Below are 576716 nucleotides of genomic sequence, written 5' to 3' on the forward strand. Positions count from 1 at the left end.
GCACAGCCTCTAAAACCGGAGAGTTCAAATTTCAAAGCAACAAGATGTTGGTGTTTCCTCAGCTCTGCAGGACCACCCAGAAGCAGTGGTCCAAGTGGGCAGGATAGGAGGGGTATGACATGCCCATAATTTTCTAAATTTATTAAAAACGGATCCTCTAGTTTTTGTGAAAAGACAACAGTCCTGGAATGATTCATTCCGATAGTTTAACTGCTCCTGCTGAAGTATCATTTAGTCTCCTGTGTTGTGAAACCAAAGGGGGCAGACAGCTGAACAATTAACAAGCCTCCTTGCCAGGGTCCTGCTTGCCTGAAAGAAATGCAAATGGGTGCAAGTAATCAATCTGCAATTGTAAAAGGTGCTTGGAAGCCATACTGGCTATAATTGATGGAATCACTTGAAACTTTGCTATGCCAAAAATTTAGAGCCTGATTTAGATTTTGGTGGTGTTACCGCCAAGCTGCGTCGGCAGCGGACCCAAAAATACCATCAAGTCGACATTGTTCTTCCCACCGTATTTAGATGTATTGCAGTTGAGCTGAAGACTTCTACGATGGAGCTCTCGTCCTAGCCGTCAGGTAGGCAGGGTTCTGCAGACCATATTTAGATGTTTCAGACGTGCAGGCAGTGTCATACCGACTGCTGACGGGGAAAGCCTGTCGCTGGACCCAATGGACATCGTAAAACGGCATTGCCCATGGAATAGAGGTAAGTCACACCCACCCACCATACCTTACGGATATGTGTCACCCTGCACAACACAGTATAAACACACCTCATCTCTTGCCATTCCTACACAACAAAACCTATACGTGCCACAAACACTGCCATACATCCATGACACAACATACACACACAATTGACACTGAACCCACACATGAGACAACTACAACAGCCACCACAACTACACGCTCAGCTACATAAACACACTCACACAAAGGCACCGCTGCACACATTGTCCACCACATAACAACAACATTCACCTGAATGTGTCACACAGGAATATGGAATACACAACAACATTGATCTCACATGCAAGTGACATACATACAGACATAACCTCATCACCCACTGGAGCTCCCTCCACCTCAACCAGCCACTCCAGTTGCACACATACATACACATACTGACTCACATACACCACAGAGGGAAATGCCTGCAGTGGCCCCGACCTCCCGTGCAATGCCCACCCAACGTACCATAAGAATGTGATGTTTACACCTTCAAGTCCGACGACGGGCAGGGGGGCTTGTTTTCTCCATGGGTAGGTGGCAGCAGTGACGACAGGTGTTGTTCACCCATGTTCAGTCGAAAACGGAAGTAGAATTTGGGGAAAAGGTACATTTTTACAATATTTGCCCCCCAATCCGCCAACTCAAGTATCAAGGTTGGATCGTCACTTTTTGCTAGACGGTAAGGTACATCCAAATCTGCATGGTATGAAAGGTGGCTGGGGTTCTGCTGGCAGCCACTATTCCCTACTTCTGGGCAGAGATGAGGAGGTCGAATGCAGGCTCTGTCCTAAGGGACCGCCAACATCTAAATACAGCGGGTGGACCGTCATAGCAGCGGATGGGTTTTCAGTCGAAAATCAATGGCTGGACCATTATCAGCAAGATCTAAATCCGGCCCTTACTCTTTTTGAGCAGTAATGCAATTGAGTTACCAGCTGGGCTATGAAGTGCTTGCCATTAAGAGACTGTTATATACAAAAAAAATAGATTGTGTAATGTCTGTGTATTACTAAAACCTATGGGCCTGATTTAAGAAAAGTGGGGCTACATTCACTGCAGCGCCACTTTTCTTGCACCAGTTAGCACCCCCCTAACACCACCATGTGTGTGCCACATTTAAGAAACGGCGCACCATGGCAGTAGTTAGGAAACTAACATCAAACTTTTTGATGCTAGTTTGGTGCTTTGCAGGATTAGCGTAAAAAATATATTTTGATGCGAATCCTGCAAAGCATATTGAGTCCCATTATAAATAATGGTGTGCCTCCTTTTAATGCCTGCTCTGTGCAGGTGTTAAAAATGCCACAAAAAATGGCGTAAAAAAATCTTTTAGATTTCTTTGCACCATTTTTTCAGCCCTCCTAATGGGGTAACGCCCCCCTTGCATACATTATGCCTGACTCAGGCACAATGTGTCGCAAGGGGTTACAACGTGACATAATGCACACATTTACCACTTTGTAAATATGGCACAAGAAAAAGGCCACCTGAGCGCCGCCTTAGCGTAAAAAAAAATATGTTAAGGCAGCGTTAATGTGGCACAAGTGGCTCTTAAATCTGCCCCTATGTTTTGGAAGCACCATTTTATCGCAAACATTTTTGCACATTATTTAGCAGTCTATCTTATATTGTGTGTAATACACGTTTAAAATAATGATTTACATATCCATAGTGTTTTCTGTCATAGGCTGGGACCTTGTAGCACTAAAACTATAGAAGTCATTTTTCTACACTGCTCCAACTAAGATTCAGTTCTGTGGATTTCTGGTTACATACAGACCTCTGCAGTGTACTAACTAATGGGGGTTTCATAACGTATTATAATGCATTTGTCGTTAATTAACTTCTTTTTTTTATTTCCCATTTTAGCTACACGCTATTTTATATGTAGGTACCAAAACACTTTCAGAATATTTTTTTTTTAGCCACATTTGACCTCGCCCCTCACTCACCGATCCTGCCCCCATTGCATGCAGCATCACAGCTCCCATACTTTTTCTATAGCACTCGATCGCTGCCCAGAACAAAACTTGAGCTGCACACTTCAGAGAAGGTCTGTGTTGGCAGCGATGCATGTAGCCCTGCTGTGGTATCCGGCCAAACTTCACATCAGGTGGGAAGGACTTTTCGCTAGTTGGGACCTCAAGATGGGGACTAATTGGACTGAGGCAGAACCAGGACATGATAAAGGAATGACTTTCATTAGCTGAGTTATTTACTTCGCTCAGATCTACCATGCCCGGACTTCTATTGTTGCCAAAATACCAGCTCAGCTCTATAGGTTGTCACTCTTTTCTAGTTCTTGAATCTAGGGGTCAGATGTAGGAAACAATTTGCGAATCTCAAACTGCAAAAATTGCCGTTTGCGAGTCGCAAATCGGAGTTTCCTATGCAGAAATGCATTTTGCGAGTCGGGACCGACTCGCAAAATGCATTTCCGACTCGCAAATAAGAAGGGGTGTTCCCTTCCTATTTGCGACTCGCAGTGGTATGCAATTCCATTTGCGACCGCGTATGCGGTCGCAAATGGAGTCGCAGTTACCATCTACTTGAAGTAGATGGTAACCCACTCGCAAATTGGAAGGGGTCCCCATGGGACCCCTTCCCCTTTGTGAATGGACCACAAAATATTTTTTCAGGGCAGGTAGTGGTCCAAGGGACCACTACCTGCCCTGAAAATATACCGAAACAAAAGGTTTTTTTTTTTTTTTAAGTGCAGCTCGTTTTCCTCCTTTAAGGAAAACGGGCTACACTTGAAAAAAAAAAAACTGCTTTACTAATAAGCAGTCACGGACATGGAGGTCTGCTGACTACAGCAGGCCTCCATATCTGCGAGTGCCCATAGTCGCTATGGGGCCGCAATTTGAGACCCACCTCATTAATATTAATGAGGTGGGTCTTTGCGACCCCATAGCGAGTCGCAGACGGTGTCTGAGACACAGTTCTGCATTGCAAATTGCGAGTTGCAATTTGCGAGTCGCTCGGACTCGCAAATTGCAACTCGCAATTTGCAATATTGCTACATCTGGCCCTTAATTACGGAGGAGGCTTCCTTTGGAACCAAGCATCATTTCGATTCGTCCCCTGTTTCTGAAAGTAACTGAAAACTTGTATTTTACCTGCCTGAGTGTTTTATGGGTCTCTAGTGCCTAGAAGCCCATTTTTTGAGTATTAGTAGCACTTTATAAAATGCTGTTACTTTTGCATTTACTACAGTGTGTAACCATCCTTCCACTTGCATGGTAAAATTATATAGTTAGCACTTCGTAAGAACTGAGGGCCAGATGTAGAAAGCATTTTGCATGGTGCCTTTTGTGATGCACATTCACAATTTGCGAGTCGGTACCGACTCGCAAATTGTGAATGCGACTTGCAAATAGGACGACTCGCATCGCTATGCTAAATTGCTTTGTGACCGCAAATGCGGTCGCAAAGCAATTTGCAGTTACCACTAGTGTCACACTGGTGGTAACCCATTCGCAAAAGGGAAGGGGTCCCCAGAGGACCCATTCCCCTTTGTGAATGTTGCCAATAAGGGTTTTTCAAAGCAGGCAGTGGTCCAATGGACCACTGCCTGCTCTGAAAAACCGAAACCAAAAGGTTTTGTTATTTTTTTTATTTTGCAACTCGTTTTCCTTTAAGGAAAACGGGCTGCAAAATACAATAAAAAAAAATTGCTTTATTTAAAAAGCAGTCACAGACATGGAGGTCTGCTGACTTCAGCAGGCCACAATCCATCCCTGTGAGTGCAGGGACTCGCTATGGGGTCGCAAAATGCGACCCACCTCATTAATATTAATGAGGTGGGTCTTTGCGACCCCATAGCGACTTGCAGTCGGTGTCTGAGACACCGTACTGCATCAGATTTTGCAAATCGGAAATTGCGAGTCGCACCGACTCGCAATTTCCGATTCGCAAAATCGGAAATTGCTACATCTGGCCCTGAGTGTTGTTCTGACTTCACGAAGATGGCCTGGGTCTTAATTTCATGTCTAGATCCATAATGTATGGACACTGCTTGACCTTATCTGTGCCACTGCCCTGGGAGCTGATATCACCACCAGTATTACATACATTCACTCTGCATTACTCACACCACGATTGCGAAGCATTCGCAAACTCACCTCTAAAGAAACACAGTAGGGAATCACCTGAGGGCGATACATGAGATCTGAGAAGTTAGCCTGCTTCCACCACATTTATTTTGGTTCCTCGTCTCTTTACAACGACCTCATCTGGAAAAATAATTCATCTTTTCAGCCCTTTGATCCAAGCAGCAGTTCTCGAGGCCCAGCCCACGGCAGGTTTCCGCACCAGTCTGTAATTCATCTGAAACAAACCAGGAAGAGATATCTCAGTAAGCATACAGGCCCATTTTTAAGAAAAAGTGACGCATGAGCTATGATGCGCCACTTTTCTTACGCCCCACCTAACGACACTATGGTTGCGCCGTATTTATAATATGGCACACCATGGCGGTTGCTAGCACAATACTGTCAAAAGTTTTGACGCTATTATGGCGCTTTGCTACACTAGTGTCAAAAACTTTGACGTAAATACAGCAAAGTGCAAGGAGGCCCGCAGCTTTATATGGGAGCGTCATTTTAACACGTGCTCTGTGCAGGTATTAAAAATTATGCCAAAACTGGCGCAGTAAAATCGTTTAAATTTCACTGCGCCATTTTTGCAGGGGCTCCTAGCGCTGGAATGCCCCCTTGCACACATTAAGCCTGATGCAGGCATAATGTGACCCAAATGGTTACAAAGTGGCACAATGCTTGCATTACACCATTTTGTAAATATGTTGCATGTAAAATGCCACTTTAACGCCAAAATTTACATTTTTAAAATGGTGCAAATGTGGCGCAGGGTGGGGCTAGGGGCATCATAAATATGCCTCACAGTGCAGTATGTTATGGATTCACTAAGTAAGGTTTGGATTCATGTTTATAGAGGATGTGTTATGTGGCACTTTGGGGGCGATGACTAGTGGGAGACGTGGGCTTAAACCTGGAGACAGTGTTGGTGTTCTGTTGTCTTCAGCAGCAGTTATCTCTCTACTTTTAAAAACAGAAAATTAAGACTGGAGCATGGAATCCATACAAGGGTCACACACCCCTCCTAATGTTCAAAATCTGTAGCAACCTTGGGGCCAGATGTACCAAGCTTTTTTCTGTGTGCAAACGGCCCGATTCACAGAATCTGGCCATTTGCACACAGAAAAAAAGAATTTTGGGATGTATAAATGGTATTTTGCAATTTGGTAATGTATTACTGACTGGAGAATGGAATCCATACAAGGGTCACACACCCCTCCTAATGTTCAAAAACTGTAGCGGCCTTGGGGGCCAGATCTATAAAGCTTTTTTCTTTGCGCACAGAAAAAAGCATTTTGGGATGTACAAATGCTATTTTGCGATTCAGTAATCTATTACCGAATCACAAAATAGGTTTGTGAGCCGCTATTAGGAAGCAGTGTGCCAAGGTCGTCCATTCCCAATAGCGAGTCGCAGTGAAATGTATGCTTGTTTTTCAATCACAGTTACCACTAACTTCAAGTTGGTGGTAACCCATTAGCAAATGGGAAAGGGTCCACAAGGGAGCCCTTCCCCTTTGCAAATGGGGGTGCAAACATTTTTAAGAGGATGCAGCAGTCCTACGGGCCACTGCCTACCCCAAAGAAATTAAAAGAAAACTTTTCTGTTTTCTTTTTGTAATGCAGCCCATTTTTCTTTAAGGAAAACAGGCTGCATTACTTACAATAAAAGGTTTCTTTATTGAAAAAGCAATCACAAACAAGGTGGTCTGCTGACCTCAGGAGGCCTCCATCCATGTAAATGTAAGCATTCACAATGGGTCGCAAATTCCGACCTGCCTCATGAATATTGAAGAGGCATGCCCAGGTGCGACCCACTGTGAATCACTAACAGTGTCAAAAATACTGTTGTACCTTGCAGTTTGTGATTTCCCATTAGCGAATCGCTAAAATTTGCTATTAACAAATTGCAAACAGACAGTTTTGTACATCTGGACTTTGTTTCCTTTTTTTTGCAGTATTCCTACTTTATATGAAGATTTTTTTAATGAATGCATCATTGTGTAAGTATGTTTTTAAGCGTGGGTGTGTGATCGGTATGTTTGTGTGAATGCAGACAAGGTGTAAAGTGGGTGATATATTCGGATTATGCAAACTTAGTGATTTCATGCTATTCCTTCTCTCTAGAACCACACAGGCAGCTCAGGATTGTACAGCGCTTGTATATTAAAAGTGTGAATTCATCACACTTAGGAGGAGTGAGAAGCTACGCAAAGGGTACCCTCAGCCTTTGTCGAGCACCATCAGACAATAGAGAACAAAAAGGGTGCTCTGATTTCTTTTTGTAGGAACTCACACAAACATTATTTGAATATGTACTAATTAGAGTTAAAAGGCAACAAATGGGTTTGATGGAGAACTTCTTGTCATTTAAGGAACATTTCATGAAGAAATATCGCACATTTGATTGGAATCATGGGAATGAAGTAGGGGGTGCTTTGCTGGTGATCTCTGGAGGAACCTGAAAAAGATCCCTTCACAGAGAGGGGAAATGGGTCAAATGCAGCTAAAGAAATTCAACTCAACATTACAATTGGAAATCTCTCTGCATTAGAATATGAAATAACATTTAAGATATTGGTAACGTTTGGAATAGACAGAAAAAAAGGAAAGATCAGGTGGAAGTAGCTACTTCTTTTCTGTCTCAATCTCTAATGTTTTCAATTAGATCTAAAGGTGTCCTGAAGACCCTGTGTATCTACACAACAATACACCATAATCTAATCTAAGAAAGCGAGCATTATGGAAAAGGAGTCCTTTGAGGGTTAATTCAACTGTGTTCTCGCCACAGTGGTAGTGGAGAAGCAACCTGAACCACAGTCTTCAGATTGGCCGCAAACAACATTATTTTTTGTTGAGCATTCAAAGTCTCCTGCTTTGATTGAACAAGATAAATGCATAAAATAAATTTGTGCCTCAGGATAGTGCTGATCATTGTAAACCACCAATAAAAACATTTTAAAAATCTAAGAAATATGTAAAACCTACCTTGGCTTTCTGCTTGAATCCTCTTTTCATTTCCATATAAAACGGATTTATTGCAAATGAAAGGCAAGAGAGGTGTTAGACTGAGGCGATTTTAATAGCATTCAAATAAGGTAAACTAATTCCAGAGGAATCGGCTGAAGCTTTATTAGAGAATCTGATTTAAATGTGCTCCACGTTTCGGCCCCCAGATTACTGGAGCTAAAGTATTTCAATGTATTCCATATCCCCATGTCATGTTCCAGTGATGCAAATACTGGTAGCATTAACTTTAAGCTCACTGGTATATTGAGGTGGGAACCTTAGCATTTTCATGTCTTTGTTTTGCTATCTGGCATTTTTACAAGAGGCATGTGTTATCAAAGCCCATCACTGCACAGGCAACCATGGCTGGATCATGCATGTAGACTTCAATAAACCGATATGCATAAAGTGTCAAAGCACGCAAACATCAATCTGGAGACTTATTAAGCGGGCTTTGCCCCATTCTAACACCACATTAGGGTCATTTTTTATGCTAATATGGGCTTAAAACCCCAGAAACGCTGCACCACTTTGTAACCCTTAGCGCTACATTATGCCTGCCCCACGAAAAAAGTGGCGCAAAGAAATTTAAGAGCTTTCTTGGTGTCATTTTTTTAGCACTTTTAACGCCTGCTCAGAGCAGGTGTTAAAAGGAGACTTCCATTGGTTACAATAGGCCATTGGGTGCATTGTAGGATTAGCGTCGACATTTTTAACACTAAGGGACACTAGAAAAAAGGCCCTGCAATAGGTGCAGCCCCACATTTCATAAATACGGCCCTTGGAAGGGTTTCAGGTGCTTCAAGAGATCTTAGAGAAGGGTAAACCAGATGTTTGCTGCAGGTCTTGATCTGTAGTCAATTCCTGTTCTGCAACCTCTTGCCCCCAAATTGCATCATGTTAGCCTAATTTCTCTTGCCCAACCATCCTTCGTGAAGTGCTTTGGTTGGACTTGGAATTCAGTTTGGCCATTTATGGCACTGTATTTTGGATAGCTCACTACCTTGTTTGGTTTGAAGAGAACACAGAGGGCACAGCCTGTGTTTCAAGAGTACACAAGGGAGAATTAGGTAGTGATGCAAATATTCTTACTTTCATGCAGTAGACCAACCACATCGGACAGTTTCAAGGTGAGTACACATTTTAACAACTGATAAAAGTGGGTGATAATCTATAGCGAGAAGACATTTCTAAAACGGTTCCCCCTTCTGTGTCTGACACATAATTGTATGATCAATCTTGGACCAGTTCATCATCAGGTAAAACGTCCTTCATGAATCCATCTTTTACCACTGTGACAAACATGTACACTGTGTGTGCCTCAAGTGGCATAAAGAAGATGTGACACAATCTTTGTGGGAATGTGAATCTTATTATAGATACGCATGTAACAGAGTACACAATTCGATGTTTCACCTTCGTAATTTCTGCCCTGCTTAAGTATGGTCAACCTGAGGGTTTACTCTCTGTAAAGGCCTTTTAACTTCTGTTGTCTCTTTATTCGGATTTCATCCTTTGGGAAGCAACATGCATTTGTAGTATAACAAAAGGTGCTATTATGGCACATTTACATGACACTTGACAGCTAACATGGCAAACTTTTCAATTACATGAGTACTCTTAGACCACTGGAGAGGGAAGGAAACGCTAAGCATTTGTAGAATACTAATTTCAATATATTTCTTATTGTTGATATATTTTCTTTTCCTCTGGAGGATGCGTCAGGTGAATGCAGTGTTAATTCCTAGCTGTATCACAGTGTCAAATAATTGCCATTTGATATTCTAACCTGACTAACTGCACTTCAGTGTAGACTGCATTAAATGTGCATGTTTCGAAGAAAACAAAACATATACATTAAAAAAAAACATTGAGACCCTATACTGGTCCAGTATACATAGGGGGCAGTCTAAAGAAGTCCGACTAACAACCCACAGATATTAATAAACATATCAACAACAGAACAGTGAAATGTACTCATTGTTAAAAGATCAGGTAAACTAATGGCTTTTTCTACTGAAATGATAAAAGATCAGGTAAACTAATGGCTTTTTCTACTGAAATGATGCTTCAATTAAAAGTTTACCTTTTTGCAAATGCCCCTTAAAACACGTTCTTTCTAGTACTCTGGAAATATTTGGTTTCATCAAATGTCATTTTCAGCAGAAATGTTTCAGTGCAGTATGAACTACGTCTGTAGTAGACTCGAGCATCCATATCCTTTCATATGTAGTGACAACGAAGCAAAGTTCAATGCAATGACGTGTTTGGTGTGTGACACTGTTTAGTTGAAGTAGAATGTGTGAGATCAATTTATTGGAAATTTTAATTGTTTTAGAAGAGGTTCGCGGATTGTGTACTCCTTTCAAATATTATGTTTGTCTTCCTATGCCATGCCTCTATAAATCAAGGCTAACATATGAGAGTAAAATAAATGAAATGCAGAAATGTCTTGGCAAAATGCATCTTTCATTTGAATTTACCCCAGAGTCCGATTCCAATTTCTTGAAAATCAATTTACTTCTACCCTCTATACTTTTGATATAAAATAAAATACACTGTTGTTTCTTCAGAGACATTTAGTACTTGAAAAGGTCCCCATTCTCTTTGCACACGACTGTCATCTCTCTAGTGTATTGAGCACTTTCCGCGTCTCCAAAGACTGCAATGAGAATGATATCTATAGCATGGCTCTAAAAGTTTGGTTATGAAGCCCTTTTTAGTCTGCAGTCTAGTTTGGTGTTGCACTGCCTCAGTGGGATCTGGGAGTGTTTTGGTAGCAAATGTTCTTGGGGCAGAGAACGGGAAACAGAATAGTGTCTTGTCGACTAACATAAAATGTAGAAATTCAACATTAGTGGACATTATGGGACCCAAAGGCAATTGCTGGGATGACTAAATCAAGAAAAGACATCTCTGACAACGTAGCAGATAATCTGCAAAATAACTCTATATGCAATATCAGTAGTTCACATCATGACCTATGTAGACACTAAGGATAAGTGAAAACATTTCAGTCTATCTATGTATAGTTCACTGCTATCATCTCTACGTCATAGCAGGTACCTGTTGTGATAATCCGAGGGCAGAGATTAAAATAAATAAATAAAAATAAATTCCTTCAGTCAAAGGTGTACAGTAATCATCAATAAAGTCAGAGCTCCCACTGACAACTACTCGTAGACGGCTCGGAGAGCAGGTTAAGAGCTAACAAGTCAGGGATCACCAGTAGCTGCCAAATTACTAAAGCCTACCAATTGTAATGCTTTCACACTGTTTATTTTTAATCCAATAGAAAAATAAATCTCATACATTTGAAATGGTACACAAAAAAACTGGGATCAAATTGTTCAGATTTCTGATAGCACCATTTTTACACATTATTAAATTAAACATTTGAAGGACTTTCTTAGAAAGCGATATCAGTATAAAAATACAGGTTTTCGGTCCTCTGTTAGCTGCCTGAATGTGATGAAGAGTCTACGTCTACGGTGCAGGTAAGGTTGTGCATGGCGGTGTGGAAACCATTTTTAAGTGTGTTACAGATGTGATGGTAAGCTGAAAGGGTCGAGGAAGCAGGAGAAAGATCTCGCAGAAGACCTGCTGTGAGCAATGAATCGCAATGAGCCCTTAAATGCTTAGAACTCGCCCTGTGCTGCTTAGATCACTGAACGACAAAATGACATCCACAGAAAGGAGTACTTTGCACTGTTGGTCAGAAAAGGAAGGAGCAGAAAAGAAAGGAGGACGAGTTGGGTAAAAAAAAGGAATCAAAAACAAAAAAAGAAGGTGAAGGCTGAAAGGTCTACAAGTCGGGGTGCAGAGTGTTCTTCGGTGCAGAAAGGCAGCCTTTTTAAAGTGCAGTGCTTGAAAAGGATGCTGCAGGCACAAAGGCAGAGGGGAGGAGAAGGCAGCCAGGCGACCTGAAGCGGTGTTGGGTTGGTGGCGGTGTTGCGGCAGTGCTGAAAGGACAGCTCCCATGCGCAGAGATCTTGGATCTAAACTAGAGCGTCCAATCTGTATGATAAACAGCACACTGGGTCTCAGAGCTCCCATTCAATCTCTGTGAGTAAATGAAGTATTGATTGAAAGTGACCCTGGAACAGAATGCATTAAAAAGACGTAGGAAAAGCTGCAAGAACCCAGGCAATTCGTATTCGCCAGCCTCCCCACAGCAAAAAAAACAGCTCTATAAATAGCTGTGTCTCAGCTACGGCCCCTGCATCCCCGATTCACCCCCTCCCCATTCTAAACTCTTGCCTCATTTGTGGCCCTCTAAGCTGAAACAGGCTACACTGCCTGAAGTGACTTACAGCTGCATATTACCAATCAGCCCTGCAGCGACTGTACTTTTCAGGTTGTCTATTTACTTTGGATAGGACAAAAGTAATTATCAAATAGAGGCTCATCCTTGTTTAAAGATCAACAGCAAGACTTCGGTGTGTGATAAGTTGCATTAGCGCATTATATCACTTTAAATGTAATGCACAGATGGCATGCATTCATCTCTAATAAGAAACCTCCCTGAAAACCATACGCTCTCGAGTCTTTTCACCTGCCAGATTTGTACATTATACTTTCCACCAACCAAGTCTTGAATACATTATACCTGTTTCCAAAGTCCCCGGGAACAGCCATACACACCCACCAGCATGATGTTACCCAGAAGAAAGGGGCTTGGCGCCACGCAGGGAGGGGTGGTCAGAAGAGCTAGCTATGATTTGTCCTTAAGTAACAAGACACAAGCACAGAGGATGGGCTCAGCTGCTGCGAGCAACATACAGAGTACTTGGGCTCAGATTTGACAAGAAGGGTGGGGATTCTTGTATCAAAGGGAGGTGGATGTTAGGACTAGACCTCTAGAATCTTCAGGGTTAGCTAGAGTAACTCTCCCTGAATCTAGGCCCCACTGTGCTGTGAAGCCCTGTTTAATGGAAAGGAGTGTAAGACTGATTCCACTTTTTGATACAAATGTGCTTTAGTAACACACTGATGGACAGTGATACCCAAGCTACTGAAGAAGTTTCTCAGTGGCCACATGTGCAGGTCAGCGGGCATGGACGGCTGGCTTGGGTCACCAGCTTTAAATAGCTGGCAGCAGGCTTAAAAAAGTGAAAAGAGCTATGCAGCAGACACACACGGGGAGATGCAGAAGTTGTGAGACTGCTTCTGTGACACCTATCAGACTGAAACTTGAGAGAACTGTGTCACCAAACACAATTATTCTCAATCGGGAAGGGATAGACTCTTTGGTGAGAAATGATAAATCGCTGAGGCAATGGGATTTGCTGATGTTCTCGGGGTACTGTGGAAGCTTTTTAGTGGCAGTGCCTTTCGGCTTATGTTTGAGCAATGGCAAGTGCCTCCTTGGGATAAAACCGCTGACCATGTTTACTTACAGTGGCTGATGGCATCAAATACAGACTAGATACAGGCTGCTGGTCGCAAGCCTCAGCAGTAGTTGTTAGTCTGATGGCCCAGTGTTGTACAAGACTGTCACAAGAGTAAGGTGCAATCAGCCAGTAGTGGAGGTGTGAAGGGAATCGTTCTACAGGCAATTTTTATTACTAAATGCTTGTTAAACAAATACCTTCCCAACAGTGATGCAGCAATAAAGCTAATTCATTTTCAGTCAAAAGGACCTTTAACATCTGCCGAAGACATCTGCAAGGCTCAACTGATACTGAAAGTGAGCAAACTGTAGGAGTGGAAAGCATGAAGCCACTTGAGTAGTGAACATAACGTCTGGTTATCAGAAACATAGCTTAAAAGACAGAGTTAAATCATCTTCCAGTGTGCAAGAGGGTGTTATTTGCACATATAGACAGAGCATACAAACCGAGATGTTACGCAAAATATCCTATGATTCTACTAACATCTGTGGAAGAGTTTGCAGAAGGTTCCTGACCTCAAACTTTCAAACACTGGCCAAGTCAACTCACTGAACTCGATGAAGATAACACTGAACAAGCTAAACTCTGCTCCCCCAAAAAGTAACGACACAGACATCACACTGAATTTAAGAAAGTGGTTAAGGTAGGCTCACTGAAGGAAACTCCACTGAAGGCAGAACAAACATTCACATTCAGAAAGGAAATAGAGTTTCTAAACCACACCAAGTACCAGCTGAACTGAAATTGATAGAACTGATACGTGCATATGTCAGCATTGCGCTCCATCATAACTAAGGAGATGGTAAAGGCAGTAACAAATCGAAGCTGGCCTTCAACACAATGTTCATCTTAAATCACAGAGGCCTTCATCATTTCATCATGTGTTCGAAAAAGAAACAGCTACTAATGTGAGGGTTGTGATGTCCAGGGTGGTTTCTTCGAACTGAGAGTCTAACACAGGACAAGATAGAGGGACTCATGGTATGTTTAGAATGTGGCTACTTTGATCTCTTCTGATAGCAAGAAAGTTCTCTGGGCAGGTAGAAATTGTAGGCAATAGAACAAACGTAATTTAAAGTTATGATGTGAACGCAGATTTTTTCATAAACATTTTCCTCATCATTTTCCAAGCTATTGCACAACATTTCTTTATTTGTTAGTTAGGGAAGAGGCACAAACAAATACTGATTTTGAATGTCTTTGTGCCAAGCCATACTTGCAATACTTCTTAATGGCATCCCGTTAACGTGAAAAATACACAATGAGCTGTAATAGAACAAGATGGAATAATTGGCTTCACCAAGAGCAAAATTTATAGTTAAAGTGACAATTTCAAAATTAATGTCCCTGTCAACTTATCTTCTGTCAAAATTTTAAAAGCAAAGTCCGAAAAGTGTTGCAGTTGATCTTTAATACTGATGCATATTTCCCCATGGCTCCTTTAATTTACTCCCTTTGATAGACCAACCGTTTGAAAACAAACATGCCTGTTGTCATGTTTTTGCATTGATGGGATGTTGCAGTCAGAGAGGGATACAATAGCAGGGCAAACGTCTCGTCTGAAGTTAAGACCTGAGATTCCACTGTGTTTTCTCCATATCTAACTTTGCCTAGATCAAATGGTTTCGTCTAGAAAGCAGTACCTGGATGGCCGGCTGAATGCCTTAAAGTCTACACTCTTGGACATTTTGTGCAAGAAGGCCACAGTTCACATGTGTCTTATTTCTAAATCCAGTGTGCTTTCTGGTCGGTACTCCCCAAAAGTGAGGTCATGACAACTTAAATGGTTGTGAATTGATTGAGCACTAAACTCCAGATGAAATGTATGGGCTCCATGGCAGACATTTTGAATTTGGGAATTAAAAAAAAGCAGGGGATCTCTTGAATCTGAAATAATTATTTTGCAAGACCCAATATCTGACTTGCTCCTAATACACACCCTATGTCTTCTCTTCTTCTCCCCTTCCTTTTTTTTGGCCCCAAAAACCTAACAATGGGGTGAAGGGTCCCAATCTTTGCTTTTATTCACTGCTGGCTGGGAGACAGCATGGTGAAGGAAATTTACAAACATAGTAGTCATTGTTAATGTTTTATAAATGAACTGAGACTTGTGACATGCAAGGAAAAAATGAGACGGGAGACACGGGATGGTACATGATGAACTAAGCACATTTATAATGATAAAATGGGTAAATATAATAGCGGCAAATGCTAACCACTGGTTTTCACGAATTACACTATTTGTCAGAAACTTACACAGCTACACAGTATCGACGATAAATAGTCATTACCAGTAACACAGTTTTACTACAGCGTTGTTCTTTTCAGTTAAAACAAGCATATCATTCCCTTTAAAAAAAAAAAAAAACATTCTGTAAATAATTAGAGTCCCGAGAACTGTAAATAAAAAACAAATCCAATGTTTAAAAAAATAGAAAAAATTAAATCTACTCTTAAAAGTTTGGCAGGAATGGGTTTTTAAAAATGAAAGGAGAAGGGATTGGCAGGGTGGGGGGTGGGGAGGAAAAGGCGAGTGTTACGGAATACTTTCAAATCCTCAATGTTCCAAAAAAAGGAAATTGCACATTAAAAATCAATATGAAATGAGGAGTCCATATAGTTCAATGAACAAAGGGGAAAGTTCATGAAGACAGAGATCACAGTTCTGAAAAAGGGGAAAAAAAGATGCTGGACGAGGTTCAGACGTGGAGCATCACACGTATTGTTCGTTAACTGGTAGCACAGAAAGGAGCAGCAGGGATGTCATTTCAGCCTGGTAAGATGAACGAACGGAATCAATGAGTTGAAGTTGAGATGGAAGTAAAATTCTGTTTTTGAAACTCAATTGCTCAGCCAGATGTTCCAGAGGTAGGCAGATGTTTTAGTTCTGTCCATTGAGTTTAAGAGTGCATGCTCGGGATGAAGAGGTGCTTGGCTATGGATGGTCCTCTGAGCGGCCTGCCGTGGGTAGCTCAGAGGGCGAACAGATGATGGGTCAATGGTTTGGAAGGGGCAACTGACACTCAGGAGAGGTACAGATAGGGTCTCTTGCTGGGATCTTAGGCGACATGGGCACACAGTTTTGAAAACGCCCTTTTGTAAAACAGCCTGCATTAAAGGAGCCCACCCCTACCTCTCAACACTGACCTGCCTCCTTTTGATTAGCATGCAGGAAATACTGATCAGTCTGGTGACACAGAACATGCAAACTACCGAGTATTAGAAACTGCACTTGGGCTGCTGGCGCCATGCTGCGAAGACTCCATCACAGAAAGATTCACAGTAAAATCAGCTACATTCACAACACTAATCGGATTCTAATGTTGAACAAATTATACACAAACATAAGCTCTTAAAATGCAACATACTTCTCAAGCAGTTGCAGAGAATGAAACATCAGCTATCAGTTAGTTGGCACTTCCACATGTTTTTGCTTACAAAATGTTTTTTTTCCTCGACACACTGTAGACAGCGAGGATGCTAAATGGAGTAATGGCTGCACTACTGGTCAGTTGATGGGATCAGTAGTGACTTTCAGTGCTTCAAAAATAAACGTACAAACCCCGAGCCAGAGGTTGGTATTCTGGGGTGAAAACTTTCAACTGGTGACGAATGGCTGGTGCTGGCCAGCATGCAGCATTAAATCCACTCTGTTAAGTTCAGATGGCAAACGCCTTTTTGTTGATGTGTAAACTTACCAATATAATTTGTTTCCACAGTTTCAACCTTTTTAAAAATATTTTACAGTGCTTTTTGCAATTATATTGCTGTTTGACAGATGTGTGTCTTTAAGTATTATTTTAAAGGGGAACCATACCATAATACTAAGCTGTCATCAAATGGCACACTGCCTCAGTCATGGTGATCTCAGGGCTAGAAGTGGCAGTACCAGTTATTTTCTGCCTCTCTTTCCTTTGTTCCTAAAGCTTCGGTGCGTGCCTCTGTGACATAGGAGAAGCACCAGATACACGCTATTCTCTTCTAAGGCATGTGCATTGTAAACATCAGCAGTAAAAGAATCAGCACACAGTACCAAGGCGAAAGCACTAGCCAGCATACAGACAAGGAGCTACAGAAGAAAATAAGACACTGAACACGGGCTGTGAGTTATACAGTACCATTAGAAGTGCGCACATACCACTGCCCTGGTACCCAGCACCTAAACAGGCATCCGGTACCTGGTGATGCTCGGATATCACAGGCACCATCGTTACAGGGAAAACCTCATTTCTTCTTGAAATATATTTCAGTTTACTTCTTCCTAGATAATTGAGGTCTCATAGGCCTCTGTGGAAAGGATCCGTGCAGTCCGTAAACCCAAACTTGCGGCCCCCTGACTGACTGCAATACAGGCATCTGTGACTTGTCCTGCTTTATCGTTTTTTAATGACAAAAAGAAAACAAAATCTATATATTTTTACAAAAAGGGACAAAATGTGTATCCTAATTGCCAACAGATAGTAGCTCATTTTACAAATCAAAAAGTCTAAAGACATATCGCAGGGGCCACCGAGGTTTACAGTATATTGAGGCAACAATGCACAAACAATGAAGTGGCAACAATATGAGTATTGTCTACTGTACTGTGATGGCCGTTGGCCACTGGGAGATCCTGGATACACCATGGAGGCTTAACAACTCTAGCCAATATTTCTAGCTTTGACTGGCATATGTGGGAAAATGGTACCAAATCCTCGTTTTCCTGAGAAGGTTCATGCAGGGATTTCATGATAAATGCTTTATCTACCTCTGTTTATAAACATGTAAATACAACTGCACCACTATGCCCTTCTGAAACCAGAAGACTGATGGTGATATATTAAAGAACGGGCAAACAAAGATGGCATTGGTGGGACATGCTTCAGCACTAGATTTTGTTGCAACAGTTTGGTAAAGTCAACCTACTTTTAATGCAATTTGTGACCAATAGTTGTAGCTTTTTACCTATATGTCACGCATTACATCACTGCAAGCCCCACCATCTTGAATAAACCCTTGATCTACGGTATTAAAGTCAGAAGATTCAAGATACTGAAACAAACACTTTAAGGTCTTTTATACACAGAGCCTGTTATTCTCTGTCCTGCCGATCTACAAATATAAATAGACACACCTCCCACGCCCTCACAAACCTCCAAGACAGACAGAAATATGCCATCATGTCCTGACCTTTTTATACTTAGGACTGGGTGTTTTGATTAATATTAGAACTATTTACCTCGAACCGTTATCTACAATTAATACATTTCGACAACTACAGTTTTATTTTCACCGTTTGAGAATAGAAATCCGTAAAGTCTGATCTGAGGTCCAAAGGACACACCAATAATTTGAACGACTGCTGTCAGGTATCAGCTCCCGTTAATGCAGTGTGGACTTTAAAATGAAGAGCTATGAAAAAAAGAGACTTGCTATTATTTTTAGGTAAAAGCGAGGCATGCAAAACTGGGATCTGTGCTTTGCATAATAGATGCGATTTGGAAAACGTTGCCAAAATATCTTGAAAGTCATTATGAAAGCAGTTGTAGGGAAAACAAAAATGCAAATTACCATTTGCAGGACAATATTCTCCTAGAAAATATTTGTCTAGGGAACTTCGTCAGAGGTGTAACGTATCATTAAATCATTATTGAGTGCAAAATGATGACTTTTGCCCAATTGCTTCTCAAGAATTTAAGTTTGGTACACCCTACTAAAAACATGTTAACGCTAAATCAGATTCAGGGACTATAGGAAAGCAAAATGAAATATATTTCAGGAAGAAAGCAGTCGAAATCCCAAAGGAAGCTTTTGAAATTGTTCTGCTGCTGCTTCTCTTGCACGCAGAAATAGACTAAACAACCCCACTCAGTCTATGTAGCACATTCTACCGTGGCAGCTGAAAGTCCCAGACTAGGGCGGTCCTGGCACTGGATGCACGCTTACTCTAGGGTGCAGTTCCACTTTAGCGTTATTGTTCCGTGTTCTATCCTACTTCGCTGAGCCCTTCGCAGGAAGTAAGACTGAATAGACAGTGCTTTGGCCTCACTCCATTTTAGGTCATTGACCATAACATACCCAAGGTAACAGCAGTTAATGTCATCTCTAGAACTCATTCTAAGAATGACGCGCATCGTCTTGCCTACATTCAGTCAGTTTCAACTACAACAATGCTGGTAAAACGGCAGGCTTAAAATTCACACTAAAACACCTCTCAACAAGTATACAACAAGCGCAGTATAAGAGAATAAAACAGGTCAAGGGGAAAAAAACCTTCCTATGGAACATCTTTTAAACCACATATTATTTACATATACACATCTTCAACGTTGTCACATTCGTTTGCATAATTATATATTAATAACAGAAAAAATAAAACCTTCACTTCTGCAAAGTACAGTACATCCTTCAAAATTAGGGTAAGGAAGGAGAGGTGCTGGAAAGGAGTTGGGACCTTGTAAATGGTGGGTGTTCAACCCACTTTCTGAGGATTGGCAGCGCGGACTCCTTGCTCATAGGTGATCCGTTGTGTGATTAAATACTGTGCGGCTTGTGTGGCAGCAGGGGAGCCAGTGATGGTGACCTTCCGATTCCTCGTGCCTGGAACAAACTCCCCCTTCTTGGAGATCTGTATCCTTGCACCAGTCAACTCCTGGTACTCCACCAATGTCTTCCCACCCTTTCCAAGTATTGCCCCAACTAGATTCTCAGGCACTGCTATTTCCACTACATCCTTGGACCCGTCTGTAGATTTCTCACTCCCTAGAATGGCACTGGCTGTCAAGGGAGAAGCAGCTCCAAAATATCCATTTGTGGCAGCAGTAGCAGCAGCCAGGCTACCTAATGCAAATGTCCCCGCCGCACCCCCGGGGGTGCTGCCACCGGCTGAGGCTTCACTCGCATAGGTGGCCAACAGGTTGGCTGCTGCTGCTGCTGCTGGGTTGGCACTGGCAGCTGCTGCAGCCAAGGCCCCGGTTGCCGCTGCCTGACTGATTCCTAAACCTAGCGTGTTGAGGTTATAACCATAGCTGGCCAACGTGTTTAGTGCAGAGGTGATAGCCACCAGGTCATTGCCAGTGAAGCCGGAGAGAACTGCAGGGAAGGCTGCCACTCCTGCCAGGTTGGCATGTCCTAGGAGCCCTGCGGCAGCAGCAGCAGAGGGCAGCACTTCAGCCGTATTGGCATAGGGCGATCCGGTGGGATTGGAGTTGGCCACGGGGCCTGTGACATTGGCGTAACTTATGTTCAGGCAGCTGCCGCTCTGGGGGTCCTCCTGAATCTTCTGAATGATGAGTTCCACAGCTTTCCTGTTCTGCTCGGGCTCCCCACTCACAGTCACAACCCTTTCTTGCAAGTTGATCCCGTCGGGTTTTTGCGAAAGCTGCACCCAAGCGCCCGACTGTTCCATTACAGCCTTCACAGTGGCACCTCCTTTGCCTATTATCAGACCTGCCGTGCTGTTGGGGACTATAATCTTTACCTGCAACACAAAAACGATACGAAATATTAGTATTCGTATTTAGACTATAAAAATGTAATAGTCACAGCAGTATTGGTACAGTGGAGGCGCTGACCTTGGACAACTGCTGTGACTGACAGATGTAAGAGAAGAATACTTATGCAAACATTCCTGACACACAAGTACATCAGCCGACTTCAAAATGCTCCTGGGATTAGCACATATTCAAAAATGCTGCTTCCCTCTGCTGGTGACTATCAGGAATGAAATGAATAGACTATGCAATAGAGCTGACATGTAAGTAAATACAGCTGATTTCAATATTCTCTTGGCATTAGAAGCATGGCAGTGCATGCTCCGAGATGCAACACTGGTACTAAACATAACTATCATATAAGATTAGAATAGTCTTGTCATATGAGAATGAAATCATAGATATTATTGATTGCATGATATGCTTTTCACATTTATTGATCATCATACATCATAAACAGTAACATCAAAGCAGAACAGTAGTACCAATGGCCCAAATAGGAGCTCTAATATGCATTAGCAGTAGTGAAGTAGCGAGCATAGCAACACACCAGGGATCATTTCAGTGGTAGTCAGTGTGTAACCAACAACAGTCTTAGTTTGCTTTGCACTTCACTTTTAGACAGAAAAGGCACATTTCAGAACAGAGTTTTAAGCTAAGCAATAGAGAAAGTCTACAACATCTTGGTACTAAACTTGTTAAAGTTTCAGGTCATTTACAAAAGTCATCATTTCTTAGTTCTTGGATTCAGGTGAATTTCAATCTCGCCTGACTGCCAAGTATTGCATTAATGAGTTCCATATGTTCGTAGATGTAGCTGCTGGATGAATCATTACAGACTAGGCGGCCACCATTTCACTACACTATACTAAGCCACGAAGCAGTTCCCAATCTTCAGTGGGAGTCGAGGGATGGATCCGTAGCCAGTGCATTGCCACTCTTCGCTTTGCAAATCCTAGTGAACCAGTCCCTGGTCAAAAGTGACATCAGCTATCCAAATTTTCCAATTTAGCCTGGATGTCCCGTAACGTGACCTGATTGTGAGTCAAAGAATGGTGGTTTTCCAAGGTGATTAACCTCACTTCTATTGAGCCCAATAATATACAAAGAGACATAAAGACTCTAGCTACTTTAGAAATGCATAGCTTCCTAATGTACACTTTAAACGTTTTCCTCACCACATTCACAGTGGGATAAAATCTGGTGCTAATTTATAAACATTTCACTGATAGCTTAACAAATGTCAGCCTTTAATATACACTCAGCAAATGCCGCAGAGCAGAAGGTCCAAATATGCTGTTTTCGTTACTGGAATCTGCAGAGAGGGCACAATTAGGGAGCGATCAGAGTTTCAGGTAACAGATACGCTCTTTGGTCCCACTCCTACACATAACGAGATAGGCCAATAATCTATTCAACAGTTTCTCTATCTAACAAGTAAAGTGTTAAGTATGCTATTAAAATCCCCCCAGATAATTTTCGAAAATTAGAATTCTTAACATTCCCAAAAATATTATCCTGAATCCCAAAGAAACTTAGGTTGTTATACATAACTTTTGTCACTATCCAACTTTCCGAGAACCACAGCATATCTGCCTTTGGGGTCAGTAGAGGTCTTGAGTATCATAAACCTCAAATATGTATGTACCACACCAGAGTATGAAGTATGTGAGGTGGGCAACCGCAGTGTACCCTCATTCAATTGTAAAGCTGTCCTGTGAGTATGCTTGCAAATGTGTATGTTCTATCAGCTTTACATTAGTCTACATAAGCAAGCACCTGTCTAAACAACGTACAGTTATTAAGGCCTTAAACATTTCAAAAGGTAAGTTTGATGTGTGCACTAGTAGGGCCAACCACATGGATGGCTAGATTAACAGCACATTACTGAAACAAAATAACTCCTTGCGTCCCAGCTCTGCATCTACATGTAAATCAAGCCTCACCTCTGCCCCCAGAGCTATGTAACTTCATAACCATTATCCCTATATACCGTCCTTACAGGCACACAGTGGACCCTGTCATCAAAGATTCCTGCCTTAATCGAAGTAGGGCTATGACTCGAGTCCATTGATCCTGAGTAATAAAAAGAGGTGATTTGTAGTCTGAGGAACCATTACCGTGCATTTTACAAGCGGCATTAACAGAATGTAACAAAAAGCCACTGTGATTCAACTCGCCAAGAGCAAGCTCACATTTCCAATCAAAGAACAAAGGCATTAAAGTTTTTTATAGTTTCTTCATTTAATTGAATATATCAAATATAAACGAATAAAACCTGAAAAAAACGTTCGTAGATGATACTTTGGCAGCACACTAGGGGAGCAGCGCCATAACGTGAGACAAGTAAAAGTAAACGTGGAACTGGAAAAGAGTGAGCAAAACCATCCCAGTTACGCATCATCACTCCATGTGCAGTTATTGTTCACTCCTCCAATCTCTGTCTCACCGAAGGGCTTTTTTTATCGAGTTGTCATGTATTTTGTATGAATCAAGTATTCAAAAACCTTTTCTTAGCTTCTGCAGCAAGAAAAAATGTGATTTCCGGTTGTAGTGCAGTTTGAACTTAGAGCCGTGCTAAAGAAGGACTGCCCAGTCCCCTGCACCGTTGCTGTAAAGACTGGACAAAGTCGTTTAATTGTCCCTTTGGATTCCAAGCTTTCTCTTTCTTTAACAAGCCACATCCCTGTCCCAATAGTTCAGTACCATGGCAATGATAGTTGTTGAACTGTGCCAGAGTGGGGCAGAGGTGCCAGTGTCCTGTGAGCACTCAGCACAATGACTACTGCTGAGAATGTACCCTCTCCAAACTCCTGTCAGCAAACCTTCTACAAACGTGTCAATCTTCCCAGTCTGCGTCGCTCCTGTAACTTCAGTAATCCTAATAATATTGCGGCAGGATCATCAATTTTAGCCTGAGCCAGTTCTCATTCCATTCTGGTTAGATTCTTTTACATTTTTATAATAGTTCCCAGCGTCTGGTCTTTTCGCCAGGTCGTCAAGTAGCTTCGTTAGCATCCTGTTTTTTTTTTTTTTTTATTTAATTCAATTTCATAGACAGGTTATCAATGTTCCCATCACAGGTGTCAAAGCTTAATTCCATCTCCTGAAGCAGTGTTGTGTGCTCTAGGTCCCCTGCCTGTGTCACATTTAAGGAGGTCTCAGTACTATCTATCTCCAAGAACCACTGTCTTGTCAGACCAGAGCTTCCTCTGATCTCCCTTTCACTGAGAGACCCAGCAGATATTACCATGTTCTGCACCACTAATCACTGCACTTCAGTCATCGCTCCCACTTTTGGCACTCTGGGGGAACACGGTAAGTTCAGCTAGGGGTGAAAAGTATTAGCAAGAATTAGGCTCCATGTTTCCCTCCACGACTCCAAAGTCAGGGCAGCAGCCGTCGAACCGGTAACCACCATCAGTAAAAGTGTCTGTGCAGACAATGATATTAGAAGGCATTGCTCACAGCCTCACGGGCAGTAGTACCTATTACTGCCGGGCCTCCGGAAAGGAGACGCTTCATTAAGGAGCTGGTCAGTTAGAAGAAATCAGACAGACAGGGGGTATAAGAAGACTAAGATAGCACCACCGGCACAGAGACGTTTTAGCAAGGAAGTTTCATGTTTGGCAGTGATGCAGGCTCTCATTCAGTGATCTGAAGATTTTTGTCAGAACCTATATTACGTTTCTGCACAACTCTATGGCGCACCATCCACGCATGATATACTTATCAAGTAGATTCTGTTCACAGCACAGATGTGTGGTCTCCACAATATTAACTTGGAGAATGGGAGTTAATTTTCCTGGTTTCAGGATGTGCATGAAGTTGAATGCCCAGGGCCAGATTTATCAAGGGATTGTGCTGTCCTTGCATCATGCAAGGTGGCATAAAGGGAACGAAAGCCTTAAGTGAGATTTACAATGCCACCTAGAGCCTCCTTCCAAGGCTTTGCATGGCATACTAAATATGGAGGGACACAACGCAAGTTGCTGCCTTGCGTTACTCTGCCCTGGGAAGGTAATCCATGGGTAGAGCATAGGTGCTTCAACTCTAATCCATGTATGGATTTTGGCGCATTCTCAGATTTACTACCAGTTGTAAACCTGGGAATGTGTCAAAAAAGTACGCCATTCCAGGGCTGGCGCAACGAGGATAAATAACTTTACTACTCCTTGTTTTTTCCTCTGTGTGTGTTGCATTCTGCAGCACACAAAGAGGGTGGAACCCACCTCTACGGATTGTTTTTGTTCGGGAAGGTGTACCTTCTGCACAAAACCAATCCTGTCTGCAATGCAGGCATCCTTGCACCATGGTGCAAGGGTGCATACATTGGTGCTAGGCCGCACTGTGTGCTCCAGCGCAGGGAGAGAGCAGCAATGCCTTTAGTGCATATGGTACCTTCCTGCCCTCACCTCACTTACAAGTTGTCTTGCTGCATTGCACTGCGTCACATCTTCGTAAACCTGGCCCCAAATATGGCTTATCAATGCCAACTTAATGGTTTACAAGCTACCAGTGCTGCCCAACCTTTTTGTACCTAGCTGGAAGGTGAAAAGTGCTCTGCTACATATAATAATGTTGCAAAGGCTAGGTGATGCGAGATAAATCATTAAAAAAAAAAACTTCTTTGTAGTGATTTCATGTGAGCTTCTCTTTCGTGGTGTAGTCTCAAATATAAATATAAATATATTAGTCTCAGGCAATAACTGAACGGCCAAACACTGAAACGGTGGCAAACCTTGACACAATGCAATTTCAAAGCACTGATGTTAGCCTCAGCTGTTCTATATCTGGCATCAATGCTAAAATGAATAATCATTGAAAAGTAACCCCATCCCATGTTTTTCACCTCAGATCTTTGCAAAGCAGATTCCCTCGGAAGCAAGCATCACTTCTGTCCCATTTGTAGAATACAATCCTATCTCCTTAGAGACTTCTCCCTGTAGATACTGTAAACAAGGAAGAAAATAATACAGCGAGGAATTATCGGCCTCCATTCTAAGGCACAACATGAAGAACACTTCTGGTGCTGAAAAATGGGCAGCTTTTATAAGATCACTTGGGCAAGAAAATGACCCTTAAAGTTTACTGAGCAAAAGTGCCTTCTTGAGTAGAGGTTCAGAGTTATAGCTCTATGTGCTCTCTTGGACAAAGGCCCAAAGGCGGCTGCCGCAAATCTCAAGAGGAGGGGTGGGGGGGACGGAGACAGAGGGGGGAAAATAAAAAAATTAAAAATAAACTTACCTTACCGCCGTCTCCATCTCCTGTGCCTAGCGCTCTTCTTCCCTTCATGTGGTGTCTCAGCATTCACTGGGACACCAGCACAGGCTCCCCAGCAATCCTGGCACTGCTAATATAGCATGAAAGCAGTGCCAGGATTGATCTGAGTGGCTCGGACTGCCGCTAAGACACAGCTCTGGGGCCTGTGCAGTTTCTCCAGCCCAGCTGTTAAACACAGCCTGGCTAGAGAAACCTAAGTGTGCATGTGTTTTTGGCCGGCATTAGATGGCCAGCCAAACACAAATGTGCACTTAGGTGCACTGTCTGCTCATCTCCCCTCCCACCTCCCGTGGCCTGGCCCCTCTCTGTACTGCTGGCTCTGCCAGCAGATGAAAAATAAACCAATAGTGCTGCTATCATTTTATTTTTCATGACCTGACTCTTGGCCAGGGGGGCACCGCCCCTGCGAAGGGCCCTCATGAGATAAAAGTGCATTGTTCTTTTCTGGTCAAATTTGAGGTGATTGTCTTATTGCATGTTGAATGAAACACCTAATGCCTTGCTCCTATTAACCATGGCTGGAGGAGAACAGGTGATTCCCAAGACAGGATCTCCAGATTTAGGAAAGCATCGCAAAAAGCATGGAAAGTAATGCTATAAAGAAAGTTTAAATACTGCACTAATAGCAAAGAGTAAAGCATTGCTTCTAGCTGAATGTACACCCTGGCTACAAAAAGAGCACTATGCAGAAACGCTCCAGAAGAGCACACATGCATGTCCCATACATGTGGTGGGAAGCATGCACTAAAGACAATCATGCCTCACGCTAGCACCGGTCATACAGCCATTACAATCCACTGTCCTTTAAAAGGAGTTTCTATAAACGTCGCTTCAAAGCCAAACGCTGCTTCCTTTGGTACAGTATTAACTTGCTAAGTTAGGGATTTACCTTTAGTTAATTTAGTATAAATGTAGAAACATGAGCAATCGGTTTTCAATAGGGGGCATGTGATGGAAAAGGCTAAAATGATGAGAGAATGAAGGAGTCTTCTTCTTACCTTGGTCTTAAAGGCCACTCAAAATACACTGAAAACAATGGCCCAGATTTACAAGAACCAGAAACTTAAAATGCAGGGACATATTTATAAGTAGGATTGCATCGTTCTTGCACCACGTTACATGGTGGGTGTGCAACGCAACCCCAAAATGCGATTTATGAAACTATGCAAGGCCATCTTGCATAGACCTGAGTGACTTCCTAAATCTTGAGTAAAACATTGTAGCACAAATCGCTGCACTGAGTTACTGTGCCCCAGGGAAGCATTCCTAGGTGTTGCATGGGTGTTCCTATGCAACATTCATGGATTTTGACGCATTCCTAGATTTCCAGAAGTGGTAGTCCTGGGAATGTGCCAAAATTATATTGATGCCTTCCCAGATGAGGCATAACATGAAGAAATATCTTTATTTTTCCTTGTTTATCCTCTTTCCATGTGTACATTCTGCAGCACACATAGAAAGACAAAATGCCTCAGAGATTGTTTTTGTGCAGGAAGATGACCCATCTTGCACAAACAAATCCTCCTTACAACGCAGGCAAGTTTGCACCATGGTGCACGGGTGCCTGAGTTGGCACTAGGCTGCCAAAATGGTGTCAGCGCAGGGACAAAGGCAGGAATGCACTGTTTCCTTTTAAATACAACACATTCCTGCCATTGTCGTGTCTGTCGGCGCAGCAAGGTGCCCTGCAATGTGTGACAAAGCCATAAACTGGTCCCTCACTATACTTCATACATTCTGAGAAGGGTACCTTTACAAGCCACAGGAGGTCTGGAAAGCCACGCGTGTGTCTGTCCACTTTGTACTATCACTGACTATGGAGGAAGGGACGCGCGCTCAGCGTTTACATCTTCATTAGGGGTCAGGCTACACATGCACGTGTACAGCGTTCAGCTTTGCAAACAATTACAAGGGCCTGATGAGAATAAAGTAACTATATATTATCAGAAAGTTGAGCAAGGACGCCAAGGATATGATAATCACCGCATCTCCGTAGACAACTGACTGTACGGACCCTATTGCGATGCCACAAAACATCAAACCCAGGGGCGTAGCTGCCATTGGTTCAACAGATGCAATGACACCGGGTCCCGGAGGCTTATGAGGATCATTGAACCCAGATAATTGTTGTGCTTTACAGCCCAACACCAGGGCTCATTGCATTCTTGCTAGCCACTGCTCAAGGCCCAACAAAAGACGATGAATGCATTTTAAGGGTTCATTTAGAAACCATTATGCCATGTTTACCAACTGTACTTTCTATTACACACCGAAATTGTACATTTTCAGTGTGTGACACAGTAATCTTAATCTGATCCTCTTAAGAGTTAAAAATGTCATGGGCTCCGGCCAAAGATCCGAAAAACTGACGGGGTAAAGCTGACCGAACTGTACTGAACGACTTGCAATGATAAATACTCTAATATGAATTTTGTCTTATGCATGCGAGTACCAAACAACCCGAAGTGAACACTGATAATATTTTTGGTAGCACGCTGCAAAATGTTATGCCTATGCACACACACTTTGTGTCAACAATTGTAAAACAGAGAAAATGAGTTATGAAAAAATGAATTCTTTGGTCCCTGGATCCCGCAGAAGTCACGCAGCGGAGATGTGTCGCCGTGCCTGTTGCTTAGCAACATTCATACTGCGGCAGATCTCTCAATTTATGTAACGGCCCAAGAAAAACACAGGTTTCAAGGTTTTATATACGAAGGACACGGGCTGAATGAGAGACAACAGGTCCTCTGGCATTCTTCAGCATGCAAGTTCACATCTCAGTCACGGCACTGAAAAAGCAAAAGCGTAATGCACTTCGGATGGATCATGTCAAACCAAAATCATTTCTGAATTCCATGATCATAACTTCCACTCAAACTGTGGGAACCACTCTCAGCAACACTGCAACTTGGTTGCCAAGGCAAACACTTCCAAATGAAAGCAGCGAGTGAACAAATCTCACTGCAACTAAAGCTGCATCCTATCTCCAAAATTATTCAACCAAAACCATAAACGTTCAAAATACTTTCCATAGGAGAAATCACAGACCTATTCAAGGTTATCTCCATTCTATGATCACTCACTAGCTGACCTGTGTCCTCCCAATTCTCTACAAAAAACATCCTGGAAGCATTGCCTGCAGCCATGCTGGCCAGAGTGATTTTTAACTCATTCCCAATGTGTAAACATATCTTAGGCAAGACAATAAGACCTTTGTCAGCTGTCTCAAACTGGCTAGGGCAATCATTAACTCATTCCAAATAAGCTAAAAAAAAATCTTACATTAAGCCAAGACTATTGAGGCAAACACATGATCAATTGGACATAATTGGCTGCAGGCCAGTATGAAACAAACCATTTCATTGGAAGCTCTCTGAAAAGGAAATTTTCATTCAAATCTCTGATTTCCTGAAACTAAACACCCCCCTCCCAGAAAATCAAACAGGTATCCTTCTATGAAGAGGCCTTGAATCTGCATTAGCTGTGATCTGGGTTTAGATCAAGAACATTACACACTCTATCCATGTCACTACCACCCTCCTACTCAACCTGCCATTAGCCTTTTTAAAAAAAATTTTTGTGGTGTTTCGTGTAATGCTGAAAGTCTCCTTTTTGGTTACTTCATAGTGTTGAACAGAGTGAAGAAAAAGAAGCAGATAGTAGGAAGCACAGGTTAAAATCCAGTCGGACAAGTGATTAACCATGTCCAATATCTGTTGTATGCAAATCCTGTCTTGAGCTGAGTTGACTTATAGATAAGTCTGGCTAGTCTAGTTTTTATAACTTTCTTAAACAACTCGTGGTTGGACGAAAAAGTAGGTTTGGGGTTCCAAAGCACACTGCAAACCTTGCACATTGCATGAGGCTCGACATGCCCCATGGCCTTGCAACCGATTGGCCAATTACTCTTTAGATGCTTACACATCACACATAGGCTTTTCTGTGTATCCTGTGCAAATTCTAGGGTGTTCGTAAATCTCTGCCTCTGTGCATCCATCTCTCCGGACTCAGGACACCTTGCAGAATCTGTGCTCCTTCCATTTGTAAAACTGCAGCTAGTTCCCTTCCACCGTTTATCAGGACAAAGGTATTTTGCCCTGCAGTAGGAATGGCTGGTAGGCACTGCCTGTGACTTACACTACACCATCCGTCCAACAGGCAGTACTGGGGGAAGACCTGCCAACCAAGCACTACTCTTATTGATTTAATTAGTGCCCAAAACTCTGGGTTTCTGAAAGGGATGACATTTCTTTGGGAAGAGGTACTCGTCCAAAATTGTGCCCACATAATAGAAATACTATTTGGAATTCGAATATTTCTGCCTATATGTTTTCTCTCTCAATGTTTTTTTCTTTGAAAATACATCTCTCTTTCCAAAAAATAAATGTAAAATTTTGCTTGCATGACAGCAAACTTTCTTGTCTCCATTTAGAAATAAGAGCCCTCCTCAACTATTAATTGGGGACCCACTTTTGTTTCCCGAATTTTAAGGGTAAAACATAAAATGGCACTACATAGGCTTCATCAGCAACAGAGCAGGATTTCATGCTGTCATTTTAAGGCGGCTTGTTGCTGCATAGTCTCATGATGCAGTGCAGAGGAAGTGGTTTACTGTTATACCATACACTAATCTATAGGCTTCGCAGGGATGGTAGGTGAATTTTATATGAAGTTAAAGATATGCACTATGAACATCCAACATTTTTCATTAATACTCATTAAAATATAATGAAATTGAAAGCGTTTCATGTTTAAGGAAGGGACGAAAACCAGAGTAATAGTCACATGAGAAAACATGAGGGCGTCGCTAGCCTTTATGTAAAAAACACTTCTCAGTGAGACAAGCTACTGGAGTATTTCTTCTGAAGTCAAATGCTAAATGGATGAGGCTAATCTGAAAGCACTCAACCTGCACTTTTTTCTCATCAGACCACGCATATATATATATATATATATATATATATATATATATATATATATATATATATATATATATATATATATCACGAGGGACTTGTATGTGGAATTATGGTATAGAAAATCTAGACTTACCTGTCGATATTTTATTTTCGATATTTAATCCTTGTTCTGGTGCAGATATTTAGGGTACACACCCTATTCTGTAGCTGGAGCCGCGGTCTGCCCTGGCAGAGTGGTGAAGGAGGCTTGCACTAGAGGTAGAGCCAGGAGAGTGATACTGTCCTTGCCTACGTTTATAGAAGTAAACACGTGAGGTATAGATGTTTTATACAGTGTTTAGCCCTCAACTCTAGCATGGCATTGTGGTAGAGGTTTTCCTTTTGATTACACACAACTGTGATGTGTTTGGTTCATTTAGGCCCACGTCCTGGTAAAGCCTTGTCTATTATAACCGTCTGTCTAAGGAGCTGGTTCTAGATAGGAATCCAATGCTGAATACTTTTCTTTTCGCCCCACCAGGCAGGAGAATGAGGAGTCAATGTAGTCACTGTTATTTTGTCTTCCCGTTTCCCTCAAAATGATAATACACATGCTTCAAAGCTCTCCTGCGATGGTATCATGTGGTGGAGAACAAAGGAATGCAAGACACTAGGAAATCAAGGAAGGGGTTCAGCGTGAGGATGTACCAGATTGTATGGCATTTAATGTCACTCAGCTAGAAGTAATATTGTCTTTGCTCCAGTCTGCCTTAGTTTGTAGATAATGTGCGACTCCTAACCCAAAGTTCAGCACACACATGAGCTGAGTACGTATGACAGACAGCAGCATGGAATTTAACATGGGGTTTGTTTAGAATAATATGGGTGCTGCGTGCACATCTTTCCAGAAACCCCGGCTGTCACAGAACTAGGTTTTGTTTAGAAGGGCAATCTTGAAGCAGCTACATTTAAGATTTTGAGAAACATGAATGCTCAATTATCTTCAGGAATTCAGCAGCTCATGTATCGAGAGTTGGAGGATGGATTATTAGTAAGGAATGGTTTCTTACCTGTAACTCCAGTTCTCTCGTAGGGGTATTTCCATGATAGTCATAAGCATTGAATAGTTCCGCGCGCCTGCGGGGACCCCGGAGCACTGATGTGAAGTATATTCTTAAGTGCAAACACCAGCCGTTTAAAGAAAAGGTCTGTCAAAAAACACTTAAGAATAACATTGTGCAGCCTATGTGAACAGCTACACAGGCCAAATTGTTGAAAAGAAAATCAATAGTAGTGTAAATTCATGTTCAAACACCTATTTATTCTAGAAATGTAATAACAAATACATTCTCATACTTTATTTACACCTCTGATGAGAATAAAACAATGCAGGGCAGTGTAGCCCATAGGCTGCCATTATACAGAATGTAAATAGAGCTGTGCCTTTAAGAAAAGTAAAGTCTTCCTGTTTCCCATCATGCACAGCAAAAGGCAGTTGCCTCAGTTCTTTTTTGGAGGCTATTACCTGACATGAAGAAAAATCAAAACATTTGTTGGAGTACCAACCTCCATAATATTCATGTTCTATGTCAACTCCACCGGGGAGGAGGGAGGGTTGCTTATGACTATCATGGAAATACCCCTACGAGAGAACTGGAGTTACAGGTAAGAAACCATTCCTTCTCTCGTAGGGGATTTCCATGTATAGTCATAAGCATTGAATAGAGTAGCAAGCCCATCCCCATAACCGCGGTGGAGTCGATATAAGAATACTGAGAAAAACATGAATCATGCAAACAAATTCTTGAGAAAAGCCTGTCCAACCTGAGCATCTGCCCTAGCGTCTGTATCAAGGCAGTAATGCTTAGTAAAGGTATGGACCGACCTCCAAGTGGCAGCCTTGCATATTTCTGCCAAAGGGACATTTCTCATCAAGGCTACAGTAGCTGCTTTCCCTCTGGTCGAGTGGGCTTTTGGTCTACCACCAAGGGATTTGTTTGCTAACTGATAACATAACATTATACATGAAACAATCCACCTGGATAAAGATTGTTTAGATGTGCCCAAACCTGTTCTGATTGGGCCATAGTTAATAAAAAGCTGTTGTGATTTTCGTAAGCTTTTTGTCCTGTCCAAGTAAAATTTCAATACTCTCTTTACATCCAGAGAGTGCAGAGTTCTCTCAGCAGGAGTAGCTGGATTCTGAAAGAAAGTCGGTAATGAAATTGTTTGGTTCACATGGAAGTCGGAGACTACCTTAGGTAGAAATTTTGGATGAGTTCTCATTACCACTTTTGCAGAATGAAAAACCGTGTAGGGTTCCTGAGCGCAAAGGGCCTGGATTTCGCTGACCCTACGCGCTGAAGTGATTGCCACCAGAAAAGCAGCTTTCCATGTGAGATGCTGCAGCGATGCCTTGTGTATCGGCTCGAATGGCGGCAGCATCAGACGTGATAAGACAACGTTCAGTTCCCATGGAGGAGAAGGCTTTCTAATGGGAGGAAAAACCTTTTTTAAACCTTCTAGGAAATCCTTAATAATCGGAATCCGAAAAAAGGAAGTTTGTGAAGGACTCTTTCTGTATGCTGTTATCGCCGCCAAGTGAACTTTTATTGACGATAGTTGTAAGCCCGATTTTGCCAAACTTAACAAGTATGGTAAGATAGATTGTTCTCCACAAGAAACCGGGTCAATGTTGTTGTGTAAACACCAAATGCAGAATCTCTTCCACTTGCTTGCATAGGCTGATCGTGTGGAAGGGCGTTTTGCTTCCCTCAGAATTTCCATACAGTCCTGAGGTAAGTTCAAATGTCCATATTGCACTAGCTCAGGAGCCATGCTGCCAAACTCAACGATGAGGGGTTGGGATGAGATATCTGCCCTCTGAACTTCGTGAGAAGGTCCGGGCGATATGGTAGCCTGATGTGTGGTTTGAGTGACCGGTGAAGAAGGTCTGGGAACCACCACTGGCGTGGCCACTCCGGAGCAATTAGGATCATTTTGGTCTGAGCATTGGACAGCTTCTGGAGAACTGCCGGAATCAGGGGAAGCGGTGGAAAGGCGTAAAGAAATGCCCCTGACCAGCTTATCCATAGGGCATTCCCCAGTGTCCCTGGATGGTAATATCTGGAGGCGAAGTTTTGGCATTTTTTGTTTTCTGGGGTTGCGAATAGGTCTGTAGAAGGGGTACCCCAGAGTGCGAAAATGGAATGAACGACGTCGTCGTGTAGTACCCATTCGTGGTTCTCGCTTATTACCCGACTGAGGGCATCCGCTTGAACATTCTGGATGCCGGGCAGGTGAGTTGCCACTAGCGACAGGTTCCTGGCTAGAAGCCAATGCCAGATTGTCTGGGCCTCTCTGGATAAAATTCTGGACCTGGTGCCTCCTTGTTTGTTCACGTAGTACATAGTGGCCACGTTGTCTGTCTGAAGAAGGAGAGTTTCCGTTCTCAGAGAGGGAAGGAAGGCTTTGAGCGCAAGGTGGACTGCGCGAAGTTCCAGCAGGTTGATGTGATAGAGACTCTCTCTCTGTGACCACTCGCCTTGGACTCGAAGATGTTCCATGTGCGCCCCCCATCCGAGCAGTGACGCATCTGTTACGATGGTTTGAGATGGAGGTCGTTGTTGGAACGGAATCCCCACCAAGAGATTGCTGGGCAAACACCACCACTTGAGGGATTGTAGGGTGTGAGGAGACAGCAGGACTTTGTTCTCCCAATCGTCCCTCAGTTGACACCACTGATCCTCTAGATTTTCCTGCAATGGTCTCATATGGAGACGAGCATTGGGAACCAGATGGATACAAGACGCCATCGAGCCCAGTAGAGAAGCTATTATTCTTGCAGTGGCTTGAGGTCTTTCCTGCAGTTGTTTGCACTTTTGGAGAATCGATAACCGTCGTTCTTCCGAAGGAAACACCTTTCCTAGCTTGGTATCTACAATGGCCCCTAAGTAATGCAACCTCTGAACAGGTGTTGCTGTTGATTTCAGAAGATTGACTTGAAGACCAAGTTTTTGTAGCAGTTGTAGAGTCCATTCGAAATGCTGCTGTGCCTCGAGATAGCTGGAGGCCTTTATGAGCCAATCGTCTAGATAGGGATAGACGAATATTCGCTGTTTCCTCAAGTGGGCGGCTACTACCGCCATGCATTTGGAAAAAGTTCTTGGCGCTGATTTTAGGCCGAATGGTAGAACTGCAAATTGGTAATGGCGTTTTCCGACAGTGAACCTTAGGAATTTTCGATGTTTCTTGGTTACTGGGATATGGAAGTAAGCGTCGCAAAGATCTATCGCACATAGCCAGTCGCCCTGACGTAAATGTGGGTAAATTTGGTGTAAGGCTAACATCCTGAATTTTTCTTTGCGAATCCATTTGTTTGCTGTCCTCAGATCTAAGATGGGACGAAACTCTTGTTTGTCTTTTTTCTGTACAAGGAAATATCTCGAATAAATCCCCTTCCCATGTTGGCTGATGGGAACGGGTTCTATGGCTCTTTTTTGCAATAGGATATTGACCTCTAACTGCAGAGCTTCGAGATGGTGGTTGGCTGTTTTGGGTGGAACAGATGGTGGAGAACTGGTGAATCTGAGAGCGTAACCATGTCTCACAATATTCAATACCCAGGCGTCTGTTGTGATGCGTAGCCACTCGTCTAGATGATTTGAGATACTTCCCCCTACCGGAGTGGGTAACGGAGGAGGGGGAAGCAAAGATTCAGGGCCTAGACGTGGGAGCTTGTCGAGGTGTCTGGGTCTGAGGTGTTGAACGACCCCTTGTCGACCTTCTGGAGAAGCCCCTCTGATGCTGCTGCTGCTGCTGTTGCTGAGGGCGTGAAGACGACCAATGTGGAGCCTGATACCTGTGGGTGAACAGTCTTCTTTGATATGGGCGGAATCCCTTTCGCTGTTCTTTAGGTCGCTCTATGCCTACCGCTTTTAAGGTATCCAGCTCCGACTTCATTCTGGCCATCTCATCATCGGCATGAGAGCCGAATAAAGTGGAGCCTGAGAAAGGCAGGTTCTGTATCCTCTGCTGTGCTTCGGGTTTAAGCGATGTAAGCCGCAGCCATGCATGTCTCCTGAGCGCTATACCATGAGCATAGTTATGTGCGGATAGAGTTGAAGCATCTGCCGCAGCACTTATGATCTGGTTAGAAACCATTGCTCCCTCGCTCACGACCTCTAGGAAATCTTCCCTTTTGTCCCTAGGGAGATGCTCTGCGAACTGTAGTATAGAGTCCCAGAGGGATCGATCATATCTCCCTAATAAAGCAGTGGCACTGGCTGCTTTCATGGTGATAGATGCCGTCGAGCATACTTTTCTTCCTGCAGCATCGATCTTTCTGCTTTCTTTGTCTGGGGGAGCAGAGGAAGACGGTGACGTCGAATGCGATTTCTTCGCTGCCACTATAACTACCGAGTCTGGTACTGGGTCCGACCTCAAGAATAGAGGATCTTGCTCTGGTGGACGGTACTTTTTAATGAGTCTGGAAGGAGCAGACTTTGTTGTAGCCGGCGTGAGAAAAATGTCCATTGCTGGTTCAATAAGACCCGGAACCAGTGGAAGTAAAGGTCGTGAAGATGTCCTTTGATGCAAGGTCTCAAAGATTACTGATGTCGATTGGGCTGGAGCTGCTAGCGGGATATTCAGCTTGGTTGCCCCTCTCACTAAAACCTCCTGAAATGTGTTGACATCATCTATGGGAGACAATCTTGGGGATGGTGAGTCTGATAAGGTTGGAGAGTAGTCTCGTGTGGACGATGAAGAATGTCCATGATGTGATTGACGACGGTGCCTTGAGGTAGATGTACGCCTCGATGAATAACCAGAACGCCCTGCAGATCGCGTTGGAGTCCTCGGAACAGGTTCTGGAGGAGGCGCCGGAAGAGGAGCCGTAGGTGTTACCGGCGTCTGTGGTAAAGGCGACTTCCTTTGTGAGAGCTGTGGTGATGCTGGAAGTAGGATAAGCGAGGCCGAGGATTCTGAGGTTGTATAAACCCTTCTAGGCCTCTTAGATGGTCTTCTCGACGTCGAAGCACTCCTCGACGTCGAACTGCGGTGACGCCGAGTGCCTCTAGACGTCGACTCGTCTCGCCGCTGAGAACCTCTCGACGACGAACCTCGACGTCGGTGTAGTGACGGTGAACGCCTCCGACGGCGAACACTCTCTCTCGACGGCGATCTCCCTCGCCGTGTCGACGGCGAGCCCGACTCGGATCTCCTTGGCGTGGACTGTGTTCGCCGTGTCGACGGCGACCCAGATCCTCTCGACGTCGGGTGTCTTCGCCGCCTCGACGGCGAAATAGCTGTCGACGGCGAACGATGTCTTTTTCTCGCCGGCGAAGCACTCCTCGACGGCGAACATGTTGGCGCCGTTCCCTGCTTCGACGTCGACGCTCTCGACGTCGTCGGAGATCTATGTCGTTTTTCAGCAGGTCTGGAAGGAGTCATGGAGGAAACAGGTTGAGCCCTGGTAGAAGTCTGACCTTCTCCTCGCTCTGTAGTGGAATGGCCACTTTTTCTCCTGTCCTCTTTCGCCTGGAGTCGGATCTTCTCTCTGTCACGAAGGGTTCTTCTAGAGAAGGTTTTACAAATGTCACACGACTCCGGTTTGTGGCTGGATGGAAGACAAATTATACAGACCCTATGTGAATCTGTTTTAGCCTTCTTTCTTCCACAAGAAGGACATTTATCAAAAAGTGAAGGCATTTCTAACTAGAAAAACCTCAAAATTCTGTCAGAATTTAACAGAAATCAGTAGAAAATGATCACTCAAAGGTAAAAACGTCGAGTGAAAATGAAATTCAGAAGATATTTCAATGAATTTCTGTCACAAAAGCTTTTGGGAGGTAGAGCTCAATGCTTCAGGGTCCTGTCAGCAGGAGCCGGAAAAAAGAACTGAGGCAACTGCCTTTTGCTGTGCATGATGGGAAACAGGAAGACTTTACTTTTCTTAAAGGCACAGCTCTATTTACATTCTGTATAATGGCAGCCTATGGGCTACACTGCCCTGCATTGTTTTATTCTCATCAGAGGTGTAAATAAAGTATGAGAATGTATTTGTTATTACATTTCTAGAATAAATAGGTGTTTGAACATGAATTTACACTACTATTGATTTTCTTTTCAACAATTTGGCCTGTGTAGCTGTTCACATAGGCTGCACAATGTTATTCTTAAGTGTTTTTTGACAGACCTTTTCTTTAAACGGCTGGTGTTTGCACTTAAGAATATACTTCACATCAGTGCTCCGGGGTCCCCGCAGGCGCGCGGAACTATTCAATGCTTATGACTATACATGGAAATCCCCTACGAGAGAAGGACAGGTAGGTATCCACACTTAGTGACAGGCCAGCACCCCACACTTGGTCCAGTCAAGGTCTCAATATATTGGCCCCTGGCTCAACACTTGGTAGCTAGTTTCGAACAGGCACACTTAACTTAGAAGCCTGGTATGTAAAATATTTCTCTACACCAATACAGTACATTTGTAACACACAATACTCAGTAAAAATCCCACACTAATTTATAAATATAGGAAACACTTTTATCTTTAAAATTACACCAGGACGACAAAAATCTAATATAGGAAACCGGAGATATGAATTTTTAAATATTAAATCAAAAAATCTGCTTTATAGTGCTTAAAAGCCAATAGCGCCAACCGGGGACATCTGCTCGTGCTAATTTGAGGCCGACCATGATGGAGCCCTACTTAGATACACTAAGAGAGAGGCCTCAGTCAAACTTTTTCTTTCGTACTTAGTTGTTTTTCCGGAGCTTTTTTTTCATTGGTGACCAATGCTGCTCTTCAGCCTGGGATCCAATGCGACGTTGCCGGTTTGAGTTTCTGCAAAGTCCCGGTCAAATTCTGGAAGTTTTGTTGACAGGGAAAAGCTCCAGAGCTTCAGTGGGACAAACCTGAAATTCAGGCTGGTTCACGGTTTGTCAGCGGTGGCTTGACTCTTGTCGACAGGTTGGTCACCTTATGGAGTTTTTTCTCAAAAGATCTCAATACTTCTGTATATCCTTCCAAAAGATCTCCTTTGGGTCACAAAGTGTCCAGAATGAAAGTCCGAGGGTCTAGCAAGCCTGAGATGGTCCTTAGAAGTTTGGACTTCAGTTTCCACAAAGCAGTTGGCCGAATCCTTAAAAGTCCACTGGACGCACTCCAGCCTGGGGAAGTCTTGTGGAAGTTGGTGCAAGGAAGCTCTGTTAACCTGTTGCTTTCAGTGAGTCCACTCCTTAGTGCTTTTAGAAGCAAGGCAAAACCCTTAGGGCTGTTGTTCTAGTGTGCAACAGGAGCAGTCCTTAAGAGTGCAGTCCTTTGGGTTGCAGACCAGGGTTCCAGCAGAGCAGTCCTTCTTCTCTTATTGGCTTCAGGCAGCAGATCTGAGTTGCAATGCAGCTCCCACATATTTATTCAATCATTTTTGGGGACAGGCGGGGGCACCACTGTCCAATGAGATGCAAGGTTCCACCCAAAAGCATGACAGCTTCCTTCAAAGTGTGGCAGTTCCTTGTCATACAAAGCACTCCACTTTAAACTCCAGATGGGGGATTTCTCACCAACAGTGTAAGATCGGGCTAAACCACCATACTGGTGGGGCTCATATCCATTAACACCCCCCTTTCAGATCCTCTGCAAATTATTTACCTGGGCCTGCCATTTGGCTTAGGGGTACAGGAAGAGGGGGTAGGTCTGGCTGGTATTCCTAGCTGTCCTGCTGTCTCTGAAGCTCAGTGTGATTTGCCCAGCCCCCCTCTTGGCCTGAGCCAAGCAGCTGCAGCGCTCCCTCCCCCAGATAACCTCTCCTCCATGCTGGCCACTTATCACCTCATCAAAGAAGCTTGGCTAATCCTGTTAAGACTGACCACCAGGAGAGGCCACTAGGAAGCTGTATTTTGACTCACAGAAAAGAAAGTCTTATACCATATTTTCTGTACTAGTTATGATAAATTAGTTGTAGGATTTATTATTACCAATCTATTGAGTCCTTGAATTACACATTTAGCTCCCCCTAGGAATATTTATACTTATAAATAATGTCCATGGCCTGGATAGCAGAACCCAGGGCACAGTCAGGGTTTGTTACCACCAGTATGAGTCAGACAAAAAGGGGGTAAACATGCTAATAGGATGACTGTCTCACATTGAGGAAATCACTGGGTCAGCTGCCTTTGATACATCAAAACTGCACTACTGCGACAACTGCTTTTACCACTGCTGCTGATGATACTAATGGTACTACTGCCACTATTACTACCACTGCTGATGCTGCTACTGCTATTTCTACCACTGCTGCTACTACTACCACTATTACTACCACTGCTGCTACTAGTCCTACCACAATTACTATCACTGCTGCTGCTACTACTGGTACTGCCACTGCTGATGCTGCTACTAGTATCACTGCTACTACTACTACTACTACTACTATTATTACTACCAATGCTTCTGCTACTGCTACTACCACTATTACAACTTCTAACCTTGATGATGCTAGTATTACTACTACCAGTACTACTACTGCTACTATTACTGTTGCTGCTACTACTACCACCACCTCTGCTGCTACTACTAACACTGCTGATGCTGCTACTGCTGCCACTGCTGCTAGTATTGCTATCGTTTCTGTACGACTACTATAAATGTTGCTGCTAACACTATGACCACTATTACTACCACTGATAATGCTACTAGTACTACCACTGCTGATGCGGCTACTACTATCACTGCTGCTCCTACTACTATTACAACCGTTGCTACTACTACTATTACTAGCATGCTAGTACTACTATTACTACTAGCACTACTGCTAATACTACCACTGCACTGCTACTACCACTATTACTACTACGACCACTATTGGTAGTACTACTAGCACTGCTGCTAATACCAGTACTACCACCACTGTTACTACTGCTACTATCACTACTACTACTACCAATGCTGCTACTAGAACTGAGTGTTCCATTTGTAAGAGAAATAAAGTTTTCACGCCATTCCTTGAGCTCCACAGTAAAGGAGATCCCCTAATCTCAGAGAGATACCTGCATAAATTTCACAAACTCCATGCTTTCCTCCCGCATCCTCCATTCGCAAGACAATAAAATGACTTGAGCAGCCAGTTTACACGACTGTGGCTCTGCAGAAGAGGGCTGCAAGAAAAGTAATTCCAGATTCATTTGTAATTAAGGATCCCAGATATCATTGACTATTCCCATTCCGTGTTCTGCTTTGGTTAACTGAACAACAAATACCTAAAACATAGAGACGGCTTCGATCCCAGGGAGTAAACAAATTGCATTATTAGTCGAACCCCGCTCCTAATGAGCCTCAAAGGAAGCCGCCGTGGCTCTGTCAGACCTGTGCATGAGAGATGAATGTAATGAGCATGAATTTACATTTTAGGATTCTCATCATCAGCCCTTCCAAGGCTTCTAGTTTGGCCGTACTGGGAGCTGGGGATATTGTGACAGCAGAGAGAACAATGTGTAGAAACGCAGATTACATCAGTAATCTCTACGGAAGAGGGAGATCATATCATTGAGCATTCGACAGAATGGGAGTGGAAACACTATGTTGAATGTATTCTACTTTATTATTTAAAGTTTTAGCAAGCGCCACACGCAGCTGTCTCAAAGCACGGGGGGCGGGGGGGCAAATTATAAGGGACTAACAAGAGGGTCAGGGCTCGGGAGCAATACATGAATCAGACCTCAGAGTTTTTGTTCGAGTCCTGATTCAGTGGATCACTGACAGAATATCAGAAACAAAAATATCCTCTGGGCAGAATATTGTGTCAAAAATCCAGAGGACCAAAACATCCAGAAGGTAAGTGCCAATCGGTAAGTATAGAATTATTATTCATAACTCAACCTATACATTCCTTGAAGCGATATATATATTTATATATCTATATATATATATATGTGGTGTTACAACTTTAGTTACCTGTAGAAACTTACCAATACTTTTGACACAATGTTTCTCCCACGACATTTGTGTTTCTGATATTCTGCATAAATACCGATTCAGCAACCTTCACATGAGATGGAAGACGTGAAAACTCACAGATGTTTTAGACAAAACCCAGGTCGAGGGAAACAGCAAGTAGGTATAGTATAGGAGGTAGTTTTTCAGCTTCAAACTTTAGTATGTTTCTTTCCAGCCCGAGATGTGCAGAAAGGGAGCTCCACAGTAGGAAACTTCAGGTGGAAAGACATCTCTAACATGTACATTGACAGTGATCAGCGGTAAGAGGCTGGATTGTTGGTAAGGTTGGAACCTCGATCTGAATTAGTACAAGCAGTGGTGGAAGTGTGAAAAATCACGAAACAGACTAGTCCTGGATGCGAGGTGGTGGGCACTGTTGTCGGAGCAGGCAGCATCAGCTGGGATGCAGGTACGGATAATTAAAACAAAACAAACTGTCAGGATGAGTCAGGGACTTGCGTTAGTTACAATACACATAAATGCATTGTCTTTCATAGATAGGGTTGCCACTATTCACAAATTAAAATACAGGCCATGTGTTCACGTTTTAACATCTGCAAAGGCCATGACAGGCTTCTTAATTAGACGTTTATATGAAATAATCTGTCTTCATTTTTAACATGGCATTCCTGGCTTTGCTTACTTTAATTATCCGACAAGGGTCATTCAGACAGCTGAAGAAGACGTTTTAAAGTGTTTTCGTCTTATATTTACTGTTTAAAGTATGTACTGATAATGTGATTTTCTGAACTTTTGTACTCCCAGGGACAATAAAATACGGGCATGCAGTATTCAACTGGCCAGGTGGCAACACTATTCATAACATATTCACTGGAAAAGGAAATCATGCTCTGCGGTATAAGGTATGTCCAGGATCGCTGTTCGACCAAGCTGGAAAGTTAGTTTTCCAACCCTGGTCTTTTAGTTCTGAAATCTGTAATTTAGCCATGGTAACACACCATCCTACCAAGACATCACTATTGTTACCACACAGCCTTTGCAACTCATTGCCACAACTGGCAACTCTGGAGATTCACAGAATTTTAGCTGGAAAAACGGAGGGCCTGATTCTGAGTGAGGAGGCCATTCAGGCTTTCCCGCTGGGCTGGCGGGCGACCGCCAGAAGGCCGCCCGCCAGCCCAGCGGGAAACCCCTCCCCACGAGGAAGCCGGCTCCGAATGGAGCCGGCGGAGTGGGTATGTGCGACGCGTGCAGTGGCACCCGTCGCATATTTCAGTGTCTGCATAGCAGACACTAAAATACATAGTGGGGCCCTCTTACGGGGGCCCCTGCAGTGCCCATGCCATTGGAATGGGCACTGCAGGGGCCCCCAGGGGCCCCGCGGCACCCCCTACCGCCATCCTGTTCCTGGCGGGAGACCCGCCAGGAACAGGATGGCGGTAGGGGGTGTCAGAATCCCCATGGCGGCATCACACGGGCAGCGGAAAACCGGCGGGAGACCGCCGGTTTTCCGCATCTGACCGTGGCCGAACCGCCGCGGTCAGAATGCCCTGCGGGGCACCGCCGGCCTGTCGGCGGACCCTGGCACCGGCGGTCTCTGACCGCCGGGGTCAGAATGACCCCCTGAGTCTCTTATGTTTGTAGCTGCCAAGTGCTTTACTGTTGCTAATTCCATTATGGAAACCGCACTGTTAATGCAGAATGGCAGATTATCACTGTTTCCTCGACAAAGGTCCCCAGAGTTATAATCATTGGGTTTTTGTTATATAAATACTTGTTGTATATTGCAGAGGTAAATATTCACTTAAATGCGGTATTTCTTCACTCAATAAGTACTCATTTGTTAGGTGAACGTTTAAAGTATTTTATGTGTACAGCTGTGCTTTGGGGAGCTTGCTTTCTCCTACAATCTGGGCAGATAACAGAAACGTTCCCATCTGTAACTACAGTTCTTCAGCATTGGTATATTTCACAAGGTTACATTCATACTTTTTTTCAAAGGGACTCTGACAAAGAGAGCTGCTGCTGCTGCCCTGCTTCTGGTGGAACGAGCACAGACCATCCTTACAGCTCCCCCCTACCCCCCAACCGCCAGCAGCAGGAGCTGCAAATCTTTTATAGAAACAAAATAATAAACTCAGTTTATTATTTTGTTTCTATAAAAGTGGGTGGGGCCACAGGCATGACGTGGATGGAGGGGGAGTGCACTCCCCCTCAGTGCGTAAGTATGTTTGGCCGGCCATCTCGGGCCAGCCAAACATATATGCGCACTGTGGTCTCTCCAGCCCGGCACTGTGTTGCTGGGCTGGAGAGAGCAGGCACAGGCTCCCAGTCTGCCTGGGAGCACCCTGCCTGGGCGCTCCTAGCCAGTCCTTACGCTGCTTTGAGCAGCCTCAAGATTGGCCACAGGGCAGGCTGACAATGACAACGGAGCAGAGCGAACGGAGCGGTGCAGGAAAAAGGTGAGTTTTTTTGGGGGGGGGGTCCCCCCACCTTACCCGCCATGAGCCACGCTGCTCCTCCCCTTTTCCCTCCCATGAACCGTGACTGCATCCTTGGCAGAACTCTCTGTGTGTGAGCATAAGCTGTTTTAATGCATAACACAAAACAACCACAACAAGAATGGCTCAAACGAGGGTCAAAGGTAATCCTTACAGGGAATTTCCATTAACCTTGGTTTGAATCATTTCTGTTGCTGGCACTGAGCCCAGCCACACAAGTGGGGCAGTGTGTTTATTGATAAAAGTGGGTATTTCTGGGTTTTAGGAATTTTATGGTTTCCTGCAGATTCTGGAAGTGTCCATTACAAAATGTGAGGAAAATGTGTGATTTTAAGCAAAGTGTGAGGTTTGAAGGGCATTGTGGATAAGGAAATCCTGTGGCATCCATGCACGGAACACCACCTTGTATCCCCTGGGAGTCTAGTTTTCAGAAATGTCTGTAGCTGGTAGGTTTGCATGGGTTGTGGCCGAGCACGGCCCCAAATACTTCAGCTAAACCTATTGCTCATCTTTATACTAGGCACCTTAGGGACTTTTTTTGTAGCAGTCTGTTGGCCCACTCACACAAGTGGGGTATCATTATTATTGGGATCTTTGGGTGGTATGAAATGTGTGGATCACCACAGATTCAGGAACTTTCTCACAGAGATATGTGAGTAAAATCTGTGCTTTTAGTCAATGTTTGAGGTTTGCAAGGGTAAGAAAACCTGGTGAGAGCCATGCAAGTCGCCCCCCTCACTATGATTGTCCCTGGTGTCAAGCTTTCTAGGTCCAAAATGCACAGCTCCCCACAATGCAAAAAAGTGTCAATTTCCAGTGAAAACATGTGATATGTCCATGTTGCAATTTGGACCCTTTTTCTCTTGGGCAATAGACCTACCCATGCAAGTGTGGTAGCATTATTGGGAGACATGTGGAAACAAAGAAAAGTAGAATATTTGTTTTTACCCATTCAATTACTCTGCATTTGTGCCTTCCGAATGTCAGAGAGTAAGAAAGAATACATTTTGAAATGCCCTCTTAATCACATGCTCATTCTAATGTCAGCATTTGGTGTACAATTAGGAAATAAATAATTTTCCTTCATATCCATTTTCTTTACTCCTTATATTTTACCATATGAATTGATTCATACTCGGTAAGCAACGAAAAGCCTTCATATGGTGCTGCTCAGTTGTTGGCTCTGGGTACCTCAGGTTCTAGGAAAACCTACAACTTCTATATATCCACAAACTAGGAGGGTCTACTGGACATAATTACATATTTTATTTCTAAACTGGCCATCATGACAAGACGTTACAGATGAAAATGTTTGCACAAATGACCATTTTATCATACTTGTATCCATTTTTTTATTTCAACAATTAGCTTCTTTGGGAAAACCTTGCGGGATCTACAGAAATGAACTCAGAATTTTTGAATACTATGCAGAAACCTTTATCTTTCCGGGATTACCCCTGGGTTTCGCACCTATTTCCACCACAAACTGGAATTAGGATGAAAGTATAAATGTTCGGGAAAATGATCTACCTCTTATAAAAAATGGCAAAACTCTGGCTGAAAAAATCGTTTTCGCATACAGCTCTGTGTGTTCCTGAAAAATGGAAAGATGGTGACTTAGACACAGCAAACCTTTGGTTGATGCCGATTTTAGGGAAAAACATACTTTTTTGTGGACCACTTTTTCTATTTTTCCCACAAAATGTACTAATTCAGCTGTTTTTTGGCTATTTTCTCAGTCTCTCTAGGGGAATACACAAATCTTGTATACGTTTAGTATACCCATGATATTAGAAAACAGGGCACAAATGTTGGCGTGGATAACTTAAAATGTCATGGAGGCTAAGTGCAAAGTACCCCAAATAGCCTCAGCAGTTAAGGGGTTAATGCAGAGTTCCCAAGGAGGAGTCATGCTACTGGCAGAAAGATTCCAGAACCTCTGATAATTTTGCTGAGAAAAGATGGATGACTTCACCTTCAGAAGTACCTTGAAGTGGTCACTAACTGCACTCTGATGGTGGAGCACTTGAGCCCCTTCAGCTGTGTGAAAGGGATACAGTAAGGAACGAATTGGCGCCATTGTAAATGGCTCCAGCTGATTCAATAGTACTCATAATATAAAAAAATGTCCAGTTCAGGATTTAAAAATACGGGGAATTCTAGCAGACAACAAAATTCATCTTCACTGCAGAAGAAATGTAAAGTTTCCAAGGGTCTTATGCTCAAAGTATTTTGTGGTCTCAAAGGCTCAGGTTTGCAAAATTAGAGCCTTTGCATCAGCAACATAGCTTTTAGGTATGTTCAAAACTGAAACTGTGATTATGTAACTTATTACTAAATCACAAAATAGGTTTGTGAATACATATAAAATTGCAAATTGAAAGGGGCGTGTTTAGGGCTTCTCTCCCAGTTTGCAATTTCTTATGGTAAGTTCCAATGGATTGCAACAGCAATTGAGGTTTTTAATCATTGACAGGTTTCAGACACCTCAAAGGAGGTGGCATCACATTCCCCTTTGTGACTGTTGTAAAAAGCATTTTTTACAAGTAGGCAGTGGTCACTAGGACCATTGCCTACCCGTAAAAAAAAGGTTTTTTAACCTCTTCTTGTTTTTCAAAAGCATTCAGTTTTCCTTTAAGGAAAACAGTCTGTATTTAAAAAGAAATTACTTTGTTTAAAAGCAATCGCAGACATGGTGGTCTGCTGACCCCAGTAGGCCACCATCCCTGCAGTGGCAGTGATTCATAGTCAATTTACAACCTACCTCATGTATATTAATGAGGAAGGTCAAATGGTGACAACCTAAGAATCTGAATTTTGCAAGCCAGCATGTATGAACACTGGTAGGGTCGCAAAAAAGACAATGCATCCGTACAAGTTTTATGCTTTTCACAAACATAAGTCCCAAAATTCTTGAGAAGTCAGTTAGTTCGTGAGATTGAGATATAATTAGCTGACCCTTTCCTGGTGACAGCCGATCAGGATACTAATTGAAATGTATTGGTGCTTCCATCCACCGTTCCTGTAGCAGTGCAGCCTGGGCCAGACTAGTACTATGAGTATCACCATGCATGGCCCCTTTTTTATCATGTGCAGACTGTGGGAGTTGGGAGAAACTTATTGCATCAATTCATGGATAAGGCACCCTCCGAAACTTAGAAAAATTCCACCTACTGGTGAACAGGGAACTCTGGTTGTTCGGTATCGTTACAAAGAGGTACCATCATGAGGTGCCCCAACGCTTGAGGATTAGAAAGATTGTCATTTGTCTAGTACCCCTTCACAGTTGGTAATTTTTAACCTGCTTAAAGTGCCAGCACAGAAGATGTCTGTTGGATTGCACATGCTCTCCTGAAATTATCATGCTGTGTTTTAGGACTAATGCCACAGTAAATGGGCCTATGATGACTGCTGGGGAGATTTTGAGCCTCATTTACGCCACCACCATGGAGCATCATTTTTTTATGCTCCATGGTGCAGTGTGCCAGCGCATTTTAACAAGGCCACATAAAGCCACCATGCATAGCTTTTCATGGCCTTGTAAATATGGACCCCTTTCATGCATAGCACTGCGTGAAAGGGGCATCCATGGGTGTCGCTTGTGGTGTCCCCAAGCAGCACCCATGGAACCGGAAGGAATCTGTTGCATTCCCAGATTTACAAGTCTGGGAATGCATCAGATTTCTACGCCACCTCAGGGGTGATGTAAGAGTGACACAACTGGGAGAAATATCTTTATTACTTCCCGTTTTCCCCTCTTTTTAGGTGTGCTGCATATACTGCAGCACACGCAGAAACAGGAAAACACTTCTTATGATTGTTTTATGCAAGAAGAACAAGTTACTTACCTTTGGTAACACTTTTTCTGGTGGATACACTGACTACCTGTGGATTCCTCTCCTTATGAATTTGATCCCTGCGCCAGCATCCGACGGAAAGTCTTCTTCCTAGCTGTCTATGTCGATGAGGACGTCATAATGGCACGGCTCCACGTGAATCCGTCTGACATCAGCGTGCCAATAAGAGGTCCCCGTCGGCGTACTAACGTCAGTTTCACCTCACTTTTTTCGTGCCTTTAAAGCAAATAGGAGTAAACCGACCATGAAAATTTATAAATAATATAGAAAGATACACACACACAAAAACCTTGATCATTTAAATAATCCATTCTTATTGAAAGCTGGGATACATAAATATACAAAATAAATAGAGAAATATCACTATATACATATAAAGATACATATATATATATGTATATATATATATATATATATACGCTTTCATTTATATAAATATAAAGCTAAATACTGCAAGATAAGAGTGTAACCAGGTAGGCAATGGGGAGGCGGGAGGGACCGTGAGGAATCCACAGGTAGTCAGTGTATCCACCAGAAAAAGCGTCACCAAAGGTAAGTAACTTGTTCTTCTGATGGATACAACTACCTGTGGATTCCTCACCTTCTGAATAGAGTCCCAAGCAGTACCGCACTCGGTGGCGGGTGCCCACCTGATTACACTAAGAAATCTTGCAATACCGAGTGAGCAAAGTGACCGTCCCTCCTCATCTCGGAGTCTAAACAGTAATGTTTCACGAAAGTATGAAGGGACGCCCAAGTTGCCGCTTTACATATGTCTACCAATGGAACTCCCCTCGCCAGAGCTGAGGATGCAGATTTAGCTCTAGTAGAGTGGGCCATTTTTGCCAAAGAGTAACAGATCTTGATACACAAGATGACCCACCTGGAGAGTGTCCTTTTCTGTACAGCTCTGCCTTTCTGTTGACCAGCATACCCAACAAATAGTTGCTCATCAAAAACGAAAGTCTTTAGTTCTTTCGAGATAAAAACTCAGGGCCCTCCTAGGATCCAACCTATGGAGTCTCTCTTCTTCTTTAGACGGGTGGGGAGGAGGGTAAAAAGCAGGAAGAGTGATATTCTGCCCTAAATGAAAAGGGGTGACAACTTTCGGCAGAAAAGCAGCCCTGGTTTTTAGAACCACTTTATCAGGGAAAAACACAGTGAAAGGAGGCTTAACGGAGAGCGCCTGAAGCTCACCAATCCTTCTAGCAGAAGTAATCGCGATCAAGAAAACAGTCTTGAAGGCTAAATATCTCAATGAACATGAATGCATGGGCTCGAAAGGCGAACCCATTAAAAATGTTAAAACAAGATCTAAGTCCCACTGAGGCATGTGAAAAGGAGTAGGGGGAAATCTATTCACCAAACCCTTAAGGAACCTATGTACAATGGGAGACTTGAATAAAGATGGCTGATCCGGAAGGCAAAGAAACGCCGACAGAGCTGCCAAATAACCCTTAGCTGTAGCTATAGCACAGCCTTTCTTCGCCAAACTGAGAACAAACAAAAGTACATCTGAAAGATGGGCCTTTAAAGGATCTTTTTGGTTCTCTCCACACCACAACACAAATTTTGCCCACCTACCGGCATAAATAGACTTAGTGGAGTGTCGCCTGGATGATAGTATAACATCCACTACATCCGGTGGGAGAGAAAAAGAACTCAGGTTGCCCCGTTCAATCTCCAGGCATGAAGGTGCAGGCTCTGGAGGTGGGGGTGTAGAACCTGCCCCTGCGATTGAGAGAGGAGATCTGCCCTGCGCGGGAGACGGAGCGGAGGGCACTGAGAGAGTTGAAGTAGGTCTGTATACCATACCCTTCTCGGCCAGTCCGGTGCCACCAATATGATTTGGGCCCGGTCTTGACGAACCTTCCTCAAAACCCAAGGAATCAAGGGTATGGGGGGAAACGCGTAAAGCAACTGGCCGTTCCAGAACATCTGAAACGCATCCCCCCAACGCCCCTTGCATCGGATACTGGAGGCTGCCGAATAACGGGCAATGCGCGTTCTCCCGAGTGGCAACTAAATCCACCTGAGGAGTACCCCACATCTCGAAGATGTGGAGAACTACATCCGGATGGAGACGCCACTCGTGATCTAATGAGAAGTGATGACTGAGAACGTCCGCACGTACATTCAACACTCCGGCCAAATGATTTGCTATTAAGCAAATCTGATGGTCCTGAGCCCAGGACCAGAGACGTAGGGCTTCTCGGCAAAGAAGATACGACCCCACTCCTCCTTGCTTGTTTATATACCACATTGCGGTAGTGTTGTCCGTCAGGATCTGAACTGACTGACCGTGAAGGGAAGGGAGGAAGGCCTTGAGCGCCAAACGTACAGCCCGCAATTCCAACAGATTGATATGCAACACCTGTTCCACTGGAGACCAACGACCCTTGATCTCTAGGTCCCCCAGATGAGCTCCCCACCCTAGAGTGGAAGCATCCGATATCACTGTGGCCACCAGGAGGTGGTAGTGAAAACGGTTTCCCTTGGGAAAGGTTGCCGTCCACTGACCACCAATGAAGATCCGCTACAGCGTCCCTGGAGATCTTTATTGAATCCCTGAGATCCCCTTTGTGCTGGAACCACTGTCTGCGGAGACACCACTGAAGAGCCCTCATATGCCAGCGAGCATGAGTGACCAACAGAATGCAAGAAGCAAACAGACCTAGCAGGTGTAAGACTTTGAGGACTGGAACTGCCGCTCCTCTTTGAAACAAAGGAATCAGTGCCTGAATGTCCCGCACCCGCTGAGGCGGGGGGTAGGCCCGAAACCTCGTCGTGTCCAATACTGCCCCTATGAACAGGAGGCGTTGAGAGGGCTCCAGGTGAGATTTGGGTACATTCACTGAAAAACCCAGATCGAACAACAACTGCGTTGTCATTCGCAGATGAGGCAACACAATCTCTGGAGACTTGGCTTTGATCAACCAATCGTCCAGGTAGGGAAAAAACGCTACCTCCCTCTTTCTGAGATGTGCTGCAACAACTGCCATCACCTTTGTGAAGACCCGGGGTGCTGAAGTAAGACCAAACGGGAGGACCGCGAACTGGTAATGCTGCGATCCGACCACAAAACGGAGATACTTCCTGTGCAACTTGACTATGGGAACATGAAAGTACGCGTCCTGCAAATCGACAGACACCATCCAGTCTCCTTCGTTCAACGCCAATAGCACCTGCACTAGGGTCAGCATTTTGAATTTTTCCTGCTTGAGGAACAAATTCAAAATCCTCAAGTCTAGGATCGGCCTTAGACGACCGTCCACCTTGGGAATCAGGAAATACCTTGAATAACACCCCTGACCCCTTTCCTGCAACGGTACCAACTCTTTAGCGCCCTTTGCCAAAATGACTACAACCTCCTGTTGCAACAACAGAAGATGTTCTTCTGAACAAAAGGAGGGACGGGGAGGGAAGGGAGGAGGAAACTCCTGAAAGGGGAGAGCATAGCCCTTTTCCACAATTCCTAGCACCCACAAGTCTGTTGTAATTGACCTCCATTGCTGCAGAAAAAGACTCAATCTTCCTCCTACAGGAGAAGTGTGACTTATAAAGTGGGGAAAACTAGGGCTGCTTCTGCTGCTGTCCACCCGAGGAGGATGAAGCAGAAGAGAGCTGCTGGGGCTGGACCTCTAGCCCTGCCCCTACCTCGCCCCCTGAAGGCACGATTGGGCGGGTTGGCAGGTTGTTGGGCATACGTATGAGACCTACGAAAGGCAGAGCCTCTAGCAAACCCTCGAAACCTACGAAAAGGCCTGTACATAGTAGCAGAATGGGTCTGCAAACCCAGGGACTTAGCTGTAGCCCGACAGTCCTTAAACCGTTCAAGGGCAGAATCTGCCTTGTCCCCAAACAGCTTTTCCCCATCAAATGGAAGGTCCATTAACGTGGACTGTACATCCGTCGAGAAACCCGAAGACCTTAGCCAGGCATGCCTTTTCGTAGCCACTGATGTTCCCATGGCCCTGGCTATGGAATCCGTAGTATCCAGGCCAGATTGAATAATCTGCTGTGCAGCCGCTTGCGCGTCCAAGAAAAGGGCCCCAAAAGATTTTCGCACTTCCTGTGGAAGATCTTTTGCCATCTCCTTCGCAGAGTCCATCAGGGCATGAATGTATCTGCCTAGCACACAAGTGGAATTGGTAGCTTTCAGGGCCATGCTACAAGAAGAGAACATTTTCTTCGAGGATTGCTCCATCCTCTTGGATTCTCTGTCTGTTGGAACACCAGGGAATGTACCAGGGGCAGATTTCGCAGAACATGATGCCTGACCCACCAAACTCTCCGGAGTCGGGTGACGAGATAGGAATGATGGATCTCCTGGGGCACTCCTATGCCTTCTCGCCACTGCCCTGTTCACCGCAGGAGATGTCACCGGCTTTCTCCACAGGTCCATAATAGGCTCAGTCAACGCCTCATTAAAAGGCAACAAGGGGTCAGCACTGGAGGAAGAAGGATGAAGAACCTCCGTGAGCAAGTTAGTCTTGACTTCTGCCGAGGACAAAGGCAAACTAGATAGTCAGCCGCCTTCCTCACCACAGCATGGAAAGAGGAGGCCTCCTCAGTAAACTCCCCCGGAGAAGCAATGTCCCACTCCGGGGAAGTATCCAAGCCACTTGCAGTGGCAAGTCCTTGAAAATCATCAGAAGGCTCTATCTCACCTTCCTCAAGCCTTCTGTACTCCTCTTCCTCCAAAAGCCTCAGCGCCTTCCTCTGAGATCTTAAATGGGTCTCCAGAGCCGGCGTCGACAAGGACTCCATCGACGCCGATGACCTCAAACCTTGAGTTGGTTCCGGAAGACCCCCGGATTCAACCGGCGTCGGCGCCGACCCGAAGTCGGCCGATGACCTCCTCGAATGCGCAGAAGGAGATGGAGCCGGTCTGGATGAGGCCACCAAAGACGCCGGATGGTGCGGAGATGGAGTCGGACGAGAAGCCGACGGATCCACAGTCCCAGGCAAAGGACTCCTGCCAGGGGAAACCCCCGGCGCCGGACCACCAGGCTCTGAAGGGCAGAAGGGCATGAAAGGAGCAGCCCTGTATGACGCCGGTGAGCCCAAATTGAATGCCAATGGCCCCGTGGGACCCACCGGTGCACCAGCAGGGGCCATGGCTTGAAACACAGCATACATCGCATTAAAAAATGTGGCCGGATCCGTCCCTGGAGTCGGGAACGCTGGGTACTGCTGTGTAGACGTCTGGGGAACATCAGGATCCCTCGGCGCCGGTGAGAAACGAGGACTATCTTGAGTGACCTCATAGACTGAAGGCGCCGGTGACATCCTCGGACTCTCTGGCTGAGGCGTGACCGTAGGACTCATCTCCCACGTCTTCTGGAGCCGTGACGAACGAGACCTCGACCTCGAACGACTCCTCGATCGGCTCCGCTCCGAACGGCGCAGAGAGTCATGATGACGCCGCTTCTTATGTTTTTTGGGAGAAGCATGGGAAGAAACCTTCTTGTGTTCCTTCTTCTTTGCCTTGGCCAAGAAGAGCTTTGCTTCTCGTTCCTTCAGAGCTTTCGGATTCATGCTCTGGCACGAAGAACAGCCTTCCACATCATGCTCAGAGCTCAAACACCAAATACAATCCGAATGGGGGTCGGTCACTGACATCCGACCCCCGCATTCCCTACACGGCTTAAAACCGGACTTCTTCGGAGGCGACATTGTAACTTCACAAGATCGCTACAGTAACCAACGGGCCAGGAAGAAAACCGTTGAAGTCGAATGCACGGAAAAAGGAAAAACTGACGTTAGTACGCCGACCTCTTATTGGCACGCTGATGTCAGACGGAGTCACGTGGAGCCGTGCCATTATGACGTCCTCGTCGACGTAGACAGCTAGGAAGAAGACTTTCCGTTGGATGCTGGCGCAAGGATCAAATTCATAAGGTGAGGAATCCACAGGTAGTTGTATCCATCAGAAGGTGTCCCTTCCTGCACAAAAACAATAATCCCCACAATGTAGGCACCATTCCACTATGGAGCAAGGCTGCCTGCATTGGCACACGGCAGCAATTTGTGTGCTAGCACAGGAGAAGAGGACAGAAATGCACCGTATCTTGTAGATGCAGCATGTTTCTGCCCTTTCCTGGTGGTGCATGTGCTGTAAAAAAGGCCATTTGTTCTGCCCTGTTTACTGATATAATCCTCTGTAGTTCTGATATCTCAGTAGACTACTGTTTGCAAATTCTTTGCTTGTATGGTGAGGTGTCTGTCACATTTCACCAACCAAAACAGACAAAAACGCACACACTCTCTCCCTTTCTGTGTTTTGAAAGTCTTAGAAATGTTGGTAAGTTTACCAAATACTGTGTTTGCCCTCAATTAGTACCCCTACAAATCTGCATTCCTCTCCCTTTCCACTGCCCTTTACCCCTGCTCGTGGTTTAGTGTATTTTTACAAGATTTCCCAGCGTGATTATGGGAAAATCTGAAGCTCACCCCTCCCACAAATCTTACTGACCAAGCTACGCCCCTGATCATATTGCTCTACAGTAGAGGATATTTGTGTGCACCAAGGCCCCCTTGGCAGGCTGCCATCCACTGACATGTAGCTTTATTAGGTGTCATTCCCCATCTTGTTCATATTAAAGACGTTGTTAGGAACAGCTGCATCGTTTTCTGTGAAAGAGGTTGTCCTCCAAATCTATTGCTGTCGATTCACTACCACTCGAGGCATCTACATCAGGGGAGTGGCAGGGAGTGACTGTCTTACCAGTCTGCCTTATTTGTCCGTCTCTTCATGAATGGATCACATCTTGATCATAACAGGATGGAGGAGGATATGCAGCACAAGAGACTTCAACTTTCTTATTGTAAGCATTGTTGGGGATTGTGTTATAGATGCTAACACCATGAGCCTGAGACCTCTTTCCTTGGATGAAAAAAACATTTTCTTTCTTCCTAATATTTCTAGCACCAAATAAGACGTCTGCTGTGGGAATACCGAGTGACTTTTCCTTGTATATCGCCACCTCTAATGTTGAGCAAACCTGCAATGTTGTTCAAGCTACCTGCAGGGCTTGAGAGATTGAGAGAAGTCTGATTAGATAATTGCCCAAGTATGTGTAAACTGCTATCTCTTTTTTTTCGAAAATCGACCTATGTTTTTTGTAAAGCGTTAGGGGACACTTGGCACCAAATGTAGAGCCTTTAGTTGCTAATGTTATCTATCTATCATGGATTTTAGTAGTACATGGGTTAATGGAGCATTAAAATATGAATTCTCTCGGTTAACTCACAATGGCTGATAAACAAAGTCTCTCTTTGGAGTGACCATCTGAAACCATTGCTTCTTTAACGATTTGTTGAGGCTGTGAAGATCAGGAGCCTGCCACAGCTCCCCATTCTTTTTGAGCACAAGGAAGAACAAGGAAGTAAAAACATGTTCTCCTATGGGTCCCTGTTATTTCCTCTATTGAGCTTTTTTCATATGAATTTGCACATCTCGTATTTTAAATCAGAGGGATGTATGTGGGTTTTTCTTCTTGTTGGGCTTTAATAAACAATTTAACTTATAAGAAGTATAGCACTGCACTAAGTGTGCACATTAGGCATTAAAAACGTCTTACACTGTCTGGGTAATTTGGTGGAAACTGCTTTGGACTGTCTACATCATTAAGACATAATTGTTAACCAAGATCAATGGGTATGGATCACTCAGAATTGATAGGTTGCACATGGCTGAACACAATACACAATTACCGAGGATTGCCTTTGAAAGAGCAACATCCATCTGATAATATTGATAAGAAACACTGTATCCTATGTGAAAAAACGAAAAGTTCTGCTCCTAAAAAGTTTGATGCCCTTTAGCTCGTTGCATCAACATTAGCTGAGAGACACTTCTCCATTCAAGCTTAACACAAATTGAGATTATGATGGAGTTTACGACTGTGGGGCAGATTTAATACCTTTCATGCTGCACAGAAAGCCACCTTGCTGTGCTGCGCTCTATGGCAGGGAAAGGGCAGGAAACAGCCTTATTTAGCATCAAATAGCACATCCCTGTCCTTTCCTTGCACCCTGTGTTGCAGGCAGGCTTGTTTTGTGCAGGAAAGGATACCTCTCTGCACAAAAACAACCCTCAAAGGTATTTTCCTCTTTGAGGAAAAACCAGGGAGAAATAAAGATATCAATGCAGCACACATAGAAAGAGGAAGAAATCAGGAAAAATAAATATATTTCTCCTTGTTAGACCTCACCTGGGGAGGCGCAGCATTTTGACGCTTTTTGAGGTCTATCGCTAATTATAAATCTGGGAATGCGCAAAAACCCATGGGTGGATGCATGGGAACATCAATGCTCCACCCATAGAAGGCCTCCCTGCTGCAGAATAACATTACATGCCTTGCTTCCCTCTAGATATAGCAAACCATGCAGTGCAACTCAAGGCTTGATGAATCAGACTTAGTAGTTAAGTCACCCTTGCGTGGTGCAAGGGCAACGCAACTCCATGATAAATATGTCCCTTTATTTGTACAGCTCTAGTAATGTTCCATCTCATTATCACTTCAGGGCCATTGCAGGAAAGGAGCATTGATTTTTCTGTCCACTTGAAAATGTAAAATAAACCAATGCTCCTTCTCTCTCGGAGGATGGAGGTCTCGGTACTTAAGAGAGACGTGTTTAATCCATACAAGGAAAGGATGCATCTGAATATTTCTTTTAACAGGATAGCACGTTTACAACAGTGCAAATAATAGTGCAGGTCTTATGTTTTCAAACCGCTGGTGCATTTTACAAACCAACGCAACAAAAATAAAATTATTCCCAAAATTCGCAAAGTGAACACTACAACAGTGGACGCAAAAATCACAAGTAGTCAGAAAAATATACCGGGGCATTAACCAGATTAACCATTCCTTCTTCTCTTTGCCTAACTGATCTGCTACATTAGCAACAAACCCAGCCTGGGCTCTCACTTCACGGTGTTTTGAAAAGAAATTAAATCACTACTTTTCCGCAGGGCAATGTCTTCCTTAAGCAACCATCTATGACATACCTACTTCCAAATGCACATCAAGGAGGGATAGTAATCTTATTATCCATTACTTCTGTCTATGCAAAGCTGAAGCAGTTCTGAGCCCCGATATTATGAGACCTGTATCCCATTTGATTTTCAGACACTAAGGTAACTTTTGATTTTGCATATGAGTCTCCACTCTCTGCTTATAGTTTTTTTTTTACTGTGACATTGCTGAGAGACAAATAAATTACAAAAAGATTAACAGCTATCAGGGGACCAGGAAAGCAGGAATGAACTGAGGGACAAATGTACAAGCTATTTAGCAGTCAAAAAGCATGTGATTCACTAACTCATAGGATTTGCGGCTACAGAAATGGCTTGTACAAATGTACTAAACACATTTAGCGATTATGTAACATATTACTGAATCATTAAATGGGTTTAGGAAGTCATAACGAATTGTTATTTGGGAAGGGCATGTTTAGGAGGTTCCTTCCAAATGCTATTTTCTCATGGTATGTATTAATGTTTTGTGACCGAATTCCAGACGCAAAACAGTAATACTTTATCATCTAATCAAAGGAGGTGGTAAGCCATTCACAAAAAGGAAGGGACCACGAAGGGACGTGTTCCTTTTTGGGAATGCTAACAAATATATATTTTTAGAGTAGGCAGTATTCGCACAGACCACTGCCTACTCTTACAAAATTAAAGCTACAGGTAGAATTTTATAACATACCCTGGTTTCCTTTAAAGAAAACGGGTTACAATTGAAAAAACTTTGCTCTATTTGAAAGCAATCATAGACATGGTGGTTTGCTGTCTTCAGTAGGCCACCATCCCTGTGACCGCTGTTATTCCTAATGGGTCGCTAATAGCCACTTTCCTTAATAATATTCATCAAGTAGGCTAATCTGCGACTCACTAGAAATTGCTATTAGAAATACAATTTACATACATTAAGAATGGAGATTACCAAATAGCAATTCGAAAAAAAATGCCATTTTAGAAATCAGTATTTTAAACATTATTACATTTGGCCCTGAATTCCCAGTTCCACCGTCTCTTTCAGACAACGATGTTAAGGAACTATACAATGGTGATTGCTTTAAGTGAGAAATTTTCCAAGGCAATTTCTTTACCATTGTTTCTCTTCTTTTGCTAGAGATACATTTACCCTCATACTTAACAGACCCACTCCCACACACAGCAGTAAATTGTTAGCAAAATACTGTCCAACAGAAATAATATGTCCTAAATATAGTTACAAAACTATGCCTTCTTTGGATGTAGACTTTCTATTATTAACTTCACTGGAGAGCTATTTTTGTGGACCATATTTAAGCCACAATGGGCCTCATTATGACCCTGGCGGTAGAGAACCGCCAGGGCCAACGGGGGCGGGAGCACCGCCGACAGGCCGGCGGTGCTCCCTTGGGCATTCTGACCGCGGCGCTTTGGCCGCGGTCAGAAAGGGAAAACCGGCGGTTTCCCGCCGGTTTTCCACTGCCCCTAAGAATCCTCCAAGGCGGCGCAGCTCGCTGCGCCGCCGAGGGGATTCTGACAATCCTTACCGCCATCCTGTTCCTGGCGGCTCGCCCGCCAGGAACAGGATGGCGGTAAGGATTGTCGTGGGGCCCCTGGGGGCCCCTGCAGTGCCCATGCAGTAGCACCCGTCGCACCTTCCCACTCCGCCGGCTCGATTACGAGCCGGCATCCTCGTGGGAAGGGAGTTTTTCCCTGGGCTGGCGGGCGGTCTTTTGGAGACCGCCCGCCAGCCCAGGGAAAAACTCATAATACCCTCCGCGGTCTTCTGACCGCGGAGCGGTATTATGGAGGGCGGCATCCTGGCGGGTGGCCTCCGCCGCCCGCCAGGGTCGTAATGAGGCCCAATGTGCTTGTCAGAAGAAAGTTTAATAAAAATATTCTGGTGCCATACTTCAAACCATTCACTAACCATCACTCTTTTACAACACACCTCACTCCCAAACTAATGTCATACCTCACAACATAACTCACCACTCTACACATTCATTCAATCTACCAAGTGCAACATCATAAGGCACCAGGCATTACGACTCAGTGATCGATATTCTTGCCACCACTCACTTTGTGTTAGGCCTGTGGGTCATAAGTCTGCTTGAGGGTTGGCTCTGCAGTGAAGCCCTTTCTATGTGAGGTGTGTCAGACATAAGCGAGGAGGGAGTAGTTCTACTCTGCAGGAGTGCCGCCTGAAAGATTTTGAATTACCCAAAGAAAGACTTGTGGGGGGTGAGACAATTATGCTATGATTAGACACTCCGCTGGCTTGTTGGTCTGTGTGTTTTGAATATAGTCTTTCGTCCAGGGTCTTTAGTGTGTCAGATTTGAGTTACCTCATTTATAGTATTCACCTGTGACTGCAGGTGTACCATATTCGGGCACCCGCACTTCAAAACACAACATATGGATACATTGACCTAAAATAGCTCAGATCTGGTAGCTTTGTCAGTGCGTGTTCTTAGATTGTTTCAAGTGCTGGTGCAGCTCTTCCTTTCCCACTTCCACTAGAGATCACGGTGTACACTGGTCTTTAAACGCAGTCTAAACTTATGATATTTTTCAGCATACATGGGAAATGTGTTGAAAAACACTTAAATCCCTCCTGCATTTTCTTGTAAGAAGTACATCCCCAAATCCCATTTAGGTGGTCGTGTTAACAGGCTCAATGAAATTTGGAAGTGGTGTGACAAAAGCTTTCGGCGAAGCTTTGGGTTCCCAATCCAGCCTTGCCAGCGCTTTCACCTCATGTACTCCTAGTGTATCTGCAACAGTACAAATGTTCTCTTCAAATCCCTCAGATGCTCCTGGTACCGAAGTCTGAACTATATCAGAACATAAAAGGATATGCTAAGTTAAATAATATCACTGAGAAACAGGCGCCAAATATAATAAATGTCTGTCAGACTATGAACTGAAACAGAGATGCTCCTAGATGGTGTGAAGTAAATACGGTTCAAGGAAATATCTCACTGACACAAACCAGAGGATGAAAAAGGTGCTCTTTAGAAGTCCAAGGACCTGGGCAGGGGACCTGTATCTGAGGGAACCAAAGGACAGGAAAAGCATGGACTTGTTTGTTGTGGGTATGCTGAATACCAGAGGGAGCCGCCTGGTGTGAGGACTGCAGATTGATCCTCACATGTTGCTTCTTAAAGGTATTTCATCAGAGCATTTAAGTGCAGAGACCTTGATCGGCTATATTTACATAACCATGATGTTACGATGCACCTTCAGGGGAAGAAGCACAGGAAAATTGCAGTGGTATGATAACTCTGCGTTACTGGAATTCCCTCAAGGAAGCAGGCTGACTCAGACCTACAGCTTGCAGAGGTATAAATCTGCAATACTGGAACTGTCTCAGGAAGCTGGCTCACTCAGACCTACAGCTAATACTGCAGAGGTATGATAAGTGCATTACTGGAACTGCCTCAAGGAAACTGGCTCGCTGTTAGAAATGGGGTTTTTGGTTGGCAGTCAGGTTGCCCTCTGTCCAAGCAAGAACCCTCACTCTTGTCAGGGTAAGTCACACACAATCCAAAATCAGCCTGTGCTCACCCTCCGGTAGCTTGGCACGAGCAGTCAGGCTTAACTTAGAAGGCAATGTGTAAAGCATTTGTGCAATAAATCATACAATACCATAGCATAACACCACAAAAATACACCACACAGTGTTTAGAAAAATATATAATATTTATCTGGGTATCTTCAGGTCAAAACGATCAAAGTTGCAATATGAATTTGTAAAGATATCACTGAAAAGTGATATAAAGTGTCTTAAGTCTTTAGAAAGTAAACAAAGTCTCTTTCAAACACAAAGTACCTGGTTTCTGGTGGAAAATCTCCTCAGAGGGCCACAGGAGAAGAGGTACATGGAAAACTGGTGTGTGCGTCGATTTCTCCTCAGCACACACGGACTTGCGTCGTTATTTTCCACGCGGGGAGTAGTGCGTGGTTTTCCGGCGCGCGGACAGTCTCTTTCTGTGGTTTGCGGGGAGTACCAGATGTCCCGGGTCTGTGCGTGGATTTTCCTGCTTGTTTTCCGGCTGCGCGTCGTTCTGTGGGGCTGCGCGTCGAAGTTTCGATCTCACGGCAGGCGTCGCGTCGATTTCTCCTGGGGAGTTGGGCGGCGTTGTCCTTGCGAGGCCGTGCGTCAAAGTTTTGATCTCACGGCAGGCGTCGCGTCGATTTCTCCTGGGAAGTCGGGCGGCGTTGTCCTTGCGAGGCTGTGCGTCAAAGTTTTGATCTCACGGCAGGCGTCGCGTCGATTTCTCCCGGGACGTCGGGCGGCGTTGTCCTTGTGAGGCCGTGCGTCAAAGTTTCGGTCGTCCCGAAGGCGTCGCATCGATCAGCGTCGGTGTGCGGCGTTTTTCTTGCCGCGGAACAAGCTGTGCGTCGAAAATTTCGGCGCACGGAGCGTCCAAGAGGAAGAGAGAAGTCTTTTTGGTCCTGAGACTTCAGGGAACAGGAGGCAAGCTCTATCCAAGCCCTTGGAGAGCACTTTTACAGCCAGACAAGAGTTCAGCAAGGCAGAAGGCCAACACCAAGGCAGCAGTCCTTTGTAGAAAAGCAGACAGGTGAGTCCTTTGAGCAGCCAGGCAGTTCAGCAAGGCAGCAGGCCAACAGCAAGGCAGCAGTCCTTTGTAGAAAAGCAGACAGGTGAGTCCTTTGAGCAGCCAGGCAGTTCTTCTTGGCAGGATGTAGTTTCTGGTTCAGGTTTCTTCTCCAGCAAGTGTCTCATGAGATAGGGCAGAGGCCCTGTTTTATACTAAGTTGTGCCTTTGAAGTGGGGGTGACTTCAAAGAGTGTCTAAGAAATGCACCAAGTCCCCTTTCAGTTCAATCCTGTCTGCCAGAGTCCCAGTAGGGGGTGTGGCAGTCCTTTGTGTGAGGGCAGGCCCTCCACCCTCCCAGCCCAGGAAGACCCATTCAAAATGCAGATGTATGCAAGTGAGGCTGAGTACCCTGTGTTTGGGATGTGTCTGAGTGAATGCACAAGGAGCTGTCAACTAAACCTAGCCAGACGTGGATTGAAGGGCACAACAAGATTTTAGTGCAAAGAAATGCTCACTTTCTAAAAGTGGCATTTCTAGAATAGTAATATTAAATCCGACTTCACCAGTCAGCAGGACTTTATATTACCATTCTGGCCATACTAAATATGACCTTCCTGCTCCTTTCAGATCAGCAGCTGCCACTTCAACAGTGTATGAGGGCAGCCCCAATGTTAGCCTATGAAGGGAGCAGGCCTCACAGTAGTGTAAAAACGAATTTAGGAGTTTTACACTACCAGGACATATAACTACACAGGTACATGTCCTGCCTTTTACCTACACAGCACCCTGCTCTAGGGGTTACCTAGGGCACACATTAGGGATGACTTATATGTAGAAAAAGGGGAGTTCTAGGCTTGGCAAGTACTTTTAAATGCCAAGTCGAAGTGGCAGTGAAACTGCACACACAGGCCTTGCAATGGCAGGCCTGAGACAGGGTTAAGGGCTACTGAAGTGGGTGGCACAACCAGTGCTGCAGGCCCACTAGCAGTATTTAATCTACAGGCCCTAGGCACATATAGTGCACTCTACTAGGGACTTATAAGTAAATTAAATAGCCAATCATGGATAAACCAATCAATAGTACCATTTACACAGAGAGCATATGCACTTTAGCACTGGTTAGCAGTGGTAAAGTGCCCAGAGGTCAAAAGCCAACAACAACAGGTCAGAAAAAATAGGAGGAAGGAGGCAAAAAGTTTGGGGATGACCCTGTCAAAAAGCCAGGTCCAACATGACCCCCTACCAGCCTAAAGCCAGGGGAGAACAATCACTATCCTGATGTACTTCCCTGTTTGAGGCGACAGAACAAGGACCCAGGCCCACAACAGCAGGGGCATGCTCCAGTTCTTCGCCTTCCTGACTCCAATTCGATCCCTCTGTCCATACTCTCAGGGCCCACTAAGCCAACCCATGGGGAACCTTTCTCCTTACCTGCGGATCCCATCTGTGCAGCACCTAACCTTACTTTGCTCACAGATGTATCCCAGGAGCAGGATAGTACCACCATGACCAACACAGTGGTGTTGCCCACTCTACCCCCGGGGTGGGACACTTGTCCCCTCCCCAGGGATAACTCTGTCCACCCGGACAGCAAGCCACAGTGGTTACTGACAGCTGGCAGGGATGAGAGCCAGGCCCCAGGCCTCTCAAAGCTCTCCCACCACTGTGGCTGTGGAGAGTGGGGGGCGGTAGCCCCAGGTGCTGGGCACCCTTTAACCACTCTCCCTTCCACCAGGTCAGGGATGACAGCCTGAACCTGGTCCTCCCCTCTGGGGCTCTGTACCCTCCCTCCTGGAGCAGTACCCCCAGAGTCCAACATGGTCAGGGGGCTTATAGAAGTCGCCCTGTACCATTCCTCCACCAGTGCAGGGCTGTTAACCTGCAACTGGCCCTCCAACCTGGGGTCTGTACCTTCAGGTTGGACTAGGGCCCGGGGTGAGGCTTCCCTCCCCCTGCCCTCCCTTCTGGGGTCCAGCACCCTCCAACTAGGAGTGGCCTCCTCAGAAGACAACATGGTAGGGGCACTGTTATCAGTAGCCCCTCCCTCCAGGTCCGGGGGGACACCCTGAACCTGGTCTTCCAGCCCAGGGTCTGTACCCTCAGACTGGATCACTGCCTGGCAAACCAGGACTTTCTGGGAGGCACACCTACCCCCCACCAGGTCAGAGTTTAACCTCTGCACCTGACCATTCAACTCAGAGTCACCACCCTGAAGTTGAACAATTGCCTGGCATGCCAGGACTTCCTGGAGGCCACACTGACCCTCCACCAGGTCAGAGTTTAACCTCTGAACTTGGCCATCCAACTCAGAGTCACCACCCTGAAGTTGAACAATTGCCTGGCACGCCAGGACTTCCTGGAGGGCACACTGACCCTCCACCAGGTCAGAGTTTAACCTCTGAACCTGGTTCTCCAACCTAGGGTCACCACCCTGAGGTTGGGCAACTGCCTGGCACACCAGGACTTTCTGGGAGGCACACCTACCTCCCACCAGGTCAGTGGTTAACCTCTGAACCTGGTTCTCCAACCCAGGGTCACCACCCTGAGGTTGAACAATTGCCTGGCACGCCAGGACTTTCTGGGGGGCACACCTACCCCCCACCATGTCAGAGTTTAACCTCTGAACCCGGTTATCCAACCCAGAGTCAGCACCCTGAGGTTGGACAACTGCCTGGTACACCAGGACTTTCTGGGGGGCACTAGTACCCCCCCACCAGGTCAGAGTTTAACCTCTGAACCCGGTTATCCAACCCAGAGTCACCACCCTGAGGTTGAACCATTGCCTGGCATACCAGGACTTTCTGGGGGGCACACCTACCCCCCAACAGGTCAGAGTTTAACCTCTGAAGCTGGGTATCCAACCCAGAGTCACCACCCTGAGGTTGAATCTTTGCCTGGCATGCCAGGACTTCCTGGGGGGCACTCTCACCCCCCACAAGGGACACACCGTCCCCAAGGGCCACACAAGAGTCTGGTTGGCGCAGGTCTCCCGACCTCTGCCCATCCGGCAGAGTCTGGGTTTCCCCCAAACCAGAAACGGTTTCACCTGGGTCATTCCTGGGGGGCTCTGCTCTCAGAGCTGACCCCTGACTCTCAAGGTCCTCCACTGGGGGCTGCAACCCCCTCCCAACCCTATGTCTGGACTTCTGCACCCCCTCACTAGGAGGGGTACTGCCAGACACCAGAACTGTTGGGATGCTGGCTACAGTCACCCCCCCAAGTTCTTCTGACACTGCGGGGCTTCCCTTAAAAGGTGGCCCTACGGTACAGGCTAGGCTTCCCTCCTAGTGTTCCCTCATGGAACCCTCTAGGACCTGGGACCTACCTGGGACACTATAATCCTTTCCCACCTCACTCGGTTGGGAACCACCTAGACCACTCCCTTCAGGAGCACCCCCACATGCCTCTTCAGACTCTCTGGTACTCACCCAGAAGTCTGCCTCCATTGTAAGTTCCCTGGGGTCAGAGAACTCACACTCCACCTGGTGTTGGCGTAGCTCTGGAAAATAAGGACCAGACATATGCTCTCCAGCAATTACATCACTCTGCCCTTCACATGTATTAACCACAGTACCCTTCACCCAACCACCCAGTAACTCAACCTTGGAAAAGCACTCTACCTCACCCTCCTGAGACTGGTGAGACAGTATCTGTCTGTCCCTGACACTCAACCCATACTCTTCTGGGATGTCTCTACACTCTATATCCAGGACGTCCACCAGGGGGGAACCCTTTTCTCTGTCACTCTCTGCTAGAGTCAGTAAAGTGTCCCTCCCCCCAGTAGGAATATGACTCCCTGTGCCAGTTCCCCAATCCTTCTCAGGGACCCTGTGCATAACGGGAACTACCTCATACCCTTGAACCGCCTGGGGTGTGTCAACTCCCTTCTTCAAGTTGGGCACCACATCTCTGGGCTTGTGCCCTTCTTCAGCAGTACTAGATGCAAGATTTTTGCTGCCACCATCTGAACTGGACTCAGCCCTTCCGGCCTCCAGTTTCAGCTCTTTACAGCTTAGCTCTTGAGCTGCAATCTTTTCTTCTTCCAGGGCTAAGAGTCTTTTTGCCTCAACCCTTGCAAGATACTCCTCTAATTGTTGCTCCTGTCGCCTTTGACCTCGGAGATATTCATCTATCTCTGGGTCTCTTTCCTCATCTGAGTAGTCTTCCTCCTCATGTGAGCAGTCTTCCTCCTCATGTGCGTAGTCCTCCTCCTCATCTGAGGGGTACTTAGTCATTTGGTTTCTTGCTGCCTCTCTCTCTGCCCATCTTTCCTCCCCCCAGACTATGTAGTTATGTAGCATCTCCGCCTTAGTAGATCTCCTTGCTACAGGAAGGCCCCATTTTCTGCAAAGCTTCCTTAGGTCAGCCTTAGTGAGGTGGTCAGTACGAACAAAGAATGAGTAGGTAAGCAATCCCATTCTGATAAGATCTTACCAGCAAAAACCAAAATCCAAAGTCCAAAATATCAATAGTATATCCAGGAGGACATCAGAGAATCAAAAGCCAAAAAAGATGAAAAATCAAGTTGACCTTCAACTGTGGGTAGGTAATGAAATACTTAGCTACTGTATGTCACTGCACAAACACAAGTCCTATCCTCACCGCTGATCACCAATGTTAGAAATGGGGGTTTTGGTTGGCAGTCAGGTTGCCCTCTGTCCAAGCAAGAACCCTCACTCTAGTCAGGGTAAGTCACACACAATCCAAAATCAGCCTGTGCTCACCCTCCGGTAGCTTGGCACGAGCAGTCAGGCTTAACTTAGAAGGCAATGTGTAAAGCATTTGTGCAATAAATCATACAATACCATAGCATAACACCACAAAAATACACCACACAGTGTTTAGAAAAATATATAATATTTATCTGGGTATCTTCAGGTCAAAACGATCAAAGTTGCAATATGAATTTGTAAAGATATCACTGAAAAGTGATATAAAGGCCCTCATTCTGACCTTGGCGGTCTTTTCGCAAGACCGCTGAGTTACCGCCGCGGTGAAGACCGCCGACCGCGGCGGTGTGCCGCTGTGCGCATTCTGACCGCTGGGAGCGTTCCGCCGGAAAACCGCCAGCAGCCACACTGGCGGTCGGCGGGAAAGTGGAGACTGGTCAACCTCCACCGCCACGCCAGCAGAACACCGCCCACAGAATTACGACCCACATTTCTGTGTGGCGGTCTTCTGTTGGCGGTCTTCTGTTGGCGGTCACGTCCCTATGGCTCCCGTCGCCTCCCGGAGGACCAACGCACAAGGTAAGTTGATCGTCCGTGAGGGGAGGGGGTGGGGGGGTGTTGTGTGATGTGTGCGTGCATGGGGGTGTGCGTGTGAGTGTGTAGAGGGGGTGTGTGAGTGCGTGTATGCGGGCGGGGGGTGCTGCTGTGTCTATGGGTAATGTGTGCTGTTCGGCAGGTGCGCATGTCGGCATGTATGTGTGCGGGTATGTGTCCCCGTTGTGTATGTGTGTGTAGGGGGTGTGTATATGTGCATGTTGGGAGTGTGTGCATGTCGGGGTACATGTATGTGCATGTCGGGGTGGGGGTGGGGAGGGGTTTCGTACCACCTCTGGGGGGTGGCAGGGGGGTGGAGGGTGTGGGGGGAGGACTCGGGTGGGTAGTGGGGGGTGGGGGAGACCCCTATCAGTGCCAGGGAAGGAATTCCCTGGCCCCGATAGTGCTTACCGCCATGGTTCGCACGGCGGTTCCCGCCCGCAAGAAACCGCGGCGGTAGGCAGGGTCATAATACCCTTGGCGGTCTTGGGACGACCGCCGGGCCGGAGTGCGCAAACTCCAGCCCCGCGGTCATGACCGTCGTGGCGGTCGGAGTGGAGAAGTAGCGGTCGGTCGCGGCGGGGACCGCCGCGGTCAGAATGCCATTTTTAATACCGCCGGTCTGTTCGCGGTCCGACCGCCGTCTCTCCGCCGACCGCCAGGGTCAGAATGAGGGCCAAAGTGTCTTAAGTCTTTGGAAAGTAAACAAAGTCTCTTTCAAACACAAAGTACCTGGTTTCTGGTGGAAAATCTCCTCAGAGGGCCACAGGAGAAGAGGTACGTGGAAAACTGGTGTGTACGTCGATTTCTCCTCAGCACACACGGACTTGCGTCGTTATTTTCCACGCGGGGAGTCGTGCGTCGTTTTCCGGCGCGCGGACAGTCTCTTTCTGTGGTTCGTGGGGAGTACCAGATGTCCCGGGTCTGTGGGTGGTTTTTCTTGCTTGTTTTCCGGCTGCGCGTCATTCTGCGGGGCTGCGCGTCAAAGTTTCGATCTCACGGCAGGCGTCGCGTCGATTTCTCCTGGGGAGTCGGGCGGCGTTGTCCTTGCGAGGCCGTGCGTCAAAGTTTTGATCTCACGGCAGGCGTCGCGTCGATTTCTCCCGGGAAGTCGGGCGGCGTTGTCCTTGCGAGGCCGTGCGTCAAAGTTTCGGTCGTCCCGAAGGCGTCGCGTCGATCAGCGTCGGTGTGCGCCGTTTTTCTTGCCGCGGAACAAGCTGTGCGTCGAAAATTTCGGCGCACGGAGCATCCAAGAGGAAGAGAGAAGTCTTTTTGGTCCTGAGACTTCAGGGAACAGGAGGCAAGCTCTATCCAAGCCCTTGGAGAGCACTTTTACAGCCAGACAAGAGTTCAGCAAGGCAGCAGGCCAACAGCAAGGCAGCAGTCCTTTGTAGAAAAGCAGACAGGTGAGTCCTTTGAGCAGCCAGGCAGTTCAGCAAGGCAGCAGGCCAACAGCAAGGCAGCAGTCCTTTGTAGAAAAGCAGACAGGTGAGTCCTTTGAGCAGCCAGGCAGTTCTTCTTGGCAGGATGTAGTTTCTGGTTCAGGTTTCTTCTCCAGCAAGTGTCTCATGAGGTAGGGCAGAGGCCCTGTTTTATACTAACTTGTGCCTTTGAAGTGGGGGTGACTTCAAAGGGTGTCTAAGAAATGCACCAAGCCCCCTTTCAGTTCAATCCTGTCTGCCAGAGTCCCAGTAGGGGGTGTGGCAGTCCTTTGTGTGAGGGCAGGCCCTCCACCCTCCCAGCCCAGGAAGACCCATTCAAAATGCAGATGTATGCAAGTGAGGCGGAGTACCCTGTGTTGGGATGTGTCTGAGTGAATGCACAAGGAGCTGTCAACTAAACCTAGCCAGACGTGGATTGAAGGGCACAACAAGATTTTAGTGCAAAGAAATGCTCACTTTCTAAAAGTGGCATTTCTAGAATAGTAATATTAAATCCGACTTCACCAGTCAGCAGGACTTTATATTACCATTCTGGCCATACTAAATATGACCTTCCTGCTCCTTTCAGATCAGCATCTGCCACTTCAACAGTGTATGAGGGCAGTCCCAATGTTAGCCTATGAAGGGAGCAGGCCTCACAGTAGTGTAAAAACGAATTTAGGAGTTTTACACTACCAGGACATATAACTACACAGGTACATGTCCTGCCTTTTACCTACACAGCACCCTGCTCTAGGGGTTACCTAGGGCACACATTAGGGATGACTTATATGTAGAAAAAGGGGAGTTCTAGGCTTGGCAAGTACTTTTAAATGCCAAGTCGAAGTGGCAGTGAAACTGCACACACAGGCCTTGCAATGGCAGGCCTGAGACAGGGTTAAGGGCTACTGAAGTGGGTGGCAAAACCAGTGCTGCAGGCCCACTAGCAGTATTTAATCTACAGGCCCTAGGCACATATAGTGCACTCTACTAGGGACTTATAAGTAAATTAAATAGCCAATCATGGATAAACCAATCAATAGTACCATTTACACAGAGAGCATATGCACTTTAGCACTGGTTAGCAGTGGTAAAGTGCCCAGAGGTCAAAAGCCAAGAACAACAGGTCAGAAAAAATAGGAGGAAGGAGGCAAAAAGTTTGGGGATGACCCCGTCAAAATGCCAGGTCCAACACTCGCTCAGACCTACAGCGAATACTGTAGAGGTATGATAAGTGCATTACTGGAACTGTCTCAGGAAGGTGGCTCACTCAGACCTACAGCTAATACTGCAGAGGTATGATAAGTGCATTACTGGAACTGTCTCAAGGAAGCTGGCTCGCTCAGACCTGCAGCGAATACTGCAGAGGTATGATAAGTGCATTACTGGAACTGCCTCAAGGAAACTGGCTCGCTCAGACTTACAGCGAATACTTCAGAGGTATGATAAGTGCAATACTGGAACTTTCTCAAGGAAGCTGGCTCGCTCAGACCTACAGAGAGTACTGCAGATGTATGATAAGTGCATTACTGGAACTGCCTCAAGGAAGTTGACTCACTCAGACCTACAGAGAGTACTGCACAGGTAAGATAAGTGCATTACTGGAACTGTCTCAAGGGAGCTGGCTCGCTCAGACCTGCAGCGAATACTGCAGAGGTATGATAAGTGCATTACTGGAACTGTCTCAAGGAAGCTGGCTCGCTCAGACCTGCAGCGAATACTGCAGAGGTATGATGAGTGCATTACTGGAACTGCCTCAAGGAAACTGGCTCGCTCAGACCTACAGCGAATACTGCAGAGGTATGATAAGTGCAATACTGGAACTGCCTCAAGGAAGCTGGCTCGCTCAGACCTACAGAGAGTACTGCAGATGTATGATAAGTGCATTACTGGAACTGCCTCAAGGAAGTTGACTCACTCAGACCTACAGAGAGTACTGCACAGGTAAGATAAGTGCATTACTGGAACTGCCTCAAGGAAGCTGGCTCACTCAGACCTGCAGCGAATAGTGTAGAGGTATGCAAACTGCATTACTGGAACTGGCTCAAGGAAGCTGGCTCACCTAGACCTGCAGCGAATACTGCAGAGGTATGATAAGTGCAATACTGGAACTGCCTCAAGGAAGCTGACTCATTCTGACATAAAGTGTGTACTTCAGGGGTGTGGTGACTCTGCTTTACTAGAACTGCCTCAAGGAAGCTGGCTCACTCAGACCTGCAGTGAATACTGCAGAGGTATGATAAGTGCATTACTGGAACAGCCTCAAGGAAACGGGCTCATTCAGATATACAGTGAGTACTTCAGGGGTATGATAACTGCATTACTAGAACGGCCTCAATGAATCTGGCACACTCAGAACTAAAACGAGTACTGCAGAGGTATAAATCTGCATTACTAGAACTGCCTCAAGGAAGCTGGCTCGCTCAGACCTACAGCGAATACTGCAGAGGTATGATAAGTGCATTACTGGAACTGCCTCAAGGAAACTGGCTCGCTCAGCGAATACTGCAGAGGTATGATAAGTGCATTACTGGAACTGCCTCAAGGAAGCTGGCTCGCTCAGACCTACAGCGAATACTGTAGAGGTATGATAAGTGCATTACTGGAACTGCCTCAAGGAAACTGGCTCGCTCAGCGAATACTGCAGAGGTATGATAAGTGCATTACTGGAACTGCCTCAAGGAAGCTGGCTCGCTCAGACCTGCAGCGAATACTGCAGAGGCATGCAAACTGCATTACTGGAAGTGCCTCAAGGAAACTGGCTCGCTCAGCGAATACTGCAGAGGTATGATAAGTGCATTACTGGAACTGCCTCAAGGAAGCTGGCTCGCTCAGACCTACAGCGCATACTGTAGAGGTATGATAAGTGCAATACTGGAACTGCCTCAAGGAAGCAGGCTCACTCAGACCTCAGGCTCGGGTCGGAAGCGCTTTGAAGTTTTTGAAAAATGTAATCAACTTTACAAAATATTGTGTTTTAAGTACCGCTAAAAAGCCGGACTGCTCGCCCTTTCCACTGCCCCTAAATGCTTCATAGATGAGGCATTTTACCGTGATAGGCCAATGATTGTTCGGATATCTGAAACTCACCCCTAGCCCAGCATACTGTCCACGTAAAGCCCCTATTCATACCTGTAATGAGTCACCAACGTGCATTATGGGAAAGATCAGGCGCTCCACGCTAAAGAGCGAGTGACTGGCAGGGTCTCGTGTCTGCAGTGAGGGCTATGTGGGAAGAGTCTGGGCTTGTGTATGAGTAACACGAGTTGCGCTCTTCGCCTGTGCTAACAGTGTGATCGAGGAAGAAGAGACATACATAGATGGGACGCAGCCTATGTTAAGTGGCTGCAGTGAGTTAGTTACTCTGAAGGTCGCGCATGGGATTTTTTGGAGGTCAGTCGAACCAAGAACCCACATCTTGTGCCAGATGCAGCAGTTACGGCAAATACTGTTTAGAATGCTTTACACCGTCCAAGGGCTGCAGGGTGTAAGCGATAGATGCCTGGAGAAAAGCAACCCCAGCTAGCCCTGGTTTCAAGCAGCCGGGGAGGGTGTCTACTGGGACAGCCAGGGAGGAGACAGTAGACGACTCACATGCACTCTAATATTCAGAGAGGAACCCACACCGCATGCACGACCTTCTTTCGCTCATCACCTCCCGCAGCAAAAGGCACCACAAATATCATGAGGACTTGTGTGGGTTCTGCTGAGATCCCTCGGGGTGGCAGCTCCAAGGAGCCGCAGGGGGACTGGCGAGGAGGGCTGGCAGTAGCCACTTGTACCTTCTCCTTTGCCTTGAAGTGGGAGAGATGGTGGGTTTCTCAGGTCCCGGCCCTCGCTGGGCTGTGGTTTCTGTGCTGGAACCTGTTTCTATGCAACAGCCGCAGTGCAGATACTCGGCCATGGACTGGAGCAGAATGTTAATCACTGGCAGCCTCTGCAAAGCAAAGCTCCAGGCGCATGGCTGCCTCCCCTGGGCCTGCAGAAACAAACCCAGGCCGGGGAAAGAGGAGGGTCGCTCGTAAGAGACGACACCCCAGCTGATCACAGCACCTCCGAGGGCACATCCTGGTCTACCCAGGTTTTAATTCGGTAAAATCCCAAACCACTCCCTTTAAGGCAGCTCCCTCCTTCCATCCTCTGAAAAAGGGGCACCGGTGCCTTGAACTGCAGGAGGAACTGAGCTACAAGCATTTGACTTGCAGTCTGACGCTAGTTACCTACCAGTGATTTCACAAAGAGGTTGGGTCTGAGTAGAATTAAAACTGAGTGCCAAACGTGCATCCTGCTATGAAGAAACACGTCAATGCCTCACGGATTTACTGACTGACACCGTCTATGTAAATATAACAACTTGGCCGCTTCGACCCAACAGAGCTACCATTTAGTACAGAGATAAGCAGCACACGGCCCGATTCCTAGGTATTTGATTACTAGGCTCGTTCCTGTCATGGCATGCACGCACCCTGTAGGGGGACAGCGCTCCAAGAACGAAACACAAGAGAGGTGCGCTATGATCACGACACCCGCAGGGCCAGTGAGGACCAGCTTCATGAGGGGCTTCACGGCGGCCTGCTGCGTCTGAAGGATGGAGGCAGGGTGTTCCACCTCCTGGACATCTCAGAGAAAGTGACCACAAGCACAGCCCGCTCTTGCTGTTTCCTGTCACCTAACGCCCACCTTTCCCTCCAGCCACTCTCCCTCAGGATTCTAGGCAAGCTTTCGGCAGAACCTTGGCCATTCTATTCTCTTTGTTATCCTCGTACTTGGCTGCTCAAGCTAAACTTTTCTCTCTCTCCTTTAGTCCATCATGGGCCGCTTGCTCCCTTCTTGCGTTCGTTCGTTCGTTCTCTCTCTTATCTATCCCTATCTCTTCCCCTTTCCCTCCCTCCCTTCCTCTTCTCTTTACTCATCAGTGTGGCTCCTCCTGAGGGCTCTGTCACAGACCCCTTGCATGCTCTCCCTCTCTTTCTCTCTCTTTTACTCATCAGAGTGGATCAAGGGGGCTCTGGGCACCATCATAGACCCTCTGCTCCTCCCTCTCTCTCCTTTGCTCATCGGTGTGGCTCCGGGGGGCTCTGTCACAGACCATTTGCACACTCTCCCTCTCTCTCTCCTTTACTCATCAGTGTCGCTCCTGGGGCTGTGTCAGGGACTGCTTGACCCCTTGCACACTCACTCTCTCTCCTTTACTCATCAGTGTGGATCTGGGGGTGGGGGTGGGGGAGGGGGGGCTCTGGGCTCCATCATACACCCCCTGCTCCTTCCTCTCTCCCTCCTTTACTCATCAGTGTGGCACCTGGGGGCTCTGTCACAGACCCCTTGCAAGCTCTTCCTCTCTCTCTCTCTCTCCTTTACTCATCAGTGTGGCACCTGGGGGCTTTGTCACGGACCCCTTGCACGCTCTCCCTCTCTCTCTTTTACTCATCAGTGTGGACCCAGGGGGCTCTGTCATGGACCCCCTGCACACTCACTCTCCCTTACTCATCAGTGTGGATCTTGGGGGGAGGGGGACTCTGGGCTCCATCATACATCCCTTGCTTCTTCCTCTATATCTCCTTTACTCATCAGTGTGGCACCTGGGGGTTTTGTCACGGACCCCTTGCACGCTCTTCCTCTCCCTCTTTTATTTATCAGTGTGGATCCAGGGGGCTCAGGGCTCCATCACAGACCCTCTGCTCCTCCCTCTCTCTCCTTTACTCATCAGTGTGGCTCCTGGGGGCTCTGTCATGGACCCCCTGCACACTCACTCTCCCTTACTCATCAGTGTGGATCTTGGGGGGGGGGGGGTGGACTCTGGGCTCCATCATACATCCCCTGCTTCTTCCTCTATATCTCCTTTACTCATCAGTGTGGCACCTGGAGGTTTTGTCACGGACCTCTTGCACGCTCTCCCTCTCCCTCTTTTATTCATCAGTGTGGATCCAGGGGGCTCAGGGCTCCATCACAGACCCTCTGCTCCTCCCTCTCTCTCCTTTACTCATCAGTGTGGCTCCTGGGGGCTCTGTCACAGAACCCTTGCATGCTCTTCCTCTGTCGCTCTCTCTCCTTTACTCATCAGTGTGGCTCCTGGGGGCTCTGCTATGAACCCCTTGCACGTTCACCCTCTCTCTCTCCTTTACTCATCAATGTGGTACCTGGGGGCTCTGTCACAGACCCCTTACACACACACACACACACACTCTCTCTCTCTCTCTCTCTCTCTCTCTCTCTCTCTCTCTCTCTCTCTCTCTCTCTCTCATATCAGTGTGGCTCCTGGGGGCTCTGTCGTGGACCCCTTGCACGCTCTCTCTCTCTCCTTTACTCATCAATGTGGATCCAGGGGGCTCTGGGCTCCATCATAGACCCTCTGCTCCTCCCTCTCTCGGCTTTGCTCATCAGTGTGGCTCCTGGGGGCTCTGTCATGGACCCCTTTCATGCTCTCCCTCTCTCTCTCACCTTTACTCATCAGTGTGGCTCCTCAGGGCTCTGTCATGGACCCCTTTCATGCTTGCTCTCTCAGTCTCTCTCTCTCTCTCTCTCTCTCTCCCCCCCTCTCACTCTCCTTTACTCATAAGTGTGGCTCCAGGGGGCTCTGTCACAGACCCCTTGCATGCTCTTCCTCTCTCACTCTCTCTCTCTCCCTTACAAATCAGTGTGGATCCGAGGCGCTCTAGGCTCCATATATAACCCCTGCTCCTCCCTTTCTCTCTCCTTTTCTAATCATTGTGACTGCTGGGGGCTCTGTCACGGACACTTGCATGCTCTCCCTCTCTATCTCTTTCTCATTTACTCATCAGTGTGGATCAGGGGGGCACTGTCACGGACACTTGCACGCTCTCCCTCTCTCTCTCTCCCTCCTTTACTCATCAGTGTGGATCCGGGGGGCTCTGGGCTTCATCATAGACACCCTGCTAGTCCCTCTCTCCCTCCTTTACTCATCAGTGTGGCACCTGGGGGCTCTGTCACGGACCCCTTACACGCTCTCCCTCTCTCTCCCTTACTCATCAGTGTGGATCCGGGGGGAGGGTCTGGGCTTCATCATAGACACTCTGCTACTCCCTCTCTCTTTCCTTTACTCATCAGTGTGGCACCTGGGGGCTCTGTCACGGACCCCTTGACGCTCTCCCTCTCTCTCCCGTACTCCTCATACTCCGTCTTGCTGCTCCATCATAAGCCCCTAAGCCTCTCTCTTTCTCTCCTTTGCTCATCGATGTGGCTCCTGGGGGCTCTGTCACGGATCATTTGCACACTCTCTCCCTCTCTCTCTCCTTTACTCATCAGTGTGGCTCTTGGGGGCTGTGTCACAGACCGCTTGCACGCTCTCCGTCTCTCTTTCTCTCTCTCTGTCTCCTTTACTCACCAGTGTGGATCCAGGGGACTCAGGGCTCCATCATAGTCCCCCTGCTCCTCCCTCTCTCTCTCCTTTATTCATCAGTGTGGCTCTTGGGGGCTCTGTCATGGACCCCTTGCACGCTCTCCCTCTCTCTCTCTTCTCCCTCTCGCTCTCTTCTTTACTCATTAGCGTGGCTGCCAGGGGTTGTTATAGATCCCTTGCATGCACTGTCTCTTTCTCCCTCTCCCTCCTGCTCTCTCTTTCCTCTTTACTAATCAATGGAGCTCCTGGGGGCTCTCTCATGGACCCCTTGTTCGCTCTCTCGCTCTCTCTATCTTTCTCTCTCTCTCTCCCTTTCTCTTTCTCTGTCTCTTTCCTTTACTCATTAGTGTGATTCTTAGACGTCTGTAAAGCCCCCCCGCTCTCTCTCCCTCTTCTTTTCTCATCAGCATAGCTCCTGTGGCTCTGTCATGGACCACCTACTCTCTCTCTCTCTCTCTCTCTCTCTCTCTCTCTCTCTCTCTCTCTCTCTCTCTCTCTCTCTCCTTTGCTCATCAGTGTGGCTCCTGGGGGCTCTGTCACGGACCCCTTGCTCTCTCTCTCCCTCTCTCTCTCCTTTATCTGTCAGTGTGGCTCCCGGAGGTTCCATCATGGACCTTCTGGCCTCTCCCTCTCTCTCTTTTACTTATCAGTGTGACTCACTGGGCTGCTGTTATGGATCTTTTGCTCTCCTCGCTGTCTCCTTTGATCATCAGTGTGGCTACCGGAGGTTTCATTATGGACCTTCTGCTCTCGCCCTCTCTTTTTATCCTTCACTGATCAGTGTGGCTCCCAAGGTCTCTGTCATGAACCCCTTGCTCACTCTCTCTCCTTCACTCACCTGCGGCTCCTGAGGGTTCCATCAAGGACCTTCTGCTTTCATTCCCTTTCTTTCCTTTTCTCATCAGTGTGGCTCCCGGGGCTCTGTCATGGACCCCCTGCTGTCTCTTCTTCTTCTTTACTCATCAGCATAGCTCCTGTGGGCTCTGTCATGGACCACCTACTCTCTCTCTCTCTCCTTTGCTCATCAGGGTGGCTCCCACGGGCTCAGTCATGGACCCCTTTCTCTCTACTTTACTCATCAATTTGGATCCTGGGGGCTTTGTCATCGACCCCTTACACTCTCTTTCTCTCTCTCCTTTACTCATCAATGTGGTTCCTGGGGTGCTAAGTCATGGACCCCCTGCTCCATCTCTCTCTCCTTTACTCATCAGTGTGTGGCTCCTAGGGGCTCTGTCATGAACCCCCTGCTCTAACCCTCTCTTCTATACTCATCAGTGTCTCATGGGGGCTCCGTCATGGACTCTTTGCTCTCTCTCTTCTTTACTCATCATTGTGGCTCCTAGGGGGTCTGTCATGGACCCCCTGCATCTTTCCTCTGCTCATCAGTGTCTCACAGGGGCTCTGTCATGAACCCATTGCTCTCTCTCGCTCTCTCTCTATACTCATCAGTGTGGCTTCTGAGGCCTCTGTCATGGACCCCTTGCTCTCTCTCTCCCTCTCATTCTCTCTCTCCTTTACACGTCTGTGTGGCTCATAAGGGCACTGACACAGACCTCCCCTCTACTGGTCTCCTTTTTTCATCAGTGTGGCTCTGGGGCTCTAGAGGGCGTAGTCATGGACCACCTGCTTTATATTTCTCTTTTTACTCATCAGTATGGCTCTCTGGGGCTCTGTTATCGACTCCTACTTCTCTACCTTTATTGCCTCTAGAGGGCTGTCATGCACTACTATGCTATTGACTTTTGCATTTTAATTTCTCTGTCTTTCTTCTCTTTCTCAATTAGTGTCTAAATGACATCATCATCTCTTGACTGTCTTCCAACTCTTTAAACTTTAGTTCTCCTAAAATACAGATCCAGTTTATGAACACTTCACACTCTCATGCTTCTCCTCCTCCTTCCTTCCCTGCCCATATGGCCCTGTTCCAGCTGCCTACAACATGGGGTTAATTTGTAATCCTCTTTATACTTCCTTAATCACATCATAGGGGAATTTGTTGTCAAATCCATAATGTACTCAAACTTTCTACCATGCTACTAACATTTACATCCTAACCATCGACCCCTTGCACACGGATACTCCCTCATTGCAGTTCTTCCCACATAGCCTTTAGCCATCTTTAATCCAGATTTGATTTCTCTACCCATTTTCTGTGTAACCTCCATCTCTATTTTCACTTACCCATTACCTGATCTCAAGTGGGGAGGAAGGGGCTGCGGTGAAGGCCACACTTGTGTCTATCATGGGGGAGTACTGTCTCCTCCCTCTGGACTGCTGAAGGGGTGAACAATGGCTGGTAAATGCTGCTGCCCGACAACACTCTACTAGATCAAAAATAAATAAAAATAAATACAATTAAATTAAAAAATGACATTATCAAAAATAAAAAAATAAAAAAATAAAAACATACTCTCTTGTAAGCTTTACTCTGTCTCCCCATCACCCTATGTTTCTATTAATCTATCCTCCATCCCCACTCTGACTCATCCCAAACCCATTCTATGACTTTGATCTCACAAATAACCCTGCCTAAGCACTTCCCTCATCTACTGCATCTAGCTCACCCCAAACCACAGTTTACTACTATGATCTTCCAAACAACCCTACTAATTTATTCCTCATTTATCTCACCTTTGACTCATATAAAACCCCTTCTGGTACTATGATCTCACTAACCCCTTTCCACAGGCTCGTCCCTCCTCCATCTCTCCTTTACTCATCCCAAGCCTCATTCTATTAATATAAACTCCCAATTAACACTTCTGGATTCTTCCCTCCTCTATCCCTCCATTACTCTAGTAAATCCAACTAACAAACTCACATATCTCTGCTCAAATTAACTCATACTAATACTAATACTGTACTCATATTCCCCTATACTAATCCACCACTAATTCCTTTTGGGTTCCAGAGTAGTGTGCTACTCACCGAAAAGTGCTTGAACGCCTCATCAGGGGTAGTAAGCGTTATATAAATACAATTACAATAATGAGGCCCCAATTGACATAATTGACTTTTACGTAAGTCCACAGTAAAAATGTGCCACCGCATAAGTGAAATAAAAGTCAAATACTTAATACGAAGAAGCAAAATTTCCTGGCACCCACAAGTGGGATTCAAATCATAGTGAGCGGACCAGACAGCGATAAAGCACTACAGTATGGCTGCCTAATCAACCTGTTTTCACATTCACAAGCATAAATCTAACATTAAGTATGTCTATTGTAGGTGTGGTTTGAAGCTACAAGGAAGAGGGCCATACATTTTAAACACAGAAATTATGGCAATTTACAAGTTCCAATGGTAAGAGTCCCAAACGATACACCTACGTAAGCTCGTAGCAACATAACATTGGAAAAGCCAGCTCACCTTTAAAAAGACCATTTGTAAATCCCCGTCTATAAAACCTTTAAGGTTACACGCTTGTGAAACGTTATAAATTAGTGAAAACTCCTTTCTTCGACAAACTTAGATTTTTAGTACAAATGTCAAGCGAATGATTATTAGAAATGCTGTCAAAGTCTGCTTTTCTATAAACTGGAGTCAAAACACTGCACTATGGCCGCCTGCAGGGAATTTCAGTTAGATGTTTTTTCGAGCACCAGAGCACCAAGATGAGGTGCAAACTTCTTGCAAGTTATGCTCCGCCAGTGAGAATGGAACCTTTGGCCCCGTGGCCCTTGCTGTAAGAAGGCTATGAGGAAGACACGGGATTTGATTATGAAGATATGACACTGCCAGACCACCACAGCCTATACCTTGGTAGACATCCGAGAAAAGAGAAGGGGGGTGCTTGACAGATGACCACAAAAGGACAGGCTTGACCTTCTGTCACACCACTGCCATTCCCAATAAAGGGCAATCCAAAGAATCTCATACTATATGCAACGGCCTCTCAGAAACGGTTGGGTGGGGGGGGGGCATAAACTAGTAGTGATGCGGGGAGTTTTCCTCTGAAGGGGAGTTGGCTGTACCAAATTTTTGTGGACGGAATTGGAGGTAAGCTTAGGAGCCTGAAGAAGCAGAATCTGGATGGCCCCTCACAAAAACCGAGGAATACTGCTCTCTCAGATAGGCTTTGGTCTAAAACACGGCACGTTGCAGAGTCTCTAGATAGAGAGGACCTGGGAATTCTACTCAGATAGGCTGATGGTATGTCACTAATGAACGTTTAGCATAATACAGGGCTCCCACCACAGAGGAATCAGAGTGCTGTTTGAAACAAGAGGGCAAGCACAGGGGGAGAAGGAGACTGTTTCTGAAAAACATTCTTGCCTGTCGGCCTGAAGGGGATTGCTGACTGTACCTAAACTCCCCTGTACCTTAGACTCTGAAAGGATGCTTTGACGTCATGAAGTTGGCCTCCTTTTGATCCACGGGACAAAGACGGTCCAGGACTCACCCAAGGGTTTCCGGGGGCTGGGAATCATTGCCTTCTACAGCTGCAGAGAAGCCTGGAGTCATCCAACAATGACAGATTGCTTCAACATTTTGGAGAAATCAACCGGCAGGCAGGGAAATTGACTTTTGCTGTGGGATTAAAGGGAGTGGTATAGAAGCCTTACTTCCAACTAAACCTGTGGCTTGGTGTCTCAGAAGTTTAGCACATGGTGTAATTTGGAGCATAAGAACAAGAGTCATATAACTCTACCAATAAGTTCTGTAGAGCTCGGAATAAGCTTTCAGTAGCCTTTGATAACTGACATTGTTGCCAGAATAACTAGGGTTGTGTTTTAGGACAGAAACCATTTTCCTGAAGACCAAACTGTATTAGGACCATTTGTTGAAGGTGTGTGCACATTGCTTATTTGAAAGCACTGCTGACCACTAGTATCAGTTTTTATAAGGACAACTAAGTAATTGGTGCGTCTACCTTCTTAAAACAGTACCGTTTTAAACACAAGCAAGTATTATAATTAGTTTTTAAAAAATATTTTCTGATCTCCCCACCACTTTTGCCTAATTTGTCTGCCACTGCAATCATTAAAGTGCTTTCTTTTTTACTAAATTGATTTAGGAATTTTAGCATCTTTATTTCTTAATATTAATGCTGTTGTATTAGTGCTGTTCATATAGCACACTGAGAGAAGCAGGTCAACATGTGCCGAGTTGCCAAGGAAAGCCAATGATTCCTCAAAGAGACATGCATTAGCTTTTAGGCGCTAGAATGTTTAACTTAGTTGGAGTTCAGCTATCTCCCATCAAGCCTGAGACCCCCCTCTCTTCCAGTTATAAACCACGTTTTCTACAATGAGAGGATAGAGGGCATCTTTATAATTTCATTTTCATGCCCCTTATAGTTGACTGTGTAGGTCTACATGCCTTAACTACAAGTATGAGAAAACGCTGATATCCTCTGTAGATATGTGCAGATCTGTATCTACGGGCATCTATCACATCCTATGCAAGAAAGGATAATGAAAGCGGCTGTGGAGTCACACGGGTGTGATCTGAGACCTATGAAATTAGTTATGAGTCCAATAGGTAAATTAACTACTAAGTAGATGGACGCAGCCAATAAATAATTCCCAGGAGCCATCGATACAGACAACACAATGGTTTAGAGGGCCGAAGGGCAGCGTGGCCAATCAAGGTGCATAGGAATTGGTAAAGTTTGCAATAAATCGTTTTAGCAATGGCAGGCCTGCATTCAGAAAATAAGAGCTGAACACCACTAACAATGAATTGATGGTGGGTTGAGAACAAAAGGTTGCAGGTAGGCAAGAACAGAAGAAACTACTACAGCTCATTTAGGCAGGCAAGAAGGCATGTGCTACAAACATCATAAATAAATAAATAAATAATCAGAAGAAGCAGAAGTACGGGCGAGGTTTGTCCCTTTTGATAGGCTTAGTAGAAAAAAGTGAATGCCAACGAGTGCACGTTGGAACAAAGTGAGCAGTGAATGGCTCGCGGACAGAGGGTGAGGCAATAGGAAAAAATAGATGTGTGACTCATCAGCATGAGCGTGCACGTCAACCCTAAAAGCGAAGACAATATTGGCAAGTAGCAAAATAACAGAAAAAAGTAGAAGGGCCGAGGCCCATGAGAGAAGAACATGAAATGCGGAGAGGGGGCGATGGTTTCGCACTGCGGATGAACGCAAGAGGCAGTCAGGCATGCATTTTAATTATTTTTTTTATATCTCTTCTTCTCATTCAGCACAAAATCAAATATGTTCGTCTTTCTCGGTATTTTAGTGTATGACAGCATAATGCATGTGTTATGGCTGCTGGCACCACAGCGCTAACACACACGATACCAGATGCCACCGTGTGTCACACAATATCAGCTTCCATCAGCCAGTCAGCCAGTGTACAGCTGATACCACCCAGTGGAAGGGAAGGTGAGCTGGAAAACCCTGCAGTGAGTGGATTATCAGCTCGGTATTCGAAACTCTAAGCACCCAATGTCCATTAGTGCGTGAATACACCCAAAGGCACTGGCCGCAGCCGATGGAAGCTTCTTTGTTTTTTTGGGAAGGGGCGTGGATGTTGGTAGGGACGGGGGACAGAAGTGCTCCACAGGCAGTTCTGGTCATGAAACCCTGTGCCTTCCAAGGCTCTGCTCCTCTTCATATGTAAAATGTGTTTTTAAGTTAAAAGAAGAAGCTCGACAAGAGGACTAATTTCCCATCATTAATCTGCACAGGAAGTGAGACCTTTGTATTTCTCATTATCTGTCTGCACAGGAAGTGACAACACTGGATCTCCTATCTTCAATCTGCATATGAAGTGACATTACTGACAGTGACAGCAGAACTGACCTTGCAAGAAGAAGCCAAGCAAGAGAACCTTCTGCACAGGAAGTGACCGCTGGATTTTTCTGTCATCCATTCACACAGTAAGTGACATCACTGGATTTCCTATCATCAACCTGCACTGATTCCCTCCAAAACTATTGTAAGCTAGAAGAGACTGCAGCATGGACACGCAGCAGACGCATGCAGCGAGTGCACACCTGGAACACCAAAGGCAAGCCCTCTGTGCCCAGCACCTCAACAGCTAGTCCTCCTCCTGCCCACCTCCCTCTGTTGCTGCTCAGCTATGACCCTACGCATCCTGAACCCCAGTTGAATCTTCCAGTGCGGAGCTGCATCTCACAGCTCAACACTGAAGGAGCATTCTCCTGCACCATCTGCCATTTCATATGCACTTTCCTGCACCAACCTCACTCCTCCATGCACCTCACACACCCAACACCCTCAACACACATGATCACACACAACTGACCCCCACTATACCACATCCCTCCCTGTCCTGCATACTCAACACTCACTCCCTCACTAACCACGTCATCGAAATCTGGGATCTGCCACACGACCACTCACCAGTCCTACTTTTTTTGACCAAAACCTGGGTGGCTCTTTTGTCTGTCCCTGTCATCACCACGGCAATCCCTCCTCCCGGATACAAGGTTGCAAGACAGGATAGGACAAACAGAACTGGAGTGAAATCACAATCATATTTAAAAAATCCAATGCTCCATTACCTCAGAAAGCACCACCAGCTACATGGAACACTTGACCACCTCACCAACACCAACAACACCCTGAGTGGCATCCTAGTCTACCACCTTTCAGGGCCATGTGCCAACTTCAGCAGCACCATTGTGGACTTAGTTGGCTCTCCCACCCCACCAATCCTCACCTTCCACACCTTTATCAGTTGGTGGACTTCACCGATCACAATACAAACAACCTTCTCAAAGAGATGTCGAGACACAGACTCACCCAATGAGAAGAAGGTCCTAGACATGCCGCCAGACACTTAAAGGATCCCATATTCACTAGCTTAAGCAACATCACAGTAGACAAGCCCACATTGATCACCTAGTCCAACCATGCCCTTATTAGCTTAAGAATGTCCATTTTACACCACCACAAAAACACTATCACCAAATCTTCACAACGGGACTGGAACAAGAGCTCAGAATCATTCAGAAGCATTCTAGTCTTCCAAACTCCTACACCACCATCCTCAACACAAAACAACCTCTCTACATTCATCTCTAACTTCAAGGCTTAGATCTTGCCAGTGCTGATAACCTGGCTCCTCTCAAAACCAAAAAAGCCACAAGAGCCAGACCATAAGCAAGCTGGCACACAGAATAACTCAGGCTCACCAAACACCACTGGAAGAAACCTAAATGTAGATGGAGGCAAAGTTGGAACAACATTGACAAGAGCACCTACAACTCCACTCTTATACTCATCAGGAGTATTAAGCACTATATAAATTCAATTTAAATATGCTACAATCATCAAATCAGAGCCACCAAAAGCTCACCTCTCACCGATCACATCAAAACCAGCACCAACAGCACCAAGGAAATCTTTGCCATAGTGAAATGCTTCACCTCTCTGGCAGCAAGCTCCACCAGTGTAACCCCCTCTCATGACCTCTGCACCCAGATGTCCCTAGTCTTTAACATCAACAGCATCAGTGAAAACTCCAAGTACCAACCAGACCCTTCCTCTTGTGAAGCTCTCCTGGACATTTCTACTGACACCCAGAGGACCACGCTGACCACCTGACCTTCATCACCACTCAAGAAATCCCCAAAACTATGCAATCCATGCACTCTGAAGCACCCTCAGACATCTGCCCTTACCATGTCTTCATCAAAGCCATGGACCCCCTCAGCACAGCCCTCGCCTTAATCCTGGACAGCTCAATCATCATAGCCACCTACCACGACACCTAGAGACATGCCTGTTGGACCTGGCTTTTTTGACAGGGTCATCCCCAAATTTCTGCCTCCTTCCTCCTATTTTTTCTGACCTGTTGTTGTTTTCTTTTGACCTCTGGGCACTTTACCACTGCTAACCAGTGCTAAAGTGCATATGCTCTCTGTGTAAATGGTACTATTGATTGGTTTATCCATGATTGGCTATTTAATTTACTTATAAGTCCCTAGTAGAGTGCACTATATGTGCCTAGGGCCTGTAGATTAAATGCTGCTAGTGGGCCTGCAGCACTGGTTGTGCCACCCACTTCAGTAGCCCCTTAACCCTGTCTCAGGCCTGCCATTGCAAGGCCTGTGTGTGCAGTTTCACTGCCACTTCGACTTGGCATTTAAAAGTACTTGCCAAGCCTAGAACTCCCCTTTTTCTACATATAAGTCATCCCTAATGTGTGCCCTAGGTAACCCCTAGAGTAGGGTGCTGTGTAGGTAAAAGGCAGGACATGTACCTGTGTAGTTATATGTCCTGGTAGTGTAAAACTCCTAAATTCGTTTTTACACTACTGTGAGGCCTGCTCCCTTCATAGGCTAACACTGGGGCTGCCCTCATACACTGTTGAAGTGCCAGCTGCTGATCTGAAAGGAGCAGGAAGGTCATATTTAGTATGGCCAGAATGGTAATATAAAGTCCTGCTGACTGGTGAAGTCGGATTTAATATTACTATTCTAGAAATGCTACTTTTAGAAAGTGAGCATTTCTTTGCACTAAAATCTTGTTGTGCCCTTCAATCCACGTCTGGCTAGGTTTAGTTGACAGCTCCTTGTGCATTCACTCAGACATACCGCAAACACAGGGTACTCAGCCTCACTTGCATACATCTGCATTTTGAATGGGTCTTCCTGGGCTGGGAGGGTGGAGGGCCTGCCCTCACACAAAGGACTGCCACACCCCCTACTGGGACTCTGACAGACAGGATTGAACTGAAAGGGGGCTTGGTGCATTTCTTGGACACTCTTTGAAGTCACCCCCACTTCAAAGGCACAACTTAGTATAAAACAGGGCCTCTGCCCTACCTCATCAGACACTTGCTGGAGAAGAAACCTGAACCAGAAACTACATCCTGCCAAGAAGAACTGCCTGGCTGCTCAAAGGACTCACCTGTCTGCTTTTCTACAAAGGACTGCTGCCTTGCTGTTGGCCTGCTGCCTTGCTGAACTCTTGTCTGGCTGTAAAAGTGCTCTCCAAGGGCTTGGATAGAGCTTGCCTCCTGTTCCATGAAGTCTCAGGACCAAAAAGACTTCTCTCTTCCACTTGGACGCTCCGTGCGCCAAAATTTTCGACGCACAGCTTGGTCTGCGGCAAGAAAAACGCCGCACACCGACGCTGATCGACGCGACGCCTTCGGGACGACCAAAACTTTGACGCACGGCCTCGCATGGACAACGCCACCCGACTTCCCGGGAGAAATCGACGCGACGCCTGCCGTGAGATCGAAACTTTGACGCACAGCCTCGCAAGGACAACGCCGCCCGACTTCCCAGGAGAAATCGACGCGACGCCTGCCGTGAGATCAAAACTTTGACGCACGGCCTCGCAAGGACAACGGCGCCCGACTCCCCAGGAGAAATCGACGCGACGCCTGCCGTGAGATCGAAACTTCGACGCGCAGCCCCGCAGAATGACGCGCAGCTGGAAAACAAGCAGGTAAATCCACACACAGACCCGGGACATCTGGTACTCCCCGCGAACCACAGAAAGAGACTGTCCGCGTGCCGGAAAATGACGCACGACTCCCCGCGTGGAAAATAACGACGCAAGTCCGTGTGTGCTGAGGAGAAATCTACGCACACACCAGTTTTCCACGTATCTCTTCTCCTGTGGCCCTCTGAGGAGATTTTCCACCAGAAACCAGGTACTTTGTGTTTGAAAGAGACTTTGTTTACTTTCTAAAGACTTAAGACACTTTATATCACTTTTCAGTGATATCTTTACAAATTCATATTGCAACTTTGATCGTTTTGACCTGAAGATACCCAGATAAATATTATATATTTTTCTAAACACTTTGTGGTGTATTTTTGTGGTGTTATGCTATGGTGTTGTATGATTTATTGCACAAATGCTTTACACATTGCCTTCTAAGTTAAGCCTGACTGCTCGTGCCAAGCTATCAGAGGGTGGGCACAGGCTGATTTTGGATTGTGTGTGACTTACCCTGACTAGAGTGAGGGTTCTTGTTTGGACAGAGGGCAACCTGACTGCCAACCAAAAACCCCATTTCTAACAATGCCCTTCTACTCCACCTCCTTAAGAGAACCTCAGCAGACCCACAGACGCTAGCTAACTACCAGCTGCTTGCTTCCTTACCCTGCAAAAGTAATGGAAAACATGATAAAAAAATGCCTAGCCACAAACCTCACTGACATCCATCCCATCAACACCACTCAATCTGAATTCAGGTCCAACCACAGTACAGAGACTGCCCCATCACTGCCACTGATAACATCCAGATGATCATGGATAGAGGTGATACTGCAGCCTTCATCCTACTGGATCTTTCTGCAGCCTTCAACACCATCTTCCACCTGATTCTTATCCAACAACAGCACAAAGCTGGCATCCAAGATCCCGAGCTTTGCTGGATTTGATCTTTCCTGACAGGCACACCAAGCAGGCCTTCATTTTAGATGCAGTCAACCTCATCCACGGAGTTCCAGAAGTATCCTCACACATCCCCACTCTGTTCAACACCTACATGACCCCAATTTCCAGCATCACCTGCACCCATAGAATCACAATCATATCCTGTGTTGATGGCACACACCTCATATTCTCCCTCTCCAATAAAGCATCAAATACCCGGACCACTTTCTACACCTACATGTCCATAGTTGTCCAGAGGGATGAAAAACAACTGTCTCAAGCTCAACACAGGCATGATAGAAGTAGTAATCTTCAGCAAAGACACCTCACTCTGGGACTCCATCTAGAGGTCTGCTGAACTCAGACCCACGCCCCTCCCAGCAACTCATGCACAGAACTTTGGAATAGTAATTGACAACCAAATCACAATGAACCTCCAAGTGAACGCAGTCTACATCTCCTGCTTCCACACATTCAAGGTGTTCCAAAAGACCTTCAAATGGTTCCCCATAAAAACTTGCAGAACCATCACCCAAGCCATCATCACCATCAAGCTGAACTATGGCAATGCAGTCTATGCTGGAATATACACTGAACAGATGTGAAGATTCCAGACCATACAAAACTCAGCGACCGGGCTCTCCCTCAACCTCGCACACCGCACTCACATCACCCTGCACCTCCAAGAGCTCACTGGCTCCCAATCCACAAAAGATCACACTTCAAACTTCTTATGCACACATGCAAAACCTTATACAACATTGGGCCATGTATCTCAACAACTGCATACTCTTCCACAAACCTACCAGACACTCCTGCAGGCAGACTCGTATTCAGCACCCCAGCAACACCCACCCACATATGCAGAGCCTTCACCCACCTCACTAAAAAAGCCTGGAATGACCTGCTTCTTTTCCTCAGTTCCTGAATCCCACAAGAAACTGAAGTCCTGGTTCTTCACCTAGCCCTGTCCCTGGCTTGGCCCATACAGTTCTTGCTAAAGATACCCTTCCAGATGAGTTGTGTGCTATTCATATGCACATAACATAAATTAGCATGTCTGTGACTGACTACCCACGTGTACCAAGGAGCACCAGATGAACATCTGGCACAGAAATGTGGTAACAGGACGGTCCTTCCCATTTCTTTAGATTAAACCTTCTGCAAACCTTCTACAATTCAGAAAGCGGAAGGCATCTATTAAAATAAGCTGAAGACACCTAATTTAAAAACACATTACTCCCTCTCCTCCTCATGGTACCTGCCTCCATGTAATGATCTGCATCCTATACTGGGGTTCTAGGATGTTGCTATTGCCCCCGAGCTTAGTTCACGGTGTACTGCTACGTACATACATTTACAAATATTGTACTTTTTTTCAAATCATTACACACTGGCGTTTAGAGTTAAGTAACTCAATAAACCTTGATAAGTACTGGCAAAATTTCCTCGCCCCTGCTGCTGAAGTCAACTTAGAAATGCCAATTGGAAGTTTGCTTGATCACTTATGTGGTGGCCCCGCAGTTCTTTAGCGGAGAGAGGTATAGGAACAGCACAATAACCGGCTTCTTTCAGGGCACGTTGAGATAGTCGTAAGGTGCGTGCCACAAAGAAGCAGCCTTTTGAGGAGCTTAGTTCTAGAATCGTACCATTCGTCATCTCAGATCTTAAGTACCACAAAAACAACAGAAGACAGATGCAGAAAAATAATATAAGAGACACAAACTGGTTATAGTAAGTCCTAATGTTTCATTACTTTGAATTCTTCTAACATTAGTGGTTCCAGGCTCAGTGCAAGATTGGTGGTGCTTTTTAGGTCTAGCTAGAGACAGGTTTTGTTGTTTTCTAGAGATCATGTAATCATAAAAAGAGTGAAAGGAAAAACACTATTTAGAGAGAGGCTTTGGCTTGGACCCCTCCTTGGTCATCTTCTTTTTGAGACTCTAATTGGTGATCAGTTGCGGTAACCCATTTGAAGTAGTTGCATTGCTCATTACAGACATTCGTAACACAGATCCATGTCACATACAGAAGGAAGGGGGTTTTACTTACATGTGTAGGCGGGTGACAAATGCAGTAGGGAGGGGATTTCCAATGTTAAATCGCAGGTAAATACAAAAGGAGGGAGTTTTATATTGTGAACTCCTTAACAAATACTGCTGGAGAATGGGATACATTGTGTGGGATTCTACTTTAGAGGTCTGGTTTCCATTGTGAACATTTGTAATTACATTTGTTATGCTTAGTGCTCTGGATGGACATTGACTCTGCATGTGTTTTTTACTGTGTGGAGTTGTGGTGGTATGGACCTCTACCCTACACCATCTCCCTTAGTAATGTGGCTCCTGCTCGTTCACTCTGCCCTTTTGTTGATCAACTTCTTTCCAGTCATTTGATTGGCCAGCAGTTGTGTTAGTCTACCTATGTAGTAGTTCCAATGCTCTTAACTGTTAATGACATTATTAATGTAGGCTTGGCGCCACGTACAGTTGGGAGGGGCTGTGCATGGCATAACTCTGTGTCAGAGAGGGGAAATGTTTTATATTGTAAGACGTCTGAAAAATACAATAGGAAGACACTTGCTGACCTCTTTGACAGATGCATAGGAAGGGGTTTTACACTATTTAACACTCAGAGAGCCGTTCTTACACAGAGTTCCAGTTTAAGAGGCGATAGATATGTATGTTTTTTTATTTACAATTATTTGGTTAATATGTAGTTGTATATGAATTAAAGTACTTTTTATAAGTACAAGTCCAGCCTGAGCATGTATTAAGTGTTTATGTATTTTTGCACAGTTCTGAGTTCTTAAGCTACACCACCTCTGCGAGTAAGCACTGGACTGCTCTGTTGTGCGTCCCTGAGGGTCAAATTCTGCAAGGGTGAACTTGATGCTCTATTTAGGCCCAGTAATAAGGTGGCTCCAGAACACTAGAAGTAAGAGACTAAAACTGTCACAGCACCCTGATTCGCCTGGGAACCCCCCCCCCCCGCCCCCCTGCCCTCAAAAACAGTTTCTACATTAACTGCAATGTTATTTCCCACTGCACTACAACAACGAACCCTTTTGTGTCTATCTCCCTCGACTTTGGCACAGCAAGCTCCAGAAGGTGTAATGCCAGTCACAGCTGAACAAACACCAATAGCATGTCCCAATGCATGGGTCAGCAAAGCAGGGACAGTATAAAGCAATATTACACGTTGTGGATTCCAAACAAAATGATGTGGGCTTGTGGGTGTTACATGTTGCAGTAAACAAATGGCTGAGCCACTGTGGTGAGCTTCCTGTCTCTTCCCTCGTGCCTTAAGAAATGTTTTGAGCTGCTGCTGAGTTTCCCAGGAGCAGGGACCCTTCCTGAATAGGGTCTATGATGCCTTCTCCCGCTTGTCTACTGCACGAATGTGGTGCTCATGTGCAGTATAGTGACCCTGTGTGGCAGTGAATAAGCTTCTCATGTGAAGCTCACAGTAAAGCACACATATCTTGTGCATGAATGGAATGTTGGTGCAGATACTCACTATTTGTGCTCGCTCAGAAGGGAGCTGGGGTTGTTTCAGGGTTGCTGCACTGGGCCCCGCATCAGCCAGGGAGAGTGGTTGTTAGAAATTGCTTGGAGATGTTCATGAGAAGCCGGAGGAGGAACCCCAGAGCAAAGAAGTGTTTTCCAGCACTGTGTAGTCTCTTGAGGATCCCGAAACTGTCATTTGGTGTGACTTATTGGGCTTAGTATACAAGTAAACATATCTGGTTGTACAGATGTTGTGATGGCCAACAATCCACGAGGCGAGGTTTGTGGATGAGAGGAGAACATTCTACAAATGACGGTAAGTGTTATATGTTTATTTTTTGTAATCACGCTGACCAAGCAATGACAGAGGATTAATGACTTAAAGCAAAACCATTTTGAACCTTGAACCACCTTGCTTGTAAGCATGCTGCTAGGTGTTCGAAATCCTTGTTATTCTCAACAAAAAAAAAGATTTTATAAAAGCACTACAAAATCATTTTGAAGGCTAAAGTTCTGAAGATACCAATCTCATCCTTTAGAGTGCTATGCTTTCTCCGTTTCTTTTTTATGCATATATTTACCACTGGATCACTACCAGTAGAGGACTTATAGAACCTACCACCAAATAAATGTGTAATATTCAGAAAAGGATTTAAGAGCAGTCCCAGAATAGCGGGCTGTCCACTGCCATCATCTTACGCTTTCACACCTGTCACAAACTATTAGAATCACTTTGACACCCCTCGTGTACTACAAGTTTTGTACTAACAAAAGCACATCCATCAGAGTATCACTCATATCCTTGCAGAAGTGCTATGATTACACTGAGGCTAGTACTGAGACTCATCTGACAGCACTCCCACCTTTCAGAGTAGCAGTCTGACAATAACACTCACACACACATCTCACACATAAGTAGTCACCTACTAACAAACAGCTTTCTCACACCCCTCACAGACTTGCAGTCACACATTACCAAGAACACCCACACCTCTCAGGGAATTGCAGTTCGACACTACACCCCTCAACAGCTAGCAACAAAGCCAGTTGGTCTGGCTGGTAGCTGAAAGTTTCTCTCTAATGATTATATAGTTTGTGTGTGGTAATGAGGATGGATGAGTGGGCGAATGCAAGAATGAGTCAATGCATTGATGACCATATGCGCATGGTCTAAAGAATTAATGGCGTCATGGACTGAATGTTAGTAATCAGTTTTCATTCTGAAAATTCGAGGTTCAGAAGGTGGCAGCATATAGAAAAGCATCAAAAACGTCACAATAGGGAGATGGGACATTCTTTCCAAATCTGGTAACAAACTACAGCAGTAGTACAATCACACATAGGCCTGGAAGATAGGAAAGTGGTCAATCAGACAGCCCACACAAACGGGCTATGATGGACAGTGTTGGTCAAAATGACAGCAACCACGGAGCATGATATTTAGCAATAGTGGTTGTTGGGCTCCCCTCTGCTGATATCTCAGTTACGAACCTCCTGGTGTGCCCACATCTTTGTCCAATGGCACCAAACTCAAGAGTATTGATGTGCAGCATCTTTTCTATGTCTGACCAGAGGCCTCTGGTCGACACAGTGCTTAAGTTGTGCTGGTGGCTTCCGGTGCGGAGCACCAGCACTTATTTTTGAGGGCCAGCACTTATTTTTCTGCCTCAAGCATTTACTGCGAATTAAAGACTCATATGGAAAGACGGAGGAAGAGAAAAACAAAAAAGCATCACAGAGGGAGAAAGGAGAAAGCTGCAAGAGTGAGTTGAAGGGACAGGGACTGGCTGTAAATGGATTAAAGTGGCCCGAGATAGCTTCAGGACTACGCTGTCTCAGTATTCCGAGCTTGCACATTTATTTGCAGCAGCCTTGTGTTCCAGAGGAGAGCTTTCGGCATGGGCACGTTTTTATTTACTAATTACGCACTGGGTCAACAGGTCTAGCATGTGAGCTCTCAAGCCCTCCTTGGATGCCTTCATCATTAGCACTACTTTATCTGACGAAGGATGAAATGAGACGACTATACTGTGATTTGTGGAGAACCCCTACCATAGAAATTGTCAGCTTAAGCCATTTTGTGACTTGGACTCTGTTGTCACACACACTGGCCATTTGTACCATCAATTGTTCAGTTCTTACTGAGTCTTATTCAAAAGCTTTGAAAATAGTACCAGGCCCATGCAAGAAGACGTCAGACCCAGCAGAGGTTTGTATTGCCTGGCCCTAACTGACCCCTTGCAGAGAAAGTCTTAGCTATAGGTTGAAGCTTTATCACTCTGTCCACTGAGGGAAATGCCTTTCCAAACTGCGAGTCAAGTATTGCTCCCATGAATTCAAGTTTTGTTACTGGTTCCATGGAGGACTTGTTGATGTGCAGTGTCAGCTCTAACCTGGGAAGCATATGTATGCAGTAAGCTGAGGAAATCTTTGCATTGATGGAACCTTGATAAAATAGTCAACAAAGTATGGCTACACTTAGTAACCCTGTCATCTAATGAAGGCAGCAACTGGCGCTAAGCGCTTGGTGAAAATTCAGGGTGCTGATTTGAGGCTGAATGGAAATGATTCACATTAATAGCGCTGCCCCACCACTTAAAAGCAGAGGTTTATGTCTTCTACTTCTGTGTATAGAGATATGGAAATACACATTTTGAAGATCCAGGGAGGGCAGGTAATCTTCTTGAAGCAGCAGGAAGATGTCTAGGACATTATCACATACAAAAAATATGTCTTTTAGGAGCTTGTTTAGCTCAATGAGTTCTAGAAAAGTCCTTACTTTTCCAATTTTCTTTTTAATCAAAAATATTCTGGAGTAAGATCCCTGGTTTCTCTGGGGTCTCAGGACCATTTCTATCACTCTCATGAAGAGGAGGAGAATTTCCTGTTGTAGCTGCCTCAACTTATGAGGATGTTCCTTCTTGAAAGGGCAGACAGGTGGTTTCTGTACAAACTCCAGGTTATGTCATGAGTGTACAATCTGCAATACCTATTGGTCCGATGATATGGACTCTCATGTGGGGACAAATGTCCAACATGCTGAGATGGGGATTGTGGGACAGTTGCTATGAAGAGTCAAGCCCTCTTTTGGTTGTCCTGGTAGTGTGATTGAGAGGTGGTCCTCTTCAACCAAGAAGATCTGCCCCACCATTGTCTTTGATTCCTGTTGGATGAAAATGTCTGGTCATATCTGGACATATCTGGTCAACACTGCCCTCCATACTGATTGAAATGACGCCTGTATGCATGGAATATTCAGAGGTATGAAAAACGGCTCATCCAGGTCATTAATACTACAGAACTCCAAGGGACTTTTCTGTGTCTATGTCCATTTTAGTGTTTTGTTGGGCCTTTGTGTTTTCCAAAACAAGGCGATTCAATCAAATGACTCCTTGCTTGACCCTCTAGATGGAAAGTTGCAGACCTCAGCCATCCCTGTCTTCTTAAACTAGGTGCTCCTACCTGCTGGCAGAAGCCTTCACTGGATATGTCCATTGCTGCACCAATGATGGTTGCAGATGTTTGTGCTACCTACTTGCCGACTGCCTCTTGTCTTCAGGGATGAGGTTGGTCAGTGGTGAGATGTCATGCCATATCTATAGGTCATAACAGCCTATGATCGCTAAGGCATCTGCAGCTTTGATTTACATTCCAGAAATCAAACCAACTCTGCAGGCTAAGTTATCTTTTCTCCAGCTGCCTCTGTCAGGAGCTTCCAACAGTGACATGATTCTGTTCTTAGATATCTGTTGGACCACTGCCATAAAGATATCATCTCACTTTGGAAGGCCCATAAGGCAGTCAGTGTCTGAATCTGGGAGCTTGTGTGTCTTTTTCCTAAAAGAGTACCAACGGTGAAATCGTAGCTGGTATCATCATGAATTTTAGTCCTCCAGATTATACAAAGTCAAGTAGGAGTATCAACTTTATGCCTTTGTGTTTAAAGCTGTAAAGCAAGCATTGCTGCTCCACCACAGCCTTCAGAAGACTGAATTGCTAAGCCAGTGTCTCCACCAGAGCATGACAATGGTCTATGCCGTCTAGGCGCGATTCTGGTTGAACCAGTGATTTATCACCATTCATGAGTAATATATAACTGTCCCATTCATTACTGCCTCTGCCATCTCCTTGTGGGAGGTCACTTTCTTCATCTACATCTGAACACTTGGAATCCGATGTGTCTTCGTCCTCTATGTCTTTAGGTGTCGGCAGGACCAGTGGGTGTGTAACAGCTCTGTGAGGTATCTACGGTAGCATAGGAGGTGGAGAAGGTTAAGACTGCTGAGAGGCTGTAGGTGACGGAGGTGGAGGCAGAGGTAGAGTAGCTAAGGTTTGTGCTGAAGACGGGCAGGCATAAGCTGCCCAGCAAGCTGTTGAGGAAATGAACTTTGAAAGAATCCATCAGTTGCAAAGTTGTGAAAAATAGAACAGGCACCTGCATAATCTCTGGTTACTTATAGTAATGACGAGGTCAATATAAATAAGGAAGGTGATCAGCCACTAGGTTCTGCGACTGATACCCATAGTACTGGTATGCTTACTCTTCATGTAAGGTCTCTTTTTCAAATAGATGAATTTAAAGCACATCCACCTGCATAGGACTGTATGCCACATCTGAAGCAATGTCCTACCTGCTGAGATCTGAATCTGCACAGAATATAGGGGGGTAGACTTGCCTTCACCTTTATAGGTGAAAATGCAACTGGCATTGAAAATTCATTCATCAATGGGGTAGTAGGCATTGACAGGGTTTATGTTGACAAGTAAGTAGGCATCCTTTCTACCATCGATGCTGGGTCATCACTGACAGGGTTGTTGTCGATGGTGGAAGGAGAGACATCCTTGGGGTGGTCGTTAACGTGTCATCTTCAAAGGTAGTCTTTTTGCTGAAGGAGCTGTGATCATCGCTTACGAGGGCCTGGTGATGGCGTTTTCTAACTCAGTGGTAGGATGACTGAGAATCAGCTTTGAGGACTGCAGTTGAGCCAAGGAGTCAAGGGAGCTGAAATTAAGTGCATTATTTTTGTTTTGCATAGGTTGTTGTTGACCCTTCATAGAGTGTTTACCAGAGCAAACTGGAGCTTTTTTCCTGTGAGGAGGTGGATGCAGGTGCTTTAGATTGTAAACTCAGCTCTGGAAACTCCACCTTTCCTTCTTGTGTTGCCTTCATGGAAGTGCTTGAGGGAGCATTTTTCACATAACCATCCCCAAATAAAGAGGCATCCCCATTAGAAGAGGGCTATTTCTTCTTCTCCAGTAAATAATTATTCATGTATTTGTTTTCTCTATTAAATATAGTGCCAAGCTTCTCTCCGTATCTCACAAAGTCTTGGAAAAGACGTTCTACAAATGTTGCAGATTGAAACACTGTGCCTTGGAGAAAGACAATAATTAAATTGCTCATGTTGGTCATCAGTATAGATCATTTTCTATCCGCAGGTATAACTGGACTTAAAAATAGTTTTTTTTCTCTCTGACAGTCATGATGACAGTTGGTTGCAGATGAGCAGGCTCACTGGTCCAGAAAATGGAGCCTTGGAAAGCTAGAAAAGTTTAGCACTTCCTCCTTATTGACTGAAGTTTAGGTTGATTCAAATTGGGTGGACGTGTGCTACTAAACAAACACAGCTGTTGAGACCTATGGCCATTTTAACATTGTTTACTGCTATTTAAAGCTACCGGGGAAACCAGCCTGCCAGGTGCTTAGTTTGTAAATTAGGAGGTGCCGGTGCTCAAATCCCTTCTCTTAAACACAAGGCTGCTGTAATTAAATCTGCAAGCACTGAATACTGAGGCAGCGTAATCCTGAAGCCACCTCGGGCCTCTTCAATCCATTTAGGGCCACCCCTGCCCCTTCAGCTCATCCTGCAACGTTCTACCTTCTCCCTTTATGACGCTTTTTAGTTTTTCCTTCTTCCGTCTTTCACATATGTGTCTTTTTGCTCGCAGCAAATGCGAGAGGCATAAGAATAAGCCCCGGCCCTCACAAATAAGTGCCGGTGCTCAGCACCGGAAACAACAAGCACAAATTAAGCACTGAGCTTGCCAATGGGCGATGATTCAAGCATGTGACTATATGAAAGATCCAATGGTGGATAATTTATTGAGAGTTAGTTATCATGTTGCATTTTTTCACCAGGACAATTTTATTCCAAGATCTGAGTTGTCATTTTTACCTGCCTTGTAAATTTCTCCTGTTAATACCAGGTAATACATGGAGGATTTAGCTCAGCACAATTTGCTCATTACCTGGAATCAGAAATTTGGCACAAACACTATGTGTGACCGGTTTCAGATTCCCAAGCACCAGAGAAGCAATTTTTTATTTCCTTCACATTGCTAGTATGCAAGGTAAAGCTGGAAAAAATGTAATGAATCTTGTAAAGAAAATAATCAGCATGCATGTGCTACTATGAAATGTTGCTGCTGTGTGTTGCCTGACTGGCTCTATTAGCGTGAAAAGTTAAAGTAGAGAAAAACTGCATGCACCTAAGAAAACCTGGGACACGTTCCACCCTTTTTTGCGTTAATTTCTGGGGCTTTTCTAACTTTTTGAAGCAACAAAAACGTTGTGTTTTTCCTTTGAATTACTCTTTGAGCTCTTGCTTATATGTAGGGTTTTGTAGTCCTACCAGAGAAATGAAAACGTTGTGATTACGGTCAAATGTTTCCCATCTTGCATCTTATTCACAATGTTCATTGTGATTTTTACTTGGCAGGTAACCACTAGAGGGCAGCAAACTATTAGTTCAAGTTGCTCACTGTGTTTTCCAAAAACACACATCCCCTAATTACAAGTGAAAGTCTACATTTAAATCCACGAGCAAATCGGAACTGTGAGTTGAATGATAACAATTACACTCTCACAGTTTTCCTCTGATAGAGTCTGGTAGGTCAAACATGAAATCATTCAGACTCTGTTATGTTAAGCAATTTCCAAGATGAAAACCTGGAATACGATATAGCTACCACATTCGGCAAATACTTCTCTTCAGGGTAATGTTATTTATTGGGTGTTGGAAAGTACTGTATCACACACAACTTGGAATCAGTGCCAGAGGGGTTGACACAAAGTCGAAGGCAGGCGTGACGTTTTAGGCCTCAAATCCAGGTAAAAGGGATAGGGAAAAGCTGCTCATTGCACGTGATAAAAAAACTAACATTGGTGGGAGGTATTTATCGCGTACATTGAATACTTTGGGTTATATTTACAAGAAAGTGGCACATCAGCATTGATGCACTACTTTTATTGTGGCCCCCCCACCCCCAAGGCACCATGAGTGCGCCGTATTTACCAAGTGGAACACCATGACCCAAAATACCACAATAGTGTCAGCATTTTTGGTGCTATTGTGGTGCTTTGCTACACTAGTGCCAAAAAATGTTGACGCTAGTCCAGCAAAGCATAGGGAGGCCCACAGGAGATTAAGGGTGCATCATGTTAATGCCTGCCCTGAGCAGGCATTAAAATGACACCAAAAAAGGCCCAGTGAAATCTAGTACATCTCACTGCACCATTTTATTGGGCCTCCCTGCATATGAATGCTCCCTTGCATACATTATACCTGGGGCAGGCATAATGTGGCCCAAGGGTTTACAAAGTGGCACAATGCATACATTGTGCAACTTTGTAAATATGGCACAGGGAAATTGCTTCCTTAATGCCACATTAGCGTAAAAAAAATTACGGTAGTGTGGCGCAAGGAGGCACAAGGGGCTTGTAAATATGCCCCTTCGAATGTTGGGTTTTCTTTTGGAAAATGGGGACCTGCCTACTAAATTTGGTGCATATCACACTGAATTCCACATTTAGGCCTAGATTTACTAAGGGCCACACCAGGTAACACAACACTTAGGCCAAATTTACTAAGCCATGGAAAGCCTCCCTGCGTGACTCTGCATGGCTAAGTAAATCTGGAGTAATACAAGGCAGCGCAAGTTGCTTCTTTGCATCACTCCACATTGGGAAGGTGGACCATGTGTGGTGCATGGATGTTCCCACGCATCCACCTACTGATTTTGGCACATTCAGACTTACTAAGAATAGTAAACCTGGGAATGTGTCAAAATGGTATGCCATCCCAACAGTGGCATTTTTTCATGACATGTCTGTTCAGTAATGCACACAACAGGAACATGAGCCCTGATGAGGAGAATATGCGACGCATGCTTTTTGGTACATACGTTGGTTCCAGCATAAACAATCTCTGCAGTTGTGGGCTATCAGAGGGTACAATGAGAATAAAGCAATAGGATTCCTCAGATACATGCAGCTCGTTTGCAAGTAATTTCATGAAATGCATCTCATTTGTAGTCTCAGGAAGCAATTGATGTATCCAGTCACGCACTGCTTCTCAATGTAAATCGGTTTTTTTTTTAAATTAAAAAAAGTACATTCAGCGAAAAACACTCCTTGCATCATGAATGCCTTCTTTTGTGTCACATTTGAAATAACATTGGATTTGTTTTACATAATGTGCACACTTCTAAAACCATGTATGCTTATTCAAACTACTGTCCAGCAGTAAGCTCTGTGATGATAAAATAAAGCTCTATGATCCGAAATACAAGGTGAGGGATACCGAGCACTACCATTAGTCTGTACCAATGTTTACCCTGTGTTTCCACACAGAAGAACGAGTTACTTACCTTCGGTAACGACTTTTCTGGTGGATACATTAGCTACCTGTGGATTCCTCACCTCATGAATACTCCCATGGCGCCAGCATTCGACGGAAATCTTCTTACTAGTCTCTGCACGTCGACGAGGACGTCACTCTAGCCCACGCGACGCCGTCTGACGTCATACAGGCAATAAGAGGTCCTCGACGACGTGCGGACGTCAGTACCAATCATTTTTTATGTGCATGAGAACAACCAGGCAATGAAAGAGCAAGGCAACATCCCATTATATTGTAAAAATACACAACATTGTATGAATAACTGTAAATCTTTTTATATAAATATATATATAAAACTTTCTCTTTTAAAATATATACACACACCAAGTATATACACAAATATATATACATATATACATATATATAAATATATTATATACACATCTATTGCACCCTCAAAGACCAAGAGGAGCGCACTCAAGGATTACTTGGTAAGACCAGAAAGGCAACGGGGAGGCGGGTGGGACCGTGAGGAATCCACAGGTAGCTAATGTATCCACCAGAAAAGTCGTTACCGAAGGTAAGTAACTCGTTCTTCTGATGGATACAACTACCTGTGGATTCCTCACCTCATGAATAGAGTCCCAAAGCAGTACCACGCCCGGCGGTGGGTGCCTAAATGGTCAAACCAAGAAATCCTGCAGCACTGACCGTGCAAAATGGCCGTCCCTTCTAACCTCAGAATCCAAACAGTAATGTTTTGCAAAAGTGTGAAGGGACGACCAAGTTGCGGCCTTGCAGATGTCGACCACAGGAACACCCCTGGCCAAGGCCGAAGTGGCCGACTTAGCTCTGGTGGAATGAGCTCTAATGCCCTCAGGAGGATCCTTCTTTGCCAAAGAGTAACATATTTTAATGCAAAGAACAACCCACCTGGATAGTGTTCTCTTGTGGACTGACTTTCCTCTCCTCTTGCCCACGTATCCAATAAACAGCTGATCCTCCAGCCTGAAATCCTTTGTTCTATCAATAAAGAAGCTCAACGCTCTCTTTGGATCCAGACGGTGCAGTCTTTCTTCCTCTTTGGAAGGATGAGGCGGAGGATAGAACGTGGACAAAGTAATTGCCTGAGCCAAATGGAAGGGTGAAACAACCTTCGGGAGGAAAGCAGCCTTGGTCCTCAACACCACCTTATCCCCATAAAAAGTTGTATAAGGGGGCTTTACTGATAAGGCCTGCAACTCACTCACTCTCCTTGCTGATGTTATAGCTATCAGGAAGACTGTTTTTAAAACCAAATACCTCAAGGGGCAAGAATGCATAGGTTCAAAAGGGGACCCTATAAGGAAAGTCAGGACCAAGGACAAATCCCATTGCGGCATAACGAATGGCTTTGGAGGATATTGATTTAGAAGACCTTTCAAGAATCTGATAACAATAGGGGATTTAAATAAAGATGGTTGGTCTGGAAGACATATGAAGGCTGACAAGGCCGATAAATAACCCTTAATGGTAGCCACTGCACAACCTTTCTGCGCCAGAGACAGAGCAAAAGACAAAACGTCCGATAGATGAGCATGCAAAGGATCAATCTGCCTCTCTCCACACCACGCAACAAATTTAGACCACCTATTAGCGTAGATAGATTTAGTGGAGTATCGCCTGGCCGCTAATATAACATCCACTACCTCAGGCGGGAGAGAGAAGGAACTCAGGTTGCCCCGTTCAATCTCCAGGCATGTAGGTGCAGACTCTGGAGGTTGGGGTGTAGAACCTGCCCCTGCGACTGCGAGAGGAGGTCTGCCCTGAAAGGGAGACGGAGCGGCGGGCACATTGAGAGTTGGAGAAGGTCGGAGTACCACACCCTCCTTGGCCAATCCGGAGCTATTAAGATTACTAGAGCCCGGTCTTGGCGAATCTTCCTCAATACTCGAGGAATCAAGGGTATGGGAGGAAACGCGTAAAGCAACTGGCCGCACCAGGTTATTTGAAACGCGTCCCCCAACGCTCCCTGCATCGGATACTGAAGGCTGCAGAACAACGGACAATGCGCGTTCTCTCGAGTGGCGAACAGATCTACCCGAGGAAACCCCCACCTCTGGAAGATTAAACGGACTTGATCTGGATGGAGACGCCACTCGTGGTCTGCCGAGAAGTGGCGACTGAGACTGTCCGCACGCACGTTCAAAACTCCGGCCAGATGGTTTGCTATCAAGCAAATCCGATGGTCCTTTGCCCAGGACCATAGTCGAAGAGCTTCTCTGCAGAGAAGGTACGACCCCACTCCTCCCTGCTTGTGTATGTACCACATCGTGGTAGTATTGTCCGTTAGGACCTGTACCGACTGACCACGAAGGGAAGGGAGGAAGGCCTTGAGAGCCAGACGTACAGCCCGTAACTCTAACAGATTGATGTGAAACATCTGTTCCTCTGGAGACCAAAGACCTTTGATTTCCAGATCCCCCAGATGAGCTCCCCACCCTAGAGTGGAAGCATCCGTTATGACTGTGGTCACTGGTGGCGACTGCTGGAACGGCTTTCCTTGTGAAAGATTGTTGCTTGCAATCCACCACTTCAAATCCACAGCAGCATCTCTGGAGATCTTGACAGTACCCTCTAGATCCCCTCTGTGTTGAGACCACTGCCTTCGGAGGCACCACTGAAGAGCCCTCATGTGCCAGCGAGCATGCGTGACCAACAGAATGCAGGAGGCAAAAAGACCGAGCAGACGAAGGACCTTGAGGACTGGAACTACCGCTCCATTTCGAAACATTGGAACCAAATCCTGAATATCTTGAATCCGCTGAGGCGGAGGAAAGGCCGACCCAATGTTGTATCCAGTACTGCCCCTATGAACAGGAGGCGCTGAGAGGGCTCTAGGTGAGATTTGGGCTCGTTCACCGAAAAACCCAGGTCGAACAACAACTGGGTTGTCGACTGCAGATGATGCGACACAAGCTCCGAGGACTTGGCTTTGATCAACCAGTCGTCCAAGTAAGGGAATACTGCTATCCCCTTCCTTCTGAGTTCTGCCGCATCCACCGACATCACCTTCGTGAAGACTCGAGGTGCTGAAGTAAGACCAAACGGAAGGACCGCAAACTGATAGTGTTGCGATCCCACCACAAACCGGAGATACTTCCTGTGTGACTTGAGTATCGGGATATGAAAGTAAGCATCCTGCAAGTCGACAGACACCATCCAGTCTTCCATGTTCAACGCCAAAAGCACCTGTGCTAGGGTCAGCATCTAGAACTTTTCCTGCTTGAGGAACCAATTCAAGATCCTCAGGTCCAGAATTGGTCTCAAACGACCATCCTTCTTGGGAATCAGGAAATACCTTGAGTAAACTCCTCGACCCCTTTCCTGCTCCGGGACCAACTCCACCGCGCCCTTTGAAAGGAGGACTTGCACCTCCTGTTCTAGCAACAGGAGGTGTTCTTCTGAACAATACGAAGGGCGGGGCGGGATGAGGGGCGGGAACTCCCGAAAGGGAAGGGTGTAGCCTTTTCCCACAACACTGAGAACCCAAGTGTCCGATGTAACAGTCTTCCATTTGGTGAGAAAATGCTGTAATCTTCCCCCTACAGGAGAGGAGTGAGTGGGAAATGGTGGAAGCCTAAGGCTGCTTCCCCTGCTGCACCCCGCCAGAGGATGAGGAAGAGGCAGAGTGCTGCTGAGAGGCTCCTCTGGTGCGGACCCTACCTCTCCCCCTGAAAGATCTATAGGGATGGGAAGAAGCAGGTTGCTGATATCTCCCCCGAAAGGAAGAGGAGGAAGAGCCACGCCCAAATCCACGAAACCTCCTGAAGAATCTGGAAGAGGCTGTGGAAGAAGGAGCTTGGAGCCCTAACAACTTAGCCGTGGCCCTGCTTTCTTTAAAACGTTCCAAGGCCGAATCAGCCTTAGCCCCAAACAGTTTGTCCCCATCAAACGGGAGATCCAACAATGTGGACTGTACATCCGCCGAAAAGCCCGAGTTACGGAGCCAGGCCTGTCTCCTTGCCACCACAGTTATGCCCATTGCCCTGGCTACCGAGTCGGTGGTATCCAGTCCCGTCTGGATAATTTGGGTCGCAGCAGCCTGGGCATTTGAGACAAGATCCAAAAAACCCTGGGGAAGCTCTGTAAACGAAGAGGAAATGTCATCCATCAGAGCATGAATATACCTCCCCAGGATACAGGTTGCATTGGTGGCTTTTAACGCCAGACTGCAGGATGAAAAAATCTTCTTCGACTGCGCCTCTAGCTTCTTTGAATCTCTGTCCCCAGGCACCGTTGGAAAAGAACCAGGCGCTGACTTGGACGAACAGGAGGCCTGCACCACCAAGCTCTCCGGCGTAGGGTGCCTAGATAGGAAACTAGGGTCAGTTGGAGCCGTCCGATACCTCCTGGCCACGGCTCTGTGAACTGCTGGGGAAGATGCCGGCCTCTTCCACACCTCTAACACCGGATCCAGCAGAGCGTCATTAAATGGTAACAGAGGCTCCGCCGCGGCTGAGGCCGGATGTAACACCTCTGTCAAAAGGTTTTGTTTTGCCTCCACCACCGGCAAAGGCAGGTCCAAAAAACTAGCTGCCTTCCGTACCACTGCATGAAAGGAAGGAGCCTCCTCAGTATATTCCCCCGGGGACGAAAGGTCCCACTCAGGGGAAGTGTCCAGCCCACTGGCCAACTCCAGTCCACGCAGCCCATCACCCGAGTCCTCTAGCTCTCCTTCCTCTAGGGCTCGTTGGTACTCCTGCTCTTCTAATACACGGAGAGCACGTCTCCTTGAATGAAGTCGTTGCTCAATACGCGGAGTCGACAATGCCTCCGCCGAAGTCGAAGATCGGCGCCGATCTTCAGAGGCTACCGACGCCGCATCCGGCGCCACAGGTAACTTCGGCGCCGACGGAAGAGCAGCTGAAGCAGATGGACCCACCGGAGTCACAGGCCGAAATCCCGACGTCGACGGGATGGAAATCCCCGGGGCCAATCCTTCTGAAGCCACCGGAGCGGCCACCGGCGCCGACAGTGGCGCCGAGCCCACGTTCCCAAACGGGAGAAAGGGCATAAAGGGTGCCGGCCGAAGAGGCGCAGGATCACCCAAAGAAAAGGCCAAAGGCCCAGCCGGAGCACCCCCTGGAGCCATCTGTTGGAAGATGGCATACATCGCATTCAAGAATGCGGAACTATCGGCTCCAGGGGTGGGAAAAGCCGGATACTGGGGTGCCTGTCTCGGAGGCGACCCCGACGCCGGCCTCGGCGTCTGCGCCGGAGAAAACACTTGAGGCTCCAATACCTCAATCACCGACGCCTGTCCAGGTGAAGTTGGAGACGCCGGAGAGGGCAACGGCGTCGAAGGATGCGTCGTAACCGTGGGACTGACCTCCCATGTCCTTCGGCGCCGATCCGGAGACCTGGAACGAGTCTCCTTTGAATGACGCCGAGATTTTCTACGGCGCCGGGAGTCTCGATGACGCCGATGTCTTGGGGAAGAAGACTTCTTGTGATGTTTCCCCTTTGACTTGGCCATAAACAGCTTCGCCTCACGTTCCTTGAGGGCCTTTGGATTCATGTGCTGACATGAATCACAAGTCGAGACGTCGTGGTCGGAGCTCAAACACCAAAGGCAATCGGAATGAGGATCCGTCACCGACATCTTGCCTCCACACTCACGACAAGGCTTAAATCCAGACTTCCTCTGCGACATTATTTTCACAGCGAAAGACTACGCAGCAAGATACACTGTAACCGCAAGAGTAACAGTTGCTCCCTCGAAGATAACCGCTTCGAATGCACGGAAAAAAGGGAACTGACGTCCGCACGTCGTCGAGGACCTCTTATTGCCTGTATGACGTCAGACGGCGTCGCGTGGGCTAGAGTGACGTCCTCGTCGACGTGCAGAGACTAGTAAGAAGATTTCCGTCGAATGCTGGCGCCATGGGAGTATTCATGAGTTGAGGAATCCACAGGTAGTTGTATCCATCAGAAATGTCTCTTAGTGCAGTAGGAATTTTTGTGCATAATCAGACCCAGAATTGGGACTATGCATGAAGAAAGGAGCCCAATGCGCATATTGTCCCTATTCTGGGTCCAAAAACTTGCTATTGCACAGTGCAGTGAAGGAGCTACCAGCAGAAATTGGTAACTTTGTCCTCCATAATTTTGGGATCCTTACTCCATGTAACTTGTAATTGGGTCGTAAGATTATAAGATTTACAAGGTCACACACATAATAACAGGTGCAAAACACTCAGGTACCCATTAGAGTTGTTCATTTATTTATTATGAGCTTTGTTAGACTTTTCTTCCTTGGCGTGGTCTCCCTTGCCTTTTTGCCTCTGTTTCCCAGGTTGTTGATGTGTGCTGGTCTCTCATTTTACTGTTTTTGTTACTCTGGGCACTTTACCACTGCTAACCATTACTAAAGTTCAAGTGATCCTAAACAAAATGTGTATGTAATTGGCTTATCCTTGATTGGCATATTTGATTTATTAGTAAGTCCCTAGTACAGTGCACTAGAGGTGCAGAGGGCCTGTAAATCAAATACTACTAGTGGGCCTGCAGCACTGGTTGTGCTACCCACATAAGTAGCTCTGTAATCATGTCTCAGACCTGCCACTGCAGTGTCTGTGTGTGCAGTTTTTAACTGTAAATTCGACGTGGCAAGGGTACCCACTTGCCAGGCCTAAACCTTCCCTTTTCTTACATGTAAGACACCCCTAAGGTAGGCCCTAGGTAGCCCCAAGGGCAGGGTACAGTGTATAGTTAAGGTAGGACATACAGTATTGTGTTTTATATGGCCTGACAGTGAAATATTGCTAAATTCATTGTTCACTATTGCAAGGCCTGTCCCTCTCATAGGTTAACATGGGGGCTACCTTTTAATATGATTAAAGTGTAGATTCCCTTTGGGAGTGGATGGACATGTGAAGTTTGGGGTCTCTGAGCTCAGAATTTAAAAATACATCTTTTAGTAAAGTTGATTTTAAGATTGTATGTTTGAAAATGCCACGTTTAGAAAGTGAGCATTTTCTTGCTTATACCATTCTGTGACTCTGCCTGTTTGTGGATTCCCTGTCTGGGTTAGTTTGACAGTTGGGCTGGTTGAACCTCACACTAGACAGTGACACTAAGGGAGCTGGGGTGTAGCCTGCACATCCTGATGAGCTATCTGTGCTAGGAGGGAGGGGAAGAGTGGTCACTCACACCTGAAAGGGCTGTGCCTGCCCTCACACAATGCAGTCTCCAACCCCCTGGTGAGTGTCTGGGGCCTGGCCTGGGCAAGGCAAGATTTCATATTCAGGAGAGACTTTGCTTTGAAGTAGGCCTACTTCAAAGGAGAAATTGGGTATAAGAAGGGCACCCAAAACCACAGACTTTAGAACACTTCTGGAAACAAAGAGGAACCTCTGCCTGGAGAAGAGCTGAAGAGCTGAGGAAGAAGAGCTGCCCTGCCTTTGACTGTGCTTTGTGGAGCTATCCTGCAGTTGCTGCTTCTTCCAGAGTAAGAGGGCAAAGACTGGACTTTGTGTGCCTTCCTGCTCGTGAAGAGCTCCAAGGGCTTGATTTAGAGCTTGCCTCCTGTTGTTTGAAGTCTCAGGGACAGCAAAGACTTCTCTCTGCCAGCACCCGGAGTCTCTGGAGAGACTAGTACTCTGCCAAGTGGTGCCCATCCAGTTCCTGGGACCCTGAAAGGAGAAGCTGGCAGCCTAAGAGGAAGAAATCCATGCAAAGAATGCCGTGAGGGGAGAAGATCGACGCAACTCTGATCTGCAGCTGAAAAATTGATGCACCGCTAGCTTTGTGGCTGAAAATCGAGACTCGCCTGCAAAGCAACCAAAGAATCGATGCACGGAGCTGGAGAAAGGACACGCAGCATCGCTGACGGAGGCTGGTGAGATCGCATGGTTTTCGGATCATTGTGTGGCTGGATTTCCGATGCAAGTACCGCTGGGCGTGTAAAAACAACGCAAGGCCTGCACGGACCCGAGAGTGCTAACCGGATCGACACAGCGCTCTCCTGCGGAGAGAAGAAACAACACGCCCAACCTGACGAAAGGAGAATTGACGCAAGGTCTCGCTCGTGACTGAAATCGATGCATCGCAAGCATTTTTTGACGCTCACTCGCCCGTGCGGGGTTATTTTTTACGTACCCAAGGTACATTTTCATGCTAACAGTGTTAGTGTGTGTTTAAAACTACATGAAGGCTCTTTTTGCTTTTTAATTGATAACTTGACTTGTGTATTTTGGATTTTTGTCATTTTGGTCTTGGTTTGTTTAGATAAATATTTCCTATTTTTCTAAACCTGTGTTGTGTTATTCTGTAGTGTTTTCATAAAGTTACTGTGTGTATTGGTAAAAATACTTTACACCTAGCACTCTGAAGTTAAGCCTACTGCTCCTGCCAAGCTACCAAGGGGGTAAGCAGGGTTTAGCTGAGAGTGATTCTCTTTTACCCTGGCTAGAATGAGGGTCCTTGCTTGGACAGGGGGAAACCTGACTGCCAACCAAAGACCCAATTTCTAATTTGCTTTATGAATGGCATTGTAGCTTTTCCACCAAACTGAAGGTCTGCCCATCAACAATGGAACCTATGGAGTACAGGCCATCAGAGGTAAGTCATCTGACCGCCTGCACAATTCGGAGTGCGTAATCAGATGCCTTTGTTATCATGGTGCATGGGCTCAATAGCTTTTTATTCTTCAAAGACAAACTCCTGCTTTGGGGGTTTGTATTTTAAAAAATGAAAAATGTTGTAAATGTTTGACAGATAGCCATCATGTTTGATGGATCCATCCATCAGATGTTTCCAACATTGACAGGAACTAAGGTGACAGTGGTCCCTGCCAAAGTTAAGAGTTGTTTTGTGGGGTTGCAGCACAAGTCTAGATTTGGCGGTCAGAGGTCCCTTGAGAAGGAGGGGGCAATGTCCTCTTTTCGGAATGAGTACTTTCGACCCCACCAAAGTCTAAATCAGCCCTTAACTTCTTTCTTGAACAGTTGAAAGTTGGCAAGAGTTCTAATTGACAGGGAATGCATTTCCAAATCCTCAGCGTCATTCCCCGAGAAAGATTGTTTTCTTGCCTTTTATTTCTGAAGACTGGAATTTCCAGCAACCTGGTGTCTGTTTCAGGTGTTTTTTTGCACAAAACTATGAATTCGCTAGTAGGTAGTAGGAAATAATGTGCAAACATTATTTACTACAGCCCTCCTAGCATCAAACAGGCATAAATGCACTCCAGTCAGCCTTGCAGTAGGTCAGGCACAACACATGGGCAACCACTGGTACTGCAACACACTCTTATAGAAAACAGTAGAGATAGTGAACTAAACTCATAATCCATAGGGACTGTGGTTAATTGAAATAAATTAATTTGAAATTTAACTTATAAATTATATCTATATATTTCTTCTGAGTGCTAAAATAATAGTAAATACTGATTACTTTTTCTAAATGTAATAAAACAGTTAAAAAAATAAATTATACTTTTCAATTATTTAGATAAAACTATGAAAAATACTTACATTAATTAAATACATAACATATAACAATGTTTACTACAAAGTAAAAAACATGTTATTGAGGGTGGGTAGTTTTATTGTAATTTTTTTAAATTAATATTTCTAAATTAAATTAATACATTAAAAATATTATAATTTATTACACATCTAATTTGAGGATGTAATGTGTTGTAAAGTTGTATTTGATTAGTTCCACAAAAATATTATTTATTTTAAAAATATTATAATTTATTACACATCTAATTTGAGGATGTAATGTGTTGTAAAGTTTTATTTGATTAGTTCCACAAAAATATTATTTATTTTAAATAAAAAAATTGCCTTATGCACCACAGTTGCCCTTACGGAGGGTGTCTGTCATGAAAATTAATGACAGGCACCCTCCATAAGGGCAATGATTTTACTCCATGGAGAGACTCTGGGCTCACCCAAATGGGTGAACTTTACAGTGACATTACTCTGTTATCCGTCCTTACACACCCTACAATTAATGTGGGATTGGGGAAACATGGGAATCTAGCCTGACTGAACCACCACTATATATGGGTTTGCAGTACTTTCTCTCACACGGGCTAGGCTGTCAAGTAGTTTCGGTATTATACATGGCATTGCGTAGCAAGCCCAAATGGGATACTTACTTGGATGTAGAATTAATCACTAATCAATGGAATATGGCCTTAGAACGAGAGAAACAAATCTCATGCAATGCCTGCTTAAAATTTACATAATTTAGGGCCAGATGTAGGTAAGTAAAATTTTGCGACTTGCAAATTGCGAGTCATACCGACTCGCAATTTGCAACTCGCAAAACCATATGCAGAAAGGTGTCTGAGACACCTTCTGCGACTCGCTATGGGGTCGCAAAGACCCACCTCATGAATATTAATGAGGGTGGTCGCAGTTTGCGACCCCATAGCGAGTCCATGCACTCACAGGGATGGTGGCCTGCTGGAGACAGCAGACCTCCATGTCTGTGACTGCTTTTTTAATAAAGCACAGTTTTTTTTCCTTTTTGCAGCCCGTTTTCCTTAAAGGAAAACGAGTTGCAAAAAGAAAAACTTCCGAAACCATTTGGTTTCGTTTTTTTCGGCATTCACAAAGGGGAAGGGGTCCCCTGGGGACCCCTTCCCTTTTGCGAATGAGTTACCACCCACTTCAAGTGGGTGGTAACTGCGAGTTGGTTTGCGACCGCATTCGCGGTCACAAAGCAACTCAGCATGGCGATGCGGTCGCAAATAGGAAGGGAACACCCCTTCCTATTTGCGAGTCGCATCCCCAAATTGCGAGTCGGTACCGACTCGCAATTTGGGGATGAGCATCGCGTTAGGCTGTTTGCATGGCGCAAACTGCGTTTTTCGCAGTTTGCGACATGCAAACAGCTACCTACATCTGGCCCTTAATTACATACATCAAACCTACCTTACCCAGAGGTATCCCCAGCATGCCCCAGATGTGGGCACGCAGATGCTACTTTCATTTACATGGTCTGGGACTGTCCACCACTACCGCGCACCTGGACCCCGGTGATGGAACATCTGTAAACAGTGGTTGATGTCCAACTGCCTCTAGATCCACTCCTTTATCTCTTGGGGATCACAAAGTGAGCTAAGCATAACAAGTATTACTTGAAGCTAGTTGACCTGGCTCCGGTCTTATATAAGCGCTTCATTTTCATAACTTGGAAAGGTTCTCAACCACCCACGATTGAATGTTGGCTCAGGGTGACCCATAACTGGGCTTTGGCAGAGGCTGACACCCTGATGCATGTTTGTAGGCTACGTGGGGAGAGTTGGGGAGCTACAATGTGGGACACTTATGTTCTGAAATTATCTGCCAAACTTAATCTGCCCTCCCCCTATACTATACAACCCTCCATGAGAACCAGGTAGCCGATGAGACTGGGCCATCATACAAGTCACTCCTCCATTTATCTACCCGTAGGATACCAATAATTGATTCAGCATTTACTCAAGGCCACCCACATATGGTGTACCTCCACATCACCCCCTTCTCTCTCCCTCCCTTGTAAATACCACTAACATATCATGCCCATGTTTACAGCACCATTCGACTATCCACATTCTCCTAATCCCACACAGTTGCAAGTAGCACCACCAGCCAGAAGAATGTTTAGTTACTATTTTATTTTGCTTTGTAATAAGCACATTTGCTAACTTTCAGTAGAACAGGACAAATTATGTCACCCAAAGTAGATATAAGATGTACTTTACTCTCCTTATTTTGTGTCATCCCTCTCAGATTAATGTATAGCCTGCTACTAAGCCATTATTTATGTTGAAATGATGAAGGGGGTTTCGCTTTTTCACCCTATGAACATATCATTGTATCTTGTACAACTTACAGTGACATACGATAAATGCCAATAAAAAAAATAAAAAAAATAACTTTCATTAAATTTCCTTGTTGTTTCCTACAGGAGGATCTCCACCCCGGTGGTGGAGACCTCCACTAGCAAATGAAAAGTTACTAATTGTAACTTCACACATGTACATTAAGTCATAGGAGGTGTCTCCCTCTATTTAGAGGGGATGGAGACATATATGTTTACATTTAGATGTACATTTCCAATTGTAAATGGTGAACAGCAAAAAAGTGGAGAGTTACACCTATGTACAAAAAAAGAAGATCTACACATGTAAATGTACCTTTGTGAATGGGGTCCAATATGTTAAAACAAGATTCGCTCTGATACAGCAGGTTGGGATGAACCAGAAGTAGTTCTTAAATTATGGCTACAACCACATACATTTTAGAGTCCAGAATCACACAGCCATAAAAACATTTACAAATATCCTTCTGGAATGCAAACAAAAACATAGGGAAGATTAAATATGGACGACCTGTTCAAGATTGCTGAGCATCTGCAACCCATGCTTCAAGAAGATCAAACTTTTAGAATTACTTCACCGAAACTGCACTTCTGTCCCTCAGATGACCAAACATTTTGCTAAAATAATAGCCCAGAGTAGACTTACAAATCGTGTATCAGATGGTGATGCACTTCCTTCAAAGAACAACTGATGCAAACAGTTTGCACACATGAAAACAACTGACAGAAAAAGCATTCCACAAAGGAGTAAGGGCTTTAAAATGAAGAATTCAGTCATCTGCATTTCCACGATGACACAGTGATATACGTCACAGAAATACCAAGCTTTTAAAAAGAGGCGGGCGCTCATCTCAATAACATGCAAGACAACAGCATTGATCACCCAAACAGAGACAGACAAGACAGACAGTGGACATTTCACAAATCCAGGCCACACCAAAAAGATCAAAGATTCAGAGCTCTTAATAAGGTCTTCCAGGAACAAAGGGGCACAACAATCTGTGAATTCAACAAGAAGCAAGAAGATTTTGTACTTAATTTTGTTCACACAGAAATACAGGATTAGCATCTCCCTGAGCAACCAAGATCCAGTCTGCTTTCCTCCCCTCCAACCATCAGAAAGTCTTCAAATGTATCATGGGGCACGAATAGTGCACCTCCTCCCTGATGTTCCCAAGACAAAAGTACACAGTTTCCCCCAATTGATAGATAATGTATATATGCGTCATTTCCTTTCCAAAGAAAACACAAAAGCATACATTGCAATATAAGCATGTTCACAGTTGGACAGTCTGTGCTTTACTTACCTATTCTAACAGGTACTTCCTCTGCCTCAGCACTCAGCAAGTAACTTGACAGGCCTTTCATGTTGTTAGCCAAGGTACATACGACATACTCTTTACACAACTGGGGACATATGGCAATCTTCCCTTTAACAGAATGTATCTGTTTCGTCTGTGTAGAGACTGCTTAAGAATTCGACCAAAACATGCATTATTCTGAGAAATGCATCATCCACTTAATTAGCTTGTTTTTAAACGACCAACTGTATTTGTTTTTGGTCATTAAGATGTTGGGTGCATGGCATGCAGCAGTTAGGAAGTGTTGTGAGGATGGGTGCAGATATGGGAATGGGAAACGTACAATGCTTTAGCCTGGTCATGCTGCTGGAGAAAAGTATGGTATAGATGAAATGATACTGTACCTGATTAGCTCTGGAGGTGGTCATGGGATCAGATGGAGAGGGCTTTGGGCTACTTGGTGAAGATGGCAATGTCTGGGAATAAAGCAGGGCATGAGCAAATCAACCATTTTAAAATAAACACTTTGAAAATAACAAAAATGAACAGCGTGACAAGCATGTACAAATGTTACTAAAAAGAATGCAAAATATTCATTGTCATACCAAATTAACTTGACAAATAACATTGTGAAGTACTGAAACGCTATTTAATATAACACACAGCTTTAGACGGTAGATGCTTACTTTATGCCAATAAGCGTGATCAAGCGTGTGAAACAATGTATCTTTCTAAAAAAAATGAAACGCGCCAGAAAATATGCCTTGAGCCAGGTTCTCTAAGGCTAACAAAAATTAATCTTTAAAGGAAATAACAGAACGAGGGACCTTACCAATAAGCATTGTAAAAATTCCTCTTTAAAAAAAGACGTTCCAAAACACCGTGCAATTTGAATTCAATGACTTATGGCTGGAATCATGACACTGGTTGGTACTACAGCAACCCACTAGGGAGTTTAAGGGCAGACACCGGTATATAAAACAAATATGCTACTCCTACGGTAAGTTAGACATGCAGGTAAACTGAAACACATATCCGGATATTAGGATTCGATTCGGAAGTTTTACTAATACCCGCCATAGTTCAGTCAATAATTATGTCCTGGCCCGAAGGCGTCATCGGGTAACTTTCTACTTAGATGTTTCCCTCCTCCCTATTTTAAGCAGCATCATTTCAACATATGTGTAGTCAGGAGCTTGCAATTTATCAACACCAGTATATTTAAACCTCAGCAGTGAGTTCAGGGGGTAGCTATTAATGGTACAGCATGTGTAGTGGCACCGGGGCCCATTGTGACGGGCTTATTTGACTCTAAATAGTGTTTTTTTTTTTGTTTTACCAACGTACCAGGGGACAGAGGCCCAAACTCCGTGCTTGCATTAGGGCACTCAGGCGGTCATTCCTAGATTGGCGGGCGGCGGTTGCCGCCCGCCAAGCGGGAACCGCCAGAAGACCGTACTGCGGTCGAAAGACCGCGGCGGTCATTCTGGGTTTCCCGCTGGGCTGGCGGGCGACCGCCAGAAGGCCTCCCGCCCGCCCAGCGGGAAACCCCCTTCCACGAGGATGCCGGCTCCGAATGGAGCCGGCGGAGTCGAAGGGGTGCGACGGGTGCAGTTGCACCCGTCGTGATTTTCAGTGTCTGCCACGCAGACACTGAAAATCTATGTGGGGCCCCCAGGGGCCCCACGCCACCCATTCCCGCCAGCCAGGTTCTGGCGGTGAAAACCGCCAGAACCAGGCTGGCGGGAAGGGGGTCGGAATCCTCATGGCGGCGCTGCTTGCAGTGCCGCCGTGGAGGATTCCCTGGGGCAGCGGGAAGCCGGCGGTTCCCTTTTCTGACCGCGGCTTTACCGCCGCGGTCAGAATGCCCCCGGAAGCACCGCCAGCCTGTTGGCGGTGCTTCCTCCGTCACCTACCCTGGCGGTCATAGACCGCCAGGGTAGGAATGACCCCCTCAGTGTCCACATTTTTAAATACTGCTACTCTTAATGCCATTTTGTCTAAGAATCATCAGCCTTACCCGCTCCTCTGGATTCCTACTTGCTCCATCTGCCATCAAGCATAGTGCTGCCATCAAGCATGGACCTGCCACTGGAGCATTCAGACCTATTTCAGACATGAAAACAACTTGAGGGCCTCGCCACGGCCATTTAGTGGGAAATTCACACTGCCTTCAGTCTCTGCATCTCAGATGCCATGAGTTTCCTAAATAACTCATAATCCCCAACAAAATCACTTTTCCTACTGCTGCCTTAACCGATTCACTAAAAGCTTGGTACACCACACTGAGATACCACAACCTAAGAATGAAAATGAGAGAACACATGCACACATACTACTATGCAATGACAATCAGACTACAGAACATATCGATCAAAAATGCTGACAATAAACATTTTGCCGCTTCTCTTGCTGACTCCAGTTGCCTCTCAAATTAATCTTTAAGGGTCTTGTCTGAATATCAGCAGCCAGCACAAGCACAAGGAAATTCATCTTATCACAAGACTTCTTCAACTCGTTGGTTCAGCAAGAAAACACAGCTACTGATTTCAAATTCCTAAAGCACTGACAAGCTTTGACAAGGCTAACCTCACTCCCGGATTCAGCCGTGGGCCCTCCCTTTGCGTATTACCACTCTTTCGCTAGCTATCCAACACCAGCTTCCTAACCCAGCTGCAATTCAGGATCACAAGCAAACAGACCCTTGCTTGTCCACTGCCATTATGAGGTTTGTCACTACTTGCCACTGTCTCTTTGACAGTTCCATGGTTAAAAGGACCTACACAAGTGTCCTTAAAGAGCACCTACATTAATTCTTTACTGAAGAAGTCCACGCTTAGCCAAACAATCCAAACAACTACAGACCAATGGACAATGTGCCATCACAGAGTGAACACATCCATAATAATGCATTCACCTAACTCAATGACTATCTTGATCGCCAGCAATTCCTCTCTGCTGTCTAGGTGAGCTCCCATACATTACAAGGCACAGAATCATCTACTGCTCCACAATGAATTCCAAAACTAAAGTGGACAAGAATGGAGTAGCAGTCCTGCTATTTCTAGAGTCGATTTTGATACATCTGATCACCCCTCTCTATTAAGATACCCCAGAGGTTTTTAAATTCAGCATTAGGCTCTGTACTGGATGTTTTCTATCCTCTCAATCACTGTGTACCAGAGGGGTCTACCTTGGTCCTCTGCTTATTCCATCTAAACCTTTTTACTAACCTGTTACAACTCTGAAGATGACACTCATTTTCTGCTGACACTGCCTCAAACCCAGATCTTGACTCTCCACCGTTTATGACTGGAAGACCAGAACCTCTGACATTAAACTCCAGGGACAAAAATCCTCATCTGCAGCTCTGTGGGACACATAATGTCCCCAGATTGGTGACCATGAAATGTAGCACCTTCAGAGTGAGAAGCCCTGTAGTGCACCTGGACTTGCCTTCAAAGTCATATCAAATTGACTGTCAAGACTTCATCAATGAGGAACCCTCAGGAAAATCTTTAATTTCCTTACTTTCATTCACAAGTTCCATTCAACCATTGTCTTCCTGCTCCTAGGTCCTCTTCGATGCTTAGGACAACGTTATACACACAGTTCTACCAATAAATCTCCATAGTTACATATTCCATCAATTACCCATGAAGCGTCTCCTACTACTGGTACAGTCTTTGCAACTGTACTGGTAAGGAAGATTTTTAAGAGAAATGACGTATTGATTGAAAGTTTTGTTGACAAAGGATATCTTAACAGACTTCTCAAGAAGCTAATGAACAGGCTTGCCCTATAGAGACTTATTTGTCCCCTAAAGACAAAGATGATCACATGAATAGACCTATTTTTGTAACCGAGTTCAGCTAGAAAGCAACAACATTAAAAAAGTACTAGCCACTATTAAGGCATTTTACAAACTTTGGACATTACATTAGTGACATTCTTATTTGTCTTCAAGAGTGGCCAAAATATTACGAAACACCCTAAATGAACCACTCCCCTCTTTGTCACCAGTATTGTGGGTTTTTCCACCGATTGATGGGCACTATAAATCTGGACAATGTAGGGCCTGCACAAGTTTTTTGACCATTAAGATCTTTGGAGATGGTAATTTTGAATTTACCTTCAGGGATCACACCAATTGCAACTCCTCAGGTTTATGCAATTTGGTGCCTGTGTTATAGGATCTAAATTGGACAAACACCATAGAAGTTTAAAGCACACATCCTTGAACACAAGAAAATAATCAGATGCCACACTGCCAATGCTCCTCTGGTACAACATTTGGAGGAACATAATCAAAGAGTGGAGGACATTGTGTCACAACTCACTAAACCGATAAAAATTGACCCACCAGGTTGCAATCATGGAACTGAAATTGAGAGGATGTGAATAAACAGCTCACCTGGAATGTGTCAAATCAGGGTTGAATGAATCAGAGGAATTGATGTCCTGTATAAATATTACATAACCCATTGTTTTTATTATCCTGTCTTCATCCTGCTATTTATTGATCTTGTTTTTTTTTTAATTTCATGTTATTGGAAAAATTTGTATTTTTTCTGATTCTAAGCCCTTAATTTTTTACACTGCCTCCAACACTAAAACTCCCCTTCCAGAGTATCTGGAAAACAGTTTTGCGTGTTTTAATTTGATTATCCCTTTTCAGGTCTTTTTTGAAAAGTTTGGCCATCATGTTTTGGCCCATTTAGTTTATAGGTGCTGTCATTTTGCATTATGCCATTCTTGTTATTAAAATGTGCACCGCGTCTTCGCTTCCTATGCGGCTGACAATGCTGGATGTGGCTCAGTTACTCTTTGTGGCTTTGATTTTTCTGCCATTATTTTTTTAGTTTCTCATTAATTACAGTTCATTTCATGGGTTTCAAGTTTTCACTGCTATGGGCACATCTCAATTTTCTATTAAGGTAAGCTTTGTTCTCCTGATAATCGCCTACTTCAATTGTAGACATAGGTTTGAATTAGCCCTTCCCAGTTTTCCCAGGGCCTCGTTTAGAGTTTGGTGGATCACAAATACAACAGAGTACCCTTTGTCCGCCTGCCTCATTTAGAGACATTTGGACTATTGGCTTTCTTTTGACAGGACCCATATTGGTTCTATCGACAGAAAACTTTCTCTTATTGGCCAGTGGAGTAGGGGACATTGGAGGAAGGGCATTACACCACCCTCCCTATTTAGGGTGAGTAGTGTAATTTCCTCATTTATTGTCCGTCACCGCCAGGTAAAACTTGGAGGTGAGGGCCAGAAATAAACAAATATTAAGTTTTCTCTTAGGGTGTAGAGGCATTTGTTTTCCAGAAACAAACTCCTCCACTGGGAGTTTGTTTCAGAAAAAGAAAAAAGTTTTAAAGTTTGGTGAATGGTCATCCACCAATTTGCTTTCTTAGCCTAAGGGGAACTGTAGTGATTGTGCTTGCTTTCAAGGTACAAAGGTGATTGCTGAACTAGCAGTCATCTCTAAATTTAGTGATGGTATTCTTTCAGGGTGTCAAAGGTAAAGTCTCCTCCACTCTGACGGACATAGTACTGTCTGCCGAAGCCTAAATCAGGCCCTACATTGTTTTCATTTATTGGATAAGATGTTTTTCACAAATGTTCACCTCTTTTTACCAGCACACTGACATTTGACACCTTCTGACTGAATATTTTGGTTCGTTCCCCTGATTTAACCAGTGATATATTTTTTGCTCTTTTCTTCTCACACTGTCCTTCAATCAAGGTATGATGCCTGCCTAATATGTTTTTTTACATATAACAGGCCTTGTTTGGTTTATCAAATCTTGATCCTGCTTTTTCAAGTTTCTAATTAAGGTGGTATTAGAAATTATATAGACCTATATGTCCCATTGAAGACCTTTCTGAAGTTATTTCCGTCCCAGTAGTCTAAATGACAATATGGTATTTTTTGGACTGCTCCAAATACAGAAGGTCCTGATTTAGAGTATGGCAGATGCAGTACTTTTAAATAGGGCGGATGGCTTATCTACTGACTTTTGGCAGATATTTCATATTCACCCAATTCATAATGAATAAATTACTTACCTTTGATAATGCTGTTTCTGGTGGATGCTCCACTTAATCATAGATTTTTCACTTTAAGAATTTATCTCCAATTGATCTGGTGAATTTTCTCAGTAGGTGGTGCCATGTGGCTCCACGGTTATGCCGTTCCCCTCTAGCCCCAGAAGTGACAGTGTAAAGCCAAATGTAAATGCCAACATTTTGTGCTGATGCTAGTTTGATATATTTTTCCTTTTACACCCTAAGACTTGGAGTGCTACGAAAAAATACAGTTCAAAGAGTGACAGAATCTAACTTGAAACCTTATTATGATGGGAGGAAAGTCTATGATTAGAGAGAGTATCCACCAGAAACAGTGTCACCAAAGGCAAGTAACCTGTTCTTCTAATGAGTTCTTCTGACCACAAATTAGTCATCTTAAGAATAGATGCCACATCAGTACCTCCCAAAGGCAGAGGGTCTGGAGTGGAGAATGAGACCAGTAAGTCTTTCGAATGGGCAAAATGGCATCCTGTGAGATGTTGCAGTAGTATTTTGTGATGTGTGCACTGATGTCTATCTCACAGCCGGGCAGATGTCCAGCACTAGCAGCCCATGTGTCAATGCCATTAGTGTAGCCTTGGCTACGGTAAAATGAGCCTGTAGGACTTCAGGTGGTTGTTTCTTGACCAGTAAAGAACAGATATTTATGTACAAGACTATCCATTGAGACATGGTTGTTTTTTGCACCGCCTTCTATTTGCTTCTTATAGAAAATGGTATTAACAGCTGGCCAGCTGCACGATAGAACCTTGTGCAGTCAATGTCAAAGATCAATGCTGTTTTAGGGTCAAGTCAATGGGATCTTACCTTTTGATGATAGGAATTAGGAAAACTGTTTTGAGCGCCAGCAGTGTTAGTCAGCATCTGCACACTGGCTCAAAAGACATGTACACAGGAAATGTTAAAACTAAGTTCAAGTCCCTTTGTGGCATGTGGAAATTCTTCCCGGGAAGCAGAACCTTCATAAAATGCATCACTGTTATTTAAATGAGATTGTTTGAACAGGCATATCAGAAAGGCTGAAAGGGCTAACAGATAACCCTTAACAGTGCACACTGCAAGGCATGCCTGGGCCAACGATGCAAGAGACAACACATCTAAAAGTGCTGCATGTACAGGTTCAGTAGGATGAGCCACATTAACGTCTCTCATTGCCATATGAAGATGGGCTTTGTTGAAGGTCACTGGGCTACAAGGATAATATCAACCACCACTGCCAGTTGATGAAAAACATTTAGCTGCCTCCATACGTCGAGGTGTAAGTTGTGGATACTCATGGCTGAGACAGAAGTCCCTCCTGAAGTGGAAGCCGGTTTGGAGGGCGACTGCTCATTTTCATGAACATTGGGTACCATACTGTCCTGGCACAGTCAGGGCTATTAAGATGACTTGGGCATGGTCTGTTCTGATTTTCATCAGAACCTAAAGCTGGATAGGCAGTGGAAGGAAGCCTCAGAAGACCTATGTCTCTTTGCAGTCGGAACTCATCCCATAGTGAAGTTCCTGGCACAAACTCCAGTGCACAATAAAGTCAACACTGCATGTTCTCACTGTTGTCTAACAGATCTAACCAGACTGAAAATGCTCCTTAGAACCTCTGGGTGACAATGTTGCTTGTAATGTGTTAGCTGATGTCTGTTCTGGCATTCAGAGACCCCGCATGTTGGCTATCTAAAAGATGTTCTGTTGGCTCAGATACGTCCATAAACCTAAGGATTCCTGGCATAGGTACAGGGCCCCACTCTACCTTGCTTGTTGCAGTACCACATGGAGTTCATGATTTCCATGATGACCAGCACCACACTACCCTTGAAAAATTGTAGTAAGGCTTTCAAGACCAGACTGAGCCTCAAAAACACCAAAAGTGTGCTGTGGAGCTGGCCTTGTGCCAGAGATCAGAGGCCCCTGATCTCCACCTCTCCCAGATGAACAGCAGTGACCATGACAACTGTGAAGTTTGGTTTGGGTAAGGAAAGTGACATGCCCCAGGTCAGATTGACAATTGTCTGTCTATACAGAAGATGTTGAGCCTTCTCCTGTGAGATCGGAATGGAGAGGCAGAGGCAGCCTTGACGATGGGTCCATTGAAACTGGAGGTCCCACTGCAGGGCCTACACATGCTGCCTGGCCTTTGGGAGGAGGAGAATGCAGGCCTAGGAGTCCAAAAAGTCTCCAAACTGTCTTCACAGAGACCCAGGATTGAACCCGAAACATCAAGATCATATCCTGAATGTCCTGGGCACACTGCAGGGTGCTAAGGACTTGAAAGCCACTGTGTCCAGGAAAGCCCCAGCGAAAGGAATCATCCGTGTGGGACCCAGATGGGTTTCAGAACACCTATCAGAGGGCCACAAGGCATGCAGGAGTCAGTGGAGCCAACTGTGGGGGTTGAGGTTTTTTCCTCCTGGTGTCCCAGAGCAGACCTACTATGGATCCTGAGCAAGTGGGCCAAGTACCCCCTCTACTCTTGACTCTCAGTTGTAGCTATGGTCAAGTAGTTCGAGGCTTCCTGGGCGGAGGGGAATGTGTATTGAGGTCAGTAAACACAACTCATAACTCAAAGAGCACATTACAATGTCAGTAAATCAATGTCCAGTCAAATACTTTTTTTAAATAATAAAAATAGGCATTTTATTTCTAGTGCTATGCATTCAAAGCAATATCGCAACATGTTTACACAAGAATACATTTCCACTTGGGGTCGGGGTTCTAGTGTTTTGCTAGCAAATCCCTCTTGTAGCCACTCTTTGTAATGTGGTAGGGGTTAATCCCCATTCACTGGTGACTGCATCCAGAGATTGCTCACTAGTAGGCCTTAACTTAAAAGTCTTCTCCAACTCTTTGTAAAATAGCCAAATGTGTCTTAGTGCTATGGCATGCTCAACAGTGAGTTAACCTGGACCCCAAATGCCTATGACCAGTCTTACCTACACCAGGTGTGGGAAAGCTGACAATGTCCCAGGGAGTAGCCCAACATGGGAACTCCCACTGCTCTCATCCTGTGTGGATAGTAGGCAGATGCGGCACTCTCCTGAGCATACACGGCCAGCTCCAGCAGCGATTGGTGGTGCGCCGGTGCTCCTCCTGCATGGTAATTCTTACACCCCCCAACTGAGGGAAGAGGGAAGATTGGATTCCTGTGTTCCTGGCTGGGTCTGGAAAATGCAGTGATGCACACTTAAACGTCTTTCTCAGTTTCATGGGGGGCAGCTCAGGCTCAATCCTTGTTGCTTCATGGTGATCCAGGGGTCATGGGTCAGATTTTTCAGGAGACAACCCGATCCTAAAAACAACTTAGATAGCTGCAGCCCCTCCTGGCATACTGGGTTGCGTTAACTCTACCGGCCAAGGCGCTGGCCCTCACCACATGGCATTCCCTACCACAGTGATCCTCCTGGCATACAGGGTCACCGCTAGGCTCCACACAGGCATCAGCCCTTCTGATCTGGCAATAACTTTGACGGCAGCCCCTCCTGGCATATGGGTTCACTGCCATAGGCACCACACTGCTTCACTTGTTCATCATAGCTCTCCACTCATGACTATATTCACAGCGGCCCCCTCCAGGCGTATGGAGGTCACCGACTGGAAACTGTACACGGGCAACAACCCAATCAGTGCAGCAGCTGTTTATTCACAACTCGCACCAGGAGTCCACTGGGCTGGGCTCCACACTGGCCCTCACTCCCTCCAACACTCTCCTCTTCCTCACAGAACACACTGGTCTTGGCAAGCAGGCAGGCACTGGTGATCCAGGCTCCAGAGCAGGTGGTCTTGATTTCCTTGGGTGATGTCCGCTCATGCAGCATGGAGACTACCAGGTCTTGACACCCACACCTCGTTACAGGCAGAAGCATTGCAGAGCTTCCCCTCCTCACACAGCCCATCTGGCTGGTTGGCAGATGACAAATTTTAGTGTCCCACCTCCCCTCATTGTAGACCATTTCCGAAAGCATTTGTGACTTAGGGTCTGAGCTTTTGAGGTTTTATGTTGGAGTTCTGCTTCTTTTAAAGTGTATACTTTCCTCTCTTCCTCCTCTTGAAAGGCTGTCTCTAAAGCTGACAAACCCACAACACAGGCAATAGGAGAGACTAGAGTTCCCACCTGGATGTCTGCAACTGTACCCTTAATTTATTGTACTTCTCGCAAGCACACATACACACAGTACGTTTCCACTGCGCACGCATTGCTATCATAATCCATGAGACAGACCTATGTCACGGCACACATGCATGATCCGTGTTTCCCTATGACAACAAAAATCAGCATTAGGGATCCAAACAACAGTACAGTTGGGGCAGGAGTTCATGTCCATAACAAATTAGGCCCGGGTGGAATTATAATTCCACTTGCAGAATTGGCAGAGTTCCTGCACATCAGCACATGGTGGAATTATTCAGCCATTCGCACCTCGCCGGAATAACATGAGGTTCAACAATTCATGCTTGCAAATGTGGTGTGATTTCCAGTTGGCACGGAGCCATTTTATAATGCCGGAGGACATGAGCTGTCACGGTCACGGAGGGCTGCCATGTGCGTAGACTTGCTGCTGATAGAGTAGATTTTCTACTCGAGTGGCAGCAAAATCAGCTGAAATGGTTGCAGTCCTGTGCAACGCATGATGCCATTCACACTGATTTTCACCACTGCTCACGCTACCGGTGATAAAGTGCAGCACAGGCAGCATATTTTCTGCCCGTTGACCCCTGCCCTCCTAAATTTTTGGGAGGTTCAGAGGAGTCATATCTGTCCATTCAGGTAAGCTTATTGATTTCTCCTAGAAGCATTTCAAACATTTTTCACACTAATGCTAATTAGTGGCTGGTAGAAATTTTAGACAAAATGCGAATTAACCTCCTCGAACTTCATGCAGGAAAAAGGTCACTTTCTAAAAGTAACTTTTTCTTAACATTCATTAAAAATCCAACTTCACCATTAAATTGGATTTTTAATAAGTACTAAAAATAGATCTTTCATTATTTTTGTGACTAGTTCTATTCCTGAAATACATTGTTAGGGTTTTAACTAGGTCTGCATGAAATTTTAATTACACTGGAGTAATTAGAGTAATTTCAGTAATTATGCATTATTTTTGTGATGTGATGCAAAATTACAGAAATTACATTATTACTCCAGCTTGAGTAATTAAGAGTATGTTGAGGGTAAAAATCCTACTGCAGGAGCACAGGATAAACAAACTAAAAGAGAGCGAGTGGCTGTTGGCTACTGCTGTTCGTCTCCTCTAGCATGTAGTGCTATTTTCTTAGCGTTTTGGAAACAAGGGTCAATTTTTCACTAAGAAAAGAAAGAAAGAAACACTTCTCATGTAATTACTCATAATTTTGATCAGTTTTGAAGGGAATTATGGTAAAGAGAATTACGCCAGTTACACCCACCTCTGGTTTAAATCTGTACTTTGGTTCTCTATGACAGCTAGATCTGCTGCAGTGAAAATAGCTTTTAGCTGTTAGTCACTGTAAAGACATGCTAACATCAAATTTCTACATGTCCCACTTTTATATGCCATGCACCCTGACCTGTGGACTACTAGGCCTTCATGGGGTGACTTAATATTTAAAAGAGATGTTTGGATCTGTCAAAAGGATTTATTTGACAGGTTGAATTGCAATTTTTACACTGCAACAGTCAGACTATGCAGGATTGGCCTAAAGCCATGTTTGCACTACCACTGCAGTGGAAGGCACAATAGGTGCTGTAGTTTACTAGTGGAGTGGCATTTGACTTCCATGCCCTGGGGTATATCGCCTACCAATTATTAGGGACTAATAAGTAAGTTCAATATACCAAATGGGAATATGCCAATTCAAACATTTTTGAAAGGAGAGCACTCACTTTACTACTGGATAGTAGGGAGAAAGTGCTAAAACCAGCAAACACATATAGGATTCAGCAATCAGTGAAACATCTGAGGTGATCATGCAGAAAAGGCAAATTTCCAACAAGCACTATATTACTCTCTCCCCTTTTCAAAGCCAGCACCTGCTTGATAGCAGCCTTCGCCAATCAAAGGTCTATCTATTGTAGCAGGATTACTTAATAGTGCAATGACAGCCACTCTGATCTGGGGAGAAAACGGGACAGTAAAGTAATAAAAGGCAGGGAATAGCCTCTTTGAATGATTTGCAGACCCATTTGTCGGATCAGGAAGAAAATACGGCATCTTGCTTTTTACTAGCTGAATATGTGCTTGTGAGAGCAAGTTTAAGTGGCTTGACAGGATCTACAGCTAAGAAGGTGGAGTTAGAGTAGAGCTGTCCTTGCTGGCACAAACAGTACCAACTTCTGCCTGAAAGAACTGGGCTGCTACTGCTGCTGCACAAATTGGGAGTGCTGGTGCTTCTTGTGGGTTAGACCCCTTGAATAACCCCTAAACCTCCTCTACTGTTTATGGAAAAGGTGGCTCAGAAGAAGTTGGACAAGATTGAAGGATCTCAGTGAACACGCTTGAGTTGGTTTCAACAGTAGGCAACTGTAAATCCATTTCTTCTGCTGCCCTTCAAACTAGTAATGCAAAAGAGGCAATTTCTTCCATTGGTGGCTCCGGCGGTGAGTATAGTTCAGACTCTAGAATGTATCTGGCCCGGTGGCATTTTGTAAATGTATGTCTAGACCATCATCAGTACAGAAAGGGGCTAGCAGGTTGGCCACGACATCCTCATAGTCAGTGTAATGTGGAACGTACTCTAAACACCACCAGAGTCACCGCCAAATAAGGCCACTCAAATCTGTTAATACTGCTATTAATGCAGAGGCTGAGGATTAGATTTCAGTTGTAAACTAACTATTTGTGTCTCTATGATCTCATAATGCACACAGGCCTGGAGCAAGATGACAACGGTTCATGGTCAAACACTGGCATCAGAACCGGTTCTTGGGTTGGCACTGGTCTCAGGACTGACAAAGATCATAGGGGCCTGGGTGGAAGTATGAACAAGCCTCTGAATTGCCTCAGGAATTGATTACACAGGATCGGTTGGCAACAAGAGAGTACCCATTGTAGGAAGAGTCTAACTGGAGCTCCTTGTGGTTCTGTTAGGCCCAAGAACTTGCCATAAGGTGTCAGAAGCAACTGAAAGACCTGCAGCAGAGCCTCCTTGAAGATCGTAATTTGCTAAAGGGTTGGAAAAAATCCCAGGCAATTTAGGTCACACCATGAACAACGGTGAGACTGGCTCAGAGACACAAGACACTTTTTAGGTATGATCTTTCCATTGATGCCCTTACGCCTTCTAGTCTGATCTCGAGCAGTGGGATTAGGTTGAGTACCACTTGGGCTCCTAAAGGGATGGAATTGAGACCTGCGTACCCTTCTTGTGATAATGGAGGCTCTTTGACTTTGAAATAGTTGAAGACTTCCAGCAACTCTTTTAATGGTACCTTAAACAACCCCACAACTTGGAGCAGAGCAAGATCTATTTTTCAACCATGACCTATTCTTATGTTCGGTGACAAAGAGTTTTGCTTACTGTCCCCAAATCGCCATTAGGTAAGTAAGGGTGTGCTTATTGCACAACTTTTAGTTATTACTGGTGCCCAAAGGCACTTGCCGTGTGGGTCCATGTGTAGTCCCAACACAGCTTGAACCCTGCCATTTTCAGTGGAGACATTGCCTCTGGCACATTGTCTGACATAATTTAGAAGTTGTTAGAATACGAGAAAGTGGGGAGTGGAGCTCAGGATTCATGTTGAAGGGCGCAGATAGAAAAGAATTCCTATCAGTGTGCAGGGGTGGTGCTTACATGCTGGTCTACTCCGTCACTTCTGGGCAGTATGGTGTTAATGCAGAGCCACATGGTGACATCTATTAGCATATAGGAGCACAGCTGAGAAAATTCCATTAGAACAGGCCAGAGTCCTCTGCCACGAGATTGTCCCACATAGTAAACAACTCATTAAGGAGACTCCACGTCCTCAACAGATTGGATATCATGTGTCAGCAGTCACTAGATTTTTGTTCCATTGTTATTTTAGAATATCTGAAATGTCGGGAACTGGTCACCTTTTCATAATGCGTATCTATATAATTAAAACTGTTACATAATTTGTCCTTGTTGCACATTTAGTCATGGAAGGTTGCCAACAGATTCATGATCATCATAAAGCCTCTTGTGAGACACCATTAAGGTCCCACAGAGACTAAATATTGCTAACAAATAGCTCTTATGAGCCCCCAACAAGACCGACCCTCTTTCCTACACTGGCTATTTTGCATGACCCTGTAGAGTTTGGCCCATTTTTTATCTCTCACTTTTAACATGAGAACAGCTGTCTTCAATCTGCTGAAGAAAGGGCTCAGCATATATTGTATGCATAATATGTAAACCTGTGTACAAAGGTAGGATGAGCAAGAAGAACAAGTTACTTACCTTCGGTAACGCTTTTTCTAGTGGATACAATAGCTACCTGTGGATTCCTCACCTTATGAATTCACCCTTGCGTCAGCATCCGATGGAAGGTCTTCTTCCCAGCTCTCCACATCGACGAGGATGTCACAATTGCCTGGCTCCATGCAACTCCGTCTGACGTCACCGTGCCAATAAGGGGTCCTCGCCGGCGTGCTGATGTCAGTTTCACCCATTTTTTACGTGCCTTTGAGGCGAACAGGTGAGAACCGACTCCACAATAACTCGAATAAATACATAAATACATAAAACCTTCATGATGCAACATAATCAAAACCATCATTTATATATACAGAAAAATATCAATATATACATACATCTATACAACCACATATCCTAGTGCAATTAGACAGGCAACGGAGAGACGGGTGGGACTTCACCTGAGGAATCCACAGGTAGCTATTGTATCCACCAGAAAAAGCATTACCGAAGGTAAGTAACTTGTTCTTCTGATGGATACAACTACCTGTGGATTCCTCACCTTATGAATAGAGTCCCTAAGAAGTACTGCACTCGGAGGTGGGTGCCTGTCTGATTACACCAAGAAATCCTGCAACACAGATCGTGCAAAATGGCCATCCCTCCGAACCTCATAGTCCAAGCAATTATGCTTTGTGAAGGTGTGGAGGGACGCCCAAGTTGGTGCCTTGCAAATATCCACCACCGGAACCCCCCTTGCCAGGGCCGAAGTAGCAGACTTAGATCTGATGGAGTGGGCTCTGATGCCCTCAGGGGAAACCTTTTTCGCCAACGAGTAGCAGATCTTGATACAAAGGATAACCCACCTGGAGATAGTTCTCTTATGGACTGCTCTGCCCTACCTCTATCCAATATACCCTACGAACAGCTGATCTTCCAGGCGAAAGTCCTTCGTCCTTTCAATGTAAAAACTAAGCGCCCTTTTAGGGTCCAAGCGGTGAAGCCTTTTTTCCTCCTTCGAGGGATGAGGAGGAGGATAGAAAGATGGAAGGGTAATAGCCTGCCCTATATGAAAAGGAGTGACAACTTTTGGCAGGAAAGACGCCCTGGTTTTCAACACCACTTTATCTGGGAAAAACAAGGTAAAGGGGGGGTTTAACAGAAAGAGCTTGAAGCTCACTAACCCGCATAGCCGATGTTATGGCAACGAGAAAAACTGTCTTAAGCACTAAAAACCTTAATGGGCAAGAGTGAATGGGCTCAAAAGGTGACCCCATTAAAAAGGTTAAAACAAGATTTAGGTCCCACTGAGGCACACGAAAAGCAGTGGGAGGAAACTTATTAAGTAAACCCTTAAGAAACCTACCTACAATAGGTGATTTAATCAATGAGGGCTGATCCGGGAGGCAGAGAAATGCTGGCAGAGCAGCTAAATAACCCTTAACCGTTACCACTGCACAACCCTTCTTTGCTAAGTCCAAAGCAATTAATAAAATATCAGAAAGGTGGGCCTACAAAGGATCAATTTGCTTTTCTCCACACCAAGCCACAAATTTTGCCCACCTACCGGCATAAACTGATTTAGTGGAGTGTCACCTGGCCGATAAAATAACATCCACTACATCTGGTGGGAGAGAAGATGAACTCAGTTTGCCCCATTCAATCTCCAGCTATGAAGGAGCAGGCTCTGGAGGTGGGGGTGTAGAACCTGCCCCTGCAACTGCGAGAGGAGGTCTGCCCTGAGAGGTAGACGGAGCAGAGGGCACTTCTATAGTTGGAGAAGGTCCGTGTACCACACCCTTCTTGGCCGATCCGGGGCTATTAAAATAACCTGAGCCCGATCTTGGTTAATCTTCCTCAGAACCCGAGGAATCAAGGGTATGTGGTTAAATGCATAAAGCAACTGGTTGCACCAAGAGATCTGAATCACGTTTCTCAAAGCTCCTTGCACCGGATACTAGAGGCTGCAGAATGACGGGCAGTGAGCGTTCTCTCGGGTGGCAAACAGATCCATCACCGGAGAACCCCACATCTGAAAGATGTGCTGGAGCAGATCCGGATGGAGACACCACTCGTGATCGGCCGAAAGGTGATGACTGAGAGAGTCCGCACGCAGGTCGAGCACTCCAGCCAGATGATCCGCTATCAAGCAAATCCGATGGTCCTGAAGCCAGGACCAGAGACGCAGAGCTTCTCTGCAGAGAAGCTACAACCCTAATCCTCCCTGCTTCTTTATATACCACATCGTGCTAGTGTTGTCCGTCAGGGCCTGAACTGACTGACCGCAAAGGGACAGGAGGAAGGCCTTGAGAGCCAGACGTATCGCCCACAATTCCAACAGATTGATATGAAAAGTCTGTACCACTGGAGACCAACAACCCTTGATCTCCAGGTCCCCCAGATGAGCTCCCCACCCTAGAGTGGAAGCATCCATCATGACCGTGACCATCGGCTTGCGGCAGTGAAAATGGCCTTCCTTGAGAAAGGTTGCCGTCCACAGCCCACCATCATAAATTCACTGCAGCATCTCTGGAGAACGTTATCGACTCCTTGAGATCCCCTTTGTGTTGAAACCACTGTCTGCGGAGGCACCACTGGAGAGCCCTCATGTGCCAATGTGCATGAGTGACCAACAGAATGCAAGAAGCGAACAGACCGAGTAGGCATAAGACCTTGAGGACTGGAACAACCGCTCCATTTTGAAGCATTGGAATCAACGCCTGAATATCCTGGATCCGCTGAGGATAGGCCCGATTTATTGTTGTATCCAGTACTGCACCTATGAACAGGAGGCGTTGAGAGGGTGCCAGGTGAGATTTGGGTACATTCATGGAAAAACCCAGCCTGAACAACAACTGAGTTGTCATCCGCAAGTGATGCAACACAAGCTCTGGAGACTTGGCTTTTATCAACCAATCGTCCAGGTAAGGGAATACCGCTATCCCCTTCCTTCTGAGACTTGCTGCCACCACCGCCATCACCATTGTGAAAACTCAAGGTGCTGAAGTAAGACCAAACGGAAGTACCGCAAACTGGTAGTGTTGCGACCCCACCACAAACTGGAGATACTTCCTGTGCGACTTGAGCAGAGGGATATGAAAGTACACATCCTGCAAGTCGACAGACACCATCCAATCCTCTTTGTTCAACGCCAGAAGTACCTGCGCTAGAGTCAGCATCTTGAACTTCTCCTGTTTGAGGAACCAATTCAAAATCCTCAGGTCTAGGATCGGTCTCAAACGACCATCCTTCTTGGGGATAAGGAAGTATCTTGAATAACAACCCTGACCCCTTTCCTGCTCTGGAACCAACTCCACCGCACCTTTTGACAATAGGGTCTGAACCTCCTGCTGTAACAACAGGAGATGGGCTTCTGAACAAAACGAGGGACGGGGAATGATAGAAGGAGGAAACTCCTGAAAAGGGACAGCATATAATTTTCTCACAATATTTAGAACCCATCAGTCTGATGTAACTATTTTCCAATCATGGAGAAAAAGACGTAATCTTCCCCCTACAGGAGAAGTATGGTCGATAAAGGGGAGAAAACTAGGGCTGCTTCCCTTGCTGTTGTCCTCCTGAAGAAGAGGATGACGTAGTGTGGTGCTGGGTGGCCCCTCTTATCCTAACCCTCCCCGCCATCTAAAGGACCGATATGGGAGGCTGGTAGGCTGCTGGACCCAGGACTGGGGTCTCTCTCGATAAACTGCCCCACGTCCAAACCCCCTGGACCTCTGAAAGGACCTAAAAGGGGTAGCAGAGGAGGCTTGCAATCCTAAAGACTTCGCCATGACCCGGCTCACTTTAAAGTGCTCTAGGGCAGAGTCCGCTTTATCTCCAAACAGTTTTTCACCATCAAAAGGTAAATCCAACAAAGTGGTCTATAGATCTGAAGAAACCCAGAAGACCTCAACCAAGCGTGCCTCCTGGCAGCAACAGATGTTCCCATTGCCCTGGCCACCGAGTCTGTAGAGTCCAGGCCAGACTGAATCATTTGTTTCGCCGCAGCTTGCGCATCAGACACGAGTTCCCCAAATGGTCTCTGTACATCCTGCGGCAGGTCAGGAACCATGGCCTTCACGGAGTCAATGAGGGCGTGGACATATCTACCCAGCACACAGGTAGCGTTTACATCCTTGAGAGCCATGCTGCAAGACAAGAAAGTCTTCTTTGCGGATTGCTCCATCCGCTTGGGTTCCCTGTCTGATGGAATCACAGGGAAGGAGCCTGGAGCAGACCATGTAGAGCAAGAGGCCTGAACCACCAAACTCTCCGGGGTAGGATGTCGTGATGAAAACCCCGGATCACCAGGCGCCCTCTGTATCTCCTTGCCACAGCTCTATTCACAGCAGGCGACGTTACAGTCTTCCTCCAAAGTTCTAATATGGGCTCCGTAAGAGCCTCGTTGAATGGAAGCAAAGGGTCTACAGAAGCCAAAGAAGGATGCAGGACCTCTGTTAAAATGTTAGTCTTAACTTTTGAAGCAGGCAATGGAAGTTCCAAAAAGTTTGCTACCTTCCTGATCACTGTGTGAAAAGAAGCTGCCTCCTCTGTAAATTCCCCCGGTGAAGACAAGTCCCATTCCGTGGAAGTATCCAGCCCATGGGCCAACTCCAGGCCTTGATACTCTCCCAAGGGCTCGACAATCTCTCCTTCCTCCAACAACTGCCTTTGATACTCTTCCTCCTCTAAGAGATGCAAGGCCTTCCTGCGTGACCTCAATAGAGCCTCCAGACACCGGCTTCAACACCTGACATGGAACAGGAGGCACGGATCCTGATGGCACTGAAGATGCCTGTGGCTCCACCATCGGCGGGCTGACGGGGTGATGAAATCGGCACCACAGATCTAGAGGGTGACGTCATGGGATCCACAGGGCCTTGACGCGATGTCATCAGCGCCAGTCCGGTACCCTCAGCCGGATAGAATGGCATAAACAGCGCCACCTTGAGCTGGGGAGCCCAACGAAAATGCCAATGGACCCGTGGGACCAGCCGGTGCACCAGCAGGGGCCATGGCATTGAACATAGAGAACATGGCATTCAAAAATGCCGCTGGATCCGCTACCGGAGCTGGGAAAGCAGGATACCGCTGGTCTTCCTGTTGCACCTGTGATTGCTGAACATCGGCCTTCTGAGCAGCAGGTGAAAATCGAGGACTGTCCGGAGGTGCCACAACCTCAAAGCAGACGGTGACGGAGAAGCCTCAGGACTCTGGGGTTGAGGAGTCACTGTCGGACTCACCTCCCACGTTGCACGGTGCCGACAAGATGGAGACCTCGATCTTGATCGGCTCCGAGCCAAACGGCGCCGAGTCTTATGTTTCTTCAAAGAAGCATGGGAAGAGGATCTATGATGGCTCCTATGATGCTTCTTCGCCTTGGCCAAAAAGAGTTTGGCCTCCCTTTCCTTTTACGCCTTTGGATTCATGCTCTGGCAAGACGCACACTCCTCGAAGTCATGCTCAGAGCTAATGCACCAAAGACGATCGTCATGAGGGTCAGTGACCAACATGCGACCCCCGCACTCTCTGCATGGCTTGAAACCGGACTTCCTAGGGGGAGACATTGTAACTACAAAGAGCAACAAGCTGAAACCTCCAACAGAAGCGAGAGCTAGGAGAAAACCGTTAGCGTCGAAGGCACGGAAAAAAGGGAACTGATCTCAGCACGCTGGCGAGGACCTCTTATTGGCACGGTGATGTCAGACGGCGTCGCGTGGAGCTGTGCAATTGTGACGTCCTCGTCGACGTGGAGAGGTGGGAAGAAGATTTTCCGGCGGATGCTGGCGCAAGGGTGAATTCATAAGGTGAGGAATCCACAGGTAGTTGTATCCATCAGAAAGATTGTTATGTGATTCAGCCTATCCTCTTCACACAGGTAGCCCTGCAGCAGATGAGTCCCAGTTTAAATTGCATGTGGTCTGATGCATTTGGATGCTAATGTTTTATAATCCCTTTAGATATAAAACAGATTGCACTTTCCCTTAAAGTGTATAATCTGTGGTATTTAACATTGTGGACTTTATGCCTGAAATGTGATCATTTATGATTTTCAATTGAGAAGTGGCACAAGGGTCAGAATTGGAATTCATAACAAGGGTCAGAGTTCTCCTAGCTGAATTCTTTCAAACAGTTGCTTATGATGTATGGTTTTTCTGTATCTCCTACCTATGAAATTCACTTGTGAGCTGCCTAGCTGTGGGGAGACAATTGCTGTACTCACCAGCTAGCAGATCAAAAGGTCCTTGGAATCATAAACCTGTTCCAACAGAGATTTGCTTTTCCAGTTAGGAAAGAGGGAGGCGTGGTGAATTTCAGGAGACGTTATCAGCAACTTTTGATGAGGGCAGGAGATGGTTAGCTTGAACCATAGGGAGAGGGCAGTCCTCTATTTCCCATGCTCATTAGGAGGCCCTTTTGAAAAATGAGAAGGAAGGGCAAGTCCTGCGCGAGCAGAGGCAAACACAACAAAGACAGAGACAAAGTGACCTCATTTTGGATGGGTTGTTCATCTTGAATTTTTTCCAGCATGCTGTGGATAGGTGGGGCAGTCAGTGCACTGGCTCCTGTTAGAATCAGTTGCAGACGGCAGGATGATGTGACTATTCTAGACTGGATAAGGGTTCCAACAACAGCAGAATACAGCACCTCTCCTTTTAACTCCCTGTGAAGGCAGATGAAGGTGAATGTTGAGAAGAAGGCTTGGAAGAAGGAAGTATGATATGTCTTGAGGGTGTATCCACTCTTAATTTGGGTTTACAGAAAGTACTGCAGGCTGGTGGCATCAGCTTCCTTATTCTCCACCAATACTAATTTGGACTGGACCTGATGTGGGTTTAGTTCACTTTGAGATTCTCCTATGACTGTGGGCTGTCTAGGCTCCAGATACCTTGACCCTTACCCTTTTGTTAGCTCAGCAAGTATGAAAAAGGCAGTGTTTTAAAACATAATGAAAGCTTACCATTAGCGGAGGTGATGGGAAGGAGGAAAGCAATGCAGCCTAAACTTGGACTTCCTAAGATCCCTGCAGGGACACTGCGAAATGTACACAATAGCACTCCAGGGTACCTACAAAGAGCCCAGCATTGAATAAACACAAAGTAAAAGGGTATTTCCAATTCCACTGAAGGTTTTGCAGTGAAGGGCTCACTTGGGTTCAGGTACTGTTTGTTAGCTGTGGTGCTCCTGCCACATTAAATCCAAGTGGAGTTTTTGGCTTGTACAGAGCACCCTTTTCCCACCTAACACCCAGAGATGGTTCATTAAGGATAAGTTACTTACCTGTAAATCCTAGTTCTCTTCCAGGGGTATCCTCATCAAAGTCATAAACATTGAATATTCCCGCCCTTGTGCGGGGACCCCGGAGCATATATAAAATATATACACATTATACATGTGTAACACACAGTCATGCAGGCTATCATGTTAAAAACAGGCTAAAATGCTTTATTTCTATGAATTTTTTTTTTTTTTTTTTTTAAATACTACAATAGAGCATAAATAAGTACCCAAGCTCCTAAAATTAGGCTTGGGGAAGTAAGCAGTAGCAAACTCTAGTGAAAAAATAGAGAAAACTGCATTGAAAAACAATGAAGCATTCTTAGCCAATAGGCTGCATGTAGGTTAACACAGGAGAACCATAAAAACTTTGGCACTGTGCCTTTAAGACCCTGAGCACCTCCAGTATCCCACCATGCCTCAGGGGTGAAGGAAAGGTGACAGTTGGTTCACAGTTAGGTCAGTTCTTTTTACGGTGACAATTTGTATAATTGAATCAAAATACTGTCTGTCCTGCACTTCCAGTAGACGTGTGTCCGGGGAGGAGGGTGGGTTGTTTATGACTTTGATGAGGATACCCCTGGAAGAGAACTAGGATTTACAGGTAAGTAACTTATCCTTCTCTTCCAGGGGATCCTCATCAATAGTCATAAACATTGAATAGATTAGCAAGCCCATCCCTAAACCCAGCGGACTGTCCGATAGAAGTGCAGGAATAGACATGTCTTACGCAAATAAATTCCTTAGAGAGGCCTGCCCCACTTGGGCATCCATTCTTGCATCTGAGTCTAAACAATAATGTCTTGTAAAAGTATGGACAGACTTCCATGTAGCAGCCTTACAAATCTCAGATATAGGAACATTGTTAAGGAGAGCAGCAGTAGCCGCTTTTCCCCTTGTGGAATGCGCTCTAGGCCGCGCTAGCAATTGTCTATTAGCTAGCTGGTAAGTATTAACAATACAAGAGACTATCCATCTTGATATTGTTCGCTTAGATGCTGCTTCTCCTGTCCTTAAATGACCATAGTTCACAAACAAGCGGTTAGAGTGTCTAATCGATTTTGTCTTGTCCAGATAAAATTTCAGCACTCTTTTCAAGTCTAATGAGTGCAATGCTTTCTCAGCCGGAGTTTCCGGATTGGGAAAGAACGTCGGTAAAGTTATGGTCTGATTATTATGGAATTCTGACACCACCTTCGGAAGGAAAGATGGGTGAGTTCGTAGAACTACTCTATTGTCATGAAAAACCGTGTACGGTTCTTTTGCAGACAAGGCCTGGATCTCACTGACCCTCCTCGCTGAAGTAATGGCCACCAGAAAAGCCGTTTACCACGTAAGGTGTTGTAAGGAGGCCTTATGGATAGGCTCGAAAGGAGGGCCCATAAGTCTTGCTAGGACTATGTTCAGTTCCCACGGAGGAGAAGGCCTCCGAATAGGCGGAAAAACTTTCTTCAAACCTTCTAAAAAATCCTTGACTACAGGTTTCGTAAAGAAGGATTCCTGAGAAGGTGACTTGCGATAGGCAGTAATAGCAGACAAATGTACCTTAATAGATGATACCTGCAGACCGGATTTCGCTAGGTGAAGCAAATAGGACAGTATGACGTCCTCCTGCGCCCGTATGGGATTATGGCCTTGCTGACAGCACCATATGTAGAATCTCTTCCACTTAAAAGCGTAGGAACGCCGCGTGGAAGGCCGTTTGGACTCTTTCAGGATGTTCATGCACTCCTGCGATAGTCCTAGGTGCCCATACTGCAGGAATTCAGGAGCCATGCTGTTAAGTTCAGAGAGGGTAGGTTGGGATGCAGAATCCTGCCCTCCATTCTGCTCAGAAGATCCGGTCTGCACGGCAGCCTCCTGTGAGGTTTTTCCGACAGGTTGAGGAGATCCGTGTACCAGAATTGTCGAGGCCATTGTGGCGCTATAAGAATCATTCTGGTCCTGGATCCGTAAAGTTTGCTGATCACTGCCGGAATGAGGGGAATCGGAGGAAAAGCGTAAAGAAATGTCCCTGACCAGTCGATCAACAGGGCATTCCCTCGAGATCCTGGACGGTAGAACCTGGATGCGAAGTCTGGGCATTTCCTGTTTACATCGTCTGCGAAGAGGTCCAGTTGAGGCCGACCCCATTGCGCGAAGATGTATTCTGCGACTTCGTCGTGCAGGACCCAATCGTGAACGTCCTCCAGGTGTCTGCTTAGAAAATCTGCTTCTACGTTCTGCTGACCTGGCAGGTGAACTGCTGTGATTGACATTCCTCTGGCCAGGAGCCAATGCCATATCGCTTGGGACTCTCGTGAAAGGGGTAGGGATCTCGTTCCCCCTTGTTTGTTCAAGTAATACATCGTGGTTGTATTGTCCGTCTGTATCAATAGAGTTTTCCCCTGAATTAGCGGTGTGAAAGACTTGAGAGCCAGATGGACCGCTCTGAGTTCTAGCAGATTGATGTGGTACTGCTTCTCCTTGTCTGACCACAGACCCTGCGCTTGAAAAGGACCCAGATGAGCCCCCCATCCCTGAAGAGACGCATCCGTTACCAGAGTGTCGGATGGAAGTACCTGGTGAAACGGAGCGCCCACTGACAGGTGAGGTCTGTGCATCCACCATCTCAATGACTGCAGTGCTACCTCCGGTAGCCGCATTGTGTCTTCCCAGCGACCCGTTCTTTGGCTCCAATTGGCCTCCAATGCCTCTTGGAGGGGTCTCATGTGGAGTCTGGCATTTGGGACAATAAAGATGCACGATGCCATGGAGCCCAGTAGTGATGTCACCTGACGTGCCGTAGGTGAGCTGGCTCTCAACAGGTCCTGGCACTTCATGTTTATTGAGGACAGTCGTTCCTCCGAAGGATACACTTTTTGCAGTTCTGTGTTTATGATAGCTCCTAGGTAGTGAAGACTCTGCGTTGGAGTCAAGGTTGACTTCTGGTAATTGACCTGAAGACCTAGAGCTTCGCAAACTCCTAGTACAATGTCCCGATGGCTTCTCGCCTGCTCCGGAGAAGAAGCCTTTAGTAGCCAGTCGTCTAGGTATGGATATATGTATATCCTTTGTCTTCGTAGATGCGCCGCCACCACTGCCATACATTTCGAGAAAACTCTTGGAGCAGATTTCAGGCCAAAGGGTAGAACCCTGAACTGGTAATGCTGTAACGCTACTCGAAAGCGCAGGAATTTTCGATGCTTTGGAGCTATTGGGATGTGGAAATACGCATCCTGCAGGTCGATGGAGCACATCCAGTCTCCCTGATGCAGTTGAGGGAAAATTTGGTGAAGCGCTAGCATTCTGAACTTCTGCTTTCTTATGTATTTGTTCAGCAGTCTTAGATCCAGGATTGGCCTGAAAACGCCCTCTTGACCCTTCTTTGCTACTAGAAAGTAACGGGAGTAGACCCCCTTTCCTCTGTGGGCAGGTGGAACCCTTTCTATGGCATTCTTTCTTAGGAGGGCGAGAGCCTCCTTGCGTAGCAAGGTGAGATGAGCCGGATTGTGTTTGGTTGGTGGCAAGTGTGGTGGAGGCTGCTTGAAAAGGAGAGAATAGCCATGTTCGACAATATTGAGCACCCATTTGTCTCTTGTGATAGAGTGCCACTCGTGAAGATGAGCAATAATACTTCCCCCCACCGGAGTGGTGTACAGTGTCGAGGGAAGCGAGACTTCATTGCTTAGTGGGTGCTTTTGGAGTGGACTGTTGAGGTCTACTTGACCCTCGCTCCCTTGTGTTTCTTCGCTGAAACAGAGGGCGTCCCTGTCGTTGCTGAGACCTTTGCGACCAATGAGGGGTTTGAACCCTCTGTTGGAAAGGGCGTCTATCGTACGGTCTGTACCTCCGCCTGAAATCTTTCCTACTTTCGAGGCCTACCGCCTTCATGGTATCCACCTCGGTCTTCATGCGGGCCATCTCTTCGTCTGCATGGGCACCGAATAGAGAATTCCCGGCAAATAGGAGATTCAGGATACGTTGTTGTGCCTCCTGTTTCAAGCCAGTGAGCCTCAGCCAGGAAGATCTCCTCGCACAGATACCATGTGCGTACCCATGAGCCGCCAAATCCGCCCCATCCGCTGCCGCGCTGATAACTTGGTTAGATACCAGGCATCCTTCCTGTAGAATCTCTTGGAAATCTTGCCTGTCTTCTCTGGGCAGTTTTTCTGTAAATCTACTGAGGGAATCCCACAGAGAACGATCGTACCTGCCCAGGAGCGCAGACGCACTAGAGACCTTCATTGCTGAAGCCGCTGTCCCGCACATCTTTCTTCCCAGAGAGTCTAAATGCCTGCTCTCTTTATCCGGGGGTACCGTGGATGAAGATGCCACCGAGTGGGTCTTTCGGGCGGCAGCTATGATCACTGAGTCTGGTGGCGGATCCTTCCTAAGGAATAAAGGGTCTTGCTCTGGAGCCTTGTACTTTTTAAGAATCCGAGCCGGGGCAGACTTAAGCGAGGCTGGGGCCAGAAAAGTGTCCATGGTCGGCTGCAACAAACCAGGCACTAGAGGCAGCAACTTTTTCGACGCTGATCTCTGTTGTAGCGTCTCAAAGATGATTGATGAGGAGGTAGACGGTTCTGGAACCTCTATATCGAGTTTCTGCGCTCCTCTTAGCAACACCTCGTTGAAAGTGGTTATGTCATCCACTGGTGAGACTCTAGCAGGTGGTGAATCTGTAAGAGTAGGTGAGTAACGCCCGACCGAAGAACCTGATGAAGACCAAGAGGGTGATCTTCTTGAGCGCGACCTGGATCTCCGTTGAGAGCGAGATCTGCTGCGGGACGCTGTAGCCGAGCGCCTAGGCCTCGCGGTCGGCTGTCGAGGAGCTGAACGAGCCCGTTCTGCCCCGGCTGTCGGCGATGGCGTTCTTGGCGGGGAGGCAGTGGGTGAATACATTCGCGAATATTGCGAATCTGGGGAGGCCGCTGGTCTGTTGAGGCTCTCCAGCCATCTCGGAGATAGGTTGATGGGCGAGACATGCCCAGGAGATGCTCTTGACCGAGAAGAGTCGCTCGGTATGGAGACCACTGGAGACTGAGCCTTGTCTGGCGAGGGGCTATGTTCTGCTCCCTGTTGGACAGGTAAAACCTGCGTCGACGTCGATGGCTGCTTCGACGTCGAAGGACGCCCAGTCGGTTGGTACTGCCTCGACGTTGATTGCCTCGACGTTGAGTGCCTTGACGTCGAACGGCGTTCCTTGGACCTCGACCTGCTCGCCGTCGTGTGCCTCGACGTGGAGCGATGGGAGGTTGACGGCGGATGTTTCTCGTGCCGTCGTGGAGATCTCGACGTCGTGTGTCCTGACGTCGGGGGGCGCACAGCCTTTGGCGGCGACCGGGCATGCCGGCGATTGCTCGACGTCGATCGGCGGGCTGCCGTCGACGGAGACCTGCCCCTGCTCTGATGTTCCCTCGACGCCGTTCCCTTCGACGTCGGGTGTGTCGCCGTCGACGGCGATCTATGCCGGTGGGACGGTGGTAGCGACGACGTCGACGGTGAACAAACAGGTATTTTCCTACTTTTCGACGTCGACCGGGCCATTCTCTCCTGAGAATGGCCTTCTGGATGCCTGGGGAATGAGGAGGACGATGTTCTTTTCCTCTCCTGAAGCCCATGAAGTCGGATCTTCTCTCTGTCTTTCAGAGTCCTCCTAGACATGTTCTTACAGTACTTACAAGTGTCAGGGCAGTGACTCTGAGGCAGGCACACTATGCACAGAGAGTGGGGATCTGACTGGGCCTTCTTCTTCCCACAAGCAGGGCATTTGACGAAAAGAGAAGGCATTTTTCTGTCAGAAAAAACCTTCCTAGCTCAGACAAAGATGTTACTTGTCGAGTGAAAAGTGAAAAAACGCTTTTTTAAAGAATTTTTCTGAGGAAAACTCAGAAAAACTGAGAGCTCAATGCTCCAGGATCCTCTCAGAAGAAGCCGGAAAAAAGAACTGACCTAACTGTGAACCAACTGTCACCTTTCCTTCACCCCTGAGGCATGGTGGGATACTGGAGGTGCTCAGGGTCTTAAAGGCACAGTGCCAAATTTTTTATGGTTCTCCTGTGTTAACCTACATGCAGCCTATTGGCTAAGAATGCTTCATTGTTTTTCAATGCAGTTTTCTCTATTTTTTCACTAGAGTTTGCTACTGCTTACTTCCCCAAGCCTAATTTTAGGAGCTTGGGTACTTATTTATGCTCTATTGTAGTATTTAAAAAAAAAAAAAAAAAAAAAAAAAAACTTCATAGAAATAAAGCATTTTAGCCTGTTTTTAACATGATAGCCTGCATGACTGTGTGTTACACATGTATAATGTGTATATATTTTATATATGCTCCGGGGTCCCCACACAAGGGCGGGAATATTCAATGTTTATGACTATTGATGAGGATCCCCTGGAAGAGAATGAGGTTTGTGCAGCTTTAATCTGCCAAGCCCTGCAATTTGTCGTGGGCGCCATGCCCTTGAGGGTTGGCAGCAAATCTGAAGTATGATAGCTGCTAAATTCAGAACTGCAGTTCCCAGAATGTGACGTAGACTGGAACGGAAGACTGTTTATCTATGGTTACCCTCCACGATTTCTCAGATATTGATACCCTTTGTTTGATGACAAATCCCTGTGAAAGGGGGCAGCATGACAATATGACCACATTTACATCAGTTTGACCGAATCTGGGTCCCTTTTTCTTAAAAGACAAAAAGACATGCCAATATGACTGACTATTAGGGGTGCTGCTGGCACTTTGGGTCAAGCAGGCCTTCCTTTTATGCACCCAGAAGGGGCAGCACAGAGGAAGACAGGGAAGTTATATATTGGTTGTATTTTTTATCCTACATGCACCTTGCTCTCCCTGCCTTCAACTATCCCGTCCCCTCTGAGGGACACAAGTACAGGGGCAACTTGACCATCCAAAGCTTGCTTAGGTTTCAGCCCAAGGGTAAAAGAAGACAGGCTGGTATTACGACCCTGGTGGTTATAAGACTCCAAGGGTCACGGTTGGACCGCCGCCTAGTGGCGGTCGAGCCGTGACATTCTGACTGTGCTTAGCAGTCAGTGAAAAGCGCGACGGGTGCTAATGCACCCGACACACCGCAATATTGCCACCAGCTCGATTACGAGCCAGCATCAATGTTGTGGCCTGTTTCCCGCTGGGCAGGGGGCAGAAACTCTGTTTCTGCCCACTGGCCCAGTGGGAAACTCTTAATGGGGACAGCGGAAAGGTGACCACCCTGGCGGTCTCCTGCCTACGGGAGTTTGCCACCCGCCAACTCATAATGAGGCCCTGAGTCAGAAATGTAGCCCAAAATTAGACCTGGGTGAAATTTTAATTACGCGGACATAATTTGCGTACTTACGTAATGTCACATTATGCTTGCATGGGTGTGAACAACTCAAGCAACAAAAACGCAAGCAGTTGGTGTTCAGAGCAATTTCATTGTGTGTATGCATGTGTGTGTTTTTAGAGGAAATTGCATCCTTGTCTCAAAAATTGACACAGGGACCCATTTCATGGTAAAGTATAATGCTAAATGCAAGATTTTGCATGTAATATTCCCAGAAGTACACTGACCCTACACTGAAAAGTTTAGTGTCCACTCCTCATCCTACTAGAGAGAAGTCCATGTTGATGGCCACTTCCAGCTGAGGGTCGAGGGAAGACCTGTCCAGTAGCTAATTGTTTGCATTCAACTATTTTAGTTTGTGGTAAACTTGGACTCAACCGACACTAGATCCTATTCATCCCATGTTACTTGTAACCACTTTTTGGATAGGCACTCTTGGAGATGTTGCATGTTATGTTGTGTTATCAACATTTGATATAGTACAAACATCTAACTCCCACAGGAGTATTCCAGTGCTATAACCTATTACAGGGAAAGGTGAGAAAATAAGAAAAGGCTATCAGTGGCTAAAGGCCAGGTTTTTAACAACTTTTTGAAGGCAATTAAACTGTCAAGAATGGAAATGAAAAAGTAACGTATTCCAGTGGTAAGGTGCAAGATAAGAAAAAGGGCATCCTCCATTCCGAATAGTTCACAATCATCGTGGGGTGGCTAGTGCAGGGTCAGAAGATCTAAGTTTCCTGGCTGGATGGTAAAACCTGATTCTTTACAACCTTTTATTTCACAATTGTTTTGGGGCATTGCCTAATTTCATGGACCAAATCTGACTAGCTCTGCCAAATAATGAAATTTCAGTGTTTTCCCTATGAAATTGAACACAGGTATTATTCATCTAAGATGCAACAGAATGCAGGCAGTCACAGAACTTGGCTTTTGTAACTACCAGGTTTTGTCCAATTGTTATCACCAATTGTGTGCCATCAGCATATAACAAAATCTCCAAGCCCAAAGACCTGACAAACTTTCCAATATGGGCCACATAGATATTAAGAGGATGAGACTCAAAGTCGATCCCTGTAGCAGTCCACATGTGTAACTGAAGGTCCTAGATTCAAAAGGGGGATGAAAAACATTTGTGAGCTATCCTCAAAGAAGTTCCTCAGCTATGCCAGTACCTGCGAGTGAATCCCAATGTCAAAGAGCCTTTCAATCAGAGCAGCATAGGAGACCTCATCAAAAGTTGCATAAAGATGTAATAATATAAATGCTGCAGAATTTTCTTCATCCAGGCTGGTCCTGGTCCTCACAGCACCAGTGACTGCCAAAAGAGTGGATTCTGTGCTATGGGCTGCCCTAAAACCTGACTGTAAGGAGTCCTGTAAATGTTTGGTCTCTAGGTATTGATACATTTGCTTGTACATAATGTTCGCTGTAATTTTTATAGGGAATGGCAGACGCCAGGTCAGGTGAGAGCTGGAAAGGCTGGCAGGTTCAGCTGTGGGTTTTGCTAGAATAAGGGAGACATAGGCATGTTTCCAGGCCTGGCATTGGTAGCCTGGCATGCATCATTAAGACAATACAGGATGGTATCATTCGTAGTAGTGTTATGATCACTCTCACAGTAACAGGCTGCCACATTTTGTAAAGGGGAAGTAATCTGTGGAGGGTCTTTAGTTTTTCTCGACTGGAATAGACTTTTGCAGTCACTGTATAGTGTGTTACCAAGAAGACCTGTGTTTGCTGAAGGCACAGGTTTGATTTTCTCACATTGATGATGATCACTAACTGGTGTAGAAGGACGATTATGTTTTGGGAATGAGCAAGACAGTGCCCTCGATTCCTTTGTTTTACCAACCAGACATCCAAGTACAGCAAAACATGTATGTAACTGCACCAGAGATGCACTGCCACAATAACCAGACATTATGAAAACTCTCAGATCATCTGTGACCTCACAGAGCTGCACTTTTAAGCAAGTAATGTTTTCAACTTACCAAATTACCACCGAGTATCTGTACTGCCAGTGAGCAGGATGTATGTGCATGTGGAAATAAGCATCATTGAGGTCGAGGGTTGCCATAGAGTCTCTTTGTGAGGGAAGAAGAATTACGTCCTACAGGGCACCGCTTTGAAGTGGTTCAATGTGATGTATGAATTCAGAGTCCTGAGATCACGCACTGACATTTTTTTGTAAATGAGACAATACAGCAAGTATACTCCTGTCCCTTGCTGACTGTCTGGTTCTATCTCTACTGCCTTTTTTGGAGCACCTCTTGGTGCTCTTACAACAACTGTTTGAGATTGTATGAAGTCATTCTGTATGCTCACGGTAGTATGCTGGGTAGTGTGGTGTGGAATTCAGGGCAACATCCTAAGGCGATGATGGAAAGCACCCACTGATATGAGATATTACTCTTCTATCAAGGCATGTAGCACCCCAGCCTTCCTCGACCAGGTGCTGAATGCTCTGGGGAATGACCAGTTGTCATTGTTTGGCGGTAGGCACATCTGCCCCTTTCACTTCTGTTTCCACAGAATCCAGTCTGTTTGTACTGTCCTTGTTTTGACCACTGGCTTTCTTGAAAGGACTGTTGTGGAGGCTCGTGCAGTGACCTAATACTACTATAGGCTGTTTTGGCCCCTGAAAGCATTTGTGAACACCTGAACACTCATAATTTAGTTGTATCAGTGTCTTTATCAATTTTCTCAAGCATCTAATCCATTTGAGGACTGAACAGATGTTCGCTGTCAAGGGGGAAATCAGTGAGGTGTTGTTGTACCTCTGGTCTAAAACCAGTCACTCAAATCTCTGCTCTCTCGATGCAGTGGATACTGCCCCTCAACAAACTAATACAAATGTCGTGCTCAGACACCAACCTGATGTGTCGCCTCACCAGGATGCTTGCGCTAATTTGTGGAGAGGAACTATCTGCTGCATCCAGAGCATAGTCAGTAATTGTGTTAGATATTACTATCCTTCCTCTACAATTTCGATAGCCGATCTACACTAGGTGACAGGGAGTTATTTTAACAGATCTGCAGTTTCAGGGCTATAGTGAGAGCGATGTGCCATTGTGTGGCAGCTGTCAATGTTCCTCTGCCTGCAGTAGCTGTCTTTTATCCTCCTCATCAGGGCGAGGTACATCCGCAGTCCTGTGGATCAGCGTTCTTCCAAGCACAGTGTGCACTACCAATGAGTCAGGTGGCACATGGGGACGTGATCTGATGAAATGAGGGTTTTATGAAGTGGTTGGTTTCAATTTTTCCTCCTCCCTGAGAACCACAGTTCTAGCCTCTACCAGGCTTTCACATTTTTCTGTTGAGCATTTTAGTATTGTTTTAGCATGGAAAGGAACGATGTTGTAACCTCAGTTTTGAGAGTGTTCAAATAATGAAATCATCCTCTTCTCCTTTCCGTTCGCAGGCACCTTACAATGTGCACAGCTGCTGTGGCAATACCAAGGTGTTCGCTAGTGTTGTATCTGGAGTTGGTACTATCCATTTATAAGTCTCAAGGAATGTATCATTTTGTCGGTCTGTCCTATGATTGTGCCATATATCTCCTTGATATTCTGGGGAATCTACATCCTGTATGTTAGGTATTATGTGTTGTTCCTGATCCGAAAATCGGTAAATAAATTTTTCCTTGTACTAGGAACTATTAACGAAAGAGAAGAGAGATGTTATTGCCGCAGTGGCTTATGATAGTATGGGGAACCATGGGAAAGGAAACAGTGTAATTGTCCAGCTGGATTCTTGGATAGCTGCAAATGAAATCTCAGCAGTTCGACTCTGATATCTGTCATGGATGACATTTTTTTCTGCAGATTTAAAATGGTCTGGTCATTCACTGATATATATTTATTGTTATCAATAGGTATTTATTTTGGAGGGAAATGTGGGTTCATGTAATCCTGATCAATTGTTCTATTATCTATGCTCTACATGCATTGATGCGCTAGTGGGAAACCAGTGGGATACCACAAACGTAAAACAAAAAAAGTGATTGTTAAAATGTTAATTTGAAGATAATTGCATGAAGTTATGATAAAAAGAGTTACAAAGAAATTAGACTGGTGAGGTCAGGAGGTGATCCTGCTAAAATCCTGCTGGATAATACAAGTGAATACTTTGGTCTAAAGAACAGATGTTAGTGAGGGAAGCCCAAAACATGTTAAACCATGTAAAATGTCACAGTTGGTGGGAAATGGGGACCCGTGTCAGCTTTGAAAGTTGTGTACACTACCATGCTAGGAAAATACAAATAGAGTCATTTCCTGTATGTCATGAAAGTACACATCCTTTGAGCAGTTAATCTTAAGTTCCATGTTCAAGTGGCTTGCGGGCAAAGACATTATCATTTGCTAATAGCTGGAGCTGTGAAAAAACAGCGAGTTGAAATTGAGGGAGGATGTCATTTGCAGTGGAATAGCTGACCAGGGTGAATGTAGCACACCAAAAGCACAAACCACCAGGGAAACATCAATATAAGTAGCACAAAGAGCACATCAAGCAGAACATCACTTGCACTTCCAACGCAACTCAAAAATATTGCTCAGCCAGCCATACCACACTACGACTTTCTCTAACTGCTGGGCAAGTTAGCAACATAAGAGATGAATAAGCAATCAATAATCGCCTCCGAACACAATTCGCAGACAACAAAACGAAATACACAAAGCTCAGTGAATAAGTCATTGTCACTCAACTTGGAGACAGCTCAGTGCACAATACCGAAAGCATAATCACAGGATACTGCTTTAGCCTACAATATAAGCCTCTGGAACACAATGTGTGCAAGGTAAGCCAATGACAGACAAAAATACAATAGGAAACCACTAGCAGACTATGGGGTGAACGAATGTCAACAACAACATAACACAAGATATTTGGAGGAAGTGACATTGCAAGAGCAAACATGCACTTATCTATGACCGACCTTGCATCACACAGCCTGTAACCTACATTACAGGTCGGTTTATTTTGCAAATGTAATAAATAATATGGAGCTTGAGTGAAATCTTAAAATTTCAGCAAACTCGGCATTAATATGCACAAACTCCAGCAATAGTGCGATAATTGAAGGACATTGTATAATGTGGCGGTGGCTTAGACGACGGGAATTACCATCCCAGCTCCTTGACAATGGTCTGCAGCCCAAAAGCAGCAATTCCACTACTATACCACATTTCGAAAGGGCCAGAAAGGACAAAACCACGAAGTAATGTTTTCAGCATCCCCATGCCCAAGATGACTCACTCCAGCCATTACCTTCTGAGCTACTCAACAATGTTTATACTGGAGAAAATAGTACAAAGATATTTTATTGTACATTTTATTCTGTATAACACTTATCAGTGTGAACACGGTGGGGGGTCATTAAGAGTTCAGCAGACGTTTTTTACTCTCTGCCGAACTTCTGACAGGGAGGTTGCTGCGCACAGGCTGCCTCCCTGTCAGCCCCATTAAGAGTTTCCCGCTAGGCTGGCGGGTGGAAACCTCGATTTCTACCCACCAGACTAGCAGGAAACAGACTACAGCATTGTCACCGGCTCGTTATCGAGCAGGCGGCAATGCTGTAGGTTGCAGGGTGCATGAGCACGGTCGCAATGTTCAATATTGCGACGGTGCTGGACAGGGAGGCCCCTGCACCCATTTACCGCCAGCATTTTCATGGTGGTGCTACAGCCATGAAACCACTGGTGGGGAAGGGGGTCGTAATTCCCAGGGCAGCGCTGCTTGCAGCCTTGCCCTGGTGGATTAGGACCGCCACCTACCTACAGCTTGGCGGAGCTGGCTATTCCCTGGTGGTCCGCTCTCCAGGGTAGTAATGTAGTGCTCGGACCATCGCATTAGCGGCTGTCTGACTGCCCTCCGCGAGTCTGGTGGTCTACTGACAGACGGACTTGTAATGAGGCCCAGAGTGTCTTCTTAAAATAGCTGCCAGCCTGTCTAGAGTGGCACCACCTAATGTACACATCGGGTAGGCAAATGGTGCTGTCATTTACATTACACCTCATGTTCGGTATTCCATCTCGAAGGAATGGGTCTGTGCCTTTAATAATTGCATTATTATCAGTAGGCAATTACCGGGTGAAAAGCAGGCACCAGTCAAGTTAGTGGTATCACGACTAAGGTGTATCATCATACTGCCATTGGGCAAATCAGTTAGGCACTGGGCTCTCTCTTTCTTGTCAATTGGAAACTTACTTGCTTGATGCGGTCGGGATTCACGGTGGTCTGTGGCTGTAGGATACTGACAGGTTCAGCCTTAGCCATATTTTGAGGCATTTCACGAATTTTCTCTGCGATGAAGCCATGGACAGCATTCAGTGCTTCAACTGTTCCCTGGATCAAACATACCCGCTCTGTAGTCCCTAAAAAGGAAATTGAGTTTTGTTTTAGAAAAGATCATCACCAGGTCACCTGATTTTTAGAGGCGTTTCATCTATTCATTCATTTATCTTTGTTTCAGACTGGCGTCACTACTTTTTTAGTAAACAACAAAATAGGAGATGTAAGCAACCCAATTTTACAGAAGCAGTAGGTTTTTGGAACAGGAGCAAAACCCTGGAGTTAATGGAAAACATGAGTTATATATTCATCCTAGAAATATCTGGAGTGAACTAACATTCTTAAGCATAGGCCCTTCAGACTCCTCTGCCTTTTTTAGTTAATTCCGTGTATCAATATGTAGTAAGGTGCTTTTGTAATTTCTTGGTGTTTCTACTTTGGTTTCCCAAGCTAGAATTGACTCACGTCTCCCTCCCTCTATTTTTTAAATCATGCAATCTACTTACCTGCCAGCAAGTTTTCTTTTTCTTTTCTATTATTGCTTTAAAAGCAATCTGTGTTTTCTCTAAACAATGTTTTAATATTTATACGGCAATGTGTGTGTTTTGTGTTTGCAATTCTTTCAACAAAGCTAATTTTCTGCCCCAGCTCTATCAGTTCCTCACGAACATCTTTATTACATGATATTTAGCTAATAATCCTCCTAACAATCGACTTATTTGCATCCCATCCATATGTCTGGGAAAGAAGTGTGTATACCGAAATCACAATATGTTTTACTTTTGTTGACTAAATCTGGTGTAAACTCTTGATTTAACAGGAGTATAAGATTCAATGTGTAATGCGCTATGATTTAACTTTTGGAAACTCTAGGTTTAATTACAAGGCTACATTACATGTCTGATGTATTTCACTTTATTGTATATTGTGCAATCGAGAAGAAACTACACCAGCCTGGAAAAAAACGTCATATATTTTGCAATAGATTGCATAGAATCAGTGATTATCAACCTTCTTAGATCACATATTACACAGGCCAAAATTCTGCCTCATGCTTTTTTAATTGCTGCAGACTTTTGACATATTGATAAAAAAGGTGTTTTGTAGATATATCTAAATTGTTAAATAACCAAATATTAAAATCCTCTCCATTCAATATACGAGAAAGATACACCTTAAATATTTAATAAGCAGAAATCAGGGGCTCTGGGTCATCACAGTTTGGCTATAGAAACTTGCACATATAATTGTTTTCGAACCACACCTAATCTTTCCGAATTCCCACTGGACTGCTGTATCAGTTTTGTATTTCTCTAGGTCTATTTCAGACATTTTTTTCTTATAATTAATACAACTCCTTTGGAAATACCTATCTCATCTGTTCATACACCTTGCTGTACTCGTCTTTGCTTCTAATTAGAGTCTTGCATTCCAGTCTTGCTTCTTAAGTAGAGTCTTGCATTCCTATCTTGGATTCTTGCAGTATAAATGTTTGGCCCTTAAAGTCCTTTAAATACTCCAAGATAACTCTCTGTTTTTTTCTTAAATTAATGTCCATGCAAAATGTCTCATTACCTTCTCTCCTGTGCATCCCTAAAGACAATTATATCAACTGTGTATGTGCATCCAACATGAGGAACTATATATTTTGCCTCCATTGCTCAGCAACCACATATTCAATATGCCCTTTGGAGACGTTTCCATCAAGGGACTTACACTTTCCAATGATACTTGTGTTGCATTTGTTCCTGTTTTGAGGCAGGTTTATTTCTCATGGAATTGATGAGCTCATTCCTCATATTATGCAACTCCCCCCCCCCACATTTTATTGAGGATTTCCTAGAATTTCAGCTGTACCTTGCCTGATAGTTTCTGTTAATCCTTCTTTCTACTTCCTGGCTCCAGCTGACACACTTTGTTTAGCTACAATTGTCTGATCTTCCCATGTATGGAAAATTGTCTTATTCCAGGGTTTTTATGTTTAATGCTATCCCTAGTATTTATTCTTTCAATGTGTAGGTAAGCATATTGAGCAGAATGTTTCTAGTATTTTTTCAATTTAGGCTACACTTTATTGGATACCCTCAGTGCTGACTTTGAAGACTCTCTTCCTAAGTAGCTTACTACTAATGTCATCCAATAGCTCCCTTCGACTCCTTCAGGAGCATTCAGTATTCTTAATTTATGCAGCCTGGAGTGGTACTCCAATGTATTGAGATCATCTATCAGATCGATATATTTTGATACAGCAACTGACTAATTTCTTAGGTGTTCTTTTCTAAGTCTACTTTGACCATGGCCATACTACCCTCAGGGACTCTACTTCTTTCTGATGGGTCATCCATTTTTTCCAAGATGTGACATGCACACTGAATTTCTTTTTGATTAGTTTCAGAAATGTTAAATCTTTTTTCCCCTGACTTGACCTATACTAAAATAAACTCTAAAAAATATGGATAATGGACAGGCAACCCCTTGTGCTCTCTAAAGAGAAACGTCTTGTACTGTGTAAAGATATTTCCAAGGCTGAAATATCAGAGCAAAATAAGAGACTGAAGAAAGGAAAAGCTGCAGGCCCAGGTGGCATCGCTGACAGTTTTATAAATAGTTAGACGATATAGTAATCTCAATCTGGGAAGACATATTTTACTATGTTTATCTGAACAATGCAGAGATTCCACGTTTATGGAATGAAACTACTATAAGGCTAATACTTAACCCCAACAAAGGTCCTAAAGGAAGTGACTAGTACAGGTTTATTACTAAGCAGGGGCTAGAGGGTTCTTTTTGGTGTTCTTTGCAAATGACTTGCAGGTATTGTTCCCAGTCTAATATATCCAGGTCAGAAAGAATTTATTCCAGGTAGAAAGCTGCATGATTTAACATATTTACAGATAGGAGTAATTGATATCACTGTCACACAAAAACTTTGTCAATACTAACACTTGTTGCAATTAAATAAATTGATAGAGTCTGTATAGATATCCTACTGCCCAGATTGTGGTAAGTGGAAATGTAACAAAGAAATTTAAGATAACTAGATTGACGAGACAAGATTCTCCACTATCTCTTATTATTTTTTATGTATGTAGAACCCTTCGCTCATTTGATTAGATATAGTAAAAACATCAAATCCTAGAATTCTCAGGGCTTTTTTGAATACCTCTGCTCTTTAGGCTTCCAATATAATTATGTATATAACAGACCCCACTAGAACCATTCCACGGGTCGAGGAGCTAGTAGAGGAATTTGACAAATTCTCAGGATATCAGATTAATTAATATAAATCTGAAATTATGACCTGGAATTTAAATTGTGTGGATAGAGAAGTCTGTGAAGTGGCAAGACATTTGGGAGTCATTTTTGTGCAGAACTTGGGTGGGATACAAGCAAATAATTTAAGTAGAACTGCTAGAGATTGCTTGTTAAGCAACCCAAAAAATCTTCCTTCAACAATCTATAGTCTGGTACATTTAGATAAAATGTCAATCCTATCTAAATTAACTTTTCTCTTTAACACTATTGTGCTCACTTGCACTAACAAAATTGTTTTTCACATTCAAGAAAAATGAGTAGTTCTATTTGGGCATCAAGTTGCATGGAAAAACTTACAAAGGAGCTAGATAAAGGAACTTAGAACTTCTGGATTTCCAATTCTACTGTTGTGTTGTTCAGTTAAAAAAAAAATGGAATTGACAAAAGGGACTATTTCTGGGTTCAAATATATCCAATGAACTTGGTGGTGGATGGTCCAAGAATGGCACAATCAAGACCTGTGAGAATGGAAAGTGAGGTGCAGCTCCAAGATGTTGCTAAAAAAATGTTTTCAAATGGTACTGGAAGTTAGCCAAGGAAGAGGACTCCACATTAGAAGCAGCCCGAGTGTCTGGGAAGAATACATGCCTATGTCAGAACCAAAACGTTTATTAAATATCCAAAAGAGAGCAGCCCGTCAAACCAAGGGGGCAGGGTTAATAAACCAGACACCACAACAAAGCTACCCCAGGTTTAGCTGAAATAAAATATAATTCAGTCCACAATAACACTCTTTCAAATATCAACCTGAGCCCAAACAAAAAACAATCAACATGGATACCACGTATATAGAAATTATGGGGGTCATTCTGACCCTGGCGGTCATGGACCGCCAGGGCCAACGACCGCGGAAGCACCGCCAACAGGCTGGCGGTGCTTCCATGGGCATTCTGACCGCGGCGGTACAGCCGCAGTCAGAAACGGGAAACTGGCGGTGTCCCGCCGGTTTCCCGCTGCCCCAGGGAATCCTCCATGACGGCGCTGCAAGCAGCGCCACCATGGGGATTCCGACCCCCTTCCCGCCAGCCTGGTTCTTGCGGTTTTCACCGCCAGAACCTGGCTGGCGGGAACGGGTGTCGTGGGGCCCCTGGGGGCCCCTGCAGTGCCCATGCCTTTGGCATGGGCACTGCAGGGGCGCCCTAACAGGGCCCAACATAGATTTTCAGTGTCTGCGTGGCAGACACTGAAAATCGCGACGGGTGCAACTGCACCCGTCGCACCCCTTCCACTCCACCGGCTCCATTCGGAGCCGGCATCCTCGTGGAAGGGGGTTTCCCGCTGGGCGGGCGGGCGGCCTTCTGGCGGTCGCCCGCCAGCCCAGCGGGAAACTCAGAATGACCGCCGCGATCTTTTGACAGCGGTGCGGTCATTCGGCGGCTCCCGCCAGGCGTGCGGTTACCGCCGCCGGCGGGAGTCGTAATGACCCCCTATGTTTTTTAAATCTTGTATAAAATGTATTCCTTTTTCTATATAACTCATTAATACAAAACATACATATGCTAAACACTATAAAATATAACCACAGAAGAGTTCAATTGTTCAGTGCAGGCATATTGTGAAATCTAGATCACTTATGCTTTTCGGTTGGATGGACTTCTACTAACCACCTTCTTCAGGACATTAAATTATTTTGATCTTCCATTAGTTATATTAACACAAGGCTAACAGAGAGAAAATAATAATAATAATAATAATAATAATTACTACTACTAATAATAATAATATAAATTGCTGTTTTTTATTCTTTTTAGATTGGCTCTGTATGTTATCTGCTAATTTAACTAATAAAAGATAAGAGCAACATGATGTGATGTAATTAATAAAGAAATGTTTAGGACATTGCAAAGGATTTGGGATATGCAGATACTGTAAAATGGATTGTGACTCTGCAAGTATTTGGTAAATGTTTTTCTTGCACTTTCTTTTCGATAGCAATGTATGACAAAGCTTAGTTCCTTATAAACATGATTATGAATGTTGATTAATATTTGCATAAATCACAAATTATATATTAAATAATAAAATATATTCTGTTTCCCTTTATGCTCTTTAAGAAAAGAAGTTCACAGTCAACATGTACATCAAGTAGAAGCCTGTTCTATTGCACCTTGGCACAGCAGATTTCACAAGGGCATCTAGTATTGGAACATTATTCACTACTAATGTAATAAAACATGGAACACACTTAGCTGGCACAGAGCCTTTAGTGTAGCTGCAGTAAGTATAAATGTATTTTGTGTGTGTGCTTGCGGGTGAAAGTGTGTTTATGTGAGATAAAAGCATGTGAATGTGTGGATTTGTGTCTGTATGTGTAAGAATGTGCCTGTGTGAGTGATAGTCAGTGACAGGTAGTGAGTGAGATTGTGTGACACTGAGGTCTAAATTTACTATTCTTTGATGCACCAAAGATGCTGTGCTGCCTTGCGTCAAAGAGAGATAAAATGCACTATATCAACTAAGATATGGTGCATTGTTTCGCTGCCTGTGTTCTGGTGCATTTTTGGTAGCCAGGCACCAACGCACACACCCTTGCACCATAGCGCAAGTGTGTGCATTCTCTGAAGTATAGGTTTTGTACTGGAAGGGGTGCAATCCAGTACAACAACTATGCTTTATTGCATTTCCCAATCTGCATGTGTGCTGTACAAGCCGCACATAGGCAAAGTAATAAAAACAAGGAGAAATGAAAACATTTCTCCTGGTTATGCTTGCCTCGAGCAGTTGTAAGATTTCGGGGCATATTCCTCTCTACCAAGGTCTGTGGTAGGCATTTGTGTCAAAAAGCATAGGTAGTTGCATGGGACCTCCAATGCACTAGTTATGAAATGACCACATGACACAAAATAACGCAAAGCAGCACATTGCCCAATTTTGCATTGCTTTAGGATACTATCCAACAAATCAGGGTGTGCGTTGGATAAAAAATCCCACCCTAACACTATGCACCTGGATTGCCTGACAAAAGTGACACAAACACAGTGCAAAGCATTGTTAGTACCCCTGGCCTGAGTATGAGTGAGAAATAAAGGTGAATGCAAGTGAGTGTGTGTGATTGAATAAGAATGAGTGTATGGGGGTGTAAGAGAGTGAGGAGTTTGATGTTGAGGTCATGTATTGTGCATTCCTGGAAAAGAAATTCGGGTAAGAGGTCATAGGATGTCAGTTCCTGTCATGTCAATAATGTCAATGTGTATGTGATGCCACTTCCGGTACCACCGGCATTTTGGAGAATCAACACCAATTGTGCATCACCGCCAATAATTCCAGCCCTGCTCCTAGCCCCATCATCCTGGTGTCCATTGTCTCTGTCATTTATAGCACCATTGTTCGATTAAGGCTAAGGCTCCCAGTTTTCCGTTTTTACTGATTTCTACAGATAAATACAGACAGAAAACAATGTGTTTCCTGTCTGCATTTATTGTTTAAAGCAAAAAAATACTGAACATTGCGCTTCTTGTAACTGGCTGTCCACACAGTCTTTCAGAGCAGATTGACAGTACAAGGAACTGAAAAGCAAGATAGTATTTCTTTAAATACAGGCATATGTGAATATATATATATATATAGATATATATATATATATATATCATACTAGTAAAGTGAAGTGCATTTTATATATGGCGGCTTATTTTGCCAAAATATGACTAGCACCAAAGTATGAATGTACGTTCACCGTAAAATAAATGGGGACATATGCCATTTTTTGTGATTCCATTTATTCCAGAGAAACAAAATAAATATAGATAAATACCAATAAAATAGCCAAACAATAAATATGGATAAATACAGACAGAAATGTTAAACAAATAAATACCATAAAACCGGGAGCCCTAAGTAAGACTCAAACACAGGTAGCCGTTAGCCATAAACAGAGGGGTCTCAAAGACGGTCATTCTTGAACTCCGTTATTCCTGCAGCAGGACCTTGCACAGCCAATGTGCCTCAGTCCTGAGCGTTATCACCACCTAAAGTGCCATCCATTGTCACAGATGGAAAGCCTGAGGCTCATTTCACATTGGATTAACGTAGTGGAATTGTAATTGCAGTAAACACAGGGATCTCTGTAAACATGGACCAGCACAAACGTGCTTCCTCAATGATGCTCGGCTTGACTCTGTGCTGTTTAACAGTCAAAGCATGTCCCTGTTGTCTGCGGTTCTGCAGAGAGAGCCAACTGCAGCTCATAAAAAAGAGGCTTCGTACGTCATCTCCATCAGCATCAATCAGCGCATATATCATCCGAACAGTGCAGTCATCATATCCTTGCAAGAAATGGGAGGAACGGCCTTTCCTGCTCAGGCTGGCTCCAGTTATGAAGTGTACTTAGAACACTCCAAGGTGAAACACGTACAGCACCGAATAAATGAATTGCGATAGGCATCATCGCCACTTACCGGATGCCAGGAAGATTAGGAAATGACTGATTGTGGGGATATGCGGCAGAAAAATGCGCACTTGGTTGTTCAATGTCATGTTGAAACCTTCAGGAGTGTTCCACAAAATAGCCGTTTAACTCAAAAGGTTGTTCAAAGTTCACCAATTACCCCAAGGCCTCATAAAAATAAAAAACGCAAGCGGGACATAGGAAACTGTAAAGGATTACCGCGAATCTTCAAAAATACTGACTATCTCAATGTAAGGTAGTATTCCGAGTAGTTACTGGATTTTTGGGTTCCATTGGTTTATTCTGTTGAGAACAGACAAGGTGCCTCTGGTGACCAAGGAAGGCAAACACAACCTTCCTCGCATCGTACTGGTTTGATGTCAGTGAATCCCTACCCGGCCCTCGGCTTATTTCGCTCTTTTGAATGCAGCCTGGACACATGCAGTGGTCTCTGGCCGAGACTGAATGACTCCCTCCCTCAGAGCAATCACTTGGCCTTGGATTAGCTGTACATCCGCGTGTGGTGTTACTCACTCCAGCAAGGGGAAGGAAGAGGGTCAGACATGTTAGCCATTTGCTTTAAAAAAAATAGATATTGCAGAGAGAAGTCTCCCCCTTCAAAGTGTCCTTGCCCTTCTGCAGTGTGGGGCACCTGCTTTTGGTTCACAGCCTGGTCCTGGTCACGCCTCTGTGAAAGCCATAGGTATGTGTTTGGTGTGAGCGCAAAACACTCCTCACATCGACAAATCTCACCTCATACCAATATTTTCAACACATTTCTTTCCAACGATCCAATCAGAAGCCCAGGTTCTGGACAATAACTGGAGTGTAAGCCTGCAACAGCGGCGAAGATGCATGCGGCTTTTTTGGAGAAGAAACCGTGTGACACAGAATCATATTTGTGAAGTTAATAGAGGTCTGCTAACAGCGAGGTCCAACTGAAGTGCGAAGGCACCATAGGCTTGTTGAGCGGATCATGATAATGTCAAAAAGGGAGAAAGTTCTAAACGACAGGCAGCTAAAAGACAGACTAGGTCCTTTCTCTGGATGCCAATCGCCTTCATGAGGGCAGGTGCTCTGAGGTCTGAGGCTGCAATGTGGCTGCTGTGACTAAAGACACTTCTTCCCTCTAAGGTGGATAGCAGTTTCATCTGTGGAGGGAAGATTGGGAGAAGGTCATGGAGGCGGTCTACTTCCTCTGCTGAAAATGTAATTATCCGTATGACCCTATGATCCGTAAAGACCATTTAACTTGTTGAATGGAATCTCTGTCGGTTGGATGGTTTTCCTATTCTTTACTATTTGCTTCTGCGAATTATCATCAGATTTGAAGACATAATTCAGCTCTATATCAGTTGAGCTACTAGCGATGATTATATATTTTTCCACCACAAACTATAAAAAAGAACCTTAATATGGGACTATATTGTTGGTTGTCCTGTTCCATACTGTATGCTGATGTAAATATTCAATTGCTTTGGGATGGTTAATGATGCTGAAGATAGTTGATTGGTCCAACAATATCAGGAGGCACAGGTAATCGTCGATGGTCAGGATGATTACCTGTGCCTCCTGATACGAAGGTTCACAATTACGAAGGTTATATAAGGTAGTTGTGAAATACTGTGGGCTGAAAAAAGAAAGATAGACACCCCATCAAACTAACACCTGAAGGGACCTCACCAAAACAAGTCAATCACTGACTCCATCTTCCCTGCTAAAAAGTTGGGGCTCAGTGAAATGTGCTGAACTTGTTCGAGTGTAATTTTACGACACCGGGACACATTCAGGAGTGCCTGCTCATTGTCTGCTTTCCTGAGCAGAAACGTGCAGGAGGTGAAGAGGTTTCTAAATTTCACCTTCAGCTGGGCCAAGGACAAAGGACTTTTCAAAGGGCCTTCAGCCCTCCCTTTGTTTGTTCAAATAGCACTCTGCCTGGAAGCTATCTGGAGCCTCACACATTGATACCAGAGCAGTGGAGGGGGAACAAAGGCATTCAGCTTTTTATCACTTCACAAGTACTTCAGAAAACAATTTGGAATCTAGCTTTTGACTTTATTCAATCCCTATATAAAAGAGATATGCAAGCACTGGAATGTCGGATGTCTCAGTCTGTACGAATATTTGCACAAATACAATTTAAATACCACTTTTTTAATTTAATAGTGCTCCTCATCCCTATGTATGGTTTTAGAGAACTTTATATCACATGCACACATTATACATTGACAATAAATCATACAACTGTGTTGATCAATGTACATGATGTCTTAAATAAGATAATGAGTGCTACATGCTGTAGAAGTCACACTTTTTCCTTTATAGCTCATTGTGCTAGATTTTAAGGCTTGCAATTTCTGAACAAAATGATCACAGGGTTAAAACAATAACCCACTTACCTATCTTGATAAAACATGGAGAGAAAGGCACATTAACCTTCTATGCTACTTTGAGTCAAAACTGTGGCGAGACAAAATACAGATCTTTCCAGCAAATGCATTAACGGAGTACTTATCTTACCATTATTATTATTCCATGAGATTTACATGGCACACAAACATCTCTGCAGCAGGTGCCTTAACCCCACAAGATAATTCAAAATGCAGCCTTTGCAACCAATTAAGCTCGAACAGATTTACTATCAAATATCTCCTTGTTGCCAATTACTCAGAGGAAGAGTTTTAAAAAAATGTATATGTTAATTCTCAGATTGTTTTCCCTGACTCTGCCCCTGTTAACTCCACCCCCTTCTCATTGCCACAACTTCATCCCAAATTTATAGATTCCTGGAGTAAAGATTATGCAGTTCCAGCACTGCGTAAGAATCACACACAGGGTAGTGGCAAGGCTGGAAAGCCCTTGTCAAGCCTGCCTTACGCCCGCCCTGTAATTTTTCCCAGCATGCCAAACACCAAAGGAAATCTGCAGGAATAAGGTACAAAAATGTCCTCCTCGAAATTCTCCCACAATGCAGCATGCCAGAAACCAGAAGAGCAACATTTGTTGCACACTAAAGGTGAGCAGCCAGAATGATGGTCTTCTTGTTCCTGAGTCCCTACATCTGCCTTAGTCTACCTGTGCCTTGCCTTCAAATGGAGCTGAGCACACGCTGCTTATGGACAGAAAAAGGAAGAAAGAAGATGGAGATTGCCGACTGAGAAGAGTCGGTTGTATCCAGGTCCTCATTCCAGCTCTTGGTAAGTACTACTAACCCAGCCAGACCTCACCTTTTTCTATTGCAAAATAAATACTGTGTCTTATCTTTGGATAAAATAATGCCCATCTGATGCAGCATCAGCTTGGCATGCAGCCCAATTCCAAGGAAATGTTTCTGACTCCAAAGGCTTGGCCAATGGTACCATTACAATCACCCAGGACTCAGTCTTGCTTTCAAATGCTAGCTTCTTTAGAAGTGTAAAGCAAACAAAAAAACAGGGATTGGCCATATAGGAGCTGAGCAATGAAACTGGCAACTAATTCATGCAGCAAAATAAAGTCTGTTCACAATTCAAAAACATGTATTTCATTAAAATGCAGGAATGTTTCACCATAGTATTTCAGATTATATCACTGAACTAACAGGTGTCTACTAAAAGTGACAGTTTGAATTTGGTATGCACTTAGAAATATTCATGCCCACTCTTGCCCTGACAACAATGCTAATAATGAACAGTTGCATCTGTGGAATTTTCTTTTCAAATAAGGGCTGTCTTAAATAATATTGCTTGCTCCTCCATTAACCAAATACTTTGTTTTTGCACTGAAGTACCTGAATACATCACATCACAACAAAAATGATTTTCAAACATTTGAAATTATGTGCTTTATTTATGAGTTTCAATCACCAAACATTGAAAAGCTGTTTTCCTTCAAAGGAAGACAAGTGGGTTTTTGTAGTTCTGAGAATTCAAGACTGTTGAATTAAGCAGCGTTAATGTTTGCCAGGTTGTTACTCTGCCTGGGTATGGCTTGTCTTGTTCATTGCCTTTTCACCCTTATCTACTGAGTATGCTGCATAGTTTTTAATGTACTGTACCACAACACAATAACACAGGGTAGCGTTGCTGTTACATTGCTCTTATGTCTGGCAGGCTGATGTAATCCAGAGATATCCTATGTATGAGATGAAAGATCATGTGTGCTTACAAAGGACTGGATCCTTCAGGATGAAGGTACAGTGGAAATGCACGCCAACAGGTCAGTGTTACTGTACACATTTCCCAGTACACCATATTGGCAGTGTAACAGGTATAGGATGTGCAAAGTTCTTATTAAGAGTCTTACGTAGATTCTGATTACTTGCCCTAGTTTGTGGTGTCTCTCACTATTTCCACATCTCAACACTTGGGTAGTTTGTCTATGCAAACTAGCAATATTTTCTTGAAAAGGCCAATATTTTTTTGAAAGTGCTAGCCAGGACTGGAAGTGCATGTGTACTTTTCTTGTGAGTTAACTTTATCAGCATTTATCAACATTTGCGTCTCATCCTTAGACACTGGGCATCGTACAATTGTTTTGATCTGAAGCTGATCTGCCTTACTGTGAAATTTATGATCCACTTTTAGCGTGGGTATTTTGGTCATACTGATTCCAGGGTGAACTGTCCTTCGGTTGTGCTGGTGAATGTGAGGGTGGTTTAGGTTGAGGTATGCCTACAACAAGAATATGGGATGACGGCTACTAAATGTAGCGGTGATAACCTTTTGGGGGGCAGTGTGTAATTTGTAAAAACCTAAATGCAGGGCCCAAAATGTTTTATTAGGGTGCCACTGCCGAATGCCAGGGTGGACATTACCTTTTACTATCACTACCCTACACATGCTTTGACTTATTTATTTTATTCTTGCAAATAATATTTTCATCCACTTTTCTGCCTTCATCATTGTTTTCCTATCCTTCTTTCTCATCCTTTCTTCCTTCTCTGTCGTTCTCTCTTGTGCTGAATCGTGGTCTGTTGGTGAAAAATGAACCCATATTTCTTAAAATGAGTGCTGCTGCCCACCAAAGACTCATTAACTGATGGGTATGGCTGTTTAAGCATACTTCACATAGTAAGTTGGGCTCACATCTGGAGAGTGCAAGAAGCTAAAGTAATCAGATCTACATGAAAATGTGCTGTACATGTAACAGTACTCCTAGTGGAGTGGGCTATCGGTGGAGTTAGTTAGGGCCAGATGTAGCAAAACTCCAAATTGCGAGTTGCAATTTGCGAGTCCCAGCGACTCACAAATTGCAACTCGCAATTTGGAAAGCAGAAAGGTGTCTCATACACCTTCTGCAAGTCGCTATGGGGTCGCAAAGACCCACCTCATTAATATTAATGAGGTGGGTCGCAATTTGCGACCCCATAGCGATTCAGGGCACTCACGGGGATGGTGGCCTGCTGGAGACAGCAGACCACCATGTCAGTGACTGCTTTTAAATAAAGCAGTCTTTTTTTTTCAAAGTGAAGCCCGTTTTCCTTAAAGGAAAACTAGCTGCACTTTGAAAAAAAACTGAAACCTTTAGTTTCGGTATTTTTCAGGGCAGGTAGTGGTCCCTTGGACCACTGCCAGCTCTGATTTTTTTTTTTTTTTCCAGACACAAAGGTGAAGGGGTCCCCTGTGGACCCCTACCCATTTGCGCCTGGGTTACCATCCACTTCAAGTGGATGGTAACTGCGAAAATGCATAGCATTGCGAGTCGCTTATAAGAAGGGAACACCCCTTCCTATTTACGTGTCGGAAATGCATTTTGCGAGTCGATTCCGACTCACAAAATGCCTTTTTACATAGCAAAGAGGCTTTTGCGACTCGCAAATGGCGATTTTCGCCATTTGCGACTCGCAAAACCCTTGCTACATCTGGCCCTTAGTTCCTACAAGCATGATGAATGGTTTACAAATATGACAAAGGTGGCGCTGACTTTGTGGCCCATGTCTAGGTCATTGATCTGCCAGAACGGTTTTAGCACTGTTTCCTGCAATTACTAGGATCTCACTCCAGTCCAGTGTACCTACGTCATAATGTTAGATGTTTCTAAATACATCACTGTTCCACAAAATTGAAACTTTGAGGTGGTGTTTCTATGATTCAAATGTATATGCATGTTACACATAGGTACCTGCAATAGTACTGTTTTTAACTCACACAGATGAATAATCAGTTCACCACCCTGGGGGTTATTCTAACTTTGGAGGAGGTGTTAATCCGTCCCATAAGTGACGGAAAAGTGACGGATTTACCACCAGCCGTATTACGAGTCCATTATATCCTATGGAACTCGTAATACGGCTGGTGGTATATCCGTCACTTTACCGTCATTTTTGGGACGGATTAACACTCCTCCAAAGTTAGAATAACCCCCTCTGTCTTTATTTTAGGCTATAAATGCAAACTTGTTAAGGATTTAAAAATCCCCTCAATGTTTTATATTTCTTTACTAATGTCAACCAGTTCCTTTTTGGAAACAGAAATGCTCTCCCTGTATTCTTTTACTTCTTTTTCTGAGGACATTTTAAGGGGTGGGGTTAAAGGTGAAGGAGTCGCACCCAAAAAGCGGGCATGGGCAACTTAGATATGCTCAGCCAGAGCTGGCTGTCCATGTACTTAAGGAATCTGGTGATATATCCTTATTTGTCCATCATGTAACAGCTACACTAATGGCTGCAGAAGCACCCTTATAATAGGTTCCTCAAACAAATTCAGAGAGTAATTATAAGTATGTGTAGTTTCTGTTACTGTATACACCTGTGCAGGAGATTCTCTTTTAATTATAAACTCATATTAGAAGGTTTCGGAGACTTTATTGACAATGTTTGGTAAGTTAATAGATTTTATAGTTTTGAAATTCACAATTGTAGCTTCTACCATTTTATTGTTTGTTCCAAGCTTAGTATGGCTAGGTTTTAGAACTGAGGGCCAGATGTAGGAAAGGATTTGCGCCTCGCAAACGGTGAAAAACGCCGTTTGCGAGGCGCAAAAGCCTCTCCGCGATGCAGAAATGCATTTTGCGAGTCGGATCCGACTCGCATAATGCATTTCCGACTCGCAAATAGGAAGGGGTGTTCCCTTCCTATTTGCGACTCGCAACGCTATGCAATTTCATTTGCGACCGCAAAAGTGGTTGCAAATGAAATCGCAGTTACCATCCACTTGAAGTGGATGGTAACCCAGTCGCAAACGGGAAGGTGTCTCCATGGGACCCATTCCCCTTTGTGAATGGAAACAAAAATATTTTTTCAGAGCAGGCAGTGGTCCAATGGACCACTGCCTGCTCTGAAAAAACCCGAAACTAAAGGTTTCGGTATTTTTTTCCAAGTGCAGCTCGTTTTCCTTTAAGGAAAACGGGCTGCAGAGGGAAAAAAAAAAACTGCTTTATTAAAAAGCAGTCACGGACATGGAGGTCTGCTGTCTCCAGCAGGCCACCATCCCCGTGAGTGCCCATACTTGCAATGAGGTCGCAAACTGCGACCCACCTCATTAATATTAATGAGGTGGGTCTTTGCGACCCCATTGCGAGTTGCAGAAGGTGTCTGAGACACCTTTCTGCATAGCAAATTGCGACTTGCAATTTGCGAGTCGCACGGACTCGCAAATTGCAAGTCGCAATTTGCTTCTTTCCTACATCTGGCCCTTAGTGGCTTGCCTACTGTAGTTAGACACCAGACTTTATCCACATTTGGACTGTTAATTGCTTCAGACAGGGAGCTCAATTCACAGGCTTAAGTATCAGTTTTCATTTGTTAAATCTTGTAATGCTCTAAAATGTAATCATAATAGACCTGATAAACTCATGTATGAGGTCCTAAGATATGATGCTGCATTTTGTGATGTCACTTCCTGTGAGGTCGTGGATCGTGATGCCACTTCCTGTGGTGTCACTTTCTTTGATGCAACACCCGATGTTGACTGCAGTGATTTCACATGCCATGATGTCACTTGCATACTGCCTACATTGGTACCTCAACTCTATTTTTTAGGACTTGTGCCCTGGCTCATATGCAGATCTTTAAAAAGAGATTACTCTACAGCTATTCCTAAGACTGGGTAACGTTCTGCTTGCGCTGGAGAGCTATAAATTCTATTGCTCAGAAAAGAGTAGAGAATGGTAAATCTGAACTACAGAGGACTCAGTATGCGTCAAAGGAGCATTCAGAGGATGGAGTTGTTCTCTCACACTTTAGCTCTCGTATCTAAACCCAGAGGATAAGGTTTCTACAGGGCTACCACGATGTGAAAGACGACAGCCCTATCAGGTTGGGGAACAAAACAGTGAACATTGTTTTAATTTAATTGTCATAAGATTGAAAACCTTTAGTGCCAGAGATACGTTACAACGTGTGCCGGACAATGGGCTGAACTCAAAATAATGGCAGCAGCAGAGCAATAATATCATAAATGCCAACATTGTAGAAGAGGAAAGCGGGATGTCCTATAAAAGAAATCTGGAACATGTATTTCCCCTATTGCCTTCTATTGAAGCAGGGGCAATTTCACGAAGGAGACAGACAAAAAAAATAAGCCACTCATGGCTTCAAAATTTGGGAGTGAGTCTCCCGCCGCAAGCATGAAACAAGCAAACATAGTTCCCCAGGGAACCACCGTCAAAAAGCGTCGATGAAGGTCGTTTGATCTGGCGGAGGTCAGTACAGCACTCCAGAACAGTCTTTGAAGAGATCTCCTGTGTCTTACTTTCATTTTCCTTCAGGCTGTCTTGAGGTACCTCGGAAGCACACTTCTACACTATGCATCCGACTTGGTAAATTTAGCTGACCAACAACGCACAGGGGAATCTTTTACGGCAGCATTAACTGTTTCCTAAAACAAACCACTTAGATCGCTGTAGCACACACTCAAGTCTCCTCCAGGTCAGCAGCCGACACAACTTCACACCACAACACAGATCGAATTACTGCTGCAGCTCCCAGAGACAAGCGAGAGCACTTTACAAGGACGGCTCCTGTCACAACACGGGCCTGCAAGGCACACTGCAGCTGAGGGCTCAGGAGAGATTCAATAACCTCCGCGCGTCAGACACTGAACCATCGCCCAACCGGAAGGGGGCCTTGCCGACCGCTACAGGAAGCTAATGACCTCATGTCTGTGATGGGACAGCAGGGACATCTGTAAATAGTGATAGCGGAGAAACCCCACATTTACAAGAGACTTTTGTTTTTGTGCATCAGTACCAATACCTTGAATTTGGACCAAATGAACTAACCCAGAATAGACTTACCATTTCAAACTGTGCCACCACTTGACAGGCGCTATCAGGTCCCGACAAACGATCTCACATTAGCGCAAATATCACACGGTGGAACAAAAGATGTGAAACCTCCATAGGCCGCTGACGCAACAACTTTAGACGCTTTTTTTTTTTTTTTTTTTTTGGGTGGAGTGGTTGGTGGCTGATAAAAGTGCCCAAGACTGTGCTATACGCACATAGAACCCACCTGGCTCGAAATTGTGATAAAAGTTGGCAGTTCTAGAAGGCATCAAGAGGAAAAGTGGTGTTTTTCACAGTTTTACATAGCACGATCTTGGCACAGGGCATTAGAGCACTTTACATGAGCACCAGATTACATTAAAGATGGTCAGATTCATTTTCTTCAATAAGGCACAGTGAGAATAAGTGATTTGCCAGAACCACAGGATGCTCAGCTGACGCCAGGACTCAAACGTGTATCATCAGTTCCAAAGTCGGCAGTTATCACTTTCCTCAGATGCCTTACACAAAAAGGGCGGGGTCGAGCAAGCAAGGAGGATGTACTAGAAACATGACCTGCAGATTACCCTCGCCTTGAGGAGTCATTAGCTCCACAATTTTATAGGTGGATCCAAAACACACCAGAGAATAACAAGCATTTGCAATGCAACGGGTCTCGCGTTTGCTCATGTTACAGCTCATAGCGTTGTAAACTCCTAACCCGACTTTTCACCTATCGGCAAAAGCGAATTTATGTATGTAACCCGAAAAAGTGCAATTAACTATGTAAAGCACTCGACTTCTGCCAAGCGAAATCGCGCTAGTAAATTAGAGAAAAGGTAGTCCACGAGCCGGACAGAAAACAGCGAGCCTCGCATGTTTTCTGTACTTGGTCGATGCGCTCAAGGAGGGCTAGCCACCGGAAAAGGTATGACGTATGCATGCCTTCGACTAATGAAAGCAAGCAGGTTTTATTAGGCAAGCCCACAAACCAATCAAAAACACTGACGTGACGTCGACAGGGCTCCGAGCCCTTTTCTAAACACTTAAGTGTCTCGCTGCCATACGCATGCGTGAGCGCATGCAACGCAGGCTCGACCCTAAAAAGGAAGTAGGTGGCTGGAGTTATGGAAGCCTAAGGGGATCAACAGGAACAGTATTTGGAGGAGGGGGCACAAAACAAGCTACAAAATACGTTATTCACACAGCAAATCTGATGAAGATGTGCCAGATGCTTTCTTAAAAAGGTTGTCAAAGTGTGTAGGGGCACACAAAGTGACAAGAATAGGGAAAAGAAAAGTATGGAAATTCCTGTATGATCTCTGATGTCGAATTAATAAGCGCACTCTCCATCATTTCCCACTGGTAGATAAAAGAAAAGTGTCAAAAGGGGATGATGGGCGCTAGGAGCAGGAATTAAAAAAGAGAAAGGTTAAGCGTAAGGGGTAAAATAAAAGGGAACTCAGAAATGCATTGTGATTTTCCCCATGAGTCCCCAGGGGAATGACAAACTACTGGAGAAGGATGATGCAGGTCTGCAAGAGAAAACTAAAGATTGGATAGATAAGAAAGGCTTTGGGGTGGATTGTGGAAGGAAACAACTCAGAAGAAGGTGAGCATCAGGGATGAAGGAAAGGCTGCAGCTAAAAAGAAAGAGGATGACTACGGTCACAATGGGACAAGGGGGCAATTATCAGTGTTTGTGAATAGTCAAGGTAAGAGCTCTCAATGAAGCCATCAAGGCGGAGTTGGTGTTGAGATAGGAGGCAAATGCACTGAGCAGCCATTGGTTGAAGTAAGAGATGGTGGGAAGATCTTCTGGGATGGACTTTGTTACTATCATCCCATATAAGATTGCTATTGTGAGATGTCAAGGAATGGTCCTAGTATGTGGTTAATTTGAACCTGCAGTTCTGAACTAAATTAAAGTCCTGCATTGACCAGAAGTATGCGGCTGATCTCTTCAGCTATTCCATGCCTGTTCATTTGATGATGGCTGGTAGATTGCAGTGGAGTGGTACAGTACTGAGTGATGGGCATAAGTTTTAGCAGATCAGTCGTGTGTGGATACAAGAGGGTCAAGCAGCATGAGGGACACAAAATAGTTCCACCAAATTACGAATGGAGCAACCATACTGCCATATACTACGTTGATGAGTCGGAAAGACTTAATTGGTTAGACCAGTAGTTATGTTATTACATGTGACACAATTATTTGGAAGTATGTAAGTTTCAGACAATGGCCTCAAACAAAAAGGTGAACTTTACTTACTGCCCACCCCTTCCAAAATTCCATAGTGTGAGCTACAGAATATGATCAACAAGTAGCGGGAGGTTACACAATAAAAAGCAGATATACTATTAACAGAAAAACGAGCAGAAGGCAACCAAACGTGCTAAGGAATACTGATAAATAGAATGGATAATTCAAATGTGCTTTTTATAACAACATTGTTCTACCCATACTCTTAAAAATATACAGTAGGATGAAGAAACTGATGTGGGGTAAAAGAGACTCTGACCTACAAGACATTTGAGTGTGTATGATATGCACTGCATCACCTTCCTCGGTCACTGGCATGGAGATGGATTAGTAATTGGGGTATACCGAGGAAATAATATTGTCACTCCTCTTTCAGTGCCGCAACACCATACCAAGGTCAGCTGCTCTATACAGACAGAGATAGTCCACACTGCTACCCACGTGTTTTTGTGAATCACAGAATCAGGGGTTTTGGCACATAAAGTATTAAAAAAGGCAATCAATGAGAAAGAGTCTTGCAGATTCTTCCATACTACACAAAATATGCTATACCATTTTCGAAATGGCCAGGCCACTGAAAGTCCTGATGATGAGTGAAACAGGAAGTACAAAGATTGACAGCATCTGAAGCCCAGTGGTAAACCCACAACACATCAGAGGGCTAGTCTTAGTGAACGTCAATAACGTATTTTGTCAAATTATGAAAACACCCACGGATAGTATCATGAAATCAACATTTGCTTGTGTGTTCGCCAACACGGATGTGCATTAAATGAGTTTTTGAACAGCACAAACAGTAGTTTCAGAGAGGTGCAAGTGTTCTAAAACAGATCTTTGTGTGGGTGAAGGAAGGTGAGGAGGGTAAGTAGCTCAATGAGTGAATCTGGGAACAGGGAAGGGGAAAGGGGAAAAAGCAGCAGTAGGAGCTGATCAGGAGCAGAGGAACATACATGTAAGGTGGTGATAAAGACAATGAGCAAATTAAGAGACTGAGGTAGGGGAGGGAAGGGTGGACATAAGTTAGGACGCAGGCCACAGAATAGATGAGGAACAAAGAAGGGGGTAGGTGCAGCTCCACAAGAGGGTCAGTGATCAGGATTGGGGTGGGGGTGGGAGCAGGGTGAGGCTGAGGTCTGGGCGTGGAAAGCAGCAAGGGAAAAGGCAAGAACAAGGCAATAGATCAAGAGAAAAAATAGAGGGAATACCACAAGCAGGACATGGAGAAGGCTGAGGAGTCGAGCAGAGGACAAGGAGAGAAGCATGACTACATTGAGGAACAGATCACAAGTCAAAAAGGTAAGGAGAAAAAGAGATATGCACAAGTTTCACAGAACAAGAACAAAAAGGTAATGAGGTCCTTTGGTTCCAGGAGAAAATCACTCAAATCACTCAGAGAGATGGGACCCAACTAGGAAAAGGGAGGATGGGTGGACTTGGTGAATTGTGTGTCAAAGGAATTGAGCAAGGTGTTTAAATGCTCTATTTCCTTATGATCGACCTGCTGTCTGGAAGAGAGAAGAGACAACCTGGCTTGATTGGGCGGGCACTTGAGCGTACCCCGTGAAGATGCTAGACAGAAAAAAAGGCGGCTAATTGGACATCAGTGCTAGCGATAATGACACATTCTGCTGCAAGAATATGTTTGCCTTGCAGGAAAGATATCTGGATACATTGTTATAATGACCAAAGTTTCCAGAAGTCCGGCAGGTACACCCATATGGCAGCTTGGATGAGAAGTATACAATGTATCAGCTGGAGGTTCTGAGGAGATCATTGACACTCTCTGAGTAGAGCCTCCCTGCATCGGGACAGCCAGGTAAGAGACAAGACATCTTTTGGCAGTTCAAGGATTCCATCAAGGGCTCTGCTGCACCTGCCGACAATATGAATGATGGAGTCGGCAGGATAGGAGTAGAGAATATGATTAGGCACAGGAGGTTGGCCCTAGGGAGAGAATATAAGATGTGAGGTGTGAGTACACACATGGGATGAGCCTCTGCAGAAGGAGGGGCATAAAAGCAAACAACGCAAGAGAACCTGTTTTCATTCAGTCCGGTGGAAGGGTTGACTAGTGGTGTCCTATGAAAAAAGGTTTCTTTTGGTAAGCATCCTGGATGGGTTCTTTGTTCCCTATAGAGGTCTGGGGAAGTTGGCCAGAGCAAGGAATCCAAAATTAGCAAGATAGTGACCTGAGATGTTGCTGAAGAAAGCAGATAAAGAGTGTGACCTAAGACTGACTGCAATTTATTTGGGTTATCCCACTGGGACTAGTTCAGCAAATGAGAGAAGAAAATGAGGATGGACAGTGCAACATTTTTCCTTATCAGAATGGAACACTGTGACTGATTACTTGGCCAGAGAGGACAGTAAAGTGTGCCATACCTCTTCTGAGATAGCTTTGGAGTTGGTGAGAAGGTAAGAAGCAAGGAAGAAGCTAGCTAAGGCACACACCAAGTTCATTCAGGCAGCTGCAAGTGAGCAAAGATAATTTATCGCTTTTGGTAACAAGATGCAAAATAAATTCTACTATGACAAGTAACTTCCTATGGGATTTATGTAGCTTTCCCAGTCTTCAAATGTTTCAGTACTTATCTTGAATGGCGATGTAAACTGAAGAGTAGCTTACAAGAGGGCACACAGTGCTTGAATGACTTCCTCTTTATGGAAAAGGCAGGTACAGATGTATGTGAGAGGACCCCTGGAACTTCCACGAGAAGACTGAAAGGTAGGATGTTTTTTGGCGAGGAAAAAAACAAGGATTATTTCATGGTGCTTTCCTTCTTGAAGGACTGAAACTGACAATAACCTCTACTGGATGCCTACCCAAAACAAAGGTCAGGCTTAAGCATAAGAACCATTACATCAAGCCCACGAGCTCCTGGAAGCCCTTGGGGAGGGGCCACCAGGATGCAGCAGAACGTGTGGCCTTTGCTGCAATTTTGAAGACTAAGTGGTGCGCCAAGAAAGGGCCTGATTAGTGGGTTAGCAGAATGCTCATGACCAACATCAACTCTCTGAAACTGTCCCCAGTAGTTGTTGCAATAATGATATGGTGAACTGAAATGACACCCAAATCCACTACAACCTGGTCAGGCATTTGGTTGATTGTGCAGGTTTTGAGCATGCATTCACAAGGTGTCCATGTATACGGAAAGTTCTGGGGAGTTGATTTTTCAATATCGGAAGAGGACCTTTTACTAGTCGGCAAATTTGTGCAAGGGCCAAGAAAAATAGGGCTTATTTACTTTCTCATTTTAAAGCAATGGAGTTGAAGAGGCTGGCCCCAGAAGCAGAATAGATGTGGATATTGTCCTTTGCTATTGAATCACTCACTTGTCAAACAGTGTGCATGGATCAGAGAGCCAAGAGGAATTTCAGAGAGCCATGCAAAATTTCGTTAGAAGGATTGGTTATTGGACAATAGCACAGGAGACCTTCTGGAAAAGGCAGGGCCTGTGGGTATATTAAAGGCCTGATTTAGATTTTGGCATTGGGTTACTCACTCCAAATCTGAAGGATATCCTTATGTACAAGTTAATTATATCCTACAACACTTGTAATAAGCTGGATGGGATACACATCAAGGTGTGTAAGAGTAACTCACAGAGTAAGCTCTTAACCAGGCTCTATGTCCTGCACAGGGATGCAGGTAGTGTGCTAACATTTGTCGCCAAGGCATGAACAAAAGGGGGAAACACCGCTGTGTTTCATGACAAAAAAGTGATTATTGGAAGAGGGTAGGAAGTGAGAGCCAAGCTTGACAGCAAGGAAGTGCTTACTTTGCTGGTGTTGAAGGAAATTATGCATAAGTGGGGGGAGGCGTGCACAGGTGAATATGAATGAGAGCTGCTTCAGTGAGCCTACATGCTAATATTTTTCAGGGGGATGAGGATGTTTGAGCTAGAGGCGATCAGTACTTAATTTGAATCGGTGGTTGCAGGTGGGGCCCACCACAACTCAGTTATGGGGACCAGGACTTACTTTTCTATCATCAGGCTTTGATGTAGAAAATACATGTGAAAGGAGCAAAAAGAGTGAAAAAGGAGAACGTTGGAAAAAGTGTGATAAAAAGAGAAAACGGATGAAAAAGAACATGCAAGAGTAAGACATAATGGGATGGAGTGTATGGTGGTAAATGAAAGAGCATGATGACTCAACAATCTTGGTATTCAGTAACTCTAACATTCAACAGCAGGCCTCTGAATAAATGTGGGCACAGGCACTTATTCTTTCACAAATTAAGCACTGGTGGTGACGATAACAGGGCTAGGCAGCAGAGTGGTGCAGGTCCATTCTGCTGAAAAGAGGAGAACAAAGTGACTTTTAAACTCCAAAGTCTAAAAGTGTCAGATTGTTCTTGCAGATGCGAGAACAGGAGGATGTGACCTTGTTGTAATATGAGAATAACATTGCGTTCAACATCTACCAGTTGCGGGAGCAGATGAATAAGGTACTGCTGGTATCCTGCTTGGGGGGTCACAGAGTTTAAATCACACATTTTTTCAGAATCGGAGCAGCATAGAAACAGACAGGCAAGTGCCTTTCCTTATTAGGATGAGACAATAGAAATGTCACTGTTGTAAACAATGGCAAGAAAAAACACCACACAAAACCCATTGCCTACGTCCTCCTCGTGTTCTGCCTCAGGCAATACTGTTCGCCATTAGGAAGCCGCAGGAGAATTTAGTTTCTAACTTTATTCCTCCAAGCAGTTTTTGACAGTATTTTTTTTACCATGGTGATATGCAGATAGAGTAGAGATCACAGTGAAGACCGGTTATAGAGTTAAGTGTTATTTTGGCCCTTCAATTACAGGGGTCTTTAAAATTAGGCTTCTTAGTTATGGCAGTACCAACAGTTATCTGGAAGCACCACCTTTATCAGACATAGAAGTGACACTGGTCAGAGCAAAGTAGGCTGTCGAAGACAAGCACCCTGGGTTCATGGAGCATCCTGGGCATTGAATACAGGAGGGGTATCTCGCTCTCCTGTCAGGATGGTTCATCAGAGAAGATTATGTTAACATGCGTCTCCCTACTTTACTGTTGTACTGCCATTAATGACAGGAACTGGATGCTGGCTTTTGTATATCCAAAACGTGTGCTGTGTCTTAATTTCTCTTCTAAATGTAAGTAACAGCACAGGATGATAGGCATGGTGCCAGGCCGGGTCGATGCTGTGTCGCGATATCCCCTTACAAAACAGAAACCTGTTTGTGGTGCCATTCAAGAAAAAACATACTTTCACTTGACAACTGTTTTTGTGGATTAATAATAGTGGCATGAATTTAAACAAAATCTGTTCACTGACACCAAAAATTATTCATCATAGAGTTTTAGCACTCACAAAGCCTAGAACCAGAACATACTATTTGGGGACAAGGACAACAAGATTTCATGCTTAATCTAGTCACTCGACAAGCAATCTCAAATCATAGAAGCACAAGCCTTCTCCTTGGCATTTTACAGGGTACAATGTTGATGTGAGGAAAAAGGCGTACATGTTGTTAAGGCAAGAAACACATCCACACATATGATATATTCAAAATTGTATTTATGGTTCACTGATGTAAAGCATTAACATTTAGACTGAGTACTGTAAGAAAAAAGAGTGAGCTGTAAGTCAGCTTGCATTGCTGAGAGTGATTCCAATTCAAATATATGTACACATGTTTGCAAAATCTAAAACTGTGAGGCTATTCGTAATTCTACTAGAATGCTTCTTGACTATATACAATTACACGCACAAGAATGAACACAAGATTGGTGATTATTTGCATAATGACATATACATAATAAAATTTGCCATCAGAAAAAAAACAAAAGTCACAGTTTTTCTATACTAGTGTGCAGCATTAACAGACAACTTTAAATATAATTTCTCTAAAGCATCTAACTTTACAATCAAGTTTGATGTATTTTAGTACTTTAAAAACATAAATGGCACACAATAAGTGTCAAACCATTAAAGGCAAAATTCTGGCCAACATATACAAATATAGGAATTCAGTTCTTAAAGTGACAAAAATGCACCCACAATTATTTTAACTTGCATTGAAGTAGATATATTACTTTCAGGAATTCACAAGTTTTACAGAAGAAGGCCTGTAAACGATCTTCTTATCAAATATTTGTAAATTCCATGTTGGCATGAGGTTATATACACACATATAATCACAAAAAAACTCATTGAGAGACTCATTTCCCTATACTCCCACCTTATTTTTGGAAGATGTAATCCCTTGCCAACCTTCAACAAGTTTTACTTCTGCCCTTGTTTGAAGTAAATTTCCAACTTTTTCCAAGGTAGGAAGTGGTTAGAGAGCAGTTCATGAATACCTTAAACATGTAGGGCGTGATTTAAGAGGCCCTAGCGCCACCTTAGCGCTGCCATAGCATCATTTGTTTTACATGCACCATATTTACAATGTGGTGCAATGCATGCATTGCACCACTTTGTAAACCCTTGCGCCACATTATGCATGCACTAAGCATAATGTATGCAAGGTGGGCATTCCCCCGTTGGGGGGAGAGGGAGCTAACAAATGGCACAAGGAAATCCAAGAGATTTCCTTGTGCCATTTTTTTAGCACTTTTAACACCTGCTCAGAGCAGGCATTAAAAGGGGGCATGTCACTGAATACAATGGGGCGGCCCCTATGTACTCTGCAGGAGTAGTGCCAAAATGTTGGCGCTACTCCTGCAGAGTACGTCAATAGCATCAGGAATTCTGACCCCTACCCTGCGCCATGGTGCGCCGTATTTTAAATACGGCATACACATGGTGGCAGTAGGGGGGGCGCCAAGGGGCGCAAGGAAGTGGCGCAGCACTGGGTGCAGCACCACTTTTCTCAAATGAGACTTGTAGTTTTGTGAGTGCAGACACATTCATAGGGCACTTCAGCGCTGGGGTTTCCACTTCCTACCTCTTTCAGATGCCAGTGGATAGATTTGCTCACACAAAAATATTAATGTAAGTAAATCCTTTCATGAATGCAAAAACAACTTTTGTATGTGTAAGCCAAGCCTGCATTTGTAACTAGCTTTGAGAATCGAACCCATAACATTTTGACTGACAAGACCTTGCAGAGATGTAAAATGCAAACCAGTCACTGATCTAGTATGTCGCAAACACTCACAAATATGGCAAAAAAGAGGACAGAGGGACAGTGAAATGACAAGAGTTGCCCAATAATTACTCAATGTGCTCAAGAGTAGAAGGTCAGGCTAAGTGGACTCCCTGGTACTCGGCTGGCAATATAGGCATTGGACCACAAAAATAACTGAGGTTTACATACAGTAACATTTTGTAAAATGGAGTGAATGCTTAAAACTAAAATTGCCAAAGCATGTCACAAGATGCTGCCTCAGAAACTAAGGTAAGAAAAAGATCAATGGTACAGTTAAAACAATACTATAAATAAAACCTGATTCAAGCTATAATTCGAACGTGAGAAGAACAAAAGAGCTGTCATATTCAGAGCCCTACTGTAATAAAAAAAAAGCTGCCATTCAAAGCGGTGAGTCATAAACAGAGCCTGTGAGTATTCAAATATTTGACAGAAATAGAAAACGAATATGTTCATTATTTGTTATCATCAGAAATGTAGCATAATCAGCGCCTTACTTAACCCAGGCACTCTCATAACATGAACTCAAAGATAATAAGAGGAGATATTATTAGAGCTTTGTTATGAGAACACTAACACGATTTGACACCTCACTGTAAGGCATTAAAAGGGACTAGTGGGATTTTATATTGGGTAGTAGATGTATGGCGCATTCCTTCATTTGGACAAATAGCGTATACAATTTCACACCCCTGCTCACACACAGACCAAGCACAATTGTCTCTTTATACCCATGACGACCTACTAGATAAACAGCTCCACTCATAGTAGCACAATAGAAACAGAAACACCTTGGCAGTAAGCCTTGCATTCTTTCTCAAACATTTGCACAGCAAATAGAAATGTGTGAGGGGCAGACAGAAGGAGCTCGGTTTCTTGCTCTCGGTAGGGGCATTCTCCAAGCACTTCTTAGCAGTCCCTTCAGTTTCATGCATTTTGCATCAGGTTAAGACAGGAGTTCCTAGTTTGTGAGAATGGTGCCTCTGGCCTTTTGCCACACTCCATGTCCGAACCACCTTGGACAGTCTGCCTGGTGCTATTTGCCAAAGAATTACCTGAGGGTGTTGAATTGTTATGGTGGAGGTTACGTTGGAATTTCACGGTATAAAGACCGTTACTCTGCTGTTTCCGACACAGAATGGCAAGGTAGGCCCAAGACAGGTTGGCACTAAGTGAGGGGACTGCGATATTTCTCCATTAGATAACCTGAAGGGCGAGGGCCAGCTTTACTTAGTGATTAAGAGCTCACGGTACAGACAGGGTGGTAAATCTGCACTCTAAAGAACATAACTGTGCAGTATCACCAAGACAGGATTGTGCAATTGTGGTTTAAACTCCAGAGGCTCGGAAATTACTGTGTGCAGTCGGAATTAATCGTTGGTTTACTCATTGTAATACCACATACAATTCCCAATTTTATGGAGTTTAACTCATACATTTAATACCTACACTCAGCATGTGGTAATGTCTGACGTGCCCTCTCTGTGAGGTGGGAGTGGAAGGAGTGGTTGGGAGAGTAGCGAGTAAAGAGAAAGCTACAGGCCACATTTAAGAAAAGTGGCCCTGCACCTAGCGCAGCACCACTTTTCTTGTTCCCCTTAGCGCCCCGTAACACCACCATGTGTGTGCGCCGTATGCGCCGTATCTGTGATACGGCGCACCATGGCAGTAGTTAGGAAACTATAATCAAAAATGTTGATGCTAGTTTCAACTTTTGCAGGATTAGTGTCAAAACTTTTGATGCTAATCCTGCAAAGCCAATTGAGGCCCATTATGAATAATGGTGTTCCTCCTTTTGACACCTACTCTGAGCAAGCATTAAAAGTGCAGAAAAAATGGCGCAGATAAATCTTTTAGACTTCTTTGCACCATTTTTTCGACTCCCGTAACAGCGGGACACCACTTTACATACATTATGCATGACACATGCATGATGTAGCGGAAAGGGTTACAAATTGGCTCAATGCATGCATTGCACCACTTTGTAAATCCTGCACGGCGTTTTTGGCCATCTAATGCCACATTAGCATAAAACAATTATGCTAATGTGTCGTTAGATGGCTCAAAGGGGGTCTTAAATCTACCCCTACGTTTTTTTTGCAGAGGGAAGCATCATATGTGACATCATATCGAAAGTGGGCAGACACATGGGCCCTGCATTTAATAAGAGTTTAAAAGTTCACTGTGATGATTACAGTACCAAAGCACTGCCCAACTTCAGTGTCAAACTCAATAAGAGCCAAATGTGTTGGTCCCCCCATAGAATGCATCCCATTGAACATCCTGCAGTCTGGGTTACTTCTAGGTTACTTACAAACAATGCATTTCAAATTAAACCGAATACCTTTATTCAGAAACCTAAAAGTGAAACAAACCAGTGGAATTCACCTGAGCTGGCCTGAGCTACGTTCAGACAAAGTAAATGCCCTAAACAGTTAAAACTGAGGTTAGAATTAGCTCCAAGGCACATGCACTTCTCTGCTCTGGCACATCACATTCAGTAAAGGTCAAATCTAAAAGAGTCATTAGGGAAAACAGTCCAACTATATGCTGGAGTGGAACAGCACCCCATGATAGGTGGATGTACATCAAACATCTAGTGAAATCATTGCACTAAAAGACGTGAAAACCATTCAACTAGAAGTGAGTGGAGCAAAGAATAGCCACACACACAGTATAGCAGAGGAGCGTTCAGAAGAGCCGAGGACAATAATCCACCAGTACTGTAAACACTGTAATCCAAGATTAACAGCCAACAAACAGGCAACTCTGCAACCAACAATGCATCAGAAACAGAACCCCGGGTGCAAGAGGGGAAGAAGCATGATACAAGAGACCAGAATTTTGACAACACCAACATTACTAAAGAGTATGGTCACATCTGAAGAAGGCCCTCTTTTGCCAGGCCTATCTGGTCCAGTAAATAAGAAACAGGGAGCCAAGTAGGACCCACATTTCTAAGCTGTACTTTGCTCCTTTGCAAATTTCCAGGCAATGAAAAAACAAAAGCTAAAACGGTTCTTAAGGTTTCCTGACTGCGAAAGACTAGCACAAGAGATGAAGGGCCTCATTCTGACCCTGGCGGACGGCGGAGGCCGTCCGCCAGGGTACCGCCGCTGAATGACCGCACCGCGGTCAAAAGACCGCGGCGGCCATTCAGACATTTCCTCTGGGCCGGCGGGCGCTCTCCAAAAGAGCGCCCGCCGGCCCAGAGGAAATGCCCCTGCAACGAGGACGCCGGCTCAGAATTGAGCCGGCGTAGTTGCAGGGGTGCGACGGGTGCAGTTGCACCCGTCGCGTATTTCAGTGTCTGCTTAGCAGACACTGAAACACTTTTCGGGGCCCTCTTACGGGGGCCCCGCGGCACCCCCTACCGCCATCCTGTTGCTGGCGGGCGAACCGCCAGGAACAGGATGGCGGTAGGGGGTGTCAGAATCCCCCATGGCGGCGCAGCAAGCTGCGCCGCCATGGGGGATTCTAAGGGCAGCGGTAAACCGGCGGGAGACCGCCGGTTTGCCTCTTCTGACCGCGGCCGAACCGCCGCGGTCAGAATGCCCTGCGGGGCACCGCCGGCCTGTCGGCGGTGCTCCCGCCGACCTTGGCCCCGGCGGTCTTAGACCGCCGGGGTCAGAATGACCCCCGAAATGTGTTAAGGTGCAAGACTGCTGAGCCCACAATAAATCGTTCTGAACCACTTATCAATGCCTTATGCTACATTCCTCTGGACACATACTGACTGCAGTACCTATTGTGTGGAGCTGCAGGTCCAAAGAGGACATGCTTTCTTTTCTGGCGACAACGTTGGCTTTAAATACTGTTTTCAATTTCCCCAAGGGCACTGCATTACAGTATGCCTGTGCTTGTAAATGTGCGCATTTAAAGCCTTTTCTCCAAATGGTTCCTGCTGTTATAATCGACCAAATACTTGAGTAATCCATACAGCAGAATTGAACAAGATGTGCTTTAGGGACTTAGCTAGAATTACCCAAGACATAAGCTCCGATGAGCCATGGAATGCCGAAGACAGGGCTTAAGATAACATGGCTGTGATTAACAGACACATTTTTAACTTCTCCACATTTCTACGGATAAAGGTAACCGGTCGCTCCGATTCTCACGGTCATTTAAAATGACAGATAAGCAATTCTTCAATAAAACATTAATGCTGCTTTTAAAAATACCATGACCTACATATGCTAACCCTGCAAGTTTGCTCCTGAAAGACGAGAGTTAGGCTGGCTCCGCTGCCTTCAGCTCTGGTTCACTGTGATAACTTTTATGCTAAGCATTAAAGAAATCAGGTCATCCTACATGCAAAGAGACAGCATCGTGTCATTGGGTGGGGGTGGGAGTTGAGGGATGAATCATAGCACCCATTCCAGCAAAGTAAGGACAATGGCTAGATTGCCCCGATATTTTTTTAAATGAAAGCCTTAACATTCATACTCGGTTTTAGAATGAGTCTCGACATTTCATTTTTTATGTCACTTTCATATTTGTATACAAACGTTATAAACTGACAAAATGCAAATACCATTTTTTTGTGGTTTTATATAGCAGGAACTCGACCCGATGGTCTCGGAGCGACTTACATGAGCACCAATTACGTTATACAAGGACACATTCATTTTTTACTAGGCACAGGGAAATTAAGTGATTTGCCCAAAATCAAAGGATGTTGAGACTCCACTCCAACCTGGCTCCCCAGCTCCAAAGTTAGCAGCAGCTCAGGCCCTTTCGAAACATCCTCTTAAATTTGGAAGACTTATTACTCATTAAGGAGTTTTGCAGAGTGATATGTGTTTCATATCAGTTACTTCAAAGCACTTAGAGATGGGTGAACAGATACGTAGAAAGATAAGTGAGGAGGATAGAATCAAGACAGGTTAGTACTTATAACAGTAGCTGTCATTCTTCAATCACCACTGTTTTTTAGGGTCGAGCACGCAAGCGCTCTAGCCTATTGTAATCTCTCTGTGGGCCCAATCTTGCTATTCATTCTTTGTTATGCTTGTCTTAAATACTTCATTTTTGTTGGTGCATTTTGTGAAATGTCTCTCCTTTGCGTACTGAGTCCCCCCCCAGGTGATTTAACTAAGTGAATATTTTTGTTGGCCACCACACTACGTCACACATTTTCCTGTTACAGCGTGTGATGGCCCCTCCTCCGGCTTCGGTTTGCCTTTCATCCCAGCTGCAATCCTTTCTAGATATTTATGCAGAGAGCCAATAAATGTTGTGCTCATGGCGGCAGTGGCGCTATGAATTAGCTTGCTTCTGTCAACTGTTTTACTTTTCATTTTCAAAGTTAGGAATTTACAACGCTAATAACTCTAACTCGAGCAAATGCGCGACCCATTGCATTGCAAATGTTTGTTCTGGGTTGAGGTCAGTTGAATGCAAATTTGACTAGTACAATTCTTCACAGTTCTCTGACCAGCCAGTAGTTAGGTTCAGCTAACAAATCAGTCTGAGGGCATTTCAGAGTGTAGGTCATCGTGCTATGAGTGATCATCCTCGTGTTTCTTCCTCTTAAAAAATCATTGGTTAATCCAGTTTGGTGACATTGAACAAAGGGCTCTGCTTGGTCGTAGTGCTCTTCCAATTTCTGCAGACATACCAGGTCTTTGCATCAGAATAATTTATGGATAGTGCACAAAGCTTTAAATTGAATATTGGAATCAACAGGGAACCTGAAGAGCACTTTAAAGGGGGGTTAGGTGGTTTGCATAGGTTAAAGGTTCGTTAGGTGACTTGCATAGGTTAAAAGTGGGATGGGTGGTTTGTGTATATTAAAGGCGGGTTTGGTGGTTTGCACAGGTTAAAGGTAGGTTAGGTAGTTTACATAGGTTAAAGGTTTGTTTGGTAGCTTGCATAGGTTGCAGGTGGGCTAGGTGTTTTGCACAGGTTAAACGTGGGTTAGGTGGTTTGCACAGGTTAAAGGTGGGTTACATAGTTTGCATAGGTTAAAGGTAAGTTAGATGGTTTGCATAGGTTAAAGGTGGGTGAGTAGTTTGCATAGGTTAAAGGTGGGTTAGGTGGTTTGCATAGGTTAAATGTGGGTTAGGTGGTTTGCATAGGTTAAAGCCTAGTTCACCCATCACTGGAGTCTGGCAATTAGTATTTTTGGAGAGGACAAACTATACAATGCTATATTAATGTATACAGTATATGAGGGTCTACATCAGTTCGACTTTGTGGTCAGTGTGATGGAATACAAGTTTGTTTCAAAGGAGATTGTTAGGTGGCAGGTCTGAGACATGATTACAGAGCTACTTATGTGGGTGGCACAACCAATGCTGCAGGCCCACTGGTAGCATTTGATTTACAGGCCCTCGGCAACTCTAGTGCACTGTACTAGGGACTTACTAATAAATCAAATATTCCAATCATGGATAAGCCAATTACATACACATTTTGTAAAGGAGCACTTGCACTTTAGCACTGGTTAGCAGTGATAAAGTTCCCAGAGTAACAAAAACAGCAAAATCAGAGTCCAGCACACATTAACAACCTGGGAAACAGAGGCAAAAACTTTAGGGAGACCACGCCAAGGATTAAAGTCTAACAGATATGTAGATGTATGTTTTCACCTACTCATAATACACAGATTGGAGAAGAAAAGAGAATTAATTTTCTAAGAGGATCCCCACGTTCCTTACTTTTTAAGGAGATCCACAGTTTGACGGTCAAACAAATGGAGGTTCCTCGAGATCTGTGGCACCTTTCATGAGTTGGCAGCTGTCCTTTATCCAATACAATATGGGGGTTATTCTAACTTTGGAGTAGTGTTAATCCGTCCCAAAAGTGACGGTAAAGTGACGGATATACCACCAGCCGTATTACGAGTTCCATAGGATATAATGGACTCGTAATACGGCTGGTGGTAAATCCGTCACTTTTCCGTCACTTTTGGGACGGATTAACACCTCCTCCAAAGTTAGAATAACCCCCTATGTAGCCTGAACAGGTTGTTGGTTGGGGACTTTGACACGTTGCCCACGTGAAAGTGGATTTGTGTGTTATCAGGAAACATTTGGAATTTTACCTGGCATTGCACAAGTAACTGAGCCATGGGACTGATGTACATAAGGAAGAGAAGGCACAAAAGGGTTTAAACTTGAGGAGTGGCACAAGACACTGCACATGTATGACTCTGTGGTGAACATTAATGTAAACGGCAGATGTTCATGAGTATGAGGGCAACTTTATTGTCCTTGTCCCGGGAGACAAAGAGCTTTTCCCTTATGTTTGCCAAGTCAGCTTCTCTACTCTATAAAGATCGCACCACTGACTCATGGCCATGCGAGAGGAGGTTAAGATCTACGTAATTTTGGAGTTGTTTTGTAACTTCCCTCTATGTGGTTTTGCTGAAGATCGGGAGCTTAGAAATAGGTCAGTACATGAGTCGTATTTCTGTGTCATAGATTGTTATTTAGGAGGAGCAAGATGATGTTGTGTTACAAGGGAGAAGGAACGGTACCAGATTGGAAGGAGGCTTTGATCAGCTTGAATATGTCTGCCATAAGTGTGGAAAATAATTGTTTGAAATATGCTTCACAGCACGGTTCCATGAACACTTTTTTAACAAGCAGGTTCCGACCCTAAGTAGTTTCCCTAAGCAGTTTCCATAAGTTTCAATGAAGTGAATGTGTAAGGTGGGGTGCAATGGGAGTGGTTAGAACACACCTCTGTTAAGCTGAAAACAAAATTGCGAGTTTTGGCAATCTTGCATCCTAAGCACTGAGGAAAGATTTCACAGTGATGTTGGGGTGAGCAGTGGTCACTTTTTAGGCCCTCTTGCCTGGTCAATTCCTGGTAGATATCCTCTTCGGTCTGTGGCAACATTTTCATTCACTGTTTTAGCTGTCGTATTTCAGCTCGGTATCAGTAAGTGCCCCACTGAACCACCTCTTGTGAATTTGGGGCCCTGTTCAAGTTGTCTTGGTTTGGCATGTGATAGGGTGTCTAACACAAGAGTTGTTATGATACAAGTTGTCAGGCAGTGCTTCTGGGTTGATTGGTGTGGAAACGATGCTTTTAGAGGCATTGCGGAGTAGGCACAATACTTCTTTGTTTATGTCCTTAAGGTGTCGGATTAGGATTCTGGTCAAGCATTTGCAGTAGTGGGTAGTGCTTTTATAGGCCAGGTTTTTAAATTTGGTGGAGATGAAGAAGTGATCTGACCATACCTGTATCGCACAGCAAGGTTAATAGTTTTGAGATTATAAGTGAACCTAAGGCTAGAGTGTGCTCTGCTGTGTTTTGGCACACACACCACAGTATTGAAGCTGAGAGCTTTCATGTAGTTGAGTAGGTTAGTGGCAGATTTTGCATGCAGTATGTCTAACAATAAATTACATTATCCTATAATTAGAATTCTATTCATGTTGGTCTGAAGATGAATGGTGATGTCCTAAGGGGATATTTAATTAGGGTCCTGAGGAAGGGCACCTCTTGTACAGTGAAGGAGCTAATATTGTTTGAGAGTAAAATGGGCCATGGTGCAGACAACAGGTGGGAAAGCAAAAACTTCTTCCTTGTTTCCATTCTCTATTCTTCAGAATATATTTGTGGACTGGAGAGGACATCATCAAGGGAGGTGATTGTGTTAACTCCGAACATGTCTTGGCAATGTCAGCTAAGTGACAATTGAGTTTGAATAAGAGGATGTCAATGCCTTTAATGTTCTCCAGGCTGCCCTAGATGTTCATTAGGCCAATCATAATGTAGGGAAGCAGGGCTTGGGATTGGTCAGAGATAATGCACACATTCGCCTATTCTAAGATAAGAAATAAGGGAATATAACTGTTAGACCTGACAGCCTTAGGGTAGTCACCCCTAACTTTTTGCCTGCCTCCCTCCTCGTTTTGGATACTGTTCTTGCTGGTTTTTAGACTCTGCGCACTTTACCACTGCTAACCAGTGATAAAGTGTATATGCTCTCTCTCTGTAAACATGGTAACTTTGGATCATACCTGATTGAACTATTTAATCTACTTATAAGTCCCCAGTCATGTGCACTCCAGGTGCCTAGGGCATATAGATTAAATGCTACTAGTGGACCTGCAGCACGGATTGTGCCACCCACTCAAGTAGCCCCTTTTCCTTGTCTCAGGCCTACCATTGCTAGGCCTGTGTGTGCAGTTTCACTGCCACCTCGACTTGGCATTTAAAAGTACTTGCCAAGCCTAGAACTCCCCTTTTTCTGCATATAAGTCACCCTTAATGTGTGCCCTGGGTATCCCCTAGAGCAGGGTGCTGTGTAGGTAAAAGACAGGACATGTACCTGTGTAGTTATATGTCCTGGTAGTGTAAAACTCCTAAATTCGTTTTTGCACTACTGGGAGACCTGCTCCCTTCATAGGCTAACATTGGGGCTGCCCTCATACATTGTTGAAGTGGCAGCTGCTGATCTGAAAGGAGCAGGGAGGTCATATTTAGTATGGCCAGAATGGTAATACAAAATCCTACTGACTGGTGAAGTCGGATTTAATATTACTATTCTAGAAATGCCACTTTTAGAAAGTGAGCATTTCTTTGCACTTAAATCCTTCTGTGCCTTACAATCCACGTCTGGCTAGGTTTAGTTGACAGCTCCTTGTGCATTCACTCAGACACACCCCAAACACAGGGTACTCAGCCTCACTTGCATACATCTGCATTTTGAATGGGTCTTCCTGGGCTGGGAGGGTGGAGGGCCTGCCCTCACACAAAGGACTGCCACACCCCCTACTGGGACCCTGGCAGACAGGATTGAACTGAAAGGGGACCTGGTGCACTTCTTAGCCACTCTTTGAAGTCTCCCCCACTTCAAAGGCACATTTGGGTATAAAACAGGGCCTCTGCCCTACCTCATCAGACACTTGCTGGAGAAGAAACCTGAACCAGAAACTACATCCTGCCAAGAAGAACTGCCTGGCTGCTCAAAGGACTCACCTGTCTGCTTTCTACAAAGGACTGCTGTCTTGCTGTTGCCCTGCTGCCTTGCTGAACTCTTGTCTGGCTGTGAAAGTGCTCTCCAAGGGCTTGGATAGAGCTTGCCTCCTGTTCCTTGAAGTCTCAGGACCAAAAAGACTTCTTCCTTTCACTTGGACGCTCCGTGCGCCGAAAATTTCGACGCACAGCTTGTTTCGCGGCGAGAACAACGCCGCACACCGACGCTGATCGACGCGACGCCCTCGGGACGATCGAGACTTCGACGCACAACCTCGCAAGGACAAAGCCGCCCGACTTTCCAGGAGAAATCGACGCGACGCCTACCGTGAGTGCGAAACTTTGACGAACGGCCTCGCAAGGACAACGCCGCCCGACTTCCAAGGTGAAATCGACGCGACGCCTGCCGTGAGACCAAAATTTCGACGCACGGCCTCGCAAGGACAACGCCGCCCGACTTCCAAGGAGAAATCGACGCGATGCCTACCGTGAGATCGAAACTTCGACGCGCAGCCCCGCAGAACGACGCGCAGCCGGAAAATAAGCAGGAGAATCCACGCACAGACCCGGGACATCTGGTAATCCCCGCGATCCACAAAAAGAGACTGTCTGCGCGCCGGAAAACGACGCCCGACTTCCCCGCGTGGAAAAGACCGACGCAAGTCTGTGTGTGCTGAGGAGAAATCGACGCACACACCCCTTTTTCCACGCATCTCTTCTCCTGTGGCCCTCTGAGGAGATTTTCCACCAGAAACCAGGTACTTTGTGCTTGAAAGACACTGTATTGCATTCTAAAGACTTAAGACACTCTATATCACTTCCCTGTGATATTTCTACAATTTTCCATTGCAACTTTATTCTTTTTGACCTACAAATTATCCTGATAAATATTATATATTTTTCTAAACACTGTGTGGTGTATTTTTGTGGTGCTATATGGTGGTATTGTATGATTTATTGCACAAATACTTTACACATTGCCTTCTAAGTTAAGCCTGACTGCTCGTGCCAAGCTACCAGAGGGTGGGCACAGGATAATCTTGGATAGTGTGTGACTTACCCTGACTAGAGTGAGGGCTTTTGCTTGGACAGGAGGTAACCTGACTGCCAATCAAAAACCCCATTTCTAACATTGGTGATCAGCGGTGAGGATAGGACTTGTATTTGTGCAGTGACATACAGTAGCTAAGTATTTCACTACATACCCACAGTTGAAGGTCAACTTGGTTTTTATCTCTTTTTGAAAATCCGTTTTTTCCTGACAATTTTCAAAAACTAAATCCTCACTCAACATGTCTCTGACTGGGTCTCAGACAGGGGACTTTGACCTAGTCCAGTTGGATACATACACGGTCAAACAACTAAGAGGATTCTGCAGGGCATTAAGGGTACCCACCCAAGGGGCCTCCAGAAAGGAGGACTTTCAAGTGGCGCTGAGGGCCTGGGCAGAAGCCCATTTAGAGGATGATGAGGAAGAGGAGCCAGAAAATGGCCCCTCAGAAGGATTTTCACTATCTATGGATGGTGTTACCACTGCAATTGTGCACCCTTCCAGACCAGGGAGCAGTGTCTCCATGCAAAGCCTGACCGCAGAGGAAAGGAGAGAGGAAAGGGAGTTCCAATTGCAAATGGCAAAACTGAAAATTGAGGCACAACAGGAGGAGAGGAAGGCAGAAAGAGAAGCCAAACAAGCTGAGGCTGAAAGAGCAGCCAAACAGATTGAAGCTGAAAGAACAGCCAAACAAGCAGAAGCTGAAAGAGCAGCCAAACAAGTGGAAGCTGAAAGAGCGTTGGCTGAAAAGAAACTATTGTTGGCTCATGAACTGAGTCTCAAGGAGCTGGAGATCAAGGCAAGACAGTCTGAATCCAGCAATAATGGTGGCAGCATACAGACAGGACCTGCTGGAGAAAAGAAGGTTCGTATACCCAAAAATGTGGTGCCCAGTTTTGTGGTGGGAGATGACATAGATAAATGGTTAGCTGCTTATGAAGTTGCACTAAGGGCTCATGAGGTTCCTGAAGGGCAATGGGGGGTAGCTATGTGGGGTTATGTGCCGCCATTGGGGAGGGACACACTTCTCACATTGGATCCACCGGATCAAAACACATACCCACTCCAGAAAGCCACTTTACTTGCCAAGTTTGGGCTGACCCCTGAGGGATACCGTCAGAGGTTCAGGGACAGCACCAAACAAACCACACAAACATGGGTAGATTTCTTTGATTTCTCTAGTAAGGCACTGAATGGATGGGTGCGGGGCAACAAAGTAGCAGATTATAAAGGTTTATATGACTTGATCCTGAGAGAGCATATGCTTAATGTTACTTATACCGATTTGCGCCAGCACCTAGTGGATAGTAAGCTGACTGATCCCAGGAAGCTTGCTGAGGAGGCGGACCTCTGGGTTAGCACCAGAGTGTCCAAAAAGGTACCTGGGGGGGACTCCCACAAAGGTGGTCAGGGTTCCCAACAGAAGAAAGAGGGGGGAGATAAACTTACAGATAAGGAACTCTCTAAAGGCCCCCAAAAGAATTCCCAGGGAGGGGGTGGCAACCCTTCCTTTTCCAAATTTGGGAAGAAACCAGGGACATTTGACAGGTCAGGAAGATCTAGCCCCAAATGCATGGAGTGTTACCAATATGGTCACTACAAAGGCGATCCACAGTGCCCCAAGAGGGCACCGTCCACTACCGGACAGGCACCTGGGTTGACTAGTGTAGCACTCGGGGGGGAGATGGACCCCACTAGCTTTGGGGAGCAGGTAGAGATTTCCCTAGTGTCCCTGGGAGAAGGAGAAATGATGTCCAAGGTCCACATGCCTAAAAATACTTCCAAGTACCGGCAGTGGGTCCTCATTGATGGGCAGAAGGTGGAGGCTCTGCGTGACACAGGAGCCAGTATGACTACTATCAAGAGTCAGCTGGTGTCCACAGAGCAGATAATCCCTAATACATTCCACCAGGTCATAGTCGCTGACAATCGCGAGAGTCACCTACCGGTGGCTCGGGTTCCCTTTGAGTGGGGGGGGGTCTCTGGTACTCTGAAAGTAGCTGTGAGTCCTGCCATGCCTGTAGATTGTCTGTTAGGCAATGATCTAGAGCATACTGCTTGGAAAGAAGTAGAGCTCAGATCTCACCTGGAGATGTTAGGGTTACCTGAGTGGGTATGCATGACCACCCGGTCCATGGCTGACCGAGAGGGAAGTCAAGGGCATCTGGAGCCTGGAACGATGGCCCAGGGAGCTGCCAAGAGGAGGGACGAGGGGCGCGGGAAACCGGCCCCAGAAGTTCCCACAGTGGCTGACGGGGCTCCTGAGGAGGAGACTCCCGAGCCAACTGGGGAAGACATTGCCACCCTAGGTGACTTACCAGAGCTTGCTGGCTGGCAAGTTGAGGGTGGACCCACCAGGGAGGAATTCTGCAAGGCGCAGAAAGAGTGTCCCACTCTAGAAGGGTTGAGGAAACAAGCCTTAAACCAGGCAGCAGGTGACGCCTCTGGCAATCACCACCTATATTGGGAGAATGATCTCCTCTACAGTGAGCTTAGGGTTCCGGTCTTTGGGGCAGCACGTGTGCTGGTGGTCCCCCAATGTTACCGAGCCTTCCTACTGGGTCTGGCTCACGACATTCCCCTGGCAGGACATTTGGGACAAGACAAGACCTTCAACAGGCTTGTCACCCATTTTCACTGGCCCAAAATGAGGACACACTCAGACAAATTCTGCAGGGCTTGTCCTACCTGCCAGGCTAGTGGTAAAGCAGGAAAGAGGGTTAAAACCCCCCTGATTCCACTTCCTGTCGTTGGCACCCCCTTTGAAAGGGTGGGCGTCGACATTGTTGGCCCCTTGGACCCCAAAACTGCCTTAGGCAACAGGTTTATCCTGGTTTTGGTGGACCATGCCACCCGGTACCCAGAGGCAATCCCTCTGAGGACCGTAACTGCATCGGTGGTAGCCAGAACCCTGATGGGGATATTTACCCGTGTGGGATTCCCCAAGGAGATAGTGTCTGACAGAGGCACTAACTTCATGTCCGCGTACATGAAGCATCTGTGGGATGCGTGTGGTGTAACCTACAAGTTCACCACACCCTATCACCCCCAGTCTAATAGGCTTGTGGAGAGATTCAACAAGACCCTGAAAGGCATGATTGGTGGCCTCCCTGAGGCCATGAGGCGTAAATGGGACGTCCTCTTACCATGCCTTCTCTTTGCTTACAGAGAGGTCCCCCAGAGGGGGGTAGGGTTCAGTCCCTTTGAGCTTCTCTATGGGTACCCCGTCAGGGGACCCTAAAGCATTGTCAAGGAGGGATTGGAGAACGCTCCAAAGACACCCCCTCAGGACGTGGTCAGCTACATGTTGGCCCTCCGCAATCAGATGACCCGCTTCTGGAAAGAGGCCCAAAGTAACCTGGAGGCCAGTCAAGAGGTGATGAAACAATGGTATGACCAGAAGGCCACTCTGGTAGAGTTTCAACCTGGAGACAAAGTGTGGGTAATGGAGCCAGTAGAGCCCAGAGCTCTCCAGGACCGCTGGTCTGGCCCATTTGAAATAAAGGAGCGGAAAGGGGAGGCCACTTACCTAGTGGACCTCCAAACCCCTAGGAACCCCCTAAGGGTGCTCCACGTGAACCGACTAAAAGCTCATTTTGAGAGGTCGGAGATCAACATGCTTCTGGTCACAGATGAAGGAATGGAAGAGGAGAGTGAACCTCTCCCGGACCTCCTCTCTGCCCAAGAAGGTGATGGGTCCGTAAGCGGGGTCATTCTGTCTGACTCCCTGACTCTAAACCAGAAAGGAGACTGCTATGAGCTGTTGGAGCAGTTCTCCCCCCTCTTCTCCCTTACTCCAGGACTGACCCACCTCTGTGTTCATGATATTGACACCGGTGACAGTCTCCCTGTGAAGAACAAAATTTACAGGTTGTCAGATAAGGTGAAGGCCAGCATCAAGGAGGAGGTCTCCAAGATGTTGACGCTAGGGGTTATTGAGAAGTCCAGTAGTCCCTGGGCCAGCCCAGTGGTGTTGGTCCCCAAGGCTACTGCCCCAGGCGCGAAGCCAGAACTCCGGTTCTGCGTGGACTACCGGGGTCTCAACTCAGTCACACGGACTGATGCTCACCCCATCCCCCGAGCTGATGAGCTCGTGGACAGGCTAGGCGCTGCCAAGTTCCTGAGTACGTTTGATCTTACTTCAGGGTACTGGCAGATCGCCCTGACTGAGGGGGCTAAGGAAAGGTCCGCCTTTTCCACCCCTGACGGCCATTACCAGTTCCGGGTGATGCCGTTTGGATTGAAAAATGCCCCCGCTACCTTCCAACGGTTGGTTAACGGGGTCCTGGCTGGCAAGGATGCCTTCTGTGCAGCCTACCTGGATGACATAGCTGTCTACAGTTCCAGCTGGGAGGAACACCTGCTCCACCTCAAGGAGGTGCTTCAGGCCCTGCAACAGGCAGGCCTGACCATCAAGGCTAGTAAGTGCCAGATTGGGCAGGGTTCCGTGGTGTACTTGGGACACCTAGTAGGTGGTGGCAAGGTGCAGCCACTCCAGGCCAAGATCGAAACTATCAAGGCCTGGCAACCACCTCGAACCCAGACTGAGGTGAGAGCCTTTTTAGGCCTCACCGGATACTACCGCAGGTTTGTCAAGGGCTATGGTACCATTGTGTCCCCCTTGACAGAACTCACGTCCAAGAAGCAACCTAGGTTGGTGAATTGGACAGAGGCTTGTCAGAAAGCCTTTGACGCCCTAAAGGAAGCCATGTGCACGGCCCCCGTGCTCAAGGCCCCTGACTACTCCCAGGAATTTATCGTGCAGACAGACGCTTCAGAGCATGGCATAGGGGCAGTCCTAGCACAGCTAAATGAGGAGGGCCAAGATCAACCGGTAGTCTTTATTAGCAGAAGGCTATTACCACGGGAACAGAGGTGGAGTGCTATTGAAAGAGAAGCTTTTGCTGTGGTCTGGGCACTGAAGAAGCTGAGGCCCTACCTGTTTGGGACTCACTTCCTAGTTCAGACAGACCACAGGCCCCTCAGATGGCTCATGCAGATGAGGGGTGAGAATCCAAAACTTCTGAGGTGGTCCATTTCCCTACAGGGGATGGACTTTACGGTGGAACATCGCCCAGGGGTTGACCACGCCAATGCTGATGGTCTCTCCAGGTACTTCCGCCTTAGCGATGAGAGCTCCCAGGAGGTCGGGTAGCTCTCCCCACTTTCAGCTGGGGGGGACACATGTTAGACCTGACAGCCTTAGGGTAGTCACCCCTAACTTTTTGCCTGCCTCCCTCCTCGTTTTGGATACTGTTCTTGCTGGTTTTTAGACTCTGCGCACTTTACCACTGCTAACCAGTGATAAAGTGTATATGCTCTCTCTCTGTAAACATGGTAACTTTGGATCATACCTGATTGAACTATTTAATCTACTTATAAGTCCCCAGTCATGTGCACTCCAGGTGCCTAGGGCATATAGATTAAATGCTACTAGTGGACCTGCAGCACGGATTGTGCCACCCACTCAAGTAGCCCCTTTTCCTTGTCTCAGGCCTACCATTGCTAGGCCTGTGTGTGCAGTTTCACTGCCACCTCGACTTGGCATTTAAAAGTACTTGCCAAGCCTAGAACTCCCCTTTTTCTGCATATAAGTCACCCTTAATGTGTGCCCTGGGTATCCCCTAGAGCAGGGTGCTGTGTAGGTAAAAGACAGGACATGTACCTGTGTAGTTATATGTCCTGGTAGTGTAAAACTCCTAAATTCGTTTTTGCACTACTGGGAGACCTGCTCCCTTCATAGGCTAACATTGGGGCTGCCCTCATACATTGTTGAAGTGGCAGCTGCTGATCTGAAAGGAGCAGGGAGGTCATATTTAGTATGGCCAGAATGGTAATACAAAATCCTACTGACTGGTGAAGTCGGATTTAATATTACTATTCTAGAAATGCCACTTTTAGAAAGTGAGCATTTCTTTGCACTTAAATCCTTCTGTGCCTTACAATCCACGTCTGGCTAGGTTTAGTTGACAGCTCCTTGTGCATTCACTCAGACACACCCCAAACACAGGGTACTCAGCCTCACTTGCATACATCTGCATTTTGAATGGGTCTTCCTGGGCTGGGAGGGTGGAGGGCCTGCCCTCACACAAAGGACTGCCACACCCCCTACTGGGACCCTGGCAGACAGGATTGAACTGAAAGGGGACCTGGTGCACTTCTTAGCCACTCTTTGAAGTCTCCCCCACTTCAAAGGCACATTTGGGTATAAAACAGGGCCTCTGCCCTACCTCATCAGACACTTGCTGGAGAAGAAACCTGAACCAGAAACTACATCCTGCCAAGAAGAACTGCCTGGCTGCTCAAAGGACTCACCTGTCTGCTTTCTACAAAGGACTGCTGTCTTGCTGTTGCCCTGCTGCCTTGCTGAACTCTTGTCTGGCTGTGAAAGTGCTCTCCAAGGGCTTGGATAGAGCTTGCCTCCTGTTCCTTGAAGTCTCAGGACCAAAAAGACTTCTTCCTTTCACTTGGACGCTCCGTGCGCCGAAAATTTCGACGCACAGCTTGTTTCGCGGCGAGAACAACGCCGCACACCGACGCTGATCGACGCGACGCCCTCGGGACGATCAAGACTTCGACGCACAACCTCGCAAGGACAAAGCCGCCCGACTTTCCAGGAGAAATCGACGCGACGCCTACCGTGAGTGCAAAACTTTGACGCACGGCCTCGCAAGGACAACGCCGCCCGACTTCCAAGGTGAAATCGACGCGACGCCTGCCGTGAGACCAAAATTTCGACGCACGGCCTCGCAAGGACAACGCCGCCCGACTTCCAAGGAGAAATCGACGCGACGCCTACCGTGAGATCGAAACTTCGACGCGCAGCCCCGCAGAACGACGCGCAGCCGGAAAATAAGCAGGAGAATCCACGCACAGACCCGGGACATCTGGTAATCCCCGCGATCCACAAAAAGAGACTGTCTGCGCGCCGGAAAACGACGCCCGACTTCCCCGCGTGGAAAAGACCGACGCAAGTCTGTGTGTGCTGAGGAGAAATCGACGCACACACCCCTTTTTCCACGCATCTCTTCTCCTGTGGCCCTCTGAGGAGATTTTCCACCAGAAACCAGGTACTTTGTGCTTGAAAGACACTGTATTGCATTCTAAAGACTTAAGACACTCTATATCACTTCCCTGTGATATTTCTACAATTTTCCATTGCAACTTTATTCTTTTTGACCTACAAATTATCCTGATAAATATTATATATTTTTCTAAACACTGTGTGGTGTATTTTTGTGGTGCTATATGGTGGTATTGTATGATTTATTGCACAAATACTTTACACATTGCCTTCTAAGTTAAGCCTGACTGCTCGTGCCAAGCTACCAGAGGGTGGGCACAGGATAATCTTGGATAGTGTGTGACTTACCCTGACTAGAGTGAGGGCTTTTGCTTGGACAGGAGGTAACCTGACTGCCAATCAAAAACCCCATTTCTAACAATAACCAACTGAAAAAAAGACATATAAACAGGCGAATTAATTAAAATTGGCACTGAAGCCTGACTGTGTATAAAAGTATCCTAGGTACTATGCGCTGGGATTAATTTATTTCTTCAAATAAATTTCAGAGAAAATGGCAAGCCATCCACTAAGGAATCATCAAATGCTTGGCAGTGATAGAAAGGAGGTAAAGGGTACAGTTTGAGATGGGAGCTTTTATTTTTGCTCTATGAGCTGCAACTGTTTGCAGGCTCGAGAATGAAACCAATGTAGCTCAATGTGCGCATGAGACAGAATACGTTCCTGAAAGGAAGACCTACATTCTTTTGTGGAAATTACAAGGCATTCTAGAGGATTTGCTGTGCCTACTTACATTTTTGCCTTATTCTGTTGTACAGCACTTTTCGGCTGTGCAGACACATAACGTAGGGCTTCAGCATACTACTCACAGACGTTTAATGTTCTGGCAGTGTGCAGGCGATCAGGCTGATTCCACCGCCTCTTGACTTTCCAACAGTACTCTTTGGCAGATTCATTTTCCTATCCCAGTGCATCCTGTTTTGTAACAGTTCCTAAATGTAAGGTTAGGGTGGTGAATTCTTTTTTTTTCATTTCACATGTACTATCATGCTCAATCCATTGTTGGAATTCATCTATTTCTAATGCCGTCTTTAGATGCTGTAAATGGTTTTGCAGATCAATGACTTGGGGACTCAGTAAGTCAGTCATAAAACTTTATTTGTTTCTGTTGAATCATGAAAGCACATAAACCTTTCAGCATAAAAAACAACAATCAATGTGCATAATACAAATATTAAATTCACAAAAATCTAAAAAATGACACATTTATCAAATTTAACATTCTTCTAAATCAATATAATCTGTCAAACTCAATGTGGCAATCAACCGTTTCCCTCCCTAACAGAAAGGGTCCCCTTTACAAAGTTAATAGCGACCAGAAAAAATTCCTTGTACTCAAGTGAATGCACAAGGTTAGAGCCCCCTTGGAAAGTGTCAGGTCTAGCCTGTCTTAATAATGGGAGCAAAACTTCGACCTTAAAGTGCGAACAAAGGGCAGAACAATATGAAATAGGTAGTTGATTCTGTTGAAACATTATCACACGGGCAAGGAGGGAGTTTATCCAACCATCCACTTTGAGTTGGGAAAGCCACTAAAAAGTGAACTGTGCCCAGGCGAAAGCTCGTCAGATAAAATCTATACTGGGGAAACAAAACAAATGAGAGATAAAACTGACACTCTAAAATAGAAGCAGCAATATTTAAATCATTCATAACGGAAAAACCTGGGATATTTCCTTGCCAGGTAGCCAAAGATCTTTCCACATAAGCCATCATTAAGAGAAATTTGGCAGAAGGGGGGATGTGAGTTAGATAATCAAAAAACAAACGTAACCCAAGGCGTCAAAGGTGCGCTTGACATATCCTATCCAAAGGATTTTTTCATAGTAATCCAATGACAGTCAAGAATAATGCGCCTAGAGAATTTTAATTCTGGAGTAAGCCATATTTTAGACCACAAGAGTAAAGGATCAATACCTATGGCATCTCCTAAATAGCTAAGACCCACTTCAGAATCGCCACAGAAGGTAGAGGCCCCTTGCAAAACCATCAACAATCTCCTAAGGAAGGTGTTCTCAACAATCCATAATTTTGAACAATTGCTGTAACCCCAAACTCCACTCCCATAAGTAGCTACTGACAAACATTTTGCTTTCTAAATTACTACCAATTCTTTAAGAAGTATTTTTCCAAGTCTGGCTGGAAAGCTAAAAAGCACATTTACAATTCTATTAAGGTGCTGTACCCTTGTTATAGCCAAGGTCCCCTAATTCATCTGATTGATAAGAATCCCCAAATAACAAAAACTAGGAGCTTTGGCCAACGGGTTGCCTTGTAGATAAAAAAGTCTTGGTCTTAGTTGCTTTTGGGCCACAGACCATAATATATGATATTTTTGTATTCGCCTTTAGGTCCGATGAAGACATAAATGCCACAAAAGCATCTAGTACCTTCTGCAGGCTATTTGCATTTCTTGATAGAAGAACTGCGTCATCTGTGTAAAACTGTGATGTGATAAAATTGCTACCAACTTTTGGGTAATCTAAGTTCTTCTGTAACAAAAAAGCCTCTAGGCTATTTATGGAGGAAAGGAATAGAAATGGAGCCAAAATGCATCCCTGGTGAGCCCCCTCAATAGTAACAATAGGGCCAGTAGTATCACCTGCCACAGCATATCTTACCCTCACTGCAATGTTCCAATGGAGCCTACAGAGAAGTGTTACAAGTGGCTCTTCCACCCCCATATCCGCCACCATGTTCCATAATTTCTTCCTATTGACAGTGTGGAAAGCACTCGACAAGTCCATGAAGGCCAGATGTACTGAACAGTTGAACAGTGTCTTTATTTAGCTCTAATCATTAGTAAATATACCATGTCCAGGACTTGGTGACTCGTTTGGGTTTCGATGGTTAGCTGGCATGCAGGGGGCAGTGATAAGCAGGATGCTTGTAAGTGATGCAGCTCTTTTCAGCTGGCAGCCTTCAGTCACTCACTTACTCCTTTGGTCGAGCATAGGTAAACGTACCTGCCTCTCGATCCCATAGTCGATGTCTCTCTGCTTCTGCTTTGATTTTCTCTTTTTGCCTTGCCTGCCTGAACTGAAGTCTGGGGGACTCCATGTGTACTCTGGACTTTGGGTGTTGGCCAGATATGCTCCAGCTCTTCTCTAGATTTTGCTCTAGACAACCAGGACTGGGGTTCAGGTCATGCACTGGGATGAAAATCTGTCAAAGCTTCTGGCTTGCAGGTTTTTTAATTACGTTTAGGGTGCTCTGGGACTCAGAAGTTTATGGTGTCTCAGTACCAAAGAATCTAATGATCTGATCCTGGCCTTTGCCTGCTCCTCTTTTGCCACAGTGGGGCGGGAGTGATGAAGCAGATGATCGTGCACTGGTGTGATAATGCAGGAGGGTGGAAGCGTGCTGGCACAGTGTTGTGCCTGCAGACCCCTTTTACACGGCAGCCAGCTTGATCAACACAGTGGTGAACAGAGTAGCACTGGGAGAGAAAATAGGCCAGGCACCAAAATAAAAGGGCCCCCATGAGCGAATAGGATGGCTAAAAATAAGTGGCCCGCATCTGCAATTTAGGGCAGTTTTGAGTTTTTTAAAATGTTGTAAAGACACGCTGTATAAGTGTTTTGCAATGTGCTGCTGGCTATATTTGTGGTAATACAGGCCCACAAATAGCCAACACATTGACTTATCAGATCAGCCCTACGGACATTGCCAAACTGTCCTGCAGGCCACTTCGACCCTGGTGGCAAACAGGATGAACAGGGCAGCCCCTCATCACCTCCTCACTTGCACTGGGTCCTACATTCTGTTTCTAGCTGTGAGTCATAGTGGCCCACAGAAGCTGATAACCAGTTCTCCTTCTTGACACCACAAGGCAGCGAGTCTATTCAGTGGAGCTAGGTTTAGTGCTCAGCAAGGAGCAATAGGCAATCTGAGGGGGGGTTTCGCGGGAACATCTTTTTGATCTCCTCAGCTCTTGGCCCGCTTAGGAAGCTCAGGTACCTGCCTGATCCAAGACGCATGACCTGAGCTGTAATGACTCGGTGATTAAGCAATGATTAAATATTGTAGCCGAAGGAGGAACTGGCTGTGAAGGGCAGGGTAAGACGGGCTCAACCCCAACTGGTTAGCGAAGTCTGTTCCTTCGATGTACCTCATGCAGACAGGCCACCCCATAATGCACTCCCCATCTGGGGAAAAAAAGGTGACCCTATATTTATTTTACTGAGAAAACTAACCAATGATGGAGGTCTGTACTACCGACTAATATTGGGTTTTCATGTTGAATACATTTCTGTTCCTCTTTCTGCACATTTCTTGGGATACCATCTGATGCTGCGGTTAGTTTGGCTCAATTCCAAGGGAATCCCAGAACTGCATAAGAGCTCCCCAATTCCGAAAAAAGCCGCAGAGGCAGACACGTGATGAGAATGCTTATACAAATGCCCTTAGCATGGCATAAATTAATTTCGGTTCTCTTTGTCTGTGATTACCACTATGTAGTTTAAATCTATAATGTTTTTCATGTACGACTTTCTTTGTTAGTAATGTACCAATGCATGACTAATTGGGGTGTTAAATCAGCCCTAAACTATATAACAGTACAACTCAAATAACTTATCATTGGATGCAATCACTTGTATCATATGTTGATCATAGACTCTCCTTTGAGATACAAAGTCATTCTATACTGATTTACAAAAATAACCCTGGCTTTCTGAGCAGTGGCACTGGAAAGTTGCTGAAAGAAAGGACGAAAACACCTTCCGCGCTGCTTCCTGGGGAGATTTTCCGGGGACTACATCTCCATTTGATGCCATGACTCTTACTCTAGAATGTCAAGCCAGACTCCACCAGTGGGGCACAGCCTGTAGAGTCACAAGATGACCAGGTCTATCATACTCCTGTGATCTCCTGTCCTAAAATCAAGACTTACTCCTACTCGATGCAAGATTTAGCTGAAAGGTAGTTTGTCCAATTGTTAAAATAATGACTGTACCAGAAGGAGAAATGCAAGTTCTTCTAGGTCCACTGCATCACCCCACAGTTTTCTGGTATACAGGGAGGAAAGTGCTGGTGCAGGTCTGACTGTAGTTATGGCTACATTCTTGGATTCTGGCATAGGTCAATTCGCGCTCTACTCTCCATCATATGCTTGAGGGTAAGGACAATACTGCAGGGTCAGTTCCACATTCCTCATGGAGGGAATGCAGCAGCCGTTTGGTTCTTTCAAGGCCTCTACTGACTTTATAGAGGCAGAAGTTTCCCTTGGTTGTTGCACTCTTCAGGAAGCTTATCTCTATGGGAGATGTCTCAGATAACTCTAAATACACAACGCACCATCCAAAGCAAACAACTGATACAAAAAGCTTAGGATCCAGTTGACCCTGAGTTGTCTTGATTTGCCACCTTGCTGAGTTACCACCTGGTGATGGTTACTTTCTTGGATAAACAGAGAACACACCTATGGACAAAGGATTTGGTGCCAGTGTATTTGCTTTGGTTTAGATCATCTTCAGCCTAACAAGATCACTGTACCAAATCTCTGCACCAGTTGATGCGCTACCAGTCCAGCCGCTGCCAGAGGCTTTGTTACTGTGAACTCCAGTGGTGGACCATGAAGTGGTGTTCACTGAGAAACTGAAGACTGAGGGCATTCAAGGGCTGGTGGCTGCCTCATCCCTGTACCAAAAACATACATACTCTAGATGGTCCTGTGACATAAGAGCAAATAAACTTATTTAGCAGTGACTCAGATGATACTAATATGAATGCTCTCTCCCCTTCACAACATCATCATACCTATCACTCTGTGACTGAAAATCACGTCACCGCCAGACTACACTCGCTGCAGAAGGAAAAGTAATATGAGAAGGGATACTTGTGCAGTACCAGCAGCACAAAACTGTGTACTGAAAGGCTTTGAGGAGGAATTTACAGCTTCAACGTTATATTTCAGGGTACCCTTAGGTTTAGGCAGGAGAAACCCCACAGGCTAAGACTGCACTACTCACTAAGCAGCGTACAGGGATTTTCCTAAAATAAACTGGGTCATGTGTCCTGCTGTCAAGACCAGCCTTTAGCATGGCCAAGCTGGGCCTAGGACCAGGGTGCCAATTTGAGTGGCGCGTGGAGCTGTGTGCTTTAAGGTTCTGCTAATAGCCTTACTCCAGCCTTGTCCTTGTCCCTGCCTGTTTGTTTCTGTCTGATTTGCCAGTTCCAAGTGCTTTTAGTCGTTCAATATCATACCAGGGTGATGTTTTTAATACCCCTTTACCCCCCGTCCTTGCTCTTCCTTCACCATCCCACCCCTGCTAACACACCAACAAAACCATCACCTGGTGAGGCAGCTAAGCTATGGATGATTTAGGTGAGCTGGGGCAGGTCCAGGGATGTTTGTGTTCAGGGGCCAGTCGCTGCTCATCCAGGTACTGACCAATGAACACAAAAGGCACCCCATGCTGCCTCATTCAATTTGCTACTGTCAGCAAGGGTGCCACATTTCTCTCCACCTACACCCATGACGCTGTCTTAGCAAATGCCGGCTCTGTCTGCTGTGATGGGTTGCTGCTTCCTACATTAACAGTCTGTGCAGCACTGTTTGCTACATTGCACAGACATGGGTTGGTCCCTGGGGATTACAGTTGGTTGTGATATAAAGTGGGGCGAGCTTGGGAGATTCACTTTGTTGCTCGATCTTAGCTGCAGGTTACTTCACAGTATGATGCTTCTGCGGCATTGGTTATTTAGTGCTTCTTGAGAAAGAAATCAAAGCTGGTGAAATCTGAATCATACAATAATCCAAGGTGTAAAGCAGTGACTTGTAGATGTTAGTAGTGGAATTACAGACAGTGAGGAAAGGAAGCTAACACAACCTAACTTTATCAAACGTTTTTGACACATTTAATAAACATGTGACCAAGGAAAAGGCATATTTCGATAGGTTACAACAATAATTACATATGACAGGCATTAGAGTTACGAGTAATCTTTTAAAACAGCTCCGTAGTCCAGTGCAGGGTATAGGAAGATGTGTGTACCAAGGTCTAATTTCCCTCTCGACACCTCCCAGGATGTGCTAATGCTAATTAATCACAGTCATTAACACAATGGCAAAAAGAATTGCAACTGATAATAAAACATGCCCATAAAATAGATAAGAGCTACCTTTGTAGTTTAGGAGCACTGCACGTTCTCTGTTGCCTGGGGCCTAAACACTTCGGTTCTATTCCCAGAAGGAAATCAGTGACCTGTGCAACGATGGAGGAGTTAGAAAACCGTAAATGCCGCCTCTCTCACAGGTATTCCCAGAAACAAGCATGCTAGTCTCAGCATCAATAGATCTTTTGGAGGACACATATTTAGGTCAGCCACAGCGTACTGCTTTAGAAAGCAGCTAGAAAACACACCGGGCCACCTGCAGTTAGGGAAATAAAAGAAACGTGTATCTCGGGCAATCAAGATTAGGAGCAATCAAAAGGAAAATACATTCGTGATAAATGTGAAAACTAATTACGTTCCAGCTGGGTCGCCAGTGTGATGGCAGTGCTGCATTACACAGACATGAAAGCAAGCAGCTGGCAACACATTCTCCCAGATAACAAATTAAGATAGACATGTTTCTGCTGGTTGGAAGTGTGAAGGCATCATGCTGACCAAAGGTACAGGAAGAAAGATTTGTCCAAAGCACGAGCTTGATTATACCATCAAGGTATTTGGGATGCAAGGTGTGCACCCCTGGTGGTCTCTTTCTGAAATCCCCTGGGTTCAGCTAGCAGGTCTTCCTTTCCTCTTCCCGAAGGGGCTGTGGTGTGCAACAACTACCAAGTATTAGTTACTTCTTGTATCTTTCAGGAGGTAGAACAGTTCCAGGCATTAATTGACAGTAAGATCATACTGGTCCTAGTAGTCATCTAGGGGGATAGGAAACGTAGTCCTGGGGGCTCTTCATCTTGCAGCAGAGAGGGGCACCCCAAGAAGTGTTCACATAACTGGCATATAGTCTGCTTCTATAAGAGAAAATTCCCACCCCTAATTAATAAGATTTTCCAAGGGAATATTCCTAAAATGAATGGACTTCCTTTCTCCCCTCTCTTTGTTGTAAGCCCCATTATGTGTCAGATAATCTGCACCTTCAGAGAAGTCATACAGCTGCCGTATCCATTTCTGAGTGAGGCAACCCCCTTTGCATGGGCGCCACAAATGTGAATATATTTGTCAGACGGAACAAGCTATGCTAAAGCTATGCTAAAACGGTTACTCACATATTCCTTTCCTAGGAAGAGGGGGTTGTTAATAATGTTCTGGATATACAAAAGTTGACTCTTCTTGGCAAAATCCATTGGCAGAAGTCATCTATCCTCATAGAAATATCAAGATGTGATTTTAGAAAATATAAGGTTTCAAAAGTTCCAAATACATTTGTACTAAATCTGTAGGTTTCATTAAAGTTGTAAGTTGCGCACTTTCCCTTGCAGCCACATCAAGGTATTTATATTAAAAGCGTTGTCTCTTTTTTCATAAGGCACACAGAGATGTTTTGCTTCCTGTGCTGTGGTACACATAACTATTCCACTTTGCATATCTTGTATTTACTTCTGAATAGAAACATGGTATCATTAAGCAGAGCCTGTATGTCTAATGACTGGACCCTTTATTTATAGCGCAGGAATAAAATACCAGAGCTGTCACTACATAGTTGACACAGAGTATTTTTGATATACGTGCCCAGGGGCAAATATGTTCTAATGTTACAAATGCAATCACAGAAAAATGTTGGGGCTCAGCAGAGATCTCTTACATCCAAACTGCACCCCTGGCTATGCCGTCCTTGAGCTTGAGGTGAGCTGATGCTACACTAACAAGTAGAGACAGCCACCGTTAGATCTGACAGCTCTTGGCATGGTTTCCCTGTACTTTTGCTTCTGACCTCCTGTTTTTGGACCCTGTGCTGCAATTCATGTTGGCTGGTTTTGATACTCTGGGCACTTTACCACTGCGAACCAGTGCTAAAGTGCAAGTGCTCTCTATCTAGATTGTAATGGTGATTGGTTATCCATGATTGGCATATTTTATTTATTAGTGAGTCCCTAGTAAAGTGCATTAGAGGTGCCTAGGGCATGTAAATCAAATGCTACTAGTGGGCCTGCAGCACTGATTCTGCCACCCACATGTGTAGCCCTGTAAACATGTCTTAGACCTGCCACTGCAGTGTCTGTGTGTGCAGTTTTAAACTGCCAATTCGACCTGGCAAGTGCATCCACTTTCCAGGCAGGCCCAAACCTTTCCTTTCAGTACATGTACGTCACCCCTAAGGTAAGCACTAGGTAGCCCCATGGGCAGTGTGCAGTGTATGTAAAAGGTAGGACATGTACTGATGTGTTTTACATGTCTTGATAGTGAAATACTCCAAAATATGTTTTTCACTATTGCAAGGCCTGTCTCTCTCATAGGTTAACATGGGACTGCTTTTAAATATATCTCAAGTGCAGTTACTCATTGGGAGAAGATAGAGATGTGGAGTTTGGAGTCTCTGAACTCACAACTTAAAAATAAATCTTTGGGTAAAGTTGTTTTTTAGATTGTCTTTTTGAAAATGCCACTTTTAGAAAGTGGGTGTTTTCTTTCTTAACCAGTCTGTGCCTCTGCCTGCTTGTGTAATCCATGTATGGGTCAGACTGACAGTTGGGAAGTTTGTGAATTCCAACTAGACAGAGACACAAAGGCAGCTGGGGAGTGTCCTGCATATCCTGATGAGTCTCCTGGGCTAGAGAGGGAAGGGAGGAGCTGACATCAGCCCGTTAAAGATCCGTGCCTATTCTTACCCAGTGCAGTCCCCAAACCCCTAGTGTGTGTCTGGGGCCAGGCCTTGGCAAGGCAGGATCTTGTAAATAACTTTGAAGTTTGCCTACTTCAAAGGCAGAAATGGGTATAAATAGTGGACCCCGAAACTCAGACTTTTAGTTTACTTCTGGATCAAGAGGAATCTCTGCCAAGGAGAAGAGCTTGATACTTGAGGAGGACCTGCCACTCTGCCTGTTGCTTTGCGGTGCTGGCCTGCTGCTGCTTCTGCCTGAAGAGGGAAAGAACTGGAATTTGCTTTCTGAAATCCTGCTTGTGAAGTTTCTCCAAGGGCTTGGACTTAGCTTGTCCCCTGTTCTGAAGTCTCAGGGACATCAAAGACTTCATCTGCTAGTGCCTCGCCTCTTCTGTTGGGAGTCCTGACTTGCTAAGTGGAGTCGAATCCAGTCCCTGGGCCCTTAGAGGTGGAAGTTGGTAACCTGAGGGGGAAAATCCACAGACAGCTGTGTGCACGTCAGAAAAATTGACGCACCTCTCGTCCCGCACCTGAAAATTCTATGCAGCACCTGCCTCGCAGCTGGAGAAACGACGACAGAGCACCTGTTCTCACCACGGACTCTTCACACAGCATGTCGGAAATTTCCACACACAGATGCTGGACAAGGAACCCTGTGTCTGACATGAAAAATATTGTTTGCATTTTATGAAGTACTGCCAATACTCTCCTTTTCTTATTGAATCTATCCATTGTGAGGATGCTAAATCCTAGTGCTATGACAAAGTCCATCACCGGCTGAAAGGATTAATTTAGCCAGCTATCAGTTAGGAACAGGAGGTCTAGGTCATAGTCTTTTATCTGGTCTGAAATCTCTAGTTGGTGGTTTGCTGTTGGTCTATAGTTGTGCAGAACACACCTAAGGGTGATGGATCTAAAATGCAAGAGGGTGAGTTTTTGAGTTCTAACAGTTTGTCTCATTTGACCCCTTTCAACTGTTTCTCGGGGTTCATAATAGCAGGGATGGTGAGTGGTCTATTGGAGTTGGAGGATCATGGCAGGTAGTCACAACTGCTGAAATCAATTGGTTATGTAGATTTTCTTGGTCTGTGCTCTCAATTATTGCACACTCTTAATCTTACATTGATCATTTGGGAGCGTGCAACAAGCATGTTTAGAAGAGGGATAAGTGTGCTCTCCAGGTTGTGAATCAAGGAACAGATGAGTATGAGGTCCGTGATGTAGCTAGGTATTGTCTTTGTGAAAGCATATTTTTACTTTGTCAGTTGTAGGCTTTTTTCCTTCTGTGGATGTGTCTGCCAGTTGTTGAAGAGGAATTCAGCAAGTCAGACCTGTAGTTTTGCTTCATAAATTTAGTTCAATGGACAGACTCATTAGATCTAATATGGGAGATAGGGTCCTCAGTTTCTCTGTTTTGGTCCTTTGTCTTCCTATCAGTGGCTGGGTTGATCGGGATGTTTGATGGCAGGCAAGTGTTTAAATACTTGTTATGAAGGACACCTCTTTTCACCTTCTAGTCTGTTTTTGTTGAGTGAGTTGTGGGAGTTCTAGCATGTAAAGGTTCAGCACTGGAAAAGTTTGAGGAGTTGGAGGGGGAGTTGTTATTGGAGTCAGTCGGGTGAGTGAGATTACATCTGACAGGTGAGGTTCCCTACGTGAGCTTATTATTTCCCTTTTTGGGAAATATAGAGAACTTAGTTTAAAAAGGTTTGAAGACATGATCTGAGGCTTGTATCATTATCTTGACATTACTCTAAATGGTAATGTGACATTTCTATTAAAAGAGATAGACGATGTGTTCTAAATTTTATATTTTGCAAGATTACAACCCAACAGTTTCAGGATGCAACACACCTGAAAATGCTGCAAAATTATGTGTATTTCAAATTCAATGTTGGCAAAATAATCTAACTCAAACTGTGATCCTCTGAATGTCCAGGGCAGTGCAGACATGGAGGAACTGATCAAACTACAAAATATGATGGGGTCATTGTGAAAAATAACTGAACTAAGAACACTTATGCCTTATAGCTCTTCAGAGAGTCATTCTTTTCCAAATTGGAATACCTGGTAGAAAACGTGTAGATTTGAAGTTGGATTTGGGGTGGAAGAAAAAAGGACAAGTGCCGAAATGGTTAATTAGCTATGCAGAATGAAAAAGACACATAAACTGACAATGTTCATGCTGTACTGAAACAGAATGACATTGCCATGTAATCCCCAGTTTAGGTGCCACTTTGAGAAAGTACTCCCCTCAACAACTTTTCTTTAGTTTTGGAACACAATTTATCCGTATGTTCCAGAAAAATAGGAATGTAAAGTGAGATAACAAAAACCTGCATAGTAAGGGAAAGCAAGTAATATCTTGTGACCCGGCCCATGTCAAGAAACAAAACACAACAGTTGGGTCTTCTACTGGCCTTTCCAGTCACAAGCGCTGATAAGATCACTGTACTTACAGATAGAATAAGCACAAACCTTGTTTGCAGCAGTTCTCAGGAACTATGCCATAACAAGCACTTTCTCTATACGCTGCATTCAGAAGTGTGTAGCTAAACTTTGTCTTGGACAATAAGGCACTCAGGTTCCATAATCTAGGCTTTTAAATTACTTCTAGATGTTTCCATTAGCCACAAAACTGAGTTTTCTCCCAATTTTAAAGTCCACTTCTGTCTGACATCTCCTAATGATCTGAAAAAGACAGCACAGGCCATAAACATCCTTTAACTTCACTCTCTATCTAGGACCATAAAAAAGGGCAGAGGGTTTTACGCGCTAATGCTAGAATTGTGGAAACCTCCTCTGCCTTCAGATATTCCTACAAAGTAGCTCTGAGGCTTTGCTAGTAGCAAGTTGAATGCCATATAAATATATAAATTCTTCAACTGCTATCACAATTTGCTCTAATTCTAACATCTTTCCAAAGTACTGATTAAAAATCAGATTTCACCAATGGATTGGGCTTGCCATATATATTTTTTTAATCCAACAATGAAATGTACAGCTTTCTCCTACAAAAACAAATATAATTTTTGAAACCTAATATTGTATCCAAATGTTTTCCTGGGGAACAGCCAACCCTGCTGCAGTGAAAATAGCTTTGAGGGCTTTTTCATTGTGAAGACGTTTAACATTACACTTGTATGTACCCTATCTTGTGGGCAGAAATGCCTACTTATGGGATGACTTATTAATATTTAAAAGGAAGGTTGAGGTCTGTCAAAAAAGTTTCAGTTGGCACGTCAGATTTGCAGTTTAAATCTGCACAGTTGTGCTCCACATGACAGACGTGCAGTCATAATTGCCTTGTCACTGCAGTGGGTGGCAGAATGGGTGCTGTAGCCCACTGGTATTGAACTTCCAGACCCTGGATACACCCTGTGCCATATACTAGAGACTTATGGGTAAGTTAAAGACGCCAATTAGGGGCATACCGACTTTACTGTATTGAAAGGGGGAGCACAAATACTTTACTTCTGGTTAGCTGGGGTAAGGTGCACAGAGTTCTACAGCCAGCAAAAATAGGATCAGAGAAAAGGCAAAACAATCTGGAGTAACCCTGCAAAAAAGGGCAAATTTCCAACCCAAGTAAAAAATAAGCATAAACTCAACGAGTGATAAAAAACAAAGATCGGTTGAGGTGTATCGTGATGTAGTAGTCATCAAACAGGAGAGTCCAACTCTTCATAAATTGATGCAGGGATGATGGATATGGGGATGTTATTCCAGTTCCTGAGCGCGTAGATGTAAAAGGCCTTCTTAGTCTGTAGTCTGATGGTGTCCTGGCTGTAGGTGTGCCAAGAACCACCAGAGATGATTAGTTTATCTGCATGATAAGCAGGGGTGCTGGTCATGAACGCTTTCTAAATGATGCAGCTGGTTTTGAAGACTGTGCTGGCTGTGAAGGGGAGTTAAGGGAATTCCATCAGGATAGGGCTTATAGGATGATATTTATTCAGGTCCTAGATTACACATGATGCTGTGTGTATGAAGCCCTTAAGGGGTGCCAGTATGGAGTCTTGGAGCCAATGGGGCAAGGCATTACCACCACCCAGATGTGAGAGCACAGGGGCTTGAACAGTAGTATTAAAGTTGCTTTCTGATGGATACAACTACCTGTGGATTCCTCACCTCATGAATACTCCCATGGCGCCAGCATTCGACGGAAATCTTCTTACTAGTCTCTGCACGTCGACGAGGACGTCACTGTCTCGCACGCGACGCCGTCTGACGTCATACAGGCAATAAGAGGTCCTCGACGACGTGCAGACGTCAGTTCCCTTTTTTCCGTGCATTCGAAACGGTTATCTTCGAGGGAGCAACTGTTACTCTTGCGGTTACAGTGTATATCTTGCTGCGTACTCTTTCTCTGTGGAAATAATGTCGCAGAGAAAGTCTGGATTTAAGCCTTGTCGTGAGTGTGGAGGCAAGATGTCGGTGACGGATCCTCATTCCGATTGCCTTTGGTGTTTGATCTCCGACCACGACGTCTCGACTTGTGATTCATGTCAGCACATGAATCCGAAGGCCCTTAAAGAACGCGAGGCGAAGCTGTTTATGGCCAAGTCAAAGGAGAAGCATCACAAGAAAAAGTCTTCTCCAAGACATCGGCGTCATCGAGACTCCCGGCGCCGTAGAGAATCTCGGCGTCATTCAAGGGAGGCTCGTTCCAGGTCTCCGGATCGGCGCCGAAGGACATGGGAGGTCAGCCCCACGGTGACGCCGCATCCTTCGACGCCGTTGCCCTCTCCGGCGTCTCCAACTTCGCCTGGACAGGCGTCGGTGATTGAGGTATTGGAGCCTCAAGTGTTTTCTCCGGCGCAGACGCCGAGGCCGGCGTCGGGGTCGCCTCCGAGTCAGGCACCCCAGTATCCGGCTTTTCCCACCCCTGGAGCCGATAGTTCCGCATTCTTGAATGCGATGTATGCCATCTTCCAACAGATGGCTCCAGGGGGTGCTCCGGCTGGGCCTTTGGCCTTTTCTTTGGGTGATCCTGCGCCTCTTCGGCCGGCACCCTTTATGCCCTTTCTCCCGTTTGGGAACGTGGGCTCGGCGCCAGTGTCGGCGCCGGTGGCCGCTCCGGTGGCTTCGGAGGGATTGGCCCCAGGGATTTCCATCCCGTCGACGTCGAGATTTCGGCCTGTGACTCCGGTGGGTCCATCCGTTTCAACTGCTCTTCAGTCGGTGCCGAAGTTACCTGTGGCGCCGGATGCGGCGTCGGTGGCTTCGGAAGATCGGCGCCGATCTCCGACTTCGGCGGAGGTATTGTCGACTCCGCGGATTGAGCAACGACTGCATTCAAGGAGGCGTGCTCTCCGGGTACTAGAAGAGCAGGAGTACCAACGAGCCCTAGAGGAAGGAGAGCTAGAGGACTCGGGTGATGGGCTGCGTGGACTGGAGTCGGCCAGTGGGCTGGACACTTCCCCTGAGTGGGACCTTTCGTCCCCGGGGGAATATACCGAGGAAGCTGCTTCCTTTCATACAGTGGTACGGAAGGCAGCTAGTTTTTTGGACCTGCCTTTGCCGGTGGTGGAGGCGAAACAAAACCTTTTGACAGAGGTGTTGCATCCGGCCTCAGCCGCGGCGGAGCCTCTATTACCTTTTAATGACGCTCTGCTGGATCCGGTTTTAGAGGTGTGGAAGAAGCCGGCATCTTCCCCAGCAGTTCACAGAGCCGTGGCCAGGAGGTATCGGACGGCTCCAACTGATCCTGGTTTCCTATCTAGGCACCCTACGCCGGAGAGCTTGGTTGTGCAGGCCTCCTGTTCGTCCAAGTCAGCGCCTGGTTCTTTTCCGACGGTGCCTGGGGACAGAGATTCAAAAAAGCTGGAGGCGCAGTCGAAGAAGATTTTTTCGTCCTGCAGTCTGGCATTAAAAGCCACCAATGCAACCTGTATCCTGGGGAGGTATATTCATGCTCTGATGGATGACATCTCCTCTTCGTTTACAGAGCTTCCTCAGGGTCTTTTGGATCTTGTCTCTGATGCCCAGGCTGCTGCGACCCAAATTATCCAGACGGGACTGGATACCACCGACTCGGTAGCCAGAGCAATGGGCACAACTGTGGTGGAAAGGAGACAGGCCTGGCTCCGTAACTCGGGCTTTTCGGCAGATGTACAGTCCACATTGTTGGATCTCCCGTTTGATGGGGACAAACTGTTTGGGGCTAAGGCTGATTCGGCCTTGGAACGGTTTAAGGAGAGCAGGGCCACGGCTAAGTCGTTGGGACTCCAAGCTCCTTCTTCCACGGCCTCTTCCAGATTCTTCAGGAGGTTTCGTGGATTTGGGCGTGGCTCTTCCTCCTCTTCCTTTCGGGGAAGATATCAGCAACCTGCCTCTTCCCATCCCTATAGATCTTTTAGGGGGAGGGGTAGGGTCCGCACCAGGGGAGCTTCTCAGCAGCACTCTGCCTCTTCCTCATCCTCTGGCGGGGTGCAGCAGGGGAAGCAGCCTTAGGCTTCCACCATTTCCCACTCACTCTTCTCCTGTAGGGGGAAGATTACAGCATTTTCTCACCAAATGGGAGACTGTTACGTCGGACACTTGGGTTCTCAGTGTTGTGGGAAAAGGCTACACCCTTCCCTTTCGGGAGTTTCCGCCCCTCATCCCGCCCCGCCCTTCGTATTGTTCACAAGAACACCTCCTGTTGCTAGAACAGGAGGTAGAAGTCCTCCTTTTAAAGGGCGCGGTGGAGTTGGTCCCGGAGCAGGAAAGGGGTCAAGGAGTTTACTCAAGGTATTTCCTGATTCCCAAGAAGGATGGTCGTTTGAGACCAATTCTGGACCTGAGGATCTTGAATTGGTTCCTCAAGCAGGAAAAGTTCAAGATGCTGACCCTAGCACAGGTGCTTTTGGCGTTGAACATGGAAGACTGGATGGTGTCTGTCGACTTGCAGGATGCTTACTTTCATATCCCGATACTCAAGTCACACAGGAAGTATCTCCGGTTTGTGGTGGGATCGCAACACTACCAGTTTGCGGTCCTTCCGTTTGGTCTTACTTCAGCACCTCGAGTCTTCACGAAGGTGATGTCGGTGGTTGCGGCAGAGCTCAGAAGGAAGGGGATAGCAGTATTCCCTTACTTGGACGATTGGTTGATCAAAGCCAAGTCCCCGGAGCTTGTGTTGCGTCATCTGCAGTCAACAACCCAGTTGTTGTTCGACCTGGGCTTTTCGGTGAACGAGCCCAAATCTCACCTAGAGCCCTCTCAGCGCCTCCTGTTCATAGGGGCAGTACTGGATACAACATTGGGTCGGGCCTTTCCTCCGCCTCAGCGGATTCAAGATATTCAGGATTTGGTTCCAATGTTTCGAAATGGAGCGGTAGTTCCAGTCCTCAAGGTCCTTCGTCTGCTCGGTCTTTTTGCCTCCTGCATTCTGTTGGTCACGCATGCTCGCTGGCACATGAGGGCTCTTCAGTGGTGCCTCCGAAGGCAGTGGTCTCAACACAGAGGGGATCTAGAGGGTACTGTCAAGATCTCCAGAGATGCTGCTGTGGATTTGAAGTGGTGGATTGCAAGCAACAATCTTTCACAAGGAAAGCCGTTCCAGCAGTCGCCACCAGTGGCCACAGTCATAACGGATGCTTCCACTCTAGGGTGGGGAGCTCATCTGGGGGATCTGGAGATCAAAGGTCTTTGGTCTCCAGAGGAACAGATTTTTCACATCAATCTGTTAGAGTTACGGGCTGTACGTCTGGCTCTCAAGGCCTTCCTCCCTTCCCTTCGTGGTCAGTCGGTACAGGTCCTAACGGACAATACTACCACGATGTGGTACATAAACAAGCAGGGAGGAGTGGGGTCGTACCTTCTCTGCAGAGAAGCTCTTCGACTATGGTCCTGGGCAAAGGACCATCGGATTTGCTTGATAGCAAACCATCTGGCCGGAGTTTTGAACGTGCGTGCGGACAGTCTCAGTCGCCACTTCTCGGCAGACCACGAGTGGCGTCTCCATCCAGATCAAGTCCGTTTAATCTTCCAGAAGTGGGGGTTTCCTCGGGTAGATCTGTTCGCCACTCGAGAGAACGCGCATTGTCCGTTGTTCTGCAGCCTTCAGTATCCGATGCAGGAAGCGTTGGGGGACGCGTTTCAAATGACCTGGTGTGGCCAGTTGCTTTACGCGTTTCCTCCCATACCCTTGATTCCTCGAGTATTGAGGAAGATTCGCCAAGACCGGGCTCTAGTAATCTTAATAGCTCCGGATTGGCCAAGGAGGGTGTGGTACTCCGACCTTCTCCAACTCTCAACGTGCCCGCCGCTCCGTCTCCCTTTCAGGGCAGACCTCCTCTCACAGTCGCAGGGGCAGGTTCTACACCCCAACCTCCAGAGTCTGCACCTACATGCCTGGAGATTGAACGGGGCAACCTGAGTTCCTTCTCTCTCCCGCCTGAGGTAGTGGATGTTATATTAGCGGCCAGGCGACACTCCACTAAATCTATCTACGCTAATAGGTGGTCTAAATTTGTTGCGTGGTGTGGAGAGAGGCAGATTGATCCTTTACATGCTCATCTATCGGACGTTTTGTCTTTTGCTCTATCTCTGGCGCAGAAAGGTTGTGCAGTGGCTACCATTAAAGGTTATTTATCGGCCTTGTCAGCCTTCATATGTCTTCCAGACCAACCATCTTTATTTAAATCCCCTATTGTTATCAGATTCTTGAAAGGTCTTCTAAATCAATATCCTCCAAAGCCATTCGTTATGCCGCAATGGGATTTGTCCTTAGTCCTGACTTTCCTTATGGGGTCCCCTTTTGAACCTATGCATTCTTGCCCCTTGAGGTATTTGGTTTTAAAAACAGTCTTCCTGATAGCTATAACATCAGCAAGGAGAGTGAGTGAGTTGCAGGCCTTATCAGTAAAACCCCCTTATACAACTTTTTATGGGGATAAGGTGGTGTTGAGGACCAAGGCTGCTTTCCTCCCGAAGGTTGTTTCACCCTTCCATTTGGCTCAGGCAATTACTTTGTCCACGTTCTATCCTCCGCCTCATCCTTCCAAAGAGGAAGAAAGACTGCACCGTCTGGACCCAAAGAGAGCGTTGAGCTTCTTTATCGATAGAACAAAGGATTTCAGGCTGGAGGATCAGCTGTTTATTGGATACGTGGGCAAGAGGAGAGGAAAGGCAGTCCACAAGAGAACACTATCCAGGTGGGTTGTTCTTTGCATTAAAATATGTTACTCTTTGGCAAAGAAGGATCCTCCTGAGGGCATTAGAGCTCATTCCACCAGAGCTAAGTCGGCCACTTCGGCCTTAGCCAGAGGTGTTCCTGTGGTCGACATCTGCAAGGCCGCAACTTGGTCGTCCCTTCACACTTTTGCAAAACATTACTGTTTAGATTCTGAGGTTAGAAGGGACGGCCATTTTGCACGGTCAGTGCTGCAGGATTTCTTGGTTTGACCATTTAGGCACCCACCGCCGGGCGTGGTACTGCTTTGGGACTCTATTCATGAGGTGAGGAATCCACAGGTAGTTGTATCCATCAGAAGAACGAGTTACTTACCTTCGGTAGCGACTTTTCTGGTGGATACATTAGCTACCTGTGGATTCCTCACGGTCCCACCCGCCTCCCCGTTGCCTTTATGGTCTTGCCAAGTAATCCTTGAGTGCGCTCCTCTTGGTCTTTGAGGGTGCAATAGATGTATATATAATATATTTATATATATATATATGTATATGTGTATATATCTTTATGTATATACTTGGTGTGTGTATATATTTTAAAAGAGAGAGTTTTATATATATATATATATATATGTACATAAAAAGATTTACAGTTATTCATACAATGTGGTGTATTTTTACAATATAATGGATGTTGCCTTGCTCTTTCATTGCATTGCCTGGTTGTTCTCATGCACGTAAAAAATGATTGGTACTGACGTCTGCACGTCGTCGAGGACCTCTTATTGCCTGTATGACGTCAGACGGCGTCGCGTGCGAGACAGTGACGTCCTCGTCGACGTGCAGAGACTAGTAAGAAGATTTCCGTCGAATGCTGGCGCCATGGGAGTATTCATGAGGTGAGGAATCCACAGGTAGCTAATGTATCCACCAGAAAAGTCGCTACCGAAGGTAAGTAACTCGTTCTTCTGGATGAAAGAATTTCACTTATTTAGAATGAGAGAGCTAGTGATCTCCAATCTTTTTCTAGCCTTCAGCGAAATGGTTGAGAACTATCAGAGATGGGAAGAAATGATTATAACGTAGGCAGCAAGTATTTTTACCTGTTGTTGTCAGTTGGAGAGTTTAAGCAGATCTGCCAGTTCCTTTCAACTATGTCTTTTGCCTCATATGTTTGACAAATTACTGAAGAAGGCACCTCTGAATAGCATACACAAGAAAGACAGGGAGAGTGGGGTATGTTTGTTGAACTTTACTGCATGGTTTTAGCAATCCTTTTTTTAATTCTTCTGAATGGATGGTTAACAAGGTGGAGGCTGTGAAAGAGACTAGACAGGGGTATGATTCTGCAGTAAGTCTGACATTCCAAGACCCCATTGAAGTGGGGCAGGCTCCTAGGAGTGGAGAATAGGGGAAGATGCTTATTTTGAGGTGCAGAAATAGCACGAGCATAATTCCTGCTTCTGCTTTCCCTATAAGTTATGTGCGGGCAGTTTAACATGTAATATTTAGTCATGTGCATATTAACCTGTGCCTTCTTTTTCAATAGTAAATGATGTTTGGACATGGATTCATTAAATGTTATTGAGTTGCTGCTGAGTCCTGAGTCTTTAGCCCACACCACCTCCGTAAGTCAGCCATGGAAGCTTGTGAAGGTTGAAGGTCAGATGCTCAAGGGGTGCACCTGATGATCAGTTTCAGGTTCAACAGTAAGGTGGCCAGAGGACTTTACTTAAAATGTGTATTTGTAAAGAACATGTTCACCACTTGAGATATCTTGTACATGTTTACTTGTTATCCTTATCAGTGGTCCTCATAATATCGAACTTAGAAGGACAAAAGGCAGAAAAGAACCACCAAGACTTGAGCCTGTGATCAAGTAAACAGGTCCTAACCTTGGGTTCCAGAGCAGCGTGCTGCCCGGCGTAAAGCAAATTAACGACTCTTCAGGGGTTGTAAGCAGTATGTAAATGCCAATTACAATATTTATTTTGAATCACTTACTCGGACAACACAAGTTACCGTGAGTGAGACTGCTTCAATATCAGTGGAAATAGTTTAAAAAATACAATTAATGAATAAAATAAATGGAAACCTGAAGACACTACCCTGGTAAAATCCATTCAAATACATTATATTTTATATCTCCGGTGTCATCCATGACAAGATATTGCTATGTGGCTATGTGTGAGGACAGTTGGACGATAAAAGAGGAGATTTCCTCTACTCGGGGCATGTCTCACCCCTCGAGCTAAAAATGTCCATTTAAATCCTGCTTTGGCAGCACTATCATAAGGCCATGCAGCACACACAACAGTCTGCAAACAGCGCCATTAATGATACGAGTGTAGGTTGGCATGATGCCTGCTGGGTCAGGAGGAGAAGAAAATCAATTTTCCAATTAATAATAAAACAGAAAGTGGCTGCGTTGCACTTATAATTAAATATTGTGCTCCCAATTGGTACAATCCATCATCTCCAAAAAGGAATCGCGCGTGCTCTGCTGGTGCCTTCATCCTCCCTCCCTACATTGCGAGGAAAATGGATGGCTTGCTATGTGACACAAAGTTATATTTCACTCGAAAGGTGCTGCTGCCAAGACCCCGAGAACTCACAAGCACTAATGCTTCATGAGTCAGCAAAACACAGACAATGAAGGATGGCTCGGCATTTGTTACGGGAGCCCAGCTCTGGTGTAAAATGCTATGCAGGGACTGTGTCAAGAAGAGGCACGAGCCCCTCTCAACGTAGTCATCCACTTACTCAAGAAACCTTTGAAAGTTGTTTTACGGCACAGGTTTTATTTTTGTTGCCTGGGAGTGCCCTGGCTGGGCGATCCCAGCCAAACCTTATGCTGCTTTGAGCAGCGTCAGTATTGGCGGCAGGGCAGGCTGGGAGCCTGTGCCTGCAGCTAGGAAAAGGAGGAGCAGAGCGGGCGCAGCGTTAAGGTAAGTGTGTAAGTGTTTTTTTTTATTTATAGTTTTAATTTCATTTTAATTCCCAACCACCCCCCTCATCCCCTACCCCACACGCCACCCCACCCCTTCTACTTGCCGCGAGCCGCTCCTGATCAAAAGGTTAAAATCAACAGTTCAAGGTACTTTCACTGTAGTTTGTGTATCGAGAACCATGTTTTCTGCAATTTTGCAGAAGAGTTCTTGGAAATTTTGATTTCAAACTGCTCTACTCAAGGGATGAGAGTTGTTCGCAAAACATTTCTGGGGGAAATTATACTGGGAAAAGGGTTTCTGTTTTCTGTTTCACACATAAGCTTTATTCGGCCACAGACCATCAAAGCAATACAATACAGTACAGTATAAATATAAAATTAAACATCATAATATCATATCAAGATTAAAAGAATAAGGTCCATGTTTGCCCGACTTAAAACAATTTCAATCATTGTGAATAAAAAATACGTATGCGCCATGCCGATACTAAAAACTTGCTTACTGCATAAATTGTCACATTTGAATTATGACTTTTTAAGATCCTCAAAGCTAAAACATATTTCCTTAAGTTCGTTTCCCGGCAGATTTTGCGAATCCATTTAAACCTTGGGGTTGAGTAAGCGGGACAAAAAAACATGAAATGGGAAAAGGGTACTATGAATAGCAGTGACCTTGAAGCTGGACTTTTCCTCTTTATGCCCCGGAGGATGCCCATAGCATGAATTATTTTTACCAGCATCCAGAAAATGTCCTCCTCTTCACACGGCCGTTCTCGCCTGCAGTCCTTCAGGGCTGCTTCATAAAGTTTGTTCTGTAAGTGTGCCTTGTAGAATGAAACTTTGTGAAACTTGTCTACCACATCAGTCTGGACCTACTCTTTTAACCAGTCTTTCACTGCTGGCATGCCATCTAATCTTTGCAATGTAAAACGGCACTCCTGGATTTAAGGCCTTATGTTTCCTGATTATAGTAGGTTGGATTTTGTGGGTGCTTGTTTAGTGCCAGAATGTTGTTTTCTGCAACTCCAGAAATATTTCAGGCCCTAGTAAGAGGAGGAGATGGTAGAGCGAGTGTGAGGAGGAGGGGACGGAAGAAGCCAGACTAAAGTGATGATACCATTATTTATTTTCTGAGGTTGCCACATAGACTACCCTTCAGAGCCTGCTGTGACTCTGTAACATGGTAGAAACACTATTAGAACATGGAAAGCACAGATTATGGGCCCAAATCACACAGCTCAGTTAAAAAAAGTTGGCTATTTTGTGCCTGATTTATTGCTTGGAGGACGGTTTACTCTGTCCCAAATGTGATGGATATCCCATCCTCCATATTACGATTCATGTAGGATATAATATAATCATAATATGGTGGATGGGATATCCATCACGTTTGTAACTCCATCCGCCAAACTCTAAATCAGGCCTTTATGAACTTAGAAATATTCATGCCCCCATTTGATGCATTACGACACTGCCATTAGTGAACTAGGAGGAAAGTCAGTTACCATCTGCATGCATGATGTGGCCTAAATTATAATGGAAAAACAATATATTCTATTAAATCAAAATTGTATTAAATTAAAATAAGAGATATTTGCCTACGATTACACAATTTTTGCACAGATATACAGCTTTACTGATAAACTATACATCGAACAAATGCTAATGTGTGGGAATCAGCATCTCCTAGTATATTGATTTGTTTTGATCATATTAAAATCTTTGTTTCTACCAACAGAATTACAAAAAATGTGCTTCATTTGTGCTTTCCTAATTGTGATATATTTTGAATTATTTGTACAGTTCATTAACAGGCATTTCAATTTTTTTGTGCGCTAGAAAAAAGGAAAATCTAGCTGCTTTTTCACTCCCCCAGTAGCCAGGAAGATTTTCCCATAAACCCTTTCATTTGCAGTCAGAGAAAGAATAGCAAACACCAAGCTTCCTTTAAAAATATTAAACAGCAATTTGTCATAAAACAGAGCCTGACATTTGACATATCTGTCTTTGCATGCACAGCAAATGGGACAAGAAAAAAACTAAATTGAAAAGCCTCTTTATTGCTCATTTGATTTCTGAACTTCAGCATGTTTATTTTGGGGGTGCCTGAGCACCCTCCTAGTTCCACTGCCTTTGGCATGCGCATGAAAAAAAGAGAAAGAAGATTTTTTTTTCATGCTATTGGTGAAGAGCACTGACTAAAATAAACAAACTTGTGCACAGAACATTTTTCCTCACCGCCACGCAAGATTGATGAACTGATAGTTGAAGATGTGTGGTCAAGCAGAAATATAGGACAAAGGAAACATTTTCAAAGAAATACAGCATATTTACTGCTCTGAACTAGCACAAAAGAGATACTAGTGAATACACAAGAACTCTGGTGGACTGCTAAACTAAAAAGAAAAAAAGAATTGTGAGCACTCCTGGAAGAATACAAGGACCAGTCAGAGAGGTGGTGAACACCATATGCTCAATGGGGCTACAGGCATGCTAGACAGCCTAAAACAAATATAGAACGCAAACAAATGTGAGAAACAAAGCACAAAGCCAAATGTAAGCAATGGGTGGAATGCATTCCTAGGGAAGCTTTAAGCATGTCCCCAAAATGTATTTGCAACCAGTCAGAGCTGCGCTGTCTGGTAGGATTCGACCTAAAAACAAACACTGACCTCTCAGCCTGGGAAGAACAGTGTTGTTCCAGTTTACATTTCACATTCTACTTACTTTTGAATTCCATAAGAATATTTGATTTTTCCAGGATATGTTTATGTAGTTTTTTTATGTAACATATTATTCATGTAGTACGTAATGTAAAAAGAGTCGCCTCTCTATGTTTGTATGAGTTCAGGTTGTGGGTGAGAGCCTAAAATGGCAACGATTAATGGCTGTGGAGATCGGACAAAAGGCAACGTGAATTTCTCACACTGCCCGTCAATGGGTGATAAGTGGGTTCAAAATAAAGACACTTCCAGTACTTGGCCTCTCCGCATAGTGCATAGAGCAATGGTCACGTGTGTCAATTATAAAAGTGATTCTATGTGAAAGTATGTGAAGAAAGTACACAGTTGTCAAATTATTGACATGGCTAAAGTTAAAGAAAACGCAGTGCTTACAGTTAAGTGAATGTGTGTGTGGAAGTGAGAGGAAGAGATGCAACAAAGTATGCACAGGAGAGAATGAAAAATGGCTTCTGAAGCGGGGAGGGATGAGGTATGAGATATGCGGATGGAGGGTTTCAGAAAGTTTCAGAAAGATATCAAGAGAACTTGTCTATCAACGAGACTGCAGAAGAAAGTGGTACGAAGGGAACTGAAGTGATGGAGATACTCCAGTTCTCTTCATACCACTATTTGGTTTAGTATCCACTATCATTTTCCTTACACTAGTGTTCGGTTCAGAAATATAGTTTATATGTTTCCTGCACTAGAACTCTTTGTTTATTGCACCTTGGTGGATTTCTGCTTCCTCACTTAGTTTAACCGGACCTATCCAGGAGGTTGCGTGCCGTGTGACCCTCACTCAAGTGTGTATGTGTCACACCTTCATCCACAATGTGCAGTTGATGAAACAACAAATAATTTAATTTTCCAACCACAACTGATTTTGAGTTTGTAGGATTCAAAAAGAATGTACATACTGATGCTAGATGACTCAAGCGGGCAAAAAGAATGCTGATGTGCTAACAGGGTGCAAAAGGAAGGCTAGGGAGTATACATCCGATACAGAATTTGTGTAACTGCACAACAATGCTAAAAGTTTGTTGTCTTAAAAATGTTTACAGAACAATCTTGAATTGTGGAACTCTGCTGTTTTCTTATATTTCAAGAACAATCTTCGATATATTTTAGCCCGTAATTCTCTCGAACCTTTCGTTATTTACCCTAACTAGCGAGTTGACCATACACAGTTGCAATATATTAGACATATAGGCCCTCATTACAACCCTGGCAGTCAAAGGCCGCCAGGGCTGTTTTGGAGTTTGCACCGCCAACAGGCTGGTGGTGCAAACTCGCGTATGCAGCGCTGCCCAGGGGATTACGAGTCCCCCTCCTGCCAGCCTTTTCATGGCGGTAGGAACCGCCATGAAAAGGCTGGCGGAAAGGGGAGTCGCGGGGCCCCTGAGGGCCCCTGGACTGCCGCAACACCGCCGGCTCATTTTGGAGCCGGCTCCCGTGTTGTGGCTGACATGCGCGCTGGGCCGGCGGGCGTAAACTCGGTTTCCGCCCGCCGGCCCAGCGGGGATGTTGTGATGGTCACTGAGGAAGTGTGGCCACATTGGCGGCCGCACAGTGGATACAACTTGGCGGGCGCCCGCTGCCGCCCACCAAAGTTGTAATGAGGGCCATAATATACAAATCATAAATTCATGGCTTACAAAATAAGCAAGCTCTTTGTGTTATTTTATTGCACATTTCTTCTGAAGTGATTTTCTCTAGGTCTACCAGTTTACATGGTTGTTGGCTGGTTTAAGGCATAGCTGAGGATACCTCAGAAACAGCTTCAATGGGGCTAAGTACCTCATTTGCCTGTGTGGATTGTGAAGTCTGGTTGCGAAAGACATAGATATGGCCGGATAAGCTATCTCAAGTTCTTTTCCATCTTTTAACCTGTGACTGTGCCAGAGCTTGTAAGTGGTACCCACTGCTTTCCAATGTATCACTGACAAAGTGGTACCCACGCTTAGTCTTGTCAATTACGTTGATAAGCCTCACTTTGCTAAGCACAGTACAGTGAGGTTGCTGTGCACAAGGCAATAATTTCAGTGAGTGGAGATATTTGTTCTGCTATTGGAGAATGATTTGTAAGACTTCACAAAAGCTTGTTGAGCATACAATTGTGAAACTCATGGGTAAAAGTACCACTCGGTATCCTGGGACGTAACTTCCGAGTGTCTAGCCGTCCAAGCTGTCATTAATTATTTCTGAAGGAACCCAGAGGGGCAGAGCACCACAAAGTGCTGCGGTGGGCGAAGTTCCACCTACCGCCATCTAGGATAGCCCATCTTAATTGAGGACATTTGCCTGCTGCTCCCTCAAGCATGACTCATTGGTGGGACCATTTTTCTCACCCCAACTAAGAGAGGGAACTAAGAAAGCATCACCGTGTGTTTACATTCTTACATGGGACTGTCACCAGAGTCAGCTCACTCCAATATGTTCATTATCCGCAGTCACCCTTCAAAACTGATGTTGATGTTAACAGCTTGCACACGGAAGTCCATTTGGAAGGTGCTTATTATCTTTGAAAGTGGGTGTGGCATCATGTGTAGGAATATAGAATATTAGGGATGTAGATGTGGAATGTAGGACTTAGCGGACGGTGGAACGTTGTGGGCGGTGGTTGGTGGGCGGGAGACACATGGTGCGAGTGGTCAGTGCCGCTTTTATGCGTATATGCAATTAAGGAATTACAGAAGATTACTTGTGCCACCGTATATTTCTATATTGACCACGAGCAGGAGCGGTACCTGCAGCGGGAGCAGATCTTCGTCGGAGCAGCACCACCACTGTGCTGTCACTGCTTCTTCAGGGCTGGGGAGGCAGCCGGCCAGGCGCATTTTGCACAGCGTGTTGTACGAGTCTCCGACATTGCGCATCTGACATCGCGATTACTACATTTGAAAAAAAAAACAACAGGAAAGAAAAAGGAAACTCGGCCGTAGGCAACGGTGGATTGACGCTTTGTTTCTGTGCATCACTGTTGTCTTGACGGTGACGCCTGCTGTTACCTACGCCCTCTGATGGTCATCTTCGAGGACTTCGTCCACGCTGTCCTGGCAACGTTTTGCATGCTCTATACAGTCAAAATCAGAGTGCAGTGTTGTCTCAGGCACTAGATCAGCTTTATATTGTGGCAGCTATTCTCCAGAACATTTTGGTCGTGCTTGACTGCCAGTGTCAGGGAAATTATTGCACTCATTATTTCAAGCAACTATATACTGTTGGCAGCCATCTTGAAGTGTCAGTGTGTCTACTGCTTATCAATGAGAGGAGGATCTCAGTGATTGGCACAACTTTATAAATATCTACGGTGTTTTTGTTTTTATTTTATTATTTGTTTTCTTTTCTTGTAGTCGTAAGGATGTCTGGATAATTTTTACTCCTAATTAGCAACTAAATATAAATTGTGCAACGTTTACTGTAAGGTGGAATTTTGTAGTCACATTTTGATCTACCACCATAAGTCAAAGTGTTATGTCAAACTTTCAACCACCGCCATTTTTTCTTGCTGAGCTTGGCGAGCCTCCTATACAATGGGACTTATGGATCGAGGCCTATTTGGAGGTTTTAGAAGAACAGGAATGTTCACCAGACAGATATTTGGCCTTTTTGAAGCACAAGCTAGAAGCAATTGTTTTAGGAGAATTTAAGAATTTCTCTCCAGTTAATAATGTTGGCGATGCGGATGTTTACCAGCTTGCCAAGAAGCAATTTCAAGAACATTATGGCAGGAAAATTAATGTGGAGTTGGAGCGCTACAAATTCTATTCAAGGACACAACCTGACGACGAATCTACAGACCAATTCGTGGCAGCTCTTGGAGGATTGGCGGTTACCTGTAATTTTGAACAAATATCGTATGACCAGGTTTTGCGGGATCAGATTTTGATGAAAACTAAGGCCCTCATTACGATCATGGCGGTTTGGCCCGCCATGCCGGCAGTGGCGGCTGAAGCTGCCAGCTGGCATGGCGGGCCAAACCGCCATATTTTGGACAAGGTTAGGGCCACCAGCGGCAGCCATCACCCACCACCAGGCTCCTGCCATCAGGCAGCCTGGCGGCGAGTTGAAACACCATCCGCCAGGGTAGCACCGATAATGTTTTGTTTCCCGCCAGCCTTTTCCTGGCAGGATATCCCGCCAGGAAAAGGCTGGCAGAGAGGGTGCCCCTGCATGCATTGAATGGGCAGTGCAGGGGCCCCGGTGCAGAGCCCCGCCACGCAGGTCACTGCCCGACTTTCGGCACGTGATCTGCACGACGGATGCAACTGTACCTGCCGCACTGAGGCATTGATGGCGGCTCCATGTGGAGCTGCCGTCAATGTCCCGGCCGAGCCTTTCAGTGAGCCGGCGGGCGGAAACAATGTGCCGCCCCCGGCCCACAGAAAAGTTAATTATGTGGCCGGCGGGGTTCCGGGGTCGCTGGCGGTCAGTGTTTTGACAGCCAACATGAACACGGCGGTTGTTTCCGCCGTGTTCATAATGACCACCTAAATCAGGAAAAATACAGGAGAAATTGTGGTCATGCAGTAGTGTAGGAAAGTACCATCTTGCCTGGCATGTTACCCCCATATTTCACTGTATATATGTTGTTTTAGTTGTATGTGTCACTGGGACCCTGCCAGCCAGGGCCCCATTGCTCATAAGTGTGCCCTGTATGTGTTACCTGTGTTATGACTAACTGTCTCACTGAGGCTCTGCTAATCAGAACCTCAGTGGTTATGCTCTATCATTTCTTTCCAAATTGTCACTAACAGGCTAGTGACCAATTCTACCAATTTACATTGGCATACTGGAACACCCTTATAATTCCCTAGTATATAGTACTGACGTACCCAGGGTATTGGGGTTCCAGGAGATCCCTATGGGCTGAAGCATTTCTTTTGCCACCCATAGGGAGCTCTGACAATTCTTACACAGGCCTGCCACTGCAGCCTGAGTGAAATAATGTCCACGTTATTTCACAGCCATTTTACACTGCACTTAAGTAACTTATAAGTCACCTATATGTCTAACCTTTACCTGGTAAAGGTTGGGTGCTAATTTACTTAGTGTGTGGGCACCCTGGCACTAGCCAAGGTGCTCCCACATTGTTCAGGGCCAATTCCCCGGACTTTGTGAGTGCGGGGACACCATTACACGCGTGCACTATACATAGGTCACTACCTATGTATAGCTTCACAATGATAACTCCGAATATGGCCATGTAACATGTCTAAGATCATGGAATTGCCCCACCAATGCCATCCTGGTATTGGGGAGACAATTCCATGATTCCCCGGGTCTCTAGCACAGACCCGGGTACTGCCAAACTGCCTTTCCCGGGGTTTCACTGCAGCTGCTGCTGCTGCCAACCCCTCAGACAGGTTTCTCCCCTCCTGGGGTCCAGCCAGGCTTGGCCCAGGAAGGCAGAACAAAGGACTTCCTCAGAGAGAGGTTGTTACACCCTCTCCCTTTGGAATAAGGAGTCAGGGCTGGGGAGGAGTAGACTCCCCCAGCCTCTGGAAATGCTTTGATGGGCACAGATGGTGCCCATCTCTGCATAAGCCAGTCTACACCGGTTCAGGGATCCCTCAGCCCTGCTCTGGCGTGAAACTAGACAAAGGAAAGGGGAGTGACCACTCCCCTGACCTGCACCTCCCCTGGGAGGTGCCCAGAGCTCCTCAAGTGTGCTCCAGACCTCTGGCATCTTGGAAACAGAGGTGCTGCTGGCACACTGGACTGCTCTGAGTGGCCAGGGCCAGCAGGTGACGTCAGAGACTCCTTCTGATAGGCTCCTTCAGGTGTTGCTAGCCTATCCTCTCTCCTAAGTAGCCAAACCTCCTTTTCTGGCTATTTAGGGTCTCTGCTTTGGGGAATTCCTTAGATAACGAATGCAAGAGGTCATCAGAGTTCCTCTGCATCTCTCTCTTCACCTTCTGCCAAGGAATCGACTGCTGACCGCGCTCTTGTGTCTGACAATGGTGTACAGTTTACTTCTGCGAAAATGTCTGAATTTTTGACAAAAAATTGTATCAAACATGCAAAGGTGGCTATATATAATCCTTCTTCGAATGGTCAGGTCGAGAGATTCAATAGAGTTGTTAAAGAAATGATACAATTGGCCTGTAAATCTGGTATTCCGGGGAAACAGGCCCTAAGGAATATGCTTGCATCATACAGAGTAATCTCCGCATTCTGTGACAGGGAGAATGCATTTTGAATTGTTAAGAGGAAGAAAGCTGTCTACTGGCTTGTAGTTCCATGGTGGTTAATGGGGAGAAATCAAGTGAAATTTGGGGAGAGTGTGATAAGGAGATGAGGAGCAAGGTACAGGATTATCAATTGCACACCAAAGTGTGTCATAATGTCAAATCCAGTATTAGTGGATTGAAGGTGGGGCAAAGTATCCGTGTTAAGGTATCAGGAATTGTTGAGAAGGGGAAATCACAAAGGTCTGAACCAAGGAAAAATGTGAAAATGTTGAGAAATGCAGTGAAATTGGATGATGGTAGAGTGTGGAATATAAGGCGATTGTCACTATGTAGGAGGGAGGATTCATATATTGAGAGTAAGGAAGATAGAGAGAGCTTGGAGGAGTGTAATGGGTACTTGTTTGGGAATGGCCATCTCCTAACTGAACATGATAAGTGAGAGGGCCCACATTTTGTAATTCACACATGATGTTGATAATTTCTGTGGGATAGCCAGATGCTTCTTGTGTAGGTCTGATGTGCTAGGAAAGATGAAAACGACTTTAGTGTTGTGCCTCAGAAATGCAGCTGAAGGAATTAAGTAATTCCTGTTGGTTGATGGTGTTGAAAGCTGCTGAGAGGTCTAGAAGGAGTGTGTTCTTAAAGTTAGTGCATAGAAGTTCCTCTGAAGTTTTGAAGTTAGCTTTTGTACCTCAGCAAAGGTAGAACCTTGACCATTTTGCTACAAATAGGAGAAACATAGATTTCCACAATGTTTGCTGAAATTGAGGGGCTGAGTTTCACCGCAATCTGTCAGGCAGCAGTGGGTGTCTGCAACAAAGGTTGATGATGACATATTTAAGTTAATCAAGCATGTAGGCCAGTTAGAGGGAAGAGTTTACAACTATATGACGAAAGAGTTAGGATACTCAGTCTGCCTTTGTTGATCTTGGGTCTCCTGATGTCAGAGGGTTGGTAGGATTGTTTTAGAGACATGAAGCTCTCAGTAGATTCAATGTCCAACACGGTGATGAACCTCACAAAGGCTAATCAGTAGCTACCTCTGCTAGCTCTCATACTGTGACAGTGAGTTAGCTAACACAATGTTAAAAGAATGCTTTTATCTAGTTTTGAAAGAAGAAAGTTAGGTCAAGGGACTGCTGTTGAGAGGAGATCACATTTCTGAGGTTAATCGACCAAATCTCAAAGTAAATTAAATGGTTACTTGGAGAAATTGCCAGCATTTGCCATGACAGAGGCGGTGTAGAGATTTTAAGCCAGACTAACAATTGTTTGAATAAGGCACTTAGTTCAGTTGTCTGGCTGTTAGAACTTTATCCATGCAATGTTTCTCTTTTCTCTTCTACAACTCACCCAGACTCAGTAAGGTATGTTTTGTCCATAAGGTAAGAAGTTCCATTTGTAAATGCTCAACAAACTTCATGATACCCTGACACATATGTCTCTTCTTTAGAAGGAGGCACCACACGCAACAACTCTAGAACTGGCAATTCGAGAGCCAGGTCCCTTTGACACACCTTGATATTACCGAAAGAAATACCCAAGAGCTCACTTTCGCTGGAATATTAGCTCGTATGATATTTTCTGCATGTCCCTCGAGAAGCAGCCGAATTTTAGCGCTCTTCCCTGCGTAAATCCCAAAGTAGCCTCTCCCACAGGCAATTACAACACATTTCTCAGCTCGTGCAATTTATTGTATGCCAGTGTTTATTTGTCCGTAACCCATGTGCGCATTCTAAAGCAGTCAACGTTAAACTTCAGACGAGAACGTCTGTCGGATTGTGGCATACAGCCAATTCTCTGCCAACATTCCAGACTACAGGCTCCCTGACCACCCTTCTCCCAAAAACTGGAAATGCACTACACCTACCACTCTATCTAAAGTGCCATATCTGTTCAAGAGAAAAGGAGCAGCGATGCTGTAACCCAACATTTTAACTGTGTAGATCTATAGACCCCATAAAAACCTTTCAAGGTCCCCAAGCGCCTACAAGTGTCAAAAACTACTATTTTAATGAAAAGGGTATCAGCCTCTATAACAAGAAAGCTATACTAAAGAGTTACTTTATCATTACTTGCAAAACGAAGCAATTTGAGTTTTCAGAAAGGAAGCTAAGATTGACAGATTCATCACTTATAAGACTGATTGCAAACTGGTTTATGGGATGCGCTTGACAACTGAGGAGGCTCTTTGGATGAGGCAACCAAGCAGGGTATAATGAGTATATATTTGAAAACGGCTTCCACTCCAAGAACAGTGTATTTGATCATCTAAAGCCCACCACTACTGATAGTAGTTACCCCTTCTACAAGATTATAAAAACTGAGGGACAGATTTACAAAGCATTTTTTGTACCAAATTGTAACTTTAATCTGGAAAAAGCCATTTACATTTAAAAATTCTGCACGTTTATTGACAGATATTTCCAGTCTGATGGCAGTGAAAGATTCATTCAAGCATTTGAATTATGAAAGATGCTAGGATATATAGTAACTAAATCATTTATTCACCACCCTTCACGGTTCTTATAATACCTCAAAATTTGTGAAGCAACTCGTCACTATGGGCCAGATTTACCAGGCCCTGACGCCACCGGAGCGTCACTTTTAGTGATGGTCCGGTAGTGCTGTGCACTGCGCCATATTTACAAGGCGGCGCTAACCCACTTTTTGTAGCTTTACGCCTCCTTGTAAATATGGGCCTGTCCAACGCAGTTTTCTGCAGCAGAGGGGCGTGCAGTGGGTGCCGCTGTGAGCCTTCCACCCCAATATCCATTGCTTTTGATGCTGCAACCGATTTACAGGAAGACCTAAATCTGTGGTAGCGCCAAAAACTAACGCCACCCAATGGGTGGTGTAAGCATGGCACAACGAGAAGGAATACTTTTAGTCCTCCTTGTTTTTTGCTTTTTTCATGTGTGCTGCATTCCGAAAGTGCAAAAGGCCATTAATTTTTATGCCTGCACATAAACAATCATTCAAAAATTATGATTTGGTACTTCTGTGTGTGCTGCAGTCTGCAGCACACACAGAAGTGCCAAATCACAATTTTAGATTGTTCATGTGCAGGAAGGGACAGCTTCATGCACATAAACAATCACATCCTTTAACGCAGACACCCTTGCACTATGGTGCAAGGTTTCTGCGTTGGCGGCTAAATTAGCGCTGGCGGGGAAGAACACAGGGGTGCGCCGTATTTCAGTAAAAACAGCACACCTCTGAGTTTTTGAAGTGGCGCAGTGTGGCACTGCAAATTTTGGCACAGCACCGCTCTGCGCCCCTTTTTCGTAAATTTGGCCCCATGTGTCTTATAAAGCGTATTGGAATAACAAACTTAATGGTAGGGTTCATCTCCTAGCCACTTTAATTAAACCAAGTATGTGCTATCCCTCCCCGTAACATTTCTCCATTTCATTGTTCAAAATATTGGTCAAATTAACTCTAGTTCGTGCACCTAAGGCCCCTAGAGATTAATATTGTTTGTGTCACTGTTCCTCCTTCTCACCACAGTGACTCACAAGCACATGCTGATAATCCTTAGACATCTTATGGCATTCTGACACAGTATGATATTTTAATCTTGAAAAGTGCACTACCATTAAGTCTGGTATTTAATTATAATGTAGGTGACTGTAATTGCCATAGCAAAAAAATACTGTTGACTTGTTGAATGTAGGACACATGCATTATGAATCAGAGCATCAGCTTTTCTTACACAGATCATAAATAACACTTTTTTAAATTTAACAATCTTAAATAATGCCTCTGAGCACACAGCCGTCGAAGCTAAAAATGCTCAATTCTAAACAGTGCAACTATAATAGGTACAGACGTACTTTCATACTGGGTGTCTCCAGATCATCAACTGGATTTTAGAACGTGCATTAAAGTTATAACACTACTTTTTCATTGAGTTGCTGTAAGAATTCTGCGTTTCACTTTTATAACGGTTCTATTTGGACAAAAAAACACTGCCTTTTAAGAGGAGACACCTCTGATGCGTTAAAAGTAGCCGGGCACCAGAAAAAAGCATCCGCGATTAGTCAGACATAGGGAGGTGGTGAAATCTGCTAAAGCGACCAATGATCCAGAGCCAGGACGTGAAACTCCGATCATTTAGTGCTTGTAATATATGTACTCGACTTGAAACATGCAATAATGACATTTTATACTCCCATAAGATGTATAACAGGCAATGTTCTGGTCACAACGGATTATGACCATAGACTTCTATATAATTTTTCAAATATCTTTCTTCACTACCAAATATGTCATGGGAAAACTGGCCACCTTGATCATCAGAGGGATCTTGCATTATTTATCTGCAGAGGCTTCACACATCTAGTCTTTTTTTGCAACAGGTATTTAAAAATATATATCTTGTGGTCGAGGGAGCTTGTGTGGACTTTTTTGTGTGCTACAGAAGGGAGACACTTTGTTGAAGCTTGATAATGTTATGTTTTCTCTAATGGAACTATTTAAAATGCCCCACATTTCTTGTAGCAGTTGCAAGTGGTGAAAATTTATGAGGGGGTGGATAAATTATTACCCACATAGCAATAAAACTCTCTGTAGGAGCTGGGTTGGGAAAGCTAATCTCAACTCACAGTTGCATTACTGTCTGAGTTTAGGACTGGAAGTTTTACGAGTTGAGATTCGATGCTTAAAACTGAACAGGGATTTGGAATGGGCTGTCACAGTTTCCAAAAAATATTCAAAAAGTGTTTTTAAGTCGACTCACTTCACATGTATATGTTCTATTTGGACACTTCGAAGACATTGCTAAAATGGAAGAGCTTGAATTGACTTAGAGAAGACTGTGAGGTCCTCTGGGATGTTCTCTCCCAATGCTGATCTTCCAATCCGCCCATGCTTGTTTTAAACTTTATATTTCATCTAATGGTTACATGAAAAGATTGTTCGACAGAGCTATGTAACACATTTGAACTACGTAAGGCCTCGTAACCAGTTCCACCCAAACTCCCTCACGCGAGATGAAAACTGCAGCCCAAAACCAGAAAAGAAATGACCTCACCCCGCCCAGACCATCTGTTGTGTTGGAGCTGAAGAGCGGCCGCTGCAATAACAGGAACATGCAGGTCGTACTACTAGCGAACCGAGTGAAAATGCCCTTCACTGGACGCCCACAGATGTAGCGCTTCGTCCCAGACCATTGCTAGTAAAGCGCTATACAAGCGCAGAGCAAGTAAGTCAGCTCCTCTCTTTAAGCTGCAACGCCAGCCAGTGTACACAGCTTCCAACATAGAAGCATGTGGAAGAAAACACTGCTGCGCTCCCAGCTCTTGGCAGCAAACAAACTTGGCAAGAACTCTTGTCCTAAGCACTTTGGACGCAGCTCCAGAAGAAAGAATCCAGTCTATAACGTGTCAGCCATCTACAAGTCCTGGAATTTAACGTTTCCGACCAGATATAGCTGCACCTCGGTACATTCACCGGCCATACAACAAAGAAATATATCTCAGGTATTCAACTGCTCCGTGGTATTCAAAATGTGCACTCTGACCCATGACTTCGCATAGCAGTGTAAAGGCCCACAGTTATAGGACCCTCTTCCTCGTGAGCCAAAAGCAAAAACCACAAAACAACATCTTGAGATCAGAAAGTTGCTAAAAATACTGCTTTTCCAAAATGCCTTTTCTGTGTAGCCTGCAAAACGATAGCTTTCAACTACGGTACACATGCAATCTTTATTGCCTGTGTTTCAAGACGTCATAAACAGAATTCGTTATTTTGATATATACATACAACACCCTAGAGGAATATGTTACTTTTGATCATGTGATCAAAGGGGACCATAAGCAGTACCTGATACCTACTGCTAATGAACACTGGGACCGCAAATGTTTTTAGTCATGTGGTACATTAGTGCGGCTGTTGTGCAGCATGGCTAAAATAACACAAAAAAACAAAAACAAATAGGTGCTCTAATGTGGCCAGAGCTGGCCGAGTCATAGCCATTTTTAGGTCACAGTTTTTATTGCTGGCAGGATGGGGGTGAGGGCAGAGTAGGTGGCCAACCTAACAACTGGAGAAGAAAGTGCTACAACATACCCAGCGCTGGCTGTGTCATAGAGATTTTTTGTATTGCAGGGCAGGAGGCAACAGTGAGAAAGGGAAGGAGAGAGAAGGGAAGCAACACGGAGAGAGGGAGGGGGTGAACGCAACACAAAAGGGGCAGGAAGCAAAAGGGGAGTGAGAAGTATACAAAAGCAACAGCAGAAAAACTTGCACCCTCATGGAGTACTTAAACACAATGAAAAAAGTAATACCTAAAAATGAGCAGTAGAAGGGCACAGGTAATACATTCATGCTCCAGGATAGAGACAAACACGCCAAGAGGAAGGAAGCCTACAGCAGCTGACCAATAAGAAACAAGAAAATGAGAGTGACAATGAAACCAACCAATGGTAAACAACGGGAAGCCTCTCAGCTCAAAGTTAGAAAACAAAATATCTCAAAGAGACCTAAAATATGCTTCCAATGGCTACGGCCCCAGGAAAATGCCTGATTGTTATATGACCTATCAGCTCTATTTCGTCTAGGGTACTACAGTGGGATGTTGGATGCTCAATGTGTCTCACATTGGCTAAGTTCAATCTGTATAGTGATTGATATTTGTAGGGTGAATATCTTGTCTTGTTGACACAATCCTTTCTGTACCAATTCTCCCATATTCAGTTCTCAAACCATCAAGCCGCTGACTCTTTCTTTTAGAATTCTGTCATGGCTTACCTCTTGAGTTCCACCAAGATGCCAACATGGAGAGCCAACAGTATGTGATGTTTTACTGAATAAATCTGAGCAGACATCTGTATCTAAAAATCTAATAGCAGATAACCAAGATGACACTTCCAAAATGATGATGCATTTTATCCACTATAAACTTGTTAAACAGACCTTACACTGTTCTCCATTGCCCATGGGTGTTGTAAAAAATGTGAACTGAGGAGTTGGGGCTCGGGAATGAGAGCACCCATCTTGCTAAACAACCTAAAGGCACGGACAAGTGTCAACAGCAAAGGTGGCGATATTAAACTGGGGATCCAGAAAGGGAGGACGGAACCTCAACTTACGGTGAAGAAGAAAACCAATCCAGAAAGCCAAAATGCAACACAGTGCCATATTCCATTCCATCAAGTTTAGCGTGTCTGTACAAATAACGACAGGGACCAACCATAGAAAATTTGCTATGCCACATGTCCCTCAAATGTGAAAACCTTACTATTGATGAGGTGCGGTTTGTAGTGAATTTGGAAGCTAGATTTTAACATAACCTTTACTTGATTAAAAGGGAAAAAGTAATTCGTGTAACTACTCCAATTGCTTAACATCCTGATGCACGTAACTGTCACTAATTTAGCTTCAGGGTAAGGAGCACCGTTTTCAGGGCAATATCCGTCATCTGGACCAAAACCAGTTTTTGGCCCTACTGAGTGAAAGTTTTTCGACCTCGATGGAACATGGGAACATTTATCATCTCAGCAGACATATAGAGTTACTGTCTGGAGTTTCCTTACATAGCACCATGCCAAAAATGCAATGTCAGTAAAATGCTTTTATCCTGCACCTAGCAAGAGGTCTCCCAACTGCACACATGACTGCTATGATGGAAGTGTTAAGGAAAAATCGTAAAGTGATGGGAAGTGTTGTTTTGTAATATCCTACGCTATGTTCAAAGATTCAGTTAAACAAAGGTTGCCTCATTAAGCTAGGAAAGTCAGAGTCCAAGAATTAGTGAAGAACTGCCAATCAATGGAAGACGATACATGCCTAAAACACTCCGAGGACAGTTGATGAGAAATGCATTTCTTAGATAACTCTTACCCTGTATGTCATGGAGTCAAACCAGAGACGTTTTTTGTAGGCTCTGTCACTGATTCAATATTTGGGTGTTCAAAAATGTTTGATATCCAATAATGTCTACTTTCATTTCAATCACTCCGAATGTGATAAACCAAATGCTGCAGTTTTGGGACCACTTCCGTGATTTTATTGCCAGCCAACAGAGAGAGAATGAGACCGAGTTGCTCCTTGGTGTAAGCCAAGTGTGTCTTCCTAGCAGACCGGGCTGATGATCCCATTGGTTTGGCATGGTCCTCAAAAACCTTGAAATTTTGCAACTTCAGTCATAGCAATATTATAAGAATACAAACTATGGCAATAGTACTTAACTGGCACTAAATTTCTAATGTGTAATTGCAGGCATGTTTTTAAATCTGGTAATAGTTTCTTTGATTGATTTAGAAGTGCTCGTGGTGACGTTTGTATGATGGGTAAATATAAAGTGTAAAAACACATACAAAAGGGGAGCAGAAGAATTATAGATGGCTACATCATCTTCCACTCAAAGTACAACCTAATGTCACCAAAGATGTAACCATCTTTAAAAAAAAATATGGACCTCATTTGTTGTGCTTGAAACCATGGGAGGTTTTTTAAAAGGACTCTCGCCCACTTAAACTATGTAGCATTCTTCATCCTGGAGTCCTTCAATGTTAATGAGTGTGCATCTGCGTGGGCTCAACTGTAATACCACTCTTAATATTAACAGTTTCAGTGATCTTACAGGGAAAACACTGTTCAAAATTACTTAATGGTCAAACCTGTGGAATACGTGTTAGTGGGGGTCCATTGGTAATGGTTAAAACATAAGTGGTGACAAAAGAAGGTGATTCTTACTCTGGCGTCTGTGGATCTATATGTTACGGGCATTTCATTTGCTCTTGCAGGGACAGATAGCCTTCAGGACCAAGTCCCTCACATACACATTGTTATTAAAAACACAGTTGTAGCTCAAATGGCCATGCTGTATGAGTTCAGGAGCCAGGCTGCCAAACACAATGATGGATGGTTAGGATGCAGTATTGTTGCCTGAACTTGTGCAGGAGGTCCAGTCTGCATGGCAACCTTTTGTGTGGTAGTTCTAACACGTGAAGGAGGTCTGTGAAACATCTCTGCCAAAGCCACTTTGGTGCAATGATAATCATTCTGGCCCTCAAGTACATCAGCTTGGTTAGAATAATTTTTGGAAAAGTGCAGCGAGAGTTAGTGGACAGGGTCGATCCACAGGACATCCCCCTTCATTCCTGGTTAATAAAACCTTGGGTAGAAGTCTGGGCATTTTTTGTTCTCTGTACTTGCAAACAGTTCTTTTTGAGGGATATCCCAGTAGCAAAAGATGTTGTGTAGGGTGAAGTTCTAATTGTATATAGCGCTTACTACCCCTGATGAGGCATCAAAGTACTTTTTGGCGAGTAGCACGCTATTCCCTAACCCAAAAGGATTTGTGTAGGGAAACATGAGTATAGTATTAGTAGTGGCAAATATGAGTTAATTTGCGCTGTTGACATGTGAGTTTGTTAGTTGGAATGAATAGAATGATGGAGGGATAGAAGAGGGAAAAATCCAGAAGGTGCTAATTGGGAGATCATAGTAGTAGGATGAGGTTTGGGATGAGTAAGGGTGAGATGGAAGAGGGAAGAGTCTGTAGAAAGGGATTTAGGGAGATCATAGTAGTAAAATGAGGTTTGGGATGAGTCAAAGGAGAGATACATGAGGAAGAATTTAGTAGGGTTGCTTGGCAGATCACAGAAGTAAACTGATGTTTGGGGTGAGCAAGGAGGGGTAGAGGAAGGAAGATTCTAGGAAGGGTTATTTTTGGAGATCACAGTGGTAGAATGAGGTTTGAGATGAGTCAGAGAGTGGGGCTAGAGGATGGATTGATAGGGATATAGGGTGAGACAGTAGTGCATTACAGAGAGTGTTTTTTCCTCTATACATTAGTACTAAAGTAATAAATATATAGGACACATGATTACATAGGAAGGGAATATATGTGCAGAAAGATAATGTATTGAGATTCAAAGCTGTATCATATGAACACAGACTTTCAAGTGTTGCAGTATTTGAAGTTAATTTATTTGTGTACTTTTTCTAACATTATTTTTATCTTTTCCCCAATGTTTCAATAGTGAAATGCTTGTAGATACTTAAAATAATATTTACCTTTTGTGACAAAAAAAAAGAAATGCATATATCTAGATATATACATACAATCAAATCATAAATGTATATATACACAGGGATATGCAGTAAATTATTATTTGAGTATGGTGGTTATGTAGGAAAGACCCAACGCTTCAGTAGTCTTCTAAAGATAAGATAGTTATCCGTGGATATTATATTTGGGGGTAATGAATTCCATATTTTTGCCTCTTGAACAGAGAAAGTTGTACCACCTATTGTCTTTTTCTTGTATGGTGGGGTTTTGAGCTGAGGTGCCAATCTTGAGTGGAGTTTCCTTTGTTGTAAGTATTTGGTGATTTTATTCCTGATGAAAAGCAGTCCTGTTCCATGTATTGCTTTGTGGATGATACAAAGCAACTTGAAGGTGGATCTTCTGGCAACCGGTATCCAATGTAGGGCCCTCACTGCAGGGGAGATGTGGGTTTATGGCTTTACACATAGGAATAGTCAGGCAACAGAGTACTAAATCCACTGTAGTCTTTTTATAGTAGACAGAGATGATCCACAATAGAAGCCATTGGCATAATCTAGTTTAGACAGTACAAGAGAGATAGTAGCCTGGACCTTGTGTGGAAATCACAGGTGAGGGAAGACGCGTTGCAGAATTTTGATGGTGATGAAGCTTCATTTTGCTAATTTGTCCACGTGGGCATTCATTGTTAACTTGGAGTACATAGTAATTCCAAGGTTTGTTACTTCCTTAGATACTTTAGGAGGTGGTCTCAGATCGTCAGGCGAGGCACAGACTGGGTCATCATTTTTCCAGTCACTACATGTGAGTATATCTGTTTTGGAATCATTCAGTTTGAGACAGCTCCATGTCATCCACTGATCAACGGCTCTGAGGTAATTCAAGATTTGTGAGTTTCCAAATTCTTTTGGGGATTCCAGTATAGGAAGTATTTGTGTGTCATCTGCATAGTTGTAGCATGTGAGCTACAATTCATTGATCATTGCAGGTAATGGCTTCATGTAGGTCTTTAAAAGCATGGGTGAGATGATTGAGCCTTAAGGGACCCCTGCCTTTATGAAGTACGAGGGAGTATGGATGACATTTGTTCTGTTTTGAAGGGAAGATGTAATCCAGTCAAGAGCAGTCACCTTTATGCAGGCTTCATAGAGTCTTTGTATTAGGGTGTCATGGTCAACTGTGTTAAAGGCAGCTGGGAGGTCAGAGAAGTAGTGCAGCAACTCCACTGTGGTCTACTAGTTTGTTGCTAAAATGCAATTAGGAGGCCATGAAAAAGGTGTGGATCTACACCCCAAAAGCTAGAAAAAGGGAGCAGTTGTTTTCTGAGCAGGTTACGAATGGGAAGGGATGGGGCTACTCATGAATGCTATTTTTAATTTTTTTAAGCAAGCACAGACTCAGCAGTACCAACCTGGGAAGGTAATGATGGAGGAAACCTTGTACTGACCATCCATTTATGAAGTCTTGAAAACAAAGAATGAATGAGGGCGTGGTGACCTCGATGTCTAAATAAAGCACTATTTACTGTTCGAAAACATCAAAATGAGTTTGCCCTGTGTTTATTATTCTGGGTTAAGGGAATGAAACAATTATTTGGAAATGAGCCAGAGGATATCTTTGGAACAACCACCTAATAATTCTGCTAGGTAGTCGGGGAGAAGGAAGAGTACATTTGCAACAGTTAAATCATGAAACTCTCAGACTTGGGATTTTGTTCTCGGACAAAAATTAAAACATACAGGTTAAAGATTAGCAAAGAGAAATTGATTCAACTTCAAAGTGCTTACTTCAAGAGATCAGTGCTTGGGTGATGAAAGCGAGCAAAACAATGTATCAAACAATGCTGTCATGTTGCTGCTTCAAAGAGATTATAATATACCAGAACAAACAAGCACATTAAATACAATTCAGCTTCAGGATGTAAAGTTGTTAATAACTTCATATATCCGGGTCAGTGAAAACCAATAATTGTCTTTTCACAACTTTGTTTTTTATTTTTTTATTTTGAAGTTTTTACATGGCACGAACGAGCTCAGCCAAAGGGCATTAGAGAAATGTAGATGAACACCAGATTGCATTTCACTACGTTAGGATTTTTTCTAACACATGTGGAGATTATGGGGGTCATTACGACCCCGGCGGTCGGAGCTAATGTGGCGGTAGTACCACTCAGCAGGTTGGTGGTACTTACCACCACATTATGACATTGGCAGGTTGGCTGAAGCCAACCCGCCAATGTACCACTCTGACCGCCATGGCGGCAGCCGCCTTTGTGCCGCTGTGGAATTATATCTCTGCCTACTACTATGGTTTTCATGGCATTAACCATGGCGGTAGGCCCTATCAGTGACAGGGAATTCCTTCCCTGTCACTGATAGGTGGCCCCCTCCCCCCAAACCTCCCCAGACAACCTCTGGCCCATATCCACACCCCCACAAAACACACACATGCAAACACACACTCATCCACACATACATACACGCATGCATACACTTATTCACACACACATCCGCACACACATCAAAACATACACGCAGACAAGCATTCACATTTCCATACATACAAGCACTCACACACATTCATACACTCAAACACATACATTCATACAGGCATGCAAACAACACTATACACACACTCGCATTCATGCACACACTCACACATACATGCACACACACCCCCACACACACACAACCCACCCGCCCCTGTCAGAAACCCGACTTACCTGGATCCAGGGGGTCCTCCGGCAGGGGATGTGATGGGGTGCTGCTACCGCCAGCAGCGCCCACCAGCAGAACACCGCCAGGCTGTATTATTTGACATAATACGTCAGGCGGCGGTCTACTGGCGTGTCACTGCTGGTGGTAGCAACGCTACCTTACCACCATCCGCCACTATGGCCACAGCTGGATTTCCGGCCATCTTGTGGCGGTAATCCAGCTGTGTCTTCGGCGGTAGGCAGTTTTTACCACCATTGTCATAATGGGGGCCTAAGTGATTTGGCCAGAATCACAGGGTGCTGAGTCGATGTGGGGACTTGAACTTGGTTCCCCAATGCCATAGTCCTCAGCTCTGGTGGATGGAAGGAAACAATGTAGACATTTAGAGGCAGATTTAAGAGCCCCTAGCTCCACCTTAGCACCATGATAGCGTAATTTTTTTAATGCTAAGGCGGCGCTAAAGTGCCATTTACCCCACGCCATATTTACAAACCCTTGTAAACCCTGGCGCCACATTATGCATGTGCCAGGCATAATGTATGCAAGGGGGCATTCCCTCATTGGGACATCAAATAAATGGCGCAAGGAAATCTAAAAGATTTCCTTGCGCCATTATTTTCAGCACTTTTAATGCCTGCTCAGAGCAGGTGTTAAAAGGAGGTTTCCATTATTTATAATGGACCCCTAGGTACTTTGCAGGAGTAGCGCTACTCCTGAAGAGTACGTTAATAGCTTCAAAAAAATTATGCTATTGCTTCTTACCCTGCACCATGGTGCGGCGTATTTTAAATACAGCGCACACATGGTGGCGGTAGGGGGCGCTAAGGGGGGAACGAAAGGAAAGTGGCACTGCACTAGCTGCAGCACCTCATAGATGAAACATTAGTGACCATTGCCTCTAACACCTTTAAGAAAACAAACATTTTGAGATAGATTAGGATGTTTTGAATAGCGCAAATCCACCCTAAAGGGTTTCTTTGTGGTCCAAAATGGATCAGAAGCACTTCTTAATTCACTTTCATAAGGTTGATTAAACTTTCAACAAGTAAGCAGAATGCATAATAAAAATGTGTCTTTGAACCTGGATACTTCATAAATATTGGCCCAGCTTTTGCACTGGAAGCAGGAATAGTCAACCAACTTTAAGAGTGTATGTTTAGGCTATCCACGGCCTCAAAGATGTTTACCACATATTCATATATCAAAAACTAAAAGAAATGACCAAAAGATAAGAAATGTTGATTTGCTGAAACTTAATATAAATATTCATCCTGTAGATCTGACCAGAAATCCAAAATGTCAAGCAAATTTGGTATTCTATACAAGTTACGTTTCTAACAGTTGACATGGTGGAGGAGAGTCCTTGATGAAACTGCAATTTATTAACATATGATGCAACATTTCTGGGAATGGATAACTGAAATAAGTTGATTTATTGGAGTACCAACAACATTAAAGACGTTGTCAAATTTGCATGGGAAGAAATAAACAATAACACTGAAGATGTGGGAAAATAAAGGACTAGGAAGGAGGGGAAGAGAGAACTAAAACAATCTGAGCTGCAAAATGTAATAAAAAAAGATAATGAGGACTAACATCTTGTCTTAATGGGTTTTTGTTTGTTGTCACTTCACAGCGTTGACATCTCAAATCATAGTATTTTGAGATTTCCAAAGGCTTGCAAACTTAGCATCTAGAGATCTTGAGATACAGTCCACACTTGGCTGCTACGCTGAATAAGAAGGGTTTGTGACAGGCAGAGGAAAAATTAAATGTGAAATCTAAATAGGAATTTTGGCATTATTTAATTTCAAAAGTAGATCATTTATGATGTTTCCAGTGTATTGTAACTGAATAATAATTAGTAAAATTGACCTACATTTTTGCTTGCTGGTCCCCAACTTATGCAAATACATTTTCTTCTCTGGACAACCATCACTGAGTCTGTGAATAAGCATATCTTTAATTGCATATTTTTCATTTTTTACATGAAGACACTTCACATTGTGATTGGACACACACAAACTGTTTCTCCACTTTTCCAAATAATGTTTTTCCACTTCAGATCAATATTTTTAAAATATATTGTGCATTTTGGCTATAATACAATGCAGCTGTAGATTCATGCCAGTGCTCACAAAATGTGTTGAATTAGAAATCAATAAACCTTCTCTTTTAGGGGGCACATAATCTCTGGCAAGAATAGCTCAAGATGAAAAGAAAATTCTCAATATGCCCGAAATACAGACCACATAGAATAAAAAACGGGTGCCCCTACAATTATTATAATGATTTCTCTGTAAGTCTGTCTATGTTAATGGGGTAGGTGCAGTCAACGTGGGTGGACTTGACTTCTTAAATTAATAAACAATATTATAATGAGGGATGTAGAAGAACCAAAGTGTTAGCTATGTAACACACCATTATAATGACTATTAGGGTAAAATCTGGGCGAAGAACAAACTCACTTGCGTCTTCCACCAAATTGTAAAAAAATCACTCTAAATTATTAACATATATTTTTAAGTTGGTCTGACCAAAGTATCTTTCAGTGATGACTTATTGCAATTCAAATGTGGATTCTGCTTCCTGTCCTTTGTTTAAAAGTAACTTCTAGACTATCACATGATTTAAGTAGTGGCTTAGTAGCCTCGATCCACTGAGATAGTGGAAAGTCATTTCATCATATGGGAAATGATTCAGAAAAAAGTGGAGAAGGACGTCTCATTCACTTGTAAATCTGACAAAACTTTGAGCAAAAAAGAAGGGGCATGTTTTGAGGATTAGTTTTCCCCAGTGACTAAGTTATTAATGTACTTTAGATGGTCTAAATAACACATCCTTCAGGAAGGAATTATTGCAAATTACAATTTGGGTTCTGCAGTCTGTGTTTTGTTTAAAGAGGCTTGCAGGTTCTGCATGACTTAACTAGGCATTTCGAAGCCTTGATAGACTGAAAATGTAAATTCAACATACAGGGAATGATTTAGAAGGAAAGAAGGACGCTCTCCGTCACATGAAGGAGGACAAAACTCTGAACAAACAGTAACGACAAAAAATAAAGCCCGTGTTTTGAGGATTACATGTCCCCAATCAAACAAGGCTTAAGACAAGGATCACCAAAGTGAGTGATCCGACTAAACCTAGCAACTTAGGGCCTGATTTGTGAAAAGTTTGCGCCACCTTAACGTCAACTTTTGACGTAAAAGAGGTGCAAATTTACAAAATGCTATTATATTTTGTAAATTTGCGCCACTTTTACATCAAAAAATGACATTAAGGTGGCGCACAAGTTTCATAAATCAGGCCCTTAGTTTCTGTATCAGAAGTTTAATGTCACTGGAAGCCACTGATTCTAAGAACAGAATAACTTGAACATATACAAGAGGATTTAAATAGGATAGGGTATGTCCAAAAGTGTCAAAATAAAGTGTCCATTTAAATGTTGTTTCACATCAGAATGTTCTCTGAATCTCTACAATAACTGCTACTTTGCATGGCTCAGACACCATGCCTCTAATTACGACTTTGGCGGACAGAAAAGACCATCCGCAAAAGTCCTACGGTCAGGTTACCATCTGTGCGGTCCCTTTCCTGCAGCCCCTATTAAGAGTTTCCTGCAGGCCCAGCGGGAAACAGCCCACAACATTGACACCGGCTAATGTTGCAGTGCGTAGGGTGCACCAGCACCCGTTGCGCTTTTCACTGTCTGCAAAGCAGACAGTGAAAAGCGTGATGGGGCTGGCCATGGGTGCTACCCCATGTAAAATCTGGCAGAGAAGGGACTCGTAATCTGCAGGGCAGCGCTGCCTGCATCGCTGCCCTGGTGGATTAGGACCGCCAGCACCGCAAGCCCCTCCAGTGGAGGAGAAGTGGCAGTGCTGCCGGTTTGACCGTGGCGTGACCTCCACAGTCGTAATGTGGATGTCGGACCGCCACATTGGCGGAGGTCCGACCGCTACTATGGCCCTGGCAGTCTAAGACCACCAGGGTCGTAATGAGGCCCCATGTCTATTGGCCGGTCATGACAAAGTATAATTCAAATAAAATTATAACAGGTTCACTCCTTTTTCCATGTTTCTGTGGCAAAATTGGAGGTAAAGGAATAAGAACTCCTCTCACAAATTCATAAAAAGTCTCAGAACCAGAACTGGTTTGATCCAGGAAGGAGGATTTGTGGGAATTCACAAACTCCTCTCCAACCTTTTCCCATCTTGCAAATGGTGGGAGATGTGCTTCAGTAATGTTTCTGAGGTAAACATGTTTTCTGCATGAGAAGAAGAATGAACCATACCCAAATAATATGGGATAGAAGGCTGCTCCTTTGGTAAATTGTTTCACCCGCGTTTGCGGAGCGACCTGCCCTTCGTCTCTCCAAATTTGTGTAGTGTGAACTCCTCAATAGTGATACACTGTGTATTTTCTGAGTTATCAGCCCAAATGTGGAATTGTAAACAAAGTCCTCCATGTTCAAAAAGAAAACTCCTAAATGTATATCCACATATGTTATTCTGTGCATAGGTGTAGATTTATGAGTTGGAGAAGTTCACATACTTTTCAAGTAGAGGCTCTGAAAACCTGCCCCAGTCAGCAATTTCCAGTCATGCAACTTGGAAAGTTAGGTAACATTTTTACAAGTTGCTTATGGGCTCATTACTACATTGGTGGTCCCACCATGGGACCGCCAATGCCGGGGAGAGGACGCCAGTGTCCCCACTCCCAGTCGTATTACAATGTTTCCACCAGGCTGACTGGCAAGAACATTGTATTATGAGGTTCCCGCCAGTCAGCCCAGCGGCAACAGAGCTACAATATTGGTCACGACTGAAGCCGAGGCCAATACCGTAGAACAACAGCACCCTTGGAATGCACAGTGTCTGCAAAGCAGACAGTGTGCATTCCGATGGTGTCAGGAGGTGGTGGAGGCCATGGCATGAGCAGTGCAGGGCCCCCCCTGGTTCCTCCATGGAAAGGCTAGTGGACAGCTGAGTTCAGTGGCACAATGGCTAAGCACTACTCAGACCGCCGTCAACCCGTTGGGAACCACGTTCCTGGCGATGATGGAGTTCCCCTGTGGCAGTTGGACCGCCTGGAGTGCGGCACTCCGACCGTCACCGCGAGTCTGGCGGTCCTCGGACTGCTAGACTCATAATGACGCCCTAAGTTCCCAATGTGTAACTGTACACATAGTACAACTTTGCAGTATGAGAAGGCTGCCTGCTGTACAAATTCACATTTCCTTTTTTTTAGGTTTTACTTTTCCCACAGGGCACGAGAGCCTCATGAAGTTTGGTGGTTTCACATTCCTCCTCCCACCTGAAAGGGGACTTACTCCAGTTCTCTGCTGAAGGTGGAAAAGGGTGGAAGAGGGCTTTGTGAATGACAGCAATCTTGCAAGTTTGAGGGTGCTCACAAATCCTCTCATGAAAGGGAAGTCCCCATGTTATTTCCGACTCAAAAAGGAATGTGTTAAACGTTTTTGAACTGCCATTGTGGTCACAAACCATTAAGGAGTTACCTACCCCTCAGTTGGGGTTGGAAACTAATTCACAAAGGGGAAGTAGTCCCCTTTACGAAGGTGTTGAAAGTCTCGAGGGGAGAAAAAAAAATGTAAATGCTCCTTTAAGTTACACAAGCTGCTATAAAAACGTTATGTTTGGAATGTAATGATCAGAATTGTGCTGTGGCGTTCCTTGCAGACCACCATCCATGCATAACTGCAGTTATTTGTAGGGGGGTTATAAATTGCAACCAGCCTAATGAATATAAATAATATATGTCATTCCCTTGTAATTTGGTATTAACCCATAGGTCAGGTCACAAAACACTATTCCGTTTGCAAAACGACTGTGCACAATTTGCAACCACTTTTTGTAAATGGAATAAAAGTACATCAGGCCCTGAGCTCGGCATTTGGGGACTATGGGCCATATGTACGAACACATTTTCCCATTGACAGAGAATGGGAAAAGCCCTTTGCTACATCTGGCCCTATATGTCAATCATATGCCATGACGTCTAGATTAGCATGCCTTCGCATTGATACGCTCAAACAACTAAACATGGATAGTAAAATCATTATTGAAATGTAATCAATTTAGTTTATATAAAAAAATAAAGAGAAAGAAGTGTTTTTTTAAATGTATTAGTGAAACGTATTCTTTTATTACACTTTGAGAAAAAGTAGGATCTGGGAATCCGACTCCTTGGAAACTGAGTTTTAAAAAACACATTGCCATAGAAACCCTTTGCGCAAACTACTATAAACCCATCAGAAACTGCCATTGATTTTCAACAGAGAAGGAATGCAAGATAATGTTTTTGAAAGCCCTGCAGAGTGCATAATGCACATTCTTGCTTTTTTTCATATATTTTTAAATCCGTGTTATCTGCAAGTGTAGCATACCTGCTCCATCTTTAACAGCCCTTTTGCTTTCCAGAAAGGTTTACTTCCCTGTTTATTTCTCTACCTCACAGAATCAATGAATCAAGGTCACAAAGAAGATGTGGTGTGGTCTGTGGATCTCTAGTGAAGCAAAGATGCATTGCCAGAATCGTGTAGAGAAGCTAGCGATGATGGCTGGAGGACATTAAAAAGCACAAAGAATGAAGCACAGAAAGTTGGCTAGATTATAAGGGCTGCTTGAAGCGATGAGGGGTGATGTAGATAACCGAACATTGATGCTATAGGGAAGTACAAGTTACAATGTGGCAGCCCAGATTCCTTTTCTGATCATTTGCACAGAGTGGTTCCTGGTGATGGAGCGTTTATAATATTGTGGGACAGAATCAGTAGGAGGAAACAAGAGGGTAGGTGCACAAGGGCAAGCAAGATGACTACATACAGAAGCTCTACACTATCAAACGTGCAAATCAATTTTACCATGATTTATCACTATTAGCCAACGAATTAGGTATTTTTGTGAGCATTAGCTCCCCTCTTATATCTAGTCTTTAGCAAGTTATGCTAAAGATGTCGTTTTTTCAGAAAAATCATAGTAGACAACATTACAGAAAAGTGGCGCGATCAAAACACGCTAAATTTCAAATAGCACATATCTTCTTTAACAGTAAGCATCTCGTTCCAGCTACTTCTGTGCATGGTGTTTCCATTCGAAGATGTCACGTTGTCTTATCATCAGGTCACGACTTACATTATTTCAGGATTCTTATGTCTTTTCAGGAAGAAGAAACAGCATATCTGGCATTGCTTCACGGGCGCACCATGAATGAAAGACATATTAAGTACAGGACACTGTCCCAAAGGTCAGTGAGCCTTGCAAAATGTCTACCTACTTTAGATAGCCAGGATGACTTTAGTCTTGTCCATAGAGGTGTCATTTACAAATCTTAACGTAAAGCAAAGTTTACAGATTTTTCAGCAGTCAAAGAAATGCAGTAGAAATACCAATGAATGTGGAGCTTTTGCGAGTACTCACAGCAACTGCAATAACATTCCCACATGCATCTGCATTTCTAAACACTCCTGGCAGAGGCAAGGCGTAAACTTTTCAGAAAGGTTTGAAAAGTGGATAAAACGCTCCATTTTTGTATAGCGCAACGAAGGCAAGATTTTATGCAGAAGGTTTCATTACTGTCTGTCCCACCTCCAGTGCTTAGATTGAGCACGGGCAGAGTTAAGGTAAAAAGGATGTCAGAGAAGTTATGAAATGAACACATAAACGAATGACTTTTTTAACTGTTGGACTGAAAAAGTCAAAGGTACAATTCAAACGATGCAGTCCTCTGTGCTGAGATATCTAGATGGCCACTATGTTGAATTCAGGATATTTCTAGAGCTGTGCTGCCTGACTATATGACTATATGTTATGTCATAAACCACTGCAAACCTCCACACATCTCAACACTAGTCAAACCAGCTTCCCATCAAACACATTAAAGCACTAAGACAGGTGATGAACTGGAGGTCGAGTAGCGGCTTTGTAGTCCACGCCAGATGCCTGCTATTAGAATTCCCCTTATATTCGTAATATATCATAAATATATTTATCATATTTGTCGATCATTAGTAATTTGCTGCAAGGTCTGCCCCTTATTGATGTTCAGAAAAAATGAAGACAATATTCCTTCGCATTTTATTTTAAACAAAAGTGTTTTTTTGCTCTTAGGCGAGGAGACGCCGCGATGACTCCACTTTATTCATCAATTAGAACATAACAGGTAAAAAAAAACTACAAAGACGCAACAAATTAAGCCTTGACAAAGCCAGGAACAGGCTAAATGTGTTACAAAGCAAGGCTGCGTTTATATACCTTGACAAAATGCTGAACAAAAGAGTGAACTAAGCTGCAGTTTTAAACTATGAATGATTCTCCAGGATACCTAAAATGAACCACAACATAGGTCTGCTAAGAACGCGAGTAGAAACAAGCAGCAGGCCACGCAAATACAAAAAACAGATGAAGCAGATAACCCTGTTTAATGTTTTAACAGTTAAATGTGCTGCAGTACAGAGAGAGGAATCATCTGTCAAACATTTTCAGTGGATGCGGCCGTCACTTCGCAGCGGAGGGGTCGTCTGTCACCAAGGTGCTTCGACAGCACAGTTGTTCTTACATCTCGAATTACAGCACTAATCTGCATACCTGGTAGTCTGCAGAAAATGCGGGGCAGCTGAGGGACAGCCGACGGGCCCTTCCCCGCCCTTCTTTCATATCAGCTCCTTGCATTTTTAATAACTTACACGGAAATGATTTGGAGTGGCATTTCAAGTCCGCTGGGTTCATTAACAATTCATGGAACCACATATTTGTTACAAATTAAAAACTGCACTAAACTGCAATACTTAGCAGTCAGGTGTAAATAGTGCATTAGGGTGTCATGTCACCCACTGCATCTGTAATGGGAACACGGCTCATAAATAAAAGATGCAGACGTGTAAATGCTTTATCTCCAAATAAGTAATTCACAGGAAGAAAAGAGGAGGTCTTCTTTTAATTCTGTCAACTATCAAAACCATATAAAAAGGTGGTCCGATTTTCTTTTTTTCATGTGTTCTGTTTTTAAGGATATGAACGATATGCATGTGCCTTAATTTTTAACCAGACAGAAAAAAAATCCCTGACATATTGTTATTTAGATGCATTGCATCTCTTTGTAAACAGTACGCGGCATATTTACAGGAAAGTGGCGCATCATAAATGATGCGCCACTTTCCTTGAGCCCCCTTACTGACACATTACGACACAATGGTTGCGACATATTTACAATACAGCACACCATGGCGGTGGTCAGCACAATAGTGTCAGCATTTTTGACGTTATTGTGACGCTTTGCTACAATAGCATCAACATTTTTGATGCTAGTGCAGCAAAGCACAGGGAGGCCCACTAAATATAATGGGTGCGTAATTTCAATGTCTGCTCTGATCAGACGTTAAAAATGATGGAAAAAATAGTGCTGTGAAACGCTGCAAGTTTCACTGCGCCATGCCTCCCAGCGCCGGAATGCCCTCTTTGCATACATTATGCCTGACGCAGGCATATTGTGGCGCAAGGGGTCACAAAGTGGCACAATGCAAGCACTGCGCCACTTTGTAAATATGGCGCGGGAAAAGGGCAACCTTAGCCTGAAAAAAATGATGCTATGGCAGCGCTGAGGTGGTTCAACGCGCTTGTAAATATTCCCCTACGTTTATTAAAATGGGTTTCTATGTTGGGCTCAGATGTTTCCTATTCTCTGATTAGGGTTATCGTTTCTTCTGAATATTAGAGCTTATTTCAGCACAAAGAGCCTAGTGGAAAAATACTTTTCTGACTGCATAACCCGTTTTTTGCAAAATCGAATGGTTTCCAGTATCACAGAATTAACAAGGGCAAAGGGCTTTTGCTTATGTACAAAAGTCCTTTGTCGTGAAAGAGGTGTCCAGTCCTATTTCTGAATTGGAAACAAATATATTCAATGGTTTACGACCAGACAGACCTCGACTGTGGTCACAAATCATTGACCAATTAGTGACCCCAGAGTTGGGGTGGAAACTCATTTGCAATTGGAAAAGGGTCCCCATAGAATGCATTTCACTTTGGAAATCATGTTGGCAACCTTGAGTGAAACTGGCAAATGCAGCAGTGGTCCAAGGGCCCACTGCCTTCTCCCCCTGATATTTTCCAAAATGTAAAAGTTGTGTGTGAGTGTGTGTTTATGTTTTTTTTTTAAAGCAGTACTGGCTCTTTTATGGAACATGGGCTGTTGTAAAAAAAAAGTTATATTCTGTTAATAATAGTTAGGCATGTCATTCCCTCCCCCTCCCGTCAAATCGGTATTTTGTGAACTGACTAATTAGTGAATTAGGGCCATATGTACAAACACATTTTCCCATTGACACAGAATGGGAAAAACCCTTTGCTACATCTGGCCCTTAGTCCTTAAAATCAAAAGGTTGGTGCACGTAGCTGTTGTATGCCTGGGAATAGAAGCAGTTTCCTACTTGCACAAACCTGCTTCACTCATGCCCAGGAATCCTGCCTCCACTGTCATAGCCATTGTAAATAGCCCGGAAGTCTGGATAGCCTCTGTGCAACGTAATAGCTAAGGTTCTTTCCTAACTGCAGCGTGGTCTCTTTAAAACAGGCAGTACAAACAAACACTAACGGAGCGTGCAAAGCTTTAATGAGCTTCGGTACGGCTAGTACATTAGAACGATGCAATTATCTCTCTACCCAACTTCCGCCTTCCGAAGAGTAATGCAACTCCCCGAGCTCTAAAGCAGAGCTCCCTGCCTGAAGCGACTCCCCTGCAAAAGTAAAGCCAATCTCAACATTCTCACATCAGATGTTTGTCCGAATGCTTTCCACATGATATCATAGAACTGACAACACATGGAGAAGCAATACATCAGAAAATCTTTCCTTGTTTTTCTCACATTCTTTCCCCCATAGTCAACAAAATATAATGTAATGCGGTTGGCCCAGCTGAAAAGAAGCAAAGGGAAAAATGTTAAGATTACATAAACCCGATTGTTGGAGTCTGATAGGCTGCACAGATACTGGACCATTAACACCAGGCAGAGGTGTGATTAGAGGACCTGACTGCTAGATGAGAATTAATCCTAGAAAGGCCAGATAGAATTTAACACACATCTGGGCAGATATCACATTCACATTTACAGCTATGAAGGAGGTGGGTGAAGCAGGTTATGGCCATTACATTGCAGGCGCAGAATGTTGCAGACTCAGGATCATGTCACAGATCAGGTTAAAAACTAGAAAATCATTAGTTGGCGACGACACAGGATAGAAGTGCCCTAGTAGAACCTTGAACACAGATGGCCGTATCAATAACGTAACCATATAAAGATTGCCTATAGAGTGAATATTATAAAAGGAAAATGGAGCTACCCAACACAGATTTGAGACAGGTTTTAGGTCACATAATCAAAGAATTTACAGTACTTAGGGCCACATGTACAAAAATAAGGTTTTGTGACTTGCAATTTGCGAGTCGCAAAACCTGATGTACAACAGTGTAAATGACACTGTTTGTGATTCCCAATGAGGTCTCAAATGACCTACCTCATGAATATTCATGGGGTAGGTCACAGATTGCGACCCCATTGGGAATGGCCGCCCTCACATGGATGGTGGCCTGCTGGAGACAGCAGACCACCATGTCTGTGACTGCTTTTAAATAAAGCAGTTTTTTTTTTTTTGGATATGCAGCCCGTTTTCCTTAAAGGAAAACTAGATGCATTTTAAGATCAAAAATGAAAAGTTTTCTTTTCATTTGTTCTGAGCAGGCCGTGGTCTGTGGGACCACTGCCTGCTCTGAAAAAATATTTTCGCTACCTTTCACAAAGGGGAATTGCCGTTTGCTAATGGGTTAGCACCAGTTTGAAACTGGTCCTAACTGTGATTGTCTTGCAACTGGATTTGCGGTCACAAAACAATCATACATACCATCTGGATTCGGTATTAAGAAGGGACGCCCTTGTCATGCCCCTTCCTAATACCGAATCGCAAAACCCAAACTGCGATTCGGTAACAAGTTACTGAGTCGCAGTTTGGGCTTTGTGCATCCCAAATAGCATTTTTCAAGTTGCAAACGGGCCGATTCGCCATTTGCGACTTGAAAACTGCTTCGTACATCTGGCCCTTAGTAACATATTGCAACAAAAAATGGAAGACCAAGGAAACCTCATTTACAAATTCAGTCATAGATTCAAAAAATAAATAGATTATAAAATCAGAGAAGGGTAAAGATTAAGATGCCATTATGGTGACTCTCTTATTCCTGGTGTGTGGGATCCGTTCCCAACCTACAAATACACCCCCAGTGAGAGACAGGACTGGAAAGCATATCTCAAAGCTGGTAAAGCAAAGTTAATGCAGAATTGTGCATGGAATACGTGGTCAAGCCCATCTCCGTGGCACTGGAGCCCAGCTTCACCAGTTTCCTTATCAATAATGAAGCTAACGGTGTCATCATTTACAATGTCAGCAACAGGACATAGAGCGAGGGCTAGGAGCAACAGAGTTAACATAAAGATTTTCCCTCTGGATGTCTCCTGTTTCTACACTGTGAGTAGATTATGCAACTAGAGAAATACATTGAAAATACAATGATTTTATATAAACTGTGTATCGCCTAATAAGAAAGCATGAAGGGTGTGGTGCCTGTTGGATGCGCGAGGGGTAGCTGCTTTTCAGATCCATTCGACAGACGAACGAGTTACTTACCTTCGGTAACGACTTTTCTGGTGGATACATTAGCTACCTGTGGATTCCTCACCTCATGAATACTCCCATGGCGCCAGCATTCGACGGAAATCTTTTTACTAGTCTCTGCACGTCGACGAGGACGTCACTCTAGCCCACGCGACGCCGTCTGACGTCATACAGGCAATAAGAGGTCCTCGATGACGTGCGGACGTCAGTACCAATCATTTTTTACGTGCATGAGAACAACCAGGCAATGCAATGAAAGAGCAAGGCAACATCCCATTATATTGTAAAAACACACAACATTGTATGAATAACTGTAAATCTTTTTATATAAATATATATATATAAAACTTTCTCTTTTAAAATATATACACACACCAAGTATATACACAAAGATATATACATATATACATATATATAAATATATTATATACACATCTATTGCACCCTCAAAGACCAAGAGGAGCCCACTCAAGGATTACTTGGTAAGACCAGAAAGGCAACGGGGAGGCGGGTGGGACCGTGAGGAATCCACAGGTAGCTAATGTATCCACCAGAAAAGTCGTTACCGAAGGTAAGTAACTCGTTCTTCTGATGGATACAACTACCTGTGGATTCCTCACCTCATGAATAGAGTCCCAAAGCAGTACCACGCCCGGCGGTGGGTGCCTAAATGGTCAAACCAAGAAATCCTGCAGCACTGACCGTGCAAAATGGCCGTCCCTTCTAACCTCAGAATCCAAACAGTAATGTTTTGCAAAAGTGTGAAGGGACGACCAAGTTGCGGCCTTGCAGATGTCGACCACAGGAACACCCCTGGCCAAGGCCGAAGTGGCCGACTTCGCTCTGGTGGAATGAGCTCTAATGCCCTCAGGAGGATCCTTCTTTGCCAAAGAGTAACATATTTTAATGCAAAGAACAACCCACCTGGATAGTGTTCTCTTGTGGACTGCCTTTCCTCTCCTCTTGCCCACGTATCCAATAAACAGCTGATCCTCCAGCCTGAAATCCTTTGTTCTATCAATAAAGAAGCTCAACGCTCTCTTTGGATCCAGACGGTGCAGTCTTTCTTCCTCTTTGGAAGGATGAGGCGGAGGATAGAACGTGGACAAAGTAATTGCCTGATCCAAATGGAAGGGTGAAACAACCTTCGGGAGGAAAGCAGCCTTGGTCCTCAACACCACCTTATCCCCATAAAAAGTTGTATAAGGGGGCTTTACTGATAAGGCCTGCAACTCACTCACTCTCCTTGCTGATGTTATAGCTATCAGGAAGACTGTTTTTAAAACCAAATACCTCAAGGGGCAAGAATGCATAGGTTCAAAAGGGGACCCCATAAGGAAAGTCAGGACCAAGGACAAATCCCATTGCGGCATAATGAATGGCTTTGGAGGGTATTGATTTAGAAGACCTTTCAAGAATCTGATAACAATAGGGGATTTAAATAAAGATGGTTGGTCTGGAAGACATATGAAGGCTGACAAGGCCGATAAATAACCCTTAATGGTAGCCACTGCACAACCTTTCTGCGCCAGAGATAGAGCAAAAGACAAAACGTCCGATAGATGAGCATGCAAAGGATCAATCTGCCTCTCTCCACACCACGCAACAAATTTAGACCACCTATTAGCGTAGATAGATTTAGTGGAGTGTCGCCTGGCCGCTAATATAACATCCACTACCTCAGGCGGGAGAGAGAAGGAACTCAGGTTGCCCCGTTCAATCTCCAGGCATGTAGGTGCAGACTCTGGAGGTTGGGGTGTAGAACCTGCCCCTGCGACTGCGAGAGGAGGTCTGCCCTGAAAGGGAGACGGAGCGGCGGGCACATTGAGAGTTGGAGAAGGTCGGAGTACCACACCCTCCTTGGCCAATCCGGAGCTATTAAGATTACAAGAGCCCGGTCTTGGCGAATCTTCCTCAATACTCGAGGAATCAAGGGTATGGGAGGAAACGCGTAAAGCAACTGGCCGCACCAGGTTATTTGAAACGCGTCCCCCAACGCTCCCTGCATCGGATACTGAAGGCTGCAGAACAACGGACAATGCGCGTTCTCTCGAGTGGCGAACAGATCTACCCGAGGAAACCCCCACCTCTGGAAGATTAAACGGACTTGATCTGGATGGAGACGCCACTCGTGGTCTGCCGAGAAGTGGCGACTGAGACTGTCCGCACGCACGTTCAAAACTCCGGCCAGATGGTTTGCTATCAAGCAAATCCGATGGTCCTTTGCCCAGGACCATAGTCGAAGAGCTTCTCTGCAGAGAAGGTACGACCCCACTCCTCCCTGCTTGTTTATGTACCACATCGTGGTAGTATTGTCCGTTAGGACCTGTACCGACTGACCACGAAGGGAAGGGAGGAAGGCCTTGAGAGCCAGACGTACAGCCCGTAACTCTAACAGATTGATGTGAAACATCTGTTCCTCTGGAGACCAAAGACCTTTGATCTCCAGATCCCCCAGATGAGCTCCCCACCCTAGAGTGGAAGCATCCGTTATGACTGTGGTCACTGGTGGCGACTGCTGGAACGGCTTTCCTTGTGAAAGATTGTTGCTTGCAATCCACCACTTCAAATCCACAGCAGCATCTCTGGAGATCTTGACAGTACCCTCTAGATCCCCTCTGAGTTGAGACCACTGCCTTCGGAGGCACCACTGAAGAGCCCTCATGGGCCAGCGAGCATGCGTGACCAACAGAATGCAGGAGGCAAAAAGACCGAGCAGACGAAGGACCTTGAGGACTGGAACTACCGCTCCATTTCGAAACATTGGAACCAAATCCTGAATATCTTGAATCCGCTGAGGCGGAGGAAAGGCCCGACCCAATGTTGTATCCAGTACTGCCCCTATGAACAGGAGGCGCTGAGAGGGCTCTAGGTGAGATTTGGGCTCGTTCACCGAAAAACCCAGGTCGAACAACAACTGGGTTGTTGACTGCAGATGATGCGACACAAGCTCCGGGGACTTGGCTTTGATCAACCAGTCGTCCAAGTAAGGGAATACTGCTATCCCCTTCCTTCTGAGTTCTGCCGCAACCACCGACATCACCTTCGTGAAGACTCGAGGTGCTGAAGTAAGACCAAACGGAAGGACCGCAAACTGATAGTGTTGCGATCCCACCACAAACCGGAGATACTTCCTGTGTGACTTGAGTATCGGGATATGAAAGTAAGCATCCTGCAAGTCGACAGACACCATCCAGTCTTCCATGTTCAACGCCAAAAGCACCTGTGCTAGGGTCAGCATCTTGAACTTTTCCTGCTTGAGGAACCAATTCAAGATCCTCAGGTCCAGAATTGGTCTCAAACGACCATCCTTCTTGGGAATCAGGAAATACCTTGAGTAAACTCCTCGACCCCTTTCCTGCTCCGGGACCAACTCCACCGCGCCCTTTGAAAGGAGGACTTGCACCTCCTGTTCTAGCAACAGGAGGTGTTCTTCTGAACAATACGAAGGGCGGGGCGGGATGAGGGGCGGGAACTCCCGAAAGGGAAGGGTGTAGCCTTTTCCCACAACACTGAGAACCCAAGTGTCCGATGTAACAGTCTTCCATTTGGTGAGAAAATGCTGTAATCTTCCCCCTACAGGAGAGGAGTGAGTGGGAAATGGTGGAAGCCTAAGGCTGCTTCCCCTGCTGCACCCCGCCAGAGGATGAGGAAGAGGCAGAGTGCTGCTGAGAGGCTCCTCTGGTGCGGACCCTACCTCTCCCCCTGAAAGATCTATAGGGATGGGAAGAAGCAGGTTGCTGATATCTCCCCCGAAAGGAAGAGGAGGAAGAGCCACGCCCAAATCCACGAAACCTCCTGAAGAATCTGGAAGAGGCCGTGGAAGAAGGAGCTTGGAGCCCTAACGACTTAGCTGTGGCCCTGCTTTCTTTACAAACGTTCCAAGGCCGAATCAGCCTTAGCTCCAAACAGTTTGTCCCCATCAAACGGGAGATCCAACAATGTGGACTGTACATCTGCCGAAAAGCCCGAGTTACGGAGCCAGGCCTGTCTCCTTGCCACCACAGTTGTGCCCATTGCCCTGGCTACCGAGTCGGTGGTATCCAGTCCCGTCTGGATAATTTGGGTCGCAGCAGCCTGGGCATTTGAGACAAGATCCAAAAGACCCTGGGGAAGCTCTGTAAACGAAGAGGAAATGTCATCCATCAGAGCATGAATATACCTCCCCAGGATACAGGTTGCATTGGTGGCTTTTAACGCCAGACTGCAGGATGAAAAAATCTTCTTCGACTGCGCCTCTAGCTTCTTTGAATCTCTGTCCCCAGGCACCGTCGGAAAAGAACCAGGCGCTGACTTGGACGAACAGGAGGCCTGCACCACCAAGCTCTCCGGCGTAGGGTGCCTAGATAGGAAACCAGGGTCAGTTGGAGCCGTCCGATACCTCCTGGCCACGGCTCTGTGAGCTGCTGGGGAAGATGCCGGCCTCTTCCACACCTCTAACACCGGATCCAGCAGAGCGTCATTAAATGGTAAAAGAGGCTCCGCCGCGGCTGAGGCCGGATGTAACACCTCTGTCAAAAGGTTTTGTTTTGCCTCCACCACCGGCAAAGGCAGGTCCAAAAAACTAGCTGCCTTCCGTACCACTGCATGAAAGGAAGCAGCCTCCTCAGTAAATTCCCCCGGGGACGAAAGGTCCCACTCAGGGGAAGTGTCCAGCCCACTGGCCGACTCCAGTCCACGCAGCCCATCACCCGAGTCCTCTAGCTCTCCTTCCTCTAGGGCTCGTTGGTACTCCTGCTCTTCTAATACACGGAGAGCACGTCTCCTTGAATGAAGTCGTTGCTCAATACGCGGAGTCGACAATGCCTCCGCCGAAGTCGAAGATCGGCGCCGATCTTCAGAAGCCACCGACGCCGCATCCGGCGCCACAGGTAACTTCGGCGCCGACGGAAGAGCAACTGCCGCAGATGGACCCACCGGAGTCACAGGCCGAAATCCCGACGTCGACGGGATGGAAATCCCCGGGGCTAATCCTTCTGAAGCCACCGGAGCGGGCACCGGCGCCGACAGTGGCGCCGAGCCCACGTTCCCAAACGGGAGAAAGGGCATAAAGGGTGCCGGCCGAAGAGGCGCAGGATCACCCAAAGAAAAGGCCAAAGGCCCAGCCGGAGCACCCCCTGGAGCCATCTGTTGGAAGATGGCATACATCGCATTCAAGAATGCGGAACTATCGGCTCCAGGGGTGGGAAAAGCCGGATACTGGGGTGCCTGTCTCGGAGGCGACCCCGACGCCGGCCTCGGCGTCTGCGCCGGAGAAAACACTTGAGGCTCCAATACCTCAATCACCGACGCCTGTCCAGATGAAGTTGGAGACGCCGGAGAGGGCACCGGCGTCGAAGGATGCGGCGTAACCGTGGGACTGACCTCCCATGTCCTTCGGCGCCGATCCGGAGACCTGGAGCGAGTCTCCTCTGAATGACGCCGAGATTCTCTACGGCGCCGGGAGTCTCGATGACGCCGATGTCTTGGGGAAGAAGACTTCTTGTGATGTTTCCCCTTTGACTTGGCCATAAACAGCTTCGCCTCACGTTCCTTGAGGGCCTTTGGATTCATGTGCTGACATGAATCACAAGTCGAGACGTCGTGGTCGGAGCTCAAACACCAAAGGCAATCGGAATGAGGATCCGTCACCGACATCTTGCCTCCACACTCACGACAAGGCTTAAATCCAGACTTCCTCTGCGACATTATTTCCACAGCGAAAGACTACGCAGCAAGATATACACTGTAACCGCAAGAGTAACAGTTGCTCCCTCGAAGATAACCGTTTCGAATGCACGGAAAAAAGGGAACTGACGTCCGCACGTCGTCGAGGACCTCTTATTGCCTGTATGACGTCAGACGGCGTCGCGTGGGCTAGAGTGACGTCCTCATCGACGTGCAGAGACTAGTAAAAAGATTTCCGTCGAATGCTGGCGCCATGGGAGTATTCATGAGGTGAGGAATCCACAGGTAGTTGTATCCATCAGAAACAGGAGCATGTCTCCAGAAATGCAACTGAGCCACCCGGGGTATGGTAGAATGTGCACAGACAGAAATGCTTTCTCCAGTAATGGCCTTGGAAGCCACTTCTGCTGTGAAAACACTGCTGTGTCTGACAAAAAAGTGCTCTAAGAAACAGACTACCAGGGGTGGCTCCTCCATACGGGCGGAGGAGCGTCACACCCCGGCCAGCAGCAGAAGCTCAACGCTTTCACCAGTTTATTATTCCTTCCTGGTGAAAGGGGCGGGGCATAGGGAATGACAGCCTCGAAGGGGAGTGCCGGCCAAACACACATGCGCTGTAGGCTCTCTCCAGCCCAGCAACACAGTTGCAGGGCTGGAGAAAGCCTGCACAGGCTCCCAGTCTGCCTGGGAGTGCCCTGGCTGGGTGCTCCCAGCCAACCCTGGCGCTGCTTTGATTGCCAGGCTTGGCGCAGGGCAGGCTGGGAGCCTGTGCCTGCAGCGCCAGCTACGAGGACAGAGGAGCGGCAACGGAGGAGGTACTTTTTTAAATTTATTATTTTTTTATTTTGTATTATTAATTGTCCTGCTCTGCTCTCCCGCGCGCCGCACCCACCCTGCCCTTTCAAATAGGAGCGAGTCGCGACTGCAGATTATCCTGGTCAATCCTAAAAAAATCAAAGTGAACATAACACCTCTACAAAAAAAGGGAACAGAGGGCCTTCGGCTCAGCAATCACTAGGGGAAGTTGCCCTGAAGGGGGACGAGAGGTGACATTTGCTGGATGAGAAGTAGATCTGAATATCAACTCTGGTTAGTAAACACAGGAGATCCCACAGGCTGTCTATGCACCTTAAACAACCATCAACATACTGAAGGGCTGTCTAGAGCGTCCTTGACTAGTCAGCTTGAGACTGTCCCCTAAAGCTTTCAGAGTCCCAGACCAACCAGGAAGCATCGTTCCTACACTTGGTCTTCAAAGAATTGTGAAGGTGTCTTTGCATGGCCGACCCCAGGCTCGAAGAGGTGATCGAGGGCAGTCTGACTGAGTTTCGACATTAAGGATGTGTGCCCCTTTTGCTGGAATGTTTGAATATATGTCAAATGTCTTCTAACACACATGTAAATAAAACATTTGCTTGGCTATAAACTAAAGTTTAACATGGATTGAAGGAGCATTAGAAGCACAAACAAGGCACACTCATCAATGATGATGAGTGGGAGCAATACATTTAGCCTAAGAGTGTTAAATCAAAGAAAGACATACATAAACACACACACAAACGCATCCACATGTCGCAAAATAATCAAAATTAACCTGTTTAAAATCGAGATTTCATTTAAGCACTGTCATTTGGTCTTCTCACAGGCCTCCTATGAATCATGGCATTTTTATAAAAAACACCTCTAGAGGTTATGGTTTTTGGTTCAACAGTGACTAAGCAGACGATATAAAGTGAGTTGTGACACAAGGAAAGCAGTAATGACTGCTTTGGAGCACGAGCAATATTCAGCATTTAAAAAAGCATTTAAAAACAACCACTTTTCTGGCATCACAAGATGCAGGAATAAACGGTGTCCTAACCTCCCAGGGTTGCCCCTGCAGATAGGTTGGTTCTGTTATCAAAAGCAGGCAATGGCCTATAAAAACCAGAGAAGCTAAGGTTCAAGTGCTTTAAGTGGAAAGAAGGCTCCAGACCAAGAAGTAGATCTCGCATTAATACCTGTACATGCTGCAGAAACGTAGGACTATACTATACTGTCCCCAAACATTCCCATGGCTTATTGCCAAACACACAGTGGCGGCTCCTCCGCTATGGTGGACGAGCGCTCGGCCCCCCCCCCCCCACCCGCAGCAGCTGCTGCAAACCTTTAACAACAAAACAATAATAAACTATGTTTATTATTGTTTCAGTGTTAAAGGGGCGGGGCAATGGGGGGTGACAGAGACGAGGGAGAGTGCACTGTGCACTCCCCTCAGTGACCATGTATGTTTGGCCGGCCGTCTTGGGCAGGCCAAACACATATGCGCACTGTGCTTTCTCCAACCCAGCACTGTGTTGCCAGGCTGGAGAGAAAAGGCAAAGGCTCCTAGTCTGCCTGGGAGCGCCCTGGCTGGGTGCTCCAGCCAATCCTAATGCTGCTTTGAGCAGCGTCAGGACTGGATGCAGGGTAGGCTGTGAGCCTCTGCCTGCTGAAGGGACGGAGGAGCGGAACAGCAGAGTGCGGAGCGCAGGTAAGTTTTTTTATTTTTTACTATTTTTATTTTAATACTATTTCCCGCCCACCAAGCGCCACCCCACCCCATTTAACCCCCACGAGCCGCAACTGCAAACGCAATGTCTGGCAAGTCTCGATGTCAAATGATATGCCCTCAAACCAAGTTCAATGAGGCCTGAAGACAATGAAAGGCCATCAATTCCACAGGATTGAAAGCTGCTCTGCTGAGAAAAAAAGGCTTCCCCAAAAAACGCAAGGGGAACTTTTATTGCCAAAAATAAAAAGGCAACGCTTGGCTAACCTGAAAGTGTGATCTGGAAAAGCTAAATAAACTAGGTGAAAACGTTGTTTGGAGAACAACCATGTGAAATTCTGTTCCGCCTCTTATTTACTAAAACAAAACAGCTTTCTAAAGGTATAGATTCCTTCATCTGGCAGAAAGTCTTAAGAAAAGTGTGTTCAATTCGCCTTTCCTACATGGTCAACTTGATTTTTTGCCTTTTGCAGGACCTTAGATTTTTGCGGGCTCTAGAACTCTATAGACTTTACTGCTGCTAATCAGAAGTAAGGTGACTGTACTCTCCCTTTAAACGTAGTCAAATTGGCATATTCCCAGTTGGTATATTTATCTTCCCCTTATTGGATTTTTGCAATTTTGGTGTCATTTTGTTTTTACTCTGTGTTTCTGATTTGGTTTGGAAATGTTATTGCTTTGGATTTTGACTTTATTACTGTTTTTGTACTTCATAAATACTTTATACACTGCCCTAAGTTAAACCGGTATGCTTTGTGCTGTAGCTCCCACGGGGTTTGAGCTCAAGCTAATTTAGTGACTTTGGGGGGTGTTCACGCTGACAAGGGTTGTGTTTATTTCTTAAAGAGGGCAGTTGCCCACCCCAAATAATAATCCTATTTCTTAAAAAGGACAAAACAAATTTAAACTATACCAAGAAAAAGTACTGCGAAACAAAAAAAAAACTGTAACTGGGATGTGACAGTAAAATGCAAAACAGACATGACCAGAAAATAACAGCACAAACAATTCTAGCTAGAACATTGAATAGAAATCCAAAAGGCTATACAATAAACCACTAGAGGAGAACTTGAGATAGACTTCGCCGACAGTGGAAAAGCCAAACCAAGTTGGCAGAGTTGGGTTCTGTGTCTAAATAGCCTTCATGTTTTGTGTTAATCGAAGACTTGGCTGCAAACTACCGCTCCAAAGCCTGCCCAGATGTAATAATACTGTGCATTTCCCTTTCTCATCGATGTTGCCACAATATTTCTCTCACCACATGCCAAGTCTGCCCACGTTCCTCTGGCTTGCTGTATTCTATAAACCACCACACAAATAAAACAAAAGTCACCCAAAAGTAAACTGTTTATAGAGCTGATGCACGCTGAGAACTCCACCGTGTTTGGGGAGGTGAGGTGGACTAACTGGACATCAGCATTAGCTAAATCTAGTTTCCACTTGTACCTGTAGAAAATGATGTATCCATTAACTAGCACATAACAAAGGACTTGTACTCTGATTGTAGAAAGTGTCAAAAGGTGGCGTTGCTTAGGCTTCATATAAAGCAAAGCACAACAACCGACATCTGTGAAGGAAATGTCTTCTTTCTGTTAGCTTGGAGAAGGTTCGATAACATGTTTAGCAACACAATGGTTGTTCCCCAAGTAAAGGCATGTGCTTAAGACAGCTATTCCTATCCTTTCTTATATTGTTCTACACTGGGCGTTTCTGCAGCACAGAACCCCCTGCCTAACTGACAATAGTTGTTTTACTTTGTGGTTTTGGAGGTGGCATGGAACACTATTCTTTCTTTTTTCCCGTTTTTGTTGTTTTATTAAAAACATAAAAAGGGTACAGCCATGCAGCAAGTGGAGATGGCAAGGACTTTCAGGAAGACACGTAGGACTAAGGGTAAGTTACACTTGAAGTATGTTACTGAACTTTTCCTGAGGAGGATTGCTACTGCAGATAGCCTGGACAATTGTCTCATGACTGTGGCTACCACATTAGGGTCAGGAATGGTAAAGGTAGTCAGATTTTTACAATATTGCTATGGGAGGCAAGACTCATGATAGGAAGCTCCTGCCTCATTTAGGAGGGTCCACCTCTACAGAAGGACTTCTTCCCTGCTCTCCTGCTTTGAGCCAGAGTAGCACCAGTGGTGTCAAAAGCAACATATTGTATTCCAACATGGCAGTGCATGCCATGCTCGTGCATCAATTCTTGCAGTGATGTGACTGATGCACTCTTTTTACAGAAAATCTTAATGTGTTGCATGTGTGGTGAATCAGCTTGCCATTTATGTGCCTTCTGAGTCATCATCTTCAAGCATCTGCTTGAGCCAGGCAGTTCATGGAAACAAAGAATATCCAATTATTTTTTCAGTTAGATGTCCAAATGCATACATCCATATTTACCATTTCACCTCAATTCGCAATCCATGCTAACATGTATCTCTGCCATAATTACATTGTTCCCCATGTTCAACCCAAATGTTAAAATTTATTTTTAATCAACATCCATTTGACTGCCATGTGCAACTCCATTCGTATGGGCATCAATGTTTTGAAGGGGTGTGCCATCTGGGTGCTCGTGCATTCATGAAAGCCATGTTTTGAAGGAGTGGGACACGTCGGTTAGGGTGATCAAGCGTTCCAGATTTGCACGGACAGTCCCGGTTTTTCACCTGTTGCCCTGGCATATTTCAGTAAATTTGGCTTGTGTCCCAGTTTTCAGAGAGGTTCAACTCAAAAGTGGAAGTCTGTTTTTATATGTTTCAGTGCAACACTGGTTAGCAACTGTTATCAGAAAGTTAAAAAGGAGGTAATGTTCTGGGGTTAAAATATGAATTGTATGTCCTTGGTACCTAGTGGTCTGTGTTATTATGTGAATGAGCACTGTCATTCTGTGCCCCTGAGATGATGTAAAATTGCAGTCTTTGTTCTATGTTTATAAAATGTCCCCGTTTTTTGCTTTAAAAATGTGGTCACACTAACTTGGGTGCTTGTGCGTTCATGGCAGCCATGTTTTGAAAGCGGTTTTATTCGGTTACCTGCACCTAAATCTTTGAACCATGCTAGCGTAGAGACCGGCATCTGCACTGAAAACGCAAACACGCCAAGTCTTCACTGGATACAGGAATGGGGAAGCCTCAAACATTCTGGATGTGCGCCAAGGAAAGCAAATAAATCAGCACTGGGTCAAACCGCACTCCGGAGCTTTAATTTAAAGCATAAACTTAGACTGAGCTGAACTCGGTGTGCGCTTGGTTAGTTATTTAGGGAAGTGTGCAACACCACCACAGTATTATACTGTGAATCCACAAATGAGTGTTGCAAGGTGCAAAGCACGAGTTTGTGGCGGTGGGTAGGTTATCCCACCAAGATGAGGGATGCCCAAGGAGGTGACATTCCGTCTGAAGGAAGGCCTTTTCTGCTGGAAAAGAGGTGCTTTCTTACATTATTTCATTTCCACTTTGACTTCATGGCTCTGGCAATGGGAAAGGTTACAACTCATGGAAAGTATGAACTCCAGCTACTTTGTCTTTCATGTCTTAACGTTTATCCTTGGCGAAATGAAAACAATGCAAAAACAAAGCACTGAAGTGGCCTACACTGGAGGCGCACGGAAACAAGTCGCAACAGCAGTGTTATATCAAAGATTTTTGGAGGCCTGGGCAAAACATTTTTTGTTTGTAATTTTTCTGATAACTGAAGCGTGCCTTCTGACAAACACACTTTCATAAATGGTGCTTACACAAAAACCTGTGAAATAAGCCTTTCCAGACCTCCCATAAACAATTAAGATGACACTGGGCAAAGAGAGAGACACTCAGAAGTAGAGGTAGACAGAGAGAAAAGAGCCGGAGATATGCAAATAGACAGAAGTAAACTAGATAAAGAGAAAGTTTACTTTCTCATGGTTCCTCTCTGCAAGGAGGGAGGCTTGGGCAATTCCCACTTTGCCCATGCCTTAAAACGTCTCTGGGTAAGCCCAACCTTGTACTGCTGTGGTCCGCTGCAGGCAGGTCATGCAGGCCAACCCTAATAACAGCGCCACTCTACCATGGAGCTTCTCCTTGCCCAGCTGGTAGCTGAGTGTGGTCACCTTTAAGGACTCTTTGCAACCTTTGACAAAGAGTGACCTGGGAGTAGAAATTATGTTTACATATAAATGGTAAACAGCACTAAATGTTGTCCTGCATCTTTGTCAATGATGCAGATGGAAAGAGATGGGGTGTAAATAGTCATCAAAATTGCACCGAGAAGACAAAGTAAGTAATACAGACATTCCAAGTGTGTTTTAACAATGGGTGTGCAAAATTTGTATAATTTGCTTTGCCGTAATTATGTGAAATTTATTTAAAACTATGTGAAACTACGTATGGTTAAACTTAGTTATGCAAAATGAGAGTCCATCATTTAGCGGTATAGTTTAGCACAAAATTAACCCTCACGTCAAGAGTTGAGCAAAGAAGTAGTTTGGCCTAAAAAAAGCATAAAAAACACACACAATTGCTAGAAACAACAGCCACCGAAATCTTGTTCTTCATGTTGTTCGTGCAATCCTGTGCTATATTTTATAACAAATTGCAGCATAATAATGCAACATGGCGTAATGGCACACTTTAATGAATTTTGCATAACAAGAGTAGCGTGAAATATGTGAAATTACACAAATGATGCCATTTCAATTTAAAGTTCACCCAAGCCAAGTTTACAGGGGGTTCCCTCACCACAACAGTTTTGAAAAAAATAGGACCAAGAGGTACATAGTAATGAAGAACAAGTTGCTTACCTTCAGTAACGCTTTTTCTGGTGGATACACTAGCTACCTGTGGATTCCTCACCTTATGAATTCTCCCATGCGCCAGCAACCGACGGAAAATCTTCTTCCCAGCTCTCCACGTCGATGAGGATGTCACAATTGCACGGCTCCAGGCGACTTCGTCTGACGTCACCGCGCCAATAAGAGGTCCTCGCCGACATGCTGACATCAGTTTCACCCATTTTTTACGCGCCTTTGAGGCGAACAGGTGAAAACCGACCTCACAATATCTCCAATGAATACATATACATATAAAACCACAATGATGCAATAGAATCAAAACCATCATTTATATAAACACATAAATACCAAAATCTATATACCATCGTACAACAAACATCTTAGTGTAACCAGACAGACAACGGGGAGACTGGTGGGACTGTGAGGAATCCACAGGTAGCTAGTGTATCTACCAGAAAAACTTGTTCTTCTGATGGATACAACTACCTGTGGATTCCTCACCTTATGAATAGAGTCCCAAAGCAGTACTGCACTCGGAGGTGGGTGCCTGACTGGTTACACCAAGAAATCCTGCAATACAGATTGTGCAAAATAGCCGTCCCTCCTAACCTCTGAGTCCAAGCAGTAATGCTTTGCGAAGGTGTGGAGGGATGCCCAGGTTGCTGCCATGCAAATATCCACCACCGAAACCCCCCTCGCCAGGGCCGAAGTGGCGGTCTTAGCCCTGGTGGAATGGGCTCTAATACCCTCTGTGGAACCTTCTTTGCCAACGAGTAGCAAACCTTGATACAGAGAATGACCCACCTGGAGATCGTTCTTTTAGGGACCGTTCTGCCCTTCCTCTGTCCAATATACCCCACAAACAGCTAGTCCTCCAGGTGAAAGTCTTTCGTCCTCTCAATATAAAAATTCAGAGCTCACCCACACGCCTAGTAGAGGTTATAGCTATCAGAAAAATCGTCTTAAGAACTAGAAACCTTAGCGGGCAAGAATGCATGGGTTCGAACGGTGACCCCAATAAAAAAGTTAAAACGAGATTCAGATCTCACTGAGGCATATGAAAAGGAGTGGGAGGAAACCTATTAGTTAAACCTTTTAAGAACCTAATAACAGTAGGTGATTTAAACAAGGGGGGCTGATCCGGAAGGCAAAGAAAGGCTGACAGAGCAGACAAATAAACCTTAACTGTAGCCACTGCACAACCGTTCTTTGCTAGATCTAAAGCAAATAGTCAAATATATGAGAGGTGGGCCTTCAAAGGATCAATTTGTCTTCCTCTACACCAAGCCATGAATTTTGTCCACCTGCTGGCATAGACAGTCTTAGTGGAGTGCCGCCTGGCCAATAAAATAACATCCACTACATCTGGTGGGAGACAAAAGGAACTCAGGTTGCCCTGTTCAATCTCCAGGCATGAAGGTGCAGGCTCTGGAGGTGGTGGTGTAGAACCTGCCCCTGCGACTGCAAGAGGAGGTCTGCCCTGAGAGGGAGACGGAGCGGAGGGCACACCGAAAGTTGGAGAAGGTCCATGTACCACACCCTTCTTGGCCAATCTGGGGGTATTAAAATGACCTGAGCCCGATCTTGGCAAATCTTCCTCAGAACCCGAGGAATCAAGGGTATGTGGGAAATGCGTAAAGCAACTGGTTGCACCAAGAGATCTGAAACATATCCCCCAAAGCTCCTTGCACCGGATACTGGAGGCTGCAGAATGATGGGCAGTGCGTGTTCTCCCGAGTGGCAAACAGATCTATCCTTGGAAGACCCCACATCTGAAAGATGTGCAGGACCAGATCCGGATGGAGACGCCACCTGTGATCGGCCAAAAAATGCCAACTGAGAGTGTCTGCACGTACTTTGAGCACTCCGACCAGATGATTCGCTACCAAGCAAATCTGATGGTCCCAAAGCCAGGACCAGAGTCGCAGAGCTTCTCTGCGAGAAGGTACAACCCTACTCCTCCCTGCTTGTTGATATACCACATTGCGGTAGTGTTGTCCGTCTGGACCTGAACTGACTGACCACGAAGGGATGGGAGGAAGGCCTTGAGAGCCAGACGTATCACCCGCAATTCCAACAGATTGATATGAAAAGTCTGTTCCACTGGAGACCAACAACCCTTGATCTCCATGTTCCCCAGATGAGCTCCCCACGCTCGAGTGGAAGCATCCGTCATGACCGTGGCCACCGGAGGCAGCAGAGAGGACCGCCTTCCTTGAGAAAGGTTGCCGTCCTCAGCCCACCATCAAAGATATGCTGCAGCGTTTCTGGAGATCGTTATCGACTCCTCAAGATCCCCTTTGTGTGAAACCACTTCTTGCGGAGGCACCATTGGAGAGCCCTCATGTGCCAACGTACATGAGTGACCAACAGAATGCAAGAAGCGAACAGAATGAGCAGGCGTAGGACCTTGAGGACTGGAACAACCGCTCCATTTTGAAACATTGGAATCAACGCCTGGATGTCCTGAATCCGCTGAGGTGGAGGGTAGGCCCGATTCAATGTTGTATCCAGTACTGCCCCTATGAACAGGAGGTGCTTAGAGGCCTCCAGGTGAGACTTGGGGTACGTTTATCGTAAGACCCAGACTGAACAACAACTGAGTTGTCATCTGCAAGGGATGCAACACAAGCTCTGGAAACTTGGCTTTGATCAACCAATCATCCAGGTAAGGGAATACCGATATTCCCTTCCTTCTGAGACTTGCTGCAACCACCGCCACCACCTTCGTGAAGACTCGGGGTGCTGAAGTAAGACCAAACGGAAGGACCCCAAACTGATAGTGTTGCGACCCCCACCACAAACCGGAGATACTTCCTGTGCGACTTGAGTATAGGGATATGAAAGTAAGCATCCTGCAAGTAGACAGACACCATCCAATCTCTGTTCAATGCCAAAAGCACCTGTGCTAGAGTCAGCATCTTTAATTTTTCCTGTTTGAGGAACCAATTCAAAATCCTCAGATCCAGGATTGGTCTCAAACGACAGTCCTTCTTGGGCATCAGGAAGTATTTTGAATAAAAACCCTGACCCCTTTCCTGCTCTGGAACCAACTCCACTGCACCTTTTGACAATAGGATTTAAACCTCCTGCTGCAACAACAGGAGATGGTCTTCTGAACAAAACGAGGGACTGGGAGGGATGGGAGGGGAAAACTCCTGAAAAGGGAGAGCATATCTTTTCCTCACAATGTTCAGAACCCAGTCCTGGAGAAAAAGACGTAATCTTCCCCCTACAGGAGAAGTGTGGTTGAAAATGGGCAGAAAACTAGGGCTGCTTCCCTTGTTGTTATCCTCCAGAGGAAGAGGATGATGCAGGGTGCTGCTGAGTGGCCCCTCTTGCCTGAACCCTCCCCCGCCCTCTAAAGGATGTATAAGGGAGGCTGGTAAGCTGTTGGACTGTGGACTGGTGTCTTCCACGGTAAACGGCTCCACGCCCAAACCACCTGAACCTCTGAAAGGACCTGAAAGGGGTAGTAGTGGAGGCCTGCAGACCCAAAGACTTTGCTGTGGCTCTACTGTCTTTAAAGCGCTCTAAGGCAGAGTCAGCTTTATCACTAAAAGGTTTTTCCCCATCATAGGGCAAGTCCAAGAGAGCAGTCTGCACATCAGAGGAAAAGCCAGAGGACCTCAATCATGCATGCCTCCTGGTAGCAATAGAGGTACCCATCGCCCTGGCCACTGAGTCTGTAGAATCCAGACCAGACTGGATTATCTGTTTTGCTGCAGCCTGAGCATCTGACAGAAGTTCTCCAAATTGTCCCTGCACCGCCTGGGGCAGGTCCGGAACCATAGCCCTAGCTGAATCCATCAGGGCGTGCACGTATCTACCCAGAACTCAGGTAGCACTTGCTGCCTTGAGGGCCATACTGCAAGAAGAAAAAGTTTTCTTCACCGACTGCTCCATCCTTTTGGATTCCCTCTCCAACGGAGTCACAGGGAAGGAGCCTGGTGCAGACTGTGTAGAACAAGAGGCCTGAACAACCAGACTCTCTGGGGTAGGATGTTTTGACAAGAATCCTGGATCCCCAGGCGACACTCTTTTCCTCACTGCCACAGATCTTTTGACAGCAGATGACAATACAGGCTTCCTCCATAGCTCTACGATAGGCTCCGTAAGAGCATCATTAAACTGAAGCAGTGCCACAGACGACATCAGACGTCAAATGGACAACGGCGAAACATCAGCCCTCATCCTCCTGGACCTATCTGCCGCCTTCGACACAGTCTTCCACTGCACCCTGAAAACACGCCTCCACAAAATCGGAATCCAAGGAAAAGCCCTCGACTGGATCATCTCATTCCTCTCCGGCAGAACCCAGAGAGTCCGCCTCCCCCCCTTCCGCTTCGAAGCCACCAACATCATCTGCGGTGACCCCCAAGGCTCATCCCTCAGCCCGACGCTGTTCAACATCTACATGGCCCCCCTTGCACAAGTAGCCCAACAACACAACCTCAACATTCTCACCTACGCCGACGACACCCAGCTCATCCTCTCGCTCACCAAAGACCCGCACACAGCCAAAACCAACCTCCATGAGGGAATGGATGAAAAGCAGCCGTCTGAAACTCAATTCGGACAAGACAGAGGTCCTCATCCTAGGACCCACCCCCTCCGCCTGGGACGACTCCTGGTGGCCTACCGCACTAGGAACCCCACCGAAACCAACCAACCACGCACGCAACCTGGGCTTCGTCCTCGACTCCTCCCTCACCATGTCTAAACAGGTCAACGCAGTCTCCTCCTCCGGCTACAACACACTCTGCATGCTCCGTAGGATCTTCAAGTGGATCCCCACAGAAACAAGAAAAACGGTAACACAAGCCCTCGTCAGCAGCAGGCTGGAACACGGCAATGCACTCTACACAGGCATCCCAGCAAAAGACCTACTACGCCTCCAATGCATCCAAAACGCCTCCGCCCGACTGATCCTCGACGTACCCCGCCGCAGCCACATCTCCCACCACCTGAGAAACCTTCACTGGCTCCCCGTGGACAAGAGGATCACTTTCAAGCTTCTTACCCACGCTCACAAAGCACTCCACGACACCGCACCAACCTACCTGAACAACAGACTCAGCTTGTACACCCCCACCCGTCAGCTCCGCTCCGCAAAACTCGCCCTCGCTGTCGTCCCCCGCATCCAACGAAAAACCCCCGGTGGCAGATCCTTCTCATACCTCGCCACCTAAACCTGGAACACGCTCCCTACCAACCTGCGACAGACCAAAGACCTACTCACCTTCAGAAGACTCCTCAAGACCTGGCTCTTCGATCAGTAACAACAGCTCCCCCCCACCTACCCCACCCCCTCAGCGCCTTGAAACCCTCACGGGTACGTAGAGCGCTTTACAAATTCATTGATTGATTGATTGACTGGATCCACCGAAGTAGAAGAAGGGTGCAGGACCTCAGGCAAGATATTTGTTTTGACCTCTGCAGCAGGCAACGAAAGATCCCAAAAATTTGCTGCCTTTCTAATCACAGTATGGAAAGAGGCCGACTCCTCTGTAAACTCCCCTGGTGAAGAAAGGTCCCATTCCGGGGAAGTGTCTAGCCCACTGGCCGAATACAGTCCTTGATATTCCCCCAAGGGCTCCGCAATCTCCCCTTCTTTCAACAAGTGCCTCTGGTACTCTTCTTCCTCCAAAAGTCTTAAAGCCTTTCTACACGACCTCAGCCTGGCCTCTAACCTTGGCGTCGACATAGAATTAGCCGACGTCGATGACACCGGGTTTAGAACTGAAAAGCGTGGAACAGGAGAAGAAGGCTGACTTCGGTCTAATCCGGAGCCATCCGGCGCCGGAGCGGATCCCATCGGCGCCGTAGACACCTGAGGCTCTATCATCAGCGTCGACTGAAGGGGTGATGAGATCGGCCTTGCACCCTCAGCCGGATAGAAGGGCATAAACGGCACCACCTTGTAAGGAGCTGGGGAGCCCAACGAAAATGCTTAAGGACCCGTGGGACCAGCCAGTGCACCAGCAGGGGCCGTAGCATTAAACATAGAAAACATGGCATTTAAAAATGTTTCCGGATCCGCTTCCGGAGCCGGAAAGGCAGGATACCACTGGTCTCCATGCTGCACCTGCGCTTGCTGAGCATCCGAATCCTGTGCCACAGGTGAAAAGCGAGGACTCTCTGGAGGTACGACTACCTTGAAGACCGATGGTGCCGGAGAAGCCTGAAGGCTCTGAGGTTGTGTAGTCACAGTCGGACTAACCTCCCACATCGCACGGCGCTACCGAGATGGATACCTGGGCCTTGAACGGCTCCGAGCCAAGCAACGCCAAGAGTCATGATGACGTCGCCTCTTGTGTTTCTTCGACGAAGTGTGAGAAGAGGATCTCTGATGACTCTTATGTCCTTTCTTCGCCTTGGCCAAAAAGAGTTTGGCCTCCCTCTCCTTCAGAACTTTAGGATTCAAGCTCTGGCAGGATACACACACCTCGACGTCATGCTCGGAGCTCAAACACCAAAGGCAATCATCATGAGGGTCAGTAACAGACATGCAACCCCTGCACTCTCAACATGGCTTAAATCCTGACTTCGTGGGAGGAGACATTGTAACCAGAAACAAGATTATAACCAGAAACAAGATGGAACACCTTCAACAGTAGCGAGAGCTAGGAGAAAACCGTTAGTGTCGAAGGCACGGAAAAAAGGGAACTGACGTCAGCACGCCGGCGAGGACCTCTTATTGGCACAGTGACGTGAGACGGAGTCGTGCAATTGTGACGTCTTCATCGACGTGGAGAGCTGGGAAGAAAATTTTCTGTCGGATGCTGGTGCATGGGAGAATTCATAAGGTGAGGAATCCACAGGTAGTTGTATACATCAGAAATTAATTGTTATAAAGCCTCCGTGATTAGAGGCAGATTTTATGTGGCACACATGAAACAGTGCAAAACTTTCATGTTGTGATAAGGAAAACAAGAACCTCTATAATGGTCATGGGGATTTACATCCCTCCTTTCCCCAGAAAACAATGAATACAAGGTGGTAAAACTGAATTTTTCAGCACAATTTCCCTAATAACGGTTGAACATCAATACGTTTAACAGGCAGTTCATGTAATATGTATCTGCAATGTCCTACCTCTTTTAAGATGCCCACAGCACCTTCCCTCACTTCTACCTTTTGTGTCCTTTTGTAGACGATCCTACCTCTTTCTGGTAGATTCTCTGTCAACACAGTAGGACTGACAATCTACGTGAAAGCGCCAGTGTTACAAAATGAAAAGTTAGAGCTCACAATCTCAGTCCATATTCATCAGAAATTTACATCAGATTAACCAAATCGCACAAGGGCAGACACTAAAAATACTACTGAGTTGGCAGTAACTTTACAAGTTCTGACAGAACACATACATCTCAAGATACACCCACATTAACGTGGTGAGGCCTCAGGTAAGAGTAGTGATGTTAATGTCAAGAAAAGCTATATGATTACAAATGATGTCCTGATTCCATATGAGTCACGAAATAACCACCACAGCAGCAAGCGACCCATGGCAACAAGACCAGCATACGTCAGCAACGAGTGCAGCCAGGTCAGCGTGAATGTTACTCAAATATAAACTTTAAATATAGTAGTCGAATGTAGTAATTTTGCCACAAAACAACAGCTTACCATTTTTTTTAAAAACAATACACAAATCCTGCCTGAAAATACGAGCGTTTAATTAGATTATATAATTAAATAAAAAACAAGTCCACAAACATCATTTCAGCATCACATGGACAGTTGCTAGGGAACTATGGTCATTCTTATGCCAAGCCTCCTATGTCTGACAAATATAGCATTATGCCAAATTCGTCCACACTGTGCCAAGAATGGCGACCTTCTGATAGGCACATCATTACATCAGGCTAACTAACACTACACCTAGAACAGCCACCATTACATAAGAAAAGAGAAATGCCTCAATTCCCATTTAGAAATGCCTCATTTTCCAATAATCACAAAAACTAACTTTAAAATTAAACATAGTCTACTCCTAGTGCACATCAAATGCTTCTCACTCACTGTCATTTGACAATCAAATTCATTAATTAATTTTTACCATTAAATGAAAAAATTTTGTTGTGTGTTTGTCGTTTTATTGGCTGACTTTTGTCCAGAGGCTTTTTCCATCAGAACTTTTCTTCTGAAATTATAACAATTACTTCAGATCCATGCTTGATCTCTTAATTACCGCTGTCCACTCCAAAAACCCACCCATTCCTGAACCCTAAATACCTGTCATCACCCTAAACCCCACCTATCTCTCAGCACTAAAACCCCTTCCCAACCCTAAACCCCATCCATCCTTAACCCCTAAAAAACCCTCACCACCCTTAAACTTTATCCATCCCTGACCCCTAAAACTCCTCGTTACCTCTATATTCCACCCAACTCTGACCCATAAAAACACCTCACCACCTGTACAGTCCATCACGCTTGAATATTAAAAAAGCTCTCACCTAAACCTTACCCATCTCTGATCCCTTAATAACCCCTCTCTACACTGTGTAAGCCCATAGTAGATATGTGCAATACTTTGTCTTATGGTTCAGTTAATATAGGTGAAAAATGTGCTGGAACACTAGTGAAGATGGTGATATGAACAAAGAATATATGGTAAACAGATGATCAAACGAATATTATTCCCATTGGATGTTTTTAAACGCTAATGATGGGACCTAGGCGCTTGCGGATGGGACCTTGGTGCTTGTGGAGATGTGATAGAACCCGGAGTGGTCATCCAACATTAGCATGTGTTAAGCAAACTATAAGACGTTATGTTTTATGTTTTGTGGTTTTTAGATATTTTATTTTCGATTGGTAATTTTATTAGCTATAAGCACACATGTAATGAGTAGTGCATTAGTCAACAAAAGTTTTATGTAATACATTTTCTCAAGGTTTACATGACTGGAGTTAAAAATAAGGAGGAATATAGTTGCTGACTATGGTCCTGATTTAAATATTGGCTCTGTTACTCTGTCACAAAGGTGATGGATATCCCGTCCGCCGAAATCTAAATCCCATTAAATCCTATGGGATTTAGATTTTGCCGGACGGGATATCTGTCACCGTTGTGACAGAGTAACCTGTCCACCAATATCTAAATCAGGCCCTAGGTCTAGTACAGGGAACATTTAAAAGTTACATGAATGATTGCATGAATCATAGGAACTTTTACCCCCTTGAGATGGTCGCCAAGAAATGAAGAAATGAAGACAAAAGTACGATAATAAAGTATTTTGTTTATGTTAATTGTAGTAAAAACTGTGTTATAAAGAGCAATGTGAACATGGTGCCCAATGTCGTGAAATAGCACATCAAAAAAGATCTGGGGCCAGAGGTACAAAATTTCTCAGTGGTTGCTGACGCAACATTTAGGTATTTGTGGCCATAAAGTAGTTATTTCCAATGTAAGAAACCAATTTTAGAAGTCTGTACACTTTAGCCATCTCCAAAAATAGGTTTCCAAATGGAATGGATTCACAATTGGGAAAGGGTATGTTATGGAGGGCGATTCTAATTGCCATTTGCTAACACATATATCAAAAGTTTGGACCAAAATTCTTGCTGCAAACCAGTGGAAAGATACAAATAAATTCTCAAGTGTGTGATAATCTATACACAAAGAGAAGGGTTCCCCCCTGTAAATTTTCTTTTGCTACCGGGTCACCCTGGGTTATTTTGCCTTTTTGCTGAATCTGATTTCTTCTAGTTATAGAATACCGTGATCTTTATCCCTGCTACCCAGAGGTATAGTGCTTGTGCTCCTCTTTCAACATGTCAACATTTGTATGCACATGCTAGGTTTATTTATTTGCCTATCAGTGCCTAGAAAATTATATCAAATGAACCCTAGGCCTCTAAATTATTGTGGCATCCACTGCAGAGGCACAGTAAAGCATGTCTCCATGCCTACCATTGTAACCTGGCTTTTCAGTTGGCCAACGTGAAGGTGACACACTGATCTGGGTGCTGTTTCTGCATCAGTACGTCCTCAAGGTGTTGACTACCAATTCTGTTTCCAATGAAGGATCAACGAGGCCATTGTAACATCATGCACAAGAGCTTTCTTGATCTTTTGAAAAGCTTCATCCTGAGTGGGGCCCCTTTCCCACTTAGCATTTAACTTTGTCAGGGTGTGTAACACTTTAGTGAGAGTTGACAAATTAGTGATAAAGCGACTACAATAGCTGCCTTTCCAAGGAAATTACTAACCTCAGTGACCAAGGATAGAGCTGGGGCCTGCTTTACACCCTTGGATTTCTTGGGGTCCACTTTGATGCTATGTGCTAAGAAGATGTATAAAAAAAATTCTCCTTAATAGTCAAAGATTGAGCATTTGGATGTGTTCAGGGTGAGGCTTTTATCCTCTGGTTTCTAGAGGGCCACACAGACTTGATTTTTAGCACATCATTTGGAATACAAGACATTGTTGTTTATGTTGAGGTCTCCAGGGAGCTCAGACAATGTTTCTCTTATGGCTTTCTGGAAAACTTCTGCTGCCGAAGAAAAGCCAAAATGCAGCTGTTTGCAACATCTTATTCCAAGATGGATGTAAAATGGTCAACTGGTGCTGTGCTTTAATTACTGTCTTGAGGAGGTGCATATTGATACATAGTCTTGCTGCTCCCAGTTGTTTTGGAGTGATTACCATGGGGGAGGCCCACATTGTTGGTCCAGAGACTTTTCCTATGACCCCCAGCTTCACGTGGTGTGTGAGTTCCTCCTCGACTGTTCCCCTGATGTGGAAGGGAACTCTGCACTCCCTCAGGGCTATGGGCTTGACAGTTTTGTCAATGTGGAGTGTGAACGCACAGTCCTTCAAACATCTGAGGTTTTCAAACATGTTTCTGAATTCGAGGAGCAACTGGTCTACCTGGTGTGTGTGGATTTGCTTTGTGAATGCAATGAGCCCTAATTCTTTGACCGTCTGGTAATTATGCAGTGTGTTGCCCCTTTGTGGTGACAAAGAACTTTTCTTTCACCAGGCGGCCTTTGTGGTGTACTACCTACTCAAAAACACCTGCCAGGGGAAGAGGTGAATTGCTTCTGTAGACAAATATTCTCTTCTTGGCTGGGACCAGCTTGGGCTTGCTCCGCAGTAGATGATATTGGCTATAGTCCATGATTTTGATGGAGGCTCCAGTATCAAAGACAGAAGGTGCAGCCTGTCAATTAATTACACTGTGGCATGATGGGTGGGGTTTGGTGAATTTCCAACTGTGTTTCATGTGAAATGCATCCTCATCGTTCTCTGTCATCCTCTGCCAGACTGTGTTTACATGGCTCCTGGTGGTTCACTTCGGAGACGTCCAGGTCGACTGGTGACACATAGGCTCTTGCTCATAGCCTGGGATCTCCACGATATGTCCTGACGCACTGCAGCATATGCGCGCAAAGTGATTTGCTTTGCCACACCTAGAGCATGTTTTGCCTTATGATGGGCATTGCTCTGGGGAGTAAATTTCCCACCCACAGAAGTTACACAGCAGGACTGCCAAGTTGGGTTCAGGTGGCATAGGAGCTGGTTTCACTCTGAGGATCTGATCAAATATTTCGGTCTTGGTGCACGGTTCCTGATCTGTGTGTTGTGATATGGAGGTTCTCATCAGAGCTTCTTCCATGCACTCTGTTCTGCTATGGGATAGCTACGGGTATTGCGAGGACCAAAATGTCTTTGAGTTTAATGCCAAATTCCAAGAAGCTGAGATGTCTTATGATATTTGAACAGCAGCCCTGGATGATTTGCACTTGCAGTTACTTCTGCTGATCTTCATCATTCCAGGTGCTAGCAAGTTTGCGGAGTCTGGCATAAAACATGTCAATGGACTTATCATCTTTCTGCCTGGCCTAACGAAGCTTGAAACTCTAGAAATCCAGATAAATATGTGGATCAAAGAGCGCATTCAGTGTGGCGACGGGAGTGTCATAGGTGCCCTCATCATCTGCATCTTGCAATTTTATGAACAACCTGAATATTTCTTCCTCTGCGTAATGCAGCAATAGTGAGAGTTTAACATTCGGGTCTGTCTCCTTCATAGCATGAAAGTAGTTTGTAAGTTGGCTGAGCCAGGTCTTCCACTGGGCTGCAATGATGTCAGGATCTGTGAGTTCACGGAATGGTGGCAGGGCACAAGAGACAGGGTGTTGAACTGAGTGTGTTGCAGGCAGTGCAGGGGCCATGGGGCCCCTGCGGTGTAGCAGCAGACATGCCAGGCAGGGTCCTGGGAGATAGCAGCCTGGAGAGCTGAAACAGGTGAAGTAGCATTGGCTGGCATAGCATGCACTCACCAGGGTGTGTCCGTTTTGGTGATGCCAACCAATGTGGTGCAGGTAGGTCTCAGTGGTACTGGGGTTGTTCATGGAGCTTGGTGCAGGAAGGGCTCCGCCGGCCCTTGGTGAAAAGTTTAGGTGTAAGTCACTCCACTCTGCCCTGATGTCTGCAGGGGATGGAACCTGGCACACAGTACATTGGCAAGGCTGAGTTACAGGCCAACTGAGAAGTGCTGGTTGGGGCATTACCGGGCGGGCTGGAGCGCACTATGGAAATCTGCAATTAGCCGTGAGGCACTCATGGAGAGCAGAGGTGGTTCAGGAGAGACTGCATGTTCAAAGGTCCAGATCCTCATCGCCAATGTGGTGCTGGTCCAAGGGTACTGGGCACACTGGGCCTCAAGCCAAGATGGTTGCTGGCGCAGGACCCTCAGCGGCAGCAAAGAGATGCTCACACCCAGGATACTGTTTCGGACTCTAACCTGAGCCGCAGGCAGTCCTTTTATTTACAGCTGAGGCCACGACTGGCCCCAGGCTGCATGCAAGTTCTAGAGCACAACCTCATTACACTAAGCAAAGATGGAAACAGGTTAGTCTTGGGGTATGGAACGCAGTTCAAATTGTTATATCTCTGCAATGGTCGACACAGCTTGCGGCTTCTTAAACAGGACCCTTACCTCTTGGCACCTCTTGGGGTGGGGTGCTGTATAGCTTTGTTGAGGTAACAGAAGGGTGGACACTTGTTACCTCACAGCATAGGCCAGTCAAGGATAAGCAGTTTCACCAGTGAACAACATAGGTGATGGCTCTTCCCATGGCTCCAGGTGATGTAGACAGACGCTCTGCTCATAAACAGTAGCTGGATGACCTTGTGTCCTGAGACAAGGCTAACCTCATGAGGGCTCCAACAGGTGCTATAGACTGCTGTGTTCTTGGGCTCCTTCTTCCAGGCAGACTGTTCTCTTTAGGGTGCATTCCAGAATCATTTCTCAAAGCAGACACGGCTTATCTCTTTTCAAGGCAGTCCAGCAGCACTTCACGTGGGTTTCTTGCCTAAACTTAGTTTGAGTCTAGAAGGGGCAGGTGTTAGGCAGAGCCTGTCCCTGGAGCTCAATCCTCCCAGATGTACTGACCCATAGCTCCATTCTTGGTCTTGAGTGATTCAGGAAGACACATTGCTTAATTTAAGCTGGTGACCACAGGTAGGGCCCACCACACCTCATGTTTGGGGACTGGCTCTTATTTATCCTCATCAATATTTGACCTGGATTATGAGAGTGAAAAACACACATGGGGAAGAAGGAGGACGAGAAAGAGTGACAAAGCATGACAAAGGAAACCTGTAAGAGTGTGTTAAAGGGATATGGATTGTCGGATCAAAGATGCATGAGATGGAATCAAGACAATGCAGCCTTGTTATGTGGAAAGCCAAATTTCACTAGCACCAGCCATGGGCTTCTGAGCAAAACTTCGGGCCCTAGCACTTTTTCCTTCAGAAATAAAGCACTAGAAACACAAGCTAACATTTATTGTTACCATTATATTGCATGCGCCAAATAACTGGGGCTCATCCAAGCATAGCCCGTCCAGCATAAGCTCAGGCCATGGCCATGGACAAAAGAAGTTGGTTTCTGCTGGCCCAGGTAAAGACGATTATTAAGCCCAGACAACAGGCCTCATGTGTTACAGATGCAGATCAGGAAGAAGGGTCATGACCGTGAGTGTTCTGCTACAGGAACTGCAGCATTCTTTACAAGAAAGGTGCTAACATTCTTCTCCAATATTACCACATGTTACACTAGACTGCAATGGAACTGAATGCATAGGGCAGGCTTCCAGGGAAGCAGAGATCTCTGTATCATTTCACCGAACTATCCACCATTCCAGACTGCGCATTCCAAAGCGCCCATACCCGCAAACACACACATATGCTAAAGGCTCTCACGGACTATGGCAGCTGTACACAGGCCCCGGGACTACAGCATTCACAAAGTCTATTCCGCGCACACACCAAATCATATGAAAGTGAAATACCCGATTAAGCAAGACAGCCAGAATCTTTTTCGGCGGGGAGACCAGCAGACATCTCTCTCTGAAACAGGCAGATAAAAAGTCCTGTCCTATCACTAACGATCGCACTACCATCACCTATGCCAGTGCCACAAACCCGCTCTCCTGAAGAGTGAGGCACTTCGAATTACCCCACTACCTCAGATCACTTTCCTAGAGTATAAGTCCATTTAACAGTGAGGCACCTCAGTGAGCTTACAGACTTGTGAGGATCACTTGAGCAAAAACAAAAAAACATAGATACATCACAGGAAAAACAATTACACAGGGTATGGGAGCACGGTCTCTATGCCATTCAGTGGATTTTCCCACTGTCAGTATAGGAAATACAAGAGGAGCCGACATACACCAACAACAAGTGTGTCCCAAAAGCTTCTCCATTTTGTCCCCAAGCTCCTCAATGTTAAAAAATGTTAGAAAAGACAAAGAATACCTGGATTTTTCATGCAGAAATAGTAATTGCAGGTGTCTCTACAAGCAACTCCTCTTCTTCATAATCAAACCGACATATGATATTCCATTCCAAACACACCCTACGTAAGTTGTCAAAAATCTAAGATGGCCACAGTCTTGATGCCACCTGAGTACAGCTGAATCTAATGCACCCACTTCATCTACACCGCTGCCTAATGCTAGACGCTCAAGCTACCCATTATATTACCTACCCGACAATTATTCAATGCCTGTGCCTACCACCAACCTACCACTTTGCATGACTGTACTGCCTCTAGATCACAAACATCTCCCACCTTCCAGCTCACCAAAAAATAGGAATTCGGGAATACTTTTTAACGCTAATCTCAACAGTGCCATCTAAATCAATAGAGGGTTAAACAGTGTCAAGCTGATGATAGTCCTCTTCCTTGCTTGCCTCAACGACTTTAGCATTTTCTACTACTCAGGTAGGACCAAAGAATGCTGCTGTGTACATGTCTGCTCATGCTTGTACATCGACGGCTCTATTGGCCGGAGTGTGTGTTACCACAGACCCACACACGCTGCCTGGTCTCTTTCATAGTGCCTAGTGAGACCAGAAAGGAACTGAGATGAGAGTTGCCTGAAGTGAGTGACCGCTTAAATCTGAAACTTTACTACATTTAAAAACCTAAGCCCTGTTTGTGACATTCATATCCATGCTCTGCTTCAAACCTTAGACAATTTATATAATTATTGGGACCCTGAAAGTACTTTGACTACTGGACCTTTTTTGGACTTTCTGAGTTCCCCTGGAGAAATTCAGGATTGGAATGCTGCTGGGTTTGCTTAATCGATTCTCCTTGTGCTTGCCTGCTGCTAGGGGTTTCCCTGCCTTCGCATACACATACTCCTATCTGCTGGTCTCAGGCTGACATAGAAGTGTGCAGAGCACCTTCCACTGCTGCTCTCTCTGTCAGGGAGGTTAAAGATAAGAGGGCTATGGGATTGTGGTCTTAATGACATCACCTAGAAAGGTCTGCTGTCCTTTTACCTCCACTCCCCCCAGGTTGCAGGTTTCCACCCAGTCAGATACCCCGTTCTCCTTGGTCTTTGGGGGAGACTGAGAAGAGACAGATGTGCTGGCAGGAGGTGGAGGAGGCAAATCAAGTAAAAGTAAGAAGGAACTTAAGTGCATCTAACCAGCTTCAAACAAAGAGCAGCTGGTGTCTATGAATAACTACAAAGGAACTTTTCTAACCCTCATTAAAACAAAACACATACACCCACAGCTGTGTTACATCAAAGAGCTTAAAAAAGAAACAGGAAATTGTTGTTTTCCGGTTTTAGGGTTTAACAAGATAAACCCCAATAAGGTGAGTCAAAGTGATGGCCCAAAGAAGAGCATCAACGTGCCGCAAAATCTCAAAAAGAGATGAAGGAGCTTTAGAAGACTCTGCGAGCAACGGTTAAAAAAAATACAGAGGACAAAATACTTCTAAAATCACATGCATACCCAGACGTCATACTCTACATCAAAAAAGTTCACTGTGGTTTGTTTACAAACTTTGCAAACCAGCGAGAGATGCAATAATACCAGCAAAGACAGTGAACGTTTGGTCCTCAAAACGTTAAAAAAAGATGGATATAATGGTCGAGGCAAGTCAAACCAACCACTCCCAACTAACGCAGGTACCAAGACCAAACTAAGGGCCTGATTTATGAAAAGTTAGTGCCTTCTTTGCATGATTTTTTTATGCTAAAGTGGCACAAACTTACAAAATATAATCATATTTTGTAAGTTTACGCCACTTTTTCATACAAAAATGACGCAAAGACAGTGCTAACTTTTCATAAATCAGGCCCTAAATATACTAACTGCAGAGAGACTGCAACTCTATACTCACAACTGTCCTGGGGAGGTGGAAGCCCCAGGGTTGCAGGGGGGCCGTGCGGCCCCCCGGACCAAAGTTAGTGAATGCCCCAGGGAGGTGGTGGTCCAGGGTTTGTAGGGGGCACAGGACCCCCCTACATCACATTACAGTAATGCCCCAGGGAGGTAGTGGTCCCTGGGGCTGCGAGGGGGCAAGGAGACCAACATGCATTACTTTTGCAAACTGCCCTGAGGAGATGACGGTCCCCAGGGCTGAGAGGGGGCACGCGGTTCCCCGGCACTAAATTTAGTGAATGTCCTGGGAAAGTAATGGTCCCCGGTGCTGCAGAGAGGCCAGAAGGCCCCCTGCATTCATTTTGCACACTGCCCAGGGGAGGAGGTGGTCTCTGGGGCTTCGGGGAGGCCACACAGCCCCCAAGCATTTACTCTAACAATAGCTCTGCAGTGGTCCCTGGGGCTGGGAAGGGCCAAGTGGCCCCCCATTTGATAAAAACAATGCCTCTGAGGCCTGTCCCATCAGGGGGCTTATTAAAAACAATTGTGGGAGCCCACGCTTGATTTTTTTAAAAAATGACTGCGAATTTGCAACAACACGATTTTGCAGCAATTTTTTTTTTAATGCTTTTGAGGTATGGGGGGGGTCCTTCTGGATCCTAAGCACCAGAGTTAAGGGGTCAGGGTGTCCTACCCTGGCCCCTTGTTTTCTTTTTCAACTTTTTCAGTGGGACTCGGCCTAAACCAAGTCCCAACATGGCTGACAACACTTCCTAATTTGGAGTGTTGGCAGCCAATCAGAAATTTCCATGCAAGAGCTTGTCTTTTTTCGTGAAGTTGTTGCGGCCAAAGATATACAAGTTAATTTTCCCTTTCATATTTCCAACACTGCTGAATGGATTAACACCAAACAAGCGAAAGCACCATCTATATAGCGAAAGCTAGCTTTCTGTCAAATTTGGTGTAATTCCGTCCAGTGGTTCGGGCTGTAGACGTGTTGACAGAGCCTACTGGAATTAACATGGGAAATGCAACTTTTTTTACCCCCTTTTTTCTCGGTCACTAGTTGATGGATCACCCCAAAACCTTCCATGTGCAACAAGAATCATAGGGGCATTTTTCTGGGAAAATTCCGTGAAAATTCGCCAAACACTGCCAAAGTTATGGGCATGTCAGATAGATAGATAGATAGATAGATAGCTCTATCTATCTATCTATCTATCTATCTATCTATATATATATATATATATATATATATATATATATATGGGTTCTCCCCCAAAAATATAAGTATAATGATAATTACTTTAATAGATTTACCTCAAATAGTCTTTCCACGCATGGTAAAGTGATGCATAGTAAAGGCATAGGTGTGGTTTTGGGCCACGTTGCAATGTCATATAACCCACGTGAATGTAACTTCACCATATTTTTGTTTGTTACATCTATAAGTGTTGGTGAGTTTTTATGTGTTTACAATTGCCACAGTTAAAGTATCCCAAGCACAAGAAAAGTGTGATTTTTTCCAAAATCACACTATATGTCATGTTAAATGGGACAAGAGCACAGTTGACTCGTTCCCAGGGCCTACATTGAGGCTTCAAATGTACCACAAGCCAATACCACCTCCAATAGTTCACACCGCACAGAGAGAATCAAAGTGCCCAATAAACATGTGAAAAAGATTCTGTCAGGGCCAATGATTAAAAACAGTAACGACAACACTTTCTTCTTTAAAATCATTGCTTTAAGCAGGTGAAGTTCAAGTGATAACACTGTGCATATGTAGAATGAGAAAGAGTTAACATCTGGACAGATAGTGCACATATTCTGTTCTACTCCGATTAAAACACTGTAAATTACTGATGAATAGATACATTTTGCAGGACAGTCTGCACAGACTAGCCTCTCAGGCGATGGACTCTTGCTGGGTAACATTTAGTTTATACGTTTCTAAAATTGCCACTCTAGCCAAAAGCCACGAAGACGGAAAGCAGGCCGTCAATGTTTGCGCTTGGCCCCCTTGCCCCATCGCGAGGACAGTGTCTGCAGTCAGATCAGCTTGGTAGCAAGGTGAGAAAATCTGGAGAATGGCGATGCAGAATTCGTCATAAGCAGCCTAGCTGCAAAGTATGAATCAGACCTTAGAATACATCCCGGAGAATTTATTTAATTGGTAAATAAAGCAAATACCCGAGAAGAAGCCAGGAAAAATACATACTTGAAAGTAAGGAAGGGTAAATTGAATTGGGAGGAATATCTACAAAATGAAGAAAAATGAAAGCACAATCATTTCGCTCTTAAATACTTGTAATAATGAATGTCCAAAAATCATAATAAATAATAAACACTTTTCAGATGCAGCACAATGATTATAGGCCCATGCATCCCTTCAAATGCATTACATTCCCAAATGCTATCGCACAGCCATTATATACCGGGGAGCATCTATCACATCCCCAGACACATACATTACATTCACAGTCTCAGCCACATTGAAGCACACGTATATGTGCACACATCCTTCAAATGGCCATTTGCTGCCTCAAGTGCACAATTACTCTAAAAAAAGCCCAAGTAAAGCCTCACCTACTCAAATGGTCTCCTCAGAGGAGGAACAGTATAATCTGCAAAGAAAAGACTAATGTGCTTCCTACACAGCACTCTTACTTTAAGGAGCTGTTCTGATCTTAAGTATGAGCTGCTTGAGCTTCTGAATCCTCCACTACCATACCATCAGTGGTGTGCCAGCCTTTCTGCCACAGACTGGGGGGAGAGAGAATGAGCAGAGAAGTGTCGGTAAATTGCAAGAACCCAGGGGTGGGTGGAATCTCAGATGTTCGAATTTGAGATTTAAAGGTCAAATCCCACAGGAGTCTTACCCATCTTCTCCCTTCAGGGGACTTGGCATGTTGAAACTTCAGCCAACTGCCTGCCCCAGGCACATGCACTGTGCCTTTGAAAGCGGTAAATTATGTTTCAGACAACAGCAAGTTTAGGTGAGGGTTTCACCAGCAAAGCTGTCAGAGACCTGTTACCTTTAATATGCTTAGAGGTGGCTTTGGGTGCATCTATTTCAAATATGGGCTTTTTCTCGCCAGACACTTTCAGACATTTACTTGAGATTGTCAGTTATATCTTGGTTCAGCCCACAGGAGCATTTCTCACTCAGCTGATAATACTGGCAGTTGGGGTGTATCTTTCTTCGCCAGTGGAGTATTTGCATTGAACTGCACTAGAACTATTTTGCTATTGTAGGCCTCTACGTCTACTCCTTGATGCTTATTCTGGACCTTCCAATTTACCTTTTTGTATCCACCCCTCCCTTCCCCTGTCGCAATTTCCTGTGTGCCTTACTCTTAAGGTGCTTATTTTGAAAGAGAATGACTGCCGGTACCCAAAGCTGTGCTCGGAAGCCTGTGACTGGTGCAAATAAATGTCAATGCACCAAACACCGAGGCTGTGTGGTCTTCAATTCACATCGTGCCTCTGTAATCCAACACCAGACACATCCTGCCCTTTTATCTCTCTTTTGCAGGTTCATGCCTTTTCATTTTAGATGGGCTTTCTAGCTTTCTCTTCCTCTGTCTTTCTGCTTTTTGTGTTTTTCTTCTCTTGCTCGTGGTAAATGCCTAATGCAGATAAATACGGTCCAGTACACAAAATAGAGTTCTGGTGGCCCGCTCCGGCAACTACCTGCTCAAATTAGGCACTGCACTGATCCATTTCTCCAGCCCTTCACAAACTCATTTTTGTCACTTTTACTCCTGCCTCTTTCCTTTCTGTTCCTCATCCTACATGCATAAACCTCTCTTGTCTTCACTCCCACTACCTCTTTCCCATGACTCCTTCTCATTCCTTCCAGCCACCAACCCTTTCCTAGTCCTCCCCCCACCCTTGGATACTATTACCTGTGTGCCATGCTTGATTTTCATGCCCATCCTTCCTTCCCAAAAGCTTTTCGATAGTGCTGCCCGGACTTGCCTAAAAACAAAAGTCTGTATATACTGAATGCCTCACTTCCATCACTACAGTCTTCTTTTTGATTCTATGTCAAATTAAGTTCAGGTGGTTAGACAAGCTCCATGACAGTCCTTGCATTCTGAGGGGATATAGGATAAAGCTATCTTACAATCCTAACTTTATTTACAAAGAAACAAAAGAGGACTGTATGGAAGGCAACAGAGCCGCCAGTACAGACAGTATGAGAAAATGGTGTGTGACCAGTTAGGAGGGATAATGTGAATAATGTGTACTGCGGCCTGTGTTTGGCAGATAGCCAACCAGCTTAGCGCTGGTTTGATGAGTTGTGACTTCATCTTGGCAGGTTATAGAGTGTCCTTGCAGAAAAAAGAATACATTATTAAACTGAGGAAAATACTGCGGCAATCGTACCAGCAGGCAGCTGCAGCTGTCCAGTGTACCAAAGGCTAATGCCTTGGCCATTCATATGCAACTGTTATAGAAATGCAATCTGCAGGTTTTTTAGGCACCTGTCAAAATACAGCGAGTGTTCAAGGGCATCATTACATCAATTCCTGCTAAGTGCTTTCCTTCAAATTGAGTTCAGCTCGGACAGAAGAGTTTGGTTACTTGTAGGGACATGTTTCTCGTCTAGGTATCTATTGTGGCCTACTTCTGTCACTACGGATGGCTGCCTCTAAGCACACCCACCCTGCACCTGCTTCAACAAAGTGGAATAATGAAGACGGATCCATCGTCCCGAAATAACTTTCAGTGTCAGACACCAAGGAAGACAGCTGGGACAAACTGCAGTGGCAACCCGAGAGCCTGCTTTAATATTCAGACAGCTGGATTATGCTGATGAGTAAGCAGCCAAAGGGAATTCACTGGATGTCCATGACATGAACGTACTCTTGCCTCGTGCCCCGCGCCTGGTACTTGGGTATTTTGGGGGCGGGATGCAGTAGCAGGACAGAGCTCACTTTGTGGCTGTGTTTACAGTGGCACAGCACTGACCAGCTGCGGGTTACAGGCGGTCTCATACCTGCACAGGGGAGCGCAAACGGACGGCCAGATATAGCCTCATGGGTTATTTCAGTAGTCAGATGTTTAGGGTCAGAGGAAAGTGGAGGAGGTAAAGACAGTGCAAGAGAGACAAGGAGAGTAAAAAGCAATAGAAGGATGAAGAAAGAGAAGGTTGGATAGAGAGCAGAAAGAACAAAAGAGAAACTTAAAAATGATAGTTGAGGAGAAGACGAGAGTAAACCGAAAACAGAGAAAGAAAAAGAGATGTGCTGGCTGGAAAACAATGACTAAGATCAAACATCTGTTACATATCCAATTTTCATCTTTGCGTTAAAAGGTGCTGCCTACCGTTCAATCTACGGTTCATAGACAGGCTAATCTACCTTCAGCTTTAGAGGACGTAATCTTAACATTGTTCTGCGGTTTCTAGATCTGGAGTAAGGAGTGTGGAAGGCAACCACAGCTGCCCTCAGCTCAGGGATGGTTTCCTCCTCACAGCCACAACGGATGGCTATAGTGTGTGACACCGCAAGCATGGGGAACTCAATGTAGGTGGTAATAAGGCAGGCAGTAGCAGTTAGCTCGCTCAACCTCAAAATCAGTCCCTGAACCCTGCCAATAAAACCCAATGCACCTGGGTGGAGAGATTTCTGAGCTAGAGCTGTGGTTTTCTCCTAAGCCTACAATCTTTCACAATGTGGTGAACATGGCAAAATACATACACTAAGATTGCAAACCAAAAACAAGCTGAAGAATAAGTTACTTACCTTCGGTAACGCTTTTTTTGGTGGATACAGTTACTACCTGTGGATTCCTCACCAAAAGAATTCTCCCCTCGCGCCAGCCTCGACGGCACGTCGACGATGACGTCACAAACGCCGGACTCCACGCGACGCCACATGACGTCATCCAGGCAATAAGAAGGACTCGTCGACGTGCAGACGTCAGTTATCAACATTTTTTACGTGCCATAGAGGCGAACAGGTTAAACCTAAAGAGTACACATTCATCCAGAAAAGATGAAAATAAAAACATTTAATATAAAACTCAATACAAATCACAGTTTTGAATACTCAATCCGAGACAGAAATAAATATATATATCTATATGTACAATTCCAGTCCAAAATGTCCTTCTCACTATTTTAAATTGCAAAGGAAAAGTATATACAATGAAAACAGCCATAAGCATGTGAAAGCTATATACATATATATACAAGTCCAAGGATGCGCACCCAAACAGATCTTGGCTTGACCAGTCAGGCAACGGGGAGGTGGGTGGGACCGTGAGGAATCCACAGGTAGTAACTGTATCCACCAGAAAAAGCGTTACCGAAGGTAAGTAACTTATTCTTCTGATGGATACACCTACCTGTGGATTCCTCACCAAAAGAATTGAGTCCCCAAGCAGTATAACCTCCGGTGGTGGGTGCCCGAATGGTCAAACCAAGAAATCCTGCAGCACCGAGCGAGCAAAATGGCCATCCCTCCTGACCTCAGAGTCCAAACAGTAATGCTTGGCAAAAGTATGGAGGGATGCCCAGGTCGCTGCCCTGCAGATGTCAGCCACAGGAACACCTCTAGCCAAAGCTGATGAAGCTGCCTTGGCCCTGGTGGAATGGGCACGAAGCCCCACAGGTGGATCTCTCTTCGCCAAAGAATAGCAGATCTTAATACATAGAATGACCCACCTGGATAGCGTTCTCTTGTGGACCGCTCTACCTTTCCTCTTCCCCACGTATCCAACGAAGAGCTGTCCATCCTGTCTGAACTCTTTCGTCCTGGCGACGTAGAAGCTCAGTGCTCTTCGTGGATCCAGCCGGTGGAGCCTCTCTTCCTCCTTGGATGGGTGAGGTGGAGGGTAAAAGGAAGAGAGAGTAATTGACTGCCCCAGGTGAAAGGGTGTAACAACCTTCGGTAGGAAAGCCGCCTTGGTCCTCAACACCACTTTGTCCTTGAAGAAGGAAAGGAATGGGGTTTCTACAGTTAGAGCCTGAAGCTCACTAACCCTTCTGGCAGATGTTATTGCCACCAGGAAAACAGTTTTAAATACTAGGAACCGTAAAGAACAAGAGTGCATGGGTTCAAACGGGGCCCCCATAAGAAAAGTTAAAACCAAGTTAAGGTCCCACTGAGGCATAACAAATGGCGTGGGCAGATACTTATTAGTGAGTCCCTTTAGAAACTTTAAAACAATTGGTGATTTAAAGAAGGATGGTTGATCAGGAAGGCACAGAAAAGTAGATAGTGCAGATAGATAACCCTTAACAGTGGCAACTGAAAAACCTTTCTGTGCCAAATAGAGCGCAAATGACAAAATGTCAGATAAACCAGCTCTTAAAGGATCTAAACTATTCTCTCCACACCAGCTTGTAAACTTAGCCCAACGATTTGCATAGATTGACTTGGTGGAGTGTCGCCTAGCCGATAGAATAACTTCCACCACATCTGGATGGAGAGAAAAGGAACTCAGATTGCCCCGTTCAATCTCCAGGCATGAAGATGCAGGCTCTGGAGGTGGGGGTGTAGAATCTGCCCCTGCGACTGTGAGAGGAGGTCCACCCTGCAAGGGAGATGGAGCGAAGGGCACTGAGAGAGTTGGAGTAGGTCCGAATACCACACCCTTCTCGGCCAATCCGGAGCTATTAAGATGACTTGAGCTCAGTCTCGGCGGATTTTCCTGAGAACTCGAGGAATCAAGGGTATGGGGGGGAACGCGTAAAGCAACTGACCCTTCCAGGACATCTGAAACGCGTCCCCAAGAGCTCCTTGCATCGGATACTGGAGGCTGCAAAACATTGGGCACTGCGCATTCTCTTGAGTTGCAAACAGATCTATTTGTGGATATCCCCACATCTGGAAGATATACAGAACTAGATATGGATGAAGACGCCACTCGTGGTCGACCGAGCTGCGTTGACTGAGAATGTCTGCACGCACATTCAGGACTCCGGCCTGCACGCACATTCAGGACTCCGGCCAAATGATGTGCAATCAAGCAGATCTTGTGGTCCTGAAGCCAGGACCAGAGCCGAAGAGCTTCTCTGCAGAGAAGATATGACCCCACTCCTCCCTGTTTGTTTATATACCACATCGCGGTCGTTTTGTCCGTTAGAACCTGGACTGACTGACCGCGAATGGAAGGGAGGAAGGCCTTGAGTGCCAGTCGTACTGCCCGCAATTCTAACAGATTGATGTGTAATTTCTATTCTACTGGAGACCAAAGGCCTTTGATCTCCAGGTCCCCCAGATGAGCTCCCCACCCTAGAGTGGAAGCATCCGTTACCACTGAGGCCACTGGTGGGAGTAGCGAAAACGGCCTTCCTTGAGACAGGTTGTCGACCGCTGCCCACCATTGAAGATCCACTGCAGTGTCTCAAGAGATCTTTATCGAGTCCTCGAGATCCCCTTTGTGCTGAAACCACTGCCTGCGGACGCACCACTGGAGAGCCCTCATGTGCCAGCGTGCATGAGTGACCAACAGTATGCAAGAAGCAAACAGACCGAGCAGACAAAGGACTTTGAGGATTGGAACTACTGCTCCATTTCGAAACATTGGAATCAAAGCCTGTATGTCCTGAACCCGCTGTGGCGGAGGAAAGGCCCGATTCAATGTCGTGTCCAACACTGCCCCTATGAACAGGAGGTGATGAGAGGGCTCCAGGTGAGACTTGGGTACATTGACTGAAAACCTCAGGTCGTACAACAATTGAGTCGTCGACTGGAGATGGCACCGCACGAGCTCTGGAGTATTGGCTTTGATCAACCAATCGTCCAGATAGGGAAACACAGCGATCCCCTTTCTTCTGAGCTCTGCCGCTACCACCGCCATCACCTTCGTGAAGACTCGAAGTGCTGAAGTAAGACCAAACGGGAGGACCGCAAACTGATAATGTTGCGATCCCACCACAAAACGGAGATACTTCCTGTGAGATCTGAGGATCGGAATATGAAAATACGCGTCCTGCAAATCGACCGACACCATCCAGTCCCCTTTGTTCAACGTCAAAAGAACCTGTGAGAGGGTCAGCATTTTGAACTTTTCCTGTTTGAGGAACCCATTCAAAATCCTCAAGTCTAAAATCGGTCTTAGCCGACCATCCTTTTTGGGAATCAGAAAGTATCTTGAATAGCACCCCTGACCCCTCTCTTGCTCGGGAACCAACTCTATTGCACCTTTTTGTAATAGGGATAATACCTCCTGCTGTAACAGGAGACAATGATCTTCCGAACAAAAGGATGGGCGGGGAGGGAGGGTGGGAGGAAATTCTCGAAAGGGAAGAGCGTACCCCTTCTTCACAATGTCGATGACCCAGGAGTCTGATGTTATGACCTCCCACATTGGAAGAAAAAGGGAAAGTCTCCCCCCTACTGGCGACGAATGGACAGGGAATGGTGGAGGACTACGGCTGCTTTCCTTGCTGCACCCCTCCCAAGGAAGAGGAAGAGGCAGAGTGCTGCAAGGTGGTTCCTCTCGTACGGACTCTGCCCCTGCCCCTGAAGGATCTGTAAGGCAGGGTAGAAGCAGTTTGTTGTGGTCCTTGCAGTCTTCCTCGAAAGGAACCACAACCAAAACCTTTAAATCTGCGAAAGCCTCTAAAGGTGGATGAGGCCGACGTCTGGAGTCCCAAGGATCTAGCTGTTGCTCTGCTCTCTTTAAAGCGTTCTAAGGCAGAGTCAGCCTTAGAACCGAAGAGCCTTTCCCCATCAAACGGGAGATCCAGGAGCGTAGCCTGCACGTCCGTTGAGAAGCCAGATGATCTGAGCCAAGACTGCCTTCTGGAGACCATGGTTGTACCCATAGCCCTAGCCACCGAGTCCGAAGTGTCCAAACCAGACTGGATGACTTGCGTCGCAGCCGCTTGAGCATCCGAAAAGAGTTGCAGCATCTCCTGTGATACATTAGGATGGCCCTTTGCCTCTTCCATAAGGGCATGTATGTAACGTCCCAGTATACATGTGGCATTAGAAGATTTCAGGGCCATACTGCACGATGAAAAAGTATTTTTAGCCGTATGGTCCATCTTTTTCGACTCTCTATCAGCAGGAACCCCAGGAAACGAGCCAGGAGAGGATCTGGAGGAACATGATGCTTGGACTACAAGGCTCTCCGGAGTTGGTTGCCTGGAGAGAAACACCGGATCCCCAGGCGCCGTCCTGTAACGCCGAGCCACCGCCCTGTTGACTGCAGCGGTGGATACAGGCTTCATCCAAATATCCTTTATAGGGTCCAGCAGAGCCTCATTGAATGGAAGAAGAGGCTCAGCAGAAGCAGATTTTGGATGGAGGACCTCAGTCAGCAAATTTCTCTTAACCTCCGCGGTGGGAAGAGTAATATCCAAAAAGTCTGCAGCTTTACGAATGACCTTATGGAACGTAGCTGCCTCCTCTGAGATCTCTCCAGAAGAAGCTAGATCCCACTCCGGGGTAGTGTCCAGGCCGCTAGCTGAGTCTAGACCCTGGAAGTCACCTGAGGGCTCAACAACTTCTCCTTCCTCCAGGTGTTGCCTTGCGTACTCTTCTTCTTCCAAGAGACGGAGGGCCAGACGCCTTGATCTAAGTCTGGACTCCAAGCCTGGAGTCGACAAGGCGTCAGCCGACGCCGAAGACCTCCGTCGGCGCCGAGCCTCGGATCCGTCCGAAGCCGGAGGCTCCTGCTCCACAGCGATCCTAGACGTCAATGGGATCCGAGGAGAATCCACCGGCGCCGTAACAGGTGTAGCCATCGGCGCCGCTTCAGATGCAGTAGACATAAACAGGGTGAACGGCGCCTACTTGAAAGACGCCGGAACACCCAAATCGTAGGCCAAAGGACCAGACGGACCTGCGTGACTTCCACCCGGCGCCATGGAAGCAAAGATGTTAAACATAGCGTTCAAAAAGCCGGGAAAGCCGGGTACTGTTGTTGCTGCACGGGCGCCGGCAAAGCCTCCGAAGAGGGTCCGGGTAACTCCTGGCCAGGAGAACCTTCAGGCCTCTGGAGAGGCTCGACCTCAAAGACCGACCCGGGTGATGTCGGGGATCGTCGGAGGAGGAGGGGTAACGGTCGGGCTTATCTCCCACGTCGGCCGACGCCGAGCCGACGAAGAAGCCGATCTAGACCTGGACCGACCCGTGCTCGATCGGCGCCAAGATCCATGACGGCGCTGAGAGCCACTATGATGGTGGCGAGACCTCGAGGATCTCGACGAAGACTCCCTCCTATGACGCCTCTCTTTCTTCTTCTTGGTCCGAGCGAAGAATAACTTCGCCTCTCTTTCTTTGAGCGCCTTAGGGTTCATGCGCTGGCACGAACCGCACGCCTCGACCTCATGATCTGAACTAAGGCACCAGAGGCAGTTATCGTGGGGGTCGGTAACCGACATCCGACCCCCGCATTGGTTACAAGGTTTAAAGCCGGATTTTCTGAGCTGCGACATCGTAACCGTCAGTTGGTAACAGTAGCTCCCTGTGAGCCTCGAAGAAACAACCATTATTCGGGCACGGAAAAAAGGGAACTGACATCTGCACGTCGACGAGGGCTTCTTATTGCCTGGATGACGTCATGTGGCGTCGTATGGAGTCGGGCGTTTGTAACGTCATCGTCGACGTGCAGAGCTAGAAGAAATTTCCGTCGAGGCTGGCGCGAGGGGAGAATTCTTTTGGTGAGGAATCCACAGGTAGGTGTATCCATCAGAAAGGTAGCGTACAATAAGGACATAGCAGCACAGAGAAATTGTTTAAGCTAAGCATGGGCATAAGAAATCAAATATAGTCACCTTTTCCGTTCAAGATACAATCTTCACCAATTTTCAGATGACAACATCTTACAACAGAGACAATAAGATAACTCACAGTACAACATAGCATCCTCCTACTAAATAGGCGAATTACAGATAGCAAAACAGCTAACCTGAGTCTCACAGGTGATAGCTATAAAATCAAAACTCCGTTCGTGAGCTCATGAGAACAATGGAATTGGAAGGAGGTGGGACACTGGGCTTGGAGATACAAAATGGTATGTTTCCTACAGGAAGAGATGGTCATAATCTGTCAGTTGTCCCAGTTTCAGAAGTGCCATGTAGTTTTACGTCACTCTCTGGGAAACGTTCTTGCCAGTGCCAAATGCAAAATCAGCCATAGGGTTACAGGACCAGTGGTTTAAGTCCCAAAGAGCATGAAGTGGATGCTGTGTCGACCCATCACTGCACAGTGGTCATCTAGAGTCAAACTTTGCCAATGCCCACCCTTCCACCTGTGACACCAGGGAGCACATTTGTGTGTGCTTCCAAGAATGACATGTCAAGGAGTGGTGAGACAGGTGGGAGTAAGTACTAATACTATTTTATGTTATGTTATTTATCATTTGGGAAATGCACATAAACAAAAGCTTTTTGACATTGCATGTGAAACCCTGACCATCTGACTATTCCTGAGAGAATTTCATCTTTGGAGGACGAACATATGAATAACCAGGAATTGAGAGACTTTCTGAACCTAAGAAAGGGCAGTGCTTAGTATGTGCCAGTGATGCAGGTTGAGAGAACCTGCACTCATGTTTGGGAACCAGGACCTTGTGGAAAATGCCCAGAGGGTACAATTGGTGTATTATACAAGGAGGTGCAGGTGTTTTGCAGCCCCTGCTCTAATACAAGTGGTAAAAATGCATGTATAGCATCAACTATATCCTCAGAGGGCATTCCCTCATTTGCAACAGGCCACATGATAAACAAGAGTGCAAGAGGCAAAGAGGCCATCAGGAGGCACACTGACAGTGCACAGTCAGGGTGCCCCTGAGAGAGAGCTTTGCAAAGATGGGAGTTCCATGAGCTCCCAAGTATCCCCCTACAGGCTAATGAGGTCACGTAGTACACCTGCCTGCAGGGAGACCTCTGCCCCTCACCCCCTTTGAATTGCTGGCCAGATGCCACCTGCAAATTGAAAGGTGGATCTGCAGCTTCAAACAGCCACTTTGCTGTTCACTAAAGAGCTACTCTAGAGGCAATAAGAGTTGTATCTGCCCTGGGTGCATCATTTGAAATAAGGCACACTGTCTCTGTGTACACCCAGTGCACCTTGTTAAATGTGCGGCGAGGAGCAAACATGAAAGTGCTGCCTTTCCATAATGTTCGCCCAGGACTTCTTTTTCATTTTAAGCCTTTGCACCACAGCAAAAGAAGGAAAGGCAGAAAAAGGAGAAAGGAGTGGGAAGAGAAAGGTACCAACACAGCGATGAAGGGAGAAAAGAGAAATGAAAAAGAAAATGCAAGACTAAGCTAAAGAGGCAGGAATTGTAGAGTGGTGGAAGAAAAGACATGAGGTGGAATGAAGACTAATCAGCCTTTTTATTATGGCCCCCTGGCATCCGACTGCACCAGCAGCAGGCTCTTTGGAACAACATTTAGGCCCTTGCTGTTACGTTTTGTTTTTATTTTCACAAAATAAGCACTGTGGACAGGCTTGCCCCTGGGTTAACGGCTAAAGTATTTCAGAACCTGGCTGCTGCAATGGGCTAAGATCTATATCTATAGATAGTAGAGTACCTTTAGGAACAGGAAGAAGGAACTGATGCAAGGAGTAGCATGATCATTAGTGTCAAAAGCCAAAGAGGATGAATTAAAATCAGTGGCATGACATCACCACTGTCCACAAATATCCCTAAGTCATCTAGAAGGGACTACCAGTTCTGTACTTCTAACCAGAGCAGACAAAGCTGGGTGGGAGTCTAAGATGGCATTCCTCCCACGAAAGTTGGCTGAAAGCTTAGTTCGTCATTATTTTGCCCAAAATGGAAGCAATGAAATGGGCTGGACCTTATTTTTTAAAGATTTTGACACAAAGCACAAGGTGAGGCCTCATTAATAATTGAGCAGACTTTAGAAGAATCTGTACATAGTCTTATTCAATAAGTGCCCAATGGAGTGAGGGTGTGAAAATAATAACTGAGGATGTATGTGCAGAGCAAAGCTGGGAGTACACAGAGGAAGATTGGTAATGATCAACGTGGGACTGAGCTCATTTCGAGGGTATTTAAGGGTTTGTAGGACATGGCAGAGCATGTCCATGACCATGCAGCATCTTTAGCTCCTTTCAAACTTATGGAAATGGAAATGCAAAACGCCAAATCAGACTATCTTCAGAGGTATTTCTGAGGGCAAGATCAGTGGTTAGGATCTTGAGTCTCCTGAACTAATACTATTAATGGACCTCTATTCTGGCCCGAGTCAAATTCAGTGACATTGGTTTCTATCCACTTAACCTGGAAGTCTGGAGGAAAAGCTACAGGAGAAGGAGGTTGACTGAAGATGTGGCTGTGAAGCGAAGAATGGAAGTTAAACCCGGGACATCAGGAAGAGGCGCACAGAAGGAATTTAATTTAAAATTTGACAAGTGAAAGGACGAGCATGGAAACTGTTGTAAAGATAAGAACAATGTTTTGATTCCCAGAGCTATGAAAATAAGTAAAAATGAGGAGCTGGGGATGGAGGAGGTACATGAAGTATTGAAGTAAAGTGTTACATAAAAATATACATACATATGGCAGAATATATCTTCTGCGGTTATGCTTCACTTGACTTTTAAACAGGAAACGGGCTTTTTAGCTTTATTGTTTTGATAACCTTTGAGCCGAGCAGAAAATTAGACACACTCCTGTCCCATGTAATCGCGGCCTTTTGACCAGAATTCGAAAATTACTCTGCCTAAAACCTTTTGTGAGTGTATATGCAAAATACCCGAGTATTTTTGCTCTCATTCATAGCACAACCAACCCGACGAATATAAATTAAACCTGGCATGAAAATATAAAACTTGCCAGAAGAGGCCCTTTTTATGTTTTGGTTATGTCATGTTAGTATTTTGAGAGATGTTTGTGCTAAAAACAAGTATGCCTTTAGTATATCTGTATCTTTAGCATTGGTAGATTTAAATCCAAAATGTTCATATATTTCAGCACCCTGAGTGGTTGGTATCAATTTGCTAGCCACAAATCCAAGAAAAAGATTTGAAGATCTGCTTGGTTTTTTCTGCATGACTTACAAAGTCTGATTTTTTTGCTGCCTGTCTCATATTCAATCTTTGCTTTAATTCATGTTGTCGAAAAAAATCTTTATGCACGAATTAGGTGACCTGCAAACCCACTTCAAAGACGCTGAAAATTTAAAATCACATAGAAAAATGTATACTTCGTGCTGATAATTTTTTTCTGAATCAGTGGAAATTCAGCATTCAAAGAATGATGGCAATCTCATGGGAATTGACAATTCTATTCTGCCTCAGCAGATTCATTCCACAAAGACAGCATGACATCCACAGTTCACTTTTACTAATGTAGGGATTTTGCTTGAATAACAGAATAAAAAAACTCCGCTATTAAATCTTAAATTAGAGACATTCTGGTTTAGTTCAAATAAAGTCCACGGACAATTGAAGTTGACTAGTTGAGGTAAACTGTACCACTGAGAAATGAAGGCACCCATGGCTAAATTCAATAAGGAGACCCATAAATTAGGGATGTACTGGGAAGGGGGTGATGTTACTGGCTGGTTTTCCTTGTCTGGTTGCCAGCCTCCTCCCTCTGTCCTGACCTTATTTTTAGTTCCACTAATGGACTTGTATCCACCATTTTCTTTTAGTGCTCATGTCATTCCATGGTGGACATTCATCTATGGTTTGCACCGAACACACTTCAAAGTACTTGTGCAATTATGTATCATTTACATGATTGTTTTCCATCTGCTTTTCTCCTTATTTTACTATTGAAAATTCACCTTTTGCTTTGGCAGACTCTGCCTTTATTCTGCTCAGTCTACTGAATGTCTTGACTTCTTGTTTGAATGTTATGGTCTCTTCAAATATTTGGCTCTCATCTACACTAACCTTCATCCCGTTATCCAATTTGCTTTGGTAAATATTATGATGCTTGATATGACGCTTGTTCAAGAGTACTGTACAAAGTAATAACCAGAATTAATAAGCTACAAAAATCAGTGACTTGATCTAACATTAAATAGGCACCTAAATCTATAATTAGTCAAAGACAGGATTGTCAGACGGTTGCTTTCACTTCTACAATGTTCAGTTTATTTGGCTTGTCTGGGAATGGAAATATTTAAATGGCAAAAACTGCACACAAAGATTATTACCGTGAAAGAAAGTAGCACCCAGCAGCACCATCAGTGCTTAATTTGAGCGTGTGGTTTCTGGTGCTCGGCACCTGCACTTACTTGACAGCGCAAGCACTTATGACAGCTGACACACGGTGGCACTGTTTGTGCAATTTAGAGATGAGGAGAACAACAGTTGTTCATTATTTCAACATACATTAAAACAACTAATACCTGATGCCCAAGGCATGCTTATAGCTTTGTGGTCTCGAACAGTCGGAATTGTCACACTTTTAGCAGTGTGACATTTAGAAGGTGTGGAGGTAGTGTCACTGGCAGTGCCTGCATTAGCAATGGATGGTGCAAGCTGCGGGGGCTCCCTGACGAGGGCCCTGGCACTGAACACCATTATTAAAGGCGCCCTCTCTTTCTGGGTAGGGAGGCCATGCCGCGCAGTTCTTGGTGCCTGGCCTCCCTTGCTTTAAAACGCATGCGAGGAAGGCGTGGTGAGTAACGTGCAGCTGTTCCTTGGCCCAAGAAAAGTGTTTAAAGGGCCCGACAGGGTGGGGAGAAGGGAAGAGCTTTGAGTCTTTTCATAAGAGCGCGGTTTTAATGTCTCACATGATAGAAGCAATGTAGAAATATTGTCAAGATGGCGGATTGGCCATTCATGTGTGACGCAATATAAAGTAGGTAACATTTCGCTGCAGCAGACAGATAATGGACGAGAACTGCGCTAAAATTAGAAAGAACAGGTCGCCCCTGAGACAATTTCCAAGCACAACAGGCCATGTTCTCCATGCGAAAATCGAGTAACTGTTTTGGAACAATACATATGTTACAAGTTACATCACAGGATAAATATCTGGCCTGCTGGACCTTAACAAATACATTTATTTTCTACTTTTCAAGGGCCTTATTTTTCAGGTCGCTCCTTTAGCTGTAACAATAAAACAGATGTAGCCACCTATAAAAGATTGAATAAGCGGTTTTGCTAACCCTCCCTTTCTTTCATTTCTCGTCAGCAATCACTTCCACTCAATCTAATGTGAGCTCATGTGTAATGCTAATTAATACTTGTTTGAGTCGTTGAACTGTTCACAGCCCAGTTTCAATAGGGATTCATTTTCTACAACTCTGTTTGACTTTAGGCATTAGGCACAAATCAATGTAAACCGTGTGTACATATTAGGTTTCTTTTTAAAAAAATAATATTTTTATTACATTTTTGCTTTAATTCTGTTTCCATCATTTACTAGTCACATTATATAGGTATAATAAATCAGTAACGTTGCTGATAAACAGTTTAACACATTAACTTGACAACTTAACTGAGGTCATTATCACACATTAAATGAGGAGTACAGAAATGGTTCCTGAACAGTCACTCGCCAAGATGTAAATATGGGCACTTTTCCACTACATCAGGTATATACTCTTGTGGAACTGGCGCTTATGTGCTGCGTGGGGGAAGATCTAGAGCGGAGGAGATGTGCGTGTTGAGTGTGGGGTACATAACTTGCGTTATGATGTGGAAACACGGCTCTTCTGTGGGCGATCGTTATGGATCACCCTTGGCATACATTCAGGCGCAGGGAGGTGCCAATCATTCCGGTGATTCTCATTTAAAGTGTCCCTAGTTGGGCAGGGTGGAAAGCCGTCAGGGCTGACTACTATTTGCAGTTGTTCGGGTGCATTAGTTTAAGGTGGTTTCTCGTCGCTTTTGGCGTCTAGTCTCTCCCACGCCTCACTGCCGGGGTCCCATTTTTGGGTTCCTTAGCACCATCAACTCTGCGCTGGCCCATCTTAGTGTCGTGTTGTGCCAGGAAATCAGGTCTGGGGCGGTGGCCGACTTCCAGTCTTATGTAGGTGCTTGTGCTTTTTGTCTCTATTTCTCAGGCCTAGTAAACAGGATTTAGGCTCTACTGTGAGTGCCAGGCTCGTCAATTCAGATACCTTTTCCACTATTGCGCTCCACTTTACACGCACTAGGGGGCAGTCCCATACCATGTGGTAGAAATGTGCCAGCAGGGCTCGGCACCTTGGGCAAGCTGGGTCCGAGATGGGGAACATACTTTTAATCCTGGCTGGAGAGAGGTACGTTTGGTGTAGATAATTTAGTTGCGTATATCTGAACCTAGGGTTTCTCGATACTCCCTTAGTGTGTAGTAGGGCACAAGGCCATTCCTCCTGTGTGATCGGGAGTGGGAGCACCTCGTTCCACTTAGTTAGTGCCTTCCCCAGAAAGGATGCCATTTCTTTATTCAGTGCTTTGTACAGGTTCGACACTATTTGCAGTTGGCCGTCGTATTGCAGCATATGGTGTACTGCAGTGGAGGTCGTGGGTTCCTGTTCTCCCGACCCCCACATCTTCTTTATAGTGTGGCATAGGGCATGGTATGTCATAAATTGCCCTGGGGTTACTGCTGTGAGGTCGCGTATTTCTTTTAAGGTCATTAATTTCCCTTCTCGAAGCAATCGCCGACCTTCTCAATGCCCGCCTCTGCCCATACCGCCAAGGACCTTCCTCTGTCTCCCCCGGCCCAGCCCGGGAGGGCCCCTAGTTGCACTAGAGGAGAGTAGGGGAGCGCGCGGCGTCCACTCTGAATATACCTCTTCCAGCATGCATGCGCCACCAGCAATTGTGGTTTGCTGGCTATTCCCTTCGGGGCTCCGGCTGCCATCCATGCGACCAATGGTGTGCCACTCAGGTTGGCCAACGCCCCTGCCGACTCCGCTAATGTGGGTCTATGTATCCAGTCTAGTACCCACTGGAGCTGGGCCACCGCATAATAACGCTCGAAGTTTGGGGCACCCATGCCTCCCTCGGCTTCTGGGCACTGTAGTGTGGTGAGGGCGACGCGCGTTCTGCCTCCTGACCAGATGAGTTGCAGCAGTGCACCGTTTAGTTCATGGAAAAAGCTCTTGGGGACTAGGAGTGGCAACGCAGAGAAATAATATAGGAGCCGGGGGAGTATCAGCATATTTGCTACTGCAACTCTGCCCCTTGGTGACAATGGCAACTTGCCCCAGAAGCGAAGTGATCCCTTAATGGATGCAAGTGCTCTCCCCAGGTTACCGTCTCTGAGGTCCTCCGGTTTATGGTATATTTGGACCCCCAGGTATTTAAATGAATTAAAGCACCATCTCAGGCGCCCGGACAGGGTTGTAGCTCGGTTTGACAGTGTCCGTGCGACAAGGGGAAATACGCACGATTTTTCCCAGTTTACTACCAGTCCGGACATTGTGCCGAACTCGGCAAGGAGTGTCATTACTGATGGTATTGTCTCGCTTCCGTTACGGAGATATATTAAGGCGTCGTCTGCGTACAGAGATATTATGTGTTTCGTCCCATTCCTTAGTATGCCCCATTCCTCCTCCCTCGATCTCAGGCGAGTGGCCAGGGGTTCCATGGCGATAGCAAATAGCAGGGGGGATAGGGGGCATCCCTGCCTAGTGCCTCTTGCAATCGGAAAACTTTCGGATACCGTTCCGCCTGTTCTAACCCTTGCTTGTGGCCCGGAGTACAATGTCTGCACCCATTGTATACATTTTGGGCCGATTCCCATTTCCCGCACGGTATCGAATAGGAAATCCCACCCCAACGTGTCAAAAGCTTTTTCTATGTCCAATTATAGTACCATTTCGTCATGTGCCCCTGAGGGGGTGCTTCCCATCACTCCCAGTAGTCGGCAAGTGTTTAGGAATGTTTTTCGTTTCGGAATGAAGCCGTTTTGATCTTCGTGTATCAGTGTGTGGATGACAGGGGCAAGCCTGTTGGCCAATATTTTGCCCAGAATTTTACAGTCGGTGTTTAATAGTGATAGTGGTCTATATGATTTGACATCTGTGGGGTCCCGTCCCTGCTTGGGCAGGACCGCTATCACTGCTTCTCTCTGTGTGGGGGGCAGTGCCTTGTGTCTCCAAGCCTCTTCATATACTTTTAATAGATGGGACTTCAGGAGGACCGAATATTTCGCATAGTATTCCATTGGGAGACCGTCCATACCTGGTGCCTTGTTTCTTGGCATTTGTGTTAATGCGGCTTCTAGTTCCGCAGCACTCAGTGGGGCTTCTAGTTCTTCGGCGTGTTCCTGAGATAGTTGTTTTAAATGAGCGCCAGATAGGAAAGTTACGAGCTGACCGGGTGTATAATCCGTGCATTTAGTGTATAGGTTCGTGTAGTAGTCCCTGAACACCCTATTTATATCTGCCTGCGTGGAGACCCACTCATTATTGTCTAGTTTTATAGTCCCTATTGGGGTCTGTTGCTGGGTTCCCTTTAGGAGCCAAGCCAGCAGTCTGCCCGACCTGTCCCCCTCAGATTGTTGGCGCATTAAATGATACTTATAATCATGTTTGCGGAGGCGGGAGTCCGCTTCTTTGTATTTTATGCATGTTTCTTTTAGTGTGGCGTATGGTGCTTCATTACCGGCTATCGCCACTTCGAGTGTTCTCAGTTCCTTCTCTGATTTGCTTATCTCCGAGTGTAGGGCGCGCCTGACACCCCAAGTGGATGCCATGCAGAACCCTCTTACCACCGCCTTGTATGTGCGGAGTCAGAGTTGACTTCCCAGTAATGCTTTAGTGCTGTGCCTAGTCCCTCTGCGTAGGCCTGGTCTTGGAGCGCTTCTGGCTGCAGCCGCCATGTAGAAATTACCTGGCGGGTCGCACCCCAACCCAGGGTTATTTTGAGCGGGGAGTGGTCCGACAGTGTCGTAGCTAAATATTCTGACACCTTCGTCAGCGCGCATATGTCAGTGATGCCCCAGAATATATCTATTCTTGTGTGCACCTTGTGTGGCACAGAATAAAATGAGTATTCTCTCTGTCTGGGGTGTTGTATTCGCCAGAGGTCATGGAGTCTCATGTCGTCCGCCCATTTCTGTAGTGGGTTCTTGGTGCTTCTGGATATTACTGCTGATTTAGGAGGGGCTGATCTCTCCAACTCTACGTCAGGAAGACAATTGAAGTCACCCCCCCATATGGTGGGTGCTGCTGGATTGTCTAGTAATGCCGGGGTGAGCGACTCCAAAAATCTCGCCTGCGCGTTGTTGGGTGCGTATATCCCTATGAGAGCTAATTGTCTCCCATCTAGGTGACCTTCCACTATCACATACCTGCCCCCTGTGTCAATCTTGTGCGAGGTTCTGGCAAACGGGACACCTCTTGCTATCCAGATCAACACCCCCCTGGCATACGCTGAGTGTGTGGTGCCTGTGATCTGCCCGCCCCATTTCGTCTGAATCTCTTGTAATTCATCTTCCATTAAGTGTGTTTCTTGTAGGATAACTATGTGGGCCTTTAGGCGCTTGAGGCGTGCATGCACTTGCGCTCTCTTGCTCGGTGTGGACATTCCCCTTACATTCCACGTAATTATCTCATATTGTTGTGCATGTGCAACGGTTTGTTGAGCCATGTTTCGCTGTGTGGTGTCGTGTTCATTTGCTCCCTCTTGGGTCCTATTTCCGTCCAGCTGTCTGCGCATTTTACTAGGTCTTTGTCTAAGGCTAGCGAGCACGTTAGTGTACCCTGCTGGCAGTGTTGACCTCGTCTAACCCCTTTAACTCCCGCTATCCCACCCGCCCTGTTTACTAATCCCTCTAACTGATTGCTACCACTCAAACTTAAAGAAGAAAGGAAAAAAAGTAAGAGGTGGGGTCAGTATCCGTTCGGACACTCATGGGGGGGCACTCATTCGGGTCGGGTGTGTCACACGTGCGGAGCACACACCCTTCCTCAGACCTGGTCTGTGAATGTGCACGTGCATTGGCGTGAGCACCCCTGGGAGGGCCCTCTCATTTATCCGTCCCCCCTCTCCACTTTTTCTGCCTATTGCGCTTATACCCCTATGATCACTGGTGAACAGTTTAAAAAGATACTTTTTGGAGCCAATGCGGTTTGTGTTACGATTCCTGCTTTAGCCACTTCGGGATTCTGGACTCCTAGTGTCCTGTCCGGTTTCTGACAGTCTCGATTTTACTGCATTGTCCAATTCACAGTTCGTCTGCTGTTCTTGGAGTGACATCTGGGCCCCTGAGCACTTCCGTGATTGTTGAGGTTGAGTTGGTCGATTCCGAGTCTGATGCAGATGTAGGGGTCGTCCGGAGTGTCTCAAAGGGGTTTTGCATGAGTATCGGAGTTTCTTTTAGTATTCTCGCTCTTTCTTCTGCTGCCTGCTTCTCAGTGGGCTGGCCCCTTGAGCGTCTCTTGCTGCGTTTCCTCGTTGCGGTGGTGGTCCATTCCTCCTCCTCGGGTGCACCCTCGTTTGATTGCGCGATGCCTTTGGTGTGCATCCATGTCCAGGCATCTTCTGGGGAAGCGAACATATGCGTGCGGTCGTCTAAGCTCACCCTCAGTTTAGCTGGAAAGAGGAGAGCGTACTTAATGTTGTGCTCCCGGAGTCGTTGTTTGATTTTCACGAAAGAGTTCCGCTTGTTCTGTACTTCTTGAGTGAAGTCTGGATATGCGTGGATCACTGCATCCTCGAATTGAAATGGACCTTTATTGCGGAAACGCTGTAGTATCAGGTCGCGATCCCGGTAATTCAGGAGTCTCACTATTAGAGATCTAGAAGGCTGACCCGGGAGTGGAGGTCTGCCCGGGATTCTATTTGCTTGTTCTACCGAGAAGAACTTGGAGGGGGAGCCATTCAGTACCTCTTTGATTAGCCATTGCTCTGCTGTTAGTTCCGGGTTTTGTTCATGGGGGAATTCCGGTATCCCCACTAGGCGAATGTTGTTACGTCTGGATCTGCTTTCTGCTTCTTCGGCCCGTCTCCAAAGCATCTTTACTTCCGCGTCCAACTGTTGTATTTGTTTCTGATTGTCTGTTACTGTTGGACCTGTCGCTGTTAGGGTGTCCGTTGTTTTCACTCTCTCTAACAATTTCCGGTGGTCCACTCTGAGTAGATTTAAGTCTTGCGTTACTGCGTCTATCTTGTATTCTAAGGAAGCGGGAACCGCCAGAAAGCGGCGGTCATTCTGAGTTTCCCGCTGGGCTGGCGGGCGACCGCCAGAAGGCCGCCCGCCCACCCAGCGGGAAACCCCCTTCCACGAAGATGCCGGCTCCGAATGGAGCCGGCGGAGTGGAAGGGGGTCGACGGGTGCAGTTGCACCCATCGCGATTTTCAGTGTCTGCCACGCAGACACTGAAAATCTATGTGGGGCCCTGTTAGGGGGCCCCTGCAGTGCCCATGCACAGTGGCATGGGCACTGCAGGGGCCCCCAGGGGCCCCACGACACCCGTTCCCGCCAGCCAGGTTCTGGCGGTGAAAACCGCCAGAACCAGGCTGGCGGGAAGGGGGTCGGAATCCCCATGGCGGCGCTGCTTGCAGCGCCGCCGTGGAGGAATCCCTGGGGCAGCGGGAAGCCGGCGGGAAACCGCCGGCTTCCCTTTTCTGACCGCGTCAGAATGCCCCCGGGCGCACCGCCAGCCTGTTGGCGGTGCTTCCTCCGTCACCTACCCTGGCGGTCATAGACCGCCAGGGTAGGAATGACCCCCTTAGTGTCCATGATAGCCTGTAGTACTTTTTCAAATTGCGCCGAGTGCGTTTAGAGTGTGTTTTCGAGTGATTGCAAGGTTGTATTTTGCGGTTGTTCAGTGTGCGCCAGGCCCGGCGTATTTCGCTCCTGGTTCTTTGACGTCCTAGATTTCCCAGCCATTTCTTCTCCTAACGGATGTCGCGTTCGACCAGAGATGGAAGGACTGATTGGATATAATTTTCGGTGGCCGTGTGTTTTCGGGTGCGACTATGCTTCTTCCAGGATGTGGCGTCTTTTTTGCGGGGCTTCTTCGTTTACTGTGCGAGGCAGGTTCAAAGAGTGATGTGGGATGGTGCTGTGACTCCTACGGCAATTTGGAGAGGGGGGGTGGGGGGGAATCGGCCCACACCCTCGGGGACGCCCCAGGCCCGCGGGTCCGACGGGGCACAAGATATTGAGTGTGTGAGCTCCTCGCCCCCTGTTAGGTGCCCCTCGCGCTGTCCCCCTATGGGAGGGGTAGACCCAGGGGGTCCGCGCTGTCTGCGTGGGACCGCTTCCGTCCACTCACGATTCGAGGACAAGTCTCTGGGTGCACTCCTGCGTGGAGGGGAAAAGTTGAAGAAAGGTCCGTCCCCGTGTTGTGCACCCCCAGCCGGTCCCCGCTGGGGCCGGGTGCCGTCTCCCACAATCCACGCGTGCAGGAGGGGGGGGGCGGAAAGGGGATGTAGCCGCCCGCCTGCGGCAGGCGTATCGCACTTCACCCCGGTCACAGGTGAGCGCCCCTTATGCCGTGCTCCCCCATCACCGGGGTGGTTCCCCCTCACCAGCCCATGGTCTCCAGACCGAGCGCTGTGGTCCGGGTCACAACTCCAAAGCCAGTTCCAGCTCTGCGCTGCGAACTGTAGGTAGGGAGGGGGAGCGGTGTGCGGCGGTCGGCAGAAGGAGGCCGAGGAAGTCCGCTCCAGTGTAGTGCCACGCTTCGGCAGCGGGCGCGTCGTCGGGGCCGCAGATGCCACCCAAGGAGGGGGGAGGTGAGGGGGGGGGTCCCCTCTCTTTTGCTTGATTTCACTGATCCTGCTCACAGCAGGATCGGCCCGGGTTGAGGCGTGGAGCTCCTGCTCCGTTCGTTGCTTGGTAGGGAAGGTGGGGGAGGGGGGAGCGGAGCGGAGCGGAGCGCCGCCCCCGGCAGCTAAGGGCCCAGGAGGGCCGGACCAGTGCTCGGACCCCCACGTTTCAGTCCCGGGGCTCCGAGACTTCCAGCCGCCGCAGCCCCCTCCTCACCTGTTCCCGTCGTTGGGATCGGGCGCCGCTTCGCCGGGCGCCTCCTTTGTGCCGCCGGAGTCCCGCGATCGGGTCGACGTGGCTCCAGCCGCGCTCCGGCAGCAATTCGGCTGATCCTCGGGTCCAGGGTCGCCCCGGGGGCCGTCGCGTATCGCCCTTGTTAATGCGCCCTGCCCGGGGGTGCCCGCCAGGATTTATCGTCCAGGCCCGAGTCGGAGCTCCTTTCTCAAGCGTCCGACTCGGTGTGTACATATTAGGTTTCATTATCTAACGGTAGAGAACTCGCCCAGGACAGAAAGGAGAAAAAAATGACGACATAAGTTAACAGTGAAGCTGTCAGAAAACTCGACCGGAACAGTTGTGTGCCCACAATGCAGTGCTGGGGGAGTAACCCTTGGACATGTAACTTCCAAAGTACAGTTCTGCAACCCTACGCTCATCACAGTTCAATGCTTCTTAAATCACCAATGTGAAGGAGCCTTAGGGGCAGTGCCAGATGAGGGAATCAGTAATCAGTGGATGGAGATTTAGAAAAGATTTCAATGACTATATTCGAAGGAATACTTTTCCTTTGTAAAAAGCAACAAAAGGGACACGCTAGTAACTCGTTTACTACGATTCATCACATAAGTAGAGGGCCAGGTCACAGGTAACGGTTTGGGATAAGTCCTGACTGTACATGATAACGCTCCAGTATTCCGGAACATAAATTTGAAAATCTGGAAATTATCTGGCCCTTCTGAATTTAGAAATTCTGCTGTCAATGCCGGTTAATATGGTGGATCACTCAGAAAAGGGAAAATACTTGTCAGGCCAAGTTACAGAAAAAAACTATAAAGATCAATTACAAAAATGGTAGAATAAGCTTCACTACAAATATTTTGATTAAAGATTATTAGAACACTGGGAGATGATCATTAATAAATGCTATAAACCTTGGCATCAGAGTATAAAGCTGCAATCAAATAGCCTAGGCTAGAGACATCTGTATGAAGAACACCTGTGTAGACATTAGTGCACATCTGTGGATAAGGTGCATAACATACAGATATTTAGGGACTGATTTAGAATATGGCAGACAGGTTACTCTGTCAAAAACGTGACAGATATCCCGTCTGCCATCTTACGATCTCCCTAGGCTATTATGGGATCATAATACAGCAGACGGAATATCCGTCACATTTGGCACTGAGTAACCCCCTCTGCCAAATTCTAAATCAGGCCCTTAGTTACACCAGGTCTCCTAATTCGAATAGAAAGTTTCATTAGGTTTGTGTATTGTGCTAAAATCCAAAACTGGGTTATGAACTACAGAAAATCTACAAGTGAGAATGCCATGCACAAAAATCCATATCCCCAATTCACTTGTCTGCTGTGTCAGCTCAAGGCTCGCTAAAAATTCTTTCTCAGTTTACAAAACCTTTTTGCCCGGCCACAGCATACTCTGCTATAGATGAATAATCACTTATATATGGCTGATGGTTAGTTTTTAATCTTCTGCCAAAACACCATATTTTCCCCTAAACAAATGCATGTCAGCCTGTGTCACTTTAGGCCATGCCTTTCTGGCTGATATCTTGCAACCTGAAACAAAATATTTAAAAATGTTTAATTAATGTTTTAATTAATTTGTTTGTGTTGTAAAACTGTGCTTGTGACAGACTCCTATTTCACAGGTGTCACTTTTCCTGACAATTCCCTTTCCCTCATTCTGTATTTGTTTTATGGATGGTACAATTCCAATGTCCCAAATGAGCAAACTTAGTGCTAACTTCGACTTTAATAGAATTATCAACATGAGACTTGAATTCCACTTTTTATAATCACAATATATAGAAAGAAGAAAAATCGGAAATTGTTTAAACATTTTCAGACATCCATTGTATATGGACATAAAAAGCACCACAAAGTAGTCCATATAGAGAAACAAGTTTCAATGGAAGGACATTAAAATTGTAATTCCATGTCTATTGTATACTACCCCTGATGAGGTGTTGAAGTGCTTTTTAGCGAGTAGCACTCTACTCATGAACTCAAAATAGTTTAGTGGTGGATTAGGTTCGGGAAATATAACTTGTTAATTTGAGTGGTTGTACATGTGAGTCTGTTAGCTGGATTTGTAGGATAAAGGAGTGATAAAGGACGAAAGAGTCTGTAAAGTATTATTTGGGAGATCATAGTAGTAAAATTAGGTTTGGGATGAGTGAAAGGAGCTATAGGGAATGAACACATCAAGAAAAATATTACACATGAAGCAATCAGTGTAAAATATAGTATTGAGTGATCAAGACTACTCTCAAATTAAAATAAATAAATACAAAGTACTAAACATATCAATACTTTTAGACAAACAAGTATAACAATGCAAGGTAATGTGCACATTATGTGAGTTTTACTGTGATAGTGCAGTCATCGAAAGCACGAGTTCGAATATGTAAACTAAGAAGAAGTTCAACCGGTTTGAATGTAAATTAATGTAAACTATTTCTGATTATAACTTCTGTACAAGACATGGTGTATTCCAAAAACAATTTTGATATTACAATTCCAAAACCACAAACATATTCTCCATTACAACTAAAAACAAATCACTAAAAACAAGTAAAATATCTGTTTTAAACAAAACATGTGAAATAAAATCAACCTTATTATGAGGTGTATGCCCAGAACATCTTGAAAGCATGAGGCCACCCTTTCCAAAGAGAACTCGGAAGTATCTTTCTTTAAATGGGCTGAAGGAGACCACACATTATTCCTTTTTACCACAATATATCTTCTAATAGAATGCCTCTCCCTACTTTCATAGAACCAACTCACATTAATTGCAGCATTCACAAAACTACCAGATGCATAAAATTGGACTCTCTGAAAATGGACCAGCTACTTTGGGTCATCAACAGAATTTTAAGAGGAAAAATTCCTGAAGGACATTTTTCAGGCTTTTTTTGTCTTTATCTGTTGCTCCACATGCCAACTTGCCCTCCCTGGACACCTTTCTGCTAAAAACTGTGGTATACCTCAGTTTATTCTTTCGGAGGTGACGTTAAATAAATCAAACAATGCCTCTTTCACAGGACCGAAGCCTTCACTTCGAACATTCCAAGCTATTGTTCTTTTTCTTATCTCACTGCTAATTGAACACAATAACAGAAAGAGTTAGAGACTTTCTTTTTGGCCACATATGGAATATAATCTCTTGACAAAGTCCTCTTTGTCATCACACTGCCTACAACTAAATTACAATCCTAGCCAATGCAAAAATCTCTCCAATCTCTTGAATATCTTAGATTTGTCAAATATGATTGTGGCTTTAGCGAAGAGTCAAATAAAACCAGTGAAAAGTAAAATAAAACCATTAGCTCTGAAGCATAGTAGTCTTATGGTGCTACCTGGGTGTGTTAACCGAATAATCTTTTTTTTTTTAGGTTGGATTATCGTTTAATTTACAGAAGAAGAGTGGATGTTTTCTCCAAAAGCTGTGATTTCATAGTCAAATTTCCTTACTTCGGTCTTTAATAACAGTGTAAACTTGAATGAGATATCCATCTCTGCATGTTCTCTCTATGCATATCATTTATCTGATTTAGTGTGGAAGTTAACCATTTCACAACTTGTCATATGGAGTCCGTCTAGCATTTGTGTAGAATGCAGGTGTTACCAACACAGAAGTCCAGAGTCTTGGTGGGAGAGAACCAGAGCAATCGAAGGAGCATTTTCCAAAACGTCCTTTCATGAGGACTCATCAATGCGCTCTGCTTTTGTTCAGGGACCAGATTTCAGCTCCATACCCAGTCTGGCACCATGGACCATATTATCAAAGTAGATGGAAAATGTATTTTCTTGTTTTCATGGGAAGGATTATGGTATGTGACACCTTAGATTTGCATGAGTGTCTGAATTTCATGTTCTTTGAATTCATTTCATTTAGGTATTTTGGTATGCAGGAGATGAGAATACAGTCAGCATGTGATAATGCCCACGCTTGAACCACCTACATTAAAGCACCTCCCGTACAGATCTTTTGTGTTCAATAAGCAATGGAGCAAGTTGTAAATGGTCTGCTTAAATCTGCACTGTTATTTAGATTCCTCTGGGGGCAGTGCCATGAATTGCCTTTTCACAGCAATCAGCAACTCTTTCTCCATTCCCACACTTGTCAGCATGCTTCACTTTATCTCTTGGGAAGCAAATTCAAAGGTACAACTACAGTCCCAAAAAGGTCACATGAAAAGCCATATGCTTTCCTTTGTTGACTCGTGTCATTATGTATAAGAACACCAAGACTTTGTGGAAAGGCTGGGATGACAACTGCTCAATATTGCACTCAACACCTTTTTTTTACCTTCCACCCGTTTGTCTACAGCTATTAAAATCATCTTGTGGTATAGTTTGTAAATCAATGTCGATAAGACTTATAGAACTGTAGGACATTGTCCCGCTTGTTATACAAGGAACAGTGATACTATTTGGCCACAAAGAGGTAAAGGGCTGACAAAAGACTGATTTGTGTACAAATGCAGCTAGAACTATAAACCAACATTTCATACAGGTGTCTAAATACCTTCAGTGATCATAATTAGCCATGACGTTGTGCGTTTGCCTGCATAACATTTTCTTCACTAAAGAGTTTACATTGTTTTGTATCTTCATAGCTGCTTCTAGTTTTTAGTACCCTAATCCTTTCCTGAGAAACTACATTTCCTCCTTTTCTAGCTTGCACACTTCTGGAATCAAAATCAGTGTTACCCCCTTTTACCTGATGCTTAAGGCCTTATTTTTTCAGTCTATACTCATTGTAAAACCAACCACCTGGCCGAGTTTGAAAATGCCATTTTTTCCTATTCCTACTTGACTCTCTTGTAACTACCGGGGAGATGGAGTGGAGGATATTGATCATAATTGGCCGTGGCATCTTGCATTTTGCTAAACTTCAGGTTGAGTGTGCAACCATATCTTCGGTGAAGAGTTTAGAAATTTTGTTGTATCTTCATAGCTGGATCTAGTTTTTAGTACCCCCAATCATTTCCTGAGAAACTAGATTTCCTGCATTTCTAGCTTGCACACTTCCTAGGTCAAAATCATATAATATGTTAGAGAAGAAAGTTAGCAAAGCATCCTCAGAGCTATGGGCTTATTTTATTATCTCTTAACAATTTCCAATTGTTTTCTAGAATTTTTCTATATCCCTATTCATCGCGACTGAAGATCATCTGTGATCTTGTTTTTTTAGCAATCAGTGACTTTTTAGGCTTTTTGGGCACACTTAATGTCCTCAACGCTATTCTCCCTCCTTACTTGATGCCTAAAGACTTATTTTTAGGTCGAGCGTCAGCGTACAAATTCAAATATACTTTTTAGGTCGCGCATAAGAATACAATCTCAAGTATACTTTTAGTATAAATCTCTGTGGACTTAAAGCCATCCCCCTGCTTTTGATTTGCTCATTTCAGTGTCACTTAAAAATCCTTCATTGCTATTGGTCAGTTCTGCCACTTTGTCCCTCCTTTTTTCTTCTGTTCGTCCCAGGGAGCAGGGACTAAGTGCAGTATATGTATGCTGTGCTTTCTTTATCTATGGTTTCAGGGACTACTTTATTATTTCTTTCCTGCTCAAGCTTACACTGTGGGTGCCTCAGCCCCATAGCTGCTTGCATCATGTTGCAGCATTTGGGCCTTCCACTTCCTCCCTATAGCTGGAAAACACCAGCTGTTGTGCTCCGATCGGAGCTGCTCGGTCAGTGCAGATGCGCTATTTTGCTTTTGATTTTCATTGTGTAGGACCTCGGGTGCCCATTCCCGTACTTCTTGGCTTTGGGTGGTTGGGAAACCTTTATTTGAAACAGTTTTTGCTCCTTTGTCAAAGTAGACCCACTGAGTGGGTCTATTGTGCTCCTAACACAAGTGCTCATGTTTCAGGTGCTCAGAGCTCTGACGGCCATGTAAATCTTGTTTTGAACCTCAAGTTTCCTCTCTTTCAATACTGTCCCTTTGAACATGTAGCAGTTTAGACATGGACCCTTACATTGCATGCAGTTTATTAAATACTGGACCACATGTGACAAAAAGACACATATGTGTCACGATGCGCCTGACTATTGGGGTTGCCTTCCTCGAATTACAAAGTAACAAATGTTTTTTTCTAAAACAAGAAAATGCACGCTCTTGTGATGTGTGAGTACTCTTTTGTTACATTAAATCCCTTCCAGGACTGCCATTCACCAATCAACCTTCCGGTCCTGCTCGTCACGCTCCTCAGCCTATCACAGGAGCCGCTCTGTGTAGTACCCTTTCCTTCCAACATGGCAGCGTTACCAGACCGACATGCATGCTCTCTCTCTCTCTCTCTCTCTCCTCTGCCTCTCCCTCTCCCCCAATTTCATATATACAACTTCACATTTGGGTTAGGAAATAGAAAAATAAAACACCATTCAAACGTAAACAGGGTCTTAGACTACAACACTGCCATGGATTACTGGAAAGCACCAGTTTCCAAACTGTAAGCCGCAAAAGTCCAAGCGATAAAGGGAGATCTCATGAAATTCTCTTACTTTTCTTGTCTAATTTGCTTTTTCTTCAAAGTCAGACATCAAGTCAGACAATGTCTTAGGACAAATTGTTGCTTATTTTTTTAACTTGGGGATTAGTGTTGGCAAACGTCCTCTCACTTTGCAGTTAGAAAAAATTAAGTAAACTAAGTGGCAGTTTATCCATGCATCACCTCGTCTCTCCTCTCATCCATCCAATGACAAATTATCCATCCATCCTTCTATCCATCCCCTCTCGCTCCCCATCCATTCATCTACTCAGAACCATCCACCCACTGGATCCATCTACCAACTCTGTCCTTTTCTCATCCATCCAAGGTCCACCAACCTCTCCCATCCATCCATAACCTCTGTCCTTCTGTCATGCATTCCACGTCCACATCCTCTCCATCCATTAATCAATTCATCTATCAATCCCCTCATCTCTCCTCTCATCCATCCGAAGTCCATTCGTCCATTCATCCATCATCAACCTCCTCTCTCTTTCTCTCATCCATCATCCCTGTTCTTTTCTCCTCACCAAAAACACAATGTGGACACACCACGTGTTAGATAAAATGGTTCCGCAAATGCATTAAACTAAATAAGTTCTGACTTGATTAAGCTGGGGGTTTCACGCCACACAATCACACAACAAACAATTCCAGTCCAACACATTAAGGATGTATAACTTTGTAGATAACTTGCATGCCCCCTTTGAAGTTTTCATCAGGTGGGAAGGATTTCTTGTGCTGCCTAAAACATTAACAATCGTTTCCTCTTCCTACTCATCTGCCAAATCATTATGCCAACGTCGGACTATTAAGGACATTTTCACGTTTCACATAGACTCTGTAGTTCAAAGGGACTAGTCTCCATATTTCGTCAAGTTTACAAATTTAAATTTTACTAAAAATGCCACAACTGTCTACTTTTTCAAAACAGATCAAGACTCAAATATTAATATCGAACTGGAACAGCCTTCCAAAATAATTCAGGTAGATGCAGGTAGATTTGACGAATGAGCACAGCAAACGTTCCTGCCACTCACTGAAAATAGAACCACACTAGCTCTCAACTTTTCACGTGTTTATTTATGCCGTGTCTAATTGTGCATCTTCTTAAGTGCACAAACGTTACTGATGGCAAGAATTAGCTGAAAGCAGAGCTCTTAAAGGTGTTACTATTTTGCCTTACAACATTCTTAATTATCCACACATGACACATTAGCATCTGACGATTTACATGTGTTTTGCATATGTCTGAATAATGATTAGCTGTATATTTTGTCTCAGCCATAGAATGGATGTTTTAATGATGCATATTTTAGCTTTGATGTTTGTGTGCTTAGATTTTAGAATGTAGAATTTAGAATTGATCATCATAATCGAAGTGCAGTTTTGTAAAATCATGGGGTATCAAAAAGATAACTGATTCAGGTACTAAAAATTGATTTAATTGTATTTTAAGCAAACATTCTAATTATTGCATGGAAAAAATACATATTTTTGGTCAGTCTAATGACAAACTAAGTCAAAACTGTCTCTCTGCAAAAGTCATTAGAAATATTTGCAGCACTTTCTCATCACCACATTATTTTAGAGCGCATAGGCAAGTGATAGGGCACACCTCAAAGGGCAATAAGTGGGTCAAAATACACCAGCTCCAGCTACAAGCTTTGCAGCATATTGAATCGCCAGTTGGCCTTGCTAAGCCTGCTTCCTCCCTGAGCCATCTGCCCTTTGAAAGTTATCAAAAAGACAGATCCATGGACAATGAAGAATGAGTGGAAGTAGAAAGACCTGAAGGTATGTGCACTCCTACTTCCACTTGTTCCACAACTTGAAGCTTCTGCCACACTGTCATACTGCACTGAAAGTGGCGGGTACAACAGTCTGCCTCCGCTCCTTCTCTGCACTCGGGAGGCAATGGAGTATAGAGAGGTCACTTCATCACTTCTGCCCTACAGAGCAAGGCGAGGAACCAGAAGATGGCCCAGGCCAGGGGTTGAGCTAGTCATTAACCAATTCAGTTCATTTGCAAAGCAAGCATTCTGGCCATCAATGCTCCGTCACCCCTAACACATATATTACCTCCAGTTGCTTTCAAAAGACACTGTTACAATAACTAGAAATGATGAAGATTTCGCCTCTGAACAATTGTTAAAAATATGGCATTTGAACGATTTGTTATTTCATATTTTAAGATATTTTTCATACTGTACTGTTTAAAGTCTACTTAGAAGGCCGCAATTGGATTAATGTTTGAGTGAAGGAAAACGGAGCATGATTCGCAGCAGGTCTTCCTCCGAGTGCTATACTGAGATGTAAAAACTCGATACTGGTGGTTAAAGTATTACATGGACTGTGGCTATCACCTACCTCCTTCCTGTGCCACCCACTATGCTTTATGTATCCATACTGGGGCTTGCTGCTGTACAGTGCTCCACTGGTAGCCTGCTGAGTTTCTACTTAAAATATACCAACACATACAATTATACACAACAGAGAAACTCTGTTGCCATTGACTATTTGACTTTTGAAGCCAGTGGACACACCAACTCCCACCCCTTGGACCTAAATGTAGCTGACTCCTGGGTTACCAATACTACAGGTAAATTAAGCACATTAACAATGCTGAAGTGCAAAAAGCGAAATCTTCTGACTTAGTTGTCGACAGTGTAATTTGATTTTTTTCTAGTTTCAATGTGTTATAGCAGCAGTCCTAAGTGGGCTTTACAAAAATCTAGAGATATACAATGTAAGAGCAAGTCTTTTGATGAGAATGAGAAACAATAAAGTGAGAGATAAGGAAAAGGAGGGAAAAGACAGGAAGGATGAGATGACACAGTCAGTGAAGATAACACCAGCAGAACAAGCATGTTTTCAGTTGCTACTTGAAGTTGAACAGATTTGGTTGGGTCTTTAGTGATAGTAGAAAGGAGTTACTGAGACTCGTTGTGCTATCTGTGACACCAGTAAAGGAATGTATAAATGCCAGTGAAGTACTGAAGACAGGTGTTTGCAAGAGGAGTGAGTGCTTACTCCAACAAGCCCTTTCCCTCTTCCCTGGATATTGTAAGAATTGTTGCTTGCTAATTAAGGGGATATGTGTGAAGGGTCTTAGACAAGTAACTTTGAAAAGTATTCTTACTTGGATAGGTTGTTAATGAAGCTTGTATAGAAATGAACAGTAATTGAATTTCCTCTTCAAGAGATCAGCCACCCACTGCATGGAAGACAGCCTTGACGGGCAAGAGTGAGGACTGTAGAACCAGAGCAACAAGCACATTGTTGTAATCAAAGGGAGAAATAATGAGTGTGCGGGGCAAATTCTAACTTCATCATGTGTCAGGATTTTTTTCAGAACATGAACTAAGTAGTTTGAGGATTGGACCAATTTATTGATATAGCATTCTAGACTAAGAGCATTTTAAATAGTGAAAATGAATAACTTTGCAGGCGCTCAGAGTGTGGTGGGAAAGACTTCAAAAGAGAGTTTACTCAGAAAAATGTTGTTTATTTTGATTTTTTATTGCTCATGGTGATAAGTTTAAACTCCTTTGGCATTTCAGTAGGAGGAAGTTGGTTGCCATCCATAGATGTATATTCTTTAGGCGAAACTTCAGTGAAATGAGGTCCTTAAAGAATGTACTTTATCAGGACAACATTGTGTCTTAAACGTATTGATGTATGCTGATATCAGTCTTAAATTTATAGATAACAGTTCCAGATACAGGCTAAACATAACAGCACCATAACTGAACCTTGTAGGATGCCACTACTCAGGCTGGTCCTCAAGATATTGTTACATGTTGTACCAGATCTCAATCTTTAAATAGGTAGAGAAATGAGGTATTAACAGGTGATGAAGCACATCTGAATCTTAAAGTACATCATTTTCAGGCGGCTCAACCACCAGGACATTTTACCAACGTTGTTGTTGGTGAAATGTACCAGGAGGGAAGGAAAATATATCAGGTGTATGCTTGTTTTGTTGAACATGTGATTCAAATTTGCCCACTCAGACTGGCTCTATGCATGTCTTTTGGAAAACACTATAAAAGTAGCTCTTTTGTTTAATGGCTCTTCTAGGATGTTCCTATTCAGTTTCTGGATCCAAGATATGGTTGGGTCTGTGGTGTATCTTATAAATATATTTTTTATTTTCATTGTTTTAAAATGGGTGAAACAAATGTTGGGACAACTCAGTGATAGAACCATGTCATTTTTCACGGTGCTCACATAGGCTGTCTGGGTTGATTAACAATTGAAGACTTCTATTAACCTGCCACATACTGCTGGCTGTTTACTCTAACACTCAAAGGCTGGAGGATGAGGACCTTTGCAGAAAGTTGATGGCCGTAGCTTATAATGTCTATCATAGTCCTTAGGTCAAGGAAGAGGCAAAGAAAGGGATGTGGCTGACAGAAAGTTTTAACAACCAACAAAGCACATCCAGGTAAAAACAGAACCCGAAGACAGGCCCCTCATCACAGCCAATCATCTTCCTTTTTATGACGTTAGTAGGAGAAGGGTGTGTCTTTGCAGACTTTGCAGAATATGTGAAAGTAATACAATTCGGTAGAAGCTGAGAAAATATATGTCTCAAAAACTTGTAATTTCGGGTTTAAATATGTTTGTAGATTGTATAAGTATACTCGAACTAAATGCGACCTTTACCTTTACATGCAAAGGTTGCTACAGTCTTTCCTTACTGATATCATGAAAAGGTAAGTAGATGTGAGTTTGCAAATGGTCAGTGTGGGGCTCGGACAGAAAATAGGCCAGGCACCAAAATAAATGTGGTCCCTATTAGTGAATTAAAAAGCTAAAAATGTGGCCTATGTTTGCAGATTAGGGCAGTTTTGATCTATAAAGAAAAATGTTATGAGTATTTGCTAGGTATGGAAGACTACATGAATTTGTGCTTGCTGCAGGCAATGTTTGTTTTGATACCAGGTAAATCAACAGTAACATCTGACTCAGCAGACAATAAAACAAGTCCACAAACAGTCAAAAAACAGCCCACACAGTGACCATTTAGACCAGCCTCATTGCCCAATAGTCCAACTAAACCCTGAAAGTGGTACATTTCAAGTTGTGCGTTTTTAAGTCAAATAAAAGTCCAAAATTGTGGCAAGGTGAATTTTTGGTGGATGCTAGGATCCCTATGCCCCAGGCATCTCCCATCCTAAGTGGTTAAAAAGTCACAATAGGAGGCAAATGTTATTTAAGCAACATCTGACTTCTTGTACGCAAATAGTAGACTCCTTCACATCAAGAGCTAGGCAGCAGAGTCGATGGAGAAACACACATTGAACTTAGATCTCTCCTGGCAAACTGAAGACATTTTACAGCTGATGCTTACGTGGAGACAATGGTTGCAGCTGGGGGCCTCCAGCACTCATTTTTGGGCTCTGGCACATCAGACAAGGGGGAAAACATACAAAGCAGCAAGTCGGAGTAAGAGGAAACAAAAAAGTCACAAAGCGAGAAAGAAGGCATCTACAATTATGAGATAAAGGGGCAGTAAGTGTGTGTTAGTGAACTAAAGAGGCTTGAGGTAGATTCAAGACTATAGCCTTAAAAATTAGAGTAGTGACATTTAATTGCATTGGTCGTGGGCTTCTGAGGAGAGCTTCAGGCACCAGCACCCATTCTTTACGTTTTCTACGGTGTGGAATAATCATTTCTGGACATACTTTTAAGTATATTAAGATTACTCTATGACAATATCAGTAGTCACAAGGATCCGTGACCGAGATATCCTGTGCAGTTGTGTAATTTTGAAAAAATGCATTGAATGGTACAAAAAAGTTTTGATGGAAAAAGAGGTTTCTGGAAAAGCCAATGATAGCCTGTAGAGCTTTATGTAAGTCCAGAGAGAAGGGGGGTCTAGCCCTCCCAGACATTTGCATCTACTACATGACGTCTCAGCTAAAAGTCCTGGTGGACTGGAGAGCGAGAGCGTCAGAGAGTCAGAGATCTTATAGACTCTATAAGGCTGGATATTCTTGGAGGATATGGTGTGGAAGCTCAGAGGCGATAGACAGCTCAATATCTAGCCAAGCACCCCAACAAACCCTAGCTTAAAAGTATGGGATGACTCCAACCAGAATTTAGGATTGATGTCCTATCTATATCCGTACACTCCTATCCATTTTAACCCTGCTTTCATATTTGTCATCACTCCTATACCTTTTGACAATTGCCGCAGAAGAGGCTGCCTAATGGTGAGAGATATACATGAGTGGAGAATCATCAAAACCATTATTGACTGTAAAAGAGAATTTTACTTAGAGGAGTAAGGCAGGCTGCAATATGCACAGTTGCGACACTGGGTGGCACACTTGACTGTTAGAGAGGCTGCCCTAAGAGAAAGAATACCAAGAACACTCTAGGTAAAGAAGCCCACGGTAAAGTACGGTATAACTGGTACATGTATCCAGTTAAACAAAATAAACACTACAACAAAACCAGCACATTGTGCTGAAGGTAATGTGGAGGATTGGAACACTCCCCCCACCATGCCTGGTGGTACTGTCCCAGGATACAACCATACAGCAAAGAGATATTGGTCGGAATGCGTGCGATTCTTGGTTACTACCCTCCCAGAGAGCTTTGCATATGTACTTTTTGGGGTACAAAGGCAAGAATTTCAATTTCAATTGAAAGTTGCCAATCTAATTGCATGGAATTGCCAGAGAGCTGTGCAGACCGTTATTGCAGCATCTTGGAAAAGGAGCGACTCTCCAGATATCAACCCGTGGTACTCTCTGCTGTGGAATCTCTTTGTGATGGAAAAATTGACTGAAATTCAGTATGGTAGATAATACTAAAGACTGTGCAACCCTTTGGGAAGTTGAACTGCCTCATGAATGGTGCCCCAGCTTTGAGGTATCCACTGCGCCTCAAGGCACTGAAATTATTTCAGTGATTCTTCTGAGGAAGTCAGGGAGGAGAGAGAAGGAACGAGACCTTAAAGAGCCTGCTTGTGTGGCACTGATCTAGCTATAACTTCAACTCAGTAGCGGTGTCTTGTACAGTTATTTTAAGAACACTACCGCATACTTGATGCTATCAAGCCCTATAACTAGGAGGGTTGTGGGGGGAGAGGTGGAGACCTTTTTTGTTCTTATTTAAATTCTATTTAAAAGGTTTCCGTCAATAGCAACCAGCTGTAACATACTCCATCAATGTAAAGGGAGCAAATCACAACTGAATCAGTGATTTGATGGATGTTTGTCACATTCACGATTCTGGTTTCTCAATGCAATTGTTTGGTTAAAAACTAAAATAAAAAGTATTTTGTTAACTGAATTACTTGGAATCCCTGGCTTCCAAAAATTGTGTGCTCGTAGATAAACAATTCTATAACAAATATTTTTTAGCTAAAGAGCAGCTTACCTGTGCTAGCTTGTTTATTTGCATCCCACTGATAGAATGACAATGAATCACATTACGCGGCTGAGTGCAACAAACGTTGATTTGTATTTTATAAAGTACTAGCGAAACTCTGCAGCCAAGAACACTTCAATTACGACTCGTAAGAATATGAGCCCACTGTGACTTCAGCTTCCCACTCATAAGGGTTACAAGCATGCACAAGGCAAACTCCAGACATCTGCATATTGTTATCTGGAACATATTTATTTCTGTTTATCTCTCCCATAAAATAAGACCCTGTCACATGATGATTCTAAACTTTCAGCATGAGTACGCATATTAAGAACAGATTTACAAATCTTGCATTTTTCCAAATAGGAGTCCTTTGATTGCCATGGTTACATGCTACTTACTCCAGCAAAACAATGCATGCTGAATTCTGACATAAACTGCAGAGGGAACGGGGGTAGAAGCTGGGAGGAGCTATGAGCATACGAGTGTATACTAATAATAGCAAATGCACATATTTGAAACCCTTTAAGGGTGCACTCACAGAATACAGTCATGACAATGATCCCCGTGCAAATAAACAGCTCAAATTAAATTAACGCATCTGTTACTAGCCTCGTACAAACTAAATAACGTCTGTGGGATCAACCTACTGCTAATTTTATTGACTGTTCGTGTTTCTGTATGAGCTTAATCCACAGAACAACCCAACACCCAATTGATAAAATAACAGAGTTTACAGGTTTCTTACACACACTGTGAGCACAGTCAACAAATATTCCCTCAAACAACTGACTCTTTATCAACAGCATACATTACACACAACTCCTAGTACCATCACACAAAGAGCTTCAATCTATTGCATAAAGCTGGTTAGATTCTTGCCACCTCAACATCACATCCTTATCAATTTATATTCATGCTTTCTGCTATACAACAATTCACATTAGACCAGTGGTTCTTAAACTTTTGACTTCTTTAGATCCCCATTTCATCATTGCTGGAATCCGGGGACCAACACTGAATCACTATTGGAATCTGGAAACCCCCAGTGAGTAATTACTGGAAGCCCAGGTCTCTTGCTTAAACACATTTTAATTATTTGAACTTCAAAGCTATAGAAGTAAGCGTTGATCAAACATATTCACAAATGATAAAAAAGTTTATTTAATGTACACAAAGGTTTTTTAAAACAATGTTAATTTGAATAGGAAGCTGGGGCTAAATTCAGTTTAAATCATCCATTGTCCATACTATATTCTGTTTGATGCATTTGCACTACTCCCAAGAATCAATCTGAGGATACCAACTTAATTTTAGCCCCCAATTTCAGGTTTTGTCACATTTAAGGTTTTAAAATGTTCAGTTTTTCATTTTATTTCCTTAATTACATACACATTATTTATCTGTTAATATTATTTAATTCTGATACCAGTCACGGGCCCATTGAGTAGGCATTGCAGACCCCCATGGGTCCTTGAACTGCACGTTAAGAACAAATGCATTATACACAACCCTCACAAACCACCGAGTGTGCAACACTGCTCCTAGCCATACAGCTTTCTAAGCATATTCCACCTCAGTTTAACATTCTTATCTATATACGTACATTTTCGACCCGGCACTAACAGTACTTATTAGACACAATCCCTTGCACCATAATGTGCATAACATGGCTGCAATTGTGCTCATCGTTAGCTAAATATTTGTCCTGTCAAAGCCACATCCAGATCAAGCTATATTTATACTTCACACTACATCAACAGTAAACATTAGACTAAACTCCTTGCACTATCATGTGCACAATGATTTTCTAGATCTGTACTTGGTTAAACGTTTACCTCTTCATCAAAACATGCTTATTATTACTCCTTTCTAAATATCAGGTATTGAGAAATATTTAATTTAAAATCACCACACCTTCAAAGTTTGGCATTAATGCCAATATGCAAAGTTGCCTCAAATCACCTGAAGATGAGCAATGTAGAATTATACATCCAACAAAACTAAATACATGTATTATTATTTAATACAAACAGCAATACAAACAAGCATTTGCAATGCAACGGGTCTCGTTTTTGCTCGAGTTAGAGCTATTAATGTTGTAAATTCCTAACTGGACTTTTCTAGTCACATAAATTGAAAATGAAAAGTAAAACAGTTGACATTAGCGAGCTGATTGAAATCACGATGGCCGCCATTAGCATGAGCGCAAAGGACAGACACAAAAGGAAAAAGAGGTTCGCTCGCAGTCAAATGTATCAGCTAAGGTGCAAAATTACCACGTAAAATGGTCGCTAGCTAATGCAGTAACAAAACTGCCCAAAGAGGGACGGACAAACGTAAAGCATTTACCAATGATAACAGAGAATTTTTGAAAGGCAAGCCCATGAAAGAATGATAGTGATAGGCGTGAGGTGGGCGTAGTTAAAAGGCCACAGATAGATTACAACAGGCCAGAGCGCTTGGACGTTTGACCTAAAAATGATGAGTGGAATGCTTGCAAATGTGCCAAATCCCACTTGTCGCATTCCAATCCATATTGTTTGCCCAATAAGTCACTCCAGACAGGAACTAATCTTATGTAAATCAGACTTGCTCCTGCCACCCTTCAGCCTGAAATTCCAGGCCATTTCCCCTCTAGATGGGATCATGAGTAACCACCCATTAGTTGCAGCACACACAGCCATGCTCATAATGCACCAACCAGATCCACAGTGGGATCTAGTCATCTACTATTCATTTTAATCCCTTACTAGATAATACACTATTCCAGTCTCCCTGATGATTATCGAATGTTGCTGATCTCTAAATGGTGCAGTACCAAAACTATGTCAAAGTATTTTCCGACATAAATATCATGTCCTATTGTTTAACAAATATTGTTTCACTGAAATTAATAATAGAAAAAACAAAGACAATGAGAATAATTTTACGTTTAAGACCCAATATTTTTGTCAGACAATATTTATGTACATGATATTCAAATATGCAAACCTCTAAAAAGTAAACAACAGACCACAAATACAATATCTGGAGACCACTTTGGTTACAGGCAACAAGTACCTCAGAGCTGTAAAGAGCATACAATTCCAAAAGTACTACCATTGGTAACAAAGCACATACACTCTCATGGTGTGTCGTTGTACCTCGTATCAGGCAGTGTCTCGTGTATAAAAATGTCAGTAGAACTTTCCATGGCATTTGTGAAGAAAAGAGATGCTAAGGACACTTCTGAGCTCAGATTCCACATACGGCAGACAAGTTTCAAGGACTAAGTACCCATCATGCTCAAAGTCAGTTAAAATCATGTGATGCCTTTTATCCTAATGGATTCTTCACGCACTCCAGAAGTGTGCTGTCACATAAAGAGAGGAACGTGTAGCTCTGATGACAATGACAGAGGTTAAGATTGTGATCTGTTCGTCTGTTATCATTATGAGGCACTAAAATAACTGTATGGTAAACTGAAAGATGAGGAGTAGGTATGTTGCTCATAGTGACCGTAGCATACAGGAAAGACCCCAAGACAAAATCTTAGGTGTCTCATTAGTAACATGCTGGCAATATAAGAGTGCAAGACATATGTGGGTTTAACCTGTGCCGGTCAGCCTTATGATGAGTCACAAAAAGTAAGTTCCTTAGCCTTTATTGGTATTTTGCTTAAGGAGGTATCCTTCATCATTCTGTGGCTAGTCAACTTTTTCTTGGCTTCTCTTTCTTCATATGGTGTACATTCCTATGGATGGCCACAAAGAACAAGTTACTCACCTTCAGTAACGTCATATCTGATAGAGACTTTATCTAGCTGCAGATACTTTACCATAGAATTAGTGCTTTAACTGGATAGGTACTGTCAGGTACGGAGTTCCCACACTACTCAGCAGTGCTGCAATACATTTCATGGAAGAGTATCAGCACTTCTCAAGAGCAAACAGGTACTCAGAAAAGTGAGTAACTGCTCTTTGGTATTTCCATTTAAAGCACTGCTTGGAATTACCCCCAAGTGTCAGACCGAATATAGAATTTTTTTGTGAGCAGTACCCCTGCACAGGAGTGGGTGCCATCCATGCCACAAGTGACATACACAGTACCTATATAGGTGCCACCCCAGCACACTGTGGGTTTCTTTTTGCAACTTTCCATGGCAGAAGCACAGGTGGCAAACAGTACTGACCACTGGTGTGTGAAACTAGGGCCCTGAAAGTGCAACAACCCTGAATCAAAAATCCATTCAGAGATTGGGTGGGCTGGAAAGGAAGCTGCAGCTAGATTGAGTCTCTACCAGATAAAACGTTACTGAAGGTAAGTAACTTGTTCATCTGAGAAAGACTTCTAGATGCAGATTGCGGAAAGTCCGGCAGGACCAAGCAGGAAAAGTGCCCCTCCTAATGAACCTGACTGTCCAGGCACTTGTGTTTGGAAAACGTGTTCAGAGATGCCTCGTTGCTGCCTGTTAGATGTCCAGGAATGGGACTCTACATGCTAACGCAGTGCTTACAGCATTGGCTCTGGTGGAATGAGCACACAAAAACTGGCTGCCAAGATGACTATACAGAATTCCGGTGAAAAGTCAAAAGCTGTCAGCTGTTGTGGCTCAATCTCCACGCATGAAGGTGGGGCATTGACAGGTTTGAGTGGTGAACCATCCTATGCGGATGTTCCAGAAGTTCCTCCCAAAGGGGCAACCTGATCGGAGGACTGATAGCCATGCTCAAACTGAGTGGTGCAGAAAGAAAACAACTGACATAAGCACACTTGGGTGGTACCAATATAGAAACTGCGCACGTAACTTCTGGTCAGATGGTGCTAATAAAGCCATGTCGAGCTGAACGACGTCACCTACTGGCGCAAAGTGGTACTGCTCACGAAAAGCTCCCAGGTCCAGTTTGACACCCGGGGATAATTCTAGAGAAAGGAACCAGCAGCTAGAAGTCTCTATAAGATTCCCCTGCCATTACACCTCAATCAATTACTAAAATGAAAGAAATGTCATCTTCATGTGGATGAGCACTGCAGATGCCCGGTCGCCTAAGAGCAGTGCTGGAACCACCATGAAACGAAATTTCAATGTGAGCAACGCTTCCACGCTCAAGGTAATGAAATCTCAGTTTTCTGAGGCAATGAACAGAACACTTTATGCGCTGCATCGGAATAAAGCAATATAAAATCAGTCTGGCGTGACAAGGTCACCTTGTGAAAAGGAGTGCTTTGGGGACCATTCCATGACATTCAGACAGCAATTTCTGGGATTATTTTCAAGGCTCTGTGTTTTATATTGTTAGAGGGAGTTTAGTGTTGCCGAAGGGTGGCACAGTGACAGCTTTGAGAAGTGTGGTGCCCTGTTCTTCCAGGTTCCTGTGAGGGGAAGAGAATGCTATTCTCCATATTACCAACGAGAGTTACCCACGAACAGAAATATTTAGGATCTTGATTAACTTTTTTTCAGGACTTACACCAGATAGAATATTGACAGCGAGGGCTGGTGGTCTTTTTATGAGTATTCACTTTTCTGCTAGTAGGTATGCTATTTCTTTTCCTTTTTTGTTGTAAAAAGTAGAAAGCAGAATGAGTCTGTGAAGTAATGCTATGTTATGTTGCCATTAGACAGGCACCATAGCACTATTACTTATCTGGGAGTGCTCAGAAAGTGATTTTGCATTTCCATCACAGCCGGAGCTTGAATCATCCCGTGATATTATCTGGGTACTGTGTTTCCTCTACCCCTGGTTGGAAGCCAGTATTTTATTCCGTGGGCTATCCACGTGTGATTTTGGTGTGTAACTAGTCAACCAGGTAGCCTTTAGAAACTATACATTATTTACTTATGACATTTTTCCACTTATTAAAGTTAGTCGTGTCAGTGTGATTCCGGCTTGTAGCATTTTGAAGTTCTGTTGGTGTGTGATAGAGGACCTGTCTAATGTGCTTTGCTGGATGTTTGTGCATGGTGTATCTTGGTGGCAACTGCTAATGGAATGAATGTTATCACCAACTATCGGGCATATCAGTGCTGTTTTAGCTGTTTGTAACAGTGATGTTCTGTTTAACATGTACTATTGTATGCGTTTTGGTTTCATAGCAGATGAATGTTTTGGATTTTTCTACTTGATCTAGAAGGTCAATGTAGTGCTGTGCGTGTTTACAGTAAAAGACAATAATACAAGGAGGCCAAGCCAATAACAGAGTGAGTCATGATGCCCTTCCCTTCCCCTCCCTCAGCAATGGTAATAGCTTATTACACTATGCACCTCTGCATCATGCCGGTTTTCGGACATATGAGGGTGAGATCCAGCTTCATCCTTGGATGTCCAGAAACGTCCGGCAGAGAATGATTGAGACAGAAGCAATTGCACGCAAACAGCAGTTTAAATTTTTATCCACAGGATGCAAAACTTCCTAGTAAATAACTGTGACACAGAACAAAATCAGAACCTAATGCAACTGTTCCTGTTTTATTACTAGTGTATGCCGTAATTGGTAACACGTATACATTTACTTCAATTTACATTCAAAACATGTTTTAACCAAGGGAAAAGTGTATGCTGAACTGGAATAATTGACACACTGTTTTGGCCCAGGTTCGAATGATAGTGTTGGCTGCTTGAAGACACGCCCATTAACAGAAATACTCACATATTGTAAATTGTGAGTTAATTACTGACCAGAATAAATGCATACCTATTATTAGTCCCCAACAGGAATGGCAATTGGGTCTACAAACAGATCTCACTTGTGAATCATTACAACACGGTGGCACCACTGAGAATGTGGATTTGCAGAGATCATGGCGTATGACCTGGTGGGTGAAATCCCCTTCACCCATGTGAATCTGAATCTTTCTTCTCTCCTGGCACATCCTAGCAAAGTAATGTGATCCACAAAGGACCAGTGGTTAATTTGCACGAGTAGTTGCCATTGTGCGCTATGGGCACCAATTTGTGGGGACTGGAAACCTTGCTGCCTTCCCATAACCGACAGTCCTGATGGTGATCTTGGCACTAGATTTTAAACTTCAACAGCTATCACTATTTGCAGGAGGTCTGGTGCTAGCACCAAACACAGTAGCCAGCGTATCCAGGGGCGTAGCTTGGTCATTGAGATTGGGGAGGTGGGGTTACAAGGTGGGGAAAGGGTGAGCTTCAGATTTTCCAACAATCACGTTGGCACTTAATGGTAAAATGCATTAAACGCCAAGCAGGGCTAAATGGGCAGTGGAAAGGGAGACAAATGTGGAATGGTAGTGGTACTAAGTTAGAGAAAACACAATATTTTGTTAAATGACCAACGTTTAAAGGAGAGAGAGAGAGAGAGCGAGAGAGAGAGAGTACATTTGTCTCACCAGTGTCAGCAGACACTGCCATTTAAAAATATTTTTGCCACCAGTTGTGTTCTTCAATAAATTCTGTACTGAGGGCAACTGAAGGGTACAGTGCCAATACGGGGATGTTAAGAGGCATGAATCGGTGCAGTCATGGCAGCTTCTCTACCTACCGTCTCTAGGTGTTTCTTCATGCATTACTGGGGAATAATCACATGCTTCTGTGAAGTATTGCCACAAAGGGTGCTCATGTTAAAGGAGGTGGATGTTTCAGATTGATCACATGCTTCTGGAGCGTAGGGTCACAAGGAGTCCTCACATTAAAAGAGGTGTTTCATGACGACTGATCTCATGCTTCGAGAGAGTAGGGTCACATTAAAAGAGGTGTTACCTGAGAACTGATCACATGCTTCTGGAGAGTAGGGTCACAAGGAGTCCTCACATTAAAAGAGGTGTTTCCGAGAACTGACCACATGCTTCTAGAGAGTAGGATCACATTAAACGAGGTGTTTCCTAAGGATGATCGCATGCTTCAAGAGAGTAGAGTTACAAGGTGACCTCACATTAAAATATGTGTTTCTGGAGGACTAATCACAAACTGTGAATCAGTCCCTTATTTTAGGGACTGCAATTACTATTTTTGGTACATTTGGCTATCAGAATCCTCCAGTTTGCAGAGTACAGGAGCGCAAATGGGGGTTCTGGGCAAGTAAAATGGGAGGTGGGAGCAGATGCCTATGCTATGAAGCTGAGAATTTCATGTTGGTATTAGAATGGACTTCTAGGACTGAGTAGAAGAGGAAGAGGAAGGATAGTGTCAGGATAAATGGATGTGCGGCAGCTGATGGTGGTGGAATACCGTGAGGAATCCACAGGTAGCTAATGTATCCACCAGAAAAGTCGTTACCGAAGGTAAGTAACTCGTTCTTCTGATGGATACAACTACCTGTGGATTCCTCACCTAATGAATAGAGTCCCAAAGCAGTACCACTCCCGGTGGAGGGTGCCTGTATGCTCAAACCAAGAAATCCTGCAGCACTGACCGTGCAAAATGGCCGTCCCTTCTGACCTCAGAGTCCAAACAATAATGTTTCGCAAAAGTGTGAAGGGACGACCAAGTTGCGGCCTTGCAGATGTCGACCACAGGAACAACCCTGGCCAAGGCCGTAGTGGCCGACTTAGCTCTGGTGGAATGAGCTCTAATGCCATCAGGAGGATCCTTCTTTGCCAAAGAGTAACAGATTTTAATGCAAAGAACAACCCACCTGGAGAGTGTTCTCTTGTGGACTGCCTTTCCTCTCCTCTTGCCCACGTATCCGATGAACAGCTGATCCTCCAGCCTGAAATCCTTCGTTCTATCAATGAAGAAGCTCAACGCCCTCTTTGGGTCCAATCGATGTAGTCTCTCTTCCTCCTTTGAAGGATGAGGCGGAGGATAGAACGTGGACAAAGTAATTGTCTGGGCCAAATGGAAGGGTGAAACAACCTTCGGGAGGAAAGCAGCCTTGGTCCTCAACACCACCTTATGCCCATAAAAAGTTGTATAAGGGGGTTTTACCGATAAGGCCTGCAACTCACTCACTCTCCTTGCAGATGTTATAGCCACCAGGAAGACTGTTTTAATAACCAAATACCTTAATGGGCAAGAATGCATAGGCTCAAAAGGGGACCCCATAAGGAAAGTGAGGACCAAGGACAAATCCCATTGAGGCATCACGAATGGTTTTGGAGGATATTTATTTAGAAGACCTTTCAAGAATCTGAGAACAATAGGGGATTTAAATAACGATGGTTGATCTGGAAGACAAATGAAGGCTGACAGGGCAGACAAATAACCTTTAATGGTAGCCACTGCACAACCTTTCTGCGCTAGAGACAGAGCAAAAGACAAAACATCTGACAGATGAGCATGTAAGGGATCAATCTGTCTCTCTCCACACCATATAACAAATTTAGACCACCTATTAGCGTAGATAGATTTAGTGGAGTGTCGCCTGGCCGCTAATATAACATCCACTACATCAGGCGGGAGAGAGAAGGAACTCAGGTTGCCCCGTTCAATCTCCAGGCATGTAGGTGTAGACTCTGGAGGTTGGGGTGTAAAACCTGCCCCTGCGACTGCGAGAGGAGGTCTGCCCTGAGAGGGAGACGGAGCGGAGGGCACAGCGAGAGTTGGAGAAGGTCGGAGTACCACACCCTCCATGGCCAATCCGGAGCTATTAAGATGACTTGAGCCCGGTCTTGGCGAATCTTCCTCAACACTCGAGGAATCAAGGGTATGGGGGGAAACGCGTAAAGCAACTGGTCGCACCAGGTTATCAGAAACGCGTCCCCCAATGCTCCCTGCACCGGATACTGGAGGCTGCAGAATAACGGACAATGCGCGTTCTCCCGAGTGGCAAACAGATCTATCCGAGGAAAACCCCCACATCTGGAAGATTAAACGGACTTGATCTGGATGGAGACGCCACTCGTGGTCGGCCGAGAATTGGCGACTGAGACTGTCCGCACGTACATTCAAGACCCCGGCCAGATGATTTGCTACCAAGCAAATCTGATGGTCCTTTGCCCATGACCATAGTCGAAGAGCTTCTCTGCAGAGAAGGTACGACCCTACTCCTCCCTGTTTGTTTATGTATCACATCGTGGTAGTATTGTCCGTCAGGACCTGTACCGACTGACCACGAAGGGAAGGGAGGAAGGCCTTGAGAGCCAGACGTACAGCCCGTAACTCTAACAGATTGATATGAAACCTCTGTTCCTCTGGAGACCAAAGTCCTTTGATCTCCAGATCCCCCAGATGAGCTCCCCACCCTAGAGTGGAAGCATCCGTTATGACCGTGGCCACTGGTGGCGACTGCGCGAACGGCTTTCCTTGTGAAAGATTGTTGCTCGCAATCCACCACTTCAAGTCCACAGCAGCATCTCTGGAGATCTTGACCGCACCTTCTAAATCTCCCATGTGTTGAGACCACTGCCTTCGGAGGCACCACTGAAGAGCCCTCATGTGCCAGCGAGCATGCGTGACCAACAGTATGCAGGAGGCAAACAGACCGGGCAGACGAAGGACCTTGAGGACTGGAACTACCGCTCCATTTCGAAACATTGGAACCAATTCCTGAATATCTTGAACCCGCTGAGGCGGAGGAAAGGCTCGATTCAATGTTGTATCCAGTACTGCCCCTATGAACAGGAGGCGCTGAGAGGGCTCCAGGTGAGATTTGGGCACGTTCACCGAAAAGCCCAGGTCGAACAACAACTGGGTTGTTGACTGCAGATGATACGACACAAGCTCCGGGGACTTGGCTTTGATCAACCAGTCGTCCAAGTAAGGGAATACTGCTATCCCCTTCCTTCTGAGCTCTGCCGCAACCACTGACATCACCTTCGTGAAGACTCGAGGTGCTGAAGTAAGACCAAACGGGAGGACCGCAAACTGATAGTGCTGCGACCCTACCACAAACCGGAGATACTTCCTGTGCGACTTGAGTATCGGGATATGAAAATAAGCATCCTGCAAGTCGACAGACACCATCCAATCTTCTTTGTTCAACGCCAAAAGCACCTGTGCTAGGGTCAGCATCTTGAACTTTTCTTGATTGAGGAACCAATTCAAGATCCTCAGATCCAGGATCGGTCTCAACCGACCATCTTTCTTGGGAATCAGGAAGTACCTTGAGTAACAACCTTGACCCCTTTCCTGCTCTGGAACCAACTCCACTGCGCCCTTTGAAAGGAGGACTTGAACCTCCTGTTCCAGCAACAGGATGTGTTCTTCTGAACAATAAGATGGGCGGGGCGGGAGGGGGGGCGGAAACTCCCGAAAGGGAAGGGTGTAGCCTTTCTCCACAATACTGATAACCCAAGTGTCCGTTGTAATAGTCTCCCACTTGTGGAGAAAATGCCGTAATCTTCCCCCTACAGGAGAGGAGTGAGTGGGAAATGGTGGAAGCCTAAGGCTGCTTTCCCTGCTGCACCCCTCCAGAGGACGAGGAAGAGGCAGAGTGCTGTTGAGAGGCTCCTCTGGTGCGGGCCCTACCTCTCCCTCTAAATGATCTATAGGGGTGAGAAGAGGCGGCTTGCTGGAACCTCCCCCGAAAGGAAGAGGAGGAAGAGCCATGCCCAAATCCACGAAACCTCCTGAAAAATCTGGAAGAGGCAGAGGAAGAAGGAGCTTGCAGCCCTAACGATTTGGCTGTGGCCCTGCTCTCTTTAAATCGCTCCAAGGCCGAATCTGCCTTTGCTCCAAACAGTTTGTCCCCATCAAACGGGAGGTCTAATAGGGTCGACTGTACATCCGCAGAAAACCCTGAATTACGGAGCCAGGCCTGTCTCCTTGCCACCACAGCCATGCCCCTCGCCCTAGCCACCGAGTCGGTCGTGTCCAGTCCAGACTGGATAATCTGGGTTGCGGCAGCCTGGGCGTCTGAGACAAAATCCAAAAGTCCCTGGGGAAGCTCCGTAAAAGAAGATGAAATATCATCCATAAGAGCATGGACATATCTCCCCAGAATGCAAGTTGCGTTGGTGGCCTTTAACGTCAAACTGCAAGAAGAAAATATTTTCTTGGATTGCGCATCCACTTTTTTGGAGTCCCTGTCTTCTGGCACCGTCGGGAAGGATCCAGGCGCTGATTTTGAAGAACAGGAGGCTTGTACCACCAAGCTCTCCGGCGTAGGGTGTCTTGAAAGAAAGCCAGGATCAGATGGTGCAGTCCGATATCTCCTGGCCACAGCCCTATGAACTGCCGAGGAAGATACAGGCTTCTTCCACACCTCCAACACCGGATCAAGCAAAGCCTCATTAAACGGCAAGAGAGGCTCCGCTGCAGCAGAGGCCGGATGCAGCACCTCCGTTAATAAATTCTGCTTCACCTCTGCCACCGGCAAAGGCAGGCCCAGAAAATTAGCCGCCTTCCTCACCACCGCGTGAAAGGAAGCAGCCTCCTCCGTATACTCCCCTGGAGATGAAAGGTCCCACTCAGGGGAAGTATCCAGCCCACTGGCCGTATCCAGACCATGCAGTCCATCACCCGAGTCCTCAACCTCTCCTTCCTCCAGGACTCGCTGGCACTCCTGCTCTTCCAACAGACGGAGAGCACGCCTCCTTGAATGTAGTCTCTGCTCAATGCGCGGAGTCGACATGGCCTCTGCCGAAGTCGAAGATCGGCGCCGATCTCCAGAAGCATCCGACGCCGCATCCGGCGCCACAGACAGCTTCGGCGCCGATGAAGGAACAGGACAAAGGGATCTTGGAGCCGATGGAACCACCGGAGTCACAGGACGAAATCCCGACATCGACTGGATGGAAACATCCAGAGCCAATCCCTCTGAAGCCACCGGAGCGGCCACCGACACCGGCGCCGAACCCACATTCCCAAAAGGGAGAAAGGGCATAAAGGGTGCCGGCCGAAGAGGCGCAGGATCACCCAATGAACAGGCCAAAGGCCCCGAAGGACCAGCCGGAGCACCTCCTGGAGCCATCTGCTGAAAGATGGTATACATCGCATTCAGAAATGCGGTACTATCGGCTCCAGGGGCTGGAAAAGCCGGATACTGGGGTGCCTGGGGTGCCTGGATCGAAGGCGACCCCGACGCCGGCCTGGATGCCGGAGACATCACAAGAGGCTGCATCACCTCAACCACAGACGCTTGTCCAGGCGAAGTCGGTGACGCCGGAGAGGGCAACGGCGTTGATGGATGCGGCGTGACCGTGGGACTGACCTCCCAAGTCCTCCGACGTCGAGCCGAAGGCGACCTCGAACGAGTCTCCTTGCTTGAATGACGCCGTGAATCTCTACGGCGCCGGGAGTCTCGATGACGCCGATGAGACCTTGGCGAGGAAGACTTCTTGTGATGTTTTTCCTTTCTCTTCGACTTCGCCAGGAATAATTTAGCCTCACGATCCTTGAGGGCCTTCGGATTCATGTGCTGACATGAATCGCAAGTCACAAAGTCGTGATCGGAGCTCAAGCACCAGAGACAGTCGGAGTGAGGATCTGTAACGGACATCTTGCCCCCACACTCTCGACAGGGCTTGAAACCCGACTTTCTCTGAGACATTGTTACCGCAGAGAAGAACTACGCAGCAGAAAACACACTGTAACCACTAAAGTAACAGTAGCTCCCTCGAAGATAACCGTTTCGAATGCACGGAAAAAAGGGAACTGACGTCGGCACGTCGTCGAGGACCTCTTATTGTCTGTATGACGTCAGACGGCGTCGCGTGGGCTAGAGTGACGTCCTCGTCGACGTGCAGAGACTAGGAAGAAGATTTCCGTCGAATGCTGGCGCCATGGGAGTATTCATTAGGTGAGGAATCCACAGGTAGTTGTATCCATCAGAAATTATGAGTTTCAAAACTTGCGGTCGTACATCTGGCACTAAATTATTTTGATTATATAACTGACTATAAGAAAAGCATTATTGACTAGAGGTATTAGTAGTAAATCAGTTCACTGAGAAACAACAAGAACAATTTAAAATGTGTTTCTGGTTTGGAAACAGGACTCATTTTTACGGGCGATCAATCTTCCAATATCACCCAACTTTGGTGTAATTTTTCACATGTTCCTAGGCATCAGCAGTCAAAGACCTATTTTCCTTTTGTAAACTCACCAAAAGAAACACTGTTTGAAGCTATTTTGTTAACACTGTGTAATCACTCTTCATGTCAATCAATGCAAAGGTTCTAGACAGCAAGAAAAGAAATTGAAGAAAGAACAAATGAGCTCCTTAGTTGACGTGACATCCTCGTCTAAAATACTCTGATCAAGATCAATTTACAATTAAAACAGCTAACAATTGTAGCTGAAGCTTGGCTATACTAGAAATAACTACTCCAAGCCCTTGGATTAACAGCAATATGATTACTGATGAAGATTGGAGAGTTAAAAGAAGAAACTACACAAAACCAGTGGATTTGCAGCAATAAGGTTGCTCCGGAAGATTTGCGAGATAAAAAGAAACAACTACACAAACCACCAGCTTAGCAGCAATATGATTATCTCCGAAGACTGGGGAGATACTGGAAACAACTACACAAAACCTGTGAATCAACAGCAATATTATTTAAAAGAACAAATAGTTTTTCTAACAGCAAACTTTCCACACCTGCTAATAGTACCATACCCAGCTATAGGTACACATAAATAGATTCAAGGTGAAAATTTAGCTCCACCGGAAACACAGTGGCAACAAAACAAACATCAATTCATACTAATTGGTACCAAAGGTGGAGAAAAGCCATCACTGACGGTTAGAAAATTAATTTAATCAGTTCAGTCTACACCACTAGACAGAGCATAACTTAGATGTAAAACTGCAGATAGCAATATTCTAGACATAATTTTTGTCATTACTTCAGCACTGTTAAGCTACAGAGCCATTAAAATGGTTTATAAACGAAGCCAGAAAGGTAATGAATGGAGTGGAATAATTTACCCCAAAAAGGACCCACAAAAACTTACATTTGGCTTAATTTATGGTGTGTCAGTGATCTTACGAAACATCTACACAAATTAAAAATGATTTCCAAGGGTCCCAATATAGAATTTGACATTAAAACAAAAGCAAAAAGAATTTCCATTAAAGTGTTGAAAGCACCACAAGGTTGAAGACTGAAATATTAAAGAACTGGACAAAGAGGTGCTATCTTAATTTTTGGGAATACACAAGTGAGTGGAAAAAGTCAAAACAATTTGACAAAATAAGTAGCAGAGAATACCATAGAAAATAATAAGTAGTAGAAAAAAGTTTTTTTAAGTGCATGCAAGAAAATAAAGTTCTTGGCCAATATGTGGTTCCAGTGCTACGCTGCGGTTCTTAAGGAACCATCTTTTGGATGCGCTGACCATGGGCCAGATGTATCAACAAACCATTTTGCGATTCTCTAATAGTAATTTTTAAGGAATTGCTATTCCAGAAATGCAAAATGGTATGTATCATATTTGCGATTCGGTAATAGCGATTTCTTAAAAATCACAAATGCTACTACCGAATCGCAAATAGCGATTCTGACCCCATTCGCACCTATGGGCCTGTAGGCCCATATTTGCGAATTTTTTGCATTTCCCAAATTGCGAATTCCTAACTGGAATTCACAATTTGGGAAATGCGAACTCCAGGGTGCTGGGGGCCTAGGGCCCCCTCTGCTGCACACCCAAAAATTATTTTAGTACATGTAAGGCACACACATGCCAAAGGGGCATGTGTGTGTTACATGTACATTTTAAAAATGAATTTCTAATGCATTTTTAAAATTTGCACATGGTTACCACCAAATTGTATTTGGTGGTCATTGTGATTCCTTAATGCCCAATTCACATTAAGGAAAAGCTTGATGCATGTGCTTAAGAAATCGCAAATAAGGATTCCTTATTTGCCATTTCCTATTTGGAGAATCGCAATTTGCTATTCTCTAAACGGGGTCGCAATTTTAAGGAATCACTATTTTAGCGATTGCTTAAAATTGCATAGCGAATGCCTTTTATACATAATGAAAGGCATTTTTGCATTTGCAAACAGAAAATTCGCACCATTTGCGAATGCAAAAACGCTTGATACATCTGGCCCCATATGCCTTTAAGTGGCAGTGGGCTGCCTACTACGGACAGCCACAGCAACTTTGTTCAAACAGACAGTTTTGTATTTTCAAATGGCCAAAAAGTAGCTGTTTGTGTGCCTCTGCACCGAAAATAGACACTGGGGCAAGAGTAGAGGAAATATTGCTCCCATCAGCTCCTAACACTTGATGATTTTACATTGCATTTCATATTACATAAGTTGGGAATACACACAACATTATGATCGAGTTCTACTTAAGTGTCTCTCACAATTTTGAGTTTCAGCCGGAGACCACATCTCATTTGCATCTCCTGTTGATCTTTACATGCCAGGTGCTACTTGAAAAAGCTGGCTGCGCGGTATCCAGTATGGCAGACGGGGATGGCTCCTCCACATTGGCGGAGGAGCGTCACCCCACTGGCTAAGAGCCAGCAGCAGAAAAATAAAATAATATTTGAGTATCGTTTTATTCTTCTGCTGCTGGCTCAGGCAGCAGGGAGGGGCGGCTGGGCTAGGGAAGGTGGGGTGAGGAATTGTATGCACTAACTCCGCATGTGTGTTTGGACAGCCGGCAGTCCAAACACACATGCACAGTTAGGTTTCTTTAGCACGGTGTGTGTACACAGACGGGCTGGAGAAACTGCACAGGCCCCAGGGTTGTGTCTGAGCTGCCGTCACTGCCACTCAGACCAATCTTGACGCTGCTTTAATGCCACATTTAGCATGTAAGCAGCACCAGGATTGCTGGGGAGCATCTTCTGGTGTCCCAGTGAATTCTGGGACATCAAAACAGGAAAGGAGGATGAACGAGGTGCAGGACGGGACGGCAGTGGCGACGAACTGTAAAGATTTTTTTTTTTAAATGTATCTCCCCCATCACACTCCCACCCCTCCCCTTGGTATCTGTGGCAGCCGCTGCTTACGGCAGAAAGGATATCCGTTTGTACTACCAAATGGGTAATTTGTGCTTAAAAGGCATCTGTAACCCCTCTCTTTCATAGAGGTAATCCCTCAACCCTCAAGTCTAAGAGTAATCTGCCACTCTTTGAGGCCTGAACTAGGTGGAGAATCACTTGTGGAGATTTTCTTTTACGTGTGATGAATTTATCTGAGATATAGAGGAGAGATCTCCATTTAGTCGACAGTGGAATTGTCATTTTGGTTTTTGGGTTCATGGAACTATCATATGGATTTGTTACCACAACTAGTTCCTGCCGAGTAAGGATGTGAATCATGTTGCTGAAAAACTGGAAATGGGAAGCTAGAGATTTTACACAAAATGGCTCAGTCTGTTCACCAATAGTTGGTTGGCTTCATCTTTAAAATATCCAGCTTAACCAACTCGCAGGAGAAAATCTGTCTACAACTCAAAAGGAAAAAACGGCTCAGTAGTGGAGAGTGGTGCCTCCAGCGTTGTTTTCATTTTTTCTCCAGTCTTTGCTATTAGGCTGGTTGAGTCAGCATCTGATCCAAAGGCTAAAAGTGTCAAATTCTGACCCAGAGGCTAAAAGTGTCAAAATCTGACAATGAATGCCGTTTCCTGTATAGAGTTTTGACAAAGAAGTACTGAACAGGAGAAAGCTGTCTGACTGGGAGAATTCCAGGGAGCTAGATGGCAGTGGATATTCGATTGCTGTGTCATTCCTTCTTTGCGTGAGAAGCCAAAAATGATATATGAGAAACCATAGCTGAGGATTTAGGGATCTTTCATCATGATAGGAGAATTACCAGAACTGTTCCATAAAAATTGGGACTTAGAACATTTTCACTCATGGAGGACTGGCACAAGTTGTCAAGCCTAACTGAAGAGGATATAACCTCAGTGGATTCATATTATATATTTTTCCGGCATTAAACTTTTAGATGGGTGGATCAAGGGTATAGCTGGACATTTCAACTAGTGTATCCACCCTTGTGTAGCTGTCTATGGCCACATTTTTCAAGGCTTGCCAACTATCATATCTGGCTTCTAGAAATGTTGCCAAGTCTGAAGGTAAAACTTCCGGAGGAATCTGCATTAGCTTTCAATTGACCTTGATCGCTCACAGGTTGGACATTAATAACACCTTAGTGCCAGTCACCTGCACATAAGACACTGCTTCTTTTCTAGTTCTTTACATTTGCCAAGATGAAGACGTTTTAGTCTTACACATAAGCATATGAAAGTGCCCAAGCACAAACTGCAACTCCAAATGTATAGCATGTTCCTAGCATCCTTACTCTTTGTTTGCAAATAGCCATAAAGTTAACCCTGCTGCCCACCCCTTTTATTTGCCAAAGTGAAATCAAGTTCCAAAACCACATTGTTTGACATTTGCCTTTCTTTTTAGTCTATGTGTGATTTTCACATTGTTCAGACTGTACTTGCTTGCATTTGGACTCTTAGGGCATAAACAGTGGCATAATACGTTAACGATGCACGTGGGCTGCTCACTTATATGACTACTACAGACTGGATTCACATCTTCCATTGTGGTCTGAAAGCTTGCAGTATAAAACACTGTGGTATCACATGTAAAAAAGGCTTTTGCAGTTTATAAAAAGCTCCTTTCAAAGATTAGCTTAGACACCAAAGAGTATGTCTTGTAGGCCACAATGCAGGGTGCTTATATATAAAATTGGGACCTACAAAGTGTTGAGAATAGCATGCCCCCATAGTGACTAGAAACAAATAGCTGTAGATTGTCTTATGGAGAAGGTCTGCTTGGTGTTAAAAGCCATTTTTAGCAAACCCGATTAGGAAAACACTATAAAAACCATTAAAAGTTTAGTTCTTTGTTACTTATCAATAACCCAGTTTAATGAGGTTGGTAGGTTTTATTAAGTATGAAATTAAGGTGCATTTATAAAACACAAATTATGTTATATGTAGGCGTGGCCGCAATAAAAAAATTCTCCATGTTTACCTTCTCTCCAGTAGCAATAATTAGTCACCATCACGAGGTGATAACAGTTCTTCCTTCTATAGAACAATAGTCAGCTCTGCTGGCAAGAATGCTAAGAAGAGCAATTATTGGACATTTACCTTGGGATTTTTGATTTGGAAATGTGACAGCGGACAGGGCATAGTGGTTTCACAAAGGGCAGTGCTGCAGTCTGGCCTGTTGACATGTGTACACAAACAAGGGGCCTAAATTAAGAGAAGCTATTAAATGTGTCTCCTTCCTAAACATCTTATACTTGATAACTGTTGGAGAAAAGCCACGTTCCAGAACGGTCATAGTTTGGCAGGTGTGTAACCTCATTTCTATAAGGGAGGCCCTGTTTGGGGTTAAGAAGATCTGCCATCACATGTGATAGACTTCAGTGGGGTGCACAGTAATTGCTGCAAAGGTGGGAAGGCAGGGTGGCGGAGATCTGTTAGGATTGGATCGGGGGATATCACCAATCATTAGCTAGTGTGCATGATATAAATTATTTCACACACCAACTCATCATAACTAGGCGTGGGCAAAATTCATAACATTTATTTTGCAGAAATTTCGATAAATGGGCAAAATGTTAAGTGAAATTACGCATTTCAGCAGGAAATGCATTGTTAACTCCATTGCTGGCACAAGGATGCATTTTGCACAAAAAACAGTGTAAAATCCCAAAAAACAGCTAGATGTGTTAGGCTTCTAAGCGCTGATCAGTTGCTCCCGCAAAAATGTTTTTACCCAAGAGAATTCTCATTTACGTAAAGTGGCATAGTGGTGTAGTTTCAGGCATTCGCCATAATAATTGTACTGCAAAATGGCAGTATTTACACAAGGCTACACCGGAGTAAGTGAAAGTTTGCGTTAGCCTCATCATAAAACAAAGGGACCCTGGAAGAGACTTCAGGGGACTGGGAGAGAATGGCTGCCTGTTGCCTACCCTCTGTCTGTGGAGGACTAAGGCCTGGATCTGCTTCTTCCTAAGAAGTAGCTCAATTGCACTCACAAATGTATTTGTCTCCGCTAGTATGTGTAATTGACTTTCTCCTTCAAGTATATTTCGTACTTGCGACATGAGGTTCCAGGACGGATAATATGGCACCAATATGTTGCAGATGTACTAGGGAGACTTATCATATAGTGCTTTGTGAACCACGCAGAACATTTTGAAGGGCATCCTTTCTCAGGAGCCAGTTGAGGGATAGAGAGAGGGAGCAATATGAGCATGCCATCTCAGACCTAGATCAAAATGAGTGGCCAGGGTCTGTGCTCACTGTAGCATGGCAAGGGCTGTGTGGGTAGACCAATATAGAAGCTGTTTTAAAATGAGACTGAACAACTGCCAAATAATTTTCTAGACCAAAAGGAACTGCAAGAATCCATTTAATTGTTGAGATGGAATATATAGTTTGCATACTGAGTTGTATTTGTGATCATAATGAGAGATCACTATTGAAAACCACACCGAGATTATGGGCTTGATTCACAGGAGCCATTATATTCTCTTTTTAGTACTAATTCAGCTTAGACATTGCATTACTTGGTCTTCTGGCTTTAATACTATTTTGATGCTGCTTAAATACTTAACTTGCATTTCGCTGGGAAGGACCGAATACCTTACGGCACAGTGATCAGTTTTTTTCTCACTCAAACTGTGTTTTGGTCCAGCAAGATATTGTATTAAATAAATCACAATACCAAATCTCACAGTATCTTCCTCTCTGGCAGTATCAATTAACATAAATAACAAAACTATGTTCTATTTGGAGACATGGTATGCTATAATGGTCTGTGGCAGCCAGTAAATGCAACCCCATACAATTCTACATATGCATTAAGATAATTCACAGCCTTTAGAATCAAGGCCTATGAGACACCAACATCAGACTCACTGTAGTGGTCAACAAAAATAAACCAAGAACTCTAATTTAAGATTCTTATTGATACACATCCAAGATTTAAATGTGGGTGCCAAGAATATGACCTTGAAAAGAACTGTCACTGTCATGAACACACATGCAAATCACTTCAGGTTAAATATTTACAAATTTCATTTCTGTCAGGGCTCAATGGACGGTAGAACATTCTTTTATAAGGTCTTTAGATGCTAATACTCCATGCTGCTACCGTGAATGGGGTTATTGAAGGATATATACTTAAAGGAATTTATACAAATTGGATATTCAGCAGAGCATTGCCGTGATCCACATTACTTTCTCCTACTTGAAACAAATTTATTATATGAAAGCTCATGCAATTACTGTTGTGTATAAGGAAGTAATTGAACATAAACTGTTTGACTTAAATAGAAAAATGTGGTGGACTGCTGGCATTGCTCCGGGCAATGGTTCTTTCTATTATTTAGTCATTCTGCTCACTGTATCATGTGAGAAACATGTCAGGGGATGTTCGTGATTCTGTACAGAGAGGGCACGGTCCAAAGAGCACTGTGTCCAAGGTTACACTAATTTCCATATGGTCCCTGACTATAGTGGCACGATGAACAAAAAGATGGATTGGACTGTAGCTCTACGTTATTACCAGTACATGAGATTATTTAAAGCATTCAAGTGCCATATTTTGTTTCTTGTTCTTAGGTTATCATGTTTTCGGTTTCAACCGATTACTGCTGGTAAAAATCTAGAAGACAAAATTGTGGCTTTTCAGTTGAAACCAAAAGTCACCTAAATTGATTACTAGAGGTCAGCACAACATCAAATACCTTTTCAGGAAAAAATAAGAAGCAATGAACCTCAGAGTCCAGCAATACTTTTCTCCCCTTGGTTTGCACCCTTTGTTGTCTCTTGTTATGCAGAGGTGCTACCAGCCCAGAATTCAGAAAAGACATAAAATAATAACACAATGGTGTTTTATGTAGTGCCTGACACCGAACTTCTGTCATGTCTAAATGTTGTAAGATACAAGTATTCACATCATTCATTTTAATGGTGTGCAAAACTGAATTCATTGAGAGTCTAAACCTATGAGACACCATTCCGCATAAAGATTACTGATGTATAAACAGCAGGCCTTGCACCCCGGCTTGGGTGATTATGAAGGCAGGCCTTCCTGTTGCGATGGGGGTGGGAAGGCATGCTAGCAATTTGTACTTCAGCCCATAAGGACATACCTGTCTGGTTGGTGCCTCAGTAAGCATTCTCTGTGTGTGGTATGCAGGTCAGGCAGCACTGGATGAAAATTATTAAATCACTATCTTGTAAAAACGGTACAGCAAAGTTATATGCCATCAAACAATAAGCAAGTAAATATAGCTATGTACATCACTTGTTAGAAATGATGCAGCTACTTTAAAGATATAATCTGTGAATATATTTTTTAACACTGTACTCATCAAACCGTTGTGGAGCTAAAATGTACAAAACACTGAGGAGCACTGAATTCCAGAGTTTGTGAAAACACTAGAAAATATTCACTGTAATTCACACAAAAAATAAACACTGAAAACATTACACCCAACTGTACTGTAGGTTTTATGAAAAAATATTAAATAACAGTCTCACACTAACTGGACTTACAATACACATCAGAAGAGGTGCACAGCAATGCAATGACATGCACTACTGATAATTACAATAAGGTCAAAAAATTACTTGTGTTTCTTAAAACAAAACTTCTAGATGGTCTACAGACATAATATAAGTAGACATACCTGAGGCAGGATAAAGAATACAATTAAATTATGAAAAGATGATCATCTCTCCCCAAAATATTCCACACTCCTTAATGTGATATAAAAATCACCATCAAAATGGCAAACATAAACAAGATCAACATCTATCTCCCAAGTATTTCACATTCCACAGAATGGTATACAAATGAACATCAAAATACTAAAATATGATCAGACCGGAATAAAAGATTATTATTTCAAACATAACGAGTATTGCCTCTACACGACTGACTTCCAGTCACTTACTAATGTGTAAAAAATGTGTGCAATATTAATGTTGCTTCCTATGCAAACAAGGTGCATACATTTTATAATGTCAAGTCAATGACATTCTGGCGAATGATGGTGTCATTAATATTTTTATTGTATTCTGAATAAGTACCTTTTGCTTGTGTTTGTTGGCTTGCACACTCATCAGATCCCAGTAACCCAGCCTTGCCAGGGGCCTATCATGGCCGGTTAGACTAATGCATTCTGGGAATCCTCCTGCATTACCGGAAGGGCCAGAAAGCTCATGCAAATCTGCTTTTGAGCTGACCACTTTTTCGGACGAGAGACAGCAGTTCCATGGACTATATTCTTGTTCCCACTGATTGCTGGCACATCCAGCCAGTTGGGTGGGTGTTTAAGGCAAGTGTACTGAAGGGCCAGCCCCCTAATGTGCCTAAGAGCCTGACTGGAGCTGAGCTCGGCCTTTTAAATGTATGTTGCATGCGTGCTTGCAAGACAGAGTGTGTTTACTTGAAACAGAGTGTATGTAATGTGAATGTGTAAGCATGTGCGTTTGAATAAAATTGAAGGTCAGGCGATGTGTGATGTCTCTTCCGCTACCCCTGGCATTTCTGGCGAATTGATGTTCATTGCACAGCTCCAGGGCCAGCGCTGACATGCAGAGCCACAGCCAGGTGCCTTCTGCCTTTCTGTGCAGGTTAAAAGATAGAGGAGCCTGAGGTCAGGGGAGTGTACTCTTCCTTTGAAGCAACTGACAAAATCAAACAATAATCAGTTTTTAAAGACTTTGCTGTGAAAGAAGAAAATGATGGAAACATGTCTTTTGCAGCGGCAGCTCCTCCGCTATGGCAGAAAGTGTTGCCTCGCCCCTGCGAGCAGCAGCAGCTGAAAGCCTTGAACAACGAAATGATAATAAACTGTTTATTATCGTTTCAATGTTAAAGGGGAGAACCATGGGGGGTGACGGGGATGACGGGGATGAGGGGAATGCACTGTGCACTCCCCTCTCACTCCTCTCAGTGCGCATGTATGTTTGGCGGCTGTCTCGGGCCGGCCAAACACACATGCGCACTGTGTTCTCTCTAGCCCGGCACTGTGTTGTCGGGCTGGAGAGAAAAGGCCCAGGCTCCCAGTCTGCCTGGAAGTGCCCTGCCTGGGCGATCCCAGCCGATCCGAATGCTGCTATGAGCAGTGTCAGGGTTGGCCACAGGGCAGGCTGGGAGCTTGTGCCTGCAGTGACGAGGGAAAGAGGAGCGGCACCGTGCAGTAGCGGAGCAGGTACGTTTTTATTTTTTATTTAATGTTTTTACCCCCCCGCGTGCTGCCCCACCCCTTCAGATACTTGAGGGCATATTTACAAGTGCATCACTTTTTGTGACACACTTTCATTGTAGGCTGCAGACCCATATCTGCAAGGCAACGCAAAGCCCTTTTGCATGGCTTTTTGTGGCCTTGTAAATATGGAGCAAGTCAACGCAGTGGTGTAATTATCCTTAGTGCAGCATGTGCAGTGACGATGGGGCCCAGAAACGTTAGAGACCCACTGAACTCCAATTTTGGCTGCATTTTACAGTACATCCAGCAAACGGGCAGAGGACATTTAGAATGCTTACACCAGAACCCCTGCCACCATTGCTAAGCCACTGTAGGTCAGTATGACTTGTAGTATTCCTAGTTTGCTTCCCTTGATGACCCCTCCTTGACACAACTGATGAACGTAATAAGCGTGTTTTTTAGTGAAATCATTTACATAATGTCTTCTGTTAAGGGCAAATCCATAAAAAGAGATTGGAATTTCAGCATTACACGTTTTCTTTTCTAGTAGCTTGTAAAGTGTCACTCAAAGTGTCACACGAGTCAGGTCAATGTCATATGTATACACCCTAAAAACGTATCAGCTGTGCTAACGAAGTTGATAAAACATACTACTATTAGAGTCGATATATCATCTGAAAGTGCTATCGAGAAAAGTAATCCAGTCCACCTTCAGAAAAAGAGCAAACGCCCTTCAAGCTTCATCATGTATCCGAGTACGCCCAAGCCTATGCGGAGATATAAAGCTGACAGCCGAAAGTCCCCGAGGGCTCTTTAAATCAATACCTGAATTTTGTGCAGCAATGGCTACAATTAATTTACTTGAATGCATAGTCAATTCATATTAGAAAAAAAGTAAAAGCTTTTAAATGGTTGCTTATCTGGGAGATCAATACAGCGTACAGTGGAAATTAAGTTTTATTTTATTGGAGCCTGAAGACATAAATGGAGAAAAAGAGAAAAACAATGAAAACAAGAAGGGGACAGTGAAGGAGAGAGGAGACGTTCCTGATAGAGTACTCCTGGGTATAAAGTTAGATTGCCAAATATTACAAAGTCTCGGTGACATAATAAATCAGGATTAACAGGAATTGACTTATCTCAGAGACTATCTAGCACATAAGCAAATATATAAATGTGTTTTTAATAACCTTGAAATCCCTTAATCACTAAACATGCAATTTGACAAACAAATATTTGCAGGCATGGCTACGGGTCGGACTGTGTATATTAATCCGAGAGCATTTAATTGGCTTCCTCACAGTAGACATTGTTAAATCTGTTTATTGAATGAGGCTAGACTAAATACAAATGCAAAAAAGAGCACATCGCCCTTTCCATAATAACATACAGTTCTCCCTTCCTCAAGGTAGCATGGTTTACATCAGAAAATGTCAAAATTGTACAATCCTGAGGGGAAGATCGCTTTTCTTGTCATCTGCCATAGTCACTGCTTCTCTTTCAGATGGGGATCCCAAATTCAACCAAAACTGTTGCCACACATGAGACTTTTGTCCCTGGGCCCTTTGTACACAGCCTATGGCTATATCCACATGCTCCCTCTCAATGACAACTGTGCTAAACTCCCTCTCTGAAACAACTAACCTAACCTCCACATGGCAGACCCAAAATACACAAGCGCTCTACCCACCTCCCATACCTACCCGCCTGACTCCACCTTACCATACTCCCCTAAGGTTTAAAAAGAAAAGTTCTCGGATAAACAATGCAACCTGCCTCAATCTATGACCACTCACCCTCTTGAGAGGGAAATGGGAAAGAAAGCAGAGCTGGAGCAGCAACGGTGGGATGGTGCGTGCTTTCTAGCGTCGGCATGAGTGCAGATGGAGCAGCTCAGAGAAGCAGTTTTAATTTAAGTCAGATGCAAATAGGGACAAAAATGGTTAAGTGGTAAGTTGCTGACCTTGCAACCTGAAGACTAAATTCTAAGCATAGTGTTGAAATTTGACCATCAAACATGTGAATATATCATTCAACATTTATAAAGTGCAGCTTATCACCCATGGGGTCTCAAGGTGCTTTTAGGCAAATAGCTTTACCTTGCTGTGCCTCAGATTGTAAATGTGTGTTGCTGTATCAAGAAAATGTGTGTAATTTCGAAATTAACTGTACAGTGGATTGTGTAGTACTTTCCAATTACATGATGCCCACATAACATTTTGGGTTCTGGAGTCGGGTTTCAACTGCCCCCCTGCTGGCTTGTCCCACTCCACATACAGTACTGCTTCATGTACTCCACATCAGGTATGAAATGGCACTGAAATAAAAATAATGTTCTCTGTAAAGTGGAATGCTTCTCTCTGTAGTACAAAGTTCGCACAATACCAAATGGCTAAAAAAAATGAGTTATACTCTAGTGGAAACTGTCGGACTATAATAAAATAAAATGTACCAGAGGTAGTGAAAACCTCGCCATTCTCAATTTTAAAAGGAGATAATAATCAATTGCTAATCTTGAACATTTTGTTGCAAATAAAGAAACCTCGTGCACCAAAAAAGCCTGAACATGGCTAATGATCTACAATAGGTTTGGTTTTGTGCATGCATCCCAAATACACAACATTAAGATTGCATGGGTGAAGCTTGAAGTCACACAAAAGGGTTGTCATGAAGCCAACTGCAAGATCACAGAAATTTGATATCAAAATTGCCTGCAGTAGTCTCATAAAATGGGACATGCTGCTCAAGAGTGCCGACCCAAGGTTTCGGAAAGTAAACCCTGTTAAGAGATATTGTGGTGTAGTGCTGGGACATTGTGATGCACATAAACCGAAGCACATTTCACATCTGGAAAGACATATGCTCTGTAGGCTTAGACTAGGGAGCAGTTTTCCATCTATGTCTGTAAGACCTACTATTAGCCCATTCAAGACCTGCCCGAGGGTGTGTAACAAAGAGGGTTGTCAAATATCATCTATTCTATCCCTTATGTGCAATACAAAAAAAATGCATTAAGAAAGGAACCTAAACCATCAATTAATTCAGTCAGGAGGAAAAGGAGATAATTACTCTAGTAGCATGATCATCTTCCTATACTTTACTTTATTGTTGTGAGAAAATGACAGGTGTTCAACTGAATGTCCACTAAAAACTTTAAAAAAGCAGTGACAACAGACAAAAGACTGAGTAGGAATGCCTGAGTGCCCTCACGAAGGGAAAACATAGCACAGGCTTAAGATTGTCAACAGCTGTGCTTTAGACCTGCCAAGGAACCCATTGTCTTTTATGATGAAGCGAGGTGACATTTGGGTTTCTAGGCAGCCAAACATCATTCCTGTCTCCATGTCTTCATGCAGCCACTGGAAAAGGTCAATGTAAAAATCAGAAACAATGAGGCGTGACAGGACTAGACATCTTTGTTGTTGTGACTATTCCCAGAAAGTACACCATTTAATATCCATTTCAAGTGCTTTATTGGTTGCATCTGATACTAACCTTCAGTCCTGAAAAGCAAAATATTGCCTCATTGTTAACACTATTTCTTATTAGCTGATGAACTAGTTATTTCTCTCCTTCACAGCTAAGCACTCTGGGCACAGGGCTAAAAAAACAGCCAAAGCAAATCAATAATAAGGATGCTGAGCTTCTATTTCCAGTTTTTGATGTTGTCAGACCACAGGGTCTCTGAGAACAGTGAACGCTGCACTTTTCAAACCTGAGCTAGGCCATAACCAAATGCTGCATAAAATTCTGGTCTTCTGCTGCGTCCACACAAGTGAACAAGCTCTAAGCAATAAAATAGTCATGCTATTGAGCTGAACCAGATTCCAGAATTATTTCTCTTTGAGTGTAATTAGTTTACAAAACACCCACCAGGCACCCAAAGTGTGGGCCTTGAGGATCAAGCTATTAAAGTCTGTTTAACTTTGGACTCTCATCCACAATGTTAAAAGCATTACAGAATTTTAAAAGCTTCAAAGCGAAATTCCTGCTTAAAGTATCAATGAGAGAACAAACAAGTGAAATGGAGGTGGTGCTGGTGTAAAAACAAGCCCCATTAAAAGCTCCTTCCTCTGACTTGTCTTCTTGTAGCAATTACCTGCTCATATCTCCTCTGTCTTCACGGGGGCTGCATAAATGAGTACATCTTTTAAAGACCACCACACTCTTTCCCTTCACACCCTGTGACCCCATCACTTTCACAGATTGTACTGCGATGAAATTAACTGGCATTCGTTAAAGGGTGTACTGGTATAGTATTACTTCAATCTATGACTGTAATGAGCACCTTAAGACAAAGATAGTTTTCAAATACTCAGACTCCCAGATCAACTCGCTGCGATAATTGCAAGGACCTAGACAATTCTTTTAGGTAGGACCACAATGAAGGATACAATGTAAACGATACATTCTGCACTACGAAGGAGAACTAAACGTCCAATGATTTAATCCAAAGACTGGTAACATGTTATTTATGTGGCCCAGTCAACAAGCTTCTTAGTAATAGCCGACGTGTCACTACAACGCAATAGCATGATTCTTTAATAAGGTTTGCTACAGAGCAATGGAAGATTAAACCCATTGCGCACATGCATCCTATTCACTTAAACAAACAAGAAAAGTGTACATGAAAATTCAGCAGCAACAAAGCTCTTTCCAAGAGCTTTGGTGTAAGCACAACTTAAAAACATTGATGGACTATTACCTGTCTGCAAGCTTTTTAATTTCTTGTGGCACCAGGCCATTCATGCTAAAAGAACTACAGAGTGTTCTATGACGGAGAAGACCCAAGCAGATTGGTGTGAACAAAAAATGTCCAAGTCTCTCCAACTATGTGGAATTTATTGTATGTAATATCCCTTTTGTAAAACAAAGGGTAATGCACAACACATGAGAAATAATGCGACACACACAAATGTTTCACAGATTGCTAACTTAGGTTTTGCAGTCTGCATGCAGTCTCCTTATTTCAGTACACTTCTATGAACTACTTTGGATTGACATCAACTCCACCCTGTAATGTAATCATGTTTATGTTTGCAGAGTAATTTGCGCAAATATAAAAGATAAGTAAAGGTATTCTTTCTTTTTCATTGTATAAAACATTTGAAACGGTTTTTTAAACTGCATCCAGATGAAGGTCATTATCTTCGTCTTCCCCCAAAAGCAATACTGCAACTCGCTCCCTTCTGGGACCGTTCACAATGAACCTCGGAAATCAAAACAATGGCCAGAAGGTTTATGGAACAGATTTCTCCCAAGTGTAGCTAGACTTGATGTAAATCCAAACTCGTTAACTTCTCCTTCTTCACTCATTTGCTCAATCTTGTGAGGTCAAGGTCCTTTTTGGGTCCCTTTGATTGTTATGCTGAGTTGAGTTTAACAGACATTAGAAACTGTCAGGTTGCAAAAAACCTATTTTTGCATACCAAGAACTCACATGAACTTACTACCTGCACATTGCTTACCATTTGAAGTCTTTGTTGTACCTCTCTTTTTCTTGCTTCTTACTCTGTGGCTTTCCTTGTCCCAGCTTGTCCAATTAGTGTTTTTTCCTCTCCTCGAGCACAGCATCTTTGCCATTTTCTGCTTAACTGGCTTTTATCCTTCCACTGTTCACGTTTTGGTAACTACTTTTTTGTTTTTGCTTAAGCACTCCATGAGAGTGCGTGTTTTTTTCAATCTCTCTACCTCAGATGCTTTTACCCCCAAACACTTCATATTGCTGTTTCCCTCATGCTGTAATCTCTCTCTTGTGTGCTCACTCCCTTTCCAAACTCCCTGCCTCAACTACACTATGTTTTGCTATCTCACTCGTCTGCTTCTGCCCCACTCCAATGTTGCTTTACCCAATACAATCCCTATTGCTCCCCGCCTGTTCCTCTGTTTTTAAAAAAAAATGCAAATTCAAGGACATGAAGGAAGGAGCTAAAGGGTATGTTCAATGAAATTTTACCTAATGAGTTGACAGAAATAAGTTGATATTATGTTCCAAAAACGATTGTCTCTTTCCCAAAATCTGCCTTTGGCATTGTTAATCTAACAACAGAATTGTTTGTCTTTTTAATAACTCCAGTTAGAGCTACAGTCGGCATAGGAAAGCAACTGGGCCAAATTATCCTTTTTATCTGAAAAAGGGAGAAATGGGTTGAATAGCAAAACTATACAGCAGCAGCAGACCTGCTCCAGAGGCTCATTCATAATGCTAGGAGGGGTGAGTTACCCTTCAGTTCATTTTGCTTCTCTGTAAGCCTATGATCATCAAGCACATGAATTTCGTATTATAAATTTTCTACTTTGAAAAATTAAATGTAAAACCTGTTTTTGTTGTCACTGTACTTTTTAAGGAATTCATTTGTAACCTTTTTTGGAGAAGTATGATTTATCTCAGTACATCGGTTCAAAAATGTTTTAGAAATCACTCTATATGATAATTTCTTTATTTTGCAAACTGCTATCATTGTTAATTATTAAGGTAATCAAATAAGAACAGGTCTCATTAGAGCCACAGCAAAATGGCAAAAAACACAGTTCGCCATAAATTAATGAAGGGGCTTTAGGTCAAACCCTTACAGCAATTGGTTTCCTTCAGTTAGCCCCCTCCAGCCGGAGGAGTTTATCAGTGTCACCATTAGATATTGGGCATGTTAGTGCTCCTGCCTAAAGAGTGCTTCACATTGCAGTGTAAGGACAGTGGAACGAAGAATCCACGCATTGCAAAGAATGTGCTCCTAATAGTGTTTCAGAATACTTTTGCTGATACGCCAACAGTAAGTTTGCTCCCTAATGTGATTTGCACCTAAAATAGATTTTGCTCCTAAATGTGATTTGAAGGCCAAATCCATTTCCAAACTGCTGATGTTGCACCAAGAGTGATTTTAAATAAAAATTATTTGAAGACTAAAAGCGATTTCATGCCTAAATGTGATTTGTGCTTCCAACCTTTATTGACAATGATGCTGATGTTGCATCAATGGTGAGTTTGCAGTTTTCAGTCAGCCAACTGTGGGATCATATTGATGTATCCATTTTACACCTAATATCACATCCTTCTGCTGCATTTTATCTCCGTTCAAAGCGATAGAACATTGTGGACGTCCCGTATTGAATCTGCTTCTCAAGATCAGAAGCCTACTGTTTCTCATGTGATATTATAGCCATCATACCTAAAACAAAAAGATCCTCCTACTAGATTCCACTCTAGGGTGCATGTAACAACATCTTGGAGATATTATAGTATCCTTGGCCTATCAAAAACAACCTCTAAATACTGCAATCAGTGACAGTAGATATGATTATCACAGGCTAGATTCCAAAAAAGCTGATAAACCCTTTTCGTATACTAAGCCTGTACCCTCCTGGACCAATACGTTATATGTGTGTCTTCTTTTTCCCAGTAAACACATCATTCCCTTAAGGGAAAAATTTACTATCTCAAGTTACCATAACCGGAAAAGTGAGTTATCGTCCCATATGAAAATGTAAACTTCATGATCCAATCCTCGGATGTCAGATTCCATATTTCCACCACATTATTTAATACCCTGAATACTCTAAAAGCTTCTACCAACTGTGGATGTGTAAAACTGATACCATACCTATCCATTCTACTGACAGCGACAGAACTAGCTCACCCTTCCCCACTTACTAAATCTTCCTTTCGTCATCCACATTCCCATCAGAAATTAAACCGGAAATCATGATATCAGCCTAAACTGAGGTAGCCTGGACTATAACCTGGAATTACGTTTCCTTACACTGACACTCACTTAAACACTATCAAGAACCACTCATCCCTCCTAGTAGCCACCACTGCTCCTCAATACAGCCTCTCTTTGTCAACCTACCCCCAGGTCCAATCCAGCGACACAACAGCAAACAAGCTTAGTCTCCACAGAAGGATCTGACTGCACCCTTAGGCACCACTTGTATGAGAAGTGTGATTACTCACCTCATACTTCATTAAAATCACTTAATTCTAGCAAGAGCACATATACATCATTATCATTTCCTTCCCAAAATGAACTGCTTGACATCAAAGTGCAGCTGTATTGTCTGCATTACATGGTACAGAACATTCAACCACACTCGCCATCTATAGCCAACAAACATCTGACTGCACCCTTAGGCATCACTGGTATGAGAAGTGTGATTACTCACCTCATACTTCATTAAAATCACTTAATTCTAGCAAGAGCGCATATACATAATTTCCTCCCCAAAATGAACTGCTTGACATCAAAGTTCAGCTGTATCGTCTGCATTACATAGTACAAAACATTCAACCACACTCGCCATCTCTAGGCAACAAACATTCTCCTAAAAGAGAGACATGTTACACATAGGCAATTAACATATTGGCCCTGATTCTAAGCTTGGCGGGCGGCGGTAGCCGCCCGCCAAGCGGGAACCGCCAGAAGACCGTACCGCGGTCAAAAGACCGCAGCGGTCATTCTGGGTTTTTCACTGGGCTGGCGGGCGACCGCCGAAAGTCCGCCCGCCAGCCCAGCGGGAAACACCCTTCCCACGAGGACGCCGGCTCAGAATGGAGCCGGCGGAGTGGGAAGGTGCGACGGGTGCAGTTGCACCCGTCGCGAATTTCAGTGTCTGCAAAGCAGACACTGAAATTCTTTGTGGGGCCCTCTTACGGGGGCCCCTGCAGTGCCCATGCCATTGGCATGGGCACTGCAGGGGCCCCCAGGGGCCCCACGGCACCCCATACCGCCATCCTGTTCCTGGCGGGCGAACCGCCAGGAACAGGATGGCGGTATGGGGTGTCAGAATCCCCATGGCGGCGCAGCTTGGCGGATTCCCATGGGCAGCGGAAAGTCGGCGGTACACCGCCGGCTTTCCGCTTCTGGCCGCGGCTGTACCGCCGCAGTCAGAATGCCCGGCGGAGCACCGCCAGCCTGTTGGCGGTGCTACCGCCAATCTCCGCCCTGGCGGTATTTACCGCCGGGGTCAGAATGACCCCCATAGTCTGTGTGTATTTGAGCATAATTCTGTTTTACATGCAACAGCACATTAATGCAAAAACGATTTGCTTTGTAAATGCTTGTTCCTCCTTACTATGGCAACTACAGCTCTTCCTCCGGTAAACTATAACTGAATAGTTGAATAAGCAGCTTAGTTTATTTTATGTTCTCCCTTCCTTCTTGTCTTTATGAAAAGTAGGCTAATAGAGTAACTGTTGTTGTTGAGGATCCCATCAATGGCGGTTTGCAATGTGGAGTATTGCGTTGGGGATGAGTTCACATGCTCAAAATGGAGTCTGGTTTTGGGAGTTTATGACAGAATACAGAATTTGAGGACACAACAAGGGGGGCATTGCTAGTGATCCTATTGCTTAGCTGACCCATGGATTCCACTTTCTCAGCACACTCACCTACATGTAGCTAAGGGAAACCTATGGTGCAGCATCCCAGGGGTCAGAGAGTTTCAAAATTGGGCAGGCGTGCTTCCAGAACAGGGGGTTGTAAAGCCTGCATATGGACTTCTCTTCTTTCAATAGTGGTCAGTTGAGAAAGCATTGCCAGTATCGTTGTGGCCTGAAAGCTGAGCATCTACATGGATAACACGGACAGGACTCTCTTTAAAAGATACTTCTATTGTGAGATCTTCATAATATGCATAACACTGGACTATCTCTGTCTATGTATTAGATCCCAGCGCTCTTTTCCAAAAATGAGTATAGAAAAGCAGCATCTGGAGGAACAGTCTCCCCCATTCTTTTTTGGGTTTCTGGGCCTAGAGTCAGCTTTTGACATCATTAATAAACTCAGCCAATGTCCTAACTAGAGCGCTGTAGAGCCAATAGGTTCTCCCCAAACATAGGTTAGATGGCCATCTCAACATTATGTTATGAGGATTACACAGTCCTTCTTCTATGGACACTAATTGTTTTTCAGCTTTTGTAAACATCAGTGCCCTATTCTGAAGTCAGCATTCCTTAAGACTAAATCATAGTAAATTAAAGATGATCCTATTTGGAGCCCATAGATTTTAAGGAAATTGAAATGCCCGTGTATAAATAGAGATAATCTCCAAGCACTGCTATTGTGGTCTGTTATTCAATAACCGTCTGTCCTGGAAGATAATACTTGCTGCTGACAAAGTACAGCTGAGAGCCACTGTTAATGGCCCACTGAATTTAACTAATAAAATATGGAGCTTCTTTTTAGCAGCGTTTTTTATACACATGAATGCCTGATTGTGTTACAGATCTGTTTTTGGTGTCTCCCTGTGGTGAGCCTCAACCGAAATGGATTTTGCTGTAAAGGAGGCCCCTATGCTAAGGAGAAATCACGTATACCCATGCAGACCTTTAGCATTGTGCTCTTTTTTAGCATCAGTTAATGTGATGGTGCTTTCCTGTCCTGCGGAGCTAGATCTAGCTGCTGAGGATAGGTGATTATGGCCCATTTCTGGACCAGTTTCCGAATGAGCTATTAAATATCTCGATGCTTAAAGAAGTAGATATCTGGTTAGACAGAATTGAAATTCATTACATCTATTCTACTGAGCAGATCCCCCGACTTCATTGTTAATGCATAGTGGGTGTCTGATTAAAGCACAGACCCCGTTTCTCTTTGCACCTATTTGCAGACATCAATAATGAGTGGCAGAATCACAGGGAGGAATGAGAGAGATGCGGCGGCAAAACTGTGAGGCACAAGTAGATACCAGGCATGTCCTTAAAAGGCGAATGTGTAAAATGCCTCCTGGGAAAAGTGTCAGAAATGCAGGCCTGCATTTCTTTTACTACTGAGATGAGGTGACAGTTGTAGACATGGCAGGAGAAGCCGTACAAGCCTTTTAATGAGGGGAGGACGGAAAGAAGTCTTGGGCCTCGAGTTTTGGGTGGCACTCACAGTATTAAGCTTAAAGGGCCAATATATTTCTCTTCAGGAAATATAAGCAAAATTTGGAATTGGGAAAGACGTGGCTGGATGGACAATCAGCCTCAAACAAATTTTCGGATTTACTAGGACACTTAGAACGAGACTCTTACAGTTCTAACATGTCACAAATTTGGAAAAATGCCACTAAATAAAATAATTTGAAATCCAGGACTTTTAATTGTAATTGGTGTGAGCTTTTTGCGCAGTATGTCATACAGTAATGTCTATAAAATATCTCACAGGCCCTGCCGAAGATGGCAGTTTATCTAAGCTTATGTAAAATGTGCAGATGTTCGCTGTGAAGTAACGATGCAGTGATCGCACTTAACATAGAATGTATGGGAAGTCTCAGAACAGAAAATTAGGCGTTCCTAGTCTGGTATTTGGGCTATGTCCCCTGGGCATCCTGAAACAAGGTCAGCCATTCCCACTCACTGCTCTGGTCTCTCTCTCTGGGCTGCAAAATTCCTCCCTCGGCTGTTTCAATAATGTGAACCTTGCAACACAGGCACTAACGAACGCAATTCCCAGAGCATGCATGGAAGTGCTTATCTCGGGAAGCTGCAAAGTACGTCCTTTTTCAGTGTCTACAGTCAGACTTAAGAGCAACAGAAAAGAAGGTCACTGGGAGTCCTTTTTTCCGCTGGTGCAGGAGAAAAGAAGAGGTAAGTTAAGCAACGATAATAACCACAATCGACCCCTCTACCTCCAATCAGAACTACAACAGAGCTCATTGATTGCAAGTAAACCATTTTATTAAGAGGTCAATAAATCAGAAAATAACTTGAAGAAAAGGAGAGTGGAAGATGTGATACACACTCTACATTCGTGCACATATGTTTGGCTAAACTCTCGGCTGTTGAAGTTTACCACAGTTTGATCCAGGTGAACAGGAATATCTAACTGTGGGTCACCATGTTTGTCTGTGAGGGTTCTGCTGTTCACAGATGACACATTTCATGAGGCTGCAATCCACAAAGCTCATGATCTCCACCAAATCTTTTTGCAGTGACTCAGGATATGGTGTGAAGAATTCATGGAAATACTTCTCTATTCATAGTGAACAGACCAATGTTCTGAAGACTGTTATCGCCACCTTGGTCTGGAGCCTAAGCCACACACTGCGCTGATTTTGAAGAAAGGACAAACTACTCTCAATATTCACGTGTACCCTAGTAGCTCTTTGCCTCCTGTTCTCAAGAAACAGGGAATGTCTGAAACTATTACTGTAGCACAATTTTTTCCAGACTAAATTGAGAAGTCTTTGAAGCCTGATGCAAACATTGCCCTGCCTGTGCCATAGTCTTGCTACGCAGTGCACACCCACTGATATTTATAGTAAACCCCTTAATTCTTTGTTCTGACCAATATATGCAAGAAGGCCAGATTATTTGTTTGTCATCTGAAGGAAAGAGGAACTTCGAATTACCAGTACAAGACTCAAAAGTTGGGTTTCACAGAGTTACTTAAAAGTGTGTTTTCTGATATTTCTTAACAACACATTTTCTATACTCTAAAAAGAAAAAATATACATGATAAGATATTATTGTGTAGGTACTACCAAAAGTCCTATTTGTAAAGTAATTTGAACTACTTTTCTGCCATTTATCCCTTCTGTGCTGAAGCCTGAGTCAAAGGGCCTGCCTCGCTTCATTTTATTTAGATTGTGAGAACGTTCTAGCCCTCTCCATGGGCTCTTGGTAAATTTATTATTCAGATGAAGGCAGTATGTTTAATTGCAGTGGTCACAGTGTTTGCTTGTTAGACCTGTCATCCTCTAGGCACGGTCTACCACAAAACGTTTGCCTTCACTCCTCCTGATTTGCTGAATTTGTTTTTGTTAGAATTAGAACTCTGTTCACTTTACACTGCTAACCAGTGCTAAAGTGCTAGACCTCTTTCCATCAAAAATTGAAAATTTGAACTACACCTAATTGGCACATCAAATTTACTTGTGAGTCCCTAGTAAATGGTGCTACCTGTGCACAGGGATTGTAAGTGAAATGCTACCATTGTGCCACCTACTAAAGTAGCCTTTTAAAACATGCTTCAGGACTCCCTGCCACAGCAGCATGTAGTGCAGTTTTAAACTGTTGTTCAAACCTGGCAAATAAACCTCAGGTCAGGCTTATATCTTCCTTTTTGGGTCTTGCCTAGGCAACGCATGCGCTGTCTCTTTGAGATCTGCTGTGTTCAGTGTGTGGGCTTTGATCACACCCTTTCACGCCCTTCTGTTTTGATTCACAGTTTGTAGTGCCCTCCTTAAATTCTTACTTTTAAATGGTGAGATTTCTTTTTTTTTCTCACCTTTTGGTATTTGGTTTCCTTCCCTGGAGATTGCCCTTGTAACATGTCGTCTTGTACCTTTATTCATTTATGGTTTTTGGTGCACTGTTTTTTGTGAGGGATGAGCTTGTGTTTGAGTAATGTTTTTTTTTTTCCTTCCGACTAAAACGTGCATGCTTCCCATTTGTTTGAGTAGTGTTGTTTTTTTTTTTTTTTTTTACCTTCTGACTAATGCGCTTTTGTGATGGCATTTTGTTTTTGAGTCCAGCTCATTTAATTTAATTTTTGAGTACTGTTGGGTTTCTTCGGGTACAACGATATTGGATTAGCTCGTGTTTGAGTAGTGTTGTTTTTTTGCCCTCTGTCAAACTTTTGTGATGGCATTTAGTTTTGGGGCTTGGCTCATTTTATTTATTTATGGAGTGTTGTTGGTTTTTGTTTTCCCACTAACACATGCTTTTGTGATGGACTTGTTTTTGAGACTTGGCATGTTGGATTGGCTGCTGGACTGCTAAGGTGCTGCCTCTGTTGCTCCTGGACATCAATCAGACCAACATCTGCTGAGTTCATGCTAGCTCCCAGTTATTGTTGCTCAGGTGAACGGATATCGACTTAAATAGCTGGAAAAGATGGGTTACTTCTGTCCATTGAAAGGCTCCTTTCATCCAAATCTATTTCTTGGCTGAACACTGTAAAAACATGTCTAGGGTTGAGCCCTGAAGTTCCGTAACTTTGGAAGTAGGTCTTTTCTCTTACCCATGACTCTGCTTGTAGTTAGAAAAAACCCAAAGTTAAATGACAACAAGCATCAAACAACAGGGGTATTACAGATGGCCCAAAGTACAAATTCGACCAGGCTGGCTCATGAACCACCTAAGGAAGCTGCTGGCCAAAGGGCTTCTACCCTGGCCAGACACGCACTGGGGCAAAACAGAGAGGGGAGAGATGACAGGAAGATGGTTTATTAATATAGCATAAGGCTTATGGAAGCCGTTGCCCAGGAACTAAGAGGGAGTGGCCCAGCCCAGGCCTGAACGGCTGCAGACAGGCGCAGACGGACTTACCCATGGTATGGACTTTGCCCTAGCGAGTCACATGCAGCAGTTGCAAAATGGCGGTTGGCAGTTGTTGCTTAGAGGCCCATCCCCACACCAAAAGCAGAAGATTCTGGACTATGAAGTCCTCTTAGGAAGCTCCCGCATAGTGAACTGCGTCCATGCAGCAGGAGTTAATTGGAGCTTTTTAGTGTTGGTAGGCTGGCAGTTGTTGCTTAGAGGCCTGTCCATACATTAATAGGGAAGGATCCTCAAATACGAAGTCCTCTTAGGAAGGTACCATATTGTGAACTGCATCCCATGCAGCAGGAGTAAAGTGGCACTTTACAGCGCAGTCAGTTGCTGCTTGAGGGGCTGCCTACACACCAACAGTAAAGGATTCTGGACTATGAAGTCTACATCACTTTCCACCTGCCTCCGGAGCCCACTCACACAACACTGCTTGCCTACCCCCACCACCCCTCCCAGGTCACTGCTCCCTCTCGCAACCCCCTCCCACAGCACTGCTTGTTTTTTGTGCAAATATTCCAGATGTCAAGCAGTGCAAATTCCCTATTGCTTAATGGGGGTCCTGCTCTTGATTCATTCTTCCTGATTTCTAGGATCCACCTCCATTGGTCTCATTAGCGGAGATTGTGGTGCAAGTAAACTCTGCATATTGTCCAATCAGAGGAGACAAATAAATCGTCCAGTTTTTTGCCGTGTAGCTGACCCAGCCAGGACACATTATTTGTGAATGGTTGTGGGGGAAAGCAAGAGGAAAGTGACAACATGAAAGGTAAGTTCGTTACCAACAAACAACTTCTGCACTTGCAGTCCCCAAGTTAAGTAAAAGGCAATTAGAATGGCTTTCGTTCCATTGATATTAAGTTGTACAGGGGTTTCATGTCACTGAAATAAAAAAGAATCGGCCTCTGCACAGGAGATGCGCCGAAGATGTGAATTAATCTTTTTAAAGGGACCTCTCAGCTAAAATTGTTTGACACAAGGATATGCATGCTGCACCCCTGCTGGGACGGTAGAGCAACGTAATTTAACCCTCTTGAGGCTGTCATCTCTGGACACATCAATTGTCATTTTGTAAGAGTGAATTACGTAGATTAGACCTCACATTTTCCATGTAGGCCACCTCCACTGTACAAACATGTTAGAAATGGGGTTTTTGGTTGGCAGATAGGTTGCCCTCTGTCCAAGCAAGAACCCTCACTCTAGTCAGGGTAAGTCACACACAATCCAAAATCAGCCTGTGCTCACCCTCCGGTAGCTTGGCACGAGCAGTCAGGCTTAACTTAGAAGGCAATGTGTAAAGCATTTGTGCAATAAATCATACAACACCATAGTATAACACCACAAAAATCCACCACACAGTGTTTAGAAAAATATAGAATATTTATCTGGATACTTGTAGGTCAAAACGATCAAAGTTGCAATACGAATTTGTAAAGATATCACTGAAAAGTGATATTAAGAGTCTTTAAGTCTTTAGAAAGCAATAAAGTGTCTTTCAAGCACAGAGTACCTGGTTTCTGGTGGGAAATCTCCTCAGAGGGCCACAGGAGAAGAGATGCGTGGAAAAAGGGGTGTGTGCGTCGTTTTCCGCTCAGCACACACAGACTTGCGTCGTTCTTTTCCACGCGGGGAAGTCGGGCGTCGTTTTCCGGCGCGCAGACAGTCTCTTTTTGTGGATCGCGGGGATTACCAGATGTCCCGGGTCTGTGCGTGGGTTCTCCTGCTTATTTTCCGGCTGCGCGTCGTTCTGCGGGGCTGTGCGTCGAAGTTTCGATCTCACGGTAGGCGTCGCGTCGATTTCTCCTTGGAAGTCGGGCGTCGTTTTCCTTGCGAGGCCGTGCGTCGAAATTTTGGTCTCACGGCAGGCGTCGCGTCGATTTCTCCTTGGAAGTCGGGCGGCGTTGTCCTTGCGAGGCCGTGCGTCAAAGTTTCGCACTCACGGTAGGCGTCGCGTCGATTTCTCCTTGGAAGTCGGGCGGCGTTGTCCTTGCGAGGCCGTGCGTCAAAGTTTCGCACTCACGGTAGGCGTCGCGTCGATTTCTCCTTGGAAGTCGGGCGGCTTTGTCCTTGCGAGGTTGTGCGTCGAAGTCTCGATCGTCCCGAGGGCGTCGCGTTGATCAGCGTCGGTGTGCGGCGTTTTTCTCGCCGCGAAACAAGCTGTGCGTCGAAATTTTCGGCGCACGGAGCGTCCACGTGAAAGGAAGAAGTCTTTTTGGTCCTGAGACTTCAAGGAACAGGAGGCAAGCTCTATCCAAGCCCTTGGAGAGCACTTTCACAGCCAGCCAAGAGTTCAGCAAGGCAGCAGGGCAACAGCAAGACAGCAGTCCTTTGGAGAAAGCAGACAGGTGAGTCCTTTGAGCAGCCAGGCAGTTCTTCTTGGCAGGATGTAGTTTCTGGTTCAGGTTTCTTCTCCAGCAAGTGTCTGATGAGGTAGGGCAGAGGCCCTGTTTTATACTAAGTTGTGCCTTTGAAGTGGGGGTGACTTCAAAGAGTCTCTAAGAAATGCACCCAGTTCCCTTTCAGCTCAATCCTGTCTGCCAGAGTCCCAGTAGGGGGTGTGGCAGTCCTTTGTGTGAGGGCAGGCCCTCCACCCTCCCAGCCCAGGAAGACCCATTCAAAATGCAGATGTATGCAAGTGAGGCTGAGTACCCTGTGTTTGGGGTGTGTCTGAGTGAATGCACAAGGAGCTGTCAACTAAACCTAGCCAGACGTGGATTGAAGGGCACAACAAGATTTTAGTGCAAAGAAATGCTCACTTTCTAAAAGTGGCATTTCTAGAATAGTAATATTAAATCCGACTTCACCAGTCAGCAGGATTTTGTATTACCATTCTGGCCATACTAAATATGACCTTCCTGCTCCTTTCAGATCAGCAGCTGCCGCTTCAACAGTGTATGAGGGCAGCCCCAATGTTAGCCTATGAAGGGAGCAGGCCTCACAGTAGTGTAAAAACGAATTTAGGAGTTTTACACTACCAGGACACATAACTACACAGGTACATGTCCTGCCTTTTACCTACACAGCACCCTGCTCTAGGGGATACCTAGGGCACACATTAGGGATGACTTATATGTAGAAAAAGGGGAGTTCTAGGCTTGGCAAGTACTTTTAAATGCCAAGTCGAAGTGGCAGTGAAACTGCACACACAGGCCTTGCAATGGCAGGCCTGAGACAAGGTTAAGGGGCTACTGAGGTGGGTGGCACAACCAGTGCTGCAGGCCCACTAGTAGCATTTAATCTACAGGCCCTAGTCACATGTAGTGCACTCTAATAGGGACTTATAGGTAGATTAAATAGTCAATCATGGATAAACCAATCAATAGTACAATTTACACAGAGAGCATATGCACTTTAGCACTGGTTAGCAGTGGTAAAGTGCTCAGAGGTCAAAAGCCAACAACAGCAGGTCAGAAAAAATAGGAGGAAGGAGGCAAAAAGTTTGGGGATGTCCCTGTCAAAAAGCCAGGTCCAACATGACCCCCCACCAGCCTAAAGCCAGGGGAGGACAATCACTATCCTGATGTACTTCCCTGTTTGAGGCGACAGAACAAGGACCCAGGCCCACAACAGCAGGGGCATGCTCCAGTTCTTCGCCTTCCTGACTCCAATTGGATCCCTCTGTCCATACTCTCAGGGCCCACTAAGCCCATCCATGGGGAACCTTTCTCCTTTCCTGCGGATCCCATCTGTGCAGCACCTAACCTTACTTTGCTCACCGATGTATCCCAGGAGCAGGATAGTACCCCCATGACCAACATAGTGGTGTTGCCCACTCTACCCCTGGGGTGTGACACTTGTCCCCTCCCCAGGGATAACTCTGTCCACCCGGACAGCAAGCCACAGTGATTACTGACAGCTGCCAGGGATGAGAGCCAGGCCCCAGGCCTCTCAAAGCTCTCCAACCACTGTGGCTGTGGAGAGTGGGGGGCGGTAGCCCCAGGTGCTGGGCACCCTTTAACCACTCTCCCTTCCACCAGGTCAGGGATGACAGCCTGAACCTGGTCCTCCCCTCTGGGGCTTTGTACCCTCCTTCCTGGAGCGGTACCCCCAGAGTCCAACATGGCCAGGGGGCTTACAGAAGTCGCCCTGTACCATTCCTCCACCAGTGCAGGGCTGTTAACCTGCCACTGGCCCTCCAACCTGGGGTCTGTACCTTCAGGTTGGACTAGGGCCCGGGGTGAGGCTTCCCTCCCCCTGCCCACCCTTCTGGGGTCCAGCACCCTCCAACTAGGAGTGGCCTCCTCAGAAGACAACATGGTAGGGGCACTGTTATCAGTAGCCCCTCCCTCCAGGTCCGGGGGGACACCCTGAACCTGGTCTTCCAGCCCAGGGTCTGTACCCTCAGACTGGATCACCGCCTGGCAAACCAGGACTTCCTGGGAGGCACACCTACCCCCCACCAGGTCAGAGCTTAACCTCTGCACCTGCCCATTCAACTCAGAGTCACCACCCTGAAGTTGAACAATTGCCTGGCACGCCAGGACTTCCTGGAGGGCACACTGACCCTCCACCAGGTCAGAGTTTAACCTCTGCACCTGACCATTCAACTCAGAGTCACCACCCTGAAGTTGAACAATTGCCTGGCACACCAGGACTTCCTGGAGGGCACACTGACCCTCCACCAGGTCAGAGTTTAACCTCTGCACCTGACCATTCAACTCAGAGTCACCACCCTGAAGTTGAACAGTTGCCTGGCGCACCAGGACTTTCTGGGAGGCACACCTACCTCCCACCAGGTCAGAGTTTAACCTCTGAGCCTGGTTCCCCAACCCAGGGTCACCACCCTGAGGTTGGGCAATTGCCTGGCACGCCAGGACTTTCTGGGGGGCACACCTACCCCTCACCAGGTCAGAGTTTAACCTCTGAACCTGGTCATCCAACCCAGAGTCAACACCCTGAGGTTGGACAATGGCCTGGCACAGCAGGGCTTCTTGGGAGGCACACCTACCTCCCACCAGGTCAGAGTTTAACCTCTGAACCTGGGTATCCAACCCAGAGTCAGCACTCTGAGGTTGAACAATTGCCTGGCACGCCAGGACTTTCTGGAGGGCACACTGACCCTCCACCAGGTCAGAGTTTAACCTCTGAACTGGGCCATTCAACTCAGAGTTACCACCCTGAAGTAGAACAATCGCCTGGCACGCCAGGACTTCCTGGAGGGCACACTGACCCTCCACCAGGTCAGAGTTTAACCTCTGAACCTGGTTCTCCAACCTAGGGTCACCATCCTGAGGTTGGACAACTGCCTGGTACACCAGGGCTTTCTGGGGGGCACACCTACCCCCCACCAGGTCAGAGGTTAACCTCTGAACCTGGATATCCAACCCAGAGTCACCACCCTGAGGTGGAACCATTGCCTGGCAGGCCAGGACTTTCAGGGAGGCACACCTACCTCCCACCAGGTCAGAGTTTAACCTCTGAGCCTGGTTCTCCAACCCAGGGTCACCACCCTGAGGTTGAACCATTGCCTGGTATACCAGGACTTTCTGGGGGGCACACCTACCCCCCACCAGGTCAGAGTTTGACCTCTGAACCGGGTTAGCCAACCCAGAGTCACCACCCTGAGGTTGGGCAATTGCCTGGCACCCCAGGACTTTCTGGGAGGCACACCTACCTCCCACCAGGTCAGAGTTTAACCTCTGAACCTGGCCATCCAACCCAGAGTCGACACCCTGAGGTTGGACAACTGCCTGGCACGCCAGGACTTTCTGGGGGGCACACCTACCCCCCACCAGGTCAGAGTTTGACCTCTTCACCTGGTAAGCCAACCCAGAGTCACCACCCTGAGGTTGAGCCATTGCCTGGCATTCCAGGACTTTCTGGGGGGCACATCTACCCCCCACCAGGTCAAAGTTTGACCTCTGAACCAGGGTATCCAACCCAGAGTCACCACCCTGAGGTTGAACAATTGCCTGGCACGCCAGGACTTTCTGGGGGGCACACCTACCCCCCACCAGGTCAGAGTTTAACCTCTGAACCTGGATGTCCAACCCAGAGTCACCACCCTGAGGTTGAACCATTGCCTGGCAGGCCAGGACTTTCAGGGAGGCACACCTACCTCCCACCAGGTCAGAGTTTAACCTCTGAACCTGGCCATCCAACCCAGAGTCGACACCCTGAGGTTGGACAACTGCCTGGCACGCCAGGACTTTCTGGGGGGCACTCTCACCCCCCACAAGGGACACGCCGTCCCCAAGGGCCACACAAGAGTCTGGTTGGCGCAGGTCTCCCGACCTCTGCCCATCCGGCAGAGTCTGGGTTTCCCCCAAACCAGAAACGGTCTCACCTGGGTCATTCCTGGGGGGCTCTGCTCTCAGAGCTGACCCCTGACTTTCAAGATCCTCCACTGGGGTCTGCCACCCCCTCTCAACCCTATGTCTGGACTTCTGCACCCCCTCACTAGGAGTGGTACTGCCAGACACCAGAACTGTTGGGATGCTGTCTACAGTCATCCCCCCAAGTTCTTCTGACACTGCGGGGCTTCCCTCAAAAGGTGGCCCTACGGTACAGGTTAGGCTCTGAGACCTACCTGGGACACTACAATCCTCTCCCACCTCACTTGGTCGGGAACCACCTAGACCACTCCCTTCAGGAGCACCCCCAAATGCCTCTTCAGACTCTCTGGTACTCACCCAAAAGTCTGCCTCCACTGTAAGTTCCCTTGGGTCAGAGAACTCACACTCCACCTGGTGTTGGCGTAGCTCTGGAAAATAAGGACCAGACATATGCTCTCCAGCAATTACATCACTCTGCCCTTCACATGTATTAACCACAGTACCCTTCACCCAACCACCTAGTAACTCAGCCTTGGAAAAGCACTCTACATCACCCTCTTGAGACTGGTGAGACAGTTTCTGCCTGTCCCTGACACTCAACCCAAACTCTTCTGGGATGTCTCTACACTCTATATCCAGGACGTCCACCAGGGGGGAACCCTTTTCTCTGTCACTCTCTGCTAGAGTCAGTAAAGTGTCCCTCCCCCCAGTAGGAATATGACTCCCTGTGCCAGTTCCCCAATCCTTCTCAGGGACCCTGTGCATAACGGGAACTACCTCATACCCTTGAACCGCCTGGGGTGTGTCAACTCTCTTCTTCAAGTTGGGTACCACATCTCTGGGCTTGTGCCCTTCTTCAGCAGTACTAGATGCAAGATTTTTGCTGCCACCATCTGAACTGGACTCAGCCCTTCCGGCCTCCAGTTTCAGCTCTTTACAGCTCAGCTCTTGAGCTGCAATCTTTTCTTCTTCCAGGGCTAAGAGACTTGCTGCCTCAGCCCTTTCAAGCTGCTCATCTAGCTCTTCAAAACACCGCTCTAGAGCCATGAGCCATTCTTTTTTCACTGGGTCTCTTTCCTCATCTGAGTCGTCCTCCTCCTCCTCTGAGGGGTACTTAGTCATTTGGTTTCTTGCTGCCTCTCTCTCTGCCCATCTGTCTTCCTCCCAGACTATGTAGGCATGTAGCATCTCTGCTTTAGTAGATCTCTTTGCTACAGGAAGGCCACATTCTCTGCAAAGCTTCCTTAGGTCAGCCTTAGTGAGGTGGTCAGTAGGCAAAAAGAAGTAGGTAAGCGATCCCATTCTGATAGGATCTTACCAGCAAAAACCAAAATCAAAAGTCCAAAATATCAATAGTATATCCAGGAGGACATCAGAGACCAAAAGTCAAAAAAAGATAAAAAAATCAAGTTGACCTTCAACTGTGGGTAGGTAGTGAAATACTTAGCTACTGTATGTCACTGCACAAATACAAGTCCTATCCTCACCGCTGATCACCAATGTTAGAAATGGGGTTTTTGGTTGGCAGATAGGTTGCCCTCTGTCCAAGCAAGAACCCTCACTCTAGTCAGGGTAAGTCACACACAATCCAAAATCAGCCTGTGCTCACCCTCCGGTAGCTTGGCACGAGCAGTCAGGCTTAACTTAGAAGGCAATGTGTAAAGCATTTGTGCAATAAATCATACAACACCATAGTATAACACCACAAAAATCCACCACACAGTGTTTAGAAAAATATAGAATATTTATCTGGATACTTGTAGGTCAAAACAATCAAAGTTGCAATACGAATTTGTAAAGATATCACTGAAAAGTGATATTAAGAGTCTTTAAGTCTTTAGAAAGCAATAAAGTGTCTTTCAAGCACAGAGTACCTGGTTTCTGGTGGGAAATCTCCTCAGAGGGCCACAGGAGAAGAGATGCGTGGAAAAAGGGGTGTGTGCGTCGTTTTCCGCTCAGCACACACAGACTTGCGTCGTTCTTTTCCACGCGGGGAAGTCGGGCGTCGTTTTCCGGCGCGCAGACAGTCTCTTTTTGTGGATCGCGGGGATTACCAGATGTCCCGGGTCTGTGCGTGGGTTCTCCTGCTTATTTTCCGGCTGCGCGTCGTTCTGCGGGGCTGTGCGTCGAAGTTTCGATCTCACGGTAGGCGTCGCGTCGATTTCTCCTTGGAAGTCGGGCGTCGTTTTCCTTGCGAGGCCGTGCGTCGAAATTTTGGTCTCACGGCAGGCGTCGCGTCGATTTCTCCTTGGAAGTCGGGCGGCGTTGTCCTTGCGAGGCCGTGCGTCAAAGTTTCGCACTCACGGTAGGCGTCGCGTCGATTTCTCCTTGGAAGTCGGGCGGCGTTGTCCTTGCGAGGCCGTGCGTCAAAGTTTCGCACTCACGGTAGGCGTCGCGTCGATTTCTCCTTGGAAGTCGGGCGGCTTTGTCCTTGCGAGGTTGTGCGTCGAAGTCTCGATCGTCCCGAGGGCGTCGCGTTGATCAGCGTCGGTGTGCGGCGTTTTTCTCGCCGCGAAACAAGCTGTGCGTCGAAATTTTCGGCGCACGGAGCGTCCACGTGAAAGGAAGAAGTCTTTTTGGTCCTGAGACTTCAAGGAACAGGAGGCAAGCTCTATCCAAGCCCTTGGAGAGCACTTTCACAGCCAGCCAAGAGTTCAGCAAGGCAGCAGGGCAACAGCAAGACAGCAGTCCTTTGGAGAAAGCAGACAGGTGAGTCCTTTGAGCAGCCAGGCAGTTCTTCTTGGCAGGATGTAGTTTCTGGTTCAGGTTTCTTCTCCAGCAAGTGTCTGATGAGGTAGGGCAGAGGCCCTGTTTTATACTAAGTTGTGCCTTTGAAGTGGGGGTGACTTCAAAGAGTCTCTAAGAAATGCACCCAGTTCCCTTTCAGCTCAATCCTGTCTGCCAGAGTCCCAGTAGGGGGTGTGGCAGTCCTTTGTGTGAGGGCAGGCCCTCCACCCTCCCAGCCCAGGAAGACCCATTCAAAATGCAGATGTATGCAAGTGAGGCTGAGTACCCTGTGTTTGGGGTGTGTCTGAGTGAATGCACAAGGAGCTGTCAACTAAACCTAGCCAGACGTGGATTGAAGGGCACAACAAGATTTTAGTGCAAAGAAATGCTCACTTTCTAAAAGTGGCATTTCTAGAATAGTAATATTAAATCCGACTTCACCAGTCAGCAGGATTTTGTATTACCATTCTGGCCATACTAAATATGACCTTCCTGCTCCTTTCAGATCAGCAGCTGCCGCTTCAACAGTGTATGAGGGCAGCCCCAATGTTAGCCTATGAAGGGAGCAGGCCTCACAGTAGTGTAAAAACGAATTTAGGAGTTTTACACTACCAGGACACATAACTACACAGGTACATGTCCTGCCTTTTACCTACACAGCACCCTGCTCTAGGGGATACCTAGGGCACACATTAGGGATGACTTATATGTAGAAAAAGGGGAGTTCTAGGCTTGGCAAGTACTTTTAAATGCCAAGTCGAAGTGGCAGTGAAACTGCACACACAGGCCTTGCAATGGCAGGCCTGAGACAAGGTTAAGGGGCTACTGAGGTGGGTGGCACAACCAGTGCTGCAGGCCCACTAGTAGCATTTAATCTACAGGCCCTAGTCACATGTAGTGCACTCTAATAGGGACTTATAGGTAGATTAAATAGTCAATCATGGATAAACCAATCAATAGTACAATTTACACAGAGAGCATATGCACTTTAGCACTGGTTAGCAGTGGTAAAGTGCTCAGAGGTCAAAAGCCAACAACAGCAGGTCAGAAAAAATAGGAGGAAGGAGGCAAAAAGTTTGGGGATGTCCCTGTCAAAAAGCCAGGTCCAACAAAACACATGTTGTTTTATTTACTGTTATTGGCCTGTTTTATGCCTCTACACACCCCACAGGCATTGGCCCTTTAACCATTCCCCCATGTTATAGAAAAGTACCCAGCAGACTCCAAAACCAAAATTATTTTTCCTGCCAATGGTTCCTCAATGTTCCCCACAATGTTCTACCCATGTTCTGTCTATGTACAATGTTACGTGATTCACACAATCAATATATACAAGAGGGTATCAGTGCCAGACCATGAAGTAAATAAAGAACAAAACTAAGCTGTTCACTTAGCCCAAGTTAACACTCTGTGAAATGGATTTTCTATTGTGCTTTAGCCACATTTTAACATTGTGCAGAAAAAATTGACACTAGAGGCAATAGCACATAAGGTGCTATGTAAGGTAGCCACCAAGCCAGAATGTCCCCTACATTATACACATTAAAGTGCGAATGCTAATTAAACAGTTTGGAAAGTCAGCAAGAGCTCATGATTCCCCTTTTAAATGTAAACTTAAAACAGCAAATAAATAACTGCATGTTTGTTAGGTTGGAAACTATACCTACAGGGTTATTAAAGCAAACAATGACAGAATTGCAATGTAAAACAATACAGTGGCTTTTGTAGCACCCACGATAAAGTGCTGCAAGGCTAAACACTTATAAGGCTATAAGGTGTCAATGCTTGTTAATACCTTATAAGTTACTCCTAAGAGAGGGCCTAAAGGCCCATAGGGTAGGGTACACTGTACTTAAAAGGTAGGAGATGTGTACTTATGTTTTACAAGTTGTGGCACTGAAAAGTCATTTTTCACTGTAGTAAGGCTTATCTCTCCCATTGATTAACAATGGGTTACCTTATTACATTTAATAAGTGCTGATTTTGGATAGGCAGCAGACAGAGATATGCTGTTTACATTCAAATGAATTGTAATATAAAATCTAGTTTAATGGTAAAGTAGGATTTTAGGTCCCAATTTCTAAAATGCCGTTTTTATAAAGCTGGCATTTTCTTGCCTGAAACATTAGTGCCTTCTTTTCTCCAATAACGTGTAATAGGTGATATTTATCACACTTGATAAATAATCCACCCTGTGAGTTTGCTATTTGTCACGTGCGATAAATACAAACTATACTTGTAATTAGGGCCTTTATGTTTACTTGTTTTCAACATCTGAGGTCAGAAATACTAACATTAGGAACAGCGATTTCCTAATTGCAATTTTCTGTGAATCACAACTAGGTGATCACTATTCCTAATAAATGAATCTTTTATTTTTGAAACACTGATTTCTAGTGGGTCACAAACTGACCTATATAATGAATATTAAAGAAGCAGTTTGAGGTTTACAGCCCATTAAGAACTCTAGCCATCACATGGATGGTGGCCTGCTGGGGTGAGAAGACCACCATGTCTGAGATTGCTTTAAAATAAAGCCATCTTTTTTTCTTCAAAGTCTAGACTGTTTTCCTTCGAGAAAAAAACGGGCTGCATTTCAAAAGAAAAAATTAAATATTTAAGTTTTGTTTTTTAAGATTAAGCAGAGGTCCACTACCTGGACTTAAAACATATTTTAGTATTCTCAAAGGGAAGGAGTGGTTACCACTACCTTTGTGTAGACAGTAAAAAATTGTTTTGCGACCGTAATTCGGTTGCAGAACATTAGAACATACTAGTGCAAATCGGTATTGGGAGGCCCCTCCCAAATATCAATTCGCAAACCCAAACTGCAATTCTGCAGAATCACAGTTTGGTGTTTGTACATACCAAAAAGCATTTTTGTTGTCCCAAGCAGCCCGATTCTGTGGCTCCTTCATTACAAGGTATTCTGAACTATATAAGAGATCAGCAAATAAATGCATAAGCATAAAACGATCACATTTACTTGCATAATTCATTAGCATTGTGCTGGACCTTCTTGTAAGAAATGTACGCTTTGAAAGTTGCAAATTGAAAGGTTTCATCAGGTCAACATAGAAGTAAAGTTCAAAATGTTGCTGGGCGTACATTCATTGTTTCACCGGTGCCATGATTTGCTGCATGGTGAGTAGAGTCACAGCAGCTGCACGTTGTTCAAAAAGGTTGATTTAAAATTCACACCTTACAAGAGAAGATACACGAAACGCAGACATGTAATACAGTAAACGCTTTTCTTTTGTTCTGTGGAGCTGATGTAGAGCTGGGTTATATCTGCAAACCTTCTGATTAGAGGAGGGGATGGTAAAGCTAGAGTATAATATGTGGCGTAATTTCCTCCACTACAGGGGCAGCGCGACAGTGATCGTGCAGCTCCACTGCCTTGAGCACTATTTCCCGTTAGCACACAACTGAGAATCGGGCCCTCCGTTTTTAAATGATTGAAAAGGTGCAAAGTTGAGTATTTCATCTCCCCTGTTGAGCAGTTTCTAAAGGTTGCACGCGAGAAACGTGTACAAAGCCGCGACAAGCACTATCCTAAGAAAATTTTGCTAAACAAACCAGAAATTGTTCTGCGCAGACAATCGCTGCTGTGTTAAAGTTACTTAAAATTCTTTGCACAGAGAATTTAGTCCAAAACCTCCTTTCATGACAGTTTGAAATGCTGCAGTGGCCGAGTATTTTTCACCTACATGGTCCGCGCTTGTCAAAATGGATATTTGTACATTAAGAAAGGCTGTGCATGATTCCGGTGCACTGCAGATAGGAACCGACATGAACCATTCATATTTTGCCATTCGTTGACAACTTTGTCAGACGCTTAGGTACATACGTGTGCACAGGGCAGCCAACTGCTGAAGCAGGTGAAATCCCACAAACACATTAACAAAAAACTGCCGTCACACGTAGTACTAACGACCTGTACAGACACGGAGGCTTAACATGTAATGAACGGAGAGGTATAAAGCACAGTCCACCGGTTTTCGAACAGAAACCACTACTAATATCAAAAAGACCTGCCAGAAAGCCACAACATCTGAAAAAAAAACCTCTGTGTGACAGCTGGATGCACAATTCTGGTCCTAACTTGCACAACACGTTTGTATTAAAGCCAAACCATAATGTAGTTGTCTCTTGACAGAGCACCACTTATGGTTTGGATAAAACAGTCCACTGTACAATTACACTGCTGTGTTTTTTGTTTTACAGTTTTACCCCCGGAAAAACTTTTTCACGAATACGTCCACAAAGTTGGCCTTGGCGAAGATATTCTCACCTCCTCTCCTCCCTAGAAGAAGACTTATTCAAGCCCTGCAGTGCTTAATTTGTGAATAAAAACGTGCCGGTGTCCAAAGCTCTCCTGTGAAACACGCGGCTGCTACAATTAAATGTGCAAACACAGACCATCAAGGCAGCCTAATCCTAAAGCCTTCTCGGGCCTCTTTAATCCATTCACAGCCACTCCCTGACTCTTCAGCTCACTCTTGCAGCCTTCTGCTCTCTCCCTTTGTACGCTTTTTCGTTTTTCTCTTCCTCCACCTTTCCCTTATGTCTTTTGCTCGAAGTAAATGCCTGATGCAGAATACTAAGCGCCAGCCCTCAAAAATAAGGGCGGTGCTCAGCACCAGAAACAAGCACAAATTAAGCACTGATGCCCTGTACTTCCACCACTTCCAGGGTGATAAAGGTCGAAGATGAGCTTGTCCTCACGTCTAGCTTTGCTATTCTGTCCTGTCAATAGTTACACAGAGGATGCTAAGTTATACACAACTTTATTGTCTGGAGCCAAACATGTCTTTCCTGGTTCAGCGCCTATCATTGTCTGCCGATGTTCTATGATCCACATAGAACACATGACAACAGTAGAACCCCAACACTAAAGCATAACACGTCTCCTTCCTTTAATAATAAAAAATAAATAAAAAAACACTGAGAAAGAAAAGAAAAAAAAAGTGTAAATATGTACAAAACAAATTGTCTGTGCCTGTGGTTTCCAAACGTTTGACTTCTGTGGACCCCCACTTTATCATTACTGGATCCCAGGGACCCGCCACTGAATCATTATTGAAATACGGGGACACTCCACTGAGTCAGTACTGAAAGCTGGGGATCTAATCTGCTAATATTACTTAATTGTCTGAGCAGTGGCTGGCCCCCTGAGGACGCTTTGCTGAACCCCCTGGGGTTCCCCGGACCACAGGTTGGGAACCACTGGTCTATGCTATAAACTAATAAACTATGAGCTATAACGTTATATGATTACAAACTACATTATCATATACTGTGCAGATATATATGCTCATTCTTTACCAAGAAAGAATTCTTCCCCACAAAATCTTTAAGCCACTTTGGAGGTTTACTTACTCTCATTCCCTCCGTTCCTTCTGCATTCAAATTCAAATCCAACTCATTGCTTCCAACATTCTGATCAACTCTGTCATCTTCACTTATAGAATTACTAGACTCTAGTCCACTCTCATAATTTCCATCAGCTCCTTCTTCACTTCCAGTATCATACTCCAACCATTAAAAACTCTCCTTTGTGACACAGTTGTCGTCATCTTTAGCTCCCTTGACCACTTTTGCTACAAGCTTGAAATTCCATACTTTTCCATTACTTACTCTAACTGCATTGTTTAGTGCTTCTACTACTTCCTCTGGTTCAAGAAAATGAGACTGTCCCTGCGTTACCTATCAGGTTTCTTGATGCAAACCCAATCTCCAACAACAATCTTATCTGGTTTCACCCCATGTTGTTCATCATAACGCTTTTTTCATGTCTGAAAGTTTTTCCTTCAGTATGTTCTGACCTGACTCAAGGGACCACTGTTCAACCCTCGATTGGTGTAACCAATTTGGATTATACTTAGATCCGTGTTTAAGCTCACTCATAATTACAAACAGCAATATCCCGGCCGGTAACATCGTTCATCATTACTCTATAGGCCCACACTGCCTTGTGCACTTGCACCTACCAATCTATGTTCTGAGCCATAGCTGACTAAATCACTCCTTCTATCACTCGGTTAAATCTTTATACAACGCCGTTACAACTTAGATGGTACAAGGATGTGATTTTGTGTTGTACACTAATCCTGTTAAAGTAATCATTTGATGCATTAGATATTAACTGAACCCCATTGTCTTTTAACACAGCTTTAGGAAGTCCTTCGGATACAAAATCCCTGTCCAAAAATTCCAGTGCACATTTTGTGTCAGCCCTTTCAAGTGCCTCAAGAACAGGCTACCTTGAAAATAAATCTATCAAAACCAAGATATATTTCTGCTCTTCACCAAGTGGACCTACAAAAACTATTGCTATAAGTTAACAGGGTTGTTTTGGGAGAAAAGTTTCACTCTGATGGTCTTAAGATTTGCAATGTTTTTTGACTAATATTAATACTTCATCCTTATATTCCTCCATCCATTTTTCCATGCGCACAGCGTGACCACCATCTCCATGTACAAAAGCTATTTGAAACTCATTCCAACTTTCCTCTTCACATTCTTCTAATTTGGTTGGCATCCTCAAAAAACAGTCTGCCACCACATTGTCTTTGACCGGTAAGTGCACCAGTTTATGTATATAATCCTGCATTCGTAACGACAATCTGGCAATTCTTCTGGAAGCATTCACAGCACCCTCAGTTGTCAATACCCTTACTAGAGGTTTATGATCACACAGAATTGTTACTGGTTTTCCCCACACAGAGACTCTGAGGTGATCTAAAGCCCATGCATATGCCAACACCTCTCTCTCAATTGTGGGGTACCTTTCCTCTGTTGGTGACAAGCCTCTGGATGCAAAAGGTATTATTCGCTCTTTCCTCTCCTTGTCTTTCTGGCTTAGCACTGCTCCCAACCCTTTACTGTTGGCATCTGTTGTAACATAGCTGTTTTAAGCTCGGATCCAAACATTGCAAAGCTGGAACCTTGTCTATTTGTGAAGTAATGTGAATAAATTATTTCTGCCATTCCTTAGTCCATTCGAATTTGACTTTGTTTTTTAAAAGCAAACAGTGGTTTAAACTTGGTGCAGTACTCAACTAACCCCAAGAATGATCTGACTTCGTCCTTATTACAAGGGGTTGGAGCTTCCTTTATGGCATTAACTAGAGATTCCTTTGGCTTAACTCCTTGAGCACCAATTTCATGTCTTAAATAAGTAACATTCTGCCTAGCAAATTTGCACTTTGAAAATTCCACTGTTTTTTTCTCCAAAATAGACATTACATCACGCAGCCTTGAGTCATGCTCCTCTTTATTGCCTCCACAAACTAGAATGTCATCCTGGAAGAACTTGATTTCAGGTTTTATTTCAAGTAGCTTGAACATGAGTCTCTGGAATATTGTGGATGCAAGTCCAAAAGGCATTTTTCTAAGTTAACAGCAGCCAAAAGATGTTATGAAAGCAGTGTATTTCATTGAGTCCGACGTTGAAGAAATCTGATGATAAGCAGTCGATAAGTCTATGGTGGAAAACATTTTTGCAGCCTTAAGGCATATCACCATGTCATTTATTTTTGGTAGGGGAAAACAATCAATTACTATATTTTCCTTTAAGTGACACAGATCTAACATAACCGTATCTTTCCATTGCTGCGCCTGGCTACTACCATTGGAGATATCCACTCTGAGGATTCTATTGGTTAAATCACTCCTGATGCTACCATTTTATATACTTTCCCTGACACTTCCTCTCTAATCATAATTGGAATGTTCCTGACTTTGTGCACCTTTGGCACTGCACTGGTTTTTAAAATGATTCTGTGTTCAAATCCTTTCAAATTTCCCAGTATGGTGTTGAACACTGATGGAAATTTTCACAACATTCTTTTTAGCAATATTTGAACCCTCGTCCACAACTTTCAACTGTTCCTCACTTTTAGGGTCAAGAATGATGTGTAACTTCCCTTGGTCTAGCCACCCTGGTAACGGGAGACCTTTCTTAGCAATATACAGTTTAGTCCATGCATATCTGTTTTTGAATCTGAATGTTAGCCACCTATACCCCAACATATCTTTTGTTTCTCCCCTATATGCTTGTGGTTCTATATCTGGCTCACACAGCTCATTACCAATTTTTCCTATACAGTTTGCTTTCCATATTTCTTCATTTATAATGGTGTAAGGTGAGCCAGAATCTGTGAATATTTTTATATCAATACCACCAATGCTTATCCGACATTCAGGTTTGTTTTTTTAGGCATTCATTATTGATATTTAAAATCAAAGTGCTTGAAAGATTCGTCACATTGTCATATCCTCTATCACTACCTTCTCCATTCTCTGCATCCTCCAGCTCAGAGTTTTCAAGTATACATTTGACATCATTCCATTTTTCCCGCATACCTTGGCAAAATGACCAAAAGTAACACAATTACTACATTCCTTTTTAAGTGCAGGACAGGTCTCGCTGTAAGGCAAATGCTCTTGACTTCAAAATCTGTAACATCTATTTTTTTCTTTTGAAGAGGTCATTGTTGGGCATTGTAATTCTTGTTTACGCATTCTAGATTTACTTTACAGGCCAATTCTGTTCCCTTATCCTTTGCCAGTAACTCCTTAGCACATCAACCCTAAATTTCAGCTTTACACACTATGTTCATTACATCCTCTAGAGATGAATCCCCCTTGTCCTTTAAATGTTCTTGAATCCCGTGTTTTTTAACGTGCATCACCACTTGATCTCTAATTAGTTAATTTTATAATGACCCAAACATACAATCAATACCTAGTTTTGGTAATTCAGCTACATAAATATCCACTGTCTCTGCTTCATTTTGTTTACCTTGATAAAACGTATACCTGGTTACCACAATACAAACCTTTGGAGCAAAATAAATGTCAAGCTCTTTCAATGCCGCCTCAAAGACATTCTAGTCTCCACTACAGGCACCTTCAACATTTGGTTATATACTTTTAATCCATAAGGACCTAAGGAATGCAACAAAACTCCTTTTGTTTTGGTCTGCCAACATTTTTTCCAGCGTCATCCAAAGTTGCTATATAATTTACAAAATATTCTGTCCACTCTAGCCATTTGAGAGTGGGTTCAGTACCTGTTGGCCAAAATGTGTGAGGTGGACATAAACTAAAATTCTGTGTTGCCATAGTGTAAATTGTTGACTAATAATAAAATAATATATATATTTTATTGAAGATCCTTGTATTCACTAGTGTGGATAATGGTCAAGCATGTTTTCTTTGAGGTGTGCCAATCACCATATTTATTTATTCCCAGATGACAGGTTCAGGGAGTAAACTGTGCACAAGGAAAAGAAGCAAGGATCAGGCAAGGTTCTAGTGTATTTCACGGCAAGAAACAAATAGAGGTGTTCACCATTCGGGTACCTGTCACTGTGAAAGGCATGCACGTTAGCTCTGTCGTCTGTGTTTTGAATACTTTTACTAAAGATATGTCCTTAAAACCAGTAGATTCAACAGTGCAGAGGCAAGGAAAATACATCATGGAAGAGTAATGAAAGAACATACAGGGAAAGAGAAAGACAAAGATGTGCAAATCAAATTCCAAAACTGTTAGCACCAATTCTTAACAACATCGCAAACTATTTTACACAAATCTGTATAATATGCTGGAAACCCTACAGATCATATTGCCGAAAGAGGGGCTTTGGATTTACTGGCAGCAGGGATTTAATATTACAAACGTCATAATAAGATGCCCTTTCAAGCAGGCTTCATATGGGAGATGGAGTTCTCCAAAACCTCATTCATATTCTCTCCACACACCAAATGTCAGCCGTTTTATTGCTAATATCCATCTTGAGGAAGTGGTGATTACTAATTAATAGTTCGCACTAACGTTCCACGAAGTCTGAATTATTAAATCACATTCCTCTCTAGAAATGACACGCATTCAATTATGCATAATCCTGGAGATCTCTTGAAAAAAGAAAATACCAAGGGTAGGAACATGATCATATCAAGTCAAAAACTAATTTCCACATTGGAACAGACAATGTTAGAACTGTAACATGCTCTTAATAAACCAAAAAAACCTCAACACAGTGGAATATAATGTAAAGACAGTGAACATGTTTGGATTTAGTCCCAAAAAAATTCAAGGATAGTGGTACAAATAGATGCTGGTGTAGTCAGAGATTCATTTTCAGTGTTTGAATCTTTTCATAAATCTTGACGCATGTAAGAAATTGCACACTGAAAATTATTTTATATGGTGCAATCTGCAGCCTTCAGCATGGCTCCATTAAAAGTGACCATATGCTCTGCTTGCTACCAAATTAGATAACATGCAAAACAATTCCTACACTAGACCGGCCGCAGTGCCAGGGGCAACTACACGTCCATTAAGGCGACATGGCAGGACACAAACATTGTCTTGCTTGCTGGATGTTTGAAGCTGTAGGAGCTGCAGGCCGAAGTCGGCAACGAAAGACCCAACCCTCTTTACTTTATCTGGATGAAAGACTGGCTTTTCTTGCAGCCCCAAGAATCTGACATCAGTGGCTCATTAATAAACTCTGCCTATTCTAGCGTTCCTTTCAGCACAGAAACCACACACCGCACATCTGTTATTTTCCTACATTAGTATCTACATATTTCCAAACATCACCCTGTGCAGGTCCTAATACTACAATTAAGAATCAAACAAAGTCTACACCTTCAAGTCCTGTGCTTTTAACTATTATTACTGTTCAAAACGTGACCTAGAAGCCCTGGGGCCCATTTCCCCCTCCTTCCCTGAAAGTATTGTGCGGACTTCAGCACTGCAGGTGCTAAGATTAAGTCTCTCCTTATGAATTGGCCATTAATTTACAATAAGTGCAGTACCACTTGTTGCAGGAAATACAGAAATATGTGTATCACAATAAAAACGACATTCTCCAAAGTGAATTACAGGAGCTAAAACTTGCCAAACTTTATCAAGGGAAAATTGCTCTGTAAATATATGAGGATGTTGTTGTGTTGAGCAAAAACATCTGTATGTTATTGCCATTAACAAGCAAATCAAGATGATTTGGATTAAATATGATGCTATCAATATCACATCAATGCATGCATTGAACCACTTTGTAACCCCTGTGTACCACATTATGCCTGGGCTAGGTATAATGTATGCAAGGGGGCGTTCCCCATTAGGGGACCGCAAAAAATGTGCAGTGGAATCTTAGAGATTCCACTGCGTCATTTTCTGTGGCTACTTTTAACACCTGCACAGAGCAGGAGTAAAAAGGGAGCACACCATTGCTTTCAATGGGTTCCTGTGTACTGTGCAGGATTAGCGCCAGCATTTTGGCGCTAATCCTACACAGTACATCAATGGTGTTAAAATTATTGATACTATTGCCCATACCCTGCACCACGGTGCAGTGTATGTTAAATACAGCGCACACATGGTGGTGGTAGGTGGGTGCTAAGGGGCCCAAATGTCCAGAATGAAAAATGTGGGTGACCCAAAGAAAACATTGGGCTTTCAAAAGGCTGCAATTATGATCAATTAAATTCTCTAATCAGAAGTCATAAAAATTAAAATAGATTCCCCTTGCAAATGAGCACAAAATAAGTAATCTTGCTAGAGTTTTATTGAAACCCATGAAGATCTCGATAACCTCAAACTGACTCACCAAGACACAAGGCAGACTGAGCACGACTGCTTGTGTATCTTGCTAGTGGTGATGATTCCTGCAGTAGTGACTGACTCCCGACTCAGGCACCATCCTCATCAGCGTACATTACGTTTTCTAAAGAGTGTTTAAATGGCAGAACCTTGGTATACAGTTGTCACTGTCACTCACTTACTTTAATACCAAGCAGTGGTGATGCTGATGTGTTGGCACTGGTTAACGGCTAACAGTGGTAATGCCTTGAGAATAATGTTGACCAAGGGCAGGAAAATAAGAGGAGAAAAATTGAGTTTCTGATTAGTGCAGAGACATAAATCTTACAAAAATTCTTTACCTTATGCCGCAAATATTCTGCTGTATAAGGTCTCAGTCTGTCACAAAATGTACGTGGGACCACTGTACAATGTAGCTGATATGTCTGGGCTGCCAGCAGGCTATCATTTGCAAAGCAAAAAGTTCACTAATTCTACGCTGTACACAGAGACTGTGGAAATTGCGTAGCAAATCACTGACCTCACTAAAATAAATAGGAAACAGTAGTCTATTTAAAATTTGCAATGATCCAATACTTGAAACTAGACCCATTAAGGGAACTAGGTTCACAATGAGACCAAAAGTTGCACACTAAGATTTCAACACTGAGACGTGCATACAGAGATTTGTGGGACTCCTGTTTCTTCCTCCAAATGCATGAGGCTTAAACAAAAGTGTAAACTGTCAGAAACTGATGACTTACACTTTGCGAACTGTTATCCTTGAGTCTTGGCACCTGGTGACACTGTGTGTGCTGTGCCATTGCAAGAGCAGAAATTAGGCATTGGTTCATAACTATTAGAAATTAGGTTTCTGGTGGGCAGAGGTATGCTCTTTGTCCAACAGGAACCACAAGCCTAGTCAGGGTAAGTAAACAACAAACCATAATTTAACCTGTGATCACCCCCTGGTAGCTTGGCACAGAGCAGTCAGGCTTAACTTAAGAGGCAATGTGTAAAGTATTTGTGCAACACTTTTACACAACAAAACAGTGAAAAAGATTCACACAAAGAGATACCACGCCTGGTTAGAAAAATAGTAGTTATTTTAATGAAGAAAACAAGACCAAAATGACAAATGAACAAAAATCTAATAATTAGAACTTGAGATATGAATTTTAAAGGATAAACTGAAATGTAGTACTTAAAAGCATAAAGCGCCATCTGGGGCTACCTGGTCAGAGTAGACTGGGTCAAATCTGAAAGTTCAGGCTGACCATGATGGAGCGCTGGTCTACTGAAAATATAACTTCTAGGTGTAGACATCAAGGAAAATGTGAGACACAGAATAGGTGATGTTGTCAATCTTTGGGATTGAGGCAATGCATCGGCTCCAAACCACACAAAGTTGGAGATGCGATGGAAATGGACATGATTCACCACACAGCTGGTGATCTATTGCACTTGATCCATGCAGCAGGAGCGATGCTTCTGCAGCAATGGAGCTGCATCTGTTCCGAGCAGCGCAACAATGTTGATTCAGGGATTCGTACTGAATAAGGACTTTATACCCACTTCCAAGAGCCCAGGACTGGATTAGTACCACATGGCAGGGAAAGGCTCACAAATGACAGAGTCCGGGTGCTGTAGCAGGAACGTTGGAAGTCTTGTGTGTCCCTGGGACTTTAGAAAACAGGAGACCAGTAAGCTGGCCCTTGGAGGCACTCTGGGTGTTGGGTTCAAGTGATGTGGGTCCAGTCCTTCTCACCTAGGCAAGGAGGGCAGCAGGTCAGCACAGCAAGCAGCAGTTCTTCCAGAGCAGCAGGCTAGCAGTGAGGCAGTCATTGTAGGTAGCACAAAAGTCCTTCTTCCTGGCAGAGTATCCACAGGTCCAGAAGTGTACTCATTTGGTAGGGTCAGAATTCCAGTTCTTATACCCAGACATGCCTTTGAAGTGGGGAATGCTTTAATGAAGGGATTAGACATGCACAGATGTCCTCCCTTCCTGCCCTGGCTCTAGACTTACTACAGAGGGGTTAAGCAGTCCTTTGTGTGGGGACAGGACACAGCCTATTCAAATGTAGGTGTGAGGCTGTTGCCAGCTCCTCCTTCCCACCCTGCCCATAATGGCCCATCAGGATTTGTACGGCCCATCAATCACAAGTAAGCTCCAAATGTGTATGGCTCTCTAGCGGGAATGCACAAAGCCCTGCTGTTATCCACCCCACATGTGTATTGGAGAGAAGCTGATGTCACATAGGGCTAAGAGCAGGAGCTTGCCAACTTTTTTAAAGTGGCATTTTCAAAATGTTAACAATAAATCCGACTTTACCATTAAAGAAGATTTATCACTACAATTCCAAAGGTACTAAACTTGACTGATCTACCCTTCTCCTAATCAGGAATTGCAGCTTACTAATGCAATAAAGAAACCCGGATGTTATCCTATGAGAGGGATATGCCTCACAGTAGTGAAAATCGGATTTGGGATTTTTTTCATTACCAAGACATGTAAAGCTGAAAGGAACATGTCCCACCTTTTAATTATGTACCACTCACTGCTATGTGCTACCTAAGGTTTACTTTAGGGGTGACTTATATGTAATAAAAGGGGAGTTTAAGGCTTGGCAATGGATTTTAAATGCTAAGTCGACATGGCAGTGTGACCCTCAATTCAGGCTGCAAGGCAGACTTGGAACATATTTAAAGGGCTACTTAAGCAGGTGGCACAACCAGTGCTGTAGGCCCACTACTAGCATTTAATTTACAGTTCCTAGGTGCATGCAGTGAACTCTGCAAGGGACTTATAAGTAAATTAAAGATGCCAATTAGGTATATAACAAAGAAACCATGTCTTAGGGAGAGCGCACAGGCACTTTTGCACTGGCTAGCAGTGGCAAAGTGCATAGTCCTAAGGCCAACAAAAACTAATTCAGAAAAAGTAGTTGGAGGAAGGATAAATGTTTGGGATTTTTCCAACAATAGCTCTTTGAATTGCAAAGACTTTCCTGTGCCTTCTCATTGTAGTTCGTAAGGGTTTGCAATGTGTGTATTGACAAGCAATGCAGTTCTGTGAGCTGCAGATTGGTATACTTTGAAAGGTTGCTGTGTTGCATTTGCAACTGCATCAGGCCTTGTATCCAGGGGCATAATACAAGCTTTTAGGAGCTCTCATTTAGCTCAACTTCTATGAATTTTAAAGAGATTTGCTAAACTCAGGGGCTCCTCGTCTCATTCTTTGGGGTGATGTGGAGTTAGGCATTTTAAATTAATGCAACTACTTGTATATTCTATTGTGTGAAATTAAATAGTTGTCACATTTTGATTTTAAAATAATACATTCATACACCGTATACTAAGGACAAGAAAACTGCAAGGTAGGAGTCTGGAATTTTACTGAAAAGCTGAGTGCAATTTTGTAACAGAAAATATACATGGCCTCTTTGAATGAAAACATTCACCAGTTGCAAATAAATGTGCAAGAAACCCAAAGAAGTGAGTGACCACACATTGACAGTGACAATGACAGCAAATATCTGCACTACATCTACTTCCACAGCATTTAACCAGCCCATAATCTCATAGAGCAGTATGTATCCTGAGAAATACAACGACATTGATAGTGATTTAAAGAGAAACAGCCGAATGACAAGACTAGGCTGACATCACACGAACTTAATCGGACCAGAGCTTTTAGATGCACTCCAAACAACTGCACAAAAAAACACTTAGGGGCATAGTTACAAGAAACTGGCACATCGGCTCTGATGCGCCAGTTTCCTTGTGTCGCCCTTTCCCCCCTAACAACACCATGGTAGCGCTCTATTTACAATATAGAACACCATGGCACATGTTAGCACAATAGCATCAACATTTTTGACGCTATTGTGGCACTAGTCCATCAAAGCTCAGAGAGGCCCATAGGAAATAGCCTAGCATCACTTTAATGCCTGCCCTGAGCAGGCGTTAAAAAATGATGCTAGAATGGCGCAGTGATATCTTGTAAATTTTACTGTGCCATTTTTGGACCTCCTGCGGGTTAACGCCCTCCCTTGCATACATTATACCTGGTGCGGGTATAATGTGGCACAAGGGTTTACAAAGTGGCACGATGCTAGCAGTGCACCACTTTGTAAATATGGTTCAGGGTGGGGGACTGGTAAGTGTTGCTGTAGCGTAAAAACAATTACGCTACTGTGGCATTAAGGGGTGCAAGGGGCTTGTGAATGTGCCCTAAAATGTTGCCACCAAACCAAAACCACTTCTGATGTTCAGCGATAAATGGACCTGTCTGCCGTTTAGACTCTTACATAAAAGTCATCTGTTTGGCTAAGTCCCATAGTGGGGGACAAGGGGATGGCAATCATACGGAAGGCAGGCATACAGCGCTTAACTAAAATGCTCATTTCCAGTGCTCATAGCGTAGTTCATCACATCACGACCGGGACTGCTATGTAAAAGTGACCATGGTGATATTTGACAGCGCAAACCGCAAACAACGTGTCTGTACTAAACGGTGCTTCCGTTTTCTGATGTCATTGAATACTCCGTGCTCCTCTGACCCTCGTCTTGCTGCTACTTCCCTGGCCTTGACTCTTCTGCTCCTTCCTTACTGATCAGTCATCAGGATGCCTCAGGTTGGGAAATAATTATGCACTAAGACGCTGAAAGAAGGCGTAGTGTGGGCGTTTTGGGGAAAGTCTTTTAATCACAGGGCTCTCTTCTCTTGTCCCTTGATCCCTCCTTTTCTCAGTTACTTCAAGCGCTTTGGGCAGGCCTAAGGACTGCTTTAACGCACTTTGCAAACTACAAATATAGCAGAACATTAAAGGAAAACAACAGGACAGCCAAATGGAGATCATATTGAAAGCACATGTTTCAGCCTCTGGCAACGGTATGATATTTTGTCAAGGGATCTCTCCGATGAAGTATGAATCCGGCTGGGTAAGAAAAACGTTAAATTGGTAGCTGCAGCAGATTGCGCGTTGAAAGGCAAGCTTTCGGTTTAGAATGAGCAGCATGCAAGTGTCAGCGCGAAAACTTCACAGCATCGTCAAACTCCAGCACTCGCAATTCGCACGAAATTCCAGCTACTGCAATTTATTTTACAGCATGAAGACTTCCGCTCACCCACGAAAACCTTCAACCACAAAACATATGAAAAGCAAGGAGAATGGCTTGTCTGGATGTTGTCATTTTCCAGCTGGAAGTCTGCATTAAACAGGCTATTTGTGCTAACAGCCAACTCTAAACCACCGCATATGGCATTCCTAGCTCATTACCAGTTTGTGTTTTCATATTCAGGGCTGCTCTACTTTTAAACAAATGTGTCAAAATGCTCCATTCCAGGGAGAAATGTAATAGGCCTTGCAAACAGAAACGACGCTTTTCAGGCACCGACTGTCACCTTCCAGAACACATCCAAGCAGTGTATTTTTAGACGGCCTAATAAAAACATTTAAGCAAAGCCATTATGCACAGTAATCAAAAATGTAAATACTGCCACTAAATAAACACCAGATTTATTTGTGGCAAGGTAGGGAACGGTTTGCAATCACCTGTGCATTTTTTCATTTTCGTTCATTCTGACATTAAAGCTGTGCAGCAGAAGCAAAAAAGAACGTCTCATAAATCATATCTACAGAAGCAAACTTTTAACTGATGGATTCTACTTATTTACTAAATGGCAAACATAGTTATTGTTTAATGCATACCAGCAGAGATATACTGAAAAATGTGTAAAGGCGCTCCTCCTTCCCCCAACTCTGGCCTGTTCACTTAAAAACGAGCAAGCGCTCTGAATATCAAATATTCTAGTTCCATTTACGGAGAAGTAACGAATTACAAACACCCAGCATTACTGCGAACTGCATCCACTGAGACGTAATTACTCTTAAATACTCGACATTGCTGTGAAATGCAGTCACTGACACATACCGAACCTCTAATACTCAACATTACTGCAAACTACATTCACTAACATTTAGCAAGTCTCAAATACTCAACATTACTGTTTACTGCATTCACTGTCAGGTACTGAAAATCAAATACTCAGCATTAGTGCGAACTGCATTCACTGACAGGTTCTTATTCTCTAATACTCAACATTACTGCAAGCTGCATTCACTGACATGTCCCGAATCTCAAATACTCAAAATCACTGCGAACTGCAATCACTAACACATGCCTAATTTCAAATACTCAGCATAACTGCAAACTGAATTCACTGACACATAACAAATTTGAAATACTAAACATTAATGTTATCTGCAATCACTGACACATACCAAATCTCAAATACTCAACATTACTGCGAACTGCATTAACTGAAACATACTAGACCTCAAATACTCAACATTACAACGAACTGCATTCACTGACACATACCATATCTCGAATGCTCAATATAACTGCAAAATGCAGTCACGGGCACATACCGAATCTCAGCTACTCGACATTAGTGCGAACTGCAATCATGGACATGTACCGAATCTCAACTACTTGACATCAGTGCGAACTGCATTCACGGACACATACCAAACCTCAACTACTCAACACTACTGAGAACTGCATTGAAAGACAGTAACAAATCACAACTACTCGACATTACTGCTAACTGCAATCATCGACACGTACCGAATCTCAAATACTTGACATCTGTGAGAACTGTTTTCATCGACACGTACCGAGCCTCAGCTACTCAACATTAGTGAGAACTGCACTTACCAACACATACTTAATCTCAAATACTCAACATTACTGCGTACCGTATTCATCGACACGGACCGAACCTCAACTACTCAATATTACTGCTAACTGCATTGAGTGACAGTACAGAATCTCAAGTACTCAACATTATTGCAAAGTGTATTTACAGGCACGAGCCGAATTTAAAATTATCAACGTTACTACAAACTGCATTCAGTGACATGTACAGAGTCTCAAATATTCAACATTTCTGCAAACTACATTCACTGTTAAGTATAGAATCTTAAATACTCGAGTTTACTGCAAATGTAATCCACTGACAAGTACCTACTCTCAAATACTCAACTTTACTGCAAACTGCATTCACTGACATGCACCGAATCTCAAATACTCAACATTACTGTGAACTGCATTCACTCACAGGTACCACATTTCAAATACTCAACATTACTGCGAATTGAATTCACTGACAGCAATCGATTCTCAAATTCTCAATTAATGTACACTGCACTCACTGACATGTACCGAATCTTAAATACTAATCATTACTGCGTCCTGCATTCACTGAATCATACTGAATCTCAAATACTCGACATTATGGCTACCTGCATTCACTGACATGTAGGGATTCTCAAATACTCAGCATTACTACACACTGCATTCACTGATTGGTTCTAGATCTCAAATACTCAACACTACTGTGAACTGCATTCACAGACATGTACCAAATGCCAAAATACTTAACATCACTGTGAACTGTGTTCACTGACACATACCAAGTCTCAAATACTCAGCACTACTGTGAACTGTATTTACTAACACATACTGAATTTCAAATACTCAAAATTAGAGTGAGCTGCATTCAATGACATGTACTGAATCTCAAATACTTAATAATACTGGAAACTGCATTCACTGAGACATACTTAATCTCAAATCCTTAACAATAGTGTGCACTTAATTCACTGAAACATACCACATTTCAAATACTGAACAATACTGTGAACTGCTTTCACTGACACATACTGTATCTCAAATGCTCGGTATTACTTCAAACTGCAATCATGGACACGAACCAAATCTCATCTACTCAGCATTAGTGCGAACTGTATTCACTGACATGTACCAAACATCAACTACTCAACATAACTAAGAACTGCATTGAACAACACCCACTCGACATTACTGTGAACTGCATTCAGTGAAATGTTCTGAATCTCAAATACTTGACATTTCTTCGAACTGTATTCAATGACACAGATCGAACCTCAAATACTCGACATTATTGCAAACTACAGTCACTGACACCAAATACTCAACACTACTGCAAACTGCATTCACTGATATGTTCCAAATCTCAAATACTCCACTTCACTGCAAGTGTAATTCATCAACATGTACCAAATTTCAAATAATCCACATAACAGCGAACTTCATTCACTGACACGTACTAAATGTGAAATATTTCCATCCAATTACTAACCAGTCCCGACCCTGCTTAGCTTCTGAGATCAGGCACAGTTGGGGTGGTATTGCCGTAAGCACGAATCTCAAATTACACAAAATTACTGTGAACTGCATTTACTGAAACGTACTGAATCTCACATACTCAGCTTTACTGCAAACTGCATTCAACTACTCAACATTAATGTGAACTGTTTTCACTGACACCTACCGAATCTTAAATACTCAACATTACTGCAAACTGCATTCACAAACACGTACTGAATCTCAACTACTTGACATTACTGCATACTGAATTAAATTACATGTACGGAAACTTAAATACTCAACCTTAATGTGAGCTGCAGTCACCAATATCTCCAAAATCTCAAATATTCAACTTTACTGCATTCATCCATATGCGCCAAATCTTATATATTCAACATTACTGCGAATTGCATTCACTTGATGTGTACTGAGTCTCAAATATTCAACATTACTGCTAATTGTGTTTACTGACATGTGCCGAACCTTTAATACTGAACATTACTAGAAACTGCATTCACTGACATGTATCAAACTATTTCAGCATGACCAGCACAAAGGCATAGTCCTTGATGTTAAGAGGGACTTCTGATTTTCATAATGCAAGGATACCTGGAATGACACGGAATGACACATCCGGGTTAGAGTCAATAAGGACAAATCTCATATCACATTTGTGCACGGGGAGAAGAATCCCTTTGGAAACTTGCTTTGTGAAATCACAAGTTGTATTAATTGCATATGAAAACTAAGTCCTTGCTTTCCATGTGATGGCCCAACATTGCAAGTAGTCTAGAAGTTTATGTATATACAATGTTTTTTTTTCTGCTGGCGAAAGAAAGAAAGAAAGAAAGAAAGAAAGAAAGAAAGAAAGAAAGAAAGAAGGAAAGAAAGAAAGAAAAAGAAAGAAAGAAAGAAAGAAAGAAAAAAGAAAGAAAGAAAGAAAGGAAGAAACTTCTTAAGATTCCATGGGTTAATACATTCGCACATTGTTGACATTTATCTAGTGCTCGCCAGGCCCTAATAATATATAAATTAAACTTAATGTGAGAAGTAAATTCTAATTTACCATTGCCATAATTGTAGAACAAAAATAAAACATTCAGTAGTTTTCTGTGAAAACATGAGTGCTCCTTGTGATTTAGGAATGTGTGGAATTCCATTTTGTAGCAGGAATTTGTAATTATGCCAAAATGATTTTGGTAATTTCGTGTTACTCTCTTGACACAAAATAACCAGAAATTATGGGATTATGCCTCTTCCCATAATTATGAGTCATTTGGCAGAACAATCTGGAAGAAAAATCCATTACAGGAGCACAGGAACACCGAAGTTACAAGCGACTGCTGGCTGTTGCTATTCGTGATCTGTGACATTTTTTATCTGTTTATTGCTTTTATTGATAATAATCCAAATAAATAGCTAAATCTGCAAGTGTGGTTTACAGTACGCAATATCAGTTTTGCCATTAATTACCGCCCTTGTCATACATAATGTAACCACTGTATATTTCAGGTTATTACAATTAGAGAGTTGCCACAGATCATAACGTGTTCTGTGGCAATTAGCGCTATTTTTTTGGTGCACAATACATCCACAAGTCCATTTTGGACAAGGGTGCATCTCAGTTGCGGCTCACATGGGTTACAGGGGGCAGGGCGGCGTGCTCGGGGCAGGGGGATTAACTAAATTAAAAAACCTTACCGCTGCGCTGCCGATCCTCATCATCTGAGTAGCAGGCATGCAGAGGCTCCCAGCCTGCCCTGTGGCCAATTCTGACGCTGCTCAAAGCAGCGTTAGGATTGGCTGAGAGCGCCCAGACAGGACACTCCCAGGCAGACTGTAAACCTGTGCCTGCTCTCTCCAGCCCGGCAACACAGTGCCGGGCTACAGAGAGCACAGTACGCATGTGTGTTTGGCCGGCCCGAGATGGCTGGCCAAACATACATGCACACTGAGGGGGGTGCACAGTGCACTCCCCTCAGTGCTCATCATCCCCAATGCCCGCACTTTAACAATGAAAGGACAATAAACTCAGTTTATTATCCTTTCATTGTTAAAGGATTTGCAGCGGTTGCTGCTGGCGGGGGGGGGCATAGCGGAGGAGCTGCCGCTAGTGCATCTTATGCCAAGAAAATAGCATAAATGCCAAGTTATCATCCTTGTATAATTCCACATAATCTTGAGTAATTTCACTGTATTTCCATGCATTTACATTACAGTAATGTACGCGTGTTACATTCACCCCTATATAGCAGCAATACCTTGAAGTTCACATTTCCTGCATGAGTTTATCAGTCTTTTATGTTGCCTGGCGGAAATTACCAAGTACTCTCTTTAAAACTGCTAACAAATGCTAATATTTGAAGGCAAAAAGATCTCCTCATGTCCAACCAGAGTATCTTAATGGGTCTGAGGTCACAACTTTGACTTGGCAATTTCAAAATCCTTATTCTTTTAATTTTAAGTCAGTTAGTTTTCGCCAACCATGTTGCTGCATATTACAAGCAAACAATTCCACCATGGTCTCATCTGTGCTCTAGAAGTCTTTCGGTTCATTCAGGTGCTGTTTTACAAACCTAAGCCTGGCTCCCCATCCACAAAACCTGTACTTGTTGAGTATTTCCTTAATGGTCGAATCATAAACTCTAACATTTATCATGCAGACAGAGACCTGGACATGCCTGGATATAAATGTGCCACTGTTTGAGATCTGTAGGGGTACTATACAGTCTGCTCTTGGGAGAGTTCAATGGGAAAATTACTCCTCGGTACCTTAGCAACTGTCTTGAATTTCTCTATTTGTGAATATTTTTTCTCACTGCAGAATGACAGACTTCATAATGTTTTGGTAATGGCTTTATAACTCTATCTGAAATGATGAGCAGCAACAATTATTTCTCTGAGATATTTACAGATGCCCCTTGATGCAGGAATGATGTTTCACCACAAAGTTAGATGCTCTAGGACAAACTGAGAACGTTCCTAATTTTATATATAGGTTACCACAAGTTCTGATGATCAAGGTATTATGTGCATTTGTATAAGTGTTCAGTTCTAATTACCTATCTAACTGATTAAAAAAACAATAAGGATACACTTTTTCACACAAGAGTTTTGAAGATTTGTTTATTTCTTTGGTTGAATAAATTATGGAAAGTGAATATTCTGTGTGTATTTGTCACATGATGTGAGATATATCTACTGTTGGAATTTTGCGAGTACCAGATGGACATCAGACATATACAGGGAGTGCAGAATTATTAGGCAAATTAGTATTTTGACCACATCATCCTCTTTATGCATGTTGTCTTACTCCAAGCTGTATAGGCTCGAAAGCCTACTACCAATTAAGCATATTAGGTGATGTGCATCTCTGTAATGAGAAGGGGTGTGGTCTAATGACATCAACACCCTATATCAGGTGTGCATAATTATTAGGCAACTTCCTTTCCTTTGGCAAAATGGGTCAAAAGAAGGACTTGACAGGCTCAGAAAAGTCAAAAATAGTGAGATATCTTGCAGAGGGATGCAGCACTCTTAAAATTGCAAAGCTTCTGAAGCGTGATCATCGAACAATCAAGCGTTTCATTCAAAATAGTCAACAGGGTCGCAAGAAGCGTGTGGAAAAACCAAGGCGCAAAATAACTGCCCATAAACTGAGAAAAGTCAAGCGTGCAGCTGCCACGATGCCACTTGCCACCAGTTTGGCTATATTTCAGAGCTGCAACATCACTGGAGTGCCCAAAACCACAAGGTGTGCAATACTCAGAGACATGGCCAAGGTAAGAAAGGCTGAAAGACGACCACCACTGAACAAGACACACAAGCTGAAACGTCAAGACTGGGCCAATCAATATCTCAAGACTGATTTTTCTAAGGTTTTATGGACTGATGAAATGAGAGTGAGTCTTGATGGGCCAGATGGATGGGCCCGTGGCTGGATTGGTAAAGGGCAGAGAGCTCCAGTCCGACTCAGACGCCAGCAAGGTGGAGGTGGAGTACTGGTTTGGGCTGATATCATCAAAGATGAGCTTGTGGGGCCTTTTCGGGTTGAGGATGGAGTCAAGCTCAACTCCCAGTCCTACTGCCAGTTCCTGGAAGACACCTTCTTCAAGCAGTGGTACAGGAAGAAGTCTGCATCCTTCAAGAAAAACATGATTTTCATGCAGGACAATGCTCCATCACACGCGTCCAAGTACTCCACAGCGTGGCTGGCAAGAAAGGGTATAAAAGAAGGAAATCGAATGACATGGCCTCCTTGTTCACCTGATCTGAACCCCATTGAGAACCTGTGGTCCATCATCAAATGTGAGATTTAAAAGGAGGGAAAACAGTACACCTCTCTGAACAGTGTCTGGGAGGCTGTGGTTGCTGCTGCACGCAATGTTGATGGTGAACAGATCAAAACACTGACAGAATCCATGGATGGCAGGCTTTTGAGTGTCCTTGCAAAGAAAGGTGGCTATATTGGTCACTGATTTGTTTTTGTTTTGTTTTTGAATGTCAGAAATGTATATTTGTGAATGTTGAGATGTTATATTGGTTTCACTGGTAATAATAAATAATTGAAATGGGTATATATTTTTTTTTTGTTAAGTTGCCTAATAATTATGCACAGTAATAGTCACCTGCACACACAGATATCCCCCTAACATAGCTAAAACTAAAAACAAACTAAAAACTACTTCCAAAAATATTCAGCTTTGATATTAATGAGTTTTTTGGGTTCATTGAGAACATGGTTGTTGTTCAATAATAAAATTAATCCTCAAAAATACAACTTGCCTAATAATTCTGCACTCCCTGTATTACCATGTACAACTATACAATCTTAAAAAGATTTACTTTATTTTTCTGGTTACTGTAGTTTCTCACATTGAGAAAACGCTTTTCACTGCATCCCCTCGAAAATGTGGATGTTTATGTAACTTGTTCATCCAATTTACGGACTTAAATCTATCTCTTTTGGGAATTGTCCTAACTGTGTAAATACAATAGACTTTCGCACAGAAATATTTCTGAACGCCCACAAAGATATAATTTTGTAGGTATTTACAGGATTTTCAATGCTCTCTTCCCTAGCTCATCCTTGAAAAAAAAATATGATGTCAACCCTAATCATGGCATTGCAATGGTGCTTAACTGGTTATCTTGAATGAATACAAAGAGTTCTCAAGAGAAACAGCACAATAACATAACTGATTCATTTTACTAACAGCCTCTAGAAGAGCTTTCAAGAATGATTAAGTGCCTCATGTACACCATGTACCGCAAATGAAATCTTAATAGCTTCGATTCCACTAACAACCTGCTAATACTTTTCATGTGGGTGGTACTTCACTTTGCAAAATAGTTCAGTGCAGTGACAAAACAATGTTGTTTTGTGGGTTTAGGAAAATGGCATTTTGAACTGATAACTTGATGCAGTTTTAGCTACTTATAAGAGGCTGTCCCTTATTGCACAGTGATGCGTTGGTGTAGGAACGGTTCCTCGTATGATCGTGCTTTCATACATTGTTTTTACCCGAGTGTAGGTTTTTCTGCCATGTTGCATGTGTGATCACAGCTAAAATAGGTGTGTCTCCTTTCTGTCATTGAGGAAGCACTGAAACACAAAGAGGTGTACCTTACTCACGGACGGTGCATTGCATTATACTTTCCAGTTGTCACCCTTTCGCACGGTTACAACGTGGTCACACATCTAACTGTTTACCACAAGCTTTTAGACTCTAGTGAACATACATAACCACACCATGCAGTGCCTACATACCCTAAGCAATGAAAGAACGCTGCCCAAAACTGCTGCTCATTTGGGGAACTCCGTCTACAAACATAGCATCAAGGTCAGCTCCCGCTGACCCCAAAAGATTCTACGCAGCTGGCGAGGTTCTGGATGAGACAACGGCATGAATCTACAACAGGGGTCTTCAAACTGAGGGATGAGTCCCCCTATGGGGCCTCAAGTGATCCCAGGGAGGGCACCAGGCTCTGGCCAAAAGAAGCATTATTCTAGTAACAGGGCTTTGTTTTAAACTGAAAGAACATGAGCAGCAGTAAACCCTCTCTGATGTTTTGTCATTTATATCCAGGCTGGGAGCATGTGTCAAAAGGGAAGGGACTCCAAATACCCTTCAAATCCCCCACCCCCACTTCTAATGATCACTCTGTGGATACTTTTACATGTTAGTAAGGCCTACCTGACTAGGATAGTATGTTTGGCAGCATGTATCTTAACTGCAATGTTTAAATAAGTGTAGGCATGTTTAAACATTGCCAATTTAATAGAATAATTTTGAAAAATTCAGAGGGGACCACCGATGATTTTTTGTTTCTACTGAGGGGCGTGGCATTAAAATATTTTTTTAGACCACTGATCTACCACCACAGGTAGCAGTTGGCACACAAAGACTCAGGCATTAATTCTCCCTACCAAAAAGTTCCATGATTACACAGCACGTACTAATCGCCTAAAAGGCTTTTTGCCGTTTAAAATAACGCCAACTTGGCCCAGGGCCATTAGCCCAACAGATTACATTATACACGCCCAGGTTCGTTTTAAGGCACGGGGAGACTAGGAGATTTCCACAGAATCTCAGGTGAAACCAACGCCGGGACTCGAAACTGATTTAGAGTCGGCAGCTGTGGCCTGCGGACCACGTCCCCTGCCACGGTTTGAAGTCTGTGCAGATAAGTGATCGATAAAAGAGAACGTATTATTCTAGTTTATAGCCTTCAAGCAGACGACGGGGAAGAAAACCAAACTATGGCGTCGCTTCTACTGCTTAGCCCGAGTTGCGTTTTGTTCCGAAGGCACACCAGCTTCAGAGGGTCAGATTAATTAAGCCCCACGGCAGCTGCAGTGCAACGTGAGACGCTGCCTGCCACAGTTCCCACAACTCCAGGCCAATTACCTGCAGCATTCTTGGCACCGCGCAAGCAGCCACCCACAAGAAGGCGCAACGCCCCCCTCCCGCCGCTGGTCCAAGGATGAATGTTAAAAGCAGGCTGCGAGAGCGAGCGCACCTGCTGCCTGTGATGAGCCCCGCAGAGACGCCTGTCAGTCAGATCTCTGCAGATGCCAACCGGCATCCAAAGAGGGAAGCGAGGGGCCTTCACCGGCGCATCCCTAAGCCCGCAACCCTGTCTGTGCCCCGACACTCCAACCTGCATCCAGAGGGGGAAGCGAGTGGCCGTCACTGGCGCTTCCCTGTGCCCCGACACCCCAACCTGCATCCAAAGAGGGAAGCGAGTGGCCGTCACTGGCGCTTCCCTGAGCCCCGACACCCCAACCTGCATCCAAAGAGGGAAGCGAGGGGCCGTCACTGGCGCATCCCTAAACCCCCAACCCTGTCCGTGCCCCGACACCCCAACCTGCATCCAAAGAGGGAAGCGAGTGGCCGTCACTGGCGCATCCCTAAACCCGCCACCCTGTCTGTGCCCCGACACCCCAACCTGCATCCAGAGGGGGAAGCGAGTGGCCGTCACTGGTGCATCCGTGAGCCCCGACACCCCAACCTGCATCCAAAGAGGGAAGCGAGTGGCCGTCACCGGCGCATCCCTGAGCCCCGACACCCCAACCTGCATCCAAAGAGAGAAGCGAGTGGCCGTCACTGGCGCATCCCTAAACCCCCAACCCTGTCCGTGCCCCGACACCCCAACCTGCATCCAAAGAGGGAAGCGAGTGGCCGTCAGTGGCGCATCCCTAAACCCGCCACCCTGTCTGTGCCCCGACACCCCAACCTGCATCCAAAGAGGGAAGCGAGGGGCCGTCACCGGCGCATCCCTAAACCCCCAACCCTGCCCCTGCCCCGACACCCCAACCTGCATCCAAAGAGGGAAGCGAGTGGCCGTCACCGGCGCATCCCTAAACCCGCACCCCTGTCTGTGCCCTGACAGCAGCACCGCACGACCTTGGAAAACCTCCCGAAAGCAAGCACCACATGAAGCAATGTGTTATATTTCTCGTAGCGGTCTCTCGAGCTCAAGGTTATAAAACAAAATGCAGTGTCAAGTGAGATGTCTCCAAATGGGCCTGGATTAAATCTGTGCGCCAGGTGTAGACGGCCTACTGCAATACGGAAAATGAAAAAGGAAAGGGCTTAAAATACCTTTAAACACATGTATTTTTAGTGTAAAGATATACACCGCCCGCTACCGACGCAGATCTTAGCTTTACTCGTTTAAGGGTGAGGTTGAAATGAGGATCAACGTTCCCCCTCGGCTCCAAGTCAGACTTCTGACCAGCCCCAGGCTCTAACCCTCTGTAAAAACATCGGCCACGATATGGCGAGGATTTGAGGTAGATTTTTATTAGACCATCTTCAGACAAAGAGCTCCTACCTTTTGATAGTAATTACTGAGACTTCTAGTGTTTCTCAGACGGGCACGGATTCTAGACAGATCGCTGTCTGAGATGTGGATCAGCGCCAGCCACTGAGGAGCGGATGTAAAACAGCAACTACCTCTAAACCTCGAGCATCAGCCTATGACAGCAGGAAAAGCAAGCAGTCAAAAGCCCACTTCTCCCATCAGAGGGCTCATGTTCCAACACATCACTGCATGGCCATTACCAAGGAGGAACACTGCCTGGGCCAGATCACCAAAGGAGAGAGGCCAGTTGCCACCAAGAATCGTGTTTAAGTGGAGGAAGTTGCACAATTCAAGTTGGCGTGTCTTCTTTATGAGACACTGGTGATTCATCAACCTACTTTCTTGGCTACTTCGCTACCCCAACCAGAGAGCCGTTGCACAACTTAGAGCAAGCAACTTTCTAGAACTGGCCTTCCTTGCACACAAATACATCAAACTCTGAACTGCTATCCACAGCCGTGATTGGGCTGTGAACTCCATGCCACCCTCACTCAGACTACTACTTCAGTTTTACTTTTCATAGGATCTTTTATTTCGGTAGAATTTTGGTTGAAATTTGTTTAAAAGTGAAAGGCTTACTGTTAAGAGGTTATCTATGAATTTGCATACTAGGCATTGTACCCCCTATTGTATTTTACTATTTGTTATTTCAGGTTGCATATAACTTTATTAGCTGGAAAGGTTGGTGTTATATCAAATACATAATAATAGTCACTCTGCCCTAAACTAAGCAACCATAAGTGGTATAAATACACCAACAGCCCATAACAATGATAACATAATCCGTGACTTTAAATTATATCACCAGTGGGGTCACATAGCACGTGGCACTAAAGTAAATACTGGGCTGGCATCACTACTATACACCAGTGACACAATATTCAGGTAGGTGGGTATAAGAAAACAGCACACATTACACTCGCTGCAAGTTCATGTCCACTATTTCAAAAGTACAGGTGACCTTTTCAATCAGGTTGAATGCACATTTATCTGAAAAAGAGTCTAACATGGGCTTCGATCAACTTGTGGCTCTCTCATTTGGAAAGTCAGTTTTAAGACGGTGGGATTTGAAGGCTCTTGAATATACTCCTGGTTAATTTGAGCAAAAAATTGCATATAGGAGGAATTCAGAGAGCAAATAAAACATTGTAACTTTGTCTAGTTCTCACTTCCCAGTATGGGTCAGATACCCAATGCATCGAAATAGTTTGTCACAGTATGTAAGAATACAATTTATAAATGCCTCTAGTCACTCTACTGAGCATGGACCAAGGACCTTGACAACAATTTCATTCACAATTCCGACAGCACTTGTGCAGTGAAATTGCATTTTTCATGGAAGAACATATGACCCTAGCCGTCTAAATGAACATTAAAGTTTGAAATCATAGCAAGAAAACCAGAGTTCCCAGTGGCACCAACACAACTAAGGCAGTAACTTCAGTGTGCTAATGACACAGCAGTAGTACTAGTACCTTGAGTATTGCTTATTCCAAGATGTTGCATTACCAGGGGTTGACACGTTTTCCCTCATAGTGGGCATTCACACTGATTTTCAAGGACAAATTCCTGTAGATTGCACTTGGAGGATTTGTCCCCAGAAACCAATGTGGGATACCACGTGTAATGTACTCTGGGTCTTGAAATACCGATTGGGATATAAGCTCCTTTTTTCACTCAAACAGGTATTGAAAGGTCCCTCATAATGAGGATCATAATGAAGGGCAATGTGTCTTATTTACTGCAGCAGAAGGTATGGTTTGATTATTTTTTTTGGATTCTTAATCCTATTTAAAGATTGCTTTCTTTAAAATGCTCAGTATCAGCTTGTATCACTGAAAACTAAAAAAGAAAATGGAAAAATGTGCTTTGCTTAATTGTAAATTTTCTTGAAAAGTTCGCCAAACATAGATGGATAGCTTATGCAGCAGTAGTACCCGGCATAATAGAATCAAAACATTTACTGAGTAGTGAGAATATTTTAAAACAAACCATTTATTTGTGGGCAAATATAAAGCAAAATCATTGAATTTCCTGCAGAGTTCTCCTTAGTTGCTGTCCAAGTAGCTGGCAGTAAGTTGCATGTCTGCATTTAACAGGATTGAGCCTGAAGCAGAAAGAGCTGGGTGACTTTTACTACCTCCAGAAGTTATTTGCTTGAGTTCAGTTGTGCTGCCTGTGCACATGGTCGTGAATTCTTGTAGAGCAAATGATCAGTAAAGTAGGGTTTTTATAATGCATGGATGCAGTGCCAGGCGCAGGCATGGAGAGTGCACAGATGGCGTGGATACACTCAGACCTGGGTCACACGTGTGCCCTACCATGGGAACTCAAGCAGTGCCTAAACAGTGAGACCCAACAATGGCAAAAACGACCTGCTTGAGTAGAGATGGTGGAGCCAACAAATGAACAGGGAGAGCCAAGTCAGTGCTGAGTTCAGGGTCTGGGCTCGTTCACCAGGAAAGTCTTGGAAATGCTTGGCACGTAATTCGTGCAACACAAATGATACATGTTAAAACCTCTTCACTATTCAAAAAAGGATATTTATTTAACATGCAGAAGCATTACACTTTAGTTCAGCTGATGACATCACTCCATCATTAGGCATTTTTTTAAAGTTATAGGTTTTAAACATGAACTTAGAAATATTCATGCCCCCATTTTCCATTACGACACTGCCATTAGTGAAGTAAGAGGAAAGTCAGTTACCATCTGCACACAATATGTGGCCTAGATTACAATGGAAAAACAATATATTCTATTTAAAAAAATGTATTAAGTCAAAAATGTGAGATATTTGCCTAGGACTACACAATTTGGTAAAGATGGGACTGGACCCAGCTTTTCTAGTTTCACATTGTGCAACTCAGCCTCTACATGGGCATTTCTTTCTGCCTCTTGTTTTACATCAAATACTAAAACTTTGATTTACATTCTCTGGGCGTGAATGTAGAGTGTGAGTGACAGGCAGAAGCTAGAGAAAATATGGTCACCTTCTGGGCAGAAGGAGATCAGGCTGAGCCAGAGTGAGGCATCTGGCTTGAGCTTTCAGTGGCCTCCTTACCTACTTTTCTAGTTGTGCAGGGACAAAAACTGACATGCATATGGTTGATTATTGTCTATAATTCTACAGAACTAAAAATAAGAAATGTACCTGACCTAAGTAATCACCTATAATCTAGTGGATTCAAACATTTCCATAAATTAGTTTTGTGCAGAAAATATCCTTTACCACGCAGTCAGAACCAAAACCTGCCTTTATAATGCAGCCACTACCATGACTGCGAGGTTACCACACATTACTTTATCACGCAAGTCGTTACAATTACTTGCCTTAGGGGTTGCGTTGTTACACTGGTGATGGATTTTTAAGTCCAACACCTTCCCTACTGTTCCGTAGACTGGAGTTGGAACAGTAACTAATACTATTCCAAAGTCCATCGCTCCCTAAGGCAAGTCGCTGTAACAAGTGGTAAAGCAATGAGTGGTAACGTCGCAGTCATGGTTGAGACTGCGTTGTAAAGGCATGAGGGGTAAATGCATGCTGGGTTCCGTCATACAACCCTTTTGTGCTGCCCTTTAACCTTGACACCTAGGCTTCAATTTAGAGACTGCTGAAGCTTCTACCAAAGCACAATCACCCCACCCCATCTCAACCAGCTGCAACTTCAAAGCAGTCTCAGAGGTGTGGAAGAGCATTAATCACATAGGAATATTCTAACTTGAGCAATTGTAAGAGTTGGGAGCCAGTATTCACATCTGATTTTACTATGCCTAGGTGAAATGTAAATGATGCCAGTATAAACTGTGTATTTTCAGGTAATCTGTATTAGCTTGTTAAGTGAAATTTGTGAAATGGCACCATTTTACCACTTTGCATAATTATGCACCATTCACTGTAACACTGTACTATGAGTGGTGTTATGTGCCGCAAACAAGTGAACACAAACACACAGAAACAACAGAAACCGAGCAGCTGGTGTTCGAGGTGCTTTTGATTAAATGCATCTTAGCACCGAACATTGACCCCCAGAAACGGGAAGAGTGTTCTTGTTATCCTTACACTGCAAGGTGTTAAGATTATTACACAGGATTCCTCCTTGTGTCACCACACATGCACAGTGGATAGGTGGGACCAGGGCCTAGAGACCTCACGCATGCTTTGCAGGGGCTTGCTAATTTAGGGGTAGCAGAATGCCAATGCTTGACGTGACATGCTGATATCTGCCAACACTCTACTATTCTTCCGCAATGGCTGCTTCTCGATCGAGGGCCGTGTCCACAGGGGGAGAGGATTGTCTGACAAGGGCAAAGTTTAGGCCAGAGCACAGGGATCTCTAGGACCTATTAAACAGAATATATTTTCCACGAGATTTCCAAGATCCTCTGCTTGAAAACAACGAAACAAGTTTCCTACTTGGAGGTGGAACAATAAGGGCCCTTGAGGAACAGGTTTTCAGTTTACCCTTACATTGGTACAAGGCATATTGTTCTGACGAATTTATTAATGATCTTGTTTTTCAACTTACCAAAATTCGCTATGGGATGGCATGTGTATCTTAATATTGTTGGCATCCTGTTCATTTCTCACTTTGGCCACACCATATTATTATTAATTTGAATTCAATGACAAATCCGTTATGCAAACATACTGCATCATCAAATTCATGAAAAGTGTCCAGAAAATTGAATTTCTTGACATATGCTGCAAGAGGGATTAATAACTAAAAATGTCACGAAATGTGTTACTTATGTAAATTCTTTTCACATGTCATATGGATGGTTTAGAGTCAGAGTAAATACAAAGAAATGTGTGCATATATCACATTAAGATATGCTTGTGAGTTTGACAAGGTCCCTAGTATTTTACAGTACAACGCGGTCTGAAGCTCACTCTGCTACAAAATGAAAATATTTCATTACAAGAGCAGATGTAATTGAGACGAAGCTGGCATGTGCTTATGTGGTTCTTGTTAATCAAAGCTGAGCATAGCGCACATCAGTGTTGCTTTTAGTGACATATAAACGTTTTTCCTATTATTTTGACTGCTGTATTTGTGGCAACAGCCAAGTAGAGTTGCTAGTGAGTAGCTAGATCAGGGGCTGCTGCCATTACAAGGCTTGTGCTTCAGCAGAAGATGATCTGAGAAGGACTCGAAAGATGTTTACTAGGTTGTATCTGAAGGGAAAAATACTTTTATTTCTAGTTGTCCACCATGGCAATCTTCATTGAAGTCATAATCATTGAACAGTGCCGCCCATGTGCAGGATGCTTGCATGGAAGATGGTTGATTCTCCCACGTGCCAAGAAGATGCAGTTTTGTTTTTCTGCTTTGGTTAAGTCGGGCCCACAATGTTCACATATAACGATTTGCCTTGTTGCAATTAATGGTCACAAAAAGAGTTATTTCCAGGTTTTCCTTTTAACACTTCAAATGTTTAGAATTTCTTGGAACCCATTAAAAGTGTTCCCCTGAATTACGCCATCAACTGGGGAATGGGATTGGCCCCTTTATATGGTACAGATTGTGGTCAGAAGGCTCAGCATGTAACCTATTAATAAACTATATTTACAACACCTTCCTTGGAAAGCAACGTTTTGGTACCAATCACTTCTGCATTAAGTAGTGAGATACAGTCCCCATGTTTCCGAAACCACACATTGGTTTCCATTTAAGTATACCTAGCCTTGAGGATCCACCACGCGTTTCTGCCAGGGGCACTTTCACATTAGTCAAAGTATCTCTTTGATCACTTTTTTCCGCCCCCTGCCTTTCTAGCAGAAAGATCATTGTGCTGGGTGTAAGAAGTCTTCTGCACTTATATTTAGAATCAACAAATAAATCAAAATATCCTAACTACTTTTGGTGAATTATGGTCCGTGGGAACAACAACAATTTCTGCTACATCAGCAGATAGTTAGGGTGCTGCGAAATGTATTTAATTTAAAGGCTAATAATCTCTTTCAGGGAATCCCAGGGAACAGTCCAACATTTCGGAAGCTGCCAGTGTGGCTTTACTGATAAATGTCCTTGTCTTTGGCATGTACAAGGTAATAACATGAAAATCCGAACATATATTTACCAGGCTACTGTCTACCCAAGGACTCCAGAAAACCTGCTAATGTAGGTCCAGTTTCCTTGTGAAAGAAGATTAGCTGATTTATTTGTGCATGCTGAATATTCCATTCAAGTTTTTTTTTTTTCCATCTGATTCAGGTTAAAGATAGGCCTGCTACTCTTTTCAATGTGTAGGCCTTTCAGTAATCCTGTGATAGGAAAGGGAAGGCTATGTGTGATCACAGTTCAGTGTAGTAAGAATTTGAAATGAAGCTATAAACAATACACCACTCTGTCTAGCGCAGGTGAAATATATTAATCCATATACAGGTTGGATCCTGGGGTTCAGTGAAAATAAACGGAATTAACTGCCAATACAGGACAGGGTGTGCTACTGGAGCTGCCGGCCTCCTTAAAGATGCAGTGCAAAACGCCTGATCGTAAAAACTGATGAATTTCTATCTCAAATTCATTTGTTTTATTCACTTTTTTCCTTTTAAAAAGGGGTTCAGAAACTATAAACTCAGCTGCATGGTTTCACACGAGTGACATTATTAATCTGAGCTGGCTTCTTTTAGAATAAGAAAGAACCATAATTCTGTCAACATAGTTTGGAAAAAAATGATGTTTCTCTACTGTAAAGAGTGCCCTTGGATACCACCGTTGGTCAGGGCTATTAAATATGTAAAACTATTAGCACAGAGAAGCACAGTTGTCTCACTGCTTCTGTGTGCAGCCCGCCAGTTGGATAAGGATTAGCTTCCAATGCACTGATGCCTCACTTGTTTTACTTATTGAAAACTATCTGCACAGTGATACTAAAATGTGGCTCCACAACATGAGACCGGAGACCTCCACCACCACCCACCGTCCACCCACATTTACAATGCTTTTTTTTCTGACTGGCCTGGGCTACGCTCAAACTTGCTGAACTTGTCGCTTGTTTTTCTGCCCCATTCTGCGAGGTTACTTCTGTTTATCCCCAAAAAAACAGAAAGAGTCACATGCAAGAAAGGTGTAGTGAAAGAGTGAACTGGTTACACAGTCACTGAAACAGACAACATTCTTGAAAAAAAACAGACTGCCACCTTGGTCTACCCCATGACAGGGCGGCCAACTACCTCTTCAGCAGGCTAAGCGTGTTGCTCACTTCTCTTTGCTTCTTTTTTTCCAAAAGCAGTTCCTGCCTCAGACATTTCCAGTCGGTCCAGACTGCGGGGAATGGTAGCAGTGGTTAACATGCCACATAAAGGCGAAATCACCACACACGTAGAAAGTGACGCCTTACACTCAGCCCTGCTTCTGAACACTTAAAGGGTCACCAAGTGATGGTACTAGTTTTACTAGTAAAATGGGCTCAAAGCCTTTTACTAAAACATTGTGTGAAACTTATAGGTCACTGGACACCGATCAGACTATTTTAAATATGAGAATTTAATAACAGCACAAACCACAATGAAAAAATGGTACAGTCTAGAGATCGTCCAGTTTCAGTTGCTTCATGAGAAGAAGTCCTGACTGATACAGCTAAGAAGTGGCAGAAGAGTTAATCTGAGTGAAGTGGATTCTTTGAGAATCACTGTTTAAAGCTCCCTTGCTGGCTTGTTTCAGATCAGAAGAAAGAAGAGTTTTTCCAGTTTTTGAGATACAAAAAAAGGCTCTTAGGGTGAAACACAACACATTCTCAGTAGTGGGTTTTAAATGACAGCATTCTCTTAAAAGCTACTAGCTTTGTCATTTTCTTTTCAATATTCAACTCGTGAAGCTACGACAACATTAGCTGTTGTATCATCAGTTTAAGGAATACTCTTTTAGCACTAAATGTAGTTAAAATATAAAGCACTGAGAATGTTGAACCACTATTGCAGTCAAAGGAATCTTGTTCTTGTGTTTTAGTGGCGAGATAATGTTTTTAAAGTTAATTTTCTCTGTGCTGACAATGTAATAACATATATTTTTCTTACAGCTCAGCTATTTGGGGAACATTTTGGGAACCAAACTTAACTGAAAGTATTCGCCAAACTCGGATTTGAGAAACGTCCCTTTTACTCCATAAACGGTCGTGCTTTTCAGAATTGAGGAAAATAATACTTGGGGTCTCAGCACAACAGGCATTGCAAGCCAGACAAATAACGATTGTAATTAAGAGGGAAGTGGAGATTGTACTGTCCTGGGTGTCACAGATGAAAGCTGACAATTCCGTTAACGGGAGAACTAAAGAAGGTTTAGGGTCTCAGGCACCGCATAACACAATATTTATGGATTAGATTCCTCCATAACATAACAGTGAACGTCTCTTTGTTATATATATTCCGAATTCCCAGCAATACAACTGTTAAGGGTAACTTTGTGGTTCACCCACCTCGACTGTTCCACACATGTTCTCTTTGAGGCTGAGCGGACTTGGGGTAAAAATTGACAAATTTCACATCCCATTTCCAAAACTGAGCACACACAGGAATAAAATGCTCCATCAAAACACGATTATTCCATCACCTGATGTCAAAAGAACATAACCATAAGTGAATTTTGATAGGGTCTTCAGTGTATACCTGTTCTACAGCGTCCTGAATTTGATAGGGTCTTCAGCTGTGTATCTGTTTTGCAGCTGTGCTGAATTTGATATGGTCTCAGCTGTATACCTGTTCTACAGCTGTGCTGATTTTGATATGGTCTCAGCTGTATACCCGTTCAACAGCTGTGGTGAATTTCGATAGGGTCTTCAGCCGTATACCCGTTCTACAGCTGTGCTGAATTTCGATGGGGTCTTCAGCTGTATACCCGTTCTACAGCTGTGCTGAATTTCGATAGGGTCTTCAGTGTATACCCATTCTACAGCTGTGCTGAATTTCGATATGGTCTTCAGTGTATACCCATTCTACAGCTGTGCTGAATTTGATAGGGTCTTCAGCTGTGTATCTGTTCTACAGCTGTGCTGAATTTCGATAGGGTCTCTAGTGTATACCTGTTCTACAGATGTGCTGAATTTCGATAGGGTCTTCAGATGTATAACGTTCTACAGCTGTGCTGAATTTCGATAGGGTTTTCAGCCGTATACCTGTTCTACACCTCTGCTTTTGTCTTAATTCTACATTTGCTGAGTCTTCCAGGCCCCAGCTCTGCTCCCCTGCCATTCTACTGCCAGCATGTAACAGTGCTTTTGTATTTAGCAGATTGGCTTGAGATGACTTCTCTGCACGGTCAAAGTGCACATTCTTGTCATCGTACAGTGCAGGTCAGGTCGCAGCTGGCTAACCCATTCGAAGTTGTGAGTGAAAATTACTCTTTCCAGCTGATCTCCTGAACTGATTAAAACGCAAGGTTCTGCTAATGAATGTAAACTGTGTTTATGTTCGGTATTGCTATTAAACCACTACACACCTAATCAGTCACAGATTACTGACATGTGTAACATGCAAGAACATTGCAATAAACTGGGAGACGGCTCTCCACAAGCACATCAGGAATTTGACAGTAGACGTTGCAGATAAGGAAAGCCCCATCGCGCACAACTAAAAAGTCCAGTCAGGCACAACTACTGACTGCCGAGAGAAAGTAAAAATAAGGTACCTACCTACTCCATCGGATTTTAAAAGAAAATCAAATTGCTTTTGTTCCACCGACTTGGACTTCTCACGGAAGGGGCAATTTCACCTGCCCACTCCCCGTTCCTCCTCCAGTATCCGGATAACACCATTTCAGTGTATGGGGCAAGAACTCACTCAGAGCACATCTGAACTGCAACTCAGTCCTTAGGGGACACCTAAATACACAGGACACATCCATAACCCTGAAGAAGAAATACGGCCAAATTCAAATATAAATTTATAGGCTATGTTCCATCCAGAGCTTGCAACGGAAAAATTGAAGTGCGAGTACTCTCAACCAGAGTACCTGCTTGTTTCTGAGAAGTGCCAGTACTCTCCAATTAAAAGTATTACGTTTTTCTTGAGAAGTTCCGCTACTCTCCTTCTCAAAATAAAAAAGTGTCGGTACTCAGTACCGGACAGTACTGTCCCATTTAAAGCACTGGTTCCATCTAGTGCAGACATTGTAAATCTCAAAATCTGCACCCAAAGGCGCGTTTAGCTGTTTCTCATTCTTCTCCGGGGAAAGCCACCCATTATTACATTTGTTTTTCTATATTAGGTCACCATGGCCATTTGCCTTACAGCTGTTCTGGTGGGGATTAGGAGTGAACAGCTGGGGAGCCACGGCGCCTGGTTCTCTGCTTTCCACTTCAGAGGAGCCACTGGGGCCGAAAGAGATCAGGACAGAGTGTTTTTGGTGCCTAAAACCCAGAATACTCTTTCTGCCAGCAGGCAAACAAGGTTCTTCTGGCACCACACGAAAACTGAAACGAAATTACATAGAGCCCCAAAACAGCACATTTCATGCAGGGTTTGTCCTTTTCTTCCCGGTTTTGTCTAGTTTTCTAAGCCCTCTTTCTTAGGGGCAGAGGAGAGGGGAGGGTGAGGGTTGTGGGGAGGGGAGCGAGAGAAAGAGAGAGAGAGAGAGAACTTTCTCTCTCGTGGAGCCAATGTCTTTGTAAAAACACAATAGTGACTGTTTCTCAGTGAAGCATGGTAAGTTTTAAATTGTAGACTGGTCCTGACTGAAGTCAGGCACCCACACGTGCAGCAACCAAGTGGCTCTATTTTGGTTAGGTCCTATGCATGAGTCCTCCTGGGCATATGAAGTGCCATCTGGCATGCTGTACTGCTCCCCCGTGCTGTCTCCATATTTGTGCGTACCAGCCTAGCACGATACTTAAAGTCAATCGTAATTCCAAGTCACAGCATCCTTGTGCTGACAGGGCCCACCTAATCCATAACAACCGCATTTGTACGTTTGAGCACTAATTTAGAGCGGGATACAACATCCCCTCTCTGCCCAGGATTACACACCCTGGCAGGTGGCAGAGAGAGCAAGGAGCCGCAAAGAAGCAAGGTAAGAAGCTCACAGAACCACAGCCAGCAGGCAAGTATATGAAGCCTAGAACCACAATTCTGGACTGTGCAAGGGTGCGTAGAAACAACCAGGCTCAGGGCCCCTGGAGAAACGTGAGTGGGGAGTGAGTGGCTGCTGAGGAAGCAGCCGCCTAACGGGACATATCTTGCTTGCGCGCTCGACCTAAAAATGACACACTTTTGCAAACAAAGCCACTTTTGAACTTATAAATACACACTGTATAAGTGTTTTGCAAGGTATGTGCGACTGCATGGATTTGAACTTGCTGCAGACAATGTTTGTCGTAATATTAGAGAATCAATAAGTTAAACTGGGTCACCTGGCCATAAAACAGGTTCACAAACTGATCAAAATGGCCCTCACACGGGTCTGTCAGAGGAGCCCCTCGGACACTTCCTGGTTACCCTATAGGCCACTCCGACCCTGCTGAAATGTCATCTATAGTTTCTGAAATATATACATGGACGAGGATGAAAAGCAGCAAGGCTCTTTGCAATATGCTGCTAATCCCCCTCTCCAGTAGAATGCGGGCATATTTCCTTAATGACCAGTACTTGAACAATGCGGTGAACAGCTAAAAATCTGTGAAGCAGATTACAGTTCCCTTCGTTGCCCATCTCCACTTTCCCCTCGGCATTTGAAGTCGCATGTATGTATTAAATGCCAATAGAAAATGTCTGATTTAACAACCTTCGCTTCCTCATTTATCTATCATCCATCCACCAATCCTCTCTTACGCTCAATCGTCTATTGGCAAATTCTCAATCCTTTCTGAATTTATTTGGCACTCCAAACCAACCTTTTAGCGCATTCAACTGATACAAAGATTTACTTTCCTTCCACCCTCATACCCACCCATTGCTCCTCATGTGGTCATGCACCCCATCATTCTCACATTGCCTCATTCCTCTATCCATCCCCGCACTCTCACCCATCGGATCACACTCTTCGTTCACTATTCTATCACATTCACACTCATCGTCACTCTCACTCATTCAAACATCCATCATCATTCACTCAACCATATTCACATTCACATTTACTATCACTCATTCATTCAACAAAGTATCCATCATTGCAATTTTTATTTGTCTTCATCTTCACCCTCCCACTCATCCAGACATACACACACACACACAAATATGCTACTCAATTAACTAATACATTGACAAAGTATAGGCTTTGACAATGGGCGTCCTTGCAAATGATTTTTAAGTCATCCATGTAAAATGTCAGATAGATGTGAAAATATGAAACAGCCTTAAGAATCAAAGATTGATGGGTATATACCCCTCTGAAAAATAGGTATATGGCTTTGGGGGAAAAAAGGTGATTAGGGAGGCTGCACTGTGTCTGGTGGGAAGGTAAGATCGCTGCAGCAAGAAATAAAGAAACAGCAGCAAAGCCAGGAGAGGAGAGTTGTATAATATAGAAGAACGAAGACATGGATGTAGAGGGTAATAGAGTAGAATTGCTTTAACTGGAAATGAGATCTACATAAGAGGGAATAAACTAGTCTCTGTTGGCTGAGGGTTTACCTTTGAAGACATGAGGTTTGCAATGGAGATTATTACACAATGGAACCAGTAATGGCAATGCCAATAGGTCAGACTAATGAATACACTGTCAAGCGAGACATAAAAATCCAGGTATGTTGAGGACTGCCTCATCGCATCTGTGCTGCTGCCTGCCATAAATTATCTAAGACACTTTACTAGCATTAGAATGACACGCGTGTGTCCCAGAAAGTCCAGCTGAGGCAGCTGGATAAATAAACTCAATGATCAAAGCTGTGTGGAAGGTAGGCACTTTTTTGTGGAAGCAGAACATGTACTCCTAACTCCCAACAAATGTGTGCAGCCAAAGTCCTTCTCCTGGTAGTTCTTACCTAATTGTTTGGTGAAAGCTGTGCCGTCAACTCAGACCACAACAAGCATTGGCAACCAGTATGGTATGGTAACGTGTATGGTAATGTGAAACATTGCATGGTAAAGTGAAGCATTACAAATAAATAACCTGGGAATGGGTATGCATTTGAGTGGAATCAAAGGAACGTAGAATAATATTGGTGTAGTATAGAATGTCAGGTGACAGTTGCACTGTTAAGCCAGATTTAAAACTGCATATAGGTTCTACCCTCCTCTCATCTGTGCTGCAGCCAGAGAAAAACACGATAAATTATCTAGTTATCTAAGACACCTTAATTGTAGCACAACGTCATGCGTGTATGTCCCTGAACGTTCAAGCTCAGTTAGCTGTACAAATAAACACAATGATCTTAGCAGTGTGGCAGGCAAGCACATTTTTGTGGAAGCGTACAACTTCTGCCCAATCAAAACATGTATTTGAGGCTCCAAACAAGAGGACGGAGCCTAAGTTCCTCTCCTGGTGATACTCTCATAATTGTCTTAAGACAGCTTTGCTGGAGATTGTGGGAAGGAAGGCGAAATGCGTAAAGTGTGTGGATGGGAAGTGTGTATGTGTAGTGAAGTACTGCACTACAGGTAAGATCTGTCTCAGAGCACTCAGGACTCTCCGACTGAGGAGAGCAGAAAGATTCTATATAAACAAAAACATGCTCTCAATACAAAAAACTAAAAGCTACATTATTGTTCGCAGAGTTAAACAGTATGAAAACCCATTTGAAGAGGGTATGAAACACTAAACATTACAATGTTCAATGGTTTGCCTGAGAAAAAAATCCAAATGTTTAAAAGCTTTAAAATAAGCCAAAGGTGTGATTCTAAAATGCATTTATGTTATAGTATGTATTCGTTGCTGGTAAACTGTAAGGAAAAAAAGAATCCACACAAAAATAAATGTCCAGCCTTCTTAAAAAGGGTAGCAAATGCTTCAAGGAATAGTGAGATTGATTGTCTGGCATGTGCTGAACTGTGGCAATTCCAAGTCTTGCAATCAACATGTGCAGGTAACTATATTATATGTTACCTATATTATACGTACAGGTAACTATACTATACCTTACGTATACTATATGTGCATGTAACTATACTATATGTTACATATACTATACGTGCATTAAACTATTCTATACATTACGTATACTATATGTGCATGTAACTATACCCTACATTATGTATACTATACGTGCATGTAACTGTACTATACGTTTCTCAAACAAGGCAAGCTTAAGAAATAAGATGTACTGCATTTCCACAGCTTCGGTTGTTCCCTTCATGCTTTTGTACCAGGAGACGGATGAACAAAGAATAGTTCTTCATGTTTTGTGAGATGAAACCTTCCATCTCCAGAGGATGCCAGTGCACTGGTGCTCTCGGGTACAGATATCAGACATGCCTGGTTCCCTACCCAAGGTGGGCTGAACATGAGAAACGTGATGCTTCAGTGTTGTGTGAGTCCAAAAACTGCCTAACTTTAAAATATGGTGGTCTCTGTGTGATGCAGTGCCTATGAGCTCAGGCCGATGTTGGCACTACATGTGTAGAATGTCAAGTCACGGGTCATTGATATGCTCTTCTTGCTTCAGGGCATTGGCCAATAACATCGTTTGAGCTTTCCTTAAGAGGGCCCTGAACTTTCTGCCTCCTCTCTTGGTGACATAGCACAAATTCAATGTGTTATCCCTTTGCATCATAAGTGGCCCAAAATGACCAATGAAAGGAAAGACTTGCAGGCTAAATGGGCATTTCTCAGGTCCAAAGCAGCTGGACAAATGAGCTATGCTGGCCAGAACAGTCATAATACGTTTTACAGAAACTCCATAATAGGCACAAAGAAAAATATTATGGAATTAGGAGGCACATGTAAAATAATCAAAGCAGCCGCACAAGTAGTCAATTATTGCATTCATAATATCACAGATATTATATACATTTTTTGCACATGCATATGCACTATTTTCACCAGGACAGAAGCATACCATGTACTGTGGAAGAAACCAACGAGATAAACTAACAGTCTGGTATTTGCTTTTTAATTCTAATGACACTCGTATTGTGTTTGTCTTCTCAGGTTACTAGCTTTGAACACCACAGGTCTTCTAGGCATAACTAAAGAGGCTTCATCTGCAAGCACTCATGAGCAACAATGAAAATCCAAGATGCCGTCAATCCCACAGCAGATGAAGTCTTTCTGTCCTTCAAAACATGCTCTTTCATGTCCTTTACCATACACTATCGTTCTTCAAGATGATGTGCACAGTTTCCTTTCACTAGGGTGCCTAATAGTGAGGCGGAAGGACACAATTAGTATGTTGTTTACAGGAGCGTTCACAAAAACTGCCAAAGGGTGGTTCATTGCTCTGTCTTTCCTTTGGCGTGCTTGTCAGTGATAATATGGACTCTGTTATTATTTATGCATGTCGTGACACTGGAGGTCGTATTCTGAGGATTGTAAAAACCAATCTTCATGTCCACTCCGAAAAACTTCATGATGGTCCACATAAGCCTTTCTCTCATCAGCAAGCGATAGACCCAGGATCTTTTGTTAGATGCTGAGCCTCTTGTCTACCTCATTGAGATTTCACCACAGTATACATAGGTAGAAAAGGTCGGGCACATTCTTTGACAAGCATTTCACCAATTGGAGGCCCTAAAACTTGTATTCTTTGCCCTCTTAAAGTCCTGGCTATAGCGCCTGGGCAAAAGTTGGGTAAACTGTTCCAAAACTCCTTCGGTTACTTGTCAAACAATCCAGCAAGGCTGTTTAGTTTTCCAATCTCAATATGTCGTCAGAGTTGTAAAAAACCTTGTTTCCCACCACATCAATGCATATGGGCTCTTTGTCTGGTGGAGTAGCCTATTGTTCACAATCGGAACTATCACCAGCCATCAGAAGAATGATTACTCTTGAGAGGTTAAGGGCCCTGTTTTGCAGTCATGCATTTTTCTCAAAAGGTCTTTGTCTGCCGTCATATATTTATATCCTGTTTTGTTTTACAGGGCTTTCCAGAGGCAGGTCTCACAAATCTATCACTGCTTGCTCTAGAATTGCAGCCCTTACAGGAGGTCTTGAGGGGGAGCTATATACTAAAGATAAAATTGTTTATTGGGGTTGTTCTGTTCTTTTGTCCATGAGGCCTCTCATATCCCCAATTTATGGATGCCCTTCCATCTTTCACCAGACATGGAAGCTGCTTCTAACAGTAGTTATAAAGCAGAGCTTTGCTTGGCCTGTACTGTGTATTTGTGATTGTCTATGCCGGTTCTCTCTTTAAAAGCGGGCCTACAGCTATGATAGCTCTTTTCAGGGACCGAGGAGTATGGACAAGGAGGAGGGATCCAACAGACTAGAATAGAGTAAGCATAAAGGTAACTTTATGCTACTCCTTTCGTCTTGGTCTCTCTTATTTACGCCCAGAGGCTATAAGAGTAGGTAGGGGTGGTTTGAGCTAATAGTGCACTAGATCCTGTGACTCTGGAGCAGCCTGAAGTGTAAAATGCATAATATTATATTTGTCTTCAATCAGGTTTCAAATGACCAACTTCACTCTCATATTTTGTTTTACTTTTTAAGGGACACATTTATAAGAGCTGGTTGTGTTGGTTCCGGTTATTTGTCTAAACTTTAATCTAAACTCAACCATTACAAAACAAAAAATCTAACACGACAGAAAATGTTTGCAAAATGGTTTTCTCTTATTAAAAGACGATCAAATGTATTACACATACGAACATCTACAAATGCAATGATAGGCTATGTGTTGAATATTAATGAGGATCCCATTAAGGAGAACTTGTGCTGTGTATGACTATCTTTGTGAGAGCCCAGAGATGGCCACATAGGACCATATTACACATTACTAGTTATGCAGTTTTATATTACGTATTTGTGTTGGGCACTTAGCTTGATAAAACTGCTTAGAATGTTTAGTTGGTATGAACAATTTGTTTATATAACAATGGACACTGGTGAAGGCCTGTGGATGGAAGCGATAGAATGGTGAAAAGTGTACCACATAATTATAGATTTATCGCAGTTACCATATCATTTGCTGCCTATTCTTTAGATTTAACAAATAATCTTGTTTCTAGATAAAATATGTGACACATAATTTTCAATTTTTGTTTAGACATAAATTAAATAACCTTGCTGCATAATTTGGTCTTCCATGCCTCATACTCCTAGTACCATTCACAAAGTAAAGCTCCACAGAGTGGATTGAGGGATATCATTATGATGATGAACTCTGTATTCCTTGGCAATCCCTGTGACACATGTGTTTGTATACCACTGCATTTTGTGTCATAAAAAACACCTAAGTATGTAGAATATTAGTACTGGAGGACATTAAAGCTCATGAATTCTTAATGAACTTCACCTATTCCTAAACCTTTACAATCATCCCTTCAACCAAGGAGAGGGCCATCTTCCTAGCAACTTTCCCTTGAGGACAGTTTTGTCCAAAAGACAGAGCCAGTATCTAAGGCCAATCTTTGACACAAAACATGTCCCTTGGTAAGCGAGGGCTTGTAAAGAAGAGTTACTACCTCCATCAAGCAAAGGTGAGTCACGCCATGCATTTGTTCTCTTGCACCAAGCAATGGTGGGGGCTGTTAATAATTGAGACCACATTAGCGTAACTGTATCTACAATGACCTTCCAGCTTCACAGTGCAATCGGTTGCAGATCGCCGATAATTTCTCACTCAAACTGACCTGAGGTTTGAATAGAAGTGATCACGTTATAATAGCTTTTACAAATCTCTTCACTGGTTACCAGTTATACGATGGAATCTTATTCAAACTCGGCTGCTGGGTGTTTATATGTATATACTTCTGCTGGATGTATGCATGCACTTGGTCCATTTCTATCTATCCAGCAAAATCTTCCACTCCTGCGACATAAAATAAAATCTCAGAAGTCAGGACAAATTATTTTTTAGAGTCCCACAAGTCAACCTTGAAATTAAGGGTGCAGAGATTTTTCTTCCTCAGCCCCAGCTTCCTGACTGATTGACTGAGACAACTTATAAAGCGCAAACAGCTACTTCTGAAAGTAAATAAGATCTGTAGTTCCCTCAGAGAATTGCTAAAATATTCTCCTAACCTGACTTGCTTTAGGAAAGCACTAGAAACCACATCTTCTGAAGTTACTGAGCTGCATAAGACCCATACAAGGAGACCCCTTTGTAGAAGTGCTCATGAGGTAAGTAGCCGGATATGTGGGTAGGATACAACCAGAGAGAGATGCTACATTCAATCACAATTGTGAGAAAGGAAATAAAATCAACTCAAGAAATTCTTTTTTAATTCATGTTAATGCTCTTCTGCTTTGTTTATTTAGTAAGGCACTGGAGTGCTGTACATGGCCCTGTCAATAGGGAGAAAAAGAATTGCAACTTATGAGGGCTGCTAACTTGTCAGTTTCTCCTAAATGGTTAGGCAACCAAGGAAAAAACCCTTTTAATGCCAGTGTCATTATACCATGTTCAAGTGGCGAAAGAGTGTCCTTCTGCTGCCATACGACCTTATGAATCTATCACGTAGACCAGTCAGCGAGCGAAGCTGAGCGCATCAGGGTGCACTACAAAAAGTTTAACAGATCAGCATGTTGCTTCTTTCTTAAATATATGTGTTCTAGAAATGAAAATGGCCTAAATGTGACTTACTATGCAGTGTCTGCTACAGAAGAGAATTCAATCTGTGTTGTCTGAGAGGTAACTGAGCACTGCTTCAAAGACTCAGAAATATTACTATTCCACGCACTTCTGTGTCCACTCCATGTGGAGATGCATGTGCATGACTGAGGTAAATCAATGAATCATGTCTCACTGCTATCTAAACACTCATCAGATATGCTGTGTCACTTACTGTGACGCTGACGTTATGCACCTAAAAGAGCAGAGCTGATGTTGCTATTCTTTCTCTCCTAGTATCTTCGAACACTTAACTGCCTCAGTATAACAACGGCATGAAACAGGCCCCAAGGCAAAATTATGTAATCTTGTGTAATGGTTGTAGAGCGCTCTGATGCCCAGTGGGGCCTGGTTCATGCCTCAGTAAATTGAAAAATAAATACAGAAATGCATTCCAGAATCCCCACATGGCTAACACTTCACACACTTGAAATATAACATGAATGTAAATGGTTTGTCTCATCTCATGCAGACACTAAGATTGCACTTTTTACATTATTGCTGTCATGTGATCTTTTGGCAGGCTTAACACAAATTATACTATAATTATACACCTTATATCTATGGTTCTATCCACCACGCCATTCAATCAAAAATACTCCGAATTCAAATACAATTACCAAACGAAACTATGTCAGCCCTTCCACCATAGTGAAATCAAAGTGCCATAAAACATTTACCAAGATATGCTGGCATAATCAAAAAGGAAATGTTATATGTGCATTGAGCTCACAAAATGAGCACTTCCACTTTTATTTTAGAGTTCCAATGCCATGCCATTTCCTAACGGGAAGAGAACTGGAATATGTAAGCTTCGAATTGAGTTTCCTGTCTCCTGCATGAGTGCAGACCCTTTACATCAGTAGTTCCCAACCTGTGGTCCGGGGACCCCTGGGGGTCCGCAAAGCCTCCTCAAGGGTGTCCCGACTGATTAGAAAATTAAATAATACTAACAGATTATGTCCCCAGCTTTCAGTAATGTCTCGGTGGGGGGTCCCCAGATTCCAGAAATGATTGAGTGGGGGTGCCCGGGTTCCAGTATTGATAAGGTAGGGGTCCACAGAAGTCAAAAGGTTGGGAACCACTGCTTTATATGGTTAGTCTAGCAATAGGCCTAGATAGAAAAATTCTTGAGGAAACTAATTTACAGGACAGTTCACAGATTCCATATATATATTTACATACATATATATATATATATATATATATATATATATATATATATATATATATACATATATATATATATATATATATATGCACAAGCAAACTCGTTTTCTTGGTCAGGAGACTATAGTTGGGTGGAATTATACATTTTAATGGGGGGGGGGCGGCGTGTCTGCTTTCCACGATGTTGTCATAGTGTGTTTTGAATGTATGACATACACCTGCCGGAGAGGCAAAGCTCATCAGTGTGCACTACAAAATGTTTAATAGATCGCTTCTTTCGAAAAATATTGTCTTCCGTAAATGTATTATAAGAATGAAAATGGCCTAGATGTGGCTTAATATGCAGCGTGTGCCTCAGAAGAGAATTCCCTCCACGTTATAAGAGAGGTAACAGTTTAAGCACTGCTTCGAAGACTCGGAAATGTTACTGTTCCACTACTACCTTGTCTGGTCCACGTGCCCTTGGAAGTTTATATATAGCTATTAAGGCACGCGCAGGAACTCGGTGTGGGATCTCTCACAAGGTGCTTGTCCACCTTTGCCAGCAGAATAGGGCTCGGCGCCGGAAGCCCTCAGTATTGAGTTTGACCAGAAAGCAAAATAGAAATGTTAAACACCGAAAACCGCCGAACTATGTAAAAGTGGGAGAAAACAAACAGACTGCAAACATCTCACAATTCACAGACGACAGTAAGTGTTGAGAGGGTATTTTTAAGGGTGCTACAAGAAACAGTGAGCAGTGCCAACATTGCCTCTTTCTCCAGGTTCTGTAAGTCGTTGCGGCACTTGAATACTGCGCGGTATTCTGGCTCACCGTTGGGGTACAATAAATGTCTTGCGCCCTGTGTGACTGCAAGTAGGGGACATCTAACAACTTTCAGCTTTTCAAAACTAGCGCACGAACACTTCTCACCGGATTACTGCAGGGACTTTTTTACGTCCACCCTAGACACAGCTGTAGCTGCCTCCTCAATTTCGTCCCATAAAAAAGATCTATAAATAAAACAGACATTCGCGGTATATGGTAGCATATCTTTATTGTCAGAATATCTTTTGACATTAATATTGAGCCCTAAGAACGTTTGCAAATATATCTCCTGGAGTTAATGGTGGAAAAGCTGCACCGAATGACAGAATGTTTCCACAGAATAGGACATGATATTTATGTCACATGATGTTTCGGGCAACAATATTCCGAAAAGCTACCATACACAGAACGGCTTCTAGTCCGCCCTCTTCACCCATTGCTTGTTCAACTCTCATTCACATTTCAGAGCTATTCGCCGTTTAGTGGAGCATGGACAATGGCCACTGATTCTGTTGCACTGCGGAGGCCTTGTGCTTGATCACTTGCGCACATCTGCCTAAGAAGAGGTGAACTTCAGTATGGGAGTAGGTATGGTGGTGGATGGAATGTGTGTCCTAACGCTTTACTGAGGCTGTTTTTTTTTCATTTCCCTTCTTTCCCCTCTGTATTTTTAATCATTCTTTTTTAATTAGAATATGGGCCTGATTACGACTTGACGGAGGGGATTCCTCCGTCACAAATGCGATGGATGGGCCGCCAGTCGTATTATAAGTTCCATTATATCCTATGGAACTTGCAATACGGCGGACGGATATCCGTCACGTTTGTGACGAGGAATCCCCTCTTCACAGGTTGGAATCAGGCCCTATGTCTTCAGTCTGCATTAATTCAAAGCCAGAAAAACATTTTTTTCTTGCCAATAAGAACCATTTTCTCATGTGACGTACATTACAACAAAGATTGATTTCTTTACTTCTTCCAAGAACGCTTGCTACGAGGCGCCCACACCTTGTAATTAAAATAATATTTTATTGTTATTTTGTTAAAATTTTTATTGTAAGCTTATGTCTGCCAAATATAAGTGCAAGACGTTTTATTTTTGTCTTTTTCTTGCATATTCATTCAATACTTATTTTAAAAGATTCACCACACAAGCTTGCAACGTAAGACCTACTGGCCCTGTCAGTACTAGTTTTATTTTCCAAGTATTGAGTCACTTTCTAGATATCCTACTTACATATTATTCAGTACCGTTGTGAGAGGCTGCTTACTACTATTCTGGTCCAGTATGATAGAGGAGGATATCTGGGGGCCTAATTGCAAGACATGGAGTTTTACTTTGGTTCTGCTTTCCCAACTGAAAGTATTGCATGAACCTGGAAACATCACTATCTCCGTGTGCATCACTTTCCTCATCAACAACAAAAGCACTTAGGAAGTATACAAATGGCCAGGCATTTCTTTGAAAAACATATTGTATGCAAAAGCATTTCTCTTAATTTAGAGTGCATGTCCCTACGCAGTTTGGGCTGGTCTGCTGAGATAGTCAATATTTACCATGACCCTGAAACCAACAGAATTAATTCACATTATAAAATGTTTTGTCAATCTGTATTTTTCAGAGAAACACAAATATATCTCTTTTTTAGTTGTCTGTAGAACTTCACAAATTAATGCAAGTCTGTTTCTGACCCATCAATACTCTTAAATCACGAAAGTCTTTGAAGATCATTAATATTTGATTTTTAACATCAGTTATTTTTTGGTTAAAAATGTGCAGCACGTACTTGGAGAATCAGTTATAAAATAGGTCTTCATCTTATAATGATTAGTTTCTCCTTCTCAATATTATGCTTGTATGCCTATGTGAATGACAAGTGTGCTTTAAGCCCCCTTTGCAGCACACACATCCAAGCAATCAAGCACTCCAGAAAATTCCACTCTGCAGTTCATATCCAATGGCAAAGACCAGGCTCATTTTGAAGAGATGCAAGCAAAATCCACAGACTAAAATTAAAATATTAATTTATTTTTTCACTCATTTACAAAGTGCTTAAACCTGACAGTATGCAATCAGCATAAGTCGTTTTACCCTAAAAGAAAGTACTTTTGCTTGCGCCCAACTGAAGTAGCACCATGGTCCTCACTATGACAAAAAGACTAGTTGGGGGATTTAGCATTTAACCTAGGAAGATCCATTGAGAAGAAATGACAGTATCAATGCCCAGTTCCAAACAGAATGGAAATCATTCACTGTTGATATAAAACTGTGAGACGTTTTCCACTCATCCTGCAGACAGCTCAGCCCGTCTTGCGACAAGGAACATATGGTTCGTACTAAATGGGATAGAATGAAGTGAAACCAGAGATCTTGTTTTTTTGCCGAAAGAAAAGCCACAAAAAGGGAAATCACAGTCTTGAACAGCAACCTGTCTAAGCACACAGAAGCCACAAAATTAAAAAGATGTGGTCATGGAATCAGACTACTGAGCCATGTGCATGATATTAAATACAATAGCTTCCAACAAGCAATGAAGCCCTCCTTGTTCAGAAATTAATGTCTCTCTCTGAAAACATAGTTAGGGTGGCACCGAATCTAGTAGGCTTAGGCACTTTACAAATGTCCACAGATTTGAATCAATTCAGTGGTTAATAAAGACTAATGCAGGCCGTGCAGCTCCACTGCAGATACTATTCTCAAAGGTTGACGTTTTGTACACTATATTCTATTTCACTAAAATAATATTGCCTCTTTTGACCTTCTATATGCTGAGATACCATCTACAAAACGTAGAGAGGAGATGTGATCAACCGGCTAAATTATTGGCTGTGTATCTAGTAAACCTTATTTATATTACAAACTCCCACACATGACCAAATTGCTAGAGTGATAGCTTATAGTCCCCTAGATAAGCTTGTTTCGTGACTGAAATATATAAATGTGTGAGCCCTAGTGGAGAGATATAAGCACAGTAGAAACAGAAAGAAAGAGCCGCGAGAACAACAGCATGGAAGATTAAGCCACTGGTCAGTGCAACTTCCTATAGAGATGTGGGAATAGATATGTTACTCCTCAACCATCTACCACCAAATATAGGCTTTCAAATTATGAAATTTAGAAATATTGCTGATCTTCAAGTTCCTTTAGCTCAGCATTTCGGCACTGTCTCAAAATCTTATCAAGGTATTCTAGTCCTGCTCTCCCTCCCAAAGACCACCCACTAACCAGGCATTCCCTACTCAGGCCTGGCTCACTTCCAACTCTTTCACTGTTATTTCTAAAATTACACATCACCGTTATGGAGACAAACATTTAATTAAATGTGCAGTGCAACAAACACTCGCCTTACAAATCACTGTAATGGAGGCACAGACAATGTAAATACTCAAAACCCTATTTTTCCAAATATGAATAAACATTTGCAATGCTTTTCCCCACTGGCTCTACAATTCTTAACTTAAATCTGCTTCAAGCACGCTTGAAGAAGCACTGCGTTTGGAAGGTGCATCAAACACACCAGTATGCTCAAGGAGTGGGGGGATGGATCTCTTTACTTAAGAACTGCTTTCACTTGAAACAGAGAAAAACATAAATGGCAATTGTACGTTTAGTCTGACACTAGGCCTGAAAATGTTCTGTTCCACAGTCAATCAACAGTTACAGCCGACAAACATACACTAGTGAAATGAGAATGGAAGCAGTTTCCCAGGGAACTGAGCAGAGGACTCTATTAATGTCAAAAATGTGGGAAACAGTGCTCATTACAGCTGTAGTTCGGCACTGTCTTCCTCGTTTTTATGAACTGGCCCTAACACCTAGGGATTGAGATTAGGCTCATACAGAACAAACTCCTCCACAGACATCCAGCTACAGGTCTGGATGATATTAGCTGGCAATTTTATCACATATGCATTGTGACAGAACAGATTTTGAGACCCAGATACCACATCTGTATGTCCTCGTACAAACAAGTCGAGTCTTCTAAAGAGGTGCACTTCAGAATTCATTCCACTTCTGGTTCAGTCACCTCTAGCTCAGAAGTCCAAAATATCTAAACTTGGACCTTTAGTTGTCTTCGATTGGTCTAATTGAAACAAATGTGCAAGGACAGTGCAAGGCTTCAACTTTCCAAGTCCCACAGATACCACAGAAAACTGTTCAAAGCCAGATTGCTTTCAATTTTCGCTGAAGCGCAGCGGGCGTGGATCAGAGGGAAACATTAACAGATGATCTACTTTAGTGAGCACTCTATAAGAAATATCAGTCTAATTTCATTTTGTCACTTGCATACGTTTTCACATGTTAGCTGCCTCTCACAAATCGCTATCACACTTTGCTCAGAATTTATAGGACTGCCATCATTGTTCAATGCTCTGCATGCGACCATGGGGAGACTGTCATAGTCATTACTCATGAGGAAGAACACCTGGGAACACTGTGAATCCAGAAGATATAGGTTCTAATTTAGACTTCCCCGCTTAAAAGCGCTGTGTATTGCTAGGCAAACCATGTTATGTCCCTGTGCGTCATCTAACATCTGCCCAAACTGTGAACGTTTACAAAGCAGCAAAGGCGTTAAGTAGTGAAACTGCCCAAGTAACATAAAAAAAGTACATTAATATTTAAGAAGCAGCTGCAGATTTTATGTTACTTCAACGTGCTCAAGAATAAACTGAAAAAGATACAAATGTCAAGAAACAAACCACAGTGAAAATAGGATTAGGAAAAAACAGCCCCAGATGCCCACACTCTGAAGCCACTCTATTTACACCACATAAAAGGGAACAAGACATTTAATTAGCAATCTGGATTATCCTTCACAAACATCAATTTTCCAGCGCATCCCCACACATCTGACACTAGCTCATGTATAATGCAGAAAAAGCCATTTCATTTTAATCTGTGGAGCAGTGAATTCAATTTGCCTTTGCTGCTTCATTCCCAGAACTGCCCACTTATTACATCAGGAATTGTTCTATGTTTTCCATTCCATTATCTGCTTCTGTTAGTCATAGCTTGCAACTATTTCAGGGGCCACCACATAACTGATTTGTATAATGTGATTTGAAAAACATACAAACGTAGAATTGCTTTTTTTTCTTTTTTTTGGGGGGGCAACAAACGGGATGATAGGTGATTTAAAGACATGTTGTACTAACACTGAGCCACATAATCTCGACCTCCGGGCATTTACAAACTATAGGGCTGTACAGGAGTCACAACGCGCCCAAGACATGCGACTATGAAGATCTGTCACTACAATGTATTGGTTGCACCAGGCGCCTGTGATGTTTTAAGGAATTCATTCATCTCGGGAAGTGATTAGCTCCCTGGAATCCTGCAGCTATGCTTAGTGCACTCGCCCTCCCCGCCCCCATTCCAAAAGCAATGGTGGGTCACCGTGAACGTGATAGGGACCCTGCTGCGGTCTAAAGTCACCCACTAAATACAAGCTCCCACAGCCCCTCGATTGTGGAATTCGCAGCGCTAGCGTGCGAGAAAATGAAAATCCGTTGGGAGCACGCACGGGCACAAAGATGTTAGTCTCAAGAATCCGGTAGCTGCCTTTAAAGCACCAGTCTGGCTTCATTCGCCCTCGTTGTTGGCCAGAAAACGACTGCCACAAAGAGGAAAATGAAACCTTGCCTTTTGTTAGGAGGGGTGTATTGCACACTCCATACTGTAACTGTGCAGCGATGGAAACAAGGCTGGCGCTTTCCGAAATGCTAAAGCGTGTAACATTTCTCAAGAAAAGGTCCCTTCCCTTGAACTGTCAGCAGTCGCTTTGGTCTTTAGAACAAAGGAAAGCAATCTTTAAAACACAAGCATGAAAGAGTGCTCGGGAGAGGCAGCGCTGATGCTTTCCTTTCTTCCGAGGACCGTGCAGTGCGCGCAGAACGGGGAACGTACAATTGTTTGGGAAGCGCCGTATACTCGTTTATTTACTCAGCTCCGTTTCCAAAACACAATGACGCATGCGGCATTAAGGGGGCACAGATTTGCTTTTTTGGCAATCTCCGGTCTTGCAATTTAAACAAACTCTGCATTCAAGTTTTTGTCGAATTCTTTTACAAGTGGGTGACATAAGCTTGCTGGCACCAGTCTGTAGGCTGAAAGGGACAGTAAAGCTGTCTGTCCTTGTCCGCGCAGTCTAAGCACTGCACATGCTACTTCACTCAGAGAACAAGGCAGTCTTGGGGATCCCGGCGAGCGAAGCAGGCACCTACCTGGGTAGAAGTCTTTGGACTTGGATAGCTTGATGGTGGCTCCCGTCTCCTTCTGTAGCTGCACTATAGTCTGTCCTCCTTTCCCAATGATGGACCCAGCAGCATAACTCGGGATGAGCACCTTGAGGAAATACTGTCCATCTTCTAAACAAAACAAACAACAGGTACAGAGGGTTAGCGGTATTAGGCAAGATTGGTGTCGACCCCACTCCACCCAGATTAGCACCTCGGCGTCAACCACATACAGAAATACACAAAAATAGAAAAAATACCCACAAGGTGTATGTTGTTATCACATGCCTACACCCTCTAAAATGGTTTTAATCATAAAAGAAAATGAAGACAATATCGTAAGGTAACAGGTATGAAAGGACAGTAATGTAGTTTATTACATATAATTACTGTACAAACGCGCTACAATCGTAATGATGCTTCACACAAAAAATGCTTTCCGAACACAACATCTCGAAATCGCATGCATGTGAAACAGCAGCACCCTCGCAAAAATGCCAGATTGTCCAGTGACCGCCTGAAAAATGTACCCAGCTTGGATTGCTATACGACAGTTTGAGGCATATTGCAGTTTGTAAAACCAAAAAGAAAGCCAATGTTGCAGAGGCTTTCCTCAAGCGTACAACATATCCGCGTCTGGAAAAATCCCAAAACGGGTCCTTAAAATGTTCTATTCTAGGCGTCAGGCGATTGCCAAAAAAAGATTTCGGCACAATGTGGAATCAGTCGCAGGAGTAATCCGGGTGTGCAGTCCTGAAATCTTCTTAGACGGGCGTGATCTCCTCTCAGCTCGTTAAAGACACGATCTAACTCTCCCTTTTTCATTATCAAATGTCTTAATTGCAATACACTTTAAAAGATGACAACCTACAGATTCCTATTTCCACCCACCTTGGTTCACCATAGCCCCCGCCCGTCTCAAGAACTACTAGAACTGGGAAAAAGAAAATGCAAATAGTGACCTGAAAATGGTCCAAAACTTACCCCTCCCCTTGCGAAGGGGTGGAGGTGGTGGGGGAGAGAGAAAAACGTTAGTGTGGGGGAGGGGAAAAAGAAACATTCACATCTTATAATAAAACGGCAGCCAGAATATATCACGTGCTTCCGAAATGAAAAGCAAAATAAATCAATGTAACTAACTTTGTATAATCTCAACATGTTCCAGAAAATAAATATCCCTGTACAGTTTATGATAAAAGTGCAGGTCCATCTGAGTTGCTGGAGAAGGTGGTTACAACACATCCAAACTAGCTGTGGCTAGCAACCCAGTGAGAGAGCTTGCAAATCCCGAGCAAGTAAATTCACCTCTGCATCGGTGCATTGTTAGGTCTCCAATACGGGGGACGGGAGATGTGGGACTGTTATAACTCATCTCCTGGAAGCCAGCCCCCACCCCCTCCCCACCCCCCAGCCTCCCCCCGAAAATAGAAATATAATGTTTTAACTCGGCTTCTCTATTTCCCTGCAAAGGAGTAGGGTAAGGAGCCGTTTTTGTCAACAAGGCAGCAGGAGGATGCAATGTTTTGGGCGAGAAGTGATGCAAAGAGCAGGGTTTTCACATTGGCTCCTGCTATATCTGACAACTCCAGCCCTGTCCTCCCTCCCCTTCTCCGACATGCAGTGCACTCATCTTCCACCACTGGACCTGCACCAGTCCGTCAGCACTTGCTCTCTGGGGTAGGGGCGAAAACTTGGACCCTGCTACCCCCACAGAGAGCGGCGAACCCCAGAAGCCCAGATCCAGGTTGAGCGCCTGGCCAGAGGCTTTTTGCCTTTTATTAGAAGGGGCACGGGTGTGAGGGTGGCCATTTTGATGGGGCTGTCAGTGTGCTGGGGGTAGGGTGCGCCCCCTGGGGTGACTGGCTGGGGCAGGGGTGCTGATCTCGCCGGCTCGCTCTCCCTGCCCCCAGTAGGTACGCACCGCCCGTGTTGGTCCTCTTAGTGCTGCCCGCCTCGGAGGGCGCCTCCAGTGGCCTCTTCCTGGAGTCGGGAGGGTCCAGGTCGATGGGCACCCCCCCACCGCTGTGGGTGCCGTTCTGCTGGATGGGAGCCGCCGCCATCATGTTTGCTTTGAGCAGAGACTGACAGAGGGAGAGACTGGAGGAGCCAGAGGAGGAGGATAATTCTCATGTACAGCCCCCACCCCTCCCTGCTCTACAGTGACGCGGGGCAGAGGAAGAGAAGGTAAATAGAGGACCCGACCCCCCAACACCCACCGGCACCCCCAGCACCAGAGTCGGGAGCCCTGGCACCCCTGATCGCGAACGGAAAGCTGCCTTACCCCTCACAGCCCCTCCCCTCTCGGATGTACAGTGAAGCCGGGTAGAGAGAATACAATGCTGTGCAGAACCCAGCTCAAGCGCCCACCCGCACCACCGACACCCTCAGCTGCATACATGGGAGCCCTGGCATCCACAAGGGTGCAGAGAGAGGTGCCTCATCCCCGCCGCCCTCCCCTCTGCTCTCCAGTGAAGCTGGCAGAGGAAGTGAAGGGAAGTCCTCTAAGAAAAGGAACGCGCACACCTACGCGCACTGCCAACACCACAGGAACCATGGCACCCCGGTCGCACCTCACAGACCCTGTCAAGTCTACAGAAAAACCAGACCGAGCAAAAGAAAAGGGGTCACTGTACGGAGAACCCCCAGCACCAGGCACAGGAGACTTGTAACTTCACCCGCTAAGCTATCAAAGCGGGCAGAGCATCAGAGGAGAGGGCGATCGAGTACAGAGACCCAGCAGGCAACTCACTTTTACTTTTCCCCACTCACCCTATCTGACCTTTGCTGGTGTTCATAGAAACTATGCCCCATTCCTGCCCCTATCTGTCCCTTCCCTACACAAAGGCATCCTTTCTACACTTCACTGACCTTGATTAACCCTATCTGCTCTGTATTCTTCGGGCTTAAGCCACGAGGACCTTCCTAGACACATGCACCCTCTCCAGTCATTAACATGGCTACCCTTAACTGGTTCCAGTCTTAACTGGTGCCTTTTATTGATCACATACACCCGCTGGTACATTCAATGCCCAGAAGGCCCTATGAGAATTCCATTTTTGGCAGTAACAGAGCAATCAGAGTTACAATTTCCTAAGTGTATCAGAGAGGGTGTTTACTTCTCATGTCCTGTGGCCTCTGTACTGTAGACCCTCGAAATGGGGACCAAGTGATCCTTTTAGAATATTACTTTCATAACAGTGGGGCAGCTCAGTATTAGGCTGAATCTGGGAGGTAGTGTAGACTAGAAACTCAGAACTCAGGAACACACAACAATGCAATTCAATAAATCAACGCCCAGCCAGTGCATTTATATTAAAGTTTAATGCATCTACAACTACATGCTACACACAGCGTTGCAATTATGTACATAATTCCAGTAGGTAAACAAATCTGTATCTCCTCCCATGACGCCTTACAAGACTTACCAGGGTGCAAGTCAGCTACCATATGGACTTACCAGAAGGGTGACTAACCACACAAACACTGTCTGTTTCAGTAATCTGCAAATTTTGGTGCCCTATTTTTGTTAAAAGAAACACAATATACCTCTAAAAGCAAATCAACTTTAACATTAGACTTTCATAATCAGAAATATGCCCTGGGGGGAGCAGATATGGTGCCAAAAGCCCATGTGCCTGCCAATACTTCTAAGTATAGGCAGTGGATCACCATTAATGGGTAACAGGGCAGAGGCTCTGCATGACACAGGAGTTAGCATGACTACTGCCAAGGGTCAGCTGGTGTCAGCAGGTCAGGTGCTACCGAACAACACATTCCATCAAGTCATAGGCGCAGAAGCATAGACAGAGAGAGCCATCTACCAGTGGCTCTGGTTCCCTTTGAGTGTGTGGGGCGGGGGTCTCTGGTACTCTGAAAGTAGCTGTGAGTCCGGCCATCCCTGTAGATTGTCTGTTAGGTGATGACATAGAACACACTACCTTGAAAGAGGTAGAGCTCAGATCTCACTTGGAGATGATGGGATTGCCTGAGTGGGTCTGCATTAGCACACGGTCCATGGCTGCCCAGAAGGGGAGTCAAGGGCACCTGGAGCCTGGAAGAATGGTCCAATAGCTGCCAAGGAGAGGGGCAAGGGGAATGGGAAACCAGTCCCAGAAGTTCCCACAGTGGAGGTTGATGGGGTCCCTGAGGAGGAGGCCCTAAGGAACTACCTGAGCTTACTGGCTGGCAAGTTGACGGTGAGCCCACCAGGGAGGAATTCTGCAAAGCACAGAAGGAGTGTCCCACTCTTGAGGGTTTGAGGCAACAGGCCTCAGTCCATGGAGCAGGTGAAGCCTCTGGGGACCACCTGCTTTACTGGGAGAATTATCTCCTATATAGTGAGCCTAAGGCTCCGGATACTGGGGCAGCATGTGTTCTGGTGGTTCCTCAGTGTTACTGGGCCTTCCTACTGGGTTTGGCTCCACCCCAGGGAGGACATTTAGCGCAAGACAAGAACTTTGCCAAGTTTGTCACCCACTTTTATTGGCCCAGAATGAGGACAGCCTCAGATGCATTCTGCAGGTCCTGTCCCACTTGCCAGGCCAGTGGTAAGTCAGAGAGAAGCTGAAGGCTCCCCTGACCCCACTCCCCATTGTTGGCACCCCCTTTGAAAGGGTGGGCATTGACGTAATTGGTCCATTGGACCCCAAGACAGCCCTAGGCAACAGGTTTATCTTGGTCTTGGTGGACCATGCCACCCACTACCCAGACGCACTCCCTCTGAGGACGGTGACTGCACCACTGGTGACCAGAACCTTGATGGAAATCTTTGCTATCTGGGTTTCCCCAAAGAGACAGTGTCTGACAGAGGCACTAACTTCATGTCTGCATACATGAGGTCCATGTGGGATGCACGTGGTGTAACCTACAGGTTCACCACACCCTAGAACCCTCATTCCAATGGGATAGTTGAGAGGTTCAACAAGACCTTGATGGGTATGATTGCAGGCCTACCTGAGACCATGAGGCATAAGTGGGACATCCTCCGGCCATTCCTTCTCCTTGTTTACAGAGGGGGTCGGATTTAGTCTCTTTGAGCTTCTCTGTGGCTACCATGTCAGGGGGCCGTTAACCAAGGAGGGGTGGGAGAAAGCTCCCAGTAAACCTCCCCAGGATGTGGTCAGCTACTTGTTGGCCCTCCGCAATCAGATGCACCGCTTCTGGAAGAAGGTCAAAAGTAACCTTGAAGCCAGTCTAGCGGTAATGAAACACTTGCACGACCAGAAGGCCACTCTGGGGGAGTTTCAACCTGGAAACAAAGTATAGGTCATGGTACCAGCAGAGCCCGGAGCTCTCCAGGATCGCTGGACTGGCCCGTACAAGATAAAGGAGCATCCATACTTGGTGGACCTCCAGACTCCTAAGAACCTACTAAGGGTGCTGTAAACAGACTGAAGCCTCACTGTGAGAGGTCTGAAGTCAACATGCTCCTAGTGAGACATGAGGGAGTGGAGGAGGAGTGTGAACCCCTCCCTGATCTCCTCTCTGCAGAGGAAATTGATGGGTCAGTGGAGGGTGTCAACCTCTCTGATTCCCTGACCCTAGATCAGCAAAGTGACTGTTACCAGTTACTGGAGCAGTTTTCCTCCCTGTTTTCCCACTCCCCTGGACTCACACACCTGTGCGCCCATGATATTGACAGAGGAGACAGTCCTCCTGTAAAGAACAAAATGTATAGATTGTCAGACAGGGTGAAGGCCAGCATCAAGGATAGAGTTGCCAATATGCTAGCCTTAGGGGTGACAGAAACCTCTAGCAGTCCCTGGGCCAGCCCAGTGGAATTGGTACCAAAGGCTGCCCCACGAGGCGCCAAACCAGAACTTCAGTTCTGTGTGGACTACCGAGACCTCAATTCAGTCACAAAGACAGATGCACACAGTAGGAAGCGGGCCCTGTATACAGAGGCTTAACAGAGGCTAAAGTAGATAATACTAATGCTCTCTTTTGCGGTGGTGTGGTTGAGCAGTTAAGTTTATCAGAGGGTAATGCAAAGCATTTGTTGTACACACACAAACAAATCAAAACGGCACACACTAAGGGCCAGATGTACGAAAGGATTCTACCCATTCTGTGTCTATGGGAAAAAGCTTTCGTACATATGGCCCTAAATGACTTAACTCCAGACCAATGGTTTTTATATAGCAAAAATATCTTTTGTTAATTTATTTCTAGAACCACAAGATTCAAGTTGCAGGTTAGTACATCAATAAATAAGTATTTCACATATGAATCAATATTACTTTGATTGGAATCGGCAAGTTATTCAGGTTTTGAAAAAATGACAATAATCTGTTTTAAAAGTTGACTGCAATTTTCAGAACAGTTCCTAGGGGGAAGAAAAGTTAGTATGTTTTTGCAGGTAAGTACACACTTACAGTTCTAGTCTCTGGGGGTTAGGAAGTCCACAGCTAGGGGTTCAAGATAACCCCAAAAACCCACCATCAGCAACACAGGGCCGGACGAGTACAGAGGTCAAAGTTGAGGCAAATTTAACATGGGCTCCTATGGAGACTGGGGGCACTCGGTTTCAGATCTTCTGGCAGGTAAGTACCCGTGTCTTCAGAGGGCAGGCCTGGGGGGGTTTGGAGGAGCACTGGGGGGGCCACAAGTAGGCACCAAACTTACACCCTTAGTGGCACAGGGGCGTCCGGGTGCAGGGTGCAAATAGAGTGCCATGCTCCCAATGCTTTCCTATGAAGGGACCCTGTGGGGGTCACTTAGATGCTGCAGGCTGGGCCCAGGGGGTCGTATCGAGAAAACCACAGGCTGGACAAGTAGGAGGGCTGTCTGATGAGCATTACTGCATTGGTGGTCGGGTTCTCCAAGGCCTGGGGGCTGAGGGTGCACTGTACCTTTAGGCGTCGGATATCTTCGTTTGGAGCTTTCGCGGCCAGAGGTGTCCTCTGGATTCACACTGCAGGAGTCGTCATGGGGGGTAGGAGAGGGCAACCCAGGGTGAGCACTTTCTCGGCATCACCTGGGGATCATCTCTAGTTGTTTGGGACACCTGGACATGGGCCGTGGGCGTTGGGTGCAGCGTGGTCAGGACTCATGGATCCGGGGACTCTCTGGAGTCCTTTGTGTAGTTTCTTTTTGGACAGGGCCGCTGTCCTCTGGAGTTCTTGGTCCTTAGTGGTGGAGGCAGTCCTCTGGAGGCTTGGCAGAGGTCACTGGTCCAGCAGGATGCATCGCTTTTCTTATGCAGATTCTTTGAATAAGGAGACAGGTTAGTAGGGCTGGGGCCAAGTCAGTTTTCATCTTCCTTCTTCTCTGCTGGGGTTTCAGCTTAGCAGTCCTCCTTCGTTGTAAGGTCGCAAGGAATCTGTCAATTTGGGTTCAGGGGAGCCCTTAGATCCTGGATTTAGGAGCATTATAGGGGTCAGAGGGCAGTAGCTAATGGCTACTGACCTTGATGCTAGACACACCCTTTTTGTGTTCAGGCCCTTTGGGGAGGGAAGCACAAACCTAACCCTATTGGTCCCTGTCTGATAAAACTAAGACGGAGGATTTTGCCAGGAGGGGGTCACTTCAGCTCTGGACACCTTAGGCTGGTCCCAGGTAAAGAGGTCACTTCTGCTTGTTTTTCCTAAGTTTCCTGCTGAACGTGCCTCCAAAAGTGGGGCTTTGTCTGGGGAGCAGGCTTCTCCACTAGCTGGAGTGCCCTGAGGCATTGAAACAGGAGGCAAGAGCCTTTGAGGCTCACCACCAGGTGTTACAGTGTAGGAGGCTGGCCTGGCTTGTAGTGGGTACCAAGGGGTACCTGCACTCTGTACCAGGTCCAGTTATCCCTTATTAGTGTAGAAGAGGTGTCTCTAGCAGCTTAGGCTGATAGAAGGTAGCTATAGCAGAGCAGCTTAGGCTGAACTAGGAGACATGTAAAGCTCCTACTATACCACTGGTGTCATATGCACAATATCATAAGAAAACACAATACACAGATATACTAAAAATAAAGGTACTTTACTTTTATGACAATATGCCAAAAGTATCTCAGTGAGTACCCTCAGTATGAGGATGCCAAATATACACAAGATATATGTACACAATACCAAAAATATGCAGTAATAGCAAAAGGAAGTAATGCAAGCAGTGTAAAGTTACAGTAGATTGCAATAGGAGCACATAGGTATAGGGGCAACACAAACCATATACTCCAAAAATGGAATGCGAACCACGAATGGACCCCAAACCTATGTGAGCTTGTAGAGGGTCACTGAGACTGTAAGAAAACAGTGAGGGTTAGAAAAATAGACCACCCCAAAACCCTGTAAGGTAGGTGTAAAGTGCACCTACAACCCCCAGAGAGCACAGAAGTCGTGATGCGGGATTCGGCAAGGAAAACCAACACCAGCAATGCAACAACAGTGGATTTCCGGACCCGAGTACCTGTAAGAGAAGGGGACTAAGTCCAAGAGTAGCGACAGTGTCGAGAGTGGGCAGATGCCCAGGAAATGCCAGCTGAGGGTGCAAAGGAGCTACCACCGGATGGAAGAAGCTTGGTGTTTTGCAAGAACAAAGAGGACTAGGAACTTCCCCTTTGGAGGATGGATGTCCCACGTCGTAAAGAAGCTTGCAGAGGTGTTCACTCGCAGAAAGACCGCAAACATGCCTTGCTAGCTGCAAGGGTCGCGGTTAGGGTTTTTGGATGCTGCTGTGGCCCAGGAGGGACCAGGATGTCGTCACTTGGATGAGGAGACAGAGGGGTACCCAGCAAGTCAGGGAGCACTCATAGAAGCAGGCAGCACCCGCAGAAGTACCGAAACAGGCACTTGGAAGAGGAGTGAACCGGAGTCCACCGGAAGTCACAGAAGGGAGTCCCACGACGCCAGAGGACAACTCAGAGGGTTGTGCACTGCAGGTTAGAGTGTCGGGGATCCAGGCTTGGTTGTGCACGAAGGAAATCCTGGAAGAATGCACAGGAGCCGGAGCAGCTACAAATCACACGGTACCCAGCAATGCAGTCTAGCGTGGGGAGGCAAGGACTTACCTCCACCAAACTTGGACTGAAGAGTCACTGGACTGTGGGAGTCACTTGGACAGTGTTGCTGAGTTCCAGGGACCACGCTCGTCGTGCTGAGAGGGGACCCAGAGGACCGGTGATGCAGTCTTTTGTTGCCTGCGGTTGCAGGGGGAAGATTTTGTCGACCCACTGGAGATTTCTTTAGAGCTCCTGGTGCAGAAAGTAGGCAGGCTACCCCCAGAGCATGCACCACCAGGAAACAGGCGAGAAAGCCAGCAGGATGAAGCGATACAAGGTTGCAGTAGTCGTCTTTGCTACTTTGTTGCGGTTTTGCAGGCGTCCTGAGCAGTCAGCGGTCGATCCTTTGGCAGAAGGTGAAGAGGGAGATGCAGAGGAACTCTGATGAGCTCTTGCATTCGGTATCTGAAGAATTCCCCAAAGCAGAGACCCTAAATAGCCAGAAAAGGAGGTTTGGCTACCTAGGAAGGAGGATAGGCTAGTAAGAAAGGTAAGAGCCTATCAGAAGGAGTCTCTGACGTCACCTGATGGCACTGGCCACTCAGAGCAGTCCAGTGTGCCAGCAACACCTCTGTATCCAAGATGGCAGAGGTCTGGAGCACACTGGAGGAGCTCTGGGCACCTCCCCTGGGAGGTGCAGGTCAGGGGAGTGGTCACTCCCCTTTCCTTTGTCCAGTTTAGTGCCAGAGCAGGACTGGGGGATCCCTGAACCGGTGAAGACTGGCTTATGCAGAGATGGGCACCATCTATGCCCATCAAAGCATTTCCAGAGGCTGGGAGAGGCTACTCCTCCCCAGCCCTGACACCTTTTTCCAAAGGGAGAGGGTGTAACACCCTCTCTCTGAGGAAGTCCTTTGTTCTGCCTTCCTGGGCCAGGCCTGGCTGGACCCCAGGAGGGCAGAAACCTGTCTGAGGGGTTGGCAGCAGCTGCAGTGAAACCCCGCGAAAGGCAGTTTGGCAGTACCCGGGTTCTGTGCTAGAGACCCGGGGGATCATGGAATTGTCCCCCCAATGCCAGAATGGCATTGGTATGACAATTCCATGATCTTAGACATGTTACATGGCCATGTTCGGAGTTACCATTGTGACGCTATACATAGGTAGTGACCTATGTATAGTGCACACGTGAAATGGTGTCCCCGCACTCACAAAGTCCGGGGAACTTGCCCTGAACGATGTGGGGGCACCTTGGCTAGTGCCAGGGTGCCCACACACTAAGTAACTTTGCACCCAGCCTTCACCAGGTGAAGGTTAGACATATAGGTGACTTATAAGTTACTTAAGTGCAGTGGTAAATGGCTGTGAAATAACGTGGACGTTATTTCATTCAGGCTGCACTGGCAGGCCTATGTAAGAATTGTCAGATCTCCCTATGGGTGGCAAAAGAAATGCTGCAGCCCATAGGGATCTCCTGGAACCCCAATACCCTGGGTACCTCAGTACCATATAGTAGGGAATTATAAGTGTGTTCCAGTATGCCAATTAGAATTGGTGCAATTGGTCACTAGCTTGTTAGTGACAATTTAGAAAGCAGAGGGAGCATAACCACTGAGGTTCTGATTAGCAGAGCCTCAGTGAGACAGTTAGTCATCACACAGGGAACACATACAGGGCACACTTATGAGCACTGGGGCCCTGGCTGGCAGGGTCCCAGTGGCACATACACTAACACAACATATATACAGTGAAATATGGGGGTAACATGCCAGGCAAGATGGTACTTTCCTACATACAGTTCCTGCAGGGGAGGAGGTGTGAAGGCCTTGTTTCTGGCCTCAGACAGCACACAGGCCCTCACCCCATGGGGTCAGAAACTTGTCTGCTAGTGGCAGGCTTGCACTGACCAGTCAGCCCTACACTAAAGGATTGGGTAAAATCCAAGCGGCATCTCTAAGATGTCCTCTGTGTGCTTTTTAGAATTAATTCAACTCTGACATCAGTGTGGGTTTATTGTTCTGAGAAGTTTGATACTAAACGTTCCAGTATTCAGTAAAGCCATTATGGAGCTGTGGAGTTAGTAATGACAAACTTCCAGACCATATACGTAATATGGCCACACTACACTTACAATGTCTAAGAATGGACTAAGACACTGTAGGGGCACATTGCTCATGCAGCTATAACCTCACCTGTGGTACAGTGCACCCTGCCTTAGGGCTGTAACGCCTGCTAGAGGGGTGACTTACCTATGCCACGGGGAGTGTTTAGTGGGCATGGCACCCTGAGAGGGATGCCATGTCGACCTTGCCTTTTCCTCCCCATCAACACATACAATCTGCAATGGCAGCGCGCATGTGTTTGGTGAGGGGTCCCTTAGGGTGGCACAACGCCTGCTGCAGTCCTTAGAGACTCTCCCTAGCCACAGGGCCCTTGGTACCACCGTTACCTTTTACAAGGGACTTATCTGTGTGCCAGAGGTGTGCCTACTGTGGAAACAATGGTACAGTCCTAGGGAAAGAACACTGGTGCTGGGGGCTGGTTAGCAAGATCCCAGGACACTTCCAGTCAAATCAGCATCAATATGAAGCAAAAAGTGTGTGGGGGTGGGTAACTGCAACAACGACCAGTTTCCTACACACACCCCATCCCCTGAGCTGATGAGATTATTGACAGACTAGGTGCTGCCAAATTCCTCAGTACCTCTGATTTAACATCAGGGTACTGGCAGATTGCCTTGACTGAGGGGGCAAAAGAGAGGTCCGCATTCTCAACCCCTGAGGGACATTACCAGTTCCGGGTAATGCCCTTTGGCTTGAAGAATGCCCATGCCACCTTCCAAAGGTTGGTTAAAGGGGTCATGGCTAGTAAGGAGGCATTCTATGCTGCTTACCTAGACAACATTGCCTTCTACAGCGCCAGCTAGGAGGAACACCTGCTTCACCTCCAAGATGTGTTCCAGGCCCTGCAACAGGCAGGACTGACATTCAGGGCCAGTAGGTGCCAGACTGGGCAGGGTTCCGTGGTGTACTTGGGAAACCTTGTGGGTGGTAGCAATGTGCGGCCCCTTCAGGCCAAGATTGAAACAATCATGCACTGCCAACCACTTAGAACTCAAACTGAAGTGAGGACCTTTCTAGGCCTCACTGTTTACTACCGCAGATTTGTTAAGCGATATTGCACCATGGTGGCCATCTTAACCAGCTTGCTTCTAAAAAGCAGCCCAGGTTGGTGATCTGGTCAGAGGCTTGTTAGAAAGCCTTTGATTCTGTCAAGGAAGCCATGTGCAAAGCACCTGTGCTCAGGGTCCCTGATTACATCAAATAATTCATAGTGCAGACGGATGTTTCAGAGCATGGAATAGGGGCAGTCTTAGCACAGCAGAATCAGGAGGGTCTAGAACAACCAGGAGCCTTCATTAGTAGGAGGTTACGTCCATGGAAACAGTGGTGGAGCACCACTGAGAGAGAAGCATTTGCTGTGGTCTGGGCACTGAAGAAGCTTAGACCTGTTTGGGACTCACTTCCGGGTTTGTACGGACCACAGGCCCATCAAATGGCCCATGCAGATGAGGGGTGAAAATCCAACACTCTTGAGGTGGTCCATCTCCCTACAGGGAATGGACTTTAAGGTGGAGCATCGCCTGGGGACTGACCATGCGAATGATGATGGTCTCTCCAGATTCTTCTGCCTTAGTGATGAGAGCTACCAAGGGGTTGGGTAGCTCTCCCCACTTTCAGCTGGATGGGACACATGTTAGACCTGACTGCCTTAGGGTGGTCACCCCCCAATGTTTTGCCTGCTTCCCTCCACTTTTCTGACACTGTTTGTGCTGGTTTTAGGACTCTGCGCACTTTACCACTGCTGTCCAGTGCTAAAGTGTATACGCTCTCTCCTCTAAACAAACAAGTTACTTACCTTCGGTAACGCCTTTTCTGGTGGATACACTAGCTACCTGTGGATTCCTCAACTAAAGAATTTTCCCACGCACCAGCCCTCGACAGAAATTTTCTTCTAGCTCTGCACGTCGACGATGACATCACAATTGCCCGACTCCACGCGACGCCGTATGACGTCATCCAGGCAATAAGAAGCCCTCGTCGACATGCAGACGTCAGTTATAACCATGTTTTACGTGCCTTTGAGGCGAACAGGTGAACATTGACATCACAGAAGTGATATAAGTACATCAATTAAACTTATATACCAACTTTTATTCCAATAATATGAAACGAAACTAATGGAAACAACAACACGAATTATTATGCATATAAATATATATACATATCCACACGTTTCCTTTTAAATATAAACATATATAAAGAAATATATATACATCGCATTATCATATACATATATACAATATACAGGTGCTCACCCAAGGAATTCGTGGTAAGACCAGTCAGGCAACGGGGAGGCGGGTGGGACCGTGAGGAATCCAAGGTAGCTAGTGTATCCACCAGAAAAGGCGTTACCGAAGGTAAGTAACTTGTTCTTCTGATGGATTCAACTACCTGTGGATTCCTCACCTAAAGAATAGAGTCCCAAAGCAGTACCACCTCAGTAGGTGGGTGCCTGAATGGTCAAACCAAGAAATCCTGCAGCACTGAGCGGGAAAAATGGCCATCCCTCCTGAACTCAGAGTCCAAACAATAACGTTTGACAAAAGTATGGAGGGATGCCCAAGTTGCCGCTTTGCAGATGTCAACCACAGGAACACAGCAACATCACAAAACAAAACAAAATGATGGACGGAGTGTTGAAACTTTTCAAACACTCACCCTCAGTCACAGATCTGGGTTTAATCCATCTTTATTTTGCTCGCCACGTCATCCCAGTTTGGACCTAGCCACATGCAATCAGTCTTGACCCTGTTCCCCATGGGAACATTCCAGCCCAAACTGCTAGGCCAGGTCCTCCCTGGACAGGAAACAAGCATCCTGTGACCGGTTTCAGGGTATCACCCTTCATCAGCCAGGCTAGCTTGAATCCAGTGGCGCAGCGAGCAACGGACCCACGTCTGGGGATACCCCTTCCTCTTAGGGCGCACAAAGCAACATCACAAAACAAAATAAAATGATGGACAGAGTGTTGAAACTTTTCAATCACTCACCCCCAGTCACAGATCTGGGTTTAATCCATCGTTATTTTCCTTGTACACGTCACCCCAGTTTGGACCTAGCCATATGCAAATCAGTCTTGACCCTGTTCCCCATGGGAACAGTCCAGCCCAAACTGCTAGGCCAGGTCCTACCTGGACAGGAAACAAGCATCCTGGGACCGGTTTCAGGGTATCACCCTTCATCAGCCATGCTAGCTTGAATCCAGTGGTGCAGAGAGCAAGGGACCCACGTCTGGGCATACCCCTGCCACTTAGGGCGCGCTAAGCAACATCACAAAACAAAATAAAATGATGGACAGAGTGTTGAAACCTTTCAAACACTCACCCCCAGTCAAAGATCTGGGTTTAATCCATTGTTATTTTGCTCGCCACGTCACCCCAGTTTGGACCTAGCCATATGCAAATCAGTCCTGACCCTGTTCCCCATGAGCACAGTCCAGCCCAAACTGCTAGGCCAGGTCCTCCCTGGACAGGAAACAAGCATCCTGGGACCGGTTTCAGGGTATCACCCTTCATCAGCCAGGCTAGCTTGAATCCAGTGGAGCAATGAGCAAGGGACCCACGTCTGGGCATACCCCTACCACTTAGGGCACACAAAGCAACATCACAAAACAAAATAAAATGATGGACAGAGTGTTGAAACTTTTCAAACACTCACCCCCAGTCACAGATCTGGGTTTAATCCATCGTTATTTTGCTCGCCACGTCACCACAGTTTGGACCTAGCCATATGCTAATCAGTCTTTACCCTGTTCCCCATGGGAACAGTCCAGCCCAAACTGCTAGGCCAGGTCCTCCCTGGACAGGAAACAAGCATCCTGGGACCGGTTTCAGGGTATCACCCTTCATCAGCCAGGCTAGCTTGAATCCTGTGGCGCAGCAAGCAAGGGACCCACGTCTGGGCATACCCCTGCCACTTAGGGCACACAAAGCAACATCACAAAACAAAATAAAATGATGGACGGAGTGTTGAAACTTTTCAAACACTCACCCCCAGTCACAGATCTGGCTTTAATCCATCGTTATTTTTCTCGCCACGTCACCCCAGTTTGGACTTAGCCATATGCAAATCAGTCTTGACCATGTTCCCCATGGGAACAGTTCAGACCAAACTGCTAGGCCAGGTCCTCCCTGGACAGGAAACAGGCATCCTGGGACCGGTTTCAGGGTATCACCCTTCATCAGCCAGGATAGCTTGAATCCAGTTGCGCAGCGAGAAAGGGACCCACGTCTGGGCATACATCCGCCACTTAGGGCGCACAAAGCAACATCACAAAACAAATATAAAATGATGGACGAAGTGTTGAAACTTTTCAAACACTCACCCCCAGTCACAGATCTGGGTTTAATCCATCGTTACTTTGCTCGCCACGTCACCCCAGTTTGGACCTAGCCATATGCAAGTCAGTCTTGACCCTGTTCCCCATGGGAACAGTCCAGCCCAAACTGCTAGGCCAGGTCCTCCCTGGACAGGAAACAAGCATCCTGGGACCGGTTTCATGTTAACACCCTTCATCAGCCAGGCTAGCTTGAATCCAGTGGCGCAGCGAGCAAGGGACCCATGTCTGGGCATACCCCTGCCACTTAGGGCACACAAAGCAACATCACAAAACAAAATAAAATGATGGACGGAGTGTTGAAACTTTTCAAACACTCACCCACAGTCACAGATCTGGCTTTAATCCATCGTTATTTTTCTCACCACGTCACCCCAGTTTGGACTTAGCCATATGCAAATCAGTCTTGACCATGTTCCCCATGGCAACAGTCCAGCCCAAACTGCTAGGCCAGGTCCTCCCTGAACAGGAAACAGGCATCCTGGGACCGGTTTCAGTGTATCACCCTTCATCAGCCAGGATAGCTTGAATCCAGTGGCCAGCGAGCAAGGGACCCACGTCTGGGCATACCCCTGCCACTTAGGGCGCACAAAGCAACATCACAAAACAAATATAAAATGATGGACGGAGTATTGAAACTTTTCAAACACTCACCCCTAGTCACAGATCTGGGTTTAATCCATCGTTATTTTGCTCACCACGTCACCCCAGTTTGGACCTAGCCATATGCAAATCAGTCTTGACCCTGTTCCCAATGGGAAGAGTCCAGCCCAAACTGCTAGGCCAGGTCCTCCCTGGACAGGAAACAAGCATCCTGGGACTGGTTTCAGGGTATCACCCTTCATCAGCCAGGCTAGCTTGAACCCAGTAGCGCAGCGAGCAAGGGACGCACGTCTGGGCATACCCCTGCCACTTAGGGCTCACAAAGCAACATCACAAAACAAAATGAATTGATGGACGTAGTGTTGAAACTTTTCAAACACTCACCCCCAGTCACAGATCTGGGTTTAATCCATCGTTATTTTTCTCACCACGTCACCCCAGTTTGGACTTAGCCATATGCATATCAGTCTTGACCATGTTCCCCAGGGGAACAGTCCAGCCCAAACTGCTAGGCCAGGTCCTCCCTGGACAGGAACAAGGCATCCTGGGACCGGTTTCAGGGTATCACCCTTCATCAGCCAGGATAGCTTGAATCCAGTGGCGCAGCGAGCAAGGGACCCACGTCTGGGGATACCCCTGCCTCTTAGGGCACACAAAGCAACATCACAAAACAAAGTAAAATGATGGACAGAGTGTTGAAACTTTTCAATCACTCACCCCCAATCACAGATCTGGGTTTAATCCATTGTTATTTTCCTTGTACATGTCACCCCAGTTTGGACCTAGCCATATGCAAATCAGTCTTGACCCTGTTCCCCATGGGAACAGTCCAGCCCAAACTGCTAGGCCAGGTCCTCCCTGGACAGGAAACAAGCATCCTGGGACCGGTTTCAGGGTATCACCCTTCATCAGCCATGCTAGCTTGAATCCAGTGGCACAGAGAGCAAGGGACCCACGTCTGGGCATACCCCTGCCACTTAGGGCGCGCTAAGCAACATCACAAAACAAAATAAAATGATGGACGGAGTGTTGAAACCTTTCAAACACTCACCCCCAGTCATAGATCTGGGTTTAATCCATCGTTATTTTGCTCGCCACGTCACCCCAGTTTGGACCTAGCCATATGCAAATCAGTCCTGACCCTGTCCCCCATGAGCACAGTCCAGCCCAAACTGCTAGGCCAGGTCCTCCCTGGACAGGAAAAAAGCATCCTGGGACCGGTTTCAGGGTATCACCCTTCATCACCCAGGCTAGCTTGAATCAAGTGGAGCAGCGAGCAAGGGACCCACGTCTGGGCATACCCCTACCACTTAGGGCACACAAAACAACATCACAAAACAAAATAAAATGATGGACAGAGTGTTGAAACTTTTCAAACACTCACCCCCAGTCACAGATCTGGGTTTAATCCATCATTGTTTTGCTCGCCACGTCACCCCAGTTTGGACCTAGCCATTTGCTAATCAGTCTTGACCCTGTTCTCCATGGGAACAGTCCAGCCCAAACTGCTAGGCCAGGTCCTCCCTGGACAGGAAACAAGCATCCTGTGACCGGTTTCAGGGTATCACCCTTCATCAGCCAGACTAGCTTGAATGCAGTGGTGCAGCGAGCAACAGACCCACGTCTGGGGATACCCCTGCCTCTTAGGGCACACAAAGCAACATCACAAAACAAAGTAAAATGATGGACAGAGTGTTGAAACTTTTCAATCACTCACCCCCAATCACAGATCTGGGATTAATCCATTGTTATTTTCCTTGTACATGTCACCCCAGTTTGGACCTAGCCATATGCAAATCAGTCTTGACCCTGTTCCCCATGGGAACAGTCCAGCCCAAACTGCTAGGCCAGGTCCTCCCTGGACAGGAAACAAGCATCCTGGGACCGGTTTCAGGGTATTACCCTTCATCAGCCATGCTAGCTTGAATCCAGTGGCACAGAGAGCAAGGGACCCACGTCTGGGCATACCCCTGCCACTTAGGGCGCGCTAAGCAACATCACAAAACAAAATAAAATGATGGACGGAGTGTTGAAACCTTTCAAACACTCACCCCCAGTCATAGATCTGGGTTTAATCCATCGTTATTTTGCTCGCCACGTCACCCCAGTTTGGACCTAGCCATATGCAAATCAGTCCTGACCCTGTTCCCCATGAGCACAGTCCAGCCCAAACTGCTAGGCCAGGTCCTCCCTGGACAGGAAACAAGCATCCTGGGACCGGCTTCAGGGTATCACCCTTCATCACCCAGGCTAGCTTGAATCCAGTGGAGCAGCGAGCAAGGGACCCACGTCTTTGCATACCCCTACCACTTAGGGCACACAAAACAACATCACAAAACAAAATAAAATGATGGACAGAGTGTTGAAACTTTTCAAACACTCACCCCCAGTCACAGATCTGGGTTTAATCCATTGTTATTTTGCTCGCCACGTCACCACAGTTTGGACCTAGCCATATGCTAATCAGTCTTGACCCTGTTCCCCATGGGAACAGTCCAGCCCAAACTGCTAGGCCAGGTCCTCCCTGGACAGGAAACAAGCATCCTGGGACCGGTTTCAGGGTATCACCCTTCATCAGCCAGGCTAGCTTGAATCCTGTGGAGCAGCAAGCAAGGGACCCACGTCTGGGCATACCCCTGCCACTTAGGGCACACAAAGCAACATCACAAAACAAAATAAAATGATGGACGGAGTGTTGAAACTTTTCAAACACTCACCCCCAGTCACAGATCTGGCTTTAATCCATCGTTACTTTTTCTCGCCACGTCACCCCAGTTTGGACTTAGCCTTATGCAAATCAGTCTTGACCATGTTCCCCATGGGAACAGTCCAGCCCAAACTGCTATGCCAGGTCCTCCCTGGACAGGAAACAGGAATCCTGGGACCGGTTTCAGGGTATCACCCTACATCAGCCAGGATAGCTTGAATCCAGTGGCACAGCGAGCAAGGGACCCACATCTGGGCATACCCCTGCCACTTAGGGCACACAAAGCAACATCACAAAACAAATATAAAATGATGGACGGAGTGTTGAAACTTTTCAAACACTCACCCCCAGTCACAGATCTGGGTTTAATCCATCGTTATTTTGCTCGCCACGTCACCCCAGTTTGGACCTAACCATATGCAAATCAGTCTTGACCCTGTTCCCAATGGGAACAGTCCAGCCCAAACTGCTCGGCCAGGTCCTCTCTGGACAGGAAACAAGCATCCTGGGACCGGTTTCAGGGTATCACCCTTCATCAGCCAGGCTAGCTTGAACCCAGTAGCGCAGCGAGCAAGGAACGCATGTCTTTGCATACCCCTGCCACTTAGGGCGCACAAAGCAACATCACAAAACAAAATTAATTGATGGACATAGTGTTGAAACTTTTCAAACACTCACCCCCAGTCACAGATCTGGGTTTAATCCATCGTTATTTTTCTCACCACGTCACCCCAGTTTGGACTTAGCCATATGCAAATCAGTCTTGACCCTGTTCCCCATGGGAAAAGTCCAGCCCAAACTGCTAGGCCAGGTCCTCCCTGGACAGGGAACAAGCATCCTGGGACCGGTTTCAGGGTATCACCCTTCATCAGTCAGGCTAGCTTGAACCCAGTGGTGCAGTGATCAAGGGACCCACATCTGGGCATACCCCTGCCACTTAGGGCACACAAAGCAACATCACAAAACAAAATAAAATGATGGACGGAGTGTTGAAACTTTTCAAACACTCACCCTCAGTCACAGATCTGGCTTTAATCCATCGTTATTTTTCTCGCCACGTCACCCCAGTTTGGACTTAGCCTTATGCAAATCAGTCTTGACCATGTTCCCCATGGGAACAGTCCAGCCCAAACTGCTATGCCAGGTCCTCCCTGGACAGGAAACAGGAATCCTGGGACCAGTTTCAGGGTATCACCCTTCATCAGCCAGGATAGCTTGAATCCAGTGGCACAGCGAGCAAGGGACCCACATCTGGGCATACCCCTGCCAATTAGGGCGCACAAAGCAACATCACAAAACAAATATAAAATGATGGACGGAGTGTTGAAACTTTTCAAACACTCACCCCCAGTCACAGATCTGGGTTTAATCCATCGTTATTTTGCTCGCCACGTCACCCCAGTTTGGACCTAACCATATGCAAATCAGTCTTGACCCTGTTCCCAATGGGAACAGTCCAGCCCAAACTGCTCGGCCAGGTCCTCTCTGGACAGGAAACAAGCATCCTGGGACCGGTTTCAGGGTATCACCCTTCATCAGCCAGGCTAGCTTGAACCCAGTAGCGCAGCGAGCAAGGAACGCATGTCTGGGCATACCCCTGCCACTTAGGGCGCACAAAGCAACATCACAAAACAAAATTAATTGATGGACATAGTGTTGAAACTTTTCAAACACTCACCCCCAGTCACAGATCTGGGTTTAATCCATCGTTATTTTTCTCACCACGTCACCCCAGTTTGGACTTAGCCATATGCAAATCAGTCTTGACCATGTTCCCCATGGGAACAGTCCAGCCCAAACTGCTAGGCCAGGTCCTCCCTGGACAGGAAACAGGCATCCTGGGACCGGTTTCAGGGTATCACCCTTCATCAGCCAGGATAGCTTGAATCCAGTGGCGCAGCGAGCAAGGGACCCGCATCTGGGCATACCCCTGCCACTTAGGGCGCACAAAGCAATATCACAAAACAAAATGAATTGATGGACGTAGTGTTGAAACTTTTCAAACACTCACCCCCAGTCACAGATCTGGGTTTAATCCATTGTTATTTTGCTTGCCACGTCACCCCAGTTTGGACCTAGCCTTTTGCTAATCAGTCTTGACCCTGTTCTCCATGGGAACAGTCCAGCCCAAACTGCTAGGCCAGGTCCTCCCTGGACAGGAAACAAGCATCCTGGGACTGGTTTCAGGGTATCACCCTTCATCAGCCAAGCTAGCTTGAATCCAGTGGCGCAGCGAGCAAGGGACCCACGTCTGGGCATACCCCTGCCACTTAGGGCGCATAAAGCAACATCAGAAAACAAAATAAAATAATGGACGGAGTGTTGAAACCTTTCAAACACTCACCCCCAGTCACAGATCTGGGTTTAATCCATTGTTATTTTGCTTGCCACCTCACCCCAATTTGGACCTAGCCATATGCAAATCAGTCTTGACCCTGTTCCCCAAGGGAACAGTCCAGCCCAAACTGCTAGGACAGGTCCTCCCTGGACAGGGAACAAGCATCCTGGGACTGGTTTCAGGGTATCACCCTTCATCAGTCAGGCTAGCCTGAACCCAGTGGTGCAGTGATCAAGGGACCCACATCTGGGCATACCCTTGCCACATAGGGCACACAAAGCAACATCACAAAACAAAATGATTTGATGGACATAGTGTTGAAACTTTTCAAACACTCACCCCCAGTCACAGATCTGGGTGTAATCCATCGTTATTTTGCTCGCCACGTCACCCCAGTTTGGACCTAGCCATTTGCTAATCAGTCTTGACCCTGTTCTCCATGGGAACAGTCCAGCCCAAACTGCTAGGCCAGGTCCTCCCTGGACAGGAAACAAGCATCCTGGGACCGGTTTCAGGGTATCACCCTTCATCAGCCAGGCTAGCTTGAATCCAGTGGTGCAACGAGCAAGGGACCCACGTCTGGGTATACCCCTGCCACTTAGGGCGCATAAAGCAACATCACAAAACAAAATAAAATGATAGACGGAGTGTTGAAACTTTTCAAACACTCACCCCCAGTCACAGATCTGGGTTTAATCCATCGTTATTTTGCTCGCCACGTCACCCCAGTTTGGACATAGCTGTTTGCAAATCAGTCTTGAGCCTGTTCCCCATGGGACTAGTCCAGCCCAAACTGCTAGGCCAGGTCCTCCCTGGACATGAAACAAGCATCCTGGGACCGGTTTCAGGGTATCACCCTTCATCAGCCAGGCTAGCTTGAATCCAGTGGCGCAGCGAGCAAGGGACTCACGTCTGGGCATACCCCTGCCACTTAGGGCGCACAAAGCAACATCACAAAACAAAATGAATTGATGGACGTAGTGTTGAAACTTTTCAAACACTCACCCCCAGTCACAGATCTGGGTTTAATCCATCGTTATTTTGCTCGCCACGTCACCCCAGTTTGGACCTAGCCATATGCAAATCAGTCTTGACCCTGTTCCCAATGGGAGCAGTCCAGCCCAAACTGCTAGGCCAGGTCCTCCCTGGACAAGAAACAAGCATCCTGGGACCAGTTTCAAGTTATCACCCTTCATCAGCCAGGCTAGCTTGAACCCAGTAGTGCAGTGAGCAAGGGACTCACGTCTGGGCATACCCCTGCCACTTAGGGCGCACAAAGCAACATCACAAAACAAAATGAATTGACGGACGTAGTGTTGAAACTTTTCAAACACTCACCCCCAGTCACAGATCTGGGTTTAATCCATCGTTAGTTTGCTCGCCATGTCACCCCAGTGTGGACCTAGCCATTTGCTAATCAGTCTTGACCCTGTTCTCCATGGGAACAGTCCAGCCCACACTGCTAGGCCAGGTCCTCCCTGGACAGGAAACAAGCATCCTGGGACCGGTTTCAGGGTATCACCCTTCATCAGCCAAGCTAGCTTGAATCCAGTGGCGCAGCGAGCAAGGGACCCACGTCTGGGCATACCCCTGCCACTTAGGGCGCATAAAGCAACATCAGAAAACAAAATAAAATAATGGACGGAGTGTTGAAACTTTTCAAACACTCACCCCCAGTCACAGATCTGGGTTTAATCCATTGTTATTTTGCTCGCCACCTCACCCCAATTTGGAGCTAGCCATATGCAAATCAGTCTTGACCCTGTTCCCCATGGGAACAGTCCAGCCCAAACTGCTAGGCCAGGTCCTCCATGGACAGGGAACAAGCATCCTGGGACCGGTTTCAGGGTATCACCCTTCATCAGTCAGGCTAGCTTGAACCCAGTGGTGCAGTGATCAAGGGACCCACATCTGCGCATACCCTTGCCACATAGGGCGCACAAAGCAACATCACAAAACAAAATGATTTGATGGACGTAGTGTTGAAACTTTTCAAACGCTCACACCCAGTCACAGATCTGGGTTTAATCCATCGTTATTTTGCTCGCCACGTCAAATCAGTTTGGACCTAGCCATTTGCTAATCAGTCTTGACCCTGTTCTCCATGGGAACAGTCCAGCCCAAACTGCTAGGCCAGGTCCTCCCTGGACAGGAAACAAGCATCCTGGGACCGGTTTCAGGGTATCACCCTTCATCAGCCAGGCTAGATTGAATCCAGTGGTGCAGCGAGCAAGGGACCCACGTCTGGGCATACCCCTGCCACTTAGGGCGCATAAAGCAACATCAGAAAACAAAATAAAATGATGGACGGAGTGTTGAAACTTTTCAAACACTCACCCCCAGTCACAGATCTGGGTTTAATCCATTGTTATTTTGCTCGCCACCTCACCCCAATTTGGACCTAGCCAAATCAGTCTTGACCCTGTTCCCCATGGGAACAGTCCAACCCAAACTGCTAGGCTAGGCCCTCCCTGGACAGGGAACAAGCATCCTGGGACCGGATTCAGGGTATCACCCTTCATCAGTCAGGCTAGCTTGAACCCAGTGGTGCAGTGATCAAGGGACCCACATCTGGGCATACCTCTGCCACATAGGGCGCACAAGGCAACATCACAAAACAAAATAAAATGATGGACGGAGTGTTGAAACTTTTCAAACACTCACCCCCAGTCACAGATCTGAGAATAATCCATTGTTATTTTGCTCGCCACGTCACCCCAGTTTGGACCAAGCCATATGCAAATCAGTCTTGACCATGTTCCTCTGAGGAACAGTCCAGCACAAACTGCTAGGCCAGGTCCTCCCTGGACAGGAAACAAGCATCCTGGGACCGGTTTCAGGGTATCACCCTTCATCAGCCAGGCTAGCTTGAATCCAGTGGGGCAGCGAGCAAGGCACTCACTTCTGGGCATACCCCTGCCACTTAGGGCGCACAAAGCCAACATCACAAAACAAAATAAAATGATAGATGGAGTGTTGAAACTTTTCAAACACTCACCCCCAGTCACAGATCTGGGTTTAATCCATCGTCATTTTGCTCGCCACGTCACCCCAGTTTGGACATAGCCATTTCCAAATCAGTCTTGAGCTTGTTCCCCATGGGACTAGTCCAGCCCAAACTGCTAGGCCAGGTCCTCCCTGGACAGGAAACAAGCATCCTGGGACCGGTTTCAGGGTATCACCCTTCATCAGCCAGGCTAGCTTGAATCCAGTGGCGCAGCGAGCAAGGGACTCACGTCTGGGCATACCCCTGCCACTTAGGGCGCACAAAGCAACATCACAAAACAAAATGAATTGATGGACGTAGTGTTGAAACTTTTCAAACACTCACCCCCAGTCACAGATCTGGGTTTAATCCATCGTTATTTTGCTCGCCACGTCACCCCAGTTTGGACCTAGCCATATGCAAATCAGTCTTGACCCTGTTCCCAATGGGAGCAGTCCAGCCCAAACTGCTAGGCCAGGTCCTCCCTGGACAAGAAACAAGCATCCTGGGACCAGTTTCAAGTTATCACCCTTCATCAGCCAGGCTAGCTTGAACCCAGTAGTGCAGCGAGCAAGGGACTCACGTCTGGGCATACCCCTGCCACTTAGGGCGCACAAAGCAACATCACAAAACAAAATGAATTGACGGACGTAGTGTTGAAACTTTTCAAACACTCACCCCCAGTCACAGATCTGGGTTTAATCCATCGTTAGTTTGCTCGCCATGTCACCCCAGTTTGGACCTAGCCATTTGCTAATCAGTCTTGACCCTGTTCTCCATGGGAACAGTCCAGCCCACACTGCTAGGCCAGGTCCTCCCTGGACAGGAAACAAGCATCCTGGGACCGGTTTCAGGGTATCACCCTTCATCAGCCAAGCTAGCTTGAATCCAGTGGCGCAGCGAGCAAGGGACCCACGTCTGGGCATACCCCTGCCACTTAGGGCGCATAAAGCAACATCAGAAAACAAAATAAAATAATGGACGGAGTGTTGAAACTTTTCAAACACTCACCCCCAGTCACAGATCTGGGTTTAATCCATTGTTATTTTGCTCGCCACCTCACCCCAATTTGGAGCTAGCCATATGCAAATCAGTCTTGACCCTGTTCCCCATGGGAACAGTCCAGCCCAAACTGCTAGGCCAGGTCCTCCATGGACAGGGAACAAGCATCCTGGGACCGGTTTCAGGGTATCACCCTTCATCAGTCAGGCTAGCTTGAACCCAGTGGTGCAGTGATCAAGGGACCCACATCTGCGCATACCCTTGCCACATAGGGCGCACAAAGCAACATCACAAAACAAAATGATTTGATGGACGTAGTGTTGAAACTTTTCAAACGCTCACACCCAGTCACAGATCTGGGTTTAATCCATCGTTATTTTGCTCGCCACGTCAAATCAGTTTGGACCTAGCCATTTGCTAATCAGTCTTGACCCTGTTCTCCATGGGAACAGTCCAGCCCAAACTGCTAGGCCAGGTCCTCCCTGGACAGGAAACAAGCATCCTGGGACCGGTTTCAGGGTATCACCCTTCATCAGCCAGGCTAGATTGAATCCAGTGGTGCAGCGAGCAAGGGACCCACGTCTGGGCATACCCCTGCCACTTAGGGCGCATAAAGCAACATCAGAAAACAAAATAAAATGATGGACGGAGTGTTGAAACTTTTCAAACACTCACCCCCAGTCACAGATCTGGGTTTAATCCATTGTTATTTTGCTCGCCACCTCACCCCAATTTGGACCTAGCCAAATCAGTCTTGACCCTGTTCCCCATGGGAACAGTCCAACCCAAACTGCTAGGCTAGGCCCTCCCTGGACAGGGAACAAGCATCCTGGGACCGGATTCAGGGTATCACCCTTCATCAGTCAGGCTAGCTTGAACCCAGTGGTGCAGTGATCAAGGGACCCACATCTGGGCATACCTCTGCCACATAGGGCGCACAAGGCAACATCACAAAACAAAATAAAATGATGGACGGAGTGTTGAAACTTTTCAAACACTCACCCCCAGTCACAGATCTGAGATTAATCCATTGTTATTTTGCTCGCCACGTCACCCCAGTTTGGACCAAGCCATATGCAAATCAGTCTTGACCATGTTCCTCTGAGGAACAGTCCAGCACAAACTGCTAGGCCAGGTCCTCCCTGGACAGGAAACAAGCATCCTGGGACCGGTTTCAGGGTATCACCCTTCATCAGCCAGGCTAGCTTGAATCCAGTGGGGCAGCGAGCAAGGCACTCACTTCTGGGCATACCCCTGCCACTTAGGGCGCACAAAGCCAACATCACAAAACAAAATAAAATGATAGATGGAGTGTTGAAACTTTTCAAACACTCACCCCCAGTCACAGATCTGGGTTTAATCCATCGTCATTTTGCTCGCCACGTCACCCCAGTTTGGACATAGCCATTTCCAAATCAGTCTTGAGCTTGTTCCCCATGGGACTAGTCCAGCCCAAACTGCTAGGCCAGGTCCTCCCTGGACAGGAAACAAGCATCCTGGGACCGGTTTCAGGGTATCACCCTTCATCAGCCAGGCTAGCTTGAATCCAGTGCGCAGCGAGCAAGGGACCCACGTCTGGGCATACCCCTGCCACTTAGGGCGCACAAAGCAACATCCCAAAACCTGTTCTTTTTGCATTTCTTGCACCAAGTGGGAAGGGTATGCCCAGACGTGGGTCCTGTGCTCCCCATGCATCTGGAATCAAGCTAGCCTGGCTGATGAAGGGTGATACCCTGAAACCGGTCCTAGGATGCTTGTTTCCAGTCCAGGGAGGACCTGGCTTGCCAGTTCGGGCAGGACTGTTCCCATGGGGAACAGGGTCAAGATTGATTTGCATATAGCTGGATCCAGACTGTAACGGCATGGGTGGCAAAAAAACGATGGATTTAGGCTCAGATCTCTGTACTGGGGGTGAATGTTTGACATTGTTCAGCAGTTCGTCCATCACTTGTTCTTTTTGCATTTGTTGCCCCAAGTAGGAAGGGTATGCCCAGACGTGGGTCCCGTGCTCCCCATGCCACTGGAATCAAGCTAGTCTGGCTGATGAAGGGTAATACTTGTAGTAAGCAAGACTACAAGTGTAGATAAAGGTAAGTCCTTTTATTGAAATGTAGACCGCTGTGATGTCGCAGCTACCGCCTCAACCGTCCTCTCGACTCCCAGTGTCTCGAGCTCTCTGTCACGAGCTCAGGACACAAGACGGGAGTCGCGAGGACGCGGCAACACCACATTATCCTCTTCCCTTAGAAACGAGCAAATAAATTTTTTTCCATTACCATTACTCATCAAGATAGCAGTCTAGAAAAGAAACAATAACAACAAAAGAAATACAAATAAAAAGATACAAATCATCAAGAAAGATGAAACACAAAATCATAACTCAAATAAATGTCACAGAATTAACTGTATCTCAAAGGTTTCACCCTTCGTCTGCCACTCCTGCGTACAGAACGTTCAAAAACAACTTTATCAACATCTGTTGGATTTGTTTAATCAGTAACCGGTTCACTGTGAGATGGTTTGTTCAGACATTCCATAGAATGATCAGACTTACACATTTTGTTAGGAATTTCCTTGACTTTAACCACCCTGTCAGCATTCCACCAATTCCGCAAATTAACCCTAACAGCATTACCACATACTTTGTCAATTATCATGGGTTCTAAAAATCTCTTTTCTCCTTTCTTCCTGTGAACAGGAAGTTTGATTCTAATCTTGTCCCCTACTTCAAATTGATGGGGGTAGACTCTCTTTGATGAATCAAAGTATTCCTTCTGCCTACATTATTTCTGACAACATCATCAATTACACTCAAATCACTTCGTTTCACCCACTTAGACATCCAACCAGGACAGATCCTTGAAGATGGTTTCCTTCCATGCAACAGTTAAAACGGAGAAACACCTGTAGAAGAATGGAGGGTGGTGCGATAAAACCAAAGCATAGTCCGTACAGAAATTTGAACATTTGACTTGTTAGCAATAGCCCATTGTACACAATTCCCCAATACTCGATTCATGCGCTTTACAAGGCCATTGGGTTGAGGATGATATAGTGAACTCTTTATGTGTTTGACATCACCTTCTAGTAAAAATTCTTTCAATTCCTGACTAACAAATTGTACACCATTGTCAGAAACAATGGCCGAAGGGATCCCCTCCCGTAGAAATACATCTCTCAAGAATTCAATTACATTTTTTGATGAAGGCTCACTTATAAATTTGATTTCCGGCCACTTAGAATAGTAATCAATTAAGACTACAGCAAATCTACATGGACTTGGCAAAGCATAGAAAGGACCAATAAGATCAATTCCCAGCTTTTCCCAAGGCCTAGCGGGTAGTTCAATGGGTTGTAATGGTGGAGTCCTCACCTTGAACCCCTTTTCACAACTGTTGCAAATCACACATTCATCCACACAGACATCAACACATTGGTCCATTCCAGGCCACCAAAACGTTTCACGTAATCTGCGCTTAGTAGGTGTCCTGCCCAAGTTTCCCTCATGCGCAGCAGCAACTATTCTTTTCCTCAGGCTCTCCGGGGGAACAAATCTCTCACCCCTCATCAGAATGTCATCCTCAACTGACATTTCACCTGACACCTTGACAAAAGTTTGGAATTGAATAGGCACATTTCTTTCTCTGGGCCACCCTTCTTTTATAAATTTTACAATCTGAGCCAATACCAAGTCTTTCGCAAATTCCCTCTTCCACTCACATTCACTTATCGCACACATGTCTTCCAGATCAACAGCTGCTATATAACAGTTATCAACATCATCTTCATCTTCATCCTAACCAACACCCGCATCCTCAACCAGTGGAAATCTAGATAGAAAATAACATTCTTGTTACCTGGAACATAACAGACTTCAAAATCATATTGTAATAATTCTGTGACTAATCTAGAAATGCGAAGTGTTGATTCTCTGATTTTGTCTCCAGTCAAAATAGGAATAAGAGGACTATGATCTGTGCACAACACAACAGGGCCGCTACCAAGAGAGCAAGAGGAGTGAGATAAACATTAAATAGAGTAGGCCTCAGAGCTGATCCCTGTGGCACTCCCACTAGCAGATCAAAAGACCCACACGAAAAAGGAGGGCACCAGACCTCTTGATCTCTTCCCTCTAGGAACAAAGCCTTCCAGTCACACACAAGCACCCTAATTAGAATGGCTTGAAGACAGGCTAAGAGTGAGGGGTGGGGTACCATGTTGAAAGCTGGTGAAAGATCTAGCATACTCAGCACAGTCCTGCCCCCAACACCTAAGGTACCCCTGATGTAGTTTACCTCTTTCACTAATGCCGTCTCCATACTAAAACTGGGGCGGAAGCCATATTGGCTTGGATATAATAAATTATTACTTTCCAAGTACTGGGAAAACTGATGGTTAACATGCTTCTCCAGAACTTTCCAGAGGGTTAAAAGCAGAGAAATAGGTCTGCAGTTGGATGGTTCACCAGGGTCAGTATGGGTCTTCTTCAGCAGAGGCAACATTTTTGCCTGCTTCCAGACGCGAGGCACTATAGCTGATGACAGAAAAACATTCAGGAGTTTATTGGCCGAATGATTAATGACACCTACCGCTAAAGTCAACAGGCCCAGTAGTAAGGGTCAGATGGAGGCGCAGACTTAATTCTGCTGAAAGAGAACCTTCCAAGGAGATGGGATCATAATAGGATTATGCGTGCAGCTAGGCTACAAAATGGGAGGGGGAATACTGGTTTGGATATTCACAATCTTAGTCTGGAATTAGTGAACCAGTTGTTCACACCATTCCACTACGGGCTTCTAGCACTATACGCTAGCCTCCAGGGACATTAAGATTTTCACAATTTTTTAAAATTTACCTAGACTTGTTACCAGATTTTGCAATTCTATCATCAAAGAAGGATTTTTTTGCAATTTTCCATTGTTACATTAGAAAATACCTGACCTAAAACACTGTATTGCATTGCATTGTCATTTGTAGAGCGGATGGCTACTCATACAGAGTTTCCCAGCAATATGCTACCTGACAGTAGCGGTGGCCTACCGGAGATATTATTATTCATGAGGATCAAAACAACCAGGTTTATAGCCTTTTGCGAACGTTGAGGGAATCACCGGCCCTCAAGTCAGAGGGGAGGGAATTCCAATGTTCTGGGCACAGAAAGGAGAATGATCTCCCTCTCTGCTGTGCCTGCTAGATTTTAGGAACTAAGGCAAGGGCCGGATTGCTTGAACGCAAAGGCCGATTAGGGATGTAATGCAATACTAATGGCCTGAGGTAGTTTGGAACGGAGTTGGATAGGCATTTGTAGACATAACACAGTGCTTTGAACTGTATGTGGCGCCCAATTAGAAGTCAATGGAGTTCGCGAAGCATACAAACAGCAGGGTAGAACTTTGGAGAACGAAGAAGCAATCTAGCTGCTGCATTTTGCACAATCTGTGGACGTCTAATAAAGCTTTTGTTAGCACCTAGATAAAGGATGTTTCTATAGTCTAGCCTTGAGGCAAATAAGCAAGGATGATCGTTCTTTGGGCCGAGTTAGGAAGACAGCACAAGATTCCGTTAGCCATCTTAGGATGCCAAAACAGGTGGCAACAACCTTTGTGATTTGCTGGCCCACAGATAACTCTTTGTCTAGCCAGACTCCTAAATTCTTGACCACTAAAACTGGGTTAGGGATAGTACTCATCACCTCTGACCACAGATGAGGATTGTTGCCCACCAACAACACTTCAGTCGTATCCCCACTTTATTTAACTCCTTCACTGCTAAGCCTTTTCCCCCTCCTGTGCTAAGCCTTCTTTTGGATATTTAGGAGAGTTCACACTTAGGCCCCCATAACTTTTTGACCACATAAGCTGTCCATGCCTAATGTGCACCCTTTTTTTCCAGCATCCTGGGTATTCTAAAGGTTCACATGATTTGTGGATTCCCCTGGAGGGGACTGCAAAATTAGCCAAAATACAGCAAATGTTTAGTTTTTTTGGGAAAATGTTAAAAAGTGCTACAGAAGAAAGCATCTGTTCTTTTCCCTGCAAATAGCATCAACAAAGGGTTTTCTGTGCTAAAATCACCATTATCCCAGCTTTCAGGAACAGGCAGGATTGAATCAGAAGACCACATTTTTCAACACAGTTTTGGCATTTTAGTGGGGCATAGCCCAATTTTCATATTTTTTGTGCTTTCATCCTCTTTTCAGTTAGTGGTAGAAATAGGTAGGAAACCAATGGTGGATCCTGGAAAACTAAACATTTGTGAAAAGTAGACAACATTCTGAATTCAGATAGGGGTCATTTGTGTAGCCCCTTCAAGACTTTCCTATAGAAAGTAACAGTTGAAATAAAACAAATGTGGAAATTGAGTTGACAAAAACAGCTATTTGTGTCTATGTTTTCATCTGTAACTTCTAACTATGGCAGATTTTCAAAAGCAATATTCCACTGCATCTGATGGACTGTTCTGGTTGCAGGGATATATAGGGCTTGTAGGTTCACTAACAACCCTATGTTTCCAAAGCCAATAACGGAGCAGCACCTTGCAATAGGATTTCATTGTGTATCGGGAATACAGCAATTCATTTGCTAAAATAGCAAGAGTGAAATATGGGAATCAAGGAAACCTATGTATTTCTGAAATTAGCACAAGGTATGGAGTTTAGAATCAGTGGTTATTTGCACATCTCTGAATTTGGGGTTACCCATACTAGCATGTGAATTACAAGGCATTTCTCAAAATGACTTCTTTCTTGCACACTGTCTTACATTTGGAAGGCACAAATGTAGACAAAGATAATTGGTAATAACACTTGTTATGCTATTTTGTGTTCACCCAAGTGATACAAATGGCACCTCATTTGTGTGGGTAGGGCTAGTGCCCATGAGAGGAAAGCCCAAGACGCAGTGTGGACCCATCATATTTTTCCACTGAAAACTGACTCATGGATTTAGACTCTGGCTCAGGCAGCACCTAAGGAAACCTAGCACATTTGTAATTTTTTTTAAAACTGGACAGGTAGGGGAATCCAGGATGAGGTGAATTGTTGGGCTCTCACCAGGAATCCTTTGCAAACCTTACAATTTGTCTAAAAACATATTTTCCTCACATTTCTGTGATGCAAAGTTCTTGAAGCTGAGGGCAGCCACAAACTTCCTTCCACCTGGCATTCCCACAAGTGTCCAGATAAAAATGCTAGCTCACTTGCATGGGTAGTCCTAGTGCCTGCAACAGGAAATGCCCCAAAATGGAACGTGGACGCATCAATTTTTTCCACTGAAAATGGGCTAATTTTTTCAAAGTTTCTAGCTGTGGATTTTGGGCTCTACCTCAGCCAGCACCTAGGGTAACCTAGCAAACCTACACATTTTGTAAAACTAGAACCTAGGGAAATCCAGGTTGGGGTGACTTGTAGGGTTCTCACCAGGTTATGTCACCCAGAATCCTTTGCAAAACTAAAAAGTTGTCTAAAAACACATTTTCCTCACATTTCTATGATGCTATGTTCTAGAATCTGAGGTAAGCCACAAACCTACTTCCACCCTGCATTCCCAAGTCACTCAAGTCTCTTGATAAAAATCATACCTCACTTGTGTGGGTAGACCTAGTGCCCGCAACAAGAAACACCCCAAAACACAACATGGACAAGTAACATTTTTCCACTGAAAATGGACTTGTTTTGTTTGCATAATGCCTAGCTGTGGATTTTAGGCTCGAGCTCAGCTGGCACCTAGGGAAACCTAACAAACCTGTACATTGTTTGAAACTAGACACCGAGGGGAATCCAGGATGGGTAAACCTTTGGCACTCTCACCAGGTTCTGTATCCCAGAATTCTTTGAAAACCTCATAATCTGCCTACAAAACATATTTTCCTCACATTTCTGTGATGGAAAGTTCTGTAAACTTTGGGGAAATACAAAATTCCTTCCACCTGGTATCCCCCCCAAGTCTCTCAATAAAAATAGTACCTCACTTGTGTGGATAAACCTAGTGCCCACGACAGGAAATGGCCCAAAACACATGTACACAGAGCATTTTTCCACTGAAAACTGAGCCTCTTTTTCTAATGTGGGTAGCTCTAGGTTTTGGACCCTACCTCAGCCGGCACTTAGAGAAACCAAGCCAACCTGTACATTTTTTTTAAACCAGACCCCTACAGGAATCCAGGATGATGTAACTTGCATGGATATCATTAGGTTTTCTTACCCACAATGCCCTGTAAACCTAACACTTTTCCTGAACTCACCCATTTTACTTGCATTTCTATGGTGGAAACATCCTGAAGGGCACAGATGCATGGTAGAAATGTTGTGGATTGCTGAAGATTTTGGAAGTTTCCATTTCAGAAATGTAGGGAAAAGGTGTGACTTCAGGCAAAGTTGGAGTTTTGCAGGACATTGTGGGTAAGAAAATGGTGTGGGGTTAATTTGAAGCACACCACCCTGGACTTCCCCAAATGCCTACCTTTCAGAATTGACTAGGTCTGGTAGGTTTTTCCAGGTAGCAACCTACCCAAGCCCAAAAAGTGCAGCTGCTCACCATTACAACTGGGACGAAATGGGGAGTTAGCTAAGCTCTGCTGCCCATATGTGTATTCAACACCTAAAAGAGTAAAATCTCCTTTTCCTTGCCATTCGGATGAGATGCTTTAGTCAGCAGGGAGGGCAGAAAGGCTGTGCCCATTTTAATGGGTGGGACGTTGCCATGTCCACTATGGGGAACCCCCACCCCTAACAGTCCCTGTTGCCTGGAAGGCTTTCTGACCCCGAGGGACAGATCAGGGGCTACTGCCTCCATCTGCCCTCCAAGGGGGGGCAGAAAAACTCTGCCTATTTTTTGGTGGATGGGGGCATTGACAGGGCTATCATGGCCCGCCCGACCCATACACTAATTAAATAAAAAAATCCCTGGTGTCCTAGTGGGTTTTCTGCCCCCTTGAGGGGGGGGGGCAGATTGTGGGCTATTGCCCCATCTGCCCCCCCGGGGAGGAAGAAAGACTGTATTCATTTTTTTGAGGTGAGGAAATTGCTAGGGTCATCATGGCCCAAACCCACCCCTACACTAACTAAATAAGAAAATCCCTGGTATCCTAGTGGACTTTCTGCCCCCTGGGGGGGGGGGGACAGATTAGGGGCTATTGCCCCCATCTTCCCCTGGGGTGAGGGAGCAGAAAGACTGTACTCTGATTTTTGGGGTGAGGGTTTTGACAGGGCCATCATGACCCACCCTCACACAAAATAAACAAAACAATCTGTGGCGTCTTAGTGGGTTTTCTGCCCAGCCCCCGGCGAGGCAGATCAGGGGCTATTGCCCCCATTCGCCTCCCAGGGGTGAAAAAAAGACTGTACTCATTTTTTTGAGGGGTGGAGGCATTGATAGGGCCATCATGGCCCACCCCCGCCCCTAAACTAAATAAACAGAAAAATTACTGGGACAAATCAAAAGCCCTTGCCCAAGGAGCAACTCCTACCTCCCTGGTGCGTAGTGGGTGGATCCCTGCCAATTGGCTCATTTCACAGTTTCATTGAAATAGCATCAGCATGCTGCGCATGCTGATCATCATTTCAATGAAACCCCAAAACAGCCTCAGGAGAAGGGGAACTTGTTCCTCACCTCCAGAGGCTGTTTTAGCACCAAGGAAATCCCTCTGGTGCTCGCAACAAAGATATTTCCTGCTCGTGTGCAGAGGATGGCTGTCCAGAGCACACGGCTGTCCTCAGCACATGAGCACCAGAGATGAGGACAGCCCCTGGCCATCCTCAGAACCAAAGAGGTTAAGGGAGTTGGTGTTCATCCATGCTTGTGTGAGACATCTATTCAAGGCTGCTGTATTGTTGGTTTCCTGGGATGACAAAGAGACCACAATATGACTGTCATCTGCACATGATAGCAAAGGCCACAATTTTCAAATACGTCTCCAAGTGGTCCCCAAAAGGGAGGAGATGAGGCTTAGAACAGTACTGATGAGAGTGGACCTGAAAGACCCTACCTTGCAAAAAAGAGCTTAGTCAAGATAGAGCAGTGCCATGTACACCCATATACCACAGTCTTTCCGGGGGCGGGAGGGGGGGTTATGGTTCACTGTAACAAAAGCGGCATTCAAGCCAAGGAGAAATTATTCAGCTGTGCCACCCATATCTAATTGTTGCCTCAGATAATCCTGGACCATCAAAAGTGCTGACTCCATGCTGTGTTCTGCTCTGACGTCTGACTGAGAATGATGAAACAGACCATTAGTTTTCTTAGAAAGACGTAAGCTGTCTGTTCACATGTTTTTCAAGCATTTTAGATAGAGTGGACAGAAGAGAAATGTATCTATAATTTGACTAGATGAGTGACTCTGCATTAGGCTTCTTCAGCAAAGGCTTGACCATTGCATGTGTCCATACCCTTGGAACAGTGCCTTCTGAAAGAAAAGTATTTAGACACTGAATAAGTATCTCCAAGGATTGTGGTTCGAACTGGCAAGGGTCAAGGGGTGAGCCTGACTTGATGGTAGACAGAAGAGAGAGAAAACAAAGAAAGTCCAAAGGCAAAAAGTAACTCAGGCAGCAAGGTACCGTAGGACAGCACTGTTGTTGAGTGTCTTCTGATGTGGGGTAGAAAGAAGCTGAAATATCTGTCACCTTATTAAAAAAAAAGTGGCATACACTGGAGCTGTGATAGATAAATAGTAGGCATTATATTTGCAGGGTCAGAAAGGGTCTTGACCAACTGAAAAAGAGTTTTGGAGCAGTTCTGGGATTCATTAATTTTATCCGAAAAAATACAGCTCTGACAGCTTTGCATTTTTTAATTATATTATTTTAGAACCTCTTTGTATTTGATTCTGTCAATAGTGCAATAAGATGTGAGCCAGATTCTCTCCAGTGATTTACAATATTTTTTAATTGCCTGCAAGGGATCATTAAACCAAGGGGCTGGTGGATAGGTCCTAATATGTTTTTTAATCATAAGTGGGATGACAGAATCAAGTGCAGACCGCATCCAACCATCAATAGTGGATGGATCAGAGTCTGTTGAGTTAGCCAGAATCGGACAGATATTCTCCAAAGCTGAATTAAAAATAGCCTTATTCAGCTTAGCCCAACTCCTCCAGTCATGTCCATGGTAGGTTAATCTCGATCGACAGGCCTTGGGAATGCTTGGTCTGCCCTCAATGTTTTTAGATTCGAAAATATGTAAGTGTAAGTGACCAGCCTAATGGGTTGGGCCCTCATTGATCAACTGAATAACCAGGGCCAGACAATCCTTATTAAGGGTGGACACAGTTTTACACGTCCTATCATCAGAGTGAATATTAAAATCACCAAGAATTTTAAAATTGGCATATTTCACTATATAAATAAAAAGAGCCTCTATTATGCTTGAGCTCTAATTACTAACCACACCAGAAGGGTGATAGATAAATGCTCCAGCCAAAGTAACATTTTTTGAGCGAGTGAGGGAAAAAACATGGCCTTCAGCCAGGGATGCTGAGTCTTTCCATTTTACCAATATAGTGTGTTTTAACAATAATTGTGATAGCGCTAACTTTCCTCTACCAACTATCAGCTCTAAGAATATAGTAGCTGGGAGGTAATGCAGCAACCATCTATGGCCCTAAAGCCTCATTTAACCAAGTTTCTGTTAAGAAGACTGCATCTGGGCCATAATCAAGTAAGAAATCAAATGGATCTAGCTGATGCTTTCCTAATGAACAACGATTATTATTAAATATTTTCCAATCAGAGGCATAAAAATGAATACTTTGCCTTACTTATGTGGGGAGTGTGTGAGCCCTTGATTAAAACTTGTGGCCCGAAGTCTGAGTCCTGAAATGCACTGACTACATAAAGCATGAATCATTTCAGGGTCTAAACAAGAGTGTGGCAGGCTCCTAGTATTGAAGGGCGAAGTGCATATATATCTGTGTAGACGTATAAGAGATCCTACCTGGATCCTGGACCTAGTTGGGTGTGGACGGGTGCAGACGGGCTTGCCTTTGGTGTGCCAGCAGCACGCCCGCTGCTTGCATCTGCTGTGCACCCGCGTCCCAGCTGCAATTCAATAGGCAGGCTGGGCGCGAAGGAGGGGATTGAGAAAAGCACTATAGCGCTAACCACTCTTAGAGATAGCTGCCAGCTATGCTTTCCTTCCACCCCCACCTATGACGTAAAACACTTTTCCCACCAATGTTTTAAACCACACACATAAAAACACTCTAAAAATAATGGAAATTAGATCAAAAGAATTGCAAATCTATTACAAGTTTTTCCAAAAAAGATGGCCCCAGTACCGTTAGGTAGTGATTCGGTCAGCACCACGGCCGCAATTAAAAAGGGAAGGCCCGTTGTGAAGGAGAGGATTGAAAAAAGCACTAGAGCCCTAACTGCTCTTGGAGGAAGTTGCCAGCTATGCTTTTCTTCCCCCATCACAACATAAAATTGGGAATTAAAACAAAAGAATTGCAAATATATTCAATTTTTTTCTGAAAAAGATTACCCCAATACCGTTATGTAGCGAGGGCTTGATGTTTGGGACTGAACACAAATTGGGTCAGGGCCCAGGAAGAGATACTCTCATGTAGGGAGACCACCTCCTTCTCCTTTGTATTGCCCATATGGAGATTAAAATGTCCCAGAACAGTAAAATGACCTTACCTCAAGACCAAGTGGGTCAAAGCGTAGCACAAGGAATTGAGGAGTCTATAGACTAAGGGGGTTATTCCAACTTTGGAGGAAGTGGTAATCCGTACCAAAAGTGACGGTAAAGTGACGGATATACCACCAGCCATATTACGAGTCCATTATATCCTATGGAACTCGTAATACGGCTGGTGGTAAATCCATCACATTTGGGACGGATTACCACCCCCTCCAAAGTTGGAATAACCCCCTAAGGCCCCAGCAAAGGACTGATGAGATGAGATGGTGAGGCAAACACCAAGTGCCTCTGCACCTTCCAAGCCCACTACTTGAATTGGTGTACATTCAAAATTATCTCTAAAGAGCATAGCAACCCCCCTTCCTCTGGCAGTCAGACATATTTTATAGCCCTTTGGAATTGCTGAGAAGATTCGAGGGCAGGAAGATTCAGATAGCCAGGTTTCAGTCACAAACAGCACATCCGGAATTTACTCACATAAGAACTCAGAGATGTTATCAGCATGTTTTGGTAGGGACTGAGCGTTAATTAAGGCGGCAGAGAATCCTGGATTCATACTACTCTTAGCCCTCAGTGCAAGATTTAACACTGCACTCTATGCCACTGCACACTATGCCAACACACTCTAGTCCAATGCACTCTACTCTGTACCACTTAACTCTAAGTCCCTGCACTCTACAACACCCCCACTGCATGTCACTCTAATCTACTCTGCACCACCGCACTCTACATCTCTTTATTCTACGTCGCTCTACTCTATGCCACTGCAGTCTACCCTGCACCACTCCACTCTGCTCTGAAACTATCTACGCTGCGCCACTGCACTCTACATCACTCTGTGCCACACCAGTATATGCAACTGCACTCTACGCCACTCTACTCTAAACCACTGGTCTCTGCACCATTGCACTCTATGTCAATTCACTCTGCACCACTTCAGTCTACTCTGTACTACTGTACTTTATACCATTGCTCTCTATGCCACACTACAGCTCTGCATTCTACACCACCGCACTCTACTCTACTAAAAAACACTACAACACTAGTCTGCACTACTGCATTCTATATCAAAGCACTCTATGCCTCTGGATTCTTTGCCACTGTACTCTCCATCACCCCACTCTATGCCACTGCACTCTGCAGTACTCCACTCTACGCCACTGCACTGTATGCCACTGCACTGTGTACCACTCTCCACCAATGCACTCTCTGCCACTCTACTCTACTCTGCACCACTGCACTTTGCACCATTGCACTCTACTATCCATCACTCTAATCTTCAGCACTGCAGTTTCCAATGCTGCATTGTACACAGCTGAATTCTATGCCTTTGCACTCTACACCACTACACTCTATGCCACTAGACTCTGCAAGCCACTACACCAATGTACTCTACACTAATCCACTCTACTCTATGCTATGCCACTGCACTCTAGTTTGCACCACTCTGCTCTGTGTCACTGCACTATGCTCTGCACCACTGCACTCTACACAAAACCAAAACTACTGACTACAGTCTATGCCAGTCCACTCTACACTGCTCTAACCCCCTCACTATACAACACTCTCCTCTGCAACACTTTACCCTACACCACTGAACTCTGCACCACTCAACTTGACTGTGTTCTGTATTCTAATGCACTCTATGCCACTGACTCTACTTCACTATACTCTGCATCACTCTACTCTATGAAACTGCACTCTGCAGCACTCCACTCTACACCACTGCACTCAATGGCACTATACTGTACTCTGCACCACTCTATGCTCCTGCACTCTGATCCACTCTGGGCCACTACTTGCTATGCCACGGTACTCTACTCTGTGCCACTGCCCTCTACACCACTGTAGTCTAATGCACTGTGCTTTACTCTGTACCACTGCACTCTATGTCAACACTCCACTTTATGCCACTTCATTCAATGATGCTACATTGTTCGCTACTGAATTCTATGCCTTCGCATTCAATGCCACTGCACTCTATGTCCCTATTCTCACAACACTGTACGCCAGAGTAGATCATTGTTCAGTAGCACAGAGAGGGCTAAAGTCTTGTACAATGGAGAAGAGTTGAGTGGAGTGGTGTAACATAGTGTGAAGTAAAGGATAATGGGGTGCATTGGCGTATTGTAGAGTGCCATGGAGTGGAATGGAGAGGGGTAGGTAGTAAACCATTATAAACTGGAGTGGGTCTTGTACAGTAGAGTGGATTGCTGTGTTGTAGAATACAGAAAAATTTTGTATAGAGGAATAGAGTTTTGTACAATAAAGTGTAGGGGCATATAGTAGAGTACAGAGGTGGACAGTGGATTATATGGGGATAGATTAGAGTAGAGTGCCATAAAGTGTCTTAGAAATTTATAAAGTGGAGTTATATAGTGTTGAGGAGATTGTCATACACAGAAGCGGAGTAGTGAGGAGTGGCATACACTGTAGTGTCGTAGAGAGGATTACCATACAGTGAAGTAACATACAGGGGAATAGCGTACAGTGGAATACCATATAATGGAGTGTAGAAGAGTGGAGTGGCATAGAGTGGAATAGCATAAAGTAGAGGGGTGTGCAGTAGAATGGCATAGAGTTAAGTAGGGTATAGTGGATCAGTGTAAAGTAGCATACATTGAAGTGGCATAGCATAGAGTTGAGGAAACTGTTATAAGCTGGAGGGGCGTTTCATACAGTAGAGTGGAGTTCTGTGTCGTACACTGTTGGAAACTGTTGAGAGTGGAGCAGAGTGTTGTACAGTAGAGAGTACAGGCACAGAGTAGAATACAAATTTGGGCTGAGGAGTGTAGGGGTATAGAGTAGAGGGGAATTTCACTGAGTGGCATTTAGTGTAGTAAAGTTTTGTAGAGTGGAGTTATGTAGAGCAGAGGAGAGGAGAATACACTGGAGTGGTGTAGAGTGGCACAGCGTACTGTGGAGTGGTGTACGTTGGAGCAGCATAGTTGGTGGAGTAGAGTGGAATAGCATACAGTAGAGTAGCGAACAATAGATTGAAGTACAGTGGAGTAGCACAGACTGGAGTGGTGTTCAATGGAGTGTTGTAAAGTGGAGTGGCATAGAATGGAATAGCATATAGTGTAGTAGCGTAAAGTGTAGTAGTGTACAGTGGAGTGGTATACAGTGGAGTAGTGTAGACTGTAGTTGTGTACACTGGAGTAGGGTACAGTGTAATAGCATAGAGTCCAGTGGTGTACAGTAGAGTGACACACAATGAAATAGCGTAGAATGGACTGGTGTACAGTAGAGTTGGCTAGAGTGGAATATCGTAAGACTGAAGTTGCATACAGTGAAATAGCGTGGACTGGAGATGCGTACAGTAGAATGGCATAGAGTGGAATACATTGGAGTGGTGTAGAGTATAACAGCATAGACTAGAGTGGCGTACAGTGATGTGGTGTACAGGGAAATGGGGTAGAGTCTAATAAAATACGATGGAGGGGTGTAGAGTGAAGTGGCATCCAACTGACTAGCGTAGGATAGAGTGGCATAGAGTGGACTCCACAGACACAGAGTGGAGTAGCGTGCTGTGGACTGGTATACTCGGGAGCAGCGTGGAGTGGAGTGGCATAGATTGGAGTGGTGTATTGTGGAGTAGCATAAAATACAGAGGTGTACAGTCAAGTGATGTAGACTGGAGTGGCGTGCACTGAAAGAGTGTAACAGCATACAGTGGAGATGCGTCTGATGGATTAGCGTAGAATGGAGTGGCGTAGGGTGGAGTGGCATAAACTGGAGTGGCGTAGAGTGGAGTAGCATGCAGTGTAGTGGCTTAGAGTGGTGTACAGTGGAGTGACATAGAGTAGAATAGCAAAGAGTGGCGTGGCATACAGTGGAATGGCATACAGTGGAGAGGTGTACACTACAGTGTAATAGTGTAGAGTGAACTCGAGCAGAATGGAGTTGTGTACAGTGTGATAGCATAGAGTGGAGTGGTGTAGAGTTGAGTATTGTGCAGTGGGGAGGAGTAGAGTGGAGTGGTAGTAGTGTAATAGCACATAGTGGAGTAGCTTAAAGAGGAGTAGTGTAGGCTGGAATGGCATACAGTGGAGTGGGGTAGAGTGTACTAGCATACCATGGAGTGGCATACAGTGGAGTTGCATACAGTGTATTAGTGTGGAGTAGAGTGGCATAAAATGGATTCTCATACAGTGGAGTATGGGTTTATGTGAAATTTAGCAGTAATGTAGCTTATGGTGCGCAGAGTAAGGAAAGACAGTGAACTGTGCTGCCTTGTGTTTACTAATCAACAGTACACATGATGCCCTTTCATGGCTTTGTAAATCTGACTTAAGTATTGCATTGCCCATGCAACACCATGCGTGACACAAGAGTACCACAATACAATATTGCAGGTTGGCCTTAGTAATATTTTGGGCCATGGTATACTGCGGTAACTCTGGGGTATACCGTGGTACATGGATATGACAAGGCAGTATATAACTGGGCAATGGCTGGTTTTAGAAAATGAAAAGGCAGCTATATTGTTTTAACTACACTTCGGCTGTGGTCTGTGTTAGGGCCTTATACAGAGGTAGGTAGTAGGTTTTGTTGAAGTTCCCTACCAACTACCACTTTATTAAAGTGGTAGTAGGCAGCAAAAGTTATTTGATCTTTTACATGTTTTTAAAAAAGATTTATGGAGTACTGTCCTAGTACCTAGTAAGTCCTGTATTGTTTTTAAATGCCTTTAAAAAAAATATGTATTAACATTTCAGTATTTGTGTGTCATTTGTTAGGTATTTGGTATAGTGTATTAGGTACACTTTTGTTTTACAGAATTAAGGGGGTCATTCTGACCCTGGCGGTCCATGACTGCCATGGCGGAGGGCGGCGGAAGCACCGCCAACAGGCTGGCGGTGCTTCCTGGGCGATTCTGACCGTGGCGGTAAAGCCGCGGTCAGAAAAGGGGAGCCGGCGGTTTCCCGCCGGTTTCCCGCTGGCCCAGGGTACCCGCCATGGTGGCGCTGCGTGCAGCACCGCCATGGGGATTCCGACCGCCTTCCCGCCAGCCTGTTTCTGGCGGTGTCCACCGCCAGAACCAGGATGGCGGGAACGGGTGCCGTGGGGCCCCTGGGGGCCCCTGCACTGCCCATGCCACTGGCATGGGCAATGCAGGGGCCCGCTAACAGGGCCCCACAAAGATTTTCACTGTCTGCTTTGCAGACAGTGAAAATCGCGACGGGTGCCACTGCACCCGTCGCACCCCTGCAACTCCGCCGGCTCCATTCCGAGCCGGCTTCATTGTTGAAGGGGCTTTCCCGCTGGGCCGGCCGGCGGTCTTCTGGCGGTCGCCCGCCGGCCCCGCGGGAAAGTCAGAATGGCCGCCGCGGTCTTTTGACCGCAGAGCGGTCTTTCGGCGGGAACCGCTTGGCGGGCGGCGACCGCCAACCGCCGCGGTCAGAACGACCGCCTAAATGTGTTGAAAGTATAAAAACACTGTACTACACCATATTTGTGACATGTAGTGTATTACAGTGTTTTTTTCAATATTTTTAAGATATTTATTTATTTTTATGTTTTTTAAGCACCCCAGTACTTCCTAGGTAGTACCACAGTACTCTGTCACATTTTATTAAATAGAGAGAAACTTTTAATTATTTTTGCTTACTGGTTACCACTTTACTAAGTGCTAATGGGTAGGCAAATCATTTAAAACCTAATATTTCCTAGTTAGTACTGCAGTACTACGTAATTATTTACAAAATATACAGAAACGTTTAACTACTTAAGGGGAAATAGATAGGGAAAAAATGTAACACCTGCTACTTACCCATATCTAAGGCCCTAAACCAGAATACTGGCAAAATGGCATTCAATTAACTTGGTTGGCTTGAACTTTTGTGACAGCAGTCATTGTCAAATTAGACAATGAAGTGTCATTGCCATGTACAGCAGTAATGTCACAACATTTGACAAAATTCTGAAAAAGTACTGTGATCACAGATAAGTTTAAATGCCTCATTCATTAACAAATACTTACCCTACTTACTTGCAGTAACCAAAAAGGACCATCTGTTCACCATAATGTATATCCTACCAAATTTCATGTAAATCCCTTCTTAGATTGTTTCTCTGCTTCTTCGCCCCTTGTGCGCTCCCCCTTGCCGCTTTCCCCTGCCGCTGCCTCCCTGCGGCCCGCTCCCCTCGTGCCCCCATTCGCCGCTCCCTCCCGCCTCCCAGCTGCTCCTCCCTCCCCCCTCCCTTCTTAATGGCTGGCGCTGCGCGTCGAGGGTGAGCGACCTCTGACCTGATTTTGGCCAAGAGCTCGCTCCCCCACGTCCGAAGCACCACCTTGCTGTGTCCGTGTCCCTGACCCCCGCCCACGCTGCTGCTAGCGTGTTCGAGGCCCGTCTAGTGGTCTTCTGGTAAGCTTTGTGCTGTTTTCTGTATTTGTGACTGTATTCTGTGCCCTGGTTAATTCTGCCTTTTTGCCCCATTTGCGTCGCTAGACTCGTGTGCATTGTGCCGTTTTTCGCCGTATTGTGACTGTATTGCTGTGCTTTGCTTTATTGTGCTTTATTGTGCCTTTTGCTCCTTTTGCGTCCCATTTGTGCTGTTTTTAGTGCCTTCTTAGATTGTTTCTCCGCTTCTTCGCCCCTTGTGCGCTCCCCCTTGCCGCTTTCCCCTGCCGCTGCCTACCTGCGGCCCCGCCCCCCTCGTGCCCCCATTTGCCGCTCCCTCCCACCTCCCAGCTGCTCCTCCCTCCCCCCTCCCTTCTTAATGGCTGGCGCGCAGCGGGCGCGCCGTTGGCGCGCCAGAGGCAAGCCCGTCTGCGCCCGTCCGTGCCCGGACCGCGCCCAGCTCCACCCCCCCTGGTCCACACGCCCCCCGCACCACCAGACGTCACTACTCGGCCAACCAACTCAGCGCCCTCAACCCCAGCCGCTCCACAACATGCTTCCAGTCATCTCCAAAGAACGCCAAGGGACCCTTCTCCTGCCTCGCCTGCAACTTCACCTGCGACAGAACAAGGAAACCTGCCACAACCGCAACAAACCACCTCCACTGCATACTCCTCAACACACGCTCCGCACGCAAGCACGCCATCGAGCTCTGAAACCTGCTCGACACCACCGCCCCAGACGTAGCCTTCCTGACCGAAACCTGGTGGAACGACTCCTCAGCACCTGACATCGCCATAGCCATCCCGGACGGCTACAAGATCACCAGAAGAGATCACCCCAACGGAATCGGAGGAGGAATAGCCATCTCCCAGAAAACCTCCCTCAAAATCCACACCCACACAGACGACACTCTCAAGACCGCCGAACACCTACACTTCCGGATCCACACTGACCCCAACACCACCCTCAGGGGAATGCTCATCTATCGACCCCCAGGACCACGAGCACCCTTCAGCGACTCCATCGCCGACCTCACGAGCACCCACGCGCTCACCTCTACGGACTACATCCTCCTTGGAGACCTCAATTTCCACTTGGAGAACAACAACGACCCCAACACCACATCCCTGATCGACAACCTCTCCAACCTCGGCCTCAGACAACTGGTTCAACACACCCACCCACATCGCCGGCCACACGCTCGATCCGATCTTCTCCGCAAGCAACCACGTCACCTTTAGCCACACCACCGAACTCCACTGGACCGACAACCACTGCGTCCACTTCACATTCAAGAAGCACATCGAACACCACCGCACCCAACTACTACCCCACCGCCGCTGGAGCAAAGTCACCGAAGACCAACTGACCAGCACCCTCGCCCAGAACCCGCCCACCGACTCCACAGACCCAGACACCGCCGCTCTCAACCTACGACAGTGCATCAACGACTGCGCCAACACCCTCGCACCACTCAAGAGGTCCACCGACCACCAAGGAAAGAAAAAAGCCGCCTGGTTTTCTGACGAACTCCTCACCTCCAAACGCACCTGCCAGAAACTAAAGAAGACATGGCTCCTCGAACACACACCCGACAGCCTGGCAGCCCACAAGGAGGCCACCAGCAAGCACCACCTGCTAATCCGACTCGCCAAACGTTCCCACTTCACAGTACGCCTGAACAACAACGCACACGACGACAAAGAACTCTTCTGCATCGTGAAAGAGCTCTCACCATCCCAAGAACTCTGCGACGCCCTGTCCAACTCTTCTATCAGAAGATCACCGGCATCCACGACAGCCTCAACACCACGCCTCCGTCAGAACCCACCCCCGACAACTTCTCCTGCGCCAACCGCTACACCGCCTGGACCCAAGTAGACGACGCTGAAACTTGCAAGATCATGAACTCCATCCACTCAGGATCCCCTTCAGACCCATGCCGCCACCATGTCTACAACAAAGCCGACTCTACCATCGCCCCCCAACTTCGAAAGGTCATCAACTTATCCTTCGAAACCGCGACTTCCCCGGACAGCTGGAAGCAAGCCGAAATCCACGCCCTCCTCAAGAAACCCAAGGCAGACCCCAACGACCTCAAAAACGTCCACCCGATCTCCCTCCTCCCCTTCCTGGCGAAGGTCATCGAGAAGATCGTCAATGCTCAGCTCACCCACCACCTCGAGGACAACTCCATCCTGGACCCCTCCCAGTCCGGTTTCAGACGCAACCACAGCACTGAGACTGCTCTCCTCGCCGCCACAGATGACATCAGACAGCAAATGGACAGCGGCGAAACTTCAGCCCTCATCCTCCTGGACCTTTCCGCAGCTTTTGACACGGTTTGCCACCGCACCCTACTAACACGCCTCCACGAAGCCAGAATACAAGAAAAAGCCCTCCACTGGATCTCCTCCTTTCTCTCCGGCAGAACCCAAAGAGTCCGACTCCCACCCTTCCGCTCCGAAGCCACCAACATCATCTGCGGGGTACCCCAAGGCTCCTCTCTAAGCCCGACGCTGTTCAACGTCTACATGGCCCCCCTCGCACAACTGGCCCGGCAGCACAACCTCAACATTCTCTCCTACGCCGACGACACCCAGCTCATCCTCTCCCTCACCAAAGACCCACACACCGACAAAGCCAACCTCCACGAGGGAATGAAGTCCATCGCCGAGTGGATGAGAAATAGCCGCCTGAAGTTGAACTCTGACAAGACGGAGGTCCTCATCCTCGGACGCACCCCCTTGGCCTGGGACGACTCCTGGTGGCCCACCGCGCTGGGGCTCCCTCCAACGCCAGCCAACCACGCACGCGACCTGGGTTTCGTCCTCGACTCCGCCCTCACCATGTCCAAACAGGTCAACGCAGTTTCCTCCTCCTGCTACAACACCCTCCGCATGCTCCGTAGAATCTACAAATGGATCCCGACGGAAACCAGAAAAAAGGTGACCCAGGCCCTCGTCAGCAGTAGACTAGACTACGGCAACGCACTATACACAGGCATCCCAGCGAAAGACATCTGACGCCTCCAATGCATCCAAAACGTCTCCGCCCGACTGGTCCTCGACGTACCCCGCCGATGCCACATCTCCCAACACCTGAAAGACCTCCACTGGCTCCCCGTGGACAAGAGGATTACCTTCAAGCTCCTCACCCACGCTCACAAGGCACTCTACAACGCCGGACCAGCCTACCTGAACAACAGACTCAACTTCTACGCCCCCTCCCGCCAACTCCGCTCCGCCAACCTCGCCCTCGCCTTCGTTCCCCGCTTCCAACGCAAGACCTCCGGCGGCAGATCCTTCTCCTACCTCGCCGCCAAGACCTGGAACAGCCTCCCGACCCCTCTGTGACAGATCCAGGACCTTCTCACCTTCAGGAGACTCCTCAAGACCTGGCTCTTCGACCAGTAGCAGAAGCCTCCTCCCCACCCCCCTCAGCGCCTTGAAACCCTAACGGGTACGTAGTGCGCTCTATAAATATTGTGATTGATTAATTGATTGATTCAACTCTTTTTGAGCTATGCCAAATACAATAGTGTTTGGAAAATCCATAGGTGGAAAAATACATCTTAGGAAGCCATCTTATCGTTGCACCCCCTTACCAATTCACCACAAAAATTTACATCATCACAAAATGTAGAAAATGCTATAGGTCTGGAAAGTTTTGGGACGATTTGTCAAACAGGTGGAAAGATATTAGGGAATAAAAATCCAAGGAATTGCTATCTCTGGGAATCTTAACTATAACTACAGAATGGCAATCAGACTTCGTGTGATTTCTTTCTTTTTATCTATTGTATTTCTTATGTATTTTTGTATTGATTTATATAATGATGTAGTCATAAATGTGCATTTTAGTTGTTCAGTACTTCTGAAACTTTACATATGCAATCTTGTTTATTTTTGGGCTTCATTACTACTTTTAGTATAGCATTTTAGTAATATTGTGCTAAGTATGAAGCCCAAAAGTCTAAATCAAATTTATTCTGTATATTGATATAGAACATAAAAGTAAAATGCACACAACAATAACATAGCATGATAAAACATAGCAAATTTAGACAGAGCTCACAGAGATAAAATCACTGGACAAGCAAATTGCAGACTCCGAATTCAGTACATGGCAGATTCAAAGTAAGCCCAAAAGGGTAAAATCAAAGAGGAGAAGAAATACAGGGGGTCCAAACGGCGCCCCGCGGTCAGATGACAGCGGGGGGAATTCCGACTTTCCCGCTGGGCCGGCGGGCGATCTGCAAAAGATCGCCCGCCGGCCCAGCGGGAAAGCCCCAGCAAAGATGAAGCCGGCTCCGAATGGAGCCGGCGGATTTGCTGAGGTGCGACGGGTGCAGTGGCACCCGTCGCGATTTTCAGTGTCTGCCAAGCAGACACTGAAAATCTTGCTGGGGCCCTGTTAGGGGGCCCCAGCACTGCCCATGCCAGTGGCATGGGCAGTGCAGGGGCCCCCAGGGGCCCCACGACACCCGTTCCCACCAGCCTCTTCCTGGCGGTGTAAACCGCCAGGAACAGGCCGGCGGGAAGGGGGTCGGAATCCCCATGGCGGCGCTGCTTGCAGCGCCGGCATGGAGGATTCCTTTGGCCAGGGGAAAACCGGCGGGAAACCGCCGGTTTCCCTTTTCTGACCGCGGCTTTACCGCCGCGGTCAGAATTGGCCAGGAAGCACCGCCAGCCTGTTGGCGGTGCTTCCGTGGTCGTTGGCCCTGGCGGTCAATGACCGCCAGGGTCAGAATGACCCCCACAACAGTTTCCAAATATGTTACCACTTGCTACATATGAAAGTGAAAGCATAAAACACCTGCCATAACAATGCTGGCGAAACAAGAATTAAATTAAAGCACTACAATGGAAAGAATGTTTAATCTATAAAAACAGTGAAACTGGAGTTGATCTAAAACCAAGATCTGTAGGGGGCTAATCTTTACATAGAAAAATAACCAAACAATTTCCTTGCCTTTAGCATCTGCTTCAAAAAGGCGTAAATGGCAAAAATAATATTTTCCGATCCCAATGATCGTAGAAAGTGCAGAGCTTCTGTGCAATGACGCAGGGAGTGCTTTATTGAGGAGTTTTAAAGCCATTGGCCTGTATACGGAGTAAAAGGCACAGAGAAACATTCCATGTAAAGTGCTCTGTTCTGCCTTTTGGTTTCATGGACTGGGCACGAGATTGAGCGACCAGTTGTTGCACTGGAGAAAGGTAACCAATCTAAAAATAGGTTATGGCGAAACCTGAGGAAAATAAAGTGCTGATAGTGCTGGGTATCGTACAACAGGAATGGCTGAATGGTCCTAAGGGGATTGAGCTGCGAATAACGGGCAGCCTTGCCTATCTCTCATCCTCCATAAATGTATAACATGTAACCCGGAGTGTTTGTTTGGGCATCGTAGACCAAGAGCGCAAAGGGTATTCAAACAAGTCCCACCTGCCCTGGGCCACTGCTATGTCCCTAACACCCCTCAGCCAGGGAATTTCTAAAGACCGTGAGAGAGACATGCAGTCCCCGATTACTATTCTATTTAAGAAGCAGGCCTTTCTGATCCAAATCATATGCCTTAACAACAGTGGGCGTATCCTTAAGATGTCCTCAAGATGGGTAAGCACTAGCTTCCTTATGGCTGATAAAACAGGTGGTGGAAGATGGTAGGGCAAGTAGACAACATGTATATTTGTTTTCTGTAGTCTGTAGGGGCAATGCCGCCTGTGATCCCCAGACCCTAGCAAAATATGTAGCCAGATTAACACATTTTGCATGACAGATAGCCAATATGTGGGCAAGTGACCTTTTGCCCACCCCAGTTTAGGGGCAAAGGAAAATACTGTGTTGATACTACTTGCTAATTGATTATTTTATGTTTGGGTTTGCCAGGGCTCCCTGCAATTAAAGTTACCCTTAGGTAATGGAAATTAATCACATGTTTAACAGGGGAAGCCTTGAGCTTGAAAACAGGTCTCGGGCCCACCCAGTAACCAAAGGGCATTAGAAACGATTTGGTGGTGTTGATCTTTGTATCACAAAGGATGCAAAATCATCCAAAAGGTGCTGGTGTGCTACAGGTATATGGCCCATGATGACATCATCGCCAGTGTACAATAAGGCCGGTATTGAGCGCTTTCCAATCTGGGAAGTGTCCCCACATACTGAAACTAACTCCCCCTCTAAGCGATTATTGTAGAGAGAAAATAAGAAAGGCACAAGGACACATCCTGGTCTGATGTGACCCAACTGTTGGAACACTTCCCCAACCCGAATCTTACTGCGGCACTTGAGTCTCAGTAGTCACTAGTGGTATTCATTTCTGGTCTGAAAATTTCCAGGCCTTCCGTATGCCCAATAGTTTAGAATGGGACACACAGTCAAAGGCACTGTACAGGTCCATTAAATGCAAGTGGAGAACACTACACTTCGCAATTTATTATTTCCACAGGTAAACAAAGAGTTTGATGCATTGGTCTTCCGTCCCCATCCTTCTCCTGGACCAATACTGGATGTCCGAAAGAGAGCCACTCTCCTCTGCCCAAGCCTCCAAGCAGGAGAGTAAGATGTGACCAACACCTCCACAGAGGAGTCCAGGAGGGAGATTGGTTGATAACAACTAGGGTCCTCCAGGTTGCCCTTCCTAAAGATCGGAACAATAAGTGAGTTAGACCAAGAGGGAATCTTAGTAGTGGAACTTGCTGCTCTGAGGACATTAGCTACCAAGAGAGCCAACAAATCCAAGCTGTACTTAAATAGGTCCAATGGGACTCATTCGGGCCGGGGGCTTCATCGTGAGACCTTGCTTTAATAGACACAATCACGTCTTTCCATAAGGGGCAATATCTGAGGAGGAAGCACTCCTTTGCAGCAGCTGGAGAGTCCCTGGCAATGCCTGGGTCATCACTAGCGGAATAGCCCTCCCAAAAAAGGAGGCCCATTCATGACCAGATATGGCAGAATCAATCAAAGGTGCATCATTATCTTTTAAGAAGGTTGATTGATAATGGTCCAGATGGCCTTCTGGTCATTCCTAAGGCATGCCTCCTGAAGGTTCTCCCAGCTTTTAATCTGAGGGATTTTTACTTGCCACGATCGCCCTTTTGAATGTCTTCCTACAGCATCGGGACCTTAGCAGCAGACCTAGGCTGGTTGTGAGGCGAGACCATTAACTCTTTGTGGGACTTTAGAACATGCTGCATCAAACTAACCTCTTATTTTACCGGGCCTCTCATGGGACACCCTATCTAGTGCACAGACCGCTCCTTCTGAAAGAAAAATGAATACGTCTTAATACTGGCTGTGTCGTAGTAAAGGCAGTTCTCAAACAAGGGTTGATTGCCCTTGACCAATTGAGATGTAAAGGTTTCAACATTAAAAAACTCCCATTAAACGGGAGTGCCCTTACTCTTATGTGCAGAGATGCCAATAATTATCTTAAAGGCCAAAGTTAATCATCGTTGTTATAAAAATGCATAGTATTTTTTGTGGAGTGGAGGTGGGGGATGTGGAGGTGGGGAGCTGGGCCGAATGAATGCAGAACGGGATTCCATCGCCACAGTCACCATCCCCTGGGTCTTCAGTTCCCTTGCCAGTCCCAGCTCACAAGCAGTCAGGGTGGCCCCGAACAGGTCTCCCGCTTTCTCAGCAAGGTCATGCTGTCTCCTCCAGGCCCCCACTCTTGTCATTAGCATGTTCACTGGCAGTCGTGGGAAACTCCCAATCGTCCACAACCTTTGACCACATGGGTGATATGAGCCTACGACGGACCCTCCCCCATGCCTCCTCCTACATCAGTGCTCTTTCTTCAGCTCGGACCCATAAAGTGGCATCCTTGGTCCTGGGCCCCCCAGGGATTTAAGGCCATTGCACTGTGCCAGCTGGCCGGGATCAATGCCAGGTCAAGAAACTTGCTCCCTCCTTTCTAAGGTGTGGGTCTAGGGAAGGCATCCAAGAGGCATATGTCAGGAGTGTTCTCAAAGAACCTATTCAGGGTCCTATTAAAGTTTGAAATTACCTCACCCCAGAACATAGAAATCTAGTGTTGCACAGCGGGGGCATACCCTGGAATCACCTCCATAAATGACCCTTATCCTGTATGGTGTCAGGTAAGTCCTATGTGTGTAGCTATACTGGATATACTTAGGTGCGAGTTACAGGAAACTTTCTGGGGATAAGCTAGCACCCTTCCTTATTCAGCGTCTGTTAAGTATCTGTGGCCCAGCGGGCTCAGAGGACATCCAAGGGCCTCCCAGCCAAGCTGTTAAATGCTCTGTAGAACCATGTGACCACATGTCTACCAGATCCCATTATCAGTAAGAGTTGCAGGATCCCGTGTGTACAAGGTTCCATCTCAGCCACTCCCCATAGGTCCTGAAATGTGTCTCTGCACTTTGTAGTTGAGGAACTGGCCTAGGGGCAGGCCAGTATGGTTCGATAAATCTCTGAGGGGCATAAAGCTGCCTGCTTGGAAGCAGCCACTCATAGTCACTATCCTTGTTTCCATCCATGAGTGCAGCTTCCCCTTCATAAAGAAAGTCAGGGGGTCGCCATGAGGCAGTCCCACCAATGGCAGCTCAGGGGCATAAGGCACTGTCCCCCCTGTCCACCTGATGCTTTGCCACAAGCAAAACATGACCATGGACAGGAGAATGCCAGGGCAAGGAATCCTCAGGGCAGGCTTTAACAGCCTCGCCAAAAGCATCCCCTGGTTGGTCTCAGAACCCACAGGGCCAAGCTGTACCAGTCCCATTCCATCGAACCAGCTAGTTATCCACTGGAGCTGTACCGCCAAGAAATATAATTCAAACTGTGGCACTTATAGTTCACCCTCAAATGGGGATGGACGGAGGGTAGTAAGTGCTACCCAGTGGCAGCCGTCGTCCCAGATCAGCTCCGGAAGGAGAGCATCAAGCCTCTGGAACCAAGCCGTCGGAACCTTCATCAGAAGTTTAGACCTCAAGCCTAAACTTAGACTTCAGGTCTAAACTTAAGTCTTCTGGTTCAAGTTTCCCTTTGTGAATTAGGCCTAGTGTGTTAGAGGATGAACTGCTCTAGGGAACCTTAATAGACTAGGATGGATGTGTTTCATATCACCTGGCCTGATTGACTGGCTGAGGACCGAGGATGTCTGAATGCTCAAATCAATACTAACACTTTGTGACATGGCAGTCTTTAGATTCACTTTCACATCCTGAGTACTTTACAGGAGCTAGGTCAGTGAGGATCTCCTTACAGGGTCCTAGTTCAGGTAACTCTACCTAAGAGTAAAGGCATTTGGAGTCTGCTCCACATAACTAGTGCAATATACTAGGCTGACTGAATTTCCAAGAAGTTTAGGGGTATTTTCAGCAAGCAGCTGCTTCTTCTCAAACACTGGAACTCTTATTGACTATTGGCCAGTAATGTGGCCGGTTTCCTTGTTTCAGAAGGCTTTGAGAATGGATAGAAAAACATTCCTCTAAAATCAGAACACTGGGGAGTTGATTTACAATCTCCTATTCTGGATGCTGACTGGGCGAAGGCCTGCTCCCAGTTGAGGTGAGTGTAGATTTTATCTAGGTGAGCTAAAACTTAATGAGCAATTAAGATGTGTTAAATCTTGTTTTTATCTTGTCACATTTGCTGTACCTGCAAAGACAGAGACCAAATGTCAGCTATGCCTTCTTACAAATTGCTGCTTTATCCTATGGATCATTTTGTTTTATCTGACTGCAAAGGAAGAGAATCTTGTAAAGTGAACTGGCTGACAATCTTCTGAGCATACAATATTTAAATAGCTTGTAAATGAACTGTACAAATATTCACAATATATTTCAGCAGGTAGGAGAACACTTTTTTCAATTCTGAAGTGAGGTGCAAACAAATATTTAAATTGCATCAAAATAAATCAGAATATTGGTAGATGTACAAATTATAAATATTTTCTGAAACCTGAATCTGTCATTTGTACTCTATATAGTTTAATCAGTAAAAATGCAAGTCAGTGGGAAAGTTTGTGGTGATTTCAATGAAAAATGTTGGTCTGTAAAAGACACTGTGCTACCATATCATGCTTTATTAATATATTTAAAAGTGAGAGTTTTTAAATATGAGCTGAGAAACATTCTTGCACCTGTCAAAATGACTATACTATTAGGGTGCTAAGAGGCAAGTCAGAGGTCATGTGTACCCTGGAAGTGGGCTTGATTTTTAATATACATGGAGTCAAGGTTTAGTCTATTAAAAAAACAAAGGAGATTTTGTACAGCAGACATGCTGAACTCACATATTTGAAGATGCTCTCATATCTGATAATGAAGAAAAGGGTGACTTTGAAATAAAACATTTGTTACCTACATGAATCTTGCAAAGACTTTTCTGTTGCTGCTCCCCAGCAGAATTCTAGACTACTGGGCTCTAAGGATTCACTTTTAGGTCAACATCAACTCCCAAACCTATGACCAGGCCATGGCAGAACTACAGTGTAAGAGGAGAGTAAGTGAAATTTAGTCATACAGAATAAGCCTTTTTACCTGTGTCTCAAAGTTAGGTGACTTCTTACAGAGTTAACACATTAACAATTATTTGTAAGGGGCATTAATTAATACCCAAGTAAAAGGTGTTCTTTAGCTGGAACTAGGCACTACAGAGACAAGGCCAACATGCAGAAAGAAAATAAGCCAAATTTTGAGTGATTTGTCAAAGGCTAGCAGATTGTCAACCATTCTACGTGAAAAACAGAGAACATTCCAAGCCTTCGAGGTAATTATACGAAAAGCATGGCTGCAAAAGAAAATGCAGGAAATTGTTAGGATGTCTTAGGATAGTTCAGGGAGGGTGAACAGAGCAATGGGGAACAAAGTGCATTGAAGAGTCTTTGAAGACAGACCGGGCCTTAGCAATGGATTGATTTGAAATAAAGGTAAAGGTAAGGTCACTCAACATTTTGGCACAGGAAGCCAATTACAGGACAATAAGTGACTGGATACAAGGATAAGCTTGCTAACTCAAAGGAAAGAGGTAGATAGCTGATATCTGAATTAACTGAAAAAAGTAATGACTAGAATATTGTTTGGAGGAAACGCAAATGGAGAGAGCAGAAGGACGTTATATACTGCTTAAAAAGGTTTTCAGAGTCAAAAAGGAACAAGAGATTACAAGCTGAGTTGGCCAGTAACTGATGGGAACCCAGGTAGAGAGTCCACCAGACCCTTTCAAGGAGGAACAAAAATTATGAAAAGTAACAATCATCATTTTGCTACTGTTTATACACATCCATTCATCTTGCAATAGATGTTGGAAAACTATTTGAACTGATTAGGGAGCTGATTTTGATCCTAGTGAGCCACGAGATCAACTGCACTTCTCCCACTCAGGCATAAAGAGTTGTGACAAAAACATAAACCAAGGTGGCTATGGGTGTACCACAGATGTTACATGAGGCAGGGCTCAGTTCGGCACCTTGTGCCACCATACAGGAAACTGTCTAGAACAGTGGTTCTTAACCTGTAGTCCTTGGACCCCGGGGGTCCTCTTGGCTTACTAGTGGATCTGTGACTATGTTACAAATTAAATATTACTTAAATTAATACATTAATATTAAGAAAGAATATAAAATAAAGAAGCAACATTAAAAATGAGAAAACGTTTTCTATATTTTAGTGTGAATTAAACAACATATTTCAATATTTGACCATTTGTTTTGTATATATTTGTTTTTTTATGTGTATTGTTTTGACGTTTAAATCATATAAATTCCTTAGGCTAGGGGTCCTTAGCTTCAAATAAAGACTCAGTGGAGGGCCCTGGATTCAAGTAATGAATTAGTGGTGGTCCACAGTAGTCAAAAGATTAATTAAGAACCACTGATCTAAAATGTGTACCTGAAGCAAGAATGTTAGACCACCTGGGAACTTTTGGCAAGCAAAGAGACTACCAGTAAAGACCCCAGCCTTCCTGACTCTGTTATCATATTTGTGTAGTCTGTCATGACTTCAAATCACAACAACCATGGACAGTGTTCACAGCGGGGAACCAGAGGGCCTCAAGAGTGAGATGGCCTCCAATCAAATCCTGTTTCAAACAAAAAGAGACACCGGAGTGATTTTAAATCATTTTACTGTTCTACCACATTTTGTTATTGCATACTTATCCACCTACTTCTAGACACACACAAAATTGTGACAGGATGTCGTCACACATCACCAGGTGTCATTGTTCAACATAGGACATCCCCATGTTCTCCAAAAACCTTGGTTTGATGGAGAACAGGCCTACACTCAGCGATCAGGGAGGCACATACTAATAGCCTAGGATCTATGAAAAACATGCTAAAATTCAATGTGGTAACCCAGTACTTTTTATTATTTAGGGTACCACTCGATAGTACAAATTAGTTGTGGGTAATAGGGGAATTAGTACCCCGACCCAACTACAATGTGAACATGTTTCTGACTAGTGGCTCAATCAATTCAACGCCATGCATCAGGACGGACATTGGATCCTCTGTGAGCTTATGCCTTATGTATATGCTAATATACTGGTTATCTAACATTTGTCACTACCCAACATTCCTAGGTCCCTTAGGTACCCCAATTAAGGGTCATCTGGGCCGATGGAGGAATGGCTCAGGAATCCCTCTAGTCAGACTTACACCAAGGAGCGTCCCTTCCTGTTCACCTGCTCGTACTGGCTCCTTCCTCTTGATCAATGGGAGTAGAAGTAGGCTGATAAGTACACAATGTGGCTGGATTTAAAAATGATTTAAAATCACTCAGTGGCTTTTTTTGTGTGAAACAGTCTATCATGACTTGCACACATTTTCCCGAATTAGACAGTTGTATGTGAGTAGTAATTTGATACAAGGAAGGTGTGAGAATCTTCAATGACAGTTTCTATAGATGCACATACCCCAAGTGTGTACGGTGTTCAACATACATAGCGACCTGGGTCCCTTTTTCAGCATGTCAGTCTGCGCTGCTCTCTTCTGCTCCCTACAACCCTCAACCATGCATCTGCCATTGCAGTCCTGGTTTTGAAGTCACATCGACTTCTATTGAGCAAGAAGAATACTTTATGCTCATGTGCACTGGGATTCGTAAGCCACTTCTAGCAGTTCAGCCTGAGAAACAAAACACTTGAATAAAATACTATGACGAAAGAAAAGACTGCAAAACACAACTGCCAAGAAGACTGCCTCCTTTCTCTGGTTTGCTAGCATGGAAATTTTTAGTTTACCATTTTCGAGCTCTATTTTCTGAAAAGTCGATTTCTGCAGTGGTCCTGCAATGGAAAACAAAAGTGAGGCGAGGCAGCCTAACTTTTTCCAAACAAAGTGAAAGCTGCACAAACGTGGAATGAGTTCTCTTAAACATTCAGAAACAAACAGCTCATGTAAAGTTTAGGAAGACACTCAACTATTAATTCTAGACATACTAACTTTCACACTTGCCAAAGGCCTTTGGGTATACCTGCGCTGACCAAATGGTATAGATGGAGCAGATATAGAATGAACTTTATTCGTGAATTGCGATTAGCAGGTTTTTTGCGAGACTAGTAGCTTATACCTTGACATTTTGTACCTGTCAACTCAGCTTTAAGTTTCCAGAAGAAACTAACCAATATCCAGTTAAAACATCATGATTATCTTCCCGCGGCAGCAGAGTATGACACCCCAAGAAGAAAAACTGTGATTTACATAGTGCACGTAGCCTGGGTGATGAGAAAGCCATAAAGCCAACTATCACGTTCCCCTGTCTGATGGCATCTTCAGGATTAATTTACAATTCTATGAAATTCTATCACGTAGTTTACATTGATCATAGTGCAACCGACAAGAATTACAGTCCATTCCGGATTGCTTTTTTTGACTTCTTACCCAGGGGAAGTAGGAATCCATTGAAGTGCGTTTCTGAGAACGCCCATTCCCTCTTAGGATTGGCTACTTTGGACTATGGCAGTTACACTAACCGCTCTGGCTCCTTGGTCCCTCTCCTGCATCCTAATCCGAGGCATGTGCCATGTTCAGTGGTATATGCTGTTCCTGAGAGTCTGTCGAGAAAAAGTAATTATTAGTATCAATGAGCAAGCAGTCACAAATTTCAAAGTAGACCAGACGGTCCTATATATGACAATTATTCATTAGCAAATACTTGAAGCTCCATGCCGTGAGAGAGTACCAGTACAAAATCACAGACAGATGATGATGTGGTGGGTTCTGCAGTGGCGTAATGAAACTGATGGGGTCCTCAGGCAAAGAACATGGAAAGACACCCTCCAGAAAGACACCATGAGCTCCTAGGCCAGGGTATTGTGATAAGGGCCCCCTGAAGCTCGCCCCCACCTGCACTGCAGGGTATGCAAGGGCCTTTGTTACGCCACTGGGGTACTGAAAACAGCTGTGATAGGTACTGAGACAGACATTTGTTATACAAATATTATTATATATACATTTTATGATTTCCTCAATATCCCTGCTTACAGAATAAATAAACTTTACTGCATCTCTATGTGAATGTAACATATGCTCAAGTTTTGTATTATAATTGTAATAAGTAGGTCCTTCTTGTCTACTTTGAAATGTTTGAGCACTTATCTGAATACTCACAGATACTATTGATCACTGATACTTTTGTACAGTGTTCCACACAAACTTTCAGTATTCAGATTGAGGTATTTTCCATCACTCACGTTGTACCTTTTTGGTTGCAAGGTGCTGCTGGACGAAGCACTCTTTTGCATTTACACTTGCATTACTTATTTGCTCTGTTCACTTACGTAGAGCTACAACATATTTGGGGATGTGCAATTAATCATATCCACAGTTACCACTGTAAAGTTGGTATGCGCTGTTCATGCTCTGGTTGTATGAAGTCTTTCATTATCTATCCCTATCAGCCACGTGTTTCCAATGTTTTGTATGTCTCAAAAGACGGTATAGTCAAAATCAAAAGGAAGACTTGGGAAAAGCTGGTCCACTGAGATGCTTTAGATGGGAGAAACACTAATTCGCAATTTCCTCTATGCAGACACATCAACGAGCAGTAATTTCTATAGACATCAAATCCAATCAAACACATAAAAATGTCAGTAACCTTTACACCCAGCATAGCATTAAATGACATTTATACAAGCGGAGTTGAATTTAGATTAGCTTTTTTTCTTTCCAAATTATTACCGATTTATATCCTGTTTGCTACCTTGGAGTGTTGCCCATCCTATCCTGCCCCGTGGCTCACAAGAGGCTGCACTCAAACAGCCACCAGTAATATGCTCACCCCCACTGTGCACCACCCAGTTACACTTTATGAATCAAGACCTCCCTATCGTCCTTTCAATATAACTGTAGTGTAGTTCAGCACTACCACTGCAGTACGTACAGGAGTGTGGCTGAGAAGGCAAAATGTGGTAGCGACAACAGTGAGGCAGTAGACCAACAGCAGGGAGCCTTGGTGCAAGAGTTTGTAGGTCTCACGTAGACAGCTATAGCTGTCTACCTGAGACATCATGTTACCAATACAGCACAACACACATAGAGCCCCCTTTAGGTATTGGCTCTTTTCATTTTTTTTATGAGTTGCCATGGACTGGATGAGCTGTCCTTAAAACCAGGGATTTTCATAGAAGGTTACATAGGTTTAAATAATCCTGTGTAGCCCTCTATTGTTCTGTCCCCCCACCCTCGTTGCTGTCTTTATGACCCCTAGCCCTCCGTCACACATCTCCAAGTGCAGGATGTTGACCTGCTGCCAACTGGTGCTGTACGTCGAGACCACTCATGAGTCTGGCTTTGCAAATGCTTGCTTTATTGCAAAAAACATTTATATAGGTGTGGGGCTGTTACAAAGGAAAGACCTACTTGGCTTTGTCTGGGTTTGGTAAAAAAAGGGTATTGCGGTACAATGGCAAAAGGAGAAGAGACAAAGCAAAGAGGAATAATGGTTGGGGGCCTGTCTCAAACAATGTAGCCTAATAAAATGAACTAGGAAATATGGATTGTGGAGAATGATGTAAGGGCTTTAGGGGGGCGCAGGATCTCCACCTTCTCAAGGAAAAACACAGGGAAGCTTTTAAAAATGTGAACCCCAAAAAGGAACTCTAAGTGTACATGCACTGGCATATTAAGGGTTGCGATGCAAACACTAGAAAGCAATGTTTACGAATGTGTTTTTGACCCTTATGGATGAATCAAGATTTTAGAGGCTTTATTAAGATGTAGAATCAAAAAGGCCATAGAAGTACACAATATGCATATCGTGCAAGGTTGAAGCCAAGCTTCACATCCACTCTCCCTTTCCATCTGGTATTATTGACCCCACCACTACCCACATTTTATGCCAAAATCAGACTCCTTATCCTCTTCCCCATTAGCACTTATGTCACACTGATACGCTTTGTGTGTGCTCAAGCTGTCATACTAGAGTTTGGTCAGTGAACTTTAAAAGTGAACGTGTTAACAGGTAGTGGGAGCAGTGCGCTCCTCACCTAAAAAACTGCCAAGCTGTGAATATTACAGCATAGGTTTCCACAGAAACCTTCGTGATTCTCCGTATTTTGAAAGAATTCCTCTAAGTTTTGAAGAGCTGTCTGGCTCTCTTTACTTCGAATGTGTCGTTCTTTATCCTGAGGTGGGGTCTGGTTCTCTGTGATTTTTATGATAGAATTGCTTTTGCTACAATTCTGAAAAATGATTATGTTTATTCTAAAGAGAGATTTTATTCTCTTTGTATTTTGGGGACATTATTTGGTCTGCTTGAGGATAGGTTCTGGTGATTGGTATACGGAGGGCTTGTCTTTGTATTTGGGGGTGCTGTGTGGGGGTTTCTTTGCATGAAATAGTTTTATGATAGGGATTGGTCTGTGTATGGTTTCTTGACAAATATACGCATTCAAGCTTGGGGAAATACATGCCATCAGAGGTGTTGAAATCTATGTACACAATTTCAATGTATTTATTAAAGTGCATAGGTAATCAAAAAACGTTCCACCATCGAGTAAAAATAATGCTCGTGAACACAAATTCAGTATGAGCCCATAAAATCATAAATAACTATAAAGCGTTCTCCTAAAAACCATATAGCCTTTAACAAAAAGTGGTGGTTTTAAAATGCGGCATTGCTTGGACTATAAATCATATTTGCCTTGATTTCGAGAATTGTTATAAGGTTATAAAAAGTAATATTTTCAAAACTTTAAAAAATAAATACATTTAACATTCTATAAAATGCCTCAATCGATCACCTCATTTATATTCATCTTGCTTTGAAATCTATGTACTCAGAAGCGAGGACACCTATCTATTCAGGGGTGGTGGGTAATGTAATTCAAATAAATCAGTATCTGTTTTCAAGCGGGCAGTTCAGATGGGCTGTTATTGCGGTTCTTTGTTTTTTTTAAAATATGGCCTGGGCCTCTGTTCTCATTCTGAGGTAAAATATTGTTCCAAACTATGGGGACATCCCGCACCTCTGACGCGAGAGGCCGCCCATCTTTCTACCTACCTACGGGCTCGTCTCTCGGGCTGGAGCTGCCCTGCCCAGCAGTCCCTCCTGCTACCGCGGCCCTGGGTGTGGCCCTTCTCGGCCGCCTCTCAGCGGCGCGGCCTTTCTCGAGGTTGCCGCCTCCGCGTGCTTCCTCGTGCCACCCGCGAGCCCCGTCACAGACTGCGCGTGACGTAATTCACACCTAACCCTCGCCTCGCGCGAGCGGCTTCGAACGGCCTTGGCGCGAGCTGCCCAACAGTCATAAAGTGGAGGGCTAACGGAGATGGGCACGTGCTCCGCCGAGGCGCTGCGCATGCGCGCTCCTCGCAATGGCTGTCGAGCTCGAGGCTCAAGCGTCAGACGGTGTAGTGGGCGAGCCATGTTTATGGCAGGAGCTTCTGCCAGAGTTCTCAAGTTTTGCAAACTCGTATAAAAGAGAACTATCAGTATGTTTGATGCCCTCAAAGGAGGTGATGCCCCACACTCTTTGGCAGCAATGCAGACCTGCCAAGTACCACGCAAAAGGCGTTACTTTAACACATTTCTGTATGGTGGTCTGCATCACTGCACTGAAATGGAAAATAACGCATTATAGCGTCTCCTCAGCTATCAAGCGGAGTGCTGCTATAATATACAGAGACTGAGTCTAACTGAGCTGCACAGATGTGGGGCTGAGCAGGCGCTGTGTGCTGCCTGCTGCTCCGAGCAGGCAAGGGGCTGCTGGCTCTACTTGCAGTCGAGTACTCTACTGCTACAACGTATCAGCGAAAGAAACAGAGGCACATCCCCGCGTGGCCGACACACGCGCATAACTTAAACTGACATTACGGTCAGTGTCCAGCGGCTTGACTAGTAAAAGTGGGTGGCATTTAAAGTTTTGGCTGCCTTTCTTGCGGCAGCAGGTTAAGTGAATGCAGCGCCGTGCAGAGGCAACTCTGAGTCCTCTCCGACTCCTCGCCGCAGGCCTTCAGGTGGCAGCAGTGGTGGGGATGAGGTTTGTTTGATCATTTTTTCCCGCGACCCAAGGCTGGAGAGGCTGGCCGCCAGGGTGGCTGACTCCGAGTCACTAAGGGAGGCCGCTTGCCAAGTTGCTGTGAAGTGGGTGCTTGCCGGTCTCATGAGCAGTGCCGCAGCACGGAGGTATCACCTCAAGCAGGACTGTCACCCACCCCACCTGCTGCAGAATCATCAGTAAGTGAGAGCTGCCGCCGGTTTAATAGAGTAATTATAATGTTTCACAAAACTGTAATAAGGGGAACAAATTAAAAGTAAACACTTCTGTGACTGCCCAGAACTTCATTTGTGGCATCAGGAGACAGTCCTGCAAGTGTCACTCATAGCTTTGAAATGTCACTCATAATTACACTGAAATTATGAAAATGTCACACATAGCAATCTGTAACCTTGGCAGCAATGGCAATGATGCAGAACTGCCAACTTCACCAAAAATCTCACACTGTGAGAAGGGGCGGTGCCTTAGAGGGGCGTAGCCTATTGCTGAGAAGCACCTAAGAGGCAATTTGGCCCCCACGCGGGCCTCAAACCTTCTCCTCTTAAAAAAAAAAAAAACACCCAAAAAAATCTTGCTGAGTCTGCTGCCACTGTCCTGGGGTGTTTACACACCCATTAATGGAAATCGGCAGTTAAAAGCCCTTGAAAACAAGCTGAAAGCCACTGTTGAGAGTGGTTTTCAGCTTGTTTCCTCTGCCACTGTGGGATATCGGCTCCTTACTGGGAGACTGTGTGAGGGGAGCCAAAATCATATATCACACAGTGGCACCGTGTGAGTTGTCAGGTCCGAATGATAGCACGGAGACAAATAAGTGTAACAGTAACAATAAACGTAAGATGAGTAATACAACAGCAAAACGTCCCTGGAGTAGAGTCATCGCTTCCAAAAGTAGTGGTGTAGCACTTACGTTTAGCAATGTAACCCCTCCCAATAACTAAAGGGGTCTGTAGCAATGCTTCCATTGGGATGGAATTGTTTTCTGAACTATTTACATCTATGACGAGCTACTCTGCGCAAGAGGTGGTCGAGCCAACAGAATTATAGGGAGAACTAAGCCAAGGGTCTGGGTCGGATCTTAGAGCCCGTGCATAAGCCAAGCACCCGAAAATGTTTCCTGTGTAAATCACACAGAAACCAGAGGTGCAGCTTCGGGGGTGGGGGAGTTGGGGTTTACTCCCCTGTAATAAGTGTATTTTCTGATAGCTAGCTGGGTATAGGTGCTTTCAGACAGAATTCAACAGGAATTTTTACATACACACAGACAAAAACACACAAACACACACACACTGAGTTTCTGTTTTGAAAGTTCTCAATAATTGTGGTTATTTTACAGAATATGGTGTTTTCTCTCTTTTCACTCCTCGCAATCCACATTCCTCTCATTTTCTACTACCCCTTAGGCCCCTCTCATGCACTCTGCTTGTCATATAGTGTATTGAAACATTTTATTCCAGCCTGATTTTAAAAAAATCTGAAGCTCACCCCCCCAATCTTTTGGATCAAACTCCGCCCCTGACAGCAACCATCATGTAAAATGTGTTAGAACCGCTTCAAAATTCAATAAAGAATATTTCCATAACATATGAAGCATTGACATTAATACATCACATTACAAAGCTGCACTGAGACATACATATGAGCAGTGATAGTTTCTTAAATATGAACCATTAGTGCACTAAGAGACAAGATAATTGTCATGTAAACTCCGTAGGTGACCTATATTATAAGAGAACAACATTACAATCTACCAAATAAAGCACAATAGGTTTTTATACAACTGGTATTTCAAACTCTCATAATTAAAAAGGTTCAAAAAGAAAAAGGAATTTTGCTGAAATATAACATTTGCCTAAGATCACACAATTTCAGTAGGGAAGTCACAATTTACTTGTACAAATCAGCCAGAAAATGGGTAACTATTTGTCTTTCCTTATGTTAAGGCTTAGGGCCTCATTACGAGTGTGGCTGTCTTTAGCTCAACGGTGATGCCGCTCTCCAGGTGGTCCGACTGCCACATTACAACCCTGGCAGGCCGACCCACCAGGGGACCGCCGTCACTGCCATCGTTCCTGATGGGCTGACGGTGGTCTGAGTTGTACCCAACCATAGCGGTGCTGAACTCAGCTCTGCTGTGCTGATTACAACTCAGCTTTCTGCCAACCTTTCCATGGCGGTCTGTTGTGGATACCTGGAATGTTGGGCACTGTCTAGAATTTACAGGTTATCCAAGTTCCAGATGATGTCACTGGATCTTGACAGAGAAGCTGACAGTTGTGGAGAGTGAAGACGTGTTTATGCTTGCTGTGGGTTGGTGGTATCTAATAAAGCTCATCTACAAAACTATATGCGTGAGCTTAACACTGGCGACGAGGGTGTCACAATCAACCCAGAACCCACGGATTTCCTACCTGTTGACATCTGCTCTGGTCGAGGTCGGCTGATTGGAGGTTCCCAGCTTGGAAACTTTGATGGGAATCGCAGTGGTGAGGTCCTAGAATTCTCCATCTTATAACATTATTCTTCATCGACGGCAGATTAGTGTCAGCACCCCTGCTGCTGTGGTGTCTCGGTGGACCTGAATCCTTGGAGGCCTGCGCTGGAGGAGTACAGCGCTGTCTTCGTGGTTGGCACTGGCAACATTTTTAATTAGGGATCTGTTTTAACTTAAGTTTTTTTTTCTTGAGATCCCTGTATTTTTGTTTCCTGGCACGCAAGCTCGTTAACGGCTCCTTTTTCTTCCAGAGTGCGAGGAGCGCGAGGAGCTGCACACGCAGCCATAGCGACGGCCAACAGCTTCTTCCAGTGCGCGAGGAGCTGCACACGCAGCCATAGCAACGCGTCTCCTCTTCCTGGAAAAGGGAGGCGTGTGCGCGTGCGTGTAGGCTTCGCGAGGAGCCAACAGCTTCTTTCTTTGTTTCGCCCCACGCACTTCTTGGGGAGCACTAGACCGTAGACTGTATTTCAGGAGCCTACAGTTTCTTCCTGTGTTTCGCGTAGTGCACTTCCTTTGGAGCACTAGACTGCGGACTGCATCTTGTTCACATCCTGTGTGTGATTTTCTTATAGAATTTTAACTTTTATGTGAAATTGTAATGCAGAAACATTAGCATTTCTATTTTCTGATGCTCATTCAGAGTTTAACTTCAGGTACTTAGTTGTTCTACTTTCAAGCTGGAAGTGAATATATTTATGTATATTAGAATTATATATTTTGTTTCTACTGGTATCCTGTTCCACATCTTGCCTGTATCATCTGTTTTAGGTATTGTTACCCTTAATTCATTTTGTGCTGTATAGTGAGCTCATGATGGCTACTCCTATGATGTCTCAACCGCCCCCCTTTTTGTCAGATAAGGAGGACCCCATTCTTCCTTGGAAACGTTGGAAGAATCTTTTTGACTCTTACTTATTAGCAATTGGGGGGAACAATTATCTTCAGCCAGAAAACAGGCTATTTTGTTGCACAGTTTGGGAATCGAAGGTAGGAATATTTACAATAGCCTTGAAACCCTACCTGTAGGAGGAGCAGAAGGAGAGCCTAGAGATGTTTATGAAATGTCAGTAGCGATTTTAGCTGCGCATTTTGAATCCAAGCTCAATGTCGTTTTGGAAAAGCACAAATTTTTTGCATGATCCCAAGGGAAGTCTGAGAGTGTGGGAAACTTTGTTGCAGCATTACGCACATTAGCACGTACATGTGACTTTGGCGATATCACAGATTCCCCAATTCACGACCAATTAGTTCGTTGTACAAACAATAAGAGGGTTCAGGAAAAGTTATTGACGAAGAACCCTAATTTGAAAGAAGCCATTGCAATTGTCGAGGGAATGGAAAGTACCAGCAATTAGATCAAGGAGATGAATGACCATGAAGAGGACAAATTGTGCATGGTCCAAGCACCTCAGATTTGGGAAGAGATTTCCAGGGTCAACAACGACAGCAGAGCCCCAGTACCCACTCTGGAAAAAAAAAGAGAAATTAAACATCAGCGTTGTTATCGTTGGGGCAACTCTGGACACACGGCAAACAGCTCAAATTGTTTTGCATGGAATTCCCTTTGTAGGAAGTGTGGAAATAAGGGCTATTATGCCAGAGTCTGCAATAGTGACAAATGTAACATAGATTCTGTAACTGACAATGTTAGCAAAATGGTTTTGTGTATCAAACCTGATATTAATAAAATTGAGAACAATGGTAACATGGTGGATATAGGGCCTGTCATCATGCCTGAGTGTGCCATTAAGCTTGATGGCAAAACAATTACAGTCTTAGCAGATTCGGGATCTTCTTACACCATGGTGGGTGAAAAGAACTGGCGAGAGATTTTTGGGGAGGATTTCCAGTCTCTAATTGAACCTGATATTAATCCTGTTAGTTATGGTGGCACTAAGATAGATGTAATTGGGTACAAGGTCATGAGGATTCACTTTCAGGGTAAAACCACTTTGGGGAAGGTTTATGTAGCGAAGCGTGGCAACAATTTGCTAGGTTGGCGCCACCAGCGTGACATGGGAATTAAGTTAGATCCCAATTCTCAGTGTCAGGTTATGGTGGTGAGTGAAGATCTTGAAATTCTTAAGGAGTTTCCCCAAGTATTTAGTGACAGGTTAGGATGTCTGGCTAACTTTGAACACAAGATTATCCTTAAGAAGAGTGCTATTCCTTCTGTGCACAGGGTGAGGAGAGTTCCTAAGTTAATGCTAGAACCTCTCAGAGCAGAATTGAACAAGCTTTTGAGAGCAGGTGTAATTGAAGAGATAGAATCATCTGAGTGGTTGGCTCCCATTGTTCTTGCACCAAAAGACAGTGGAAAACAGATCCGCATGTGTGTGGATCTGAGAGATCTTAACAAACATATATGGGTAGATCGTCAACCTATACCTAACATTTCTGAAGAGTTGTCAGGCCTGGGTGGATCAAAGGTGTTTAGCGTGTTAGATCTATCTTCAGCCTATCACCAAATTGTTTTACATCCAGATTCCAGGCATCTCATGTCATTTGTGACGCCTCTGGGAGCCTACCAATTTTTAAGAATGCCTTTTGGGTTGGCCTCTGCAGCCGCCTGTTTTCAACGAATCATGAAGAAGATCTTAGGGGGAGTCTCTGGTGTCCTATTTTTCCAAGACGATATCTTGGTCCATGGCAGTACTGTAGAAGAACACGACAACGTTCTCAGAGAGGTTTTGGGTAAGCTGGCCTGTTCAGGTTTTACTGTTAAGAGGGAGAAGTGTAAGTTTAGAGTCTCTTCGGTAACTTACTTGGGCCATACCGTCTCCAGTGCGGGGAATTAAGCCTAAGTTGGAGTTGGTTGATTCCATTATCTGGGCACCTCAACCAATAGACAGGGATGGAGTAAGATCCTTTTTAGGTCTTGCAGAGTACTACTCTAAATTTATTGCCAATTTCTCGAGTGTGACACAACCCCTTAGATCTCTCCTGAAGAAAGGGTGTGAATTTGTTTGGACAGATGAGTGTACAGCTGCTTTCACTTTTGTGAAGGATTGTATTTGGAAGATGCCAACTTTAGGACATTTTGATACGCATGCCAAAACCTTTTTATATACAGATGCAAGTATTAAGGGTCTGGGAGCAGTATTGATCCAAAAGGCTAACTAAGAGGAGAAGGTAATTGCCTTTGCTTCTCGATCCCTCAAAGGGGCGGAACAGCAGTATTCTATGATAGAAAGAGAGGCACTTGCGTGCATGTGGGCAGTTAAGCATTTCAGGTTCTATTTGAGGACTTGCCTTTTATTGTAAGAAGATCACAGACCCCTTGTTCAAATATTTTCTTCTAAGAGGAGAAGAATTGACTCCCAGGATAAAAAGGTGGGTTGAAGGATTAATGGAATATAATTTCTCTGTTGAATATGTGCCTGGCCCAAAAAATATGGTAGCTGATTTCTTGACCCGAACATCGGTTGATGGTGATGATGAGTCTGAAGATGAGGTGGAAGTTAATTGGGTGAGGGAGATGGCCATATGTGAAGATGAATGGAAGACTGCAGCCACTCAGGATTCCGATAGACGTGATTTTACTGGATTCATTGTAAGTGGTTGGCCTGAGTTCAAGAATGTTTCTGATTCTCTAAAGGGGTACTGGAGCGTAAGGAATGAACTGTCACTAAGAGGGGGTGAATTATTTCGTGGTACTAAGTCCATACCTCCAATAAGTCTGAGGAGTAAAATTGTCAATTTGGCTCATGAGGGTCACTTAGGCAGGAATTTGACTAAATCTAGGCTAAGAACAGTTTATTGGTGGCCAGGTTTAGACCGAGATGTTGAAGCGGTGGTCAAGGATTGTTTGACTTGTGCGAGAAATGATAAAAGAAAAGTTGTGTCTAAATCTCTACTCTCTCCTGTTGCAGTTCCAGATAAACCTTGGGTGAAATTAGGTCTTGACTTTATGGGTCCATTCCATCTCTTACCAGCTAATGAGCGATATGTCATGCTCTTAGTAGATTATACTTCGAAGTGGGTAGTGACTAAATGTGTGAATGTTGTGGACACTAGAACTGTGATTGAGTTCTTAAAGGAAGAATTTTTGCGGGAGGGTGTACCAAGTAATTTAATCACAGATAATGGTGTACAGTTAACTTCTCAGGAGATGAAATTTGTTTTGGATTCCCTAGCTGTTGTACATCTGAAAACAGCCTTGTATTTACCTCAGGCCAATGGCCTTGCTGAACGCATGAATAGATTGGTAAAATCCTGTGTCCAAGAAGCAATTGATACCAGAGTTTCCCTGACGGATCTTTTGAGGGACCTGTGGTGGGCATATCGTAATACCCCCAATTGTATCACTGGTATCGCCCCTTTTGAATATATGAGGGGGAGGTCAGGATGTACCAAAATGTCTCCTGCCTGGTTTAGATATAAATTTGGTCAAGGAGATCTTGATCAAGAGAAACTTAGTAAGGCGTCTAGTTGTAGAGAGAGTTATCAAAATAAGTACTAATTGTGGTATGATGACAAACATGGTGTTTCAGGTATTAAATTGAAGGTTGGTGACATGAGGGGTCATTACAACATTGGCAGTAAAAGGCGCTTACCGCCGTGCAGAAGACCGCCAATACACAGCGGCGGCAGCGGTATTCCGCCACAGCTATTATGACCCACATCTTGGAATCCGCCAAAATTCAGACACCCACACAACACCGCCACACCAAAGGTCAGTGATAAACTGGCGGAAACAAATCCGCTACCTCCACGGCAACAGAAACACGCCCATGCTATTACGACCCACGAATCCACCCGGCGGTCTTTCAACCGCGGTATTCGATTGGCGGTACACACCGCCGCGCTCAAAATACACACACATATCCAAAACACCGCCACATTGGACAATTCCAAATACACACACCTGATACACATACAAACAACACTCCCACACACCCAATACAATATAAAACAAACACCCACATCACCCACAAACCCTACGACCAAAAAATCACAAACGAAGGCCAGAGAGAGAGCACAGAATAGACAACCCCATCACACAGAGGCACACAACACCATCACCCACACAACATCCACGCACAAAACACCACACACCACTACACTCACCACACTCATCACCACATACACCACCCCACACATCACACACACCACCCCATGTCACGCCAAAGACACCCCCGCTTCTCCGAGGAGGAGCTCAGGGTCATGGTGGAGGAAATCATCCGGGTAGAGCCACAGCTATTTGACACACAGGTAAAGCGCACATCAATAGCCAGGAAGATGGAGTTATGGCGCAGAATAGTGGACAGGGGGAACGCCGTGGGACAGCACCCAAGAAATAGGGAGGACTTCAGGAAGAGGTGGAACGCCCTACCGGGGAAGGTGCGTTCAACGGTCTCCAGGCACAACATCGCGGTACAGCAGACTGGCGGCGGACCCCCACCTCCTCCCCCACAACTAACAACATGGGAGGAGCAAGTCTTGACCATCATGCATCCAGAGGGCCTCGGAGGAGTCGGTGGAGGATGGGACACTGGTAAGTCAAATCTTAACTATCATATCCCCCACCCTACCTGCATGCTATCACACACCCCCACCCTCACACCCTCCCCTATCACTCCAAATCCTCACTAATCTACCCATACCACAAACCACCCATCCCAACACCAAGCCCTGCATGACACAACTAAGCATGGTCACCCCTCACTAAAGCATGCTCACTGCACTTACCCAGAACACCCCCCCAACCATCATCACACAAACCCACACTCAGGAATGCTTGCACTGGGGTACACAAACACCCACCCATTGCACACCATTACACACACACCTGCAATAATCATGCTCTCATGCCCCTGCAGGAACCCGAAGGTCCGTCACCACACCAGAGGGTCCAGACAACACCACTCCACCCCCAGAAGAGGCCCACAGTGACGAGAGCAGCTCTGCCCTATTGGATCCTGATGACCAGCCCGGACCATCGTGGGCCTCGGGACAGTCGGTTCCCCTTGCACAGGCACAGCCCAACACCGACCTTCCACCCTCTGGTAACACCAGCACAGCACCCACCCAGCAGGCCCAAACCTCCCTACCCAGGACAGGTCAATCAGCGGTGTGTCCACCACTACAGGGAACCCAGGATAACCCGCCACCCCAACAACAACAGGGACCTGGGGGCAGTGGTAGTGGGAACTCGGTCCAGGGGACGGAGGCTCAGGAACACAGGGGAACTGGGAGGGCTGCTGTGCAACAGGGGGCGGACAGGCCAAGGGAACCCACTCTCCACGAGGCCCTACCCTCCATCATGGGAGCATACCACCACTCCCAGGAGACGATGGCGACGGTCCTGGACAAGTTGCAGGAGACCCTGCCCCTGCAGGACAAACTGTATTTGGGGTTAAGGGAGGAGCTCAGGACCATCAGCTCCGCCCTGGGCACCATCGTAGGGGTGCTGAAGGACATACAGCAGACCTTGAGGGACACCGTGGCACTCCAAGGGGCCCCTGACACTAGCCAGGATGATGAAATGCCCACCACCTCCACCGGCGCTAGTGGACAGGACGCCCCGCCACAGGACCAACACACCAGCACCCCACCCCCTGCAGACGGACAACCACCACGCAAGCGGTCCCTGAGATCCAGGAACAGGACAGAGCAAGATGGCAAGACCCCCGCCAGGAAATGAGAACACCCTGATTGTCCTCCCACTGTCCCACTTTGTTACCCTGTCCATACTTAAACTGCACCAGCTCCACTTCCTATGCCCAGATGGGCAGTGCACCTGTGAGACTAATAGATTGGACTCTGCCATGGACATTCCTCCACCATCACCCATCCTCAATTTACAAACCCCTCACATTTCAGAGCACTTCAATAAACACCCTTGAAACACAAAACAATCTGGAGTCAGTCTGTGATTTAGTAAATATGTATTATCAATGACAGTGTCATAATGGGTTTACCATTGTAAGGCTAACATACCTATGTCACACATCACAAGCCCTTGAAGGATGCAAGCAGTTGACACGTAGGTAACCACACCTGTGAAACCGTAATGGAAGGGTACAACTCAGTTACCAAATAGTGATTTAAATCGAGAAACAGGATAGAGGTAGACGTGTGAAAGTTAAGGTAATGCTAAAAAATAAAATGTTCTCACCTGTGTCTCACTGGAAATATTGCTGTATGACTGACTCCCTGTTGTCGTTGTCTTCTTCCTCGGCTTCATCCTCATCACTGTCCACAGGCTCCACAGACTCCACAGCTGCTACAACACCGTCATCTGGATCATCCTCCTGCAGAAAAGGCACCTGGCGTCGCAAAGCCAAATTATGGAGCATGGAGCAGGCGATGATGATGTCGCACACCTTCTTCGGTGAGTAGAATAGGGATCCACCTGTCATATGGAGGCACCTGAACCTGGCCTTCAGGAGGCCGAAGGTGCGTTCGATCACCCTCCTAGTCCGCCCATGGGCCTCATTGTACCGTTCCTCTGCCCTGGTCCTGGGATTCCTCACTGGGGTCAATAGCCAGGAAAGGTTGGGGTAACCAGAGTCCCCCAATAGCCATACACGGTGCCTGTGGAGTTGACCCATCATATCAGGGATGCTGCTATTCCGCAGGATGTAGGCGTCATGCACTGAGCCAGGGAACATAGCATTTACCTGCGAGATGTACTGGTCTGCCAAACAGACCATCTGGACATTCATTGAATGATAACTCTTCCTGTTCCTGTACACCTGTTCACTCCTGTGGGGGGGGACCAGAGCTACATGGGTCCCATCAATGGCACCTATGACGTTGGGGATATGTCCAAGGGCATAGAAGTCACCTTTCACTGTAGGCAAATCCTCCACCACAGGGAAAATGATGTATCTCCTTACGTGTTTCAGCAAGGCAGACAGCACTCTGGACAACACGTTAGAAAACATAGGCTGGGACATCCCTGATGCCATGGCCACTGTTGTCTGAAAAGACCCACTTGCAAGGAAATAGAGCACTGACAGCACCTGCACGCCAGGGGGGATTCCAGTCGGATGGCGGATTGGTGACATCAGGTCTGGCTCCAACTGGGTACATAGTTCTTGGATTGTGGCATGGTCAAACCGGTAGGTGACGATGACATGTCTCTCTTCCATTGTCAACAGGTCCACCAGCGGTCGGTACACCGGCGGATTCCGCCATCTTCTCATATGTCCCAGCTGACGGTGCCTACGAAGGACAACAGCGAAGAACCAGTCATTTTTCCTCTAGGTATGTACCCACAGTTACACACAAGACTACACCACTCACAAAACCCTTCCTGTATGTGTGTTGAGTGTAGGCCTAGCTATGTGTGATGCAGTAGTAAATGATGCCATGTGGGCCCCTGAAATGGCGGCTGCCTGACCTCTAAACTGGGACAATGGGATTGTGGGGTAACTGCGCTGGCGTTGCACACCGTCGCGGTAGGCGGTCGTAGACCGTGGCGCAATGCTGCATTGGTTAACATTGGACCCTATGGGTCCCAGGAGCCAATGAACAGGTGCGCCGGCGGTGATGATGAGCACCACCGCGGACGTCACCGCCGCGGACGTCACCGCCATTTTCTATCTGTTCAATCACTAGATACCTGACCTTTGACAGGAGAGGACCTACACTGCAAGTGCTGCTGTGACCTCGGTCTGGAAGCGACGATGGCTGCTGCGTCTGGGGAAAGGGCCACTGCACAGGAGTTGGAGAAACTGGTAGACAGGGTCCTCCCCCAGTACACGCTACTCTACGGTCCTCCAGACCAACAGGTTAGTACACAGGGAGCACATTGTATGGGCTAGGCCTGGGTGGAGAGGGCTGGTTGGAAGAGGGAAGGGGGCAGAGTTCATAGAACAACAATGCATGGGAATGAATGGGCCACATGGCCAGAGTAGGGAGGGGGCCACTCACAACGATGGTGCAGTTGGTAATGACTGTTCCTCTTCCCTTGTGCATGTCATGTAGGTCAGCGCCCACCAGAAGAGGGACATTTGGCGTGCCATCGCGAAGGAGGTCCGGACCCTGGGGGCCCACCAGAGACGGGGCACCCACTGCCGTAAGAGATCGGAGGACATTCGCCGCTGCAGCAAGAAGACGGTGGAGGCTCAGCTGGGGATGGCCTCCCAACGTGGGAGGGGTGCCTGTCGCACCATGACCCCCCTGATGTTCCGGATCCTGGCGGTGGCCTGCCCGGAGTTGGATGGGCGCTTGAGGGCATCACAGAAGACACAAGGGTGTGAGTACAACCTCATTCTGCTGACTTTGCGTGCAGTGGAGGTGTCTGGGTGGGGGATATGGGCTTTTGGTGTCCCTAGGCCAGGGCAAGTTAGGTAGGCAAGGCCCCTCCGTAATGTAGGCCATGTGGCACTCTACCCCACCTCAGCAGATTGCCAAGTCGAGGTACAGTTGTCCCTGTGGCATACATGTGCGCAGATGTCCACCATTGCCATGTAGGCCATATCCCAGAAATTGCATGTGCAGAGGGCAGGAGCACGGCATAATGCATGGGGCTGCTGCGTCTGTCTTGTCCGCCAACGGTAGCAGTAATCCATGCACTAAAACTCTCTTTCTTCTGTCTCCCCCCCTTTTTCTGCTCTCCCTGTCCTTTTGTACATCAGCCTCAACAGGCGGAGGTACAGTGGCACCGGAGCACGAGGGAGCTGCATCCCACATGGCCATGGAGTGCCACACCACGGACTCTGAATGCACCAGTGGGACAGATTGCGAGGGGAGCTTCACGTTGGCCTCCGGATCACCAAGCAGCGACACGGACTCGTTCGCCGATGGGGGCTCACTTGTGGTGGCGGCACCATCTGTGCCCCCCACCTCTACAGGTACAGCCGCCACCTCCCCTACCAGCACCGCCCTCCCAGCAGCCCCTCAGCGTTCGCCCCGTGCCCGCTCACCCAGGAGGGTGGGCATCACCTTCGCCCCAGGCACCTCAGGCCCTGCCCCAGTCACCCCTGCTGCCCTCAGTGAGGAGGCCATTGACCTCCTCAGGTCACTCACTGTTGGGCAGTCTACCATTGTGAATGCCATCCAGGGTGTAGAACGAGAGTTGCAACACGGTAATGCATTCCTGGAGGGCATTCATTCTGGTCAGGCTGTCCTTCAGCGAACCCTGCAATCTCTGGCCTCAGCACTGATGGCAGCCATTGTCCCTGTGTCTAGCCTCCCCCCTCCAACTTCCTCCACCCAGACCCAATCTCCTGTGCCCCAGCCCATCCCAAGCACACCTACAGACCAGCATGCACACAAGTCAACACACACAAGTAGCTCAAGCAAACATAGGCACCACACACACCACAGGCACTCACGCAAGCCTCACCCACGTACAGACACACCAACATCTACTGCCTCCACTGTGTCCCCCTCCTCCTCTTCTCCCTCCTCCTTCCCAGTCTCGTCTATACACACACCCGCATGCACCACATCTACAGGCACCATGAATCGCACAAGGACACCCAGCACCACACGCCGCTCACCTGCACTCACCACCTCCACTGCCATTTACACGTCCCCTGCGAAAGTACACAAACGCTGGCAATCACTCACCCAACATCCATCCACCTCACGACAGCCTCCAGTACCTGCACCTGCACCCAAAACACCTAAAGTGACACCTCCGACAACCATCTCCTCTTCCTCCACTCCCAGACCCCCTCCAACTACCCATCCCAGTGTTCGTCAGAAACTGTCCCTCTGTAAAGTTGACCTTTTTGCCCCCACCCCACCCCCTCCAATTCATCAGTCCCGTCGTAGCGCCTCAGCCAAAAAGCCTCCAATACCAGTGGTGCCTGTTCAAGGTTTGTGGAGTGCACCGGCCACAAGGGCAGGCAGTAGGACCCGGAGCCAAGGCACTGGCAGCCCACCCCCTGTAAAGGCTCTAAAATTGGAGAGTGGACGACGGGACCGTGTTAAGACTCCTGGTGGGAAAACAACTGACATGGGTTCCAAGGGGATTGGAGAGTCAGCTGTGACTCCACCAAAGGTGGGGAAGGGCCTGAGGAAGTCTGCCCAGCCTGTTGTGAGTGTCACAGCGGAGAAGTGCGCCATCATTTCCGGCGGTCGACACACAACCGCCAGCACCGTCGTCACTGGTCCAGAGACCACCGTCAGAGTCACAGCCCAGGAGGGCCCGAGTATCGTCACTGGTCCGGAGACCACCGCCAGAGTCTCAGCCCAGGAGGGCCCGAGTATCGTCACTGGTCCGGAGACCACTGCCAGAGTCACAGCCCAGGAGGGCCCGAGTATCGTCACTGGTCAGGAGACCACCGCCAGAGTCACAGCCCAGGATGGCCCGAGTATCGTCACTGGTCAGGAGACCACCGCCAGAGTCACAGCCCAGGAGGGCCAGAGTATCGTCACTGGTCAGGAGACCACCGCCGGAGTCACAGCCCAGGAGGGCCCGAGTATCGTCACTGGTCCAGAGACCACCGCCGGAGTCACAGCCCAGGAGGGCCCAAGTATCATCACTGGTCAGGAGACCACCGCCAGAGTCACAGCCCAGGAGGGCCCAAGTATCGTCACTGGTCAGGAGACAACCGCCGGAGTCAGAGCCCAGGAGGGCACAAGTATCGTCACTGGTCCAGAGACCACCGCCAGAGTCAGTGCCCTGGAGGGCCCCGGCTGCCACAGCCCCGCTGGGTAATGATGGAACGTCATGCCACACACCAATGCCCAGTGTAGAGAACGTCATGCCACACACCAATGTCCGTATCAGAACCGCCATGTCAAAGCACCTCTGAACAGGGCAAAGACCGCCATGGCAAAACACCGCTGAACAGGGCAAAGACCGCCATGTCAAAGCACCGCTGAACAGGGCACAGACCGCCATGGCAAAGCACTGCTGAACAGGGCACAGACCGCCATGGTAAAGCACCGCTGAACAGTCCAGAACCGCCATGTCAAGGCACAGCTGAACAGGGCAAAGACCGCTGAACAGGGCAAAGACCACCATGGCAAAGCACCGCTGAACAGTCCAGAACCGCCATGTCAAGGCACCGCTGAACAGGGCAAAGACCGCCATGGCAAAACACCGCTGAACAGGGCAAAGTCCGCCATGTCAAAGCACCGCTGAACAGGGCAAAGACCGCCATGTCAAAGCACCTCTGAACAGGGCACAGACCGCCATGTCAAAGCACCACTGAACAGTCCAGAACCGCCATGGCAAAACACAGCTGAACAGGGCAAAGACCGCCATGTCAAAGCACCGCTGAACAGGGCACAGACCGCCATGTCAAAGCACTGCTGAACAGTCCAGAACCGCCATGGCAAAACACCGCTGAACAGGGCAAAGACCGCCATGTCAAAGCACCGCTGAACAGGGCAAAGACCGCCATGTCAAAGCACCGCTGAACAGGGCACAGACCGCCATGTCAAAGCACCGCTGAACAGTCCAGAACCACCATGGCAAAACACAGCTGAACAGGGCAAAGACCGCCATGTCAAAGCACCGCTGAACAGGGCACAGACCGCCATGTCAAAGCACCGCTGAACAGTCCAGAACCGCCATGGCAAAACACAGCTGAACAGGGCACAGACCGCCATGGCAAAGCACCGCTGAACAGGGCACAGACCGCCATGGCAAAGCACCGCTGAACAGTCCAGAACCGCCATGTCAAGGCACCGCTGAACAGGGCAAAGACTGGTGAACAGGGCAAAGACCACCATGGCAAAGCACCGCTGGACAGTCCTGAACCGCCATGTCAAGGCACCGCTGAACAGGGCAAAGACCGCCATGGCAAAACACCGCTGAACAGGGCAAAGACCGCCATGTCAAAGCACCGCTGAACAGGGCAAAGACCGCCATGTCAAAGCACCGCTGAACAGGGCACAGTCCGCCATGTCAAAGCACCGCTGAACAGTCCAGAACCGCCATGGCAAAACACCGCTGAACAGGGCAAAGACCACCATGTCAAAGCACTGCTGAACAGGGCACAGACCGCCAGGGCAAAGCACTGCTGAACAGGGCACAGACCGCCATTGCAAAGCACCGCTGAACAGTCCAGAACCGCCATGTCAAGGCACCGCTGAACAGGGCAAAGACCGCCATGGAAAACACCGCTGAACAGGGCAAAGACCGCCATGTCAAAGCACCGCTGAACAGGGCAAAGACTGCCATGTCAAAGCACCGCTGAACAGGGCACAGACCGCCATGGCAAGGCACCGCTGAACAGTCCAGAACCGCCATGGCAAAGCACCGCTGAGCAGGGCAAAGACCACCATGGCAAAACACCGCTGAACAGGGCAAAGACCGCCATGTCAAAGCACAGCTGAACAGGGCAAAGACCGCCATGGCAAAGCACCGCTGAACAGGGCAAAGACCGCCATGGCAAAGCACCGCTGAACAGGACAAGCATCGGGTAGGAATGAATGGCCCGCCACATCAGGCATCCTTATCCCATGTGCAGCTGGGACAGTGACAGGACAGGACCTTTCACGGGGAGACTCATCCAGTCTGGGCACCAGTCCCCCCCAGTACCAGTAGAGACCTGAATCTATTTGAGAGACTGTGGCTTTGCACTCCCCAGGATGGTACAGTGGGCAACCCACCCACTGTAGAGACTTCAGAGACTGTGGCTTTGCGCTCCCCAGGATGGTACAGTGGGCAACCCACCCACTGTAGAGACTTGAGAGACTGTGGCTTTGCACTCCCCAGGATGGCACAGTGGGCAACCCACCCACTGTAGAGACTTGAGAGACTGTGGCTTTGTACTCCCCAGGATGGCACAGTGGGCAACCCACCCACTGTAGAGACTTGAGAGACAGTGGCTTTGCACTCCCCAGGATGGCACAGTGGGCAAGCCACCCACTGTAGAGACTTGAGAGACTGTGGCTTTGCACTCCCCAGGATACATCAAAGGGCATGGAGCCCCGTCGTGGATCTGGCTTTGCAGTCATCTGGCTGAGGTGCCCCCCCTTCCCTTCCCCCTGAGGTGCCTGTAGTATTTCAATCTGATGCCCCGGCAGTGTTCTCTCCGATTGTGGTCAGGTATCCTTTGTGGGCCTCGCCCATGTATTTTTGGACTGTTGGTGCACGGACATTGTAATTTACATATCTGCACCACTTCTCGTATTGTATAAATTTATGACTGATTTTCAAATATATATCTGAATATTTTTTTATGACATGTATATTGCCACATTACAATGTTTGACCGAATTTCGCATTGTCTTTTCATTCTTCCGGGGAGATTGTGGGTTGTTACTGTGATTTTGGTGAATGCATTGGTGTGTATGTTGTAATATGCGAGGGTGGGGGTGTTTGGTGTGTGTGTCCCTAACTTTTGCCTCCCCAGTGTCATAGGTGCAGTACTCACCGTTGTCTTCGGTGCCTACATAGCTGTTGGTCGTAGAGGAGCAGAAACACAAGGGCAGGGAGTATTTGGAGTTCCGGCTCCATGGAGTCCTCGTTCCTCGTGGGATGTGTTAAGGTGAGCGTTTTCCCATAGCAAAAGCTGTTTACGCCGTGTTTTCATCCACGGTGAATCCGCCCCGGAAAAGGTGGCGGATTGGCGGGTTGTATTAGTGTGGGCGGTACATTGTCTTCCGCCTGTCTGTTGGCGGTTTCCGCCAGGGTCATAATTCCCTTTTTTTGTCGGCCGGACTGTTTGCGATATTTCCGCAGCTTTAACACCGTCCGCCAGGGTTGTAATGACCCCCATGGTGTTGCTGAAGGATCCCGGGTTCAGGACCAAGGGCAGGTCAAACTTCAAAGGTCCTTTCTGCTTTAAAGAAGTCAGGAAGAATGTGGTAGTCCTTGACAATGGAGATGTGTGGAGTATGTCCAGAACAGTGAAATGGAATAACCGGGTGGCAGATTTTCCTGACTCGGGAGATGATCACCTCCTGAGTGAACCTGACCTAAGACAGCACCATGCATCAAAGCTTCTAGATTACACTCCAGACCAGTGTGGTTGAGAGATTATGTATTTTACTAATTTTTGTAACTTTGTTATTATTTACCTTTGTGCATTACAGGCATTGTTGTTTTCATTTTTACAGTTATTGCCATGTTATAATCTTTTATCCTTCTGATTTCTTTTCTTTTCTTTTTGTATGTAAAGGGAATGTGTTGTGGATACCTGGAATGTTGGGCACTGTCTAGAATTTACAGGTTATCCAAGTTCCAGATGATGTCACTGGATCTTGACAGAGAAGCTGACAGTTGTGGAGAGTGAAGACGTGTTTATGCTTGCTGTGGGTTGGTGGTATCTAATAAAGCTCATCTACAAAACTATATGCGTGAGCTTCACACTGTCACCCTGCCATGGAAAGGCTGATGGTAAGCCAGTGCTAGGGGCCACAGGGGGACCCTGCCCTGGCCAAGGGCAGTGCAGGGGCACCACTGCCCAGCACCATCAGAATGTAAACTGTCTGCTTTGCAAGCAGTGTGCATTACGATGGTGCTGGTGTGCTATGGAATTGGCCTCGGCTCCATTAAGGGAGCCTGGACAAATACCGTAGCACTGTTCCCGCTGGTCAACCTGATGGGAACGGCATAATACAATCTTCAGCCCGGTCAGCCCAGCGCGAACATTGTAATAAGCTTGGGGGGGACCAAACCCAGGAGTTTAGCGGTGGACTAGTCTGACTGCAAAACTTGTAATGAGGCCCTTAATTTTTACTTCTTCCGTATTTTTCTACATTTTTTATATAGCGGGAACTGGACCAAAAACTTTTGGAGTGGTTTACAAGAGCGTTAGTTACATTTTGTACTTTCACAGCCAGGCGGGGATTAAGGGGCTCATTACGAGTTTGGCAGTCTGACTGCCAGACCGCCGCAGTGGTGGCTGCCAAAAGACCGCCATGTTGGCGGTCATACAGATCGCTGTATTACGAGTTACACAGCCAGGCCGGTAAAAAGACATCCAAAATCCCAATACTGCTAGTACTCTGGAGGGCGGGAAAGAGGGGGTCCGGCCACCCGCACCGCCACATTGACAACCAACCCCAAACCTATTACAAGTTGAAAGTCACCATGGCAGTCTTGCCATGGCGGTCTTTCGGTGGTGGTGCGAACCGCGGCAGTCGCCACTCCCCACAGTAATCCACAACACCACATTGAATAGGATTGAAAACAATACAGCTGACACACATTTACACACTCTACACACCTACCAATCAACCTGTAAAACACACCCTTATACACACCACAATCTTTTGCATTTCACACACGATACACAGAAGCCAGAGTAACACCAGAGCAAACCAAACCAAGATTAGGCACCCCACTATCTCACACAAAACATATATCACACATTCTCACAACACCCCCAACACACATATTTGCACCTCATCACACTATTCACCCCTTCACCCCTTCATCACATAGCTCCTACAAATTATTTTTATCATCTCTTCTTAATCATCACAATGTCACCACAAAAACATCCCCATTTCACAGATGACTAGTTAAGAGTCATGGTGGATGAAATGTGGGTGTGCTCTGGCTGGAGTGTGCGTGTTGTGAATGTGTGTGTTTGAGTAGCAGTATGCAAGTGTGTGTGTCTGGAAAGATTGGTTTAGCTGCTGGCCTTGACGTTCCCCCCCATAATGTGTTTGGTAGTGGTTAAAATGTTATACATGTTATTCATACAGGTAGGTGTGTGTACTTACAGTTGGTGTTGTCCACATTGGCGTTGTACCCCTTGTCTTTTGTTGAGCAGGAGCAGCGGCATGATGTTTAGGAATGGCTCCATGGCGTCTCCAGACGTGTATTGCTGTCTGCAGTTGAGTGTCTTTCTTTGAATTGCTAGTTTCCGCCTTCTGGTACGTGGTGGTTGGACTGCAGCGATCACATTGGTGTGTGCATCCTTGTAATAAGTCCAGTGGAAATATTGTGTCTGCTGGGGTGCTTATGCCTCCAGAAGACCGCAGCGGTCTGTGCTGCCTGGCGATGGCAGTGGTGCACTGGCGGTTTTCTGCTTCCTTGGCTGCCAAACTCATAACACAGCGTTCCTCTCTGCTAGCCTGTTTGCAGTCAGATGGCCACCGCCAACATGGCGATCCCAGGACTGCCAAACTCGTAATCTGGCCCTAAGTGATTTGCGCATCAACCCAGGATATTGGGCTGAAGCCGTGACTCAAATCTGGGCGGCAGCTCTGGTCTTTAACGCAAACATCCTGGGTAAAAGGAGAGAGGCAGGCAGAAGCCACATGAAAGCTTGGCTCATTATGGGCTCGACGTTGTGAAAAGACCTTGAGCTGAGCTACACCAACGGTTCAGGCTCAAGCCCAGCTCGAGCTATCAGTGGCTCGCCCAGCTTTACTCTGCACACAAGAGAGCTTTGAAAAACGTTGCATTGTGTGCGTCTAGCCTACAATGAGTGAGAGCTGCAGGGTCTGCTTCTGCTAAGACCCCTTTCTCCTTCTGCCCAGTGCTTGAAATGGAAAGAAAGAAGTTATATATTAAAATAAAATACAAAATAGACAAATAAATATCTAAAAAAACAATAAATACATTTAATAAATAGATTTATGAACTATTACATTTATTAAATAAATACATAAATGCATTACATAAATACATAAATAAAAACTAAAGAAGTTATTAAAGTTATAATTCATTATCGCTGAGTGACTGCTTGCTACTGAGAAGTACCTGCACTCCTCCAGTAAAACTATTGCACCTCTCCCTGGAAGTGCTGTGAAATTCCAAAGAATACACCTCAGTTGAAATTGAGTGGCAAATAACGGGAGAGGGCAGAATACGGAACACAGTTGAAAAGTTACCCAGGTTCTAGATGATATTCTATTCTTTTTTAGAACAAACAACATGTGCAAAGCGCAAGGCACCATGAACGAGCAGCATGTGAATTAGAATAACAGCAATAATAAACACCGACACAAGTGCAGGCACTCTCCCGTGAAAATTGAAAAAGTGCAGGTACTCAGTACCTAACAGCTCCAGCGCACTTAATGCATTGTCTGTGTCCTGTGACTCTTCCTAATAGAATGATGACCTGCTACAGGTCAGCAGTGGCAAAACATATCTAATGGTAGGACAACTAAGCTGGAAAATGGAAATTTTTAGGCAGGATTTTGTTCAAGAGTTTCAGATGTTTGAGCCTCTGTAAATGCTATGCTTGCTAAGTTCTGTGACCTAGGTGGCGTGCTGTTTGAGGTGAGAAGGTGAGAGAAGACTTTGGGGCAAATTTACAAGAAAGTGGCCCATGAGCTTTGATGCAACACTTTTCTTGCGTCGCCGTGTGCCCCCCTAACGTCACCATGGTAGCGCTGTATTTACTATACAGCCCACCATGGCACACGTTAACACAACAGCGTCATAATTTATGATGCTATTGTGGCACTTTGCTGGATTAGAGCCATAAATTAGACGCTACTCCAGCAAAACACAGGGAGACCAATAGGGTTTTATGGGTGCATCACTTTAACGCTTGCCCTGAGCAGGCATTAAAAGTTGTGTGAAAAAATGGCGCAATTAAATCACCATTTGTTTGGGTCTCCCTGCATACATTATACCTGCCATGGGTATAATGTGGCACAAGTTATTATACTTTGTAAATATAACACGTTTGGGGCCTCCTTAATGTCTCCTTAGCATAAAAAAATGACACTGGTGTGGCGCAAGGAGGCGCAAGGGGCTTGTAAATATGCCCCTTTGAGTGAAGCTCTTTTCTATCTTCTGTGTGAAGAGTTTCCTAGATTTTGTGGACTCAGATGATTAAAGGAATATGACTCTACAATGTGTGATTATAGAAGGGTCTGAAACAGTCAGGTGTTAATTTCTTATGTAAAGCCATGCAGAGGAGAGACAACAGCTACAATTGCAAGGTGGGCGAGTGCCAAAGCCTAGGGTGGATCTGGAGAAATTCAAAGCACTTTCTGTGAGGAGTGTGATGGCTGTTGAGGTGTTTCAGTTGGGTAGAAGGATGGAAGATGTCCATAAGACAGCCGACTGGTCTAGTGCAGGTGTGTATGCAAGGCATTACATGAGGCCAGCGGCCTATGGGGCATATTTACAAACCCTTTGCTCCACCTTAATGCAGCCATAGTGTCATTGTTTTAACACTAAGGCGGCACTAAGATAGCTTTTCTACTGCGCTGTATTTACAAAGTGCTGCAATGCTTGTATTGCTCCACTTTGCACCCCCTTCTGCCACATTATGCCTGCGTGAGGCATAATGCATGCAAGGGGGGATGTTCCGGCGCAGGGAGGCCTGAAAAAATGGTGCAGTGAAATTTACAAGATTCTACTGTGCCATTTTTCTGTCATTTTTAACGGCTGCTCAGAGCAGGCGTTAAAATGATGCACCCGTTATATTCAATGGGCCTCTCCGTGCTTTGCAGCACTAGCGTCAAGATTTTTGATGTTAGTGTAGCAAAGTGCCGCAATAGCATAACAAAATGTTGACGCTATTGTGCTAATGACCGCAATGGTGCACCGTATTGTAAATACGGGGCATCTATGGTGTCGTTAGGTGCCGGTGGGGGCACAAGAAAAGTGGTGCATCTTCTATGATGCACAACTTTCTTGTAAATGTGCCCCGATGTAACGACAACAGTGTTAAGAGACTTCAATCACGTGTAACTTCAGCACATTGTTTTCCCATAAAATGATAAATTTGCGAAGCTTTACTGACAAGAGAATCTAGATTGTGTTAAAGAAATGGAGTGAGCCTTATCTCTCGCACTACTCCCAGTGTGTCCCTGAGACCAGAGTGGTATAGCAAGCTGGAAAGAGAAGAGGCGAAATGTAGTAAAAAGAAAAAAATACAGAGGAATACGTTTTTTTATTTTTTTTACGAAGTATGAATAATTTATGATTTGTTTTTCAGTTGCCCAGTGCGAAGAATGAAGCAGTACCGTGAGAGATGCGTGGCTAAGCAAAACAGACCTGAAAGCTGACTATGGCAGGGAGAAGAGTTTTTAAAAAAAGAAGATGGAAGAACGAGAAAGATGGGAGGAAAAGGACCGACTTTAAAGATCTCAGAGCAGATAAAGAGGGGATGTTGATTTGAGTGAATTATTATTGTGAAATGTTCGCATTCTATTGTTTCTATGGTGACGCATAAGGTTCTTTTAAGGATGCTGAGTGGAGTGACTATTAAAGAGATGCATTAGCAAAGTCGTTAAAAAAGCCTCGATGCCCTTTAAAATGAAAGTGAGTGTCCCATTCCATTCTGGGGAGAGGGGATCTACTCGGAAAAATATACATTTTCGTATGGTTTGGCATGACTCCAGCCTTCATGTGCCCCCAAAATAGCTGTTACAATAGAACACGCTGTTTTATAATTGTTGTCTGTTCAATTACTTCTGACTCACAACTGATGCCAGTAATGATGATGCATTTAAAGAAATCGACAACCTGAAATAACTCTAGGTGCTTTAATAATAACTTATAACCCAACCCCTTTTATTGTTTTTGAAAGCAGGGCTCGGCTTTGGGCAACAAAAATTAGCACCTCGTATGAACCTGATCTTTTCCCCCACTAACCCTCACCTCCCCCACACTCCTTGAGTTTGGCACATTGCTTTTTTATCACTTCAAGATTCAGCTCTTGGTCATTAAAAGCTCCACAAATTACTTACATTTTTACTCTGATCATGATGTTTTTTCTACTGGACACCACTGTCTTTAAAAAAAACACTGAGGCCCTCATTATGACATTAGCGGTAAATCCCACTTACCGCCACGTTGACGGCCGCCAACTTACCGCCGCAGCAGTGTATATCCGTTCACCATATTATGACACACACACACCAACGCCCATCACATTATGACCCACAAATCACCACGGCGGACATTCAATGGTGGTAAACCATTGGCGGTACATACCTCTGCGCTCACAATGGACACCCACAGACAAAACAACACCACATTGGACAATTCAAACAACACACACCTGACACCCATACACATACCACACCCACACACCCACACCACTATAAAACACACACCCACATTACCCACAACCCTTTACTACTACAAAGCATTGCCACCAGAGAGACACCAAGACCACTAACACAACCAGAGCCACACACTGCTCACACCTATACACCACTCATGCACTCCACATCACACACACCAACACATTACTTAACACAGCCTCACCAACACACCTCACATAACACCCATGGCACCACAATGTCACCCCGTTTCACAGAGGAGGAGCTAAGGGTCATGGTGGAGGAAATTGTCAGGGTAGAGCCACAGCTATAAGGGCACAGGTGCAGCAGATATCAATAGCTAGGAAGATGGAGCTATGGCGGAGCATCGTGGACAGGGTCAACGCCGTGGGACAGCATCCCAGAACTAGATGACATCAGGAAGAGGTGGAACAACCTACGGGGGAAGGTACGTTCCATAGCAGCAAGACACCAGCTTGCTATACCGAGGACTGGCGGTGGACCCCCACTTCCTCCCCCACAACTCACAGCATGGAAGGAGCAAGTCTTGGCAATACTGCATCCTGAGGGCCTGTCCGGAGTCGGAGGAGGACTGGACTCTGGTAAGTCAACTCTTTACTATTATCACCCCCCTACCTGCATGCCATCACATACCCTCACCCTCCCTCCCATCACTACACTACATCCCACACACCTCACCATCATATCTCACTCATCACAATGCCAAGCCCTGCATGCTGTACCAATGCATGGACACCCTTCACAGCCCTGCATGGACACTCATCACTAAAGCATGCATAGCAGAGAGAACTAACAATCCCACCATACACTAACATACACAAGTGAAAGCTGGAAGGGCAAATCCAACCATAGAGGGGAAGCCACGGATGTACGATATGTCAGACACATAAACCATAACACATCATTTACATTCCCACAGGCACCCCAGCCAATGTCAGCGGAGAAGAGGTGCCAGCACTATCTAGTCCCCCAACTGAAGAGGCCCACAGTGATGACAGCAACTCTGGTCTTCAGGATATGGATGACCTACCTGGCCCATCAGGGACCACTGGACAGCCGGTTACCCAGGCCCACTCACAGACCACCACAGAGCCTCCCCCATCAGGAAACACCACCACAGCACCCACTCAGCGTACCCACACCTCTGTCCCCAGGACACGTCCATCAGCAGTGTGTCACAGCTCACCCCCAAGACAATAAGGGACCTGGGGTCAGTGGAAGTTGGCACACGATTCAGGGGACAGAGACACAGGCCAACAGGGAAACTGGGAGGACTGCTGTGTGCCAGGGGGAGGACAGTCCCAGGGAACTGACTCTCCAGGAGGCACTCGCTGAGTTCCTGGGAGCCTATCAACATTCCCAGGACACAATGGGCCAGATCCTGGACAACGTGCAGGAGAACAGGCAGATGCAGGGGGGACAGTACCAGGGTATCAGGGAGGACTTGCTGGCCATCAACAAGACCATGATCTCCGTAGCAGGAATTCTGCCAGACATGGCCGACATTATGAGGGAGGCAGTCTCCCACCAGCGGGCTCCTGCCACTAGCCAGACATCTGAATAGCCTCCCAGTTCCACTGTCGCTAGTGGCCAGGAGGCTCCGCCACAGGACTCACAGGCCACCAGCACCCCTCCCCCTGCAGAAGGTGAACCACCCCGCAAACATTCCCTGAGATCCAGACAGAAGCCAGAGACACTTGCCAAGACCCCGCCAGGAAATTAGACTCTCCTGACTGTCACCCTTGTGCCCCACTTAGTCACCCTGTCCACCTTGAACTGCCATTGCTCTCCTACCTATGTCCCCTTGGGCAATGAACCTGTGCTACAAACAGACTGGAAAAATACACCAGACTTTCCTCCATCATCACCCCATCCCATTGCACTTACCACCTATATGTTAGCACTTCAATAAACAACCTTTGAAAAAAATCCATTTGGAGTATGTCATGTATATCAAATATGTATTGATTGAAATAGGTACAAACATTGAAAATGAACTGTGCATAGAATGAGCATAGATTAATGACCTGTAGCTGGCTGTAGTGATCACACCAGGAGTATGTGTCAATGATCACACCAGGAGTATGTGTCAATTCACCAATATCTGCAAAATGAATTGGCCGAGGGAACAGTAAGTGGGCATAGATGTGGGAAATATCAGCATGACATTGCAATACAGATTACAACTAAAGTCACTGAAATGTAAAGTTACACTGTCCTACCTGTGTGCCATTGGAAGTATTGTCGAATAACTGATGTTCTGTTGTCCTCACCCTCATCCTCTGCCTTCTAATACTCACTGTCCACAGGGTCTACTGCTGCCACAGGGGCATCTCCAGTCTCCTGCAGAAAAGGGACCTCTCATCTGAGGGCCAGGTTGTGCAACATGCAGCATGCCACTAATATCTGGCAGACCTTCTTGGGTGAGTAGCACAGGGATCCCCCTGTTAGACGGAGGCACCGGAACCTGGCCTTCAGGAGGCCAAAGGACCTTTCAATTATCCTTCTTGTTCGCCCATGTGCCTCATTATAACGTTCTTCTGCCCTTGTCCTGGCATTCCTCACAGGGGTCAGCAGCCATGATAGGTTTGGGTAACCAGAGTCACCTGCAAATATTGAGGGACAACATTTAGCCACACACTATCCTATATGTCCCACACCATACCCTTACAACAACATCTACTGGGTGGGAGCCAGGGCTCACCTATTAGCCACACCCTGTGCCTCTGTAGCTGGCCCATCACATTTGGGATGCTGCTATTCCTCAGGACAAAGGCATCATGCACCGACCCAGGATACTTAGCATTGATGTGGGAGATGTACTGGTCCGCCAAGCACACCATCTGAACATTCATGGAGTGGAAACTCTTACGATTCCTGAACACCTGTTCATTCTGCCGGGGGTGGGGGGAACAAATGCAATATGTGTTCCATCAATTGCCCCAATTATGTTGGGAATATGTCCCATTGCATAAAACTCGGCCTTCACTGTGGCCAAATCCTCAACCTGGGGGAAAACAATGTAGCTGCACATTTGTTTTATCAGGGCAGACAAAACTCTTGTCAGCACGTTTGAGAACATTGGCTGTGACATTCCTGCTGCCAGGCCCACTGTCACTTGGAAAGAACCAGTTGCAAGGAAATGGAGTACATATAGCACTTGCACAAGAGGGGAGATCCCAGTGGGGTGATGGATTGCAGATATCAGGTCAGGCTCCAATTGGGCACACAGCTCTGTTATTGTGGCCCTGTCAAGTTTATAGGTGAGGATCATGTGCCTGTCCTCCAGTGTTGCCAAGTCCACCAGGGGGTATGACTCCATCTCCTATTCATCCGCAGCGGTAGGTATCTAATGGACACAAGAGTGAGGAGGCTGTCACAGACTGAACAATGGAGCCACAAAAGGAGTTTGCATTCTGTAAACTTGTATTGGGTCAGTGTGATTTGTCCAGTATGTGCCTGTTTCTCCTGTGACGCAGCATGAATCCATAGGGCTGCCCCCACCTGAAATGGGATCTGCCTGTCCTGTGTGGAGGGACAGGTGGAAGTGAGGTAATTCTGCTGACGTTGTGCGCCGTGTGGAGGGAAGTGGTCAGGAACCTCCGTGCAACTCCTCATTGGTTAATATTGGCCCCTATGGGGTACAGTGGCCAATGGTGATCTACGCCGGCGGTGACGGTATGCACCGACGCAGACGTGACTCCCATTTTCTATCTGATTCCTCACTTGCTACCTGACCTTCCATAAGAGAGGACCTACACTGCATGTGCTGCTGTGACCTGTGTCTGGAACCTACCATGGCCCGTGTGACCGGGGAAAGGGCCCCAGCCTTCACTTTGGAGGAGATGGAGAGACTGGTGGATGGGGTCATACCCCAGTACGGACTCCTGTATGGGCCTCCAGACCAACAGGTGAGTACACTGTGGGCACAATGCATGTGGCATGAATGCATGCAGTGGTGTGTGTGAAGGCCTCGTGTGAGGGGGTGGATGGATGTCCTCTTTGCGGCGTAGAGTTTGTGTGCTGGGCTATGTGTGTGCCAATGGTGATGGGAACGCGTATGGTGGGCCATATGTGTAACAGGCTGGACTGTTTGTCTAAGGGTATTTTCCTGTGTGTATTGCCTCTGCAGGTCAGCGCTCATCAAAAGAGGGGTATATGGCGTTTCATCACCAAGGAGGTGCGGACCCTGGGGGTCTATGGCAGGCGGAGCACCAAGTGTCAGAAACGGTGGGAGGACCTGAGATGCTGGGCACGGAAGACGGCGGAGGCCCAGCTGGGGATAGCCTCCCAACAAAGAATGGGTGCCCGTCGAACCCTGACCACTCTGATGGCCTGCATACCAGCGGTGGCCTATCCAGAGCTGGGTGGGTGCTTGAGGGCATCACTGCAGCCACAAGGGGATGAGTACAGTGCCCATCATTACAACGTAGGCTTGGTGGGGTGGTATCTGGGTAGTGGATGTGTGTCAGTGGGTGCCCCAAGGCCAGGCCTGACATAGGAGCGGATGTCTTCTGGTGGCTAGGGTTCTGAAGGGATAATCCTGCCTACCTAGCTTGTAAACATACACTACTGGTCAGGGCTGCGTGGGTCCCAGGTGAGCTGCAGTGTGCAGTGTGTGTCCCTCCTCATGCTTTGGTGGCTAGCAATACCAGTGGTGATGCAATGCATAGTGTGTAAGCCTCCTCTCTATGTGTGAGGGTGTTGTGTACACCAAGGGTGGTGTTGGTGTAGCCATTGACCCAGTCTATCCTTTGTCTCTCTCCCCCCCTTTTTTGTTTTGTCATCCTGTCCTTTTGTGCATTAGCATCATCTGGCAGAGGATCCAAGGCACTGGTGACGGAGGAAGCTGCATCCCACAGGACCCAGGAGGCAGAGTCCACTGACGCTGTAGGCACCAGTGGGACGGAGGGCGAGGGGAGCACCACGGTGGAGACTGGATGGGACAATTTAGACACAGATACCTCCTCTGATGGAAGCTCCCTGGTGGTGGCGGACACCTCTGTGACCACCCCAGCTACAGGTACAGTCGCCACACCGTACCAGCAACACCCCCCGAGCAGCCCCTCATTTAGTTGCCCGTGCCCGCTCGCCCAGGAGGGTGGGCATCTCCTTCGCCCCAGGCACCTCAGGCCCTGCCCCAGTGAGGCCTGCTGCCCTGAGTGAGGAGGCTATTGACCTCCTGAGGTCCATCTCTGTAGGGCAGTCAACCATTGTTAATGCCATCCAGGGGCTGGCATTCCAGTTGCAACAATCTAATGCATTCTTGGAGGGCATTCACACTGGATTGGCGGCCCAAAAGAGATCGATTCAGGCTCTGGCCTCCTCTCTGATGGCAGCCATTGTCCCTGTTTCTACCGTGCCCCCTCCAACTTCCACTTCCCAGTCCCATTCTCCTCAACCCCAACCCATCCCAGGCACACATACAGACGAGCATGCACACAAGACAACACCCAAGAGTGACACAGGCAAACACAGGCACCACACTTCATCCCACAGGCACTCACACAAACACCATTCCTTTGCAGACATACCAACATCTTCTATTTCCACTGTATCCCCCTCCTCCACTCCACCATCTCCCTCCCATCCACGTCCACACTCACACCTGCATGCACCACATCATCATCCACTACCAGCATCATCACCACACAAAGCAGAACACACACCTCACAGGCAGACACCTCCACAACATCCATGCACACGTCCCCTGTGTCCTCTCCCACTGTGTCTGTCCCCCTCCTAAAGTATACAAACGCAAGCACTCAGACACCCAAGAGCCATCCACCTCGCAAAAGCATACAGCCATTGCTCCTGCACCCAAATCCAGCAGACAAACACCTCCAACAACCACGCCCTCATCTTCCACTCCCATTCTTTCTCCCTCTTCCCGCCCCAATGCCCCTAAGAAACTTTTCCTATCCACCATTTACCTCTTCCCTACCCCTCCCCACCATCCTGCATGTATGGCCAGGGTATCACGAACCTAGCCAAGCACCTCAGCCACACAGTCCATGGGCCCAGTTCCATCCACACCTACTCTTGGTGGAAAGGAATCCAGGCCACATTTAGTGAAGGGGAAGGAGTCTGCACCAGCCAGCCTACAGGGGAAGGAGCCTGCACTGGCAGGCAAGAAGGGCAAGGGGCCTGCACCTGCCACCCGAAAGGGCAAGGAGCCTGCACCAGCAGGCAAGAAGGGCAAGGAGCCTGCCCCACCAGGCAAGAAGGGCAAGGAGCCTGCACCTGCCACCCGAAAGGGCAAGGAGCCTGCACCAGCAGGCAAGAAGCACCAGGAGCCTGCACCAGCAGCTGTCACTGAGCCCCCACTGCCAACCATGGTTGTGCATCCATCCGAGGGTGCAGGGGATGTGCAGGAGCCTCCCACCACCACCACAGTGCATCCATCCGAGGGTGCAGGGGATGTGCAGGAGCCTCCCACCACCACCACCACCACCACAGTGCATCCATCCGAGGGTGCTGGGGATGTGGAGGAGCCTCCCACCACCACCAACACAGTGCAGCTGTCATCGCCGGTGGACGCAATGTAATCCTGCCTCCATGGACTACTGTGTGGCCTGTCCTCTCCAGAACCAGTAGGCAAGTCACCCACTTGAGAGACTGTGGCCTATCACTCACCAAGGCCAAGCACAGGGCATGTTGCCCCCTCCAGAACCAGTGGGAAAGTTACTCACTCCAGAGACTGTGGCCTATCACTCCCCAGGACTAAGCACAGGGCATGTTGCCCCCTCCAGAACCACTGGGGAAGACACCCACTCCAGAGACTGTGGCCTATCACTCCCCAGGACCAAGCAAAGAGCATGTTGCCCCCTCCAGAACTAGTGGTCTTTTTTCTGCTCCCGGCTGAGGTGCCTCCCCCACCCTGAGGTGCCTGCCTATTTGCCAGTGGATGCCCCTGCAGTGTTCTCTCTGTGTTGATGCAGGTGACAAGTCGGGCCTTGGCCTTTGGCCTGTGGCCATGTGGCTCATGCGAACGGATGACTGGGCAGTGTCCCTTGTTCTGTACATTTGTAAATATCTGTTACATTGGCTAACTTATAATTTTTTTACTGTGTTAATATTATTACAGTCACTTTGATAAATTTGTTTTGTCCTTGCATTATTCAGCCGATTTAGGGGGATTAAGTTGCTTTCTTGTGCATCTGGTGTGTGTGTATGGGGTGTGTGTTGTGCGTGTGTGTGTCACTCTCTTTTTCCTCCTCCCCTTCCTTGTGTGCTAGGCGGCTGTACTCACCGTCGTTGTCTTCGTTGGCGTTGGTGTTCGCAGTGGAGCAGATCGTAGAATATCATCAGAAATACATGCAGTTCTGGTTCCATGGTGGCGTGTTTCTTCCCTGTCTCTCCAATGGGGAGTCCTTTCCCTTCTGAGCTCAGTTTCCGCCAGGCTTTTGATGTCGTTGGTACCACCCCGGAAAAGGTGGCGGATTGTGTTGTTGTAATATGGTGGGCAGAACTCTGACTTCTGCCTGGCTGTAGGCGGCTACCGCCGTGGTGGCTGTTGTTTCCACCCTGGCGGTCGGTGTGGTACATTGCCTGTCTTTCGAAGATCTTTCCGCCATGGTCATAATTTGGTGGTAATTACAGCCTGCCTGTTGGCGGTATTACAGCCACTTTATCACTGACCCCCAGGGTCGTAATGAGGGCCTGAGTTTCTTTGACCCTAGTTTTAAGTTTGTGTATCTGTAAAAAGGTTCTTTAAATTGTTGTCTCAACACCAATAACCAACTTGAGAGTCTCGCCTTCATGTTCCTCGTCTATGCAGGTTTTATGCACATTGATGAGATGAGACGTGCGAGAGGCTATTACCTCCTATTAGGAGGGCCGGTGTACTTCTGAAGGGACACAACTCAGTACAATTACAATGAGTTTAATGGGAAGGAACTATGACCTCTAGAAACTGCTGCTACTACTTGCAGTACTAACACCAGACATGTTTTGAGGGATGGGCCATGTGGGCTCTGGCTCCGGGCCCCAGACTTTCAGGTGCCCCCTGATAGAGCCAGCTCTGTTCTGCAGAGAGTCTTGCCCTGATGACTTTGAATAATTCTAAAACAGAATGTTTTAAATACCGTTTTCCTATAATTTATTTTTTAAATTGCTGATGTGTGAGTCTATTACGGTCCCCATTTTGAAGGGAAATGTGCTTGTCTCATGCAACGGCCATAAAAACATTTTTCTTTAGATCACAACAGGCCCTCGCATATGAGAAATAGTTGGGTGTTACAAAGATTTGCAGTAATTATTACTGAGCTGCTGCTGTGTTACAATTTTGAAAACATGTCACTATCCCTCAATATTAGATAGAAATACATTTAGAAGGCTGGTGGTCTTGAGACCACCAGCCTCGTGGTGGCGGTCAGGACCTCTGCTGCTGTGGCAGTATGACTTCACATTAAGACCCTGGTGGTTGGATCACAAGGGTACCACCAGCACCGCCGGTATCCATGATCACGACGGGCTGACGGTGGCAGAGATCGCAATCAGCCAATGTGGCGCTGCATGCAGTGCCGCCCTGCTGATTATGACCTTGTTCCCTGCCAGCCTTGTCATGGCGGTTTTACACCCATAAAAAGGATGGTGAACAATAGGTGCAGGGGTCCACAGGAGGGGCACTGCACTGCCCATGCACTTGGCAAAAGCAGTGCAGTAGTTGTCCTGGCCAGCAGACAGTGAACATTGCGAGGGTACTTGTGCATCCTGCATGCAACAGCATTGCCGCTGGCTCAATTACGAGCCACAGACAATGCTGCTGCCTGTTTCCAAGTAAGCTAACGGGCAAAAATCTCGGTTTACGCCCGTCAGCATAGTGGGAAACACCTAATAGGTCAGGCAGGGTGGTCGCCACTAAGGAGGCAGCCACCCTGTCGGGAGTGTGGCAGAGGGGCTTTTTCGTCCGCCAAATCAAAATGAGGCCCTTAGAATTTAGACTAGTGCTCCTTTGAGGTGTCAGTGACCTGGCCAAAGAAGGCATGAAAGAGCTGAAATTGGATCATAAATTCAAAGCTGATCTGAACAGGCGCCCCCAAAACACCTTTGGCCTAGGGCCCCAATACTCCTTACAATATCCCTGACTAGCATCTCTAATCTGGACTACTGTACTTGCAATGGAACATGATGTACACTTTTAAGCAGGACTATCAAATTGTAAATCAAACACTACTGGCACTTCTCCGCGGAGCCTTAGTGGCTTGAAGGTTCACCATTTGCACTTCTTAGCAGGGCTGTTGTACTTTAAATGGGGCATTTCCTAGAAGGGCTGGGATGCATTGAATGCCAATTCTGACTATGCTCTGCAGTTGGCGCACATCTTAGTGTTAACACAAACTGTAGTCTGAATGACTCTTAAATGCCTCTGCAACCGCTCTCTTGTGGCAAACACTGCACATCACATATACTGCCCAAAACAAAAATAAATGTCAGGAAGTTTGCATTTGCCTGTAGGCAATATTGCCCAAAATCTTATCTGCTAACAAAAATGCCCATCATTTGTATTCTTATTTCCTCTCTACGCACTCCTCACCCCATGCTTACCAGTCCTTTTGAAGTTATGATTTAAACATTTTCTAAAAACAATCTCCATTTGAATCCTAAACTTCCACCACAGATTTGGCCCGGACTGGACTGGCTCCTACCCTTATAAATACTGAGTTAGCCAGCTGCATCCAAATTTCCAGGCTGCTTCACTGATAATTTAGTGATGCATTTGAATATACTCCCCCATCGCTCCCCACAGGACAAGGAATCCCTTCAGAACATACACAATACACCACTGGTTGATCAGCTTGACACCGAAACAAGCTTTGCTGCATATACGTTGTAGAAAGCACACAAACTGCTACAGTCTTGAGTCACCCACATCAGCAGCTTCTAGCTCTTGCAGGTCCTTCTACACTGCTCCCTTCACAGGACTGTTAACTTTAGAGTGTGACTACTTATGTGTAGGGATTCAGATGATAGCGTGGGCAGTGTACATAGTTGGCAGTGTTCAAGACTAGGCCTGGGTGGAGTTTGCGGAGTTCTACTATGCGGAACTCCGCGAAGTGACCAAAAAACCCTGCCATGCTATGCAGAGTTCCGCAAACAGTGAAGTGCATTAGGTCGCGCCATTCGCACTGATTTTTACCGCTGAGTGTTTGTCCCTCACTGAAAAATCAGCGTGATCTGTGCCACACAGAGTGCAAGAGGGGGCTGCTTCTTTTCTGCTGCTTGAGCAGATTTTCTTCTGAGCGGCAGCTTCCTGAACGCAAATGGAGTTTCTCAATGCGAACGGTAGCGACTATCCACGACCACCCGCATTGCGAAATCTCGCTGGGAGGTGGTCTGGAGCAAGATTTTCCTCACTCGCACTTGCCACCTTAACATTGGTGAGTGCAAAGGAGGAGGAATACTCCACTATGTGGAGTTTTTTGGGACTCTGTGCTCTAAGCAGAGAGTGAAAAACTCCCCAAACTCCATGAGTGGAGCGGAGTTCACCGCCCACTGCTTTTCAAAACTGTGCAAAGATATAGACACGTCAGAAGTTATTGTGAGGCCAAGATCAGCAATTCAGTGGTCTTCTCTAGGATGAGCAATTGTTACTATGCTTAAAAGAATGTGTCCTGCAGAGAAATAAAAGGCAGGCAAGTAATGCACCTGATAGTACCTGGTGCCATCTAGTGGAATTAGCTGCCTAGTCACTGATAAGCAGGGCATTCTTTCCAACAGTGATTATTTTGAGCTGGTATTTGCCAGTGGAGGCCACTGGTACTCAGTTTTTGGGTCTGAAACTTATTTTTCCTCACCATACATTTCCCGAGAGCAAACGAGGGGAAAACAAACACATGGAAATGAAGAAAGATGGCAAAGGGAGAAAGCTGGATCCTCCAAGAGTGAGATAAAGGGGCTGGGAGTGTCTGATACTGGATTAAAGAGGTCGGGATGCATTTATGACTACACAGCATTGGTATTGTGCATGCTGACATTTAATAGCGCAAGCCAAGGGCTTCTGGGCAAAGCTTTTGGCACCAGTACTTATTCTGTTACAAATTAAGCACTGCTTTCTACTGCAGAACTAGCACAGGGCCCGCCCTGAAAAATCACAGGTCCTGGGGAATAAAGTCCATCTTCACTCCTTCATGTGGCTCTGCAGAGATATAAGGTTTGATGCTTAAATAGAAATATCCTTGGTACACGGACATATAACTGCAAAAAAAGCAAGAATGATTACACAGCGACACAGGCCTTCTGTCTAAAACATCCTTATTTTCTGCACAAGTCTGGGTGTTTGCACAAAATATCGGACAAACAATATTGTACTGCAGTAACATTACAAATATATTGTGGAGAGGAATATCGAAGGTATAGATATTGGTTTTAGTGATACTTTTAATATCAACGTAAAAAATATTAATGTCATAAATATCATTGGATGTAATATCATATTTCATTGTTAAATAGTATGTGTATTGTATATTTTTTATTTTATGTGTTAATAGTTTTATATGTTTTCATTTTTGAAAAAAATATTCATGATATTGTTACAAGTTGTATTTTTTTCATAATTTTTCATAATTTTTTTAGTGTGGTGAAATCATATAAAAATGTGTATTTAAATTTTTTATTTTAAGTTAAACATTTTGAAGGCATGCACAATAATCTTTCCAATTGTAAAATGTATTTCATTATATTACATTTATACATTATATTTAGTTTAAAATAAGATTTGTTTTAAAAAATTGAATATTTAAAAAAAATATATTTTAAAAATATTATATATGGAGTTATTTGATGTTTAAATTAGAAATATTACATTTATTTCTAAAATTGTTATATTTGTATAAAAAAATTAGAAAAATATTTTGAAAACATTTAAAACATAGTTTATACATTTTTAAAATAAAAACACAAGAAAGGTTTGTGAAAAAATATTTATACAATTTGGTTATTTGAAGCAACTGTAGTTTTGTAAGTTTATGATTGGTTAAAAATATTATTTAAACTCCTGAAATTATTATTGCTCATTCAAATATGAATTTTATTTTTTACATTTACATTTTTATATAAATGGTAATAGTTTAAATGCTTAAATCATTGTATAGTAATATAAAGTTTTTAAAATGTTTTTCATTTATTAAAGTGTGACAATGTTTAGTATTAATTGTGTATTTTTCATTTTTTAAAGTTAAGATTTTAGGAAAAAGTTTTATTTTGAACTGTATTTTAGAAATTGCAGATTTCAGTTTTTTACACCTTCCCCAAGTTTCCTTGGATTAGAGTGTGAGTAGTAAATGTCACACCTGTATTACCCAATACCTTCCCGAAATTGGTTTAGATTGAAGTGGGAATACTAAATGTCACCCCTTTTGTGTCCAACACTTTCACTAAGTTGTTTTATAATAGAGTGCGAATATTAAATGCCACCTCTATGCTGTCCAACACCTTTCTTGAGTTAGTTTATATTGGAGTGGGAATAGTAAATGTCACACCTTTAGTGTCCAGCACTTTCCCCATATTTGTCTAGATTAGAGTAGGAATAGTACATGTCACCCCTTCAGAGTCCAACACCTTCCCCAAGTTGGTTTATATCAGAGTGGGAATAGTAAATGTCACCACGTTAGTGTCCAAGACCTTCCCCAGATGGGTTTAGATTGCAGTGGGAATAGTAAATGTCACTCCTTTAGTGTACAACACCTTCCCCAAGTACATTTAGATTGGAGTGAAATAGTAAATGTCATCCCTTTAGTGTCCATCACCATCCTCAAGTTTGTTTAAATTGCAGTGGGAATAGTAAATGTCACCCCTTTAATATCCAACACCTTTCTTAAATTGTGTCATATTGGAGTAAGAATAATAAATGTCACCCTTTTAGTGTCCAATATCTTCCCCATGTTGGTTTGGATTGGATTGGGAACAGTAAATGACACCCTTTGAATGTCTAAGGGCCTGATTATGGGTTGGGTGGTTGAACCCCCACAATTCCAATATGGTGGTGGTGAGGCAGCCTTCAAGGCGGTGGCCTCACCACCGTCGCATTGTGATGTTTCCATCCGGCTGACCGGCAACAATGTCATATTGCGAGGTTCCAGCAGGTCAGCCTGCTTGAAACAGTGTAGCGCATTGGCCTCAGCTCCCTCAGGAAGCCGAGGCCAATGCAGTTTCACACAGCACCATCGGAATTCGCACTGTCTGCTTATGGCACACAGTGAACATTCTGAGGGTGCTGGCAGGGGGGCCCTGCACTGCCCATTACCTAGTCGTGGGCAGTGCAGATGCCGCCCTGTGGCCCCCAACTCTGCCTTTCTCCCAGTCCTTTTATGGAGGGGAAAAGGTTAGCGGAAAGGAGATTTGTGATCAGCATGGCAGTGCTGAATTTGGTGCCACTGTGGCTGACCACGACTTTGACCGCTGCCAACCACAGAGTGGAACTCCGCTCAGGCCTTTTTCACATACTGCATCAAGGACACCCACACATACACATCATGCACACTTCAGCCAGCACACACACACACATACCACACGTCAATACCACACATTTACACATGGCAACACAGCACAGGCACAGGGTCACAGATTCCCATAACAACATACAAACCTGTAACAACAACACAACAGCTGCACAAATATGAATACATGTCACACACTCAAACCCAACACTGGCCAGCGACTGGACACACATACAACACACATGTACATCCATGTGGAATGGAGCACATACAACTTCATCATACAACCCAGCAATCAACACACACATCACACACACACAGTACATCAAACCTATTATGCCATGCACAATACACACAGACACAAACAATCAAAACACACAGAGCGATTCATCACAACAAGATTGGCACAGCAGTGACGGGAGCAGCAAAACCATACATGGAAGGAGGCTGCACTGGGACACATCTCATGTAGAACAAGGCCCACAAAAACATGCCCACATGAACAGGCCCCATTCAGATCTAATGGACAAGCCATATCAACAACAAATGTAATGCACAGTCACACATATGGGTGAAGGGCAAGGCTACAAAGCATACACTACTCCAAACAGCATACAAGACACCAGCCAACTCTGAGGGATACCCTCCTAAATAATTAGTCACATGCACACAAAAGCAAAGCACACTTGCATAACTCAACACACTCCATGTCTGCACTGAAAAAAATCTACAACACACCCCACATGTACACAATAGCCGCATCAGGGGACAAGGCATATGCCATACAGGACCACATCACACATCACTACAACAAATACGTCACTACAAACGCAACACAATACCATGATACCAACATTTGAGCTATGTAGACATACCTATTACACAGCGCACACCCTACCCCTGGGGTACATCATCACTGCACATAACCTCATTGTTGAAATGTGGGTTATTGGTAGTGGTAAGTATGAACCTACCACTGGCATTAAGACCACTAACCAAATATAGGGTCAATAAAGGTCTCAGTAAATCATCTCTCTGCTCAGCCCTTGGTAGCTGTAACCAAGCAGGCAGGCCGAACTTAGGAGACAATAGTGTAAAGCATTCAAAAACACCAGTACAGTAAATAAGTGAGAAAGAACACACAAGAAAAATCCCCCACTGATTTATAAAATCAACTTTACCAAAGGTATCCAAATTTCAGGAGGTGTTTCCTGAAGTCCTCCTTGCAGTTATGAACATCCAAAGCACACATCTAAGGGTCTGGAATTTCCTGGATGGTCCTTGGAACCTGAGATATGAATTTGTAGAGAATAAACACTTCCTAGTGCTTAGAAACACAAAGCGCCAACTTTATCAAAATTCTCCAAATTTCAGGAGGTGTTTCCTGAAGTCCTGCTTGGAGTTACAAAGGGTCCAAAACACAAATCCAAGGATCTGAATTTTCCTGGATGGTCATTGGAAAGTTGGACCACAATTCCCAGAATGCACCTGGCCAAATCCTTAAAGGTCCACTGGATGCACTCCAGGCAGGGGACTCTTGCTGGGGATGATGCAGGTGAAGCTCTGTTAGCATGTAGCTACAGGGAGTCCACTCCTGAGTCCTTTTTGAAGCAAGGCACCATCCCCTGGGCTGTAGTACCAGATTGTGCAGCAGACGCAGTTCACTTAGAAGTGCAGGCCAAGGGTGCAGACCCAGATTCCAGCAGGGCAGTCCTTATTCATCTTGTAGTTTCAGGCGGCAGATCTGTGAGGCTCTGCACCTCCCACATATTTATTCCTAGTTCCTGGACATCAGGAAGTGGGGCATCCCGACCAATAGAATGCAGATTGACACCCAGATGCATGACCACTTCCTCCAAAGTGTGGCATATTCCTGTCCCAGAAAACACCATTCTTCCAAAATCCATGATGGCTGAGATTTCAGCAGAGCAGTAAGAGCTAACTAAACCATCCCCCAGTGTGGCTCGGTGCCATAGCTCTCCTCCTCCTAACATCTTCAAATTCCTTCCTTAAGCCTGGTATCTGGCTGAGGGGTCCAGAAGGTGGGGTTCTGAGGTGATCTGGCATTTCCTCCTGTCCTGCTCTCCTTTGAGGCTGTCTGTTTTATTACTCCCAGCGCCCCCCACTCTGGCATTTTTGTGTAGTCCAGGAGCTGCCCTTCACCAGATAAGCTTTCCCCTAGACAGCCACCTATCACTTAATCAAGCAGCTATATTAATCCTGTTAGCACTGACCAATCAGATGGGACCTTCAGAAGGCTGGATTTTGGCTTACAGAAAGAAAAGCCTTACAACTTCTTTTTGGTGCAAGTTGTGATAAAATCATCAATGTCAAATTGCTGGATTTATCAAAATAAATCTGTTAAATCCTTAAATCACTTTTCTACACTTTTACCTACTAAAATCACAATAAAATACAATATTGCCATGATAGCCTTTGAAGCCCAGTATCTATAATGGGGGGGAAATTAAATGATCAGTTTTTTCCTCACCAGGGTTTATAAAACATTGTTTATAAGCCCCCTGCTTATAGTTACATAACCCCTCTGTCCCCACCCATCCCCACACATCCCCAGGATACATTGGGAAGACCCTGGGGACACTTATAATGTGAACATAAGGTAGATCATCACATTTAAAGTGCCCATAGCACCAAATCGAATTGCGACAACATTCCCATTTAAATGCAGTCTGCAGAGTCAGGCTGCATTTAAAAATGACAGAAAACCTCTAGCGGTGCCCACATCCAAAGGGCAGCAATTTTGCTGGACCTCTACTTCCATACCCTATTATGTGCTAGGGTCTTATAGGTAGTTGGCTCTTCTATGCCATATTATTCACTAGGGACTTATATGGGCTGTCATGCAATTGGTGTGAATTTAACTTTTAAAGACAGGCTGCAAGGCAGGCCTGCATTTAAAACGACAGAAATCACACAGCGGTACACACATGCAAGTGCTGAAATTTTGCTGCCCATTTAATCTCCATGCCTTGTTATATACTAGGGGCTTATAGGCAGATTGTACCCCTTTGCCCTATTATATTCTAGGGACTTACAGGGTCTGTCAGGCCTATTGGAAGGGTACCCTAATAGCTTGTGTACTCTACTACATATGTGTGTATTAACATAGCACTGGCCTGTGTCTGGCTAACAGAGCCCAGGGCACAGTCAGAGTCAATTACCATCAGCACCAGTCAGCAAAAAAACCAGGGCAAAACAATGACTTTGCAACACTCACATACTGCTAAAACAAAACATGAAGCAGCAAGCAGCACACACAACAAAATGCTGGCCCACAACTGATGTCAGCCAGAACAACTTAAACCTAAGAAAGGAAATGCAGTACAAAGATATAACCACAAAAAAAATGGTTGGCTTTAATATACTGAATAAGTAAAATATATGAAAGCCCAAGGCCATTGGCCAGTCTACAAGTCCCAATGTTTGCACCAAAAGCACAAAATAGTGCCCCAACTTGACTCCTGACTTCCTTGTAACCTCCACAGGTAGGGGCATCAAGGGGGCAGGCAGGCACCTCAGGGAGTAAGGTCAGGTGGTGGGGGAGGAGGGGCTTTGGGAAATGGCTTCGGAGGGGTGAGTTTTGGCTTTGGTTTGGGAGGGTAGAAACTTTCTGTGGAGGAGTGGACCTCTTTTTGGCAGGGGGAGGGGCATGGGTGGTTGCAGAGGCATAGGGGGGGCCTTGGAGGTGGAAGTGATAGCCTGGGGAGGGAAACAGGTCTTTGGGGGTGTCACAGGGGTACGTGTAGGCAAAAGGTTACAAAGGAAAACTTTTTTAGACGATCTGCATGTAGGTGTGTCAGTGGTTGTGGTGTCTGTGGGTGTGATAACTGGAGTGGATGTCTGAGGGTCTGTTGGGAAGGTGTCAGCGGGCAGGATAGTTGTGGTGGCTGGATCACTGAATGTTGGGGTGGTGTCTGCAGGTGTGCCAGGTGTTGTGTCTGTGATGCTGGAGATGATGGAGCTGTCAGGGCAAGTTGTGACTGATGCTGTGTCTGCAGGTGGATGTTCTTTGTGTGCATGCTGGTGGTTTATCTTGTGGTGCTTATGTTTGCGAGCACTTCCCTTGTCTGTTGAGGTGAATGTATGCCAGTCTGTTTGTGTGCTTTGGCTTGGTCGGGGAAGGGGGAATTGGACTGGGAAGAGGAAGGTGGAGGGGGGATAGTAGACAAGGTGACTGGCTTCCGTCAGTGTGGAGGCTAGAGCCTGAAAAGATCTCTGTAGGCCATCCATTGAACCGTCAATACCCTCAAGGACCGTATTGCTTTTTTGGACCGGCGTTGCCAGTCCCTGTATGGCATTCTTGATTGTGGACTGACCCACAAAGATGCTTCTCATGATGTCAATAGCCTCCTCTCTGAGAGCAGCAGGGGGAACGAGGGTTGGGGCAGAGGTGCATGCGGCAAAGGAGACGCCCACCCTCTTAGATGAGCAGGCATGGCCAGCTGGGTGGGGAGCAACAGGAGGGGCAGTGATTGAAGAGGAAGTGGCATACAGAGGTGGTATTGGAGTGGTCCCCCATGGGTCCCCCACCACTAGGGAATGGCCACTGGAGGATGACTCAGATGAAGATGTTGCAGATCCAGTCTCCCCCGTGGCAATCCCCTGTCCCTCCGGGCCACTGGGTCCCTTGGTGTCTGTGGTGTTTTGACTAGAAGTCCTGTGGCCAGAAGCTTCCCCACTCAGCTGTGCCCCGTCTCCTCTTCATGTGCTGGTGCTGATGCTGAAAATAGATAGTGAAGTAGGGTTATATTATACACATGATAACACTTCCATCACAAACCAGAAAGAAATCACATTCCATCATGTCAACTGACCTCCCTCCACAGGAAGTGCCAGCAAAGTGCCAACATCATCTAACACACAATACAATGCACTCATATTTTACAATTGTAACACACCAGCAAAGCAAGCTAACAGAAAACTACAATACCAGGGATGAAGTTGACCATTCACACTGACCATACCATGAATAGATGATTATTCCACCCAATACAGGTGCCACAATCAGGACACATAAGCAAGCAGTTGACAAGCAATGGATTCCCATTGTAAGGTAGCTTACCAAATACACTGCCCCAATCCTTTCAACACAAATACCTTATCCTAATGTCGTGTGCCAGGCAATAACATATGTTGCCAAGTGAAGGCAGGCAACCCTGGTACAAACAAGACATACCATCATCAATTGACAGATTCAACCATACCACTATGGACAAATATGATCACATTGCATATCAACATGTCACACCTGCCCAATGATAGTCAATGAGGTACTACACATGTCCCACACACATGCACAATTGTGGTGTAGCAAGGGCCAGAATATCTAGGATAAATGTCTCCAGAAGACAAACAATATTAGTCACGTAAGGACCAAGTAAGCTCACACCTATGTCTCACACATTTAAAAGTTAACTATTTTGTGTATGTATCAAATAGACTACTGTACTATGCAGGAAGTAGGGAAACAGACCTTACAAACACTAATATGAGTACATTGATTTGTCACAGAATGAGAAGCAACATCACTACCCAGACATCAGGCATGGCAAGCATTGCTTCTGTCTGTGGAGTATTCCCAGAGGCACTGCATAAGTGATGCTAACATGATGGGTACACCAACCATTATGCAAACCAATAGTCAGATCACACTTACCATCCTACACACAGGTGTTTATGAACTACCACAACTGCACCAAATACGTTTATCTTCAAATATGAAGTTTGCAAACACCCTGGCCTCATGTCTCATACCCTTCATAGCTACAGCAGGTACCCATGATATATTCTAATAGTGAGGCATGATTTGTGTTTTAAAAATACACTTGATGTTGACACAGCACTGTCTGGACCATAGCTGTGAGTGGACAACCATTACCTATGTATCACACCTACACAAGTGTAGCTGGATAAAATATGTGTCAAGTTTCTTCTATCGGGACATCAGCATGGCAATCACATTCTTACATCTGATACTAACATATGTGTCCCTTTGGAAATGTAGCATTTGCACACTGGTATCCAACATGCATATTGTCAACTCTGATGGGACATCACGCATGTCAATGTACATGCCACACTTACCAAGGAGGATTACCTTGCAACAGGTATGAAGATGCTAGCTATGTATGTCATGTGACATGTCTGATGAGCACCATTGCATCACATTTTGTTGTGACACATCAGAAACCAACAAACACTGATAATGACTTGCCTGTCCTAAGATCACACATATACAAATCACCTGGTACATAGCAGAGGACAGAGAGCAAGAACCTACACACCTTTCTACTGTGACATTGGTAGAAGTGATCTGTTGGTGGGAACTAACACCCACCAGGGTAGTGAAAACAGAATACTGGAATCCAAAACACAGTCATATGTGTTCCGTTCTGTACTATAGAACTGAAGGGTCCTCATAGTAGAGTACCATGTCTCAAAACAAAATGAATGTTCACACCTGTTGCCAATACATGACCCGTGTACACCAATGTGAGGACAGAAGATCTGTGACACATGACACTTCCCACAATGTCAGAGCTAGCATTCCGTCCAGCACTCAGTCACCTGGTATAGGGGCAAACATGATTTAGGTCTGTACTTACCCCTTGTGGCTGCTATGCTGCCTTCAAACACCCATCCAACTCAGTGTAGGCCACCACCAAAATGTGGGCCATTAGGGGGGGGGGGTCATGGTCTGATAGGCACCCCACCCTCATTGGGAGGGCAGCCCCAGCTGGGCCTCTGCGATCTTCCGGTCCCAGCGTCTCAGGTCCTCCCACCTCTTCTGACAGTGGGCACTCTGCCGGCTGTGGACCCCCAGGGTCCGGACTTTCTTGGCGATGGCACACCAAATTCCCTTCTTCTGATGGGCGCTGACGTGCAAGGATGCCAAAGACAAGAAAGAAAATCATGTCCACAAGTCCTACACAAGAACAGGCAGAGTTAACTACAAGTCAGTCCAACAAGCCAATGACAACCTGTCTTGACCATTCTGTCCACCTATGGCACATAGCAGACATTGTAGGGGGTTATTACAGCTAACACTCACCACAAGGGTACCCATCACATCCACCAGCCCAGCCCCTGCACTGACCAGTTAGTAGAGCAGTGTGTTTTGTGTGACATGAGCAATCCACATGACATTGACTAGGAACACAATTTGACATATCACCCAAAAGAGCATGTGACAGCTACACCAAATAGCAAACATTGCCCACATACATCCACAACCCCTGATGATCACAAGCTGCGTATGGTCCACACAGGTCACAGCCAGGCTACAGACAGGCCCATATTGCCAGGACAACATACAAGGGAGTCAGATGGGCCCACAAACATGGAAGCCTCTACATGTGTGCTGCTATGCACATACACTTGCACCCACAAGCTCTGTCAGGAAGAGGGGGTTTTTGTGTCAGTCCAATTTTTTTTAACTATACTTCCAAAACATGTGGGAACACAAAATGATGTCAAAGAAAGATGCACCTAGCCTTGCATTTGATACGTCCCACATCATGTCCAAAACACTGGGTCAAATATCATGGAACATCAGTTCTCACCCCACTGTTTGCAGAAGTTTAGTGCCAATAAACTAGGAGCATGCACATTATGCATCAGAGCAAGATTAAGGAGCCAACAGGTCAGTGTGATCATGGGACCTGTCAAGGATATGTGACACAAATGGTCAGAGTTGTTATGAACACGTCTGTCACAGCTCTCCACCATGCCCCCAATGTCATGACAATGGTATACACAGGTCATAAGCTGAAGTCGATGAGTCTTAGTAGTGAGCCATGATATTTTAACCTTCACATGCTGTTTATGAATACATGGTGTGGCTACAGGCTCATACTTGCACTGCAAAAGCTGTGCAATAACAGTTCAGATGGCAACATTTACAGGAAGTGACAATTGAAAGGCAACTTTCTTTGCAGGCATACCACACAAGTCAACACAAAATACCATGTCCCAAAAGGTTATGTGCATCACAGTACTACGTGTATCCGATAGCTAATTCCCAATGGCTGCACTGTGGAGAGCCTACGGCCATGGAGTGTCATTAGGTGGCTTCAGTATAACACTACAACATTGTCAGAGGTGGCCAAGGATGTATGTGCAGATACAGAAAGGGCACAAGTATGGTGAGAAACTGCCAAACAACATGCATCAACACCTCCTGCTGTCATCTTAGCACATATGACCACATATCAAGCACATCTGATGATGGGATTCACCTGGTGATGGCTGTCATGACACCTCAACTAACCATGTGCAACAGTCACAAGGTCGGTCAGGGAACACTCACTGCACACTCTCCACAATGTCTCAGGACTATAAACCTCTCATTTGACAAAGGTACATGCCCAGGAACTCAACCATTTAAGCACACTAATAGTACCTACAGGGCTTTAAGGACACATTCAGACATATTGCCCATAAGCCTAGGCTAGTGGTTCCCAACCTTTTGACATCTTTGGACCCCCACTTCATGATTACTGGAACCCAGGGACCCCCACTGAATCATTATTGCAATCCGGAGACACCAGGGCCATATGTACGAACACTTTTTCCCATAGACACAGAATGGGTAAAAACCTTTGCTACATCTGGCCCATAATCCGTTAATATAATTTCATTTTCAAAGCAGTCATGGACTCCCAGAGTAGGCTTTGCGGACCCCCATGGGTCCACGGACCTCATGTGGGGAAATCTAACTAAATCAAATCTTGGTAGAGCTACAGAATCACATATGCACATGGTGCTCTTACCTGCTCCTCTTGTGAACCATAGAGCTGTTCATGCAGGGGTAGGACCTTCTCCACAAGCTTCTCAAGCTTCTCTGGTGAAAAGGCAGGGGCCCTATCACCTGTAGGACACAGCATGATTGCTCCCAGAGGCAGTACACAGCAGCTCAGGTTGTGGAGGTCTTGCTGGCAGCAGTGTCAGGAGTCAAGTGAGAGATTAATCAGGAGATGGTGGTCCACCATGTACATGACAGTCACTGATGGCAGACACTGCCATTTGCCCAAGACCACCACAATCAGCAATGTATTCTAATTGCCATGTCCATTGCGGTAGCATCTGCCTTCTGCGATGACGACTTCCGCCGGTGGTTGCAGTAGTTTCCTATTGTCCAGTGGAGTAGGTGAGGCAGCCCCCATTTTAAAGCCTTTTGATGTTTGGAAAAGTTAATTTTCGACGCATCACAATGTGGGAAACATTTTTACCACACAATCTTCAGTTCTGGCATTGTCCAAAGATGTATATTTGTCCTGATTGAAGGAACATTTTGTCATGTTGTCCAGCTAAGTTTCAGAAATCTTTGGTGGCACAAATGTTGTTTGGGCTTTGAATCACAGGCATTGTTTGATATCACGATCACATGGTCTTGCTGACGCATCCATTTATTTATACATATTTTAATTGTGGCAAGGGGATGACATCTAACTAAAGTGCCACTTTTACCATTGGTGTGTGCTGTGTATCATGTTTCACTGTATCAAATGGCATGTCATATTTCTTATGTGACATATGTAGAGTCATTCACAAAGGGACAGAATGAGTGATTGTCATACCTTTGTATTCTCTCAAACATAGTTACCATGGAATGAGAAAGGTCGGGAAACCTCCTGTGTACCATCCACTAGCAGACTTGCAGACCATGAAGAGTAGACATGTCATGTATATTTACTGCCTGGATAGGCAGACAATAAAGGATCTCTGTTGTCAGCTGGAGCCAGATCTGCCTGCCATCAGTCATCCAAATAGCATGCCACCCATTATACAAGTCATACCAGTGCTGCACTTTCTAGCCACAGACACCTTCCAAAATACAATGGTCCAAAATGCAGGGATGTCCCAGCCTATGTTCAGTCTGGTCTTGCAGGATGTACTGTGTGCAGTGTTGAAACACCTGGACAGCTACATCTGATTTCCACAACATGAGGATTTAGCCCATGTGAAGGCAGAGTTCCATGGTTTGGCACACATACCACATGTAGTGGGAGCCATTGATGGTACACATGTAGCCTTGGTTCCCCCAAATGGCAATGAACAGGTCTATCGTAACAGGAATAACTTCCACTCCATAAATGTCCAAGTAGTCTGTTTGGCGAACCTCTATATTTCCCAAGTATGTGCACAGCACCCAGGGTCAGTCCATGATGCCTTCATCATGCAGAACAGCGCTATCCCACAGCTGATGATACAACAGTACCCAGAGAGGGCTTGGCTGGTTGGTACATTACATATGCCCTGTGTGTTTGTATGCTATGTCTGCTGCCAAATGCGATGATGCCCTGGACTCATGTTTGCACACATCTCGCAATTCCTTACAGAGGACTCTGCCTACCCAAACCGTCCTCGGCTGTTGACACAAATGAGGTACCCAACCACACCAGGAGACGCCCAGGTCAATGAGACCCACAAAAAGACAAGGCGTGTCATGGAGTGAAATTTTGGGCTCCTGAGGGCAAGATTTTGCAGCATCGATAGGTCTGGAGAATCCCTCCTCTGCTCACCCAACAAAGTATGTCAAATTATGGTTGCCTGCTGCATGCTCCACAACCTCGTCCTGAGAGGTACCATTCACACCAGATGAGGGGGAGCCAGCAGATCCTGTGGGTGGGAACGCAGATTTGCCAAGTGAGGATGAGCATGATGAGGATAAAGCTGGAGACATCAGGCCTGATCTCATCAATCAGTACCTCACCTGACTTAAGGTATGTGCAGTGATATAATTAAAGTGAATCAGTGGGGAATTGGTGAGGTTAGGAATGCCTGATAAGGTTCTTAATATAACCATCAGAGAGCTCATAAGTGGCTCCAAAGCCCATGACTCAGATGTGCATGCAGATTGCTACATGGAGTTGTGTACAGACACGTAATAAACCTGGTCTGAGTTTTACACAATGCATAATCAGAGTTACATTTTCTATGTATGAATTGGCTCTGTTATATATATAGATCAATGTGGCCTATACCTTATCTTTGTCATTTACAGATTTCAGATTTGCCTCTGTGGCTCATCCTCATTTGGCAATATCAGACAGTATCTTAGGCAGATGGGATTTGCAGACTGACTTGTGAAGTAACATGAATTGAACCAGGTACTGTCAGGCATGAGTTTTGTGGTGTGTGAGTTTTATGCCCAGACTGTCAAGACATTGGGATGGAAGTGTCCTATTCCATACTAAAGACCTGTTTGGTATTGGAGGTGGGGCTAATGATGCCATGTGTGTGTTTGTGTACATTTGTCTTTGACACATACCATAATGTGGTGTGCATACCCTCTAACATCATGATGGTTTGTGTTGGATGCGAACTAACTTGTATGTCGGTGTCAGTGTGTTTCCTCTTTGCAGACCAATGTGCATGTGTCGGAAGACTGACATAGGAGGATGGCAAGCCTACAGGTACCTGACCATGGTAAGTGGAAGGTTCCATAACTGGGGACATTAGTACTGACCTCTGTCTGTTTCATGGGCTCCGTTAACTTGGGAGTTATGGTATGGGTATGTGATAATGCTTAGCTGATGGTACATTGAAGCAATGTGTTTGCCTCCTAGGATAGTGATAGACTGACATGTCCCTAACTTCAGAAGTCTGTGGGTTGGGAGTCTATGACACCTTTGCTAAAATACTGAAGCTAGCAACAGTACTCCTCAATGTGATAATTGGCATTCTCCCAATCTATCTGTGGGAAAGTGCAATTCAAGTGATTTGAGTAATGTCTATTATAATTACTCACTGCAATATCTAGCCTGGTAATTCAGTACATCTGTGATGAACATGACAAAGGTTTCACATTTGAGAGAAACATTTTTGTGCAAGAGTTGTCATACATGACAGTTGTATATGGTTAAAACAACTCTAACACATGATCTGTGGTTATGTGGTTTTTATTGGGGGAGTGCACGGCTAATTGAGTAAAATTTAAAACAAATAAAACAAAGTAAACAGTGAATGGTTCAGTCATGGTGGATGAAGTCATCAGGGTAGCTGCTACACCATCTGGAAACACAAGTCCTGTGTCCTTGTACCATATGAAAATTAAGATAGGTTTCAGAACAGTCAACAGGGTGTATCTGTGGCACACAATGGGAACCAAGCAGTAGAGGTTCCCTTCCTGGCAGTGGTTTTGATCTAGGCATCTGCTCTTACAGGATGTTTCGGGGGCATCCACGTTTGCGGGGCTCTTCAGATACAGAGGGTGGGGTGTCTGAGGCATATCCTTCCCCTGGCAGGGCCTCCATTCCACTAGCTGCCACAGATGTAGAAGGGCCTGAGGTTTCATTGCTAGTGGAAGAGGCCAGATGTTGGGTATAAAACCTACTCAGGGTAGTATTCAGGTCTCTCAGCACCCCATAGATGGAAGCCAGGTGGGCATTTTGGACCTGCCACTGCTGCATGACTTCCTGGTGGTTGTCCCTCTGCAGCTGTCTGATCTCCCCCATCATAGTGAGTACCTGGTTCATCACGCCTTGGGATTGCTGGTAAACTCCCAAGACTTGGAAGATGATTTCCTGGTCAGTTGTGTCTTTTGGAGCCTCCTTCCTCTGACTCACACCATCCCTCCCACACACCATAGCCCCATGTGTCTGCACCACTGGCACAGTTTGCCCACTCCCCCTGATGGCAGGTCCATCATTATCTGGGTTTACGACAGGAGACTCGGGTACCTGTACTGAGGGGCACACAATGGAAGACACTGGCCTTGGGACACAGGCTTGGAGGCGAATGGTTGCCTGGGATGTAGATGCAATAGGGCTGGGAGAAGTTGATGTGGGCTGGGTGAGACTGACAGCTGTTGTTTGACCAGGTTGCCCAGATGCGTCAGAGCCATTCTCAACGCCCACACATCTAGGAGTGCTCTCCTCACTGAGGGCTTCATCTGAGGAAGAAGTGTCTGTCTCAGGAGTGCTTTCCATGGTCCCAGTGGCAGTTAGACTTGTTGAAGATGGGAAACAGACAGTTACAGGTTGTTATGTGACACGTAGCACCACATTTGACAGATAGATATGCTTTGGGCCATGTACATTTTGCTTTGTGTGATCCACTTGTATAACAATGACACCTGCTTTCAATTATGAAGACCTGACATTTGGGGCACAGACATTTCCTTTTTCAGTCACCTTGCTAGATGATGCCAGAGTATCTTGGCAGCAGTGTAGCATTATATGTTTCATAGTACCTCCCAGTTAGCATTACTTCATTGTTGAGTTAACAGACAGCTGCCAAATAGTAATTTAAACACTGACCTGGCCATCAGATTTGGAATAACCATTATACCTGGCCATATATGACGGGCTACACCAAGTACAGCACACTGCATATATGTAAGATCCCCCCAGGCGAGTAGAGTTCAATTGGTGATGGGAGGTGGGAGGGACCCCTCAGAGCCTCGCTTCCATAAGCCATCATTGGGAGGAGCTCAGAATCACAAAACAAGGAGCCCTTCATTTTCCTATGTAGTAGAGCGAGTCCAACTGCAACAGCTTTGCCTTTCTTCTTCATTTACTAAATTTTTGCTGCAAACCTCCTGTTAGAATTGAATAAAACCACAGGGTATTTATATACATTCACTGATTCAACATGTTCATTTTCAAAATGGCAACTATAGTTCAGTTTTTTCCCTCTGAATGTTAAAGTACATTTTTTTTCATATTAATGGTCAGCCCATTTTGTTTGAATATTCCAAGGTTGCAACCCCACTTTTTTCCTGCTGATCAGAACTAAGCTGTCTGCATACAACACATTTGATAGCAAGATTCCTCCCATTTGTGGTACATGACTATTGATTTAATGTGGTAATGGTAGAAGATCAGCAAAGAACAGATTAAAAAGAGTTGGGGCCAGGACACAGCCCTGTTTTAGTTGTTGGTATAATCCTGGACAGTCGGGAGCCATTCCCCAGTTTGACCTTGATCCAAGTATTTGAGTGCAGCATTTGTAGTGCTCTTTGAAGCCCCACCGGCACCTTTTATTTGTAAAAAAAAAAACACAGAAACTAAACATGTTTTATACATATTTGCATACTGTACATTTGACAAATTATTTTACATTGAATATCATTTTTAAACAATTTATAATTAGTATGTGTTAAATAATGGGATATATATTATACTATTATTTAATACATACTTTACAATTTGTGGAACCTTTTCCCAACATTGTTTGACATGGTTAACATTCTTGATAATTTTTTACACTTTGTTATTTATTTAAAATGTTACTATATTTCACATTGATGTCAATGGGATATGGTGTTCTTTTTAGTTTCATTTGGGTGCCATAGTTTTCCTGCTTCCTTTTATTTTGTAGTCTATTTGGGTCTTTTTCCCAGGAAGTATTTTTAAAGGATTTTTTAAGGGTTTTGAGGGAATTTAGGATGAATGTTTAAAAGTTGAATGTAGCGTGATTTTAAAGTTTTTTGTATGTTTAGATGTGTTTTTGTTAGTGTTTTACACTGTTTTGTTGTGTTGTTTAAAAAAAAAAAATTGTATTGGTAATGTATGAATATGTTATGTTAAAATATGTGATGTTACTTATATTTTGATGATTTAAGGCCTCATTAGGAGGCTGGCGGTCCAAGGACACCAGCCTCACAGTGACAATCGAACGGACACAACTGTGGTGGTCTGACCACCACATTACAACCCAGGTGGGCAGGCCTGTCAGGGGACCACCATCTCCACTGCGAACGAGGTTCCCGATGGTCCTTCGGCAGCTGGAGTGTACTGAGCACAGAGCGGCGCTGAGTTCAGCGCCACCTGGCTAATTACAACTCAGCCTTCTGCCAGCCTTCTCATGGCGGGGTCCCCGCCATGAAAAGGCTAGGGGAAAGCCAGTGCCGGGGCCCCCCCGCCCAGCACCATCGGAATGCTCACTGTGTGCTTTGCAGACAATGTGCATTCCAAGGGTGCTGTGTACTACGGTAAGGGCCTCATCTCCCTTTAGGGAGCCAAAACCAATAATGTAGCAATGTTCCTGCTGGGCAACCCGTCAGGAGCCGCGTACTACAATGTTCCCGCTGGTCAGCCTGGCAGAAACATTGTAATACCCTCGGAGGGGACACCACCACCACGGTGGTGGCGTCCTCCCCATGAGTTTGGAAGTCTCGTGTTGGGACCGCCAAACTCATAATAAGGCCCTAAGTGTTATGTATGTGTATATTTGGGACTGGAATGTATTGTACAGATGTGGGTTTAGCTTTTCTTTTCCAGGTTTCTGTTTGCAAACGATTTCAATGGCAATTTGGACTTTATGATTTTTTTAAAGAAATTTGTTTTGGTTTATTATAAACCAATTGTTTTACTTTGATTTCCTTTGTTTTTGTTTTTCCTGAAGCGGTTCTGTTATTTTAAACATTTTGAGGTTATTTTATGGAATCTACAGACTTTGGGGATTTATTAATTGGATTGTTTATATTGTTATATTTTTTGGGGCTTTTTGCAGTAGTGGTTTTTTTCATTTTTTGGGGGATGATTATTTCTTGTTACATGCAGCTACAAAACAGTAAGTTTTATGTTTTTTGTTGTGGGTGGGAAACATGATACTGTTTTTATAATGTTATGTTTATGTTATTATTTTTTCAAATTATTTAGGATATATCTTGTATTTATATGACCTGATAGATTGATTTTTTTTAAGTTGGTTAATTTTATATGTATATATATATTTAAAAAATAAATAATAATAATTAATATGTATATTTGTGTTGTATCACTGGTACTTTTTTTGTTTTATATAAATGTTTCACTGATGTAATAAAATATTCATATTATTATTAAAAAAACAGATTTGGTTTGTTGTTTGAGAGCATGTTGTAGTTTTTGAGGGTTTTGAAAGTTTAAGAGGATAGATTTGGCTTTCATTTCTAAGTAGTCTAGTCCTTTTACTACCTATGAAGATTTTGAATACGTGGCAGCATGTCGTACATTTTTTTAGTTTGTTTGCTAGGTTTAGGGACAATTTGTGATTTTTGTAATCTTAGGTCCTGGTATCTTTGTTCTTTTTGTAATGCTTTGATAACTTTGTATAATGTAGGTTGTGCTCTTTGTAGTCTGGTTGGAAGGCATTGTGCCATCCTTCCACTGAATTGTTTGTTTTAGCTTCCTGTGCCAGTGTGCTGTCATGGACACTCTACCATAGTATCTGTAATTTGGCTTGTCATCTGTGTTCAAACCGATGCATTTAGCCAACCGAAGTGTCTTCAAAATAGTCCATTAGGGGACTAAGGACCCGATTACAACTTCGGTGGTCTTGGGATCGCCGTACCATCTTTGACGGTGTGGTAAATAATTTAAAATACCTCTGAATTTGCCTTGTAAGTTAAATAAATAATAAAAAAAAGGAAAGAGACGGGGTCCGAGATGTAGAGAATAATCGGGATTTATTAAATAATTTGAGTTAAGGGAGAGCTCCTTCACCAAGCGGGTTAGGGAGTAGTCTGTCTTACTTCGCGCAGCATAGAGCTTTTATACATTTTTCTACTACATGCAAACAAATGGCAGAGGTTCAATCATTTTCCACTAGTTAGGTATAAAAACATTTGTATGCCTCAGGGGAGAGGAGTGGGAGATTGCTTACAAACAAAAAAAATGTGCAAACAGCTGAAGCGTATAATAGTGTGTAGTAAATGGCAGGTATGACATTACATTTACATTTACATTACATATTACACAATGTAGCTGCTTTCAAGCTGCATCTTTTTCTGCCTATTTCCTCTGCGACGGGGTGTTTAAAACACTCACAAAATGGATGCCATATTCAATATGGTTGTCCTGTTGTCAAATGAACAGTGGTTGCACGAAGGGTGTGAAACTATTTTTCCACATTCCCTCCTTGCACCGGAGTGCAACCATTGTCCTCTATTTCGATGGCCATAAGATCATCAATATGATCTTGGAGCATAATCTTAACATTTTCTTTTTTCTGGATGTGTGGTTTAGGAATGCACATGGTAACACACAATCCACAGAGTGGCGGGCCACACTGGATGCACAGGCAGCATCCCATTAATGTAAACAATGCTATGCCAATAGCAGAAATCCATTTCCAGCCCCATGTGGAGACTAGTCCCCAAAACCATCCTGACCAGGTCCAGTTGCCAGGATCCTGGTGTAAGCTGGACGCAATTTTGTGCAATCTAGAAATAGCCTCATAGACAGAGGGGGCATTATCAGGTATGAAAACACAGCAGCTCGACCCGATGATTTTACATGCTCCGCCCCTCTCTGCTAGTATGACATCAAGAACAAGACGATTTTGAAGCGCTACCATTCTGATAGCGGATTGTTCCTGTGTCAAATTTCCCAGAGCAGCTATAGTCTGATTTACAACTGCTTCTATTGAAGTCTGTATATTGTTCCAGGGTAATCTCTGTTTGGTCTATCCCCAAAGTATCTATAGATCTCTTATGCCATTCATTAGGGAGTAGGCGATCCTTATGATACATCGGAGGGGCAAGGAAAACGGGAGGCAATAGGAAAGATATATAGCATCTTCCTCCCCATCCGAGGGGAAGACGTATATAGGCTATCTCTCCACAGACAAAATATGTATGTCTAGACGCTGGAAACGTTGATTGGCCTTTATCCTCGAAACTCACAGTAATATTACATTCTGTATCATACCTGGATTATACCAGTCTTCTGGACACACTGCTGTCCTTTCATTTTGGAAACAGATATAGAGGTTGGTCCGCCTTTCTTTTTAGGCTTGGTATTTACTAATTTGGAAGACCAATATTCCTGTTTATACTCTTCACTTTCGAATATAGTCCCCTTAGCCTGTGGTATTCCATTATCGTCGGGATAACAGACTTGATTAAGGACGGTATTCAGATCTCCCCATGGCCACCCATTCTTACATATCCGAGCATCTCCTTCAGGGCATGCTGAATTGGAGGTATTGTACGCTGTTATTAAGGCAAACCAAGCCTCACAGGTACCATTATATGAAAATGGAAAAGGTACCAGTGACATCCCTCCGTCATTCTGATGAGGGGGAATTTGTCCGCATATCCAGCAATCAGTAGTATTGGCAACCTGGTGAGTATAGTGTAACATCCGTACAAAGGAGTTATTTTGCATAGCTAATCTGTGGGCCCGTTCATGAGGCGTAAGATCATAATAGGTATGTTCTTGTGTACTGTTGGGTGGGAATATAGGGAGTTGACTAGATGGAAAAATTAAATGTAAAACCCAACCTAAATACATTGCTGCTGCCAGAAACAACATTAACATCATTATACAAAAATTTCTTTCCGCACACATTTTCTTTCTATATTTGTCTCTCAACATCTTCTGCTTCACTGTCTCCGTCGTCATTTTTGTCAGGTACACTTCTCAGAGCCCCTGCCGTTTCACCAACAAGTAGAGCTTGTTTGGACTTAATTGACCTGGGCTCGAGTAGATGACCTGAGTTTAGATCTATAAGTCTGGTGGAGACTTTCTTCTGTGGGTAATGTCAATTGTTCTGCGTTCTGTTGTGTCTGAAGTGGCGATGTCTGTCCGCTTTTTTCTTTGGGAAAATGTTTCTTACAGTGACTGGCATGGAGCCATCCCTTACGACCTTCGACTTTTACAGCTGTCCTGGTAACCAGTAGAACGAGCTTCGGTTCCTTCCATCGAGGCTCAAGAGGTGTTGTTCGATCAAAATTGCGAATATAAATCCAATCGCCTGGTTTGATCTGGTGCTCTTTGGGCTCAGTATTATCAGGAAATGCGGCTGCAACCTGTGAACGACAAGATTGAAGTGCAGACATCAAGGAAGCCAGGTAATCAGTCAGTACAGGTATTTCAATATCTGTTATAGCTTTCGCACGTGGTATTCCCCATATGTTAGGAGGCCTACCAAAAACCATCTCGTAGGGCGCGAGCCCTGTTCTGGAATGAGGAATCATACGCATGTAAAACAGAGCTACTGGTAAGGCAGTAATCCAATCAACTCCCTTTTCAGCACATATCTTTGCCATCTTGTTTTTTAAAGTCTGGTTATGTCGCTCAACCAGGCCTGCTGCCTGTGGATGACGCACACAGTGAAATTTCCACTGGTATCCCAACAGGAGCAATATCTTTTTCATTAATTCAGACGAGAATGGTTGACCATTATCAGAATATATAACTCGGGGCAGACCGAACCTAGGGAAATACTCCTTAATCAATTGTTTAGCTGTAGTGCTGGCAGTATAGTCAGGTACAGGATAAGCTTCGGTCCATCGTGTTAATGCACATACTACTACGAGTACATACTTCTGTCCTCTGCACCTTTCCATTTGTATATAGTCCATCTGTATAACTTCAAAAGGGTGTTCAGGAGGATGAAATCCTCCTGACCCTACTGTTGTGCCTTTTCCGATATTATACTGACAACATATCATACATGTTTGGACTCTTTGTTTGGCTGCTGCCCTAAGATGTTTATTGTCCCATATATGTTGTATTGCGTCTAGCATAGCTTTTTCCCCAAGGTGGGCTGGTCCATGTATTGTATCTATAATAATCTGCACCATGGCATCGGGAAGATACCATACTGCTTTATGTGGTGTCATCCATCCTTGATCAGTTAGTATCCCTCCTTCCTCTTTCCATTTTTCTTTTTCCTCATTTGTGGCGTGACTCTGTATGTCTTGGATATCCATAGTTATATCTCGTGTGACCTGCATATGCATAAATTCGGGACCGTGATGCAGCGTACTCTCTACGTCTTTCTGTGTCATGTCTTGAGCTGTTTGATCTGCTAATGCATTTTCTAATATAACATGATCTGTCCCCTTTGTGTGTGCTTTGCATTTTATTATAGCTATTTGTTCTGGTAGATGTATATCATCTAACAATTGTGTTATCAAGTCTGCATGTTGTATTTTTGATCCATGCGATGTCATGAATCCTCTTTCTCTCCATAATGTTCCAAAATTGGCGTACTGTGAATCAGTATAAATATAATTTTTTTTTCCTTTACCCAATCGACAGGCCCTGCTCAATGCAATCAACTCGGCCGCTTGTGCTGAGAGAATGGGTATCTGTTTGCTTTCTAAAATTTGAGTATTTGTGGTAACAGCATAGGCGGCCCTTATCTCCCCCTTTTCTGTCCTTTTACAGGAACCATCCATGTAAATATTTTCTTCTGCATCTGGTAATGGAGTGTCTTTTAAATCTGTTCGTGGTTTTGTCACTTGTTCAATCACTTCCATACAATCATGTACCTCATCTATGTTCTCGTGAATAGGTAAGAGTGTGGCAGGGTTCAGGGTATTGCATCTTAAGATCTGTATGTGAGGTTGAAAAAGTGTCAGTTCATACCCTGACAGTCTTGCTATTGTTAGATGTTGTGTCTGTGTTCTATTAAGTAACAGTTCTACTGCATGGGGGACTCGTACTATCAAAGGGTGTCCCAATACTATAGCATTGCTTTGTCTAATAGCTTGAGCTGTTGCTGCTACAGCCTTCAGGCATGCGGGAAGAGCTTGTGCTACTGGATCTAAGGTGGATGAAAAATATCCACATGGTCTTTGTTTTCAAGCTTGCTCTTGTGTCAGAACCGATAGAGCGGTCCCATTCTTTTCAGTGACGAATAGTGTAAAATCTTTATGATGATCAGGGGTGGCCAACACCGGGGCCTGACACATCGCCTCTTTCAATGTTTTGAAAGCGAGCGTGTGTTCCTCTGTCCAGGGAAGCTGGGGTGACGTGCTGGCTTCTAATGTTGTCAATTTTACAAGTGGTTTTGATATTAGTGCAAATTGGGGTATCCATTGTCTGCAATAGGATGTTAGTCCTATGAATTCGCGTACCTGTCTCTGTGTTTTTGGCTGTGGTATATTTTGTATCAATTGTATTCTCTCCTTTGTTAGCTGCCTTCCCTCCTTTGACAGTAAGTGCCCTAAGTAGGTCACCTGCTGTTGACAGAATTGCAATTTCTTTGGTGACACTTTGTGGCCATTTTCAGCCAAGAATGTTAATACCAATAATGAAGCTTCAACACATGACTGTTCAGATCTGGTCGTAATGAGTATATCATCAACATACTGCAGAAGAGCTGTCTGATCAGGCATTTGTATTGTGTCTAGCTGTCTTTTTAGTGTTTGGCTATAGATGCTCGGGCTGTCAGTAAATCCTTGAGGAGCTCGGGTAAACCGGAAACTCCTTCCGGATAATGAGAACTCAAACAAATATTGACTGTCTTCATGTATTGGTACACTGAAAAACGTGTTTTTGAGATCGATAACGGTAAAATGTGTGGCTTCACAATCAATTGTTGTTAACAGGGTAGATATGTCTGGTACGACAGGATGTTGTGCTACAACACATTTATTTAATTCCCGTAAGTCTACCACAAGTCTATAGTTGGTATTTTCTCCTTGTTGTACTCTCTTTGCCACAGGTAATACAGGTGAATTCATGGTATTTGATGGTACTTCGATCACCACCCCCCTAGTGATGAGGTCCTCTATAATGGAAATAAGGTCTTTCTCAGCTTGTGGAGGCATTTTATATTGACGGAGTCGTGGTAGTATGGCTCCCTCCTTTAAAATGATCTTGTGGGGCGTAATGACCATCCGCCCGACCGATGTGGGACTGGTGGCCCACAACTCGGCTGGGAGGTTGGCCAATCAAGGATCTAAATCTCTGACTGTATAATGTCCCTTGAAGTCTCGAAGGAACAGACGCACATCCTGGGGGGAGCACACTATTATGGCTCCTAATTCTTTCAATTGTTTTATTCCTAATAGATTCTCGGGGCAAGCATCAGTCAAGAGAAGATCTGTCGTAGTGGTAAGGGGGCCAATTTGTAAGGGTAGTGGCTCTGACGTATTACTTGTAATGGGTTGACCAGAGAAACCCAGTGAAATATTTTTATTCCCAGAGAGTGGAGCTTGCGGGAGCTCGTTATGATCTATCGTTGTCTTACTTGCCCCTGTATCCAATAGGAATTTCTTGTCTTGTCCCAGGAGGTGAATGTCTACATATGGACCAGTTTGGTCCACAGGTATAGGGATAAGGGGCAATTTATCCTCAACCCCCCCTGGGCAGCCTCATAAAAAACTGGGAAAATCGGCATATCCAGTATTTTCATCAGATATGTACATTTGCGTTGTGTTTGGTATTCCCTGATTCTGTTATTGGGGCGTTCCTTCTTGAGGTCTGTACTGATCTCGAGGAACATGTATTCGGGGTGTAGTTTTCCCAGTGGCCACATTATGTTTTAGAACTGGGCACGTAACGTTCCCTTGTAAATCTTTAACATAATGTCCTGGTTTTTTACAATAGTTACAAACACCTTTAGAATTATTACCCTTTCTTTGTACCTGAGGTTGTGGCCCTGATTTGGGCATCACTTTTTGTGCCACTAGTGCTCTTAACTTAGTCTCCTTTACCCTAACCTTTTCGCTTTCTTCTTCCCCCCTTATCCTGTTTTGGTGGTATTGTAATATTCGTAGGACTTGGGAGGGACTTTGTGCTTGCCAGGAGCTCTCTACCTTCTGAACTCTTTCCCTTAACTTCGGGAGGCTGTTTTCCACCAATTTGGATACAAAAAGATGTGCATATGAATCACTTTCTAATTTAAGACCACTATTGGCAGTGAAACATTTCTCTAATCTCGAATAATAATCCCCTATATCTTCACCTGGCTTTTGTTTACAGGCGGAGATAGCATCCCAATCCTCTTTCCTTGTGGTAAGAAGTTGGGGCAACACTTTAAGAATGAGGGTTGGTGCTAATTTCACATCGTTTGGTATGTCGGCTCCAGCTGCCCTGGCGTTGTCATTTGTCTCTAAGGCGGCCCAATTCAAATTAGCGTTATCCACTAACCAGTCTTGTCCCCTTAATTTCTCATAAATACCTGGGGGCAGCAAATTTTTTAGTATAATTGTTAGATCTGTTAAGGTATATATTCCCATAGTAAGGACGTCTGTGAGTTCCTTAAAAAACCCAACAGGATCCTTAGAATGCGGTGGTACCATTTCTTTCATTTTCATTATTTCTAATTTAGTAAGAGGTGTATACACAAAAACTTTCATTTGCGCCGTTTACTCTAGGATGGACCTCTCTGAGAGGGTATTGTCGATACATTTCTTTCTCCCCATAATCAGTATGGCGGGCCCGAAGGAGTGTCCTAGCCACTTCATCATGATATTCCTGTCGTGCATCTAAAAATATGTTAAGGAAGTGTGCAGGATCTTGCAAGAAGGCCAAGGATGTACATTTGGATAACAAGTTTTCAAGGGCTGATTGATGGGGTCTGAAAACTCTATTCAGTGTCAAGTGTTGTGTCATGTACAGACTTGCTAACCTACGCTGGATGAGGGGTAAACTAGAGTATAACTGGGCTATAATGTCCGAATTATAAATCTTCGGTTGTGAAGTCCATAGGGTAGCAGTACGGACCAGTTCTTGTTCCTTGGCTGTCAATGGCGGTTCTTGTTCAAAGAACCAGTCGAGAGCTTCCTCAGTTTCCTCATATAATTCTTCGCTACTGGGAGGTTCTGGGAACGCGAGTAGGGAAGCAAACCTATCCCTTAGGGGTGGTACGCATCGTACAGGGTGCTGTTTACTGATTTTCCTCTCGGGAGTTACTGTTCCTTCTTTAAATTTATGTCTATGTTCCCTCATGAGATCTAATAATTTGTTAAATTTGGAATCCACTCCTTCTCCCTTATCCCCCCCTTCCTCTTCCTCCGCCACCTCCTCCATTAAATCTTCTAATTTCGCCGGATTTCTTAATCTCTTAAATTGGAAGTATCGAGCAAATAGATATAACATGAAGGTATATATATACATTTGTTGTTTTCTGTTTCTTCCTTTCAGAACATCTTGATAGGGAGTAGAGTCGCCCCCTCTTAACATGAATTCTAGCACACCATTGATATTATTTTGTACAGCAGGGATCTTTTCTATTTTTTTCCAAATGGCAACTAGTCTTTTTCCCTCGTCCCCTAAGGTGGGGTATATCGTGGATAAGGGATCGTGTGGGCACTGTCCTTCTGGTTCTCCCCCTCCTGCTTCGTCTTTCTTATTCTTTTCTGCTATAGAGAGAAATCTTGCGGCTTCGGAGAGATCCTCAACAGTTTCAGGAGAAACCGATGGTGGTAGATTATGTACAGGTAAGAGTGGTCGTGTATTGGTAGAATATGGGGGTGGCACATCTAATAAGTCTATAAGCGCAGAATCATCAGGGGGCATAGTGCACTGGGAAGGAGAGGATTCTTTTTTGATTTATCGGGGAAGGAATTTTCACTACTTGGCAGTACGGGGTATAAACCTGTAACATTTCCTTGACTTTCCCTTTTCATCTGCTCGAGAACTACCTCCTTTCCTTTCTCTTGTAGTTCCTCCTGTCTATTTTTTCCTGACATTCTCTGGGCTTTCTCAACTTTTCCTTGCGCTTTCTCTTGCCTCCGTTGGGCTTCTTTCCTCCACCATTCTATGGCCTCTAACTGGCCCTGTCTTGCTTTTCTCCTGAACAACTGTTCCTCTACTTTGAGGACATTTTCTATATCAAAAGTCCCCATACTTGGCCATTTGAATCGTTCCGCTAATTGACTAGTATATTCTACCCATAGGTCCAAGAACACAATGGCGGGCATACCACGTTTGTTATACATGAACCTGGCTGGAGTGTCCTTGGGTGGGAGTGCAATCGCCCTCTCTAACAATTTTTTTTCTTTTGCCCGATACTTGAATTTAGTAAATAATGACATTCTTAATGTATATCTATACCGTTTCTGTTTAAACAGAAAACGTCTTGATACTTTTCAGCAGTACTCACCGAAAAAGCAAACTCGTTATTCTTCGATCGAATCCAGACGCTGCGCGTTTTTGAGGGGTCTTGGACGTCTCGGACTCCTCTTCTCCTCGTTGTCGCACTCAGGTATGGACTTTCTGCGTCTCTCACCGCCTCATGTGTATGCCGGGCGCTGGTCCCCCCCTGGGTCTCCGAGGGAGTTCGGCGGGAAATCCCCACCGGGTGCACCTAAAGTCCGTCACGAGAGAGAGTAGGGGAAAAACCCGCGACCGGCAAAACCGGCGCGTGTAGAGAAGGGAAAGAGACGGGGTCCGAGATGTAGAGAATAATCGGGATTTATTCAATAATTTGAGTTAAGGGAGAGCTCCTTCACCAAGCGGGTTAGGGAGTAGTCTGTCTTACTTCGCGCAGCATAGAGCTTTTATACATTTTTCTACTACATGTAAACAAATGGCAGAGGTTCAATCATTTTCCACTAGTTAGGTATAAAAACATTTGTATGCCTCAGGGGAGAGGAGTGGGAGATTGCTTACAAACAAAAAAAATGTGCAAACAGCTGAAGCGTATAATAGTGTGTAGTAAATGGCAGGTATGACCTTGTTCCAATTGCAGGTTATTCCGTGGAAATTAGTTTTTCTCAAAATTGGCTTAACCGCAGGTATGTGGCCGGTCTGGTATTCGGCCTTAGGCATATTACACGATGTAGCTGCTTTCAAGCTGCATCTTTTTCTGCCTATTTCCTCTGCAACGGGGTGTTTAAAACACTCACAAAATGGATGCCATATTCAATATGGTTGTCCTGTTGTCAAATGAACAGTGGTTGCACGAAGGGTGAGAAACTATTTTTCCACAACGGTCTGGCTGCTGCCTGCTCAGCAGTCCAACCTCCCACAAGATCGCCGCCACTGGCGACATTTGAGCTACTGCCACATCAGCGGTAGGAATAGGCTTGGGTGGAGCTCACAGAGTTCTACTCTACAGAATTCCACAGAGTTGGCTGAAAACTCTGTGGAATTCCGCCGAGTTCCGCATGCTGCAGAATGCTGCCTGCCCTACTGGCACCCTGGCCCGAATGCGCCCAATCTCGGAAGCACTAAGCAGGGTCTGGCCTGCTTAGCGCTTCCAAGATTGGGCGCATTCAGGTCAGGGGCCCTAGGCAGTGAAAGCTGATGTTTCAGGCCTCTTGAGCTGACACAGCCCCCCGGTCTGGAGCCTGCCGCTCTCCACATCTGCACTCTTCTCTTCACCAACTGCCCTCCTTCACAAACTTGCTACGGAGAGCCAAGCACATGCCGTGTCTTGCACCAGCCTTTCAATCACCTCTTGTGCACTTACACACAGCCTCAGACCGCCCTTTCTTTATGGCCCAGTGCTAGCAGCAGCAAACCAGCTTTTCACCACCACCAGGAGCCTAGTGTTTTCACATAGTGCCTAGATTTGCTTGCCACTGGGCTCTAAGAAGTTCTGTCATGCCACACACATCTGTATCTGGCGGGGACCGCCAGACTACCACTCACCTTGTCTCCAGCTCTCCCTGCTGGCCTTAGTACTGTACCCCATAACACCACTCCCTTTCCCAGGGACCATGGGGAGACAGGTTATTTTCAAGTGGAGCTCTGATGGCAAGTTTCCTTTGTTCCACGCACAGACACCCAACCCCCACACCCCTCACAGGCAAATGCTGTCCATGCCCAGTTCCGGCCCCCATGTGCACATAGAAGAGAAAGTGTACCAAGGGTCTTACCTGGGTCCAACTCCCAGGGTCCCCATTGCCAGCAGCTTGGCGCTCTGCCTCCGTCTGCACCCTGGTCCCGGCAGGGTTGCTGAGGACAGTGAAAGGAGGGAGGCCTGGATCTGGAGCAGGCGCTGGTGCAGCCCCACAGCTTGCAGCAGTTCCACGCCACCAACATCGGGCCAAGTGCCCACTGAAGCCCAGTTATGGGCCACATAACGCAAGCGCAGGCCAGTCTGCACTTGCACTATGTGGCCCATAACAGGGTTGCAGTGTTCATGCAGTGTGCTCTTCTCTGCTGCAGGGGTTAGCGAAGTTTTTAACCAAACTCTGTGCTTAGCCAACATATCGGTTAACTCCGCCACTCCTAGGTACAGAAAGCGAAGGTCAATGGTGGCAGTGCCGGCTTTGGTACCACCGTATGTATTATGACCCGCCTTTCCGCCAACCTTTTTGTGGCAGGGACACTGCTATGAAAAAGTAGGTGGAAAGGCAGGTAAAGGGCCACAAAGAAGGGCACCAGGGTGAATAAGCCCATGTGGATTTTGGCAGAGGCCCATGCTGTTCCCCTCATGGCTGCAATGTCGGTGCATGCATGGTTTGACAAGCAGGTCATGGTGCATGGAATCAGTGCGCCTGACTTGCTAGAGCTGAAGCATGCTGCCTACTTGACTGCACCACTGACACACCACCAGCCCCGCTGGAATGTCGCAATGGGATGGTTATGATGCCGCCGGCTTGGTGACGTTCTCCTGACCACTACTGCTGCAGGCTGACAGTATGTCCGCCAATGTTGTAATCGGCCCCTAAGTTTGTCTTAATTTCTATTACTAAGTTATAGTGGCTGACTATCTCTGTGACAGGGGCGTAAGCTAGCGCTATCATTTTTTTTATTTTAAAGTGAATTGCTTGTTAGTAGAATATTCTACACTTAGGGCCTGATTAAGAGTTTGACAGCCCATGGACTGCTATGGCAGTGGTGGCGGTCTAACTACTATCGGCTTGGCGATCGGACTACTGTATTACTAGGCATGCCGATCCATAGAGTAAAGACTGCCACGGATCCACTGGCACTGCCAGGCAGTGCAGACCACCGCCACAGTGGCGAGGGAGGCCAATGAGGCCAGTGGAGCCAGTATTTCCGCTGGACACATTATGATGTTGCATTCCGCTAGCGTGACTATGGTGGTCCAACCACAACATTTCAGCAGGCGGAAACAGAGAATATAAAGGAACTCACTCTCCTGCAGGCAGCGTCACATGTCCTGTGCTGCCATGGAGCCAATCACACATGTCCTGCTGCTACTCATGGAGGAGCCCAAAATCCACACCACCGTGGATGCAACAGATGGTAAGACCACACACCTATCTGTGTCAGTAAGCTCCACAACAGACTGTTGTGCCCTCATCCACATGATATGGGGGACATGCTATATGAAACAAGTACACTGTCATTGTGTCCCAGGCCGGAGCCATTCACATTAAAATGACACATTCACAGCCATTTGGGCGGGTCACAGACACTGCACTGCCACACTCGACAGAAACACACGTCTGCTCATCTAAGTCACAGGGACAGTGAAGTGTACAGAACATTGTGTTACACAAAAGCAACACCACATCAACATCACACATAATCCAACTAGCACCCTCACATTGCTCACATGCTATGGACTGTCATCAGATTGAAGATGCATATGTGTGAATGTGTCATTTAACACAAATACCCCTCCCATGCAATATCCCTGTAATGGACCCACACATATCACCCACATTGCAACACAATGGAAGGTCAATGAGATGCAGAATATTTTGTAAGACAAATATCCAAAGCTCACAATGCAAACAATACCTGTTTAATAGGGCTGGGGCATCAGGATAACTTCTGGAAGGATGCTGCCCTGGGACACATTTCACTGCACATGCCTCAAAATACCCTTTGCGCAGGGACTGGCCCTTCAAGTATCTCAGGGACAAAGAAAAGTAGAGCCAAGTGACATTCCCATCTGTCAAATGTGTAATTGCAATTCAAGGAAGCAAATACACCAGCAACAGCATGGGTCATACATGTAGATCAAGTAGCTGGAAAAATGGACACATGGACGAACACCCTCCATGTGTGGACAAACAAAAATCTACCTTCCACACATGAGATGAATGTCCAATCTATATCAAGGGGACAATCCCAACACTATACATGCTGACATTGGCCAACCCAAGATGAAATACTTCCCATATCAAACATACCACAATGCAATGACACCTGAATTTGATTAACAAACATGTATCCATACATGTCCTGGGTAACAGCAGCACTGCCCACAAAGTCAGATTTTGCCAACATCAGAAAATGGATCAGCAATCAGAGTGAAACACACACAGCTCTAGGCATACAACACAAATTACTCAGGAACAACACAAAGGTAGAAAATTAATAGCAGGACAAATGTGTGCCTAGCAATACAACAATGTGGGTTTATTAACAGCAAATGCTGAAGAGCAAGTCTATGCATATGATTGTGCACAAGCTTGACTGGAATCACTGTCAGAGAACCTCCACAGGAAGGGCCATCAAGTGGGGATGCAGGTACTTCAGGGATCATTCTTGGGTGAGGGGGTCGGTTTTGAGATGAGTAGGTTTGGGAGGGGCAGACTGTTTCTTCAGAGGGGTTCGCGTCTTCTTTTGGGGGAGGGGTGTGTTTGCAGGGGGGCAGGTGTGACAAGGGAGGACTTGGATGTGGAAGGGATGGGTAGGGATTTGGAGGGCCTCTTGGGTTTGGGAGTGGGGATGGAGGTAACAGGGAAAAGGGCAAGCTTGAAAAGGAAACTTTCCTGGGGAAAACAGGTAGGGTCATCAGAAGAGGTTGGGGATTTGGAGGTTGAGGGAGTGGTGGTCTTGCCTGTAGGTGTTGATGTCTTGTGTGTGTGTGTGTGAGTTGGGCTTGGGTTTGGATGGTATTTGTTGTGTGTGTGAGTGTTAGCATTTGTGTGTCTTGGAGGCTCTGAGGTGGAGGTGCTGAGTGTAGTGGGAGTGGTGGATTTCTGTGTGGCTGTTGAGGTGGCATCTGGTGTATGGTGGATGCGGTGGATGTGTCTGTGTGTGTTGGGGTGGTGTCTGGGGGTATGGTGGATATGGTGGATGCGTCACTGGCTGTTGTGGTAGTGTCTGTGGGTATGGTGGTTGAGGTGTGTGGATCAGTGGTGATGACGGGGATGTCTGTCAGAATGGTGGCTGTTGTGGTGTCTGTGAGTGACTCTTGGGTACTTGCGTGCCGATGTGTCTTGTGGTGTTTGTGTCGATGTGTGCTGCGTGTATGTTTTGAGGTGGATGCCTGCAGTCCTCTGTGTTCTTGGGACAGGTAGTGGAATAAGGAATTTGTATTGGGAAGAAGGAGGTGGTGGGGGAGGATTATGGGGGGTGGATGGCTGTCGTCAGTGAGGAGGTCAGAGCCTGAGAAGATCTCTGTAGACCAGACATGTCACTATGAATCCCTTCCAGGTACGCATTTGCTGGAAGTTGGCTGGCCAAACCCAGGATGGCATTCAAAATTGCTGCCCCAGAGAGCTACTCCTCAGGAGGTCAATAGCCTCCTCACTCCGGGCAGCAGGGTTAACAGGAGCTAGGGGTGAGGTGCCTGGGGCAAAGGATTTGCCCGCCCACTTGGGTGTGCAGGCATGGCAAACTGAGTGGGGAGCAACAGGGAGGGTGGCAATAGAACTGGGAATCAGATGAACACGAGGTAGATCCTGTGTCCTCTGGTACTCCCCTCACCCTCTGGGATACTGGGTCGGAGGTACCGTGGCCAGATATTTCCCCACTTGGTTGTGCCCTGTCTCCTACATTTGCCAGGGTTGCTGCTGCAAATACAAAGAGAAATGGGGTCACTACATGTTCCTGATCACAATTGAACAACAGCTGTGATTAGCAACCATTATCATGATGTAAAGTAGCCCCCAGCAACAAACTTCATCAAAGAGGCTCCTACATTTACCACACCATATGCATGCATGCCACATAAACTGTCAACAGTTGCCCACAGGAAAATTCTGATCTCAGACAAGTCCAGTTGCATGGCTGAAGTTGTGCAATCACAGTAACCATTGAAATAGTAGGAGACCTCATCACCTTCAATGGTTTGCCTCATGTAGCATACCTCAGTTACCTGTTGTCATACAATAGTATGCCAATGCCAAGGTAATTCCCACAGATCCTACACAAGGTCATGCATACACCCATCTGTCACATACACAATTCCACAATAATAAGAATTGATGGTCCAAAATCCTGTCATATGGCTGACAGACGTACAGTAGCCAGAAGAAGGTGACATGGAAATACCCATGTCGCACTGTTAACAAATCAACAATGCTCACTTCACCTTGTGTAAATGCGGCATCATGGAGGGTGTACTTATGTTGCTCAGACATACTACACATCTAGCATGGAAATGCGCACTGCAGATCAATTGGGCAAAATGTCGGGGAGAAATGTCTCCATCATCCACAACACAATGAATCAGCTAGCCCCCGGGAAATCACCTCTCTTGAATGGCACACCTGACAATGACATACTCTGATTGCATCAGAAGAAGCCAATAGTCCTTTGAATGTTGGAGAGGTCCAGGAATTATCAAGGACTTATAGAAGGCCCTCAACATGTTGCCCTATGGGAAGCTATATCACTGTCTCCATGTTGGCCCTGCAAACCCAGATTTCCGTGTATAAATGGTTGTACCCAACCACATATGATTCCTACGTAATTGCAAGCCACTCCATGATGCATGCCAACAGTGAGGAAATGAACCTTCCCCATTTCACATGTGCAGAGCACTTTGCTACATGATGCCACATCAATACTATCGACATTTTTTTATTGTGCCTAAAAACTGTAATCCTACCTGTCATGTCCTTCATTGCTACTGCAGTTGTACATGTGAAATAACATGCAATGACAGGTGAGGGTATGTGTGAGCCAAAAATCAATGGGGACACCACACGAAATGTAGCCCCATGACATATGTACAATTCCAAACACATGTTGGCATGCACATATGTGAGGGACTGCAGAAATGGTTCGATGAAGACAGGTAGACCATGCATTAATAAGCACTGAAAATAACATGTCAAAAGTGAAAGGAACACATGCTAACATAATCACAAGGAATGTTGGCAACAATGATGTCACACAAATCATGTCAATGGACATTTCCCACTTACCAAGGCAAAGTACTGTTCTGTAGCTGCACCCAAAGAACAATGTATGCTCTGTCACTTCTATCATAACCACCTTCACATGACAGACAATAGTGAGACACCAGCATCCGTGACACACAGAAGACAAGTGGCCTCTAGGTGGCAGATGCCAATTTTACTCACTTGAGCAGACACGTGGCTTTTGTTTTGGCTGTCAACCTGAAGAGTAGTGGACTGTTGTGTACAAATTACACCCACAACAACCACCAACATTACTTGATTGATCACTGTGCACAGCCATGTGTTAGCCCTGGAGAGCAAATTGTTTGTGGGCCGTAGGTCCCAGGGCTAATAGGCAAGGAACATCAGCATGCACCAACTTCTATACCTACACAAACAGTTACTCATCTTGTGTTTCACACATGGACCATTTTCAATCTACAGGGGGGAGATGACTGAACCTAACATATCAACTTGGTAATGTGACAGACAAGAACATACCCTAGACTCACTACCTTGTGGCTGTTGTGCTCCCCTCAAATGCCCATCAAGCTCTGGATAGCCTACCACCAGAATGCAGGCCTTTGGGGGGGTCAGTCTCTGATGTGCACCCCGCCCACATTGGGAGGGCAGGCCCAGCTGGACCTCTGCGATCTTCCAGGGCCAGTACCTCAGATCCTCCCACCTCTTCTGAAAGTGGGCGCTTCGCCGGCTATGGACCCCCACTGTCTACAATGTCCGGGTGATGGCGCTCCAAATACCCTTCCTCTGATGGGCATTGACCTATATCGATGCTTGAGACAAATCCAAATGTTACAAACAAAAGTTTTTGCACACATGGTTGTATCACACACATGTCAAAAAGACCAAGCACAAAATGTGCAACTTGTCAACACACCACAACTCTAATTCACACATGCTGATAGGTACAGGGACAAGACTATACACTTTTCGAACTCTGGGACCTACTGACCACATCCTCGCCTGACGTCGCATTTCTCACCGAAACTTGGATGAATTTGGCTTCGCAACCAGACATACCCATAGCCATACCAGAAGGCTACAAGATCACCAGAAGAGACCGCAGCAACAAACCAAGAGGAGGAATCGCCATAGTCCACAAAAACACCACAAGAGTCTCCACCACCTCCCACAACACCATCAACTCCGCCGAGTACCTCCATTTCAAAATCTACATCAAAGCCAACACCATCCTCAAAGGAACACTGGTCTACACACACCCAGGTCCCAGACCGCAGTTCTGCGATGACATCAGCTTCCAAGCCCTCGCCTCAACGGACTACATCCTCCTCGGCGACCTGAACTTCCACCTAGAAAACAACAACGATATCAACACCACCAACCTAATCGACAACCTCGCCAACCTCAGCCTCAAGCAACTCGTCACATTGCCCACCCACGCCGCAGGACACACACTCGACCCCATCTTCTCAGCCAGCAACCACGTCTCCTTCAGCCACACCACCGAACTCCTCTGGCCCGACCATCGCTGCATCCATTTCTCCTTTCAGAAGCCGGTCACTCACCACCTCATCACTCAACCCCCCCCGCCGCTCCTGGAACAGAATCTCAACAGAACAGCTGATCTCGAGCCTCATCAGGCACCTCCTTCCAGGACCCGGGACCCCAGCACAGCCGCCACCTACCTGCATCAATGGATAGAAGATGGCGCCAACACCCTCGCACCACTCAAACAATCCTCAGACACCCACCACAGACCCAAGGCCAGCTGGTTCCCCCCCGACCTGCAGGCCTCCAAACGGAAATGTCAAAGAATGGGGAAGACCTGGCACCTTGCACCCACCGAATCCAAACACACCGCCCTCAAGACTACCATCCGCAAACATCACCAGCTGATCCCCACTACCAAAAGAACCTACTACAAAAGCTGCATAGACACCAATGCCCACAACAACAAAGAGCTCTTCGGCATCATCAAAGAACTCTCCAACCCCAGGACCTGCTCCCACGAACCATCGCCATCACAGGAACTCTGCAACTCCCTCGCCACTCACTTCCGTCGGAAGATCGAAGACATCCACAACAGCTTCATACCCCAGACCCATCAGCCAACCACAGACAACCATTAACCCAACGCATCAAACAACACCAACCCTCTATGCTCCTGGACCCACGTCAATAATGAAGACACCATCAACACCATGGCCTCCATCCACTCTGGCTCCCCCTCAGACCCATGCCTGCACCAGATCTTCATCAAAGCCAGCAACATCATCGCCCCCCACCTCTGCGCCATCATCAACAGCTCCTTCGAGACAGCCACCTTCCCGGAGAGATGGAAACACGCCCACGTCAACGCCCTGTTGAAGAAACCCAAAGCAGATCCAGATGAGCCCAAAAACTACCGGGCTATCTCCCTCCTCCCTTTCCCAGCGAAGGTCATTGAAAAAATTGTGAACAGCCAACTATTCCGCTACCTGGAAGACAGCAAAGCGCTCGATACCTCCCAATCCGGATTTCGCACGAACCACAGCACGGAGACCGCACTCATTGCTGCCACAGATGACATCAGGACCATGCTCGACAAAGGCAAAACCGCAGCGCTCATCCTCCTGGACCTCTCCGCAGCTTTTGACACCGTCTGTCACCACACCCTTCGAACATGGCTCCACAACACCGGGATCCATGGCAAGGCCCTAGACTGGATCTCCTCTTTCCTCTCCGGCAGAATCCAGAGAGTCCACCTTCCCCCCTACCTCTCCGAATCCTCCAAAACCATCTTTGGTGTCCCACAGGGATCCTCCCTCAGCCCAACACTTTTCAACTTTTACATGGCTCCCCTCCCCAACATCGCACGATCCCACTACATCAACATGGTATCGTACACAAACGACATCCAGCTGATCATCTCCCTCACGAAAGACCCCACAACAGCAAGAAACAACCTCCACAAGGGACTTCACGCCATCGCCAACTGGATGGAATCAAGCTGCCTCAAGCTAAACACAGACAAAACAGAGGTCCTCATCCTCGGAAGCAACCCCTCCACCTGGAACGACTCCTGGTGGCCTACCTCCCTCTGAGCCACCCCCACCACCCAAGTAAGGAACCTGGGCATCATCCTTGACTCAGTACTCAGCATGACTCAGCAGGTCAACGCAGTCTCCTCTTCCTGTTCCAACACCCTCCGCATGCTCCGCAAGATCTTCAAGTGGATTCCTGTCAAAGCCAGAAAGACAGTCACCCACGCCGTAGTCAGCAGCCGACTGGACTTCGGCAACACACTCTATGCAGGAACCGCGGCCAAACTACAAACAAAATTCTCCCACAGCCTGAAGAATGTCCCATAATGAGAGATACATTTGACAGGCCCTGGTCTCTACAGGCTGAGCATACAGAACCTACATGACACTCACATTTCCATCACTTCCATGCATGACAGTACATCATGTGGCTATCATCAATGTGGTTTGAGGCTTGTGTGGCAACCTGAAGGGCACAGTGAATCATTATATGACTTCCAAACAACAGTTTGGCAAGGCCAGATGTGGGGAGAAAGATCTGTGGCAGAATACACATTGCTTGCAAGATCCTCCAATGACTCAAACAAGATGCATACACGGCTCATTCTGTCATGCACATACATGTTGTGTGATATTTTCTACCATCATATCTAAAGAAATGCCATTTGTATGAAAGCAAAGTCTCCTTACTAAGATATATGCATCCAACACAAGGTAAAACTAGGCCTCAAAACACATCACGCAACACAATGTGAATGTTCAACAAAACATGTAGTACTTTAAAGCAGTACCTGCACCATGAACATCCCACTGATGCCACACAAACTGCAACACAGGCACACAAGAAGTCTAACTGGCACACAGGGTCACATTGCAGCCTGTGAGGAGGGAAAATATGGTGTATAACAGTCAATTGTGCCTATGACACTCTTACCTGCTCCTCTGGTGAGCCATAGAATTGACATACAGGGGAAGGACCTCCTCCACAAGCTTCTCCAGCTCCTCTGGAGGGAACACAGGGGCCCTTTCACCTGTTGAATGAGAAAAATAAGTTAAAATAATTTAAAATGGTATTTTATCACTAGATGGTATTTTATCACTAGTTTGTTGAGGTTTAATGAGTTAGGTTTTCTGGTTGCTGTTTGGTGAGTTTCAAATTTATTACTTATGTATACTCACTTTATTATATGTTCTTGGTGCTTTGTTATAGTTGATATTTTCTGGCAGTTTGTTGTTTAGGAAGTTTTCTTTATTTTTTCTTTTAGGTAGCCTGTGTAAATCGATAAAAGTTGCAGAGTGTGTTACTATTTAATTGTTAATTTTTAATTTTTTCAGTTCAGTAGTTTTGAATTTTTAGTTTAAATATACATCATACTTAACTATGTAGTTGTATATATTTTCATTCATAATATTTTGTTGCAAAACTCTAGCAGAGATACCCCCTCTTGCATTGTCATTTTTGGAGCATTTTTTTGCATTAAACAGTGTGGCCCTCATTTGGACCTTGGCGGGCGGCGGAGGCCGCCCGCCAAAGTCCCGCCGTCAGGTTACCGTTCCGCGGTCGAAAGACCGCGGCGGTAATTCTGACTTTCCCGCTGGGCTGGCGGGCGGCCGCCTTCAGGCCGCCCGCCAGCCCAGCGGGAAAGAGGCTTCCACGATGAAGCCGGCTTGGAATCGAGCCGGCGGAGTGGAAGCTGTGCGACGGGTGCAGTTGCACCCGTCGCGTATTTCACTGTCTGCGCAGCAGACAGTGAAATACATTTAGGGGCCCTCTTACGGGGGCCCCTGCAGTGCCCATGCCAGTGGCATGGGCACTGCAGGGGCCCCCAGGGGCCCCGCGACCCCCCCTACCGCCATCCGGTTCCCGGCGGGAGAACCGCCGGGAACTGGATGGCGGTAGGGGGGGTCGGAATCCCCTCGGTGGCGCAGCTAGCTGCGCCGCCTTGGAGGATTCCAATGGGCGGCGGTACACTGGCGGGAGCCCGCCAGTGTTGCCGGTCCGACCGCGGCGGTCGGAATGCCCATTGGAGCACCGCCGGCCTGTCGGCGGTGCTCCCGCGGTCCTCCAACCCGGCGGTCATGGACCGCCAGGGTTGGAATGACCAACTGTGTCTTTTATATTGTTTGTTTAATTGTATGTTATGCTATTGGTTAATGTTGTACTTATTGTATGTTTTCTAGGTGCATGGTGTTTTCTATATTTTTGGTATCAATATCTGTAAAAAGCAGTGTTTTTGACAATTATATTTGTGTGCCAGATAGCAGTTGTTTAATAGTTATGTATATATTTTTGTTGTCGATATTTAATTTCCGATATTTTTGTGTCTCAATATTGTATGCATTGATATAGAGTTATTTCTTGGGCATGGCCAAGATGGCTGCCAAGTCAAACGCTTAGACTACAGCTCTGCCTCGGGCCTAAGAAATAATCCTGCCAGACATCGCCATTTCACCAGCCACACAACATTAAATGTGACGGAGGCACTCTGAAGGGGGCCTCGAACCGCCCAGGGTTGGAAATCGGCGCCTGGAGCCGCTGGGCCGAACAAACAGTGGTGCGGCCCGTGGGGCGGCTGGCCCCTACTGCTTAACCTGAGGCTTCCCATGGGCCCTACGATTGAGCGGCGCCCCACTAGTCCTGAGGGTGTTTCGTGACCTGGGCCGGCAGGGAGCCTGGGGGGGGAGCCGCTGCTGCGGCGCGGGGCCTTGTGAGCGCACTTGGGGGCACCTTGCTGATGGACGGAGGCTGCCCGGTGGATGCATCGCGGGAGCGGCGTCACATGGCATGAGGTGCTGCGGAGCGAGACAACGGCTCCTTCTGATACGCCAATGGGAACATTAAACCTGCAAACCTTGGAGACCACACTCCAGGCCCACTCGGGACAGCTTGAGATTATATTGCAGGCCATCATGGACACCAAGCTGTCACTCGAGAACAGAATAGACACTGTCTCTCAAGATCTCAATTTGCTTAGAGCTGATCCGCGCAATCTGGCAGATAGAGTGGCGGCAACAGAAACCGGCCTGCGGGCCATGAACCCTGTTGTGTCGGATATGCAGAAACATGCCCAAAAATTGGATCTGGAAGTGAAAGCGCTACGGCAACGAGCGGAGGACGCTGAGGGAAGATCACGCCGCAATAATGTTAGGTTTATAGGATTCCCCGAAAAAGTGGAAGGCCACAGCGCAGAATTATTCTTGGAACACTGGCTCATAAAAGAGATGCTGAATGGGGGAAATACTGAAGTTTTTCTCTGTTGAAGGGGTGCACAGGATACCGGGCAGGCCGCCGGCTCCTGGATTGCCACCTTGCCTGCTCATAGCACGCTTTCTTAATTACAGAGACCGGGACATGATACTGCAGTACTTTTGGAACAATAGCCCAGAACGCTGCAAGAGTGCCTCTATAACAGCCTGCCCAGACTTCACAGCGGAGGTGCAGCGCCAACGTTACTCCTATGTGAAGATCAAGCAATGCCTCAGAGAGCACAACTTTAAATATGCCTTGATGTTCCCTGCCAAACTCCGGGTAATCTTGGAAGACTGTATTTATATATTTTCCACACCTGCCAATGCCTGGACGTGGATGCACGCGAAGGGCATCGCCCGCCCATCGGAAGAAGACAGGGAGGGTGGGGAGTGGCTCACGTTGCCTATTCGTCGGAAGCCTAGGAGGAGATTGAAGACACAACCTACAAAAATACAGGCAGCTGCAGAGCGAGTGAAGGTATTAAAGGATACGTCGATTCACACGCAGAACTCTTTCACGCTGCTCCAAAATAACCTGCAGACACAAACAGACTTGGTCTCGGGCAGCTCTGACCCGACTGTCAGGGGTGTGATCAGGGGGCCGAATATCACTCCCTAGACAGCGGAAGACCTATAGCACTCAGGCATATATCTCTCAGGTGCATGGGAGCTTGGGATAGCGCTTTTATCATCTCTGCTGTATCAAGATGTGAATCATTGACAGCGCAAGCACGGGGATCTACGCACCACCACCACATACTGGGTCCCTTTGGTCGGACCTAAAGAGGCGAATTAATGTTTAGTTCAGCCATAAATAGTGAGCTTTTTGTGTCACACCGACAATTGTCTTCTACTACGGATGAGGCTGTGGATGGCGTTGTCATGGCTACCAGTCATCCTTTCATTTGGGGCCACTACACAGTTTCCCCATGATAGCTACCACGTTCCCCTGGTTGGTTCCACATGGACAACCCTTACAAGCGATTGTTCTATATACTTCATTTTGTTATTATTAGGGGCAATTAGAGGTGTGCCTCATTGCCACCATATTTGGGGGTTTGAGGTTATTGAGGGGGTGGGGGTTTGTTTTCAATATGTTTCAATGGGTCACACTACATTTCAATATAATGGTCAATCAGGCACACTCCCTGATACTACAGGCGCAAATTCCTTGTCAGAACTGGGCACACAACATGGTGCATAATACTATACTACTTATTACACCATGGGTTCGCGTAGATCGAATACTCTACAAGACTATAATATCCTAACATGGAACATCCGTGGGATGGCTATGCCTGTCAAGAGACATCGCATTTACACTTTCCTTAAATGTCAGAGGGTGCACTTTGCCATACTACAGGAAACACACCTGCTAGATAGTGACTTGCAGGCACTAAAGAAGCGCTGGTGGGGTCAGATATATGGTACGCCTTCCTCTGCATACGCGAGAGGGGTCTTGGTGTGGTTAGTGCCTGGGGTGCCTTATGTGCATCGCACGTGGGGGGACGACATACGGTGCTAGAAGTTCAACTGGATGGCAAATTGATCACCATTGTGGGGGTGTACGCTCCCAATTGCGCACAAGATTAATTCCTCAAGACACTTACCCCTGCTTTATTGACTGATCCCATGGCACCCGCCATCTGGGGAGAGGATTTTAACTGTGTTCCTGATGTCTTATTGGACCGTTCATCCCCACCTGCGGAGGGAGCAATAAGCAGGCATAATTCCAATTTATCAGAGGCATGGGCCAGGGATAATGGGGTACATACATAACGTGTGGCGTATGGGTCACCCGCACCATAGGGAGTACTCTTTCTATTCCCCAATCCATGATATACATACCAGAATAGATTTTATTTGGGGAACCCCGACTGTGTGCTTAATGATAACGTCCTCAAATTATCTTGCCAGGATGATCTGTGATCACTCCCCGCTGCTGCCAACAGTAAGATGGGGAAGAATGTGCTCCATCATACCCACTTGGCGCTTGCAGAGCGAGGTACTGCTGGACACCCCATTTACGGAGGAGTTAGCTACTTGTATTAAGCACTGCTGGGAATTGAATACCAAAACCACTACATTGAGGGCTACAGAATGGGACGCGCACAAAGTCGTGGTGAGGGGTCACTGTCTCTCGGCCTACTGGGGTACGCGTCACTCGTTACACCAAGAATTGGTCACCTTGGAGAAAGACATGCGCACGTTGGAAATAGCAGTCGCACACCACAAAGTGCCCTTTGAACTTCGTCGTGATAAACAAAAGTTATACGGAGAGGCGGATCAGCGACTCCTCCGACATGATTATAATTACCACCTAACACGATTGCGTGCAGAGGGTGATCGCACGGGGCGGCTTTTGGCGTGGGTGCTTCGTAAGGAGCGGCACCACACCCCAGTAGTAGCCATACATTTGTCAAATGGGACAATGATTTCCTCACACGAATCCATTAACAATACTTTTAGGGACTATTACATGGGGCCATATCAGGCGCAAGTGATATGTGATGATCAGCAGTTAGAATTATTTCTATGTGAGACAACGCTTGCAAAGCTCTCTTCAATTAATAGAGTGGCACTTGAAGAGCCCCCGAGACTGGAGGAACTTAGGCCCTCATTACAACCCTGGCCGTAAATGCCGCCGACCACAGCGCTGACGGCTGCCAACATACCGTGACCGCGGAGGTATACCGTTATGGGTATTATGACCCACAGAGAAATCTGCCACTATACAGACACCCACACAAGTCCGCCAGCCCAAAAGTCAGCGATAAACTGCCAGTACCAAAACCCACACCGTTACGCCAACAGAAATACGCCCACAGCACCATGACCCACGAATCACTGCGGCAGTCATTCAATCACGGTGAACCATTGGCGGTACACACCGCTATGCTCAGAATACACACACACTAACAAAACTACACCACATTGGACAATTCAAACTATACACACCTGACACACATACACACACCACACCCACACAGCCAATCCAATAGAAAAACACCCACCCACAATACCCACAACCCCTTACAATGAAAACAAATATTGCCAACTGAGAGAGAGACAAGCCAGGAGCACCCACTGAATCTGAGCCACATAGCACCATCACCCATACACCATCCACGCACCTCACAGCACACACCCCAACACATCACCCCACATACCCTCACACATACCACTCACACTACACTCATGGCACCACAATGACACCCCAGGTTCTCAGAGGAGGAGCTAATGGTCATGGTGGAGGAAATCATCCCGGTAGAGCCATAGCTATTCTTATCACAGGTGCAGCAGACTTCCATTGCAAGGAAGATGACGCTATGGCAGAGAGTCGTGGACAGGGTCAACGCCATGGGACAGCACCCCAGAACAAGGGATGACATCAGGAAGAGGTGGAACGACCTACGGGGAAGGTGCGTTCCATGGTAGAAAGACACCAGGTAGCCGTTCAGATGACTGGCGGTGGACCTCCACCTCCTCCCCCACAACTAACAACATGGGAGGTGCAAGTCTTGGCGTTCATGCATCCTGAGGGCCTCGTAGGAATAGCAGGAGGACTGGACTCTGGTAAGTCAAATCTTTACTACTATATTCCCCACCCTACCTGCACGCCATCACAAACTCCTACCTCTACCCTCACCCCCATCACTCCACCACCTCACAAATACCCCACTATCACAACCCACCCATCCCAATACCAAGCCCTGCATGCAACACCAATGCATGGACACCCATCACAGACGTGCATGGATACCCATCACCACAGCATGCACACTAGTGACAATCACTTAGCCAAACCAATAACATCTCACACAACCCAAATGTGCCTTGCTAATAATAACCATAGAGGGAAATATCTCCATGCACAAGATGGCACACACAGATACAATAACACTGCATTTACATCCCCATAGGACCCCCACTCAACGTCACTGGAGAGGAGGTGCCACCAATATCCAGTCCCCCCACAGAAGAGGCCCACAGTGATGACAGCAGCTCTGCACGCCTGGATCACGATGACTAACCTGGCCTATCAGGGATCTCTGGACAGTAGGTTACCCTGCCACAGTCCCAACCCACCACAGAGCCTCCCCCTCAGGAAACACCGTCACAGCACCCACCCAGTGGGCGCATCCCTCTGTCCCCAGGACACGTCAATCAGCAGTGTGTCCACCACTAAAGGGACCCCAGGCAACCCCCCAAACCCAAGACAATCAGAGACCTGGGGTCAGTGGCAGTGGGCACAGGATTCAGGGGACAGAGGCACAGGACAACAGGGAAGCTGGGAGGACTGCTGTGCGACAGGGGGAAGACAGGCCAAGGGAACCGACTCTCCGTGAGGCACTTGCAGGGATCCTGGGAGCATACCACCATTCCCAAGAGACCATGGGCCAGATACTGTACAAGTTGCAGGAGACCCAGTGGCTGCAGGAGGGACAGTACCTGGGGATCAGGGAGGACCTGAAAGACATCCACACCACCCTGGTCACCATTGCAGGGGTGCTGGTAGACATGGCCAACACCATGAGGGAGGCAACAACAATGGGCCCCTGACACAAGCCACACTGAAGAACAGCCCTCAACCTCCACCGGCACTAGTGGACAGAAGGCCCCACCACAGGACCAACAGGCCACCAGCACCCAACCCCTTGCAGAAGAAGAACCATCCCACGAACGGTCCCTGCGATCCAGGCAGAAGCCAGAGAACCTTGCCAAGACCCCTGCCAGGAAATAAGACTCTCCTGAATGTCACCCTTGTGCCCCACTCTGTCACCCTGTCCACCTTGTACTGCCATTGCTCCCCTTCCTATGCCCCCTTGGACAATGCACCTGTGATACAAATAGACTGGACTCTACCCTGGGCTTTCCTCCATCAGCAACCCAGCCCATTGCAATACCCCCTCTACTTATTAGCACATAAATAAACACCCTTGGAACAAATACAAGTATGGAGTCTGTCAAATTATTGAGATATGTATTAGCCCATGGAGGCAGGACTACCCAACAGCCATCCACCTCACAGCAGCATCCAGCCCATGCACCTGCACCCAAACCCATCAGAAAGACACCTCATACAACCACTCCCCCTTCCTCCATTCCCAAACCTTCACCCTCTTCCCGCCCCAGTGTCCCTAAGAAGCTTTTCCTCTCTGCCGTTGACCTCTTACCTACCCTGGGACCCCCCGTCCTTCACGTCAGGCCAGGGTGGTCAGAACCCAGGTGTGCACCTCAGCCACCCAGTCCACGGCCACAGTAGTGTCGGCAGCTACTGCAGGTTGGAGAGGCTCCAGGGAACAAGTCATCAGCACTGATAGCGTGCCTGCACCAGCTGCCAAAGGGAAGGGCAAGGAGGCACCACCAGCTGCCAAGGGGAAGGGCAAGGAGGCACCACAAGCTGCGAAAGGGAAGGGCAAGGGGCCTGCACCTGCAGGCAGGAAGGGCAGGAGGCTTGGTGCTGGTACTGATTCTGAGCCCCCACCACCAACCTTGGCGGTTCAGCCGTCCGAGGCTGCAGGGGAAGGGCTGGAGCCTCTCCCCACTGCCACCAGCATCACTGCCAGCAGCAGAAGCCCCAGTGGGCAGCCATCCAAGGCTGCAGGGGAAGGGCTGGAGCCTCCTCCCACCACTGGCATCCCTGTCACCAGCACCACCACTGCCACTACTGAGCAGCTGTCACCGCCGGCGGGCAGTGTGTAGTCCTGCCTCCATGGGCTGTAGTGCGTCCTGGACCCTGCAAATCCTGTAGGTGTAACACCCAGGTGAGAGGCTGTGACCTTGCACTCCCCAAGGGCTGCATCACAGGGCAGAAGGCCCCCTCCAGAACCAGTGGAAGAAGGGATCCACTCATCCCCTCCTTGCCAGGATGAAACACACTGGGAACAAAGCCCCCTCCATTCACCCTCTCGTTGCCAGGATGAAGCACACTGCACACAAGGCCCCCTCCAGAACCATTGGAAGAAGCCATCCACTCACCCCCTCCTTGCCAGGATGAAGCACACTGGGCACAAGGCCCCCTCCAGAACCAGTGGGCAAGCCACCCACTTGAGAGACTGTGGCTTTGCACTCCCGAGGACCAAGCAGTGGGCAAACCACCCACTTGAGAGACTGTGGCTTTGCACTCCCCAGGATATCGCACAGGGCATGTTGCCCCCTCCAGGACCAGTGGTGTTGTACCATCTTCCGGCTGAGGTGCCCCCCGTTCCCCGTCTCCCTGAGGTGCCTGTGTATTTTCAACATGATGCCCCTGCAGTGTTCTCTCTGTGTTTTTGCAGGAGGTAAGTGGGGCCTTGGCCTATGCGTAGTGGCCCTGTGGCCCACGGACATTGAGGACTGGGCAATGACCCTCCATTTGTATATATGTATATACTGTTTTGATTTTGAAACACACATTTCTACTATTTTATCTTATTACACTCACTTTAATCTATTCCTTTTGTCCTTGCATTATTCCTGAGGGGCACGGGGTAAATATGTGATGTTATTGCATCTGTTTGTGTGTATGGTGTTGGTGGCAGGGGTGGGGGTGTTGCGTGTGTGTGTCACTCTCTTTTTCCTACCGCTCCCTTGTGTGCTAAGCAGCAGTACTCACCGTGGTCGTCTTCGCCGGCGTTGCTGTTCGTAATGCATGAAGAGGTATACAATCATGGGGAAGATGTGCATCTCGGGCTCCATGGCGTTGTGGTTGTTCCCTGAGTCTCCATAGGTGAGTTCTTTGCCTTCTATGTACTGTTTCCGCTGTGCTTTTGATGTCGTTGGTACCACCCCGGAAAAAGTGGCGGATAGGCCTGTTGTAGTAGTGTGGGTGGTACATTGTCTCCGTCTGGCTGTTGACGGTTACTGCTGCGCTGCTTGTTGCTACCACCGTGGCCGTCGGTGTGTTAAAGTGGCTGTCTGTGTAGGCGGTTTCTGCTGTGGTCATAATTCCATTTTTTTTACCGCCGGCCTGTTGGCAGTATTAGCGCTGCTTTATCACCAACCGTCAGGGTTGTAATGAAGGCCTATGTTATTTGCCCAGAATCACAGGATGTTGAGCTGACGCTGACACTCGAACCTGGTTCCCCCAGCTCCGAAGTTGACAGCTCAAGCTAAATCCCATGGAATATAATAGGATTTAGATTTCAGTGGTTGGGATATCTGACACCCAGTTCTAAACCAGGCCCTAAGTCTCTAAAGAAATGTGTGACTTTCTACATATTCAGCAAGGAAGTAAGTTCTTCATGCAATGATCACCTCAAGGCTTGACTACTGCAATAGTCTGCTCGTGGCTAAAGGTGGTACAAAATGCTGCAGCAAGATGGGTACATAAGCTCCCTCATCAAAGCTCCATCACAAAGGGTTTGCGGGAACTCCATTGGTTACCAGTTGGTAAATGGATTATTTTTAAAGTTTTAACTGTTGTGTACAGGGCCTAATATGAAACTGGTCCCAAATTCCTCTGAGATTGTTTCATTCTCTACTGTCCACCAAGGACATTGAGATTTGTCAATAATAATCTTTTAGCTATCCCGAAGTTCAGGTAACAAACTAAAGGGGGGGCAGACCTATATCCATTCTCGGGGCAAAGGCATGTAACAGTCATCTGAATACTCTCTGCTTTTCGAGATCTTTTTGCTGTTTTTTTTAACTGAGTAGGAAGCTGTTGCGAGATCTGCCAGAGCAGAGCCGATCGGCGATCTCGGTGGCTGTGAGTGCGGCTCCAGCTGTGGTTTTTCAGACAGTGCCCGGCCTAAACACTACCTGGACTGCTGGAGGCAGGTGGCTGGGTGGTCGAAGGAGCATCGGAGGAGCCCGGAAGAGCCTGGAAGAGCGTGGGAGTCGTGAGAGCCGTAGGCGCTCAGCGGTGCAGGAGCGACATTGCCTGGACACTGCCTGGACTGGTTGGAGGCAGGTGGCCTGTGAACTGCGACCTGGCTGGGGGCCGTTCTGCGTTGGCAGCTAGCTGTTTTGTGGTGATTGGGAAGTGGGTCCCCTGACCTTGGAGAACCCTCCCCCTCATCTTGGTTTTGTTTCGCCTTACTTTGTCCTTGCTTCACTCTTCTGGTCACATAGCTTGAAACAACGTATGTGCAAGTGTGGCTTATCGTCTTATGCCATGTTTTCTGTGAGAGCTTCCCCCAGGAGTATCAGTCAAGGTAAAAGCCGAAAAGTACGGAACAAAAGGTCTATATTTAGATGGAGTCAGGTAAAAGAAAGGTAAAAGAACTGTCGGCCAGTTGTCTTAGGTAATCCCTCTCCTGGACATGACGTCAAAACGTCTTCGGATGGGCAGAGCCTTTCTTAACCGGGCATGTAAAAAGACTAAATCAAATCCTCTAAGAAACAAGAGTATGTCTCACCTGAATAGTAAAAATTGCTGTACAATCCTGCCTTTTCTGCAAAAGGAGACCCCTGATGATCTCCCTTCCAAGAAGGAAGCTTTTGTAATTTCTGATGGTCTTGTTATTTCCGGGAAGGCTTTGGCTCCATCTCCCTCTAATGGGCAGTCACCTATCGATGGGGGGGACCTGGAGAACACGAATCTCTCTTCCTCCTACACGGGTCCCCCCCACCGGATATAGGGGATTTCCCCTTGCCGGACATTGAGGTGAAAGGATCATATGACGTAAAGAGCTTGTTCTCTTGCTGCATGTCCCCATCCTGAGCTGGAAGAAAGGAATCTCCCCATCTAAGACTTATAAGTAGGATCTCACCGTATCTCCAGCATTCCCTTCTCTTTCCCCTGAGTTTTTGTTCTCTAGAAATTTACCAGGTGCTCCTTTGGACCAACATACAGTATTATCAGAGTCTTTTAAATGCTTGGCGAGAATACTATCTTCTATCTTAGCGCTGTTAGAAAAATGTATAAATAGCTTTGACCATTCTCCAGACACCCGACTGGCTATATTGAAATCCCTGACTGGTCAAAAGAAGGAGGATCTAACTTTGATAGAGATAGTCCCGAAGTTTGCAAAGGAAGTTCCCAACGAACTGGGGGGAAGTTGTGCTAGTATACCACTGTGGTCCTCAGATGTAAAGTTGAACTCAAACTCATCCAAATATCCAGTCCAGTCTACCAAAGGAACCCAGGCTGGTAAACCACAAGTGTCGCTTAACCCCGCAATATGTGAGGAAACTTTCAACTTTGAAAACTTTGACTATTCTTTGTAAAACATATTTGCTCACGCACTTCCTCAGTTGAGTTCCTCAAAGCCATCCTCTCCAGTGGTCCAGTTCCCTATCTTCTTACCACAGACTAAGATCCTCTCCATCTGCTCGATTGTGGAACACAAGAGGAATGGATCTATTAAGAAAGAAGACAATGTAGGGAATACGGGAAGGCCTTTAAAAGGGAAAAGGCAGGGAAGAAAAGCTAAAAGAAGAATTTCCAAAAGAAGACCTAAGAAAGTAAAGTTCGATGTTCAGACACTTTCCTATGGAAGACAACAATAAAGTCCCATTGAAGGATAGGTCTATCGACTGGAAAGACTCAGAAGACTTAGTACCCCCCTTACCTAGTGACGAACTTGATTTAGTTCCCTTCTGGCATACTCCCTTGGACGGATCAGATGAATTACCAATTGTAAAGAAGGTTACATCTTCTCTTAACCCACACGCCGATTTTTGTTGTAATTAGCAAACAAATTTAATAACTCCATATTTAATTTCTGACAATTTGGCTAATTGAGCAGTCAATTGCGAGATGGAGAATCCTTCCAGTCTTTCTGAGATGACTTCATGCTTTGAGTTTTGCGCCCTATGTGATTCCAATTTACATTTAAACCGCTGTCTTTTAATATCTTGTTTTAGAGATATACCAGAGTTAAAATTAATCAAAAGTGATGACATCTCTTGTGCACTCCTGATGCAGGGTCTTGACTTTGTAAAGACAAGAGTTTGGTTTTATTCCAAAACAATTGTAAACGTGATTTAGTAAACTGTGAACAACTGCAACGTAGAGGCATTGATGTGGTCCCCATCAGGAGAAAGGATTCCCATCTGTGTAGAATGCAGTCCTCTACTGCTCCTTGTGTGAATAAAAGCAATCTTTTCTGTGGGAGAGAGTCCCCCGTTCCCTCCTGGGAAAATGCCAAGGTCTCTCTTTTCCAGGGAGGAAGAGTGGTGAAGCTCGTTAAAGATGTCCTGTCTCCTCCCTGGACTTCCTCCCAGGATAACTGGAGCTGGCTGGCGGGGGCCTTAAAAAATACTAGGGCAAAGGGGAAATTACTACAACATGGTGTTTAACCATAATCTCGATGTGGTCTCTTGGAAAGCTGATGGATTAGAGAAACATACAGGCAAATTAGATCATATCTGCTCTCTCCATGCAGACCTAGTTTGCATCCAAGAGACCTGGAGTGTAACTAATTTCTCTTATCCGGGGCACACGGCCCTTTGTCAAAAGGCACAGCCGTCCAGGATGGGGCATGCAAAAGAATGTACCGCCATACTCTTAAAAGATAAATAGGAGTTCAAAATTATTCTGGTCTCACAATATTCGTATCAGATAATTAGAATTGTTCCAACATTGGAGGACGGCATCAAAATGCCAATGTTACTGGTAAATGCTTATATTCCCCCTGAGAAGGAGTATGATATGATGTTATTGCACATGCTGAATTGTATTTCTTCTTTTTTAAGCTCTCATGAAACTGCACTTAAAGATTTGATTTCGGGGGATTTAAACTACAAAATTTCTAACCTATCCCTTTCCACTTTTAGTGATACTGAGGGTAATCTTTCCTCAACATTCATCCTATCCTATTTCCTACAAGAATTAGGACAGACAAAAGGGGGTATATTTTATTACAAGGCATGAGGGAACTTAGCTGTATAATTCTGAATGGTCGTTTCCAGTCGGACTCCCCTGCAGCCTCTACTCATAAATCTCACCTGCATAACTGCATCATTGATTATCTCTTGGCCTCCTACCCCTTAGCACAAGTAGCGGAGGACATGACTATTATTGATACTCCATTTAGTGACCATAAGATTCTGAGCCTTATGCTAAAACTCCAAATGTCGCCTTTTAAGACTTGGAATTTTTAAGGGCCTTAATATCAATTTTAATGCGAAAACAGGTAGAATCTATTGGTCTCCTTTGAAAATTTTAAGTGTGAAAGAATCACTTGAAATGGTCTTGAGAAATTTTGATGACTGGCATGAAAATCCATTAAAATATTTTTCTGAGTTTCTGGGAAATTTCATTCAGAGAGCCTAGTCAAAATGCACTAAACCTCCACAGAAGAAAGTAAGGCTCTCCCTTCTCCTTTTGAATAGGGAAATAAATAGATTAGTTAGGTTGCAGCACAGATGGGAATCTGCGGAGAGGAGTAGAAGAATTTCCCTTCTTAAGAGGAGAAGAGTACGGCTGAAGGAGGGAATAAGGAAGGAGGAGGCAGATCAGCATTGGATAGAACTCAGGGAATCAGCCAGGGTTAAAAATGTTCGTAAATGTTGGTCACTCATCTCTGAAGGCTGTGGGTCACGTAAAACTTCCTCAGCCCCTCGGATAGCCGTGTCAGAACGGAGGGACTATATTCTCTCCCTGTATGCGGAAAATGAGGAAGTTGAGTTAGTTGAACTGGACCTTAAGATTGGTAGTTGGTTGGAGTCTGAAGATTTTGGTGCCCCTTCAATTTCTGAGATAGAGGGATTTATAAGGTCGATGAGGGCCTCAGGAGCAATGGGCCCAGATGAGGTCCCAATGGCAGTAATAAAAAAAGAGCCCTTGCTCTGGGCAAAGATTCTTAACCCAGTATTTCACTCCTGTTACTCAAATGGTATAATTCCGGCGTCTTGGAAGGGGAGTATCATAGTCCCTCAGTATAAAAAGGGTGATAAATCTTTAACTATAAATTATCGGCAAATAGCACTACTGTACGCCGTTGGTAAGATCTTTGCTAACAGCATAATTGTGCATTTAACAACTTGGGTTGAAGAAAATTCGATCCTCCCTTTTGAACAGGCAGGCTTTAGGAAGGATCACAATACCTTAGACAATATCCTTCTAATACAAACAATAAATGAAAAGTATGTCCTGGTTAGAGGTGGGGTAGTATATGTTGCTTTTATTGATTTTTCTACAGCATTTGACAGGGTGGACCGTAAAATATTATGGACAAAATTATCAGACTTGGGGGTTCCTACAAATTTGCTACGCCTAATTATTGAACTGCTCTCTTCAACATGGTGTAAAGTACTGCTAGGTGGAGAGCAGGGTTTGTCATCAGAATTTACAACAAATAATGGCTTAAAACAGGGTTGCCTGTTGGTACCCCTGCTCTTTTGTTTATACATTCATGACCTTCCCTTGGTATTAGGGAACACCCAAGGTTTTTCGCCTATGATCGGAGGCTCTTCAATCTCGAGCCTTCTCTATGCGGATGACATTGTTGTGCTTGATCTCACCCCGAAAGGTCACCCCGGCTGGCTGCCTTACATGATTTTTCGAAGCAGCATCACTTAATAATAAATATGTTAAAATCTCAAGTGGTATGCTTCTCGGGGAATAAATCCCCCCAAAAAAGTAAGTTTACATGGTCTGTGGGTCAGCAGATCTTGGAGTGGGTGAAATCCTATTGCTTTCTGGGAAAAATTGTATCATGTTCCCTTACTGATCAAGACCACATAGATAATAATATCAGCAAGGCTCTGTCGCAGTCCCATGGGATATTAGCTTTTTATAATGCTGTGGGTCGGTGGCATTTTTCTCAAATTTCAAAAATTCCGTCCACCCTTCTGTATGTCATAGAAGGAATAGCAATTACAAAATGGGAGTTTTTGAACATGATAGAAGGATGGATTTTAAGAAGAATGGTCTCCTGTAATAATTCGGTTTCGGTGTCAGCCTTAAGGCTAGAATTTGGCATCAAGAGTATTTATACACAGGGCCTAGCTGCGGTAATTCGGAGAGCCTTCTGCCTAGTGCAGAGTGCAGAGTCTTCCTTAATATTCCTAGCATATAAAGAAATATGTGGCTCATTAAGAGATAAATCTCAGTTTTATAGAAGTTTTAACCTTGCTATGCAACTACTGCAGCTAGATGGTTAGTCGTTTCTATCTCAACACCCCTTGTCTTTCAGAAAGACCTAAAAGAGGCAACCAGGGGCAAAAGCTTCACTTTGGACATGGAGTTTTGTCAAAAGAAATGGAGGCATAGGACTTTAACTAGCTTGGCGATTTTTTATTATTCGCGACCCTATTTACGGTGGAATTTACCTCATGGAGTAAGACGTTTTATCATCTTGTTGAAATTCAATAGATTACCTCGTAAAGATGTAACTGCTAAGTGGGATGGATCCTCGAATATCTGCGATTTCTGCCAGCTGGGGATACAAAACTTTAGGCATGTTCTATTTGTTTGTCCGAACTTAGTTGAGCTAAGGAAAAAATGGTTGAAACCGTTATGTGCTAATCTTAATATATGTTCACCAGATGAGACACTGAAACTTATGTACAATCCTCCGAACTAAACATTTTGTTTTAGGATTTTTTAATTTTTTAAGTCTTTTTTAAATCTTTATTGAACTTATCTTTCTTCTGGTGGACGCGTTGAGGTTGCTACAATCTTAAAGCTCTATGATATTTTACAGCGTGGGATGCATTGTTTTGGGCTCTTCTAGGACTTGGCTCTTCACTCACTTTTAAGTATTTATTTTCTGAAGGGATAGGTTTACTTCTTCTGTTTCAGTGTTGTTAGCACTGAGATGCCTCTTGAGATAGATGTTGCGCTTTACAAATGTGAAGTTCATTCATCTAGATTCATGCGTGTTATTCTCCGAAGAAAATGAATAGCAAAAAATATTGTGACATAAAAAGCAACTAGAGAAAGTTTTAACTGGTCTTTTGTTAAGGTACCTCTCATCAGGGGCAGCCCTTCCGCTGTGGCGGAGGAGCGTTGCCCCGCTGCCGAAATCAGAAAAATAAAGGGATAATAAAACTATTTTATTATCCCTTTAGTTTCTCTGCTTTCCTAGGGCGGGGCCAGCATCCTCCATGTCAACAAGTGGAGGAGGACTGGTGGTGCGCTTCTAAGTGTGCATGTCAGTTTGGCCGGCCGGCCGAGGCTGACCAAACTGACATGCGCACTTAGAACTCTCCACCCATCTGTGTTGCACAGCCGGTTGGAGACCAAGCGCAGTGTCCCACTCCCTCCCCAAGCAGCATTTCTGCCAACTCAGGCCAATCCCGGTGCTTCTCTCATGCTGACAACAGCATGAAATAAGTGTCAGGATTGGGTCTGGAGGGAGGAAGAAGATGAGAGGCGGCTGGAGCAGTGGAACACAGAGATGGCAGGTCCATTTTTGTGTTATTGCAGCCCCTGGTCTGCGCGCTGCACCCCACGTCCCACGCTCTGTGTGCTGCCCCCTTTCCCCCACCCCTTCTTGGCAGCAGCTGCTGCTGCCTCTCATATTGGTTATTAATTACGTTGGAAACACAAAAGCCGTCAATATGAACGGCCCAGACAATTGTGATATGTTCAGTATTTGGAGTTAACCACACATGTCACAATTAGGAGTTTCTTGATAAATATCGACAGGTCAAATTTGCCCAAATTGCTGAGAGGAAAAATTCCAGGATTATACGGAAATATGCAGATTTTCATTCATTCATCTAGAATCATGAGTGTTATTCTCCAAAGAAAATGAATAGCAAAAAATATTGTGACATAAAAAGCAACTAGAGAAAGTTTTAACTGGTCTTTTGTTAAGGTACCTCTCATCAGGGGCAGCCCTTCCGCTGTGGCGGAGGAGCGTTGCCCCGCTGCTGAAATCAGAAAAATAAAGGGATGATAAAACTATTTTATTATCCCTTTAGTTTCTCTGCTTTCCTAGGGCGGGGCCAGCATCCTCCATGTCAACAAGTGGAGGAGGACTGGTGGTGCGCTTCTAAGTGTGCATGTCAGTTTGGCCGGCCGGCCGAGGCTGACCAAACTGACATGCGCACTTAGAACTCTCCACCCATCTGTGTTTCACAGCTGGTTGGAGACCCAGCGCATTGTCCCACTCCCTCTCCAAGCAGCATTTCTGCGAACTCAGGCCAATCCCGGTGCTTCTCTCATGCTGACAACAGCATGAAATAAGTGTCAGGATTTGGTGGGGAGGGAGGAAGAAGATGAGAGGCGGCTGGAACAGCGGAACACAGAGATGGCAGGTACATTTTTGTTTTATTGCAGCCCCTGGTCTGCGCGCTGCACCCCACGTCCTACGCTCTGTGTGCTGCCCCCTTTCCCCCACCCCTTCTTGGCAGCAGCTGCTGCTGCCTCTCATATTGGTTATTAATTACGTTGGAAACACAAAAGCCGTCAATATGAACGGCCCAGACAATTGTGATATGTTCAGTATTTGGAGTTAACCACACATGTCACAATTAGGAGTTTCTTGATAAATATCGACAGGTCAAATTTGCCCAAATTGCTGAGAGGAACAATTCCAGGATTATACGGAAATATGCAGATTTTGGTGTAGAAACCACCAAAATCCTCATGTTAATCACCAAAAAAAGGTAAATGGGTAGAATATACTGCGCCAGATACATTTTGACTCAGGGGGATTGGACTTTATCAAGTGCAATAAATATCACATCACTTTTGTGGCCACTCGTAATGAGGGCCAGAGTACGTAGACAGGGTCATACTGTAAGTGCAGCATTTGACCCTGAGGCATTTCTCTTCCCACCCAATTTTTCTTTGACATTTATTTCTCGAATACTAAATTGAAATTTCATAATATAAATTATTTTACCGCACCCCTATGTATTTACGCTTGTTATTTTAGTACACTAAGGGGTATATTTACTAAGATTTGATGCCATGTTTACATCACAAAAGTGATGCAAATTGATGCAAAGTCTTCTTTTACCTATTTACTTTTAAGTGCAAAACACGTTTTGTACTGGAAAGTACCCTAAAAGTAACACAAAGCAGCATTAAACACTGCTTTGCATTACTCAGCGCCAAGGGGGTGTTACATGGGTGGAACATGGGTGTTCCCCTGCAACCACCCATGCTTTTTGATGCTAAACCCTATCTACTAGCATTCATATAAAGGGTTTAGTGACAAAAATTAATGCCACTGAAAAGCAGGTCTTAAAAGGAGAAATGTTTTCATTTCTCCTTTCTTTTCCGACTTTGCATGTGCAAACACATATAATGTAGGAAAAGTCTTAAAGTGTGTCTAGGCATAGTATTTTGTATTGGAAGGGTACTCTTCCAGTACAAAACCTATGCTAGACTCAAGCACACACGCCAGCGATACCGCACCAAGGTGCTTGTGTGGCTCTCTGCAGCTAAAATCAGCACCAGCGCTAGGGAGGGGGGAGAAGAGAGCCACATTTCTGTAAATATGGCGCTCTCCTGCTCTCTCCTTCTTGTGCAGTGCAGCACAGATGTTTTGGCTGCTGCGGTGCACTGAGTGAGAATCTAGTAAATCTGGACCTAAATTACTTAACATGGAATCAATACTGTCTGCTGGAATTTTTTTTTTAATAAAAGACTTTTGCAAAACTAAGAGCCTCATTACGAGTTTGGCGGGCCCACCACAGGACCACCAAACTCACGGGGAGGATGCCACCACCATAGCGGTGACGTTCCCCCCAAGCGTATTACAATGTTCCTGCCGCGCCAACCAGCGGTAACATTGTAATACGCGTTCCTGCTGACCAACAGGAACAGTGTTAGAATATTGACCTCAGCTCCCTTAAGCCAAAATCTTAACATTCCAGCACCCTTGGAATGTGCACTGTCTGCAAAGCAGACAGTGCACATTCTGATGGTGCTGGGCAGGGGACCCCTCCACTTACTTTCCAACAGCCTTTTCATGGTGGGCTCCCCACCATAAAAAGACTGGCGGAAATAGGGGTTCTAATCAGCCTGGGTGAGCTGAGTTCAGCACCTCCATAGCTGATTGCAAGCCCGACTGCCGTCATGCATCGGGAACCATGTTCCCAGTGGGGATGGTGGTCCTTTGGCGGTCGGACTCCCAAAGTCGTAATTTGGCAGTTGGACCGCCAAAGATGCGGTGGTCCGACTGCCACCGCGAGTTTGGCGGTCTCATGGCCGCCAAACTCATAATGAGGTCATAAATGCCCCTTTAGGTCTGAAAATGTGTTATTATTACATTTCTTTGGTCTAGCCTGTTCTGCATTCCTATGAAGATACTTCAGAACAAAACTTAGTTATGGCTGTTAAAAGCTTAGCTAACAGTCTGAAAACATAATTCTTAGCAAGTAAGAGGATTTATGCTATCCAAATTTTACAACAATTTCTTCCAGTTCTTTAGTCCCAACCATATACTTATGTAACTTTCCCTTAAAATAATCAAAATTTTGTTTGGGCATAATGAATCAGAAGAGAACAAGCATTTTGCACCATTTTCCCCATTTTTTCACTTTCTTGAGCCATATCAGAAGATTCTGTGCGCCCCCTGATGCACACAGGTACAGCGTAGTACCATGTAAACTGTTAACCACACATCTTGAAATGCTCAATTCCAGGTTTCTGGATTCAGGCTCCCTTTTATATGTTAGGTTATGTGTTCAAATAAGTAAATGATCTATTAAGTGCAGTAAGTTAATTTCTTATACAATGGTCAGTTATTAATTGCTGTCACGGCTTTTGATTGTTTAATCTTAGCTTGAAATACACTGATCTCACAAAAACCTTAACTGCACGTCTGCAGACAACACATTTAAGATTCATGTCATTTTAGGCATGTTGTTATATATTGTCTTATGGGTGCTTGGGGCGAATTTTTCTGCCAATATCTGTAGGCTACCAATAAAACAAACATCCTTGAGGGTGAGCTAGCTGTACTCCAAAGCTGAAGCCATTCATCTGGTGTAGCTCTATCTGAGCATGGTACAGATGGCAGTGACACAGGTGAAGCTGGGGAGATCTTACTGCAGAAGCAGCGTGCCAGCTGTGGAATTGCCCTTGAGGTGTGGAGATCTTCACTTGACTGAGACTTCCTGAGGAGTTGAGCATCCCACCAAGTCTGAGATCCAACATGATGTGTGGAGGGTGCTGAATCCTTTGGCGATTGGCTCTAAAATTCCGGGGAAACTTTTGAGAAGTAAATGATTGAGGAATAAGCAATCCATCGTTCTGTGAAGTGGCAAAAGTGGACATTGAAACAGAGAAATGTCTTCTTGGAATGGGGCGAGGAGCTTAGCATGCATGAAGTTGGTGCCCCTCTTCACCGAAGAATGAAATTACAGTACAAATTTGAAGACAATCTGGGTTGGAGAATGGAGTTGAGGCCAAGAGAACATTGAGTTGGTGCAAATTAATTTCCAGTTTGAAAATTGGCTCAGAAGGAGAACAAGTGCACATCAATGAAGCACAAGTGTGGTTCTAAAAGCTGAGATCCCTGCTCTGGAGTGTTGGCTGTCAATTGAAGGCGATGATAATGGATGTTCAAACCATCAGAGAAGGTAAAGCTCTGCTGATGGCAATGATACAGCATTACAAGGTTGACAGAGAGAACTGAATCTAAAATCTTGCACATGGAAAAAACTATGATGACATTAGAATGTGTACATAGACACGCACCTTGGAAGTCGCAATACAAGAAATTGAACCAAAGTCTCAGAGATGGGGCATCTAGGTGACCGTGTGGTTTCCTCATTCTACAGCTGAAAGAGGAGGGTACTTTTCTGTACAAAGGGCCTCCAGTGTGAGAATCCTGGGGCCTCTGGAAACTTATATTATGAGGCTAGCCTCTCAGAGTTTTTTTTTAATGTTATGCAGTTGAATGGACCTGCCCAGGTCTTGTGTCAGTGGTTAAGGTGAGAAGATATTCTATGAGAGTCTCCATGAGAAAAAAGTTGAGGCCCTGGCGCTAGTGGTACTGACCAAACCACAGTAACTGGAGATAGCGTTCATAGCAGCCAAGAGGGCGAAGAACGTCAGTAAGTAGGGAACAACCATACAAATTTACACGGATCATAGTCCCACAATACAAAACAGCAAGAGCTTAAGGCCATCGAAAAAGATCTGAATGCCGCATTTGCGAAGCTTTGCTTTTACTTTTAGTTGAACTGAGAATTGGGTGAGGATTGGAAAATGTGTATTTTTACTGGCCCTGTTACCGTTAATGAATATCTTGAGCAATAGCAAGAACCTCTGAGAGACATTGCTGAGAAATAGCCTCCATGTAATCATCACCACAGACTGGAATGTTTTATTGTCCTTCTACATTATTTGCTTAAAATCAGATCTTATTAGACTATAAAAAGCAGTTTAAAGCAGAACATTATGGACAACTAAATGTGCTTTTGTTGAGACTTTTCTAAATGTTAGGCTTCGTACAGGTTTGTTTTGAAGCCCTATGTAGTCCTGTCCTCCTTTCCCCCTTCACCCATTGCAGCCTGGATGGATAGTAAAGAACACATGCATTTTTTAGTTGTGGCCAAAATACTGAATTTAGGAATAGTGGTTATCTGTCCATCTTTGAATTTGGGGTTAGACATACTTTCTTATGATTGAGAGACCATTTTGCAAGCTGTGTTTTTTTGCACACTGGAAGCCAACAATTGTAACAAATGTAATAGATAATAACACCTGGTATGCTATTTTGTGTTTCCATGTTTCTTCTGATACTCATTTGGATGGGCCTATCACCTGTGACAGAAAATGTCCTACAACTCAACATGGAGACATCACATTTTCACTGTGAAAAATGACCCATTTTGTCAATGTGGTTAGCAGTGGTATTTGGCCCAGACTTGGCCACCACCCAAAGAAACCTACCGAACCCAAACATTTGCAAAAACTAGACACCCAGGGGACTCCAAAGTGTTGTGTCTTGCGTAGATCACGTGAGGCACCCAGAATGTCTTGCAAATCTGAAGCTTTGACTAAAATCACTAATTAAGGAAATCAGCCTAGATAACTAAGTGGGCTACCTTTTTTTAATGAGAGAAATGTGGGAACTCTGGGTGATAGAAATACTGTCAATCTCTGCAGATTCCAGAACTTTCTCTCACAGAAAGGCAAGCATAATGCATGATTTTATTTTATACAAAAAGGGGAGAGAGACAGAGAGAAAACCAGGTAATCACTGCATGACATGTACATGGGTTTGATTTTGCGATTACAGCTGTTTGACAGTCACAAACACCCATGTAGCAAAGTGCGTTGGACACATTGCACAAGTTGTAGTGGGTCACAAATAGACCTATCACATTAATATTCATGAGGTAGGTTTCACTTTGTGACCAATTGGTAATCGCAAAAATCACAGGGGTGGTGGCCTGCTGGGGTTAGTAGACCACCATATCTGTGAATGATTTTAAATAAAGCAATGTTTTTTTTTTAATGCAGCCCGTTTCTCATGAATGAAAATGGGATGCATTTCAAAAAAGAAAAATGAAAAGTTGTCTTCTTTCATTTTTTAAGAGTTGGCGTGGTCCATGGACTACTGAATGCTGGTAAAAATATTTTTACAACCATTCTCAAAGGGAAAGGGGTTCCCTGGGATGCTTTTTAGTGGTGGAAAACAGCTAATTCTGTTAATCAGGCCATTTGCTAC

The 576716-nt window shown here is 45.2% G+C and overlaps 1 protein-coding gene across 5 annotated transcripts; it reads right to left on the reverse strand.

The window, feature by feature from the left end:
* Positions 1-15380: 15380 nt before the first annotated feature.
* NOVA1 (NOVA alternative splicing regulator 1) lies at positions 15381-421451 on the reverse strand. Of its 5 annotated transcripts, none has more exons than XM_069209044.1 (5): positions 420894-421406; positions 418961-419104; positions 147699-147865; positions 112855-112926; positions 15381-20691 (listed from the first exon to the last, which is right to left on the reverse strand). In XM_069209044.1, exons 1-5 carry the CDS (start codon positions 421033-421035, stop codon positions 19684-19686), a joined length of 1533 nt encoding a protein of 510 aa, XP_069065145.1. In that variant the 5' UTR covers positions 421036-421406; the 3' UTR covers positions 15381-19683. The 5 variants fall into 5 exon arrangements, with proteins under 5 accessions (XP_069065145.1, XP_069065146.1, XP_069065149.1 ...); XM_069209045.1 differs by lacking the exon at positions 420894-421406 and adding an exon at positions 420113-420310; XM_069209048.1 differs by lacking the exon at positions 420894-421406 and adding an exon at positions 419864-419911.
* Between the last annotated feature and the right edge of the window lie 155265 nt (positions 421452-576716).

The sequence above is a fragment of the Pleurodeles waltl genome, chromosome 9 (genome assembly GCF_031143425.1).
Source record: "Pleurodeles waltl isolate 20211129_DDA chromosome 9, aPleWal1.hap1.20221129, whole genome shotgun sequence".
Lineage (NCBI taxonomy): Eukaryota > Metazoa > Chordata > Amphibia > Caudata > Salamandridae > Pleurodeles > Pleurodeles waltl.

Bases quoted from the DNA above. Each gene is read 5' to 3' on its own strand.
- NOVA1 (XM_069209044.1), bottom strand. From the start codon at position 421,035: ATGATGGCGGCGGCTCCCATCCAGCAGAACGGCACCCACAGCGGTGGG. The intron at 112,927-147,698 runs GTAAGTTTCCAA...CTTTATTCCCAG, and splicing joins ATCCCGACCGCATCAAGCAA to ACATTGCCATCTTCACCAAG. The intron at 20,692-112,854 runs GTACAGTATCAT...TTTGTGTTGCAG, and splicing joins CCACCTCCAGAGCTAATCAG to GTAAAGATTATAGTCCCCAA.